The following is a 463,593-nucleotide window of genomic DNA, read 5'->3' on the forward strand; positions in this document are numbered from 1 at the left end:
GACCACAAGGCAACAGGAGGAGGAACGGCCCCCACATCTGAACCAAAGCAGAGATTTCATCCTCCTCCTCCTTGCCGTCTGTGGTGAGGAACAGCGGTGGCTGGGTCAGGACTGCCGGTGCTGCCATGCCTGCGTCCCCCTCTCCTCACCTTCTCCGCAGCTGTGTTCACGTGAGGGACTGCACAGCCCTGCTCCGGCTGTGGGCACCAGCGAGAACAGGAGGAGAGGGTGTGTATCTCATGGCTTCTGCACTTCGCATCAGCAGTGAAGCCTCCGGCTGTCTCTTGTTTAAACTACAGCATCGTAAAAAACGGGTGCCACTTGCAAAACAGAGCAACGTACAGAAGAGTCTCATTCACATGTGCAGGGTCCCTTGAGGTAGCAGAAAGAGCAGCTTTCCCAGGTCTCGGACATCTGATGTATCTGTAGAAGTCCCAGAGCCAGGGAGATCTACACCAAAAGCACTGCAAATTGTCACATTGCTAAGCAGCATCTTAGTTCCAGCTTTGCCTTATTCCAACCCCTGATATACACCTTGTCGCATACCCTAACGCTTATACATGAGCTGTCATGGAATAGGATCAAAGAGAAGTCCACACCCAAGACATGCCACGCCAGATTATTTTCCTTCCTTCACCTACAGGAACTTCATCTGAAGAACCTTCTTCATACACAGGTGTTATGGAAACACAACAGCTCCCATGCATAGCAGAAGGATGCAACCGTGGCTTGAGCCAGCCAACCAAAGCCAGCCTGCAGTCTCCCCAGCACCGTAACAACAGCAGGAAAGATGGGCCAGTGTGAGTTTTTAGGATACGTTTTCAATCAAAATACGTACCTGCTATCACAGTAGGCTGCCCCTTCACTTCGCACCTGCTGAACCTGTGCTACTGTGTCTCCACTGCTGTTGTTATCAATGCTAATTAAAGCTAGCCCTGGGTTTGCCTATACACGTCGCAGTCATTTTACTGTGTAGGCAAGCTCTGAGGTCCCGAGCCTGTCAGAAGTCTGAACGAAGTCCTCTGTCTCAGAAGCGATCTGAAAGCTGGCATGGCCATTTCGGGGCATGCAGCAGTTCATTCTCACGGAGAAGAAAATTGCCCAGTAAAGGAGCCAGCGAATTCTGTACAGCTGCAGGTGCTCGGCCAATTGTCAACAGAGCTCTGAGCAAAAAATCAAGTGGAAGGACTCCCAGAAATTAGGATACTGCAGTCAGTGAAAGTGAACTTGCACAGATTTACAAAGGGAACGTTATGTTAAATTTCCATGCACGCAGAGCTTTGCCGTCAAAGTGCACGCTTTGCATGTACCTGCCACTTGCCATAAGTTTTCTGACTTGTTTACATCTACTTTTATAATATCTCGGACCCTATTATTTGACCCAGGTTGTTACAACTGAGCTCTAAACCACTTGAATTCAAAACTTCTACAGGAAACTTGAGGAGGTTTGGAAGCGTTAAAGAAATATGCAGATGCAGAGGTTAATAAAGCTGCTTAGCTGGAAAGAATCACCAGAAAGTATCTTTGTGCTAACGTCAGCCAATTTTTCTAAATTTAAATTTTGAAACAATTCGTCATTCATCTTCCTCACCTCCTTCCAATTTACAGCAGTCATTGTAAACATTGCTAGGACAGCACAAGCAGATGATAGAACACTTTCCTTTTAAGAAAGAAGACAGCGCAACTTCAAACCTCTATAAACTTCACCATATTTGGTAAAAATTCAGTAAAGGTTTGCATTCTGTCACCACTATAGCAATAGTAGTGGCCATTTCTGTACACCTTGAAGAGCTAAGAAAATTAACCCACCACCCAAGAACACATACAAAGCAAGTAGCTTACAGTAAGCTAATCTCCATTTTTAATTTTTTTTTTTTTTTATATTATTAAACTACAAAAGGAATCAGGTAGGCATGACATTTTAGTGCTCCAGCGACTTTCATAACAGTTGCTCTGACTTATTTGGCATCTCGTCTTGTCTCTGAATATGACCAAAAGAGGGATTTTGTTTGAAATGAAAGAATATGGCACACAAAGCACCAAAAACTAAGAGTCTTGTACCAATCTCGACTTGTCACGATTTCAGTTTTGTAAAACTTACGCATGCACCATACAGAAATTAAGAGCATTAAAATGAACAGCTAGTGGTAGCCAGGCAGAGATTGGACTTTTTCCTCATTAAAGATAAATACGAAAAAGTACCACAGGATTCCTTTAGACTAATGAAGGGTGAACTCAAACATCACCACAAAAGCAAATTCTCTTAAAAAGGGCAGGACAAATCACTTCTAGTACAAACATGAAGGATTCTGGGCAAGCTCCTTTTGACAGATGAGTTGTGCTTGTAAATGTAGACAAATCTCTCTGCATACGCAGGGCAAACCTCAAAAATTTCAGCCAGTTAAACAAGACTCCCCAGCCAGAAACATTAAATTCTGAAACACAACCACTTACAAGACATCTTTTCCCGCTGAAGAACAAGGTGCAGTACCACAAGCTGTTGGTGAGTAACAAGTCACACGTCTGCACACGCAGCATTTTAAGAATCCAATTTTCTCTGCTCTTCTGGAAACAGAAGTATCACAAGCCTGTGATGGCAGAAAACTTCACAAAGAAAAAAATTCAGAGAGTTAAGAGAACCTCAAAGAGACCAAAGAAAATGAGGACAAATTTCAAGACAGCAATAATTCTGGAGACTACTTTTAACATAAAAAGAATACAGAGACTAGAACTCTGTTTAGCTGATTTATAAAAGCCATAGCAGCAGTGGTTGGGATTTGCTACTTGGTTTGGTAAGCAGATGAGGAGGTCAATACAATGAGTTTAATAACTGGAGCTCCAAGTATAGAGAATGTGTGTGCACACGTGGCTTATTTTTTTTTTTAATGCAACCGATTAAGTCATGGCTCATCAGGTACAAGCAAACTTGACATTTATGACAGAATAAAACATTACGAGGAATAAAGCACATGATCAAAATCTAACATAGCAGACTCTGGAGAAGACCATCTACCCAGGTTTTAAACATTTTTTGAGCCAAGCAAAGAACTTTCTCAATCTGAAACACCCTTTCATGTGAAAGGAATTTACAACTTTAGGGTCTGCACTGAAAAAAAAAACCTGCCCAAAAGCTTCTATAACTTGGACTGAGATGTTTTTGAGGATGAACATTGTTTTCTGTCTCATTCCACCCTTTATTAGAAGAACTTGGGGTGAAAAATTCTGGAACTGGTTTAGCTTGAGTCAGTAGCTAAGGGCAACTCAAAAGCTTCCACAACAGGGCTTCCTCAGCAGCGGTATGAGCTACACACCCAGATTTGAACAGGAGCGCAATTAATCTGAGATTTGCAGTGGGAAAACAAGAGCAGGCACAAGGGAAAAACATTAAGAGGTGCTGTTCACTCTGCAACACTTGGGTGTGCAGAGTCAAATGCACTGGAAGCGTTCAAACCATTTTCTGGCATTTGAACAGTTTCTTGAAATTGTATGATTGCTAATGAGCACCGAGACAACTCACTAGATTCTTCATTAATTCTATTTGTTTCAGAGATGGCAATTATATCAGAACCACGATCCGAAATAAACCAGTGCCAGTCTTCCAGCTTTTCTAACCATGATGATACACAGCTATAGTTATTCTGACTCTTTGGAATCGAGAGTGAGAGAAATCTAGTCTTCCCCTTGTCTTGCTCTCCACAAAAAGTGTTTGTTTGCATAATATTTAGATTTACAGCAGTTAGAAGCAAACTCACAGGCTAATGAATAATAATAAAAAAATCAAGCTGGCGTTTTATTACATTGAGATTTCTTACTGATTGACAGCAATCATTAAGTATAATAGGCTGGTAAAGCTGGACAGCTTGCATGGTATTTTTAAACAAAGGAACTGAGAAAGGTGGTATAGGTAACAATTTTAAACACAGAAATAATTGTTCACCTTAAAATAAGGACAGTACAAAAATAATGTAACACATTTACATTCATTTATCCAAGGCCACCTCTTCATGAGCAGAAGGGAGCAAAGATGATAGTATATAGAATAATACAGCCTAAATTCTCTCACATGTATTCCGAACAGGAACTAGAAAGTTTATTTAGCTTCTGATCCCTTAAAAAGTTATTCCAGCCTCAGATCAGGGAGAAGAACCAAACCCGTCAAACTTTAAGCCATCAAATCCAACACTCTACCATGCTACTATTGAAAAAACATATACATTTATAAAAATAAAGCTAACAAACTAACTGTACAGTCTGTGGTCCCGATTCTGACATTTATAACAAACAGGATGTAGACAAAATTATGGTCTATGAGGTGAGACTGGCCACAGGCAAGAGTTCGGCCATATGTTCAATTTATAAACCTGGGATCTAAGCTTCTCTTTATAACAAGATTAGCTAGGCAAATCTGAGAAACTTGGAGTTTACTATTTTTATCTGTTGCAAAGACCACATGAAAAAGTAAATAAAGACAATGACATTTTGTGACAGAAAAATTAAATACAAGAACCAATTTAAAAAAAACCGAACACAACTAAAAACCCCAAAATACCTAGTAAGACCAGCCTACTAATTAGGCAACAACTTATACAGCTAGACTGAGAGACTTCGTCATCACCCATTAGAAACAGAATATGCAAAGGCTTAAAAATTTATTTTTATCATACACAATATATTGCAGCAGATATCCATAAACTCTAGCTGTTCATCAGCATGACAGAGGACATCAGATTATAAATCTAACAATTCAAGATACAGACGTGTTTCTGAAGTGGTATATCTGAACCTTTGTAAATAGATGAACAAGCTTCCATTTTTGTGAGCAGCTCTGATGACATGGTGTTAGTGTACAGAAGTATCTTCATCTACATTTCCTCAAGGCTTCTCTTGATAGCTTCTTCCAATTCTGCATCTTCCTCTGTATAAACAAAAAAAAATTATCATCTCAAACCATGGTTGATAACTAGTCATAAACACAACTACATTAATATTACTACATAAAGCAACAAATTACTTCCGTGGGCCATGCCAGCAGACTGCAAAAAGAAGGCAGAGAAACAGAATGAAAGTATTTTCCCTCCTTCTGTCTTATACTATCTTTTCAACACTTCAAAATATAGGAACAACCTCTACACCCTTCCACTGCATTAACTAGGGGCAGCCCAGTGATTAGTTTAAGAGTATAACTACATATTTACTGGTCAAAATAATACCAAGGTTAGAACCCATGTGTATGCACGAAGAAAAATAAATAAAGCATTAAAATGAAAAAGACAGACACAAAAAACAAGCAGAGAGGTTTCAGTATTTTCATTCCAGTTCCTTATCAACAGATACTCCCGTACCTACGTACCTACGTTCTGACTTGGTACCATTGTTGTCGCTCTTACTAGGAAGGCCAGACATAAGCAGAGAAAAAGTCACATCAGCAGTAAGAATAGTCTAGATCGGGGCTGTAACATTTTTGATGGTGGGGGGGGAAGACTGCATTGCACTCGTCTGACTTGTTAACAACCTCTCTTAAACACCTTTCATAATACTCAAAAAAGCAACTCCGTTTCTGCATTACATTTAGGTTGGTTTGGACACTAATTGTTTGGGGTTAGTGAATTAAGTATCATAAGTTAGACAAGGTTTGTATGTACAGTAAATACTAATACCAATGGTATAGTTGGAAAAATGAAAGCAACTTTCAGACACACTGTCATTCCTGAATTATTCATCTTCTGCTTTAGGAGGAGTTCATCCTATAAAAAAAGCTGTCTGTTCTTATGACAAAGGAAACAGAATGATTATATATATGAACATAGCAGATTTTAAAACTTTAATTATTGTTGGGCTGTTTTATGCAAGGCCTGGATTTGGAACAGAAATAGTATCAATGAATGCTCTGTCATGTCAGCAGAGCCATATTTATTCACCTGGACTTCACTGTAACATCCGGTACTACTGATAAAAAGAGATGTTAGTTTCTGAAAAGAAAACATTACTTTGTCACAGAAACAAAAAAGAAATTTTGAAACCAAAATAAAGCAGCAAGCCATTTGCAGTCAACTGCTTGCATCAAAATATATTGTCCATTAGCCAGAAAGCACGTGCAAGAATCAAGAATAAGGTCCAAACTGTGACTCTGCTGGTAACGGCATGCGGTTAGCTCCACAGTGATACCTGGATTGTCCTCTGTTCCCTGGAGCTGCTGAAGCAGCTTTTTCTGCCTCCTACACTTGCTTTTTGCTTTCTCCTCTTCCAGCAGTTACTAGTGTTTTTTCCTTTTTACCCCTTTCTGGGGCTGATTTTGCCTCCTCACTCCCTTTGCCTCCTCACTCCCTTTGCCATCAACCACGCAGGCAGCCAGTGTGCACGGCCGAAGCCAGGCTGCCTCGTAAGGTCAGATGCCTTCAGCACCACAGCATCAGAACTGGGGCCTCCTGCGTGCACCAAATGCCGCTGCAGTCCCTGATGGCAATACCCACTGCGAGGGGGACCTGAGCGCAGCAAACTCGCAGTACTCTAGAAATATTTAGTAACAGTTGGTAAATTTATAACTGAATAAATTCTGGGAATATAAGATTCAGTTATCAGTTTTATCACTGACCTTGTGCAAATTATTTATTGATTTTTTTTTTTTTTAGTTAGTTTTATTTCCATCAGGTGGAAGAGTAGAGTCAAGCTTTTAAACAATAAATTATTTTCAAAGTGCACTGTAGTCCGTCACCAAACATTAATGACTATGTTGTACGAACACCACCACTAAGCACAACAGCAAAAAGGATGAAAACAATTTCAAATAAGGTAAGATACAATGTAGAGCAGACAGCTGTACTGCCGATTCAAACTCGTGTATAAATCTTTTAGGAGAGCAGAGTGCTTTGTTGAGATATAACGCCTAATTTTGAACTATTTATTCAGAAATTCAACTATTTAGTCAGTAGTTCTACTCTGAGTCAACAGAGTCATCTTAAACTGGTACAAAGTGAGCTCAGTCAAGTCTTTAATTGCACAATACCCTGTGGTACACAGATAAAATAGATTTTAAGTCTGCTGGCATACTTTTCAGGTTAGGAAATTATTTTTTATTTATAACTCATCACAGTGTTCTTAACTACTCAAGATTGCCCAGCATATTTTAGAGAGTATTCCTAAGAGGTCACTTGCTGTAAAACTGATTCTAAGTTTAGTTTCTGTATCTTCCATAATTAATAGCACTCCTGAACACAGAAAAGTAAAAGTTAACAGACCTTCCTGTTTCTTTGTTTCTTCTAAGCTCCTCTTCATTGTTAGTTTGATATCTTCATCCTCTTCACTATCTGAACCTTAAATGCACAAATGAAACATAAATTACACGTTGTTTCTAATAAAAAAAAAGTTAAGTCCCCTCTTGCATTTCTCTTACTGTAACAACATTGCAGGTTGGATTTGAAGAAATACACTTGTTATGATCTGAAAATCAAGATAAAAATACATTATAGTGGTAGTTCAAGACAGTAACTCAAGAGACAGTTATTTTTATATATTTTTACCTTCTTCCCTTTATCCCCAAAATCTAGACGCAGACTGCTTCAATTTTATATTATTTTAAAGCAGTAACAAGAAATAATAGGTGCAGAAGCTACTGTTAATGTCTACTGCATTTGCTTTTTTGTAATACTTAGTTATTAAAAAAAAAGACGTTACTCACTTTCTACAAAATGAATCAAGGATTTAATTATGGGAAGAAGTGCTATAGCGTGTCTCTGCCTACGTATGATCTTAGCCGTATTTTGTTGCCTAAATGCTCCATTTGAACAATGGAGTGCTATACCTCAACTGAGCAGTACAATTCAGCAGATGTTGTTCAAGTCTCACAGAAGAAAAAAGTTGATACACTTAGTTTAATCTGCTAACTCATCATAGCCAAGCCCAGCCAAAACTCCACCACCTTTCCCTTTCTAAATAATGCTCTTCATGAGGCTGGTTTCCAGCTCCGGAATGACAGCTCCATTTTGAAGTGTCTAGTAGGGATTGGTGTACCTAAAGTGTTTTCTTTTGTTTTTTTATTTGCTTTAAACAGTCTCAGTAATCTACAGGTTAAAAAATAAACAAGTCGATGAGTCACATTATGTATTCATTCTCCTGCTACAGGCTATTGCTATTTTGGGAGATGGTCTCTGTAATAAAGTCTTACAGTATTCGCAATCGACTAGGTCTCCTACGGTCACACCCACAGAAGCACTTCCCTTGAAGTCATCACATTTATTAGTACACCAGTGTACTTCTGATTACGTTTACCGGCAAAGAACATTTCGATATGGATATCTAATTTACTGACTGTGTGACTTCTGGCATTTTAAATGACCCAAGGAAGGTATTCAAAGAGACAGGTACACTTTCTAAAATCGGTTTTCAAACCTCTGACACATATACCTTGTTTGAACAACAACATTGCTGACTTTCCTAATTCCAGGAATACAAACTCCAACAGCTGGTATCAAACAGAGATCAGGAGCCCACAAAGATGCCAGAAATAGTTGGATACACATTGCAGTTAAAATGGTCCTTCTTCAGTCACTTGGCAGACCTACTATGAATCCTTTTTGGAGCTGCCTACTATCTCTGGGCAGAAGAGAGACTATTTTTTACATGATCTTCCAAAGCAAACAAAGCAAAAGAAAGAAAAATCCACATAACCCAAACAAATGTCATTACAACCACTTACAAAAGGGAAGAAAAAAAGCAATGAAAAGGTTTTGCACAAGTGGCTTCTCCCTCATTAACCCTCCTTTTACTCTTCCAGCCCAGAAGACATCTCAGACTGCTCTAAAAAGTTTTGTACCCATTAGAGGTGTAACAGTTGAAGCAATCACTCCCTAACTAATTTGTTGGTGTAAGTATAATGAAAGAATTGAGATCTTGAGAGCAGTAAGTAATAAGGTATAGTAGAAGGGAACCTCTGGTTTTCTTCCATTTCAAATAAAAATGCATTAGGGGCACTTTCCTGAAGTTTTGTGGGTTTTTTTAGGCAACTTGACAGAAGATGCTGGCAAACAGGAAAGCAATATTCTTCTGATTGGCATCTTGCATAGATGGTTAAACAGCAGAGGATCGGAGTACTCAGAAATTCAGCAGTTTCTTTCAGATATGATCTAAAGAAGTCAACTTTCCTGGAACAGGTTATAGTGTCAGTTAGCATTTACCACAGAAGCAGCCATGATGGCAACCCACTGACACGCTGTTCGAGGACAGCACTTTCCTGCTTACTCCCGGCTCCCTCGACCCAGGCAACCGGCTAACCTGACACTCATTTTTCAGAATATAGCAGATTGGCAGCTAAGTTGACTTTACTGTCAATTAGGACAGTTATGAATGCTAAAACAGGATTTGTAGATAGAATTATTATTTTAGTTCATTAAGAAAAAGTCTAGGATTCATCCTATGTATTAATGCAGGCCTCATCTTGCCGAAATGTTTTGTTAGTCTCACCACCTTAATTACACCGCTGTAATAACACAGGGTACACATTCATATTGGAACAGAGGTATATGCAAACTGGCATGCAAAACATTGAAACATTTTAAAACAAGCTGCCTGCCTCATGATTTATCACTGCACCTGATACGCACTAACTAAATACAACCTGATAGTTATAACATCACAGAGCACAGGTTTGCTTAAAGCATAGTTGAAGAAACACCATTCCACTGCCAGAAACTATGAAACTTGAAAACATTTAGTACTGATCTTCCATTAGTTTGAGGGGAAAAATAAAAAAAAAATCAGCTCGGAGTCAAATGTGGTCATGAAGCACATTAAAGAAGTCTCCTGAGCTACACTCTGCCTTCACTGGTCATTATTTGCAAGACTCCTCTCCCCTCTACCTAACTGTATTAATGTACATTCAACTTCCCATGAAGGCAGTTGCTGGATTCTCCAAAATTTTTGAGTTGGTACAAGTTAACCCGTTAAGAGGCTAGCAAAGAGTCAAATCTTATTTAGGAGCTTTTGACACAAAGACTTGTCCGTATCTCAAATTATAATGAGGCTTTCCTTATCCAAAAACAAAAACATGGTTATGCTTGTCCTCAGCGTCCCCCCCTGCCTCCACCCTCCCCAAACCTACACAGAGCACAGACTAAAGGCACAAAAGCAGTAAAGATGAGAATTTTAAGATGTTCTGATATGACTCTATGAGAATCAGGAATAACACTGTACCAGAAGAAAAGCCATCTCCAGGCAAAAATCCTAGGCAGAAATACTCCAACAAATAAGGGGGTAGGGGCAGGAACGAGGCTTCCTTTAGGGGCTAGACAGCAAGAACTCTTAGTGTGGAACTCATCACTTGTCAACTAAAGAGAAAGAAAGGCCAACTGATTGAACAGATGCATTTTCAAGTCAGAAGAGAGCAGGCTGCTTTTCCACATGGGACAGGTCATTGTGCTTGACCTCATGTTGCTCGTAGCGTGTCTGTACCCTGTGACTGAACTCTGCTCTCCAGGAGGTCTTGGATTCCAGTTAAGAATATACTCCATGCAAATATCACAGACTGGCTGAGGTTGGAAGGGACCTCTCGAGGTCATCTTATCCAGCCCCCCTGCTCAAGCAATGTCACCTAGAGCCCGCTGCCCAGGACTATCTCCAGATGGCTCTTGAATATTACCAAAGAGATACTGTACTGGGGAGCTCAGAACTTGACAGTTATGGCCTTACCAGTGCTGAGTAGAGGGAAAGGACCACCTCCCTGAACCTGCTAGCAACAGTCCTCCTAATGCAGCCCAGGGTGCCGTCGACCTTCTTAACCATGAGAGCCCATTGCTGGCTTGTGGTCAACTTGGTGTCTACCAGGACCCCCAGGTCCTTTTCTGCAAAGCTGTTTTCCAGCTGGTTGACCCCTGGTCAGCATATATTGGTGCTTGGGGTTGTTCCTCCCCGGGTGCAGGACTTTGCACTTCTCTTTGTTGAACTTCATGAGGTTCCTGTCAGCCCATTTCTCCCCCGTCAAGGTTCCTCTGGATGGCAGCACAACCCCCTGGTGTATCAGCTGCCACTCCCAGCTTTGTGTCATCAGCAAACCTGCTGAGGGTACACTCTGCCCCACCATCTAAGTCATTAATGAAGACAAACAGGACTGGACCCAGTACTGACCCCTGGGGTACACTGCTGGTTGCTGGCCTCCAACTGGACTTCACTGATCACCATGTTCTGGGTCTGGCCATTCAGCCAGTTTTCAGTCCACCTCACAGTTTGCTCATCCAGCCCACACTTCATGAGCGTATACTTGTGGTACTGCTGGCATCTTCTGATGATGGAGAGTAAATGAGAATGTTTTAATTTGGAGAAATGAGGCATATCTTGTCTCTCTTGTTAAAATGCTTAGCACATTCTGTAGTTCCCAGCTCCTCTGGGGTCAGAGAGAAAGCAATTGCTCAGTTTCTCAGCCAAGAGATCTTAAGATATGGACTCTTCTCTAGTACCTTTTGTTAAATAAACAACAGCTAAGAAACTCTGACCATACCTATTCTCTCAAAGAAATCCTACTGCTCACTATTGTCCTCACGTATTTCCAAATTCCTGCTGGAAGAACAAAAAACAAACAAACAAACAAACCCCAAAAGCCCCCAAAAAACAGGAAAGCAAATTCTAGATGGATATAGAGCTCAGAAAGATCAACCCTATAGATAGGAGCAAATGTAGTGATTTTTTGACATTTCATGAGTCTCTCCTAGAAACCTATTCTGGGAAGAGACCGGTGAACTTTCACAGAATGCAAGCGCCACCCACTGTCCTGACATTGAAGCGCCACAACTTGAATTTGTACTGGCTGCCCACATGCCTCAGCATAATTCGCCCCCCTATATCTGACCCTCTTCTCTTGCAACCTCCCTAGTTACCACCATTCCCTTAATAATTTCCATCAGGTTTACCAGTTCCTCTGTCTCACCAGAGACTCAGTTTCCCTTTCCTGGCCTTAGTCCTCCTCCATTGCCACACAACTTCTTAACGCACCTCCTGACTACTTCACATGTTGTGAAGTCTCACACCTTACCTTCACTTCTCTCTCCTACAATGCTCCTTCTCTTAGTCTTTTCAGTAACTCCCCATCTCATCTGCCTCTTTACTACCCCAACATACAATGACATTCATATCACACTTAACTCACTGTCTCTCCAACCACTGACCCTTTTCCTTTTACAGTTGATGTCTGAAGTTTTAGTGCTACCTTACCTTAAGGATACCATTAAAGTTACCTCATTTGGAATTCTAGTAACTACTTAGCGAAAAACTTAGTATCAGTACCCCATCCTTACCTTTGTTAGCAATCATGTTCGGTATGTGTGATCATGCTGCCTTTAAAACAGTGTTCCTTGGCTTCCAGAATCCTTTCCTTTATTCCTTCTCCAACATGTCCCTGAAGGATCCTCCCCACATACTCCTCCCCAGTACTTACTGCTCTAAACTCCATTTCTTCGTTAAGGTAACATCAGCTGTAAATGCAAGTACAGCTACTCCCTACTGAGGGTGCACAAATACACAAGACCTCTCTTCCTCCATGCAAACCAAAGCTTCACTCTATATATCTCCCCCTACAGATGCTCATTCATCTGTTCATTCAAGTGTAGCATGACTAAAAATAAGGCTTTCCATCCCCCATCCTCCTACAATTGCGGTTTGTTTGTTTGTTTGGTTGGTTTTTTTTTTTTTTTTGAAACTGTGGCCAATACCGTGATGGTTACTCAGATTTTCATTTAATCTTCGTCTTAGACACCTCTCTAAAATTCACAACCAGATTAAACTAAACCTTGAAGATTTTTTTGGTATGATCTGTGTGGTGAGGTCTTCCCAGTTCATCCACTTGGCTACAATTCTTGTTCAGACTCATTATCTTAGGTCTTAATGTATTGCTTTCTCCCTAGGGCGTATACATACATCCAAAGATGCACACAAGAGATGCCACTGACATACCAAAGCCAATAATAACTTCCTGTTGTAGCTAAACACAAGGTTACAACTCAAGGGTGACTTTCTTATCACTTCCTACTGCAATAGGCTGTGGCCACCGTAATAACAGTGTAAATAAAAGAACAGATGCTTACTAGAGCAACTATCATTCATTCAAGGTGCATCACACTGCAGTTGCTCATGCCCTTCACATTCAGTCTCTTTGGATGGTGAGGGCTGGAGGCTGTGACCTATCTTTGGTCATTTGCAGTGTGTGTTAACTGAAGGTTCGGAAAAAGCAGAGACTGGGGTCAGATGTGATATTCATATCGTATCTCAACACCCACAAAAACTTGACTACTGAGAAGGCAAGCAATTATTCTCAACATCTTCCGTAAATTAATTCTTAATTCCTCTTAAATTCTTTTGTTGGCTGTATGTAACCCAAAAGCTTTTTGGGATAGTGGGAGCTAGGAAGCTTAGCAGCATTCATGAAAATGAACTGAAATCCTGCTCTCCCAAATATAAACTCTCATAGAAGCTGCATTCAGTAGTATTTAAACACTTTGGACAATAGTAGCAGACTGACAACTCCACTTGAGCACAGTGGAAACGAACCTTATGGGTCAGTGAAAGAGGTGCAGTGGCTATTTGGCAGGCAACACAGTACATCGCTACACCATTGATTTTGACAGTCTCATGAAGACAGCCTGGCTCTTTAAAAGAAAGGAGAAGAAATACTCAAAAAAAATTTGGTCCTCTTACTAAAAAAGTCTGTTTTACTTAAGAGCTCATTTGAATATGACTGAGAAATACAGTTAACTCACACAAAAATCACTTTTGTCAACCAAGAAGTTGTGGCATTCCTGTCAGTATCAGGATGGGTACGATGACCCCTAACCTACCATCAGCTTGCCCTCAACATTGTCCAGCAATCATTAAAAGTATAAGCTGTAGCAGTACTGTCATGACTAGATATCAAGTGTCATGACATAAACAACGGAATGATGGGTTTTTTTCAGCATGCTACAAACTTTTCTTTGCAAAGGAATTAGAGCGGGAGACATTGAAAACTCTTCCCTTCTACCCTTCTCAAACCACTCCATTAATATGCATGAATATCTGATCATGTGTGGTGCCTTCAGCATTAAAGGAAAAAAAAACAAACAACCAACCTTCTGTATTTATGAACTCAGGTTTAGCAGCAGAAGAAAGCAAATAAAAATAAATGTCTTGCCCACTTTTTTCATACCTGAAAGGAAATTCATGCATCCACTACAGCCAGTGGTCTCCTAAGGTAACATACAGTTGTTACCCTATTGCAACATACGCAGGAACTTTTATTTTTATTTATTTTAAAATGAATGCACGTACCACAGTTCCCACTGCAGTTCTGCTGACAAGGTAAAATGGTTCACAAGGTGCAACCGTCAGAGACGGCCACAATCCAAATGCAATCCAACTGCTTACAAGCTAATGACAGCTCTGTGAAGGTGATTCAGGGAAATAACTTTTTCATTCTGAAGCTCATCCACTACCAACAAATGTCTTACATTTTTCAACACAGTTCTCTGTGGTAACCGTTTCTTGCTTATTTCTCCCTCCAGAATAATAGCTATAGGCTTGGGAAAGTCACAAAGCAAGCAATTCTTGTTTATATTTCCTTACATTCATCTGCATTTCTGTAACAGGACAACAGGTTATACCAGCCTATGATACCTTGCACGACTTTCTGTCTCAGCCCTCCGATACTGGCCTTGCCACACTAAGACTTGCAAATGCTTGCTCATGCTGCTGAGCCACACAGTGAAGTATGCAGCCACACAGTGAAGTATGTATTCTGTGGTGGCTTTATCTTTTTAAAAAAAACTTTATAGACTCTTGGTAATGACAGCATCCCACTACATAGCGAACATCAGCCTATTATCAAAAATGAATTTTCTAATGTCCTGTTTTAGTACAGGAACAGGAGACAAAGGCAGCTCTCACTATCTGGGTCCCCCTGGCTGACACTGACTGGAGAAAGGGACCAAGGATGGCTCGAGACAATTCTGTTCCTTACAAGTTTGCCAGGGAATGCCAACAGCCAAAGGACTCATGTGTGATTCCATCACTTTCCTGGCTCAAAATTCTGTTTGCATTTTTTGTTTTGGTTTTTTGTTTGTTTGGTTTTGTTTGTTTTTAATAACATGACCACATGCATAACTTAAGTGGGATGCACAACAATTAGCCAGCCAGCAAGTTAAGGTTTGGGGCCTCTCAACAGAGCCCATCACCATAAGAGCAAATTAAATATTAACATAGTAAATGACATTGAAAGAACAGTTAGATTGGGAAACTTCTGAAAGCAAGAGCAATATAAAGAAAAATACTGGAGTATAATTTATACACAGAAAACGGTTAGATCAATGTCATCACCTCTGAGCCAGTATATCCCGGTGATTAAAGCTATACTAGCAAAACTACCCAGGCAGGGAGCTATAGTACCCTTACATAGCAAAACAGTCATTCCCCTCTCCTCACCGCCTCGTGTCGTTAAGTCACACAACAAACTGTACAAGAAAGGGAGGCCCCTACAGCTAAATTGACTTGACTGCTTGCAAGTTACAGCTCTCTTCCAACTCTTCCTCCCTAAAATATGCAAAGCTCCCAAAGCAAAACCAGCCTCCCACATTAATACATAGTTATAGCTATAATTACATTAGAAGAGATCTATCAATCTAGGAATTGCAATACACTCTACAAAGAAAACATTCTTAGTGGGAATGCAATGATTCAACGTGCAGCTTTATGAATAACTATGGAGAAAAGTCATCTTCCCCCTTGAGCAAAATGAACTGCACCAGTGCAAGTGACAGTTCTGTAATTAATTACACCAAGAAATTTTACTGGTATGGCTGCTTCTGGCTGGGAATCACACCTCCGTAATCCAGCTGAAAAATCTAGACCAGCAAATGCCTGGGGTGGCCAGAAAACTCTATAAGCACCTTTTCTGTATCAGAAGCACATAAATCAATTCCAGCTCACCACAGATCGTTTTTTTCAGGAAACCATTTAATTATCCTATCTTTCTTTCTTCCTTTAATCGATTGATGCCAATTCACCGTTCAGTGCTGGCACTCCACTTCAGTATTCCTGGTAGAACAGCAGTACCATGCAATAGCTCTCATACACCTGCATCAAAACTAGCAGTGTATTTTTCTGAAAACAGTTTGGGGCTAATTCAGAAACAACTTTCTGTAATATGCACTCGATTTACAAGCCCCCAAAACCACAAGAAGCAGCCAGGAAAAGCAATAGCATGTCTACAGAGAAATGTCAGGTCTTCTAGGAAAACTTTACTTCAAGATATTTTAAAATACTGACAAGTATTAAAACTCATCTCAGCTCCAGTATCCTTCGCGTGAAAATGAGCTGCCTCAAACCTCTTTGATTATCCTACATAAAAACATTGCAACCGTTTTAGTGTGCCATTAACTAGAATATGGCATTCTAGAGAACTTAAAAGCTTTCACTGACATTTTTCCTCCAAACAGATATGTGAGCCATGTGCCAGTAAGACAAATATCAAGTGACTGGAAGTGGCCAGGAGGACAATCAGAGTTAAAATACGCAGAGATATTTTGGGAAATCATGATGCTTTAGCAGGGTCATGTTTGTTTCAGACCCAGAACAAATCAAGCAAAGCAGATTTGAGTACCAATTGACAAATATGCACACGAGAGTGCTCTAAACAGCTTCCCTAACTAGAAAGGGGGTTTCAGAGTGAAACAACAGTTTGTCGCCTGCTATAGAAGAATAAATCCTATAAAGAATACAGGGAGGACAGACTTTGTTATGCTGAATAAAATGCCTAAGTCTAGTTTCAAAGCTTGCCCCAAGCAAGTTGATTTTCTGATCTATATTTCATTGAAATACCAGTACAATACCAATACAAGAAGCATCAAGCAACAGCTGGTGTTATCAGCACAAGCGTTCAATTCTTTTATTGGAAAGAACTATTGGTTTACTGGAAAGATTGTGTTTAATGTTTACTTTCTACCTTTTGTGGTATCTGAAATGCTGTTTAACAAGGCACACATCATGTCTCCTTCAATGTGGTGAGGATTTAGGATGCGAGCTGACCGCTGAGTCATCTTAAATTGACTTTCCAGTTCCAGGAAGCTTTTGTCTCCAGAAAGTACAGTGAAAGGAATTTGCTTGGGCAGGTGCTCATCCAGACGACCAGCCTGTACGGAAAGAAGTGACAAGTGTTGAAACTGAGATCACGTTTTTATCTCGTGAGGTTTGGCTGGCTTTTGTAAGACACCTTTCATAGGAAAGCCTTCTACATCAACCTACCTCCGCTTTTATGGTCCGATGCACATTACACCACTGTGAAAGGTATTATTTCAACAGTTTGACACTGCATTTATTCTATACATATGACAATAGCTATAGGAAATGGCTACCAGAACAGTACAGATGGAGTATGGAACAAATTCCTGAAAAGCAGCATTTCATAACCTTCTCCACATAAAACAAGTCATCTGTGCAGAGCATTTTAAGAATCATAAAAAAAGTGTAACGTAACATACAAACACTGTTGCAAAACACCCTTAGATCGTATAATTAGATTCTCAAGTAGTTTTATCTAATTGATTAGGCACTATATTAAGGAACATGAATCCCCATGGCATCCCAGATTCCTGTCCTTCATCTGCACCTCTCCCAACCCAGCCAAAGCCCTAGGTCTACCAAACAGAGGCACTGCTTTTTGTCAGCCCAACAGGGTCTCTGAAACTGGCACCCATCCAACTCCATCTTAAAGGTGGCTCTAGATTTGGGCTACTTGAAGAAAGAGGCAGGAGTTACATTTCTCTTTGAAATAGAAACTGTAAGAATTGTGGGTTTTTTATTCTTCATTCTCTAACCGGACCCCTTCCCCTCCACAATAGACTGATGTCCCATTTGGGTTAACTTTTTCATTCCTACAGAAAGGGAGGGGGGGGGGGGGGGGAAATAAATCACTTCTCAACAGGCTGTCTCCACTCAATTCAGTGACAAGTTTATCATTCTTTCTAGTGGATGTAGAAGTCACGGGAAGAGAATCTAAGAATCCCATCTGTAATTAGTGCTTAACATCAACAGCAGGTATCATCTGCCACTCTTCTCTGGGTACAAAAACACAACAATCAAGAAAGCGTGCACTAACTTACATGAATACAGAGAGCAAAGTCTGCTGCTTCTCTTCGGGTACCACAACGTGGATGAAGAAAGAAACATCCAATCCTCTTAAGATAATTGTAAATTTTGCACTCTACTGGAGGTTTCCAGTTGCTGTGTCCTCCTAAACAGTGAAGAAGAAAAATAATGATTAAAAAAACCAAACAGAAATGCCACCATGAATTAAGAATGCAAGAAGGCAAAAGCAAAGATAAATCTCACTTTAAAGACAGAATTTATTTTGACCAATGTGAAAGCTAAAATAAACATATATTCAAAGTCCCAAAAGAACTCTCGTTCTTGGGTTAGAAAACAAAAAAAGAAAAAATAGCTAGCCTGATCCTACACAAAGCCTTTCACTCAATTTTGCATGATTTTTTCTTCTAATCCTGAAAAACTTATCTTCTAGATATCATATGTGTTTAGACACAAAGATGTATTTTTTTTCCAGTTTTAAGCACAGTTATGGTTAACATGGAGAAGCAGAGGAGCTCTGGGAACACAGTACAAGTAACAGAAATGCTTCTCGTCAGGAATCCTGTACTAATCTAATGCCCAAGATTATTTCCAATAGACTAACTGCCTGACACATCACATGTCAGAACTCTTTAAAAAGAAGATCCAAGAACTGGAGCGACAGCTGAAACAAATGCTAGAGTCCTGACAAACACTTGGATGCAGTCAAGGATAAGCAAAATGATGCTACAATCATCATTGATTGTGGGAATGGCCCCTGGAGCACTTTAACTCTTCGGCGTGGGTTTTTCAGTTCATGGTGATTAAAATGGGCCATATTCATATCAGAGAACACTTTAGCAGTTTAATAGTGTCAACTGTATTGTTACAGAGCCTGGGAGCACCAAGGCTCCTGAGCACATCTGGATTTATTGTTGTATTGTATACAACAATACATCTGGATGTATTGTTGTAGGTGCCCTCTCATGGTTTACACCCCCCCAATGATGCTACAATCATGGGGGGGGGAGAATAAATGCAGGAATTTTCTCAACAGTATCCTAAAATGTAGTTAGTGGCTGAGAAAATAGTTGGATAATAGAGATGAGCTGAGTAACAGGCCTGCTATAGATAAAAGAATACCAGGCTGAAACAGGTTGCAAGGGAAAGGAAAGGAGCAGCAGCAAGTCTCTCTAGAAGAGAGGGAAAAACAGAGGAGCTTGCAGTTACTATGGCAACATAAAAAGACAAACAAATGGAAGGACAATTTGAAGGGAGTGAATAAGAATTTCATTACATTCCCAATTGCTAAGAAATAATGGGTCTGCAATGGGGAGGAAAAAATGTTGCTTTATCTGCCAGATGATAGAGTGGCTGAATGCAAGAAAGGATTTCGAATGGAAAGTGAAAGCAGTCATCGATGGCACTTCATATGAGGACATGTGAAACTAAGGCCCAAGTAACCAGGGTAGAGAGGATTGTGTATTCCAGCCTACCCATCCCCAGGCTGACAAAGAAATAGAAGCAATCTTAAGTAGATTTGTAGATTTCTCCAGGGTTTTGGTTTTGTTGTTTGGGGTTGTTTTTTTTTTTTTTCTCCTTTCTTTCTCTTTTTCAGCCTAATAGCTATAAGAGGGTATAAAAAATTATCTCAAAGCTCAAAGATCTAGTAACAGACTACACAGAGAAGATTTAGGGATATCCGTCTATGAGAAAAATGGTGTTTGCAAGTCATTCTCTTCTGTTGTGACAGCCTTGATCACTGCTATTTGTGAAAGACTTGTAATCACCAACTGTGGCTTTTGGCTACATAAATGTACAACATAAACATTTGACCAGGACAGCTGAAAACAATGACAGAATTGTATTTACTCTGGCAGAGCTGGACCACAAATGGGTGAAGGACAACGGAATATCTGAAAACAGAAACAATACAGAGCCTGGGCAATACAATGGAGGAACTCAAAGCAACGCTAAGGCTGTATTAGCAGTAGGAATAACAGAAATAATGCAAAAGTATCATATAAAAATAATAATAATAAAAAAATCAGAAACATTGTTTGGGAAATGCAGAAAAAAATCAGAAGAGATAGCAATGTTGCTATATTTTCACAGGCTAAACAAACAAGAATAGCATGCATCAAATAACTCTGTAAACCATGAGAGGGCACCTACAACAATAAATCCAGATGTGCTCAGGAGCCTTGGTGCTCCCAGGCTCTGTAACAATACAGTTGACACTATTAAACTGCTAAAGTGTTCTCTGATATGAATATGGCCCATTTTAATCACCATGAACTGAAAAACCCACGCCGAAGAGTTAAAGTGCTCCAGGGGCCATTCCCACGAGGCAGCCTGCATGCAGCAACCCTGTTTGGGAAGCAAAAAATTGAGTGGCACTGACATGGGCTGGGCTGTGCCAGCAGGTGCCCGTGTCTGGAACATCCCTGAGCACAGTGTCTTAGCTAGCACAGAGGTACCTTTGGGTAAGATTATCGTATTAATAGAGGTTCCTAACAACAGATTAGTATCACTAAGACTGTACTACGGATTATTTCTCTTTCTTAGGTAGGTCAAAGAAGAGACATTTCTGACAACAATACAGTTCAGACATTCCTGGGTTTAATCAATTTTTTCTTACTGAATCAAAGTAGCGCATTTTAACCTTGGAAAAATAGTAATGGCACAGAAGACCCTGTCATAACAAACAAGCTTGGGTCAATTAATGACAAACCAGTTTTGAGTAAATTAAATACAAAGTACGACTGAAAGCAAGTGTCTGAATTCAAATGGGGAAAGTTTGACATAACTGTGAAAAATTATTCTTTGCTAAGTAATTCTTTACAAAACCCAGACAAAGTAGCTTTGGACTTTAGATGTCAAACACGCCTGACACTTCTTCAAGTCAGGTTCCTAATAGTTTCTTATTTTTATCTGTAGAAAAAGAAAAAAAAAAAGTTTTTCCGAGGCCAAGTGGATTGGATAACTGTAGAAAAAGAAAAAAAAAAAGTTTTTCCGAGGCCAAGTGGATTGGATAACTATAGAAACAAACAACAAACCTTCAGCAATTAAAAACCACAACCAAACCCCAAATCACCGTAGAAGTCAAGGAGTACAGAGGTGAAGTGAAATTGGACCAGAAATCAAGCTGGGCAAAGCTTCACAAAAGATAGTAAGAACAAACAACAGGTTGTTCCGCCATATAGAAAAGGATGAAATAGAAATCCAGGATGATTAAGTATGATCTAAACCCTCAAAATCACTATTTTCTGTGGCTTTGTGTACGTATGTGTGCATGTGCAAGAATACTATTACTGTACAGAGAGGCCAAAGGCTAGGTAATGACAATACAGGCAATGATACAGAAGTAATGCCTGAGCACAACACAAAACTCAGGAGTGTAGCCTGCTTTAACAGAGAAGACCAGGGGATTCATTCCCAGAACTCCTAACAACCAGGTTAGGCTATAGGTCCAGGAGCACAGCTGACTGTTTGAAGGACTTACGCTTTACACTCACAGACATACTTGCTCTGCCTTCATCAGCTAACTGGAATACCTATTTCTAAGGGGGGGCAGGGGGAAGTAGTGATTCATGCAACAACAGGCCTTTCTGTCCAACCTCAGCGGCATGAAAACTCTCAGCTTTCAGGGTGTTCGTGATTGTCTTCTAAAGGAAGAGATAATCAAGAACATTAAGAAGTGCAGTGCAGTGGTGTTTACTAAGTGTAAAACACACCTGAGAATTCCTACAAGTCTGTTAAGATGATGCCTATGTTTCAGGCAATAAATATTTTGAAGCTATCCCTTATCTAGACTTTACTGAAGTATTCAGTGTACCACAGGCGAAATAATTATAAAAGCAGGTACAGAGAAAACCAGCAGAAAAAGCATGAGGTGGACAAGAAGTTGGTTCAAGAATAGTCAGGTAAGGAAAAGTATCAAGCTAAAGGGATGCTATTGGTAAACTTTGCAAAAAGTTTTCTTACAAACCCATAACAACATGAGTTCCATCAATCACCCTGTACCACTACTAGTATCTTCCAGATGTGAGATACACCTATTGATGTACAGGATGACCAAGGACATCCTTAAGGAGCAAGCCAGAGACAGAACAAAATTCAAGTACAAGAATGTAAAATCATGCCTTTTGGAACGAAAAAGAAAAAGAACATTACAACAAGGACTTGGGAGTTTGAAAGAAAATAATCTCAGAGTATTATGGCTGTCCTGATAATGAAGAAAACCTAGTATGATACAGCCTAAGTAAGTTCAGCAGGGAAGCCAGAAAGACTCCTAAACTGTTCAGCAATTCTGGAACAATATTCTACAAGGAATAACAAGAGCAGAGGAGGTTAAGACTGAGTTAGAAAAGTTCAAGAACACTTATATTACATGGTGCTTGTGATAGCGTGACTTAAGAAGCCCTAGTGGCTGCTTGTTCCTGCTTTTCATTCTCTCGGATTCAAAGAATCTCTACTCAAGTATTTGTGTAGACTTGTTAATCTTCTCTTCCTATTTCCTTCAACCACTTTTTACCTTGAAAGCCCCAGATAAATGTCCCTTGGTTCAGGTTAGCTGGCAGCTGCGTGAATAAGCTTCCCCAGTTGTCCAGATCCACCAACACAATGTGAGTCATGGTACTCAGGTAGTCAAGATCAGGAAGTTCACCATCTTCAATGGGATAAAAAGGACGCATTTAAAGTTCACCTGACTTTCTGGTCAACCAACATACATCAACTTAACATATGCTTTTGAAAATTCATGTATTCAACTGTTCTATAAGCTGAAAGTTACAAAACATGATCCTATTTGGCGATTGCATTGTTTTTAAATCAACGGAAGTAGCATTTAGTAATGCACAAATTGGACAAAAGAAAGTAGTGTCTAGCTGTACAATGGTGTAGAGATGGATATTTTTGTGGTAGGCACAGAAAGCTGTTGTCCTGCACGGAGACATTTTAACAGTCCACTTAATATTCAACTGTGCACCCCCTACTACAGGAAGCCTCCATGACATTTAATTGCTTACATGCATAAAAGCACATAAAATGTTCAGAGACATAATTTTTGCTGTATATCCAACACAAATGTCAACCTCTTAATCAAAAGCATTATGACACCATGAGTAATTAAAAACACTTCCAATTTTTCAACACAAGGTACACCTTCAGCATTCTTGATATCATTCTTGGAAGTGACACAAACTTCCAAAAAAAAAAAATATTTGCATGCACAAGGCAAAAACATGTAATACATACTAAGAATATAAATTCTCAGCTGAAATTATTTTTTGGCAAGCTAAGGAAACTGTGTTATAATAGGACTCCCCACACAGAAAGCACTACCAGGCTCATAAATATTTATACATACAAAGAAGACAAGTTTCTCTTGAACGTGTGTGTATATTATAGACCATTTTTACATTTCTAAGAGTTAGATCTTTATTTGGGGTCCTCGATTGTCTCCTTCCTTTTAACACCACATTATGCTACCAACTAATTTGAAAATTAAATGTTTCAGTCCCAGGATTCTCACATCTGCCTACTTTTTGTTTTTTAAAGATTTCATGCATACAGCATATAGCAATAAATTGTTGAGTCCAAGTTCTAGAAACTCAAATACCAAGAATTCAAAATGCCGCTTTAAGAAATAACAAATATTAAATTCTGAGCTGATTTATAGACTGGATGTAGGCAAATGGTATGCTACATACTTGTACCGACATGGAAACAGAGTGTGTTAAAGACAACAATATTTTTCTAATGTTAAAAAAAATTTCTACAAACCTTCACCAGGTTCTTCAGAATATGCCGAGTTCTCTTTTTTTTCTTTCTTTCCCTGTATTGGTCCCTGCAGAGGAGATGACTGTGGTCTTTCCCGATTCTTGGATGGAGATGGTTGAAATTTTAGCTTGTGTGGTTTTCTGTCCACACAAGACCCACTTGCTGTGAACTTGAATACTGTATTTTCCGATGCTGATGCAAGACTTGATATATTAGGTTTCTGCAAGAAGCAGTGTTTCATGTGATAGTGCTGATGCGCGCTTTGAAGACTGTCAAAGTTTTTGTTGCACGCAGCACATCTAACAACATACATCTCTTCCTTTTGTTTCACTGACGTGTGACTGTTGAGATGGGTGTTCAAATCAGCAAAATTCTGTGCAGTTGCAGAACAGAAGCAGCATCGAAACCATAAGTTTCCTTTTTGTAGCATGGCTTTCTGACAATTCACATAATCGTTCCTCCTGTTTATTCTGGAGACATAATTTGTCCGGCAACCACAGGTTAAACAATCTCCTTTTTCTACTGGGAGGAAGTCCTCCTCTTTTTTTATTGATACTTCCATCTGCTCAGGCACAAATGCATAGTCCATGCTATGAATCTCCTTATAATGGATTAGAAATTCTTCTTCTGTGTCGAAGAAGAGATTACCGCAAAGGCCACAGAAGTATTTAGTTTGCATCTCCTGGTTATGATGCTCTTGGAAGTGTCGCTGTAGCGTTCCTACTTTCCGAAAGTGATTTCTGCATAAGCCACAGCAATATCTGTGAAATGCATGGCTTTCTAAGGACATGCAATGTTGTTTAACGCTCTCTTCAGATTCAAACATCTCCTCACAAATGCGGCATTGCCATTTTCCCAGAACAGGACTTTTTTCAGGGGAGAGTTCCACAGGACTAGGAATGCAGTCTTTCTTTTCACTTGCAGAAACGCATGCTGTATCAGAAGCAGATGGCATAGGTTCATCTTCTAGAGCTTCTTGCTCATAATAGTAACTATGTCCACCATGAAATTCAGTCACATGTCCCATAATATCCTCTTCTCTGAGAAGATCTACAGAGCATGCTCTGCACCAGAGAAGAAAATTAGTCAAGTGTGCTCCCCCATGGAATCGACTCATATGCAGGCGGATAATGCTTGAATTTTCAGCAAGCTTTCCACACACAGCACACTTGTGACAGATCCTATTTGCTGATAAAATGTGCTTTTCTACTGACTCTTCTGTAAAAAACTTTTGAAGGCATTCACAAAACCAGGCTTTTACTTTGGAAGCACTACCTTGACTTTGGTTTGTTACACGATCTTCATTTTTATCTTTTAAATCGCTCTTCTGTTTTGGAGGAGTAGAGCCCCTTTCACTGGTAGACTCATTCGAAGTCAAATGTCTTTTAAGCAGTGGTCTTGACCGATCCACAGTTTGGCACAAATGAGACTGGTTTTTATTTTTTCCATTGATATGACAGAACATCAAGATGGACTCTTCCATTGTAGTAAGAACTTTAACGTTATGTTGAGTGGTTTGTTTATGCTGGGTGATCTGATTCTTATCAGCAAACAGTTTATCACAGTTCTCACAGTGACCTTTTGTTTTAAATATCTCTGCAACTTGGGAGATGCTCTTCTTGGACAGTGCCACAGGCCCAGAATTACGACAACGTGTTCTAGAACGGATTAAAAAAAAAAAAAATAGAGAGGTTGTATCATAACCTGAAACATTTATAAACTTTCAGATGTACTTTGAAATATCACCTAGTAGCTACAGCAATTAGTGCATAGAAACAGTGTCCTCCATATACTTTAACTCACCTACTAGCTTGTCAACAATAAAATGCAACGCCTATCTAGTCTCTGCACTTTACAGAGAATTAGGTGCTAATTTCCAAAACTAGCACTTAGATTGACGCTTGTGTTGTTGACTCAGTAAATTTTAGAAATCAAATGCTGCCAACTTAGAAATAGCGGAGCAGAGACCAAGTTCTGTTGTTCTGTTACAGAAAGTAACAAAAAGGATACAGACATTGGTCAGCATTCTGCAATGGATTATGTGGGGTAAGGCAGGGTAAAAGACATGGAAAGGGAGCAGGTTTTTTTGATAGTTTACTCAGGAAGTCAACATTCAGATGGTCCTAGATGACCTGAAGTCCACTAGCACCACTAAGAACACATCTGCCTATCTGTTATCGATCTATGGACATTCACATTACAAAGACAAACCTGAAATGAGCCGTTAATTCCATATGCGAGCGTAATATCTGGTAGCAGGATATACACTTCACTTGGAAGGGGACCTCTTTGCACAGAGATATCAGAAGGTTCTTTGCATAGGATGGGAAAGGTAGAGGAAGGCCAGCCTTCATGTCATCTATAACATGGAATGGCAGAAAGTGCAACCACACGTTAAAGAGTTCTTTCATAGTGTTTCAGCTCTCAGATGACATCGTTACAATTGTATTCATTTGTCACAGGGTTCAGAAAGCAAGTTACTGTGTGTCAGCTAAGTCACAGTAACTGTGCAATGGAAGCTTTAAGTAAAACTGCATTAATTTTTTAAAATTCTGTAACAATCTCATACCAGAATCTGTTTGACATCTTGCTTTTTCATACTCGGTGACTGACTCTACTTCCCTTTTCCTCCTTCTACAAGGTCAGGCCAGATATCTCTCTTAGGGAGGTTCTTATTGACCTTCTTCCTCTCCAGCTATCACCACCTGTCTACTCTTACTACATACACTTTTGCTTAAAGCCATAGTGTGTTTAAAAAAAAAGAAAAACGTATGCAATTCGTTTAACAAGTTCCCACATACTCTGACCATCTCTCTCTTTCCCATCCTCATTGTTAATTGTCCTTAAATTTTTAGGTGCAGGACTTTCTGTTGTTCCGAGTACAGACTCCATGTCTAACTCCAGGTACCAGCAGAATAAGAAATTTTCTATTGAAAAGAGAACGGGAAATGGCTTATGAACGATATATTGCTGTTAATGTTCTGCATCTTAGGAGGCAAATTCTCTTTGAATTTTCTGTCTAGTAAGATGTGATGATCAGCAGGCAGTAATCTGAGGTTATGCATTTCAACTAACTTCACTGCCAGATCTTACAGACCATGCTGATAATATTAATCATGAAGACCTACCAACGCAAAGGAAAAAATGGAGCACTTCCTTTTTTTGTTCTGAGGTAAACACTATCCATCTCTGAAGAAAACACTACTTTGTGCTTTTAATCTTCTCAAAGCAATAGCTCACCAGTAATCTTTTTTTAAAACCTATGGCCTGATTTTAAAGGCATCTACAGTCAGCCCATACAGAATTAATAATCTATTTGAGAATAAAAGTACATTAGATTTACAATACATAGGAGAACTCAGAACCGTGCAGCTGACTGTCACTTCCATGAACACAGCAGTACTGACTCAACCTGCAGGAAGACTCCTTCAAAGCCTGTCTTTACTATACACTTCCTGCAGCCATGCTGGAGGAGGGTAGAAGATATAGTTATGAAGATGAGAAATAACTAGACCAATCCTTTTGGCCACGTAGGCTTATCCTGAAAGCTACACTATCTAAAATATGGCAGCTTCTTGAATAAGAAGTCAACTCCATCTATATCTCATCTGTCTCACGTCGTTTACCCAACATTAAAGTAAATGCTTTAAAGCCTATTGCTTATGTGAAAGCTAAAAAATCAGTACAGCTACGATGGTCATTAAGCCTGTTTTCAAGACCATGATCAGGCAGAGGTCTTCTGTGGCACCTAGTAAGTATGGTTCAGGATCTTACCAGCTCACAACATAACCAGTATTTTAGCCTTAAGTAGCAATGCAGCCAGTGCAAGGCATCAGACTGGCAGCACTGTTCCAGCTAAACAGGCTAAATTTGCAATTATATGGAGAAGAAACTTTCACGGGTCTTTTCCATCAGGAATGCCAAGGACAGCGACAAGAAAAATAGCCTCCAGCAGACTTCAGACAGTACAGTAAGGGGAACGAACATCACAGCCAGTCTGACTGGAATTGAAAAAAAATTTATGTGTTTTGGTCCCAGTTCCTATCAACATGCTAAATGCAAACTTATTTAGGACAGTACTTGCACAGAGTCACTGGAGGATGAGAAGCTTATATGAGAGACCTGACAGCACAGAGATAAAGGAAAGTCTGCTTCTCATTACACCAACTGTGATAGAGGAATCATTTCTACACGAAAATATGAATTTCAAAGCATCTCCTCTTACAGAACTGTATCACATTTAAGACCTTAAAAGAAAAATAAGAATTCATTAACAAACTTAAAAACCTTAAGCTTTTTTACACGGCGGAAAAATATAAGTCGCTTCATATCATAAGGATCAATTATCAGAAGGAATGACAAGAAGTACACTTAGTAGCAACATACCACTCAATTTAGAAACCTGGAGGAAGTGGTTCTTTCCTGACATATGCTGCAAGCATTCATCTCTTTTGGTGAAAAGGAGGAAGCAGTTTGGGCATGCAAAACACTGAATATGCTGTGGAGGGAGATCTTTTTTATGCCCGTCATTTTCATTTAGCTGGAAGAGAAAACGATCTAGTTAGGAAAAATATTAAGTCAAGAAACTAGTCCCAGTTCTCCTCATGTCCTTCCATTCCTCACTCCTTTCTGTGGTAATATTCTCACTTTCAGGTTTTTAGCTACCACATTTATGTTTATCTACAGCTTACCCCTATGCACTTCAGCTCCTGAGACAGAAGGGATTGGCCAAACTGCCATTGTCAAACTCAGCTGCTCATCCTTACTACACTGGCAACTTTTCCATTCCCTTCTTGAACCACTCAGAGCAACCACCTTCGCCAGGAACTATGGGTTCCATCAATTCTTAGCTAGTTGCTTTACCCAGGCTCTCAGAAAAAGCTCCTTCTGTCACTAAAGCAGTTGTTTTTCCTCATGACAGTTCTTCTGTAATCTTGCTAACCTCCAACTTGTCAAAATGCTGCTCCTCAGAGCAGCCTGACAGCCCTGTGACTTCTGTCAAAGTCAACTCCTTCCACCCCCTTTGCCTTCTACATCAACTTCAGATCTCCACCTTCAGGACAAAAATCCTTTAATTTTGCTTCTGACATTTTTGCTTGCTCCATTCTTACGTCACTCAAAAAAACTTCATGATATGCTTATGCTTTCTTCCACAACTTTGTTTAGGATTATCTCCCCATCCTTCCACACCAAAATAATCCCGTCTTCTTGCCTGCTGCAAGAGCCACTCCCTTTCCCCAAACTTATCTGTAACTCCTGCTAACGCCCCTGGACACACCACAGGCACACAACTTGGAAGCAATGGAAAAAGAGCAGGGACAAACTATGACACAATCTCTCAAGATTGTCAGGTATGACTGTGCATCAGGATTTACTACTAGCTAAAAGTAGACCAATTTTCAGAGTTTCTAAAACTTCCCCTGAATTTAAACACAGCTTCTGGAGTCTAGGTGGGTATACAACAAGATTTGTTATTAAAACACTAAACTTTGAAAATGCTATCCATTATCCAATTCAACGCCAGACTGCTTAAATAAAACCATACACCCAGAAGATAACACCTGAGCATCTGTCATTGATTGAACTGAGGTTTTACAGTGGTAAGTTATGAAAAGAAGGGAAAGAGAGAGCATTATAAAAAAAAAAGTGAAAAGAGTGGAGGGAGGGAGCAAAAAAAAGCAAATACTATTAGCTTATATTCAAATCAAAACTCAAATGCTAGATTATCCTTTTCCCTTCTGTAATTTAACTAGTGAGTAGCAGCAAATACATCTATCAGAGAAAAAACAGTTGCATCTGAATCACTCAAGTTTCTTTTCTCACTCTGTTGCCTCTTCTTCCCCATCTCCTTTCTGCTGCTTCTCTTTATCGTCACGTATTTCACTCTAACTTCTTGCCTTTATCTTTCATAGTTTTGGAGATGCAAAAAAAGGGAATACCTTTCAACAGCACCAATAGAGGGACAAGACGTTCAAGACAGAACTATAGTCCTCTCGAAAGTATGCTGGGAAGTACAACCTAATGGTCAGATTTAATGGGAATACTGTCAGGATACACCAGGTGTTTGAAACACAGCAGAATAAGAAAACCTATCTTGAAGATTAAAAGAAGGGAGGGGAGAGAAGAAGGGTCAAAAGCGGAAAAAAAAAATTAGTGTCTAATTATACATCTTGAAAACCCTCTACTATGTTCAGTCAGGTGAGTTACTTATCCTTATGATCTTGCCTTAGATAACAGATGATCACTGTACTGCTGAGAGGTTGAAAATCTTTTGCAGCATATCACACAAGCAACAGCATTATTTGGGGGTCCATGTAACGTGACTGTTGGGTCACAAGGAGAATGGTCAAACCTGTAGAGGAAGAAATAATTAACAAACTAGTCCCCTCTAAATAGTCAAAATGTTTTTTTAGTGGAAAAAATTGTCTTTTGGAGCTGTTGGACAAAACCCTATCAAATCAACCTGAACTGTAGAATTCCTCACTTCCCCTATCATTAACTGTATCAGTTGAAGTATCCTGTACAGAGGCGATTCTCCCTGCAGCTTATCCGTTATAATGACCACTTTGCAGAGAATTCATACTGTTTTTAAGAGCAAAAGAACAAACAAAACCTCGACTTCCTACAGAGGGATTTTTTAAATGTATTTATGTTTACATCCCTGCACTAGTTCTGGGTGGGATGCAGTTAATTTTCTTCATAGCAGCTTGTACAGGGCTGTGTTTTGAATTTACGAACAACAGCACTGATAGCACAGGAATGCCATAGCTATTGCTGAGCAGTGCTTGCACAGCGTCAAGGCCTTCTGTTTTTCAGGCTGCCCTGCCAGCGAGTAGGCTGGGGGTAGGCAAGAAGCTGGGAGGGAACACAGCTGGGACAGCTGACCCCAACTGACCAAAGGGATATCCCATACCATATGACACCATGCTCAGCAATAAAAGCTGGGCGAAGGAGGAGAAAGGGGGGGATGTTCAGAGTGATGGTGTTTATCTTCCCAAGTAACCGTTATGCGTGATAAAGCCCTGTCTGCTGACTGGAATTCCTTATTTTGCTTACATGTGCAGCTTTTGCTTTACTTATTAAACTGTTTTTATCTCAGCCCAGAGTTTTCTCACTTTTACCCTTCCAATTCTCTTCCCCATCCCACTGGGGTGAGTGAGTGGGCAGCCGTGTGGGGCTAAGCTGCCTACCAGGGTTAACCACAACACTCGTGTCAGCTGCTCTCCTTACCATCTTCCTCATGACACATTCACTAGTTGAAAGGTAGTATATGCTGGAATTGACCCCAGACACAGTGAGTGCTGACTAGCAATGATCAGCTATGGACACGTCTGGCCTGTAGCTCTTGCTCTTCTTTCCCTTCATTAGGGGCTCTTTTTTTATCTTACCATCAAGTTATATATGGTAGCCTTTTGCTCTTTTTCAAGTTTGGATGAAGAAATAACAGAACTAGAGAACAGAAATCTTGTTTCTCAAAAAAACCAGATATTAAAAAATGCTCAACAAGAGGAAGAAATCAATTCTGAATGAAAAGAAAAAAAAACCCAAACAACCAGAAAAACCCAAAAAAACAATCAACCAGGAAGTTCATTGCACATCATCTATGTAAAGTCTGTAACATATTAATCTGCTCTCCAAATGGAATTTTGTCACTATAGGCAGTTTAAAGTAGACTTGATGCTAAAGTTCGAGCATATTCTTTCATTATTATTTCTTGCACTGAGGTCTTGCATTATGTCCTTACCTTTGAAGGTGACCTAGGAGAAGATGTCCGTTATCAAACTCTCTGTTGCAATGCATCACAGGACAAGATATGGGACTGCTGTTGACTTGCGTCCGACCTGCCCTCTTATAAATACCCCTTTTTCCACTGTTAACAGTGCCTGGTTTGAGACCTGTGTTATAAAACAAAGCACTTAAGCCTCTATAATTCAGATTCTGGTTAAGAAAACAAATTAACACACAAGCCCTACAGCATTTAAAAATCAAGTTATATTGATTCTTAAAAGCAAATGCACCGTAACTCAATCCTACTATAGTAAGTCTGCTCTTTCAGTTGACGAATCTGTCTCTTCAGTCCCCCGCAGGATTACTTTTCAAACACTCTGACACCGCTCCTCTAGGCGATATTTTAAACTGATTGAATTTCCTGAAGTTATACTTATTTATGTAGACATTTTCCTGAGCGACAGTTCAACAGTAACATTTTTTCCTCTAGCAACTTTGCTTATAAAAGTAGTTAACATTGCCTTAGTGGTTTTTAGACTTTGTATATTAAATTTTCTAAGCAGCAAAACATTAGAAGAATAGCTTTTATGGAAATGAGCGTGTAAGAACTTTCAAACGCCACACTCTAGTAAAGTTAATATTGTAAGATTTGGTTATGCATAAGAGGCACCTGCAAGCTCAATGTCAGTATTGCTCAATGCAATTATCACATGTTCTATTCTGTAACGCAGGACTTAGAAGAGGTATCACTGGAACTTAGTTTCCTATTCTTACCTGGCATTTTTAACCACTGGTCCACACATAATCTTGCAGCTTCTGTGTCACTGTGGTCCCGAATAAATTCTAGTTCTTGCAACCCATGAGCATATTGGGAATCAACTTTCTCCTGAAGGGGAAAACATATCAGGCAAGGTGGCAATCAAATTAAAAAAAAAAAAAAAAAAAAAAAAATCAAGATTAAGTATGTATACAAAAACTTACATGTGGGTCTCTCAAAACCTAAGGGAAAAAAAACAAAAAACAAAAAACCACAAAGGGTGGTGGTTTTTTTTTTCCCCTCACCTAAGGGCAGGGGGGCAATCTTACAACTTGACCGACTTCTATATAACACAATAAAGATGGAATGTAACAGCAATAAAAAAAAAAATTTAAAAATAATATTAATTTTTGTGCCCTAAATAAAAGCTACACCTTAGGTCAATTAATTTACTTTTACTGCACCTCCTGAAGTTTCTGAAGCATGGACATAACCAAGAAGGTTTTTAAGATTATAAAAAGAAACAAGTAATAACAACAACAACAAAAAAGGCAACACAAAATGGTTACTGAAACTAAAGAGTCAATTTGTTCCACCACTGAAGAAGAAGAGAAAAAAAAAAAAAAAGGCAGTTTCACTTTGAAGAGTAATTTTAATTCTGCAGATTGCATTACCTGATGAGGAGTGAGGAGACGCCCAGCAGGAAAATATTCATCATTAACAAAAGCCTAAAGATTTTTTAGCCTTTGTTCTCAGAGTACTTTAAAAGCTACATAGCTATCTCTGACTCCACTTTACAGCTGAAAAACTGTATGTGGAGACATTAACAGATTGCCAAATTCTAAGTGGAAGAGGCAGGAGTGGGATGTAGGCCTCTGGACTTCAAGTCTACCTTGGACTATACCTAACAGCCTTTTACTCTGTTGTATTACAGTTGCATAGCCTATTGTAGACTATAACAAGCTGTAACTATAGTACAATTATGTGACTTTAAAAGCCATTAACAGTCTTCAGAAAATTAGACTGGAAAGTCAGCATGTTCCACAAATATTGGATTTGCATTTGTCGCTGTTGAATTTCATGATGTGCTTGTAAGCCCATTCCTTCAAGCTGTCCAGGTCCTGCTGATAGCAGCCCTACCCTTAAGCATATTGACTGCACCTCCCAGTTTGTAATAAAAATAAAAAATCCATGCCTTTCAAATGGCTGCATAATACAATTAATAGGATTCAACTTTAAAATTATGCCTTATACATAGAAAATTTTACCCCATTATAAAATATTACCTGATACAGAGATTTAATGTGGCAAACGGCTCCCAAAAATCTCAGACAAAAAACAGGTAGATAACCAGGTTTGCTGCATGGTGGTTTGTGATAACTGTTACTTTTCAATTATTTAACCAGAATAATTGATGCTAAGGTCCCTCTGCTATATATATTAATGAGAGAACAAGTTTTTGCCATTAGCTTGCATGAAGTTAGTTTTTTTTTTCTCCTTCGGAACTGCAATAAGACTAACAAATTGATTAGTTAAAAGCTGCTGAAGAGACAAACTTCGTATTGTGTTTCAAATGATGCCCCAGAAGCAAAAATCTCTAGTTGCTAGTTCCAGGTCTGGCCCACCAATCTTTTTATTTACTTAGTAGTGAAAACAAACACGCTCATGACTACAAGGCCTGTATTATGCAATTCTACTGAAACGAAATACATCTAATACCTTAAAGGCTTTGTTTTTCTCTTCTTTTTGCTGTTTCTCTACTTCAACATGGCGTGCCAGACGATCCAAAGTTGATGCAACTCGTTCTTTCTGATAGTCAATGTGATCTTTACGCTTAGTATTTCTCTACAATTGAAAAGTTAAACTTTTATTTGGTAATTGTTAAGTAACAGGCACTAGTGAAAAGTAATGCCCAAGCATCAGGACACAATTCAGTAGAGATACTCTGATCCTAAGTTTCATGATCTACCTTGTTAGTTTTCTCTTCCTATTTACCAACATCTGTAACTTCTGTTAAAAAAAAACAAACAAAACAACCCCCCTACATATTCAAGGCAACTCAACATCAACATTAGCCTCACCAAAGCACTAGAAGGAATATGGATGATTGTGCTGGATGTCCTAGAATTCTCCAATGAATTAAAAATTAAGTAAATTCTTCTAAGTAAGTAAACAAAATTCCTAAAGATTTCAAAGCCAACAGGCAGCCCAGCTGAAAAACTGAGAACTGTTATCACTCATGCTCTAAGACAACACTGCCCCATATCTTCAGAAAGACAGATCATTAGCTTTTTCTAGCATAAGGCATAGATAGACACTGTAGTCTGCTCCTGCTACACAATCAGCTCTAGCAATCATCACTGTGGACTGAGCCTCTGCATGTACAGAAGACCCACCTTTCCTTAAGAACCAGGTTTATTACACACATCCTCTACTGCAACACTGGAAAACAGAAGTAAAAACATGGCCATTGCTGCCAAAACCAACTCTAGTAGAGTCATTCTCAGTTGCTGTCCCTCTCAAAGGCCCTGCAGAGTAGGCACAATGAGTTTGGGGGATACATGAATTGACCAGCCTACTTCTGACTCACACATTCTTAGGAGTGATTATGAAGAATGAGGCTGAGTTAAGACCGGGCTGCCATCAGAACAAGGTCCTCCAACCTATAAGCTGCTCCTAAAAAGTTATTTTAGAAGAAAAAGGCCTGGGAGTAGGCCAGATACCTTCACAGGCTAGAGACTGGACATACCGATTTCTGAAGGTCACTTGTAAAGTGACATTTTTCTTCGCTACGCTTGCTGAAACCACTGAAGGTCAAATAAAAGTTCTAAGTCCATTTCAAGAAGGCAAAAAATGGCTCTGGAAAAAATGAAGTATTGGCATTCTTGCCTTCCACTTGACAGTGGGTACAAATCAAGAGACTTTAATGTTGGTTTATTTATTTATTGCTTGTTAAAAATACCTCTAACAAGTTTTTTGTGAAGAGTAACTGATGGGAAAAAATACAGGAGACTAAGTATTTTATTCATCCGAGAGGTCCCAAAATACATTACAGCATACTCACATGAACATAAGAACTGCTATTAGGTTCCTCATCCTCACTACTGACAAGATCAATGCATTCAAGCACAGGTCTTAAAGGTCCTTCCTGAAAAAAAGTGTTAAAAACACACACAAAAGTATTAAATGGTTTTCCTTGGAGGTAAAACGTTGCATGCATCAAAGCACATTGTCAGCGTTAGCAATACCCAAAGAAGAATTTCACCAAGGTTTCAACAGAGTACAGTAATGAAATTCCTGCAGGGCAACTTTTCTACTTAAAAGACTAATCCTCAAAATTGGTAAAACATGCAAATAAATAAGTATTCACAAATAATTAAAATATCAACAACATATAGATATCAACTAGGAAAAAAAATAATCAACTTAACAGTCTTGGCTTCCTTAATAACCTTACATTCTTCACCTTCTCAGTCAATTTAGATCTACATTTTTAAAGATATTCAACTTGTGCCATTAATTCAATGGTAACAGGGTAGCAAGCTGTTACCTAGAGAGGAACAGTCTTAGATTTCACTAAGCAATACTAAATAGTTTTTCATTGTTTTTCAGTGTTTGTTTTTTTTAAAAAACAAAACAAATTAAATTCCAACTCCAAAAGAAATTAAACTCCTTAGGCATTTCAAACATTAAGGAAGTGAGAAACAGTTTCATACACATTTAAGCCCTGAAGGCTACTCCTTTTTGAACAGATATTCCATAAGCAGGTTACAAGTGTTTTCTCCGTATTGGAATTGGTGGAGATATGCAAGAAATAAGGCAAAGGATGTTAAGGCAGAGGACATTAATCAACATCTGTAAACAGTTAACAAGACCTGGACTGAGAGAAGAAACAGGTGGACACCACAAAACAGTCAAGCAAGGAAATACCAAGATAAGCATGAGAAAACAAGGCCGCTGATAAAGGTGAAGGGAGAATCTCTTGAACCAGGAGTGAACTATCCTAATTAACATAGTAAAAACCACACCTCCAGCAATAAAGCCCCCGGCCCAAGCAAAGACCCCTACCTACTGAGCACATGCTGTAAATTTAAAACACGGTGTACTTTTAAGTGGAGACGAGGCTTGCGGAGAACCAACAGAAGCAAGGATGAATAAGCGGAATTGTAAAAACACTGATAACAGCTACTCAGACTGTATAAAATGTCACCGTATGTTAACCAAGGTGTGCTAGCTTTGTGGAGTTACCACCTAGCACCCATCTCAGCGCAGACACGAAAAAATATCTCGACGCTGCGTGTTATTCAGCTTTTTGCACACCAGGTAAAAGAACCCTGCTTTTTGGCACAACAGAATCACAATGAGGGGGAGGTCATTTCATTTTAAAAGAAAACACATTTCACCCATTCACACCACATACTCAAAAGCACAAAGACACATGTCCAAATAGTCTGTCCAGCATTCGGTTGCAAAGATGTGCATCCAGGCAGCCTGGTCAGGACTCCATGCAGTGACATGGAGGGCAAAGGACCCTGGCTATCAACAAGTACTTAGCTCTTCCCCATTCTTCCTGGCTCGGCAGCCATGTGCTCCTTTTCCATATTTCCCATCTTTTGTCTCTCTCCACGCTGCCCCTCCTCTGCGAGTCACTAAAGGTTATTAATTGTTTTTGTCTCCTCCTTAGGATGTCTTAAGGCTCTAACCCTGCTCTTTTGTCTTCTGCAATCATCTTAATGGTTTAAGCCTTGGTTTTAATCTGTGTGAACGCTGTTCCTTGCTTTCCTGACCCGAGTGTCTTCAGAAACTTCATGCAGATGGTCTATGACCTCAATGACCTGCTAGTCTAGGTAGTATCAACATCAGTTGATTTACATGCCTTCACATGCCCCCCTTTTTTCATTCTGTCTGGTGCTTCCACACGCGTGTATACATATTCCCATTCACTCTCTGTTCATACCAATTTTAACATGTCTATTAAAAGCTTCTGGTAGACAGCAGAATGTTGGCATAAACATGAAAAAGCAAACAGAGAAGAAAAATTAAAATCAGCAACCCAAACTACGCACATAGGTTATAAGTTTTTTAAGGAAGATGTACAAAATCATGTATGGAGCTCCCTCCGCACTTGCTGAGACAAGAGTCTTCAGTCTTTAAAGCCAAAAAAAAAAAAAAAGCCCTATGTTCACATAATCTGTCATGCACACCCCCGCCATATCATACTACAACATTATCACATGCCAACTAAATAATCAGTATAATGAAGATGAAACAGGATGAGTAAGTCTACATACACCAAACAAAAGTATTCCTAGCGACCCTAACTCACATCCATGGTCACATGTGTACACATCTTCAGTGAGAGGCAAAGTTAACGAAAATCTCCACATGCCATAAAAAGTTTCCCATCCAAATTCTGAAAGATATTATCTAACATCAAAGTAAATAACCAAAGAACAATGACACTTTAAGTTGGGGGTGGTGGTGGTGGTGGTGTTTTTTTTTTAAAGTCTGTACGTGCAATGCCATCTACATCATATGACAGTTTTAAACTAAACTGCAGTATTAGCCATTTGTCTGGCAATATTGCTAGCAGATACCACAGAGCTGTAATATACTCCAAAGGTATTCTTTATTTGTTAGAAAGTTAAGTTTTCCAGGCAGAAGCAGCACTTACGATAGTCAGCAGACTGACTTCTTGAAGAGGTCCAGTACTATATCCAACATCTCTGCCATGTATTTGGCAGTGTCCTCAACATCTCAAAAACCAACCAACTAGGGCAGGTGAGGAAGATTTATTGCCTCATGAGAAGTAGCAAACAGCAGCATGCAATTCTCTCTGCTGTCCTTACTGCATCTCATTCTTTACATTCTTCCACCTTTCAAGGCTGTAAAGCTGTTCAGCTGGCCAGGCATAAACAGTCCTCACTGTCTCACTGGGGAGGAAGAGGGATGAGATCTTGGACAGATGACAAAAGCTTGTATGAATCAAGCTGCAGGCCTCAAATTACCCCAAAAGAGTGCTTAACTTTTTATGATCAAATAAATAAAGGTTTTCTAAATGAATCTAAAAAAAGAAAATCCATGACAGATTTGTTGTTGTAGAAACTGACCTCTATAAACTTACAAGAAATTAAATCTTTATTAAACAACAGGTGTTAGCAAGTAACAATTCAAAGACACACTCAGACCACCTGACTGTCCAATCAGTTCAATAATGTGTTTTGAAATGATCCTAACAGCTGTAGCTTCTTCAAATGCAGAGCTTTTCCTTATTTCTGGTTACTTGCTCCCTGGGTTCAGCAGCTAATTAAAAGTTAGGAAACTGACAGCTGAAAAGCAGAGTAACTTGCTTTCAAGCCTAGGAAGTTCTAGGGACCAGAACAGTAAGTTCAATTTATCACAAGTAATATAACATTTGTTTAAATGTTGTTTGCATACATGAAACGTTCTTTCTTCCTTCTGAATTCTGTGCCTCTTACTACACAATTTGTGTACTACTTTTTGGGTTGCATTCCAATTTGAACACAAATGCAATATGGTAATTCTTTAAAATAACTCCTCAAAGATACACACCCTTACTTTCCACAAAAATAAAATGGGGGAAAAAAAAAAAAAAACAAAACACAAACCACCACACCACCTGCCTATATACACTCCTGAATAATACAAACCCCAAATGTAACATTTGTCTAGGCTAGTTTGAGTTTCATTGATTGGTAGCTTAACCTTTAGATGAAGATTAAAAATAAATACTGAAATTAAGAGTATAAGAACTACAATCCTGGGTCCAATCAAGAACTCATCTGTGCTACAAAAGATTATTTTGAGAAAGTATAAGAATTGGGGAAAACAGTATAAACTATCCCAAGTATATCCACTCAGCAACTGCTTAAGTCAATATATGAGAAACCTTGATTGAAAGCCATCATTAAATGTCACAACACTGGTTTAGATCCACGCCAGCTGAGTGCCATTACTAGAAAAGACTCCAAATACTACTTCTAAAGAGACAGTGACTTCAGCACAGGCTCGTCCTGACAGCAGTGCTCCTCTCTGCCAAGAGGTGTTGATACCAGAATGAAAGTGGAAGTTCAAAGCCTCTTTATTCAGTGGCCCAGGACAGAAATCATCCCCGTGGAGGGAGATGATTAAATGTTCACAGAGGCCTTCTGAGAATGTCATGTAAGCCATAGCTTTAGATGGACTTCCTATATTTTTAATCTTGATTGGAGAAGTGGTGCCAGGTGAAACATATCCTTTTTCCAGCAAGAGAGAGCAGGTATTGCTAACAAACATTCCCAATTAATACTCCAGTACCACTCAACAGCAGGAATTTAGCTTTTGCTCTGTGGGCTCACCTGCACACAGGTTGAGCCCCAAACTGAAAGTTAAGCAAAGTTTAATGACTTCATTTTTTCCAACTGGTTAAACTAAAAGTAACATAATGCAAAGATAGTGCCAACCCTGAGGATTCCATCACTGTAGGAGAGTTAAGAAGCTGAGGATCAGTTAGCTTCATCCAACTCTTTGTATCTCCCCACGAGATGAACACCACCAGCTAAAAAGTGTCTTGGCACACAAGAGCCTGAGATTACAGAAGAAACAACGTGGACAAGCGCTCCATGAACAGCTGTAAGTTGCGGCCTCTCTAGCTGACTATACTGGCATACTTGGCACCCAGAAAGCCATCAGTGCTCCGTACTAAGATACACTCAGTCTTAACATCTCATAAGCAGATCCTTCACATAAAAAAAAAAAAAAAAATCAAAAAACCCAAACAAAAAAACCCCCATGCTCCACTCCTCACTTACTTCTCTAAACAATCTTCAAAAGCCACTCTTCTCACCAGCCAACAGCCACACCACTGAGCAATAAACCAATGGCTAAGCTGCAGCTATTTTGGTTACTAGAAGAATTTCTAGGTTTTAATTGATAGAAAATTATCTTTTGAGCCTCCAGGCAGCTTTGGTGTCTCTGCTGTTATTCATAGCTTTGGTTGAAAGCATTAGCATTTAATCAACAAAACCGTAATTTCATTATGCTATGCAAAATACCAATAGTAATAATATAATCAAATCTGTTTAATCGGTGGCTCATAAAGATGAAGCCTCATATTCATGTCCAAGGACAGTTTATTCTCAAGTTCTGTGACGCTCATTTTTACTGCCTCCAGAAGTTTTCTCAAAAAGTCCTAAACTGTGGCCTCACTTTCTTCCCCTCCCGCATTTCAATTAATCCTTGGGTAATCAGGCCTAGCTAACGGACACCTAGTCCACGGATATATCATGTAAGGTTTCTTGTTTGTTTGTTCAGTTTTTAGCTTTACGTGCATTCAGACCAAATACCCAGTTTACTCAAAAAGTGCAGTTAAACTTTTGCATAATTATACACACAGAAAGCATGAAACTAGCTTTCAGGATATGTGACCACAGACTTAACATATCTTTGACAAAATAATTATGCAAGCATAATTGTGTATACACATGTAAACACACTAATTATCATGGAACAAGTTTACATTAAAATAAATAAATCTGACTGAAGTTGTACTATTTGTGCTCTAAATCTTTGTCCCAGCAGATTTCCAACTTTGACTGCGGAGTAACTGACCAACATTGTGAACCAACAGACACTTGGAAAGTTTAGATTTCTGTAACTTTAGTAAATAAAAATATCCAAGTCCTTGGCTGACTTGGGTTGGGAGCAAATATAAAAGCCCTGTTTCAGAGATGCTTCGTAACAGCTCTACAATTTTATTCTGTTCCTGTTGTGATGCAGCTGAAAACCAGAGAGACAGATACTTGAGTCTGTATATCTAATATTTAACACCTCAGGGGGAAAGGAAACAAAACACTTAAATGGTAACTATCATGTTTCAGCAAATCACTTGATTGGACAAGTATTTCACTTTTGACAAGTGTTCTTCAGATATCATTTTTATTGGAAAATAACAATTACAAAGAAACCCAAATATTTTACCTGTTCCTTACGACCTCTGTAAGAACTCAAACAACTGCAATTGTTTTTCATCAACCAATTTTTCTAATATCATCAGTTCCCAAAATAGGCCAGAAGTCCTCTTCAGGTTTGGAAAAAAAAAAAAAAACCAACCACCATGCATTTGCAAGAAAGTAAGTGGCTGCTCCAACTCTTGCAGGACAGAAAGGGGCTGTATCTTTTGTTATAAAGTGCAGCCAAAACATTGTAAAAAGGAAAAGCTGCAAAGTATATGAAATATGTTTGTTTTTCCTGGATCTGAAACTGAAATCAATTTAGAGCTCATTATTGAATAAGCCAGGGCCTCTGGAAGTATGTTTTCCTTTGAATTCAGACTTTTTAAATAAAAATCACCAATAGTGAAGAAAACTTGGCATAAATGTAACACTGCATCAGAAAATTAAAGTAATTTAAAAATACACAGATCTTCAATTTTCCAGTTGAGTATTATTTTGGATAAATAATCTTTATATGTACTTAACAAATGTTTACAGAAAATAAACACAAATACTCTCCTTAACAGTGTTTGCCATTGCCACACAACAGAGGAGTCTGGAGGTATTTAAACGTTTTATAAAACTATATATTATTTTGAGGTCTCACATAGAGTAACAAAGGTAAGAGCCCCTGCCTAGGAAAGCCACCAACTTTATCAGGGATAACTTATATTTCTTTAACAGAGCAGCATAACGATGAGCCTCATCTTTAAAGAAATAAGTCAGAAAAAACCGTGAGTGGATCAATACTATAAAAAAAAAAAACAAACCAAACCAACCAACCAAACAAAAAAACAATTCAGGAGTTGTCCAATGCTTTCAGTGCAGTCTTGTGGCAACTTGAATAATCTGTCTACTTAAGTGCTATAGACCCCATTAAACCTGTGAATGTCTTCACTCTTGCCTTATCCTTCCCAGGGAAACAGAATGGGGGCCAGACCATCCTATCCTAAGAAATTAAGCCATTGGGAATAACGGCTTGCATTGTAGATGAAATTATATTTTTCTGCCTGTATGCAAAACTTAGAATTTAATGATTTTAAGTGGACAAAATACATTGTAATGCAGAATTAAAAGGTGGGAAATTATGGAAGAACAGTTTTAAGTTTCCTGAATAAGGGTGAATCTGACTGTAAAAGTTCAAAAACTCTGGCAGCAGCAGAGATTGCTTTTGCTCCATCAAATGAGGACTTTTTGTCATAGTCCTACAGTATAAATTCGAACACCCTAAGACGAGTGACTGAAATGGAAAAAAAAAAAGCCCACAAGAAAACAAACAAACACCACCACCACCCGCCCCCCCCCAAACAAACCAAAAAACCCCACACCAAAAAAAAACACCCAACTTGCGGTGGGGTGGGGGGAGAAGAACACAGATCACATGGCCTACAACTATTTGTTTTCTATCAAAATGAGCACAGGTTGAGATACCCAGGTGGCTTCTCCAATTCAATTTATACAGTATGACCTGGTGCCCTGTGTCCTCAAGACATGCAGAAAACAGTACTTGGACGATGAGGTAGCATTCACAAGCAACATCTACGAAGCCTATATGCTTCTAGTCATACAACACATTATTATTATGGAAATGATGATCTGAAGCTACCCAAATAGTTTAGAAGTCCTTTTGAAAAGCCCAAGGTCACCCTCATTCAGAGGAGCAAATGGGAGATCCGAGGACACATTGCTGACATTAGGTGATGGCCAGTGTCACAAACCTTTCCCCTTGTATTCATCAATGGCAACAGTAAGCTCCTCACCCCAAGTACCAATCCTGCACAAAGAAGCCTAAGCAGAGTCATCTTCCTGTACACAGCAGCCTCTCTCAAAAGCAATCATCACTGGGACCACAAAGGCTCTGTATTATCCACAGGCAAAACAAAGAAAAAAAGGTAGCAGAAGCATTGATTTTAGTAAGTCTCTTTTCTTTCAATTACTGCTCTTGGTGCTCCGGCAGCCCTTCAATCATTACACATTCAAAGCTATACTAGCTTCCTCATTCTTTGCCCAGTGTTTCAAGAAAATGAAGCTTATACAATCATGATACACATGAATGCTTGTGTGTGTATGTAATGAACTTTGAACTCATTCATCAATTTTGACCAAATCAACTACAAGACCAAGAAGGCTCGGAGATAATCAACTATTTATAATTTTTGCAAAAATATACATGTCCCTCATACTTGGGCACCTAAATACCCCTGCAGAAGAAGTCTGTATATTGAACTTAGGCTTTAATCAAACACTGTACAAAACAGGGGGAAAAAAAAAGTTATTGTTCAGCATTAAAAATGAGACAAATCCACTGGAAACCAGCCATTACCAGTCCTGGCATCAATTAACCACTTGATCTTATTCGCATGCTTTGTTCCTTAGGGAAGATAATTTCTCTGCTCTTGCATGTATCCCTGCCATCCAGCACCACTTCACTGATGATGGATTGAGGCCAGAACACAGGCAGCATGGAAAACATTCTGCTTTTCTTAGATATTCCAGAGACGTGTCTTAAAAGTTCCATTCACATAAGCCACAGGTCAGCATTAGACTAGGTGTTGTGCTGTAGCTATTATACAGTGCTTCACAATTTGAGAAGACTATTTAAGGCCTCCAACCTATTCCTTCCTTCCTCTTCTCCTAAACAAAGTACAGTTGTTTTGACATTGTTTTGCAGAGTGAGCAGTACTTTATTCCGTTAATTTCAGTGGGACTACTCATGAAGCAAAATGCTAAGCAATACGATTACCAGAAAAGTCACCTACAGTGCCTTCTCATACATCTCACTGATCACTGTAATCCCCCACCCACCTGCTGGCATACTCAAGTCTATATTCTCTCTATAGGACCAACTGACATCATCCTATACCCTTCCAAAGAAAGGGTAGATAAACCTTTAAGATAAACTTGTTATCTGCCACAAAGATTTACAAATCAAATTATCTTTAAATCCAGAAGTAACGCTTTCCATCAAAATATAATCAAGATCATCAACACAGTACACAAAGACCCCCTCCGATTTTATCAGGCTACTAAGAGCATATTTACAATAACTGGCAGTATGTTTCCAGTTCAGCATCTACTTACTCCAACAAACTCAATCTCATCTTCACTTTCAGAAGTTGACGATTTACTCTCGTGAACGTTGATAGAGCTATCAGACTCCATTATCTAAACAGAAACAAACCAAAACATGCTCCATCATTATATTTTGTCATTATATTCATCATCCTGTCTCTGGCAGTGTTCAAGGCCAGGCTGGACAGGGCCCTGAGGAACCTGGTCTAGTGGGTGCCATCCCTGCCCACGGCAGGGGGGTTGGAGTTAGATGATCTTCAAGGTCCCTTCCAGCCCAAGCCATTCTATGATTTTGCAATTTTCTTTAACTACGCAGCGTTTTCGGGTTTGTGCCTACTTTGGCTTTACAGCCTATCTGCACTCAACAAGCCTTTCTATATCATTCACTGACAATTGTCAGCAATACCAGAATAAGGGATAACAATTTTGACTCGAATCACGTTACTGTATTTTTCCAAACGGGCAAAACGTGGCCTACCCTACGAAGCACCCCACTACCTCTATTCCTCCCGCAGCCGTGGCTGGAGCGCACCGCCAGGGTTCAATACCGTGCTTAAATCTGAACACCTTGGCAGGGGGCAGCCCGCAGCGCAGCCCCTCGGCGCTCTGCTACCGCTACAACACACACACAGGACGGGGCGGCAACCGACGCGGGGCGAGTTCAGGCGCCATCAGCCGCTACGGGTATTTCTGACGCCTTCGGCCCCTTCGGGACCGCGGCAGAGCCGGAAGCCTGAGCTCCTTGCTTCAAAACAAGCGCCGTCCTGCCCGGCGGAAGACCTCCGTGAGCGGCGCGGAAGCGCGGCCCGCCCCGGGGCGGCCCCGGCAGCGCGGCCGCGGCGGGCGGCGGTGCTGACTCACGTCTCCTCGGCCGCCCCAGCCGCACGGCACGCCGCCGCCAGGCCCCGCCGCCGCCAGGCCGCCCGCCGCCGCAGCTCCGGGGGGGGGGGGGGGCGGGCGGCGGGGGACCGCGGCGGGCGCCCGCTGCTCGCCCGGCCGCCCCGCGGGGGCTGGGTTGCTGAGCGACGGCCCCGCGCCCCTCACAATGCCCCGGCCCCGCTCACCCCGCCAGCACCCGAGGGCACACCGACGCCCCGACCCGGCGCGCCTCCGCTTCCTCTTCAACCCGGGGGCGGCGGGGAGGGGAGAGGTGGGGCGGGAGCGCGCAGCGGCTTGCCGGGATTTGTAGTTGCCGCCTGCTTCGCCTCGCTCCCCCGCCTCTTCCCCCATGGCCGGTGCCGGCGCTACCGCGACGACGCCATGGCGCAGCCCCCCCGGCGGCGGCGTTCGGGGGCTCTTTCCGTCGGTAACTTCCTGCCTCCCCTCTTCCGCCTTCAGTCGGGTGGCACGGAGTTCCTGCTCACGGCAGGAAAGCCCACCCGCCGCTTCCGGGGGGGAGGGGGCGGCCGTTGGGGCTGGCGGTGGGGCGGGAGGGAAGGCGGGAAAATCGCTGGCCGCGTACCCAGCCCGGGCACCAGCAGCTTGTCTGCGAGCATCTTATGGCAGACGGTGCCAACGGCCTTAGTGAAATCTAGACGGACAACATCCATTGCTCTCCCCTCATCTACCAGGCCAATCACTCTATCATAGAAGTTTATCACGTTGGTCAAGCATGGCTTCCCCTCGGTAATGCCAGACTGATGACTCCTGATGATTTCCTTGTCACTGAAGTGCCTGGAAATGGTTTCCAGGATTAGCTGACCCATCACTTTCCCAGGCATCAGGGTGAGGCTGACCGGCCTGTAGTTCCATGCATCCTCCTTCTTGCCCTTCTTGAAGATGGAGGTGACATTTGCTTTTCTCCCGTCCTCGGGCACCTCTCCTAGTCACCATGATCGATCAAAGATTATCGAAAGTGGCCTCGCAATGACATCTGCCAGCTCCCTCAGCACGCGTGGGTGCATCCCATCAGGGCCCATAGACTTAAGTGTGTCCACTTTGCTTAAGTATCCCCTGGCCTGATCCGCTTCCACCAAGGGTACGTCTGCCTTGGTCCAGCCTTTCCTCCTGATCTCTGGGACCTGGGATTCCTGAAGCCCGGTCTTGTTAGTAAAGACCGAGGCAAGGAGGGCATTCAGTAACTCATCCTTTTCCATGTCCTGTGTCACCAGGTCACCCGTCTCCTAACTTCATCCCTATATGCTTGAACAATGTTTCTATATTCCTCCCAGGTTAACCGTCCTTGCTTCCACCCTTTGTATGCTTTCTTTTTTGTGTTTGAGTTTGACCAGGAGCTCCTTGTTCATCCACACAGGCCTCCTGGCATTTTTTCCTGACTTCATATTTGCTGAGATGAACTGCTCTTGAGCTTGGAGGAGGTGATCCTTACATTTCAACCAGCTTTCTGGAGGTCCAGCAAAGCACTGCTCTTCATGGGTCCTTGTTGGCTGCTTTATGACTTGGAAGAGGAAGTTACCGGTGCACTCCAGGAACCTCCTGGATTGCTTATGCCCTGCTGTGTTGTCCCTCCAGGAAATATCTGGGTGGTTGAAGTCCCCCATGAGGACCAGGGCTTGCGAACGTGAGGCTGCTCCTATCCGTCTACCTCATCTGCTTGTTCTTCCTGGTCAGGCGGCCTATAGCAGACACCTGCTATAATGTCACCTTTACCTGTTCTCTCTTTAATCCTCCCCCATAAACTCTCATTCAGTTCCTCATCCATTCCCAGGCAGAGCTCGATGCACTCCAACTGCTCTTTCACATAAAGGGCAACTTCCCCCCTTGTTTTCCTAGCCTGTCCTTCCTAAAGAGCAGGTCTCCCCTCATTGTAATGCTCCAGTCACAGGTGCCATCCCACCACGTCTTTGTGATCCCAACAAGATTGTAGCCCTGCAGCTGCACACAAACTCGCCATGTTTATTCCCCATACTTCATGCATTGGTATACAGGCACTTTAGAGAGGCACCCCAGCATGTTGACTGCCTAGAAAGGAATTGGGTGATTTCTCCATCATGGTGCTTTGTAGGCCTTTCCTTGCTTACATGCAAGTGCTGGAGGTGACCTCACTTAAGCCCCATCTTGTTAATTTTGTGTTCCATTCCTGTCACATCACCCCATGCCCTTTCCTCTTCGACCATGTCCATCACTCCCTCACAGGGCTGCTGGTTACTCTCTCCCTCTCTCTCCATTCTTAGCTTAAAGCCCTCCTTATGCGCTCAGCCATCCTACTGGCAAAAATAGCTTTGCCCTGCTTAGTGAGGTGGATCACATCTCTCTCGAGCAGATGGTGATCTGCAGGCAGGGTCCCATGCTCATACAACGCAAAACCTGGTCACCAACACCAGTTCTACAACCAATTATTGATTTTTCCTATATTAGTGCCCTTCTCCTCATTTCCCCTCACTGTCAGGATCAAGGAAACATCACTTGGGCACCCATGCCCATGATTCTTGCTATTTATCTGCTACTGCTCTCCTGCTTCATCATATAGTTACTTTGAGCCACCCAAAGTAGAAGCTGGTATGAATCATCTTTACTCAATGCATTGGCTTTGAGTAAGCTGAACAGTGTAAATGTCACCTGTGCGTTGTGTGTCTATATAATATATAAAGAACTGCTTGCACACAAACAAAGCGCTTCTCTGGTGTGTGCTTATCAAAACCTGTATACACAGGAGAGAAAGAATTCAGGGTTGCATGTTAAATTTTGATGTTATGGGAGCTTTGTGAATAAACAACTATCAGAAATAACATAGCACGTGGTATTTAATGTCAGCATTAATTTAGTACACTTATTTTTCTTGTAAATGCAGAGTTACTATTACTAATGTTAGTTTTAAGCCTCCTTCCATATATGAATGAAAAAATAGCCTTATGATAGAAGATAGACATACTGAGATGATAGTTATATATACTAGTTATATAGTCATTAGCAAATTTGTGCAACTTAATCAGTATTGTTGGACTGCATAAACAACACTGATTTGAGCAATTTTATTTCATTATTAAAATAATGGAAACCTGACCACCACTTGGAAAATTAAAGTCATTGTTGCTGCCTAAACTTTTGTATTTTGCATTTATAACTTGAATTTGCTAACAGAACGTTGATAGCAGCCATTCTGTTTGTAGGTTGCATTTGCACTTAATTACTTTTGATTCCTGAGAATAGATAATATGAGGTGCAATAATAACAAGTTACTAGAACAGCGAGGTGGCATTATTTTTTCCAAACTCTGATACCCTATGAAAATGACACTCATCTGAATATGAATTTTTCAGCAGTAATTCATGTAAATGTTTCCTCTTGCAATGACCCATCCAAACATTCTCCTCATATTTAAACAATACAGTTAAGGAAAAAAAAATAGAAAGGGAATTGCCATGCAATCATGTCAGCATTTCCAATATGCTAACAAAACTCTGAATTCCAAAATTTGTGTATTTCAGCTAATTCCTGGGAAAGCACAGGCTTCCTAGTTTGGGTCAGCATAGGAAAGTTCTAATGCAGAGTTTGTTTCATAGAGAAAAGATGCAGCCTGCTGGACTTCTTGGCTGGTGGGCCACCTGCAAGGCACATTCGCTGTCTAACTCGGTAAGAGAGCAGGCAATTGTTTTTAAACACAGGCAGCAGATTGCCTAAGGGAGGAGCAGACACCTAGGAGAGCAGGGAATACTCAGTCTGCTCTTCAGGAGCTAAGATCTCCAAGTCCAAACCTCCAAACGAAGTCTGGGTATCCCATAGGATGGGGAAGCTGTTTCTGAGCAGACTGTCTTTATAAACTCAGTAATGCTCTCTAGCAACTAATTCCACCTATTCATTATGCGCCCTTAATTATTTTCTTTCATAGAATTTAAACATATTTCAACATCCTTGTTTCTCTCCTTGCTCCTTAGAGTGAGTGAAGCATTGCCTTTTTAACCCTTGATTTTCCTCTTGTGTCAACGTTGCATATTGCCACTTACTCTTCATCTAGAAAATTTAGATGTCTGGTGGTTTGGTTTTTTTTGACTCCTATCTATATACCATAGTAAGAGGGGACATGAACTTGACATGCATTAAAAACCTTGATTTATTCAATAATTTCAGTAAGTTTTTTTACCCCGTTCTTCACATATTTCAATATTCTTCCCTCCTTAGAAAGCAAGGAGCAGTTCATAATAAACAACGACCAAATTCTTTTCCATGGTAACTCTCAAATTCCATCTAAAATGCAGTAATAGAAACAAATAGTTCAAATTATTAGTTTTAGTACTGCTTACCTTTTCAGTACTAAATCTCCAGTGACTAAATGCTGTACAGTCATATAGCTGTTAGGTTTTTCTGCAGTAGCCATCAGCCTTCTCCAATTCCGAGTAATGCAAATAACGTGTCCTCTGTCGCTCGTGTCAGAAGAATTTTACACTTCGCAACACCACACATTTACACATCACCAATTCATTTTGATTTTAGTGCAAATTTTCGGAGAAGCAGCATCAGGTTGTTCCGCTCTCCCTCTCTGTTACGTCTGAAGTTTCTAATTTGCGATTATCTAGTCTTCAATTTCATGTCCTCAGAGTTTGTCAGGATCATTTTGGAAAACCAGTTGTATTTTCTTCCTTTTTGGTCATACTGCAAGGAGTATGGCTTTTCTGTTAACTGTGTAGCTGTGTAAAAGCTATTCTTTTATCCAGTGGGATAATATCAGTCCTGTACTTTAGGAGAGAGGAAGGAACTGGCTGTTTTCAGCTTGCTCCCTCTTTACCCTTTGGTAAAACATTAAAATGTCTCCTTCTCTATGTTGCTCTTTTTGTCCGGAACACCCATCTCTCTCCCTGGTCCGTGCCTGGGAGTAGACCCTTCACCCTACCACGAAAATCCTCCTTTACTCTTTGCGGTGAGCTGCCAGCCCCACCGGTTTTCCTTTGACAACTCACCAAGTCGGCGGAGTAGAAAAGCAGATAGTGCAGCGTGATCTGCCGTGCTGCACCAGCGACGGGGAGAACGGCCGCTCGCCGTGGGCCCCGCGCACCTGCCCCAGTGCTTCTCCACCTCCCCAACAGCAGAACAGCTGCAGCTGTGCAATATCAGCCGTGACAACGTTAAGGTTACAGAGCCCTTGTAAGGTGGGCCAACCCCTTCCCCAGCTAAAAATTAGGAGCTTTACAGAAACTGGCTTCAGAGCTGTTATTAAAGAAAAAGAGAAAAAAAGAAAGAGAGCGAGAGAAAAAAACCTAACCTTTCATGTTAGAGTGTACAAGAGAAGCTGATGCAAGCAAAGGCCAGAAGACAGTAAGGACAATAAAATAAAACTAAGACATAGTAATATTTCATTTTATTTGATAGAAAGTTGCTTCAAAAATATGATTAACTATATACATTCTTATATGCTGTACATACAATTACATATACAAAATGTACATAATAGCAAACATCCTTCTGTTACATTTTATGGATGGTAGTTAATAACATGAGATGGAACTCACATCATAGTTCATACCTGCTTTCATCCTGATCCTACCTACAAGGAACTGAGAGACATGAGAGATGAAAAAGGCTAGCAGATCACTTAATTCATACCCCAGCCCACACAAAAGTCTTCTCCACAGTGCATTTTATTAGTGCGTTGTTCTAGTACAGTAAGGTTCGCAGCAATTTCCTTTAGAGGTATTTGGCTGCTAACCTTATCTTCAGATTTTTTTCCCTGGCATTCACCCTAATACTATTTCTAATTTATTTCTATAACTCAGATCTTCTGAGTTACAAAAATCCTCCTCAAATCAAGCTAGATTTCTTCAACTTTATGTTGGGGCTTTTTTTCATCTTGATTCCTTAGTTACTTATTTGCCACGTATGAAATAGATTTAACTATTAGTACCCTCTGTTCTGGGAGACGTACTCTGAAGCACGAAAGTTATAATCCAAGTGTTCTCTTCTTCCCATGCTACCTGCACACTGTGAACCTGGAATCAGTCAGCAAGGAAAAAAAATGTACCTTCCCTCCTCCTCCTCAGGCAATTACAGGGTGCGTGACTGCCAGCGGCTCCCTGGGACAAGCGGTGTCAGATCTCAAGAGGAACTGCCCAGTTACTGGGATTTTTCTGGTCCCAGTCCCATGAGGAATGCTCACCCATGAGGAATGCTCACCCAACCTGTCCACCCTCTTTCTAAGCAAGAGGTAGCACACCAAAATCGAAGCAGGGAGTAGAGGCTGGCAACTCTGCCCTTTACTAGTTGCTTCCAAGAGATTATCCTCCATTTCCCGACTGGAGGGATCAGGCACCCTTATCCTACGGACCTGATGTTCAGGGAAGAAGAGAGAGTGAGAGCTGCCAAGCCGGCAGAGTACCAGCAGCAGAAGGCCTGTGAGAGAAGCCACGGCCTCCACAACCAAACAGGCTATCCTGGAGGACTCTTACCTGAGCTAAGAGGGAACATGGCTTCTTTCATTGCCTTTCCAACTTTCAGAGGTTAAAAATGAGCTGCTTCTTTCCTGCAGACATCTTGAGAGCTGCAGTTTCATTGCCCTAAGAATGTTTTTTTGTCTTTCCAAGTTAACAGCATCCTTAAATATCCATTTTATTTCTTCTTCTCTGCTCATGCGGCCCTGTGCTTTCTAACCTTGTGCTGGCCATAGTCTTAATTTCACTAGGAAATTTTTCTATTCTCTTTTCATACCTCTATATCGTTTTTGTATTAATATGCAATAGCTTTCTCTGATTGGTAAAGCAGTTTTCCATCAACTGTCAAAGTGAAGGCAAGGGGATTAAGGTTCCTCTTACACATTCTTTTGGTATTACTTTAAATAATGTTTTTTTCTAACTAAGGGGAACTCTTCTTATATTCTTCAGAACAAGTTTATATTTTTTGAATTACCGCATAACATGCATATATTTAATAATATCTTAAGCTCAAAGATATTAATATGCCTTCATTTTTTTCTAGGCTGTGGGATTTTGATTTGTTTGAGAAAATGGTTCTCAGGCTTCTATTCTGCTTGCAGTATCGCTGTCCACTGTTGCTAGGCCCATTTAGATATTATTTCTTTTTTATTTTATACTACTGCTTAATCTCTGTTGAGAATTTGAGCTGGTATGAAATACCTTCTGTTATTCCTTGTCTGAATTCCTGAGATCCTGTCCGCAGCCCTGGTTGGGAGAGGGCGCTGGTGAGCTTCTGGCGAGATGAGGCTCCACCTTAGAAGAAGCGGGTTTGAAGCTCTCCTGCTGACCTTGCGTGGTGGGAGGTGGAGGAGTCGGACGGCTGTCGCTTCGCGGAATTTGTGCATTAGCAGCTGGTGAATCATCATCCTGCTGGTCTTGTGTGCTGGGAGGAACAGCCGAAGAGATGATGCCCTGAGGAGCAGCTGTTGAACCACTGTTGAGACAATTTATAACTAAGCTTCAGATATTAACATTAAATGTGCAATTACTGCTGTTCTTAGTTTCCGAGCAGCAGAGTTTGTTTATTAGCTAGTTAACTGTTTTTCTTCATTGACACATTCCCTTTTTCCTTGTTTCACCTCAGCCTAATGGATCTGAGATGGTGACTTGTCTGTCTCGTTGGATTTGACTCCAAATTCCATCTCTTGAGTTGTAATCCTATTCTGGGGAAAGGCGGAGGAGGTGGGCAAGGAAGGAGGAGCAGCAAGGGAGGAGATCCAAACTGCAGTATCACTAGCTTTAAAAGTTAGTAACTTGTGTGTAAGTTGTTACTAAAGGTACTGCACAACAGGATTTTCTCTTGACCCCTCTCTGTACTTCATCACTGGAAGGTGAACTGAAGGAGTAGCAGTGAGATTATGAGCACTTTTAAATTCTCCTGATTTTCTTCCAGAGAAAACTTATGTCATCTGAGTTAAAGGAATCACCACCGTTATCTCGATTACTTACAAGGTGCTTAAGTGCTTTTACAGTGAGGAAATTCTGGTCAGGTGTAAAATGAATCCATTATAAATGCATTCTAATAATCATCCGTTCAAGAGAGATTATGCAGGCAATATTTGCATTGGTTTCAATGGATATTGGACTGGATTTTACATAAATGCTTATCGATAACAGACATAAAGATATTTTTAAGATACCAAGTTTAAATCGAAAGGTCTATAGGCAGTATTAAAAAACAACCCAGAATTGTTATAGTGCTAGCTCAAGATCCTCCTTCCATCGAGGCTTCAGGAATACAGTGTCTGTAGATAAGAAAACTCAGGAATTAGCAAAATTTATGGATTCCTCTGATGGAGATAAAAATTTAAAATATACAATATTTAAGATTTAATACTTTCAAAGAAGACAGAGTCTGTGTTTCTGTGCTGTTATTTTTACTGCCTGTGTCAAGGACAAGGGAAAATACTACAGTGAATCAATGCACACTGTATGTTACAAATACAGAGGACCTTTGTTTTATGAAGCCTTCTCATCTCTAGGAGAAAAGCATTAACATAGTAAACTGTATTTTAGCCAGGCTGGTGCATTTGTTTATTGTTTCCAGATGGGAAAACCTGTGTATGTGGATTCTTCCAATATTATTAGATATTATCTGAGTAGTTCTCAAGTAGTAATTCATAGACCACTGGTGGTCCATGGAGTACTTCCAGGTGGCGTAGAGAAGAATTTCAGTAGTGAAGCACTGCTACTTTTCAAACAATTGTGTCGTAACACAGTCAAATATCTTGGGCTGGTTTTGTTTTTTTGTTTTTGTTTTGTTTTGTTACGAAGCGTCTTACAGTTGCAAATAGGAATTTTAAAACGTGAATGAGATACTGAGTAAAATATTACTTCAGTATGGAAAGTCTAAGTAAAGACAAATCTATTCTCCCTGTCTCACTGATTTTAATCTCTTGTCCTGTTCCTTGTTAATCTCTTATCCTGTTCCTGAGGAGACGCTGAGAGAGCTGGGACTGTTTAGCCTCAAGAGGGCTCAAGGGGATCTTATCTATGTGTATTGATATCTGATGGGAGGGTGTAAAGAAGATGGAGCCTCTTCTCAGTAGTGCCCAGTGGCAGGACCAGAGGCAATGGGCAGAAACTGAAACACAGGATGTGCGGTCTGAACATCAGGAAACACTTTTTCACCGTGAGGGTGACCGAGGTTGCCCAGAGAGGCTGTGGAGTCTCCGTCTTTGGAGATGCTCAGCCCAACTGTACATGGCTCTGAGCAACCTGGTCTAGGTGACCCTGCTTTGAGCAGCAGGGTTGGACTAGCTGGTCTCCAGAGGTCCCTCCCAACCTCAACTGTTCTGTGATGCGTACGTTTGATATATATGGAAACTGTACTATGCAAATAGATGACTTCACCGACAACAGCGATGGCTTCAGCAATTTTAGACTAGTCTTGTTCACAAGGTAAGAATGCCCATAATAAGCAAGATGTTATTTAATAATTCCTCTGCCCAAATAATTTAGACTCTTCTGGCAGTAAAAGAATGCTGATGTAGCTCTCCTACAGTACTTTTATCAGTAGGTACAAAAGAGGTGTGATTTTCCTTATTTTTACTTGTGGGTTAATTGAGGCACAACAGGTGACATGAAAATGGAATTGACTGGTCTCTGGAGAGCCTACAGAGAATAATAAGAAAAGTAAATAATGCCAAATCTAAAACAGACATATTGATCAAAGTAACTCCATGTGTTTACTTCTGTCCTCTCTTCCTGTAATTTAATAGCCTTGTGCTGCTTTGTCTAGAATGAACAACTTCTTTTTTGTGCTGTAATGTGAAGCTGGACTGCTTCTGTATTACGCACTTTTTGTACAAGGTTACAAAAATATTTACCTACTTGGCAATGCTTAGATGAACACGTATCTTCATGGTAATTTTAAGATTGCTTTTAGATTTTGTTACCACAGGGTAATATATGGAATGACACATTGCAGGCTACAATTTCTTTTTAAGACTTACCAAAAGCTATGCTTCTGAAAAGCACCTGAGTTAAAATCTTTGCTTAAAATTGGCTTCTTGGTGCAATTGTTCAGTTTTTGTCCCATCATTCGCCTAATTAAAGCATCATCTGTGTTTGGAAACAACTGTTTTGTGATGCCTGCAAAATAAAGAGATGATATATATGAGGCCTCCAAATCGGGGAAACATTAGATCATACATTTAGATGTATGACCTAAAATGCATTTATTGCAACTTTGAAATTTCCAGATACTTCAGCTTCAGCTCTAGTTACTTTGCTGTCTTCACTCACTACTTCATAGATTTTGCATGTGCCAGCTCTTGCTTTTCTCTGTGCCTTCCATATTGCTGTGCCTGCTCTTGGCAAACGCAAAGGGAACTCCAGGGCCACAAGGGCTTCCTGTAGTAAGTGATTTGTGTTTGCTCATCCTCTCTTCTTTTGTTCTATTCTTGATCGGAGAGTCCTATTCCTATCCTCGTCAGTCCTCATGCCTCTGAATCTTACAGGTTTTGTTCATTAATTTTCATTTGCGGGTAATGTCTCCTTCCCCAAACACTTCCCTTCTGTTTTGCTTGGCTAACTTTTTTTGAATGCAAAAAACCTAACAGGACTCAACACCAGGAATGCATCTCCTGCTCTCCTCTTCTCCATCATCTTCCCTTCCCTTGATTTTTTTTCCCCCCTTTCATTTTATTTTGAAGTCTTACAGTTTCCATCTTCTTTAAATAATCTGATCTATTAACTCATTTTCTACAGTCCTAGAACTCCCAGGCTTCCTTCTTATTTTTCTTCTTCTCTTGTATAATGTTGTCACTTTTCTACTTGAATTCAGGTGTGTTCTCGTTTCCTTTGACAAACTTCTTTGACTTCTCTATAGGCTTCCCTTTGTCACTGAATTCTCCGCAGCATGCTGTATTCAATGTCCTGGTTATCTTCTCTGCTTCCTTTTTCAGTTTTGCCTAGACCCTTCCCCAGAATCCACCTTCAGAAAAGTCGCTAGTAGCTCTTGGAATCATAGAATCATTTAGGTTGGAAAAGACCCTTAAGATCATCGAGTCCAACCGTTCTCATCCTACGAAATCTTTTTAATTTTTCTCATACATCATTCTGAAATTGTCTCATCTTACTGGTTCTAAATATATTTTCACCATCTTACACACTCTTTCCTTTTCTCTCTCTTGGCTTTGGGCCTTTTTCTCTAGCTAGGTTCTTAAGGAAAAGAGGTTTCTGTAACTGATAACTTTTGAAACCACTGGCCAGCTTCAAAGAAACTGGACCGAGGTACAGGAACTGGAACTAAGCTGGGAAGGGAACTGAGAGAACTGGGGAAGTCCAAGGGAATGGCAATGGGCGAGGGATTCTAGTACAGGAATTTAGGCTATGTTGTTCAAGTATTAAGCTATAGGTGTGAATCCAATAAAAATCAGGCTTCACGTCCTCACAAAATACCGTTTTCTTTAAAGCTGCTATTTCCATCCGAAATGATTCTCTTTCCTGTGCACCAAACATTTTTTGCCTTAAACCTCAGCATAGAACAAATTTTGTTTGCTTCCTCTGATCACTATTCCTGTCTTCTATACTTACTGTCTCATTTTGCCTCCAGCGCTAAAGTGTCAGAATTCATAACATTCACTAACTTCAGAATATAGCAGACATTATTTTAAGTTTGATCCAAGTGTGTCCTTTCTTTGCCTTCCTTTATCCGTTAATTGTCATGCTCCAAGTTTGACTGTTGTAGATTAACCTTTCAAAGGCTAAAAAATAATCTATAATATCACTGTGCTGAGTAGCCACTGAAGTAAAAACCACAAAATTCACCCAATAGAAATACTACTACTTAGCATTTCCCTGGCAGGATTTGTAACAGATGGGTTAGAAAAGTATGTAGCTGAAGAAGGAAATAGGAAACAGCACATCACCTGAGCAGACCAGCTGTTACGCATTACAGCCCCTCCCTCAGAGAAAGCCCTCTGTCAAGTCAGTGCCACATCGAGTAATGTTAACACGTCATCACCTATGATTTCCTGAACTTCATTCTGATTCATAGCTGGTTTCGCTGCTTTGTCCTTTGAAGAGGAGGACTTCGCACCTGTCAGGCTGTGCGTAGCCATGTATTCGTGTGTATAAAGTGCTTGCATCAAGTCATTTATAAACTTTTGAGGTTTGCTCTTGTTACAAAGTGCAATCTGCCACTTTTCGATCTTGAACTGGAAAACAAAATTGGTCATAGGCATAACTTGCAGTTCTCTAGAAATATTATCTAGTATTACCTCTGAAATATTTTTTTAAATTTTCTTTTTTTAAACCACAATTTCAAAAGTAATCTTTGCAAACTGTGCGCTTGAGATCAACGCTAAGCTTGCATACCACTCAACGGTTGCAACTGTACATGCAGGTTGATTTTTTTTTTTCAGAAGCAAGCGTGGGGCAGAATAAGGATGCCATTCATCCTAGCAAACACCTCACCAAGCAATCCTTGTTACTCACTAGTGGAGACAGGACATGTTCAGACATATCTAAATCCTTCTGCTTGCACTCCATGCAGGCTGGCTGTGGTCCAGTTCTGGTGTGGATTCTGTACAGCCTCAGGAGCGTGGCACTATGCCCAAGCTAATATTCCTGCCTCCGAGCAGACATGCCCTAAGAACTGTGACATCTGGTCCTGGGCTTTGAGAGTGACTTCTACACACAGCAGTTGTACAGCCTGCGTATTTGAACTCTCCTAATGGGCAGTTTTGAGCTACCTCCATTAAGTAAGGCTAGGTTGCTTAGAAAATTAGGTCTTTTTATTTCTTTGGAGATGTTAGGTCAAATTTTGTGTATTGCAATATTCAGTCAAAACATCATATCTTGATAATTCTTAATAGATTTCTCTGGTTTTTAGGACCACATGAGAATGATTTCCACGGACTGGCATGACTCAGCGCATAAGAATGTTTATGTAAATTGTGAATGCAGAAGCTAGAATTATTCTTTTGGTTGGGTCTTCATATTTTTCATGTACAGCATCTGTGCCTGAGATTTCTCCATTATGCTCTGTTATAGCTACAGAGAATACAGGAACATCTTTACTCAGTATCCCTCTATATAGGTATTTCTACTTAACTGCTAGCCAGCATCTGGAACAAGAACAGAAACATACCATTCTCAATTTACTTATTAACAGTTTAAACAGACTGCTGGTATTTTTCTTAGATTATCTCTGAAACACTACCATTCCCATTTGGCATCCAAAGCATTAGGCTGGAAGTTATCCCTGGATCTCAGTATTTTCTTCATGCACCTGCATTCTGCCCTTAGTCACAGATGTGCAAAGCCACCAAAATCAAAGCGAGTTTGAGAGTGTACCAGCGCACCGAATCAAGTCTAGTGTTTCTCATGGAAAGATCCTCCTGCACAAAAGATGCTCACTAGTCACGTCATCAACGGAATGATGATAAAATGATTTTTACTGATGCTTATTTTTTATATTTGTTATATTATAACAGTAAAGTTTGTACTGTGTAAAGTTTTATGCCTGAAATTGCCTTTTAACTGACCTGTTTTTCAGTCTGTTGCTCCTCATCTTCCACATTCAGAGTTACTGGTGAGCTGGAGTTACTATGCATAGCTGCATATGAATCTGCTAACGGATTGTTAGATGCTTTCCAAAGAGCATGTGAATGCAGACTGGATGTAGATGATGTCACTCCCCCTTTGAGCAGTGCTTCAGCCATCCCTACCAGTTCCTCAAAATGGGTGACTGCCTGTGGCAACACTGAAATCAAACGGAAGGTGATGGGTAAAAGTAATTGAAGCTTTCAGACTCTAATTACATAAGGATGTATATTTTTGAAGTTAGATTCCCATCGTACTGCCAAAGAGTCAAAGCAGTTAGCAAAAACGCTTTAGCATACTTTTTTTCCTATTCTCTCAAAGCTTTTCCTGCCATTCTGCTGTCCCCACCCATGAAGATCTGGTCTCTGTTTTTACAATAGGATAGATCAGTTCTCTGCAAGGCTAAACGGAACCATTAGTTTATGCCCATCATGGCACTAAGCTGCCTATTTCTTTTTTTTCTTTCTGCTATCTCAAAATCTCTACGAGTCTGTAAAGCTATTGAATATGGGCTAAGTAATGTTATGTCTGATTTTTTTTTTTGCTTCAAAGAAGCTACATAGACTGCACAGACTTTTTTCCTCTTCTTTAATCTATAGAGAATATGTTTTAAATGGCTCTTCCTCCAAGTAATATTTGTTTTCAAGTATAAACTTTTATTGAGTCCATTAAGAAGAATCAATTCAGCAGAGCGAAAAGGATGCAAAGGCTAAAAAATCAGCAAGATACAGAATCACTGAATTATTAGAAAATACTGTTGAAGACTAATACAAGTGCTTAACATGCAAGGCAAATGGGCCTAAATGTGTAAGAAAAGTTGTTGGACACTAGCTAAATGTTTGAAAATAATATTCGCAAAAGTGGAGATGAATGATTCAAACCAAGATGAATAACATACGGAACAGAATCAGGTGGGCAATGCAACTGAGAAGCACTTGCAAAATCATATGACAATAAAAAGAGAGATACTAGGCTGTTTAGGGATGGTATGACGGAGCGGGCAAGAAGCAGCAAATCCTCTTTAAACCTTATTTATTCACTAATATTTTGAAATTTTGGATTCAGTCTTGGCTGCCCCAGAGTAAGGGACAGGGACAAGCTAGAGGGGCTTCAGAGGTGATCACTAAGTGATGAAGGATTCATTTATAAAAGAACAAAATGGTCCACCTCTGGGAAAGGACTAAATTTGTTGTACGTGAAACTAACTCAGATTATCAATAATGAGTAATTACTAAAGTAATTAGACATGAAATCATTCCAGAATAAAGAAAATTTCAGTAGATCAAGAATAACTGTTAATAAATAAGATTAGTTGGACTGGTCAGTGGAGTGTTTGAGCTTAGCTGATGGTTATACACAGCAAACAGAAAGGTTCTCTTGGGAACGACTGACAGGATTTAGACAGATTTTTCCATTTCTAACTCTGTGATTGCATGGCCTCCGTGTAAGACCGTTTTTTCTAAGTGCTGCTGGAATTAAATGTTGCCATGTATCAAAGACTTGGATGCTAATGGTAGGCCTTGATCGTGTCAGGTGCTTGAGCATCCATAATTCCCATCCAAATGGCCTCTTATAAATCAAGCTTTTCATGACCTTCAGGCTTTCCTCTTCATCAGAAAACTTCCCCTGACTTTACCTTGAAGCATCACCAGGGACTGCCTTAGGCGGCAGTTTTCTCTCATGGTATCTGTCAGCTTCCTCTTGAGACTTTTTATTTTGGCACACAGTTCTACCTTGGATAGTTGAAATAAAGGCTCTTCATCATCACTGCTGCTTTCACTGTACAGAAAGTTGCTTCCTGAATATGTTTCTCTCTGGAAGAAAAAAAAACCAAAACATGCTATCTAGGGCAACAACAACATAAAACTAAAGCATTAAAACTAGCATTAAAATATCTGGCTAAATCAGAATATTCTCTTTGTACACAGAATGTATAGATGGACTTGGTGCATTTTAATAATAGCTGTTACTGAACATAGATATTACCATACTAAAATTCAAAATGAAATGTCAGGGTAATACATAACCCTTAGGTACTTCTCTCGCTGTTCTCTATTCACCAGTTTTCTAAGGTAGTGTCTTTTAGAACCATTAACTTCACTGAAACAAAAGTCTTATGCCCCCTTAAACAAATACGTTTCGGTTTGCTTTTGCTCAATACATTACAATTGCTGAAGATGAGATGTTTACCTGTTTGTTAATTAAAGATGTTTCAAGTTGACTCAGGATGTTGGCAGGAGCAGATGCCTGTAATGATTTCTTTCTTTTTATATGCTTCATCATCTTCCCCTGTAAACAAGAGCATAACAGTGCCTTTGCATTCCTATAGAGCCTTTCATTACAGTATCTCATGGTATACCATAAACTTTTATTCACTGTGCACTTGACATTCTTGGTTAGTATTTTTGAAAAATAAGTTTATAACTTTTTGTTAATATTTATGTTTTCTTTCCCTGCATTTTGTCACTGCAGATCTCAGCACAATGCAAAGCTCAGAAAACTGGGTCCCTTCCCTTCCTTATGCAGTGGTCAGATTTCTGTCTTAAGGGAGAAATGTAATGGAGCTACAGAGCATCCAAGTCTTGAATAACACTTCTCTCTTTAAATAGAGAAGGACAAAATGTATTGGCCTAACTAATTACTCTGACAGGTGATTGTGCTGAGGCACCATGTGAAGATTGTCTGTATTCCTACCTTTACTATACACATTTTGCATATTATATTGTGAAGACTCAATAGTTACGGTCTGTTTCGTTCCATTATGGGCCTACCAATACCAGGCACATAAAGACAGAAACTTACCTGTTCTTTATCCAGGTCACTGTCTTCACTGTCTGAGAATATCATTTCTATCCTCTTCCTCTTGCCTTTTCCAAGGACTTGTATTTTTGTAATTTCATCCGCTCGTAATATCTTTTGCATCATTTCCACCAGCTCTTGGGGGTCATCTGAAGTGATGGAAAAAAAAAAGCCAAAGCACAGAAAATCAGGTAGCAATACCTTACAACTAGATTAAATTTCATATCAGACAAATGCTCTGGGACTACACTCACCACTCATGTACACAACTTTCACCAGGTGCTTTTCTGTCTTTCTTTCTCCCACAGGCCAGTTTACTAGCACGTGCTCATTTGGTTTCAGAAGTCTTTCGAGTCCATTGTCATCACTGGGAAGGTCCTGTATCCATGAAGTCTCTCCAATTTGCAGTGAATTATCATTTACAAAATCAAAGAGTGTGAATTTTTTCATTGTTAAGTGGTTTTCTTGTCACACAGACACTGCCTGCAGGACGTCATAGGAAAAATAGCTGTTACCATGTCATGCCACAGGAATGTTACAAGAATACCTTAAAAAGCCCCAAATAACCCTCCCATTCCTGGAGTTCGGCAATTCCCTTGTATGAAAATATCCTGGATAGGGAAGCGAAAACTAGCCAAGCAGCGTTTTCTGTGTCCCCTGAAAGATGGGAGATGGTCTGTTCAATACATGTACATCAGACAGTTGCCTCCAAAACTGTGCACAGAAAACAGCTTTCACTCACAGAGCCCTTGCTTCCATACTACTACCATGCCTAATCTATCTCCTGCCCAGGATCTCTCTCACTACTACATTTGCCCCAACAGAAGTTTTCAGTCCAGCCTCTGATTAAAAAATACAGGTGTGATAACTTTCCCTAGAAGGAGGGAAGGTACTAGCTCTACAGGCTATTAAAAGGCATGTATGACTTCCAGGACTGTACTAATCATCTCACGGGCAGCAAACTGTACAATTGCAGCCACAAAAACCCAACCCAGAACAACCCAGGACAACTGACTGGATGAGGTATGACACATTCTGGCAGTGGAAAAGTTGACGTACAAAAGAAATGACAGGCTGAGGACTGGAAGAGAGCCGGGCTGCTTCATGAAGAATAACGGCAACAAGGAGATCCCAGACCCAAATATACAGCTAAATCCTTTGCTTACATGAAACAATCTCTTTAAAGCAAAGGACCACTTCTGGGCTTTTTAAAGCAGTTAAGTTCCATAGTGGGAGAAGGGAACTCTCATACTTTGTGCTTTATTTTTCTAATTAAGGTGATACGCCTTACATGAATGTGTGAAATGTAACATACAGTATTAAACTCTACTGGAAATGTAACCGGTTCATTTAAGTGTTTTCATTATACTCAGAGAAGGTATTTTCTACTTTAAAATTATTAAATCAGATAAAACCAATAAATAGAAAATCTGATTTTGTCAAACCTTGGTCTTCTTTCCAACAAACATACGGTTTGGCCTGTCAGTACATAGAGGTGAAGTAATTTTACAGAGCTGCGAACTCATGAATTCCCAGATGTGACAGCGTGATTTGCGATCTACTTGGCCTCAATCAGTCGGAAGCAAATCTAGTGCCTCATGCAGAGGCTGTCAGAAAGGTAACTCAGAGGTAGGAAAGAAGAATTATGCAGAGCTATCACATCAAAGTGAGAAAATCTGGCTGCAGTGCTCTAAGATGCAATGTCAATTTGTTTGCAGAAGCCCAGCTCACCACTATTCACCACGGCTGTGCTATGCCTCAAAAGAGCTGGTTTTTCACACAGGGGTGAACTTGTTAATTTGCGAAAGACAGCTGCGCTCTTGTCAACATGTTCACTGATACAATGAGGCAAGCGGCGTAAGAAATCACCATTAAAAAGCGTATTAAATCATGCTTTTATGCAGAGTGTGTTGAGTGTGATAGCAGTAGGTTTGTTAAGCACTGCTCTGCTGAAGAAAGGAGACTGTGTTTGCAAGAATTCACATTAATTTTCTTTAAAGCAAGTTAGAAAGGCCAGGAAACATCCATCCCATGTAAATTCTGGAGAGGGAGCCGCCTGAATGTCTGTGCCCGGCATGAATCACTGGAGGCCTCATTCTGCCACTGATCCGTGCCGAGTGGATCCCTACACCACAGAAAGGCATCGTTCAACAATTTAAAACAGCCCGTGCATGCGATCACATCGACCATCAGTGTTTTTCCTTCTTTTTCAAACTGCTTTTGAGTCTATACCCTAGTCAGCTTAACATTTCTCATGCAGCACGAAGATGTTAACTTCTGCTCCTGGTCAACCCAAGACAACAATCCCCATCACAGAGTTCTTCGGTTCTCAAAGTACTTTGAGCTTTCCCCTCCTTGGCCCTTGTGAGCTACTTCATTACCCTCCTAAAAGCCCACATAAGGGCAGCAGAATTGCAGCAAAGTTAGAACTGCCAGTGTGCTAAGGTTAACAGCTGGCTGACTGACTTCTATATTTTTTTAATGTTTCCCTGTAGTCCTCTAACAGTTTGTACGTTGTCTCTCATTTTATATTGAGACAAATATTCTCTGAGCCATGGGACATGCTTGTGGTCTGCGCTTGTGCAGGGTTAGCAAGCCAGCCCGGGATTTCCAGGGCTGCACTGAGTACACAGGCTGTTCACAGCACGGAGGTAAGCGATGATTCCCCACGGCGCTGGGGCTATTCACACGCACACTGGGCCGACCAAGCACTTCGGTAGCAAGTCCAACAGCTTTTGGAAGGTATCAGACTTGCGTATGTGTTACACAGCTTAAAGAAGTCAATGGACAGGTGGACTTCTGGATGTTCGGAGCCCACGACAGCAGCCTGGTGCCACTGGTAGACTCTGGTGAAGCACACGGCCAGCAAGATCCTTCCCACAGTCTTTACACCAGACAAGCACCTGGATCCACAAAAATCCATCCTGCCACTCAAAGCTAGGGACAATTTCTACCATGGTCATGGCAGGACTCAGAGCTCGGCAATTTCTCTACATTATCTATAAAGCTCTTTTGAGCTGCCAAGATTCTTGCCTATGGTGGGAGGGTGTACTAGTAAACAGCTAAACTGATTTCACCAAGAGTCTTAACAGCTGCCAAGTTAAAATACAAGCTACATAGGATGCTGAGAGAAATAAGGAATGGATTTCACAAATAGTCATGGAGGAGGGATGGGGTCGATCCACTCCTTCAGCTCCCGGCAAGATTCCAAAAGCCTCCCGGCAGCTTTCTGAGGCTTGTGCTCAGTCCTGTTGCTCCTGCTGTTTTTGAAGGGGCCAAGGCAGAGAAGCAGTTGTGGGGCAGCAACAGCAACTGGCCAGGTCCCTTCTCCTCTGCTATGGCTCTGCTGGGCATCAGCTCAACTGCTTCCATTACAGATAAAATGACGAAATTATTACATTGCCAAATAAAAAGAACAGAGTGCAATAGTTGATTGTTAGTATTTTTCTGTTACAGAGCTATGGCTTCAGCTCCTGCAGTAGACATTAATCAAACTACGTTTTTTCACAGAATTTATCGTGACAATCCATGGGCCCTGGGGATAATACCTCACTGTCTGCTGGCATCATCTCTGGCCAGTGATTAAAAGGAATGGAAAGGTAGAACAAAATGTCTCTAATGGGGAAAAGGAACAGTAAAATACTTCACTTACTGCAAGAGAAGTCCTGCAGTGTTTTCTCACCCTGTTCTCCCACTGGAATCAATGTGAACCTTGTCTGAGTCAGGACTGCTGCAGATGCCTCCCTCTAAAATGTTATATTTGCCAAAACAGATCAAAGGCAAAATATACTGTATCATCAGGAAAAAAAATCTTGGGGGGTGGGATTAATCTTACCAACTTTTACTGCCTTAAAAGTGAGAGGTTGTCTAGCCATGTTTGGCTCAGTCACCACAGAAAGAGAGGTGATTCATCTCACCCTAAGACACGTATCTAAAAGACAGGAGATGACTTACTGTCTGGGAGAGCCTATTTCTCTCCACTGACTATTCAGTGACTATACAAGTATGTCTCCTTATAGAAGCTGGCTTGGTCCAACTCATCCTATATTAGCTTTTTCTGTTTTTTAATCGATTTTGAATAGTAGGATAGATTCCAGTGGACCCTCTGCTATAGGGAGCCAAAAGGATGGAGTATGAAGTCTGTTAAAGTGTATCTGGTTCTGCGTTTTAAATCTTTCTGACACAGTTCTGCAAGTCATCAGGTAAGATTCCTGACACTGAGTGCTTTGTTCAGTGGTTTAATTGGAAGATATATAATTGTTCACAGACAGTACCCTGTGTGCAGCTACTAACCACAGAGACAGAATTACATGACCTTTGAAAGCCACTTAATGCTTTGCAAGTTACTTAATTTTGTTATATTCTCCATTTAAAAACACTAGCTACTTATTTGAGAAGTACTGAAATGCAAATTTATGATTTATTGCTGTTCTAAGGCACAAATCTGTCTTTACTTTTTCTAAAAGCAGGTAATTTGTAGAAGGGAAAAAAAAAGAAAGGAGCCATTTAATTTTAAAGCTCTGCAGAGGAAACATTAATTGGACTCTTAATTTTTTACAAACATGTTAACACCTCACATTCTGCACAGATGCTACAAATTTGCACACAGAATACTGTTACTAAGCAACCCAAAAAGCCAGAACAAATAAAAAAAAAACCAAAAAACCAAAACACAAAAGTCATTTAAAGACATATCTCACCCTTTTACTGACATAGTCTGTTCCATTCAGCCGGAGAGTTGGCAGATGGCATGCTGAGATCATTATTTCTCTTTCCTTTCAGTAAGCGCAGTGTAAAGTATTACAAATTTACAACATGAGATTGTAGGCCCACTCAATGGGTCTGATTCTGCCAGCTTAAAATAGGGCTTTGCCACTGATTTCAGCAAAACAAGAAACTGTACCACAACCACGCAACACAGATCCATAATAAAGTACTAACATTTTATATTATCTACCTTCTAAGTTCAGCCTTTGATAATCCCAGTTTTCCTTGGAAAAAAACAAACCCCAACCTTTACCAGGCTAGAAATTAATCTGCCTCACTCACAACTACTTATTTCCAATTCAGCATAATGAGTGGTAGTCACATATTTGGTTTGTGTTACTTAGACTGTGGCATTTTACATTGAAATTGTCAGGACATTAAATACAATGTTGGTGTAAAACTCCTGGGCTGCACTGGAGTCTCAAAATGCCCAGTTCTCTGTAGCAAGTGTATGACAGAAAACATGACCATATTTATATATGTTATGTGCCCTGTTGTGGGTTCTAATCTTATTCACCTGAAACTGGTGTAAGATTTACTAATGATTTCAGTGGAATTAGGCACTGTCAGAAGAATGCAGAAGTGTTGTTACTGCTTGAAAGATTTACAGTGTGATATCTTAGTCATTTTATGGGAAAATATGACTTGAAAGCACAAATCTACTGCTCTCAGCTGAGAAATAGAGAGTACAGATTTTCCAGAATCAGCAGTACCGTTGTGTTCCAAATTCAGCTGGAAATCTGGGGAAGCATCTATCAATCAGAACATTATGGCAACTTTCAAGACTATAAATGCACAGAAATGGTCCCACTCGTCTTCCGCAGGAAGCATAAAACTACATGATTTTTATTACTGATATCCAACAGCTCGCTTCCTGACTGTAGATCGCTATCCTGGTGTGACTAGCTACAAAGTAATACGAGATACTTTTCTACGAAGTGATGCTATTCATGGTAGAGCAACATCTTCTGGTCTTATTTGCGCAGATCGTCTCGTTGATTTCAAAGCCTCAGCAGCATTTACAATCCACAGGATTCTACAGAGGATTTGGCCCACACCTTGTCCCACGCTAAAATCCATTTGAATGGCCCAAGGAATTCATGAAGCCATTATTATTTTTCACAGTAGTGCCCTCCATGCTGTGATTTTTAGCAGCCTAGGAGTTCTATAAAATAACATTAATACCTAAATATGCCAAAGGTCATTGTAGAACTGTGGCTTAAATCAAAAGCTTGAAGAAGTTTATTGTAAATGTTCTGATTTTTTGCATCAAACCATTAATTTTATTTGTAATGTTGAGTGATAGGAAAGGATGAATAATTAATTTATTAAGCAGGTATATTTAGTATGTCCAGAAGTACTAAATTTTTGTTCCAACTAATAATTAATTCAACTAACAGTGAAACGTGGCATTCATTTTAATAAATTTCAAGATAGCAACCTGGCATCATTATTGGGCTTTCAGGACAGGATTTAGTTCTAGATTAAGATGCTTACATTTAGATGTCACTGGTACATCAGGTATCTAAGTAACCACTGTAATCACTGGAGATTTAGGGATCAATTTGGCTTCCTAAACGTAGGTGTCTAGCATCAGTGTCCTCTGGTATTCTGCTTGGCCTTCAGCTGCTACTCCAGAATTGCAAACCTCCCACGGGTCTTTCATCACAACTGCCATCCCTTTGGAGATGTCTCAGCCTTGAGCAACTCCAACAGCCATAAGAGTGAAGCCCCTGTTGAACACAATTAAAGCTCCCTGCAGAGCAATTCAGCTTATTTCAAATGCTCTGGGGCTCATTCAGTTGCCAAAAAATAAATGCATGGTGCAATCTTAGGCACCATAAATTATTATGCCTGGCCTCTGACTGCCTCTTCTGATGGGCACATATCTCACATAGGGCCTAGGCCCTCTTCCAAGCTCGCGAAGATGGTTACTAACGCCAAATGGCACTAAACAGATACATTTAGGGAACCCAATTATTCTCTGGGCCCCAATGACTGAACCGAGTTTAAATAGGAGCTTAGATACCTCACATGCCTATAAACCACATCATACATTTATTTTGCTGCATTTTAATCCCACACTCAGTGAAAGATTCCCAGAAAGATAACAAGATGCCATATAACAAGTTGCAGGAAGTTATCTTAATTCTACACCACAAATTAGTATCTTTATTAAATAGCTATTTCACAGCTGACAGATGGAAAACTAATACCCACTTAAATTTCCTTATTCGCAAATGCCATGCTCAACAAAATGTATTAATATACAGACCAACAAAAATCAGTTTATTTATTGAACTGGATGAGATACCTAAGCTACAGGAATTTGAATAGTCACATGTGAGCTCTTTCCATGCAGGTTAATATATCCAAACCCTGAGAAGCAGTAAGTGGCCTGGGAGGAGAAACAAGTCAGCATGGTTCTGTAGAGTCCAACACTTGGCTGTACTCATTCTGATCTGGCTGGGGTAATTCAACACAACACATCTTAACAGCTCCCAAATTATAAAGGCTAAAGACCAGTGATGTATTCACTTATTTTGTCTAAAGATGTTTATGGGAAGGCAACACCATTAGGGCAAGTTTGACCACATGCAAGTCTGTGCTGAGGTGCAAAAACTGTGCGCTTGCTCTATGTAACAGCCCAAGCAGTCGAATACCCTTTTCCTAAAAGGCTGAAAAAATATCAGACATACTTTCCATATGCAACTAATGTACTTTCAAATTGGACTTGTTCAAACATCCCACTGATAACCCGATGTGACAGTTTACAAGAGGAGGCATCTTACTGTTTTTATAAGGTGGCACAAGCTATCTTATATCTTTTGATAAGCTGTGCTGCCCCAAAGCATTACTATCGGTGACATTCTCCCTTCAACTCTAAGAGCATAGAAGTGAAATACCAGCTAGGAAATTCCAGGCTTGAGCTCTGGTCAGTATTTAATAATCTAGCGGCATCTTAACTATCTCTACTCATATGTCGTTATTGGCTGTCATAGGTGAGTGATGATAGATTAGAAGTCATGCCTGGTTAATACTCAAAGTGCCTGCTCTTTTACTCCAAAGCTGTTACTCAATTGCTCTGGTTTTGTGGCATGTTGGTAGGAGGGAATGAACTTGATGATCTTCAGTTAAATAAAATAACCCCTGCATTACTATTAAAGGTCATGAGCTAGAACAAGAGACATATACGCTGTCCTCTTACTCCAGGGAATATCATTGCAACGAAGAATGGTTCTGCGTGCACTTAGAGGAACTGACAGAAAGGCATCTTCTCTGCAAGGATAGCAACCTCAAACCTTATTAGAGCTATTTTTTTCCCCTCCTGTAAAATTAAATGCCTTTTTAGTGTATGTAGTTCAAAGTAACTTTATAAATTAATATAAGAGCTGAATGACCAGTGTTGTATATAGGTCTGAAACAATCCTTAAGCAACTTCCAATTATATACATAAAATACTAATGAAGTGCAATTCCCTCTGGGATGCAAGGCCACATTCAGATTGACAACTGCTACATTAAACGCTGCCAAAAATGAGTACAGAGCGAATTTTAACCAAGGACAAAGGGGCATATCACTGCCATAATAAAAAAAGCCATAGGAGCTTTAGCAGTATATTTCGATCTAGGCTCAAGATCAGCCTCTCTGTCTGCAAAGTCAATTTATGCCCACAGAATTCCTGCCAGCATTTTTCCAGCAACACAGCAAGCCGTGAGTGCACAACTGCATGGCTCATACTCCATTCCATTTATATTCGGTCTAATAAACAGAGGGAATCAAAACATGCAAGTTGTGTGAGTTGATGAACCTGCAAAATAAGGACAGTTACCTCTACGTATATAAAGCAGGCAGAATTTGGTTTTACGTGGTCACCTAAGACACTTGCAGATGGTAAAACGTTCCAGTCATGGAGGGGTCTAGTCTGCAGCACCGGAATCACACAGTTTGGTCTTGGGCAAATCGAACAACCTTTACAGTTCAGCTTCTCTTTTCAAAGGATCTGAAATACTAATACATATTTACCTAATTTCAAGGATATTGTGAGAATTAACTAATGCTAGTGTGCCTTCCAAACATACAAAGCACTGTATGGAGCAAACAATTTAACAAGTTTTGCAGAACAAAGATTTGCAATAACCTTGCTTAATTTACAACATATAATTTCACATAACAGATTTTTTTTTCAAAATGCAGTGCCTATATCAATCTGGAAATTGTTATTCTTTCAGCTGAAGAATGTATTTTATAAGATTTAATCATCTACCGGAAACTCCCACAACATCATCTCATGCATCATGCTAAACTGCTAGAAAGCACACTGAGGACAGCAGTGTGAAATAGAATATTCCCCCTGAAATAGAATATTGAGGGGGAAAGTCAGTTATTTCATTGAATGAAGTTGATAATACTCAGATATTAAGATATTTTCTGTATTTACTTCGCTTGCTTTTTTTTTGGTTTTTACTGTATTTACTTTGGCTCCTCTTTGATCAGAAAAAAACCCAAATATTTTGTTAAGAACTATTAGATGATTAGAGAACCCTTCTAACCTGTTAAGTAGTCATTTAAGCAGAATATTTTACTTAATTATAATTAATTAGTAGAAACAGAGTCCTTAAAGCATACCTACACACCAGTGAAAGGAAATGATCTTACCCTTTCACTTACTCAGCAACTCTTCTGAAATTATATCATCTATCATCTCCCGTTCTTATGTACACATCACCAGATCTAGCATGTGACCTTTTTCTTTCGGCTCACTGATACAAGGAGTCTTACAAAAGGAGGTCCACAAGGCCTGAATCTGTAGGAGCAGAGAGGGGCCTTCTCAGAGTTGTAAAGTGCCCTTGAATCGCACAGCTCACATTGGGAGAGGTCAGCAGATCTCTGCTGACATGGTTTCTCCACTCACAATACCATCATATTTTCTTTTTGCAATTTTTTTTTCTCCTTTCAGCCTAACCCATGGTACTCAGCTAGGATTTTTAGTTTCTTTTAAAAAGAGTTGCTGAACCTCACACGAATTACCAAGAACTATGCACTAGTCCATAGACTGTACTGCAGTTCTGCATACAGGGCAAAAGTAAGGGAAGAAAGTATCTCTGCCTTCAGCCTTGCTGGGCAAGACTGCCAAGTCAGAACAGGTTATCGTGGGAGACTGCCTGAAAGAATATTTTAGGTCAATGCTGCCTTGTCTCCCTGCAGGAAGGCTGCTGCTGCTACAACACATTCTCTGCTCAGCTCTTCCATTAAACTGCAGAAGTTTGACATAATTTCCATGCTGTACCCCTCCCTCACGCAACTTGGGAAAATAGGTAAACAACCGCATCCAAGAGTGACTGCAACCAGAGGAACATCCGCCCCGTCCCTTTCCACTGCAAATGTTTGCTGGTTGCCTCTGTTCTGTGGAGTCTCTGAGGCAGAACTTTCCTTTTTCATCCCCTGCCCAGGTACTTATCACCGCCTCCTCTCCCAGCATTGCTCAAGTAAAAGGCTGCTTCCAAGCCTCCTGCCGAAAACTTCGGCTATGCCTGTGACTCTGTCACTGCTCTGTTTCCCTGTGACCCCCATCGAAACAAGCATCTGCAGAACGCTACCTCCCATCTTCTCACATCTCCGCAAAAGTGCGGCCACATCACACGCACCCTGAAATGGCAGCAGTACCTCTCATTTATTTCAGGGTCAAGGGCTGCCTCCATAGCTTATAAAACTCTTTTGGACTTGCTTCAGCCTCTCAACAACTTCGATCTCTTTTCTGACCTGCCTTGCCATTCCACACGCTCTTGCCACCATTAGTCTCAAGACGTTGTTACCTTCTTTTACTTCCTCTTCTCTGAAATAGCTTCACCTCCTCGATTCTCCTTCTGAGGTCAAATCTCAGCTGAGAGCCAACGGCTTTGTTTTAACCTTCTCTCTTCATTCCTTTTCTCTTCTCTGTTTATCATCCTTAAGATTTATGAAAAGTTCCCTGAAAAACATTCTGTAAAGAAGCTTAGATTAAAAATGCAACACATATAAAACTTCTTTTAATTTCTCTTTATTACTATCTGGGGAAAAAAAAAAATCTACCCTCATATAGTTTGCTTATTTTTAACATGAAATAACTTCAGCAACTTAAACTTTATTCACCATGGAAGTAATATTTTAACCACGCTACCAAACCCCACAGTATTTAACAAACACAGAGCAGTAATGACTATGAAGAAAGCCATAGCAGCAGTTTAGTATACATGTCAGACAGTTGGCTCAGAAGCCTGGAGCAGTAGCTCTCTGAAAAATCATGCATGTCAGCATTTCTTGTACTAAACCGTACTCTCTTTTGTATTTGAAAAAAAAAAATTAAGCAGTTGTCATGAAATTTATTATAGCCTTTTGGCAAAATATTATCCTCAAGACACCAATGAGCTCTAAGTCTTAGAAGGGAAAAGCTATAAACCTTAAACTAACAAGCTAACATTAGAGATTTGTCTGTCAAATGTTTTCTATGCACTGCTACCAAGAACAAAAGTGAAAATAACTGTTCCCTCTCAGTTCTCTCCGATTTACCGTGCAGTCACTGCCGTGCTACGTTTCCTCTACCATCCCGTTCTGAAACAATAAATCAGTGCGGAGCGAAAGGTGTCGAAAAGTTTCCTGCCCTTGCACTCTACTGCAGTGAAGCACTGCAGCAGGGCAGTGCGCTGCCGGGAGGATCACGGTGATTTGCTTCATGTTACAGTGAGGTAACATGAACTGTTGGAATAATCTCCAGGTAATCTGCATTAAAACCATTTTACTGCAGTGTACTGCGGTATTAGGAAAGATTTCAATATTGCACCATGTGATGCAACGCAACCTTACGGCATTTGTCAGTTCCTAGGCAGTGAGGGAAGGCTTTAAATCAAAGGCTGCAATGTAGCAACTTACCGTTTTACAAAGTAATACGACAGGCTACATTGGCTCACTGTGTTGGCATACAGCATGAAATGATACAAAATTCCCTGAATAAAATATTATAGACCTAAAAGCCAACATTTTTTTTCCTTTCTTTACTTAGCCCCCCAACCTGGGATCAAGAGAATCTTTCAATGAAAATGGATTTCCCTAACGTTACGGGTAAAGCAAATTGTTACAATGTTATTAGCTCAGTGATAAATGAATTTTAGTATTCTAGAGATAATTTTTCCTCTTCTTATTTAAGCTACCACAGATATGTTTCCCTCTCTGTCCTTCCAGCTTGCATATTTTGTAGTTTGATTTAACTTGGCACATATGCTTTGCTATATAGTTTTATGCCAGTCATGTAAAGCAGTAACATTTCAATGTTATTCCAATGTTTACAGAGATTTTCATTATTTCTATAAAGTTCCTCTCATTTATGTGCTCACATCAAAGATGCATGAAGAGAGTATGAATTTCGTCACGAATTAACCCTAACTTTTTCCCCAGTAACACAGGCAAACACAGTATTACAAAATATCATCTGAATATATTTTCAGCATGTGATTTTTTTTGTGTTTACAAGTATGAGAGAGTTTAAAACTGCATTTTCCAAGACCTCTGAAACAGCCTGTCGAAGTACAGAGTATCCTCAAAGTAACAGCTGCAGAGGCAGTCACAGTGACAGAGATGAACTCTTGGTGTTACCTGCATGAGCAACCTGCACATGCCAGGATTTTTATGCTATTGCTATACGCGACGCCCCAGCTGCGGCGAGGCGGCCAAGGGAAGGCGCAGGAGATGCCATTTGCTGCAGCACGTTGCAGTTTACTGCAGTAAGGGGGTGTGCAGAAGGTATCGCTCGGGAACAGCGCTCGCTGCAGCAAGCCCTTGCACCAGCCAACTTCCCCGCGGCTTCCACGCGGGAAACGTCCCGGCGAGCGTGCAAACCGCCCGCGGCCCGGGGCGAGCACCGCGCACGGCGGGCGAGCACCGCGCGCGGCGGGAGCCTGGTGCGTAGCCCAGACGAGAGCCGGTGCCGTGCCGTACCCCGCTGCACCCCGCTGCCCGGTCTCTCCCGCAGTCAGCTGCCGCCTGAATCCCAGCACCAGACGCAGGGGTCAGCACGACACCGGGACCCCAACCACCTTGCCGGGACGTAGCTCATTAACATCTCCCCATCCCTTCCCTCCTGCGACGGCTCTGCCACCAAACCGGCCGCGATCGGTGCCCCGGGTCCAGGGTCCGCCTGCCCGGGGGACCCCGACGGACCCCCCCACCCCCGCCAAGGCGCGCAGACCTCCGCGGCCGATCGCCCCCGCCGCCCTCCGCGGCGGGGCCGGCGCGGCAGCCCCTCTCCCCCCGGTACCTCGCAGCAGCCATCTTCCGCCTCCCTCTGCAGCAGCTCCAGCGCCTGATGTCACCGGCCGCCCCGGCCAAGTCCCCGCGGCGGCGGCGGGCTGCGCCGTGCCCTTCCTCCCTCCCGCCGGCGGCGGCGGCGGCGGTACCCTCCCCCTCCCCCCCCCTCCTCCTCCTCCTCCTCCTCCTCCTCGTCCCGCCCCCCCCGCCGCCCCGCCCCTCCCCGCCCCGCCGGTGGCCGCGGGCGCTGCGCCCGCCGCGCTCCCCGCGCCCCCCGCTCCTGGCTCCGCGCGGGCGCGGAGGGGGAAGCCCCGCCGCAACGGTCGCCGCCGCCGCGGCGGTGCTGAGTCACGGCCTGAATTTCATCCCGCTCCTCCTCCTCCTCCTTCTCCCCCCCCCCCTCCGCCTCCGCCTCCGCCTCCTCCCCCGCGCCGCCGCCTCCCGCCCGGCTGCCGGCTCCAGCAGCGCGCTGCCGCCGGCGGCGATGCCCGCCCCGCTGCCGGGGGGAGAGGCTGCCCGGCGCTGCCCGGCCCCCCGCCGCCGCTCGCCGCAGACCCGCGCACGCACAGGGGCAGCCGGTCGCTTGAGCCATGATTGCCGCGGCTTTCCTGGTCCTGCTGAGACCCTACAGCATCCAGTGCGCCCTCTTCTTGCTCCTGCTGCTGCTGGGGACCATCGCTACGATTTTATTCTTCTGCTGCTGGCACCGCAGGCTGCAGAAAGGGAGGCATCCCATCAAATCCGTCTTCTCGGGTCGCTCAAGGAGCCGAGGTAAGAGATGCTGCTCGCCCCCGAGGGCGGAGGGGGGGTGCCCCCGGCCCATCCCGCCGTTTCTGGCGGCGGAGGGCCGCTCCGCCTCAGTTTAGCCGGGCAAAGGCTTTAAAGAAAATCCCAGCCGAGCCCAGGACTGCGGCAGCCTTGTCTCCACCCATCCCTTAGCGAAACCTCGGCCCGCGGGAGGGAAGCGAGGGGCTGGGAAACCCCCCAGCCCCCCCGGGCTCTCAAGTGCGGCAGAACTTTATCCTCAACTTCTTCCCGAGGAATTAAATATAAATGCCGGGCGGAGCTGCCAGCTGCGCCGGGAGAGCCGGACGCCGTCCGGGAATACGCGCTGAAGGGCGAGCGGTTAGATAAAACCGTTAGCCGGAGGGAAATCTGAGGTGGAGCTGGATGCAGCCTGTGTGTCTTTCTGCTTCCCTTCCAGATGCTGTCATGAGAACTCATCATTTTCGCTCTGAGGTAATTTATTTAGCACGCAATTTCAAGGTCAGAAGTTGTTCTATTTACCTGCGTACATGATTGTTGTGGTCTTTTGTTAATGAAATCACGTAGCAAACTTTTCATTTTGCATGAAAGACGTAATGTCCTTTTCCATTTTTTGTTTTTTTTCCACACAAAACGTCAGCTCTTCATTTGTATTATCCTAACCGGCCTGCTGAGTTGTGTCGTTTCCAAAGCAGTTGGTTACTTCAAGAAAAGCTGGGCTTGCTGTACGTGCCAGGCCTCCCTCTGTCCAAAAAGCAACCCCGAGCCCGGTTACTGACCGCACTGCACATGCATGCAGAGCTGGTAGGTTTTGCGACTGCAGAGCTTCCGCTTGCTCGCTTCGCCGCCAGCCCTCACCTGCGCCCTGCTCCTGGTCAGGGAAGTTGCCCGCTGGGCTTGGCCGCTGCCGCGGGAGGTCCCAGAAGGATCCAGACCATGAGCCTGCTTGGCAGGCGCCTCGTTTCGTGACTCTCTATCCACAGGGCAGGGGAATCAAAACTCTTACATGCCAGTGCTAAAAGTATAACACAAAACCCGGTCACTTCTTAGGGATTCTGAATGAGGAGCATAATTGCTGGGAAAAATATGGAAAATAATACTTGTTTTAGCATCCACTTTGTTTCCGTGCTGCCTTGTAGAGCTCCTATCTAGATATTTCTCTTGCCTGGTTTCCTGCTATTGATTTAAGGCATGTCTTCATGCCATCTCCTGCTACTCTGGAAGTCTTGGGAGAGTTTTGCACTAAAATGATATTTCGTTTTAAATTATTTGCATTTTTCCTTACCCAGCTGTGGCTCAGAAAATTACCCAGTTATGAGTAATGTTTTCAAAAGTGTGCATGGGATGCATTTTTGCAATATTTGTATTGGCAATTAGTTTTAAACTCCTAACTGTTTTGAAATTTGCATGCGCTATCACAAAAAGAAGACGACATAGGGAGTGTCCTATCTTTAAACCATCAACAGTCTGGTTCTGTTGTTGGCTGAGCAGTGCTGCAGTAAAGTGAACAAACAAACGTGTCCCCGCGGAAGTCAAAAGATTTTTTTTCGTGATTTAGTTCCTCCAGTATGAAATAACTTGGCTTCCATGTAAAATTCTCTCACTCTTGAGCCTAGATAAAGATGAAGTTTAACGTGTTATGCCGTTTTGCAATGCATGTCGTCCGGTATGGTGACTCTTAAAAGGGAAGTTTGCAAAGTGACTAATTTATTTTTATTAATCCAGCATGCGGTTATTTGCATATCACCCAGTTAGTTAGAAGTAGACACATTTAAAATATTTCCTAGAAGTTTCCATTTACTGAAACGTGCTAGAATAAACACATTCTTTCACAATTTTCTACGTTTTGTTTAGACAGAATAATACCACAGGTAATGGTCTAAACTGCCCTTTTAAGTAAGTGGTGGAGCTGTTTTCCCCTTCGTTATCTGATGATAGACTTTTGATTCTTAAGAGAAAACGATGACTCATTTGACATCATTAAATTTTCATTTTCCAATTTTTTTTCAAGTAAACCCTTATTTTAGTGAATCTAATTGAATTGATTAATAACAAATTACAGGCCATGAAAATATTGGCAGCATTATCTGAAACAGAATTTGACATTCTCATTCTATATCAGCACAAAACATCGGGCACTTCCAACTCCAATAAGATGTTGATGAATGCAAACCATGATACATGAAAATATGAGCTTTGCATAATCCCCCCCCCCCCAAATGAACATGACATCTCAACTCCAAGTTCTATAGTACAAGGTCCGTCTGCTAGCTTCCACTATGCTTAGTTGTTTGTCAGGTGCAGTTATAAATGGTGTTTCTTAATGCTAATAAAAGATAATGAAGAATAGGTTGATAGTAAACAGCAGTGGGTTGGCATTCATCTCCTGAGAGCTGGGTTCAAATCCGACTTACATCACATGTGAAGATGCAGGTGGTCTAGTGGCAGTGCAGAGAGAATTATAATTGCCCTATCTACAGAACGGTTGGCAATTCCTGCATGATTGGCTGCCTGCCAGGAAAGCCTTATATTTGGAAAAATAGATGTGTAGCAAATTTATGTTGAAGTTCTTTGCCAGAGCCACAGCTCTCATGGCGCGTGCCTACACTGTCTTTGTCTATATACAGTGAGAACTATTTAATACCTTTCCTTTAGTACTGAACCCCACGTTAAAAATAAGCCACCATACTATGGGAGGGTAAATACTAAATTTGAAAATGTATTTATGATCCTTATCAGCTCTTCTGTTCTGATTTTTATATGCCACGGGTGAACTGAATCCACAAATAGTTTGTCTTTTTTTGTGGGTCTTGATTTTGAATGTCTCTGCAAAACATGCCTCATTATTATACTGCAAAAGTCTATGCAGATATTACTCATTATAGAATGAACTTAAACACTTGACCCCCTGCCTCAAAAGGAGGTAAATTTGCATGAGCCATTATGAATATAAAGTAGGTTAAAGTCTGTCTTTGTTAGAGATGCTTCATAACAGAAAAATTAACCAGCAAGAAGATGTGAGAGCTTCCTGAGACAGTACAGTGGTGTCTCTACCTTCCCACTTAACATTCATTTACTGCTATCTGAAGTTTGCAAGGTCTATTTTTTTATATATTTTTTTATTGCAGTCCTGTAAGTTCCTTATGACTATAACTGCTCTTAAGATTCCCTCCATCCCCCAGGTACTATAGATACTCCATGAAGTCACACAGGAACCGCACCCAGAATAGTTAATGTTTCTAATCTGAGGGAGACCTAGATATGCCATAGCTGTAAAAAGAAAACAAGTACATTTCCAACAGAAATATTCATTGCTTACATGACAAATCAGGCTTTCATGTAGCTATTTGGACTATTCTTTATTATTTTGAGAATCAGTTGTAGAATGAAATGTCTGTGCTCAGCCAAAACCACACCAAAGTAACAATATTAATTCGGTGAGAGTTTTACTGAAATAGGGACTATATGTTGGGTTTTTTTTCTTTTTAATTATTATTATATTCCTTGTATATTCAAAAATTTGAATGTTATCAGTGATTCACTGACTTAATTCTTCTCGTGCTCTCTGTAGAAGTTTGGTTTCTCATGAAGTATAGGAATTTTCTCTGAGTACTTTGGGGGCTTGGGCTCGATACGTTTAAATGTTTAGCAGCTTATACTTTACAAAGAGGTCTGAGTGTCTTCTGTACTTTACAATTTAAAGGCATTGCTTAACGTGTTGGTGTTACTACTTCTTGTGATTTAAATTTCTTTCTGAATTAGTTTTCCTTATTGTCTAAACCTCTGGAGTCATGGGATTATGTGAGATTTTTACCTTTCAATTAAAAAGGAAGTAAGCTTCTAGTCCTCAGGCTGGATGGAATTAATCCAAATGCTATAATTCCTAAAATCTCATGATTTGGGCATAAGGACTGTTGAAAAGGAAGGTTCTCATTCAGGATTTTTAGATGGTGTTTTTTTATGAGAATGTGAAGGAATGATTGTGCTAATTGCTAAACCAGTAGTTGATGGTTTTCATATTATTGGGGAAAAAAAATTACCAGATTTATAAGTCTTTTGCCTGAAATTTTCTCTGAGCTTTACATTTTTCCCTTATCTTACCTTTTAAATTAGAAATAGTATGATCTCAGGAACTGAAGGTATCGGTGTCAGTGGGCAGTCAGGAGCAATACGGTATCTTTTTGTATTTATTTAATTTTGAGTTGTATATTTTGGGCAAGTTTCCTGTGAATGCTTCCACTGAGACCTACAGGTATAAACCTACTAGGAATCAAATCTGTAGAAGTTTTACAGTCCACTGTAAATTCTGGCTTCACATAACCCAGATGCGTGTCTGGTGGGACCAGACACACCACTAAGGCAAACAGGAGTTGACACTTTATGAAAAGGCTCTTCGGGAGGGCTGGCAGCATATATTAACCACAGCTGTAGCAAAGGAATAACATTTGGTCATTTGAGTTTTGCAGACCCCATGTTTTCTTCTTAGTATACTGAACAGTCACTACAAGGTTATATATATTCAGTCTATTGTGGTGACAAGACTGGTAGTGAAATAGGTCAGCCAAGACTGATGACAATTTTTAAAAGCAAATGAATTTGCTAAATCATCCGTTATGGTACAACGGACGCAACACTATAGTACAACAATCTCCGGTAAATGTATATATTGAATTTTCCAACAATTTATGCCCAGAAAAAGTGTTCATAAATTTATCCTTAAGCATACCTTTGCCATAATTGTCCCCCTTCTGAGGCTGATGGTGAGACAGTTGCCTAAAAATACAGTTCTAGATATTTTACAAAACAATAATGAATAGTCTTTGAAGAGTTGCACCATAAATCATCCCAAGCATTGCAGAGTTATTTATAAACTGCTCCAGATATGTACAGCTCCAGTGAAAAGAGAAATCAGCAAACCCTCCAAGCTGAATTTCAGTCTTCTGTTTGACTGGAGGGAGTGCATTCAAGGAGCAACAGAAATGTACAGGACTAGCCAGGAAAATACATCCATTCATCTATTCAAAGGATGTCTCTTTGTCTTTGCGGAGCTGAATCAGCCTGAAAATATTTTACCTTTGTGTTTGACATGCTTTCCCCCCAGGATGTTTAAACTGTTTTTCCATTAGCCGTCTAAGAGTTAAGGAACAGGTTCAAGGGAAAATAAATCAGAGACAAAAATAAATTGTTTTCTTAGATGTATGAAAGCACTTATGTACAGGGATGAATGGAGAGCTATAAATACAGGTTACACCGTATAAGGACAAATCCTTCTATCCATTTTTCATAAAATGTCCAATAACGTGCCCCAGACAGAGTATGTTACACTGAGCTGTTACATGATAAACTAGGTACCACTGAGATTCTGCTTACTATACGTCGCCTGTCCATCACATTTGTCAGCTTTGTTCACTGCAGTGCTGCCTTTAGATAGCCTAGCAAGCATCCGTCTATGCTGAGGAACAGCCTGTTTGGCAATTGTATCGCAAAATACATGGCAATTCCCGGTTGCTGCAGTAAGACTACTTGTGTTCATGAGCTAACTCCACAGTTAACTCTGGTACCTTTACTCTGCACTACACTGTAGTGTAGAAATGCCTTCTATACTTCTATGGCCATCTGGTTGCCTGCATCTCCATTCTGGCATCCAACAGTCTGCAGAGCACTGAAATGCTGAGGGGATCTCCTCCTAGCTCCGTCAATCAAGTACTGATGTTGTGTCATGGTCCACATCAACGGGTGAGGCGCAGTCTCAACGATACACTGTATATTGGGACCTGCGTCATAAACGAACGCACCCTCCCAGTTCTCTAACAGGATGGGGGCAACCACTGCATAAAGAGCCAGTACATGACAGAAGTGCTTACTATTTACTTTCCCATTAATATAGTTATGTCAACAACCTCCCAGCTACCATGTAAGTATTTACATGTTCAGGCTTCTCAGTAACTACTGTTATCTCCGGAAACTTGTGTTTTAGATGAGGCTGCAGCTTCAGTTACGCTGCATGCTTGTTTATAGTGTGCATTCCTGGTGCAAGCAAGCAAAGCCCTGGTTTCAAGGGGATCCAGGTGGGGCAAGGCTTGTTGCCATGCGACTGTTAGCAGCCACATTGTACACATGTACAGAATGGGAACTTCTAGCTACTGTTTTTTGGCCGAAACTAACCTCAGATTGAAACTGTGAATTAAAATAGCTGAGGTCATACTTGTGGTGAGCACATGTATTTCCCCATCTGCTGTAGAAACTGTTCTTAGAACGGATTGTGCAGGGGTCTGTAGATCACATAGAGCTCAGAAAAGCTTAACCATCTACACTGATTTCTCAGTTACTGTGGTTAGATTATTAGGGTGACAGATCAGGTCGTAGATGCCCCTTCAGAAACAGCTCAGCACTTGAGGCTGAGGCTACTAAATGAAAGAAAGCACTGCATGAACGGGGTAGTACAACCTCTGGGGCTGTTTCTGCTCCTGGGCTGTTCCATGTGTTTCCCTAGGGCATGGGAGCGTCACTCACGCTCTCTTCCTCTCCCAGACTTTTTTAAGGAGAGGCACCTTGGGTGGGCTATGGAAGAACCACGCAGGGCACAGAGTGAAGTCACCTTGCTGTTGTCATACAGGATCCATTTCAGCTGAGCTGGGCTATTGGGCCTGGCCATGTCAAACGTGAGCAGATACCATCCAGAGCCGTGGGCTCTCAGCCTGTCCCCGTGCTCTGTGGTCTGGAGGGGTCTCAGGCTCTGAGGAGGGCACGCTGGGGCCCCTCCAGCTCCCCTGGGCAAGGACTCGGCACTGTGCTGCAGAGATGCTTGAGCAGGTTGTCAGGCCCACAGCTGATATGGCTGATCTTGACCTAGTACCAGCAAAGCTGGCTGGTTTTGGGCTGATTCCTTGTGCTTCTAGTTCACCTGTGAGCCTGGGTACCTGTTATCGGGGTTCTGCTGCTGTCCAAAGAGTCTGAGCCCCTGCTGTGCTCCCTTGTGCCCTGCTGCCTCGCCTCAAGGAGACTCGGCGGTTTGCTGTTCCTGACTCATCAGTGGGAATGAAACATGAGTTACGGCTGAAGTGTGAAAATACTACATCAGCTATAGAAACTAACTGCAGTTGACGTTTGGGCAAAGACACATTTCTTGCAAGTTGTGCCAATGCCCTTATCGCCCCTGTCCACTCAGCTGCTTAAATACAGCACTCGGCTCCAGGACGGCAGGGTAAATAGGAGAGCAGACAGGAAGTGAAGCACAGTTCTTAGAAGACTTAATTTATGATTATCTAAATCGATAGCACTAACTACACTGACATGCATAATCATGTCAGATTGAGGCATCATATTTATCTTCCCTCTTTGTTCTAGAGAACAAAACGATACAGCTAGGTCGAGGCATCATTCCCTTCTGACCTGCTCCCGCTACCTTCCTGCGCGTAAAGTGCAGCCAGAATTGGAAACTGACTTTGCAAAAACAGCATCTTCTTATACAGCAAGATAAGCTCTCTGTAAGCATTTACAGTTTATAGTCTGTAGAGCTACTCAGCTGACCTAGTGTAGGTGTCTGCTTCAGGATGAGCCGAAAAGTTCTTCAAGCCTCACTGAATGTATTGACTAAATTTTACATTGGCTATAATGGGAGCTTAGACTAGTAGCTCCTGAAGAAGAGACCCGTTCAGATATGTTGTTGTTATCTGAATCTAGGTATCTTAATAGGTATCTGAATTCCACCCTAGGTAACTTTTTTTTTTTTTTTTTTATATATGCCTGTTAAGTCTCTCATCAGTTATGCATCTGTTTTATGCCTGATGAAGTGCAGACCCATCTTCACATGCTGCGGTGGCATAAATTCACGGGTTTGCACTTCAAACAAGCACGCTGGACAGAGGAGAGTCATTTCTTTGTACTAGATGTTGGGCAGCACTTGTGTGGTTTAGCAATCTGTCTGTTATTTCTTATTCTCTTTCTTACTGTATTTTTAATATTTAAAGTTAATTCCTTATGGCAGATTCTTGATATATACTGTACACTGCCCAAGCTGAGGAGAAGTGATGAGATGGAAAACGGAGGAAGCAGGGGCGGAAGAGGGACGTGCTTGGGGAATGCGCTAGTATGTTCTAAATTAAACTTTCCCTTGCAGACCACTGATCAAGAAGTACTCTGATTTATTTTTGTTCTTAAATAATTGTTCCGTTCCTACTGTAGGCTTGCGGTGCCCTGAGGTAACAGGGAAGGAACTGGGACAAGCCATTGCAAAGGCATGGTGGCCGTGGAGGGTTGCAAGCCTTCTTGTCAGAGAATGACAGGACTGCTTGGAGAACAGGCCAGCTTCTGTGGTTTACAGATTTAGACAGGAAAGAGTATTTAAAGGGTATCTTAAGGCAGGACTGGGGATGCTATTTGGTTACACATCATCAGATTTTCCTAGTGTTACAGCTTACCTGCTTTGATAGGAATCCTAACTTTATGATACGAAAAAAACAAACTCATTGGGTAAAACAGCAGTGTAATACAGCATGGGTTATTAAAAACTGCATTCTAAATTCACATCTAAACCCTAGGTTCACACAAGGGCTCATATGTGTACAGTTGGGGGCCTGCTTAGGAACTGGAAAGCAGGTTATTGATGTTGTATTTAATGAACTCGGTTGGAAAAGTAATCTTGTTGAGGTTATGTTAAAGACAATTGCTTTTAATCCCTCTGAATATGCGGACTTATCTTGGAACATGACACATACCAAATCACAGTCTTCAGTATCTGAGAAATGGTTCCAGCGCTGCTTAGAGTTTAGGTTTTAGAAGATAAGAATAATATTTCCTAAAATAAACATAAGACATGCAAAGAAGCATCAGTGAAAGCTTGTTAATGAGGGAGTGGAATGACAAATTGAATGTAAAATCTTACATTTGATGTTTTAAATCTTGATTCAGATCTTTATAGGAGTAACCCTTAGCTAAGATTTAAAAAAAAAAAAAAAAAAAATCAAGAGAACCACAAAAAAAAAGGTTGCAGTCTATCTTTTGAGACCTGATAGAACCAAGAAAGAGCAAATGAAGTTGCTTCCCCCTTATGCATTTGTGAAGTAATACACTGAGTGAGCATAGGTAATCTTCCTGCTATAGAAAACTAGGACCTAGCTTTAATTAGCAATCTCTACTATTAGAGAGGATGTATAAGTAGTTTGGAGGACTTAACTTGAATCCTGGATTTTGGGTTGAACTTGCAGAACTGGCAGTTAAATAAATGTTGTGGGGTTTTGTTTTGTTTCTTTGTAAACTGAGGATATTTGGGATGGAAGTCACTATGGGAAATAATGCAATCTTGGTCACTTTTTAATTTAAAACTGTTCCGATAATACAGATGCATATATATATGTTTATATGTGCAGCAGAAAGACTTTCAAATTTCTTTCTTTCAGCGTGCAGGGGAATTCAATACAATAAAGTTATTTAATTAAACCTGCCTTTTTAGTTCAAGTAGGTACTTCAACTATAGGGTTTAATTGTATTTCAGCCTGTCTGCAAAACAGCTGAGAACTTTGGCATCTTGAGAACAGTTTTGATACTACACATACCAATGTTTTCAGGCCTTAAGATGTTGTAGGTTGCATATATGTTACAGTAGGGGGGAAGCTTTAAACAGGCAGTGACTGACAATCCAAAGACTGTTTCTTGAGGCCATTAATTGACAATGGTAATAGATGACAATTCTCATACATACACAACCACTGTCAAAAACCTAAAAAAGGTTTGGAGTTAGATATCCTATCTGAGCTTCCTTTGGCTTTGATATTCATTAGTGTACCTGCAAAAGTGCATTTAATCTACGGGACTCACTCAAATATCTGTAAAGGCATGTGCATGCAGTTCTGTTGTCATTCCTCCTGGAGTGCTGAATTGTGGCTTAATGCTAGCTAGGGCTTTTTCTGTGGTTTACTGACGTTCTGCCAGAAGGTAAACCGGGCTGCAGTCCAGTGTCCAGTGAAGTTAATGCAAAGATTTCTGTTGACTTCAGCTAGACATCAGATAATGCACTCTTACTTCTCTTGAAGTTAATGTTTAGCGACCCTGAAAACACATACTGGCTGGAAAGGTTGGGTTCCAAGATTAGAATTCTGATACCCGATATATTCTACATAAAATACTTACACACTGGAAAAAATGAAGAATGAATATGGTTTCTTACCAAGAATAACAATAATAGATAACGTATGATGAAAGCAGTAGGGGTAGCAGAAACTAGAATGGAGAGGAAAAGGATCTGGTGAATTAATACAATCACACATTGAAAGAATGGAGGAGTCAAAGATTCATGTCACTAAAGCAATAATGCACATGTGGGATAGCACTGATGTATTCATATCGTGCTATTAAGTATCAGACAAAGAATTAAAAAGAAATACAGAAAAACTAAGAAGGCAAAATAAAAAGGTTAAACACATTATCCAAAATGTCCTTATCTGTAAATAAAAAAAGGCAGAAGTTAGGCAAGTTTTTTAGGAAGTTTCAAAATCCTGTTTTTTATATTAATGAATGGGCTAGGAATGGGAATAGGAAAAAACATAATAAGGATTGCGGAGTATCACATACTTGGTTATCAAATACCAGACCATACTGAGGAAATTCTGAAGAATGGGGCAAATGAACACACATGATGTTCATAAATGCCAGGCTGGGTATATTACAGAGAAAAGTTGTTTATCCACTTTATTAATTTTTAAGTTTATGGTCTCCAGAAAGGGCCTTTTGAATTACTCTTGACAATTCAGTGAAGACCTCTTTCAGATGTATAGCCTGATCAGAAAAGAAGATGGGATGGGAAATATTTAAACAGAATGGAAAAACATGCTATACTATTATATATATATGAGTAATACAAATTTGTAAGAGTACTATGCTGAATTATGGGGATCCAGCAAGAGTGATGTCTGTGAATAGGGACATGTAAAACGCTCACCAAAAAAAAAAAAGTGATGGAAGATACTGGAGTTATTTCACGTAGAAGGAGGAAAATAAGAGGAAATCTGATGATAAAATATATATGGAATGATGAACACTGTATTGAAGGCAGACCAAAAGCTAGTCAGCACGGGTCTGATCCATCCTATCTGGTTTTGGATACTTGCAGTATAGATGTCTATGAGTGAAGCAGTCAGCTTGGGCTCCCTTTATGGCCAGTGGAGAGAAACAGGCGCTGTTAGGGAATGGTTCATCTCACCTGCTGACTCGAGAGGCGCGAAAGGGAACCCAGGGAGGGGAGGTCAGCAGCTTTGGTCAGAGGAATCCCACACTGCGTTTCTATACACAAGAAATCAGGCACTGAATCAGAAGTGTGAAGTTTAAAATTTGGCTGGATAAGAAGATATTTTATTAAAGAACCTCTTACCGTGGAAGTAATTTTACACAACCACTGGGTTGTGCGCTCTGGCACGTAGCCCCCAGGCTTGCAACATTCATCGTTGGTTTGGGTGTAAAGATAGACACAACAGGTCCTTTCAATATTACCACACTTCATTCCAGAAAAAAAAAACAACACAACGCTTTTAGAGAAGACATAAAAGGATTAATTCACAAAGATGAATTTCAGCTAAAAGAGGCTGATGTCCCCAGCCTCCTTTCAAAGACAGAAAGTCTCCCTTGAGAGCAGGTGAACTAGGCTTTGGCTCTGCACTGGCCTCCAGAGACACCTGTCTATTCCCACTGGCTGTAGGGGATGATTAGGAAGATCAGTCATGGATTCAAACAGACTAACTAGGAGGATATGTATCGATGGTTTTGGAGAGAAGATAATTCCTGTTTGACTCTTGTCTTCCTCTGTGATATCTAAAACTGGTTCTGCTGGTCATCCGAGTTGTTCCTTTAAGGAGAAATACTTCGTCGTGTAAATTTTGTGCTCTTTGTGTAGTTACTTTAGTATTTAGAAGAAAACAGATTTTCTAAAAATATATATTTGAGGTCTTACTTGTTTGGTTTGCCTTGTGTTAAAATTTTACAGGCATAAAAATGAGTCAGTCAGTAGGGAATGAGCAACCCTCAATGCAAAGAACAAGAAAGGTTTGTCATTGTCCAGTGACACAGCATTCACATGATACCGGAAACTACAAATTGCTTAATGGTGTTATAGCAACCTCATTGTATTGCCAGCATGATTTTAAAATCTCTAGCATTTACCCAGTGATTTGGTCTCAGATGGTGTACTGCACGTCCCTCAATATTTTTTAATACTTTTGTGCTCTCCTGTGAGTACTGGCTAGAATAGTGGTCTCTTTACCAAACAGATATTTGTGTCATTTTCATATTTTTTATTTAGATTGCTGTAATAGTATGACACGTTTTCATACTGTCATACTTCATATGGGTTCAGCTGAAGGATAAATAACACAGATGACACAAGGAGCGTCTGTTCATTACACTGTTCAGAAGGAATCACTGGTCATTCTAGTCTTGCATTGAGCACAGGAGTGGCAGCTCCCATACATTACATCACTTTTAACTCCTGTCTTCATTTTTGGTTACCAAATTTTGAAATGTTCCAGATTTGGGTTTTTGCTCTGGCAAAGTCCCATTGCAGGAATGAGTAAGCATTTCGGGTTTTGGTCTGAGAACTCTGCCCTTTTAACATTGTCTTTGTTGATATGGAATTAATTTTCCACCTGAAATCATGATCCTCTGCCTTTATCGCATTATAATCCTCCCCAGAGCAACCATTTGTGATACTGCAGGCAGATTATGACTTCAAGTGAAGAACCAGCTTCAGCAAACAGAAGCAGATGAGCCCTTAAAGAGATAAAGATCTCATTTTCTTGCTAGTAATAAAGAGCAAAAGAGAAAAATATATAAAATACGAAGGAGATGCACTGTCAATAAACAGACTTTTCTGGAAGTCACCAGTGACTTTTTCATATCGAAGCGTAATAATCAGTAAACCTTGAAGTATTTTGAGGTGAAGTCACTTAGTGAGAGAGACCCACATCCTTAAATCCCTATTTGGCATGTGTCTCTTAAGCACTTTTAGAGCTGCTTAGCTTCTACCAAATTCTTGTGTTACATAAGCATACTTTCCCAAAGAGTTTTATCCAGCTAATGGGGATGGGAGCGTGGTGAGGGAGCAGCTGCAGCACAGGGTATGTAACCAGGCTTCGGCCAGTAGCCATCATCTGTAAATGAATCATAATGCATTTAACATTTAGAAAATCTCTTCTGATTTCAGAACTCAGAATAGGTTTTCTGGGTATTTTGGTCTCTTAAGGAGTATTTTCTTTTACTACGGAATAATCCCTGATGCACACTAGCATTTTTTTTTGTAAAGCAAAATTTCCACAAGAAGTAGCTCTATAATAGTAGGCTCCCTATGTTGTATTCTTCCCTGTCATCCTGAACAGTCCTAGATTCACAATGAATGGTATGTTGTAAGTATCTGTTAGCTATTTCACCGTAGAGAAAGAGAATGGGACAATAAGTTTTCCCACTGCAATAGCGTGGCAGAGTATTTCACAGATTTACATCTTTGAATGTTTAGAGATCTTCCTAAATCTGTGCAGGTCTGCTGGCTGCAGTGGCTTCCACCACGCTGCTTGCGTTGGTTGATACGGAGGGGGTCCTGCTTCCATTAAGATACAGCAAGTCAAAGTCTGGCCCTACCTGTAGTCTGAAGGACTCTATTGCTTCAGTAGAATAGGATGGATCATAAAAAAGGATTCAGGAAATGTTGGATGTATCTTTCCATCATATATATTTCATAGCCCTGATGCACCACATACACGAACCTCCGAGATGGACTAGAGTAGAGTTGGGCTCTATTCCTGTCCCTCCTGTCCAGTGGCCAGGAGTAGAAGGTTGCTACCTGGAAGTTACTTCACCTGATATTTCACCTTGGCACTTCAACCTTTTCACGTCATCTGTTGCATGCAATGTATATCTGTAGCAATTACTAGCATGTGTATGTAAATATATGTTTGTGTGTTTTGGCTATTTAGGGGTATATTTACTTAATGGAGCACACCTTTAAATAATGAAAATAGCTGTCTGTCTCTGAGTGCCCAGAACAGACTGCAGCTCTCTTCCCTTGCGGTCTCATGAACATTAGAGGAGTAAATCCAGTTTGCACAGAGCCATACATCTGACTTTTGATTGCTTCAATTGACCAACATAACAACATTTTAGCATAAATTTTCTATGCTGATATCCTAATTAAAACAAAACAACAACAAAAAAAGCAAAACAAAACACAAAACCCAAAAGCTAAGGGAAGGGGGAAAAAAGAACAACAGGTTTATATGGAAATGTATTGCTCCCACCAGTTTTCAGCCAGGATATTTAGATTCACAGCATAGATTTCTGCAGTTTTAGCTAAAATTTCACCTTGCAGAAGTTTGATTCTTTATATGGACCAGCCATTTCTGAGTGCTGGGTTTGTCGCATAAGGACTTCAGCGGAGATATTTTACTGGAAGAAAAAAGAAGGTAGAAAATTAGGAATTGTTGCATCTATTCTTGGTTTTGAAAGGGAATGTAGTCCTTAAACTGCAGACTGTCACTAAGGACATAGATTTGGCTCACTTATTCTGAAAGCTGATGTGACTAAGTGAATGAAACTCTTATTTACAACCTGGCCAAGTTTAATATCAGCCAACATTGTATTCAGTACAAATGACGCATGGCAGGCTCGTGCATGCTCATGAGGGGACTCAGTGAAATGAGGGAATGCTCGTTGTAAATGCTCTGCAGGTAGCAATACAGGGCTAGCATTATACATTTTGCCATTAAAGGAATGAAATTCTGTAAGGCTATGAGACATTCTGGATGATGCTCAGAGGCTTTCACAGCAAGCCTCTAAAAAGCATTTGTGAAGGGCAGCTTTTCCTGAGTTTATTTATTTGGCCACATATACCTGTATTTCTCAGATGACAGTAAAAGACAGCACTCTGTCTTAATTATTTTATTCCAAATGGTAAAGCCTCCCCTCAAATCTAGCAGTATCAGAACTCTTAACAAGAACCGTTAGTCATAATTAAGTGTGGCCAGCTACCAATTTTTCTTCGCTTTCATTCTCAGGAAAAAATGCACCTTTTCAGCTCACGCTCCCTAAAACAATTTCTCATGAGACCAAGAATTAACCTGGAAAATTTTAATTATAATTTTTAAATTAGAACTATTTAGTTATAAATAACCAGAAGTGTGAGCTTATAAAGAAAAGCAACAGGAGTTACTGCTACTAGCGCTGTCAATAATACATATAATTGAGAAATATAAAACAAACGTGATATTAACAGCACCTGGCAACATCTCTTTATTGTTACATGCAGTATACGTGGATGTTATATTAATTTAAGATGAGCATGCTTGTACCTCAAGTCATTGTTAAGGTCCTGTGTGATTTTTCTGTTGCTACATGGCTCCATTCCGGGAGATGTCAAACACATGATTGCTTTTTCTGTTATAGGGCTTTAGATCAAGTCCTCGTCATGCTAGAAGACGTGTAACACCTCGCCTTGAGGAAACACAACCTATAGTGGAAGCTCACCACCTAAGTGAGCAGGAAACTTCTGTGAGAAAAAGAAAAATCAAGAAAAGCAGCCGAGTTCAACCAGAATTTTATCATTCTGTTCAAGTTACCCCAACTCGAAAACCTGTAAGTATTCTACCTTTAGGGCTAAATAGCAGTCAAAGTATATTATAGAGGCATGTAATACAATTCTAATTTTTGGGCCATCTGTATTCTGTTCCTCAACTTTAAAAACCTTTTCAGTTCTCATGTTCAGCGAATCTAGATATAAGTTTGTTAGACTGTATTTAATATTGATGCATAACTCTAAAAAAAATCCAATTCTGAAGAGGGGTTTTTGAATTTTGATTTTTATTTAATATTCAGTCTACAGTCAATATTCAAATAAGATATTTCATTTGATAGTTTTATAGTGATATTACTTCACAGGTTTTTATAGCACGTGTATGTTATTGAAATTCTTCACTCAGATTTATCAGAGATTCTGTGTACTGAACCAAATACATATTAAATCTCATTACTAGATACAATTTTGAGGTCTCTTCTGCTTTATACAGTATTTACGATCTTTCTGCTAGAACAACACTTGTATTCAAGTCTTATTATTCTTTGCTCCTCAGCTTAATCTACACATGGTTCTTTTAATACTGATAACCTACTTTTAGTGAGGAAATACGACATTTCATTGAAACACACAGTTCCTAATGTAAATGTGCGTGGAGATACTTCCTGCAGACATAATGCATTTCTCTTTTTAATGAGAGCTCATTGCCTTGATGCATTTGCTGACTAACCTATCTGTGCCGATGTTAAGGGGCTTGAACTACTTCTATTAAGCCAGTATTATTAAAAAGGTAACTATTGAGCATACCCTAAAAAAGATTATCTCAAGGTTGCTCCAACCTAACTGAACCTTCCCACGTTTGTATTAATTGACCACCAAGAATTATCAGTGAGCTCTGAAGTTGGTTTGAGAAAGAGTATTCCCTAGTGGAAAGTACATTGCCTGAGAGAGCGAGAAACTTGTGCAAAGAAAAGAAAGCCAGAGCTGCCGACAACTGCCAGAATTTTTACCTTTTAGCTGATACATTTCGTTTCTCTGCTTTCACTTCACTACTCACCAATTTCCTCTGGTCTCTCATGCTTCTACTTATTATTTATTTTACTCTGCTGCTGTTCCTGTGGTTTAATTTGATCTGATGGATTAGTCTTCTGCTCTTCTTAAAGGATCTGCTCTTCCTTTTTTCTCAACCATCCCCCTTTCACTCCCATCCTATCTTGCTCTCTAGACTACTTTGTCTAACTCCGTTACTCTTACTAGGTCTCCAGCCTCTCACCAGGCTCTCCTCTGTTCACTACTTGCTTCTGGTCCTTTCCTTGCGTTGTTGTCCTTCCTTCATCTCTTCTATCATCTCCTCTATTGTTTTCCATTCCACTCCTGATTTTTTTATTACCTTTTTTGTTTGATTGTTCTTAATTTTTTCCATGGTAGGCCTATGCTGAGGGTAAGCCTGTCTGTAATTGCTGAGGCTATTACCAACTGCCACTGATTACCAACATGGGTACAAGAGCATCAGTGGTGGTGAATTAAAGAGCTAAAACTGTGGCAATGGTGTAAACAGCAAAACAGGCTTCGAAGAATGGATTAGTGAAGCTAAGAAAGCCCTGCTTTTCCCCAAAGTTGGTAACACGTCAGTGACTTCAGGACCAGCAAAGAAAAAGAAGTATAAGAATAGAAAACTCGCACTGTTACTATGTAACTTCACTTTCCTATCATTTCATGGGTCTATGCTGTCTGACAAGACCTACCACTGAAACAATAATAAATCCCAGATTTAGAGAAAACTTCTCTGTGCTGTCACCATTATGTCACTATCTTGAAATTGCTTTTGCAGTATATCTTTTATGCAACGTTATATAGTTCTTTTGAAAGCCTTTCATTCTACAGCCTTGATGAACTCACATTTCTACAAAAAGGAATAAATCATTATCTTTATTAGACTATGATCCAGAAAACATAAGTCACCAATTTCATTTCTCATGGACGTTGTAAGTTATTCTGAATGTATTATTAACGCCATGGTGACAGGGTGAGTAAGGTTCATGCCATGACAAATCACTGCAGCGTTGTGAAGTTCCAATGTCGTCGATCCCGCAGTTTGTTGCAGCTTCGTTCCACTTAGTCTCAATGTCTCGAAGATGAGACTTTTGGCCTTTATCTTTGTACAGTTTTATGTGATTCAGTGCCAGAAAGGCTCTTGTTAGTCTGCATAATTTCTTTCCATTATTTTTTCCTGTTATTCCTAGCTCTGCCCACTTGAACCACTTTAAATAAATCATCTGTTGTCTTGATGTTTACACTATGGAAATATTTGTAGGCAGCTATGGCCATATCCTGCTTAGTCATCACTTGAAAAAAATGATGTATGATGTCTGCTAACTAGAAGACACAATTTCTCCTCATAAAACAGTTCTCCTGATCAATTTTGTTGCTTTTTTCCTACTCGTGCTTTTTTGTCCCTATTTTCTGACAAGAGAGAATGGTATTTCCAAAGAAACTATAAAAGAGCCTTATGGAAAATTTTTTCTTTGATTTTTGAGTGATTAGTCCTAAAATATGTTAGCCTGTTTTGTTGCCGTATTAAGATATATGCTTAAAGACTTTTCAGATATTTCATTAAAAGTTTTGTTTGATGTTTAGATCCTAGGCTTTCTTATTCCTGCTAATTTAGACTATTTTGTATTTAGTTCATTTTGTTGGTTCTAAATCTTGTTTTGCGGTTTCCTAGCCACAGCTATAATTATCTGAATTTGCTTGGATTATTTCTCACTTCCTGCACAGCAATCTGAGATCTTTCCAGTATTGTCCCTGATCTGTCAGAACTAAATTAGGTGTAATTGTGTGTATGGGAGAAATCCCGCTGAAGACAATAATGGCTCCCCTTGAAAAGCTACATGAGCAGATGCTTGCAGAAATAGAATATTAGTTTTCTCTGAAGACTTCATTATTTTGTTACACCTTCCAGGTCATTAATGAAGACATTAAATACATTTCATCCTAATACTGATCCTTACCAGACAGAGTTCATAGCCATTTTCACTTCATTTTATTCATCTTACTGCAGTGCAACATCAACATAATGGTGTGTAGCTTACCCCTTTTATGGCACGTTGTTATATCTCGTGCCCTGTAGGTCACCCTCTCATGGGTGGCTGTATTATTTGTGCTGACATTCTCTTTAGGTGACAGTTTTACATCCAACTTCACACCGAGGAGAGTACAGATACGTATTACTGAAGCATGCACTGAATTTTTGAACACAATGGAGAACTCTTGAGAAGAAACAGAACTGTGTTCTTTAAATTAGCATGACTTCATGCAAGTCAAAGGAATGTTATGTATGACTCCTTTCAAGAATCGGGCAGCTGATTCTGTATGGGTAGTTAAATTTTGTGAAGGTGTAGAAGGATGCGCAAAAGTCTCCTGTTGTGAGCTTGCTGCTGTCTAGCAATACTTCTCCGGGGCAAATTTTAAACTGGGCAGTTTATTACGAGCATTTTGCAAATATTATCTATATTTTAAATAGTGGTCTGCTCTGAAGCAAAAGTATAAAACTCTGCAAATTACTAATAGTTTTTTTTTTTTTTTTTTCCTGTGCTGGCCTGGAACCAAAAGATGGCCTTGAGTTTGTGTAAACATATCTGGCTCCTGAGCTGTGGGGTCAGTTAGACATACAGTTCTGCCAAATTCTAATTTTACCCATACGTCTAAATACATAGTTGAAAAGAGATGCTGTCGAAGCAGCATCTTTTGACATCTCCATTGTTTGAGGGGTTCCTAAATTGCTTGACTCATGCAGCCACCAAGGATTATTTAAGATCATGAGATGTAGCACCAAAATTTGCACTTGCATTTGTTGTAATGGGATCACTGTAAGATGTGCGGCAGATGGGACTACAGAGATTGGGGCGTAAGTGAACCTGGTTTCTTTCAGATGTGAAATCCCTGTTTCTACTCAAAAGCCTTGTACTTTACACATCGAAACTCACTCATCTATTTTGTCCCAGCACTGTAGTGACAGCATATATTGAGGTGATTATCTACTGAATAGCGTTAAAAAAAAAAAAAAGTCTCTCTGAAGTAACTTACAAATAAACTGATGACAATGATTATTCAGGACGATCTCAGAAGAATTGCTGCTCATAGGTATCCCTCAGTGTCTCCTCATGAACCTGTTTCTAATTATTTAAAGACTGCCATTTGCTGAAGCAATTTAGCTTCTTAGGGGTGGTTGCAGCATTGCTACAAGTCACTACAAGGGAACCGAGAGGAAGGTCAGATGTCTGGGAGGACACATGTAAAAAAAATCTGCTGATGTGAGCAGATTCATTTGGCTCCACTGAGACCATTCCCATGACTGAAGTGAAGCTTGCACTGTAAAGACTCTGACGATGCAAGCTTGAAAGCAAAGTTTATCATTTTCTAATGCATGCATGCCATTAGCTGTCCCATCCATGGTCTTATTCAGTTATCCTGGTTTTTGCTTTTATGTGTTTAAGCATTAAAACTTATGAGAAAAACAGTGTTATAATTCTGTAAGAAAAACACTTAGGAGCTTTTTTAAACATCTGATACCAAAATCATTTATAGAAGAAGTTTGGGTGTTAGCTGATGCTTAGCTTACTTGAGATGAAGTTTTTCATATGGATGAAGTTGTTCTACAGGGCTTTTTAGGAGTTTTTTTGTATGTCTCGTTAAATAATTGCCATTTCATCTTGTTAATTTCCATTTATTCTTACTCTGGTGTTATTTACTAGTTTTCCAATACCATGATGTACTTTACATGATATTTGAATGACCTAATACAGATGACGTACAAAAATTACTCATCACCCTGCACGAGACTTGGTTAATTCCAAATATTAGCTATTTAATCTATAGATTGCATTCATAGCTTCTTTCTTTCGGAGACATCTGCTTGTGTTAGATTGTGTCTCTTGTGAATCACATTTAGAAGCAAATATGGCAAAACATTATCATACCATCTTTCACCTTCAGCATTTTTATTAACATTGTATTAATGTTCTCAAAACATATGACAAAGCTGTGAGCTACCAGGCTCTGCATGCACGTGTGTGTACACACACGCATGCGCGCATGTCCTCTCTCAGGATAATTTGAGCATAATGAAGAAATGCAGGGAACATGTGAATGAATATAAAAAGGGAAACAAGGACTGCATTTTTTGCTTTAAGACCTAAAGGATATTGATGGAGATTTTGAGAAGCACCTGAGAGTTTATTAGGTGATTGATTCATAAAGTTTTTAACAAGATTTAAGCATCTAGCCATCTTAAACATTTTTTAAAATACCTCAAGGAATCTGTTTTAGGTGTGTAGGGTCTTTGCAAATATGACTATAAATGCTAAATCCAGTCATCTTTGAAATAAAGAGAAAGCCTTCAGTGGCCATTAGGTTGACTTCAAAGGTACCTCTTCTCTTTCCAAACATACACGTGCCTACCAAGAGACTGTTTACCTCTCTTGCTTGGACTGTTGTGTTTTATTGCTTTTCTTATAGCAAATAACTCCTCACTGATAAATTCTTCATAAACAGTTTTGTACAAAGACTTCATTTTCCCACTGTTCTGCTAGCTTCTGAGACCTCCTCCCTTGCTGCCTGCTCCCCATTTCCTCTTGGCTGCTTCCCCCTCTCCACCCTGCAGCTCATCTATTGCATCGTAGCAATTGCCCATTTCTTCCACTCCTTTTGCCCAGCTCCCAGGCAGTTTAGATTTTTGAAGGGATTTCTTAAAGGTGTATTGCCATGAGTTTCACTAGGCCAGGGAGGTGATGTCTTTACAACTTTAAAACTACTTTTTGTTAAAACACAATGGTAACATGTTAAGAATTAGATCTGAGATTTAAAATTATTGTTGAGTTGTCTTTCTAGTGATTTTTTTTTTCTGTGGATGAGTTATTACAGCTATTATTAAGCATAGTGCAAAAGAAAGTTAATTGCAGTAGTGCTAATAATTATTGATGACATATATGTAAAAATACATAAACATAGCAGTAACAGTACAAATCCACATTTAGAGCACTTTAACTGACTTTTCACTGCTGGCTCTTATTTGGAGAGTTAAGGTCATTTGAATTAATTGTCCCTGTGGCATGATCATGCTTGAGTGTATTTGCTTAGATTTATGCTTGTATGGTTGCAAATAGTATCAAATCTATGTAGTTTTTCTATACGCATTTTCAAATCATCCTACACCTGTAGGCAAAGCCCTCTAATACAACAGGTTTTGTCTTGATAGCTAAGCTGATTCCATGCAATTTTTATTTTGTCTGTATCAATTTTCATTCCCAGGGCAAATGCTTATTTACTGAAAATGAGATGAGAGCTTAAACCAGCCTGGCTCTGTTTGATCTAAAGTGTTGAAAGAGGGTCAGAGTGCACCATCAGCATGAAGCTAAGACAGCAATCTTTGTTGTAGGATGTGACTTTGACTTCTATTCTCTTTTACAAGCTCAGAAAAAAGAAGGCAGCATAGCTAGTCTTGGGGGAAAAAAAAAAAAAAAAGCAAGCGGCATAGCCAATTACACTCTTTTTGATGTAAAAGTAGTGCTTACTAGCAAATAAACACCTTTGACATCATTTGCCAGTATGGTGGTTTGCCCTTTCTAAACTGTGGATTACATTTTTGTTCAGATTGCAATAGCTTCATGATAAACCTGACTTTGCATCATATTGGTCCTTGGAGCTGAAGATAACTTACTACTAAATTAGAAGTGAATGAGATAGATAAAATATTCTTCAACTGTTGTATCAAAGAAATAGAGCTGTAAAACTCTGGCTTGAAAAATGTCTAATACTCCCCCCCCGCATTTTGCCATGATTTGTATCAACTGGGATTTTGTGTTCATCGATAAAATTATACTACATGTATGCAGTGCAGCCTCACTGAGAAATTAATTTTTTAACTGTTCAGAATTTTTATTTTTTAAAATCCCAGTATCCTTCCTTGAGAGGTAGTAATATAAACCAAAGCTGCTAAAATGTGCTAGCGGTCTTAACTGTATGAAAAAATGTTTCATGTAACTAATCATAAATAGTAAATTCTGTACAGTAGCTGAAGGCAGGTTGGAAAAAAATATTAAACAGCTCTGATTTAGTTATGATGGTGTTGTTTGCACAACTTAAAATGAACAATAATTGTCTCATAGATGCGTAGTAATTATAGAGTCTAAATGCAGATGTTTCCTTTTCCTTCGCTACCACAGGGGTCACTCTTCAGAGTTGTATTGTGTAACATCCTACTGTGGCACATAAACAGTACATCTTTATATAGCAAGGGACTCCCTTATCCATTCGTATTTATATATAACATTGCACATGGGTATTATGTTAAAAGAATAGTTTGGCAACGGCAAGTATTCAAACGTTAGGAAGTGCTAGAATTAAGGTTACACATGCAGCTTTAATTCAGTTGATTATGCATCTGCATTGTCATACAGACTTTAATTGTATGATGGCATACTGTTTTTCACAGGCTGTACTCTGTATTCATTGTAGGATGGAAGTGCTCTTAGGATGACTCTTATGTGTAGGAGTTCTGCTGCAGAAGTTGTAAAGTGTGTAAATGAATAAAACAGGAGATTGCAGGAAGAGAGAGGATCTCATTTCTTTAAAAAGCAGTGAGCGCTGCCTTGGAGATTGAAGGGTGGGCACAAGGTCACTGTGAACGTGCTGAACAACTGGCTTAAAACATCTTTTATTTTCCATTTTCTCAGTGCCTGACTCAAAGCATGTAGTTGGGTTTATAAAAGTTCTCAAACTGCCAGTATAACCACTGAACTCTGTGTGTGCTGTGGTCTGAGTATTACCGATATCTAATTCTAATAACTCTTAAAAATCAGATCCCTGGCATCTCAATTTGACCTAGGTATCAAAATTGACCTCCTGGTTTCAGTTTCCATCCTTTGTAATGGGAAAGATCATTAGTATTCGTGAAGTAGTCAGATACTACTGCGCCACAAAGCAGCCTATGAAATCATAATTTCTTCTTCACACCAGCATTTGAATAGCATGAAGCAAGTTAAGTTCTGGGGCTGCCCGTTGAACAGAGGATGACAAAACGAAATATTGTCATAATATAAGATTAGATTTTAAAATATTAAAAATATTGTCAAAACATAACAACTGTTTATGGAGTGGATATCACCCATCATTTGCACTAAATAAGAGCAAGACATTGGGGATGTAATAGTATACAATCACATCGTTATTTGTACATTTGTACATCATTTGTACATCATGATGTACAAATAAAGAGGCTGAACTAAGGGTGCCCAGAGAACCTTGAATCTGGGATTTGGTAACATTTTAGTGCTTGACTTTGCAACCTTAAGAAAAGTATTTTAACAAGAACTTTGTGTTTAATTTCCTACTGTTGTTAAAAAAGTAAACTTAAAACCAAAGCTCTGTGGCGTGGCTTATGAGCGGGTTTTGACACTTGAACTACAACACAGAAAATTCTGCTATTGGATTTCAGGGAGAGACTGATGATATTTGTATTCCTCCATATGAATCAGTAACACAGGGGAAGAGGTATTTTTTTTTTCTAGAGGAACTCGCAGATATTTGCTAATGGCCAGAGTTGGGGTGAAATTTCCATTTCCTACCAGGCTCCTTAGGGGGATGTGCTTTCTTCTGCTCATTCTTCCCAAGCACGGCTCTTTCTACCCTGTCTCCTCCAGCCTGCTCCTGGCCTGCCTCTGCCCCACCGCTGGATCCTTCCTCGCTGCCCAGTCCTCGCTCTTCTGCTGACCTCAGCCCTTCCCCTCTCACTTTGTCAGTCTTTGCATCACTCCTCTGTGTCACACCCCTTGCACAGCCTTTCCCAGGCTCACCTGGTCAGCCATCTCCTTGCTTGGAGGCATTTGTTCAACCAGTCTCTTTGATTTCTGTGTCTCCCTGTGGCCTCTGGTTGCATACTCCATGCGCACCTTCCTTGGCTCTTGTCTCTCTTCTCGGAGACCTTCTCCTCACACACAGTTCCCACCTTCCTCGTTCATCAGAGGACCTTGTTCAAAGCCTTTTGCTGAGGCAATACCAGTTTCATGCCAGCATGTCAGATCCTTAGTTCCCCCCCGATCCGCTCTCTCCAGCAGTGATGGTTACTAGTCCCAGCTGTTACCTTGCAGGTCCATTTCTCCTCTAGTCTTTATCCACGGAGCCTGCTGCTCCCTTGAATGCTTTTCAGTTGCAGCTCCCAGACTCTGCCGGTCTCAGTGTTTGTCCCTCAGGCTGTCAGTCCCAGCGTATTTCTCCAGCCCTTTCCTCCAGTGCACCGGTTCCGGTGTTTGTCCTCTCCACATTCAGACTGTACGGCTTCTTCCTCTTGCTGGCTAAGCACAGCCGAGCGAGTCACGGAGAGCATAAAAGAAATGGTCTCCTGCCTGTCAGCTCTGGTGCCTGCCCTCCCCTGCTCTCCATGCCTCTTGCCCACACTGCCATCAGCCCGCAACCACAGCAGGTAACGATCAGATGGAAAGATTAGTTTTGCCTCCGTATCTCCAAGCTGGAAGGACCCAGCTCAGCTCCTCAGCAGGGATGGTCAGTGTCCTGAGAGCGGAGGTAAGAGCTGCGAGGGTGGAATTTGCTTGGTCAGTCTGTGACAGTGGGGTATTGGTCCGGCAGCTCTAAGACCCCTGAGAGTCTTGAGAGGCTTTGTGCAGTGGGTGCCAATCTGAAGAGATTTTAGTTGATAAATTCAAGCGTGGCCTTGTTAAAAAAACAAAAACAAAAACAAAACCCAAAAAAATCTGGTAAAATCACATCGGTAGTCACCTGGGCCCTAGGAATAGTTAAATCAAACTATTTAACTTTGCAAAGAAGGACTACTAGCAGATGAGGAAAGATTAAAAGAAGTTGACTTGCTCAGCAAAACCAAAAAAGGCTGAGAGGAGGTACAATGCAGGCTATGAACACATCAGGGAAGCAAAAAAGGTATTTAAGGAAATGCATGCTGTTGTTGCAAAAAACAAAAGACCAGGAATAAGTTTCAGGTGGCAAGTAGGGGAAGATTACTTGTAATCAAGAAAGCAGTAGGTTCTGGAATAGCTTCCTCATCAAGAGCAGTGAGATCAAGCCCAAACTTTAAAAGCTTTACTTTATACTCCCTGACACCAGGGAGAGCAGATATTTGTATCTCAAAGACTCATCACTCTGACACTTGTAGACAGATTTTTAACAAAGACGGCAAAAGGCCTATGTCTAGCTTAAAGGATATTCATATTTGAAGTATCCATCCCAAAGCCTGGAGTCTTCTCAAAAAAGATCACTGGGATATTTTTTAGCATTGACAAATAACTGGATATTTTCATCATCTTGCTCTCAGGCTTCTCAGTCAGCCTTTGACTGAAAATTTTCAAGAAAATTCAACCTTGGGCAGTGAATATTTTCAACCAAACATAAGGCAAGGCAACTTAAAGTGGATTTTATAAGAGAAAACAATCTGATTAACTTAATTATTAACAGTATTACTAGTGTTGTGTAATTATAAGAACCTGTATTTTCAAATAGTTAAATGTTGATTGATTGATTGATGGATCACACCTTGAAACTTTGTTTTACAACATGGGATTGAAACAGTTTGGAAAGAACAAACGAATGTTTAATTCTATAAGGAGGGAAACTTATTAGTCAGGAATGTTACCAGTTGTTACTAAAAGCTGAATATCAATACCACTGTTTAAGATTTTCGTTGTGTAATTTTAAAAAATTCTTTTAAGTCTTCCTTTTATTTTTTTCTTGAAAACAATCTGTGCCCATCAGAGATTCAAAAAGCTACTTAGAACTTTATTTTGCTCTTTGCTGTCCAGAGTGTTTTCATACTCTGATAAACCTTTTATGGCAGGAGTAATTTGGTTTGCTATTAAAACATATATAAAAATAAAATATAATACCATCTACAATGAGAAGTTTAGAAGGCTGAGGAAGGTATTTGAAGCTAGATGATTTCTTATTCCAGACTCTTGCTCTGTTACATCGTTGGCCTTGTAGGCACAGTAAACAGATAAAACTGTGTGTGCCTTCCTCAAATCTTAGTTATTCTGTCACGTTATTCTCTTTTGTGTCTGCAGACTAGGGAGATCTGAATGGATGCAAGATAGCTGCAGTTAAAAATTAATACAAAATTTACTTTTAGGCAATGGGTTTTTTTGCAACAGTTGTATACAGCAGTCATCTAAGGTATATGCATTTCTTTTACAGAAATAATTCACGATTTTGAGACCATGAAATCCTCACATTTTAGGTATTAATATCTATGAAGCATTCATTTTGAAACAAGATAATAATAATGGAATTAGCATTTATATCTTGCTGATGGTTTTAGCATAAAACTCAACGAAAACACTTATTCCCCATGCTGTAGCTTCCCAGATACTCGGAGCTCAAAATATTATCTTTCCATCTGCAAAACCTTCAGTACCTTTCTGTCGGCTTCTATAACGTAGGTAAGCTATTTCAAGATTAAATCCTGCAATTCATATTGAAAAACTAAATAGAGGAAATAGGTGAGGAATAAAGGAATGGATTAAATATGTAACTTATCAGGGCTGTCATGTTGATGATATTATTAATTTTCAAGTGACATTCAAAAAGAATCCACGTTTTTATTAGCACAGTTTTACTAAGCAGCTGTTCAAGAGAACTGATGGCTTTGCCACAACACGGCCATTTTAAGCTGAATGTTATTTGGCCCCACTTATATAGAGGTCTTGGTTACACTGAATGAAGTATGCCTTGCTTTTCAATGTATTCATTTGAAAAAGGAAAAACAACAAGCAGGTTTTCCTTGTACAGCAACGTACTTTAAATGCCTTATTTGTCTCTTATTATGGCTATCTTCCTTGGTGGAAGTTGCTGAGATCTGTGGAGATTATCTTGACAGTATCTGAATCCTCAGCTCATCTCACAGTTAACAAGGAGTTACAAACGTGGAGCATCTCTCAACTTTCTGCTCCTGAAAGAGATCACCGATACATGAAGTAAATGAAAGCAAAACTCTATTGTTGTAGCATAATATTCACTAATTTATTTTTTTAGCTACTAGAAGATGGTATCACTTCACACCAATAAATACTTGAAATTTGGTGTATCTCTGCAGAATTAGCACACAAGCTGCATTGTGGTTTCTGTTGCCTCCATTGCACGTCTCATCCAGGGACTACTTCAGTATTTTACCCAATTACTACTTAAAGCAGAATGTATAAGCAGTCATCGGAGCAGGGATCAGAACCCAGCACCTCCTTCTCTCCGCAGAGCGCCTTTCATGCTCTGCCGCAGCACGCCATGCTCCCTCTTCCTCATTCCACACCAAGAAATCTTGAACTCTTTTTTTTTTTTTTTTTTAACCTGTACCACTTCCACAACCAGGAGGTTGTTGCAGAATAGTCTCCAGGCTGGCTGCTGGGAGATGAGGGTTTGACGCTAGGTTTCAAGCTTCTTAAGACAATAAGGAAAAGGCAAACAGCTGCTTCACTTCTTTTATGGTTCAAAAGAAACTAGTGCTCTCTGCTGTTATGAAAGGATGACTGAGGACCAATTTCAGGAGAAGGTTTGGGGGTGTCTTATGTCCCAGAAGAATGAGATGCTGCATCATCCTGGGTGACCAGGTTATTCTGACTACTTAGTTCCTACCAAAACCCCAGTTTTGCATCACGTCAGTTTTAGATGTGTAAGTAGATGGTTATCCAGTAAACATAGTTTGATGTTACAAATCTGTATTGCAATGTCCAAGTACATACGTGGATCTAGCCCTTCATCCATTTTGAATTTCATGTCCTCAGATAACCTATTATTTAATGAAAGTTGCCTCAATAAGGTTATTTTCAAAGTGGGGGGATGGTAGAGATTGACCTACTAGCATCCAGAAAAGATCCCATCTCCTTTCAAAAGCCTACGAAAGCATTGAAATTTCCTTGTATAAATACAATCACGGGCTCAAAATACATGTGATGATAGAATAAACACTGAATGCTTATTTCCATCTTCTCCTACCTTTAGAAAGAAAGAATGTAAATTGTCTATACAAAGCAATAATTTGTCTTGATGTTTGAAAAGCCTAACTGTTTGCAAAGGCAGTTTAACATAAAATCAGACCCTCGATGCTCATAAGCACTTTCAAGTATGGATGTCCTCTTAAATGACTGGCACAGAACCAAAGAAAAATATTCATTTAATATGGCTGTGTCTCCAATGCTGGATTTTTTTTTTATTAAGCTTAGCATAGTTGGTTTTATATTGCCCTTGTTTGTACTTTCATTTCTGTGTCTGTTTTGAATTTTGATCATTTCTGATAACATGCAGTCCCAAGGGACTTGCATAGCCTGATTACATACATTGGATGTTTTGTATTCTGCATTGCATTATCACCTAATCAGGTTAAAGCGATTTACTAATGGGAACATTCAGTTGCCCTAGATTTTGTCTTAAATTTATTAAGTTATTTTACTTTAAAAGTTGATCCACTTTAATATCATTCAATCTGGGATGTTAAAGGACAAAAATAGCATGTTACATTCAACTGATATTCTAAATTATTCTAAATTAGGAGGAATTTTGTTGAAACACACTCAGTAAAACCATGATTGAAACACTTCATTTCTGTTAATATTTATCCATTGCCCACAATGAACATGATGAAAGAAAAAAACAAACATACATATAGTCCAGGAATTCTGAGATAGTTTAGTATAACTGAAATATAGATAACTCATAACTAAACTGAAAATTAAATTTCAGTGAATGTTGACCTGTACTTCCCAAGAGCTTCCAAAAACCAGTGTGAAAGGACTCACTGCAGTGCAAAGTCTTCACAAAGATAAGATATGAAAGTACAAGGTATTTGATTAGAATTCAGTTGGCCAGCACAATCTCTGATGTGTCATAAAGCTGGGGAATTTTTGCAACATGACGATAATTCGGTATCAGCCTCCCGGCAGCTTTTGCCAGCTGGATTGCTTGACTGAGTTTAAAACCCAACCTCTGCTAATGCTTCCGCCTTGAGGAATGACAGTGCAAAACCCACTAGCGTTCTTGAGGGTATCGCATCCTATCTAGGGGTGGCTTTGCTGATATATGGTGTTGTGCGTTACCTTATACCATTTTCCAGCTACACCGTCTTCCACCTAGTTTCCACCTGATCTTCTGCAGTGCCTCACCTATGACAAACTCTCCTTCTTTCCCTCCTCAAAGGAAATCACGTCTTGGTGCTTGGCCAAATCCCTCTTACAAGAAGTATACTAAATCTTTGAAATCATCCCCATTACTGGAAACCAGCTCGCTTTTACAGCAAAGTAGCAAGCCTGACTCTCAGGCGGCTGCTGCAAATCACCTGATTACAGAGAAAACTGTAGACACTGGCAGAAATGAATTTTGCTCTCCTAAATGCTTGTCCTGAGCACTTCACCTCCCGAGACACAGCGGTGAGGACTCTGTGTGCAGTTTGCACCCCCCTGTGGTACTGATGGTGAAACGATGCTTAACTTTAATCCTGGACTTTGAATGCAGACAAAACTCCACTTAGATTTGCTTATTTATGACCAAGAGGCTTCAATGCACAAGCTGTTATATGCGTAACCGCTATGCAAATACAACAGTTCCTGCTCATCAACAATAGAGGCTACAGATAAGTCTTTAGGCTAATGAGGAGCAGGAATGCATAACTGGAGGCACAGAATAAGCAGCTATTGCATCTGGGCTGTGACCTTATGGGCCTTCAAGCTAAGAAGGGTCATGCCCTGACCCTCGCTAAGTCCCAGAGTAGGCTAAGTAAGGATGTGTCTGATCAATATTGTAGTGGATTTAGAAGACACTTCACTCACATAACCCAAAAGTGTTGTGTATTATTAACAGTTATGTTTTTCACTTGCATACAGCAATGTGCTTCATAGAAAAATAACAGAAGTGCATTACATATTTTGATTTTAACAGAATATAACCGATTTTTTTCATGTGCTGTCCTAACTGGCCAGGAACCCTTTTCAGGATAGTACAGATGTTCTGCATTATTTTGTACTTTTTAAACCGGTTAATATGTTGCTGTAATCAGAGAATGCTTAGTTGGGACTTACAGCTATGGCATGGAAAACGTGTTCCCTAGAAACAACCAATCCAGTGGGATGAGTGGTAAGCATGTTGTGAACAGTGGCTGCACAAAAGGAGAACAATTACAGGCTTCTTATCAAAGCTATTAATTTACTCAAGCAAAGCAGTTGTTCAGCTCATTATAAATGTCTTTGGAATAGCAAAGTCAAGATTCTTAAAAATACTTATGTGCTCAATAGCTCGGTGTACACGTTACTCTGAAGTATCTCCACGCTGAATAAAACAGTAGACTGTAATTAAGTTAGAAGTTGGCATTTCTTAGATGCGAGTTTGCTAGCTTTTGCTATTATTAAAAATTCCTTTCCGAGCTTCCTGCCTTGTTCTGAAAATGAGATATCATGATTCCTGAAGAGTTAGTAAGCTAAAGTGGGTTTTGTTCATTTATTTTGTTAATGCATGCATTAAGTGAAGTAAAAGGACAACTTAAAAGAGGATAGCTAGGTGTAATACACATAAATGCCAAAGATTGCTCTACCATTGCCTGCTCAGTTTGATTTCTCAAAAATATGGGAGTGGGGTCTTCTCACATAGCTTATCTTTCAGTATTGTAGCACAGCTGACCAGAAGGACAGTCTCTTTTTCCCTAAAATTGACATCTCAGTTGAGAGTACGGAGAATACATTCAGTGCTGTATATGGAACGATCACTCAACAGCGCTTTTGGTTGCTAAGAGTAGGAGGAACTATAGAAGGAGTTGTTATTATAAAAATAAAAATGGGCTATTAAGGCCTCTTCTGAGAAAAGGAAATCCAACTGGATAAAAATTATAGCGTACTCTCAAAGATAAATCTGAGAGTTGAGAGATCCTTTCTTCAAAGCTTCAGTAACAACTGCTATGGTACTTTGTCCTTGCATATTCCAAGCTGCTACATAAATACTAACAAAGTATCGCTATAGCATCCTCACAAATGCACCCCAAAATGTCTGGGCTCTTTCCAATTCTCATATTATAAACTAGAAATTAAGAAGATGAAGAAATTGAAAGGCAGTATCTGTCTCCATGGGTCTGTGTGATCCAAGGATACTGAGGGTTGCTGAGCAGCCAACAGAAGATACAGGCCCGAAGGAGGATGTTCAGAGCTGGGATTAAAGGGAACACTTTCTCTTTTATGGCAAGATCTGGAGCTAAGGACAGGCCAGAAGCAGCCTAATCCCTGACTAAGCACATCAGGGGCCCTGTTAGACCAGCCGGTACAGCAGAGTGCCCTCTGTACCCTGCAGCAAGCTCTGCACTTCCAGCTCCCATCAGGAAGACACCTGTATGTGACCATCCTGCATTATGAGATCCTACAGAGAGTTTTAGCTTATTATATAAGCTGGCAGCAAAATATTCCCGGCACTAGAACTAATTACAAAGGCAATCAGAGCTGGGATCAGACATCTCATGTTTCTGTTTTTCCGCACTTGCTTACCTCTTCCTCTCTCCACAATACATTAAATAAGAACTCAGTTAATTGGTTTTATGTATTCATTCCCTCCCTCCCTCTCCTTTTGAACTTCACCATGAAGTACTGTAGAAGGAGAAAAGAGGATTGGGACAGAAGTGAAGGAAGTCAGGAGGAGCAACCACTAATAAGAGATCCTCTCTTATTTAGCGCATTATTTAACTGTGTATTACTGGCAGTTTTATGCATAGCAAAGAGTGCATCGTGTTGTTACTCTGGATTATGTAGGGTTTGAGTTTTAAAATGGGTAAAATACGCCCAATGTAATAATAATGATGAGAACTGACCGTAAAAAGGTTCAGACAGCAACAATAAATTTTATCAGATCTCAGTCACAATACAAATTTCTTCTGTAAGTAAAGGTACATTTTAAGACCCTCAAAAAGAAAAAAAAGGGCTACAAGACAAGCGTAAAATAATAGCTGTTTTAGTATCAGAAAATCTGGAATCTAGATGGGCTGAATGAGGGCTATCTCTGCATAACAAAGTATAATGCTACACCTCTCCAAGCTGAGAATAGCATACCCCTAAAAATTAACCATGCCTGGACCAGCATCAGGTTACACTTTTGAAAGACTGTCACAGTAGCTCCCACATGAAATCACACATCAAACCCATCATTTTCTAGTCAGGTGCCCTGGAGAAACCACGAGTCTCTCCGATCAGAAAATGCAGAGGAAGAGAAATAGCACCTTGCCCCCATCGTGTCCTGATAACTTGTGTATAACGTTGTGTCCTAAATTCTCAAAACGGCGTTGAAATGTTATCGTTCAGACATCTCCGTTTCCCACTTCACCCTAACCAGGGAAGCCAGAAATGGCAGCAGCCCCATCCCTGCACTGCATCAGTGCTTATTTACGTTTCTAGAACCGCTCTTTTTTTTTGGGTGGCTGGGAAGTCTGAACGTGGGTACAGCCTACACGCCGAGAGCAGCCGTTGGTTTGCCGAAGCTGTCTCGGCAAAGCGTGACCGAAAGCCGCCTGTCGTGCCCGGAGACCCAAAGGGGCTGCTCTGAGAAACCATGTTTCCTCCTTCCTTCCTTCCTTCCTTCCCTTCCTTCCCCCCCCCTTCCCTCCCCGCCGGGCTGCGCCGGGGAGAGCGGGGCAGGAGGCGGGGGCCGGCGGGGCGGTAACGCGGCGACGGATTTACAGGAACGATTTCAGCAGCAGCTCGGGGATGGCAGATCTCCTCCTCGCCCTGGCGGGGGAGCCAAACGCTATCGATTTGTAGCCCGGAAGGTTTTTTTTTTTTCGGTTGTTGTCGCTGCTGGGTTTATTGTCGGAGGGGTGGGAGGCTCATTTGCGAGCTGGTCGCCCAGCCGCAGGCCGGGGCGCTGCCCGGGCGTCCCTGCCAATGCATTCCCGCTGAAGGCCGGCTGCTTTTTGGAGGCTCGCCCTCGGCGCTCCGCACACGCACCCCTCTCCCCGCTCCATTCACGGCAATGGTGAGCGGCGCCCCCCTCCCCGCCCTCCCCTCCTTTTCCCGTGAGACGCTTCCCCGCGCCACGCGGGGCGGGTACTGGCCGGTCCTACCGGAGGCCCCGCGTCCCGAGCCGCTCCCCACGCACCCTCCCCGTCTGTCTGTCTGTCTGTCTGTCTCCCCGTGCAGAGCTCCGGCAACGCGTCCTACCGATGCTCCATGTCGTCCTCCGCCGATTTCTCCGACGAGGAGGACTTCAGCCAGCGGTCGGGGACGGTGTCGCCGGCGCCGGGGGACACGCTGCCCTGGAACCTGCCCAAACACGAGCGGTCCAAGCGGAAGATCCAGGGCGGCTCCGTGCTGGACCCCGCCGAGAGGGCCGTGCTGCGCATCGCCGGTAAGGCGCGGCCGGGGGCCGGCGGGGAGGCGGCGGGCGGGGGCAGGGGACCCCCTGCCGCGGCTGGCCGAGCGCGGCCCCTCCGGGGGGTGACTAAGCTCTTTGGCCGCCGTTTGCGGCCGGGCGACGCGGTGCGTGTGGGAAAGCGAGCCGAAACGCGCGCAGGTGCGCCCATTAAACTTTGATGCGGAAAGGCGTTAGCGGCGCCGGGCTGCAGCAGCGGCGGCGTTGCCCGGCTGAAGGCCGGGGGAGCACCGCGCCCCGGCGGCGGAGGCGGCGCCGGGCCGCCCGCAGCGCCGGTGGAGGCGGCCGGTGCCGGTCGCGGGGTGCGCGGGGCGAGGCCCGTGTCCCTGCGGGGCCGGGGAGCGGGACGGAGCCGCCCGGTGTGCCGGAGGCGCGGGCGGGCGCTGGCCCGCGGCCCGGCGACAAGTGATGGGGGAAGCAGGGCGGAGGTCTGCTTCGCCCTGGCGAAAGCTGGAAACCGCCCGTAGATGAATCCCAGGAAGGTGCGGCGGTCCTCGGGCTCCCCGGGGACGCCGCCGGTCCTCCCCACCCTCTTGTGCGTGCCTCGCCGGTCCCCTCCCGGGGCATCGTTTCCCGGGGTAACGCATCCTAACGGCGCTGTTGGGGGCAGCGGCGGCCGCGGTGGCAGAGGCTGCTCGCCGGGCCGGGCTCTCGCCAGCCGCAGAATGCAGCCGCTGGGGGGGGTTGCGGAGCCGGCCCGGCCGCCCGCGGGGCTCGCCGCCGCCCCCCGCAGGCAGGGTGAGCGGGCCGGGGGCTGGAGCCGGGCGGGAGGGACCGCTCGGGGCGGGCCCGGCGCCGGGGTCAGGGCCGGGAGGCGGCGGCGGCCGCGGGGCGCAGGCGCGGTGGGGATGCGGCTGGGGGCGGGCGAGCGGCGGTGGCACCTGCGGGGTCGCGGCCGCGTCTGTCCCGCCCCGCCGCCGGGGTAGCGGGGGTCCCGCACCGGCCGGTTGCCAGCGCTGGGGGCTGCCCGCGGGGTCCCTGCCCGCCACCCACCCCCCCCACCCCCCACCCCGGTCCCGGCGGTGTCCGCCGTGCTGCGGCCCCTCAGCGCCAGCGGCGCAGGGCGGCGGTGCCCCCGCCGGCCCCGTCCGTGCCGCGGCGTCGCGTCCCCGCCCCGGCGGCCGCCACCCTCCTCGTCCCGGGGGCAGAGCGCGGCAGAAACACGGGGGGCGGGCGGGAGGCGGCTCAGGGCCCGAGCCACGGAGGCAGAGCTCGCCGGCCCCGCAGGCGGCGCCTGGGCGATGGGGCTGGAGCCGAGGGGCTGTGGCGGGGAGGCGGCGGCAGCCGCCGGGCTGGGGCCGCCCCCCTCCGCGCTCCGAGGGGCGGCTACCGAAACCCGAGCGGCCGGCGGGGGCGTTTCCTCGGCCGGGCTGGCAGCGCCCTCCCCGCCGCCAGCCGTTGGGTTGGGTCGTGCGCCGCCGCCGAGGCTCCTGGCCGCCCGGAGCCGCGCAGGGAGGCGGGCGGGGATAGCCCCCGGCCATGGCTGGGTACCTCTCCCCCGGCGCCTACTTGTACGCCGAGGAGCAGGAGTACCTGCAAGCCTACGAAGATGTCTTGGAGCGATACAAAGGTAGGGCAGCCCTCCCCGCAGCGGGGCCGCCGGAGGCTCCGGCCAGGTGAGGGGCGGCCGGTGGCCCCCGGTCGCTGGCCGGTCGCTGGCCGGGGGAGCGGGCGGCCGTGCCTTCTGCGGTGGGTACAGATACCGCCTCTGCCTCGCCAGCGGGTGCACCGCGCTCTCCTGTGTCGAAAAGTCTCTTTTTCGAGTGAAACGCGGACACGGAGATTTACGTCTCGATGTGCATTTGTATTTACAGTTATAGTTTATTTTGACCTTTTTATTTTTATTTTTTTCTTTATGTGTTCGGGCAAAGAATGACCTTAGCTCGTGTAGCACCTTTTTTTTTTTTTTTTTTTTATCGAATACAGAAAAATAAGGAAAAAGGCGTTTATCATAACAGAGATGCATACAGCTAAATTTATCTTGATAGAAATGTAAATTATGTTGCTTTCTTAAATGCATGGGGATGGAAGAGATGGTTTGGGAGACATGATCCATTACTGCTTTTCAGTACATTTGCTAATACTAAATCTGAAAATGCTTGTCAACAGTGTAACGGGTCTGATTTTAATTCAGGTGCGAAAGGGATGGAGTTAACTGTTGAGATTGCATCTTCATCCCAGAAATAGTTTTTACAGCATGTCACAGCATATGCTGACATTTGCAGTGCCAAGTCCTTTTGTAATGTTTGGGGAAAAGATAGGCTAGATATTATATCTGAAATTTTTATTTTGAAGGATTACAATTTTTCAGCTGTATGTTTCCAGTCAGTTCTAAAGGTTTTGGTTAAATGGTTTCCACCGATGGGAATGGGAGTGGCATAGTTTAAGACAGCTTGATTTGAAGATACTGATAGTTGATTTTATTTAGTCCGGGTTGTTAGTGGTAATATTTTGAAAAATAAAACCCCTACAGATGGTTATTTTGATGTGAGAACTTGTCAGGTCCGAGTCTACTTTATACCTGTGTCACTTGCGATTTCATGTGTCATTAACAGTATTGACTAATGACTCCTTTGTGTCTGTTGCCCATTGTGTCAATGCAGCTATGGAGCATGTGCACTGCTTCTGTACGGAAATGCATTAGTGCATTTTGGTTGAGAAATAATTACGGTTCGTAATAGATCATCTTCAAAAGCACATCTTTATTTCATTCTTTCTTATTTTTTCAAGTCATCAATTACTTTATATGTAGCTGAACTGATTTTTGCATTATTTTAAAGCACGCAGACTGTTTACTTTGTAAATAAAGAAAACACTGAGAAAGCTTGTTTTTCTGTTCTGGTTCTAATCCAAAGCAGTGCTATTCTGCTTTAGATTACCTTTGATTTGCTGCTAGAGTCAGGTTTAATAAGGTTCATTCTCATACCAGTTTGTTTACTTGCTTAAAGACCTGGGAAAGATATTAGGCCTAATTTCCCCTATTTCAGTGAGAGTGTTATCAGGAAAAGGACTGAAAGATTTGGTTTTTAAGTGTTGGGGGACAAAGGGATTTTCATTAAAATAAACTCCTAAGACTAATTCACATCTCTGTTAGAAATAAGGCACATTCTGGAAATATTTGAGTATATCATGTTGTGGGGCTAACATCGGGTCCATTCACGTGCTATTTTCAGTGACAGCCAAATCCTGAAATTATTCGGAAGGATCCAGTTTCTGTTGTCCTGGTTTTTCGTGTCGTATTCAGTATATTGGTATGCTGTGTTTTGCTGCTCAAGGTATACTTTATTCAGCCATTGGGAGCAAAGGTAAAGATTCGGACTTGTTTTAATTAGGATATATTTGAAACCTGGAAAACACATTATTTTTTAAAATGTGTTTCCAAGCCGGTCATGATTTCCCATCCGAGCCCCAGTAGTATGACTTCACTACAGCGATTGTTGTCCTGATGACTTGCTATGGGAGCTGATCTAATCAGAAAAGAATGGCTACAATATAGGCTTTGAAGAGGGAGTGCCGTTTCTCTGAATTTCTCAGTTTTGTAAACACCGTCTTTAGTAATTTTCTTAATCAAATGCTAGCCATGTTGACTTTGTATTTTTAAGATGAGCTCCAATCCATAATTTTAATGCTAATAGTTCTGGTTTTCCTTCTTACAGTCTGCAGAACGCCCTCGTATTCATCTAGGGCGTTATCAGGGTGCCAAATTATCTATGCCCCAGCTGTTGAGTACTGTAACTAGCAGAGTCAGCTGTACAAAATTCATTGCCTGTCTTGGAAGGCTTGGGATCGTATGATGCCGCATCATTAAGACGTTCGGGCAGTTTGATTTAGGAAGAGAAAAGCAGTCCTTTTTAAAGGTAGAAAAGTGAAATTTTACTCTTCATCTGTTTCTGCAGCCAAAGTGGCTGCGGATCTTGAAGATGGTGCAATAGCAAGTACCTTGTTGCTTTAACAGTTGAAATGAGGGTATTCGTATGTCTCCAGATTCTGTCTGCTGGCTGTGGCTTTGGCTGTGACAGTAAATAATTAGGCAACTGTTTGCTAAATCTGAGGTAGCACAGAAGAGCTGTTTGCTGTGGGAGAAGAGAGTGTTGTTTTCTGATTCCTGGTCAGCTCAGTTGTTGGCTGTCATATTTTGTTTCTTGATTCATGTAGTAATTCATTGGCATAAGACATTTTGGTGGAGGGAAAAAAGTCACATTAGCACAGATGATATAGAAATCATGTTGAATCAAGCTACTTATTCAGGGAAAAAAGCTGCTTTGTTAGTAGCACCTCTAAGAATTCAAAGGCAAAGCCTTTACTGTGATAGCAGCAATAAAACGTCTAATATATTTTATCTGAAACGTTTGACATATTTCACATCTTGTTTGTGACTGGATAGGAAGATGAACAATTGTACAAATATTTGTTAATATAGCTAACAGTTCAACTTTATCTCAAAAACTGTATTTGAGTTCCCTAAGAGGGTGTAAAGAACTTAACTTACAAAGTAGCAAGACTAATTTTTTATCTCACCATTGCCTGAGAACAAAAATTAATAAAATTACTGTTAGCTGCAGCCTTCTTGATAAATAAGACAATGTCCAATAGTATTTAATATACATTTAATTTTTAAAATATTAAATGCCATCTCTATCAGATGGCATAGGTATGCATTGTTCCATACCAACATTATTTCAGTATTAAAATATTTGAAGATCACCATTTTAAGCTTTAAGTGCAGTGCACTCATTAGATTTACTCTGGTATAAATCTTAAATAATACACCAAGAATCAAGATGTATATGTGATGCCTCTGAAATGGTATAGTTCATTTCAGGTAAAACGTCTTTGTCTTTTTCAGTTCAGGTAGTAAACATTTATTTAAATACCAATTGCAACAACCTTCTTTTCCTGCAAGATTTTGAACAATTGTGTAACAAAGTTCCCTCCCTTTGACATCATTATTGAAATGGGCACATCTGTTAATGACTACATGTTTGCTGTCTCTGAAAAAAAGCAGATTCTTAGAGTTAAGTATTGAATAAATCACTGACTGTGATTCAAGAATGTTCTTACAATCATGTGAGCTAGAAAAGTTTAAAATATCTAGGGTTATCTGGCCCATGCAGACCTTTTAATGCTGCAGATTTTGGCTCTATAGGAAACAGATCTATTAGAAAATTCAGCTTGACGTGACTGCCCGCAAAAAATGCAGCCTTGCGGTTCACGGACTCGATGAAATTGTTGTTAGTGATAGGAAAAGTATCCCATAAATGTTTTTGTTAGATTGGATGCCTGATTACTGCTTCCTTAGGGTACTTCGGGCTCGCTGCATAGCCTCTGTCTCTGTAGGAAGGAGGGACAAGTCTGGGACTGGGGATAGCAAAACTCAGGTTGGGCTGTTTAAACTTTGGTACGTTCTGTGTCACTATTGGCATTTCTGTCTTGCTTTAAAAAGATCTGTAATACTACACATTCAGCTGAAACACGGCAAACAGTTCTGTTCTGTATTCTGAGAACAAAGACGCTGGAGATGGACGAGAGCTAGTGGGTCATCTGATTCATTTTGTTGCCTGTGTAGGGTTCAGAGGTAATGTAATTTGTTCTAATGATTGATTGAGGGTAGTGTCAAGTAAACCTGTTCTGACATTGTTTGGGTACAGTTTTTGAATTAAGATAAAAAAAAATAGATGCCTGTCATCCAGCTCCTTTGAGCTGACTTCAGGAAAGGACCATTTGCTCAGAATGGTTTTTATACATCTGAAAATAAAGGTGCTGTTGCATTTTAGGAATTTGGAGGCTCCTAAATGTGTTTGGTATTAGACTTCGTCCAAGGATATTCTTCTTTAGAGATGGCTTCATAGAGCAAAGACGCTATGGCAGACACTCCTGGCTCTGAAATCTGTGAATTTCTGCATTTCCTTATTTATGCTTTGAACCCAGGGGCCTGAACTTACAGCCTGCAGAAATCTTGCTCTTCTGGGCTCTCGGCTGTGAACTAATGAGAACTCCTGTTTCAGGGTTTCTGATTTTGAGCTCAGAAAGAAATCCTGGAGGGAGTAATTGACTAGATGCTTTTAATTTATTTTCCTTCTCCTGTGGCGTAACAAAAACTGGTGGCATATAGGTGTTAGTTTTGCAGGATGTATAAGGAATTTCCACCTTGGATGGTTTTCTTCAACTTCTTTTCACGTGCTGGTAGTATCTAGCCTTGGAATTGATAATTTTTTTGTTCAAATAGCACACGTTTTTTGCTGACTAGTGGAGGGTATGTGTGGATTATCCAGCTGCACGTCACCTAATCCTTTCTTTGCCACCGTGCAAGTCTTCAGCATGACAACACTGTCGTTTCCCCTGTTCCTAGCACATTTCCTACAGCAGGTTAGCCTCCCGGGAACGAAGGATTTTAGCCAACAGAAAGTGCCTTCAATTAGGGATGCAAACGTAATGGCACTTGTGCTGCATGAAGTCAGGCAAAATTAATGGGCTGCTTTGGCCATTTGCTGCTTTGGCTGCAGTACTACTCTGTTTCAACATTCCTCCTTCTTTAAGCAGAAGGTTCTCACTTGAAAATTGCTTGGAGATGGGGTTTCTTTTTGAGTGCATTTCATCCTAAATATGAACCAGATCTTGCTGATTCGACTTGTGTGAGCACTTCACTTGAGCTAAGTTGAAGAGGTCTTAATTTTGTTGGAATAAAATAATGAGAACCTGAATGTTAGCCAGTTCAGTGAGGTTTTGTCTGTGTAAAGGCCTCAAGATTTGGACAGCAGTTTCTGAAGCTGAGTTTGATGGTCTACATAAACTGCAGTTGCATCTCTATGGCTTTAAAAGATACCTGTTTGGATGACTGAGGCAGGCAGAACTTGGCCATCGATTCAGATTATCTTTAGTGTGTGAACTGGGGCAGAGATCAAAGGTCTGTTTTGTTGCTTTTCTGGTACTTCCCAATTCCCATTGAGTCAGCAACATCTTTTAAATAGAGCTCACAGGAATATTCCGTAATTCTTTTTTAATGGCCAAAACCAGGAGGTGGTGAAGTATGGGGGGGGGGGGGGGGGGGGGGGGAGGAAAATAAACTTGAGTCATCATTGTGTTAAAAGACTTGTTCTGGCTCAGTTTACATTTTTGGTTGAGGTGTTTCTAATTGTTTGCTGTGATCTAGTTTGCTAATCTCTAGTGATATTTTGCTTGAAAACCAGATTATGTGTTCTTTTTTTTCCTCTACACTGTTTAAGACATGGCTGATTTGAGGAATTTATTCCATCATTTTGCTAGAACTTCAACATGTACTTGGAATTAAGTGCTTTGTAAAATAAAAATGGGCTTATTCACATGCTTGAAGTTAAGTGCAAGTATTTTGTAAGTTCAGGCTTAAAAGAATAAAGTTTTGTAAATGTCAAATATGAATGCAGCTTATTGCTGCATGCCTGAAATGTTTCCTGTAAAACATCATTAAAGCCGTTTAATTTAACAAAGCCTTGATTTTCTGTAGTGGGTGAAAATATTCATGTACTGAATGCTTTCAGTCAACCCAGCTTTCAAACAGGTGAAACAATGCTTACAAAGACACTTCAGTCCGTGGGTCAAATCCTGAAGGGCATGTTAATAGCCAGATCTTACAAGTTGACCTGTGTAGGCAGACTCCGGTGCTTTTGTGGGAATACACTGGCTTCAGAAATCCACCCACGCAAGCCCCTTCCCAAGATTGGGGCCCATGTAATAGCTCGGCCTTTAATAAAGCATACTCCTGCTGAAATCAGTCATACTTTAGGGCATTCCAGTTTGGCCTTAGCTGCATTAAAAGCAAGTTAGTGTGTTTCAGGATTTAATTTTATTATACCTGGTGAATACATGATTTTGTTGTGGAGTGTAATCTATGAACTTTTTGGATTTTGTACATTTTTAAACTGACAATAGCTGCAAATAAATCTGTTAAAGGACGAAGGTGCTAGGCAAATATATTGAGGGTTAAGTTCTGCACATTGCAATTACACAATTAGCGTAACTATTTCTGTAAGACAAGGAGGATTAGGCCTCTAATGGGCTTTTCAGTAGCATAGGCCAAAATCTGCTCTTGATTATAGCCACATGGCCCTTTTGAATTTGGTTTGCTTTTAAATATATTTTCATTGTTCAGTTTCATAGTTATTATGTGAAATTACAGTATTTAATAATGTGTTTTACAATGCATATAAATACAGATCAGCAATTAAGTGGGGTTCATAGCCTTATTGTGTTGGAAAACTAAATTTGGCCTGAGATTCAGGTATCCAGCTATCTGACAGCTATGACACTTTGCACCACTTGGTTCTAAAATTAGTAGGGCTCTCATACACTTCTCTCTAATCCCAGTATAGATGTTTTAGTTCAGAAAATGGGTGAAAGTCTGACTCTCTATACATCTTTTGGAGAGAAGGTTCAGGCAATTTACAGATGAGACTACAGGTGAACAGAGAAGTCCCCAAAGGTCTTTTGCTGGGTACTGAAATGGGTATCCTGTCATCCTGCTTGGAGACTTTGCTGCTGCCTGATCAGGTTACAGTCTGACTGTTCCTCATGTGACAAGGTCTTTTAGGCACCGTAGAAGCAGCATTAGGAAATGCATGCGGTCGTTTGGACAGACATTATACAATAATAATAATAATAATAAAGCATCCTGAGCAGTTCTAGCAAAAGAGCTTTTTCGAGAGAGGAATGGCACTGGCAGTGCTGTGGTTTTTAGTCAAACAAAACTTATGTTAATTTTGGTAGGAGTCAGGAACTTAGCTATTGACGTTTATGAATATTTAATGCTTTAAGTTACTTTGCCTTTAGATGAATTTTTAATCTAGAGGTAAAGGGTTTACATTATGTCCTAGAAATTAGGAAATGACTTGAGCATTTGTCTGGAGAAGCCACTGCTGTGCAGTCATACATAACTTCTGGGAATATGGTATTGTTGTTAAGATAGTTCTGGTTTCAGAGTACAATATTTTCAAAAGCATACATAGCAATTTGATTGCTAGCCCCAATGACTTTTAATAGGAATTAGGTGCTTCGCTGCTGTTTGTGCCTTGGAATTTCGCTCCCAGTGACTATACATTGTTCAGATCATAACCTGATGCTGGAAACCATATTATAATACCATGTATTACAGATTAGTTCTGCATTTGAAACTCAGTTTTTGAAAGGTTTTAAATATGAAAACTTGTCTGGAGGAAAATTCATCATAATTTTTAGAAAGAAAGTTGGTTTCAGAATTAAAAAGGACATACATTTCCAACATACTGAAATTTGCTTCGTATTGTAGAGCAAACATTTTTCTCAGGCTTTATGACTTCTAACCTCTTTGTTCAATTTTTAATGAAACAATTGCTGAGACACATTTGTTGTGGGTTTGGGTAGGTTTTTGGTTTTCTTTGCAAATAATTTTTGTTGACGTTTAGTTTACACTAGAGTTAAAGTGGCATTTGGCTCAGTATCTCTTTCAAGCAGAGAAGAACAGACACAGATGAGCTACAGGAAGAAAGCCAAAGTTGATTAGGTCCCTTGATGAAATTACCTTATAATTTTACCATGCTCAACAGGATACTTTTGCATTGTTCTGTTTGAATTTTTTAAAATAGAGCCGGTGTTAATAAAGTCCATACGCTCCTTGCGAGGCCAGATCTAGTCTACCTCTGAGAATATCAACTGAAATTCTAATTTTCTGCTTGTTTCTGTTGCAAATTGGATTAAATGAAATCAGATTGATTTAAGTAAGCTTTATATGTTTCTACTTAAATTGTACATTTATTTTTGCTTTCTCACGGATATACATTTCCTTCAGATCTTGTATTACACTGAATCAGTCCAGCCATCAGACATGCTGTTTGAAGTAGGTTTACGATAGCACTGAGCAGCCATCTGTAGATTGCAGCATCAAACATTTATAATCTAAGTTATAACTGAGTTTATGAAGATTACGTTAGCGTCCTAGAAACATGACATGTTTATGCCTCGATATTTTGACTGTCATCCTGAAGCATTTTTTGGCTTTGGGAACCACATAATGCTCAAGAGAATTTAAAGAATTAAGTTTACACTTTGAGAGCATGCGTGTCTCCGCAGTAATTTGCAATTTAATACCAAGTGTAAGGATTTGATTAAATAACATGAGAAAGTGGGGGATCATCTGTATTCTAAGCATGAAATATATTTTTAATTTGGTGCCTAGATTTTTGTAGTCGTTTCAGTGACTAACGTTGTGAATGGTCTGCTTGAGGTTTAGGTGTATGACTAAAATGTTGATGGATCTTTGAACAGTTTGTGCTGGATGTTGGATTTTTTTCTTTGTGTTCCCCCAACTAATACACTTTGTTGAGTCTACCAACCTCTGATCTTCTGTCATTTGCCTTCTTGAGGGCATACTTCTTCATTGAAGGTTGCATGGCCTCTTCTGTTTTCCTAGTAAGAAGTACCTCAGGGAGGCAGGGAGCTTTTTTTTTAAAAAGACAGACTTTGTTCCCAGCAACTGGAAGCTCCAGTGTGACTCCTGTTACTCTACCCTTGGTTCCCCTTTCTTAAATTTTAGGTGTAAGTGGGATTCCTTGTGGGCCTGCACCTACAAAGTGCAGGCAGAAAATGGGCTTGCTTTGAGGGGCTTCTTGTGGGACACACTTGCACACCCCCTGTACCAGCTTTGCAGAGGAGTGTATCATACTCCCTCCTCCGGCTGGTCCCTTCCCAGTCGTGGTGGAAAAAGAGGAGACCTCGATTCCAGTCCCCTCCTGCCCTCCGCTGGAGCGGAGAGCACCCACGGAGCACTAGTCCTAGAAAGCAGTACGGGCTTCACTCCCTGAACTGTAGTTGAAGCTGTACAAGCTGTAGTTGAACCTTTGAGCTTTTCCTTATCATAGTCAAATGTAAAAAATAATGTATGTGTGTGGAATGAGATTTCTCAGGCTACGTGCCCGCGTGCTGGTTCCTGCTGTGAACTGGAGTTCCTGGAGTTGGGATAAAGCCCGACTGGGACTTGAGTCTCAGGTCATGTACTGACCTGTGCTGGTGTCCTGCTGCGAGAGCCTGTCAAGCGCAGAGTTTAATCCCTCTCAGTGAAAGTGCTGAGAGAGAGGAGGACACCCGGGGGGGACAGACGCTAACTCGGTCACTTCTTCTGAAAGGACTGTATTTCTTTAGCTCCTGGCTTCAGTACTCTAACTGGCACCCGGCTGCATCAGCATTGCTGTTCAGGGTGAGAGACTCGGTCTGGTTTTGTGCTTGGACCTCCCGCTGCCAACGAAAGCGAATGCTCCCTCCCTGCTGTGTGCGACCAAGTTAATTAATTGTGCAATGCACCAAGGTGTCTTCTATATCTTAACTACATTGTAAACCCCCAAGACTTGTTTTCCATGTATTGGCTTAACGACTCAGCTGATAAATAATTTTAAGTTAATTTATTTGGTTTTTTTTTTTTTTTTTCTGAGTAAATAAACAGGCCATCACAGTATTTATCTCAATGACTAGCAGTTAGTGTTGACAAATGGCTTAGATGCTATGTGAGATAATGGAGTCTGCTTGCAATTTGATTTTGTCAGGCTAGCAAATAAGCGAAAGGGAGTCTTAACATTTTTGGTCTTTTCATATTTTTTTTTATTTCGGTTAAAATACTTTTAGTTCTTTATTTCACAATGAAAAATCTCAGCTTCTATGATCTCTTTACACTTCTGAGTTCTCTCTGTGCCGTAGTACTAAAGCATTTAATGACTGTACATGCACTTCAGTGCTTCTACTACTGATGTACTTCGTGAGATGAGACAGTGTGATTGTATGTAGTACCTTTGTTGCGTTACTGTTTTATATGTCTTTGATATGTATTTAAGAATTCCCTTTGATATTTTATTTTCTTTCAGATAGTTCTAGAATACCAAGGATAAGATTTATTGATCTTTGTGCAGTTAGCAGGCAGTTTTCCGCTGGTGGACTTGGTAGTTCCGAGATGCTTAACTTCTGTTTTTCATTCCCAATACTTTCTTACTTTTTGTTTAAATTATATTTCATATCCTGTCGTTATTTAATCATCTTTCCAGTTTCAATAAGTTGTTTTTTGAGTCTTAAAATTTTGGAGTTCTCCCAGTCTGAAAACATTAGTATCATCAGACAAGATCCCATTTTTTTTGTTTCCTGCCTTCTCCAAATCTTTAATAAATGCAGAATGCATTGATGATTTCTGGAAAACCACACCATTCTTCTCACATTGGAAGGCAGCCAAAATTCAAGACTTTCTTATTCTGTAAGACATTTTTCAGGCTGCAAAAAGATTACACGCTATATCCTAGTTGTTTTCAGTCAGCTTTTGGAAATACATGTCAATTTTCCTGCTGTTTACCTATATATATATATATATACACACACACCTTTTTTGTTTTTAACTCAAAGGAGTCCAAACAATTATGGAGGAATTTGATTTATCATTGCAGAAATGATGGGAATTTGGTATTATATTCTCAGTATCTTTCCCAGTATTTTAGGGTTTTTCTTTGTTTGTTTTAATTTGTGCTTTCCAGTTACTCCCAGTGGAACTAATCAGAGCTACTTCAGTAATTTCTCAAGCTTCTTCATTTATTTCTTGCAAATAATCTGGACAATAGTGACGTATTTTAGTGTAAGCTTTTGTAAGCAACTTTTTTTCTCTGATACCTTAAGTTCTTTCTGAATTTGTAGTAAGGTGATGGTAGTTGGCTATGTAAGCTGCTTGTAGATGGATGTGTTTAGGTTTCCTGTGTGGCTACATCATTTCTTCTTTGACACTCCTTCCTGCAATGGAACGTGGTAATTTTTCTGTATAGGAGGCTGTGGAACAACAAATTGTCATCTTAAAGACTAGGTCCTTGCTCTGTAACGAGTTTATTCAGATACTTAGCCATTGCAGCGGCTTGCCTGGTTTCACTGCCTCCCTGATTCTTATCGTCCATGAACATGGTGTGTTATTGTCTGATTTGTAAAAAAATTCTCTTTTCTTTTTGATAGGTACTATGTCTCTTGTTTTGTTTGTTGTCCTGATTTTCCAGCCGTTGCTTGGGTAGGGCTTCTATCTTGCTAAGGAAACATTTCTGGCATAGCAAACTTCTATAGCATGCGTCTGTTTACTTGTTGGCGTTGGGCATTTAGATTACTAGCCTGCTGGTACTGAAGTAAATTATACTCCGTAATGTTCATGTGAAAAGGGATCAACATTGCACACTTTTTCCTTTTTTAAAATTACTTTAGAACATCCTTCCATCATCTAACATTGTCTATGGTACTTGCATAGTGTGGGAAAGTTTTGGAAAAATAGGGGGATGTGTGTGTGTGTATGGTAAAGCAAAAATTTCCCTTACTACCTAATGTTTTCTTTTTTTTTCTCCTGTTAAGGTATATACTTGAGTAGTGTTGCTTTAGTTTTAGTTTCTCCTGCTCCTTTGTGACTTATCTGTTATGCTTTACTGTGTTTTATAATTATAAATCTTCGTTATTTTTAGTATAAGTAATTTAAAGATGCTACTATTTGCCTTTTTGAAATCCAGCATCACTTTTGACATTTGAAATCTTAACTGCAATAAGGTTTTCAGCTGTTTGGTGGCCTCATATTGATCTTCTAAAATTTTGCTAAAACTTGAACAAGATGACATCAGGAGTGCCTTCCTCATTGTTAAAAACAAGTGATCCCCAATCTTGTCCAAAATACTGACGGTACGTTCTGTAATCATGCAGATAAGTATCTGTTAAATTATATCTTGAGGCAATTAATCAAAATAAAGACTGAATGAAGATTTCAAGATTTAACTTTTTAAAATAAGCAGTATTTTTTTTTTTTTTTCTGATTTGGAAGGCACTAACAGCATTTTTATTAACCCTTTATATACTTGTATTTCCCTTTTCTCCCTCTTCATCTTCCCCATGCTGAACATTTCCTGGTGGGTAGTGTTGGCTGCTTTATGAAGAGCGGCACCCTTCATGATCTAACTGCTTCTTCCTGTGAAGTTTTTAAACAGGAATTTTTGTGTGTCAGTTACTGCTGATACTTTTAGTATGACAACAGTTTTATCTGCAAAGGGAGCTTTCTATCTCGCCTGTTGGGCCATTTTTACTTTTGACATCAGGGTAAAGCTATTTTTATGTTTTAATTGGTATCACAGTTGCTGTTAGCGTAGTTTTTTTGTTGGGGCCCTCCCCCACCTGCCCACAGCCCAGGACCCCACGTCAGCCCCCCAGGGCCATCAGCCCCTGTCGCAGTGATGCTGCGACAGAGCCGGTCTCCAGCTCCCCACAGACCCGCCCTGCCCGGCCATGGGTCCTGCTGAGCTGGGCCTGCCCATGGCCTGGCCCAACCTCAGCCTGTCCCCAGGGACCTGCCCAGTGCCCGGGGCTGGGGCTGCCCCGGTGCCCCCCAGTCACCCTGCTCCTGGCTGGGGCGGTGGGACGGGCCCTGGCTGCCCGGCCCTGCCCTGCTGCCCCCCTCCATGGGGAGCGCCCGCCGCCCCCAACACCCCGACCCCGGGGAGCAGCCAGGCTCCGCTGCACCATGACAGTTCCATGCAGGCCCATCTTTTGCTTCACCTAGTTTCCCTTCTTTAAATTGCTTTTTCACTACTAATTAGTTTCTTTCTTTATAATTTTGTCCTCTCTCCTGGCCTCAGGATATGTGCATGGCAACTTTTCATATTAGAGTGCAGTTTACACCTCCTTGGCTTTCTGTACGTTCCTGGCTGGTTGTGTTATATATCATGTCCTGTTTAGTGTTGGCCGTTCTAGAAATTATTGTGTAGCTGAAAAACCGCTCTGTGAAAATAATGCATTTTAATGATGTGTTAAGACAGTGTTATTGATGCAATTTCTGTGAACATCAAATTAATTTGTTTATGCAGCTTTGGTAAAGCTTGATTCAAATTTTCTGACAGGTGTCTGCATTGTACTTTCTCAATTATGGATGTCTGTTTACTTAAGGAAAAAAAAAAATAGGCCTGTCCCTTCTCTTCATGCTTTTGAGCTTTTAATCAGGAAGAAGTATGGAGAAGTTCAGTTTCAGGGCTGATCAGTGATTTCAGTACAGATTGGTGTAATAATCGGCAGTTGTCATGTCTGCTCAGGGGAGCATAGCTGCAATAAGTAGCTCTTGGTACTCTTTGGTGCTGTAGGAATAGTTATGAAATGCCTGAAGAAACTCTTGAATTATGCTTAAAATGTGATGGACTGAATACTTCTTAGTGTTGAATTTTAATTTTTTTGTTTGTTTGCCCCCCCCTCCCCTTTCTGAGTGGACTAAAATGTAACACCAGTAAAATATTTCATTCAGGAGGTATAGATCTCAGAAAAATGTTTAGAGAATAGGGAACATTGGAAGTCTTAGAGGTAAGGTGAAGAACTGAGATAAAGGCACTGCCTTTATATGAGGACTTGACAGGAATATCAAATGTGTGCTTTAAGATAATGGCTTTTATTATTATTAGCAGGGCTTAATTCCTTCAGCCTAACAACCCAGTGACAGAGAAGGAAGAGCTGTAGAACAAATTCATTGCAGAACTTAAAAGGTACTGAGAAGTAACTTCAACAAGACACTAAGGAGCTGGGAAGAGAGCTCTCTTAGGAGCTAGGAGAGCCTCATGCTTCGTGCATACATATCACTAGTTGAAAAAATAATTAGTTAATGTTTGGAAAATATTATGATCCTTGGAAGAAATGCTCTGCAGTGTGTTGTTATGCTGATTTTATACCCACCCGCCAGACCACCCAGTGTACAGAAAACTCCTTTGTCTGGTGCAACCAAGAAATGAAGGCTGAAAGTTACTAAAGCCTTAATGCAAACTCGGTGACGTTTAGCAGTAAGGGCGTATGTAACAAGACCGTATAAAAGACAAAGGGCAAAATCCAGTCCTAAATCCTGTCTAAATTGGGATGTTCCATACAGCAGTCCAGGTTAGCTGCTTTCCACCACTGCCAACTTCTTTAGGCATCTGAATTTACGAGGAGTATCAGCGTTTGGCTTAAAAGGCCGTTGGGTATCTGTGTCTTCTCAGAAATATTGCATGCCGAAGGACCATGCTCTCATCTTCTGCCTAGGGTTCACTGTATGCCGAGGGTCAGACAGCAAACTGCCTGAATGGTTTACTAACCAGGGAAACCTAATCCAAAACTGAATGCTGCTTCTGTGTGAATTTGCATAAGAAAAACAGTGATTTGAGTATTTGCCTTGCATAAGAGTAACAGTGATTTGAGTATTTGCCTGAGAATTAGACGTAATTTTAGGCCTCTCTGAGCTTGAAGAGTTTTGATTATTTACAACCCAGAATGCACAAGTTTTTGGATGTATAATGTTTTTCTCTTAAAACTGAGTTACTGTGCGAACACGTAGGAGTAAGAAAGCTGAAAGGAAAGCAAGTTACAGATTGGTGTGCAGGGGAGGAAAATGTAGGTTCTGGTCTTTGCCTCTAGGCCTGTCATTGCTTTTTGTTCGCTGATATTTATATTCATACAAAATTCAAAGAATAGGATGAAACACTGAGCTGAACTCCACTGTATGGTAACACTTCCACAAAGAACCCAGAGCCAGAGAAATTCCACTAACATATTCAACATTGACAACCCATATAAAATGTAGACCTGTCAACATCAAGAATACCAAGAGAGGTTATGACACTGCCATTGGAGGATGTAGATGTCTTCATCGAAAGCACTGGTAATGTCCTCCACTCCATTGAGAACAGAGGATCCACACAGCAATCTGTGATAGGAAACTCTATAAAAATTCCAGCAGAATCAGGCTGTGGCAGCCAGCTGGAGCAGTGTTTCTGAAAACAAGAGTGAGGATTTGGAAGATACCCATGATTTCCCTTCTCCATAATACCTTCTAATCTGTCATCTGGATAAGAGGATGGAAACTCTGAGGAACTTGTTGGGGAGCAGCAAGCGCTGGCTGCTCTGTGGGGGACTGGGAGCCCAGTGTGCTAACCAGGCTAGCAGAGACCCTACCCATGGGGCCCAGCCCCACAGCCTCCGAGCGGGGCAGGCCTGGGGGCGGTAGCCAGATTCAGTTGGCAATTCAAATCCCCCAGGTGGTTTGGGATGTGCCCAGGGGCCTTAAGAGAAGTGTCAAGGCTGACCAGTCTCCAGTAGTGCCATCACTGGCTTCCCTTCAGCATGGGCTAATAAACACCTTGCTGCTGAATCTAGTTGCACACACTAAATAACTCATTCCCTCCCTGCCCTATACAACATCGTTGTTTTTTTTTTTCTTTCCATAGAGTGGTTATTTCCAATATTGTTACACGTTCCTCAGATGATGGGACAGAGAGTGCTTTGCATCATCCAGTCGTTCAGGAGGGAGAAGTTTATGGTCGTTCGAGTTGTTCAGGTGGATAGAAGATGCATTCATTCTCTCTCTGTCTCTGTGGCTACTGATGTGCTTCCTTGCCTGTCATGGTCTGATGTCCCACTGTAACGTGGGAGCTACTCCAACCAGACCTGGAGTACCTGCAGCCACTGCTGCAGCAGTTGATGTGGTTGTTGGCTAGTTAAGTAATCTGGGTAGGAACCGCTGCGTATAGGCCTAGGATGTTTTAGTTTAGAGGAGGGGATTACCTGCTAGGCGAGAGTCTTTGTAGCATACTAGAGATGTACAGCTGAAGTATGGAAGAGATTCTTGCAAGGTCTTGCACAGTCTCATGTAGACTTTGTTACTGACAGTCCTTGATTATTTGTTGTGTTTAAAGCAACTTGTTTGGGGTTTTTTTTGTTTGTTTTTAATTACATTTCAGCTTGTCACCCAGTGGTACAGATTTTCTGCATCTTGTCCTCGTCTCATAATACGGTAGCTTCTTTTAACTGTCGAAAAGTTTGTTGCTATGAGGTCAGCTTGGGATCCAGTGATTTTGAAATTTATGGATCTCCCCTCACATGTCTCCAAACGTTGCCTTTGTGACCTTACACCAAGTCAAATATCACTTGAGCTATTTTTGGTAGCTGTTATTTCAGCAACAAATTTTGACCTGAATCTCCAAGCAACAGCATTTCACCAGGACTGTGAAATTCCCCTATGGTTCATTTCTGAATTACGGATTTTCATATAAAACTTCCCTTCTTTTTAGAACCACACTTAGTATAGAAGAAATAGAAACAGGTTTAATGTTCCCAAGATTTTGATTTCTTTTACTGACTATTTTTTCCTCTGTTTGGTGTGGTATGTGGAAGTTAAGAAGGCACAGCTGTGTCTTCACAGATGATACTAAAGTACATAACCTAGTTAATCTTGCCAAGATACCAGCTGTCTGGTAACCTTTTCCTCCAGCTGAACATCAGGGCTCACTCCAGGAGACCACTTGCTGCATCCTCCACCCACTTCAAGGATAGGTGAGAACTGGAGTTAGTACAGCAGCAATGTGGTGCAAACTGTAAACAGCCAAGCAATACAAGCAGTATGCTTTGGACCTAACTGCCGAACCAGATGTTTGGTTCAGGAGAGCAGTGTTTCAGCTGCTGCTTCCCCAGGGCAGCTGAAATAGCTCTTTCACCTCTATGTTGGAGAGGATGGTGTTGGCCAGTCATGTGTGGTGGGAGCCGACTTGCAGTGCAGCATGACCAGCTTTGCAGTAAGACATGGGGCACGTGATCACTTCTGCTGTTCAGAAATATGCAGCCTCACAAGGACCATGGGTTTATGCACCTCCTGTCTACATCTGGAAGAACTGTAGTTGCTGCGTGGCGTTGCAAAACAGATTAAGTTGCTCTAGACCAAGATAAAATGAGAGATTACAGCGCGTGAGCTAATCTGTATTAGTTGCCTTGTGCGTCTGCTCATGCTCAGTGGTGAAATGGGATGTAACTAACTCTTCTTTCGACAACGACTGTGCTTCTAGGCACATCTGACATTTGCCTCAGAGTAACCGTGATATATCTGATACGCTTCGTGTCCCTTCGTTGCCTGGCCTCACAGTACCCTGCTTGCCTTGGGAAGGTGTTTTCTTTTCCAGAGTGCAGCAGACAGCATGATTGATGTTTGCAAGGATTAGACGTAAGGAGCTGAGGGCAGTCTTTGCGGTACTTTGAAACCTGGATTGAGAAGTTGAAGCAAAAGTTACTTGTCTTGTGGTTACATCAGTGCTAGTAAACTGAAGTGATCAGGGCCATTCTGTGATACTGATGCTCACTGCCATGGAAGAGCTTGCATCTCTACTCTGAAATTCTCTTTTTCTCCAGGTTGGGCTGCAGGCAGGCTCTGTGGGGAATGGTGCGTGGCCCATGCTCACCCTGAACTGTGCCTGAGAATTGTCTGGGAGACAGACAGCTGGCACGGGCTGAAAGCAAGCTAGGGGTGGCTCCGTCAAAAACGTACTAGCATTGGGGGATTTAATTCCAGTGCCCAGGAACACCAGGCTGGTGTTTAGTTTGCTAGGTTAGATGTAGTCTGAAAACTGTCCTAAAAAGATTTTTACAAGTTTAGTTTTTTAGAATTACTAGGCTTTAGTACTTCTACTCACGTTAATTAAGCAATCTGAATTCTAATGTCTCGTTTTTAGGAGAATTCATGGTGGTAAGATCGGAAAAATTATATGTGCAGATTTAGAGCAAAAAAATTTTGTTCTGAATACTAAGCTATGGGAAAAAATTCCAAGTTCATGAAAGTGTTATTTAATTTGTTATTATTTTTATTTGTTTGTTAAAGTATTCCATCTGCTTGAATAAGAAGCTTCTGATGCTTTTCCTGACCTCTTTATAAGTTGTTTTTAGCAATTATTAATTCAGTTTGTGTTTAAAATGGGTATTTTGTAAGGGAGTATTCCAGTGCATAGGATAAGCAGACTCAGAGCAATGACAGTTCAGGAAGGGTTGAAACAAAAAAATGGTGTAAATTTAAGGTTTGATGCTATTACTACATGTTCCAACCAATGCTTAAATGGTCAAGAAAGTTATATGTGAGCATTGAGAAGACTTGGCTGAGAAACTAGCATAAAGTCATGAAGTGTAGATTACACCAAACAAAGGTACTCGCTTTCTTCTTAGGTTCGATGGGAAAGGACTATGCACTAAACCTTGTATATATTTTAGTACGTTTTTGATATTGTTGGTAATAGAAAAGTTACTTGAACATTGAAATATGTCATCCACGCTGGAGTAAGCTTAAGTGCAGTGGAAACGTGCCTACTAGTTTAGAGGAGAAAAAGGAATAATTAACAATCTGCAATAGAGTTAAAAGTTGAAGCCTTACATATGATCAGTATTTGCAGAATTGTAATGTAGTAAAGATTTGGGAAAATGTGAAAGGGTTACCAGTTGTATGCTGCTATGGTCTGTCCCGTAGCCTTTGGCAGAGCTGACTATGAAAAATTCAAAAGTAATTCTTCTTCGTTGTGTTGATGGAGTGTTGTATTCCTCATTTGTTTGTTCCAAATAAAAGTTTGTGAACTGTGAAAAATATAGTTGCCTTAGGCCAGGCTTATTACTTCTAAAAATATCAATTATTTATATGTAAGAGGATTTTTGAAGCCTTTTTTGTATGGGAGAAATTAATTTTGTTTTCTTAAAATTGAGAAAAATGGAAATTCTTTTTTTTTCTTTTTTTTCCTCAAAATAGCTTATCTCCTTAAAGCAGAGTAACTGTGATTTAAGGCTTCTTCAGAAGTCCTTCAGAGAGCAGTTACTTGTGTGCTTGTATACGCACAAACATGTGCCGCGGATGTGCGGCATTATATTGTGATTTTTAAAATGGAGTGACCATATATTTTCCAAATAGTCAATTGATAAGTTTATAGAAAACGGATTTTTCTCTTTCTTCAGAGCAAAAAAAAAAATTTAAAAACTCAAAATGGCATTTGTAGGTTGAAAAAAAAGACTAAAAAAACCCAAAACAACAACAACAAAAAAAACCCAAACAAAACCGCAGCCTGTCAGTGGTACTCAGAAATTGCCAGTCACTCTCTGTTATGCAGCGACACAGGATGAGACGTGAAAATGACTGTCCGTCATCAATGAAGTTTTGACAGCCTGTTGGAAATCCTGCGGTAGTCCGTAAATGTTTTCAGCCACCAAGCCTGAGGGACTGTGACCTTTCCAAAGTGACACGGGAATGTGCCTTGGATTCCAGTGAGCAGTAGGGAGCATGGGTACCCCTGAAATGCAGCTACTCTTGCACTCTGCAGGGCTGTGATCATCACTTCATGCTCTCCTGGTGGGATGCTCCAGCTTTTGATGTGATTTTTATGATGTGGCCAAGTGCCACATAAATTGTTTTCAACTGCATGGAGAGGAGTATGCGCTGTGAGTTTTGGATGGGTTTATTTTTAGTGAGATCTGGAATAGATGTATTAAACTGCAGAAATGTTGTGAGTCAGTGCTTTGTGGTCCATCTGCAATGGTTTGTATCTTTGGGGAATCAGTGTGCCGTCTCGCTGCACACATACAGCGCATCAGGACCACAGATGAGAACAACTAAACAAATGTCACACTCGTATTTCTTTCTACTTGATGAAGTAACACAGTGGGATGGATCAATGCTCTGTTTTGTGACTGACCCACTCGTACAGAAAGGGGGCCAGGAGAGTGTGTATGTTACAAATGTGTTGTCACTAGGCGTAGCTGGAAAAGGATCTGGAAGGGACCTTCCCATGGTTCGGCAGATTTATTTATTTCTGAATCTGAATTCTCTCAGTGCCAGGAGGCACACAAGGCGCGAACATCGTTCTTCCACTTCGATCGGTCTGCGGCTGCGTGCTCTGGAGTCCCAAGGGCCACAGCGCAGTCTTCTGTTGGTTTTTTCCTCAAGACATGACCGATGCATCTCCATCTCCTCCTCCTCACTTCATTACTGATTTTCTCCATCTCTGAGTTGATGCTCATCGTTTCTGCAACTTTTTATTTTTTTTCCCGGGAGGAGGTAGTTGGCCTCCTGCCCAACCCCCATGACTTGGAGGGCCAGTGGTTTTTCTGTCAGGGTGGCCTTCCCTTAGGCTGCGTTGGTTCGCGGCACCTTCTTCAATTTTATCCGGTGCACCCTCCAGAGAGGGATCCCCTATCCACCACCCAGGGGACGCGCCTTCTAGCCGTGCAGCCCCAGCCGAAGGATTTATTTATTTACTTATTTAAAATACTTCTTATATGTTAATACAAGAGTTTGCTTCCTATGCCATGGTGGTTGGTTTCATGTGTGCTTAGTGTAACTTGATTTGTGAGGTGTGTATGTTTGGCCTGATTCCTGACATTTCTTTTTCTTACTTTAGATGTATCTAATAACTATTTTATGCATGTTTTCCAGTTATTAATTTTACTTGTTTGGTGCCATTGCTTTGTAACTGGTACATGGATGGTATAGTACTTTAACATATTTGTCTAATTCAGCTATAGGATATACAGATTTTCTTTACATTTACTTTCCTCTGGATACCTAATTTTAGGTTCTGACCCAGTCATTTGGCCACATTTAATTTGTCTTGGGTCAGGTTATACATTGGTCCCCAGTTATATCTTTCCTGAAAACTTAAATTGCTCTCATTACCTTTTGGCAGGTTAGGCTCAAGGGAGAACAGCCACCGTAAATAATAATATATGAGATGCAGAGTGAAACCGAATTACTGCTCAGTCATTGTTTTCGCTGTGATGTAAAGATGACGAATGAATTGCAGCTAATGAATTGCGCTAGTTTGCATTGTACCCTCTGACAGATTAGACAAGTTGAGTAGTAAGCATCAGCCCCCTAGAAGAAAAGATGTAAATGCACAGGATGTCAATTAGGGTTAACGCTAATTTCAGCTTCAGTTAACTGCTGTGCTGTGGTGGAAGCAAGGGTGACCAAAGAAAGATGACCAAAGACCGTATTGTATATCAGTACATCAAAAATGTATAATATAATGGTGTCCAGATTTTGGACTGAAGGATTTGAATTCAGACCATATGCAGAAACAGCCGAATCTCCAGCTCTAGATGCTGCTGGTTGATTTACTGACTTTGGGAAAATTTTTATACTAATCTTCTTCAAGGCAACTGAACCCCATAATTAGATTCATTTGCCAGCACTGTTTGAGTAATGTAAAGATGTAGCAAAATCAGCAGGAAATGAAAGTGTAAATAAACAGCAGATAAAAAGTATTGCTTTTTCAGCAAAATAGAATGCGTTTAAAAGACCAAAAGAGCCGAAAAAGATCTGAAAGCTGGAGTGAATACATAGATCTGAGCTCAGAATATCGTGCTATGCTGAAAGGCTTAATATTTACTGTGGAGTATTTGTTATAGAGCTGCATGTAGCAGGCACAGTAAAATAATACTACCATTTTTAAACTGTACTGGAAATATGGCAGACTAGGAAGGTCTAAGCTTATTATTAAGTAATATATATCTTAAGTTTGTACATCCTTTCTTTTTGTTTATTTTTTTTAATTGGCATTTACTTTTTTTTTTTTTTTTTTTTTTGCTCAGTAGTTTTCTGTAATCTGAAATAGCATCAAACGCTTGTGGGAGCCAAGTTGCAGAGATCACCTCCTAGTTGAAATGTTGAGATCACATGGATACCTTGTTGCTCTGTTCCCAGCAGCACAAAACAGGCTCTCCAGAGGTGATGTGGGGTGACTGAATTTGTAGCAGATAAGATCAAAGGCAATGCTTACTTTACAAAAGTCACAAGCGTTTCTTTTATACCCCCACTGTATTTTGTGGGTTAGGTTAACCTTTTGAAGTATGAGGAACGTGTTCGTTGAGCAATTAAATCTCTTCCTAAAGCAGAATACTCTGAAAGCATGTGAATTTGTGTGACCACCGAGCCCTAGAAGACTAAGACCTCATGCAGCCCAGTGTTGACTGCTGACATGATACTCGTGATAGTGATTTACAGGCACTTCTAGGAAAGCTGATGTCTTTAGTGGAAAGGAGGAAACTGTTAAAATAATGTTCTTTACTCTGTGACTTTTCTTCCATGTTGGCGTTACAGTTAGATTGCATAATGGAAAAATCCTTATGGCATGGTCACTGCATAGAGTTAATAGAAGTTTGTAGGAAGAATGGGAAAATTAGTTGACCATAATTCTTTTTATTAACCTAGATTTTTTTTAAGAGAAAGTAAATAACCATGCAATATAGGAGTCTCTTCATGTGAGAAATAAAGCTGTGAAAAGGAACACAGTAGTTTCTCAAATAAAAATGTTTTAAAAACTTTAAAGGAATAAGCACACAAAGTTCGTGTTAGAAATCAGCACAGGGATCTAGTCCACTTAATCTGAATTTCTTTAAGTGCATATGTTCCTTATGTGATCAGTTGAGAGAGTGCTTTCAGGAGGAGGGAGTTTCTAAATAGGTTTTGGCTTGTACTTTTCTGCTTGCTGGTACTTGGCTTCAAAAGGAGGTGTGAAAGATGCTCTATCAGTACGCATAGTCATCAGGTGGTGTGGGCACCCTCCCACACTGAGGGCGGAACAGATCACTGCTGTAATGAGGTATTTAAATTCAGTCATCACTTGAAGACCTTGATAAATGTCATAGTGCTGTTACTGCAAATCTTGTAAAGGTAAAAAAGATAATCTTTGCATGAAGATTTTACAACTAACGAAGAATTAAAAGATGGAGAGGATGAAGTTGTGTGTGTTTAGGTATACGCATATGTATAGGCTTGTGTTGTCCTGGCTGTCGAAGTGTTTGGTAAGGCAAAGGTAGAACATCTGTGCTCAGCTGTACAGATGAGGGAGGAGATTATGTGGAAGGTTAGCAGAATTCGCAATTTTGCTTTGCTTCATTTGAGGAAAGGGAGGTATTTCACTCCTCCTTCCTCTCCCAGGTATGGAAAAGGAGCCTTTCTGTAGAACCGAGCTGGTCTGGGTTTGAGAATCTGGGCTATGTTGGCTCTCCTGGAAAGGGCTGCGAACAAGACGACTGCCCATGGGCTGCTGTTACAGAAAGGAAGGGGCAAAACGAATAGTTGTGCTCTTCTCTCCTGAGTAGTCCTAGTTGGACTCGATGATCTTAAGGGTCTTTTCTAACCTTAATGATTCTATGACCATGACCACATATATTTATACCTCTAAAAACTGATATATTTTTGCTAGATGTTGTTGTGGTTTCACCCCAGTGGGTTATAAAAAGGCTTTATGATTATATAACAGATAAGGAATTCCAGGAGCATTTCAAGACTTTCAGTAACACCGCTTCACTCCCCTTGCCCAGTCATTGAGCCTTGGCTGATTTCCTGTAGGTAGAAGTTGTTCTGGAGAAGTGTTTTGAACCTTGGGTACGTAGATGGTACTTGATCTTGAGTTAAAACTGGTTTTTGCCTTTGAAATTTCTTTGCGTTGAGTTACTGTGATGCATAGCTTAAGTGCCTAAAACTGCTCTTGCTCTGTCAAATAACAAATAATTGTTGTTCATTCATATCTGTTAGTGGTAAGGGTGCTCCACAATATATGCTTTTTTTCTTCAGTTAAAAAAATGTAACTAGCCTGGTTGCATGAATCATTTTCAGGGGAAGGTATGTTAAGTAGTGCTGCTGAGATATGTTTTTAAAGGCCCTTACTGATTTAAAAAAAAAATTACATAAGCACTATTTCAGACATGGAATTTTAAAAATATCTATGTGATACTTGTTACAGAAGACTTGATATTAAATCATTCCATTGCAGTTTTGGTTTTCCTTATGACATTTAATTCATATTTTAATGTATTTAAAAGTCACTTGGATATTTATACTTATGCTACTATTTCTATATGTTGTTGGCAGAATGCTAAGGAGTAACACTTTAAACAGTATGAGTAGCTGGAATTAAAGACCCTGTTATGTCTGATGTCAGTTTTTGTGATCAAAGCTGTGACTTTTGTAACATTATCTCTAAAATACTCCATTGTGTTCATAGCTTTGTCTTTTACTTACATAAATAGATATGTTTGAACTTCTTACTCTTGAGCTTACTCTTGTATTAAAAAAAAAAACAACTCACAAAACAAAATCCCACCAAAAACCCAAACAAAACCAATAACAACAAAGCCAGACAGCCTCCCCCCCTTGCCAGTCATGATGACATAGAGGGGCATGCAGAGGGTTAAGACAAGAAACATCGTGGTCAAGAGTAATCCCGTCTCGCTGAGCTGTGAAAATTAGGAGTGTGGGACTAAACTCAGAACCACTCTTTGGACATGCTGCTTTCTGTCTGTTGACTACAGAAGGAATTGGAAGGCAGTTGTGTTTAAAGGTGAAGTACTTAAGTGGGATGAAGGTGGGCCCTGTGCTTTTAGACTGTTCTCCTATTTTGGCTATATTTGAACTTTGGGACTCAGGAGTACTTTCCAGGTCCTGCCTCACAGCCTGTCTGTGTCCTGACTTAATATTGGGGTGAGCCCTGAGCACACGCTGTTCTTTTCCTCTTCTTTTGCTTCTCCTTTCAACCTGAATCCTGGTTTCCAAGGAAAGGAAACATGGGCATGAGGGTGGAAGAAAGCTGTAGGGCGCTCAGATCAGGTCCTCAGTCTGAATAATCTTACAGCCCATTGCAGAACATGGATACTCTGCAGCGTAGGTGTAGCTTAAAAAGCAGTGAAGTCTGCTGATGGGTCGAGACCTTCTCCACTGAAAATGGAAGAATGGTGGTGACTAAGATGGTGTAACACAACGGATGCAGATACACTGTATTTGGCAGAGGGGAAAACCAAGAAAATTCTGTTTTACCTTTTTGCAAAGCCACGCACTCACAGACTATGTGGTGCCTAAATTTTAGGGTTTATTTCCTTTTTAGAACCAGTGGATTCAGCCTTGAAATGGCCGCTGAACAGCGCTTACACCAGTCTGCTGTTAATGATGTGGGAGAGCAAAACCTTTATTTTGAGGAAGTGATCTCACATGCTATTTTTGATGTAACATAAGCGCATGGTTGTGCTTCAATTAGGATGGTCAAGGCCAGATGTCTACTAAGCTTATTTCATTAGGATGATGAACTTAGAGGAGGACTGTAGAAGTAGGTGGTGGTGGTGAATTTTAATCGCAGGAAGCAGCTGATGTTCAAAGAGCATCAGGGCGTTTATTATAGAAACGTAATATAAAGAAACAAGTCTCCAACATGTAAGACTCCCGCCCTGAAAACCTGATGCTATTTCTCTGCTAACGTAAACAGATTTGCTTTTGCTTCCTTCCTGAGAAACAAATCTGCCTATAATTGTGACTACTGACTTCTCCACCTACCCTTTGAAATTTTTCCTGTGATAGTTTTAATAATTGTGGCTCTCATGTGGGAGAAAAGTAGTTGAACACCTAAAATTGTTAATTTTGCCACTAGTCCTTATGAATGACATCTCTCTATAGGCTGACAAACGTTCTTACTTGCACATATTGTTTTTTCATACTCGCATTCCCTTTTACATGAGGAGGTATTGTATTTCTAAAGATCTTTGTAAGGTTTGCATTTCATGTAACTAAAAACCTTTGTATTTTTAAGTACCAATGGCAATTCTGAATGCTACAGCTTACCTTGTAATTGCCAAATATTCTTGCGGAATGCTAACAAACATTTGAAAATCCATCATTGCCCTGCTCACATTTTTGATCAATTCCTTTAGAATAGAAGTGTGGATGAGGATTAACTTTTGCAAGCTGGTGAGTTTGCATTTTTGTTTTCAGTATAACCACTCTGAAGTCATGACACTTGCACAGGCATTACTGCTGGTGGGATCTGGCTTGTCCTTTGGCTAGTACAGCGTCATCCACCATGGTGTCAAATACAGAAAATGTAGGATATGGTTACAGAAATCATATGACTGTGACATTTTCCCCCTTTAAAAAAAAAAAAGATTCCTTTGAAATTTTTTTGGCTGATCTAAATGTTGTACAGCAATCTGTGTAAAAACCCAAACGGTGTAGTGTCAGACCCAGTTTCTCTGAAAACTGCAAGATGGAGACGAAAAGAACTTGAGCCTGATTGGAGTTGCACATAGTATTTTCATTGTTGTGGTTGCTTGTGCCTCAGCAGTAGAAGAGATGTGCTTTGTGAAGAAAGCTCTTGCATCAGTTGGCCTCCAAAAATACTAGATTTTTCCATCTCAAAGTAAGAGAAAGTTATTCAATAGCCAAACTCAGAAGAAATTTTAACAACCAGAAATTTTCTTGCAATTTGGGAAAATCTGTTTCCAAAGGAAGTTGTGTGTTTGGGATTTTTCCACTTGCACATTTACAGTACTATTAAGAGCTTCCAGATTTTTCTTTGCTTATGATGGAGTGCTTATGCCCCTCCATAGAGGGGCCTGTGCTCCTGGAGGATGTAGAATTAAGACCCATGAGAATTTCAGTGTTGTAAAACTTTAAAATAGGTGACTTTGTTGAAGCAGAAGAAAGCACAACTAATATAAACAGTAAAATATACTTGTGAGTCATTAGCATTCCATGCTGAAGTCTCCTTCCATTAGGCTACTAATAACAGCATCAGTTTTATTAACCTTAACCATTATACTTCTCATGTTTCTTGAATTTTCCTTGAGCTCTGTGAAAAATACTGAGGAAAAATGGGGTGAATGTTGTTTTGAGATTTGTGTTCGCTTTTATTCTGAGTGATTTCCAAAATATACCAGCACAGGTAAGTACTCTTCTGTTCCTTTCATGGGAATAAAAGGGTGTGCAAGTTCAGGCTGTCTGGAATGGGTTACCAGAAGGAAACAGGGAAACCTAGTGACTTTGACTAAATTTTTGACTTTTATCTGGTAGGTGACATGAGTTTATAAATACTTTTGAATTAAAAGGTTGTGTATTTTATCATCCAAATATAAAAATGTTTACGTGGTTTGAGTGGAGGCTTGGCATTGGACAGGGCAAGTAGGCAAGAATTATTTCCCCAAGTTCCTCAGGGCTGGTGGTCCACTGCTGAGGGACGTTCCAACTTCTCCAAAACACTGGTGGGTGCTTCTTGCTAATTACAATGTAAAATTGTGCTTTCTTATTTTAGACATCTCTATTACAACAGTGTTTCCAATTTTTGCGCTCAAATGTTTACCATATGATTTTTTTAATCCACTTTCATAGTATGGGGTGTTTCCATTTAAACTTGTCTGAGATGTAAAATTAATTTAGGTAAATCTAATAGGCACACATAAAATGCGAGGAGTTGGTAAAAGTTAGAGTGATGAATTTCCTGGAGCAGCTGCAGCCCAGGGAATTTGAGGATCAGTTGGGGATTGCTGGGCCCAGGAACGACAGTAGACCTTCCAGAGATGTGTGATTCAGCAAGTTAAGAGGCCTGGTAAATTCACTTCTGATAATAAACACTCATTAACTGTCAGAGCAAAAAAATACCAGGACTTTTTAATGTTCTTCGCTAACAAAATCTCCTTCTAATGGGGTCCCATGGCAACACGTTTCAGATGCGTAAATCAGTGGCTAAAATCCTGTTCCATCTATAACAAAGACTCTGGACAATGTGTGCTCATTACTGTTTACTTAAATATTTTCACATGTGTTTCACGGGAGAGTAACAGCTTAGTCACATCGTTCCAAAGTTATATCTGATTTTCCTAAAAGAAATTTTCTTTAAAAAAAAAAAAAAATCCTCAAGTGTCCCAAGGGAGAGAAACCTTCGTAGTGAAATGAGAACACATGATCTCAAGTTTAAACTCCAGGATTGTCATTTTCTAGTAGTGAGTTTTCTGAGGCCTGCGAAGCAGTGCACTTCCTGCATGTTTTTGTAGTAGTTGTGTTACAGTGCAATTGCTTTGTACTGGGGAAAAATAATTACTGGGCCATAATCCCTGCTAAAAAGATCTATTATGAATTTCCTGCTTTGAAGTTGAAATTTGACCTTGTAAATACCTGGGTTTCATTATAAAAGGTGAATTGTTCAACACATTATTAACCGAGGTTTTTTTTCTAGTGGTTTGCCAGCTAACCTGGCACCAGAGAGTAGCATTTGATTTTATTCTTTTCTAGGGAAAAAGAAATGGGAAAACTTTGAAAGAATATTTCTTTTGGCTTTTTTTTGAAAGATAACTTCATAGTGAAAAATGAGTACAGTAAAGGAGCGAGAGCACACGCACTACGCTGACCTATTTAGTCTGTATTTCATCTGGTTGTGATAATCCTGGATGATACTCTTTAATTCTTCTAAGACTATTTACAAGAAGCTGTGGTCTTTTTTTACTTTTTAAAATGGTTTGAAGGTAATACTATTCTAATGGTGTTGGATAGTCCAGAGTTTGAAAAGCAGTCATACTTCAAGAAGAGTAACAACTGACTTCTCCAAACTGGAAAAAGTGAGTCAAGTGCTCTGGAGGTGAAAATAGTTGTGTTGTCCAGATGGAGGCATCAGGGCTTGCAGGCCTCCCCCAATGCTTGCTTTCCTTCTGGAATAAACACCTTTACCTCTTATAACCATGATAGCCCCCTTGCCCAATGTGAAAAATTACATACTAAAATGACATGCTGTCTGTGATTGACTGGTTTGTTTGCACTGGATTTGAGGGTGAGATGACAGCTCTCCCCTTCTTGTAATTGGTTTGACAGCATTGGACTAAACAGCTTTTGCCACGTGAGGCGTGTGATTCCTATCCATGACTGTTTTCTCTTTCCTCCTCAGTGAGGAAAGGACTCTTGGTTTTGTTCATAGAAACATGATTAATTAGTTAATGTTAAATTAATATTGAATCAAAATGTTTCCAAATTGATTCATGTCCATGAAAAAAATTATTTTCAGTTTCTCTAAACAGTTTCCTATGCTTCCAGGTTGTGCTTGAGGAAAAAATAGTTCATTTTGTGTACGTATATGTATATTTTGTAGACTTTTTGGTTGAGAGAGTAACTTTGGAAGTTGACCGGTTAAATATTAGACACTGCGTTACTGCGCCAGTGCAGAATGGCAAAGATCACCACCTCCTGCTGCTGCACATTGAGACTAAGCATTTTTGGGTAAAGAGGACACTGACGTTCTAATTTCCCATTCTGCTGTATGCAGTAATGAATTTTCAATATGCTAATGAAAAGCCTAGGAAAATTGGAAGGCAGAAGCTGGCAGGTAAAGATGACAAATTTTATTTTGGCCTTACTGTTGGCTAAAGGAGAGCTGGAAAAGGTGGAGACTGCCAGACAGAGCTTCCTGGCAAGGAGAATTGACCTATCTCATACCTTTTGGAAAAAGCACTCTGTGTGACTAGATGTGATACAAAATTCTTTCTCGCTGCATCTGGGAAATCGTTTGCAGCCTGTTACCATCAGTCCAGAGACAGGAATGTTCCTGCCTCTGCAACTGGTTTACATCCTGGGCCAAGGCACAATAAATAAGATTGATATAGAAAGCCATCCGTGATAGTCATCCTTTTTTGTTCTAAGTCTGGTGATTACATAGGCTTAAAGTGGATTTTGTCTTTTTATAGTTCAATCTTTTATCTTTTTGTAATTATTGCTTTCCATTTCTTTGGTACCTTTGTGTCCCAGATGAACCCTGGCTCCTCCCTTTGCGTTGGACTGTGGATGAACACCTTGCAAAGAGGTTTTCTTAGGCTTTGTGGCAACCATACAAACTGAATTGCAGAATAATACTTTCAAAAAGTTCAAAACAAGCTTGGTCTGTTTTTTTCATTTTAGGCTTATAAATTACTCCTGTTAATCTCATGATATTACTACATTTTTTCATCTTTTTGTAGTGTCTAGTATCTATTGCTGTAATGCAAGAACAGTGTGGTCTTATGACTGGTGAAATAACTGTTATTTCAGTCAGATTTTTTTGTTTATTTGAAGGGGCACAAAATCAGGGAGACTAAATTGGCTGGAGAAGGTAAGTTACTCCTGTAAGTCATTCTAAACAGGAAATTAAGGGGGGGGGGGAACCCACAACCCACCATGGAAATGGTTGTTTTACTATTAAGCAGAATAGTAATGTACTGTAAGCCAGTGCTGAAGTACGGTAAATAGGAAGAAAGTGTCATGGCACTTTTACATACTTACAGTTTGACCTGTGGATTAACTACATTGATTAACTACACATACTAAAAATGCTTGCACAGATCTGAATAAACAGTACGAGCAATCGGCAAAGCTAGTACAGAGCATGGGTATTGGTTGTCATCAGAGGTTCTTTTTTATATTGACTATCATTTTTACCAGGTGATATAATTTTTTGTGACTATACAAATATAATTGATTAATAAAGAAAAAAAATCATCTCGTTCCTCAAAGAGGGGAAAGGATTTGTGGACATAGGTGTTTTGTTTGTTTTAATTTGTGGTTCAGGTATGGTGAAGAAATAGTCTTTTGCCAGCCCTTCTACCTCTTTCCAGCTTGAGGAATATTTAATTCTCTACTTAGGATAGCTAAGCAGTCAATTTGGCTATTTAGAGAACACTGTCCTAATTCTGCAAAGGTTGGATAGACTGGATGTTCCCTTCCAGGTATATTTTAGAGTGCAGAAATTAAAACCCAAAGTGATTCAGATTGCATCTGCTCGAGCAGCTACCTTTTCTGCGTGATCCAATGCGACAGCTGAGTTCAGCCGGTCAAGTCGTGGTAACAGTTCTTGACTGTAAATGTCTGGGGACTGCGGGCGGGCCTTTATGCTGTAGGATGGTGGAGCTGGCTTCCTCCCTCTCTTGACAAATCTGGGATCAGTTGACCTTCCAGTGATGGTCCGTTTTTTCACTTCCCCTTTTGTATGGAGGAATCAACTTGTATTAAAGAGAAGTTTAGAATTAAAATCACATCTTTACACTAAATGGGAAAACAATACAAAATTAAAGGTTTAATAAAGTCATTTGTTTCATAGCGTAAGCCTTCATCAGCGGTTATCATGGAGGCCTGCATTTTTTCCCTGTGTTGTTATTTTAGCCTTAGAAACAGTTTCATTGGAAGACTGCTTGAAGCTATTCCAGGTGCTCTTTGTGATACCCTGCTGCTTCGTGAGAAGGAGTATTAAATTGCTAACAGTTACATCTTTCCCCTAAGGTGATCTTTTAGGCGATTGGAATTAGAATACCAATAGCAATTTGTTAGAATTTGAATACTAATAAAAACAAAAGAGAAGAAGCTTAAACTTCGGGTGTTGTCCCCACTTTTACCTGCCCTGCTTTTTGGGAGGGTGGTCTTCAAGGTCTGGCGGTGAAGTTTGAGGGAATTTGAATCAAGAAGCCAGCCAGCCTGGGAAAACATATCCCTGTTGTTCATACTGCACAGCTGTAAGATTTCTGCTGCTAGCAATGTCACTGCTGTAAAAACTGTGCTTCCCAATGCCAGTTCTGGTTCTGGAAGCTCTGTAATAGGATGTCTCTTAAAAGTACTTAGGTAACGAGACAAAGTCCCTCAGCACTTTCCAGTTTCTCATCCCTGGAAGAGAGAAGTTGAAGTTGGCTATTTTAGCTTCTTTCTGATTTATTTATATGCTGAATCCATTTTCTTGGTGGGAACACGTATTGCATTCTGGCATCGCTACTTCACATATGGCTCAAGAGGCTCAGATCAGGTTCCTGAACATGGAATTAATCTCATTCTCTGGCTATTTCTGCATCCCTTCCATCATCCTGAACTGTATCAGGTCAATGCCAGGTTTCCGCTGGATTAAAACTTACAAGAGTCTAATAATATTAACCCTACCTCCCAGCTTTCTACATTAAAGATGTTGAACAGTGTTTTTGGATCTGGTTTCTAGCAAATGAGAGACAGTGAGTGGAATAACATGTTATTAGTTGGTAATAGTTAATGGATATTAGAAGGCTTAGGGATTTTTTTTTTTTTAATAAATTTAAGTAATGGTATTTATTTTCTTCACAACGTAATTCCTTGATGAAATAACACTGTGTACTGGCAATTGCCCTCATAGTAAAACTTTAGAAAGAAGTTTTTGTTAGTCAATATTTAGTTGTTTGAAATATTTAATAGATGAACAGTGTGGACACTGATAACAGAGAAGGTGAACTTATTCAGTTAAACTGTGTTGTCAGTATTTCCCAAGAATATTTTAGGGCTCCTTTTTGAAGATTTAAGCATTACGTTGATACACAAATATACATTGAAGTGTAGCTACTTGACTTTTTTTTATCAAACTGCTGAATCAATCTTCCTTGCTTTGGCACCCAAATTTTAGATACTCAAGCGAGAGGCTTAAAAATATTGAAGATGAAATCTTCCAAGATAGCTTTCAAATCCTGTTTCCTTCTTGGCTGCTGTAGCAGGTTCCAGACATGACTTCTCTACATTTATTAACTCTATATGTCTATTAACTGCTTATGTGCAAAAATGTACGGGTACAAATTCTGTGATAATGTGACGTCAGTCAATAATAGATTTAAATCAGGTGCCGTGTGCTCCCTGTCTGGTAATCCAAAAAGGTAGACTCATGTGGACTAGCAGTTGATCTGGAATAGGTGACTATATGATTATGTTGTTTATCTGTTGTTTCAGATGATTGTACAAAGTTTGTATGCTTCACTTCAGAGGACAGGCAACTCTGTAGCTTACATCCTCTTGCTGATGTCTGCTCTGCTCCTTTCTGCCTAACTGGGATGCCTCTATTTTGCCTAACGGGACACTTGTTTTGGTAGCAATTGAGCAACAGTTGAGCAGTGCATTTTCCAAGCCTTTTCTCCCCTGTCTTTTTTTATATCTGTCTTTAAGCTTAGATGTACGGTAGAGCTAGCCAACTTGGTATCAAGGGATCATAGAGGTTCCTTACATAATTCTGGATCTTCTTTTCCTGTAATGGAGGAGAGCATCTGCCCCAAAAAAGAGCAGTGGTAATGTAGACTGTTACATTTCCACCACTGCTGTTTTGTTGTGATAAATGTCTATGGAAATTTGATAGCTGATTATTTAGACAAATACCAGTTTTAATGGTACACAAAGATAATGGTCTGCTTTTATGGAAAAAATGCACCTATGGAATCACACAGTGGGGAAAAATAATTCACAAAATATAATAGGGAGAGGAGCTTCTGAAAAATACTCATGATAGAAGGTCTCTCTCTGGAGGTCTCTTGTTTTGAAGTGTAAAGCTCCTATGGGTGCTGCTGGAGATGTATACCTGTGTAGGGAAAACTTGTCAGAAAGTGTTTTGGCTGCCTCCTTGCCACTTGCCTCCTGAGATGCCAAACGTGTATGTTGTAGAAGTGGGAGCTGAAGGACTCAAAACTCTCAGGTTTCTAACTTAGGTCTCTAATTTTCACTGTTAGGGAGGTACAACTTCTTCCCTTGCTCCGCAGCTGTCAATACAAAAGATTTTAATTTTCATCTGTAGTATTCCACTGACATAAAACCATAATTTAAATATAGTATTGAAATCCATGGTGGATTTATACTTGTCACTGCTTTTTATTGTCTTAGTCATCGCTCCATTTCTTAGCTACTTCAAAAGGGCACCACTAAAAATTGATGCTATTATTTTTCACTTTATATGTGACTCCTATTCTGAAGCATTACTGCTTGTCACCATCTGCCTTTTCCAGTGGCTATAACTGAAAGCTGTAGCTAAACCTTTCTGTTTTCCCAGGAGTTTTATGCAACTGAAGTCAGATGCTGGGAATTTGGACTCTCACGTTACCCCTCTTGGTCACTCCATCAGGCCCATATCTTTGGGTTTGGTGGCCCTTTAGAAAATGCCAAAGCATTTTAGGATGCTCATCATACCATGGCCATGGGAGGGGGGTTTTGCCTCTGGGCGGTTCAGTCTTGGTGGTTGCACAGCTGTTGTTACAAGGATGGTGGTGCTTTCCTCTTTTGAATCACAGTCAGCTCCCAGGCAGTAGTATTTTTGTACGTAATATGGTAAAGTCCTGATCTTGATCTCGCTGAGGTTTATGGAAGTATTTCTCTTTGATTGTACGATCTTTTGTTCGGACTGTAGGTTTTTAAGTACATAGAAGCATACAAGGATTTAACTGTTCATATTAATATTAACTGAGATGATTTGAACCCCACTGTTCAGTATTTAGTCAAGTAACAAAATGCTTATGCTTCACAGTGGTGCAGCACCTTTGGGTAACTGTCACGTCACTGAAGTTATTCCAGTGTAAAATTGATGAGCTCTAGTATAGAATGAAATCATGAATATCTTACCTTTCTACTGTTTTTGTCACACAAATACAATAAGATGAAACAAGGAAATGTCACTTTTGGTGGGTTTTCTCAGTATGTCTTCCACTAAAATAAAATAAAGTGCTATCACTGTTCATCTTACAACAATTCTGTTCTTACGAAAGCTTGCATTTCTGGTTTTATATGATTTCATAAGAATCCTTGTCTGTATTAGAAAGGGTAAGATTTTGACTTGGGTGGTAAATGAGGAAATTTTGGTAATGTGAATGCTAAAGATTCAAAAAAGATTCAAGAGCTGAAAGCAGTGGAAGAGAGGCTATTAAAAAAACAAACCAAACCAAAAACCCAACCCAAACCAGACAATCTTATGAATTTTAAGCCATTCTTTATTTTTTAGTGTTGGGAATGGGCACAACCTAAAAATCTAGACAGACTTTGAAATTCAAAAGCTAGATTCTCTCCAGATCACAGGGAGTTGGAATGGCTTAAAAAGTTACGGGGAAAAAAAATCCCTCAAATGCAGCTTCTGCCAGTAGGTTCAGGTTACAGAGCAAAAAGAGGGTTTGTCCAGATTTGTCTAAGGGGTATTTGTATAACAGGACAGTTCAAAGTTGAGGCTAGGTGAACAGGGAGGGCTTGGGAGAATGCATGTTTATTGGTGACAGGTAAGACCAAAGGTACTTGCAGTGCCAGGTATTATTTCAATAACTTTGGGACCAAAATTATTGTATTGCCCTTTTGTAACAAATAACTAAAACTGGCAGTGTTGGAAGAGATTAGAGAAACAGTGGATATTTTTTATTAATCTTATCTAAAATGAGGACTTTACTGTGGAGACAATTTGAATAGCAGGGGATGCATGAAGTTTCATAGCCTGCACTGTAGGATAGACTCAGTGCATTTATTATTAAGCATTTGATGGAAAAAAAGATTATATTAAAAGTATGAAAAGCGCCTCCAGCAGATGATTGGAAAGAGATTGAGATGAAATTCTCACTGACCTCTGTGTCAGTCTTATGACCTAAATTCTGAATATCTAAGCTGTAGTGCAGTATTTTGAAGACATTGCTGAAAAATGAAAGGAAATTAAAATTCATGGCTTTATTTTTTCACTTAAAAAGGAGAAGTCTTCAGATTTACTTGCTAGGATAGCAGGCGATGCTGTCAGACTCCCGAGTTCTTTGTGACCAGCTCAGGAAACTGTGGCTAAAATCAGCACTAAGCCTGCCCTGAGGTAATGGTCATTGTTAAACCTGAGTTGGCTGAATTGACAGCTGCCACCCAGAAGAAATTTCTGTTGTGCTTTTAAATCTTTAATGTTTTACAAGAATATGTACATTCAGGTCTTCTGCATGCCTCAGACCATTCCCTGAGTGATGCATCAAGTGTGATGACCCATAAAAATCTTTCCTTTGTGCGGGCAAATCATTTAGTACTAAACAAGTTAGGGAAGAACAGTTCCAAAGTAATAGCAACAGCATGGCTTCATTTTAGTCTACATGATAAATGTGTTGTATGCATCATGTGAAATTATTGCTGGGACCGGGCACAGAAGAGGAAGAACACAGCTGGCTGTGTTAGTATGTTCCTTGTGTGTTCCTTGTATTCCGCTGTATGTGTGATATGGAGAGTTAGAGCCTGTGCTGATGCAGGAGCTGACCTTATCCAAGGAGAAAATAGCTCAAAATAAAGTATGACTCTTCCTAATGGTTTTTGTATAAGAGCATGGGGAAAAACTTGGTTGTGCCTGGAACATGATAGTCCATTTCATTTCATTTCATTTCATTGGTTTTGGCCTGGTTTGTTGTTATTTTACTTCTGTTGAATAGTGATGCACGTCCCTGAATTTTAGTGGTGATCTAACGTTGCCAAAGGAGATGTGTGGATGCAAGGCAAGCCCGTCATTATTATTTAAATGTTTACATTACAGTGCCACTTGGATAGGTGGGAAGTGAGGATGCATCTGTGTCCTGTATGAGGGAGACAAAGTGCATGGGAATGTGTGGAGCGATGGGATAAAAAGACAATTTAGAAAGAGAACTAGAAAGATTTGGTTGGTTGTCCAAAGAAACTTACGAAAATCCAGTTTTTGAACCAAGACATCTTTCTTGAATAGAAATACAAGTAGATAAATTGTAAAATTGTAACTCTAAATTTACTATTTCTGTACATTTCAACATTAAAATGGTCTGTTTTCTGTAAGCTCTGTTGATAGATATTGTTTAACAGGGACTAATCCTTGCAGAAGATAAATAGGTTTCATTAGTACACAAATTCATATGCACACCATGTGGAATGTCATGACATCTTTCATTTGTAACTTTAAAATGCCTCTTCTGAGAGGTTATATTGCTAGTGAAGATGACCTAGCTCATCAAGCAAAATCTTCGTTGCATGCGTTATAAATTGCAGTTGATTTCTCTCCCCTGTTCCCCCCCTTATGTATTTGTACACCAGCTACATTCTTCCTGAGACCTGGGGAATCCTGTTTTGTATTTAATAGCCATGAAGCTCAGAAGTCACAAACAGCTTTGTAATGTGGAAATTAACATGAAATTCAAATAAAGAGTGGTTTTGTGCTTTCAAAGCTGTTTAATGTTAATATGCAAAAATTAAAAATCAGTTGGCAGTTTTTGTTTTCCAATTATTGTTAAATGAACCTTTTGGTATGACTCAAAAGATATTTTTTTTCCCCCATTTTTCATCCTCATTCAGAATATTTAATACCGAGTTAAAAATTGAGTAACAATTGCAAGATAAGATTTCTTAAAAAACAAACAGAAAACAAACCACAAAAACTTTCTCCACATCATTCTGCCGTGCACTATTAGTTGTCATTCTGCCTATTTTTATGGTAAGTGCCTGTTCTGAGTTCAGCCTGATACCACCAAGTTAAAAGGTTGATTGACTACAAGATTATATACATAAAAAAATTATAAAACTGTTCTCTCATAGTCTTTATTTCTTTGAAAATGTTAATTCTTTGCCTTGATTTTTTTTCATTCCTGCTATGTGACCTTTTTTTTAATATTTGTTTTTTATTTCTAATGTGTGAACAAAAGTCTTTCAGAGTCAACTACAGGAAGAATGTGGGCATGCTGTTTTAGATAGCATTCTTGTCTCTGTTGCTCATTTATGTCAGTTTTCCATACCACTTATGTCTAACTCTAGCAGAAAGCCTTAGAAAATGTAATAAAATTATCTGGATGGGGAGAGCATTCATTTTCCTCACTGCAGCTCTTCTGGAAACTTTTTCCTTACCGCAGCCTTTCAGCGTCAGAAGGCCGTCTTCGTACAATGGGGGTACTTCTCCTCTCCCTGGCAGGGCTCCAGAGGGGAGCCATACGTTCAGATTCTTCCATGCCTGGTTGAAAGTCAGCTGAGGAAGTTTCAGTCTTCCTGCCAGGCAGCACGGAAAGGTCATCGTGCTGTTTGGGGGAAGGAATCGAACCCAAGGGTTCACAGTGCCACACATAACATAGTCCATAAAGGCAGCCCTTTGTTTTACAGAACATGCACAGTTTGTCTTCCCTTTATCCCCGCTTTCTTTTTTTTTTTTTTTCTGTTTTCTGCTGCTTTTTAATGTGCAAGCAGAACCTGAAAGTTAGTTTTATGTTAAGTAACTGTATTTGCCTCAGGGCTGTATTATTGCACTTCAGAAAACAAAGTGAACAACAGTTTCCTTTTAGATAGGCTGAAAGCATGAGCGGGGGATAAAAGAAAGGAAGGAAAAAAAAAAAAAGGTGTATCTGATCTGTAAAAATAATGTAAACCTGTGAGTAGTATTTGCTAGACTGCAAATTTGTTATAGGTTATTAGTTACTAAATTGTGAATTATTTCACATGTATGTCCTACTTGAATAAGTGTGTTTCATCCTAGCTATTTTGAATGTTTGATATTCTCCATGACTGTAGTTGTCACACTCCCCCACCCCGGTTGAACACCATGTGGTTTGCTTAAGAATAGAAAATAATTACTAACACGTCAACAGTACATAGTTTTAAGGAAAAGTGACCTCTGCTGTAATTCTTAATGATTTCCAGATTCAGGCGTATATGCTGTTTTTCTGAGTGCCATGATTCCCTGAATCCTAGCAAAACAACTTTCTGAATGTCTCTGAGAGAATGCAGATTAAACCTTTATCCTTGCTCACTGGATTATCATTAATTGGAAGGTTAGCATATGTGGTGATGCTTAACTCTTGGCATAAAATTTTGAAAATAATTCTGTCTGGACCTTGGCACCCAATTGATGTTCCAGTGGTATCTTGAAATTACCCTTACTGCGCTTATTAAATTATCAGCCTCAATAGATTTTATGCACAGATTTAATTTAATCTTTCTTAGGAGACTGAGCTTCAAGGAGGCTATTGGAGTATGTACAGGTGGTAGCGTAGGTTCCCTGCCAGTACAAATCCCGACTATTTTGCATTGGTGGTTACCGCGATGCAAGAAGGGTCTGTGTACCCTGGTTGTGTCTGTTGGCTGCTTGCAGCAGGGCCTGGTCTGGTTTTCTCGTCCATGGAAAGCCCGTGCTAAGCTCTGCCTCCTTCTCTCTGCGGGTCCAAGACGTACCACTTCCAGTCAGCGTAACTGAAGCTAATTTACGTCAGCCGCTTGTGGAGTTGCTCATTTTGCTAAACAGTTGCTTATGGTATTCTCTTATTCTGTCTCTATTAATTGTACTGTTTCCTGTATTGTCTCATGTGGAACAGTGTACTTAGACATGCTAAAACTGTTCAGATGAAATGGTAGGTGTACGTGGTTCAGCCTTTCTCCTGCAGCTTACTGGGGTGCATCCAGCCAGGCCCTGACAAATGACCGGGCTCTGAGGGCTCCGGCAGCCCTGACTGTCCCAGCCCACCCCCCCAGGGCTCCTCCACCTTCCCACAGCCCGGGACCCCACGTCAGCCCCCCCAGGGCTGTCAGCCCCTGCCCCAGCCATGCCGCAGCAGGTCTGCTCTCCAGCTCCCCACAGCCCTGCTCTGCCTGGCCGTGCCCACGCATGAGCCCACGTCCTGGCCCACCCTCGGCCTGCCCCATCCCCAGGGAGGTGCCCGATGGCTGGGGCTGCCCCGGTGCCCCCAGTCACCCTGCTCCTGTCCGGGGTGGTGGGACGGGCCCTGGCTGCCTGGCCCTGCTCTGCCACCCCTCCATGGGGAGCCCCCGATGCCCCCAGCACCCAGGTTGCTGCTGGCTACAGCTGCACCCTGACATGAAAAAAGTTGAAGAGGGGAAAAAAAAACCAAACCAGGACCTTCTCCCCCAAATTTCTTTTCTCTGGCAGACAGTTCAGCTGCAGCATTGTAGGACAGCCAAAGCCAAACACAGAAGTGCTGCAGCAGATTCCCTCTTTGTTTTACTCAAGATGGATGTGATCATTCAAATGGTCCCTGTCCTTTCTCGTGGCCCTTCCTGGCACCAAGATAAAATCATTTCTCCTTCTTGGACTGCTTCAGCCGGAACAGGTTTCCATTCATTTTAATTTCTTCTGCCAGACGTGATCTGCCTTCCAGCTGCAGTGAGACAAGGTCACTTGAACCTTTCACTCCGTCTTGGGTGGTTTGTTCACCCCACCAACCCTGGACCCCAAGTAGTGCCGTTACCTTTTACTCTCTTTTGCCTTGCACTGGAGATGGGAGTTGACAGGCTACTACCTGAGCTGTGCTACAGGCACCCTGTATCAGTACGCTGCTAATTCTTTGATGGCAAGAACCAGAGGGAGGAATGGCAGAAGGCTTTCCTTAATGAAGGCTATTTTCATGGCTAGAAAAGTGCAAGAGAACAGTAACTTGTGTTTACAGATGCACTTATAGAACAAAAGCTGTTGAGAAAGGCAGAGAAAATGGTGTTATCCAGTTCTGCAAGGAGGAGAGCTGGTTTTGGAGGGTTTGAGTGACTTGACTGGCCGTAAGTTAAACTAGCTGAGCTTTTACGACAAAGAAGAAATATAAACAAATCAGTTTGTTTACTGGTAGTACACACTGCTGCCGTAATCTTTAATAACGGCATGTGTGCAGCCAGATGATGTTCTGTTGCAATGAACTAAAATTAAGAGATGAAGTTAATGTACTGTAAAGATGTAAATCATTTATAAAAAATGGGAGAGAACATTGGCTCTGAAAATGAGGGGAAAAAAAAGAACTTTGTGCTGCAACTAATTAAGAATTAATTAAAGGATTACTCTGAGACTGTTAACAATTTCTTCACAGCTATAAAACTTGGGGCGAAGAGGCTTTGGCAGAGCAAGGCTATTCTCACACACACCTCTAGGACGTGGTTAAATGTATTTTACAGGTGGAGCTGCGACATTCAGATGCTGAGCATCTCGGTTACATTAGCAAGGTTGTCTCTTGTGTGTCCATTCCTTCTGTTGACTTCCACGTAATGCAGAAGAAAAGGGACGTCTCCTGTTTGGAACAGGAGAGGATGAGCAGCGCAGTGGATGGAGAGTTTAATAAGGAACGAGAGGGAGACAAAAGTGAGAGCGTAGGGATAGGGGCATCAAAAGGATGGAAACACAAAGAAGGAATGCCGATTGACTGGCAAAAAACTGAAAGGGGGAGGAGTGAGTGGGGTCAAGAGGAGCAGGAGACCAAGAATAGGACATTCAGAAGGAGGAGATGGGGGGGAAAGGGAAGGGCAGCCACAGAAGGCCAGATAGTTGCAGAAGAGGAATGAGAAGAGCTGCAGTAATAGGTGGAGAAAGGGCTTTGGAGAATACAGCATGGAAGCCGAGCCCAAGAATACTTGGTCTGCACACAATTTTTCTGTCCAAAAATACACTGAAACTGCAGACAGTGTGTGTCATCCTCCTTTTGTGGCTGTTCTGTGTGGAAGATAAAGGCCTTTTTATTGTCATAATTTGCTTCATCAGACAAGTGGTAGAAAGAGCAGGCCCCGGTCTCTTATCAAAATAGTTTAATACTTTTTTCCTTGGCTTTAAGGTAAAAGTCCTTGCTAAAAGACTATATGATTACAAATCAAGCACTCTGACTTGGAGTAGGAATTGATAATATTAAAGTTGCAAATCCAAGATAAGAATTTCAGCAAATCTTTGCGGTTAGATCTGGCCAAAAGAGTATGAGTGGGCCTTTAAAATAAAATAGATTAACTAGGTGTTAATAGCACTCATTAAAATTTAACTGCGGGATTTAAAGGGCTTGTCTATACGTGCAGTTCCAGGATTCCTTGGGTGGAGGGGCTGCCTCCAGAAGAATGGTTTATTTCCATTGATCTTAATCCACTGTAATCTAGTTTGTCTGTCCATTCAGTTTAAACTGGAATAGCATAACGCGATGGTGTTCACAAATATAGGTGAGATTAGTTTAAAAATATTTTTTTAGATTTGTCTTTTTTCTTGACAGCTTCAGGAACAGGTACTCCCTCTTTTCAGTTTATTCTGTAGCTGTGAGAATTAGGCATATCACTTGAAAAGAAAAAAGTAGCATTTCTGAAACTGCAATTTTAAAAAAGTTACAGTGAAGCTCCCAGTAACACCATGGAAATCGACACTTGTGCCAGGAACTGATTCAGAGGAATTGCACGTGTCTCCTAGGCAGCATGGACCTTGTAGGTGCCTTCTGAATAAATAAGGATGAGCGTATGGCTGAGCTGCAGCTTTCTGTCCCAGTTGCTTCCCAAACCGGTTGAATTTTTTTTCTGTTTATGGGTCTTGCACCATAGTTATTAGGATGATAAAATCCTATGCTAAAATTAGTATTGGAGGGAAAAGTTCTTTGGGAAAATTTTCTGGAGAAGGGGCTTTGCTATTTCATTCTGAAATTATATTTCTCTCCTATGATCCCATTGCATAACAACCTGGAATTTTATTTTTAGAAAATAAACATATATAATTATGACATTTATATTAAGTCTATATTAAACATATATAAAGAAAATCATATATATAATTATATATATATATATGCTCTTGGGCAGACATTGTGTTACTTCATCTTGCTTTGCTTTCTGCACTCATTGCTGATGGACTGGGTGGCACAAGAAGTACAAGTGGAGCTGTAAGATTATTTTCCTTCACTTCCTTTGACCTTTTCTCTGTGAGGACTTTAATCTAAAACAGTTCTTGCAAAAGTGTTGCCTAAAGATAAAAAAAGAAAAAAATGATGTTTGCAATAGCTGTCTGTTCCTGTGGTTTAGTACTTAGCACAGTGGAAGACAACCAGTGACTACCACAGTATAAACAAAGAAATACAGTAAAATGTTGTTACCCTTTTCCTGTCTTTGGTCTCCTAACTTTTCCTTGCCCCACTTAGTTGCGTGAAGACAGAAGAGTGAAATACTGCTCATGCTGTAGTGCAAACACAGGGCTCAGTCGAGTAACGGCCCAGATGCAGCCAAGTTCACCCATCAGAGTACAGTAACAAACTGCTTCTCCAGTGCCTACAGGCATGAACAGAGGACACGCTGTCTGTAGGGAAGTGTGCGAATAGCTTTGGTGTCTTTGTTGTTATTCCATTTCATCTAAAAATACTTAGTTTTAACTACCTATTTATTTAGCTGTGCTCAATGCAAGGTAGAGATTTTCCAGTGTATTCACAAAATACTGTTAATAACATTTAACGTGGCCACTAGCGAGTACTCTGTTTTACTGGTAGTTTGCTAAATACGTACAGCTAAGGATCAATGGCTATGTTACTGCTTTTCATTTGTCATTGCTTTATTTCTGATTTAAGTTTCAGATTTTTCTTATTTTCAAGGGGATTTATTTTGAATGTGTGTGTGTTTGTATATTTATAATTTTTCTTTCTGAAGATGTCTAAGCTAGCCACTTTGAACAGGGCATGAGCTTCTGTTTGCTGTTGGTAACCATGACTCATCTGTGTTATTTTTAACATGGCAAACATGAATGTATTTTTTCCCAAATGAGTCTGATTTTTTTTTTCCTATGGTTGAGTTTTTCACTCTATTTACTGTAAATCTGGAAACCTAGGTTATATATCTGTAACCCAGCAAGCTGCCTAGAATTGAGTATTTTAACAATCGCTATTGTTGTGTTGTAACTGGAGCTGTTAATGTAGGGTGACATTCTTGCCCTTTATTAGTCAGTAGGCTTTGTGCAGCTGTTCCCGGTGGCATTTGGGGAGACAAGGTCCATCACACCTACAGTGCCTATGAGTCCCTGAAAATGAGGAACGTCTCTGCTGTAGGCTGTGTGATTCAAAAAAAAAAAAAAAAAAAAGCATATCCTTGAAACTTGTGGACAGAATTATGCTTGTAAACACATCCAGATTCCTGCTGATTTGCTTCAGGTCTTCACTGGGTTGACTGGACCAAAGAATTAAAGACAGAATTGGGTTTACTTTTTTTAACCTGCCTAGGAACATTGTCAGAACCAATCTTAAGGAAACTGTTCCTTCATAAATAATCATATTTTCACAGAAGCCAGAACTTCTACTGTGACCACCATTCTAAATAAGGCTTTGCAAAGTCCAGGTTTTCCAAATAGGCTTCCTCTCCCTCAGTGGCAGTGTCATGTATCCCTTGGGGATATTGGAGGCAATCCTCAGCACTGCATAACTGGTCCAAGAAAATACTGATCTGCCTGGGAGAATGGTCTCTGATCCTGCCTGTAAGCTTTGTAACGTTAATAAATATTGCATTTTTGCTTTTTTGTGATGGTGTACAACCTCAGTAAGCCATTAGCCTATAAAATGTTTGCGTCTGCAAAGATGGTGGTGCAGGCCTGCTTGTTATAAAGCATTTTCATTCTTTCAATTGTTAATATTCAGTAATCTTTACTTCTCTAGTCATAAAAATGTAGTGTTTCAAAAATCTCTTCTAGCACAAGCGTCCTGGGCTCTTGCTTGAAAGATCTTGTCCTGCTCACTGGTTTGTAAGTCACGGACCACTGCTACCGCTTCTGCCCCAATTGCTCCTTGTTTCAGCTTTGTTGTTTGTGTAACTGCGGATCTAGTACTCTTTCATGAGACTCACAGAAATTGATATTCCTTGTGGTAATCTAGGTGTAAGAAATACATAGTCCCATTCTGGCATGGGGACAGTTCCAGAACTCTGTGTTGGGGCTTTGCTGGATCATGTCTGTATGCGGTTCATGGAGCATCTTTGCCAAAGATAAGTTTCATTCATACCTTCTTCATTTTTATTAGCAGAAAATCTTGCTGATTTTCTAGGGGATCACTTAATCAGGTCTATTATTTCTCTGTAGCTGTACCTTACATGAAAGAATACAAATTTCATCAGGTTTAATTTGCTGCGGAGAGTGTAGAACAAATCTGATGTGTATAACAAGCCAGTTGTTAACAAAATCCCACTCAATCGAAAATAAATTTCTCTCCACCCCAAGTTGTGGTCGTACTGCTGCTGCAGTACTATAAAATCAAGTAGTTCACATCTTGTCAGCATCATGTGGCTGGGCAGACTGTATCTTATTTCGTTACAGTAATTTCAGACAGTAATTCATTTGATCCTTTTATCTCAGGCAGTAACTATTTGAGGCTTACAAGCCAAGCTTTGGGCTCTTAACTTTAAAAAAAAAAAAAAAAAAAAGCTCCAAAAGCTCCTCCCTTTAAAGGACCAGGAGACTTGTAGGGACTCTTAGGTGGCACCTGCGCTTGCTTTTAGTAAGGTATTTTGGTTAATGCAACACTTCAGCTAGGGAGCTTGGTGCTCAGGGGCTGACCTGTGTGAGAGGGTGCTATAACCCGACCTCCTCTACGCCCTTCCTTACCCCCTCCGGCCAGATCGGCCCTGGCCATGTCCGCAAGCTGCAGAACAGCCATTTTGGCCTAACAAACTCTGTTCGTTTGTGGTGTTTTATATGTGTCACTGCATATATAAGACAAGACTTTGATTTGTCCCTAAATACTGTGGTGGCATATGAGAGAGCAGAGCTAAACCAGGCCTGTTCAACCCAGTCCTTGTGCTGTTAACCTTCACTGAAGTTTGCTCTTGGTTTCTGGAGACTGGATCTGGCTCTGCCATGGTGGGTGATGTTGTCCCTCCGACTGTCTTAGGGCTGTGTTTCCTTCCTATTTGAGTAACAACAGCGTAAGTGAGAAGGCAAATCTCCTCGGTGGCTGAACACTTGGTTCAGTTTCCTTTTGCGTGGTTCCTGCTGTGGGTTCTTCTGGGAGCCCCTTTGCTCCTCCGTGGTCGTTCCTGCCACCTGGTCTCCCTTCACCAGTTCTGTCGCACAGCCTTGTGCGCCAGGGACCCTCCTTCACCTGGCGCTTGGCTGGCACGTGTCGGTGTGCAAGTTCTTCAGGCCATGGGCTAACCAAGGTTCCAGAGGTTTCATGATCATTCTTAATATAACATTTCTGCTTTTAAGATGCTAAATGGCTGTGTATAAAAGCACTGTTAATTCTATATTGCAATAATAATAAAAAGCTATTAGAACAAAATCCATTTATAGTCCAGTAATATTTGCAAAGACTAAAAATACATCCTAACTTGGACAGAGAGGCAAGTTCTGGTCTGGCAGCCCCGGTGGTGGTAATCAATCCCTCTGCCTGGGACAGGCAGGTGGCATGTCACTCAGCCTGCCCCCCTTACTGTCCTCCTGGCTCTGTTGCACTTGCGCTCTGCGCCTCAGAGGACGTTAGACTTCTTAAGGTTGTATTTCATCTCCTCTTGAAGCACAAATCTCCTGTTGAGTATAGATCTTTAAAGGTTTAGAGGGAGCCAGGCAAACATGGAATAAAGTCATCACAGCGGCTAAGTTAGTAGTGATTTTTGTAATCAAGTTACAGATCAGTCTATGTTCTGATCTAGTGTTCTTCCCAGCACTCAGAGTTCTCCGAAATATTGGCGTTCTAGTTACGTTTTTCAAGATTTTTCTCTGCCTACAAAGTCATTTTTGTCTCTAAGCTTGAAGTACATTATTATATATTCCAGAATTCCAAGAGAAAACCGTGATTCTCTGTGTTCTACTGTATTTTCCATCCTCCTCCCATGAGATTAAATGAAATATAACACAAATTTGAATTACAGGGTTGAAGAAAATCAGCTACTACTGAAGTCAGCATATGCGTATTTTTAGTCCTGTGAAAACAGAATTTGGCTGTAAAGGTTTTAGTGAAGAATTTATGTTTTGCTGAGTTGAGAATATAGAATATGGCTTTTAAAACACAGGAGTAAGACTGTAACTGAAATTTTGTCTACAGAAATATTTTGAAGCCTTTAGGGATGGAAGGCTCAAAAGGCTCAATTATTTCAGAGCCGGGGGAGGTGGAGCTCGTAGAAGTACAGTCACTTCCAGAAGAGAGGTGTTGTACAAGTGCACTCAGTGTTATAATTGGTGTGAAATCTGAGTATCTTCGCGCTTCTGGCTAGGTAGCTAAATCCAAAAGAAGGACCTTGTGGGGTTCTTTGGTACAATGATTTTGGAATGCAAGCTCGAGTTAGCCAGTATATCAATACAGTTTATGCTGGAATTTGTCAGAGTAGAGGTATGACATAAAGGTATGACGAGATCCACAAGCCTCTTGTATACTTCCAGTTCTCCAGATCTGAAGGATGCTGGAAGTCCCTTTGAACTCTGGCTTCATGGATGCCCAGCCTGTGGGCACAAGCGTTTCAGATAATTGAAGGTTCGTTGTAGTTGAAAAGCTGTAGTATCTGTACGTGTTGTGTCTGGAAACCAAATTTGAGTGATTTTGACTTTTACTGAAAATGTTCAAACTACTTAGTAATTTAAGACTAGCAGTAACAAAAGATATGAAATGGACTAAAAATGTTCATTGTACAAATTGCAACAAAAAAAAAAGTGTAAATTTAAGTGATTTTAAGTGTTTTTTCCAGGCTAACTTCCAGTTCAGTAGTTGGAGTATCCTTTGGGTTTATGCTTGGGTTCTTGAGAACAAATGGAGATATTTTAATATGAGTTAGCTGTGTAGGTCTTTTTTCTGGTTAGCAGAGAAAAGATAGTCCTGAAAGAGCTCATTTTTCTCCATTGCTTAAAAGGAAATCCTGTTGTGACTCCTTCAGTTGGATGTGTCTGCACTGTAGACATCCACAGTTAGGCAAGATGGATTGTGCTCCTGTCATTTTCATTTTTACGATTGTCTACAGCAGAGGTGTTAAGGAATAGGCTTAGGAGGGAAAAATCTTGGGTTTTCTTTTACTGTGCTTTCTGGAGTTGGGGATCAATTATGACCAATAATAGTAATGTAATTTTGAACAAGCTTTTAGGTATTCATTACTTGCCATAAGGTACAGTACCTCCAGCAAGATTCAGAATTCCCTTATTAAATTTCAGAGTGCAGAATATCAGCCTGGCATTTGCTTTTTGCAGACTGATGTGGTCATACACGAGGACAAAGACTAAGTTGGCAGGAAGATCATGGGTATGTTTAATGTGATCTCTCTTAAGTACAAAAATGTTCGTTTTGCTAATAATTTTTCATTTATGCTCTTGGTGTGAAACTCTCTGGATCTTTCAGAAAAACAGTGAAGTCCTGCAGTTGTTATTCATACAGAAACATTATTTAGAATCATAGAACATTGTAAATGTACTTACTGCCTTTTTTAATGATAGTTCTTCTGTTAAGTAGATTACCTCAGATTACAGAGCTCCCCACATTTCTCTTTCAGTTCCATCAGAAATATGGCTACTATTTTAATAACTTCCTCTTTGCAAAGAATTACTTCAGAGAGTTCCCAATTTTCTTCTCTATTTAAGTCAAGAGTTTTGTCACTAACTAGTGGGGCTGAGATTTATGCATATGCTATTTGTTTGGGTTTTGTCGGTTTGTTTGGGTTTTTTTTTAAACAAACTTTGTAATAGACTACATTTTTTCTCTATTGCTGGGAGATGCTGCTGGTTTTATTTCTGGACTTGTGAAAAAGATCTTGTTCATGACTCAGCTCAAAAAGTGTTTATGCTGTAAGAAGTATAGGTAAATAAAAGAGTTGTGAGGAGGAATTTCTGGGGGGGGGAAAAAAATAGAGGACAAGCAAAGCAGGTGTAGATGTTCAATCCAAATCTTTAGAGCTCCAACACACCAGAGCTCCTGTGGTAGCTGGATTCTTTTGGTGGGGAGCTCCCACGGTTTTGTTCAAGTATCCAAAAATGTTTCATGAATAGATACACTTCCTTAGGTTCACATAAACCCTTGTTGAATTGTTTGCATTTAATCTGAGTAGTAGCACTTGGATGTAGGTGTCGGAGAGTTCACATGGCTCCATTTATAAGACACCAGAGAACCCACAGGTGAGGCCATGGGACGGAGAGGGAGAAAGGGAGTCGCACTGCCCTGCCTATAGGAGAAGCGTCAAGTGAACCTTGCACTTTCTCAGACCAAAGTCAGTCACCTTACGGGAAGGGAAATCAGCTGTCCTTGGTTTCACTGATCATGGAAGTGCGTATTTATTAGCTTTGTGCAATTTTTAAAAGTAGGGTTAGACTGCCTGGGCAGGGAAGCTGCTGTGCTTTTCTGTCTTACTTAGAAGCTCTTGCCTCTTGTTTGAAAAACCCAAATGTTTTCCAGATAGTGCTTTGACCCTTATGGCAGGGTTAGTTGTGAGCAGTGTTACTGAGCAAGAGTTCTTTATGGAGGGAAGCTGAGAAGTGCCAGTACAAAAGTGTCAGTCAGTGTGACACCAGGGACATTGACCAGTATCCAGCTGTAGCCTGAACCGCAGCGCAGGTGTTGCTTGTCCTAAGGAAGGGCCACCTCAACTTCATCACAGGTGGTAGAAATCGTTCCAGTTGATGAGCTTTGGTGAAGCAGAGCGTTGCTGTTAGCAAGTGTTTCACCTGTAACTGTTCTGCTCTGGAACATCCCAGGGTTCAGCTTTCTGCTCATGATGTACTTAGTTTGGTTATCAATTTTAGAGCTTGCAATCCTTTCACATTTAAATGCAAGACAATAAGAACAATTGCACAATGCGCTCCTACTCATTAGCTTTTCGTTTAAAGGATTAAATATTGCGAATATCATCTTTAAATGCTACACGTGGAAAATTCAGCATTTAGCTGTGATTTTTGTGTGACTGTTTCGTTTAATGCCAGGGAATGTTTTGGCACGTTCAGAGCTTTGTAGTCGCTTTCCTTTTTTAAATTCTTCCTCACCTTGTTTGACCTCTGTGACTACTCTGAAGCAATTAACTGCACTCCCCTTCCTCCCCCTGCTTTTTCTCTCTTTGGTTGTTCCAGCGGCTTTTCCTTGAAGGAAGTCCTCCTTGTCGTTCTTTTCCTTACTCCTTTGAGATTGTGATGGCTCCTCACTGGCCCTGTCTCCCATTCGGTATTTCTAGGCAGTCTGATCCATCCTCGTGATTTCATCTGTTGCCATAGCAAAGCTGATTCAGCTATGTTTTGCCCCATCTCGTTTGTATCTCCTGTTTGCCTTCCCACCCCTTGGGTGAAATATGGCCAAAATTAAATTCCCTCTCCTATTGATACACAAAATTCCTCAAGTTGAATCACCATTTGTCCTGTTTTGTTGTCACTGTTGAGAGCACTTACCGGTCTCTAAGGCTGAAACACGCGACTCCTCTCTCAGGCTCTTACTCTGTAGTTTCAGACAGCAGAGTGCTTCTGAAACCTTGCCTTTCTTTCTGTGCATGCAGCGTAAGCTGTCCTCCAGAGAGGTCTGAGTCTTGTAGTGACTGCCATGGGATCCATCTTTATGCTACTCCAGATGCCAAGCTTAACCAGTCATTTCAACATAAGTTTTCACTAAAATAATCATCTTCCTCTATTGCTGTGCTGGAATCCTCTTCTTCCACTATAAAATGTACAAGCTGCTTGTCTTTATCTTCAGTACCACTCAGAGCCCTCTCTGCACTGTTGTTTCTTATTCCTTAAATTTTCCTGTTCTTCTGACAGTGCCATATTCAAAACTCCCTTTGCCTGTTGTTCTTGTATTGCTCTTTATCAGCTGCTCTTTATGCATGGCAATGACTTCTCAGAAGTGACCTTTTCTTCTCCTTGAAACCTTCAGATCTCCATCCATGGTGGCACTTCTCTTATCTATGGTGCAGCATGGAGCTGCTATGAACATGAAGTCATTGGAGGTCCATGGACCTTTGAGTATGGCTAAAATATGTGTTGGGGTGAGTTTAGATGTCCCAGACTCTGGGTGATCAGGAGGGCAAAGGCACCCCAGCTCCTCCAGCACTGCCTTGGTGCCTGCTCCACAGAGCGAAATCCCAAACCGGCTGGCTCTGGCGGTGCAGTTAGATCAGATGGGAAGGAGCATTTATGTGGTTAGTAAGTTTAATGAAGAAACGGGTACCTGCCCTTACTCACATCATCCCCGAGCCCCACTGACCCTTTATTGAATAAGCTTTAGTATTATCGCAGGACTTGACAAATCATTTTTGCATCATTATCATGGTGGACTCAAATGATACTGTATTGCTGCCATGAATATGGGAAGGAAACAGATCACTGAATAAAATGTGTCATTTTAATTGATTGTTTGCACGTGGAAATTCACTTTAAGAGAGAGTGATAATTATTTCAGGATAATTTTTGTGACTAAATTAGCACTATTATTCCTCTCTCTGTATCCTGAGTTCACAGTTTTTACATTTAACTTAATAGCACCAGTGTAGCCGCATAGAGAAATTACGTGGTTTACCTCCTCTATTAGTATAGGTAGAGTGTTCATTTCATGAAGAGCAGGAATTTTGTGATCATACCAAAGCTCATACAAAGCTTTCGCAGCTCTCTGTGAAAGTTAAAGGTGGAGGTATATTTTGATATAGACTGTGAATATGTATGGTAAGTCTGTGTTAAATGGGGAGGTGCAGAAGCTGGATAAATGCTTGGCAAGTTTGCATGCTTTAGACTCTCTGAAAGCTAGAATAAGAATTTAAGATGGGAAAGATAATTTGATGATCAGGGCCACCTGCCCAGGCGGATCCCACCCCCCCAGCATGCTGTTAAACACCCATGCAGTTGCCAGTTGCTTTCTACTGCTTTTCCAGATGTTTATACAGCTGTATATTCCATATAACGATACTATATTTGAAAAGCATCACATCTCATTCTTTAAGTAAATAATTTTCCTATTTTCAACATCACTTTGCACATCTCAGTATGACAGTTCAATCAACTGGTTTCTCTTTACATGAATGAAAAAATTGCTTTGTTAATAAGTCTTTGTGAAGTGGATTAAGACTGTAGATATTCCTGGTGAAACACAAAATGTATTTGAAACACTTCAACTCTGACTCTGGGTTTGTGTGGTAATCAAGGGAAGTGGTCAGTGAAATTTCCAAATTATTGTAGGCTTGTTTTAAAAATAAAGTGTGTTCTTTAGGCTAAGTCTTCAAATTAAATTGGCTGGAATACTTTAAATACTGTACTATTAAATTGGCTAGAATATGTTTTATTTTAATACTTTAATAACTATTTTTTTATGTGAGCTGGCATTAAATCTCTGAAAGTCTGATAGTGGATTCAGAGTGTGTGTGTTCTTTGTCTTCCCGTGACACAGAAAACATCTTGGTAGTTATTTTTGTGTTTCTTTGTTGTGGAGGAGAATCTTTTATTGTTTGTGAAACTGAAGGGAGAACAACGGGTGAGTGTGCTGATGGAGATGAATGAGGAGCAATATCATATATGTCTGGTGTAAACATCAGCTGGTGAGATTTTTTTTTTTTTTTTTTATGCCCAATGATTCCAATTCTTGCTGGTTATCTTGACACCACACATAAACTGAATTAATCTTTAATGTAAGTGTATTAGAGTGTGTGAAGATAGAGGGACAGCAAGACCTACTGATTTAGCCAAACTCAGCATCACAGATCTCTGCCCCTATCCCCTGTTTTCAAGCTGTCTTGACACTGCTTGTGAGTGTATTCATGTACTTTGTACACTGCATTAAAGTTTCATAGTCTTAGCTTGTATTGAGGAAATGGCGATGTAAACCGTGCTGTTTAGAGGCTGCGTCACAGGGAAACATTGCTGCTCTCCCTCCAGTTCTTCACGCTCTGCAGCAGTCTGGATTTAGTACAGTCACTGCAAGCATAGGACTTCAAAGGCTGGCTGAACAGTTTGCAAAGGGAACGTTGTTCTGGGTCGTCTTTTCTTCTCTCAAGACCTTTTCATGCGTTTCTTGGAATGTATCCCTCTGCTTTTTCTCCAAGGGAGAATGTAAAAAGCAAAGCAGGACTTGATCAAAGGACAGGTCAAATGCACAGAGTCAGTGTGAATCTCCACTGACTTCTGGGGGCTTGGGGAAAATAACTGCAGTTTTCTTAGTGCAGTGCTGCTTATTGCTGTGACCCAAGTTTGCACTGGATTGATGAAGTAGGCTTTAGTCTCATAAGCCTTTTGCTGTTTGATTCTGAATCTGAATCTGAATTCTCTCAGTGCCAGGAGGCACGCAAGGCGGGAACATCGTTCTTCCACTTCGATCGGTCTGCGGCTGCGTGCTCTGGAGTCCAAGGGCCACAGCGCAGTCTTCTGTTGGTTTTTTCCTCAAGACATGACCGATGCATCCCCATCTCCTCCTCCTCACTTCATTACTGATTTTCTGCATCTCCGAGTTGATGCTCATCGTTTCTGCAACTTTTTATTTTTTTTCCGGGAGGAGGTAGTTGGCCTCCTGCCCAATCCCCATGACTTGGAGGGCCAGTGGTTTTTCTGTCAGGGTGGCCTTCCCTTAGGCTGCGTTGGTTCGCGGCACCTTCTTCAATTTTATCCGGTGCATCCTCCAGAGAGGGATCCCCTATCCACCACCCAGGGGACGCGCCTTCTAGCCGTGCAGCCCCAGCCGAAGGTTGCTGTTTGATTAGACACATCTTTTCAGTATGTGATTTCTGTTAAAATTTGCTTCAACATTTTAAAATGTTTAAGCTGTCACCTGACATTGTAGAAACCAATTTTTAATTTGTCATCATTTGTCATTAATTTGTCATTAATTTTATATCAATACTTGCTGATATCTCACTTAAAAAAAAAAAAAAAGTTTAAATTCTGGTTGATGTGGTGATGTAAAAAGGTGATACAACCACAAGTCAAGAGGTGCTATGATACACCTTGCAGCAGCGTGATGTCTACTGAGACAGGTTTTTTTGACTACATGCAGGTTTTACGTGTCTTGATAGCTGGATGTGACGTTTTCACGTGGGTCTTCTCTCTCATATAAAAGGCGGAAATCAAATAATACTGAAGACTGAATCAAATTGGAAGACAAGTGTTTTTCAGTGCTGCTCACTGCCGTCTGTGGAGTTCTGCTTTGTTGGGCTCTTTGTAATAGCGTGAAGCATCTGTCCTGCTATAGGGCTTGAGGGAGAGGGCTGCACAAACGGAAACGCAGGAGAAGGTCACTGAGCTGTAGGGATTGTGTTGACACGGTATCATGCCAGTGCAGTACTTACGCAGGAGTGATTTTCTGGTCAGAAAAGAACCAGACGTGGAGATCTATAGCATTGTGTCAGACATATTTTCTTTACATGACTTTAGTTAATCTGAATTGGTTAATTACTTTTTTTTAAAAAAGCCTAAATAAGAAAGTTAAATGCTATATCACCTTTTTTTTTTTTCCTTAACTGGAACAGGCCTATAGGTAAATGCTATTATTTCAGTTTATTCTCCTCCGTTTGTGTCAGTGGTTGATTCCTTGTTTTATACTTCAGCTGTAAACTTTCAGGGGCTGGTGCCCTTTTTTGATTTGTGTTTCTAAACCTTTTGGAGCACTCATTGCTGGGACTGGAAGACACTAGAAAAATGCTTTTTGAGCTTATTTCATGTGATGTTTCTGATTAGGTGTGAGTCAGCTACTTACTACGGTAACATTAGAAAGTGCTGGCTGACAGAGATCCTATGAATACAAAGTGATTCCTTCGGGTTCCTCTTGATTTTGATGTATGTGCACACACAAATAGCAATATTTCTTCCGTACAGGTGTGGGTATCGTTAATTTACATACCTGCAAATCGTATCAGCAGTATAGTTCTTGTTCTGGTAGTGAAGATACACATAGCATCTTCTGTGTAGCATGATAAATCCGGGCAAACCTGCAGAGATTTCATGCAGCTGAGTTATCCCCACGTGTTTCAGGCTTAGGCCAGCTGAATTCCTCATCCTGCTTCAAGCATAGGTGGCAAGTAGTGGCAGAAAAAAGGTCCAAGTGAGAATTTGATGAGTGCAGTTTCTTTTTGAGCCAGATGGGTGTGCAGTTAGCAAATTTTTTAATATTTTCAGGGCACAAAGCCTTTATTTACTGCCTATTGTGGTTTCATGTTTGCCTGCATTTGTAGGGCTGAGGTGCAGTGCATTACAGAATATCACAAGCCTAAATGGTGAGCCAGTCACTCTTACAGTTTAGATTTTTTGTGTGGTTTTGTCTGCATGTGGTCTTTATTTTGATTTTTGAGGTGGTCATAGCTCTGTCAAAGTCAATGTGAGTTTTAGGATTGCTCCTTCATCTGCTATTAGGATTAAACTTTGACCTCCAAAAATATGAAGAAGTCTTATTTTGTTTCTAGCAAACTATGGTGGTGACAGAGAACACGCTTCTGTGTTAGGCCTTCTGTCTTTGTTTCAGCAACTATCTCTTGAGATCAGTCTATATCAGTCTGGGTTATGAATGTTGATGTTACAGTCAAACACGTCTGACATTCATGCTGTCGTGCATCATCTGATATACCTGGGAAGCAGCTATTTGGGAAACTGGGAAGAGTTTAGCCACAGCAGCCTAGGTCTTCATAAGATCAGAGTGCGAATTTGTGCTCCCAGGTACAGCTGTTGTACTACCGTTACCCAAAGTAGCTTGTTAAAGAGCATCCAGAGTTCGTCAGCAGGAGCCTGAGGTCTTCCTTGGGCCCAGGAGGCAAGCGCACCCAAGCCATGCGGCAGCTTGAGCTCCCCGGACTCCAGAGAAGTCTTCTCCTCCGGGTTGATTCATGGAGTTCTGCTAGATCTTTATCTTGCATAGACTCAGGGAAACTATGCGTATTTGTTTGCCTATAGAATTGGGTCCTTTGTTTAAGAAACAATACATGAACAACCGGTGTGTGTACAGCTGGAGGGGATGGTGCAGCTAATGTTATGATTTTATTGTTGACTCTATATTTGGGCCCTGATAAGCCCATCTAATCAATTAACAGATTGTTTTGGGGATATGAGTCTCAATGTTGCATTTCATTTTACAGCAGGGTAGCAACATACCTTCCAGACAGAGCGCTGTATTTTGCGAAGCCTCTTACAAGAGCTGATGAGCAAATACAACAGTTTACATGCGACTAAAGCCTTTTTTTTTATTTTGCAAGCCTTTTAATTTCATTGGAAGTATACTGCTAACATATCAAAGTAATTAATTTCAGATTTTTGTGGTCTGTTCTATCCATTTTAATAAACAGACATATTAAACGGATTATCCTGGTATTTAGTTACTAAGAATTGTAGAATTTCAAAGATAAGTATCGTTCCAGATCACAACATTTAAACTTCTGTAGTATTTTAAGTCTTTTCTCCACAAATTAATCTGCAGTATTGTTTCATTGCTTCATTTGCAAGTCTGGGACAATGTCGAGGTGGGTCACTGGAGCTGGGTGAACAAACATGCATTAAGTAAAAGGCAGATGAAAGGGTGCTATCTTTGGATTCTGTTTGCAGCTGTTGCAGCCGAGACAACTTCATTGGGAAGACCACTTGAGGGATGACTGAATGTAATGCAAAATAAAATGCTGAAGTTACCCGGTTTATTTTCAGTCTTTGTAATTTTTAGTATGTTTTTTCTTGCAGCTTTTATAAAATTGAGCGCTTCCCAGTCTGTCGTCAAATTTAGTTCACATTCTGCCTGTGAATTACATTGCTCATTTCTTTAAAGAACATTTTTTCAGAAAACATTTACGTTTTTAGAGCTGAATGCATACCCATAGAAATGATTTGGCAAGTAAAATTTGCAACACTATTTTGTGAAAGATAGAGAAATAAAAATACTCTGTTTGAAAAATGTATCAGAGATCCTAAACATTGATTGGTTTTATGTCATGAAGGCTGAACCCTAATGACATAAAAGCCAATGGGGGCTTTACTTAAAGGTTAGCTATTGACTTCAGTGAGGTCTGAGTTTGGTCTTATTTGACTGTAGCTCCAGGAGCAACACGTAATTGCTAGTTGATCCTCAGCTCTTGGTGCATGTGGTCCACAGTTTAATAGAGCATAAAGGGGCATCAGATTTTAGAATAAATGGGCAAAACTTCTATCCTGATTAATCCTTGTAATCAGACCAACTGTATATGTGACTTTTCACTCCAGTGTGTAAGAAATTTGATTGTTTTTCAGAGGAGAGGAAACTGGAGAGAGAGACTTAAAATTCTTCACAGAATAATTGGCGCAACCAGAAAAATTAAGAGAAAGCCTGAACTGAGGTTCATATTTCATTGCTATTTAAATTAACAATGCAAAGCTCAGGATAGGATTAAATTTGAATTGCTTCCATAGCTATGTGCATATATGATCTGACGTGACATATAAAATGAAGCTTTGTAAGAGTTGATGGCTTGCCTGATAGGAGCACGCAGAAGAGGAGCCATGCTTTTGAAAGAACCTTGCTGTATCAATGCAGACTTTGTCAGAGGAGTCAGTAAGTGGGAAACATTTTCTGGAAGAATACAGGTCAGATGATGCCAAATACTTCTATTTGTGTGGGTAGCAGTTGATTGTGAGACACATTGGGGAAGCCCAGGGTTTTGCCTCACCGGTGTCCTCCGCTGACAGCAGCCACTAGTGGATGCCGTGGTAGAAGTAGGAGAAGGATCTAGTGGTACTTTTACCATCCTTGGGTGGTTTGTGGCTAAAAATAATGCGAACAGTGATGGGAACACCAGCACATAATACAAGCTTTTCTTATAGGGTTTAAACATAAATAATAAATATTTTGGGTGCCAGCACTTTCCCTTAGACTTTTCTGGTTGCTGATGCATAACCTAAGTTCCTCTGTGGCACTGCCTCAGTTCCAGATTTCAGGCATTTGGGAGTAACGTGGTGAGAAAGAAGCACTTTGTGCTTTATCTTTCTCTCTGAAAAGCTGCATTTGCATACATGCAATGGTAGCATCATCCATGCCCCTTTGTGGATGCATGAAACATGTCAGTGGTAGTTGAAACTTCACATCTGTGAGTCGGAATTGAAGCCTGTCACGAAGGAGGGAATGATGGCAATGAGCAGTAAGTGGGAAAGACAAATGAAGGAATTTTACCTGAATGAAATAAGACTTTAAAAGAGGGTTTTAGGTTTTCATCGTTTTTAAGAAGTGAGCCTCAATTAGGCAGTGCATTTCAAGAGTTTGTGCCTTAACGAATGCCTAACAGCATTCATTTTTGCTTGCATTTCTTAAATAGTAGGATATGTCCTCTGTGTAAGAAAATCCTTGTCTGTCCTGCTGTCTCTTGATTTTTTTTTTTGACAGTTTTTCCAACAGGGTGAAACCTCATCATTATGTCTGTCCTGAATTCTCTTATCCAAAGAGAGAGAGCGAGAGAGAGAGAGAGAGCGAGAGCGAGAGAGAGTTCCGATAGCGAATATATATATAGTTTGAGTTCCGATAGTGAATATATATATTTTATTTATCTCTTTATTTATTTATTATTTATATTAAAAAAATATATATATTTTAATTCTTCCTTCTCACGGGTGGACCATGTGTCTCCCTTGCTCCATGCCCTTGCTGTCTTTCTTCCTCTGTATTGTCTGAACTCTGTACCTTATCAGTCTGTCTCCAGTTATCCTCTTGTTTTGTATTTGGCTGACAAGGCCTCCATTCAGTCCTTCTGAAAAAAGAAGTAATGTGATGTGTCTCCGAGGCAAGCGCCTGCAAACTGCTGGCGCTATTCCCCAAGGTGTCCTGATACGTGAACACCAACAGCGACATAAGCAAGAAATGTTAGAGTTCTGATTTCATAAATCCAAGGGGAAGCTGATCAAATTAAAAAAACGACAAAGGTTGTAAAATATAAAATGTTGCTTTAAGCTGGACAGATGTCTCCTGCTCTTCAAGAACAGCTGATGCACGAATAGCACCATTATATATTAAAATCCATTAAGTACTCTTTTGAAATATAAAACACAAAGCACTTTCTGTAGCAAAATATGCTCTGTTAGAGGAAGCAAATACCTAAGAAAAAGCTGGGTTGTCAGGTGAGCTTACTCTGAGAAAACTGTCACATTTACCCAGGACTTTTTGGGGTGAAGGTAACAAGAACTTCATAGAGATCCTTTAGCTGACAAGCTAATCTTTCATGGCAATCACTAAATGTATATTACCATTCTAGTTCTGGGGGACTAAATTAAGTGTTTCATAGAGGTCTTTTTTTGTTGGTGTTTTTTTTTATTATTTGTTTGTTTTTAAAGTTTGAAACTTCTGAAAATAACTGGGGAGTTCCCTGTTTTCCTGTAGTTCTTCTCATACAGTAGATGCTGACCCCACAAAAGCAGGTCCTGGAACTGTAACGCTTGCAGACTCAATGTTTCTCTCGACTAAGGTCTTGGCGTTGGAGATGCAGAAATCCATATACGAGGCCTCTAAGTTTATTTCTTCACAATTTATTTAGCATTTCTACAAGACCTAACCATAGCTGTCATCTTGTTAGAAACATGCATGCTAATTCAGCCTTGACATTTCTATAGCAGGAAGGATACATATATATCTTTTTTATTATCGGAAGTCATTGCCAAAGTATGTAGGATTTTATATGCTGTGTGTCTTAATGAAAATTTGACGTTATTGTTCTGTGCTATTCATAGCATAGGTCTGTACTCATACACTTTACTGTATTATGTGTTAGAGTTTTAGTTTACTCAATTTTAAGTTTATCTAGTTTCGGATACTATACAGGATCAAGGATAATCCCAGTTCTTCATAACAGGGATAGCTTTCACAGAATCATTGTTTCAGATAGTGCAAATTGATACACAAGGCCTACAGGTAAGGGTGTTTTAAAACCAGCCGTAATTAAGAATACCCGCTAATGATAGGAAAGCTGGTAGATTACCTGTTAGTAAGGTTATTCAGCCCTTCCCTATGGAAAATCCTGTAGTTTTAACTTTCCAAACTGGACTTGTTTGAACAGAGATTTTACCTTCCTAGAGACTGTTTCAAATGCTGATAGTTTTGTTGGATGTCTCCTGATTCTTAATTAATCAGTGAGAATGAATATATAGACATGGAAGTATAGACATGGAAGGCATGTGAGAAGTTCAGGTGGGGTTTGCAGGAGCAGAGAGGAAGGCCGCCTAGGTAAGACATCTCAGCACTAACTGGAGAATTGGGTTTGTCCCCTATTTCTTATATAGCTTTATGATTCTGGATGAGTGTCATAAAACAGATGTTTTCCCAAGAGATCATACATGAATTATGCTCTGTTCTCTGAGTGAGACGTTTGAGATACCAGGGTCTAGTTTGCAGAAGTGCTGAGCAATAGAACTTTGTGAAAACTAACGCTTGAACATAAGACTTCTCTGAAAAACTGGATTTTCAGTGTCTTAGTACCTAGTCATTAGTAGCTTTCTTTTTTCTGTTCTTCCTTTCTCTGCAAAATGGGAATAATACCTCCTTCCTTTCCTAGGAGTTTTGAATAAGACATTATTCTGTACTATGCGCTCAATCACTATAGTTAGGAATACTAGAGGAAAACCTGTCATGAAATGAATTTTGTCTTCAGAGTTTGGAAAATGAACAATGAGTAGGTTTGGTGCTCCATATTCAACGACAACATGAAATACATTATTGAATAACTATTCCTTAAATGAGTAGCATCTCTTCAGTGAAGTAGACAATAGTGTCATGAAAAATAATAAATGATCATTTAATTAAATATCATAGGGCATATTCCCAAGAGGATTGTATTAAGGTTTCACAGCCACTTTTAATTCCTGTTTTAACTCCACTTTTAATTCCTGTTTTAACTCCACTTTTGAGTGCTTCACTTTGCAACCATGTTGCAATAATGTTCTTTTAACACAGCTTTTTGACTTTATATGTGAATAGGTATTGTGAATAGCAGTGATATGTGCAGAAAAACTAGTGCGGTTCTAAATGAGAAAGGAATAACAGCTGTCAGGGCTTTTGTAAACACCTGGACGAATGTAGAAAAACCTGTTGCCTATCTGGCCATTGATGTTGGCAAACAAATATCGGCAGAGAAGCAAACGTAACTTAGTAGTGCAAAAAGCTGCCTAGGAAAAGGAGATTATTTCTTTTTTTTGCAAGTCTGTCATTAGGTGGAGGAACTCCAAACTTTGATATTTTCACCATTAGAATAAAGAAAGAAGCGCGGAAATCTGCAGCTCAGCTAGAAAATGACGGTGTTGTACTCTTGCCTTTGCTCACATCAGCGTGGAGACAAGCACGCTGTTCTGCTCCTTCAAGCTGGTGGCATCTGGTGCGGTTGCTCAGCGATGGTTTCAGGTCGCCTTCAGGCAGAGAGGACCACGCAGCAGCCTCTCCCCAGGAGAGCGTTCAAGGGGCGTCAAGGCCACCTGTTGCCTTTGGTGTAATTCTGGTAGGAAACCCGTCCTCTTGAGAAACTGGTGTAGTTTGCAGACACCGCAGTCCGTGCAAGCAATAGAGGTTTGTGGCAGGGCGCATCAGTGCTAGAAGGATCTGGCCCCTCAATTTGTCCTTGGGATTGAGGAATTATAAGGGTGTGTAATGAGGTACCTGAGTTGCGGCAACTGCCTTTTAAATCCAGATTTTCTAATCTGGAGCCTCTTTAGGTGCTGCTGTGTTGTAGTGTGGGTTTGTAAAGGAGATGTCAGTTTATTAAGATCGGAGACATTCTGTTGAGGTACTTCCCAGGTGTATAAAGCATAAGAGACTTTCTATGTCTGATGTATCAGAATAATGTCTGCGATATGTGTCTGCAATAACAGGTAGAAGCAGAGAAGCTCATGTAGATTAATTAAGCATTGAGCGTTTGTTGTGATGATCTACAGATCAGATGATCTAGGAAGATGGGTTTTCTTTCTGCAGCTCCTGTCTCACCTGTATCCTTAATTTACCTCGGTTTAAACAGCACTGCTGCTGCTTGTTTCGAGGTGATGCTCTTTCCTTGCTACTCACTGTTGGTAGAGGGAAAAAAAAATAGATGTCCTGGTTTGAAAAGCTCAGTATTTGTACTCAAATGTGTATTAATGCACATAAAAGTTCAAAACAATAACATAGATGCTTAATTTACTTATTGGGAGTTAAATCCAGAGGGCTCGCAGTTTTGCTTGCTGTGACAGCACATGGGCTGTATGCTCCTGGTTTTTTTTAAAAGGGGAGTTGCTAGTTTGTGTCAGCTGGGAGAAGCCCTGGTTACTCCTTGGCTCTCCTTTCCCTGAAAAGAAAAGAAACTCTGAAGTTTCGAAGGGAAGTATGAGACAGTTCACTGAAGATGAAAAGGACTGGAGCTCCAAGCTGGTGGAAGTAATGTGCTGCATGGGTCAGTAACGCGTGCTGCTGGGCTGGCAGGGTGGCAGGGCTGCCTTCGGGAGAGAGCAGAGCTCTCCCTGGGGGAAGCGCTCTCGGCAGACTTTCAGTGGCTTTCCTTCCTTAGTTTGGTGTTTCTGTTGTAGTAAGCTGCCTGGTTTCTACTTCATTTGGGGGCTTTGATTTGGTATGTTGGGCTCTGAGCTCTAGCATGTTGAATACTGTCGCACTGTGTTTTCCTCCATTTGCTTCTCTGGAAGCCTTTGTATTTTTGTTTTGATTTTTTTTTTGATTAAAAATTAAGTGTGGTGTTTGTGGGTCGTCCCCCCCCCCCCCCTTTTTTTTTTCTTTAACCTCGGTGTCTTTTCACAACATGACAGGTGACAGTTTTCATCTGTGTTACACATTTGTGTATGTCAGGTATAGAGTTTTTCTATGAGTGTATGTGTAATATATGTATATATAAAAGGAATATGGGTACTAAGCATCACTTTTTATGTATCTTGGCATTTTAATTGAAAATAGACTTGAAATTAATAGTCACTGCATGTTCTAACAAGAGACAAGGAAGTGGATTTTTTAACTTTTTTTTTTGTTTTTGCTGTCGCTGCAGTAATGTTTCCTAACATGTAAACTTTTGTGGTAGTTAGTAAAAATTAGCTGAGGTTACCTTAGGAAAAAAGACACATTGTACACTTGTGGGCTGAATATTAAGTTCCCAGTTCTGAAAACCTGTGTTACTTTTAAAACAGCTACCCATAATGGAACAGTTAGAAGTGAAAGTATTTCTGGATTTCTTTCATTTCTGAGATTTTCTGTTCTCTGCGTCTACCAAACCAGAGCTTCCACCTTGTTAGGATAAATTACTCATGTTGGAAATGCTGCCTTGCTAGAAGGCTGTAGGAAAATGTATATATAGCAAAAGGTTTTCTTAATCTGCCAGATTTTTCTCTCCAGTATTGCTGCTTTGCTCTTAAGTCTGTCTCTTAATCCCCTTTTTTGGGTCCTCAACTAGAATAAGAGACTATGGAGCTGCAAAGGGGGGAGAAAAGCATATGCCAGAAGCTTGGAAGATCTTGAGTAGCATGAAAAAGGCGTTTAGGGAACAGCCACTGTTCTGTACGGAGCCGAATGTACCCGTACACTACATGTACTACATGAAGAACTCATTGCCACAGAGAACTGTGGCTGCAAAAGTTACAGGTGTGTTAAAAGAGGAGGGGGGGGGAATGCATCTATGACTCTTAAATGCAAAGATATGTATAAGCATGTAGGAAGTCTGTGAGTCACATAAGGGAGGATTATACAAAGGCTTTACAGGCTTTTGCTTGTCTTGTTTTTGCATTTGTTCCCAAATATTAACTTCTCAGTACTATTAGGACCAGCATAGGTACCCAGGATGGATTCTTGTGTGATCTCATGCTGTTTTGAAAGACCTGAGTGTCACATCAGAGACTTGAAAGTCCATGAATATGGACCTTCTATGATTATTTTTTTTCCCCTAGTAATTCTGTTAACTTTGACCAATCTGAAAACGGTATTTTTTATGTAAAATACCAGATCCGATTCAGTCTTCTAGTGATGGCAGTAGCTGCAGAAGGGGTCTTGTTTTGCTACCTGAGCTCGTTGGTCATTCTCAGCCACACTACAAATAGCCTCAGTCAATGAAACAGCTGCAGTTTTGTTGTACAGGGTCTTAAGGGATCTTGCTATTTTAGGCTTGCACAGATGGTTGTGGTCCTAATGCACAGCAGCTCCTGCTCCGCAGAGCTCTGGGACTGCGAATGGGCTCTGTAGCAGTTGTACTGGCTGGTGACCATACATAGGTTTGTGGAGATAACTTAACTCTGGCGCTGGAGTGGTGGTTAGTGTTTCTGTAACATGGCTTTGCAGAATACATGTATATACTTCCCATCCGTAAGTGGGATGCTTTCTTATCCCGAGTCTATTTCTTCTATTGTTTCTTCTCAATATTTTGTGGGCGGTTGTTGGTGCTAACTGGCACTCCAGGGAGCAAACTGCTGGCAGTGGCTGGGTCCTGTATCTGGGTTAGTGGATATTCCTGTTTATATTATAGAGGATTAAAAGAAAGAGATTGCTTTCTCTGACTGAAGCTGTAGCTCGTCCTTGCGTGTTGAAACAAGGGTGATATTCCAGTCGAAAAGCTTAGTGGTTAAAAAAGCTGGCTTTCATATAGTAAGAGATTTTCTATTGGTAAATACTTTAAGAATTAATTGGACTTTAGGGGCTATAAGTAGTTTTTATAGCTCTTAAAAGTTTGCCTTGGTCTTTTTAGTACATTTTAGGGAACAGTTGACTTCTCCTAGGAAGTTATATTTTTGTCAGTAGCACTGCTATCGTCCCAGTGGGGCTGTCGCCCTGAAGGAACTTTTACATGACATGCTGTGGTGTACTGCAAAAACATTTCCATGCTATTATTTTGATTAGACATTTCAGAGCTTTTACAGGCTATTCTGTTTTTAAACTTTAGTAGAATGCTAATATTATAACGCTGTCCATAAAATAAAAAAAAAATCTTCTGCATCATTTGCAGAGCTGTTAAACCCTTTTCTTTTTCCTTTTTACTTCCAGATGAGCGAGACAAAGTACAAAAGAAGACCTTCACAAAATGGATAAATCAGCATCTCATGAAGGTCAGTTTGAGATTTCTGTGATATCTGGATGACTCATTACTACAGTAGCGATCGTGTCTTTTACTAAATATTTGATTTCAGGATGCAGCTGTGTTACATATAATAAGGAAGATCTTAAATTGTGAGATTTATGCATGTACTTTGTCTTTGAGGAGTCATGGGGGAGTTGAATTGCTGCTGTCTGATATCCCAAGGTGATCTATTTGAATACTTGCATTTGAAATTCAAATGAGTCAAAGTTTAAGGGACGTGATTTCTTTCTACAAAGCTTGACTCTTTTCTGGCATTAGACTGTCATGGCTGTAGCACCACAGTTAAGGCAAATGAAAATAAATTAATTTTTTTTTTAAGTACTGTGCTGAGGACAGGGAAATGACCTTGAGAAGGATAGCTCTAAATCCTCCTGTGGCATCAGTATGCTGCTCATGGATTAGAAATAGAGGCTTTCTAGGGACGAAAGTCACTTTTCAACATCTTTCTTTTGAATAGCAGTGAACTTTGCCTCAGGGACAAAGCACATCATTTTAACAACATGTACAGCTTTTAGTCAACAGAGAACTAAAAGCCACAAGTTCACCTTCACTGCATGGCCCTTCAGTTCTAAATTTAATCTGCTGTTTCAGCGCCAACTGTCTAGCCCAGACATTTCTCTGGAGAAACAGATTGTATAATTACTTAACATAACTTGCTTTGATTTCCCCTCCTCTGCCTCACCCCCCCCGAGGTTGAATTCATGTAGAAGTCACATTAAATAAAAACGTATCTGCAAACTGTCAGAGTTGAGATTTAATTAATGAGCATAGTGTATAATGTTCAGAAACTGCTACAAAGATTTGCTCATGTTCATATTTAGAGAAAAATACTTTTTTTTTTTAGGGGCCAACTTAATTATCTGTCTGCTTCTTGTGGCTGTACTTTGTGGGTATTTGAGAAATATTGACACTGAAACAGAAGAGAATTTCTTCAGGGATGTTTAAAATCAGCTTGGGGGTGCTCCTTGAATCTTGAGAAGATGCAGAATTCTGGTTTCGCATCTTTTAAAAATTTGAAACAAGGTTAGCTCTTGGAAATGGTGTGACTTAGGGAGCTAGCAAGGCCTGTACGTGAAGTTGGTCCCAATTTTATCTTTAGCAGAAGACCTCTCCTCCTGAGTGGTCTTTTAGTCCTTCCCACCATGATTGAGCCATCAGGAGTGGTCCTGACATCAGCCTCTGTGCAACAGCAGCTACACACAACCTTTCTGTCCACAGGGTGAGCCTGGAGTTGCAGAATGGCTTTTAATACTGCTCATACCAGTAGGTTTTCCTTTGTGGATTTGCTAGACCCAAAGGAATCATTCTGTGTAGAAACAGCTGCTCCAAGGACCCCCTCTATGTAGATGCCTCCTCACCGTAATCCTGAAATACCCAAATGGCCCTGTGTCTTTGCAGCAGTCTTCTACTTGCTAATGAGGAAAGAGAAGAGGCTGCAGACCTGCAGCCTTCCCTTTGTGGATTTTACATCTTATTTCTAAGAAATTTATCCATTGTCCAGTACTTCAGACAAATTAGATTTAAAGAAAAAAAAAAAATACAGGAAGATTGCCAGTACTCTGGCAGCAAAATGCAATCTCCAAATTAACCATCTCCTTCTAATTGAAGGTAATTGTTACTATGTTTGTAGAAGTTACTAATCGTTTTGTGTATTAAAGATGCATTTTAAAGATGTAGTTTTAATTTTCTGTGGGAAGTGGAAAAGCCTACCTGAAGTTTTTGGAGAGCAATCCTTTAACATAAGTTTAAAGTGATGCCTGTTTTTACAGAAGAGCAGTGTACTGAAAATTATATTTCTATACACCATTATTTTACACAATGTTAAAACATGCACAGTCATCGTTGCCATACTGTCAGCCTCTTGGGAGCAGCTTAAAAAAGATTTAGACTCTAAACCTGTAAGGAAATCAGGGTAAAGAGTTCACATTAAATCCTTTTGACTTGCTTGCCAAGGTCAGTGGCCTTAGGCCTTCATCTTCAGATAGTTCCCAGTGTGATTGATTGTAGAGATATAGATATAGATGTGTGTGTGTCTGTACTGCTGGCCTTGATTTTCATCTCAGGTTGCTTGCTTCAGATTTCAAGTAAAGGATTGTTAACTTAGACAAATATAGTTTGACTATGGCTTTTCTGTTAACTCTGAATTTATGTAGCAACTCAACTTTATCTTTTGGAAATACTGGAAAGCAGTTGGTGATACAGTTGTCAAATTTTTGTTCTTACAGCATTGTTTCTAGGACAGTGATTTGCATGGAAATTAAAATCAATCCTTCAAATCCTTTCTCTTAAGGTTCAAAGGCATATTTAGAAAATACTATATAATGGAGGGAACGCAGGAAAAGTATCGCCATACATGAGTGCATTTCTAGCAGAGTCTCTAGACCTATCCTGATCTATGCATTAAGTTGAATTTGAGTGCTAGTTTTCAGCTTTATTACCTTGGATTTAATACAAAATATATGCAACTCATATTTGCCCACTCACTGGCAATAGCTTATTGCAGACAAAAAAAAAAAAAAAAAAGGTGGGAGTCAGCTTCTTTCAGGCATCTCGATAGCTTTATTTGAGCTAATTATCCAGACTACTTCTGTAGGTAGCAGAGTGAACAGGCCTTTCTAGATGTCTTGGATATCTGCTACCTTAGAGGGAGATGAATTGTGTCCTAGAAGTGTTTTCGCTCCGCTGACTGAAAAAGCAGGTCAGTGTGCTTTATCTGTCACTGTGTGGGGTTCAACAAGAAGCGGAAAGGATGAAGATGATCCTGGAAACTATGAGAGATCGTGGAAAGCACCAGACCATGGATGTGGACAGGACCCCACTATGGGCATGGTGATGGATTGCATTTTTCTTTCGTCTTTTTTCCATCCTACTTATCTTTCCCGTTTGTTTTCTGTCCCCTGTTTCTTTTTTGGCTTTCTTTTCTCTGTTTTTCTTTTTTCCTGTTGACTCTTTTTATTTTTCCCTTGCTTGTTTAGTTCTTCCCTTGCTCATTTGAATTAATCTCTGATTTTCCTGCAGTCCTTGGGAAAGTACTGGACTCCTATTCCTTTATAGCAGTATATTCAAAAGAGTTTTTTCTAGGTCAGCAGCATGATGCTTTTATGGGATACCATCATTTGTTAGGAGATGGCATGGAAGCTTGCTGTCATTCTTGTAATTAAATTCTGTATTTATGGGATTCACTGAGTAACCCCAAACAACAAGATGGCTGAGAAATACTTACTTTTCTGCCCTCCGTTGCCCATCTTTAATTCCATTAGATTCAAAGCATATAAGTACGTAGTATATAAGATTCAGTGTTTAAGATTAGTTCCTTGTCAGTTCATCTGACTAGTTAAGTCTGTACTCGTGTACTTTGCTGAACTAGAAACATAGTCATTGCAGAAATATTTCCTGCAAATGATCTTGAGATATGTAGTTTTAGAGACAGATACATCATGTGTTACTTGCAAAATTCAACTGTTCAAGTTATCTTTGAATTCCACAGTTTAAGATCAAGTGGACTGTCACTACATTTTTTAAATGCTGATGTTTTTCTTACGAATTGATAATAGATTTTCCAAGGGCTGATGAGAGCATTGCACTTGCTAAGGCTACTGTTTAATGTCTGATGGTGGGGCTCTGGTTTAAACGTTATCTCTTACTTCTTGTTGACATACGGGCTGGAGAGGTGAGATATTGGACTTCAGGCTCCCCTGCTGCTGTGGAATGAGCTTCCAGGGAGAAACTCGCATGCCAGCGTAGTGTGGCAGTGGGGTAGAGATCTTATCTTCTCTCAACTTCTCTAAACCTGCTTCTGCTTCCAGCAAGTGTTTCACTTTGCTGCTGTCAAAAATAGGATGTTAATTTCCAGTACTTGCTACAGCAGTAAGTAACCCTTGACATAACAAGAACAGGTAAATTTGTGGAAGAAAGAGGTTGCATTCTAGTGTAGCGTTCACGTGGTCCTAAATCACCCAAAAAGAAATCCAACTTCCACGAAAGCCCAGAAATTCTTCCTGACACTCCTTTGAATCCCAAACCCCAAAACCTAAGGAAAGAATGAGAGAATTGTGAAATACAGGGGGAGAATGAGATAAAAGTTGGAAAATAAGGAAGTTGATAATGAAAAAGGAGTAAAAGCAGACAAATTCTTCTTTGTTGTTCAGTTCCTTTCTCAAACCAATTTAAAAATATTTTTGTAGTGCCAGATCTGAGTCTTGACAGATTAAATGGGATATTTTGAAATACTTAAATTTTCTTTATCAGAAATTATCATGCACAGAAAATAGGACTAAAGGCAAGGCAACCAAACCAGACACTGGCTAGATCAGTGCTCTGACGGGAAAATATGGTGAACACCCAGGTATCTTCCCTCCAAGGAAAAATGTTTCTCTTTTTTTATGGAAGAAAAGGTTGTAGAAAGCCTCTTAACTGACCTTCTAGCAGCGACATGGGACCCTGGGGTGCCTGAGCAGCTCCCTGGAGGGAGAGGTCTGTCCTGGCCAGGCCCCACTGGGGAGCCCCGCCACCCTGTGCCCCCTCCCCATGGGTCGGCTTGGGGCTGGCCAGACTTTGGGAGAAACACGCTGGTGATGGGAGCAATGGGCAGCATCCCTGCACAGTCATTAGTTGCTCCAAAAGTCACTTTTAAAGGTCTTATGAGCAAGAAGGCTATTATAAGTAGCAGGACAAAATGTTTTTAAAACTACTGTTTTAAAGCTCCGTGTTCAAAATCATGTACTGTGTCACAGTGATAGTGCATTAGAGAGAGAGCGAGCAGCTTTTTGTTGTGCAAAGACTGAATCAATAATTCAGAATAGAAACCTGAAGTTATTGATTCCTGTGCATCCTTTAGGCAGGACACAGTTTGCAAATGGCCACTTAGGTCAATCGCTTCTTGAAGTGTTCAGGTATGCACTTAATGGCAGAGGGACACGCAGTCGTTCCCTTGCTGAAAGCTGGCACTTCACTGACACTCGTGGCTATCATTTTAGATAGTGCTACTCTGCAGTATCTTCTTTTTAGCCATGCAGTTAATCTGTTATTTAAAATTCCCCACCTCCTCTTCTTTTAGAAATGCACACTTTTTAGCCCTACATTTATATTTATTTTAAGGGATGAGGCACCCGGTGTTAGTCTAATGGTACTGACTGTTTTTAAAAAAAGTCTCAATTTGACACCTTTCCTTTTTGAAACATACTTGCAAAAAGCATGTTTTGGTTTGTTTAGTTTTTTCTATGTGTTAAGGAAAATAAGATGAAGACTGCTTGCTGTGCTAGTGCATCTGAATGAGTCTGCTATGTATTCCTCCTAGTTAATTCTGACAGCTGCTGCAGACTGCGCTGGGAGCAAAATCCCACTTCCAACACGGCGCTCAGCTTGCTTTAGGCATTGGATGCAGCCGAACTACCAGTATTTGCTCCTCTATTTTGTTTTTCAGTTATTCAACAAGGCCTATTGTCTGCTTGGTAGACAAAAGAATATTTCAGGTTTTCTCCTAAAAATTTTTGCTGTTATGTGTTTAGGACTATTCTAAAAGGTCTTGAAGTCTTTTTTCTTTGAGACACTTGCCTTCCAAAAAATACAGAAAAATAATTCTTGAAGAAGATTGTCAGTTAATGGTGTAAAGAAGTATTTGATTTTTGTTATTATCCCTGGAAATATACACAATTATAGTTTATTCACGCTGCATTGCATACAAATTTTTCAAAAATCTTTCACTTGGAGGTAAACCACACAGCATCTTTCATCTGCTTAGTATAACCTATAGCTGTTTGCAAAGCAGATCAGCAAGCAAACTCAGGACTTTCTGGTGCTTAATCAAAGTTTAGGTGAGGGAGGAAGGTAAGCAGGAGATGGTGAGGAAGAGTAGTGACAGAATACCAGAAACTAAAGCTGAAAAAGAGGAGGAAATTCGTACAAAGTTTTAGAGGCTAATGCTAAACCGCATCACAAAATCTCTCTGCAAGCAAATAAATAAATAAATCCAAGTCAATAAAAACTGTGCCACAGATTTCAAGTTTATTTGATTCTCTTAATGCATGCAGACTTCATGACTAATTGGGAGCAGGAAGGAGAATAATTGAAAACAGCAAATTAAATATTCATGAAATATATGACAGCTTGAGTGCATCGATATTTTATGGCATGCAGCACTATTGAACCAGTTGAGTGTATGTTTTTATGCTTCTTTTTATCGTGGTGTTTGAGGTTTTTTTAAATTGTTTTATATAGGTGCTCATATATGAAAGAATGAGTATAAAGAGAATTAAGTCTACCATGAGATTACTGTATGATGAAATAGAACCACTAGACTCAGTGTTTCCTATGATAGTCTAATATATTAATACATTAATTCATTCTCTTTTGGTGGGTTCATTGTTTGCAATTAGCTCTCAGCATAGATTTTATTTAGTAGTATTTATTCCTTAGAGATCACAAGAATTAAAATTCTACCATTTGCAATTAAATGTCGGCTTTTTAATTAACTGTTAAATTATGCATGGAGTTATATTTTTATCTATATACTTTTGATGTATCCACATTTAATAATCATTTCTATATCAGTTCAGAAATACTCTGGCTTGATCTTCCTGCCCTGGGGCCAGTGGGAGTAGTATTTGTCCCAATATGTGGACTCCAGACGGTAAGCAACCCCCAACATTCAGTCACAAACATTACCAAAATATTTCGTCCTACAACAGTCTTTCATATACTTTGGAAAGCCATTGCCCCGAGGTAATGTAGATGTGTGACTACATGAGGACCTAAGAAGGTATCAGAATAAACGTGTTTTTCCTGTAAAGAATGGTATTGTCTGCTAAAGGTGTTTATGGTGCTTTGAACAAGGAAATTTAAAGATAGTAACATAATGTTTAAAATCTTCATGTGCCTACTGAAATACAGTACCTTGGCTTTAATCAGAATAATATTATGTCTGCCAGCCTTATATTTTACTGGCTATAGAATCATAGAATAGTTCAGTTTGGAAGGGACCTTTAAAGGTCATCTAGTCCAACCCCCTTGCAATGAGCAGGGACATCTTCAACTAGGTCAGGTTGCTCAGAGCCCCATCCAGCCTGGCCTTGAATGTTTCTGAGGATGGGGCATCTGCCACCTCTCTGGGCAACCTCTTCCAGTGTTTCACCACCCTCATTGTAAAAAATTTTCTTCCTTATATCCAGTCTGAATGTACCCTCCTTTAGTTTAAAACCATTACCTCTTGTCCTATTGCAGCAGGCCCTGCTAAAAAGTCTGTCCCCATCTTTCTTGTAGGCCCCCTTTAAGTATTAAAAGGCCGCAATAAGGTCTCCTTGCAGCCTTCTCTTCTGCAGGCTGAACAACCCCAGCTGTCTCAGCCTTTCCTCATAGGAGAGGTGTTCCATCCCTCTGATCATTTTAGTGGCCCTCCTCTGGACCCTCTCCAACAGGTCCATGTGCTTCCTGTGCTGAGGACCCCAGAGCTGGATGTAGGACTCCAGGTGGGGTCTCACCAGAGCAGTGAGCGTGCATTGCCTGAGTTAGTGTATCCCTGTAGTTTTAAGCTGTGAAAGCCAGATTTATTGGCTGAGTTTGATGTTATTGGCATTACATTTGCATACTTCAAACAGTTCATCCCTGATGAGGTATATTTGGTGACACGTAGTACAGGGCTGGAAAGGAGAGGGCAAGTTGGAAGGATGAAGGGTGAAGAGAAGTGGTGGCACTGTGTAACTGAAACACTGCAGTGTGTCTCTGGCCAAAGATAAGATGGGACAGAAGGTGACCGTGGTTGCTGTCGGTTTGAGGCGTTGAACTGGAACAGGGAGGTTGACAGCAGATTTCTGGTTGCTAACTAGCATTGGAAGGACAGGACTGTGTAGCAATGGGGAAAATCATTTATCCTCATAACTGACGGGAAGAGCAGATGTGGAGGTCTGTATCTGAACACCTGCAAAGGTGCCCTCTGTAGTCTATGCAAGAAGGAGGCATTTCTGTGGCACAACTCAGCTCATCCCCAAGCAGTTGTGCAAACCAGGTCAGGGCACACTTGCTGTTCTGTTCCCTGCCTGCTGCAGGAGTTGGGGTGGCTGCCTCCGGTGTGGACACGGGTCTTGTGAGAGAAGTGCCAGCCAGAGAGACCTTCGGCCTGTCAGGCTCAGAGAGTCGCTAGCAACGCTGCTAGTTAGTTAGGTCTGGACTGATTGGGAGGGACTGCTTCAAAATTTAAAAAGGGGAGGTAACTTAACAGCAAGTGATTGCAAAATCCTAGGCTAACCTTTCAAAGAAAGGAGAAAAGTGAGAAGTAAAAAAAGAACAATGAACGTCTAAGCAGCAGAACTAGGGAAAGCAATAGGTAGGGTCTCCTGGGGAAGTAATCCAGGAGAGGGAGGAATGCAGATCTGGCAGTTATTGAAGGCGTTTGTGTTGGAGGCACAAAGGCAAGCTGCAGACAGGCAGAACAGATAGGAGGCATCGTATAGAATATACTGCTGCTTTTAAGAGACGCGTGAACCACAAAGGAGCCATACAGGAAGTGGAAATAAGGGCAGCGGGACTAAAGATGTGTATGAAGGAGTTAGGAAAAGGTCCAGAAGGAGTTACAGTGTGACATAAAATCCGCAGGAGAAAGGTTCTGTGATTATGTCAGAATATGAATAAGAAAGAGTATGGATGCATTACTAAGGGAAAAAAATGAGAAGTAGTATTGAATGGTGGAGAAAAGTGAATTACTCCGGCCTCTTCAGTATACAAAATATTGACTTGACAAAACACATTTTAATAAGATGAGGGTAAAATTCAGGTAAGGAACGAGCAGATCAAAGAATATTCAGGTAAGTTATGTGCTTTCTGGTTGCCCAGCTTTATTCACCCAACAGTTAGGAACTAATTGAAGTGATTTATAACATTTTATTGTTCTATTTAAGAATTCAGAGAGAGCAGGGGACTCCTAGGAGTCTGCAGTTAAAGTAAGTGTAATACCTCTCTCCCAAGCAGAAGAAAAGAACGGGGAGTTGCAGACATCGCAGGGTATTTCCCTGGGAAGACTGTGGAACAACTGGTCTTTGAAAGCAGGTGGACAAAGGGGAAGCAGTGTATGTGGTGTGTCTACATTTTTTGACATGCTACCACATGTAGTCTCATTAGCAGATTACTGTCACAAAATTTGAACAGAAGGATCCCAGATACAGTTTGCTTGGATATTGCCATCGGTAACAGCCGCAGCTAGACCTGGCACTAGGAAGAGCCAGCGCCATCGATTGTTGCTGCTGTTGTGGCTGCCATCAGGTGCTGCAGCAGCATCGCCTGGCTCTGGGAGGCCACACACACGAGCAAGGACCCATCTCCCTTCCACCCAGAGGCAGCATCCGAGCACCCGCTGCCCTTGCCCTGCCACATCCTCAAGCGAGGATTTGAGCTCTGTCACTTCATCCTTGTGGTGATACCCCCGATTCTCTAACACTGCGGCTGTACCTTTCTTGGCTTAGGCCTTTTGTCATGTTGTCAGCAACAAGTGTGACCCTCACCCTGCCACGGTTCTTACCAAGGTCCATCGCCTGTACTGGCCTGTGTTGGCTTGTGCCCGGGGAGCTCCAGGAGCTACAGAAGAGCTCCGCACTCCTGCTTAGGAGACAGCTCGTAATTCTGCCTTTTCGTAGAGACACAAGCCTGTTTGTGGGCATACAGTTGTGAAACTCCGCCTGGCTGCGCAACTCCTGATCTTTGCGATGACAAGAGGATTGCAGCTGTCTGGAATAAAGCAGTAAGAAGATAAGAAGTTTTCTTGAAAAATCAGGGGCAGGTTGTGATATTTGAGTTTGTTTAGTCTGAAACAGAGAGGACTGAAGGGAGACGTGATAACGTGTCCTCGGTATGTAAAAGGTGGTTATGCAGAGGCTGGTGAAGAAGTATTTTCTGAGGTTAGGTTCTAAGGGAGGGGGAACAACAAAACATTCAGCTTAGTTTACAGAAGAAGATTTAGTTTGAAGATTAGCAAGGAAAAATCCCCATTCCCGAAAAACAAGTAAACATAATAAAACACTGAAGTACATGTATTACACTGTAGAATTTCCTTCATTTTAATTTTCAATCATAAATTAGAGAAGCATTTCTGGCATGTTCTAGCCAAACTCAGTCTGCTCCACTGCACTGGGTCAGGTGAGGTGATCCATTCAGTCCTTTTTAGCCTTACAGTTGTGTTATTCTGTGACGGCCTAGTAAGGCCTGGCCCTTCTCTGGCAAAATAATACTCAGTTCTGAGTCTTAGAGCTGATCAATGCCATGTTCTTTACTAAAGCGTGTGCTTTCATTAAATTAGTGATTTCAGTCTGCATCAATCCTACAGTTCCAGTGAGAATGCTCTCTTTCAGGGACCTACCCTGTAAAGTGAAACTTAGTGATGTTTGCATTATATTCTTAATTAATTTGTATTTATACTTTTGTAAGTAAAGTATTTTAAAAAGGGGATAGGATAAATGTCACAAGTGAGGCTTTAAGCAGGTTGTGAGTCACACTTCAATTATCATCAGTAATATGTGCTGAGGCGCTATCTCCGAACAGCTAGAAAATGTGATAGAGATGTAGAGAAGGTTTTATAATGCAGGGTTTTTTTAAGTCTTTCTAAGTTTTATAAATATCTTTATATAGTCTTATACACAAAAGCATTTGAACAAAGAGTACTGCATTGAGGAGAAATCATAAAAGGTTGCTGAGGTGCAAAACACGGGTGAGAGATGGACATGCTGTGCATTAAAATCACAACTGGTGCAAGAAGTGTCAGTGGGCTGGGAACATGCCATGTGTGGCATCTGTCCCCTGTGCTCGCTGAGGGCTGTCTGTAGAATGAGGGTTACTTTGGTGAAATAGATACAAAGCTGGCTGGATATTTCTGTAACCTAAATTAATATTTTAGCAGTAATGGAGTAGATGGCCATTTTATGTTAGTAGATACCCATTTGTACTCAGCTGGTGAATCTACGCAGCGTGGGCTCCACTCAGATGGAGTTGCCATTCCCAATATGCAAAATTACAAGCAGCTGACCAAGACTGTGTAAGTGTTAAAAACAGTGAGGGTAGTGATGTGTTAATGATGACGCATAAGTGGAATAGGACCTGTGGAGGTATTCTGGGTGGCTTGAACCAGTGTTGGTTGAAAAGAACCTTTCAGCCCATTACTTCAGAAAGATTTGAGATGTGTGAGCTGGGATGACAATAATCTTTTTTTTTTTTCCCGTAGGAGGTAGAAAAGAGGGATTTTTACATTTATGACATTGGGTTAAACTTGTTCCGTACAATAATGGCATTTCAGGTATCACACTACTGAAATCCAGAAAAGGACTCATGGATGTGCGTGTTTCTGTCCTACTGTTTTATATACATGTAAGGTTATGCACCTGCTTGCATACTTGCTGACTGGGCATTAGGAGAATATTGGAATGCATTTCACGAAATCAAGCATAGAAATATAAGAGGAGGAATGTAAGGACAAGATTTAGCAATGACCTTAAAGCCATACAAGTGTCTTTTTTTTAAATGCAGTTAGTTTATTAAGAGTTATCCAGAGACATATGAACCAATCGAAGGCTGGGCACAGAATGCAAGATAGAGTATGCAAAAGCAGTGGGTTAACTGGATGATCAAGTTGTCTGGAAGAGATGTGAGTTAGTGTAAAAAAAAAAAAAAAAAAAAATTGTGACTGATCCAAGCGTAGACACAAGGACAGAGCTTTAGAGGGGTGGAATGTGTGAAATGTGTTTGAATCACAAAGTTCTCATGCTAACAGAGTGTATAGCATTGACCAGATGAGAAAGTGAAGGATGAATCCAAGGGTGCAGCCAAGGATGAATCTTCAGTTAGGAAACAACTGTTCTAAAGAAAGATCAGGGGCGTTGAACTCGCTTTGGATGGGAGAGTTGTTTAAAGGTGACTTAGTAAAAGTATTTGAAGTGGTAAAGGGCTTTATGAAATGGAGTAGCGTTTAACTCTGCCTGCTATTTGGGAAAATTAATATCTGAAGTCAAACAGCTACAAAATTATTCCTGAGTATGAAACAAAGAATGATTTATTTTCACTGAACTGCAAGAAATGTTTGCTGTGGAGTGGATTATCAGACTGGCGAGCAAAAGAAAAGAGTGAAAGTGAGTTTTGGACCACTGGACCTAAAACTGGATTCACCAGACTTTGCTTGCAAGTGAACAGGCATACAAGAGACTGGGCACAAGTTTTTCTCTTGTGCCGTCTCACCGCTGGCCCTGGCTGCGGGCCCGGTGCTGCTGGTCCGGGGGAGCCAGCTGGCGTGTCCTGGGCGGCGGGTGCCCAGCGCTGGGGCCTGCGTGCCTGCCCGGAGGCGGGGGAACAGCACCATCTCCAGCCCAGCACTCCGGCTGCCTGCGCTCTGCGCCGGTCCGCCGCGGAAAGCTGTGCCCGGAGGCCACTGTCGCAGGGTTAGCCAGTGACTGAATTCTGCCAGAACTTGTGTGCCCGTTTATTTTTAACAGAACGGGTGCAGTTTATTATAGGATTCAGCACAAAACAAAGATCATGACCAGGGTGTGTGTTTACAGTTTGTTTTTTCCCCAGAAATAAATTTTGGGTTTAAAGTAAGGAGATTAAAGAACATGAGAGACTCAGGGGGAGGATGTCAATCTGCATGTAACCGCTTCGGCTCCCTGGTCTCTTGGCGTGACATCACGTTGGTCATGGACCACAGCTCAGCGCCTCGCTGCGGTGAGCAGCTCGTTGGGATGGAAACTACGCGAGGTGGGATGGCCCTGCTGCGTATCGAGCAACCCACGTGTGCTCTACATGGGGGAATCTAAGATGTCTGTAGAGCAATATAAGTAGTCTTGAAGATGTTTGAAGAAGCAGCCTTGCTTGGCAGATCAGTCACGTGGGAATATTTTGACAAATCTGATGTTTTGACAGTTACATGCTGTGTGGATCTTGTTACAAACTATTCAGAATTTTAGAGTGTTTCTCATGAATCATGCTGCATGTGTTGGCATAGTAAACCTTTATTTTTGTACATAAATACAACTTTTCATAAGAGAGGTTTTTTATTCTTTACTCGTGTCATACGTTTATTTGTTACCATGCAGTTAGACCTGCCAGTGTGATTCCTTAATTTTTAAAGGTGAAAGGACTAAAACATACAAATTTTCAAAACTTAGAGAAAACTGCTTCCTCATTACTAGAGCTTTTAATACAGTTTGTCTTTTAAAAACAAGCTTAAATACATTTTTAGGAAGCTGAAACATTAGGGAAACTCCTCAAGATGTCAGGGTCTCGTGCAGTGGCCCCAGCAGTCTTTCAGCTCTCTGAATGCCGATGACATTTTCTGTGGGATAGTGTAATTATAGGAGCTCTTAACTATCTGTGTCTATTATCTCGGAGAAAAGCGTTTTACTGTAGCTGAAGTGAATGGGAGTCTTGAGGGATCTTTTTTCCATGGCATTGAATCCAATTCTTAAAGAATAAATTTGAAGTTTATTGTGAAACTCACGGTGGCCTTGTGCCAGCGGTCATTTGGACTTATCAGTGACCTCAGTGGTAATTTAGGCCTGACCCTTTTTTCCCCAAACACACCTGTTACAGTTCTAACTTTTGAGCCTTATCCCATTTTCCTTTGGAAGAGTGGTAATGCTTTATGTTTGTGCCGGGCATTTAATTAACTTTGCTTCCAGAAGTGAAGAGAGCGGCACTTGAAAAGACTTTCCCAGGCTATGTGGTCTGGAAAGCCTCTGTTGCATGCATATTATTATAATTCTTGATAATGCCTGGGGATGACACTGATTTTGTAAAGGCTTGTCAGCTGAACTTCAGTTATTCAAAATAAATGTGATTCAGATTTGATTTTAATTTTTGGCTGTTCTGGAAACTGTAAGAAAAGGTCTGGTTTGGCATATTCTCTTAACAATCAGTTCAGCTTAATTATAACATAGATAAGGAGAATCCTGATGTTTTAAGAAAGATGTTTGATTACAATAGTCTGCTTTCCTCATCGTGTACAAAATGGGTAAGTTTGCAAGCGTGTGAGCACAGGTGTCTGCCTTGTTTCCAAGCCCTGCAGCCTGCCAGGGCTGCGGCAGTTGCCTCGCCTCCCTCGGGGAGTTCCTGGCGGCCTCCGGTACATGGGAGCTGCTTCTGGTCATTCCTGCCTGATCTGATTACGTACTCTCTCCTGCCTCTTTGGCCTTGACTCTAGATGCTGCAGCACATGAACGTTTGTTTCCGCTCCTTCCTACGCTATCTCAGTTGAGGATGTGGCCCCTTGCATTTTAGGTGCTAGTCTGCAATATGTTGTACCATAACATGAATGTGAGGTCTCCCTGCGCGTATGCTGGGTGTGCACCCACTGTACGTGCAGAAAGGGCCACAACCTTGTTTTCCTGCCAGATTTACTTCTGAATAAGAAAAAGGGGGTGATTCTTCTGTGTTTTCATAGAGGTGTGGCAGCGTAAGAGCGACCTTCCTACTGTACTCCAGCCTGTGTATCTTCTGTCTGCCCTTTTCAAGACCAAGCTGGTTTTGCTTGCAGAAGCAGAGGGGACAGTTCTTCCCCTCTTACCCCTGCACGCATAAGCAGCTTGTGGTTTTATTGTGTAAAACTATAGATTTTGTTCCAGTATCAGCACAACACAACTAAGACTATCAAGAAAAATTGTAAGAAACAGGCTTGCTATGGAAGATGGCTTGTTCTTTGCTGTGACCCATGGCAAAAAATAGAGATCACTATCATAGAATCACAGAATGCTTTGGGATGGAAGGGACCTTTAAAGGTCATCTAGTCCAACCCCCTTGCAATGAGCAGGGACATCTTCAACTAGATCAGGTTGCTCAGAGCCCCATCCAGCCTGGCCTTGAATGTTTCCGAGGATGGGGCATCTGCCACCTCTCTGGGCAACCTCTTCCAGTGTTTCACCACCCTCGTTGTAAAAAACTTCTTCCTTATATCTACTCTAAATGTACTCTCTTATAGTTTAAAACCATTACCCCTTGTCCTATTGCAGCAGGTCCTGCTAAAAAGGCTGTCCCCATCTTTCTTGTAGGCCCCCTTTAAGTATTGAAAGGCCACAATAAGGTCTCCCCGCAGCCTTCTCTTCTCCAGGCTGAACAACACCAGCTGTCTCAGCCTTTCCTCATAGGAGAGGTGCTCCATCCCTCTGATCATTTTTGTGGTCCTCCTCTGGACCCTCTCCAACAGGTCCATGTGCTTCCTGTACTGAGCACCCCAGAGCTGGATGCAGGACTCCAGGTGGGGTCTCACCAGAGCAGAGTAGAGGGGCAGAATCACCTCCCCCGACCTGCTGGCCACGCTTCTTTTGATGCAGCCCAGGATACAGTTGGCCTGCTGGGCTGTGAGAGCACGTTGCTGGCTCATGACCAGCTTTTTGTCTGTCAGTACCCCCAAGTCCTTCTCTGCAGGGCTGCTCTCAATCCCTTCATCCCCCAGCCTGTATTGATACCAGGGGTTGCCCTGACCCAGGTGTGGGACCTTGCACTTGCTGTTGTTGAACCTCATGAGGTTCACACAGGCCCACTTCTTGAGCTTGTCCAGGTCCCTCTGGATGGCCTCCCGTCCCTCAGGTGTGTCAGCTGCACCACTTGGCTTGGTGTCATCTGCAAACTTGCTGAGGGTGCACTCGATCCCCCTGTCTATGTCATTGATGAAGATATCGAACAGCACTGGTCCTGGTACGGACCCCTGAGGGACACCACTCGTCACTGTTATCATAGAATCATTTAGGTTGGAAAAGACCTTTAAGATCATCAAGTCCAACTGTTAACCTAGCGCTGCCAAGTCCACCGCTAAACCATGTCCCGAAGTACTACATCTACCCGTCTTTAAAATATCTCCAGGGATGGGGACTCAACCGCTTCCCTGGGCAGCCTGTTCCAGTGCCTGACTACCCTTTTGGTGAAGAAGGTTTTCCTAATATCCAACCTAAACTTCCCCTGGTGAAACTTGAGCCATTTCCTCTTGTCCTGTTGCTTGCTACCTGGGAGAAGAGACTGACCCTCACCTCGCTACAACCTCCTTGCAGGTAGTTGTAGAGAGCAATAAGGTCTCCCCTCAGCCTCCTCTTCTCCAGACCAAACAACCCCAGTTCCCTCAGCCACTCCTCATAAGACTTGTGCTCTAGACCTTTCACCAACTTTGTTGCCCTTCTCTGGACACACTCAAGCACCTTAATGTCCCTCTTGTAGTGAGGGGCCCAAAACTGAACATGATATTTGAGGTGCGGCCTCACCAGTGCCAAGTACAGGGGCAGTATCACCTGCCTGGTCCTGCTGGCCACACTATTCCTGATACAAGCCAAGATGCCATTGGCCTTCTTGGCCACCTGAGCACACTGCTGGCTCATGTTCAGCTGGCTGTCAACCAGCACCCCCAGGTTCTCTATCTGGACATTGAGCCATTGACCACTACCCTCTGGATGCAACCATACAGTCAATTCCATATCCATTGAACAGTCCACCCATCAAATCCTATTTGTCCAATTTAGAGAGAAAGGTATTGTGGGGGACTGTGTCAAAGGCCTGTGTGCAGATTCAGTTCCCTAAGTATGGACATCTAGGGCTGTTTGACATGTGTAAGGGTATTCAGGACAGACATCTGTGGGGGACTGGCTAGCAGGTCTTCGGCAAACCTTAGTCATTCTGGAGAAGCAGGTGGAGGCCAAGTGGCATACCCCCTAAACATAAACATAAACATAAACTAGCCCTATAGGTGTGCACCCAGGCAGCTGAATCATGGCTTCGTTTTCTGTTGATGGAAATGAGAATCAGGCAGACTGAAGGCAGTGGTGACAGATTTGCTGTGACACCAGCCCACAGAAGAGGAAGCCAAGCCTGGTGGGCCAGGGTCTTCAACTGTAGAAGCAGAATGGTATGTGAGGTTGGAACCGATAGCAACTTGATTGTAAGGACAACCAGATGTGTCAGCTGAACAGTATGATAAAGCTATGCGAGTTATACGGGGTGTTAGTTTGCTGGCTTTTAGAGGCAGCAGACATCTTTATGGTCTTCATTTGTCGAGTGTTTAACATGCTGGGGTCTGGGTGCAAGATTACAGCTCTGTGACTGCTACAGTTTTAAAAGCTGTTTTTTACTAGTGGGAGCGGAGATTCCCCAAGGCACTAGACTGCAAAGCTTAAGCTTACTGGGAAAGTATGATATGAAATATCTCATGCTCATATCAAGGGGGGTGGAGCTTTCCTTGCCACAAACATCATAGTATACATGCCAGAAGATGAACATCAGAAGGTGAATCACCTCTGAAACAGTGCCTTAAATCCTCCCTCTCTCCTTTTGGCTGATGAAGCCATTTTGCTTCTCTTGTTTAAGCTTTGTCAGATGGCCCTCAGCATCTCCCACATCTTCTGTAAGGAATCTCTTCTCATGCCCAGGTTATCGAATCTGCCACACTCGCATGGGTATATTGCAAAAAGTTGCCCAAGGCAGCATGTAGCCTACTTTACACGTGGACCTTGCAAAATGTAGGGCTGACAATTCAATTATTTTATTCAAAAGTGACAAGAATTCTTAATGAAATGCCATGGGGCTCAGCAGATCCCATAGATCCATGCAGGAACCCTCGTCTGCATCTAGTGCTTGTGGTGCTATATGTTCTAAAGGAGACTGAATGTGGCGGCAAAACAGCAATGAAATAGTAATAATTGTTTCTTGTGCGTTTAAAGATCTAGGAATTCGTTACATATGTTGAGAGACAAGACCTGCTCAAGTGATAGTTGAGAGAGGTGATTTTGCAAGCTTTTCTCAAGTGGCGGTGTAGGATGTCTTAAGAAGCACAAGGTGCTCCTTTTAAAAGAAGTGATCTGCTGCTTTGAGCGAACATGCTTGCTGCACATCAGTTGCTCAAATACATCTTTTTAGGTGCACATCTACTGTTCAGGATATTGGAATTTCCTTATCACGTTGTCTTGTACCAGCATACCAACATAGTAGGTCCTAAATAATTAATCCTCACAGTAGTTGTCAGCCAGTGGCAGAACTAAGACAGACATTCAAGGTGTACTGCTGGTTTTCTTGTTTTGACGGCTCTATGCCGCTTTCTTCATACACAGTATGAGTTCATCTCTGAAGCATCTGTGATTTCTAGAAAGATAAGTTGAAGAAGATGGTTGTCACTGTAATACTTTGGAAACCTCATAGTATAAGAAAAAAACAGAAGGTCAACAAAACGTATGTTGTGAGAAACGGACTGGCAGGATTACCAAATCAGCTTGCATCTAATGGAAAATAAAAGCAGACATATTAGAAACGGTATTATTTTCTCATCTTATAATTCAGATACCTGCATGTAGGGCAACTCCCAAGAGCTCTATATTGAAAAGAGCGCGGGCATTGACTTGATGCTGCACAAATAGCTCTTCAGCTGTGCTGGTGCAGTGTCTTTTAGATGTACATCCCTTTTCTCTGTCCTTAACCTGACGTCCTCCCATGACTCTGGCCACCAGCCTGCGCTGTGGATCTGCTCTGCCTTGGGATTCTGCACTCCTGAGTGGAGAGTGGCACGTCCCGGCCAGAGGGGCAGGGAGAGTGGGGAACCCTCTCACAGGGTTTTACTGTAAAAAAAATGCCTGCTTTTGTTGGAAAGAGTTTAGGACTCAGTTTGGCATAGTTCTTTGAATGGAAAAAGAAAAGTAACAGTTGTTTTGGGTTAAAAATTAAAGACCCTTGTGCTTTTCATCTTCTAAGCGTTTAGCACAATCAAATCTCATATCAGAGATTTTAATGATACCTTTGTGGCTTCCCTTTTCTTTTTTTCACCACAGATACAGTAGGAGAACATCTGTTTCTTTGTTCGGCTTAACAGTACTTCAATATTTTCAGATAATTTTTCTCTTGGAAATTTTTTAAATTAATTGCTTACAGGAGTTTTTTTAAAATCACAACTAGAATTAAAATTATATTATTTTGTGTATGTGGATGAGTGCATAAAGCTATGAATATGTATAAGAGCGCTGGTATGTATATAACTTGACTGCGTATGTAGAGTCTGTATAAACATTTTGGAAAATATTATCAGTTGTAATTCCTTATGGAACAGTCTTCTAGATGACTTGTTCTGGCTAGTCTTCAGCACAAGAACAAATATGCTCTGATATTATTTCCAATTAAGATGATGGTCTTTGTAAAAACAGGTTGCAGAGTAACGTCATGCTCGAAGTAAGAAAACCTGAACTAAAATGCGTTTATGAAGCTAATCATCAATATGGAGACAGTTATTTATTCAACAGGATGGATCTAGAAATGCCCGTGGAAGTCAGGCAAACAGAGCTGTTGCATGGAGTCGAAGATCTGGGTCGATTCCTGCTGCCCTTGTCAGACACACAGAGATGTTGGCACTCAGGGGAGTGTCCCATAGATCTCATATTGGAAGTACAGTTTGTCTCTAGGAGAGGTGGTAACTTTAGAAGACATTTCTGATGTCGTATTTTATCCCCTGGAAGCGTAGGGCGTTTCTGATCTGACGCCTCAATGGGAACACCAGGGAACTGACGTTAAACTGTAGCTGGAAAGCCCTGAACCTCTGCCCTGGCTGGCCATGTCTCTGCTTCTGAGAAATCAGGCCCTTTGTTTACGTTTAAAGAGTAGCTGGCTGAAATGGTTAAAGACATTTCAGATAAAGTTATATTTGAGCTAAGTAAGCTCATGCTAAGAAGCAAGAAGTTGGCCTGTGGACAGACATCTCCTAGCTTCATTGTGCCTATCAGAAAAGTTAGGGCTTTCAGCTGTCGCTCTTCTCATTATATCTGCTCCCTCACTCATGGTTGGCCTTGCAGGGTCTGCTGGTTATCAACCCTTCTCAACCCAATTTAGTTGACTGAGGTCAGCTGGCAAAGGCTGACCATCTATTGGGGGCACCACGGGAACGGGTTGGCTGGGTTGGTGACTGCTGGTGGTAGAGCTGTAGGGAGTGGTAACCTCTGCCACTGGAACAGCTGGTGGGAAGGGCTGCACGTGTCCGTGGCGTCACTAGATCAACCTAATGTCCTCTTTCTTTGGTATGTTGTATAAGGTGGATGTGTGAGCCATTGGGAAAACTCCCTAGGTACTGGGATACCTGAGGTGACAAAGCATGTTGTTAATTGGTGGATGTACTTTGAGTAGTAATGTTTAAGGCTGGAAATTGTGTTAACTTTTGGCCTGACTCCAGTGAACTTGTATGCTGAGGATAACATATACGTCAAGACAGGATTCTGTTCTCTATATTTTTTTTACAGTTCATTAGGTCTAAATAATGTCATCTGTACGTGGTCATTATTTAGGTCAAAATAGATTAATATCTGGTATTGTTTGAATTGTCAGATACTGATTTTGCATTGCTATACGTATTCACTACCTGCAAATTCATACTATGCAATAAAATGTGATGGAACTGTGCGAGTGCAGACATAAATGTGAATTTTGCCTGTTATAATTAATTTGGGTTTGTAAATTTGTCATTAAAGTGAATAAATTTGAAAAGCTATGCCGAGGTGTATCTGAGGTATATCTATATATTAAAAGAGAACTGTGTTAATGTGAGTGTGAATGCTCTAGTGTAAATGGGGATGTTATATTTTATTTTTGCATTTATCTGTGCAGGTTCGAAAGCATGTGAATGACCTATATGAAGACCTAAGAGATGGACATAACTTGATCTCACTTTTAGAAGTCCTTTCTGGAGACACCTTGGTAAGCTTTTAGATGAGAACGCAGTGGTTCCAGTTTGTTACATATACATTTACTCTGTTTGTTAACTCTTTGCATATTGACTGCTGAAGATTTCTTTGATATTTTCCATAATCTGTGACTTGATACCAAAGACACAAGTTGTATTTCTGTTGGTAAAATATTCCACTGTGAATTCTGCGGGGGAGTGCAATCTGTTCTCTTCATTTCTTGTAGGCAGTGAGACTTCTTTTCTTACTAGGGTAATGCGCTATTTCTTCTGTTCTTCCCTTTTCTTTACAATTTTTCTTTTAACAATTATTGGATGCTTAATATCTCTTCACATTAAAGGGAGTAACTTACAAATAGCAAGGATAAAATGTCCCTGAAATTGTCTAACACACTCCTCAGGTGTCATTTCCTTTCTTTGTGAGCATTACTTCCCTTGCTTGGTATTTGTTCTCTTCATTATGTTCTTCTTTTCATGCTCTTCTTTTCATTTGTGGTCTGTCTTGTGTCTTTGCTGTCCTGTCTTCTGTCTGTTATATTCATTAGCCAAGAGAGCGAGATTTTTTGAAGACCTTACGGTTGGTGAGTTCAACAGAAGCATGCGCAAATGAACAGCATGAGGATGTGGAGGATGAGGATAAGGGGGTAGGTGCCGACCCCCATAACTGTACTAATGTAGTGTTTGAAGTGTGGTGTCTGCTAATGTAAATTCTTAGTTTGGTGTGCTGCAGTAGTGTGCTGTAGAAAGGACAAAAGAACTCATGTTGGTAAATCAGGATATGTATGTTTATAATGGAGTTATGGTAACAATAAATTTTTATTCATCCTTTTTGAGAACAGCTGAAATGCAAAGGCTTGAGATTTGTATTTCTTTTCTTTCATTAAACTGTACAAAACCATGGTGCAAATGTGTATTGGACAACATTATCAGGATACTATAGAACAATCTTTTTAAAATAATAAGTAGGGACGTACCGTAATTCCATTAAACCAAGACTTTATACTTGCAATCAGTATTGCCCATATATAAGTAATTTAGACAAAGGCTTGAAGGCTCTCCGTTGTGAAGTCAATGGCAACAACTTAATTTGTCTTAATTAGAAGCATCAGTCTACTGCACCCACGATGTATGTGACATAATATTGGATAATATCTTGAAATGAGGTGTGCAGATCTATTTCTTAGAATTTATCAAATGTAATAGTTGTTATTTTTTTCAAAGCAGATATGCAAAGTAGAAGTTCATGACAGCTCTGTGTAGTGCCTTGGGTACTAAATATATGGATTGTTTTCAGGGTTTGTCTTTCTGGGAACAAATGCGGAATTATCGATTCACTGTATTTTAACAGTGGAATTTAACAGAAGGAAAATAATTACTTATAAAGTGTAAAACGTTGAGTGCTTGTTAGTCCAAGTGAGCTGTTTCATGCCTTTGTAGACCTTGCATTATTAGCATTTGCTAAAGCAACTTGCTGTTGTAGGGCCCGAGTGCCTTCTTGGCTCCCCGTGTGTTGTGCTGCAGTTGTGATTTCAGTGGAATTTGTGTGCTTTTTTTCTGGGGCATAACATAACTCAAAACGCTGCATTTTAGCTGTACAATGAAAAAAAATATTTCCCCTCTGAGATGCTATACCTAAATATGTAGTTTGGGATTTATGATACCTTCTTTGTTGTGGAAAACCAAGTTCCAGGTCTGCAGTCCTTCGTTCCATCCAGGGAAGCTACTCAATAGCGAGGGCTGCAGGGCTTGATCCTGGGCTATTGGTGTGAAAAACAAAGGGCTAATTTGAAGGTTCTATAACGGAAATTAAAATTCATTGTGTTTTAGTTTATGCTTCTTATTCAACTCCATTTTCCCATGTTTCCTTTTGGCAAGCATCTGATACTCCAAAGGGGGTAAAAAAAGGCAGTTGAGGAAGGCTTGGGCTTGTACCTGTGTGTTTCGCAGTGACTGTCTGAGGAAATACTCATGTTCATGGCTGATCTCTAGCAATTATAGTCCGCTTCAGTTTATTGCTGTGAAAGTTTGTGAAAAATCTGAAATAAGGAAGAAGAATAGAAGGATTTGGATATTATGATGATACAAATTTAACTGCTTTCCCATTGCTGATCTGTGACAGCTAAGTAAAGTATGCTTTTTCTGTGTGATTCTTCTTCTTGGTGATTTTACACTAACTGCATGCGGTTTTGCCATGTTTCCATTAACACACCACTCATGCTTATTTTACAGTTTCTTCTTGTTAGTTTTGACTTTGCTTTGAGAAGAGTGACTTGTTAGGTTTTTTCAAGCTTTATAATGTTCTACCCAAGTCAAGAGTTTAAACTTACATTCTAGGGCTGTATATGTTGTATTATTCTGTTTGAAGGAAGGTATTATCTTTATTACATACTTCAAATAAGTATGTGTCAATATAATAAAGATTATGCAGTCATACCATAAATAAAGAACATTAAATCATAAAGTCGCATACAAAGGTAAGCTTTTCCATCGCAGAGTTTATCAGAGCAGCATGAAGGTCCATGACATTACTTATAGTTTTGCTTTGCTTAATATACTGTAAATTTTTTATAATAATATATTGCAGTTTGTTTCGGTAGGTAGATTTATGTAGGGCCTTTTTAGCCCTCTTGGCCTAAGTAGTACTTTACAGGGAAACAGCTATCAGCCTGCATGGATGAAAGTTGCAGTTTGGGACCACTGATCTCTCTAGCCATCCACTGTGCTAAAAAATCTCAACTACAGTTTAAAAAAAAAAAAATTGTTAAAGCACACTTTTCCACCAAAGGTATTGGCTTCGTTAGAATTGTAGAGTTTCAAATGTTTCACGTGGTATCTTTTAAATCGGACTGTTTGCTCTTTTGTCTGACAAGAAAATCTCACAACTATTGTTTTCCAATTTTAGCCCCGAGAAAAAGGTCGGATGCGTTTTCACAGACTCCAGAACGTCCAAATTGCACTTGACTATTTGAAAAAACGCCAGGTATGGTGAAAATTTGAATAAAAACTGTTAACAAAAATTTTGTCACCTGTAGCTAACAAATAAAAAATATGTCTTGCTTGGTCTTCTATGCATATTGTATAACAGCTGCTGGTGTAGGCTCGGCTTGGTCTTGTGCTTGAGATGGTTGAGAGAGATGTGGCAAAGGTAACTTTGCACCACCCTTCTCTGAGCGATAACATCAACACACTCTGTGTGGTATATGATGTTAAAGAGGAGAAAACTATGGGTAAGATCCTCAGGAGTTGCTTATAGTAGATCTAACTATCTTTCATGCTGCCCAGGTACTAGCTGATATGCAGTTTTGTTCACAGTCTAATTTTTAGTACAAAATGCAGATTCAAAGAAACTAGAACATTTTGTGGGAGTTCCTTGTTTTGATTATATTTGTTTTGGAAAAACTTTCTTAAGCCTTGATCCTGACGAAAGCAAAACTGGTGCCCTAGAAAGGTAGCAGAGTCACCTGGGCTGTGGAAGATTCTGGCTTAATTTCACCTGTATCTCTTTTAAGCCAAACACTTGAAACCCACACTGCTGGGCAATTTTCCACTGCTGTGAGTTTCTTTTTGCTTTTAAATTTTTTTTTAAGCACTTACGGGATTCTTGCTTTCTCCCTTTGCAAAACGGCAATAATAAAAAATTACCAAAACATGGATGGAAGAAAAAACTGTACCTCCCTATTCATCCCATCCAAATGAGTTGACACTGGAAATCTGCTTTCTGATTTGTTGATTTTTTTTTTTTTTAATGTTATTTGCTACTTAAAAGGTTTGAAAAAATAAGAGGTAGCAAGCCATAGACAGATACTTAATTAGATTATAAAAACAGATGTCTTTTCGGATTTCGAGTGAAATTGCAAACTACCTTTCGGGTCACTGAGTGATGTGTGTGCACCGAGAACTCCATCCTGCTTCGCTGAGTTCAAAGTGAACTTTTACTGTTAACCTAAGTGAGCCATTGAACAAATATGCTACAAAGGAAATGAATGGCTATTTGAAATGACAGTCACAACGCCGTTTTTATGCAGTGAGACCTCTGGACTTGTGCTGCACCATGCCTTATTTATGCATGACAGACTGTGCATGTTAAAACCCAGAAGATGTAGTATCAAGTCATTCTCATGTTTATGAACGTGTGCATGTCATTGGGAACCGCAAGTCTCCATCACGCAGCTGTCGATTGCGATCGGACGATTTTTGTGCTCTCTTTAGCCTTGCAGTTGCGTGAAGATGGCTGTACTCTACAAGATGCTTGTAGGGCTTTGGTCTTGGCAAGTTGCCAGTGGGACTTGCATCTGATTAAAGTTTCAGCCCCGTTAGGTGTTTCTAAACCATATTTAGGAGGTAACTTGCTCAGGTTGGCTGTATAACCTCCAGATACAATGCTTTATTGTGATTGTAAGGCAGAGAGATCCTATATGTTGGTAATTTTGAAGCCCAACTTGGGAAAAACAAAGAAAAAAACAAAGATAAGGTATATTTGACTATCTTCTAGAGTTTTGCCAAGCACAGTTTTTATAATGTAGTGGGAGGAAAACATTTGGATTTGGTTTTAATTTCATTTTTTGAACTGTGGATTACACTCTCTTTGTTCTGGATAGTGTTTTTGGTTTGTGGGTTGTTTTTTTTTTTTTTGGTTGGTTGGTTTTGGGTTTTTGTTTGGTTTGGTTTTGTTTTTTTTTTTTCTTCCCCTAATAGTTAAGACTATGTCTGCAGATCAAGAGAAGGACGTGCCTTTGCTTGTTTGGTTGATAACAGGGTATATGTTAGAAAGCATGTGCACGTAACTTTAATAACATAAACATAAAATGCCTTTTAGATGAGTCATCTTTAATTGCTAGGCTATATGGATGCATAATACATATAGAGAAATTAAATGTAATAATAAAATATGACAAAAACCAGAATTATTGAACTCACTCTGGATGTGAGTTTATTGGAGTGGCAAAAATCTCAGCCTTGGTTTTAATCCTATTAACCATTTCATGTTTATAGCACTGTGAATGAGTACAGCAGCAGAAGCGATAATAATTTCTGTCATTATTAAGCCATTGGTTATTTAAATGTGATACTAAATTCCTGGTTTTATCAAGCCAGACCGTTGTGTTTTAGCAGGCAGTTGTCCTGCTGCTGAATTCTTGCTTTGGTGCAGGAAAGCGTGGGGAGGAAGAAAGGCAGTGATAGCTTCCCAGGTCTCAGCACTGCCCTGAGACTGATACACCAGTTACAGATCATCGTATTCTTGTTATCCTTTCCCCCTCTATCATACCTTCCCCCTCTGACAAGGACCGAGGTGAAGGGTGTTTGGCACGGGGAGCAGATCTGCCGGCATAGTGACAGCTGAGGAATCTTCTCAGCTCAGTGTGGGTGGGAGAGGGCAGTTCCTGGCAGGCTGCTTGCAACCAGAATACAATTCCTTTCTACTTTTGAGAATTAAAAAAAACAACAGAGTAGGCTCAGGAAGTAAATAATGCATCCTTTATAGTCGTGCCTGTGTAATGCAGTATGTATTTGTGGCATATTTATTTCAATTTTGTCTGTATTTTCTTTCCATGATGGCAGGTGAAACTGGTTAACATTAGAAATGATGACATAACAGATGGGAATCCCAAATTGACTTTGGGGTTGATATGGACCATAATTTTGCACTTTCAGGTAAGTCTAGTTTTGCTTGACAGTATGTTTTCAGTCAGATTCTTGCGTACAGTTACGATGAATGTGTCAACTTAGACAGGACTCCATATACGCTGTGCAAAAATATAGATTATGTTTCTTTGCTAATGTGTATTTGAAGGTTTTGATAATGTATCTTATTTCGTCATGTAAACTGAATCTGAAGGTGTCATTTGTTTGCTAATCTCCTGTCTGTGGAATGAGAGAAAAATAGCTTGGGTTTTGAACGTCATTAAAGACAATAGTTGATGTATTCCTTCCAGCATTTGGACAAACCGGTCTTATTTTATTCTGCAGACTTCTTTTGATGAGTGTTAAAATATTTTAAAAAGTTTTAAATCTTTTTTCATTCTGGATCTGAATTTCTCTTGCTAGTACGACTATGTTAGCAAGCACTATGCTCAGCCTTTCTGAGCAGTTCATAACACTTCAGCGTTTCTTTTTAGCCCCAGCGATGGTATCGTGGGTCACACTAGGTGGCACTCTGGTTGTTGTACCCTGGTGGGATTGTGTACAGTATAATGCAGCCTTACAGTGTGTGGTGTTAAATTGCTCCTCAAAATGAGGCTTTCACAATGGCTGTGGCTGTAGATGATGTAATTCAGATGACAGATAATTCCCGTTTAGTGACTGCAGCATTGTTAGTGATAAACTCCCTGCTGTGCAAGCATTTTAAATGATCAGAAAATTACATGATCATACAGAAAAAGCGTGGTTCACTTAGGAATATCCTGCACCCGATTTATGACTGGGGAAAAAAGTTCTTAATAAAAAAAGGCAAACAACAAAAACAAACAAACAAAACCCCCAAAACAACACAAAAAGGCTGCTAGGATCTAATTTGCCTTTCTGCAAATCCTAACAAGGAACAGAAGACATGAATAGGGCCAACGTGGCCCTGGTCTAAACAGGGTGCGTGAGTTAGCCCAGGCCAGGGCACAGGGTAAAGGAGAAACCGGTAACTCCTCACCACTAACAAGGACCTGAAGTTCCCTCAGCTCCCCCCTGTTGTGCCAGTCTTTGCTCCCGCATGGTTTTAAGGAGAAAGAAGGCTGTGCTTAAATATATTTAAGCATGACCCACAGAATTAGGCAGTGATTGAATGTTGCAGCTGAAACACACTTACTTCACTCTGTCCTGACCCCCAATAACTACCAACTAAATGTTTACCAATACAATTCAGATCTTGCAGATCTGTCAGAATAGAATATTGTATTTAAGTTGGAAGGGACTTACAACAATCAACTAGTCCAACTGCCTGACCACTTCAGGGCTGCCCAAAAGTTAAAGCATGTTGTTAAGGGCATTGTCCAAATGCCTCTTAAACACTGACAGGCTTGGGGCATTGACCACCTCTCTAGGAAGCCTGTTCCAGTGTCTGACCACCCTCTTGGTAAAGAAATGCTTCCTAATGTCCAGTCTAAACCTCCCCTGGCTCAGCTCTGAACCATTCCCATGCGTCCTGTCACTGGATCCCAGGGAGAAGAGCTCGGCACCTCCCTCTCCACTTCCCCTCCTCGGGAAGCTGTAGGGAGCAATGAGGTCGCCCCTCAGCCTCCTTTTCTCCAGACTAGACAAGCCCAAAGTCCTTAGCCCCTCCTCACAGGACATGCCTTCCAGCCCTTTCACCAGCTTTGTTGCCCTCTCCTGGACACATTCAAGGACCTTCACATCCTTCTTAAATTGTGGGGCCCAGAACTGCATGCAGTATTCAAGGTGAGGCCACACCAACACCAAATACAGCAGGATAGTCACCTCTCTTGACCTGCTGGTTGTGCTGTGTTTGATGCAGCCCAGGACGCGGTTTGCCCTCTTGGTGAGCTTTTATTTTTTTCAAAATAATATCCTTAAGCATCGGTGTTAAAATAATTTTAAGAATGAGCAGTGGTTCTTGGAGTAAATACTGAGCCTCATTAGTAACTATGAAGTAACTGAAGAACAGGGTTTTTTAAAAATTATTTTCTGTCTTTTTGCTATTAATGGCTGCAGTATCTACACTGAATGCAGAAGGGATTTGTAAGGTGATGTCAGAGATACCCTCTGTGCTAGCCTGGCATTTGCCTGTATGCCACTTCTTTTGAAGTATATGTCAATTTGGTGTCATTGACACCCATATATGGCCAATTTGGGTTCAGAACATATAAGGAAGTTCAGAAGAATGTGCATACTTACACCTCATGGTTTTTTGTCTTCATTTAGATTTTGAATGAGGGAAAAATCTGAACAGAAAAGTCTTAACAGCAGAGTCTTCTCAAAGGGATGAAGCTTCCTAACAACTGTGTTTTATGTATGGAGTAATCCTGTAGATACTGGGAAGGTTATGATGAGATTCAGTTTGAAGTTAAAGACACCTAAATCTAGGTGCTTATGGGGAGCTGTGTTCATATGCATTAAGTGTATAAATTGTCCGTATCATCTGATAATCTGAGTGATAGAGGTTTAGTCTATACAGCTAGTATAGCCTAGAGAGCGAGTCAACTAACCGGCTACTAGAGGCTCACTCCCTTTGACTAAACATAAACATCTGTGTTGTTGGAGATTAATGAGACACTCACTTGAGTATGAGAAACATGATGTAGGTCTTACAGGTCCCACCATCATCTGGGAAGAGACAGATCAGGAAGGATAAACTTCATCTTAAATGATGGTAAACATGTTTAGCAACAGATTTGAGGCCTGGAGGGCTAGTCAGTACAGTGGGTGAGGTTGGTGGAGCAATTCAGATCGCTTGCAGTAGGTGCCTGGAGCACCTACTGAGCTAATCAGTTGTCCAGCATAGGTGCTTAGTGTGATCTGAGATGACACGGCATATCCAGTAGCATATGCAGTGGGAAGCAAGTTGCCTTAGGTCCTGTGGTGTATCTGCCATCTCAGATAGTTTTAAGTGTCTCAAATGTTCTGGGTGGTCAGTTGACTTTCTTCTTATGTCTCTGCTTCAGGGTGTGAAACATTGTCATTCAAGATCCATTGATTGTTCTAACTAGATCTTCAGGGCTTTTGATTCAGTTTCCTAAAGACGTGTGGCATTTGAGTGACATCTGAGGTGTGCTAGAGTATCCAGGACATATATGCAGAGTTCTCTGATGAGACACCAGATCTATGACAGACCTATGCTCTTCCAAACCTGCAGCTGGAGGCCAGTTGGGATATAGCAGGATATCTCAAAGAGCTCTAGAAGCCCATGTTTAGGAAACTAAATCCTGCCTCCGCTGGATGAAATGGTCTCTTTAAGACCTAGCTAGCATGTAAACACGTATATGTAGACACCAACATGGAGGTGTCTTAATCTGAACTACCCCTTAAATCTTCCCAGCCTTTGCAGAAGTAGTTAATTTCTCAGTGAGTCTAAGGAGCTGTTTGCAGTGTGATGTTAATGCCTCTGCTCCATCGTTTATGTATGTTCTAATGACACTGCAACCTGGAAGGTAGTCAAGATGCCAGAGTTTTTTTTTTTGCCTGTTGTTTGTGGCTTCTTGTTTCTCTGAGTCATGGAACTTATCTGGAGAATAATATTTCCTCCAAATAGAAAATCCTTCTCAGTATTGTAATGAATTTAGGAATGATTTAGGGGAAAGACATGATAAACAAAAATAAATGATGATATACATTTGAGGATAATGTTTCTCTTGCATCTGAATTATGTCTAGAGATGGTTATGGGTTTGTGACTTGGTAGCCATAATTAGATAAATATAAATGTTGTTTTGAGTTATACCACTGACTTTTGCAGCTGCACAGGTCCAGAAATTGTACAGTATTTTGTGTCCCAAGTAATTACATGTAAACGAGAGAAAAGATGGAATGGGAAATCCGGTGGTTTATTGAGTATGTTAGAAAATAATTTGTCCTGTGGGTATTGAAAATCCCTGAGACGTGTATGTTACTAGGATTTAGGCAAGCTTTCAATGTGTGCATTTCACATGCTTTTAATAATATGTGGCTTTTTTAAAATTCAGTTTCATAATGCAGTAATGACTGTAAGTTATTTTCCTGGCACCTATAGAACATGCTAAATCAGATTACAGTCTTTCGTATAATTATAGGCTGTATTATAAATATCCACATTAATACTTGAATGGACTCCTTCAACACCCAGTACATTTTCACTGATGACACTGGAGATGGGCAACTATAAATGAAAGCAGAATTTGGCCTCAGTAAGTAACCACAATTTTAGTAAGATAATTTTTATGAAAATTGGTGATAATTTACCACTGCAAATGTTCTTTAATTTAACAGATGTTAAATATTTAGAATAATTTGCAGTTAGTTGAAAAAAACATGCCAAGCCAAAGCAAAACCTGATACTTTAAGGCATCCAAAATTAGACCTTTGTGAATTCAGACCTTAAAAAATTTCTGGAGCTTCTAAGTCAGGGTTCAATAGACTTTTCCTGTTTCAGTTTCATCGTCATTTTGCAGCTCAGGAACTGCCGTGGAGCGCTTTTCCTTCCGCCCTCCCCAGCTCCCTGCTGTCAGGCCTCTTTGCAGGGTGCTGCTTTGCAAGGCTCAGGTCGGTAGCTGTTCTCTCCAGATGTCACGGTACTGTCCAGCCCCCTCCAGCCACACGAGTGCTTTCTTTCAGGCCTCCTTGGGCCACGTGTAACCTCTTCATATTTCTCTTGTCAGCCAGAAAATACTTTTTTTTTGTGCTGACTCCCCATATGCCTTCATGCCAAATTCGTTCTTTATCAGTCTGCCCCGAAGCAGTCTAGGGACTGATCATTTGGTCTAGCAGATCAACAGTTAAACTATTACCCGTGATGGGCAAAAAAGTAAGACGGGTGGATTTGTTCGTAGATGACTTCGCTGAGATAAAGGACAGCTACCCAGCTGTTTCTCAAGTTCCTGATACCCCTTACCGCAGTTAGGTGTTCAGAGCCTGCAATGCAGGTATTTTGAAGTGCTCTTGTGTTGGCTGTGAAGGCTCTGGCCAGAGGAGGAGACAGCTCAGCTGTGGTGGCCCATTCCAGTGAATGACATGCAGAAGGCAGAGGGACAGTGGGATGTTCTGGGACCCAGGCACCTCCCGCTGCTTCAGCTGCTCTGCTGTTAAATCCATGATGGGGTCACCACACGAGAGACATGCTGCCTGCTGTCCTCCTCCCTTTCCTGAGGCGGCACTGTGGAGTGGAGAGCGCTGGGTCTGGCCTTCACTCACTGTGCTCCTGGCACCTATTCCTGCTGGGAGCAGCTGGCTGGCGGCCGCTGGCTCTGAAGCTCGCTGTCGTGGTTTAACCCCGTTCGGCAACGAGGTACCACGCAGCTGCTCGCTCACCCTCCCCCGGTGCGGGGGACAATCAGGTCTTGCCCAGGCCACGGGTCTTGGAGCCCAAGGTTTGAAGTTTAATCTGCCTCTGCTTTAAAATAGCTAGAATAGTTCAGGGTCTGGACTTCTCAAGGATTTAAAGATGGAGCTATGCAGCCAGTTGTCTAATCTCTGACTACAAGCGGTCGTAGGGTGAACTGTAGTCCACCTGGGAGCTGCAACTCCCAGTCATCAGCCATTGCAGCAGAGCTGTCATTCAGCATATGATGGGGCATACTCTTCCTGTATTTTATTCCTCAGCTGAGCTGCTAGTTACCTCTTCCCGGATTCTTCAGCAATTTAAAAAAAAAAAAAAAAAAATTGCTAACTCTCAGGTAAGAAAATGAGTGTGGATTTCTTGGAATTTCTGGGACTAATCTGAATTACAGGAAGGACGAGAGGCATTAAGGCTCATTGCAGAGTCATATTTAGACTTTATCTCTACAAATAGTGGGCTATCTGTAGCAGGATAAGATTTATGAGCAGTTAGCTCATCCGTTTGATTCTCTTCGTCTTTAATCCCATAAATCCATCAACAGGGAACAAATTCCTCGTTTTGTAAGCCGTCTCACTGGATATAAAACCTCTCCTGTTCAGCGTCGTGACTTTTGGTACCTCACTGGTACCTGAAAGCTGAACAGCTCTTTTGAGATTTTAAGCAGCAGTTGTCAGGACAGCTCAAACAGCTCCACATATAACCTTTGTTGTATTGTGTGCTGGCAAGCCTTTATTTTTTACCTTGTTCTCTGTGTTGTGCTGCTTTAATTTTCACTTTCTCTTTGACTTAATGTTTATCTCTCTGCATGTGCCCTTTGGGCTGTGCAACAAAATGCTTGCTGGTTATCTGGTATGCTGTTTTAGTACCGTGAAATGACATGCCCCATTTATGCTATATGCTCCATTGCTTTTGCTGTGTTGCATAAACAACATAAAAAAAAAAAAAAGAGGGGGAGGGGATCTTAGACCCAAACGTGCCTGAAATGTATTTCTAGTAGGCTTTTGATTATGTTATTCTAGGATAAAAGATACCAGGTGCAGTTTGGTTGGCAAAGTGGAATAACCTTTCCTTTACTGCATTTGCTAATTATATGAAACAAATGATAAAGCATAAATTAGCAGTGTACAAAGGATGAATGGTCTCAGCATTGTGCAGACTAACAAATATGCAGATATTCAACAACGTTGCTGCTTTAATGTGTAATACAGCTGTCCCATGTTAAGAGCATAATGCATTTCACCGTCACAGACATGCTTGACAAGTTACAGAAATCTTTGGTTAAATGCAAACTCATACAAATCTGCATGAGCTATTTCATGTCTCGATGTTGATCTTTTGTTTGCCATGTCTTAATGTTAACTTTTTGTTTGTGATTAAGAAGCCTCTAAGACATCAAATTGCAGACGAGTGTTGGTCTAATCCTATATTTATGTTATACTTCTTAAGGGTTTATGTGCCAGAAAAAGTCTTCTGCTAATCTCCCCTTAAAACTTTCCAGCATTGGTGGGTATAAATTTGTATCTTTGGGTTTTTCGTTGTTTGTTTGTTTGTTTTAAAAGAAATATAATAATCCATTATAGTATTTTAATCCAGCTTCTATCATCTGGATCTTTGGCTTTAGTCAGCGCTGAGCTTCCATTTGGGTCTAGTCAGGTGTCAGACAAAGCCCCTGGTGTGGTTGGGTCTTTGCTCTAGGTGGTTCTCCTAGGCTTCAGTGGTAGTCTGTCTTGATGCTTTAGAGTATGATATTTCTTTGCTCTAGCAGACAGGTTTTAGAAGAAATTTCAATTTCCCTTTTCTGAATCTCCAGTTTAATCTTGTTGTCTCTGCCTCTTCCCTTGCTGAGACCAAAGTTATGACTTTATAGAATTTCAATTAGCTGAAAGTGGTCATTTTGTCTTTAGTTACTCACACTTTCATTTATCATCTTCCCTTAATATGGAATATGATTTCGCACAACCCATATAAATGCAATTTGTCAATTCTTTTGTCCTTGATCTTTTCTTTGGTTCAAGAGTGTAAATGACTTAAAAAGTTAAAGTGACTTTAAAGTTACTTTTTGGTTCGTGGAAAAACAAGGAACAGCAGAAAGATTGTTAATAGAGAGGTGATAGCCTTCTCACTCAGGAACAGTTGGTAAGTATTGCTAAATTGATTATTAGGTATCAAAAATACATATTTCTTGGCTATTTCTAGGAAGATTGAAAGGCACAAATGCCACTAATAATCTGTAGAGATATATTTGGAATGCATTTATTCCTAGGTAATATTTAGAAATTATTAAATTCTAGGAATAGCTGCAGATATACCCTGTGTATTTAACTAAATTGACCTGGAATATGCAGCAGCAGTCCAGGATTGTTGGGGGCACTGAGCCTGTAACCAGTGTTTCAGAACTGATTCTTGTATTTTTGCTGCCTCAATTTTTTAATTACACTTCAGAAGCACCTGATTTTCTGAAGAAGTGAATGACCTACTTAAGAAAAAAAAAAAAAAATATCCAGATTTAAGGTATATATGAAAGAGAATGTGCAAAATCAGAGACTTTCTAAATTACTGATTACATTACAAAACACAGATTGTCAGCTGTAAAATAACAGTATGTGTTTCTTCTGATCTATGTTGAATTACATTTGATTTGACATTTTTATGACAGTCAGAGTGACACCAATTCTAACAGGAGTTTTGAAATAACAGAATGCTTCAGGGACGTTTTCTCTTTGGAAGAACACAGTATTAGGCTGATTGTTAAACATGTAAACAGTTTAAAAAAAGTATGTATTAAATCACACTCTATTAAATAAACTCAGATGGTCTAATACAATTATTGTTTAGAAACCGCAGTGCCTGTGTGTTTTAATTTAAATATGCATTTGCAAATTTAAATTTGCAGTATTTTTAAGCAAATTCTTAACTTCTGTGAAATTGTGGATGAAGAACAACATTGGCAGTGTACTAGTGTTAGGCTATATTTAATACATTTTCGATTAGAAAGTTAATATAGCATGAAAACTTGCAATTTTTCATTCAAATGCTGGACACTCTTGTCTTTAACCTTTTACATAATTTCTGCTTTATCAGGATAGTCATAATAAGTCTTTTTTTGTAAGAGTACCTAATGTAATGTTTCGATATTATTATACTATAATATATTTTACTATACATTATTATTATTATTAAACATGTTATTATTAAACCAGGAGCTATATCTGTGTGAAATTAAATCAATCTTGGTCCGTTGCACTGCAAAGTCCTGAATGTTCTTTTCTGATGAGAGAGGAGAAAGAGAGGTATATTTTCAAGCATAAAAGCCATTTGTTTGTACAAGCACAGCAATGTCATTTACAAAGACTATAATTTTCTTTTTATGTGCTTTTCTCTTAATTAAGGGGGGGCAGGGCAAGTCAGGACCCAACTGAGTCCCATGTAGATGTGTGTTTTAAATCAGAGTCCTCTGGGCCTTGACTGAAAGTCGCTTTTCTAAGCTGACTAGAATACAGCTTTTTACTGTGAGTAAAGGGAGCAAATGTCACAACTGCACCTGTATGTTAAGCATACTACAAACGCAAATACAAATTGAGGCCATGAAGGAGAGCGTGGTCATGGCATGAACATCTATTTTGAAAAGAAACATGTTAGCATTGTGCCTGTATGTAGTTGCCTGTCTATCGGTGGTAGAGGGTATTCTGTAACAGCCTTCTAGTCCCTTAGTGTTATGGTATAAAATTTTCTAAGCGTTACTGTCAAATTTTACCCCAGTGCCATGAGAGTGGTCAGCGACGAGCATCCGTATTCTTGGAAATTCTTTGGAGGCTGATCCTACTACTTTGCTGTATTATTCGTTCTAGATTCTGTCAGTAAAATGTTGGGGTGGAACTGGCCGCTGGGGAATACAGTCTCTGGGTTTCATTATTGCAATTCCTTTTCAAATAAACAAGGCAAACTCAATGGTAACACCTGATAATGCTTGGCAAGTCGCTTGGTAGCTCTTTCTCAGCATGAGAAACCGTACACATCTACCCCTGCTGATGCGTGTTGGTTTTAGTAGGTTTTGTACACTGCTAACAAAAATGAAGCTGAACCTTCAAAACACAGATATTTTTTCAAACCAAGTATGTTGGTGATTAGACTTGCTTGCATTTTAATAGTTTATATTTCTGCCTAGTTTTCATATGTAGCTAGATGCTTCTTGGCTGTTATATTCAGAGCTACACAGAGATGCCTACAGAATAGGAGCATCGGAGGAGGATAAAGCTCCATTTTTATAAACAGTAACTTTGTGGACAGTTTTCTAGACAGACTGGCTGTTATGATTTGTTTCACCTTTATCTGCCAGAAGTTTTAAATCTGCTGCAAAGTTCCAGTACACAGCACCACTGCCCTGAGCAAGCTGTTATGCTTGTGTGATAGTAGTGAAGCAGCAGATTATTTATAGCTGACAAATCAGTGAAAAATTACATCAGCTGCTATGAAAGCTCCACGTACAAATAAAAATTTGCCCCCCAACAAACTGTCAGAGCAATCTCTGATCCTTCACTTTAATCTTCCCTTTTGTGGATCATTGGATACGTAATAAAAACATATGAAGTGCAAACCAAATCTGCTAACTACATCCCTGCTATTTGCTGCGCTGCTTGCTTTTGGATTTGCGGTGTAGCTAATAGTTTCAAAGGTTGCTGCATATTTTTCTACTTTATCTTGCTGGAGTTACTAAATGAAACGGGAAGTTAAAATGCATGTAAGAATTTTCTGTTGCTCATAAATGCTATGTCATCTCTGTGAAAGGCCATCGGCATTACAGCCCAGCGCTGAAGCGGTGATGTTTATTTAAGAGGATTGGTGGCCAGAAATAAGACACAGTGTCTAATCAGACACAGGCCCTGCCTGGGCACCGTGCCACAACGTTTATTGCGTGTGCACTTCTCATAGGCAAAATGGCTACGTACTGAGGAGGATGGACGTGAAGTCTGGAAGAAATTACGGTGCAAACGGCAGTTCTTAACTTTCTGAGGAGGATTTAAGTGTATGTAAATACACTGGAATGAATGAGACGGTGCGACTGTGAGTTACCGAAAGCCAAATGGGGAATGTCTGTGGATGTGTGAGGGCTGAAAAGGAAGAACAGTGTTTAGATCCTGCCAAAGCTCCCTTAAGTCCAGCTAAACATTCCCCTGGAAGAAAATATTTCAGAAGAAAAAGGAGAAAGAAACCAACCAACGAGGGACCAGATTCAGTACAGGTTAAAGAAAATGAAGAAAAAAGCCAGTGTGAAGTGGGGATTTCGGAAAACACCGAGAATTGTCCCAAGGGTGTGGGATTGACTGATTCCTTCCCCCGGAGAGTGACAGTGGCTGGTAATGCTCTGCCCGTGAGTACAGACCTTTTGGCTGATGTTGTTAAAGCAAAAGTGTTACTGGGTGAAACAAAGAGTGATTCTCTTTGTGGGGACAGTTTTCAGAGGCTCACCAAGTCTGATGAAACAGAGACATGGTTAAAGGAACAAGATGAGAGCAGTTCAGAGAAACGCTGTACATGGAAGAGGAAATACTCGGAGGATAGCAACAGGAGAGAATTAGCATTCCTGAAGAAATCTAGTGGTCTTTGTTATGGAAAAGCAGCCAGCTTGGATTCTGCTATCCACATTTTAGGCAGACAACGTGAAGAAACTGGGTTAAACCTAACTTCTTGCAGAATTGTTGAAGATGTCCCAGAAAGCAATAAATCTGGAAAGTTGCATCACTTTCTTTCTGAAAGCAAAAGCGATCTGCTGCTTGAACAAAAGAGGTTTTATTCTTCTGATGCTGTGCTTTACCAATTGCCAAAAGAAAATGCATTATTTAGCATTCCACCAAACAGGAGCAAGGTAAATATTTTGGCACAGTACATTATCTTTGAAAGTTAGCTCAGAATAAGTATTGAACCAATATTTTTACTGTTACAAAAATATCTTCACTTTGCTCTATATAAGCCTTTTACATATGCTATGGTCCTACAAGTAGTCGTAGGACAGAACATATTATTTAATCTTTTTCACAGGTTAAGTAATACCTCTGTACTTCAGGAGTGTTGATGTATCCTTGTGCTGTTTTGCTGTCTGTAGTTTGATTTGTTTCCTAATTTAGGACAAAGACTTTCATGTTAAAATGGTTCTAGAAGGTAGAGTGAATTTTAGAGAGTTGTTCAAGTTCCACATTCAATATCTGCAGTAAATTTTCTTATCAGCTCTCGACGGTCTTGTAATTCCTTTGGGTCTTGTATCAAGGAAAGGAATATTTCTAATATTTTCAGTTATGGCCAATAGGAACTGAAGAATGACAGAAATATGTAGGCAGCTTGAAACAGAAAAAGTGAACATAAATCATGTTAATAATGCTCTACACTTCTTTTAAAAGGTCTTTCCTCCCAAACTGTCTATATGACCTATTAATTATTGAAATTCCATCTTCCTCTGAGGGTAGGATTATTTTCCTTTTATGACAAAAGAAACCAAAGTATGAGCTTAGTTGCAGAGTATCTGAAGGAAAGCAAGTTTTTGTCTGTTGGTATTCATGCTTACCAATTCAATCCATATTAGCGGTTCTGCCCCACTTATCTTCAGCACAGCTGAAATCCATAGGTGTGGGTCAAATGCCGACACCAGGATCTGGTCCAAAACTGATTTCCCTTGCTCAACAGGGACATCTGAGCTTTGAGTTGAGTGAACAGAGGGAATGGCCATGTGCAAAAGGTACTCTTTCCAGCAAAGAGTAACTACGCTTCTGTTTATATAATTTACTTTTGTAACAGGAATCAAATTATACTTTTTCTGAGCTTAGTTTTTAAGTACAGATAACATATCCAATTACAACACACAGTACACACTAGTACAAATGGCCTCCTAATACACACGGAGATCTTTGCCCTCCTAATCTTAGCTGGAATTCAGGAACAGCTTAGGGATGTTCTTTGATTTGAACAAAACGTCATTACTGAGTAAGAGTATGAGGCCTTGTTTGTTCAGCCAAGCATGGCTGCTTTTTCCTGTATAATCAGAGAAATACAGCTTCTAATATTGCTGCAGTTATTACTCTAACCAGGCATATACCCCTTGTTACCACAGGGGGAAGGGGGAAAAAAAATTAAGCTTTTGCTGAGCACCTACATCAATACTGAGACTTGTGCTGGTGGTATTGATAAAACACTGCATAATGATATGAATATGAAATCTACTGACGGATCGGGCTAAATGCCTGAGTTGGTGAAATGTCTAGTTTTCAGTTCAGTTCCCTTTCTCCACCCAAGATTCTGAGTATAAGTAATTTTAAGAGCACCTAACTTCAACCTGAAAACAAATCTGGGAAGAAGACTAGATTTCAGACTCTATAGCTTATTTTACAAAGTCATGACCACTTTCCTTTTGATTGCATTTGAGAGCTAAACAAGTATTTGAATGTTTGGTATTTCAGTATAAAAGAGCAAAGCTGTTATTTATACAAATCCACAAAGTTCCTGATATCAGCCTCAGCTAATACACAAGGTTTGCAGTTACCAGTCTCGGTTTTTACCATTTTCTTTGCCATAATTACAGAGATCAGTAGCCTCCACTCACCTTGTCAGCTTATCCATGCTGTAATGTACTCTCAGCTTACACAGTGCCTCAGATGTGGCTGATATTTGAAAGCGTGTTGGCTTTTTAAACTGAGAGACAGACACCAGAGGAAATTTATTGGTACAGCTGGCTAATTTGCACTGTAACAGAGATATGACATTTTACCCTCTGAAACAGCATAGTCCCCACTACTGGGATATATCCTTTCAGTTTGTCTCTGTGGCACGTCTTCCGGTGCATGTAAAACAATTATGATTTTGTGTTGAAATACACGCTACCTCATTACCTCTGTTTTCCTATTTGCAAAATTCAGGTGAGCAGGATGTTCTGAAGCTTCATTCCTCACTGCTCACCAGTAGCTTTGACATAAAAGGTTTTTTTACTCTCTGCTGGAGCCTAATTTCTACAGCCCTTGGTCCTAATACAGGAAGATGACTTCCTTGAGCAAGATGCACTCTGATACTGTTCTAACTCAGGGCTGTCCTAGGGCAGATGGCAGTTTGCATTAAGGTCAAGAAGTTGTTGATCAAGACTGAAAGAGGCTCCCTGCAGCAGACCCCTTCTCAGTAATGTTTTAGCACAATGCAGGTAGAGGAGAAAAGCAAGGCTGTAGTTTTGGCTTCTCTACAGGGGATAATGGTGCTGTGATATTTGATGTCTCCTGTGTTGAAACAAGCCATGGTTTTCATTCAGTATCAGCAAAAGAGAGATAGCAGCTGGTGTTACCACCAGTTTTTGGTGGTTGTCAGCTTGTGTCAAAACGAATGACTTACGTGTATCACGTTATCAATCATTATCAGTATTCTTCCAGTCTAATTTGTGGTAGTTTCAGTTCTGGTTTATGGAGGTAAATGTTTCCCAGAAAAAAATGTCTAATATATAAACAAAATCACTCATCTACTTCCAGTACTCAACTGTTGTGTGGGCTGCAGGTTCCTCAGCTCTTTTTTTGCCACATCTACATAGTGTCTGATACAGTGGATTTCTTACCTCATCTACAGTACTAATAATAATCTGCAAGGAAAAAAAAACATGTATTTGAGTCAGGTTGAAGGCAATACACTTGCTTTTAAATAAAAAAATGTAGATTATTTGTAATCAGCATATTCAGTAGAATACTTCTGACTAAGTAGTCATCTGTTTATTATTTCAGTTATTATTGCAAATAGTTGTAAGATAACAAGGCACCTTCCAGCTATGTCCACCATCATATAATCTTGTATTATCTATTCATGTAGTACAGTTAAGGGAGGGAGAGATGCCAGTTGGTCTTCTGGAATGTGATTTGCAGGGCAAAGGTGCAAAAGTCAGTTTTGCTTTATTGGCACAGTATTGTTTGCTTCCTTGTAATACTCACAAGAAGCTGACGCAATCCACCTTAAAGGCTGGTGAATGAAGGAGATCTGTAATTATTGATGGAACTACAAAACTAGGGCTGGGAAGGCTCTGGACAGGTCATCTAGGTCATCTCTGTACCTGAAGGCAAGATAACTTAATGAAAACCATTCTTGACTGATACTTGTTCTTCTGTGTCTGCCTTATGGGTGGTTTCACATGCTTCCTGAGTAATTATTCTAGTGCTTAGCTGTCTTTTGTATTAAAAAGTGGTTTTAGCTGAAAACATGTATGCTTATTTTAAATTCGTTAGTTCTTTTCCCATTCCCAGAAGACTTGATTTATTATCTTTTTTGCAACAGCATTTTACATATTTGAAGACTGTTACCACATCTCGCCTTGGTTTTCCCTACTTTAGACTAAATAAACTGAATTTCTCAATCTTCCCTAACAGGTCATGTATTTTTAGATCCTTGTCATTCTTGTTTTTCTCTTTCGATATGCTTCAACTGATCCAATATTTTTTGAAGGGTGTTGCTCAGAGCTGGACTCGCAGCTCCACAGAGCCTTGCAAGAGCTGGATAGAAGCATTTGAATTTATGGCCACATGGAAACTCACAAAGTCAAACTGTAACGTCAGGGGAGATGACTTCTTGTGATCACATGCAAGTTCAAATTCCATTTGTATAACTAGGCTTCCCCCAACATGCTGTCAACAATCCTTTTCAAACACAACACATAACTAACTACTTAGCTTAGGTGGAAAATAGCATTTCAAAATCTCTCCATATTCATGTATTCTTTTTTCTCTTCTTTCTTTCTGTTCTTCAGACTTTTCTGGTTTAGGGCTAGCTGACATCAGGATACATTTCATTATACATCACACATCTTTAGTCTGTGTGCAGTTAAGTACATTATGTCAAGTTTAGACTTGCTTCAAAACATTTGGGATAAGATGGAATTGGAGGGAAGACTCCTCACTGTCTATACCAGTCTTGCTCTTCTGTTGTTTGCACTGTAAAAAATGAGGCACAGAAATCCAGCAGCACTGTTGATCTTTTCTGGAAGGTCTTCTCTGATCTTCTTTGCTCTTTGGACTCAAAACCGCATCACTGAAATCAGTACAAGTAAAGAACTTGAGACTTTTTGGTGTATGGATTTTGTGTATTGTGTGATGCAGAGCAAACTTACAGGCAGAGAAAAAACACTAGCAGTAGCAGAGGTGAACTAGTTCTCCCAGTTAGAAATGAGAAATAGAGTATTTAGTGACAATTAAGACTTTGGTCCTGAGATACTAGGGCTGTCCAGAGAACTACCTCTGTCTCTTTTTCTTGCATCACTTGTAATTCACAGGCTTTGAGATGATTTGGAGAACTGGATCTCTAGCAAACAACTGTTCAAACTCATGCAAACTCAAGAATTTGTTCCATGCTCAAGGAACAAATGTCCTCTAGTAACAGATTATAGTGGGTAAATGATAGGCTTGTGGGATGTAAGAATGAAAGGTTCACACAAACTGTTTGCTTTGAAGGACAAAATTTGGACAGTAAAAGATGTGATTGTCCCTTAACTTATTTTCCATTCTAGTATTCCTAATTTAGTAGTCCTTCTTTTTCTTTCCTGTGGCAAGTGATGTTATAAATATTGATGATAATGTGTAGTTGGTAGATGAGTGTCTGTACTGTCCTTATGGGGTTATCAAAGGAAAGATGTGCTATCTCTGACACCTTATTTTGTGGGGGTAGTATTTTACTTGTTAAGTAGTTTCAAGTTAATAGGGCATCTTGCAAAGTAGGACTCATATTTGTAAGTGTAATAAAATGCAGCTCTTTGACTCACCTTTTCCCTCAGCGTATTTTTATACTTTTTAACTATGAATTCAGTGTTTATGAAAAAGTCTGAAAGCTTAGCCTTGGAATCTGAAATACTTTATTTAGAGGACAGAAGTGCTCAGCCTGTTTCAGGTCTCAGGCTAATGTTAGTGTTCCTTAACCTGTACTGAAACGGGCTACCTCCATGAGTCAAAAGCAATTTCAGTTTTTAAACCCAGTCTAGTCTATTCGTTTTGCTTGAGGAAAGATTTTGGATCGAAATCCTGCTGATCTTAGGGTAATGAGCTAAATTCATGTTTTAGCCATCCAAAATTTGGATTGCAAGCTTGCCTGGTGGTCACTTTCAGTATAAGAAATATTCTCCTTGTGTTTGTGTCCATAGCTACAAATGTTGTTTGTATGTAACAACAGATGCAAGTACGACCTTCAGAAGTTGCCTTGATGTCTGAAATCACTTGTTGCCAGAGGACTCTCATGTGCACTCAAATATGCTGTGTTTGCACTCTCTGCAGTCTGAAATGCACAGAGCCATCGCAGGTCAATTAACCGTGAAGGACGCTAAAGGTTTGAACTTAGCAGTAAGGAATGGCCATTAGCAAATTACATTGTTAGCTTGCTTAGTTAGAATATATTAAAAATGTGATACTTCAGGATTACACACAGAGGACTTTCTGAAAATGACAGGGAAAAAATGATAGGGTTTGGGTTTTTTTTTTTTTTTTTGCTAGACATCTGGCACTTCCAGATGACATCACCTCTTTCAGAAGCGTTGTCCGGATAAGTGGTAAATGGTTGACTTAATTTATATTGTGGTCGGGTTGTTCTGTGACGAATAGAAACTACAGCTACTGAAAAAATATTTTGTTTGCTTTCTTGCTTTGAAATACCAAAGAACAAAGGTAAGCAACAGAAAGGAAATCTTACACTGCAGATGAGTTTCCTAGATTTTTACATGAAAATTTTCAGAGAGATTTTAAGTTGATGTTTTGCCACATTGGATTCCCTGTTGTCTTCACTTACAAGACTCATATTGTCTGTATTTTGTGTGATTTCATGTAGTAAATACTCCGTGCAGCATTTTGATACCTAGAAATTTATAAACAGTCACAGCTGCATGTGTTTCTCTTCAGTGTTTTAAACAAAAAAGGGATTTTTTTTTTTTTTTCCTCTTTGATTTTTCTTAAAAATGTGCAGTGTTGAAGCTGGAGACAATAGGATGCAAAAAATGCCGTCAGATCTTCAGAGATATTTATGGGCTAGTGGAAAAGTTAAAACTACTTTGCTTTCTAGCATTGGCGCCTGTATCTTTCCCTTACCTAGAGCCAGCTTATACGATGGTCTGTGATAAGTATCTGAAGAACTACTTTCACAACTTGGTGTTTTATGGATACTCGCATAGAAAATAATGTAAATTCATTTGTTGCCTGCATTAAATTTACTGTAAATGAGCTGTAAATGCTCATTGTCCCCTGGAAGCGTGAAAGGTGGTTAAACAGAAATCACAGAGAGCACTGCAGCAGCTACATTGCCCTGACATCTCCAAGGCTCTTCCTTTAGTCCCCTGCTTCCTAGTGCTTTCCACCACCTCCTGTTAGGCATTGACATAGCAGCATCGGTAGGAAAGCTACATCTCTTTATGCCTGACACTGTGTTTTGCGTGGCTTTAATGTGAGGAAAAACCCGTAATTTCCAGCCTAGCCTGTCCGAATTTCCCCAGGAAGAGCCGAGACAGAAGATACCTTTGTGTGCAGAGGTTTCAAGGCCAGGAGGCATCATTATGGCTGTCCCATCTGACCTTATGAACGTAGCTCCCTGGGTTACACTAGAATAGGATTGCTGGAATTGGCACAGCCTCAGAGTTAGGCCTCTTCAGCAGCTTAACGCGAGCACGTACCTCGCCCCTGAAGTTGTCTGTGGGCAAACGTCCCCTGAGCCCTGGCCTCAGGCTGGCCCCAGAGGCAGAAGAGACCTATCTCGCTCTGCCGTGCTGGGTGTAGGCTTCTGCAGCCTCTTCCAGGTGGGCTCATGGGGGTGCTTGGTGTCCACCCACAAATCTTGGTGTTGTCTCAAGCCCTCTTGCCTATGCCCAAGCACCTCAGCCTGCTTTTTGTTACGTCTGAGCTACGGTACATGGGTCCTTATGTAGTGCCTCGTGGTACCTGGGTTCTTGGTGTTCTTCATAATAAAATATTATCTATTGTTGTTTGGATAAGTGGTAAAAGGTGGTCATTTAGAAGAAAGACAATATGTAACAGAACAAAAAGAAGACATGCCTTGATAAAGAAAGTGCTGTCTTGCAGTTCAGATTTACACTGAGTACAATTTCCCTAACATGAGGTGCAAACAGTACATGTGCAAATTAGGGAAATGTCTGCTTCATATTTATACAGTGATAGTTTTCTAAGCAAACTGACTGAACTTCATTAGGGGAGAATTTAATGTACCAGAAGGTAGTGTCTGTATATAAAATTTCCAATGCTTTCCTGCTGTCCCTGACATGAAGTTGATAATGCTTAGATAATACAAAACCAAACCTTTTCTATCAGGCAAAATTTTAATTTATAATCTTTCAGTCCTTCCATCATTCCTAAAATGCTTCTCAGAACATTGTAGCTAAATAAAGTATGTCTAATATAAATATGGGTATTAGATAGGTGTGAATATGTACATATAAAATACATTGTATTTTATATAATTATATAACATTTATGTATAATAGGTGTAATACATAAAAATAGATTCTTATCCACATTATCAACATAACACAGACATAGGTAAGTATTTTTCATTATGTAATAGCATTATGTTGTCCCCAGAAATTGAGAGGCTGAGAACTGGCTAACTGAAGAAAATTGTGAAGCTACGAATTTTGTATTTCATATTGAAGACACTAAGAGTGCATAAGGACATGACATGAAAGAATAGAGTATATGAATAATCATATTTATATATGCAAATATCAGACAGAAAATTCTTCGGTAGTGCAGAGTGGTTTTCTGCAATATTTTAAACATTATAATGTGTTATATGTAATTGTAATACTTATATTAACTGTATTTTAGATATCTGATATCCATGTTACTGGAGAGTCAGAGGACATGTCTGCTAAAGAGAGACTGCTCCTGTGGTCACAGCAGACAACCGAGGGTTATGCTGGAATCCGTTGTGAAAATTTCACTACCTGCTGGCGTGATGGAAGATTATTTAATGCCATCATTCATAAATACAGGTAAGTACTCCATTTGTTCTCCTGAAAAATATTAATTACATCATTTGAATGTACATAGAGAGAGGGCTCTGGGGTTTATGCCTGTAATAGCACTGCAGCTGTTGAGATGACACTAGCTCTTCCTGGGCAATACCCTGCTTCTTGCAGCCACAGAATGCCTCATTAGCCCTTGTGCCTCCCTCCTTCCTCAGAGGAACATCTCCACAAATCCTGCATATCTCTTATGGGGCACTTCCAAGCTGCTGAGAAGAATGTCGCTGGGGTTCTGATTCCCGGTCTTCTCCACGGTCCCTTTTTGTTGCTAACATTTAAGTATAGGCAGGGTACAGACAGAACTGATGACCAGCGTCCAAAATTGCACTGCTGGTGAGAGCCATCGACTATTGCATTACCTGAGGAATGCCTAAGATCCTCATATTCTTCCCTGTGTGACTTTACCAAGCCCCTGAAGCCTAGAGCTTCTTTAGTGTTTCTGCTTGGAGCCCAGATCTACTCTAAGATGTGTCTCCTGTAAAATGGCAGGGTATTCTTACGGAAAATGGGACCAGCTGGCTTGAGCATTCTCACTCCGAGCAGGGAATTGTGCTACTTTCCCTCTGCTTTCTATGCTTTTGTGACCACAGTCTTACAAACAGGCATTTGTAGAACCACTGGTGGCTGTGGCTAGAAGCTAAAGGATGCACCACATTAACTTACTTAAAATACACTTGAAGATGTCTACTGACAAGAGAGGATTTCTAACTCTGGATTCTAAGTAAGAACATGTCTCTCTTGACAAAGCTGACTTTGGCGTCAAAACTCGGCAGAGGAACAAGATTTAAGATCATTGCTGTGCTCGGTGTTCCCTCTTGGTTGGCAGCATCTCTCTGTTCTTGTACTTTTTTTGATTCCTGAATTGAATAAGGAGGTTTGTGTCTTAGAGGACCACATGGGAGAGTATTCTGGCCACTGGGCTAATTAGTGTGTACTGACTTGTCCCTCACTGTGCAGAGCTTGCAACTTCTGGGCTTTATTATAGCACGTGTAAAGAGTTTGTGCTATATACCCTGGGGCGTATCATCAGGAAGTTCGAGGGTATGTGATTTCCTTGGTATAATACTGAAGGAGTGTCCTAAGTAGAGAGAGACATATTTGGTATGTTCTAACACAGCTTCAGGAAGCAGACCCTGCACAGATTATTCTGTTCTTGGATTTCCTCTTGTGGGACCATTTGGGTCACCACAGAAAGAAGCTTAGGGAGAGCCAACGTGCATACGGTATGGCGACTAGGGCACTGAAGTAAAATGGGAGACGAGTCAAGCAGGCGCATCCTTTTCCTCACACGCTGTGTAGAGAGGCTGTAAGCATAACATATAGTGCTCCGAGTCCTAGAGAAGTTAGCTGTGGCAGTGCATAACTCCATGGTAAAACGAAGCTGCATCTGAATCAATGAGGTCTTTTTCTGACTATGCTTCTGTTCTGGGTAGCCAGTCAGGGAGGAGGTGCATGCCAGCAAGAAAGTGTTCTTTTAGCGACATTGGCAAGACAAAGGGAAATAGCTGGCAAAAGATAGGCTGTTTTACTTCAGGACAGAGCAGCTAAAAGAATGAACATAGCACAGGCAAATATTTGAAGAAATAAACAATTTGAAAGACACAGAGAAGAGGGAAAAAATGAAGGAGCCTAATGAGATGGAATAATGGAAACTATTTCCCAGAGCCTTATACCACTTACATAGAGCTGTGCAGCCTTTACAGCTCAGCAACTAGTAGTTGTGGTACAGATCAGTTAATAAATAATGAAAAACTTGAATTCTGTCCTCCGGCTGTGCGAATGTTAATGCCTTGGGACATGACTGAGTACCTGCAGTTGCTTTGCTGGAGCAGTGTTTCTGGCAGCCCACCATTAGTTTCATTCACAGTGTTTCAGCGGGGAAGCACAGGCCCCTTTGACATGAATGCGTTGCACAAGGCAGATGGTTCAGTGGCTGAGGAGCAGAGTCCCCATTTTGTGTGCTTCTGTGCCAGTTTCCATTTAGCTTGTCCTCTTCCTGTAAATATAACTTCTCCACCTAAGGATCCCGTGTCCTTCCCAGGAATGTTTACCGTCCTTATCTGATGTCGTCTTACTGTGAGAGGTTACAGATTCTTGGACTCTGCCTTGCTGATGAAATCAGTGAGATTCTTCCACCGATTTCAGTGAGATTCTATGTTTCTTTCCTTTACTGTTTTGTACCGTTAAAACAGAGATAATAATTTCCAGCTATTGCTCACAAGATAGGAATGGTCTTTCCAAACAGTCATCTGATATTTTTAACTACAGTATTTTACTCCAGAGAGCTCTTTTAAAGCTCGGTTTGTGTTCTGAGCAGTAAGTAGGTTAAACACTAACAAAGCGCACACATTTCTGGCAGTGATCCTCCATATGCTCCGTTTGTCTGTTTTAGTAGCTCCGAGTTTGTGGATCACAGGTGGTCTCAGTAGCTAGGCTGAGGTTCCTGCGGATGCTGCCGGCTGGCACGCTCCCTGGGGCGGGTGACCAGGCGTGCCTGCCCGGGCGGTGGGGTGGGACTGTGGTGCTGCCACCGCGGAGCACCCCTGTGGCTGTGGGTGCACGTCTCTCCGTCGTGGTGCAGCGTTGCAGCCCCTCCTGTGCCAGGTATGCCGTGCTCGCTGGAGATGCCTCTCCTTACAGACGCGCCATGCGCCCTGGGCCAGGAGGAGTATCCGCTCTGTGCCAGCGGGGACAGGGCTCTTCAGCAGGAATGCGACTGCCAGCCTTGGAAGGGATGTAAATGGGCCCAGACCTAATTTTAAGGGGATGACATTTAGTGCTATAACAGCCATAACTAGAAGGCTCAGAAATACCCAGGTGTGTTACTGGTATCTAGAATTGCAGTTGTACTGAGCAACAGTAAGCTGTAGGTTGGATGGAGAGCATGCGCTTACCCATGTCAGGGCACAGCAGCCGGGGCTCCCCATGGAGGGGGGCAGCAGGGCAGGGCCGGGCAGCCAGGGCCCGTCCCACCGCCCCAGCCAGGAGCAGGGTGACTGGGGGGCACCGGGGCAGCACCAGCCCCGGGAATCAGGCACCTCCATGGGGGTGGGCTGAGGCTGGGCCTGAGGTGTGGGCCCGCAGGTAGGCTGCACCACTGCAGGGGCCGTGGTTCAGCCAGGGGCCGTGGTTCAGCCAGGGGCCAGAGGTGAGAGCACCAGCAGCTCCCGGAGGCCAGGAGCCACGCTGTCTCTGAGCTGAACCTGAGCACAGACAGGCAAACCCCGTGCCCGGACACCGTGGCTGAGAGGCCTTTTCTGGATGCGCCATCGAGAACACAAGCCGTATGGGTCCAGCATGATCCCTGCAGTCGGTCATCCGTGAGACAGGGAGATGTCACTGTCCAGTTCTAGGTGACTGGACTGGAGTGGCAGGTTATTATTACCTCCTTTCCAGGCATAAGCCATTTTTTAAATTGCAAATATGCACCAGCTTCAAGACTTCAGGAAATTGCTGAAGCTGTGGAGGGCTGGGCAAGGAGCAGGGCTGTGAATCAGTCGCCAGCGGGCAGGGAGCCTCTCCCCTCGGCGGGGCTGACGGCCCGCCTGCTCTTAACAGCAGGTGAGAATTGTTTCATCTGGGATGCCAGTAGTGGTCTCTTTTTTTTTTTTTTGTTTTTTTGTTTTTTTTCCCCCCTGTCCTGGCAGAGGATCCCACAGCACCTTCTGGTGCAAGCCAGCTAAGATATATGATGAGGAAGTGTAGGAATAACGCATGGATTTGCCATGGCTCCCTGCTCCCACAAGGTGTGTGGGAGAAGCCGGATAAGGCCGACATTTCCCTGGCATGACTAACTGTAGTGCCCGCCGCAGGATCTCGGCGGCGATCAGCAGGCCAGCGTGTGGCGGCTGGGCGAGCCAGGTTCCTCCCCGTCTCCCTGCCCTGCGCGCGCCCGCAGCCATGCTGGCGGCGCTCCGCTTCCAGCGCCCAGCCTGGGGACGCGGGCAGGCGCCGGATCACACCCGCTCGGGACAGTCACCTGCTCAGCTGAGCAAATGCAGGGTATTTGTTTTCTTTCCTCTCGGGCAACAAGGGTTAGGCTGTCAGAGCTTTTCCTAAGAGCCTTCAGTCACTTTCTCCGTTACCTCTGTTAAGAGTATGAAGGAGTTTCCAGTGATTTTGCAGTGTTGTTGAAATCAAGGCAGTAATTTCATGAATGACAGAAGTGAGAGGAAAGAATTACTCTGAGGTGTTTGACTCCATATACAACTTGATTTTTTTTTTTTTTACTTCCCCCTCCAAATTTAGGAAAATGTAATTTGTTTTCATGTGAGAAGGTTGCTTATGTTTTCAGCGGGTTCCAGTGGTCTGTGTTTATAATTGAAGATTACTTGGCTGAACTTTCAAAGAGTATATAAAGCTTCCATTTTAAAACATCCTGTACATGATTAAATCCCTGGGAAATGAACAAGGCTCCACACTGGCCTCAAAAACTGCCTCAGGGAGCTCCATTGCAGGCCCTGGTTTTTGTTTTTCATCCTGTTATTCTGTGTGAATATTTGTTTTTGCATAAAAAACCAAATAAAATGATCAAATTAAAAAGTTAGTTTTAATACTGAACATTACCATGTTTGTTAATTGTACGATTTTACTTAAATATATCAGCTTTCAAACTCTTTTTTGAACCTCCGCACCTTACTTTGGGTGTGTGATGAGGCCATTAGTGAAAGCTACAGATACGCCTAGGAGATTCAAGAATATTCTGTATGTCTCATCTATTATGTAATTGGCCTTTTATAGCTTAATTTTTCATTGAAGACGTGTATTATTTGCTTCAGTGTGTTGTGTTGGAAGAAATCTGACTTCAGGCAGTTAAAAAGTACGTGATGTTTCTTTCATACCATCATATCATACGTAGCAAAAACCTGTAAGCCAGACTTCAGAGTTGGAGGCTGACTTTAATCAGTGTGCAACACGCAGATTTTCCCAGAGATACTGCTGTCTACACACTGGGGTCTTCGTCTTGCAGCTCTATCGTGTATTTCAAGTCACTAGACTGTGTTTTAGGTAAATGCTCTAGATTTGTGTTTTCATTTTCTTATATTCATGCCTTTCTCCCTGGAAGAAGAAATAATAATTTTTTAGAACTGTATTCCATTATTAAAATATATAGAAACAGTTGGTGTCTATAGAGAATGAAAGCTATTCTTTCATTAGGAGTTGCATGCCAGATTGGAGCTAATAATCTAAACTGTAGATCTACATTACATTTTGCAGATAAATTTATTTTAAAGCAAAGCAAATTCAAATGAAAATTTATACCAAAGTAACAAGACCTGAGACTGCCCTGAGCCTTTGGTGCATAAGGACTGCAAGCAGTTTCATTTTAAAAGTGTCTGAAAATTGAGTTTAAGAAATAACAAAAATAATAACTTTCGGAAAGATGTACAGTTTCATAGCACCTATAGACACTTTGTTAAGGACAGAGGCTACTGATACTCAGAAAACACGGGCACGGTTACAGACCAGCTCATCTTACTTTCTAAGGAAAAAAAATGAAGTATGGAGGATAGGAAAAGGAGATTGACATCAGACATGCATGTTTTTTTATAAAATGTGTGCATTCCTTTCTACATTTTATTTTTTCATTCTTACAGTTTTTATAATAAAGAAGTAATTTTGCTTTTAGCATTTACAAAAGGAATTCCAGCAAGAGCAGTTATGTTCTTGTGTAACGAGGTAATAGCATTTAATGAGTAGCCCCAGTGGTGCCTGTACGGTGAAAAATACCGTGTGTTCAGGAAGCACTGCGCGCTCAGTTCCCAGATAAAGCCATATTTTTTAAGATCTATTCTCAGGTGCTAGGTCTGTTGTAGTAAATGAAGCGGCTCCAGCCGCTGCTCTCTGGCCCCGTGGGTGGGCGGTACAGCAGGGCTTGCGGCTGCGTGGCTGGACTCTCCCCTCCATCCCCCAGACAGGCTGCAGCCGCTTGAGAGCAGTCCTGGGTCAGCGTTGTCCCTTGAGCTGGGCTCATTTATGGCCTGGGAGGGTGTGAGTCGCAATGGCAATAGTCATGCTATGGGAAGGACTAGCAATTAAAGAGTCATGGGCCCTTGATCTGGGCTTCTGTACACTTTCGGCATAGACATGTCCAGTTATGCTTGGACTTTAAGGTGAATTTCAGCAACCGTACAAAATGGAAAGATACTGGTTAGGAAAAAAAGTGGATAAACTGCGTTTAGGTCAGGCAGCAGTCTGACAAGTGAGCAGAACTGTAGTATGCACATGAAGGGTTTGAGACAGAAAACAAGCAAGGTCATTTCATATAATGCTATACCAAGGCTTGCTGAGACCACATGCAGGCAGTTGTCTACAAATTTTGGCACCGCCTAACAAGAATGATAAGTATTAGAAATGTTGCAGGGAGGGAAAGTGGTGATAGAGTTCAAACGGGTGCATTTTGAGCACAAGTTAGGAGGAAAATGTTTGTTTTTTTTTTTTTTTACTGTATTGTTAAACAAAATGTGAGGATGTGATCCAAAGGGGCCTTTGGCACTGGTAAACTTTGTGCAAGACCTTAATGATGCCTACACTTTTTAAGTTGTATGTAGTTTAGAAAGAGAGCAAGGGGAAAATGCCTATTATCCCCAAATGAAAGAGGAACAGAGGCCAACAGTGAATGCAGCACAGAAAGAGCGTAGGTACCCTGAGTACTTCATGTGGGAGGAATAGAAGCTGCAGCAAAGAATGTGTCCTCAAAGGAAGGAGCACTGTGACAGCTCCATAAATGCTAGGTAAAGCGAGAGGCAAATTTTCCAGGGTCACAACGCTTTTCTTTTGAAATATTACTATAATAAGTCCGTACACTTTCAGAATTACTAAGCAGATATTTTTCTGAGTGTGGTATAGCAGGGAGCAAGCTAGATCCCTGCCTGCTAAATAACTGTTCTGGTTTAGAACAAGCTGTTTCAACCTTACCCAGGACAATTTGCCATGTATGTAGTTGAACACTAAGCTCCTGGCTGGCAGTGCATGTGGCATCCCTCTGATGTTAAAACATGTTGCAGCTGATCAGGTACTGACATGAATACATTCCTTAAGGGGAGGGATAGTGATGCCTTAATTTGCAGTAACATGTTGAAAACCCTTGGGGAATGAATGAGAAAGAAACTAAATATTACACAGTGTCAAGCCTTAAAATGCTAGGGGATATGTTTTAAATAAAGAGATTAGTTGGGTCTGCTAGTTTTGACTTGCCGTTTTGTAAGTCATATTTTATTGTTACCCGGCTTTAACAAAAAGAAAATACAGGTTTGGTTGCGTTGCCCCCTGCTTCCCACCCACTTCATTGTTCAGAAGCGTGGCTGTTACTGTTTTCAACAGTTTTTGTTATGTAGAAGAAACAAACTCAGCATTAAGAATCACCAATCTGGGAAAAGATAAACAGCGTTTAGGATGATTAAAAATATTGACAAGCAGACATGCTTTTAATGTTGCTTGCCTGACTATGCATATACATATAGCTAATGGGTTTAGAAGTAGCAAGTAACCTCAGCTACAGTTTAATTGAACGCACTCAGAAAAACTTTGATGGCTATTGGTAAAGGCTATATTAAAATAGTACTGGAAGCGGGCCTGCAATTTGAACATCTTGTGTTGTGGTGATGGTTAGCCTTAGTGGGTATTAGATGGAAGACTTCCAGGCAGTTGCGTTGATTAATTTCAGATCTGGACTTAAAATGATCCCTGTGTATGTTGTGCTGGATCCTACTGCTCAGTAGCAGCTAAATGAAAGATAACAGTTTTCTTTTTGCAGTAACGGAGAAGAAAAAAATTACTGGGGTGAAATCAAAGCTTTTCTCTTGTTCTAGCCAAATGGGAGTAAACTGAAAAATAAAGCTTTGGATTGAAAGGCCATTTTTTTATTCAGGTTTCATGTGTCTCTTACTTTTTGATTAGTAAAGACCAGGACACCTACGGGTGTCAGAAGCCTTTATTCAAAAGGGTGGTGTCTGAGCAGTGGTGGCCTATGTGCCCATGATAATTCGGACAGGGAGAGGTCATGGTCTTCTGGCAGTGCCTCTGGCAAATTTGTGGCACATAGAGAAACGGCTGCCTCCAAGGCAGGATGGCACAAGGAGAAATCTTGGTTTTGAACTCATTGCGGTACCTCACCCTTCTTCCCCGTTGGTGAGCGTATGAATCCCGCTGGAAAGCTAGTGCATCAGGCAGTCACTGCTGGGGTCTGGAAGGAGTTTTCTCAGGGAACAGGACAGAAAGATCATGTGGTTGGGTTTCTTCATTGTCTTTTTGGTATTCAGACACTCCAAGGAACCATTATTTATAGTTATTTCTGTAGACTGCACAGTGTGGGTTGAAGTTAAAAGTTATGAGCCTTTCTTCCATTTAAATTTTATCATAGGCAAAAAATTGGCAAAGTTACTATACCATTACTGTTCTTGTAATGACAAAAACATCTCGAATTACAAGGAGAATGTAAAATCTGGTTTTGAAGCTGATGAAAGGACTGATTGAGATCATTTCTAGTTTCATTCAACTTACTGCCAAGTTGCGATTAGGGTTTGTTAGGCATGGCTAAAGCTGAACTCCACATTTAACTAATAGGTCTTTGATGTTACAGTGCCTCAATTGTGTGTTTATCTAAGTCAATTGGTATGGCACGTTACAGGTAAAGTTTTGCTGTGCTAACAAAGGTGGGACAGGAGGCATCAGTAGGTTTATTAAACTCAGTGCTCGCCAAATCAAGGACGTGCACGATAGAAGGAATTCTCTGAATTAGCTGTATATATTCTTAGGGGCTAAATTAATAAGGTAAGAAAAAAAGCCCTCAGGTGCCCTTATTTTTAGTGCAGCTGAACAATTCATTCTTTTTCTGTTGGAAGTCTTGATATAACATGTTGGGATGTCTGAAGAATAGACAAGAAATGTATCCGTGAGTAGTGTACCTTTGTTACAGTATTTCCAGCTCACCGTCAATTGCAATATTTTTTTCAGAATTACTCATTGTATCTGAAAATTTCTATGAAAAATTATGAAAAAGATACACAAAGGAGGACTGAAGAGTCCAGATCACATGAGAAGTTTTCAGCTCTTGAGGGAATAAAAAGGCATGATTGTTCATCTTTAGAGAGGCATTGAATGAAATCTATAGAGGCACATAAAATCATGAATAGTACAGACATTCCTGTCATACCAACACAAGAGAAAACACCACCAGAAAGAGTGTACAAGTCATAATGATCATGTGAAATACATTAGCACAGTGTGTCATTGAGGCTGGGGACCTGTGGGGCTTGAGAAAAGAATTTGCCACATACTTGAACAAACAATGCGCAGAGCTGTATTCAGCAGCATGCTTTTTCGTTTATCACAGTTATAAGGATAAAACTTTTGTATAATGACAGTTTTCAATTAGAAAATTGTTTACATTGTCCCTGAATTCTGAAGTGTTGCCTAACTTCAGTAATGACACTGCTCAGCTTCACCCAGTGGTTTGATGCATTGGGGTAATTTTTGTGTCACCGTGTCATGTGTTAGTTGAAGATGTTCTTGTAAAGTCTATGGTTGAACAGTCATTTTAATCTCACATTTGACATTACATGAAATATTTTCCATATCTCCCCCTGCAAAAGATATTTATGAAATGTAGTAAAATATTTATGTAACTTCAAATAATCTGTATCAGTTGGCCAAGATAGAAGGCTTTAATGGATTACTTTCCACCTGCTTTCACCTTTAAACTTCCAGTCAAGTGCTGAATGATGAGCTACCAGACATGACATACCATGCATCTCCTTACTTATGGTGTAAAATTTTGGTAGCCTTTTTGAATTTGCTTCATATTAATTGAATGAGAAAGTCTTCAAGAAGTCCTAAGCAAATCTGCAGTGATCATTGTTATCAAGTCTGTGAGAGCTGGTTAAGCAATTCTGCATTTAAAATGTACAGCATTGCTTTATTTTTCTGTGAGTGTCAGTCTCAAAACATGCATGTTCAGTGAGGCAGCACATTTCATGAGAGCTTTGCACTTATCTAAATTTCTACTCAGTACGGTCAGTGGATTTGGCTCCCTCTGAAGTAATTCTTAGATTCTGGATAGCTTGCTGGGTAGGTTGCACTGGATGTGTTGGCCAGATTTCCACCGGCTATAATGAAATATATACAGACACTTGCATGTATACACTGAAATTTAGCTGTCTGGATCTGGAGCTGAATCTCACCCCTTGCTGCTTTCCTCATTCTTATATATAATAGAGATCTTTTGATCTCAGGGCAGTATAAAAGCTGGAAGCTCTCAAATCTTTCTCTGTTCTTTCTTGTCACGTTCAAGTGAATCTGTTAAAAAGAACCAAAACCATTCTTCATAAAAGTTACAGTTCACAGTTACATATCCTGTGAATGCTCGAGGCTGATTACTGATGATCAGACCTGGCTGCACGTTATTCCACGCTAACCTCCTTTTCTGGGGGACTCAAGTTAATAGTGTCGTACCTATAGATTAAAAGTTCTGCCTGTCCTTTGACTACATCCTCTGAAGGACAGCTGCAGCCAGTTCTTCTTTGTTTAGATACTCCATCACACTTAGGTCCCTGATTTATCTTTCATGTTTACTTTTCTAGCTTTTCTACTCAAATGTTTGTGAGTAGTGTGCAAAACTATCCATCTAGCAGGCACGTGAGCCCAAGGACGAGTGCCAAGGAGCTTCAGGCAAAAAAGATCACCTGGTTCAGACATCTAGACATCTGGTTCAAATCTTACTTTTGCCAGTTGCAGACGTTGGCATGGAAATTAGTGCTCACATTTGTGTATTGAGGTCTGAGACTGAAGGGTTCTTTCCCAACATAGAGCAAGAATCTCAATGAAACTAGAAAACCTCCTCATGTGTATTGTTGTCCGTAGATCCTTCAGAGACAAATCCACAATTTTGTTAGTAATCCAGAGCTTCTGAAAGGGAGGTAGCCCAGAGTATAGTAGAAGATGGTGTTGAATGCTTATGGGTAAAGATCAGAGGGAAGGCTAACAAGGCAGATATCCTGGTGGGAGTCTGTTATAGACCACCCAACCAAGATGAGGAAACAGATGAAGTATTCTACAAGTGGTTGGCTGAAGTCTCACAATCTCTAGCCCTTGTTCTCGTGGGAGACTTCAACTTACCAGATATCTGCTGGAAATACAACGCAGCAGAGAGGAAACAGTCTCGGAGGTTCCTGGAGTGTGTGGGAGATGATAACTGCCTGACGCAGCTGGTGAGCGAGCCCACCAGGGAAGGTGCCCCGCTGGACCTGTTGTTTATGAACAGAGAAGGCCTGGTGGGTGATGTGGTGGTCGGAGGCTGTCTTGGGCTCAGCAACCATGAAATGATCGAGTTTTCAATTCTTGGAGAAGTAAGGAAGGGAGTCAGCAAAACCGCTACCCTGAACTTCAGAAGAGCAGACTTTGGCTTGTTCAGGAGCCTGGTTGACAGAGTCCCTTGGGAGGCAGTCCTGAAGGGCAAAGGAGTCCAGGAAGGCGGGATGTTATTCAAGAAGGAAGTCTCAAAGGCGCAGGAGCAGGCCATCCCCACGTGCCGTAAGTCGAGCACGCGGGGGAGAAGACCGGCCTGGCTGAACAGAGAGCTTTGGCGGGAACTCAGGAAAAAAAGGAAAGCCTACCACCTTTGGAAGAAGGGGCAGGCAACTCAGGAGGACTACAGGGATGTTGTGAGGTTATGCAGGGAGAAGATTAGAAAGGCGAAGGCCCAGCTAGAACTTAAACTGGACACTGCCGTTAAAGATAACAAAAAATGTTTCTACAAATGTATCAGCAACAAAAGGAGGGCCAGGGAGAATCTCCCTCCTTTGTTGGAGGTGGAGGGAAACATTGCCACGAAGGATGAGGAGAAGGCTGAGGTACTTAATGCCTTCTTTGCCTCAGTCTTTAATAGTCAGACTGGTCATCCTCAGGGTTTTCAGGCCCCTGTGCTGGGAGATGGAGATAGGATGCAGAATGAAGCCCCAGTTGTCGGAAGAGGTGGCAGTCACCAACCTGCTCCTCCACCTGAATGCTCACAAGTCCATGGGGCCAGAGGGGATCCACCTGAGGATACTGAGGGAGCTGGCAGAGGAGCTTGCCAAGCCACTCTCCATCATTTATCAGCAGTCCTGGTCAACTGGGGAGGTCCTAGTTGACTGGAGGTTAGCAAATGTGATGCCCATCTACAAGAAGGGTCGGAAGGAGGATCCAGGGAACTACAGGCCTGTCAGCCTGACCTCGGTGCTGGGGAAGGTTATGGAGCAGATCATCCTGAGTGCCATTATGCAGCAAGTGTGGGACAATCAGGGGATCAGGCTCAGCCAGCATGGGTTTATGAAAGGGAGGTCCTGCTTGACTCACCTGGTTTCCTTCTATGACAGGGTGACCTGCTTAGTGGATGAGGGGAAGGCTGCAGATGTTGTCTACTTGGACTTTAGTAAGGCCTTTGACACTGTCTCCCACAGCATTCTCCTGGAGAAGCTGGCTGCTCACGGCTTGGATAAGTGCACTCTGCGTTGGGTTAAAAACTGGCTGGACGGCCGAGCCCAGAGAGTGGCGGTAAATGGAGTCAAATCCAGTTGGCAGCCAGTCACGAGTGGTGTTCCCCAGGGCTCAGTGTTGGGGCTGGTCCTGTTCAATATCGTCATTGATGATCTGGAGGAGGGGATCAAGTGCACCCTCAGTAAGTTTGCAGATGACACCAAGTTGGGTGGAAGTGTCGATCTGCTGGAGGGTAGGACGGCCCTATAGAGGGATCTGGACAGGCTGGATCGTTGGGCTGAGGCCAACTGTATGAGATTCACCAAGGCTCAGTGCCGGGTCCTGCACCTGGGTCACAACAACCCCATGCAACACTACAGGTTTGGGGAGGAGTGGCTGGAGAGCTGCCTGGCAGAAAAGGACCTGGGGGTGTTGGTTGACAGCTGCCTGAACATGAGCCAGCAGTGTGCTCAGGTGGCCAAGAAGGCCAATGGCATCCTGGCTTGTATCAGGAATAGTGTGGCCAGCAGGACCAGGGAGGTGATCATGCCCCTGTACTTGGCACTGGTGAGGCCGCACCTCTAGTACTGTGTTCAGTTTTGGGCCCCTCCCTACAAGAAGGACATCAAGGTGCTGGAGCGTGTCCAGAGAAGGGCAACGAAGTTGGTGAAGGGTCTAGAGCACAAGTCTTATGAGGAGCGGCTGAGGGAGCTGGGGTTGGTTAGTCTGGAGAAAAGCAGGCTTGGGGGAGACCTTATCACTCTCTACAGCTACCTGAAGGGAGGTTGTAGTGAGGTGGGGGTCGGTCTCTTCTCCCAAGTAACAAGGGATAGGACAAGAGGAAATGGCCTCAAGCTGTGCCAGGGGAAGTTTAGGTTGGATATTAGGAAGAACTTCTTCACCAAAAGGGTAGTCAGGCACTGGAACAGGCTGCCCAGGGGAGTGGTTGAGTCTCCATCCCTGGAGGTATTGAAAAGATGTGTAGACATGGTGTTTGATGACATGGTTTAGTGGTGGACTTGGCAGTGCTAGGTTAATGGTTGGACTCGATGATCTTAAGGGTCTTTTCCAACCTAAATGATTCTGTGATTCTAACATTGTGCCTGCTCTCCTCAGCATGGGGTTTTTGACATGAAGGAACCTGCTGGAGAACCTTGTGCTGTGTGTCCATATTGTGGTCCTTGATTCTGATGATGGAGGGCCTCTATTCCTCCTTAATGCCACAAAGTCATACCTGCTTGCTATTTTTGAGCGGAAACTCTCCTCTTCCTGCTCTGTAAGTGATCAGATTATGTGGAAGGAAATTTGAATTACTCTGCTCCCTGAAACTTGGGTTTCCAAGTTCTCTGAAACAGGGTTACTGAACCAGCTAGTCCTATATGGCCTTTTTTTCCCTAAGACATGGCATCCTTTATATTGAAGCTCCCGTGTGACCATGGGAAAAAGATCAGGAAAATAACTGTGATAGGCATATGCATTAGCAAAGGGTACCTCCAACACTGTAACTAGATCTCATGGTCATGGCAATGTAGAGAGCACTGCATCTGCAGACATTGGGCATCAGTAGAAATGCCCACAAGGGAAGTACCTGTTAGCTGAAGTCCAGGAGTCATTCCCATTGTGTTGATGCCTCAGTCTTTCTGAAGCAGGCTCTTTGGCAAGCTCTTTTGAACAAGACTTAGATTTGTACCTGATGTGGAGACAAATTCTTTAATAAGTTCCCAAATATTGACTCTGCATATAAGCTGGTGTACATATTTTTTAGTGCTTTTGAAACTCTGTTAAGGGATAGGTTAAATGGTAGGCATTACTATATAGTAGGTTAAAGAAATTGATTTTGCTTCATCATCTGATTTGTAGAGTTCCTGGGAAAGTAACAGGAGATCTGTGTTAGAAGAGAGAGAGTTAAAATTTCTGTTTCACATGGACGTTTCCTATTTTCTGATTTCGTTCTTTGCAATCTTTCTGCTATTAACCAAAATCTCTAGAATAGATGTTAATATATTTCTTGTGCTGCATTCTGAAATATGTGTTGAATCTGATCTGCTTGAGAAGTCTCTCTATTCTTGTGTTTTTTAAAAATTTATTTTATGACTCTGTATTCTGGCATGGTCTTTAATTTTTTTCAGTAGTCCTCCCATCCCTGAAAAATGCATGAGTCTTTCTGGCACCCGTCCTTTTCAATTGTCTGTGAACAATGAAGCAAAGAATTTGTTTCATTTTTATAGGCATTTTCTAATTACAGCAGTGGAAAAGCTAACTGGACTATAGCGACGTGTACACTTTGCTCTGCATCTTCAGTCATGTTTTCTCTGAGAGTTCTGCTTGAAACTCACTATATTAATATTTCTGCTCAATATAAGCCAAGAAAGAAACGTCCTTTTAATGTCAGGTATTACTCAGGCAGCGTCCAGAGTTTTGACTGAAACAGAGTTGTGCAGATTAAACAGCTTAGATGGTTCATGTAAATAGCTTCAGGCCTTGTCAGTTAGCCTCCTGAACCTGTTAACAGTATTTTCATGTGGAATATTATTCTGATTTATGTATGTTTTAATAAAGTTAAACATTGCTGTAACTTGGGCCACTGTCTTCACGGAACAGTGAAGAGAAGGTTGTGGTTTCTTCATCATTGACTGGGAAAATAAAAGTTCAGTTAAATATCTTTTTCCACTTTGAAATATCAAATTCCCTTCAGATCTCACCTTTTGTTTTAACAGGCAAATATTGTAGCTGCTAGTTTGGATCTTGAACTGTTTTACTAGGTATTAGGTTCTGGCTATGGGAAAATCTACATGTGCCTAACTTTATTATGTACAACTCTTTGATTTCAAGGAGTCTTTGCAGAGTAGAAAGCTTGCATTTGATCTGTGTAACTTGCATTATAAACCTCTTCATTTCTTTATGCCGTTCTGCAGATGTTGTTCACTTGCTTGTCTTTGTGGTGCTAAGTACTTGTTTTCTTGATCAAAATTTTGTCAGCTTCCTAATTGAAGTGGTATTAATCACACCTTTTTTTCCCTCACTTCTGATACAAATTGTGTCTCATTTCTAACACCTACACGAAGATCCTGAATGGCAGGCACCAGTCTTATTTATAAATGAAATGATCAATGACTGGCAATGTAGAAGCCAACCCCCTTGACTTAGGTGCGGCTGCAGCAGAAGCATCTCCTTTGCATGGAATGTTCCAACTCGGCTGGTGTTTGGGATGTTTATGTGTGTGTTTTGATGGCAAGGGCCCAGCCCGCTGAAAAATCTGCCATAAGATGATTCACAGTATTATGAGAGAAGGTAGAGTCATCGTCTTACTTAAAGTGCATTTAATTTAATTTGTTCTTGACTATGTATAAAACCACTTAATGGTACTGTGCAAATAGATATAAAATATATTTATAATAAATGACAAATAGCTTCTACAAAACTTATGTATTTTCTCTTTAGCCTTAAAAATTAAAATGTTTGCTATGATAGATGATGCTTTTAAATCCAGTGTTTACTTAAGACAACTAAATAAATCCGTATTAGAAAGATACTAATCACAACTGCAATTTAAGCAGTTAGTAGTATTCCAGAATTCAAAGGAGAAACGAAATACTCAAGATAGTGGAAAATATTGGTGATCCTTTATAATACAGCCCCACAACAGTCACTGTGCACAATCTGTGCTCAGTAATACCGGATTCCCTTGATTCCTCAGAGAACGATGGTGATCAGTGATCACAGCACTGAAATCTGCGTGCGCATGCTTAAATGCAAATTCCCACGTACCCAGTTATTGGACAGGTATGTCTGCAAGCTTACAGCAGATAAAAACTACTTTTATTTTCATTTAAAATCGTGAGAAAACACTCTTAGACAAAAGGCACAATGTGGCAATTAGTGATTTCCTGAGCCGTATCTTTTGGATGCATTTTTCTGGGGTTAGAAGTCTTTTACTGAGCTGTGGGAGGTGTAGGCTCCTTTTCCTGTGGCTTTGCAACATATCCCTCTACTATTTGGGAAGGGGAAGGGGAAGGGGTGGTCTGTGGAGGGTGGAGGCCCCAAGCCCCCAGCAGTGTGCACTTCCCATGGCCAAGACCAGATGCTTTTGCATTCAAGTCATAATACCTGTCTTTTCTTCTTTATAAGCCATCAGGGCTTATTCTCAGTCAGCTGTTGAGCCTTCTGTCTGCTTCAGAAAAACCAAAGGCAAGCACTATCGAGACAGAGACAAATGCTATCTTCTGTAGTATTTTCTGGTAGATCAAGACTTTAGATAAATATAGACTAGTTAATCTAGGTTGGTATGCTATGTGGTAAGTGTATAATTAACTGAAAACAGCAGTGTTCATTGCACATTTCCCTTATTCTTAAAGGGGAACGGGAATAACCCTGTGCTGGTGGGAGTTGCGGGGATAGGAAAGCGTTTAACAGAGGGGGGTCTTCTTCAGATGGGGGTTGAAGCCACAGCACTGATGTAAAACGATGCATTATGCAAGAGCAGTTGTTTTTATTGGTTTTTACCTGTGTCACGGTGGGAAAAACTTTACCTCTTCTTCATCTAAATGAAAGCTTTATTCTAAGGAGCTTATTGTGTCAGCGTCTCTGCAGCTTGCAGCTTGTTTTCTGGGAATAGTCAAGGCTTTTACAACAACTTGTCCTTTCTTGTTCTGAGAGTTGGCAATCGAACAGGCAGTGTAAGTGATTCTTGCGCCATTTTTATCAACTGTGAAACAAATGTAAAGAAGGCAGGTGAAAAAAATAACCAAATCAACAGTGTACTCTTACAGAAACCTGCTTCTCTTGTCAAAACTGTGCTGTGAAAGCAGTCTTATTTATTATTCATACCCTTGAATTATTGTGGCTGAAATAGGAGACTGGAGCGCTCTGTTTCCTTTTCTAGTATTGTCTTTTATTTTTCCTGGATTTTCTGCGCTGTTAAGAGCAACAAATTATATTGGTTTCATTGCATTATTTTCATTGCACTGAAATTCAGAGAAGAATGGCATAAGCTTGATCGTGCTCCCACTAAGCATATTGGAAGTGGAAGGTCCCACTGGTTTAGGAGGATTATGTTTCTTTTTACACCACTTAAGTTTTATTATTAATTAAGTGTTCTTTCAGGAAATAATAGATGCAGTATTATCTGTCTTGTAGACTTGTCTTCTAAAGAGCACAGTGATTCTGAATGGCTGAAAAGAAATACATTTCTATTTACAGTGCCCTTGTAGTTAATTCAAAGACAAGCTTATATTGAGTTTCCCAAGGTTAATACCATTTTGTGATCGAGGGAATTTGGGGTGTTGCCAAATGAAATGTTATTCGTTTTGAGCAATGTGATAGTTAACAGTTTTATTCCTCTGTTGCAATTATTTAAAGCTTCTGCTAGCTAAAACTAAGGAAATAGTTTCTCTGGAGACAAAAAGAAGAAAATTTAAGGACTGAATTTTTCACTAAAGCTTCTATGTAATTTTTTTTTCTTTTGGGGTTTTGTTTTAGGTTTTTTTTCAGTGTGGGTCTGGTTTTCAGTAGCGTAGGATTTCAGTAGCAAAGGTTTCAGACCCTTGTGACTCTGGTTGGCTTCAATGGGATGAGTTTTTGCGCAGCATCTTTGAAAATCCCTTCTTCCTTTTAGTTGTTATGGCTAAGAGGATTCCCGGTCCCGAAAGAGCCAAAGAGTAACACACTCTGCCCCAAGAATCACAAGATCTAAAAGCCAAGCACCACATAGCAAACCTAAAGGACAATATTACTTTTGAAGTTTTACATTAATTTAAAACACTAAAGTAGTGGTGTTGGTACAGGGTAATACTTATGGACCTTAAAAACGTGTTGCTTAGGATGAGTATTCCATTCAAACAAGAGTGTTATGGCTGGCAATGGAGTTGAGCAGGGTGAGGGTGTAAGTGCATGGGGCTGAGGGTTTTCTACAAGACAACTGACAGCAATGTTTATCTGAAAGCGGGGCTTCAGTGCAGTTTGAACAAGACTTCTTTAAAGCCCAGTAAGAATACTTGTCTTCCAGGTTAAAGTGATTTTTTTTGTGACTGAACTTGTTTCTGTATGGGTTCTGACATGCGCTGAAGAGTTTGATGCAGAATGACTAAAAACTTGTAAAGGCAGTAGAACTGAACTTCCTCACATAAATGAGTCCTAAGAGAAAAGTGAGTTTAACTTCCTCCAGGGCAGTGGAGAGGACAAGGTGTGATAACACAATGGCAATGCATGTGAATAAATATGCGTAAGAAAAGAGAGATGTATATAAGGGATGGCTGGAAACTTTAGCCTGTAGATAAAGAATTGACAGTGTTGTAGTTACCTGCTGCTTGTGTTTATCACTTAGCACTGACCTCAGCTTGTTCACGTGATTTTAATGAAATCCTGTTTTAATGAAGGCTCTGTTGCTGTATCCATCCGTGCTCTTGGTTTGATTTACTAATACAGCAGTGATTTAAACTGGTAAAGAGTTGTAATCAAGTGTTACCCTTTTTATTTGACAGGCCGGACCTGATAGACATGAATACCGTTGCTGTTCAAAGCAACCTTGCAAATTTAGAACATGCTTTTTTTGTAGCAGAAAAACTTGGTGTTGCCAGACTTCTGGACCCCGAAGGTAAGGTAGCTGCAAAGGGCTTTGTTGCAAAAACCCTAACATTAAAATAAAACCCAGTCTGCCTGCAGGTTGTAGCATATTTGTGGGCATTCTTACAACTACGTGATAAAGCGCTGTTCTGTCTTGCTCTTTTAGATGTTGATGTTTCCTCACCTGATGAGAAGTCAGTAATAACTTATGTGTCATCACTTTATGATGCATTTCCCAAAGTACCTGAAGGTGGTGAAGGCATCGGTGCAAATGTGAGTAGGAGAAAAATACTTGAGTAGTGTGTGAGCTTCATTAATACGATTCTTGATTTCAGCTCCAGAACGTTAGCTGGATCTTCCATGGGACTGCTGTCACACTTTTCTTTGACACGCTTTTCTAGGTTGAGATTTTAGAGGCTTAGCAGCTATTTCGTGTTCTGGACATGAAAATATTCATGCAAAGAGCTTAACTATAAACCATATACCTGAAGTTGGAGAAAGATAGAGTCAAAGTTCTTACTTTTCAGTCATGGACCTATAAACTGTGCCTCTGTGATTCTTACCAATTTGAAATTTATTAAACTAGAAAATTTTGTGTTTTCAGTGCCATTATTTGAGACCAAAACTGAAGAGTGAAATTATATATTTGGAAGCTTTAAGTGAGCTGTAATGAGCAAGTAAATATTGTTTCAGAATTGCAGGGTTTAGAAATCTCTTTTCTATGTGTGTGAAGACCTCAGACTTCAAAGATAAGGCAAAAGTGAGCTCTCAGATGATTTTCTTCTGATCTGTAATCTGGGTTGTGCTTTGGTAGGATGTTGAAGTCAAATGGGTTGAATATCAGAATATGGTGAACTACCTCATGCAGTGGATCAGACACCATGTCACGATAATGTCTGACAGAACATTTCCCAACAATCCTGTGGAATTGAAGGTGAGGTGTGCCGTCTTAAACTCCTTGTTGGAATGACACTTTATCTTACTGACTCAAAGCATGCTTGAACAAATGAAGTGCTTGTTGGTTTATACAAATCAACTGTAGAACAGAACTACCCCTTAACCTTTTCAAAGTACAATAAATACATTATTACTGACATATGAACAATCAAAAGCAAACCTGTAGCTTGTCACTGATCGTTTTTTGTAGAACTCAAGTAGAACAGTATAAAAACATAAGTTTATGAAGAATATTGAGGGGGTTTAGAGAGTAAGGTCATATTCACTGTAAGTAAAAGTTGATGATGGTTTTTATGTTTCTGTAGGCACTTTATAATCAGTATTTACAGTTTAAAGAAACAGAAATTCCACCAAAGGAGACAGATAAATCAAAAATTAAACGTCTATATAAACTGCTAGAGGTAAGTTTTAACATGCATTGAAATGTATGGAAGTTCCCTGTCTGTGGCTTAAAGTAACAAATATGTATGAATTGTTAAGGTCTGGATAGAATTCGGACGCATCAAACTTCCTCAAGGCTATCATCCAAATGATATAGAAAAAGAATGGGGAAAGCTTATTATTGCCATGCTGGAAAGAGAGAAGATCCTTCGGCCTGAAGTGGAGAGGTACGCTAGTGAATGTTTGACAGGCTTGGTTAATGTATTTTCTGTTGTTTTAATCCATATTGAAAATTGTAAATGTCGTCTTCCATGATAACGTCCACATTGTTTTTCTAGATCAAGTAATTCTGCCTTTGTTCAAGGCCTGAAGTTCTTTACCTACTTCATAGAAGCAGGTCCAGATGGAAGTAACTTTGGTGGTCTCGGAAGGTCATGATGAAGTATCTGTGCCTCAGATCATCAAAGCACTTAAACACAAATATAACCACCTTCTTTGTACAGTTGGTCAGAGCTAGGTCCATATCACTTCGCTGTCTCATTTGGACTTGGTTTCATATAAGCAACATCCTCATCCTTTACTTGAAATGTATATTTCACTTGGTGCACAGCATTGTGGGCTAACGTCCTGTCTGAGGTTGTTTGAAAGTTGGTGGTACTCGAGAGCACACAAAGCATTTAGATGCGCAAAGCGCATAGTAGTCTTCCATGGTAGTAGAATGTGTGACACTGTTTTGTACATCACTAGTAAGATACTGAGCATGTTTAAAATCTTGATGCAGTCTTAGAGCATTTGTGCTTTTTAATGGTACCTCTTTTGAGTTCTGTGGCAGACGCAAGTGCTATCCATTCATTAATTAAAAAAAACCCTTTTATTTAACTCTAAGCAAAATGATTCTTTAGGCTTCTACCTGCAGGTGGGTATAGACGCCTGAGTCTGGATTCATTCTGCTTAACTTTCAGCATCCAAAGAAGACACCTAAGATCCGAATCACTTTCTAGAAAACCCTGGCACTGACTTTCTGGTGACAATAGGTCGATCATTCTCTCTGGTTTAGGTACCCGAAATCAGGTGTGAAGAATCCAGACCTCAGAAGAGGTCTCAGAAAGACAGATTTGAGGAAGAGAAGGTCCCAAAGACCATCATAGTTGATTAAATATGTGTCATGCTTACAAAAGCAAGAGCATGACTGAAATGGCAGATTCAGTAGGAGATATTGATTCACAGCATCCTGCTGCGAAAGAAGTTCCTATAGAGGAATACAAAGTTGTTCCCACTGTGCAGAGCAGAACACTGGGAAGCAGCAGCAGAAATACAGCCTGCTAGATCTTGTAGGTTAATCTGTCCTGACCTGCCAAAAGCAAAGTTAGTGCCTGCCTTCACCAAAAGGAATTCTGTTCATACTTGCAGAAAGCTGGATTATCTTTGTTGAGAACGTGTATAAATGACATTAGTTTATTCCTTTTTTATTCAGATGGACTGAGCACAGGTAAAAACAAGTAAACATAAACTCCTTCCCATATTTCAGAATTGGTAAACACACTTAAAGTGACAGATCATATGGTGATGGTCACTACGTGTGGTAGTCACTGCAAAATAAGAGAGAAAAGTTGATTAAGTGATTCTGCTTAGTGAACAAGTTAAAATTGTCGATTAATCTGGACATAAGAACTTGATCCATGTTTGTTGTGTTGGTTACTAGTGCATCTCACTAATACGAGGTGTTGATACAGCTCCTGGGGTGGGATTTGGTTGTGGCAAAAATGTGACCTCAGATAATATTGAAATTTGGCAAGTACTAAAATTTTGTCTGCAAGTTTGGTGAATACATCTGAAAGTATCAACACAGATAGACATCATGTGGCCGGATTGGTGTATGGGATCAAAATTAATTTGATGTCAGTGAGGAGAGTGCCAAACTGAGCTCTAGTTTGCAAAACTAGCAGAGTTTGGAATTACTGCAGGGGTGTGTCTGTGCCTTTGCTGTGCTCTTCTGCGTAAACACAGTCAGCTTATGGTGTGGGTGTGGTTTTCAGGAAAAGCAGGGGGTGAAATACTGAAAAAATCACCCCTAACCCAAATTCCGAGTTAAAGCATAAACTTAAGGGCAGTGATCAGATTTTTCTTACTTGTTTTGCGGTCAAAACAGCAAGCAGCAATTAGCTCTGAATGTGGAAGAAGTTGAAGGGAAATTTGCAGGAGGACAGATTTGTGGGACAGGGCAGTTAGTAAACATGCATACTTGGCCAGTGGAGTAATGACGGTGGGTTGGATGGTGTACAGGTGTCTCAAATTAAATTGTTACGAGCTGATTAACCATGATATTCCCCCAGTTTTATTGTGCAGTTCCATTTGGAGGAAAAGGAGTCAGCCCAGCCTGGAGGTGTTTTGTAGCGTACTGTGGAGCGTGAAGTTCTCACTTCACTCCTTTCTGAAACTTTTTGTTGAAAAGTCTGAGAAACGCTGTGAAGACTTCTTTACATTATTTGGCTTCTAGACATTTAGTGACACTTAAATAAAATATTTGGCGTGTCTGTTTCCTAGAGACGCCCTGATGTTGCTGCCTAGTCTGTACTTGCAAAGCTTGAATGCAAGGTAGGCAAGCCAAAAGCAAGGTAGCATACATAGCCCCAGGTAAAATCCTTTGAAGAGCTGGCAGAATATTAATTGCTGGCTTTTGAATATGCATACTGAAGCCTATTTAAAGGAGGAGTGGTAGGTGTTTCAAAAGCCAGTAGTGAAATTTCATCCCTAGAAGCTGTACATTTTGTAGGAGCTTTATCTTTTCATTTTTCAGCAAATGCAAACAACCAGAAGCGCTGTGCTCTGGATGTAAAAATGAATAGCAGTAGTTATAGCTATCATAGCAGTGATTCACTGTTTAGCAACAGTACTAGTGCTCGAACCAGTGTTGACTCTAACGAGAATTTCCTTTCTGTTAATTGTGGTCCCACACTGATTAAATCTTGTATAAGCTTTGGTAATGGCACCTTAGAAGGAAACAGGTAACTTGGCATTTGTATTTGTGCGATGTTCATTTGTTTGTTTTTAAAGTCTTGCAACATGTCTAGTAAATATAAATAACATTAATACTTATTTATTTTTCTGAAATGCTCTGGCATCACCTAGGTTGGAAATGCTGCAGCAGATTGCAAACAGAATTCAGCGGGACAGCCGGAGCTGTGAGGACAAACTAATACTTGCCCGGAACGCTTTGCAGTCTGTAAGTCAGTCGGTCATTTTACTTGTCTCTGTTCATGAACTTACTGCAGTGGAATGGCTACTTAAAAAAAAAAAAAAAATTCTTTAGGATTTTTGAGCGCATACTTAAGAGCTGCTACTTTTATTTTCGTTGTACTATTATTTTTGATTTAGCATTTCTTAAAGAAAATCCCCAAAATTGCCTAGAGTGAGTTCTGTTAGATTTTTTTTTTTGTCGGTAGTTGTATAAAATGCTTCACAATTGTTTCAAGATCAGAAGAAGTTTTTACAAAAAAATTAGGATTTCTTACAGCTCACTTCTCTTTGATTTAGCTGCGGGGCTTAATGGCTTTCTCTTATTTATTCAGGACACCAAACGATTAGAGTCAGGGCTTCAATTCCAACATGAAGCAGAGATAGCTGGGTATCTTCTTGAATCCGAGAACCTTCTCCGCCAGCAAGTGATTGATGCCCAAATTCTTATTGATGGAAAATACTATCAGGCAGACCAGCTTGTGCAAAGGTACTTTGCAACGTATTTATATGAAGAAAGAAATGTCCCAAATATGGGTACCCATTATGGACCACATTTTCAAATCTTTATGTCTATGGATAAACTTCTTTATTTGGGTGCCCAGTGACAGATTGAGATTATCAGGTATTCTGGTGGGTGCATTGCCCACAAACGTTGTTGGAGACAAGAGGAGCTGTTTGTACTGCTTTGTGAAAATGAAGTCATTCACCAGAACATGACTTAAATGTTTAATATTTACTAGATATCTGAGTGTAAAGATGTTAGCTTGTTTTATTGAACCTAAAATGCTTTTATAATTCACCAACTTTGAGTTTTAAAATGGAGGCAAGATTTCTGGTGATAGCTGTAGATGTCTTAACAGGTAATAGGTGGGGTAACGTTAGCTTGTATGTGGCAGTGTGTACAGTCTTAGCAGAAAGATGCATTTAAATGGCATAATTCAATTTTATGAAGAAGCAGCTCCAAAGTTTTTCAGGATTTGTGGTGGACTGGGTGAGATCAAGCACATAACAGCTCCTTGGCAGTGAACTGCAAGTGTTTGATCTGCTGCAACATGCAGTATCTTGTAAGATTTCTGCTTTGCTGATTGTTCCCTGGAATTGTGTATGGTGCATGCTAGTGCCCATACCATGCTCATTTTCTGGTCATTGCCCGATTTCTGCATCTATTATCTGTATTTATAGAAGTATAAGCTGACATACCCTATACTTCCTGATATAAATGCTTATTTGTAAATATTTACGTACAACTGAAGTGAGAGGTCATGTGAATTCATATTGCTATTTAGTTCAGCGTGATAAACCTTTAATCATAAGCATTCGTGGAAATTATTTTTATTTATTTTCCTTTATTTTAACAGAGTTGCAAAACTTCGTGATGAACTGATGGCCATACGGACTGAATGTTCTTCTGTGTACAACAAGGGGCATGCACTGACAACAGAGCAGACAAAGCTGATGATATCAGGAATAACCGAAAGCTTAAACTCAGGATTTACAACGAACCTAACCCCTGAACTAAATGCTGCAATAACCCAAGGTTTAACACCTACTTTGACTTCTTCCAGCTTGACATCTGGCCTTTCATCAGGTCTTACTTCCAGACTGACACCAACCATCACTCCCGCTTACACACCAGGCATCCCACCACGGTTAATTCAAAGCTATGTGACAGGAGTAGACAGTGGGACTCTGCAAACACTCAAACTGATGCAAATCAGAAAACCTCTTATGAAATCAGCTTTTGTGGATCAGAATTTAACAGAAGAAGAGGTGAACATGAAATTTGTCCAGGACCTATTGAGTTGGGTGGAAGAAATGCAGGTAGCAATCTTTACGGAAACGATCCGCTTCTAATTATTATGTTTACTCCTTGTAGATCATGGCTAATTTTTCCTTCTTGTCTGTAAGGTGCAACTTGATCGAGCAGAATGGGGTTCAGATCTACCAAGTGTTGAAAGCCATTTAGAAAATCACAAAAATGTCCACAAAGCTATTGAGGAATTTGAATCCAGCCTTAAAGAAGCTAAAATCAGTGAGGTACAGCACCATATTCTTTATTCCTTTGGTTACTTTCTTACTGGGTGACCCATAGACTAATGTTAAATTTTAGAACTGTGTTTGGGTTTCACAGTCTTACTTTTACTTCTGGTCTCTACATGACATATCATGAAATTAGGAGATCTAATGGTTTAACGAATCTAACCTTTTTGTTGTCTTTTGATCTCATATACCAAATACAGATCCAGATGACTGCCCCTCTTAAACTCAGTTATGCAGAAAAATTGCACAAACTGGAGAGTCAGTATTCAAAACTCTTGGTAAGTTTGTCATAGCTCTTAGATGTTCAGCTTTTCAATGTACATCGTCTTTGATATGGGATGAGCTTTAAATTCTGATTTTTGTAAATCTATTTCTTTTCAATAAAGAACACATCGAGAAATCAGGAAAGGCATCTAGATACTCTTCACAGTTTTGTGTCTCGTGCTACTAGAGAGCTGATATGGCTGAATGAAAAAGAAGAGGAAGAGGTTGCATATGACTGGAGTGAAAGAAACCCCAATATAACAAGAAAAAAGGAATACCATGCAGTACGTATTGCTGGTATAATCCAGAGGGAATAATTAAATCATCTTTAAGAATTTGAGATATTTCTAAAAACATTTCTTTTTTTTTTTTTTTGTCTGGAAAAAAGGAATTAATGAGAGAACTTGATCAAAAAGAAGTTGTTATTAAATCAGTACAAGAAATAGCTGAGCAATTGCTTCTTGAAAATCACCCAGCCAGGCTAACCATTGAGGTAAGTTAGTAAAAACAGCACACAAACAAGAAAATAGTTTTGTGATTTAATAGACCTTAGATTCCAGGCGAAAAGAAGGGAAGTGCATAGGAAATTAACCAGCAAGACTCTGAATAATGGGGCCTTTTTTTTTCCTCTTCAGCATCTCTGTTGTATCCGTCTTCCAGTTTCCAAAAAGTAAAAACAATTCTTTAAAGTTAGGTTACGTCTTGGATTGCTTAGATAAAATCCTCCTGAAGTCTAAAATTAAAATTTCCAGAGTTGGTCTGTACAAATGTTTCTGGTCATGCATGCAGCTTCTACAGTTATTGATACAAATTGCGTTGGCAAACTGAGGGCACGGAACAGTCCTTATGTGGTTTCTCTCCTGTTGGATTGAAAGTAAGTTTTGGTAGAGCTTTGCTAGTCACTTACTCTATGTACGGGTTCCTATTACGGTTTAGGGTTGGTTTCATAACTTACTTGTCAGTGAATTATGAAACTTGTTTGGATGTTAAAAATCTGACCAGGTGATGTGATTTACTTCAGGCTTGAATCAAGCTCTGTATTATAGGTAAACAGTTTACAGAAAATTTATTGTAGCTGTTGTAGGGTCATAACAAATTTGCAAAGGAGAATGTAAAACGCTTTTCCCTGTAGATCTTAAAGAAAAGAGTAAATACAGACAGTGGGTGGTAAAAATGGAAACAATAAAAAGCTGTTTTATTATATAAGAAGGAAAAAGCAGTCAGAGGATGGATTTTTATGGTTCTTCAGCTTAGTGAGTTTATATCTGCGTAAATGGGAAACATGAAGAAAACTCCTCCCTTCCTTCCTTCTCTCATGACCTTTGCTTTGAATAATAAATGATATTATGTAATGTGGAGAATTCTTTTCTTTAAAGGTATATGCTGTTCTGGTGGGTTCTTATCAGTGTAATATACTTGATATATGAATATATTAAAGATACATATTATGAAACCAGGCCATCGCAGTGAAGATGACTATGCAGGTTATGGTGTCTGCAGTAATGCTATATTGGGACATTTAAAAAGAAAAAAAAAAAAGGGGAATTTATGGCTTTTACACAGCAGAACCTATGCATTAATGCATCAGCTTGAAATTCATTGAAGCCAATTGAAAAACTCTTGAATTCCCTGAGAATCGTACAGAATTGAAAAATTGAGACTTTTGGCTGATTCACAAAGTCAAGAGTACCCTCTGCTGGTGAATGCTCGTGCAGTGCATCTCTAGTGGCAGCACCATGCAGACAGTATAGGAGGCATCATCTGAGTAGGCTCACATTGTTTAAATTCCTGTGCAGCTGTTACACAAAATTATACATTGCAGCGAGTCCTGATTAATTGTGTTTATTGTGCATTCAGTGTTACTTTAATATCTGATTTGTATCCAAGGAAGAATCAAGCTATTTTGAACGAGTAAATAGAGCCACAGAATCAAAGACTAGCTTAGACTGGGGGAACCTCAGGAGATGTAGACACTGCTTAAAGCAGTGTCAGGGCTTTGTTTGGCTGACTTCTGAACGTGCCTGAGGCTGTGGCAATTTCACAGCTTCTCTGAGTGAGTTTTCTGATGTTTGACTATGCTGTAGTGACAGGATTTTTCTCACATCTAATTGGAATTTTCCTTGCTGCACCTTGCTTTTCCTGGGTGAGGAGGTCAGTTTAGATGCCTGTGTTTGCTACATTACTTTTATGTTTCCTAAATTCTGGAAATGTATGCATGTTTTAATTTTAATTTCCTTCTGTAAAATCTCTTTGTCTCCTTTAAAGGCCTACAGAGCTGCAATGCAGACACAGTGGAGCTGGATTCTTCAGCTCTGTCACTGTGTTGAACAACATTTGAGAGAAAACGCTGCATATTTTGAGGTAAGAATGTGAAATGTTTTAAGTTAGCACCATAGTAAAAAAAGTTCCACTGAAAGTGCTAGTTGCTGTCTCACAGTAGTTGTAGAATTGGCATCTGTCATGTGCAGTCATTAGATGAAGAGCCATGCTCCCACAGTGTTACCACACCTGCACTGTTTTCACTACAGTTATGTCAGTTCACAGCAGATGAAAATCTGGCCTGATGTTTTTTCAGAGTGCCACAGCTGCAAGTAGAGACTCTGAGAAGGAAGCCGTGTTCGCTCCTGTCATACACAACTGCTGTCATTACAGCTTTTGCAGATGATGTAGAGTGGAGGGTGGTTAATGATGGCCAAGGGAGAACATATTCTAGGTGTTTGTTCCAGGACTATCCAAATAGAAATGGAATGTACCGCATTAATAAACGGAGCAGAGGACACCCTGACAGCAGACATGTCCAACGAAACACCTTTCTGATTATCACCCATTTACACACTCAGCAAATGATGCAGTACTCAGTCACATGCATGAGGATCAAAGTTTTAAGGGTTTCTCAGTTACATACACGAGGATCGAAGATTTAAGTGGTTTTGTTTTAAAAAAAGAAATCTACTCCTTTTCTATATTTAAATTATAAAGATTAGTACTTAGTGTCTTCTGGGTTGGGTGGTTGAAGAGGAAGGGGGGTGATGTTGGGATGAGCCTTTGGACTGAGAAAGGTGAGAGCCCAAAGTTAGGAAATGGAAACTGGAGAAGACAAAGTTGAGCGATTTGGGGTCCTAGTGGTAGGGGGAAGAAATGGGAATTCTGGATTTGAGAAATGAGGTTTCAGGGACAGAATGGGGTGAGGATTATCACAGGACATTTCCCTTCCCAACTCTGCTTAACCAGGGCCCTAGCTTGGAGGTGCAGATGCCCATGCAGAGCTGCCAAGTGTGACAGCTCACTTCCTCTCCTGCACAAAAAGTTTGCTCCGGTGTGCTTGCTGAAGTTTGCAGCTAGTTTGCTACAGTTTGTAGGCTGTGTCTGTTTTTTATATATGAAAGTAATTGTAATTCCAAGGGAAGCAAAAATCACTTCAGAAAAGTTTTCCATTGCAGGAACAGTAATTAACTAAAGTTCAATAACTGCTGAAGTAATTTTGCATGTGGATAGTACCGAGAATAACGGGTGTTCCAACATGTGCCTTCTTGAACAGTACATTTAGACATGAAATCACGAATAGTGTTGTGTGATACAGAGGTCACCTCAAGCTACTAGAAAAGGTTATTTTTAAAAAGGCAGCACTTAAAGAAAACTTCATAGTGTAGCTGTTTGTATACTTTTTAGGTTGTTTAAAAATAACCTGGATATTTATCTCATCCTAGTTTTTCAGTGATGCCAAAGAAGCTATGGAATATTTAAAGAATCTGAAAGATACCATATACAGAAAATACAGTTGTGATAGATCGAGCAGCCTTCATAGGCTGGAGGACCTTGTTCAGGAGTCTATGGTAAGAATTCAAGGATCCTATTAATGTGAGTTACAATTAAACAAGAAATGTGTAGATTATAGTTGGATATAAAATACGTGTGTTAAAATTATTCCTGTAAAGTGAAGGAATACAAAAAGATGATTTGTTTTTTAGAACTTATAATTAAATAATTGCAAGTACCCATGTATAATGACTGTTTTTCATACCCTTAAAATAGAGTTTTATTTATTTTTTATCTTTACAATACCAGATGTTGTGGGAAACTAGTGACTTCAGAAAGATACTTTGTTCTTGTAAAATGTGTTACTTTTAAGGAACACAGTAAAATAAGTCAGGAAAAGAAAAGCTTAACAGGATCAAAGAAGCAGCACTGTATTCTGGCCATCTCTTATGACGTGTTCTTTTCTGAACTGTTTTAGGAAGAAAAAGAACAACTCTTGCAGTATAAGAGCACAGTAGCAGGCCTTGTGGGGAGAGCAAAGGCAATAATTCAGCTGAAGCCAAGGAACCCTGACTGTATACTCAAAACATCCATCCCAATTAAAGCCATCTGTGACTATAGACAAATTGAGGTTAGAAACTTGAATTTCTTCAAATCAATTACAGACGTGAGAATTCAGCTAAAGTTTCATTAATTACCATGTTCCTGGACAACACTAGGCTCTAAATTTCTTCCACCCTAGTAAACAAGAGCAAATCCTTGTGTTGAACATTGGTTTTGTTGTTCTGTTGCTTATTTTTTGACACCATTTGGAGAAGTGCTTTGTAAAAGCATTTTGTAATGCTTAGCTCATTCAATTATTCTGCTTTTCTGTCAATACTAGATAACTATTTACAAAGATGATGAGTGTGTATTAGCAAACAACTCCCATCGTGCTAAATGGAAAGTCATTAGCCCGAGCGGTAATGAGGCCATGGTTCCATCTGTATGCTTTACAGTTCCTCCACCAAACAAAGAAGCAATAGATACAGCCAACAGGTAGGCACAAACAAACAAAAAAATTTCTTCTAAAATTCATTTATGTGAAGCTTGGGTTAAAATAATGTTTAACTTTTTTTCCCTTTTCATGTGTTACTTTGATCTAAAGTTGGAGTCATTTTATGTTTCAGGATTGAACAGCAGTTTCAGAATGTTCTGGCCCTTTGGCACGAGTCACATGTAAACATGAAGAGTGTGGTGTCCTGGCATTACCTGACAAACGAAATTGAAGCTGTTCAAGCTGGCAATGTTGCCTCGGTACGTGCTACATCTAGCAAGGGCCTCTTAGCCATTTGCCGGGAAGTTATAGGCTACACTTCCCAGAAATATTGTATAATCAACTGTTTGCAGCAATCCTCATCTTCCTTGTGGGAACAGCTGGCAGTGGCCACGCTGGTTACTGCTGTGCAATGTTCTGCCTTGATCTGAGTAGCCTTTACACAGATGCGTTTTGGGAAGGAGCAGAGGTTGTATTACGAAAACTACCTGTAGCCTTATTGCACTAATCTCTCTAGCTGCCTGTTGTCAGCAGAGGGACAGGATCTCTTGAAAGCAATTGACCAGTGACTAAATCTGAATTTTGTTCTGGAAGAGTCTACCTTTCTGCATTTGTGCTGAAGATATCTGGGGAGATTTGCTTCATTAGGCTAAGGTTAATCTTCATGAAAACCCCCGTTGCTTCCTTATGGCTGCAGCTTCTTACTAACAATGGAATAACTGTGAAGCAACATTTAGTCTTTCAGGCTGAAGGCAGCTGAACACTTATTCCTCTGTAATGCATTTTTTCATTCTTATACATGTCTGTAACTTGAAATGTCAAATAGCTAATTAGGATCAATTTGTCAGAAATGAAATAGTGATATAGATCAAAATACTGTTCTGTCTGGCTAAAACTGTGTGTGAGATCACTGAATCACACAATGTTAGATGTATAGCGTAACGCTATTTAATATAATAGTTTATTACACAACATCGGTGTATATCTGCGTACAAACTGTTGCAATAATATTTGTAATACCCAAAATGACATTTTCACTCCTAATTTCCCACTGTTGCTGTTGAAAAGAAGGAATCTGAGATAATTCTTGAAGTGTCCCTACTTCTGTGACTCTTGCTGGCTTCCTGTTTGTTGCTACGTGGCATTAGATGGAGAAACAGTGTCTGATGTAGGATTGTCTTAAAATAGCCCATTACTGGCATTAAAGATGGAAAAGGATTTTTTTAGTGAGTGTTAACTATCAGCTGTTATGCTGATACCTGTCAAGTGGACTCCAGCCCAGGAGCAGCAAGCTTTCAGAACCTTGATTCTTTGATTTTACCACCTTAGTAATTGGTCAATATTGCTTTTTGATAAAAAGCGTTACAGGGAACTGTGTGAGTGATGCATCATTGCTGACTGTGCCTTGGGTTTATAATCTGTTGCAGATAAAGACGATGTTGCCAGGTGAACATCAGCAGGTTCTAAGCAATTTGCAGTCCCGCTTTGATGATTTTGTGGAAGATAGCCAGGAGTCCAAAATCTTTACAAGCTCCGATACAGCACAGCTGGAAAGGGAAGTTAACGTTTGCAAGCAATACTATCAAGAGCTTCTGAAATCTGCAGAAAGAGGTAAAACTTTGCTGAGAAGAGTAGAAAGATGCCGTCATGAGAGAGATTGTAGTTCTTGATAAAACTTTTCTCTCTGAATACAAGCTCTAGTGAATTACCCATTTTATCATATTGATATTGTTAATGCCCCAGTTCTTCTGAATGGATTGAATCATCATTTTAACAATGTGCACAATTACATTGTACAGAAGCTCTAAGTTTTTTTCAAATTTGTGTATACTAAGCTATGTAGAAATATTGATGTTACTTAATATACAGAGCACTACAAAAAATTTTACACCCCAGAATTTATTCTGTGCACTACAGCTCTCTTTCGTCATGCCTTCCTTGTTTTTGAATGTTGGAAAAGCAACTTGATTACTTTGTTGAGTTCATAACAGAATTAGAACTTTTTTCACACTGCTAAGGCAAGAAAAGTGTCCTAGATATTTTCCTAGCTCCACAGAATACCTGTAGTTACTGTTTTCTTAACTCCGTTTTTAAATACAATAAGAACAGAAAGCTTTAAGTACCTGCTCTGATTTACTACTCTGTCGAGTAGCCAGTGACTTAAAGAAATACAGTAGTGCAAAGCTGATTACTGCATTAGCATAGTTCACTATACGTAAGGAAAGATGTGTTGCCCTGTGTGTCTGAAAGCAAGGATTTAAACAAACAAACAAACAAACAAACAACAAGCCCTGGAGATTTACTGTAGTAGTATGCCTGATACCATCTGACTGAAAGAATCAGTGACTGTGTTTAGCAGTGTCTGTGTGAGGGTTGATGCCTGTGCCTAAGATGAATGGTCAAAGATGTATGCTAATTTTTCACTTGTGAGGAGGTGATCTAATAATAGCTAAAATTTAAAGGTTCCTAAAATTTGCCTTAAAACCAAAATTCAATGGAAACTGATGGGATTTCAGCCAGTCATGAAAAGACCTGTAGAATGGTGACTTTATAAAGTGTTTCATAAGCAGACATGGTGGAAATAACGTGATGGCTTTGTTTGCTAACATGTGGCTTGTTTCTTTCAACAGAAGAGCAGGAAGAATCTATTTACAATCTGTACATCTCCGAAGTCAGAAATATCAGACTTCAGCTGGAGAGTTGTGAGGAACGGTTAATACGGCAGATCCGAACCCCAATGGAAAGGGATGATCTACATGAAAGTGTGTTTAGGATTTCAGAGCAAGAGGTGAGCCTTTGAGAAAGGCTCTTTTACCTAGGAAAAGAGCTTTATTTTAAAACAAATACATCCAGACGTTTTGAGTGTAGCCAGGAAAGATTGCAGTGCACCTTGAAAAGACAGGAGTCAAAGATTAAGCTTGTGTTTGTGAGAAGAAAGATGCCAATAAAAGGCAACTCTGTTAGTTTCCCTCTTAAGCATACGTTCCTTTTTAAAAATTTTTAATGGCATCCACATGAAACAAGCAAAAGAGAGCAGACCTGTACTGGTAATGATATGTAGAGTATACATGAGGTTGATGTAGGATAAAAGCACTGTCAATCACCTTTCATTTTACAGAAACTGAAGAAAGAACTGGATCGACTGAAGGATGACCTTGGAGTCATCACAGATAAATGCGAAGAGTTTTTCAGTCAAGCTGCTGGTTCACCTTCAGTCCCTACTCTGCGCTCTGAACTCAATGTTGTTATTCAGAACATGAATCAAGTTTATTCCATGTCTTCCATTTACATAGATAAGTATGTAATAGGTCATCTCCCATCACACGTGTTTTAGTTTACAGTTTCTCTTCAAAATAAATTAAATATAAAATATTAGTATGAATAATACTGATCAAGGAAAAGGGAGTTAACATAATTTTAACATTGTATAAAGGGGTACCCCGTGACATGAAAAGACTGAAAAGCACAAGTGTGTTGAGTGTTGTTACTGATGGTTCAGTTAACAGGAGATTACCGTTTTTCAGATTAAAAACTGTAAATTTGGTGCTGAAGAACACCCAAGGAGCAGAATCGCTAGTAAAACTCTATGAAACTAAGTTGTGTGAAGAAGAGGCAGTAACAGCTGACAAAAACAATATTGAAAATCTGATGGGTACATTAAAGGTAAGAGTTGGCTGGTGCCTGTTCATGGGCAAAACAAAAAATAATAGGAAAATGATCTGTCTTACAACACCTGTTTTGGTTATGCTGTACTGTATAGTGTATCAAAAATTGGCTTGTGTATTTGGAGGAAAGTCTGTATTAGGATTGACATCCCAGAAAAAAATGACAGCTTTGGAGCATTAGGAATTGGATAGTGTGCACGAGCATTCCTGCTGTTAGGAAATGCCTTGCAGTATCTGAACTTTCAAGAGGGGCACTTGTTAATGCTGCCGTAAGGCTTACTTTTTTTGTCTTTTCAAAAGGTAACATATGCTTAAGGTAACATAAGTATATTGTTACATAAATGTGGCCACAATAACATTCCTGCTAACTGCTATGGTACACTAATCAGGGTTTCCTAGGAGGTTTGGCAGATATCTTTAAGAAGGGGTAAGATTGAAGTTCAGCATTTTTTGTGTTATACCTGTATATACCTCATTTTAATATTGCAAATGATTAGTAATGGTTTTTTGTTAGATAGAATGATTGGCATCTACCTAAGGATTTTTTTGAAAGCTGTAGTTTATAAGATAAGTGTGTTAATTTGCTTTCTCTGTTTTGATGTATGTGTCGTGGGGGATGCTTTTACTTAGAATTATTCTGCAGTTCATAGCTAATTAGTTGCTTCAGACCCATTCTGGTGCCATTGCAATGTTTGAGCAACCAGAAGTAAAATATTCATTTAAGCATTTTTCATTTATTCATTTATACATTTTACTCATGTAAAATATTAATTTATAAAATAGTGTCATAATCTAGGATTTATTTACAATTTGTCATTTATTGCATACTAGCAATGGAGATCTGAAGTAGATGAGAAAAGACAAGTGTTCCATGCCTTAGAGGATGAACTGCAGAAGGCAAAGATGATCAGCGATCAGATGTTTAAAATGCACAAGGAACGTGATCTTGACTTTGACTGGCATAAAGAAAAAGTTGATCAGTTAGCCGAGAGGTGGCAAAACATTCATTCTCAAATTGAAAATAGGTTTGTATAACTTTTTATTATAATCTGTTCATGTTTTATGCTGGTTTTGTTGTTTCTGAGGAAAAATAATCAGAAATGAGTGTTAAAATAGGTCAGAATAATTTTCTGAGCTATTTGTGAAAAGTACTAAGATCAAGGATTCTTACCTTTCCTGTGCGCTTGACATTGTCTTTCTTTTCCACCAGAAATGTCTGTGACTGTTGAGCACCAAAAGATAAGCAAGATATAGAAACTTAATTTACTTACTGAGACACAGTAGAGAGAAACTGACTGTTTCCTTTCCAAAAAAAGCCTGCAGAAATGGCTTGCTGTCCTCTGGAAATACCATCTGTTTCTCCACATAATTAATTCTGACAGGCTAAACTGATGATCAGTTATGATTGGATTCATGTTAACTTGCTTTTAATGACTCAAGTGCTAAGTCTGGAAGTCCTTAGCTTCCATTGACTTCTGTGATAACTTTGTCACAACAACTTTTGGTGAAGTGCCAGTATTTTCTTTTGGTGTGCAACTGTTTTCATGCAGCCTCAATATCTGATTGAGATGTTGCTCTAAATTCAGCCCTTCAGTATTACTGTCACGATGAATTTGGAGAATGTTACTGAAATGCACACGCCTACACAGATGTACGGATACAGCAGAACACATCTACCTGTAATTTTGAAGGAGATGTCCATACATGACATTCCGGGAAATACTTTTTCCTTCAGTCTCTATAGTTCTGTTTCCTATATGGAAAGGAATATAGGATTCCATATAGGAAACAGAACTATAGAGACTGAAGGAAAAAGTATGGGTAAGTTAAGGAAGTCTGTACTATACAGCCTGAATTTATTTTCTTTAAAATCTACTTTAGTTTGTCATTATAGATAACCTGAACAAGAGCATCAAAGATAGTGCTTTTCGTGTAAAACTTCACACACCCACCTTTCACATTTTTGTCCTCCTTTTTTAAGGGGTGGATATCTGTACAGGTGTACTACTGAAGTTATTTAGTTTTAATTAACTAATTTAGTTGTCTGTGTTTAACATTGCTAGAAGTTAAAAAGGAGATGGGCAAAAGCTGATTTATTTAAAGCTGACTGCAGAAAGGCTAGGTTTAAATCCACCTCAGATTTTTCATCATCTGGTAGCGTGACTTAATTTAAATGATGAAACAGTAGTTTTGTCAAGTACTGAAGTGTCCTTATTTCTTCAGAAGGCAAACATGAACCACATGCTCTCCTCACAGGGCCATATCCTGAATAGAATATGCTGAAACATGGCTGTTAATGCATAGTGGCTTCTAGCGTAAATAGGACAGATTGTGGTAGTTGCAGCATGTCGCTGTAAACAAGCTGCTTTCTGCGAATGTTTGCTCTGCTACTTCCTAACAGCTTGACACTGATGATCATTATACGAAAAGTATGTACAAATATTGGCTGCAGTTATCACGATCCTTTCTCTTTTTCACGGTTATTAGCTTTAAAACATGCTCAAGTATGAAACCTGAGCAATATTGTTTCCTTTGCTTGCTCTTTTTCAGTCTCCTTTTGGCGTCTTGAGAACACCACCAGTGTGATTCAAACTATTCATTCCAAATCAGACTATAAAAAGTTGTTAAATAAGTATGTGCATCCATAATCATGTGGTGTTTTGGATTAGTTTTATTTATATGATCTTTGAAGTATAAGGATCATGAAAGAAAAAATGTCAGTATTTTCATTAATATGGAAACCACTTTCAAGAAATACACAGCACTCTCTTTTCAGGTCAAAACCATGATTTAAAAATGGACTTACCCAACAGGATCAGTTGCCTTTGCACATTAGAATATTTAAAAGCTTTGAGTTTAGTGTAACTCCTGTTGTTTTGTGGGAGACAGAGTATGGTGAACTGCTGCCTAACCTGCAGTGCAGCTCTTTCCCTTCTTGATTCACATAGGTCACATTTGAAATACTCTCACTTCTTATAACAGAATTAATTGCTGTTGCAGAGACTTCCCTCTTCTTGAGGATTCCTGTGCTCATGGAGTTTCAAGCAGTTTAGCTCACTAATGATGGATACATGCAGAATTTCTTCTGTAGTAGGATCTCTCCTGGGTGTCATTTATGACAAACAAAAAGATTCCTTCAAGCTGGGAATCTTGATGTTTGAGAAGTTAATTTACTGTTTAGTTAGTGTTATTTTAGTCTGTTTATAGTGTAAGCTATAGCAGAGCTAAGGTATCCAAAGCCTTTAAAGCTGTATTTGGCACAGTGTTGTACTTTTTAGCTTTTATATTCATCTTCTCTCCTTTGGCATATCTTCTTAAATAAAATCAGGTTGCGTGACTTAGAAGGCATTAATAAATCTCTGAAGTATTACAAAGATACTTACAATTCTTTGGACACGTGGATTCAACAAGTGGAAGATACTCAGCGAAAGATTCAAGAAATCCATCCTGAAAATAGCAAAGCATTGGCTAAACAGCTGAACCAACATAAGGTATGAAAGGGATCTCATTGTAGGAAAGCACTGCTTTAATGACTGAAAAAGAATTAAAATATCTTTTAAACCCAGTCATGTCAGTCTTATTTCTTGATAGGAAGTGTGTATGTCCCTCTACTCTTATTGTAAAATTCCAAATAATCACTGGCTTTAATGTTTTTATGTTTACAATGCAGCTAACATCGGTAACGTATCGCTCACTGATTATCGTCATTTTATAGACCAGATTGTTTTGGTCTTCAAATCTGCAAGAAGAGCAAAACCTTAGAGAGTGCCTACAATTCTGGACTCTCTTATCACATTATTTTTTTATTCAGTAATGCTCTTGGTAGTTATGGACATAGAAATATTTTCATGGAGGCAGAGCTAAACTCAACAACTCTCTCCCGCAAGAAGGAAATGCAGCTTAAATAAGAGACATAATAACAAATTATATGCATGAAGTGGCATATTCCTAGTTTCTTTTTAAATTCACTCACCAGCTATTAAACCTGGCAGGGTTTTTTCACTACTTCTGTAAGCCTGACAAAGTGAGGACATGGGCTTGAGCATGTAGTTACTTGTACACACGTGGAAATGAGTGTATTATTTAAATTTCATTATGTTAGATAAAGTAGAAAAGCTAATAATAATAGTAATAAAAATCACTTTTTAAGATGAAGATGTAGATTCATATTTTACAGATGCTGGTTTCTGAGATTGAAATGAAACAAAGCAAAATAGATGAATGCCAGAAGTATTCAGAACAATACTCAGCTGCTGTGAAGGTAATAAATAACATTATACTTAGAATACTTTTTTTTAGTGTCAGTATCATGTGGAATGCCGATCATTTCGTGTATTTTCTCTTTTTACAGGACTATGAGTTGCAGACTATGACCTACAGAGCTATGGTTGACTCCCAACAAAAATCTCCAGTGAAACGTCGAAGAATGCAAAGCTCATCAGACTTCATTATTCAAGAGGTAAATGGATTTCTTACCACAGGAAAATGTGGGGTTTTGAGGCTTTGCTTAAAACAGAATAAACACAAAAATGGGATTTAGGATTTATTAATGATGAAATAGGGTAACCCAAGCAAGATTTTTTTTTCCTCTATAGATTTATGATGTGATAAATATCCTATTGGTCATTATCCAGTATTTAGATAATGAGACAGTATATGGCTGTTGATGAACAAAAGTCCCACAAATCATAAAAAACTATATGAGAAATGTACCTCAGTAAAACTGTTGAGAACTACCTCTGGGCCAGATCTTGAGCACAGTAAACAAGGGGAGCTTTCATCTTTGCTATGGTAAAACTTACCAGATCTGGACATTTTGACAGATCTCAAGGCAAATCATCCTCATTTGGGTGGGAAGGAGAATTTCCCTGCTAACTGTTAGAGAGAGGAGTAGTGACCAGCACTGCTTGTCCCTCTTACAACCTGTTCTTACAGGGGGGAAGAATCAAGTGACTGTAAAGTCAAAACATTGTCTTCTGTTTGTTCTCCTTATGGTTCTCCATAGGTCCTTAGGATTTATTTGTGCAAGTGCACCCTGCTGAGGGCATTCAACTTTGGAATCAAAATTAGGACTGTGGATTCCACAATCAGGATTTTGGAATCAAAATTGGGATAGATTCTAGAGTAGTTTTCATCAGTTCTTTGAAGGTTAATGAGAGTGTTTCCCTCTCTCTCCTCCCCCCCACCTTTGTTTCTCTGCAGTTCATGGATTTACGGACTCGTTATACTGCCTTAGTGACCTTGATGACCCAATACATTAAGTTTGCAGGTGACTCTCTGAAAAGACTGGAAGAAGAAGAGGTAGGTCTTCCCTTGGCAGCCAACCAAGCAAAAAGAACAGCTAGGCAAATAAAAAGCACTATACCTTTTGGAATTATTCACAAAGTTAGCAGCAGATATGAAAGACTAAAAGTCCTTGTATACTGCACTGTATACAGGAATGTAGGAGTGTTAAAATACATCATTATCATTCAGATAACCAAAATCCTATACCATCCATACATTTTACCAGTTCTTCCAGCTAGAAGGATCATATGATTCACTAAATTCTTATGGAGATGTAGTTACATACAGTACATTTTAATACTTTAATATTTTAGGGCTTGATCTTTTGGATAAATGCAGACATCAAGATGAGGGCAAACTCGGTGTGCATTCACTGTTGATATCCTGTGTAGGCCTTAATATTCCATAGTATGCATTTTGGTCCACTTAGCAGCATATAAGAGAGTTCTTTAAACAGGTAGATGCGATACCCTCGTAATTAATTTAAGTTTCTTTGACGTGTTGAGATTTTTTTTTTCGTTCTACCTTTCTACTGTATTGATTCCTTGGGTTCAAACAGCATTTTATTTATGATTATCGTTGAATCTGATTAACGAGAGTAGGTTACTGAAATAGAGCAGACAAATTACTCAAAATACATGCTTGCTGCAGAATCAACCTTCCAAATAATTGAGAAAAAAAACTTTTAAATTCTTCACTTTCTTTGGAAATGTTTCTCTCTGAAAGAGGTTGTATAGTCATTCTTTAAAGACTACAGTGTTTTAGTATAATCTATACAGTGCATATCTCTAAAATAATCCCCATATTAAATGTAGTTCTGTAATTAATTGTACCCATATTAAATGTAGTTCTATATAAATTACATAAAATTGGAGAACACTCTCATAAGGGTATAAATTTTAATGTTACTATTACAGAAAAAAATCAGAGCTCTTAATTGAATGTTATGTGATTCTGGTGCTGGCTTTGTCTTTATTGGCTCTTCTTGCTATGGAATACCTCTGGACAAGCTGTAATGCTAACAGCATGTATCTTTGTGCGTTATGAAGTGGTGGAGCATACAGATGGAAATAGATGATACTTGTTGATAAGTAGCCATTATAACTGAGGATTTAGTATGACTAATAATGCTAATGGTATCAAGGATAACAAGTGGAACAAAGAACAAGAATTGAAACAAGGATCAAGAAACCTGTGAATGCCAATAGGCTTCACTTTCTTCAAGAGCAAATGGAATCTTTTAAACTCTTTCGAGTTTCAGTCTGATCTGAATCTCCAGGACTGCTTTTTTGGAAATCAGACACCCCCCATCTTCCATCCTCCTCCACCTTCCGGCAGCCTTCTACATCTTTTGATAGCTTCTTTGAAGATAACCTAAGTAGGTTTCCAGTCTCAAAGTGATTTGATGTTTTTTTTCTTTGTAATCGGGGTAGCAAATCAGAAAATGAATAATCCTTTGCAAAGGAGGAATGATTATTTTTTTTCTTCTGGGATCAGACCTCTGAAGTCTGTGATTGTTCCAAGATTTTCTTCCATGCCAGTCTTTCTTCCTAACTCTCAGTAATGGCATTAAGAATGCACAGAATAAGGAAAAAGTAAGGTCCTTTCCATGATAACTCAGTTTAATCCATGTGCTGTCATGCTCAGAGCTTACCCGAGGAGAGTGAACTCCAGCAACCTGTGAAGTCAGCTGAAGTCTTTCAACGTTTGGGATGTAATGAAGCTGTTGAATTCAGAGAGAAAGACACACCTAATGAAAGCATGATGGATGTGGAATATCTGCAAAAAGATAACTCTTCCAGTAAACCTAAACACACAGAAAATAAATTGGAAATTGATAGAAGAAAATTAGATGTAGACAGATACGATGAAATCAAAACTGATAGAACATTAAAGCAATTTTTAAATTTCAGTGGACAAGAAGGTAACGTTAGTGACAACAGAGAAAATAAGCTACATACAGAGCAAGAGAATTTAGTGGGTATTGGTAATCAAAGTAAAGAAGAAAAAAATGGTAGAAAAGATTGTTTTGTTTCAGCTGAGATCTGTGGGAGTGTGAATAATGATCCTGGTGAAATGTTAAATGAGCAAATTGCTGATGGAGAGAGACAGAAAACAGAGGGCGTATCAAAGAAGTTACCTGAAGTGGAAATGATGCACAAAACCACAGGAAAAAATTGTTCAAGAAAGGCAGGGAGTGATGTTCCAACAAAGGACGAATGTGCGATGCAATCAGAAACTAATTTTGAGCTAACAACGAAGAAAGATGAAGTTACTCCAAAAACTGGAAAGCATGCCCTGGATATCAGCCCTTACAAGCAGCAACATTTTTCACCAAGAACTCATTTTGAATGTCAGCGTAAAGAACATTGCTTTGCAGAAAGTAATAGCCATACTACTTTAAACTCTGAAGACAGAGAGTTTCAAGTGTGTGGTGAAAAAGGTGACTGTCTTTCAGGTGTAAGGGATGCAACACCTTTAGAGAAAGTTGCATCCTCTTTCAGAGAGCTGGCGGCACACAAGGCAAGTGAAAAAACAAAGTTAAATTTGCCGTCTGTGAGCAATTCATGCGTTTCTGGTAGTGTTAAAAGGGATACAAACAAACTGTACAGAGCATCTCTGGATAAAAGTTACTTCATAGCAGAAAACGAAATCCTAGAAAAAACAAATTTAAATCTAAATGAAGCCAAGAGTACAATGCAAGAAATTTTGGCTGTTCCTTCAGGAAGTATTTCAGAGAATCAGTATGCAGCAAAAGTCTCTGAATCTTATCCATTAGATTTTGAAGTGTCACCAGTGCAGAGTGATCCAAGGTTAGGTATGGAATTGTTAGGAAATACTGGTGATTTAAATGCAAATATAGCCCTCTCAGAAATTATTTCTGGAGGAGAGGATTATTTTCCATTATCAGAAGATGAATTAGCAAAAGAGCTTTTGAGTCATGGTGAGAAAGTAAGTGAGAAGAAAATATCACAGGGGAAAATTTGTGGTTGGGACAACATAAATACGAGTGGGAAGAAGCGGAGTGGAGAAGACAAGTTAGAACAGGGTCAGAAAAGTAAAGATGTATTGCTAGTTGCAGAAATGGACAGTAGAGATAAGGGTCATAGCACTAAGGTACCTGGAAAAAGCACTGAACTCCAGAAAACATTCTGTGAAAAAACAAGGAAAAAAGCCTCAGTTGAAAAAAATGAAAAGCAAAAAGAAAGAAACAATGATAATGAAGAGAAAAGCAGCACAACTATTATTAAGGTACCAGAGTTTTTGTGCAACGCAAATGAAACAGTTAATTTAAAATTGATTTTAAACCACTCTAAATCAACATTTGAATCTCAAAATATGTCAAGGTCAAGTGATTTAAAGTTGATTGAACATAATTTAAACAATGAATATGCTAATGATATTAATTACTGCCTTTTGAGATGCTTACATTTTTTAAGTTCTTATAAATTTATTTTTGTTTATTTTGTATTACTATCTAATTACTATCCTTTTCTCCACCCAGCTGATGCTCAGCCACATTGATTAGAAATAATGAAAGATAACAAGATATAGTTTGTGACTGTATCTGTACTTTTAGTTGTTCTTTTTCAAGCATAATACATTAGATTTTGTGTCTGTGGGAGATCTGATAAGAAACCAATTTAAATGTTTTGTATCCATTGGGGTCTGTTCAAAATTGTGACACTGGGGAGATATAGGGAGGAACTGAAGAAGCTGCCTTTGCATTAGCCTTTTAGGAAATAAGTTTCATATATCATGAAAAATCAAGTAAATCCGGTAAGTTTGAACTAAACCAACATTTTGTTTATTTGAAAATGTTGCTATAATTACTCTTCATGCTATGTTTGTATGATCATAGGAATATAGGTGTGTTCTTACCTCATGTTAGCTCACATTTGGTAACTAACACCATAATAGTGCTAACGAAGACAAGGTATGTATGGTTTCAACCATATTGTTAATGGTGAATACACATCTTGCTTATAAGAGTTTAACTTTATCTGCCAACATAGGGAGACTACTAGCTGACTGGTTTTCACTAGCATTTTCCTAATTACCATGTGTATACTTCTAACTGCGTCTACACTGCAGAGCACCTGTGCTCTTACCAGTCCCCCAGCTGATCCAGTGGACGCACTGGGACTGTGGAGCCCGCTACGGAGCACAGATGTACTGGGGTTTAGATAGTTCTCTTTCTGGAGCTGATGCATCTTGGCTCTAGCTCTAGATACTGTTTCTTTTCTTGGAGGGGATTTCCAAACTTCTCTTGTGTTATTTGTGCTTGCAAGCATAAAATCTTTCTTCCAATTCCTACTGAACTGATCCAGAAAAGGTAGGACACTTCCTCCTTGGGAATTCTTGCACGTAGTGTTTGGCTCACTGTTTGCTCTACCTATTTGTTTGGAGAAAAAGCATATGCAAGCTGTTGTTTGACGCTGCTTACCGCTAAGAGGCATCTGACTGAAGTGAGAGGCTTCAGGACTTCTTCGCTTTGTGGATGTCTTTATGAAGGGTTTCATATTTGGCTAATGGTAACTTCCTGAAGCTTACTGTATCAAGAGAAGGTGATGGTGGTGGGAACTGCTCGTCCTACTTTCTGGACGTACCGTATATATATGAGTAAGTATTTTCCACTCTGTTTTTCAAAGAGTCTAACATGTTTCATATGCTGTATTACAAAAAGTACATTGCAACTTATCTCGTTCCTTTACAGAATTTAAAGAATAAGGAAGCATCAGTGCGTGAGGCATATTCAGATCTAATGGTACAGCAAAACAGCACAATTGATGAGAACAGAAAACTCATGGGAAAGGTAAAAACACTTGAGGAAATGTTGGAGGATATGAAGAAACAAAAATTCCAAGTGGAACAGGAGCTCCCTAAAGTGAGGGAAGCTGCAGAAAAAGAGCGGAAGAAGCAGCAAAAGGAGATGGAAGAGATCTGTCTTCAGAAGACCAAGGCTGAGCAGGAGGCAAAGCAGTGTCGTATAGATCTAGAGAGCATCGAGAAAGAGAAGGCAGATGCAGAGCAGGAGCTGGAGTGTGTAAGGCAGCTCATTTTCCAGGCAGAGACTCAAAGAAGTATACTGGAAGACAACCTCCGTGCGTTTCGAAATCAAATAGAAGAAAGCACCTTTACCAGAAGAAACCTTGAAGAGCATCTAAGAAGAAAAGATACTAATCTTCATGATTTAGAGCAACAAAAAAAAACCTTAATGCAGGAGCTGAAGAAAAAAACAGAAGGAGAGGAGAAACTTATGAAACTGATAAAGCAAATGGAACAAGATCTTGAGTTTAAAGGGAATCTATCAGAAATAAAGCTGCAAGAGAAGGCAAAAAGTGAAGCCAGAAGGAAGGTTGTTGAAGGCAGGTACTCTGTAACTAGAGAAACTTCCCTGCCAACTTTCACGGCTGGGAAAGGCAGCCATCGTAGGACTGATCCTGAAATTACAAGTTTCCAGAAGAAACAGGAAGCCAAAAAAGTAGAAGAGCTTAAACAAAAGATAGATGAGCTAACCCTTGCTAACAAAAAAGCTGATAAAACTATTAAAGACCTGAAATATGAACTGAATGAAATTGAGCTTCAGAAATCGTCAACAGAAGAAAAGTCTCGTTTATTAAAAGAAAAACTAGATAAAGTCAATAGTGAACTTAAATGCCTAAAAATTAAGTTGGAGGAAAAAGACCAAGTAGAGCAGGGATATTTGCAGCAGTTGAAAGAACTAGAGAAACAGCTACATAGAACCACAGGTAAAGCTGAAGATGTGATGCAAGAAGCTATGGATCTTAAGAAAATTAAGATGAACTATCAGGAGGAGCTGAAATCTGTTCAGCAAGAAAAGACACAGCTAAAAAGACAGGTAGAGGAATTATCGAGATCACAGACAAAAACTGAAATCACTATCAAACATTTGAATTCACAAATCAGTTCTCTTCAAAAAGAGAAGCTGGCAGCTGAACACAGAACACAGTCATGCAAAGGAGAAACAAATAATCTTCAAGACCAATATAAGAAAATTCAAGAACAGTTGCTTCAAAAAACAAAAGTAGAGCAAGAAAACCAGCAGGAAATTCAGATGCTGAAGACTGAATTAGCCAAAAGTAATCAGGTGTCAGAAACATTGAAACGAAAGATAGAGGACCTTAATAAATGGAATACTGAAACAAAACTACTGATGAATCAAATTCAGTCTGAATCAGAGAAGGTGGCTTTGGAAAAACAAAGTATTCAGAGGAAAAATGATACATTAAAAGCCCTAGCAGATGGTTTCAAAGAGCAACTGCGTACAACAAATGAACAATTGCACAAGCAAACAATAATTGAGCAAGAATTCATATGTAAAATTAAAAGCCTAGAAGTTGACCTAGCAAAAACAAAAGACTTAGCTAGTGAATATAAACAAAAATGTGATAAGCAAAGTGCTTCCACCCTAACCATTGACCGGGAGGTTAAAAATCTAAATGCCCAAATGAATGCTCTAACTATGGAAAAGAGAGCGAATGAGCAGAAGATACAACTACAACAAGCTCATATACAAGAGCTAAGTAGTAAATTAAAAAAATTACAGGATGAACTCCATCAGAAGACTCTGGATGAACAAATGGCACGCAAGAAGATGATTCTGTTTCAGGAAGAATCCATTAAGTTTAAACACTCTGCAGAGGAATTCAGAAAAAAAGTTGAAAAATTACTGGAATCCCATAGCATCACAGAAAAGGACATTTCTGGCATAAAACTAGAATGTGTTGCTCTTCAGCAGGAAAAGCATATGGCTGAGGAAAACATCATGTTGTACAAGATACAAATGGAAGATCTGCAAGAAAGGCTTAAAAAATGTCACGAACAACTACAGCAAGGGAAGCAGGCCGAAATGGACTATCACCAGAAGTGCAGGAAACTTGAGGAAGAATTGGAAGTGCAGAAGCGCACGGTTGAGAGCTTGAAACAGAAAATGGACCTGCAGGTCAAGGAGAATGAACACAGGTTTATTTTGTTTCAGAGTGAAGTTCAGCAAAATAATAAACTCCAAGATTCTGGATTTAAATTGAGCTGTGAGAGAAGAGGGAATGATTTCAATTACCTGAGTGACACCACAGCCAGAGAATTTGAACAACTTCTTCCACATGCAAAACCTAGCTCACCTTTGTTAAGGCAGAAACAGGAGAGATCAGGTTTTAAATCTGATCAAATAGAAGAAGATACATGGTACGTGAGTGCTGATGATACAATACCGAGAGAGGTGCAGTTCCAGATGTCAAGAATAAACCAATCACTAGAAGAAGATGCAAGCCCACCATCTTTTACAGAGTTTGTTTCTCAAACGAGTACACAGTTCCAGATAACTTTTGATAAAGCAAGCCAAATCTCTGGAACATCTGAGAGGGACACATTGAGAAACAGGAACCTACCCAGTTCCAGACAAAGTATTAGACATGGAGAAGACATGAAACATGAATTAGGAGTGGTAAAACTGCATCCCTTGGAGGTACACACTACGTTTTGTGAGGGTTTGCCTTCCTAGTGCTGGGTTTTACTACTCTATTTTTTTGTTTGTTTGTTTTTAGTTATGCTTTATCACTATTCTGTATTCTCTCTAATGTTTCTTATGTTCTTATCTTGGTGAAGGGAACCCCTTCATTCTTACATGACACAAAAAGCTTTTCATTAGACCTTTGTAGCTTGTTGATATCTGAGTAACACATTATTTTAAAAGTTTATACTGGAAATAGGAATTCACGTACACCGTTGTATCATTATTGGTCAAAATAAGCTTTGATTAATGGCACTAAGTTCATATAGTAACAAACAACAGTTATTGTTGCTTAGTCTAGTCATATTCCTGTTATTGAATAAATATTTGAAATGGCAAATGCACATTAAAACTCAGCTATCTATATTTCTTTGCTCTCCAATGCTAGTAGCAGTTCTCCTTTCTGACTTACATTCAAGTTCTCTCTTTTGTTTCTCTGGTGGTGGCTTTAGGAGTGAATTATGTACAGCATAGTTCTGCAGACGTATTTCTCACTGTGTCAAAAAATTCCTATTTACAGATAGTGAAGAACAAGCAGTATGACATGCATGTTGAAGTCACAACATTAAACCAAGAAAATGACAAGACTTTTGGTAATGAAGAGAGAATGTTTGAGGGATACAAAACATCCGAAGGGTTTAGGAGAGAAGACTTTGAAAAGATGAGCTCTTTCTTAGGGGAAGAGATTTTGAAAACTGTTGATGATGCTACTCAGTTGGAATATTTTACAGAGGAATATGATAATATTAAATTTCAAGGTCTCCGACGTGATGTAACTGCCAGACAGTTGATTGAAGTCAAACTTTTAGACAGGCTCATGGTTGAGCAGCTCCGCTCAGGGCAGAAAACTATTGATGAGGTTCAGAAAAGTCTTGAAAAATTTTTAACTAAACCTACAGCTATAGCTGGGCTGTACCTTGAATCCAGCAAAGAGATACTCACTTTTGCTTTAGCAGCAAAGAGAAGAATCATAGGAAAAGCATTGGCATTAGCATTTTTAGAGGCCCAAGCAGCTACTGGTTTCATCATTGATCCCACAACAGGTCAGAAATTCCCTGTTGATGATTCAGTTGTTAGAGGGCTTGCAGATAATGAATTTAAGAGTAGACTGCTTGAGGCAGAGAAAGCTGTTTTGGGCTATCGCTGTTCTGGGAAAGTGATCTCTGTGTATCAGGCTATGGAAGCTCGACTCTTAGAAAGACAAAAGGGTAAAAATATCCTTGAGGCTCAGATTGCAAGTGGGGGGGTGATTGATCCTGTAAGAAGTGTTCGTGTACCTCCAGAAACTGCCGTGCAGCTTGGCTTGCTTAATAACACAATCTTAAAATTTTTGCATGAACCTTCTAGTAACACAAAATGTTTTCACAATCCGAATAACAGGAAAGCTATGTACTACTGTGATTTGCTGAAAATGTGTTTGTTCAGCGTAAGCAGTAAATGCTTTCTGCTTCCAGTTGGTGAAAGGAAAATAAGCAGCCCATCAGCAGAGAAAGGTCATAAAATTTCTGTAGTAGACATCAAAACAGGAGCTGAAATGACTTCATATGAGGCTTACAAAAAAAATTATGTTGATAAAGCTACATATCTTGAGCTTTCCAAACAGGAATTTGATTGGAAGGAGTCTACATGTTTTGACTCTGATGGGAATTCTTTTCTTTTGCTTACAGATCTTAAAACCGGTATACAGTTTAATATCGAGGAGGCCTTAAATCAGGGTAGAATTGGCAGAGCGTTAGTCAATAAATATAAGGAGGGTTTAATCACAGCTAATGAGTTTGGTGATATTTTAATTAGCAGTTCACAGCCAGATAAAGATTTAAACAGTCCTATTGCAGGGTTCTGGCTTTCTGAAACCAATGAAAGAATTCCAGTTTTAAAAGCCTCACGCAAAAACTTGGTAGATAGAGTTACTGCCCTCCGATGTCTTGAAGCTCAGGTTAGTACAGGAGGCATAATTGATCCATTTACTGGGAAAAAGTACAGTGTTTCAGAAGCTTTGCAAAGGCAGTTAATCGATGATGGTTGTGCCAAGCAGATCCAGCAGTGTGAACTGGTCTTCACTGGGATCATTCACCCTGTAAGGAACACAGTTATGTCAGCTGTTGAAGCTATGCACGTAAATGCCATAGACAAAGAAATGGGTATGCGCTGCCTGGAGTATCAGTACTTGACTGGCGGGTTGATAGATCCAAAGTCTCATTCCAGATTAACAATGGAAGATGCAATTAAGAATGGTATTATTGATGCTGTCACAGCTACAAAGATGAAAGATAAAAAATTGTATGGTAAAGTTTTAACATGCCCCAAAACGAAGAAGAAGTTAACCTACAAAGAAGCTTTAGAGACAGCTGTTTTTGATTGCCACACTGGGCTGCGATTGTTAGAAGCAGCTCAGCCCATGAAAACGGGAATTTCCAGTCTTTACTATAATTCGTAATGGAACAAAGATATTAGCACTCATTTGGGGGCCTGCATTAAAACCCATTCAAGTCAAGGAAGAGTTCTATGAAGGCATTTATGGAAAATCATAAATAGTGTTTTCTAACATAATCATGAGTTGCTGCAAAACTAATTAGTACAAACCACTAATTAGTATAAAGCACTAAAACAGGAATTAGATATTACTTGTTACAAAGTTGAAATTTATAGATAAGCTTAGGCAGATTCATAATTTCAAAGTGCAGACGATGGGTTCAGTCTTTACCTGAAGGCCTTGTCTGACATTGTCTACATGTAGGTAGTGTAAATCAGAAGTTATACTGAGGTTGGTGAAGGTAACATTAGTGCAAAATGGGTAGATTTAGGTGAGACAAGAATCAGGTTCTTATATTAAAAATTGAAAGGCATTGCCCATTTTGTGAATGAGGACAGTGCAGTATTTCATGTGACCTGATACTTAATTTAATATTACAAATCAGTTTGCAGATATAATTTATTTTACAAAAGTGGCAATAAAGTATACAGGGTAAATCTGCAGTCCAGTAAACATATATGCATATGTAATTTTTCTCATACTGGTATTCCATTAATTTTAATGGGCTACTCATATCCTAATTTTTTCTTTCACTACAGGTAACTTTTTTTTTTTTTTTTTAGAATTGTTTTCATGCTCTAATAGGCAAATGAATTACAATTACATATCAAATTAACAAAATTCCATTGAAATAAAATGTGTTCATTTTTACTGGTGATACATGGAAGGGCTTAAGCATGTTTTCTAAGTATTGATAAATTTCAAACTGCTAACAGGCTGTACTACCATAAAAAGAAATCTATTTTCCTGTGCAGAAAAAGATGAAATGTCTCAGTATTTCACTTTTATTGTTCTTGTTTCTGTAGACATAAAAGCAATGTATTCTTCCTAATTGTAATTTAGTAATCCATGTGCATAGATTGCAAAATACTGATATCGTATGCTGACTGTACATATCCACACCTGAGGGTAATGCAAAGGCAGCAATTTAAAGATACTTTACATGCAAATGTTGTTTAGATTTTATCTGCTGAGTAATGGCTGGGAAGCTATGCTTTTTCCTAATATCAATCATTTTATAATGAATGTACATGTGTATGAATAAGCACCGCAATCACAATTATCAATCATTTGAGGAATTATTTTGTTAATGTCCATAATTATGTGGCATTTTTATTCCTACATCAAAGTGTCATAGTAATGCATGTGGTGATAAATAAAAAGAAATCACTTTATGTTTATGTGATAATACTGCCATTGTGGTAGAATTGTGTTTCTAGGGTCATTAATGTTATATGTTCCAACAATTTATGTTTACGTGTTTTTTACAATTCGCGGTGCTCATCAGAAGTCAATGGAAGAAGAAAAGAAGGAACATGTTGAGAAGGCTGGGGATTTACTGAAATGGGTGTCAAACCTCAGCAAGACACTCAGTAAAGAAGAAGGAGAAAAGGCTGAAAAGACAGATTTGCCTAAGCAGCAGGTACACGGATGTCTTTTGGTAAAATACCACTTTTAGCTTTCTGCGTTGATTAAAATGAGAAAATATCCCATAAATCCTTTTTTTCTCCAAATCACCATCCACATTTTACCGAAGGTGTAATTTCACATTTGATTGTGAGTGGAGGGATGGGTAAATGAACACCGATGTTCAGGGACACAAACGTTACTCAGGAAGAAGCGCAAGCTGCTTTTTACAGGCCTGGCATGTGACGATTTCTGACACTGCAAGATGTCAGTCTAGAGAAACTAGACCCTGCAGACCGTAACTCGGGCTTTGTGGAGGGACAGTGCATCGTGGCAGGACGGCTCTTTGTAGGTCTGCCCCCTTGTCCTGAAATGGTTCAGTGAATAAGTCTGGTAACTTCTGCTCTGGCACCAGGAAGGAGAGAGTTGGCAGGAGGGGCCTGAGGGCCAGGTTTCTTTTTATTTGCTTTTAAAAAGTTATTTTGAGGGGTCCTCTTATGGGATAGTCAAAGCTGCTGTCTTAGGGAATGCAGCAGGTGTTGACTGAGCCTTCTTTATGATCACACTAGTCCAGAGGCTGCTGGAGTGGCCCATCTTGCCGTCTTTGTATTTAACAGGTACATTGTCATTGTGTACAGTTGTAACTCTTACCATTAAGTTCCATCTGTGAAGTCTCCTGTCATTTCTAACAGCTCCCCTGCTAGGCTTGTCCCACAAAATAGCTTAGTGACACCTGAAAAGATGTCAGTAGGTGAAGATCTACCTGCACACTGAGTAGCAGAGAGATGGAGCAGTATTTTTTCCACATCCCTCAGTGCAGGGCTGGATGTGTGGTCGTGCAACCATGATTTTGGCCCTCCTGGCAGCCTGTTCCTGAGTTTTTATTTTGGTCATGCGTGCTGGTGCCAGTTGGAGCCACTGGAGCAGCGTGTGCATAAATCAAGCTTGCTCTCGGGCAGGTTGGCAGTCCTGCAGTCCTGATGGCCACCGGTCCCAGCGTGCTGCTTGTTCATAGAGGACCAGTGCTAGTTCTGTTACTGAGTTTGTCCCTATATTTATAGGAGAAGGTAAGCTTGTATTGATTTGAGCATATTGGCTGGTAAATCACTAATGGTTAGGGTCAGGCTTTGCAAAAACATTCAACACCAGTCATTTTCTGCCCTTGTTAATGACGACAGTGCAAACCTTTGTCAGTGTTGGGCCAGCGCTCAACTCCTTAGAGCATCTCAGCTTACCACGGTTACTGTGGCTGGCATCTTCCCCATCCAGCCTGAGCCGTCAGTGAGTAACCTGTGAGTTAGCCGCCTCGGCTTCCTCCAGCCCGTGGGAGGCGGGCGTCTGCCGATGGTGTTTCCTTCCCTCGTGAAACAGCCCAGCGAGGTAGCGTCACCTTCCAGAGGTGCCTGGTTTTGTGTCTCCGCTGACTAGTACAGGTGCCTTGGCAAGTTTTGTAGAAACATGTACACTAGTGATTTGTTAGCTAATGTTAGCTGAAATACGTTTCACACAGTGGTTTGGGGTTACTGCGGGGTGTAGCTGTGGAGTGGGTGGAGAAGCCAGTGGCGAGAGGGCGCACACAGCCGCCGCAGCGATGCCGGTTCCCTGAGCAAAGTGGTGCTCATGACCCCACCTGCTCCCTCAGCCTGCTCACGTTGCCTTCCTGCATAGTGCATACAGTGCTTGCTTTCTCAGTTTCTGTCCCAGCAGCACAAGTGGTGGCACTGTGGCTTGCTGGCAGTGATTGCAAAGGGAGACTCTCTTCAAGACCGTGTTCAGGCCCTTTGACACGATGCACACAGGGACAGAATTGGTTGTGTCCAGATCTGGGTGAATGCAGGGCCCAAGCACCTTGCTAGAGTTCTCTTAGCGCTGACACCGAGCATATCTCGGGCTTGCTAATGAAGTCCTAGACTCCACTTTGATACTTTGCCTTTATTTATCCAAAATGAGTGCTTTTCTCTGAAGAGACTTCAGGCAGTTTCTCAGAAAAGTTAAAAGATTAAATTCTCACAAGTTCCTCTGCCAGAACAAGTGCTTTAATGGAGATGACAGAAATGATAGCAGGGAGAATATTAATAAATAATTCATTTTTTCCAAGTGTCTGATATTGCATTTGTCCCCGTCATTGAATTTCATGAAGGTTTGTGGCCTTCTGGTATGTTTTAAAAAGTTATTATCTCCCATATTGGTGAGCAACTTCTTGAACGTGACCATTGTACACATATCTTTATAAAGCTTCTTTAAACTGTGCTAACTATAATAATTGGTTTTAAATAATTGGTTACTTTTCAAATAAATAACATTTTAAAATAAATTCTTTTTGTCTCACCCAATAATTTTCTAATACAAACAGCTTATTTAACCAAAAGGTGTAGGACGATGACTTATCCATATATAAATAATACAATTCCATAGTAAAGAATATCGCTCTAATAGCTGGTATTTAAAGAAACAAAATCAAGTACTTGTACTATTGAGTTTAGTCCCAGATAGAAATACTATGTTGTTTGTTTGTATCTATGCGCATAGTTAAGTCTTGAACACAGGTTGTTTATTTTTCAGATTTCCCTGGATGAAGTGTCAACCAAGAAAGAACAAATAGCTGAAGCTTTGCAGACTACTCAGTCGTTTTTAGCTAAGCACAGTGAGAAGTATGCCATTTTTATTTTTGAAATAATGTAAATGAATTGAACTGTTCGCTTAAAAAGAAATCATATCCTCATCTTACAGTTCCAGTTACGTTTCACATAGAAATATGTCTGGTTTTTTCTTTACTTTTATCATTTCGTTTTCCCATTTGGGAAAGCTTGATGCAGTTTTGTTTATTTCAAGGATTTGGCTAGTTTTATATACCTCTGGTCCGCTTAAAAATCATTAGGTAGTAATTTTCATTTGAAGTCAAAATAATTAACAAATTAGTAGTAAATTAGTATTTGAACTATAAGTCGCAAGTTTGTTTCATCTGTATCTGAAATCAGACTGTTTAAGTTATTAAATTGCTGAGATATCTCATGACACTTTGCTTGCTATGTTACCTGTCTTGACTGGTAATCAGTAGACAAAGGCACATGCAAATGTTAAGTGCTTTAGTGATAATTCACCATAAATTCTAGATTAATGTAGCTTATTTTGCTGAATGACTACAAGCAGATTATAGCTTTCTTGAACATCCTTGTAATTAGGCTATGTTTTTTTCAGACTACTTTTGCCAATTTCCACTCCCCCCCCCCCCCCTTTTTAAGTAAAGGTAAGCAGATGACTCCCTGCAGGTGACAAATTACCAAAGATATCTCCTTCTTCTATTTTTCTTTTTGTCTTAATAGAATGACAGTTGAAGAGAGAAGTGAAATGGAAAAGCAAGTCAGATCCCTCCAGGAGAGCTACAGCTTGCTATCCAATGAAGCTTTGAAGCAGCTGCAGGAAACACAGTATCTGGGTGATGAAAAGATGGAAGAAAAGGTAACAAGATTGAAAATTACATTTCAGTCTCTTCTGAGATTTACTGCATGGTTTTGGAACCACACATGATCAGTAAAAGAAGAAGCTGCAATTAACAGTGTGTAAAGGAACTTGCGATTTAATTGACTGAAGGTTTTGTGTATTTGCTATGAATTACGGTGTGTGATCTTACTTGTGCATATGAACATTCTGCTCATCAGATTTTTTTGTGAAGAGTCTTAATAATGTGTGCCTTGCATGAAGAAAGATAAACAAATCATTCATCTCTTAACTCTTCTCTTGAAAGCCATTCTTTGACTGCTAGATAAGTCTGTGTTTCTGCTGCAGAAGTGACACCATAAAATAACATGTTAATCACTCCCATATATTGCTCAGAAGTGTCCTAGGAGAGATCTGCTTTCAGTTTTTATTAAAATTTATCTGGATATGAAAATTGGGGCACATAACATGATTAGCTCTGAAACACTACAAATACATTTGTTAATGGATCTTAAATATGGAATTCTCAAAAATTATGTTGCAAATGAGTGTTCTCATATACTCATAGAGACAGCGTTTGTGTAATTAGTTCAGATAATGTTGCCAAACTGACTTCATGCTTTCCATGCAAACTAAATGCAATATTTGGTGCTAGAGTATCTGATTCCATATTGTTGAGTGTATATACAGAAGTGCTGTATGCTGTAAACATGAATAGCATGGTCGTTTTGAATCACATACTGTTTCCGAATATTCTAACCTTTCACAGACATTTAGAGCATGAATATTTGCCTTTCAGGTATATGTTCTATTTGCTCACTCTGCAATCATTTCTCCTATTGTCTTTCACTAACCCTGTTTGTGTACGCAAAGCATAGGTTTTCAATTCACAGATGCATGTTGATTTTAAATCTTTTATCACATCGTGTGCTGTTGAATGACTGACATAGATCACTTGCGCATTTGAGCTGCTAACATTCACAGCATTCCTCCAGGCCTGGTAAGTACATGTTTTTATGCTTACCATGCATTCAAAATCAAAAGAAAATTTGAAATACACAGTCTGAAAATAGTGATAGCTTTTCTTTTATATTCCTTTTTAGGTGAATAAAGTCATTGCTGGTGTCGTTGACCAAACGACTGGAGAAGTCCTTTCAGTCTTTCAGTCTATTTTAAAAGGTTTTATTGACTATGACACTGGAATTAGATTGCTCGAGAATCAGCTGATCCTTTCTGGAATCATTTCTCCAGAATTAGGAGTATGTTATGATTTGGAAGAAGCTAAAGTTCATGGCTTAATTGATGAGCAGATTCTGTTGCAGTTGCAGGAATTAAGTAATGCAAAGAAGCTTATTTCAGAATCATCATTATCAAATCTTCCTGTTGTATCAGCTTTAGAACAAGGTCTAATTTCAGAACCTTTGGCTATTAAAATTCTTGAGAATCAGCTTTCAAGTGGGCACTTGATTTTGCCATCTACTGGAGAAAATCTGACTTTGCAGAATGCTTTCCAGAGAAACCTGATTTCTCCAACATTATATGCAAAGCTTCTGGAAAAACAAGACACATGTAAAGATCTGATAGACCCTAACTGTGCTGAGAAGATTTCCCTTGAACAGATGGTTCATAGAAGTATAATACATGAAGAAACAGGGTTAAGACTCCTACCTGTGAAACCACAAGAAAAAGGTAGAATCATATTCAAATGTGGAAGGAAGATAACTATTTTGAGGGCAGCCCATGAAGGACTCATCGATCGGGAAACAATGTTCAGGCTGCTGGGTGCTCAGTTAACGTCTGGAGGTATAATTGATTCTGACTCAGGGAAGCGAATGACTGTGGAAGAGGCCATGAGACAAGGGATGATAGATCAGGACACTGCTTGTGGGATCCTCACACATCAGGTTCAGACTGGTGGAATCCTTTGTCCAAATTCAGGACAACGCTTGACTGTTGATGAAGCTGTACAATGCAACTTAATATCATCTACCAGTGCACTGCTGGTATTAGAAGCACAGAGAGGCTTTGTTGGACTAATTTGGCCTCACACTGGTGAAATATTCCCCATATCAACTTCTTTGCACCAAGAGATGATAACAAATGAGCTGGCATTCAAAATACTAAATGATAGACAGAAAATAGCTGCACTTTACATTCCAGAAACTTGTGAAATAGTCAGTCTAGATAAGGCTGCACAGTCAGGGATAATAGACATCAATACTGTATCTGTTTTGACCAATGTGACTTTACCAGATAAAATGCCCAATGTAGAAGAATTAGAGTCCCCTTGTAAAAATGCTGCAAAATGGTTATCGACGTATGAATTCCTGCCATCTGTCTTTCATGACTGTGAGGAGGAACGTGAAGATTCTGGTACAGCAGACCCTGTATGTCATAATGTAGATCAAGCTAAGAAACTATTCATATCTTATCTGATGATAAATAGTTATATGGATGCAAACACTGGAGGAAGACTTTTATTATATGATGGACAACTGCAAGAAGCCATCAATATGTTGCTGGAAGGTGATGGTGCTGCGTACAGTGCTGATGTGTCAGAAATGGAGTTTAATAACAAATACATAAGCCCGAAAGGAATTAACCTAACGTCAGCTGGCAGTGTCCACTTCAGTGATGTCACAGGCAGTGTTCAGGGTGATCTTTCAGGTGCTGAGAATACTTCTAATAACAGGAAATTACATCAGTTTGAAGACTTAGGGAATTATATATTTTCACAGGGAGAAGATCTCCATGTGTGTAGACCGAATGTTTGCAATGCTATTGGTACTGAGCAATCGGAATATACACAGGAGATGCTGTTAGCTAACCCTACAGAACTTAGAAATGAAGTAAGTAGCACTCAAAATTCCATGAACAGAAATGCACTTAGAGGTCTTCTGGAAGTTTCTGAGTGGGCAGAACTGTGTAAGCATAACAATCAGCAGACAAATTCAGGGAACATTGAAGGATATGTTTCAAATTTCTCAAATCCAAATCTTATTTCAGAAAGAGAGAAAGAAGAGATTTATATGGCAGACAGTCTGGGTAATGAAAACAGGAATGATTCCTTGAGTGTGGATGATTTGTCAGATAATGAAACCTGGAGAGAGCTGAAAAGGTGCACAAAACACGGGCCTCACATACTGCAAGCTGACAATAGCAGAATGGTACTGGAAAGTGGCAAGACAGATGATTTTCAGAGAAGCCTTGGTTCATCCATCAGTGCAGATACTGAATATAGACTTCCAGAAGAACCAGTTAGTCAATGCAGTGACACACTACAGTTTGAAAATAATGGATATAATGAGCAGCCTCTACAGGACTATGCTGATGTGCCTAACAGACCATCCCTAGAGGACTATCTTTATATACATAGCAGGCCATCTTTGGAGGATTGTACTGATTTGCAGAGTAAGCTGTGTCTAGAAGACAGTGGAGACATGCACTGCCGGCCTTCATTAGGTGGTGATACTGTTATACATGATGGACCACCTGTGGGGGACAGTGACAGCACAGCACAAAGGCTAACAGTAGAAGAAAGCAATCTTACGTTCGACAAGTTACTGCTGTGTGACAGTAGTTCTGACTCGTCAGTAGAAGGGAGTGATGGCATCCCACAGTTTGAAAGTAACTGCTTGCAGCGTGAATGTGGTGAGGTAGCCTCTGAAGATGACAGCTCTCAGTTTGATGATAATGATGACGATGATGCCTATGAAACACCTCAGGTTGATGATGATGACAGTGATGTCTATGATACTCCACAAATTGATGACGATGATTCCTATGACACTCCTCAAGGTGATGATGGTTTTGATACCTTGCAGTTGGGGGACGATGATACACCAGAGCCAGAATTGCCTGGAATATCAGTTCCATTAGGTTTTCTAGAGGAGAGAGGTGGTCTAATAACCCTGAGAGAAGAAACCAGCTCTTTTCAAGAACTTGCAACTAATGTTGGAGAGAGTGTCCATGTAAATCTGACAGGTCTACCTGAGAGCATAAATATAGCTTCTGCAAGTGCCGACACTATGGAAAGAATCCCTGAGGAGGAAAGGGAAAGAACAGGTTGCTTTGGAGAGAAGGAGCAAAAATTACCAGTTACTCTGGAGAGTGAAGGAGGAAAAGAAGGAGGCCTTAGTTCTTCACAGAGGATGTATGAAGCAGAAGTACGAGACAGAAATGAGGAAAATGAAATGAAAGTGGAAAGTGAATCCTGTGAGGATGAATCTGAAGGAACGGAGGGGGAGGAAGATTATGAGGAGGATTATGATAGTTATGATGACTCTGACACCGATTCTGACAGTGATGAAGAAATGGATAATTTTTACTCACACCATCAATGTATAAACAAAGGTGACCAGCTGTTAATTTCCTTAGGAGACATAGAAAATAGTGATGAAAATAATCAGAATATTGATGCCTGTTGCTATTCTGTAGGCCACAAGAGAGGGTATATTTTGCAATTCCAGTCTAACCATGAAAATGGAGAACTATCCTCAGGAAAATGTGAATCTGCATCAGATGTTTCTGAGGAAAGATGTTTTAGTCATACATGTACAAGTGAAGAAGACAGACAGCAGGAAACAGAAGATGAATATGGGACTTGTGTCAAAAGTAAACACACGTCACAAGATACTACTGAGCCTATTCAGTTTGAAAATACCTTTGACACTAAATGGACATCCTGTAAGAGTGAAGAAAATAATAAAACACAGCTTAAGGTTCAAAGTTCTCAGCTTCTTGATGATATTGTGACATCTGACATTAGTGTAACAGCCTTCCCAATTACAAAGCAAGCTACTGATGATGATGAAAATACTCGGACAGATTCGCTTCTCTCAGAATGCTTTATTCATAATGTGACCATGCCAGTGTTACATTCAAATCATGGGCAAAGACAGAGAGAAGCAGTATTTGCAGAGGAAAAGGTATTAAATGATATGGCTGGTATGGAACAACTAAAGGAAAGTTCGTCCCAAATGGACAATAAATTCCTTGTGGATATGCCTTATGTGAGTGATGGTGATAGTTCACTTAGTGACCAAATACATCCAGTCACCAGTAGGAAGCATGGTCAAATAGGAAGAGATCTTGAGATTCTAGCAGAAAATAAAAATAGAGTAAATATTATGGAGGAATGTGGTATCATGGGGCTAAATAAAAGTCCTATTCACATGGAAAGCCTTGGGGAAATATTTGATGCATCAGTAGTTAAAGCTGATAGAGAAACTCCTGTTTCAAGTAAAGAACAAGTAAATGTTGATCAAGCTTTGCTTGACATTGGAGTTGGTGCGAAATCAGATGAATTTAAGAGAGATTTTAACATTTCCGCTTCTTTAAAACAATATACAACAGATTCAAAAGAAGGCAGCCATTCAGAATTGGATAAAACTGAATCCTGTTGCTTTGAGGACAGGGAAAGAGGGAAAAAGGATTTCCTGCTAAATACGGAAGAAATGCATTCAAGTGAATTTAACATTTATTCTTTTCCCCCAACTGATACAGTGAAACCAAAGGAAATGAGCATAACTAAAGAAACAGGGAGAGTTATCTGTCAAAATACTGACAACGTTATTGAAGACTTTTCAGAAAGCAAGAGCAGCAATGATAGTGAATTTTCCCCAATAAAAGCAGATACTTTAGGAAGTATTGAGGATGCCAAAGAATCAGGGGATGGGAGTGAAGTGCTGCCTTCTGGGAGTCACACCCGTACCACTGATGTCTCTTCTGCGCTTCTGAGCAGCATAGAGGCTGACTTGAATTGTGATGCCCAGAAAGAACATGAGACGCTGAAAAACACAAAGGGAGAAAATTTCATGGCCAGTGAGACCTCTTCCCTTGGAAATGGTTTCAAAAAACAAATGTCCATGGAGTCATTACAAAAGGAAACGGGACCCTGCAAAGATTTTCAAGTAAAGGAAGGTATTTCACAATCACCAGAAATGACTGACACACTAATGGAAGACTTAAAGAATATATTACAAAGGAAATTAAAAATGGGACATGTTTCCTGCAAGCAGGAGGGTGAACCCCTAAGTTACTCCGATACCAAAATTTTAATGCAAAATTTACTTACAATGGTTAGAAGCGCCCAGCTTGGGAGTGACACATCTAGTGAGTCAAATCTCAAGCAAATAAGCAATGCTGTTAGAACTGCATTAATGGTTACTACGCCGTGTACAGAGTCAAAGGGCAGCGATACTCTTTCATTGCTTTGGCCTGATTGCAGAAGTCCTGATCTTCTTCGTGATATTCTGAAGCAGGAATCCCGCAAGCAAAAGATGGGTGATCCAGATGAAAGGAAGAGTGAAACAGACGTGAAAGCTTCTGTTCCAAAACTTACTACTTCTGAACTTCTGGAGATTTTTCAAATCTCACCTGGAGATGAAAGTACAAGCAAGTTAGAGGAGCTGATAAGTGGTTTGCTTACAACCTCACAGGTTGCTGGTATCACAACAGAACGAGAGGGTAAAGGCAAAGTAGATGGGCTTTGTACTCTTTTCTCAACAGAACAATCAGAGTTTGGATCAGAAATTGCTAAAGAGAAAACATTGGCAGACGACACAGCTGTTACTCGGAAAAGTGACCAGGAGCGTGGGAAGACAGACAGCTTGTCCAAAGGCTTTACTGACCCTCTTTTCAAAACAAAAGAAGCAGTCCTGGAAGACACCCCCACTAGCGTGGTAAGTAACAACAGCTGGTATGTGCTACATGTCCTGTGTTAAAGGAATCGCATGAATCCTTCCAAGTGCTAGAGAGAATAATTAAACTGGAAAAGTGGTTGAAAAATTAAATGATAAATTTAAAATAAATCATAATTAAAACAAGGACTTTTATTGCTTGTTTTCAAGCCTGTCAGTTCGGAAAACCTTTTCTTATTGTTAAAACTGATTTTCAGGTTGATGGAGTACAGCAGTGCTTAAAGATAACAGAGAAAATGCGAGGACATTTGGCAGTGCTTCAAGATATGAAAAGCCACCTAGATAAGCAGCAGCCTATTAGTAACAACCTGGAAAGACTAAAAGATGAACTGGAACAACTAGAGGTAAGTAAAGTGTTCTTTATGCTTGTTACTTCAGTGATGGGTGCTAGGAAAAGCCCTTAGATAAAAAAAGAGAGGTTTCAAATATAATTAAAGTAATTCAGATTTAAATGTCTTTCTTGCTTAGTAACTTAATACATTTTATATATATTCTCTTTGTAGTCATTTGAATCAGGACTGGCTACTTTTGCAATTATCCTTAAAAAGGACATGAAGTTGACAGAAGAGTTTTTAAAGTTTTGTCACGGGGATATTCCTGAAGAAAAACTTAAAGAGCTAAAGATAAGCTATGACTATTTGCAGGAAGCATTTTTGGTGGTCTGTGATACATCTTCGAAACGAGCAAAACAAATAGTCTGTGCTGTTGACTCAGAAATGGTATGTTTTTATTGGTGTATGTTGTTATCTTAGTTTTTTTCAAGGTAATTCAGCTAAAAAGAAAGGATTTGGTTTTGCTTTATTTTGTTTTATCTTAATATAAAAATACATGTATGATTCTATTTAACATGATAGAAAATGTTACTAGATTCCAGGGGCCTAAATAAATACAAAACTTCCCTTTCTAGTCTAAGCTTGCAGTATTACACCAGCAACTTTTAAGCAAGCTGCAGAGATTTTCAGACTGGATCACAGAAAACAGTAAAATCATGAATGACTTCGTAATGAATACAAATGATATAGAAGAGATGAAGAAAAGTTTACAGCTACTTAAAGTAAGTATCCTTTATGGCAGGTATTGGTGCTTCTGATAAATGTTACTACTTACTGTGAATTATTAGGTAGGTTTTGTATATTTGCCCATTAACCTCTATTGCTTAAACAGACAGCTAGAACTAATTACTTAAGAAGACAACTACTTGATAATCCCCTAATAAAATCTTGTTCATTTGCTTTTCATCTTGAAAGAATTTTTGATAGAGTTTGACTTACTAAGAAAGCTATTGGTTCTGCTCACATTTGTTGCAATAAATCTGAACCTTTTTGGAAATCTAATTTATAATACAAATATTTCAGTGATGAAAATCGGTTCTTTATGCTTAAGATCCAGAATCTTTACTGAAGTTTAATTACCTTCCAAATCAATTATATGTGAGAACAGAAGATGAGGAGAGATAAAAAGCCTCTTCATTACACACTCCATGACATGAGTTATGAAAAACAAAGCGGATCAAGTTTTTGGTAAAGTTCATACACCTCTGTATGTACGAATGATAAAAATGACATTATTTTACTGTGCTTTAATAGGGTTCCAGTATGCATGGTCATGTCATAGGGGCTGCACAGTGTGTAACTATGGGCAGAATTTGCCACACTGCTAGAAATGGGGCTTCTTGCTGTGGAGTTAAGAATAGGAATGCTTTCAAGTAAATATTTTAACATTTCTGGGTCTTCAGACCTAGAACCTAGAAATGTTAAACCTAACCTGCCACAAATCTTCCAGAGTTGAAGGTCAGCCAGTTTTCAGACATCCATTAGAGAGCAAAGAAATAGAGGTGTTCAAGGTCATCTTACTCATTACTTGGACATGGACTGTCCCAGAGGCGAACCATGCAGAAATTCAAATGCTGTGTCTGAATGTGTCAGAATGGTTCTGACAGAGAGTTTTGATTTACTGTGGCCAAACTGTCTCCCAAAAGCATTTTGGAACAGGAGCTAAGAACAGAAGGTGGTGATACTTGTGTTTTACTTGTACTGAATTTGTCTTCATTGCCAGTCATTTCCTTCTCTTCATTTACAGAACAGTGCTGCAGAGCTCGGCTGTAAAAAAACGCAACTGGAGTCCACTGCGTTCGATGTTCAGTTCTTCATTTCTGAACATGCCCAAGATCTTTCTCCTAATCAGAGCAAACAGCTGCTGAGGCTCTTAAATACCACCCAGAAATCTTTTCAGGAAGTAAAGGAAGCAATAGCATCTCAAGTGGAAAGTTTAGAGGCTCAGTTACAGGCAGCGCAAGAGCTGGGGGATCAGAAGGTTTGCCTTTCTGTGTAAATGTGTGCTGAGTGTTTTGTCTCTGGATGAGGAATTTTCATACCAGCATGCAGTATGAAGCGTATTCCTATCTTCTCAGTTTTATTACAGATACATTCATAGTTCTACAGAAATGGTATTGATCAACTTTGGTGAATTGTCATTTTAATCTTTCCTTGGTACAGTCACAGAAACAGGATACTAGATTATGGAGAGATACAGTTTTGGGCATAAGGATCTGTAAAGCCTGAGGTGACCTGGTCTTCTCTTTCTAGCAATGAGAGAAATTTACTTGAGGTTTCTCACAGGTGGTGTTTGTTTAGCAGCTATACCAGTAATTAAATAAAGCAGTGAACTCTTCTGACTGATCAATGAATTTACTGTCGCACCATTGCTCATCACTTCTGTCCTGCTGAAGACTTTCTTTTCCTCTGATTTGCCAGGTTGCCTGCTTATGTGATCTTTTTTCTAGGTCTTCATAGTCAAAGAACCAGATTTGTTTAAATCCTTGCTAGCATTGCTTGTTTTGACTGAGACAGATTAGAGGGACAAACATAGGAGTAAATCAGCTAAGATATTTGCAATTCTAGGCATGGGCACTGGGAAAGCTGTGAGTCAAGTTGGGACAGTTACCTCTTCAGCTGGCATGGCTGCAGTTGGCAAGCGTAAGCAGCCTTTGTAGAGTCACAGGTGGCTGATAAGATGGTGCACTTTAACTGCATCTCCTCTCATAGAAGCACTGTTAAGACTCAGAATCACCACCTCACCCCCCAGTTTATGCATAATGAAAGGTGTTTTAGCATTCTGAAGACTTTGTGTTATTTTGCCATTTTAAGAACATGTTTCCACTATACTTTGTGAAAGAAACATAAAATTGAGTAAAGGGAAGGCACAGATAACTTTTCTCGGACTTAGTAACAATAATGATCTTGCATGTTTTGTTCTTTTCTACTGCTTAAAAAGTCAACATTTTCTATTCAGGTAACATATTATGCATACCAACAAGAGCTAACTTGCAATCATAACTAACCTCTGTTTTGATATCCTTTTTTCAGAATTAATTATGTTTATCACAAGTTTCAAGCGGTTAAGAGACTGGATTTTCACTCCCGTTGTTTGGAGATTTCATCTTTCACATATGTGCATGGCCAGACTTCTCTTGGGCAATTCCATCAAACATGGTCTCTTTTACTTACAACATATTTGAGGTTTATCCATAACTTCTGTATGTTCATCTTGCTCTTTATACCACTGCTATCATGTTTACAGCATACTTTTAAAATGATTGCTTTGCAATATTGATGTTCAAAGGTAATTCCTATTAGAGTGTCTGTTAGTTCCTGAAGTGAGGACATTTTTGTTTTATTGTTCGATTGTATTTGGCTCTAATATAGGATGTGGCTGAACGGCAGCAGGAATGCAAAGAGAAACTGCAGGAAATCTGTGATTTGCTTACACAGACTGAAAATCGACTCATTGGACAGCAAGAGTCTCTTGTTATTGGAGACAGCAAGGCTGAGCTAGAACAATACCAGACCAAACAGGAGGTATGCACCATTCTAGTCTGATAAGTTAAAGAAGACTGAGTGCACAGGGGAGTGACTAGACTCTTTTGTTGAATAACAAGAGTGTCATGTGAGAGGACAGTAAAATAGATTTGTTTGACCTACCAAAAGCAAAGGCTTAATGGCATGCATTTAAACTGCTGCCCATGAATACACTCCAGTATGTGCCAGTGGGAGGAAAGAAGCTTTCAAACTGGGAGACGCTAGAATAGGGAGTATGTACTAGACATTTCAAGAAGCACTCTTGGAGCAGACGTGAAATTTGTTATATGTTACCTTAAGATTGTTCCTGTCAGATGTGATAAAATTACACTTGTTTATTATGCTAAAATAATGTAACCAGCTTTTTAATTGGTATCAGGGAGTGCTTATTCCTGTTCACAGTATTTTGAAGAGTTTTGCTGCAAGGCTTTTTTATCTGACTCTTATCATAGGACTGGACAAACTGACTCTGTCATAGGACTAGGGAAGCTGGCTATCATAGGACTAGGCAAACTGCTTTGGATAAACTAAAACTAAACATCTGTCCACTATGAAATTTAATGGACTTAAACATTCTTTGGAGATTGAAATGTCATGATTGATTACAATTAAAGAAAAATATTCTTATGGCATTTCTGGCCTGAACAAAACAAGGAAATAGAGGAAAACTTCCACCTGGGAAAGATGACTACAAGCTTCTGACTTTTATTCAATCCCCTTATTTTCCACAGGTTTCTGTTAGGATAGTAATGGAACGGAATTTGTCAGGAGACTCACCTTACTAACTACAGTGTAGCAGATTTACAATCTCTTGATATCTAAAAAATAAGACACATTTTCTTCTGTGTACGTGGAAATACAATATTTAAGCTGCTAAAAAAGGGAGAAAAGTGGCCTCAGTCTGGATAGGAGTGTAAGCCAACAGACTTGCAATTTAAAAAAAAAAAGACAGATTGAGCTGCAGCAACATTGTCAAATGTTGAATTGATTTTATTTTTTTAATAATCCTATCCGCAATTTAGTAACGTATCATGTACTCTCCCAAGTTAGAAAGGACCAGTGTGGTACTTGCCCCGGGAACAGAGATAGTTCCAGTAAAGTTTATTGGTAAGATCTGGTGAATAATTTACTTACTTCTATTTCCTTTCTTTTTTCTCAAAAGGAGATACAAAAAGACATGAGAATGAGTGCCCAGACACTGGCAGAGATTGTGAAAAATACAGAAACCTTCTTGAAAGAGAATGGAGAAAAGTTGTCACAAGAAGACAAGACTATTATTGAACAGAAACTGAATGAAGCGAAGACAAAGTGTTTGCTCCTTAGCCAGAGGGCAGAAGAGTCCAAAAAAGAACTGGATAAAGCTATGACAACAGCAATTAAGCAGGAAACAGAAAAGGTTTTTAGGCAACCATTTCATACCTTTATTCAAACTTTTTACGTGTCTTAGAGGATTAGTCTTGCAACTTATTATTGATATACTGTGGAGAGATAAAAATCATATTTCATTTGGGTGACTAATAAACTGCTGGTTTATTTTCTTTATAAAATAAACAGCAACATGTATGTGAACCAAAAATTTTGTTTAATGTTAATGTATTTTAAATGATCTGTTTGCATATGATATTTTGTAGTGCCTAAAGAAGATTTCTAAACTGAAACTGTAAAATTTCAATGTAGGTTGCAGCCATAGAACAGCTGGAAGAAAGTAAAAATACGATAGAAAATCTCTTGGATTGGTTATCAAACGTGGATAAAGAAGCGGAGCACGGCCGGAAATTTAAGCAGGCAATAGAACAGAATGGAACACACTTTGAAGAGGGAGATGTGACAGCTTTGGAAGGAGAGGAGGATGATGTCAATGGTAATCTGCTGGAAATGCAGCAAGACATTGAAACTCGGGTGGACGGACTAGTAAAAAGCACAGAAGATAATCTTAACCAGCAGTATCAGAAAGTCAAGGTACTGTTACTGGGTTTATTCAACATTTAGGTGCTAAGCATGTCAACATGAGTGAATTCAATCTCATCCTTTCTGTCATAGACTTTGGAACAGGCACTAGGAAGTTAGTGATACACAGTGGTAGGAATTCCAGTAGTTAGAATGTATTGCAAATTTGTCACTTTTTCACTGTTACTGTGGTTGTTTCCTGCAAAATAAGAAAAAGGACATATTCTACAAGACAAATGTTGAGAATCCTGATGGTGAGTCTATTGTTAATTTTTATTGTGAGAAATTAATGCAGGTAGATAAAATGCAAAAAGCAGCAACATAAATTCATACCCTTTATGTGACTTTTTCAAAAATCTTTGTAATAGCCAAGTGATTCAACCCCCTACAGTTCCCTGTGAACACTGATGACCAATAGCTGCAAATAATAGTTTGCTGAAATTATAATCTTCATTCACTGTAACTTTAACACATGGGCAAGGCTTCGGAAGGATGAGTTACAAAGCGCAGCATTTTAAAAATAGATTCCCAGGTAAGATAATTGGAAGCATTTAAAATAATAAGAGCTCAGTTTTATGGCCTTTGTTGACTTGCAGTTGAGCAACCAGGAACTGATACTATTTTGGATTTCCTTTCTTATTTAAAAAAAAACAAAAACCACAGCCTAAGAAAATGAGATAATTTGGTTTTGTGTACATAATGTTTTTACTTCCACTTTTTTGACAGTTCTTTTCTGCACCTAATGCCTACAGGATAATTGCCCACTGTACTCATGAAGAAAAGCATACCAGTTTATTTTACATAGCTATTTTACATGGGAATGGAGGACCTTCAGGAATGGAGATTTTTTTGAAAGAATCTATTTGAAATATGGATTTTATTTGGCATACAGTTCTAGTTCCTATGACTTACTATTTTTTATGACAGTGAAACAATTTACGTGCATAGAATGTGTCTTGATTTTTAACGTCAAAAGGACCTGTTTTATGACCAAGTATATTTTATAAGAATCACTGCTCTTGAAATTGAAAAATGAAATTTAAAAAATTGGATAATAGTTTGTCCACTCAATATAAGAAGAAAGTACCTGTATTTTTTTTTAATGTTTGCTGCTTTCACTCCTTTTGGTCTATTTGTCTGAAATGGTAGCTACAATATATGTAACAGGAAATGGAACAGTTCTGATTTGGAAAGTTGCCTGCTTTTGAATGCTTTATTTGATAAATCCTGTTTTGAGACAGGGAATTGGGAAGACTTTGATTACACTAAGCGTGCTATCCTAAGTGTTAAGTAATAAGCAAATAATTTTTACTAGGAAAAAAGAAGAGAGATTGATAATGTCTCGTTTTACTATACAGAATTGTCTTTTAGAAGTACAGGGGAAAGTGTTTGTGTGATATATATATCCCAGTCTTTCCAAGTTCCAGTGATATTTGAAGACTCCCGTTTGGTCATGGCCTGTATATCTGGCTAAAATTACCATTGGATGTTTCATAAAATTTTGAAACTGCGCAGAAATATGATGACCAGGAGTCATGCTTTCACTTAAATTACTCACAAAATGTTTTGTAATAAATAATATGAAAATTAGAAAAGCTTTTTATTATTTTGATGGACATTGTTTTACTCATCGTTTCTAAGCAGAATTCAGCAGAGATTTCAAGACAGTAATGGTCTAATGGAACCATCCGAGAAGGTGCTGGTCATAATTTTTTTTTTTTTCTCTTGTAGGCTCAACATGAGAAAATTATTTCACAGCAGCAGGCCGTCATAATAGCAACTCAGTCTGCTCAGGCACTGCTTGAGAAACAAGGGCACTACCTTTCCCCTGAAGAAAAAGACAAGATGCAAAGGAACATGAAAGAGCTGAAGGCTCAGTACGAGACTGCTTTAGCCGAATCAGAACGGAAAATGAAGTTGACTCATTCTCTAAGAGAAGAACTTGAGAAATTTGATGCAGACTATAGTGAATTTGAAACCTGGCTGCAGCAGGCAGAACAAGAACTTGACAATTTGGAGGCAGGTGCTTCTGACTTCAGTGGTATTATGGTCAAACTAAAAAGGCAAAAGAGTTTTTCAGAAGATGTTATATCTCACAAAGGTGACTTACGGTATATTACAATTTCTGGACAAAGAGTTTTAGATGCTGCAAGGTCATGTAGCAAAAGAGATGGTGTGAAGGTTGACAAAGATGGTATTGATACTTCGGCTACATATGCTGAAGTGCAAAATAAACTGGATAGTGCTTCAGATCGTTTCAAATCTCTCTATACTAAGGTAAGTTTTATTTATACTGAGTAGGAAAGACTACTGTAATTGATTTGGCAGTTTGAAAGGGGTTAGCTGATGAAACAAATACTGTGGGAAGTTGTAAATTCTTTGTTTCTTAAAGTTAGATAACAAACAAGGTCATTTTTCTAGCAGACCTGCTTTAGTCAAGCGCCAGACTATTTAAGGTCTGAATGGAAGAAATTTTCTACCTTGTGTTATAAGGGAGAAATGAGACCAGATTTCGTCATTGTTCTTTCCAACCTTAAACAAACTCTTTCAGTCTATGACAGTACGGGATGTCTGAGTAACATTTTGGGGTGGAAAGAAATTGTAATGCTTTTAGATGAATAATATTTCTTTATGTTCCTTGTGATATTTCCCGCAACTGCTTATTTACTTGGCTTCATATAATAAAATGAGTATAGAGAGACTATGCCAAGATTAACATTCAAAATTTCAATTTGATTTGTATCCTGAAATAGTTTTTCCCAATGTGACCTTTGTTGTCAGCACTAGGCATGCAAGAACGTAGTGATTTGAGGATAGCAATTCTTTTCTACTACTCTGCCAAATAAACATTTTATCCTTAACAATCTCAGATTTCTAATGGGAAACTAGCAGTGCAAAATCCTCCATGCACCTTAGAGAGGGAAGATAATCCAGCTCTCTGTGCCAGGTTCATGTATGGAATCCGTCTGGTAGAACTAGACAAACATCACCAACTGGTCTCGCATGCTAATTCTCCATCTGTTTTCAAAAAACCAATGAAGTCTTGTTCAATATTAATAATACTCTGGAATTGTAAACTTTTGAGATAAGTATTAATTGAACCACTTAAGAGACAGTTGCTGTCAGTATCCTTTGACCATGCCATTTCATGACTTTCTAAGATCATAGGTTCAGACTCCTTAGTAGAGCTTCACTGTCCACTGATACAGTGTTAGTCTGCATCAGTTGCCATCTTTGTCTGGAATTTCTCTCTCTTTAATGTTTCTTGCTCAGAAATGTAAATTCTCTAAAGACATGAATGTAATTGCTTGATTACAAAAACAGTGTAAACCCTGTTCTCTCAAACAGTTTGTGAAGAAGGCTCTCCATTTACAGAAGCTCGTTTTCATTTTCCCACTTAATTTATACGAACAGTGAAGCTAAAAGCTTGTATTAACACATTAGATTTCCTCCTCTTGATCTATTGGATTAGTTTGAGTGTGAATGTAAAGATTCCATCACAACATTTTCAGAGAGCTTATTTTTATGCACATAAAATTCCTATGCCAGCAGCTTGATTTGTGGTCTCAGATTTGTCAACTTGCCAAATTCTATCCTTTCCGTATATACATTTAGCACATACGTCATAGACACGCTTTAAATATTTGATCATAAATACGCAGAGCAGAACCAACACAAAGCAGACTTTTTTTACTAAATCGAGTCTTGAAGGACAGACTTTTAAAAAGTGAGATCTTCCACAATTTATATGTGTGATATTCCAAGTTGTAAATGGGTTTGTAGTAATCTTTTTGCCTTTTGTAAAAGCTTCTGGCTTGTAATAAATACTTATATCTCTTTTTATATATATCTATATCTATATCTATATATATATACGCATACAAACATGAGTTTATCGGCTTATATGTTGAAGGAATCTGAAACTCAGATCTTAGTTAAGTGGTTACATAAATGTGTGCATTCTATGTTTGCCCACCAGATGGAGACCAAGTACTGTATGTAAATATTAAAATACAGTGTATGGAAGGTTCAGAATATAAATATTTAAACTAACTGTTTATAAATATTATGACTTGATACAATCAGATTTTGCTTGTGAAACCATCTCCAAAAAGTCTAAAAGAGTTCCACTGACGTTTTTACGTGATGATTCACTGTATACGTTTTGGGGCATGCTGACATATAGGACTAATAGGATCTTGGTCAGATGATATTCGTAAGTGACCAAAACAAAGCATATATGCAATATCGAGCCATATCACTTTGGATTCACTGTGCAGATAAGGTATTTATGAAAGCAATACTCTGCTGTCTGTATTTTAATGAACATACACATATCTTCTGATTTATTTTTTTTTTAATGTTCATGCCTTATCTGCACATTTTTGGTGTCAGAATCCTAATAGAGAGTCTTTACATTGATGGATCAAAAAGTATTCCTAAAGCTTTTCCTATTCTGGCACAGTGGGTTAGATTGCAGTTTCCCACCTGCCTCAGTGAATTGATCCTAAATCACGCTTGAGGAGCACAAACTGGGAAGACCTGCGTAGCCTGTCCAGCTGTTGTGCCTTAGTTCAGAAATCAGTTAGACAGTAGAATGATGACAGGAAAAAACCATGCAGTATTTCAGGAAGTATTGCATGACCTTGAGATTGGTATGAAATGCAGCACACAGTTTAATACCTGGGTATTTGCTTGTTTGTTTTTTACTCTTTTAGTGTAGCATCCTTGGAAATAACCTTAAAGACCTGGTGGATAAATACCAGCATTATGAAGATGCCTCATCTGGACTTCTGTCAGGTCTCCAGGCCTCTGAAATAGCTGTGAACAAACAACTATCAGAGCCAATTGCAGTGGATCCCAAAAATCTCCAAAGACAACTAGAAGAAACCAAGGTGAAAAGCTTTAAAAAGCAGGAAAAGGAAGTGCTTTTTGTCTGAAAAACAGGATAATCTAATATAATCCAAGTGGCTGCAGGCCAAATTCTTGCCTTGCACGTGGGCATGCAACTTTTATAGTTCTGAAATTCAGCTGTCCAGAGTGTTACCTGAAAAGCACTAGGGTGAAAAAAAATGGTGGGATCAAGATGCCATTAGCAGTGGTGAAAGCAAGATGTGTTTCATATCACTTAACAAATGATAGGGTGAAATCTGGAAAGTTTTTGAACTAAGAAAGGATATAGTGATTACAGTTTGCTGTTGGAGTGGGGCTTGGGACTGATCTCCTGATAGAGAAGACCATTTGATATTTGTTGTATCTGACTCTTGCTTTTTTCTGTTCCCGTTTGTGTGTTACTGCATTATGAAAGGGATCATACTGGATAATCAGTGCGGTGTGACTGGTCTGTTTGCCTGCTTCAGTTGTATCCAGTACTATATGCCCTGCAGAGTGTGAATATACCATAATTTGTGCTGCATAGAAAAACAGTATTTTGTTTTTCTTTTTTTTTTTTTTCTCCTTCCCACTGTGGGAGTAACACAACTTTATGTAAATCCTAGTAGAGGCAAGACAGGTTAGTGATGGAGCTTATGGAGGTAAAACTCCAGCTAGTTGCATAAAATGTAGGTTTACAGAAGGCTTTAGGAGCCCAGGTATAAGGTGAGTTATGTAAAGTTTCTATAGTCTGTAGTCTTTGAACTGACTCTTATATTTTCATAAACACATTCAATCATCTCTACTATAATTAAAATGCAAGATTATTTATTTTTCAGTGAGCAAGGCTATTGGTTGGGCATTTCCTCGTTGTTTTGTCTGTGCTATATGGAGTATCCGTGCAGGTCTGATGTTTGCTATTGACAAATAATGGCTCAATGGCTCTTGGAAAGTGCCTGCTTTAACCATTTCCCTTACATCGGCCTGAGCAGTAGTACCTTTACCACATGGTATCTTTCATATCTGCCACTGGAATTGCCAAACACTTGGTGGGTGACACATCAGAGGAGACAAATCACAGCGATGTTGTAAAACAACAAAATTAAAAGTGTAAATTTTGAACTCCTAACAGTGGAACAATCTAGGTACGTTTGTGCTTCCAAGCACTACAAAAGTAGGAATAACACCAATTACAATTTGAAGCTTCATTTAAAGTTTTTGTTCCTTATGCCAAAACGAATTATATCCTGTATAATGCCAATTTTCATGCAAGTAATACAAAAGGAGTGAGTACTGGGGTTCTTTTATGAAATGCCTACATGGATTACTTGCCACACAAAAGAGCACTCAATGACTGTGAGCTGGGAAGAAGGGAGAGGGTACAAAGTGTCAAAAGATTCAAAGGAAGAGAAAAAACAGGAGGCTGAAGAAAGAAAGCCAATTAACGACAGTAAAACAAAGAGTATTTCTGAAGAAGTCAGGTGTTGCGAGTTAAAGCTGTCCCTTGTAGCCAACACATGCAGCTGATAATCCAGCTAGACACAAACCTTGGCAGCATGGTGGGGTCTAATCTTTTTATGGGGATTAACTGTTCTTCAGAATATTCTTCAGTGCCTCTGGCATCAGCTTGCTTGCTTTCTATCAGCATACAAGGCTTTCTGGTACGTCATTTTTCTTTCTGGCTTGTTTGAATGTGTTTTGTTTTTTGTTTTTTTGTTTTTCCACAAGTACAGTATATTTCTGTAGTGTGAGGAAAATTCCTTTTCATGTCTCTCTGAGTTTTATTGTGTCAAATGGGTCAGCAAGACATACTATGTTCTGGCGTAGTGTTGTGCTCTGGATACCAGTGCTGAATGTGCTGGCTTGACTTTGTTCTGGCAGGGCAGACAGGATTACCTTTTGAGTCATATGTTCATTTAGTTAGTGTGCATCAAAAAAAAAAAGAGAAGTCCCTTCATTTTGGACTTGTATAAAGTTCAAGTGAATTAAGACAAAGGTACATCATATACACTAGCACAGAGGCCTGAAATAATTTAAAAGACTATTCACCCGAAAGTACTTTTATACACCAGAGAGAGAAAGCCACTTGCAGGAGTTGATTCAGCCTTCCTGTCTTTCTCTGTTGACTCTGGAGTGAGTCGTGGCTGGGCTAGTCTCAAAACCTGTGTTCCTTGGTTAAATGGACAAACCTAGGCAAAATTCAGTGACATTGACTCCAGGAGGTTCCTAAACTGTGAAGGCAATCATCTTGTTTCACGCTATTCCTGTTTATGCTATGATATCAGCCTGATCCTTTGTCAATACAACTGATGGTGAATGTGTAACTACTGCAGATGACCGTATGTTTTTCCCCCTGAATTGTTCTCTGATGCTGAGTTGAAAAATATGTTTATTTTTCTTTTGGATAGTATATGAGTCTGTACAGGTGGTCTTTAAAAACAACTAATCAAAAGACTCATTTTGAAGTTACATGCAAGAAATCAGTTGAGTCAGAGAAGTATTGTAAAACAGAAGATAAAAAAGAATGTGTAAAACAAGGGCCAGAAGGTCAACATCAGTCATAGCCACTGGTGAAGATTTTTCTTAAGGAGAGGTCACAAATTGAGTTAGTTTATTCCCAGCACTAAGTTTAGGTTGTATGGCATGTTTCAAGCCTTGCATGTGTGTCTATTAGCTGTATTGAAAAGCATAAATGATAATTGTGGAATTTTACAGGTTCTTCAGGGACAAGTGTCTAACCACCAAATTGCTGTGGAAAAACTGAAAAAAGCTGCTGAAGTGTTATTGGATACAAGGGGAGAGTTGACACCAGACAAAGATGAGATTCAGAAAACACTGGGTAAAATGTTTACTTTTCTTAATACTTCTTTTTATCACTTGTGTCTGCATGCAGGTACTGGAAGAGACAAAATATAGAGTTTCCACATTCTTGTGACACTATTCAGGTCTATGTTTTGTTGAGTCATAAGCTATTACAACACAGTAACTTCATTGTTGGTCTGTCTCCTACACTTGATCCATATCCTTTTCACTTGAAAGCTGTCAATTTTTTTGACTTTTTTATTTTTTTTTCCAGAAATGGGGATTATGTTTAATTCACATGTTACAGATGGGTATGCCAAACAGAGTTAGTGATTTGCTGAGGTTCATAAATTCTCCAGTGGGAAGGAGCATGTTCAGGTTCAAGGAACATGACTCCAGCTATCTGTTTCCAAGCAATTATTTGAAGTTTGCTTAGCCAAGGAATTACTGCCTTCTGACTTCAAGAAATTGTCTGTGATGGTTTGACCTTGGCTGGCTGCCAGATGCCCACCCAGCTGCTGTATCAATCCCCTTGCCCAACAGGACGGGGGTAGAAGATAACATGGAAAAGTCCATGGGTAGAGATAAAGACAGAGAGATGGCTTACCAGTTAACATCATGGGCAAAACAGACTCCATTTGGGGAAAATTAAATTTCATTTATTGCCAAATAAAACAGGTTTTGATAGTGAGAAACAAAGACAAATTAAAGCAACACCGTCCTCCCACCCCACTCTTTTTTCTAGGCTCACCATCACTCCTTCCTTCCCAACTACTCGCATCTCCTCCCTGCCGAACAGTGCAGGGTGGATGGGGAATGAGTGGTTGTGGTCAGTGCATAACAGCTCCTCTCTGCCACTGCTTCCTCCTCACACTGTTCCCCTGCTCCAGCATGGATCCTCTCCACAGGCTGAAATCTTTCAGGATAATCTTGCTGCAGTGTGGGCTCTCTACGGGCTGCAGTTCCTTCGGGATGTCTGCCTTCTCCAGCGTGGGATCCTCCCTGTGTTGCAGTGTGGTTATCTGCTCCAGCATGGTCCTCCACAGACTTCAGGAGAGTCTCTACTCCACTGCCTGGAGCACCTCTTCCCCTTCTTTCTTGTCTGACCTTTGTGTCTGCAGGGCTGTTTTTTACACTTTTCCCCTTGCTTCTCACTCCCAGGCAGCATTTTCCCCTTTCTTAAACACATTTTCCCAGAGGCACCACCAGCTTGGCTGAGGAGCTCAGCCATGCCCTGTGGTGGGTGAGTTGGAACCGGCTGGAACTGTCTGTGTCTTCCACGGGGCAGCCCCAGCCTCTTCTCACAGAGGTCAAAAACCTTGCCACTTACACCCAATACTCCTTCCTACCAGTTGTGAGAAGTAGCACAGCATGATATTCACCACTGTCTGAAGTTTGAAGACTCTCTGTGTGTATCACACAACTATCTCTTACTGGAATCCCAGTAATAATAACAAGTAACTTCCAGAGCAACAAAATAAACCGACTGTAGGCATGCCTCTTTGGAGTTGGTGATGAAACTCCATGGGAGGTACATGGAAGTTGTAACTTTCAGAGGCTTATCCTGGAAGTGTTGAAGGTCTAATGAAGAATCATCTGGAAGAACCTTTCAGTTCTAACAATAGCATAAGAGACACAATTGTAGAAGAGCTGTCTTAATACTCTGTTATTCTGTTTCTTGGAAACAGTCAACAGTTGTCATAAGCTAGAGCTGCACGGGAACCAGCTTCTAAAAGCTGGGGAGCACAGCTGTAAGCTGCTCCCTCATCTCCCTTGTCATGTGGGCTTGTTGGCTCTCTTTGAAGATTTTGATCTTTGCTTGTGTGTTTTTAGTGAATAAAGCTGATGTTTTTGCTTTGTTCTGATGTAGGCAATTTTTGACTCACACTTAGCTGGTGAGAACTGGTAAAATGAGTTGAAAGCTTAGTTTGGCTAAAGGAAAAAATTGAAATATATTTTCTCTTTATCAGATGATATTGTGGAGAGGTATGACAATTTATCGAAGTCTGTGAATGAAAGGAATGAGAAGCTCCAAATAACTCTGACACGATCCCTAAGCGTGCAGGATGGTTTGGATGAAATGCTGGATTGGATGGAAAGTGTTGAAAAGAGCCTTGAAGAACAAGATCAAGTGCCTTTGAATTCTGCTGCTATTCAGGATATTATTAGTAAAAGCATTGTAAGTAGCATTCTCTGAAAAAAAGAAACATTGGTTTGATAATTCAGATTTCAAGAAAGAATTAAAATCTTAGTTTGGCACCTTTAATGGATTCAAAATACTTAATAAAGAGGAGTGTTGCGTGAAGTGAAACTGCACATAAGGATTTTTGTAGCTGAAATAAGTAGGTCTACGCTGATGGTCTAGCTGTACTGATTTGTTGCTTCGCATGGTGGACTAGTTTCACTTCTTAAAATTGTTATAAGCCATACAAAGTAGTTCTTGCATGTTTCAGGTGCTAGAACAAGACATTGCGGGTCGCCAGAGCAGTATAAACACTATGAATGAAAAAGTGAAGAAGTTCACAGAAACAGCAGATCCATCCACTGCATCCACACTGCAAGCTAAAATGAGTGAACTTGCAGGACGGTTTTCTGAAGCAAGTAAAAAGCATAAAGAGAAGCTTATGAAAATGGAGGAGTTGAAGACTAAAGTGGAGTTATTTGAAAATCTGTCAGAAAAACTTCAGTCATTTCTAGATGAGAAAAACCAGGCACTTAGTGAGACAGAGGCACCGAGAAAGGATGTTAGTGAAGTGTCTCAATATATGCAGGTACTGTACCATTCCATTTGTATATATTGTGCATTTCTAGTCTAACTCATCTAAGTGGTTGAACAATAAATAAGGCATGCTTGTTTCCCAGCTTTGGTTGGTTAGCTAAAATCAAGAATTTAATTTTGAACAAGTGATTGTGAAGTCTAATATAAAGAATGTAATCCTGTTTTGCAGGAAGCTAGTGTAGAATTGGCACAACATAAGAAAGATCTGGAAGTTTTGCAGCAGCTTCTTGAAGAACTTTCATTCCATGCTCTTCCTGGAGATAAAGCACTGGTATTAGAAAAAGTAAATGCTTTGTCAAAGAAATTCAGAGAGGTAGAGGAGACTGTAAAGGAAAAGTAAGTAGAATAATTAAAGTGTTTCTGCCTTGGCTAATAATACCATCTGAATGTTGTGATGACTGCTGTCCTCTTGCATGCAATCTCAGGAGATTGCAGTTAACCACAGAGCAGAGAGATTTTTTATTTGAAAAAAAGAGATTCTATTTGGAAGTGCCTCTGTAGTTAGTCTGTGTGGTTCAAGAACTCTAATGTTGGCTGTAAAGACAAGTAACTCTTCTCAAATTTTGTGACATTCACAGGAGTCCTGTCAGTTCTAAGCAAATCCTACCTTTCCCCATCTCTGATGGAATATATACTATTTGGAATCAGGCTGCAAAGGAAAACTGAAGAAAGTATTAGAACTTCCATACAAGCTACCTGTACAGCAAAACTAGATTTTATACATTCTGCTCATATCCATAAAATGAGGTTTTGTGACTCTTTGAATTTAGGAACAGCAACATTAGATTGATAATATGTGTTGGTTTAATTATCAGAAGGAATACTGACATTCAGTGCTCAATTTCTTTTGTTGTCTTTAATTATCTAGAGAAGAGGATGTATCATCTTGTCAGAAACAAATGGATACTTTCGAGCTCCTTGTAGAATCATTAAAGAAATGGGTAAAAGAGACGACAGAACGAATTCCAGCAGTGCAGCCCTCTCTGAATACAGAGGAGTTAAAGAAGCCTTTGGAAGATACATTGGTAAGACATTCTAGATGAGAAGTGAAATATGGCTGAAGGGAACAGAGCATCTGTTAGTAACATAAAAGTACAGACTTAAGGGGTAAGCAGTCTCAGTAAATGGGACTAGGGAGCTTGCAGTCTGCATTTACGTTCCCATTTCCTATGCATGTTTGGATATATGGCAGAGGATTCCAAGTAGCAAGGTTGTTCCTTTCTCTGTACTAAATCTTTTAAGTTTGAAATCAGTTTTGTAGTGAACAAATGACTGTTTTTCTTAACCAGAATTTGAAAGATGAATGGACGTTAAAAGCACCTGAACTGCAGAAAATGAATAGCAAAGGAACATTGCTGTGTAACCTAATTACTGCTGTGACGTCTCCTGCCAAACTGAGAGCAGTTGCAAAATCAGGTATGCATTTGTATAATCAGGTAAGCCTAACATTTCAGGAGGTTTTAAAACCTTCAAGACAAAAATTAAAATATTTAACCCTTGGATTACCTTTCTGAATATTATGGCTTGTGAGAAGTCAGTTAGCCATGTTTGTTCTGACTCTCATTTAAACTGTCTAACTGCTGTAGTAATTCAGTACACATTCTGATTGCTTTACACTGCCAAAATAGCATAAAAGCGCTTTGATGTAAATGATTAGCATGTCCTAAAGCTGTTACTTCAGTATGTAATTCCCAGATAATGAACAAAATGAACAGTATCATAGTTGCCTTCACCTCATCCCAGAAAAATTTATGATAATGAGAAACGGACTTACTGTGATCAGTGTTCAGTGCTTCACAGATCCACCAAGTCTGCAAGTAGGACAAATACAAACCCTGCTTTTGCAAACATTGATGTACCTGCACACCTTTGCTGCCACAGAGAGGCCTCTTTCATGGCCACAAGGCTATTCTGTGTGACACCAAGCAAACACATAAAGGTTTACAGAGTCATGAAGATTTTGTTAGAAGGGTGATTAGGACATGGTTTAGAAAGCGAGCCTAGGCGAACCCACTCATCCCAATACGATAGCATAATTAATACTAGTCAGTATTTTAGTTGAATCAACTCCATATCCCAGCATGACCTTCCTGGGTGTTATAATGGCCATAAGCACATTTTCAGTCAATTCTTGAATTTATTTCTAGACCTAGTCAGTTCAAGCGTGTTGGCATTCCTTGGTCATCTGCAAAGGACTGGGAGGATGGGGACTGCCAGAGGATACCTATTTGGCAAGACTAGAGCACTTTTTTTTTTCCATATCTCTTTGTAGTAGCTGCCTCTGATTTCATTCTTGTTAGAATTTTAAATAAAAATCTTTCAAAGAACGTTTTGGAACCTTATATGGGATATTTGGGCTCCTTCCTCTGCCCCTTTCTCTACTCCTATGCATCCAAATAGAAAAATAATTAAATAACTAGCATATACAAGCAGCTGTAATCCTCCAGACTAGAGTATTTGCCCTCCTAGACAAGAGCTGTACTGTGTATCACTTAATCGCAGTTATAAATACCGGAGTCCAGCTAATAGAGCATGAAGATTTACAAGACACTGGCTGGGGCCTGTGACTCCTCTTATCTGGTTTATTTTCTCTTGCCATCCTCCAGCTGCCACTAATGGGGTCCTCACTGTCCAGCTGGTACTGTGGGGTGGATACATAGCCTTTTCCAAGGCAACCGTTAATCTTTCTCTGTTAATTGCTCATCTGGGAATACATATGTGCAGGAGAGCGGGAAGTGATTCTCCTTGCAGTTCTCTGTGGCTTGACCATGTGCCCAGCTCTGTGGTCTGACAATGTTTTACAAAGCCCATGTAGCCCTGCTTCCAGAGGCTTTGAAATTATTTTTAATTAGTCAGGCTGCCTGGGTGAGTGGCTGCCTCCGAGTGACAGTAAGGACTTCATGTGTAACAGTAAGGACTGCACATTGCAATCCCTGTCATGGAGCACCTGCTCAAGTCTTGCTCATGACAAGATAGAGAGGGATTCATCTGGTTGGTATCAAGAGCATTTTGTGCAGAGGTACAGTGCTGCTTAATCATAGAATTATTTAGGTTGGGAAAGACCGTCATCGAGTCTAACCGTTAACCTAGCACTGCCAAGTCCACCACTAAACCATGTCCCTAAGCACCACATCTACCCGTCTTTTAAATACTTCCAGGGATGGGGACTCAGCCACCTGCCTGGTGGGTAAAGGTGTCCTGAGTAAGCAGTGCCTTTGGTTGTGGTGTCTGCAGTGACCACTGTGGGCTTCTTTTCTGTTTAAAGTTCAGTGCTCTCCCCAGAGTGTCAGCATTTGCCAGCTAGCCCGCTCCCAGGCCGTACCCAGGCATGGCTGGGTAAAACCGTGTTCGCAGTAGGGAACAGGCTCCTTTTGGGGAGAGGAAGGAAGTGATGTTAGCCATACGGATGTGAGTAGGCCTCACAGCTAGGGCATAGACCTTTGTCCACTATAGTCGTCATTTATTTAGCATAGTATTGTGAGCAGTAGGACTGCTTATACATCATGCATATGTGCATAAGTATATGTGCATCATGTGCACACCCACCCGCTATGCATCTGCTGTGCATATGTGGTACCACTTACGGTACAGGCTGGCTGGAGCAGCTTAAAACATAAAGCAACCTTAAAATATATAAAACAGTCTAAACAAAATATTTGCTCTTACAAGGCTAGCATTCAGATACTTCTTTAATGTTACAATGAGAGCTATGTATCATGTTGTTTTGAAGAGGAAATGCAGGGCTGGGTTTTTGGTGGGAAAAGGCCCAAATAAGCATGGGACTTGGTTTCTCCTGATCCACAGGTGGCACAATGTTAAATGGTGAAGGAGGAGCTCCAGGAACTCAGGATTTCCTGAAAAATAAAGGTCAGTAAAAATTTCAGGATGTGATAAAGAAATGCACTTGCCAATTACTGTTAAATATGTAAGTATTTTTAAAATGTTGTATATAGATCTGCTTGTAGCAGTCACTACTAGACTGGAATTTCACATCACCGTCACGTAAGGAAACTATATTGACTAGGACATGATACTAAAATTAATTGTAAAAATACCTACCTTCAATATTTTCTTTGAAGACAGATAAAATCTGACTGTGTTTTCTGAATCAATATACCGCATGGCTTTTGAGAAAATCCTGACGTGTATATGTGGTTTGAAACTTAACACTCACCAGCATTCACAACACGTACATACACAAACATACATATACAAAGACATCCAATTTACGTATGTTTGTATCACTGTATGTGACCAACCCCTTTACAGAAACAAAGGAACTTATATAAGCCCTTTATATGTGCTTATGGAGAGCCACTTACCACGTCCCAAGTCTGCAGTGTCCGTTCTCCTAAACTACAGTCTACTTAATACACAGTCTGCCTGCTGTGCTCTCTTAGTGATAAAACACATTTATAATGATACGTGAATGTGAGCAAAATATTACTGCAATAATGTTAGGCTGTCATGTAAGTAACTGAACTGTAATCCAGTATGTTCAACTTTTTGTCATGGCATTGTTGCTTAAAATATTAAAATAACAATGGGTAGAAAGATTGTAAGGTGTTTGTGGTATTTGCGTACCTGTGTATTAATGATTTCTGTGAAATTAGAAGCTCTTGCAAATAGGTCATTCAGATGTAGTGTTACCACGTTTAGAGTGAACTGGAAATAACTCTAACACTTTCAGTGACTTCTTATTTGGGGAGCTACTAGCTATTGTAACTCAGAGTACTGTTCAGAAGTTCTTGAAGTCTATTGTTTGAAGGGCTTGTAACCTCTAACATAGTCTTTGTGCATCTCTCCTTTTACAGAACTGACAACTGTTCAACAAGCCATGTCTGATGTAAATCACAGTTACGAAGATTTGGGAGTTTTATTGAAGGAAAAGATTTCAGAACTAGAAAGTATGCTTTCAAAAATGCAGAATATTCAGGAAGAATCGACCTCAATGATGCAGTGGTTGCAAAAAATGGACAAAACTGCATCAGATTGGGAAGCTGCTCCAACTGATAGTGAAGCGGTTAAAGCCCAAGTTGAGCAACATAAGGTACTTTGTGCCTTCAAAAAAAATACTCTTTCTTGCAGTTATTGGGCAAATTCTATTTGAACAACTGATATCTCAGCCTAGCTTAATGTTGCAGAGAGTATTTAAATGATCTAGTAAGCATGCCAGTCAGGCTTAGAGCAAATCTGGCAAACTGTGTCAGTGGAGTAAAAAGAGCACTGTGTCAGAGAGGAGTTGTGCAGGTCAGAAAATAATATTTTTGGTGGCCAGTTTAAATAGGTGAGGCTATATTGATTATGCAATAAACTTATTTGATCTCCGTAGTGGTTTAGAGATATATACTGGATTGCTTGTAAGATCTGAAAGGCCATATCTGTCCAAAAGCTGTTTCTGCAGCTGCTGGTTTACTGACACTCCACAGACCTCCCGGTCGCTGCAGCTGCAGTGGCTTATGCCTATTCCAAGGCAGTGTTTCTCTTCAGCAGCCATGTCATGCTTGTTAAGTTATATAGCTGCACAACAGTCTCCTCCCTGCTTTTAAATTGATATGAGAAAACCACTGAATCAGCAGTAAGGTTCTGTCCTGTTTCAGCGTTGGAGATGTATGCTCATCTAGCAATAAAGGACAATATTTATACATGTGAAGGTTCATCTATGAAGGGAAATGTAATGGATAGGGAAAATTCTTTCCTTGCTTGTGACTAAACAAGGACAGAACTTGATTCAACTGAGGTGCTTCTTTTATATTTGGCGGGTCACCCTTAAAAATTAACCTGAACAGCTACTAACTTCCCTCAGACTTGGAAAACATTCAGTCCTAAAACTCAGACTAAATGTGGAAGAAAACTAGCTCCTTACTTTTTAACAGAGAATGTGCAAAGCTAACGTGAGCATCTTACCCTCTGTGGTAATAGAAGAGTATCCACAGATAGTCAGAAAACTGAGTGAGTTCTCAGGCAAGAGCCTGGGATCATCCTCCTGATGCAGTTGGACCTTTTACTAAAAGTTCTAAATCAAGCACAGTTTGTTCAGTGTTTATTTTAGTGGGTTTTGGATAATTAAAATGCAGCTCCACGGGGCAAGCTTTGTTACTTAAGGGTATTCATGTAAGAGCTCTTTGCCAGACCCCTTCTGTCTGTAAGAACAGCATGAATTAGGAATTGCTGGGGCATCTCAGTCTCCTGCTAGGTCTACACTTTAAGCTATGGTGCTCTTTATACTATAGTTCTAGATGATCTACAAGAAGCAGTCTGTCTGTGATAGCAGGACTTCCACTGAGATAAATGAGGCTACACCGCACTCCTCTCTGTTGGTGCTAGCTGGGTTATTTCTGCCGTGAGCTACTGTACTGTGCATTAGTCAGTTTGCCTGCTGTACAAGAACAGATTCCAAGTGTATGTGAATATGATGAGACCTAGTGGATCTTATTCATCTGAATTCTTCTAGTTGTGTCACTTGTTCAAATTAAACAATAATTGTTATTATTAGTATAGTTTAAATCTGTCAGGTTATCTCTTCTAAAAAAATTGACCGGCAATATATGCCATTATAAAGTGTTTTGAGATTCATAGCAGAAAAGTAGTATATAAGTGCTAGATACTTATTGTTTATCTTCATGCTTGGCATCTCAGTATTATGGACTTCAAACTTCACACTTGACCGTTCTTTAGTCTCTTATTTATTTATTTTATCACTTGAATTTGCAGCTTTTTGAAACTGAATTAAAGCAAAGTGCGAATAAAGTGCAGGAACTAAAGGACAAAGTGACAGAGCTGTTGGAGAAGAACCCCAACTCTCCTGAGGCACCCAAGTGGAGACAAATGTTGGATAAAATAGGTACTTCAGTAAAGCTGTATTATAGCTCAGACTGATTTGGAAGTTGTTTTATTATGAGCTTTTTTAATGTATTAGCAATCACTAGTATTTTTAATATCTTGCTCCCTCCTACCCCTTAGATTCTGTGGAAAGAACTCCCTTTACAAGAGTGGATCTGGAGTAGTTCCACTGATGCCCTTGGGCTTTGAATTTATATCAATGCAGTTGGGAGAGGCTGTAGCTTGACTGGTTTGAGAGGGCTTTATCTTTTTCAAACAGAGTGCGGCTAAAACTTGACTTGTCAGTTATTGCTTCAGATACATATGTTGTTCTCCTTACAAAATATAACAAGTTAATTCTAATTTCATGGAAGGAATGGTTTGAGTTGTTGGTAATGCTTTTCTGTATGCTTTTTTCCCACGCACTAGTAGCTTTTGTCATTTTGTGGTTTTGGTGGCTTTTTGCCATTTTCTAAAACTGATTCCATAAATTTTGCCAAAAAAATTGGAAATGACCATGTTTGGACAATAGATTTTGAGATACTGCAATGCATAATTTTCATGAGCTTTTAAAAATTCTTCTTAGGTTTGTCGTATTTTAAATAAATCATAGGTCAATCTTGTTTCATATCGATAGGCATTTCTATGGCTACACCAATAATAATTTTAAAGCAGAGAATTTTTCTGATCTGTCCTGTTTGTAAGTGAAACTGAAAAGTTTAAGTAGCAGGTAAGGTCACCAAGAGAACTTGAGTAGTGTTGAAAGGGAATTAATACAGAATGAGCAGAGGTCAGAGACAGTGAAGTAGCAAAAGAAACTGAAAAAAACACATATAAAATTCAGGGACAAGGAGAGTTAGCAAAATATCGGAGCTGACTGAGCAAGCACTGACAGTATCACAGAGGGAAGGGGGAAGTGATAAGACTGTAAGACTCAATGGCTCCTCGGGAAGCCACTTGCTACAAGTGGAAGAGACCATGGATTGGCCTAGGTGTGAACCTAAGCTCACACAGCACTTCAGAAATACCTGTGTACAGAAGTATTCTCATTGCCTGTCATTAGGTACCTGGTTTAGATGTTTAAATGAGGGAGTTAATCTCCACAGGCTCCTAACGCAGACATTTGAAAGACGTGTGCTCCTTCAGAGGGCTGTTCAGAGCAGAAGCCCTAATTTTACCCTTGGAAAGGTATCTGTTTCTTTTTACTGAAAAAGCAGGAAGATTTGTTTATCTAAATCAGGCACCTAAGTTATAACTGAGTACAGCCCTTTGGCTTTTACATCATTTGAGACCGAAGCCTAAATTTGGTGGTATTTCACTTAGTAATATCCTAATCTAATTTTATTACATGTTGTATACTCATTGCTCTAAAAATTCTGCACGCGGCTGTACTAAACTGCAGACCTTCATCCAAGTGTATATGGATCTGACTGTTAAAAGATGTATTTGCTGAGTCACTGCAATAAGGCATCTGGAGTTAATCAGCAAGAAGCCTTATTAGAGAGCTCTGTTTATGTTTCATATATAGTCTGCTGTCTGACAGCCCATCTGCTAGAACATGCATGCAATATGTTAACATCGTCATTTTTAGATTCCAAATGGAAAGAGCTCAATCAAGTTACATCTGAGAGACAACAAAAACTGGAGGAGTCTTCAAATTACCTGACCCAGTTCCAGACAGCAGAAGCTCAGTTAAAGCACTGGCTTGTAGAAAAGGAGCTAATGGTCAGCGTCCTGGGGCCGCTATCAATTGATCCCAATATGCTGAATACACAAAAGCAACAGGTTCAGGTGAGTAATGTCAACATGCGTTATTGATTTAAGTTTCTTCTGCTTTTTTGCTATTAGCAAAGTACTGTTTTGCATTTAGATAGAGTATAGCACAGTTAGTAAGAGCTATTACATTTGTTTATCAGCAAATATCAGCTTAAGTCGTACTTGACTACAGTAATGACAAGGAAAAAATTATAAGAGTGAAGAGAGATCAGAACAGCTAAAGGAAAAAAATGTTGAGGAGATCCTGATCCTCTGATACATTTTTGTGTTTTGACTATACTGTGGTTTCTCTGTAGTCGAATGAAAATATTCCTTTGAAGTTTTATTAATTTCAGTGTGTATATAACATTTTGTGGTCAGTCCTCATATACAGTCTATGCTGTAGAACTAGCTTTTTGAGATTTTATTCACTTGATGGTGCCAGTAGCTAATAAAAATATGAAGGTAAATGAAATGCAATACTGTGAATAGATATGGGGCCAAGAGTGTGAAAGACAAAAGAAAAAGTCTAAAGAAAAAGTGGAGTAGTTTACTTACAGAAATAGTGAACTGCAGACAAAAGTAAAAAAAGTTAAATCCTACAAAGTTGCAGAAACTAGAAATTTTCATTTCAAACATTTCTGTTGCTGACAGTTATTTTAAACTGTGATGAAAAGTAACATTTTTATTTTGCAAAAATATTATTAAAACTGGTATATCAATACTGATTAAAATGAAGTGTTTAAAACATGAACTATGTTCTAATACTATGTGAAAATTGCCTAATATTGGTTTGTAAGTGCTTCAGAAATCTAGACAGCTGGCATAAGACTATCATATATCACTTACGAGTCCTTAAAAGTTAAACCTAATTGACTTAAAAAGAAAGGGTTTGGAATGTTCTGTAAGGTAAAATCGTGGTATTTGTCCCTTCTTCTGCAAGCACTATGGCTTACTGTCAAAAAAAAAAAAATAATACTGGGAACCAATGATGTAAACTTTAAAGGTCTTAGAGTACACAGTCATTTTGTGAATTAGCCAAATATTCTCTGTGCTATAATAACATATTGCTATATTATGTCAGAATACACCTTCTTTGAAGTTCTATCTTAAGACAAATATCAAAACTGTCTAGGAAAGAAGACATTGCTTGAAACTAAACAGCTATTATTTTACTTGGTACAGTTAATTACTGTAGTATTAACAGAATTCATTGTTTACTTGTATTTGCTGATTGAATTTCTATTAGATGATCTGTAAAGTAACCTCATTTTTTCTGGTTCTTTGATGTAAATGCTTGGAAACAACACAGTTTATGTGTAGAAGAAGCAATTATTTCACTGGCTTTTAAACTTGGAGATCGATTACTCAATAAGAGAGCTTAGCTACAACAAACTCTACGTGAGTTTTGTCAGAAGCACTTTGCTTCTTTTTTTCATGAGGTAAATGCTTTTTAAGATTTTCTTTCTTCCCAGATTCTGCTCAAAGAGTTTGACACCAGAAAGCCACAATACGAGCAGTTAACTATGGCTGGTGAAGGGATTCTGAAGAGACCTGGTGAACATTCACCCTCCCATGAAATTGTAAAAGAGCAACTGGCAGCTGTGGCACAAAAATGGGACAGTCTAACTGGGCAACTGAGGAACAGATGTGACCGAATTGACCAAGCCATTGTGAAAAGCACAGAGTATCAAAGTCTACTCAGAAGTCTGTCTGATAAGCTAAGTGCCTTGGATAGCAAACTAAGCAGTAGCCTGGCTGTGAGTACACAGCCTGATGCTGTGAAACAACAACTGGAAATTGCTAGAGAAATGAAGGAGGAAATAGAACAGGAAATGAAGAATATAAATGCAGCTCAAGCTCTTTGTGAGGAGCTGTCAACACTGGTTGGAGAAGAGTATTTGAAAGCAGAACTTACGAGGCAGTTAGATGGCATCTTAAAATCGTTTAAGGATATTGAGCAAAAATCAGGTTAGTATTTATTCAAAGAAAAACAGTAAGGCATAAAGTACAGCATGTAGTCTCATTTGTCTTTATAGAGATGTTGAGTGAGCTGAGCCTAGTGCCAGCTCTCTATCCAGTCCAACTCCCAAGCATTTGTACATTAGAATTTAGGAGAGTCCCCATACCTTGAAAAGGTAAAAAAAAAAAAAAAAAAAAAAAAAATACTTGGCATCTCTAGTGAACAGTTTGGGAGAGAATCTGGAGCACAGTAGCAGGGCTGCTTTTCTCATCTCTTCCTTCAGGTGCATCTTCACTGAATTAAGAATACCAAAAGAGGATGCTATTCATTGTGCTACCTAACTGCATAGGTGCAGAGCGTAAGGCAAAATTGTAATTTTTAGGCAAGCACCAGTTAATGGCTTGGTGAAATGCGGTGGTAATTGTATAATACTGCTTGTGACAGGAGAGGGCCAGTAGTCTGCAGCCTTCCCTTACCCTGTGAACAACAGAACTGAGCAAGTAATACACTGCAAGCAATATCATACTTTATTCTCCCTAACAGCTTCAGATTTAGCTTTTTAATTTCCTCTGGTCACAAGGAACTTCAAAGGATCTCCCTAAGAGCACATATTGCCTGCAGGCCATGAGTTAGACACTGCTAGGCTAGATTACTTAATACTCCCTGTGCTTACACTTCATAATACCATGAAACACGACTGTGTGGTTTTTACCCCCAAAATCTGCCTGAATGGGATTCATGTAGCCACAGATTGGCTAAGTTCACCTCATTTGATTCACGTCCAAATGCCTTCACTGCTCTGCTGTAGTACAGGCACAAGTCTGTCCCTTGCTTGGTTGTCTTGGTTGTCTTCCAGTTGAACACCATATACTAAGGACCAGCTTTCATGATATTAATGATCACTCACAATAGGATCAATATCAATTATTATTTCTTCACTGAATGCTAGCAGGTTCTGATAACGAACCTCTGTGCTGTCTTCTCTTTTGTAGATAACCATGTTCAGCAGCTTCAGTCAGCGTATGCTGCTTCTCATCAGTTCCAGCAAATGTCTAAGGACTTTCAGGCCTGGCTAGGCAAAAAGAAAGAAGAGCTGAACCAGACTCATCCTGTATCAGCCAAACTTGATGTCTTGCAGTCACTAATTGAAGAACAGAAAGATTTCAAGAAGACCATGACCAATCAGGTTAGTTCATATGAAAAAATTGTTGCAGAAGGAGAAAGTATCTTACAGAAGACTCAAGGAGCTGACAAAGCAGCATTACAATCCCAAATTGCCACACTCAGAAGTAACTGGGATGAAATGAATAAGCAGGTAAAAGAAAGGGAAGATAAATTAGCAGATTGTCTGGAGAAAGCCCTCAAATACAAGCAGCATGTAGAAAATCTGCAGCCATGGATAGAGAAATGCCAAAGCAACCTGTGTGAATTAAAAGTTGGCATAAACCCTGTTGAAATAGAGGATTGTATTGTTCAGGTGAAGGCCTGGCAGAAGGACCTGGATAAACACCATGGGATGGTGGAGCTATTAAATCATACTGCTGAAAGTTTGCTCAGTGCAAGTCAAACAGATAAAGAAATTGTTCAAGAAGAAACAAAGGTGCTGAATCAGAAAGTGAATGTGGTCACAGAGCAATTACATAAGAAGAGAGAGTGCTTGGAAAATATGGCACAAAGGCTGAAGGAGTTTCAGGAATCATCGAGGGAAACTGAAAAACAACTTAAAAGTGCCAAAGAGCATCTGGAAGCTCACGACTCGCTTGGACCTCAGTCATTCAGTAACAAACACCTGACAATGATGCAGGCCCAGCAGAAAGCCTTGCAGGCTTTAAAGCCTCATGTTGATTTAGCAAAAAAGCTTGCCCAAGACCTGGTGGCAGAAGCTTCTGATTCAGCAGGTGTTTCTGACCTTTTGCTCCAAGCTGAATCTTTGGAGCGAGAATACACTGAAGTGAACCAGCAGGTTGAAGATAGGTGCTCGTTCTTAGAGACAAAACTTCAGGGAATTGGCCATTTCCAAAACAGCATCCGGGAGATGTTCTCACAGTTTGCAGAGTTTGATGATGAACTTGATAGTATGGCTCCAGTGGGGAGAGATCTCGAGGTACTGGGATCACAGAGAGAGGACATAAAACATTTCCTGAAAAAGCTGGAGGATCTTATCATGAATAATGAAAATGCTAATAAAAACTGTAAAATGATGCTAGCCACAGAAGCTGAAGCTTCTCCTGATCTTGTTGGTATAAAAAGAGACTTGGAAGCTTTAAATAAACAGTGCAACAAGCTACTAGACAGAGCAAAAGCCAGGGAAGATCAAGTGGAGGGTACTATTAGCCGTGTTGAGGAGTTTTACAGTAAGCTAGAAGAATTTTCCAGTCTGCTTGGGAGAGCTGAAGAACATGAAGAGTCACAAGGTCCTGTTGGAATGGAAACGGAGACTATTAATCAGCAGCTGAATACATTCAAGGTAGGAAGATTTCTTTCTTACTGCAATGAAGTATTTTACCACAATGCAATTTTATTAAATATCATTGTGAAAGGGATTGGTTAAGTGCAGACCTTGGAGGAGTCTTGTTTCACAGCAGTCAGTTCTACCTGTGTGCTTTTTATCTGTTTTGAATGGGATATCTTCTCATGCTCCAGAGCAGCTTTCCTTTGCTGCAGCTCGGCAGACGTTCGTAGCTTTTCATCCCAGCTCACAGTTCCTGTACCCCAGTTCCCTCTTCACCTCTGTTCACCATCTTCTTTCCTTATGCGATCCATCTACCTTTTGTGGTTTTGAGAACGGCATATTGTCTCTATTCTGATGTCCATGTATTACACAAACTTTCTTCTTCACTGTGGTGTGAGTTCTAGACTCCAGTGTTCACATACCAGCCCATATTCACTTTGATAATCTGAGTAGTTCAGTTTTTTTCACGTGGGTATAGGCATCAGCATATGTAGGTTTAAGACATTACTTTTTGCTGTTTTCTGTTCTGATACACTGGCCAGTTTCACCTCACTGAATCCCGCCCTTACCTAGAAACATCCTAGTGAGAAGAAATCGGGTAAAATAAACGCCCTTTTATATTGGGAGTTTACTGTAGTATCCCTATCCAAAACGCACTTTGGAGCTTCTGTGCGCAGCTTTTTTAATATGCCAGTTAGCAATCCTTGTCCAGCTCAAAAAAATGCATTGCAGTGATAGTGGCTGTAAATTGTGCTTTGGTGCTGAAGTGAAGTACATATATTTGCTTGTTTTAGGTTACAATAAATGAATTTCCAGTGCTCACTGGGAAGATTTATAAATCCTACCAATGTAAGCAGTGTTTGAAAAAGGTCATAAATCTCCTAATGGCCATAATAGTAGCACTGAATATTCTGTGCTGCTTTGGTTTCATTTCAGTCTAATATTGATTCAAATGTTTGTATGACTTGTAGATTAGTTCACAGTTAATCATAATAACAAACCTTCGTGACAGGATTTGATAAACCATGCTGTTAAAAAGATGACGTTGGGAAAAAGTCATTACATGCTTGGCCCAACAGAGGGTGCATTTTGCTTGTTTAAACTAAACCATATTAGAAAGGAAAACTAAAACGGAAAACTTTAATCTGGGAATTTCGGATGCAAGTTTTGATGATCTTTCAGAATGCATAAATAGCGACAAAAATCTTGAACAAATAGTTACATTATGAGGAGATTCCATTAGACTGGGAGGATTAAAGTTGTATGCCAGTCTGTCCTAACAAGTCTATCTCAATTTAAAAGAGAAACAAATGGCTTTTCTTTGTATATGGTTAGTAAAACACTTTGGATATCAGAAAATAGCAAAACCTCCTGCGGTGTTTGCTCTTGCTTACGCTGCCTATACGGGATTTCAGTTGTAGCCAGTTTGTGATCTCTGATTTTACCATATTTCTTGCGTTTTCAAACATTAGATGCAGCTTCAGGTCTTTGTTACTACATGTATATATCTCTACATATATCTTTTTTTGGCTACAAAGACAATGCTTTTAGGGGGAAGCAGCCTGATGAGCAGAGAGTAGAGGAATCCGGTTCCCTGTGCGTTGTCTCAGGGTTGTACTTTGTCAGGGCGTTGGGTGGGACACAGCAATTGTACAAATCAGGAGTGAGAGCCTTCCCTGGTCTGTGCAGGCCTGTGGGGAGGTAGTGTCCCTGCAACCAAAGAGCTTGTATGATAAGGACATGAGGACATGGTTTAGTGGTGGACTTGGCAGTGACAGGTTAACGGTTGGACTCGATGATCTTAAGGGTCTTTTCCAACCTTAACGATTCTATGATTCCATGAAAAAGACCAAAAAACCTGGAGAGGTGTAAAGGAGAACAGCGATAGCAGCATGTTTATATCCAGAAGTCTACTCCAGCATTGTATTTATATTACATATTTGTAAGCTTAGAAATGTGTTTTGCTCAAAGCAACTGTTTCAGACCACGCTTTTGCTTACAAGTGAAAACACAGTGCCATTAAACAGGAGGTGAAAAACGATGAAAAGGTGAAGGCGTTGTTTAAATAAGTGAGGAGCAAAAGCAGGAATAAAGCAGCAGAGTGGGGAGGCTTTCAAGAAAGGAAATAGGAAGACCTGAGTGGGAAATTTTAACTAGGTGAGGGTGGTAGGTTTCAAAGGGATACTGATAGCAGGAGGATCAGGATCAACAATTACTCGCCTAATACTCAGTGTGAGTGCTGCTGGGGCACAGCAAAATTACAGTAGGTAATGTACCTCTTCATACTCTTTGCCCTTCCACAGAGTAGTTTTACCTGAGGCAGCAAACTGTAGGGAGACTGGCTCCCACAAATCCTGCTCCACTCGCCGTGTATTTGCTCACATGTTTGTGCACGTACGCAAACACACACAACCTGAAAATGTGGCTCTGGCCACAAAACCACAGTCTAGCTCCTTATGTCTTTAGCTTCTGTGGTCAAGTACAATCAACTTCTGTTCCTCAAGAGTGAAGCAAAAGAGTTGTTCTTTGGTAGATAGATTAATTCACATGAAATCTTAAGGGAAGGATCTCGTGTAATGGGCCAGAGGTGGTTTTTGTGGTTTGACCAGTTTTTATGTACAAAGAGTTAGAGCTTTGTGCATCTTCTTGGCATGACATTAAAATGCATAGTTATTTAAAAAAAAAATAAACAGGCTTTGAGTTATATTTTGATATATATAATATATATACATACACATACTTGTTTTATTTATATTCCTTCTTTGTAATCTACTTATTCCAGTCAGTATAGAGTGTTAAATTCAAAGTACTTATTGTCAGTGTGAAACTCGTATTACAATGCAGATACAAAATTTGCTTTCTGCAAATGAAAATCTCCAGTGGAGTTCATTTGAAAGTAGAACCATGACTGACTTCACAAAGTACTCCAGGAAGAGTATAATCAAGTGAAGAATTTGTCTCAATTAATATAAAACACACAAAATTAATTACTAATTAACTCAGCTTTGTTAAGACTTTTTTTCCCCCGAAGTCTGTACGCAATGCACAGATTGGTACTAAAAGGAGATTTCAGTAAATTAGGTCTGTTGAGGTACACCGAGTCTGCCACCTTTCTTCAAAAGCAAAACACAAAAGAATTGTGCGAACGGGCTGAACGGAGCGCTCTGGGTTTGGGTAGCCACACGGTGCTAGGATGTTTGCAGTAAGAGCAGTATTTGCAGCTAGTTTCTCTCTGAAATAGAGAAAGAAAAAAACCAGAAGTTGCATTAGTTTCCTTCTTGAAACCTTTGCACAATTCTTTGTACTGCCATTAAAAGGCATTGTTAGTAAAACCAACATGGCACTGTTACAGCTTTCATCAGTATATGGTTCATTTGATTTTTGCTTTTATTTTTGGAACAAAAGTAGATGTAGTCTTTAGAGGTTGACTTCTAATTGGACTTTGTGGGAATTTTTAGCTAGTCTGAGTATTCCTGCCAATGAGCTTGAACTAAGATTCTAATTGGCTTATGTTAGTTGTGTAGAGGGTGTCTGTCCTCTGATTTTCACTTTGAAGGCAGATAACGTTGAAAGAATAATCAGCGGTTTCTCTTTATGCCCAGTAAGAAATGAAGGGTTGCGTTTCCCATGCACTGGTTTACAAACCCTGGAATAAGATACTAACCTTCCTTGGGATTTACTAGTTAGGGTCTGTGTTGAAAAGCAAACGTAAAATAAGCAACTGTTTAAACTTTTTTTTAAATATTGCACTTGAAAGTGACTGATGCGTCATATGGAAGTCTTCAGTAGATGCGGTGAAAAATGGTAACATATTTTTAAAATGTTAATAAAATAATTTTGCTGTTGAACAAATACAGACCAATTTCAGTTATATACTTCCCCTATAAAATGGTGCAGCACTCCTTGAATTCCCTAAGGATCTGTTTGTGGGTGTTTTGGGTGAGAATAACCACAGATGACAGGACCTCAAAAATGCTTTTCTCATCTTTACTGTTATAGTATACATTCTCAATTAGAGAATCCAGACGTGAGTATCTGTTTGGCATAATTTTAATATGTTATGGCTGCTCACCAAAGAGGAGGAAGAGAGAATTTGTCTCACGTGACTTTAGTATTTTGGTATGTAGCTGACTGTATATCAAGTAAAGCAATAAACAAGAAGTGTGGTGTGTTTGTATTTCTTGCATACAGTGTATCCTGCTCGCTGCTCAACTCAGGAAGCTCCAGCTGATTGTAGTTAATGCCCTATGTGAAGTTTTAGCACTAAGTGCCGTATGCTGTCCTTAAACCGAGGTCTGAGTTGTCCCTGTGACTGATGGCTGCTGTCTCGCAAGCAGGGCAGGGCTCTGGTCATTAGGGGTAGGGTTCCTACTGGCACAGAGCAGCTTGGTCGTGACAGCTTCTCTGTGGGCGAGGTACCTGTGTGTCTCCCAGCCCTTCGCCTACCTGGTTATGAGCTAGAAGCGTAGGTGCAAAGTGTTGAACAGTATTTAAAAGATGTAAATGTCCAAAACCTGAATCTTTGTCCTGTTAGGCTGCTTTTGTGCTGCTCTAAGTCCCATTAAAAAAAAGTTTTGCAGATATAGATACTTTATTCCAGCATTTTAGTGTTTCTTAAAGAGGGAGCGGGGTGGCTTGGCTCGGCCGCGTTCCTGGGAGCGTGGTTGTCCTGTCTGGCAATGCCACCCTGAGCTGTTGCCTCAGAGCCAGGAACGGAGGCTAAAGAGAATCAGAACTGGACCGAAGGTCTGTCTTTGCGTGTCAAATGGAGTAATATGTAACTATTCCAAGACCTAATCACTAAAGACGAGTGTGGGGGATTTTTAAAATAGTACACAGATAAACTTTCAATTTCACTTTTCGTGTGGAAGCGTCCATTTAAATGACGGCCTTATCGGGTGGGGTGACCGGCTGCGGCCGGTGGTTATAAAAGCAATGCGTATCGTTACCAGAGTTTCTCCCGGGAAAGCCAGCCGGCGGGAGCGGCGTCGGCTCCCCTCAGCGGGCCGCGCCCTGCCCGCCTTCTCCCGGCGGGGGCGACCCTGCCCCGGCGGCCCCCGCCAGCGCTGCCCGCCTTCTCCCGGCGGGGGCGACCCTGCCCCGGCGGCCCCCGCCAGCGCTGCCCGCCTTCTCCCGGCGGGGGCGACCCTGCCCCGGCGGCCCCCGCCAGCGCTGCCCGCCTTCGCCCGGCGGGGGCGACCCTGCCCCGGCGGCCCCCGCCAGCGCTGCCCGGCGGGCTGAGGCGTGCGTGGTGTCAGCGCCCGGCGGGCGGCGGGGCCTCCCGCCGCCGCGGCCCTGCCCGCCGCCCGGCAGCGGCAGAGCGATGAGCGAGCAGTGAAGGCGCCGGGGGGCTGAGGAGACGAGGAGGCGGCGGGGAGGGGGGAGCCCCCCAGAGCGGCGCTCCGGGGGCGGGCGGGCCGGTAGCAGATGTTGCCTGAAGAGCGAAACGGGGCGTTTCTTACGGCTCGGGGCTGGGAGGGCGCCGCCGGCCCGCAGGAGAGCGGGGCGAGCCGGGGAGCTGGACGGCTTCGCCGGGCGGTAGGCGCCGGCGCTCGCTGAGGGTGGGTTTCCCCTCCGTGGCTGCCTTCTTCGCAGCTGCGCTTCAGAAATGAGGAGGAAGGAGCGCGGGCAGCCCCGCAGCCGCTGCTCCTAGCCGGGACCTGCCGCACGCAAACCTGCCGTGCCTTCGGGGGGACGCGCCGCAGAGCTTGCTCTGCTCTGCCGTCGCCTTCAAGAGCTCTCCGGGATGGTGTCGGGAGAATCGGTCTAAAACATTTGTTTTCCGACCGCCTGCTCGAAGGACGCGTTGGCTTGGCTGCTAGAAAGTGATGTTTTCCTGCGGGGCTTGTGGAGGCACCACGGACAAGCCTGGTACAAGAGGAGGATAAGCTGCCTTTCGGATCAAGGTTATTTATAGCTACTGCCAAAAAAGTAAAGGGCTGGTTTATTATTCTTACTGTTCTGGATTTAACTTATTCCCCCCCCCCCCCCAAGATTTTCTCCGTGCCTTGGTCTGGACCGTACACCGCCACTGTGGATTCTGTCTTTTTAAGCTGCCGCACCATGTTTTATTTATAAAGGAGATGGGACTCTGCAAACCAGTTAAATGGATTACAGTTAAGCCCTCACCTACAGAAGATAATGTGCTGCCTTCTGTAACGCCTGTTCATTTGGAAGGCTTAATCGGGAGATTTCAGATGCAGATTCTGATCTGGAAAAATAAATGAAGCCTTCCATGGAGTGTTTGAAATATTTGAGCCGCTGCTGGGTTTTGCTATACTTTGTTTTTCTGTGACATTGGGGAAGATTTCTGTTACTTTCTTACTGAAGCACTTTATAGTTTAGAGGGGGGGGAAAAACCTCATATCCAGGTAAAGTTGCATTTAAACTGATGCACTGATTATGAATGACCTCAGCCACCTCATAAGTTATTTTGTATCTATGCATCTTATGCTAAGGGCAAGTTTACTATAATTCTTCAGAGTGCTAGTGGTTTTTTTAAATGTTTCCACTGTATCCATGAAAACGGAGATATAGTGGTGTACTTGTGCAAATACTTTCAGGATGGGGAAGCCGCTTAGCAGGCCAGACTGTCTACGTCAAAATCCTCCATGTGTTGGCAAAGGGGAAGAAGATGAAGATCTAAATATTGAGGATTGCTACGTTCCCCAGAGGTCCATCTATGACACCGTGCGGCTGAATGAACAGATCGATTCGGGCTCCAAGGGCAGCCTCTCCTCGAGGCATTTCACGGACCGGACCTTACCCTACAGTCACAGAACACTGGACATCAGCACTTTGTGCTCCAATGGTGCCCTTACTTCTTCCAGTGTTTTTGAGCTCCGAAGCCGTGAAGCTAACAAGTTAGATGAAAAAATGATCTTTGACGCTCTCAAACTAAACAGTGATATAATTCGGACAGCTGGATTACCCAAAGCAAAGTCTCACACAGAAAAGAAGGAGCATAGGCGGTCGTGGAGAATGTTTGTTCCGCCCAACTTTACAGATTACACGAATAAAAGTGAATGCTCCTTTAATGAAACTGCTGATATGTCAGATACAGCTAGATTGGGCAAATGCAAATGGGGTACGAATTCTCTTACCTCAGAAGAGGATGATTCTGGTTTATGTAGCCCTCCAACAGAAAGGGAAGAAAAACAAGATACACTGTTAGCAGGGGAGCAAGCTCAAATACGAAGTTTATCTTCTGCAGAAGATATCCATGCGGTAGGTCAGTTCGGACCATATTTCCCAGCCACGTGCAGAGAGCAGCAAACCCCACTGCTCGCAAGCAGTAGCGTCCCTGTCAAAGAAAGCTGCAGATTGGCTTTGCATGACATTTTACCCTCTGGAAAAGTAAAAGAAAGCAATGCACAGGCATGTGAGAGCGATCAGGAAGAGATGGAAGGGAAATACTCTCACTTAGGAGGTTTCAAAGAGAAAACTCTGTCACGTGAGGATCCTCTTGAGAGTGATGGAAGAAGTATTTCCCTCGACAAAAATGAAGTGGAAAATGCATATGAAGCTCATGAAAAAACTAAAACACGAGTCATAACAGTAGAGAAGGATCATGTGGATGATCATGTAGATGTTTATTATGCAAACGTTGCTGTAAATAGTAGTGACTTGGATTTAGCAAAATACGAGATTTTATCTGATACAGAGGAATCCAGTATAGCACGTTCAGGCTCAAATGAAATGGCATTTTCTGTTCAACAGCTTGAATTAGAGAGTACTGTAAACTGTCCAAAAGCTATCCCAGGGAGAAGTAAAGGCAATATGTGGACTACTGGCATCCAAGAAACCTTGGATACAGTCTGCAATGGCCTATTGTCTAACAAGGTAATTTAAAAAAAAAAAAAGAAATCCATAGATTTGTGAAATAGTTGTAACGCAGCCTTAAAGATATTTGTTTAAAGCCTTCTTTACGTTTTGTTGTCATCGCAAAAATGTTGGTTTTTTATTAATTCTGCAGATGCAGTAATTGGTGTCATTTGCATTGCACACATGGGATGTCCAAAATAGGTGAGACGGTCGGTTCAGACAATGAATTAGGGGCAAATTCTGAGAGGGATGATTACTTCCAGCTGTGCGGGGCAGGGTTATTTATTGCCCAGCTGGTGCCTGTTACTCCTGATGCGGAGCGTCTCCCCCGTGCGCCCGGGTTGGCGCTCGGTGTTTGCACCGTGTGGTTCCAGGCGATGCCATTCAAGGGCAGCTCCAGCCCATGCCTTCAGCCCGAGCAGCCTTGCTCATCAAGGTACAAGCAACAGTATCAGATCGTTGCGGTTTCCAAAGCAGGCAGATTAAAGGCTCACCGCCTCTTCTGCGAGCCGCCTTTCGCGTTTGCGTGCCAGAAAGCAGATCTGACGTTACAGTAGTATTTTACAAGCGCAGGACCTTGCAGCGCTTTGTGAGTGGTGGATGAGGTAAGAGAGTAAGAAGTGAAGCTTTGTAATAAGGAAAGGGTGTTTGTCGGGTCTGTAATTTTTTTCTTCCCACTCTGGTTGAAATCTGAGATACTTCAAGCTTTGTTGCTAAGTTGTTCTGGTAAACTTTGGCCTCAGCAATAATTGTAATTTATTTTAAGCTTCTCTCTGCAAAGAATGCATGCGTTTTTAAAGGGCAGATTATGGAGATCAGTCCTCTCTGTGGTAGGACGCTGCTCTCAAAAGATGAGGCTTTATAGCACATAAAAGAAGAATTTGTTATTGATTCTGCGTGGAAATATTATTCTGCCTCCTCCCTACCCTACAGTCAAGAAAAACACAAGCGTTTTCCTTTTTCTGGGAGCAGCCAGCTGGTTGCACTCTCTCAGTTTCCATGCAACCAACAGTCTTACAATTCTCTCTTTTTTTTTTTTTTTTTTTTTTTTTTTTTTTTTTTTTTTGCCCGTAGGAACAAAATTCTTGGGGGTGCTTGATTTACTTTACCCCTCGTGTTTAGCGTAGTTGCTCTAGCTTCTAGATTGACTTGTCAAGCTGGTGGAAGCATGCTCAGCCACCTGAGGTCTGCTGCTTTAAAAGCAATCCCTTGCCACACTCTGTTTGGTGCAAGAGAAGAGAGTTATTGGTATGTTCAAAGTGATCCCTGCTTTTCAGGGTGCTGAGAAAGGTTGCTTTGAATGCACCAAGTGTACACCAAAACTGTTACTGAATGCTGCTATAGAAATAGAAGGATTTAGGGTCAAAAGTTGAGCATTCTTTAGCATTGTTTATTCATTGGTTATTTTTCACTGGCCTGTGTAATTAATTCAGGGGCTTCAGGCCATTTTCTGATCTCATTGACACTGGTGTCGGTGCAGCCTAATGCAGCTGAATACAAATGGAGATTTACATTGCTGTTGCTAATGGTAATAATCTGGCTCTGAAAAAGCTTTAAGTACCTGAAGGAGTAAAATAAAGCAAACAGAAAACTGCTCAAACTGCTGTTTGGGTACGGTCAAAGCCCTGGCAGTTTGCAAGAATATCCCTCTGAATGAAAACACATTCTCCTGGGCATCCGCTGGGATACTGTTTCAGCAGCATCTGTAGTGCCTCCTCCTCACTTGTTACCATTACATTCTCCAAAAAACTACCTTAAAATATCTCTTCCTTTGCCACTGCTTTAACTTAAAACTTTTGCTTTTGTCCTAATTTGGGAAAAAATGCCCAATAGTCTCTCTTAGTGTGCATGTTTTTATTTTTTTGATGACAACTTAACAATCCTTCTGTGCCATTTTTTTGTAGATTTTGTAGATAGATGATTAAACAGATAGATGAGTTTCTCTGGTCTTGATTTTTTCCCTCTATTAGAAGTTCTTTCTTTTTTTTTTTTTCCCTCCCCCCCCCCCCCCCCCCAAGCTTTCCTCTCTTCTCTTTCTCTCCCTTTCCTTCCTGACTAAAACTGCTCATGGAAATGTACATCATTTTCCCTCTATGGTGTATTGCATTTACTCTGTTTAGATTGAGTCTATTCTGTTTAGATTTATTAATTTTGTTTAGGAAGGTGCTGATGAGGCACGGTTTCCTTTCTTCTAGACACCAATTTTCAGCAATTTTTTTGTTGCATACTGTGATGTAAACACCAGATGCATTTTATGTCAGAAGATGCAATGTTTCATGTGTGTCTTGGATTTCAACTGCAGGTATTCCAGAAAGAAGAAATTGAACCCTTGCAAGTAAAACAACAGGAGGTAAATTGGTTGGGTCAAGGCCTTATTCAAAGTGCTGCTAAAAGTACCAACACAGAAAACCTTGAACATGACCTTGAAGATGTCAACACCCGATGGAAGACTCTTAATAAGAAGGTTATTATTTTGTATACTATTCTGCTTTTGTTGTGTTCTGCTTTTTGATTATTTGCTTGCTGACGTCTTTCAAAATACAGGAAATTAAATATTCACTAAGAATGTAAATTATATTCCTTTACACAATCACTTTGTTGATAATTCTGAGGATAAGATTTATATCACTAGTAGACAGAGGTATTACTATCATTTATAAGGTTTTGTCACACTTTCTGTAGGTCTGTCCTGGATTTTTATTCAGGAAAGACTCCTCTAGGACTATGTGTTCCTTCCTGCTTAAGCAGAGCAGGGAGATTTGATAACCCCATCAAAGAGGATGGAGTTGTGACACATTCATGGGAAAGGTAGCTATGTCATTTGCAGCCAGCCACTCTCAAGTAATTCTTCTTCAGTCTTTGTTTGCACATTTTTTCACTCTCTTGTATTTGTTCATGTACACCGTTGGACTTGCGCAGTGCACAGAGCAGTGATACAGCCCAGCTTTGTGTGACTAGTGGAACGTTTCCTTTATAGCACCTTAAGGATTGTGTTGCTTGAGACATTGGAAGGTACTACTGCTTTGGAAAACTGGCTGTAAATGATTTGCTATGCTTTTGAAGAGTTCTCTTCCAGCAGTAGTTGCTCTTGGAAAATGGAAAGGGTGGGAAGTAGAAACGGCACTCATTTTCCTCTGCTCTGTCTCCCTGAAGGAGTGATGCAGCAGAACCACAGATACCTGTGGTTCACCTATTTGCCGCCTTCTCCCTTTGAGAAGAAGGCATATAATGCCTTATTATTAATTAATTAATTATTAATTAATTATGGTTCACCTGTTTGCCTTCTCCTTTCCTGTGCCTTCTTCCCTTTGAGAAGAAGGCATATAATGCCTTATTAATAATTAATTAATTAATAAATAATATATTAATAATGCCCCTTATTAAGAGTTGGTACTTTGGGTTCCTGGCTCAGTCTTTCTATAAGGAAAATAAAGACTGTCTGAAACAGAAACATCCTGTCAGTATACTTCATAATATTGTAGCTACATAAAACAGGAGTATCTCTTGTAAGGAACTACTAGAGCATTCTGATTTACTGTGAGTCAACCTCTTCTTTTCATTGGGTGTCTGTAGCCCCAAGAGGTTAATGCTAAATTGTGCCATAGTGCTGTTATGAATAGCCATGAAAATGAGAGTATTTGTTAGTGATATTGCCAGATGTTCTACGGATTTTGGCTGCTTATTTCACAGAAATAAAAAGAAAAGTTGAGTACAGTCCAATGTTCTACTTTTTTCCAGGTTGCCCAGCGTGCTGCGCAATTGCAGGAAGCCCTCCTTCACTGTGGGAGATTTCAGGATGCCCTTGAATCTCTGCTGAGCTGGCTCATTGATACAGAAGACCTTGTGGCTAATCAGAAACCACCATCTGCTGAATTCAAAGTTGTGAAGGCCCAAATACAAGAACAGAAAGTAAGTGAAATGCGTTCAGAATATCTCTCCTTCCACTGGATCAATGAGAATAAATTCCCAGTCTTTGGCAAAGCATAAAATCTGTTCAAGTGTATTATATTACATTAAAGTGTGCTGAGGTGTTATAAAGCAGCCATCTGTTCGATACTCAAGAATTTGTCCAGGGTTGGGGGAAGTGCTCATCTTCTGGGACATAAGACAAAGAGTGACACTGTGCAACCTGAGCTCTGGTTAGAATTATTAACTCTGTCTGGAAAGGATTGTTAAAGGTCCATTGGAAAAAGAGAAAGCATAAAATCCAGTGTTTGGCCATTTGGAAAGTAGGAAATAAAAACTAGTAAATTTTTATTGTAATAATTCCAAGGTAATATTGCAGATTAGGAAGTTAAATACTTGGCTTTTGATCCTGATTGTGATCTGGTCATTGTTGGTAATTAGTTGGAATGCTGTTGGGGAACCGCCTATCAATGCTGTCAACTTTTGCAAATTTTCATAATGGTTATAGAAAAAAAGAACCATAATGTAGCTCATGAAACATACAGTCCATACAGTTGGACTGTGTGGCCCGCTGCCACCCTGAGATTTAATATAAAGTTATGGTCAATACAGGTTGTCATGTTGGGATATCTGCAGAGGCAAAATGTTAATGTGACCAAAGGCAACTAGAGAATGGAGGAAGGGAGGATTTTAGACAGAGGTGTGTTTTGTTCTTCACAGAGAAGTTAATTTACTGGACTAGATTAGTGAACTCGATTGTATCTCAAACAAGTGATGAGTCGATTATACAGTAGTTTTTATAACTATTTTCTTATCTCTATATATGTATCAGAATTATCTTTGTGTTGCCAAATCTAGAAGGGCATGCAGCTTTCTCAAAAATGTTCCTATAGAATGTATCAGATACTCTAAATACATTGTTTCCCTCAATGGTATTAAATAGAACTTTTTCCTCTATAAGTTCGCTCTTCAGGCTGCCACACATCTTTACCCTGTAGAAACGAAGGAGGTTGTTTGGGCTTGGTGCAACTGCTGTTCATAGCAAAACAATTGAGAAACTAAAATGAGCATGTGGGGGGCGGGAGGCAGGTTGCTGTGTCTCTTTTTGATTAGCATTATTCACACTTTCATGACAATGTAGGCATTGCTTTTTCTTTTTTTTGCTTTAACAGGTTTTCAAGAAGTCTAGCTCCTTCTGGTTTTACACTTGTGTTATTACAATGTTTCTTAATAACCTGGTGCCTGATTGCTCTCTCTGTAGCTTCTCCAGAGGTTGCTGGATGACCGCAAGCCTACCGTTGAGGTAATCAAGCGTGAAGGGGAGAAAATTGCAGAGTCAGCAGAACCTGCTGATAGAGTGAAAATCTTGAAACAGTTGAGTTTCCTGGATAGTCGATGGGATGCATTGCTCAGTAAAGCTGAAACAAGGTATTTGAAATTCTTTCATTGATTTGAAAAATGTAGACATAGCATGTGATAGATGATTAGAAGCAGCATGTGGAACTCTGTAGTGTGAAATCTTGTAAGTACTATCATTCTTGTTACTACATTACATTATTGTGTCTTGATGCTGATGTAATAGGTCCTCTGAAAGAAAAGTGGAGAGAAGTGACTTGAACAGACCAAAAGCTTTTAAAAAAAGTTTAGCCTAAGATGCTACAGTCTGCTAGGATTAACTGCATATGTATCTTCTGAATATTTTATCTCCGTTAGTTCATTAGAATGCAAGTTTCTTGATGCAAAAACCTGTTTTGCATAGAATCAAGTGCAAATTTTACACTTAACAAATAATGATGATGTTCCCTTGGAACTTCAAAATCCTGACGTGCGGCTACAAAAAGGAGGCACGCAACTCTTCTTCCCCTTTCCTGTTTGATGTCATCCGTATAATTAGTTTCCACAACCTAGAGATCCTCATACTGTCAGTTGCTGATGTTCTTGTGCAAGGTGTTGAGCTCCCTTAATTCTCAAGAAGAAAAAGGACCGTCAAAGTATGTAGATATATTCTAGCAGCAAAAAAGACATTGCAGTCCAATTCAAGTTCCAATTTAAAAAACAAAACAAAACAAAACAAACAACCAAAAAACCCAAACCATACACATAGTATCTGTGTATAGACACACTTAGATTTGTGGGTTGTTGTCAACATATAAAATATCTGGAAAGTTATGAACTGTAAAGTGTCTTTGAAGAAATCTGTGTTGAAAGGGTTGCTGAACATGTTTTCTGGATGGGAATTTGAAAAAGGACAGCCTTGTTCAGAGTAGAGCAAAGAAGAGTGTGCGTAAGAGGTGGCCTGAAAAAGGCATGTAATTGAGAACAAGAAAGAACTTGGAAAGTTGAAGAAAAGGAACGTAAGTGAACAGTGAAGCTTTACAGTGAAGAGTAAATGGATATGTTGGGATTTGGGCGCTTAGGGTAGCATTGAACTTACCTCTGTTGTCTCCTACTCCTTCTGGTAGCCTCTCTTTAGTTCCTTTACTCTGAACCTCTTTTGTTACCTTATACTAATAATATGATTATTTAATTAGTAGAGTCAACCACTAATAGACCATTATTTCCTTCTTTCTTTTTTTATTTTTATTGAAGGAATCTGACTCATTAGCTGGGGTAAATGTTAATGTCATGTTTAATTTAATATTATTCTCACAGTCTGGTGATATTTAATTAAAAATCAAATTGCAGCTTTTTCCAAGCCGTTTATTAGCTGCAAGCTTGTCTTCATTTTTCTTTGGCTGGTCTCTAGAAATGAAGAGGAGGTTTCAGTATGATTTGGAAAACTATGTAGAGTACTTCACTGAGTGTTCTGTGGCTAAGTGTGTCGAGTCTACCTTGTTTATAAGCCTTGGGAAGCACGTATAAACATAGCTTTTACCTGGAATGAGATCCCCATTTGAAAGACAATATTGTGATGTTTTTCTCGTAGGGCAAATCTCTCTTAGAAGTCATCTTGAATGAAGTTTGTTCAGCAGTGGTTGTAGGGAAGACTCTTCCTGTAATCAAGAGCCTTCTCTGAAATGTAATAATCTGAAACAGAAATGTTTTAGATACTGCTTTTTTAATTTTGAAGGTCAAGTCTCTGTGCTTTATTAACATTGTCTCGCTAACTTCATTGAGAGCTTTTATCCAGAACAAGGGATGCAAAAGTAGAGCCAAATGGTTCTGTTCACATGATTGAACAAATGTTTAAAGATATTTTACAATGCTGAGGAAGCATGACAATATGTTCTGGTTCAGTAAAGCCTTTGCCTAACTTTAATACATGTATAATAGTCAAGGGAATGTAACTTTATACTTAAAGACGGCTAGAAAGTTGAGAACTATCCTAATAGGGTATAAAATGTTTTGCTGAATTGAGTGCTAAATTATTTTTAGCAAGAAGTATATGAATCAAGTGATATTCTTTTTATTTGCAAAACTTGCATATTAGCTAAAAGTTTCTAACAGCTTCGGAGGTGTTTTTTTTAATTTTATTTTATTTTTGCTTTACCTTGGTTTTCATTGAGTGTCATGGATATATTTCTATTTCATCTGGTGCCTGGTTCCTACAATAAGACAGAATTATTTCTTTCTTTTGCAAAGGATTCAAGAGGCTTTTTTTTAACTATTTCACACTTACTTCATCACAAAAAATAACCTTTCTGCTGGTGTATTGATAGGAACCGTCAGTTGGAAGGCATCTCGGTGGTAGCGCAGCAGTTCCATGAAGCTCTGGAGCCGCTGGTGGAGTGGCTGACCGCCACAGAGAAGAGGCTTGCAAATGCAGAACCCATTGGAACACAGGCCTCCAAACTGCAGCAGCAAATTTCTCAGCATAAAGTAAGATACACACCACACACTTGCTTGTGTCATTCTTTTGAGACGCTTTTGTAAAGTACAACACAACTGGCAAAGCTGTTGCAGTGTACCTATGTTTTACCATACTGATTTTTTTTTTCTGTAATTTGAGTTTTATATATTTATGTTGGCAGTATGTCCTTTTTCGTTCAGTTTTTATTGAGTTCCACTTACATTTCTTTTGTTTTTTCTGATTTTTTTTTTTTCTCCATTATTCTTCATTATTTAAAAAAAATATAGGCCCTGGAAGATGATGTCCTAGCTCACAATAAGAGTTTACATCAGGCCATTAGCACTGGTCAGTCTCTAAAGACTATGAGCTCCAGGGAAGATAAAGATATGGTGCAGGAAAAGCTAGATTCTTCTCAGGCCCGATACATTGAGATTCAAGAGAAGAGCAGCAGCAGGTCTGAACTTCTCCAGCAAGCTTACAGCAATGCTCAGATTTTTGGGGAGGACGAAGTTGAATTGATGAACTGGCTGAATGAAATCCATGATAAACTGAGCAAATTGTCAGTCCAAGATTGCAACACAGAATTACTTGAGAAACAGCACTCTGAACTACTGGTATTTTGATTTCTGTTCATTTATTATTTAATTCATTTTTTGATTTGATTTATATTTTCATAATTCATTTATTTTTTGTTAATGTATTTTGTTTAAAATGGCAATATGCTTATTCCAAATAAAAATAATATAATGTGTTATGTCTGTGCTAACACAAATGGCCTTTTCTATTAGGATCTTCAGGAAGAGATTCTTCTTAGAAAACAAAATGTTGATTTGGCTATACAAAATGGCTTAGAGCTTCTCAAGCAAACAACAGGTGAGAGCTTATATAAAACTGATTCATCAGGCTTTTTTTCTTGTACTTGTAAGTGCTTATGAGAAAATTAAAGTAGAACTTGTAAATATTAGTCCCATGTTTGCTGATGAAAGCAGTGATAGTTGTTTATTTTAATAAGGGTTTGAGGTCCAGGTAGGTTATGTTTTTGGGCTGATTTTACTGTTAATGTAAGTGAGCAAAAGTCCTTTTTTTGCCTGTAGAGAATTAGGCCCTTGAATTCTGTATTATTTTTAGTGGAAAATTATTTTAGTGAACCTGCATTCCATTCCTAATAGCAAGTTATGGACATTACTCATAATGGAGGGCTGTTTGGCAGTGGACGCAGTCAATTCCCTGCAGGCATCCACAGATGAGCGAGATATTAGACTACCTTTTACTGCAAGAGGAAAGCTTTGTCCATTGGAGCTAATGCTGTGGGAAAAGTTGCATTCCAGTTGTACACAATGTGTCTGTTCTGTAGATCAACATCTGTCCGGATTTTCCAGTGCTTCTAAAGTTCTTGAACTCTTTAAGACGCACATATGGTTGGGGGCAGGGGGGTATCCTTTTCTGTTCCAAACTTAGGCATCATGCATAGTCCATAATGAAATCTGAATATACACTAATAAATTTCAGTAGGTTGTTTTTGTTTTAGCCTTTTTAGTTGTGTTTCAAATGGATAGCAATGAGGGTGTACAGTGATGTCAAATATTACTGTAATTGAAAATCTAGTTAGTATTTTATTGATTCCCCCCCTTCACATTTTCAATAACACTTTTATAATTTTTTTTTTTTTGGCCTTTATAAGAAGTATTGTGAATTTAAGGGTGGATTTTTTTAAAGAACATTTGTGTTAAATATTGGATCTAAGTCCTTACTTTCTAATAGTTTAGTAAAGCAGAAAAAAGACAGAAGGACAGGTCCTGAGTTGAGGTAAACTTCGTAGCTCTGTGGAATTTAGCGATGGTAGGATAATTTACATCAGTAGAGGATTGACCTTGTCATCTTGTTTGGGTTATTTTATAAATTAAATACTGCGATTTCTGTAATAGGTGGGGTTTGGGATTTGTGTTTGGGTTTTTTGGTTTGGGGTTTTTTTTTTTTTTTGCTTTTAAATATTTGTGATCACAGGAAATAACATGCTTCTGATATTTTAGGTGATGAAGTTGTAATAATTCAAGATAAACTGGAAGGCATTAAAGCGAGATATAAAGACATTACAAAATTGAGTTCTGATGTATCCAAGACCTTAGAGCAGGCTCTGCAGCTTGCAGGTCAACTGCACTCAACTCATGAGGAACTCTGCAAATGGCTTGATGAAGTGGAGGTGGAGTTACTCTCATATGAAACTCAAATACCAAAGGGTGAAGAATTAAGCCAAGTACAAGAAAGACAAAAAGTAGGTTTTAGAACCTGTGAATTATTTATTGCTGTATGATTCAGCTAGATTTTTTGTTAACTTATGTTTGGCATGAAGTTGTTCTGTGAATAACTAATTTTGGCATCAGATCATTTGACTAAATGTAACAGTAGTTAAGAATCAAACTCACTTTCCAGAGCCATCTGTTATAATCACTTATGAAATTGGGCTGAGGTTTATTTTTAGCACAAGAGAAGCAAACATTTCCTTTTTATTCAAGCAGCTACCTAATTCTGGGAAAACTCTTAAGTTGTCAAAGTTATTTTGGTTCTTTAGTTGTGACATGAATAAAATCCTGTAAAGTACCAAAGGAGTCAGCATTTAAAATATACATTGCTAATGTTGTTTAACAATATTTATTTCAAAAGAAAAATTGTAGTATAAACTGGATGGTGCAGACAATATTGAGGGGGGGAGCTAAAAAAAAAAAAAATCTTTCCATTAAATTTCTTATATATATAAAAAGAAATGAAACAGCAGTGAGGGTTTCTGTACAGGTAAAAACTCATTCCTGAAGCATTGTGTGATGATTTGATTAGAATTTAATCCAGTCGTTGATCATCTAAGAAATCACTTGAATTCATAATATTTTGCTTTATTGCATGCCTGATTTCACTTGCTGATGATTTAGTTCCGTATGGAGTTGCAGGTTGCAAAGAGTATCTGTTAGTTTTATTTTCTTTGGTTGCTTCATTAAGTATTAACAACTCTTACAAAATTAGAATTTCAGACTGTCATACTGACTGGAGAAATATATTTAAGATACATTCTGTAGAAAATTCTCTTCACGAATCACCCACTTTTCTGTCAAACAGCTTACAGTATCAAAAAGCTAATACAACTGAGCTGAAAATAAGCGTGCTAATTTATTCCTTTGGTTTACATGGAAAACATTTCAGTTCTCGACTCATGCCACAGTTGAAAGAATAAAAAACGTGCAAGCTGTGTGTGTTCAGCTTGTATGCTGGCATGTTTACTTTAAATGGCCTTTTTCAGGAGTTGAAAAAAGAAGCAAAGAACAACAAAGGCTTACTGGACACTCTGAATGAAGTTGGCAGTGCCTTCCTGGAGCTGGTGCCGTGGAGGGCCAGAGAGGGGCTTGACAAGATGATAACGGAGGACAACGAACGTTACAGATTAGTGAGTGACGCGATCTCTCAGAAGGTGGATGAGATTGATGCTGCCATCCTGAGATCCCAGCAGGTACTGAAAACTGTTCTTTGGGCAATAACAGTCTCTGGCTGTGTGTACCTGAACAAAAGATGTCCTTTAATAATGTTGCCAAAAGTCTTTTGTGCTTGAGCAGCAAAAGGCCTGTTTGAACGAAACAGGACTCCACTGTTAAAATATGAATGCCAAAACTCAGCTAATCTGCACCCTGTTGTAGTTGTCTGCCTTTTTGTTGACGCAAACATCAGTCTTGTAGCTAAAATCACTGTAACTATCCTGTGGCTCCTTAAGTGGCAGTTTGCTTAAGTAAGAACTGAATGGCCTGTGTCTTTTGTAGATCATGTTGTGTTAAGTAAAATATGGTCCAGATCCCCAGCCAATTTTACTGGATGCAACATTGAAATTACTAGGGTTGCCACACCTTTTAGCATCAGCTGATTGTCTAGCTCCTCTGTACTTTCCACAATTAAAAGCTGGATCATCTTGTTCAAGCTGTAGTGGAGGATTTAAATAACAATTGCTTTTATTCATATCCACAATGCTTTTCTTCTGGGGGCTCAAAAATTGAGTTATTTAATATGTGGAGGTTTCTAGACATGCACAGAGGTGTATATATATGGGTACACTTTGAGAACTGGCATTAGTTTCATCACTAAATAGTCCCATATTTAAGCTTGCTTATAAATGCATCGTGGAAACACAATTTTCCAGTGTCTGCCTACAGTTCAGGTGTAAAAATATTGGTGGAGATTTCTGTTTCTGCTAATAGTTCCCATAAACAGTTGTAACAGGACAAGGAGAAAGCATGTATGATATTTTCAAAGTTTGCTGAAAGCCGACTGAAAGAGGCTGGCAGTAACTCAGATCTCCTTGTAGCTGAGGTTAAAAATAACTTCATGTTTCTTGTGGTTTAGCCCCAGCCAGCAAGTAAGCACCGCACAGCCGCTCGCTCACCACCACTCCCCCTGCCCCTGGTGGGATGGGGGAGAGAATCAGAAAAGTAAAAGTGAGACCACTTGTGGGTTGAGATAAGAACAGTTTAATAATTGGAATAAAATAATAATAGTAATGAAAAGGAAAATAACAAAAAGAGAGAGAAATAAAACCCCCAAAAGACAAGTGATGCAAACGAAAAACAATTACACACTACCAACTGACAGATGCCCAGCCTGTCCCTGAGCAGCAGCCATGCCCTCCCCAGCTTCCCCCAGTTTATATGCTGAGCGTGACGTCACATGGTATGGCACAGCTCTTTGGCCACTCTGGGTCAGCTGTCCCTGCTGTGGGCCTCCCCCCCCCCCAGTTTCTTGTGCACCTTCAGCCTTCTTGTTGGTAGGCCAGTATGAGAAGCTGAAATGTCTTTGACTGCTTAGCAACAACTCAAACATCAGTGTGTTATCAACATTATTCTCATCCTAAATCCAAAACACAGCACTATACCAGCTACTAGGAAGAAAATTAACTCCAGCGCAGCTGAAACCAGGACAGTATCCACCCCTTATTCTATGACATCTACGTCATGCCCAGGTCCCACACTTTCCAATACATTCCAAATAATCACCACCACTTTTCCTGTCTTTTGATACATACACACAGAAATCTCATTCCCTCAGTCTATGGACCATCCCTAGAATATCCGTTGAGTTCATTTAGTCCATGACTTTGGGCTCCATCTGTCATAACAGTCCTTCAGGGCAGGAGAGATGGTGTGTGGTGTTGGATTGTTTCATGCTGAAGCCAGTTCTGGTTCCATCACTGTTGTGCTTGTCTGGTTCTGTCAGAGTTCATTCTTGATTAATCTGGGTGATTCTTACTGTAATACTGTTGATATGGCATATAGCAACCATAGTAGCAATGACATACAGTATTATATAGCAGTTAACATCATACAATTGAATTCATTAGCTATTCTCACCCAAAATCAAATCCTCTTGAGGTACACATGGGCCCATCCTTCCGCATCACCCACCAAGTGCACCCAGGTTCTTGAGCAAAAGCAATACCACGGATGGGTTTGCCTTTGCCCGAGGCAGGAATAACCCAGACTGTCTTCCCCAGCATATTTTTTATGTGCACTGCAGGGACTTTATCCCCTTCTACAGTAGGTAAAAGTTTTGACTGGGCAGGGTCAGCTTGATTGGCAGATCCCCTAGTGTTGACTAACCGGGTGGCTTTTGCTAAATGTGTATCCCCATGTTTGAATGTCCCAGCAGCCATTGCTCTCAGTGTCCTTTACAATGGACTTCAACAGTCCATTGTATCGTTTGATTTTCCTGGAGGCTGGTGCATGATAGGGGATGTGAAATACCCATTCAATGCCATGCTCTTTGGCCCAGGTGTCTATGAGCTTGTTTTGGAAATGAGTCCCGTTGCCTGACTCTGTTCTTTCTGGGGTGCCATGTCGCCATAGGGCTTCCTTTTCAAGACCCAGGATGGTGTTGTGGGCAGTGGCATGGGGCACGGGATATGTTTCCAGCCATCCGGTGGTTGCTTCCACCATTGTAAGCACGTGGCGCTTGCCTTGGTGGGTTTGTGGGAGTGTGATATAATCAGTCTGCCAGGTCTCCCCATATTTATATTTCAGCCATCATCCTCCATACCAGAGAGGCTTGAACTGCTTGGCTTGCTTGATTGCAGCACATGTTTCGCATTCATGGATAAACTGTGCAATAGTGTCCATGGTTAAGTCCACCCCTTGATCATGAACCCATTTATGTGTTGAATGTCTTCCTTGATGGGCTGAGGTGTTGTGGGCCTAACAAGCTAGAAATAATTCACCCTTACGTTACCAGTCCAGATCCACCTGAGCCACTTCAATCTTGGCAGCCTGATGCACCTGCTGGTAGTTTAGACGTTCTTCAGTGGCCTGACTCGTGGGTACGTTGAGCATCTACATGACATACTTTTACAACCAAGTTCTCTACCTGGGCAGCAATATCTTGCCACAATGTGGCAACCCAGATGGGTTTGCCTCTGTGCTGCCAGTTGCTCTGCTTCCATTGCTGCAACCACCCCCACAGGGCATTTGCCACCATCCATGAGTCAGTACAGAAATAGAGCATTGGCCATTTTTCTCATTCAGCAACATCTAAAGCCAGCTGGATCGCTCTCACCTCTGCAAACTGACTCGATTCCCCTTCTTCTGCAGTTTCTGTGACTTGTCATATAGGACTCCATACAGCAGCTTTCCACCTCCAGTGCTTTTCCACAAGACGACAGGACCCATCAGTGAACAGGGCATATTGCTTCTCATTTTCTGGCAGTTTATTATACAGTGGGGCTTCTTCAGCATGCGTCACCTCCTCCTCTGGCGGTATTCCAAAATCTTTGTCTTCTGGCCAGTCCATGATCACTTCCAAGATTCCTGGGTGACTGGGGTTTCCTATTCGAGCCTGTTGTGTGATTAGTGTGACCCACTTAGTCCATATAGCATCAGTTGCATGACGTGTAGAGAGGATCCTCCCTTTGAACATCCAGCCCAGCACTGGCAGTCGGGGTGCCAGGAGGAGCTGTGCTTCAGTACCAACCACTTCTGAAGCGGCTCGAACCCCTTCATATGCTGCCAGTATCTCTTTTTCAGTTGGAGTATAGCGGGTTTGCTATGAATATTGTCTTGTCTCATTAATCAAATCCTCAAAAATGAAGGGTGATTTTTTTAGTGAGTGATAAGGTGAGGTAGGAGAGTATGTGTTGGCTCTCCTTCAACTTTCCTGAATTCCGTGAGTATGTTACATCTCCTAGCACAAGTTCAGCAGATTCAGGTCTAGGCATGAAAGGTCTAGAGCTGCACCCTAGTCCTGCATACCCCTAATCTCCACTTCAGCCCAACTCACCTCACCACAATATGTTCCTATCTACTCTATCCTGTGATAAATACCAAATGGCTTAACATGCTTCCAGTGAAGGAAGCATCCTTCCATTTAGCTCAGAGAAAGACCACGCAAAATAAAAAATATTTTTGGAGAAGCTAGTGCTCTGTAAGCTTACCCTGTGGCAACTTGTTCAAGTGCCTGTACTATTAAAAAGTTTCGGGTGGAGGACAAAGCCACTAAGAACATGAGGGTTCAATGGGAGTAGTGTGGGGTTTGTGCTGGACATTACTGGGCCCAGGTGAGAAATGCAGTAAGCCATATGAATGGGCAAGCATATTGTTTCATGTTGTGAACAGAAGTTGGAAGCTTAATAGATTAATGCAGTGTCCTGGTTTTTAACAACCTGGGCAAAAAGCTCCCAGGTGGATCAAATTATCCTAGAGATAAATTTAGCTACATGTTTTAATCTTCATTTTTCAATACTGAAGGCATGGGCCAGTGTCTTACCCTAGTGAAGGAGTGCTACGTCGAAACAGAAGGTCATATTCTACTTTTGCCTTACTTATTCTTCACTTTAAAGCAATCATAGAGAGTGCTTTAGAAAACATTCACGGAGCAAATCACAATGTCATCATGTTCAGAAGTCAATCATTCCTGGTTAGAATAAAAAGTACCACAATGAACTATGCTTGGTTAAACTGGGTGGGGATGAAGTAGATGGTTTTGTAGTGACTCAAGTGAAGTTCAGGTCTCATAAATAACTGTCGTGCATAATGGGAAGAAAACACTTCAAATTTTGGATGCAGAGAGTACCAATTTTGTGCTTTTTATTCCTTAATGTTATATTTGAACATCACAAATTGGAAATCCTATACCCTCAGAAAATGGAGTTCAGAGTCCTGTCCTTCCTCAGTGCTATGTAACCTAGAAGTTTCAGTGCCATGCCTTGATTTTGTTATTTCCATTAAATATTTGCTCAATATTACTTAAATACCCATGAATATTTGGTATCAGGAAGTCAAGCTGCAGTTAATTTGTACATCTAACACATTTGAAATCACCTTCTTCATTGCCTTCATTTGGACCATAAATAGACAGGCTTCTGAAGAGCTTGGTTGTGAACTGCAGTTTCTAAAGCCAGGATTTAACTACCACTGGTGCATGTGCTTCGTGTTAATGTTTACAGTACTGATTGTTTCAGAACATACCTTTCTATTAGGAAGTCACAATATTTAGGACAAAACCTATCTGTTACTTTAAATGAGAAAGATACATAGTGAAAAAGAATGTTTGTGCTCTTTCGTGTAACAAACGGGTTATAAAGGCTGAAAAAGATTGACTCATAAAAAATGAAATCTCAGAACTGCTTCTTTTGTTTTTGTGTGACTCACGATTAACCACTAAAACAAGACTGATTTAGTGGCTACAGTGAACTCCAGCTACATTACAGGAGCAGGGCTATCGTGGTCTGCAGCCACAAAGGCACAGACCAGCCGATGTAAAAGAGAAGAGGGACTGAGAGTGGTCAGAAACTTCTGAGGAAAGTGTGGGTATCAACAGCACAAGTAGCAGGTTCTGACCTAAAACGTCCTGACACTTTCACAATAACTCCGAGCCTTATTAATGTTCAGCTAATTGCAGCAGGGATCAGCATTTAAAATAAATAAATTAGTTCTTAGTAGTTTCTACGATGACTGTTTTGTGCATCTGATCATCCCATGTAGTCTTTCTCTGTGGCTTAAGCTCAAAGCTGCCCCCATTGAGTACTGCAACATGTGTGTGCTAAGATACATGCCTATAAACTTGAGCTGAAGAGAGAATGTATGATATTTTTTTTTAATTTTATTTTTTTTTTAATATGGTCTTACTTTTCAGAAGAATTAGATCCCCGTGTACTTCTTTTCAGGATCTCATGTTCTCCTTTGCGCATTAGTAAGTGTCGTGGTTTAACCCCAGCCAGCGACTAAGCACCACGCAGCCGCTCGCTCACTCCCCCCCAGTGGGATGGGGGAGAGAATCAGAAGGGTAAAAGGGAGAAAACTCGTGGGTTGAGATAAGAACAGTTTAATAATCGAAGTAAAATAAATTAGAACAGTTAAATAGGCAAAGCAAAAACCGTGCACGCAAACAAAACAAAACAAGGAATTCATTCACTACTTCCCATCGGCAGGCTGGTGTTCAGCCATCCCCAGGAAAGCAGGGCTCCATCACGCGTAATGGTTACTCGGGAAGACAAACGTCATCGTGCCCAATGTCCCCCCTTCCTTCTTCTTCCCCCAGCTTATATATATACTGAGCATGACGTCATATGGTATGGAATAGCCCTTGGGCCAGTCTGGGCCAGCACTCCCCCTGGCTGTGCCCCCTCCCAGCTTCTTGTGCACCCGACAGAGCAGGGGAAGCTGAAAAGTCCTTGACCGGTGTGAGCGCCACTTAGCACCTATTTAGAGACAGCTTAGCACTACTGAGCAAGAACCAAAGCATCAGTGTATCATCGACATTGTTCTCATCCTAAACCCAAAACACAGCCCCATACCGGCTACCAAGAAGAAAATTAACTCTATCCCAGCTGAAACCAGGACAGTAAGAAACAGATCCTTTAAATCTTCTCATTGCTTTAGTGCTTTGAGGTAACTTCTGAAACATTTAAGTCTTGACTAATGGTAGTCAAAAGTTAATCTTTTAGGAAAAGGATTGACTGCACCCAAATGCTCCATAGAATTTTTGCGTTTAATCCAAGGTCTAGTTTTGGATGAAATCCTGTCTTCTGTGAATTCAGTGAGGTTATTCCGCTGACTTAGTTGAATTGCGATTGTTTTGCCTTTATCATTTAATACTAAAGCAGCTCTTAAGATTAAAAGGATAACATCAAACAACTATTTCTTAGCATAACTGCAACACTAGCAGTAATAATAAATACAGAGATGGAAAAGACACGTGAAAGTAGAATAAAATGAAAATAAACAGTCTAGTTAAAATTCTGAAATTATAACCGCTTTTGTTTTCTTATGTGTGTTAGAGAGCTGTAGGATTTGGAAAAATGTATTTGCTTCTGTTGCTTTGTCACAGTTATGAATTAAGCTGCTTGTATTACAATCCCTCTGAACCATTCTGGGCTTTGCATTTCATTTATGTAAATACCTCATTGAAAGTGAGCTGCTATCTTTCTAATAATTCAAAAGCATGCTTTTTAATGTTCTTTAAAATTTTAGAAACAGTCATTCTAATTTCATGTCTGTAGAACTGCTGAACTAATTCATGTCTCCCTCATTTAGTTTGATCAAGCAGCTGATGCTGAATTTGCCTGGATTGCAGAAACAGAAAAGAAGCTGATGTCTCTGGGTGATATTAGGCTTGAGCAAGACCAGACCACAGCTCAGCTACAAGTTCAAAAGGTAAAAGAAATGCATTTCTAACTGTCATGTTAATTATTGGCCGGCACACTCTCCATCTAGAAAATGTACTGGCATGATTTAATTTTCAGTCCATCATGATGCACTTCAAAAATAGTTTTTGCTCCATGTACTCTTATTTTTTTTTTCCTGACCAATTTTTATTGTGTTTCAAGGCTTTTACCATGGAGATTTTGAGGCACAAAGATACTATAGATGAACTTGTTAAATCTGGGGATAAGATTATGAACACATGCACTGAAGAAGAGAAACAGACCATGAAGGTAAAGTTCCTTAAATTGCAGTTACAGCGGTAGATGTGCAGACAGTATATAAGTAGAAGGATTCCTATAGTGTCTTTTTTGAAATACTAATGAAAAAGCATTAATTACAGCCACTTCTGGTCTGAGGATTGTAATACTAGAAGAAATGCTCTTGTGTATCACTCTCCTTCCTTCAGGATGTTCAAAGAGCAAACACTGTGTACTTGCTTCATTGCCTGACACTAATTTGGAGCCCCATTTATCATCTTCATCCATGGTAAACAGTATTTTAGCCAATGGACCATTGAGTGAATAGGTATTAGTCATCTGGGGTGGTGTGTGTGGAATCTGGCTATCTTCCCCAGTTCTCTTGGGTCGGTGACGCTCTGGGCATGTGTATTTCTCTGCTGGATTCAATGGCTGTGCACCTCAGCGTGGATCTTCACTTTCATTTTTGCTGATTTCAGTGTAGACCTTACTTGCCAAGTTTATTCCATCCTGCTGTCTAACACAGCCCATGAAAGGCAGTCTTATGCCTTTGTTTATTACACACACACACACAGAGCCTGATGTTGGGGCTGTATATAGACAGATTTTTCATGTTGGCATTTAAGAATGGGTTAGTTGTGGGGTTGTTTTTTGTTTGTTTTTTTTTGTTTTGTTTTGTTTTGCTAAATTACGGTGAGGCTGGGTATGCTGTGTAAATTTGGTCCTTCCAATGACCACTCTCCTTGAAAAACAATACGTCACTAATTGTGCTCTGCTGCAGGATTTCTGAATAAATTTGATTTGCTTTTAAGTGAATTTCAAATAGATGAGATGTTCTGTCTATGAAACTGTAGTCATAAGGGGGAGCAGTTTTATGTGAGTCTCTTTTAAATATTTGTGCTTGTCAAAAATACTGTATATCTGTGTGTTAGGCTATGTTTTGTCCTTTGGATAGCATCTCTATACTTAATTTACATGCAAGACATAACAAATGAAAGAATAGCTTGTTCTGCCAAAAAAGATTCTTTACTTCACGTTCAATGGCTTGCTTATATGTCTAGTTTTTCCAAGGCTAGCATTTATGTGCATTGTCACGTATATATTTCATAAAAATGATAACATGGGCAGTCTTCCACAGGAAAAATATATAGCTAGTTGATACTTTCTTTTATTATCACGTGCCCAAATACAGTAGATCTGTAATGTTTAAACCTTGTAGTTCTATTGTTTTATTAATGGTAATACATCCTCATTAATTAATGTATGCTAACCTGGAAAATAATGTTCTGTGGTTTCTGTTGCAAGTTTGTAAGCTACAAGAACATCAGTATACCCTATTCTCTTGCCGGATTTAAAAAAAAAAAAAAAAAAAAAAATCAGATTTTTGTGTATTGTTCATGATGCTTTGATTCAGAAATACTGGGGAAAACTTAGTTTCTGCCAAGTGTCACTGAAGATAAGCGTCTTCAGTAAGGAAGTGGGGCTAAGATCTGCAGTCAAATAATTTGCAGCTTCACTGGAAGGCCTATGAATAAAGTGTTATTTGTAAATATCAATATCATTAAATATGTTCTAATTACTTTGAAAGGACTCTGCTAAATTCCTATCTTCCGCAATATTGGTTCTGTCTACCTTGAACACTGATACTGTAGAAACATTATCAAAACTCAAGTTTGGTTCACTATGGTTTGGTGCTATAATTATCAAAGATTGTTTAGAAATGAAGGTAATAGACATGTAGAAAAATACACATTGCTATTTTTTGTTAATACTATTTTACAGAAAAAAATGGAAAGCCTCTTACAGAAATATGATGCAGTCTGTCAAATGAACTCTGAGAGAAACCTCCAGCTGGAACGGGCTCAGTCCCTGGTTAACCAGTTCTGGGAGACTTATGAAGAGCTTTGGCCATGGTTAACTGAAACAGAAATGATCATCTCTCAGCTTCCTGCACCAGCCCTTGAATATGAAACTTTAAAGCAACAACAAGAAGAGCATAGGGTAAGCATTTTGCGAGTTTTGAAAAGCAAAGTGTCAAAAGCCAAGTAGTATTCTGCTTAGAACTGTGGAGTACTCTGCTAAATGCTGAAGACCCAGACAGTTATACTTCTGCTGAAAAAAGAATTATTTAAAGTAATAGTACAAAACAAATATATTTTCAGTCATGCCTCTACTGTTTCCCAAATTGTGCATGCAAACAAGATTCTCTGGGGAAGGCAGCAAACAAATTATAAGCATAAAAGAGGGCTAAAGGGGAAAAAAATTGCCATTGTAGTGAGAGAACTGAGGACACAGAAGTTAATAGTTAAGAAGTATATTTAAAAGTACACATTAATGTCAGTATTAGAACAAGCCAAACCCGTAAACAGAAAGAACAGACATGGGATGTTGTAACAAGAAACAAAAGAAGGTAAAACATGACTATCTAAAGAACTGGAGTACCTGCTGACAGCATACTGAAAGTGAAATGCTGCCCTATGTACAGTCTGTATACAAATATGCACATATGTTGATCTTACGTACATGTAAAAAGTTTGGGCTTTGTTTTGTTGGTATCAGTGGAACTAAACTTAGCTGAGCTGGGAAGATGGGACAATTAGAGGGCCAAGAACTGATCGCTTGGGTTCCGGCCAATCCCATAATCATTTCTCATGTAAAGTATGTTTGTTATGTAATAATTCAAAGAAATAATTGTTTACTGTAACATCCCAAAATAGAGGCAACAGTGTTGTAGCCTGGCCACCCTATGGGCTTTCTTACATGGAGGAATAATCAGCTGGGATAAAAATGAGTACGTTTCATATATGGCTACTAGTATCCCATGGAATCAGATGTATCTCACCGAGGTGAAAAACCTGCATGTTTTGGCACATGCAAAGCCCATATGGCTACTGGAGATACTTGTCTCTCCCTACTGAGGGTAGAGTAACTAGTTTTTTTAATTTTAGCTGCCTCAATTAAGTGACTCAGGTTAGATAGGATGAACCCTGGCTTCAAGGTCTTGTTTGCTCTGAGAGCAGTTAATGAAGATGTGCCACTCTTACATACTGGTAAACACTGGGTTCACTCATTTGTCTTCCTATTATGACCACGATGAACAAACATGCTCTGTTAAGACTACCTATATAACATGAGCTTTACAAACCAGCTTGATTAGTCACCGTGAACCAAATCATGCTTGCTTTACTTACAGGATTGTTCCCCATCTACTTTGATCATTCTGCTTGTATGAGAGGCCCTTCAGATGAGCTTCCATTTTTGCATTTTCCCTGGGCTATGCCATTAGCTGAGATTTGTTTGTTAAGTAGAAGATTAATGTCAGGCAATTTTAACATGTAATCTGATCTGAAATACTTGTTTACTGGAACTGCTTACACAGTAGTACATCATGGAGAAGACCAAATCATTTATTGTTCTATTAAAAAAAAAAAAAAAAAAAAAAAAAAAAAAGCCAAAAAAAAAAAGAAAGAAGGTTCTGAATGTGAATTGAAAACAGTTTTTTATATTTACTTATGCTTCTGTTCTGATGTATTTACTGATGACTGTCTTTGTTCCAAGTCATGGAATGCATAGAGTTGATTCTGTGTGAGTAACATGCAGTCAGTTTGGTTTGAACTGATCTGTGGGCAGAGTACTAGCATAAGGTTTGGACCCAGAAACGTGCACTCTGGTGGCCTTGTGCCAAATCATCTATTTGTGCACAAAAATAAAACACAAAATTATTTTCTAAAACCTTTCAAACTGTTCTTTGTTTCACCATTTCTCTGCTAATCAACATTATTTTTCATGTTGCAAGGCATACAAATAGAGTTATGTTCTCAGGAAGTAGCTAGAGTCATGGGTTTTTGTATTTTCGTTGCTGTCGTGTCATCAGGGGACTGTGGAGAGTCACGGTCACACGATCACTGTCCTTTTAATCTTCTCAGCCTCTCCTCTTCTGGGGAGGAGCAAGTAAGCAAGCCAGTATCAGGATTTCTTTTTAAGGGAAGGACCTTAGTTGAAGAGAAAAGGATTTATTTACACTGAGACTGATGGAGGCCCTTTTCTGTGTCTTCATTAATTTAAACAAACTCTGAGCTGGGAGGAACAGAGCATGTGCTTCTCATGTTCCTGCACAGGGACTATAGGATAGAAATGCATGGAGTTCACAGCACCAAGAGGGACAGTGCCTCCCAGGACAGTGGGATTTTTCTGAAGAGGGAGGAATGAGCTCAGAAAATAAATACAAGTGGAGGGAAGGATTGGGCTACTCCCATAGAAACCCTTCCTTTTCGTCAGATCTATGGGTGCAAGTAAACAAAACCAAAATCCTTAGGCAAGTTGGAAGACACCTTGTGACCCTTCATTTCCACAAGCCTCTGCACAGTCTTCTGCACAGTTTTGACTTACTTCAGGGGTGGGTGATGAGAGAGAGTAGGCAGCTGAGATCAAATTTGGTTTACTTATTAATTACGTGTTAAACTTCGTGTCAGTTAAGTGGTAGTACTGCTGTGAAGACAGAAGGGTCTTGTGGCCAGAGGGGAGACTGCTAAACTAGGTTGATAGGTCTCTACTGATCAGTCTTCCTTGTCCTTTTGTCCTTTTCACTGACTTCTTTGATCCTTCCTTGTGCTAGCTTCCTCTTCTTAAATCAAGGATAATTTAAATTAATATTGTTGCAATGCTAGTAGTCTTTCTGTATGTTCTTCAAAGGAAGGCTTTGTGGCAAGTGACAAATACCACCATGAAAATTACATACGTGGTGGTGTTACACACGTCTGGAATATTGTTGCCATTTCTGTCATTATAGGCACTAAATATAATGGGGAGTGCCTGTTGCCAGCATCATACGCGTAGTTAGCATCTTACATTTTACCTGTAATCATATGTCCTACAAGAGTATTGCACAGACCTTTCTAGTGCGTCTCCAATTGTGATGTTTCATGCCTGGATAGCTCTATGTTGGAATGGGAGCCATCACTGGCAGAGCAGTCAGTAACTTTATTTGATATTATTTGTGCTTTACATTAGAATGAAGGGTATTTGTTTGGAATTTCTTGCCAGCTGGATGTGTTAGAAGTGTGGACAGCTGTAATGTGGTGGTGCAAGCATAAGAAACTGATAAGTTATTTCATTTGTTATAGCAACTGCGTGAGCTGATCGCTGAGCACAAGCCCCATATAGATAAGATGAACAAAACTGGGCCCCAGTTGCTGGAGCTGAGCCCAGGAGAAGGTTTTTCTATCCAAGAGAAATATGTGGCAGCTGACACCCTTTACAGTAAAATTAAGGAAGATGTCAAAAAGCGAGCACTGGCACTGGATGAAGCCATTTCTCAGTGTACCCAGGTATCAATTTAAGTTTAAAGTATAATTGGATTCATTCAAATGGAAAGATACACGGACATGTCATCTTACATGTATATATCAAGACTGAACTGCTGTTTTATCTGTGCTTTTCAAACTAATGGCCTGTGAGTGTTCATATCCTTGCTTATGGCATTGATTTTTCTGTTTCTCAAGGGGTTATAATTTTATATATTGGTCAGTATTATGGCTGCTGCAGTTGAAAAATGTTTTTGCTTCTTAATTTTCAAGTAAAAAGAGGAACATTTGGTCTAAAAATGTGGGGGTTTATTTTCACTTTATTCTGTTTTCTCTTGCTGGTCTGTTATTAGCTGATGCTTCATTCATATGTGGATGTCACTGTTGATCAGTTAACTTGAGTATAGTTATATCTCAAACTTGGCAGCTTTAGTCGGTTACCAATGGAACTAGAGGGTAGTCTGGCAGCGGTAATAGCATTTGGTCTTCGCTGCAGACCCACAAGAACTTAACGTAACATATGCTTAAACTGTTACGTAAAAGTATTGTGAGCAAAGGTAGACCTCACAAAACGTCATCATGAGCATAAAATTCAGATGAAGTCCATTAAAGCTGTGTATCTTAGGTTCATCAGCCTATGCAATGCATCTCAATAGAGTATTGTTAGGTATCGCATTCTAGAGACTTTTAAATATTGGCTTAATTGTTATTAAACCCAAACTGAAATTATTTTACTCAACCCCAAATTCAGAAAAGAACTCAGTAAAACTGTGTACGTGAACCCATACAAAAACCTGAATAAAAGTACTTGGTTCTATACTGCCCTTTTTATAGGAATTTCCCCTTTTTCTCTGTTTGCTGGAAATTAAGTGCTATATTCTGCTCAGGTCTAAAATACTAAATAAGAAATGCACCTTAAAGTTCTTATCAAATCTACATTCTAAATAATTTTGTCATTGTACTTAATGTCATATTCCTAGCCCCTGCAAACTGAGTTTAAGAAGCTAAGGGGGAAAAGTGACATCAGATATCATCCTGCTTTTGAACTGGTTATAGACAATATATTATATTTTAAGTCATTCTAAACACCTTCCTTGTTGACACCTCTGAAAGATGCCCGATTATTTAGATTCAGTGTTTTTCTTTATCATAAATTCTCAGTCCTCCCCATATTTGGAGCTGCACATTTGAAAATCAAGATATTTACTTAGCATTTGAGTCCTCGCTTTCTATGTGATAGGCATTAACACGTTGTACTGGCTAACTACAGAAAGCAAGAATAAAAATGCATTCTTTGGTAACAGCTAGAATATAATCAGATTTTGAGAAAATACTTAATTATTTATGCAATACTTTAAGGTTCATTTTACATAGGTAAATGTATATGCAGATGGCAAAGCAAACCATTGTAATGCCCAGAATGTAATTTTATATAATCTTTTTTTATTAAGATAGGTAAATATATATTATCAGGGCTCTGTACTATGATGGCTATGTCAATGTTTGTCTAGACAGTCCTGAAAGAATAATTATTTAACTCTTCAGGTTTTAAATTATATTAAATTGCATTGTGTATCAAAGGCAAGACATAACGTATGGAGCCAGAATGAGAGGTTATAATGACTTGCATTTTTTTCCTTTTAAGTTGTAAAGTACCTTGTCTCATTCATTGAAGTATGAGTACAAGGAGGCCCACTGAATGCACTAATTCTAAAATGTAATATATATGTCCTAAAATTAGACCTGAATATTGCCAATTTAATTTCAGTTTTTATGTACTTTTGTAAGGTCTTGTTGCCACAATCAGTTTTTCAGAAGTCTTGGATGTGGGAAGGCTGCTTGTCTTTCATAACACATTTTGCTGGCTTGTATGATATTCACACTTCTAACAAAAACACTGAGTCCATAACCTTAGTCACAGAGTCTGATTTGAAGTGGATTGTATGGTGGGAAAAAGTAATTAACATTTGTATTGCCTATATTCCTTTGAAGAGAAAGGATGTAGCTATTAGTTCACATAAGGTAATCTCATTTTGCTGTGCTTTTTCTAACACCTGTCCCAAGTGTAGTCAAGAGTGCTTTTTGTAGATCCTGGAGGATCATTAAATGCACCCACAATTTATTAATTTCTGTAATTTAAAAGGGGCATGGTGGTGAGATATTTTGGGAATCTCTATGGCTCTAATACAGTAAAGGCTAACTTTGGACCTGTACCAAAGGATGAACCATGTTAACATAGCTGTAATTGAGTTTCTGGGCACCTACCTGGGCTCAGTAAAATGTGGGTGAAAATAATACACACTGTTGTGTGCTTTTAGTTGCAGAAAGTAACATACCTTCACTACACTAACAATCATCACCTGGGCACTAACAAATGTCTTTTCAAATTACGTTACATATCAAATCTTAATCGGTGGTTGTATGCCAGTGTGTTGGTCCTGATACAAAAATGTATGTATTTAATATTAAGGTAAATATCTTTCTGAAATGAAGTCAGAAGGCCATGGCTCTGCAAAACAAGGTACAAACTACTGTATGAATTCCGCAGGACTAAATGCAAGTGGATTCTGCCATATGTATAGTATCTTCAGATGGAGTGTCTCAGGACTGAACCCAGACTTCGTAGTAAAATTCTTAAATCTGAGAGGAAGTACCATTTTGCAAGGTTATTTTTGTAATTTAGATATTAAAAGAGGGGAAGAACCACGAAGGGGGGTATTGCAATTGCACATACATATGTTGGATAGAGATGTTAAATATGTTAATTTTAAAGTACCTTTTTCCAAGAGAATTTCAGATGCCATTTTTCAGGGTTTTTTTTCTAATTTCTCTGCCACTTCTTTCTGTCCTTTACCACCCTTCCAGTTTCATGACAAGATAGATCCAACTCTTGAGAGTCTGAAACGCATAGTTGAACGTCTGAGGCAGCCACCTTCAATCTCAGCAGAGGTTGAGAAGATTAAAGAGCAAATCAGTGAAAATAAGAACGTGTCAGTGGATCTGGAAAAACTTCAGCCAGTGTATGAGACACTTAAACAGAGAGGGGAGGAAATGATTGCTCGTTCAGAAGGAGCTGATAAGGATATATCTGCTAAAGGTAGTAGATTGAGGAAAGTTTCGTGTAGTGTAAATGCAGCAAGCTGCAGCATATAAAAATCTTCATTTTTGATGACCACTAATCTGGGGATTGTGTTCTCCTGGAGAAGCTGCTAAAGATTTATAAAAGCAAAGCATTTGTTTAAAATAATTCATCGTGGATATGACCTTTGTTTTATTTTTAAAGGCCATGTTGGTTGTTTCCACTTAACATTATAAGGAGTCCTGTAAAGAAAAAATTTTAGAGTCTAAATTTTAAAATGTACACATGTTTTTGCTGTAGAACTGTAGAGAGATTTATGGCCAAAAATTGTTTGCCAAGGTAGTAATCTAGTTCCTTTGTTGTTTAGCTGTTCAAGATAAACTAGACCAAATGGTCCTCATTTGGGAAGACATCCAGACCTTGACTGAGGAAAGGGAGGCCAAATTGTTGGATGTAATGGAACTAGCTGAAAAGTTTTGGTGTGATCATATGGCTCTTGTAGCTACTATTAAAGATACTCAGGACTTCATTCGAGAACTGGAGGGACCTGGAGTTGACCCATCTGTAGTCAAGCAACAGCAAGAAGCTGCTGAGGTCAGTAGAAAGTATTTTGTTGACTTGAAGTATTTTATTTACAGTATGCAGAGAAAAGACAGAATTACTATTAAATACCACAGGAGAATATTTTTTTTTAAGAGACCAAGAGGGATAATTGTATAGAAATTTACTATAATGGTATCTCAAGAGTCTTTGGTAAATAACATGTATCAGTGCTTAATTGCAGTGAGCGTGCAACATGTGCTTGTCATTATATTTACATATCTGTTTATAAACAAGTATATAATAAGCGTATCACTGAGACTTTTAAAAGTTATATATACTTTAGATTCCTTGAGTAATACGTAACATCTAAATGAAAGGGGTACAGATGTATTATGCTATATGTATTATGTTCTAAGCCTGTAATTATTTATGCTGATAGTTAAAGATGTGAAGGCTGAATGATAACCTCTGAAAAAGAAAACACTCTGATTAAAGAAATCTAATTTAAAACTTCCTGTTTATTTTTTCCATGTCATGCAAAATGCAATCATAAGCCATTGTTATAATTTAGACTGATGTCAGTTGATTTCACTCTGACACTGCAAAGGAATGCTTATATTTTAAGCATCCCATTGTAAGTCCAAGTGACTTTAAAGAAAACAAAGGTCAAATCCTGCCATGTTCTATCTTGAAAGCAAGCTGTACATAGATTATTAAATTTAGTATTAGCACTGTTGGAGTTTTTTTCTCTTTGTAGGCTGCTAAAGAAGAAATTGATGGACTACAAGAAGAACTAGAAACAGTGGTGAGCCTTGGCTCTGAACTTAGAGCTGCTTGTGGAGAGCCTGACAAACCTATTGTCAACAAAAGTATAGATGAGGTATGGGAAATGCAAATGTTTAAATCTATTATGTTAGATGCCTGTTCAGCTGAAATTGGTATATCCCCCCTGCCCCAACACATTTTGAAAATAAAAATTTTGTGGCGAAAGTAAGATATCCCTGAAGCCTTTGTGTTAAAGTGAGGTTTGCTTTTCAGGTAAATGAATCTTGACTCAGATTAGATTAGAATGTAGACACAATTTTATTTTATTGATTTATGGGTTAAAATTTTTGTAAAAGAAGGGTTTTCTGTAAAAATACTCGCTGATTAATACAATAGATGTCTACTTTTTACAAAAGTAATGCTAGAATAAATTTTGGATATATCTGGTTTATGCCAAGTGAGACATCTTAACTGAGACAGTCCTGTTTGGATGACTACAGCATACTTTCAATTTCTCTAATGTTCAGCAATGTACACTTCTTTTAAGCTACCTTTTCTTATAATGATGCAACTCCAAATGATTTAATAATAGTATTTCCCATATTAACTGTAATCCTTATGTTAATAAAAGTACTCAATAATCAGTATTGAAGTTTACAGCTTTTGTAATCCAGAACCTCTAGTGTATTCTGTAGGAAATTGTGCAGTGATAGGGAGAACAAGAGTGTTAGTATGGAATGAATATGAACTACTCATGCTTAGTTTATTGGTGTTAATTGATCAGTGAATAATGAGTGAATGCACATTATACAGCAGTAAAATTCTTTTGTCCATTGGAGTAAATTGCACTTACTTGCAGCTGAATTCTGCCTGGGATGCCTTAAACAAAACATGGAAAGAACGGGTGGATAAGCTTGTTGAAGCTATGCAGGCAGCTGTTCAATACCAAGATGGACTGCAGGTAAGATGGTGTGATAGACCTAACCCAATCTTGAGTCCATAGATTTTAATGTGGTTGTAGTAAAACATGTCATGTGATTGGGTAGGTGAGAAGTAATGTATGACTCTGATATAGTAACTATTTTCTTCAGTAGGCAGATATTTTTTCTCAGGGTTGGTTGGTTTTTTTGTTTTTGGTTTGGTTTGGTTTTTTTGCATTAAAGAATAAATCTGTTTGGGTTGTTTTCTTCATGTAGTTGTTCATATATTGCACTGTGTTTAGATTTGAAATTAATGTCCCCTTGTTTATTGATAAGAGCAGAGTTTTTTTGATACCACACAAATTCACAGTAATCCTGCTCACGTTTTCTTGTGATAGTCAGTGCTTCATATGATAGGTGAGTTGAAATTGTGACACATTTACATGATCTGAAAGGAACAGAATACAGGTCCATATACTCGCTTGCTGCCATTTTCTTTGAGTGGAGGACAGTGAAAGAACTTCAGTTTTATTCTACCTTTTTTATAAGTCAGGTATTTAAGTTTGAATATCTTTAGCAAAAAATATTATTAACATAATGTTGCTGGACCGTTATATTAACTCTTCGTATAATCTATCCAATCACAATGCTTTAGAAGATGATTCACTTCTTAAATCTGTAGGTAAATTTTCCAACAGTTTTTTTTTAAGATATCTTTTCTCTATATATGTGTTTTAGTGGGTTTTTTTTGCATATTCTTTGCACGTTTTGGCTAAGTGGCATGCCTCTCATCTTTTGCCAGTGAATGGCCAGAAGATTGAAACATTTGAAAAGATTCCAAACATGGCCAGATTTTTGCAAAACTATTTTTTTTGCTCAGTGGAATTATTGTCTTTCTTGGTTCGTTAAATCTTTAAAATTAGAGTTTCACATGACACTGAGGGCAGTTGCGTGTGTGTTCAGTGCAGATCAAGCAGCAGAACACTCTGTAATAATAATACAACATGCTTGTTTTCCAGTGCACCCCCACTATGTATTTTTCTCCAAGTTCTCTTATGTTCATGCTGTGCAGAGGTTGACTTGTAGGGTTACATTAGGAACCTTGCCATTGGTTTAAGTGCTTTGTATTTCCTGTGGCTGTACATTGTATATCCTACAAGCTTGGTACTTTGTGAAAGAACTGTATTTAAATGCCGCCTTTATGCTCATTTCAGTAGACAAGATGAAAAGCGTTGTGGGCAGATTGTTAGCTGCAGCTGCCTCGTCCTCTTGAGCTTCTTGGGCGTAGTTCTTTTCTGAAGGAGCTGTGTAGCAGTGGGCAGCTCTGACAAGCCATCCTAAACCTTTCTCTGTAACGAATCACAGAAAATGGGCAGGAGGAAAAGGGCCTAGCAGAGGTGTTTTTTTTTCCCTATGCAACTACCCAGATTGATATAGCTGTTCTTAATCTGTAAGTGGAGTATTCTTGAGGTTGTTCTGCATTATATCAGTAGCAAAAGTATAGGGAGTCTTCTTTTTTTTTTTTTTTTTTTTTTTTTAAAGTTATAACTGCATTATGCTACGGAGATTCAGTCAAGCTCAGTTACGGCCCTTCACTATCTAATATGTACTGAATGGGTCATGTTCCATGTTCCTTACACAGATAACATTATCCTTCAAAAGAAGTTTGTTTGTAATCATCATTTAAAGCGTGTTATCATTCAGCTACCGCCTTCCATCTTTGCTCCAAAGACCTGCAGAACAGAGTTTGTCTTGTGTTTTCCTTTCAGGGTATTCGTAAAAATTGCTGATTCTACTCAAGAAATAGAGTACTACTCAGCATGAATAGTACTGGCAGAATATTACTGCTAATAGAAGTTCAGTCTTTTGTAGCATGTACATTCTCGTAACCATTACATGGAATATTTTAGTTAATGTTTGATCCCTTGTATTGCAAAGAAACCTAGGTGTCGCTGAAGAAAGCACAGCAATATTGTTCTATGGAGTAAAAAAAAAAAAAAATCTGATATTTTACTTAATACAACTTTCAAATGTGACACTATTTCTCTGCTCATGTTTCAATTTCATACTGTGATTTTCAGGCAATATTTGACTGGGTAGACATTGCTGGCAGCAAGTTAGCATCTATGTCCCCAGTTGGAACAGATCTGGAGACAGTGAAGCAGCAAACTGAGGAACTTAAGGTATGAATTAGCAATTTATTTCATTTAAATTTTCATCTGTCTGCATTTTTCTTTGTTGTTTAGTATTTTTCTGTATTTTTCAAGAGTCAAAAGCAATGTTCATTTTCAATTTCTAGTAAAAAAGAATCTGTATAAAAATTTCAGATAACATTTCATTGCGAACTTTTCATTGTAAAATATGTTTCATTTTAAAATCTATTCCAAATTTTGGTGAGACTACATTTTATTTTATGAATATGTTCCAATAGCCCAGAAATACTTGTAATAGCATTCCTTCTCTTTCAAAGGATATAAGGTTATGATATACAAGGTTCTTTTGCTATGACTTCTGCATTTTCTGGTTTCTACCATGAACAGCTTCCTTGAGGCTCTGAGAGAATGCCTCCAAAGCTTCACTTCTACCATCATAGGCTTTATCTAAATACTCACACAGATCACAACATTCCCAATATATGAGTAAGCTGAAAATCAAAATTTCAGACTAACTTAGAAATCTGTCTGTATGGATCTGTGACTGAGTATGCTCCTGACGTTGGTAGGCTGTTATACTATATATAAAAAACAGGGATGTATAATAATCAGGGAATGTCCTTGGTTTTGTTGCTCACTTGTACGTTTTTTGCCTGTGGACAGATTGTTTAATCTATCTATTTCATGACGTAACTTCAAATGAACCATAATCTTACATAGTTCAGAACACACATATGTAAGTTGTATTCAGACTGCTGCCCAAGTTGCTTGTACAAGAGAGGGTGTTCTACTAAAGAAAATCTGCTTTCAGTTCTTTTGAAGAATAATTCTATTTGAAGTTTAAAGTATTATATTATCACAACCACAAGAGCTAGAAGTTACTCAAGATATGTTCTGCTTTTTTTACAGACCAGGGAGATCATTGGAGAATACTATTGGGCATCTTTATCATCCTCTGGTCACAGTTAGCAATATCTGCTAGAATAGTAAGACATTGTTGCATATTTTCAGTTAGCTGGGACTGGCTGGATTATCGGTGTCTTACAAGCATTTTGGCCCTGGAAAATAAACCCCCAAATTTATGAAAGTTGACAGCAATGCATTAGTATTGTGAATATTGCTGTACTATGCTATATTCAAGAAGATCATTACTTGTGATGTGTTTATTTGTGTTCTTTTCCTATTTACCATAGCAATTTAAGACAGAAGCTTATCAGCAGCAGATAGAAATGGAAAGACTGAATCATCAGGCAGAACTATTGCTGAAGAAGGTAACAGAGGAGAGTGACAAGCACACTGTTCAAGACCCTCTCTCCGAGCTCAAGCTAATGTGGGACAGCCTAGAAGAAAAAATTATAAATAGACAGGTAAATAAGCTTGAAGGTGGGGCCTTTATTCATGACTTACATGTTTGAGAAAAGCTTTTTATGATGTATAATGTTTGTATCAATTTACACATTCCTGTTGGTTTGGAAGTTACAGAACTATATATAATGGAATTTTAATTTTACAAGTTATTGAGTCGTTTTTCTGGGTTTTTTTTAAACCCTTAGCAGTATTTTTTGTCAATTCCTCCGTCAGCAGTGCCATGTCGAGTCATTATTACTTCACTTTGGTTACTTGATGACATCTTAAGTAGCAGTTGAAAACGTGTTTATATGTGCAAAAGTAATATTAGCTGCTGAACTGAGCACTTTAAAAAAAATGACAATTTAATATTAAACTCTTTCAGTGCTCTTTCCTTAAATTATCAAAGCGAAAGAGAGATTTAAAGGTGAAGTGCTTTGCAGTGTATTTTTTTTCTAAATTGAATCATTTCACGACAAAGAAAAGGTTTTAAAAAGATCTTGCGCCAAATTGCATTTATATTGAGATTAGGTTTTAAGTGATGAAAAACTACTGTCATATCTCTGGTGAGAGAACCTTCAAATTTAACTCTGTTCTGGTTACATGGGGTCTTCAAAGGTCAGGAATTTAAGTCTGGAATGTAAGGCTTTACAGGGGAACTGCTAACTCAGCTCTAACTATAGAGCAGTTGCTTGTGTTGGATAACTGTTTCTCCCTGGTTTTTATGCTATCATATGTATGGACTCCGCTCTGGATTAGGGTGATTAATGGTAATATAAGCCAATTCAATGGTATTGTGAAAGCATTTTATTGTTAATTTTATTTTTACTGTAGCACAAGCTGGAAGGTGCCTTGTTAGCCTTGGGGCAGTTCCAGCATGCCCTGGATGAGTTACTGACGTGGCTGACGCATACAGAAGACTTGCTGAATGAACAGAAACCTGTGGGTGGAGACCCCAAGGCTATTGAAATTGAACTTGCCAAACATCATGTATGTAATTGTAATGAATATTAACTGAAATGTTCTTTTGATGTTTATCTTAGTGATGAGTCTTGTAGTGAAACTTAGCACTTGAAAAATAATTCTCTATAGAGATTTTCAAGATGCAGATTATAGCTGAAATTCAGGCTTGGAATAACTAATATTTTTCCTCTTACTCCTCCATATTCCTTCCTTCCTTGTATATGCCATGCAAGTGGCATAGGTTTTAGCTATTTATCGAACATACATACAAGTATGCATGCTCCTTTTCCGGGTTAAGTAAAGGTGGCCCGTCCACCTTGGCAAAGGCCAGTAATTTAGTGTCACAGATGGTAAATTTAGAATATGGTCTGCGTAGCTACCGACGCGAACGAAACCCGCATTGGTTGACGCATTTTACAATATAATGTGAGGGTGAAGGAGAAACCAGACAGCACCACCCTCAGTGTCTGTCGGGTTGGAGCCCAGCTTTAACCCGTGGGCACAGGTTTTAGGCAAGGATATAATTCGATGTCAGAAATTTGTATCACCACTGAATTACTATCGACTGATTTGTGAGGCCAATTGATAGGGAGGAAGAAATTGTAACTCCCAGTCTGGGGCAGACGTCAACTCAGTTACCCTGAAGGGCATCCAGCGGGACCGCGTGGAGGTGTGACCTCTGCAGCTCAGCCCAGCTAGTAACTTTGATCCCATCTTAAGAGAGTCATAGTTACTCCTGCCAAACTCTTAAGAGAGTCATAGTTACTCGCGCTACAAAAGAGCAGCTCACCCTAGTCTCCACCTTTATTCACCTCAATTTGACTCAGGGAACTCAAAAGTTATTGAACCTGCTACTCTCCCTGAAGCAATAAACTCCTTGATTAGGTCTGTTTAGGCCAGATCTCACAAAATACACTTGACCATTACACATCTTTTGTTCTTGTTTCTTCCTTCTCAGAAAATAGTGAATTGTTGTTTTGAATTCTGCAAAATGATGTCTCAATTGGGTCCAAGTAACACGAAGAATGCTTCCCTGAAAATCTCAGCAAACTTTAGGGGTATCCATGCCCCCATCTTTTAGTTACATAAAATGTAGGGTTAATTTTTAAAATTCTTTGGGGTTTTTTTTAGTATTTTTACTGATTATTTTGACTTTGGAGCCCATGGAAGAATGCTTCCATTGTGCCTTTATTTTGAAGAGTATCTCCCAGGAGCAAGAGCAAGAGCAAGATCCTCTCTACCTCTTTGTGTGGCTTGGTGCTGTTCATGATGATGTGTTCTTTCTAGGCCTGAAGATTTCAAACTAACCACATAAATCCTCTCCTTTCCTTTAAATCTGCCATTTAATTTTTGGCCTGCATATGATGAGAAAAGTGTTCAGAGTCCATTTTGGATTTAGAGAGAATTGATTGAAATTGACAGTACACAGATAATTAAGGCATTTTCATTGTTTGTGGTAATGCAGCTATGCAGCTTCTGAAGTCTTTTTGTGTAGTCAGTTGGAACTTGAGCAGAGTGAAATATCTACATGCACTGTGTGACTACTGTTACAAACAGCCCCTTTAAAAAAAAAAAAAAATTTACAAATCCAGCTTCCATTCCGTGAACCTTTTATATTCTTATCGAACGGAAGTGTTTTACTACTGAAGAAGCATCCAGACATCGTTTATGACTTCATCTACCTTCAACGCTGAAGGAGTTCAGCAAACACACGAACGAATCTACTTCCTTTTCATAAAACAGACTCTATAGGTTAGAAAGTTCACACAGTAGTGCATCCTGTGGTAGCCTGCAAAAACATCCATCTCTTGAGTAACTTTGGAAAGAATAGACCTTGTTCGTAGTGAGCCTCAGCAGGAAGGAAGGGATAAGATGCGTCTGCTTCTGTGAATATCCCTTTTTTCACCCTGTTAGGAAAATAATATAACGAATATCTTCCAGTGCTTAGCTTAGAAGAATGAAGACAAATGTGATGCATGTTTTGTGTACAAAGGCTACTTGTGACTTGCTGTTTCATCAAGTGCTCTCTATAGTTTATTTAAAAGTTCCTATGTATTTAGGTTTATATTTTTCCCATATGGTAGCATTTTGAGGGAGGTGAGTTTGAACCAGACCCCATGGAAGACAGCTGTCATAAACTTGAATTTCTTAGATGGGTTTTACCATTCCCTTCCCAACCATTTTGCATATTCTCTTTTTATGTTCTTTATTTCTGGTATTTTAAAGCTTGTTTTTTGGTTTGTTTGTTTGTTTGGGGGGGGGGCCTGTGTGTTTGTTGTTTTTTTTTTTTTAAATCTTTCTGAAAACAGCATCCTTTTTCCCCAAATGTAGTTTTTGCATTTTATGGTTTTACTGTGGTTTGTGATAACAGGTTTTCAACCGGATGGAGGAGGTCTTGTGATGTTAGTATTACAATTGTTCCCCAGCTTTTAGCGCAGCTGAAGTGTCCTGGTAGCCTGACATAACGTGAACTGAGTTATAGACCTGAAATGAAAAGACGTTGTTGCAGTCAGATGGTTGTGTGGCACAGCAGGCACATAGTATTGTTGTTCCTCTCTCTCCTCTCTTCTTAGACTACTGCTCCGCAAGTAATTGGCACTACTATATATAACACTGTTTTCACACCTTACCCTCAGAACCAAAGAAAAATCCTATTAAAGAAAAACATGTAGTAAATTAAGGGAAGTGAAGAAATAATTCTTCACTAGCAGTACCAGAAACCTTTTGTAATTTCAGAAAGAAATATATATATTCAGGAAGAATATATTATTTTTTCCAAGATATAAAAATAAAATGTAGCATTTTGGCAGAATGGTCTGTTATTGCTTTTGATTGAAGTGACATTAGTTATTAGCTTTAATTTCTGATACCTGTCCTGCTGTTAAACTATTGCCTTGTCGCTGGATTAGAACTAGCTCAGTCACCGTAATTGCTTTCATTCAATAACTTATCAACACGGCCAGTCATACATACTGTGTTACAATTGTAGGTGCTACAAAATGATGTTCTAGCTCATCAGTCTACGGTGGAAGCAGTTAAGAAAGCAGGAAATGACCTGATTGAATCAAGTGCTGTTGAAGAAGCAAGTAATTTACGGAGCAAGTTGGAACTTCTGAATCAGCGCTGGCAAAACGTGTTGGAAAAAACAGAACAAAGGAAACAGCAGCTGGACAGTGCCTTGATCCAGGTGAACAGGAAATGATCAAATAAAGAGAGAACTCAGAAAAAGTATCTTTTTACATGAAATACATAGATACATGTATTAGATGTTGGCCTAAATCAAAACCATAACGCAGACACTCCTGAATTTGGAGAAAGTTTGAATACAGCTGTATCTTCCACAGCTGGCCACTGTCTTTTTATACTGCTGAATCAATACTTCAGCTTTTGGCCTACATATTTTAAAAGGGTGAAATTTCTGTATAGGTGTATTATTCAGGGAAAACATTGATCTCACAGTTGCTCATTTAGACTGCTTTGGAGGTTTCCATTGTTTTTGTTTTTATTGTTCAGATTGGATTGAGCTAGTTTAAATTTTGGTTTGGTTTGGTTTTTTCCCTTTCATTTCCTTTGTTTATTGCAAATATCTGATTAAATCTTTTGCCAGTATACTTCTGCATCTGAGCTAGTATTAGAATGGAGAACATTTAAGTAAGCTCTAAAATGATATGGTATAATTTAGGCCCAAGGTTTCCATGGTGAAGTTGAAGATATGCAGCAATGGCTGACAGACACTGAACGTCAGCTGTTGGCATCAAAACCTGTTGGAGGCTTACCAGAAACAGCAAGAGAGCAGCTTAATACCCATATGGTAAGTATCACTATTAGAATGCTTTGCAAATTGCATTTCAGGACTAACTATCTTTCAAGAGTGTTTATGGTAAATACAGAGCATGTTCTATATATCACAATGTCTGTACAGGATCTTAAAAAATTTCAATAGCCTTCAAAACAACACTGTTATTTTCAGTGTAGGAAAAGTAGTTACTTGGGAGATGCCCAAAGCTGAACCATTAATAGTGTTGAGACAGAAATAAAAGAACTTTTTCATCCTTATTCTCAGAAAGAAAAACAGAAAGTGTTTCCAGATTTTTCAGTGATTCCTATTCTTCTTTTACCTTCTGTACCCATAACTACATCTATGCTTTTTCTGAGATATGAAGATGAATCTACAAGTGATCCGCTTTCATTGGACCTTGAATTAAGAGACTCGATCCTTTATTCTTTATCTAACCAAAGCTGACATTAAAGTCATTATTAGCACAGATGTAATAAGGACTATTGGCTCATACAGAGATTCTGCTTTAATTAGAAATGGCAAGCTGATCAGGATGCCTGAATTATTCCCTTTCTTCCCTTCCTTTCTCTTTAAGAAACATTATATGGATTTCTCTGCCCCTGTAGAACCATAAAGCTTAAAAAAAACACTTGAACTTGATCTCTTACATCAAAAGAAGGTGGTTCATAGTGCTCCATTTATGTAAAATCATGCTGTGCTGTTAGGCCAGAATATAAGTCCAAACCCGGTGATCTAAACACCTGACCTCCTGGCTCAGATATGAGAGTGATACTTACTGAACTGTCCTTGAACTCGAATATGCCTGACACAGTTTCCATTAGAACGCTGCATTGTCATAGCTGTAAAAATCAGATTTTACTTTGGAATGATGCTAAAGGTCATTGCCCGCCAATGTGGGGAACTTTTTTCATGGAATCACAGAATGGTTTGGGTTGGAAGGGACCTTAAAGAGCATCCAGTTCTAACCCCCCTGCCATGGGCAGGGACACCTTTCACTAGACCAGGTTGCTCAAATCCCCATCCAGCCTGGCCTCGAACATTTCCAGGGAGGGAGAACTGCACATTGCCGGGTCATGATGAGTTTCTCATCAACCAATAACCCCAATGCTGAAATGCTGAGGCCACTTGTCATGTTGAGTACTATTTATCATAAGTTCCAAATTCAAACTTGCCCCTAAGTGATACAAACCATTTTAACTTGTGATGTGTAACTGAAGAAGGAAGTTTTGCACTATATTTTGATTTGGTTCTCATTGGAAATAATGTTATGAACCGTCTTCTTGAGTATAAGGTCTGTTTCTACAGGTATGAATAAAAGAGCCCTCAACCATAATAGGTTCACAAATGGAGTTGAGATTGGGCAGCATTTCCAGCTAAGGCAGCTGAAGGAAAACAAAAGTTATGAAGAGACATTCCGGGACACCAGCAGGAAAGGGGCTTAAAAAGAGGCCTCTCTGGCTGTCCCAGTGCTGCCCAGAACATCCCTCTCCTTTTCTTAAAACAATCATTCTTCTCAGTTCCTCCTTTAAAATAACTTTGATTGCTCCTGCCCTCTTAAGGGTGTGGCTGTACTGCAGAATTAACCGCTGTGATGAGCCCCTGTCTTAGACTGAGCCCAGCCCGTGTTTGGGGCAGCTCCTGCTGTGTCGTGTCTCACCTGTGCTGCGCTCCCTATGTTTACTTGTGCTGCAGTAAAATAAGATGCTCTGGGGAGTTATGGAAACCAGAAATATTGGGAGCATAGGAGGAAGCAGGCTAGGTGACACCACTTTTCGTAGTCCTCAGAAAGAAAGCAAGGAAGCTTTCTGTCCTGTAAAATCTTAGCTCGTGGTTGAGCCTGCTTCCTGCTTTGCCCTCCTCTGTGATCAGGTACAACCCTGTGTACAGTATCTTTTAACCCAAAGAAAATGCTGCATTTGGGCTCTTGTCCTGGGAATCAGAGGAAAAAGTTCTTTTCCTCCTGTTTGCAAGCCACTTACTGCTCATCTCCTGGAAGATGTTCCTCATTTGGAAGTCTGCAGCAACTTCGTTGGTACAGTTTGGATGGTCTGTTACAAATATGGAACATGACCTTTTGAGTCAACAGGGATGCATGGGAGCTCCTCATCTCTTGCCACTTCATCTTCAACATGGTTAAAAAAGAACAGTTAGAACAGTTAGCAGATAAAACAGTTGCTATCGGTATTCTTCCAGCTTTCTTTATATGTGTAAAATGTCTTTGGTGCTCTTGCCAAGCAAGTGAAGGAAGAAACAGGCAAAACAAAAGAGACAATGTACAATAAAGGAGCCCTCCCAAGTTGTTCCATCCACTTTTGAAGGTGTATTGGATAGGTCTGGGCTTTCAGCACACTGTATAACGCTGACACTTTTTGTGTTTCGGCTACAGATGGACTTTAAACCAAGCAAGTTGTAGCAGATCTTGTGCAATAAGTGCATAGTACTTTTTTTGCCAAGCTTTGGATCTCAGAGAAAACATCTGACAGACAACACAAGTTCTCATTTCTATTAATTGCATATGTTTCCTTTATTAAGTCTTAATCATACCTGCTAAATGTTGGGGGAGGAATAAATATTATACTAGCATTTGTAAAGAGTATTGAATTTATACCTGACTTATTTTTTGGTGCTTTCTTTATTTAGGAACTTTGTGCTGCCTTTGAAGCCAAAGAAGAGACATATAAGTGTCTAATGCAGAAAGGCCAGCAGATGCTTGCAAGATGCCCAGAGTCTGCTGAAACAAACGTTGAGCAGGACATAAATAACTTAAAAGAAAAATGGGAATCAGTACAAACAAAGCTCAGTGAAAGAAAAGTATGTGTTTTTACATAAAAATAGAAGTGTAAATCATGTATTTAAGGACGGTAATGTTCAGTGCTTTTATGCATGCATACTTGCTTGATCTTTTAGATCTAAAATCAATTGTAGAGACAGTTATGCAGAATACATTGGTATGTTTAGAAAGTACTGAGGGAAAAATGGGATTCAATAAGTTGGTTATCCATAACTGGGGGAAGGATGAGTGAGAATGGCACAAGTCTGTTCCATAGAAATATGTTAACTGATACTGAATAACGCTCATTTGGTAGGACGAGGGCTTTTCTGGTTTCTATTACAGTAATCGCAGACATGAGAGAGTGAATAAAATCATTTGATCATTCAAGTTTATCTCCTTCTCAGTACAGAATTGCTGTATTAACTTTCCTAGCTTTTATCCGTTTTTTTCTTAAAATTCCCAAATGCTTTTCCTTCTGCCACTTACTTCAAGTGACTACCTTCTGTTCTAATGTAGATCAGTGATTTCACTGATATGCACCATACGATTTCTTATTATTAATTTCGTTCTGCTTTCATTCCTTCATGAAGTCTAGTCCATTTGTTCTATCTCAATCAAGCAATGAAGAATATCAATAATTACAAACAGAGGAAGTCCCTGTACAGCCGTGATAATGTATAAAGCACAAATATTTAACTCACAACTTAGTTACATTTTAAAGTAAGAATGCTGGTGTCTCTTAAGGTAACTGTATAATGTAAAAATGTCAAACTAATTAATACGCAACATGAGCACCTTCTTGCAGGAAGCTGTAAGGTTGGAGTGCTCAGCTAGGCCACCAGTGCAATTGTTTGAAAATCTCTGACTGCTGTCTCATGATCAACAAAAACTCTGTATGCGAAATTAGTCTTGGTTCAGGCAACCAAGATGCCAGTTGGGCTTTATTAAAAAGAAGTGGTCTAGGCAAACTTGTTCTTTGTTTGGTGCAAGAGAATAAATTAGGTGACCCCTTAGAGGCTCTTCCAAACGAACTACCACCTTAGATTTCTGAGATTCTACTGATTTTGTATTGAAGTTGATAAATCTATGTGTCTCATTAGGATTAAGTAGCAGAACATGTAATGTTCTAATGTGGAAAATTTTATCTTGATACTAGGTGCTGTATTTTCTACTCATCTATCATACATTTTACTGTTACTCTTCCATCCATCTCCTTTAATATGCTCAAATAGAGGCTGTTACTTTAAAACTCCGAAACTTCGAGTTGGAAAAATATTTTAAAATGCTAAACTAAATGCTAAGCTAAAATGGTTTACTTCAAAATGCTGGACTAAAATGGTTTACTTGGCTTAAGCCCCTGCACAATATCAACTGTTATTAAAGTATGACGTATCTTTACAGACCAAACTGGAAGAAGCCCTCAATTTAGCAATGGAGTTCCACAACTCACTTCAAGATTTCATCAATTGGCTTACTCAGGCTGAGCAAACTCTAACTGCAGCTTCTCGGCCAAGTCTTATCTTGGACACAGTCTTGTTTCAAATTGATGAACACAAGGTATGTAAAGAAACAGATGTGTAATGTTTTTCTCCCACTCTGTGGAAATACTTTAACAATGTCCAAATGAACCCTGTAACGCTGGCAGTTGGAGAAACATTTAATTTGTTTTAAAATTGCATTTTATAGTCTTTTGTGCTACATCATTCTTTATCAGACTATTTTTTTTTCAGTGTTTACCCAGTGCTTGAGCAATGTAGTATTCAGAGTAATTTTCTCCCTTTTTTCCAAGGTTTTTGCCACAGAAGTGAATTCTCATCGAGATCAGATCATAGAGCTGGACAAAACTGGAACCCATTTGAAATATTTCAGCCAGAAACAGGATGTTGTCCTTATTAAGAATCTGCTGATTAGTGTACAGAGTCGATGGGAAAAAGTAGTTCAACGCTTAGTTGAAAGGGGAAGAGCTTTGGATGATGCAAGGAAAAGAGCTAAACAGGTAATCGGACAACAGCTGTTGTACAACTCTTTGAACTTAGCTGTAATTACATCCAGGCTCTTGAAGAATATGGTGCTTTAAAGCACTTTCAAGTAAGTCTGGGTTTAGTGTAACAGACACTGTTGAGTTAGTGGAGCAATTTCAGTGATTCAATCATAGAGCACTTCATTTGGGAGGTGAAAGCATCATTTTCAACCCAAGCAGTGACTTCTGTCTGCAATGCAGGATAGTCTGAAAGAAGAAAGTTACAGTATGGCTTCCAGATGTATATTAGTACCATCTGTCCTCAAAAAGAAGTTTCACAATCAACCCCTTACATTTTAAAGAATGTGATGAACGCCTTTCACTAATCTGTGGGATTATTCCTTAGTATTTTCTTCTAGGGTTTGCGTTGTGCCCTGATTAATACTCATCACTTCCTCAGTCTCTTATGTTGGTTACTAGACCAGTATTTTCTGTGTGGTAAGATATGTCCATTTATTTCCTTAAAAACCTGGAGAGTTTTTTTTACACAGTTTTCTTCACCAGGGAGCATTCATTTTTTTTTTCCTTAGATTCATGTTCCCCTCACTGAGGAACATAAATGATAAGATGCAAAATGTGTGAGAGGAATGTAATCTGTTTAAACATCAGTGGGATGTTCTAGCTTATTTTTATTCAGGTGAACATGGCCATTCAAGATTTGGTCAAGTTCACAGCCAAACCACATTCCCATGTTCACTGCTACTGCCACTCAGCTCATAGAGTAAGAACTTCTCTGAGCAATAAATTAGCCCATAAGCCAATCAAATGTTATTTGTTTTCCAGCAGTTTCTCTTGTGCATTCATACACACAGCAGTTCTGCAACGAGATGGATTTCATCTCTATATCCATTTACAGAGCTGAATACAATAAGTTAATTAATTTAGGACAACAGCTATCTATGCAGAGCAGGGAAGGGAGTACTGACGGGTAGTGGTGTCAAAGCCTGATCCACAGCCCTGAACAACAGGGTCCAGGAGCCCTGAGACATTTCTGAACTAGTTCCTAGTTTCCACTAGTTTATGTGTAGGCAGCCCAGCCAAGAAGAATTTTCAAGAGATGCGGAGAGAAATGACCAGCTTAGGAAAATTGAATCCCAAAGGGATGGCACTTTGGGAAAGCTGGTTGAATCTTTGGTCTTTCCTGCTTCCTTCCCTGCAGCACTCTTTGTGTTGAGACAGGAAGGAAGATCAAGGATCTGTTCCTTGCCTGTCAAGATAGTATTTGATATAATGAGAGCATTTATGAGTGTCCTAGGGAAAATCTCAGGCAGTCATCCAGATGGGAGTTTTCCCCAGTGATTTACTGCTGTTGTCCCATATAGGCAATAGCTAAGCCCCATTCTTGCTGTATTTACTATTCATTACTAAGGATGTAGGAATCTAAATGACGAACACATCAACAGAAGTTACCAATATGTCTTTGAAAGATGCATACTGTGTGTGCAGATCCTGTACCTAAAAGTTTGCTAATTCACCTGGGAGAAGGGAGGCTAAGTCCAGTGGGCACACGCCTGGGCCAGAGACCAGTCTGCAGAGTACTTGTTTGGCCTGTAGAGAATTGCTTGGGGTTTAATGTTTTCTGACTATTTTATGGACCAGTGAATTTTAAAATCCATGCAAATCTCACTTTCTTGCAGTTCCATGAAGCCTGGCACAAACTTATGGAATGGCTAGAAGAGTCAGAGAAGTCTTTGGACTCAGATCTTGAAATTGCAAATGACCCTGACAAAATAAAGATGCAGCTCGCACAGCATAAGGTGAGTCATGAGTGATGAAATGCAAAGTACCCAGTGAGATGTAGGTAAGTCTATCAGCCTTGTACTATTCAATCAGCAAAGGAAGTAGATTTGTGGCCTCACTACAATGCAGTGCTTATTAGCATCACATTAAGTGGTGGTGTGTTACAGGTGGGGAGTGAAAAAAACTTTTCACAGTACCTGATCTGTGGGGAAATGGTTAACTATGAAGAGGAAAGACAATAATACAGCACCATGGAAATGTTAAAAAACAAAGTAATACTATCTCAGAATAGGAATGTCTGAAGAGGTTTTATTACAGGCTTTTTTCAGTCCTTAAACCACAGTTTTACCATCCAGTTATTTGGGTTGGGATTTTCCTTTTAATACTACAGGACCACCTCAAAACTGAAAAATAATCTTGTATTTTGATTGGCAGTTGCTTTTTATGTCAAGTGGAAATACTAATTAAATCCTCTAGAAAGTACAATGACACCATTAGTAGCGAAGGTTGTTTCTTTTCATGGGATTCAAAATTCCAGGACCAGCTTTCCACAAACCCAGCTACTGTAGGTGAAAATGTAAAAATCTCCCTGATTGACCTGGCTTTTCAAACAAATAATGATAATGTAAAAGCTCTGTAGTTCATCAGCCACAGAGCAAAAGGATGGATGGAATAAGTCTTTACTTCATTTTTACTTTTGTAAAGAGTCTAGAATAATATATTACCGAGGATCAAATGGGTGAGCAGTAGAATCTTCAGAGACAGTGTCTCAAGATTCATCTTGGAGCAGTTTCATCAGAGACAGAGTATTGAAAGATTGTTCATTTTTCATGTGGCATACATTTACTTCTACTTTTTATGTCAATCTTATTGTTCTCCATTTACTCCTATTTTTTCATTCTGCACGATATCCCCAAGGGTTTGTATATCTAATTTTTCCCTCTCATTGTAGCTTCTGATGATTGCGTTTAGCTCTGACAAGTTTTGCCATGTATATTAATGATTGGTTACTGCATTAGTCTGCTTTGTATTTTTATCGTCTCTCAGTTTACATGATGATTTAAGTATTGTTTATCAACCAGGAAAATATTCTCCTTTAATATGGGAAAGTTGGCTGTTGGTCAAGCAAAAATAGTTTTACCTATGTTTGCTGTTAAAACTCTTAGATACAACCTACATTAACATTTTGTTATGCTAACTCTGCAATTTCAGTTTGTTCTGGGGTTGCTGCTGTTGCCATAATTTGAAGTCAGTGATAGGAATTAAGGAGGGGAAAAAAAAAAAAAAAAAATCTGTTAAGATAGTCTTTCTTGTCTCCTCTGACTCTATCAATCTTTTAATCCTTCCACTCCTCTCTTTTCTTTATATAAAGTTCAGACTCCTCATGAGTACAGTCAACATGTTATGACTTTGCTTTGAGGTCCTTTCAGGTCTGAGGTTTGACTCTCTACCTTTATTCTCCTCCCCTCTTCTGAAATGTTAAACTTGATAATCCCACTTGTTCTTTATACCTACAGCAGTTTGTTTTATGAGCCCAAGCTTCCTCACATGGATTGGCAGGCTCATCACTTCTCTCAATGGTATCTTTTCTCCAGCTCCTTCTCACATAAAATGCCTGCAGAGAATAGCTACTTGAGTTACTTGAATCTGACTTCTCATTAAGAAATGGGATGGAATGTGGCACAGGGACATTAGGATTGAAACTGGTGATTTGGAGGAAAAAGATGAATGTGTATGAGAGAGGGAGTTCTGTGAACTTTGTGACTTTAAACTTCAAACAACCCCCCCAAGAAATCAACTCAATTGTTTTTTAATGAGCTGTCAAACCTCCCAACACTGCAATGTCCTTCCTTGTATTTTGAGTCTTTTCCTTCCACTCCCACATATACCCCCTGTGTCTGTCTTTGTCTTTTCTGTCCAGCCTTGAAGGTTTCCTTGCTCCATTTAGTTAACGATTTTGCTATCTGAACTGAATGTGTGCTCACTGTGTGCTGTAAGCAATAATTTGGACTTGCTCTTTGCCAGTTGTTGCTGCCAAAAAGAAAAAAAAAAAAATAAAAAAAAAGGGCCCTGAAAGAGAAAAGCCAAGATAATATGTTTTCTCTCTCACTCATATCTAGTGTGTTGCCAGGGACTTTTGGGGGTTATTCATGGTCTGTTTATCAGCAATTTTTTCTCATTTTTAGAAGTCAGGAATGGAAAAACCCTTACTCGGTCACCCAATCCATTCCTGTGCTAATGCTGAATGTTCCTTACAGTACATTTATATGAAGCTGGCTAATTTTATCTGTATGTTCCCACCTTCCTTAGAAGGAAGGTAGATAGTTAATTACTGAGATTTCATTTGTCTTACCTGTCTGCTCCTGGCAGCTCAAACCGAAATCCACTCTCAGTTACACCTCTGTGAAATCAAATCAAAGTAGGTACAGTGTAGCATGTGTTGTCTCTCAAAGAATGAATTACAAGCCTTTGTTCACCTTTAAATCTGTTCTTCCTGTATGATCCTTCTCTGGCAGCAATTTCATTGTGTTTCCTCGTGCAAATCAAGTAACACTGTGCATGTAGTGTTAAGTAGTTAATAAACCCCGTCAAATAAAAGGAGCACAGGCATATTGTTCGTGTTGAAAGAACTTTTATAAAAAAATGGTTATTTTCATTTTGAAAATTGTTTTTATTTTTATTGCAGTTCTAGCTTGACAATGGTGTTTGTATTCTTTCTTAAAGTGTGTTTCCTTGTTTTATATGAGGAAAATGAAAGGACAGTAAGGAAATACTGAATTACAAAACAAATGCTGCCTTTTTTTTTTTTTCCTGATAAATTTTGATCTTCAGTTCCCTCTGGATCCTGAAATAGCCCTAAAGTAAGGACAGTACAGTGAAAAATACCAAGCAAGTTTTAAAAAAGGAACCTTGAATCACTCTAGGTAAAGTTGTCTTACTGTCTGCATGGCATAACCCAATGCCTACCTCCTACTTAAGACACCTCCATTCCACTTGAGCTTTCCCTGACACACATTCACATCTGAAAAGAGCGGATGACTGTATGAACACACTGGAAAGTCGGTGGAAGAGTTGTGAGCTACCATGGCACAGGTTGGTGCAGGCCAGCTTGCCAGTGGGAGGTGAGCAGGCGCACACGTGCTGGCAGTGACCATGAGGAATTCTTGCAATCTTTACGTGCCCTGAGGAATTACTGTAAATTGTAAGTGGTAATCATTTCCTTGCTGGATGTGATGATACTGAACGTTGCTCTGAGAACCAGATGAAAATCTGTTTCAGCAAACACTGAGCAAACACTCTTTTTGCCTGGTATTTTTTGGTGACCAAAATAAAAAGAATATTTATTTGATTCTGTATAGATGAGTTTCCTAAAGCAAACTTGTGATTTTTTTTTTTTTTTTTTTTAACTGATATCCTGCTAGCAGTTCATGAAGGTGTGAAATAAAACACTTTAAGCATTGCAGCCATTTAAAAGTTGCTGTGTAGGGCTGATTTTGCCTTTTGGCAGTGTTCCTTTATTTAATTATTTACTCTGTCACTCGGTTAACTCCTTTGTGGTATCAGATGAGCTGTGTTTCTCTGTGCTCCTCTGTGCCTGTGAAAAGCTTCCAGAGGCTCTGGGCAGAAGGAACTGTCAGAGCTGGCAGGCAGATACAACTGCTGTGTCACTGTCATCTTCCAAAATCCCTGGATCACTGAAACCTACTTGTGATCATGGCTTCCAGCCCAAATTGAGTTATTGGCATGTCGGCTGGCTGCTTCTTGTGCCTAGATCTGTATACTTTTGGCATATAATTTTTCCCAGTTACAGTATGCTTCAATCTTAGCAGGGTTAAATGCTTGTCGTTGGAGGTTTCCCAGCTTAACTATGCTGAGCTAAAACAGAATGACCTTTGCAGCCCTTGGGGTGCTCTACACCGGCTTGAAACCTTAGTATGTAAAAATGTAGTGTGAAGACTGCTCAGTTCGTGGCTGCCAAAGCAGCAGTTCTTCCACATTCTTCTGACTACCAGGCAGCCCCTTGCTGAAATTTAGGAATATTGTAGTAGGACAGGAACCGTTGCTCTCACTGAAGGAGGGTTTTTCCAGAAGTTGTTCCAGTAAGCATAGAGCTACATTCCCAGAGAGGGGCAAAAGGCAGGGACTCTGCTAGTGTCAAGCCCCATATAATTTCAGGTGCACTGTGGCACTAGCAGACTAGAAATTTTGTAGTAAGTTTAAAATTGACTTGCAGCAACATTTACGATTTCCATTGCAAATAATATGTCAAAGGTTAATTAACTGTGGCCTATAAGCAGTTAATGCGGTATGGGTTTTTTCTTTTTCTTCCATATATAGGAATTCCAGAAATCTCTTGGTGCCAAACATTCTGTGTATGATACCACAAATAGGACTGGACGCTCCTTGAAAGAGAAAACCACCTTGGCTGATGACAATTTGAAACTTGATGATATGCTAAGTGAACTAAGGGATAAGTGGGATACAATTTGTGGAAAATCAGTGGAAAGGTAAATGAAAACCAATCTAATTATTCAGCAGATAAGAAAAAGGCTTAGGAGAATTCTTTTGGTTTCTATTGTATAAATAAAAGTAAAACCAGAGTGGCTAGCTTATTGAATAATTAAGAGTGCCAAAGCAGTAAAATACTAGAAATGCATACTTTTCTGATGGTATGGAAGAGGACTTGGTGGGGAGAATGGTCCCACTGTTTAAAAAGGGAAACACTGATTTAAAGCTCTTACGTTGTTATCATTTTATATTGAAAATGTTTTCTTAAAGTGTATGAATGATTATTTTGTGTGTGTGTGTGCGTTCATTTCCCTCCCCCCCCTCCCCCCCCCAGACAAAATAAACTGGAGGAAGCCCTGTTATTTTCGGGACAATTTACTGATGCTCTGCAAGCTCTCATTGACTGGTTATACAAAATTGAACCTCAGCTAGCAGAAGATCAGCCAGTACACGGAGACATTGATTTAGTGATGAACCTGATCGACAATCACAAGGTAATTCAAAAAATGTTCTTTTTTAATTACTAGACTGCTCATAAATGTAGCATTTTAATGCTCTCATTGTTTGGCTATTCTGTAATTTTTAGAAACATGGAGTAGTTTTATAACACAAACATGTAAACATGTCATCGACAGTGGAAACTGCTATAAAACATATGCGGGAGAAAACAACTGTTAGTGACCCATTGACACCAGTTCGCATTGAGATATTCCGTTTAATGCTGCTATCCTGTGTATTTATGAATATTATGTCAGAAATCACAAATGTGCATTTATGCATATGTGTGTGTGCGCAAGAGGTGGCAAAAATTATTTTATTGGAAATCTTTGGAGGAGACCGGGCTTTTTATTTAGTACATCTGCTAACCAAATGCCCAGCGCACTCATGACTACAGCAGCCTTTCAAACTTGCAGGGCTGCTGTATACTCATGGAGAAAAGTAGTTGCAATGCTTAAGTTATGCACAGGAGTATACAACTCGACTGTGGCCCAGGAAGCCTACATTGGCAAGTTGCAGTATTTTGTTACTGAAGTGTTTTTGGAGATGGGGCAGGTAAGAGGTGTGGGACTGTGCCTCTGAATCCCAGTTTTGCAGTTCAGTATGTTGGAAGAAACAGCTGTTGAAGTTACTGGTATTGCAAAGGCTACACACAGTCAGAGCTCTGGAGCTTGGGAGGATTATGAGGTGAAGGTCCCTCTGCTCATCTACCAGTGACTTCCAGTATCCAAAGACTGTTCCATGAGGAGAAGATTTTGTCCCTCGTGAAAAAAAGTATTTGGAAACATGGGTTGTCTATAAAAATTAGCCTGAAACATGCTCGAATTGCTTCTGAAATCCCATTGTATATCACAACTAAGTCATAGTCGGTGGCATGGTATACTGTAATTGTCATATCGTCTTTTAAGAGCTTCCTTTATGTAACTGGAGCTTGTTCATCTGCAAATGTGAACAAACTCTCACATAAATATATGAATATGTGGTGAGATCTACAGCCTTATAGTCAGACCCCCAGACGGGGTTTTAGTTCTATTTTTATGATTTTAAACCTTCTTCTTGATTGTTAGCATTTTATCTGATCTTTTCCTGCTGCAGCAATCTTGTGCGTTAATTAAGTGTGTCAGATCAATTGCTTTGATGAAAAGTGTAAAGCCAGCATGGTAGGGAGGCTAGATTTCCCATGCATTGCATCAGGATGGGTTCTCAGGATCTGCCTGACATTTTCCTATCATATTGCAGTTTTATTAGGTTAGGATAGAGTATAAATATCTTCATAGGGAATCTAACGAGCAGAACTTGCGCGTTTTGAGTCACTTCGATGGAGTTATTCTTGATTGAACTAAATCCATATTTCAATTTCTTCTTATAACCAGTAGGATGTTTTGTTTCTATTTACGTAATTATGCCTTAATGAATTAAACATATCAAATGTGTTTGATGGTGCCTAGGTTTTCCAGAAGGAGCTGGGAAAAAGAACGAGCAGTGTCCAGGCTCTGAAGCGCTCTGCCAGAGAGCTGATAGAAGGCAGTCGTGATGACTCTTCCTGGGTCAAAGTCCAAATGCAGGAGCTAAGCACTCGCTGGGAGACAGTTTGTGCCTTGTCCGTATCCAAGCAAACCCGACTGGAACAGGCTCTTCGGCAGGTAGAGGAGTACTAATGATGCTGCATGTACTTTACGAGAAGCAGAGAAAATCTTACAGTCTAGTTGCCAAAAATTTAATTTAATTTTCATTTCGTGTCATTCAATTTCATTTAATTTCACTTGAAAATATTCATTTTCTTACTCATGCATTGCTTACCTTGTCTCCATCCCTTTACCACAGCACATAAATAATGCCTCTTAGCATTTATTATTGCTGTTATTATTAGTCTATACCACAAATGCAAAGCAAATGTTTCAAAGGCCTTACCATCTAAGGAAATCACTGAAGTTACAGTCAAGCGTGAAGGGTGATTAAGAACTATGCCCCCTTCACAGGAAGCTGGAGATTGCAATCATATTTATGCCCTTCGTGCTTTATTGGAAAGAAGTAAATTTGTGTACTGAAAACTTGTTTACATTGGCACAATTACAGTGCACGGTGAAGTACATTGCAGAAGAAATGGAGTTGTGCTGAGTGCACTCAGGAGCTAGAGCAGTGTATGTATGTCAGTATTGGCTGGTACCAATCCCAAACAAATAGGTCCATCTGTATTTTTTCCAAACCTGAGATAACATGGATGGACAGCTCTGTGAAGATGTACTAGCTTGGGTTGATGCTAGGATGGGGCTCCTGCAATAGCGATGTATCCATTGTGTACAAAATTCCTGTCCTGCTTTTTCTAGGGTGCTATGTTAGTCCCCAGTCTCTCAGCAGGTACAGTCCTGAGCTACCTCAAACACTAATTGTGTCTGAATATGGCTGGGCCCTAAAGGTCGAACTTTATTATTTTCTCCAGACATAAAAGGGACAGTCACCAACGGGCTATCAATTAATATTGCTTAACCGGTGATTTAGGCTATGCAGAAAATAGAGTTCTCATCTCTCCAGCTGGTCCATGAAAGCACCTCCCGTGTAATTTGTCAGTGTAAAGGCATGACATTCTCAACTGAGCTGCAAATACACTATAAATCAGATGGCTAAAAGCATGAACAGGCTTTTAGGCTTCCTATAATTTTTGGGGAAGCATGAGATACTTTTACAGTTATGAAAATGTAGTACTGTATACCATTGACTTTTTAATGGAAAGTTAATGTGCCAGTACTGCTGCATGATTAATGACTCCAAATGTGGGCTCAGTCTCCTTGTGTAAGCTGCAGTGTGTCTGTCAGATCCCCTCATGAGTGACCGTGACTTCTTGTATTTTAACAGGCAGAAGAATTCCACTCTGTTGTCCATGTCCTTTTGGAGTGGCTGGCAGAGGCGGAGCAGGCTCTTCGTTTCCATGGGGTCCTCCCAGATGATGAAGAGGCCTTGCGTACACTGATAGACCAGCACAGGGTAAGCAAGAAAAGGAAGAGGGTTGTCTTCATTCTAATAGGTCTGTTAGAGTGTAGAATAAAGGGAAGGAGGCAAAGGCTATCCTATATAGTCATATCAAGCATCCAGTGTTGTTTTTTTGCAACTGTTTCTGTAGAGAAGCTAGAAATTTAATGGAGTTGACAGTTTGGTGCCTGTACTGGTGTTGGGCTATTGTTTGAGTCATCTTGGCTTACTAAGAAAATAATGGGCCTTTCGAAAGTTGCTGTAAACATTTAGACACAGTTGTAAACCCCTCTGTGGAATATATGATACCTGACAATTATAACACAGACTGCTATAGTAGCAAAAATATATCTGTCGTCTTAGCACCATTGAGCAAAACAGCATATACTTTTATTTCAAGGTCATTTATAAATGTCAGCAGAATGATGTTACTGTCCATTAACCTTCTGTCATGGTGAAACAGGATGCTGTCATACTTCACATGCATTAGGTACTGAAATACTGCAGTGCCATACGTACTGCAGATACTAGATTATAGGCTAGCAAACTAACTTTGCAGTAATGAGATGGGAAAATGGCTAAGTAAGGAGCATAGAAGTCATATTTTCACTCTCCAAACAGGAGGCTACAAACATGCACATTTAAGCCCATGCAAAACTCTTCTTGTAAGTGCAGTAGTAATAGTACCAAGCCTGTTGTGCCCACAATGTTGTAGAACAAATTATAAGAGTAATGGATTTGTTCATCATTGCTCTGAAGAAAGTTATAATAAAACTTATGCAATGGAGAGTGGAAAAGCATCCTGTTTAAATTGAGTTTGGGAATATTATTACGCAGAGGAGTGCGTGCAGGGTATGACTGTCTAATGGTTCTTAACTAAGGACTTTTCAAGGTACTCAGACTGCAATGTTTTGAAGAAGTTTTCATTTAATTTAGGACCCTGGAAACTGGGTGCTATTCTTTAGCTGGCAAATGTATGTATGCATCAGCATATGGTGACTAATGTTGGCAGTAGCAACCTGCTGTCTCCGACGCAATAAAACTTGTCTTTTAGCTGCCTTTCCTCCACATGTGCTTCGTCAGTTCCCTTTTATTTAATTTTTTGATCTTCTGAGTACAGAGGAAAGAACTGTCTGAATGAAACCTTAGGTCCACTGAAATCATTAGAAAAAAACATCTTAAATTTCCCCCTCTGCAGTGCAGATTGATTAACAAAATATTTCTGTACAAAAGCTCAAAATCATGCTGCCAAAGCTGAAGCATAACTTGTAACCTCAAACCAAAGCAAAGTTTGTCTCTGAGAAGCCCTATCTGGACTGGGGGGAATAATCGCAACACAACCAACCTCAGCGTTAGATGTGGCCATACTGTACTTAAATTTTTTTTTAGTAGGTTTTAGAAGATGTTCTTCCAGCCACATTTTCTTCTTAAAGGCCAAATAATAGAAATACAGAAATGGTAAAGCTAGGAAAGATTGTCTCACTGCTGCTTTTACCACTCAATAAGCGTATACAGCAAAATCTTCCTTGAATGAATGGTCTCTCCTCTTAAGCTTTTAGCATTAGCTTTCAAGAAGAAAAAAAGAAAATAAGGGAAAATATAATATATGGTATTAGTTTTAAACACTATGTCTGTATTATCAATATTAATATAAAAAAGTATGACTATGACATTATTTACATAAATATGAAATGTATTTCCTTTTATCACTGTGATTCTTGTAAAATAGTTTTACTGCATTTGTATCCAGCTACATCTTGAAGGGTTTCTTCAGGATGATATTTTATCCAAATGGTCTATCTTTATGCCCATTACTGATTTTCTTTTTGTGAATACTGCACATGATTTAATGAATTCTGCTATCTCAGGCAGGGAGGTCTTTGTCACTCGCCATCCTCTCTAGGGACTGAGAGGTGTAGTAGGTTAATGCACTGCATTAGTTAATGAGAAGCATCCCATCTCCTCTCTTGTAAATGTATCTGTTATAACTGGACTGCCACAGAGTTCAATACAATTAGTATCCTTTACTGAGGGAAAGCTTAATACACTGTATGTAGTGTGTCATAGATTTAGATTTTGAGATATTCTAGTACAGTTGTGCAGGGAAAACAATGATGACGTTGCCTGTTTTCCTTCTGGCCCTGGCTTATTTTGGTAATCTCTCACTGCAACCCACCTTGACTTTTCCAAAAGCATTTTGAACTGAAATATTCTAAGAACTCATAGAAGGACTGCTATTATGATTGGGTCTTAAACTCTGACATTAATTTAAGCTTAAGTCAAAATCAGTTAGTAATGAATCTCTTAAAATATACAGCCTACCCATTCCAGGCTTTTAGAACAAGGTAGAGGAGATCATTTCTTTTACACTTTTATTTTGTATTAGCTTCATATTTACTTTGTAAAGGCAGAGGATAATGTCATGATGAGTTGTTGTAGAATCTGTTTTTATAATGCTTAGGTGATTTTGAATTTTCTAGGATCTGACTTCACTGATCTTTAATTTCTGGAATCCAAAATAGCCCTTCATGGATGGAGAGAGGAAGAGTTAAACTCTCAGAGACATGGTTCCATTTTGTAGCCCAATTAAAGATGTTAAAATATGACAAAAAATTCCACTAGGCACTGAGAGATGTTGGCAGATCCAGTTAAGGGTGCTCACAAAGACACACAGACTTACACAACATTTAGACGTAACAAAATAGGCAGAATAGTAACACCATTGTAGTAGTAATAATTAAAAAAAGGAAAAAAAAAAAGAAAAAAAAAAGAAATGCAAACTATAGAAAGGATGGGAGAAGTCCTTTAGTTTTTATTTGTTGTTTTGCCCCTGCACGTAATTCTGGTCCTGCCACACTTTCCTGTGCCGGGCTCCCTAGGAACAGCAGTGGCTGTGAGCTTGGATGTCTAAAGCTGTAAACATCCTTTTGCTTTTACAAGATTTTCCCCATATGGCAGCACCTCTGAAAACAGCTGGTTAATTAGGAATCTCCGTCCCTGTTCTTGCTGTGTCTCTCCCCATCAGCTGCTGAGTTCTCACATTTATGTTAGTTTACTATAGCTGCTCCTGAAGTCCTCTGTCATCTTGTCTGAGCATGTAATTATAGTTGGACATTTCCAGCCTCTGCTAGCAGCTTCATAGTTTAATAAGAAGAATTACTGTAACTGACAGACAAACCAAGTCATCTGAAACGTTGCCAATAATGATTCTAACCATCATATAGTTGATTTACAGCACTTCTAAAATGCTGTGGTTTTCCTTCTTTTTTTAATACGTGCATGTGTCTTTCAAGTATTTACAGTATGGTGGGCTTTTAAGGAGTGGAAAGCTGGGGTAATTTAGAGCTTCATGTACTTTATGTGGAATAGGCTTTCTAAACATTTTTAACTTTTCTCGGACAAATTAAACTTGCCTCTTCCAAGTTGAATCTGTCTGAGTTTTTGAGAGGCCCGTGACCTTCCAGACTATGCACTCAGATTTCTCTTGCAAATTTTGTCAACATCTAATTGAAATTGTTACCTCTGGTTTAGGAATTTATGAAGAAGCTGGAAGAGAAAAAGGCAGAACTGAATAAAGCAACAGGTATGGGAGAAGCTATCCTAGCTATCTGCCACCCAGACTCCATCACCACCATTAAGCACTGGATAACAATCATCAGAGCCAGGTTTGAAGAGGTCAGTATGAAGATGTCAAGCCATCTTCATTGCAGCAGTCCATCTTTGATCGGAACATAGCTGAGGACGTCTTCCAGCTGTTGAGAACTAAACATTTCAAATACCCGCAGTGATGGATGTGAATACCATGCTTCCCTAGGTTTTATTTTAAAGCTTATAGGGCTTTAAGAACTAAAGCAGATGGTAAAGCTTCTTTGTATGTATTGAAGGAAATACTGCCTGACACTTCCCATATGAAGAAAGCCAATAGTTTCTAGGGAGAAACTTAAAAGTTACAAAAGAAAGAAAATACAAGGCAAACTTGAAGCATTTTCTAATTGCATTAGGGAAGATTTCAGTCCAACATATTCCTAATGTAGAAGATTTCCAAATGATTTAAGTGGCTACAAGTAGGTCTCAGAGGGTGTACCACACTCTCAGCTGCTCAGGTGGTGTTTTCTGTGTATATTAAGTTTAAAGAAAAACAGAAATACTGGTGTTAGCAAGATAAGGCTTCAGGAGTGCCCAGGAGGAAGACGGACACCAAATCCTGCGTGATTTACTAACTTATACATGTTGTTTGATAAAGTTCTTAATGTGTTGCCTGAATGTGCTATTTACTGCATTTAACAGCACCTAGTCCTGAATATATGTGGAAAAAAATGTGGTGTTGAACTGGGAATTCTAGTTACCTAGCACCTTTAGTGGTCAGCCACTACATCTAGCACTGTTGATAATCAAACATCAGTAGGCCTGGGAGGAAGCCCTGGGTTTACATTTAGCAGAGCAATTTTAAATACATTCTAAAGAGTTTCAGATGTGCGCATACTCATGCATTGGTTCTTTTATCAAGGTCTTAGCATGGGCTAAACAACATCAACAGAGATTGGCAGGAGCTCTGGCTGGACTTATTGCTAACCAGGAATTGCTGGAAGCCTTGCTGTCCTGGTTACAGTGGGCAGAGACTACACTTACTGAAAAAGATAAAGAGGTTATCCCCCAGGAGATTGAGGAAGTTAAAGCACTTATAGCTGAACATCAGGTAAGGCATGTTAAGTGACACATCCTACATGTTCCACAAATGGTGCTCATGTCTCAGCTAGGCTTCATAATCAAGTGCGAATCTCCTTAGCTGTTTTGTCTCCTAATAATCTAATCCCTTTTCAGATACTCAGATGTGTGTTTTGTATATGTACGATGTGCTTGTAGTTTATTCAACACAGAGGTAAAAAACCAACCAAACAAAATTCAGTTCCACATTGTTCTAAAATCAAACTTACAACTCCCCATAGGAACAAGGATAATAATAATAATAATAATAATAATAAAACCCCACATGAAATACATGATAGTGCTGCTTCCATAGAGCTAGTGTTGCAGTGTGGCTTTACTGATTGGATTTCAAAAATATGTTCATGAAGTGCCAGAGGGAGCTGCTGATGCAGTGAATGCTCATAGGCTTACTCCTGCTTACACACCAGGGCTGTCTCACTTCCGTGAACTGCGGTCTGGACAGCAAGGAACACCTGAGTACTCAGAGTCAAAATTCTGTTGTACATCACCTCACCATACACAGTTAATACAGGAGTTTGACATACTGTTTTTTAGATTTAGCCTTTCTTTAACAGCCAGGCCATAGTGCTCTTAAAAGCTTATACTGCTGGTTTTTCTTACCTACAAAACCTTTCTCTGTGTCTTTTTTGCGAGGCTGGCATTATAAGAGTCTTTCTGTGCCATTCTTGTAACTTTGGTGTTTTGCTATTGTATGTGTTCTTCATTCCTGTGGTCACTTTTGTGTATTGTTAATTAAAACTGCCTCTATCTGATTGCAGACATTCATGGAGGAAATGACCAGAAAACAACCTGATGTGGATAAAGTTACAAAGACCTATAAAAGAAAGGCACTTGAACCCACTCCAGTACAATCTCATATTCCTGTGCTTGATAAGGGGAGAGCAGGAAGTAAGTAATGAAGTATTTGGGGACAGGTCACACACACCATTGCTCTATCTATAAAGATAACAGATTACTAATAATCTAAATAGGTTTGATTAGCTTCTAGTAAAACAGGGTGAAATTCTCTTGGCTGATTTTTCTAATTATCTCTCATTTTTCATTGTGAGGAAATTTCTCATGGCAGACCTGTATTTTTAAATTGTGTCCTGTACTTCCTGAGTACCTGTTTTTAAAGTGTGCAGCCTTTCATGTGCTATTAAACTTTCAAGAGTGCGCACATGCTGAGACTTTGCAAATCTACTGTTATCTGGAAGTGCAAACAACTTCTTACACATAAAACTATAGAGACAAAATTACACTCTTGCTGTCTATGAAATTATATGGATCCAATTAGAAAGTGTGTTCAGTGAAGCTGAATGGAAAGTGAATCATGAAGTGAGGAAATTGCTTTTTGTATTTTTAGATATACTCACTCATTGTATTTTATACTTACCCATACATGGGACCTGCTTCTAAAATCAAGTTGTTTACTTTGCAACTCTGAGAGATTTGCAAAGATTTTATTGAACCTGTGCAGCTTCACTAGTGCAGCCGCTACTGGCTGCTTCTGGCTAGACAAAGGATACTTCAACCACCATGTGGTCCTTCCGCGGCAATGGAAAAAAAAGGGGGGGGGAAAAAAAAAAATCCCACTGGATGGAATCATATGAGGGTATGGGCTCATTAGTTGGGCCAGGAAGGAGTAGTTTTAGGAAGGTCAAGTACCCTTCATGTGAACGTTTGTTTTGTTTGAACTGTGTGAGACTTAAACATTTTATCATGGTTTAACAGGAAAGCGTTCCCCAACACCAGGCATATATCCGTCAGCAGCCCAGGCGCAAATTGAAACCAAGAATCCACGGGTAAACCTTTTAGTCAGCAAATGGCAGCAAGTCTGGCTTCTGGCCTTGGAAAGAAGAAGAAAACTTAATGATGCTTTGGACAGACTTGAAGAGGTCAGAAAGAGACCATACAGAATATACATACTTTTTGCATAATTCTGTTTACCATGGATTAAATTGTCAATACTGTAAATACTAGAAGCAACTTCCACATTTGTTGTATTATATTGTATGATACAGCTAACTGAAAACACTGTAATGCATGTGCTTTAAAAGCTGTCATTCTCAAATGTGAGGAGAGTTAGGATGTTTAAAATGTTTATATAGGTCCTCAAAGAACCAATTAGTCAAAAGAACACAGATGGTATCTCTCTCATTGATTTTCTAGATTGATTGATTTCAACTGAAAAAAGTTCTTTCTCTTTTTATTCAGCTGAGAGAATTTGCCAACTTTGATTTTGATATTTGGAGGAAAAAATACATGCGATGGATGAACCATAAGAAGTCCCGTGTGATGGACTTCTTTAGGAGAATTGATAAAGATCAGGATGGAAAGATAACAAGGCAGGAATTTATCGATGGAATTCTTTCTTCAAGTAAGTTTTAAATTGAACTTATTGTTGAACTTGGAACAAACATCTCGTGAAATCTTATTGTCTATATAGTGTACCCTATGCGGTTTGTTTTGTTAGAAGGTGACAGATTTCCCTTTGGAAGTCATTAATTATGATTAATTTAAACTATAATAATGTACCTTATAAAACCGATAGATGATTATCAAAATCAGTTCATATGATCATATTATTTTCGTATTATTTTCATATTATTTTTATTATTTATTAGTTTCAGTTGTATAAGGAAACCATGTAATTTCTGAAACCAGTGTTTCCGTGTACCATGACCATGTTCATATACCTGTATAATGAGGATCAAAACGTCAAGCAATCATACTAGAAAGGGACTTTTCCTAGCTTTCCTGATGGATTGGTATTCCTTAGGTATGCCTAGTGGTAGCGTAAGCCTTCCACGTCATGTCTGTGTGTGATCACGTTTCCCTTTAGCAACTGACTCATAACAGATAAGGGCCTACTGCTGAAAATAATCCCTTATCTTCAGATCAGAGAGACTTCTGCTTTGAGCAGTGAGGATTCAGAATTTGGCTGCTTTTAGCATCTCATGTTAAAGTTACTCGGTAGGAGAATATTATAGTGTATATATTTTCACCCTGCTTTAGGAAATGAGGTAATATAGTCACTATATGTGCACATCGCTGTTTTGCCTGAATTGACCGAAGTTGATGAAAAAACCCTGATACCACCAAGAGGTTAAACAACTTACTCATTTAACTCAGTTGGTATCAACTTGTTATAACCGCCAAACACTCATGATTTAATCCCTGTTCAGCATCTTGAAATTTTCTTTGACCGTTTCGTAGAGAATCTGTGTGTGGGTTAATACTGTGTTGCTGTGAACTTGATCTACAGAAGGATTTCACGAAACAGCGTGCATGTTTCTGCAGTGGGAAGGCCTTGCATTCCAAATTTAATTAGCAGTGAAATTCTCGCTTGACCTTTCCTCACTAACAATTTATCTTGTTAATCTGTGGTATTTTATGCACTTTGAAGGTCAAAACGTTAAAAAAAATACATATATCTTACAGTTTAATCTGTGCCCTTGCTTCTGTGTCTCTCTTCAAGCCACACTATGATATTCATTTTAATCCAATATCTAGGTAACATTGGAGATCCAGATTGTTTTTTTCAGAAAGATTCCTTCATTCTTTTGAATGTCCATGGTTTTTTGATAAGCATTGTCTGTCACCTAGTGCCTAAAAACCTTTTAGTATTTGTGATAAAGCCTTTCATTGTAATGGGATTGAAAAGCCAAAAAACTTAGCTTTTGTTGTTGTCTTTGTCTTACAGAATTCCCAACAAGCCGACTTGAAATGAGTGCTGTTGCAGACATTTTTGATAGAGATGGTGATGGATATATTGACTATTACGAATTTGTAGCAGCTCTTCATCCAAACAAGGATGCATACAAGCCTCTCACAGATGCTGACAAAATTGAAGATGAGGTACATTTTCTGCTTTCTTAGATTGCACTCTATTCTACTAGGGTCATGTTCTTTAATTATTAATTTTGTTTTCACTCCTATATAATTTGAAGTTTGCCAGTTACACAAATATTTAGAAATGTTATATTAGCAGTAAATCATCCAGTTGTTGTTTTTTGCAGGTTACAAGACAGGTAGCTAAATGTAAATGTGCAAAACGGTTTCAAGTGGAACAGATTGGGGATAACAAGTACAGGGTAAGTCTCCTAAGGACCTTCTTAGTTCTTTCAGCTTAAAGATTCCTCATATGATGTGGTTATGCAAGGGATTAGGCTATATTAATTTACAGGAATATTGTATGACAATTATATCTTTTCTTACTTTAAGCTTGTCTAAATTTTATGGATTTTTTTTTTTCTTGTTATAACAGATAAGTTAAGATTATGGGAAAGTGCCGCTGCTTGTATTTGTTTTCGCTGAAACTACCGAAACTGTCTTCAACGTACGGGATTTTTTAAAAGCTAACTGCATGCATACATACACACACACAGGCACACATACATACAACAGCTCCTTAAAAGCCAATCTTTTTATCTGGATACCCAAAGTGTTTAAACTGTAGCTGATTTTCAATTAGTTTCATAAAAATAGTGATGTTTTCCTGTGGTATTGTGTTGTACTTTAAAACTCTTTTACCAAAGTGTATTCAATCACTTGTATCCTCCCTTGTCATTTTATTGGAGCACACTCTTCCTTCTGAAGTACAAGAAGTGTGTTAGATATCTGCAGAACAACTTTAGATCATAGAAAAGTAAATATCACATTGTAGAAAAAGATCTACCACCCCTAGATTCAATAACCAGAACAATTTCAGATGAAACATGCAATATTTGGCTAAGAGAGTTTACTAAATACTTGTAGATGATTTTGAAAGACCACAGAAACAGCAACGGGAAGGAAACAAAGGCCTTGAATATTTTCCAATATTCAGTCTCCGGATGGCTAGCTACCTGCTCGTCTCTGAAGTAGATACTTTATTTAGAATGTCTAATGTGTTAGTTCGCATGTGTTCTAGAGTCATATAGAGAATTTCCTGTAAACTAATCATGTCTTTCTTCCATTTTTCATTTCTTATCAGTTCTTCCTGGGAAATCAGGTATAAACCAGTGGAATGTGTTATGAAGTTTCTTTTTTTTTCTTTTTTCTTTTTTTTTTTCTAACGCAAAGTGATTTAAGCTTGCAATCGTCAGTCTTCTCACCATCCTTTCGTCTTCAGCTAATTCATTGCTGGTCAGCTGTGGTATTTCTTTAAATGCTGTGGAACATTCCTTGTCTCAGGATCCTTCCTCTTCAATCCCTCACCTGCTTTCTTTGCCCATTTTCCTCATCAAGGAGATTACTTTTAAAGGAACCAGATAATGGTCAGCATCAATTCCCATAGTAAAAAATCTTGAGCATTTAAACTGCAATTTTAGAATTACTATTATTTTACCAGTTTTCAGTTTTATAGCAGAATGCTTCAAAATTCTATGTTGTATTTTTTAGGCTATCGGATTAAAGGCTAATCACAGTAAACACAGATGCCAGTGTCATATCACTTATTTATTGCAAATTAGGCGAAAAATACTTTCATTTTTAGAAGAAAAAAAAACCCTGTGCAATCAAGCAGAGTGGTTAAGAACCTAGCTGATTGTTTGCATTTTGTATACACACACAGTGAATCATTAAATGCATATTTTGGAAATAGGCAAATTAAACTTGCTGTTCCAGTTTAGACCATTCCCTCTCCCAAAGTGTTTTCAAAGAGCATTCAAATATTCAAATACATTTCTATAATGTATTGGAGCTGTGTTTAAGAATACTTCTTGTCAGTTGGGTCATCAGTGAGTCATACCACAGTGGCACTGTATAGTGGTACAGGGAGGATACGCTAACCAGTGCTCACTTACTCCTGTGGGACATACTGATACACGAGTTCTTAAATTGTTAAATCATGCTTGCCTGGTAAGAATGGAAATACTTTACACAAATGGGATACCAGATACCATTAGTATCTTATTCATGCTCTTATAAAGGCAATAATATGTATAATCCATTCTGGAAATGCTAGTGTTAACAGCATTAACCATTTTAAATCTAGAGATGTTGAAAATGTAGTTGCATTCTTACTTATTGGCAAAGTCTGTTGAAGTATAGAAGAAAGCATAAAGAGCAGTGGATAATCTTAGCACATGCCTCAAGCAATATATCTAAGTAATAATTTAAAATGTTTTCCACATATAGAACAAGCCTCTATTTGAAAAGACTATTTGAAATTATGTTAATCCTCTTATCTGCCATCTGTACTTTCAGATCTGGGAAAAATACAGCATTTTTTGAGAACATCTAACTATTAGTGGTGCAGAACAGCATCATAGTAAAAATCACCTACAGCAAGTTGGCTAAGGCTTCTCTAGTGACAAGGATGTTATATGGCTATTGTCAAGAACAGGCCTTTTTGTAGCTTAAACTAAACTTCCTTTACATTTTTATTCCAGTGTTTTTACCTCTGATTATTTGAAACAATGGTAAATACTGTGCAAGGAAAGTTGGTATCCAGGCTATTTTAAGAAGGAAATGGACTGAGTTACCATTAGGAAAAATGCCTTGATAGATACCTGTGTTATTTTCCAGGAGCCCCACAGCCTAGGTAGGCAGTTTCCAAAGGATACTGTGTGTGACCCTTGGTATAGTTGCCTGATGGGGTCTAAATGAAGAATTAAGCTGGAATGGGGAAAAAATAAAGAAAAGAAAAAAGATAGTATCTTTGGAACCTCTAGAAAAAATTCTCTGTAGAAACAAGCCAATGAAAATAAACTGCATCAATTTGGACGCCATTTCTTTTTTTTTAACTTTGATCTACATATGTAAAACGGTTCTTTGTTCAGCACATATTGAATGCATTATTAAAAAGCCCTTACAAATAATGCTCATGTAAATGTTCTTATTTATAACAAAAAAAAATTATTATTGAATTAAGTGGCAAGCATTGCTTTTGTTTGGTTCCTAAAAGTAATATTCCTTTAAACTTCTTCTCTCTTCTTGGCTTACATAGTAACAAACAACTAAAGTCATTTAACAAGTAGGGAGCACGTTTGTGTGGTTTGCATTTAAAGCATTTCGGTCTCCTCACTGGAGCAAGTAGGTACAGTTGAACTATGGCCAGCCTTCTCCAAGGGTCAAAGATTGTCCCAAAGAGGTGTATTTGACTCCTGTTGGTTTCAGTGAGTGCTCTGCATGTTTGCGTGTGAGAGCACTACACTTGGCCTCATGATCCGATATCAAAATAAATATTTTAGTGGCATTGGCTAAAAAGTACTGAATTCTTCTGGTTAGTTTTCATGAGATCATGGGGTCAATGTTTTGGTCATGTTTTCTTTGATCCAGATTTGAATGGAGATATTGCATACAGATTTTGTTATACAGGTTTCAAGACCAAAACATACGTTAGGCCTGGCCATCAGCCCAAAGGAAGAATGGGCTAGTACAAGAAACTGTTCGGGTTTTTTTTTTTTTTATCTCTGAATTGTGAAGAACCTCGATGTGTAGACAGAGGAGTGACAAACAGTTTATAAAAAAGGACAATAATTATAGCTATCAATCATTCATTGCTTCTTTAATGTTCCCTTCCCTATATGCACCTCGCTATAGGTGAGCAGTGTCAATGCTATACCTGAAAATATCCCTATAAATGAATCAATTAACAGAACTGTGCAACACTCATAATGCATTGAATTTCCAGCCCACATACTGATCATTTAAAGTGATGCTGCCTTTTTTCAGCTGACATCATTAAAGTCTAGACTGTTGCATAAGAGAGTTTGCTTAAGATTTAACAGTGAAATAATGCAAATGGATCTTCATTAATTTGCATAAACGCAGATCGTAACCAATTAAATAATGTGTTACTAATTTTGCTTCCTTTATAAGCGCAGACATTTGAGAATCAAGCATAAAATTAAACCTGAGATTCTTTCTTACCGTCCTTCCATCTCCTTTGGATTAATGCAGCGGCATCTGATTTGAAATCTTAACAGCTTTAATAATCTGCATAAATAAATCTGATTTTTTAGCATTTACTAATAATTAAATATTAAAATAAAATTTTTAAAGTGTGTGATTTTTAACCTATCAGCATTGAACTGCATCTGAATGACTGAGAGCCTGAGACTGTTGCTTGATTTTTATTGCAGTTTGGTGACTCTCAACAACTGCGCCTTGTTCGTATCCTAAGAAGTACAGTCATGGTTCGTGTTGGAGGTGGCTGGATGGCACTTGATGAGTTCTTAGTGAAAAATGATCCTTGCAGGGGTAAGTAACACCACTGTTAAAATGGACATGCAGATGATTACTTGGATACAGTCACCATTCATTGTCTCAAGATGGAGATTGAATTGTATAAAATGCCAGTTCTGTAAACATCATCTCACTAAATGTCATGTAATGATCTGTTTTTGTAAACTTTAAATCCCATGGTTAAGATCCTCTTCACTTGCACTGATGTATGTCTAGAATAACTGTGGTGTCTTCTGCACAGTTCCTCCAGCATTAGAGTGGTGTAATTAAGAATTGAACTTAGCTCAGATAAAGTTTATGACATGTAAGCTGCTTGTATGACTTGGCAGAAATAGCACACAGAAATGTCCAATAAAACAGTCTCGGCAAGAGGGAAGTTTTAAGGCAATAAATCAAAATAAGGCAACTGAACCGAAGAGTAACAACAACAACACAAAAAAAATTCTCTGGCCAGTGGCTGCGCCCAGGCTTTCGGGCTCTGCCTTTGTAGCCCTGCCTTTTCCTTGGCACCCGCCCCAGAACCACTTTGCAGAGCCCTGAGCCTTGTACAAAGCAAGTGGAAAATGCTCTGGTCAGGAGGACTTTGTGCTCTGGGGAAGCAGGGAGCACTCTGTCACCATGCCTTCCAGGGCATTGTATGAAATGCATTATCAGTAGCCAGCAACGTAACATCTTAGTTTGTCAGAAAGCCTACTTCTGTAGTGGGAAAGTAGGCTCTGTCTGACACGGTTCTTGGAGGAACAGTTGGAGATAGGAAAGAAGCCATTTGGGGAGGGAGCAGGAGAGAGACCAGTCAAATAATAGCCAGAGCAGTAAAATTGCAGGAAGTGTAATAATGACTGTGTTCAGAGCGAGCTGACATTCTGTAACTAGGTAATTCTATCCTGTTAACTAGCAGCATTAAGTTTACTGCATTTTTACCTCTCAGGAGTTCTATAGAATCATAATCAATATTGTAATGGCACAAGAACAGCACAGAGGAGTTCAGGAGAGGCAACTGAGCTAGTGAAGACAGAGACATCAACTGTCCTGTAGACCTTGCTCCAGTGTCAGCTATCTCACACAGCCTCTACTTTGGGCCAAGGTTTCTAAAGAGTTTGGTACAGACCTTGAGAGGGTGGAGAGCTTGTATTTGTAGCAATTGTCATGCTAACTCAAGGATGTTGAATCCAAAAAGAAGCTACCACAAAACCCTATAAGGGCTGACAGTGTGCCACTAAGGCCTAGAAACCTTTGTCTACAGGCTTAAAAGGTACCCATAAAACTTCTTGTCATGGTATCATAAAAGAGCTGTCATAACCTTGTAATGACATCTGTGAGTTTTTCAGCAGTATTAAAAATAGTTCTTTTGCTTACCAACGTATCGCATATATTGTTTACTAAAGAAATGGAACAGTAATGTTGGACCACAGGTCTAACTGAAATTTAGCACCTGATTCTGCATCTGCTACTATAGGAAAGTCATTTATGCCTGCAGAGCCATCCTTACTTTAGAGCTTTCTACTCCTGTTCCTCAAAAGCGGATGGTAGTGGAAAATGAAATGTGCCTCAAAATATCTGACTTCATTGAAGGGTTAACTTGGTTAGTTTTGATGCATCCCAAACATTTTTCTCAGTCCTATTGACAGGGAGACTGTTGCAACTCCTACTTGGGTTGACACTGAGAGATACAATACTTAATAACTGTCCAATTAATTTATTGGAATTCCTTATTACTGTCCTCGGATTAAGAGTCCTTTGGAACTTTATCCCCTCTTCTTTAATATACCTTGTATTCTATGTATCTCTATAGTATTTTCTATAGTACTTTATCCCTTTTTCATGGGAAATAGATGAGCAGATGAGTAAGTCAACACAGTGGGTCTAAAGGAATACCAGTCTCTATAAAATCATCCAGACGCTGGACTTTATGCATTGGTACCTAATCCTAGTCTTGTTGAAGTCAGTGATGCAAAGTAGTCATTGATGTCGGCGGTGCAGGTTCAGACTTTTCCTTAAGCACTTCACCTAGCAAATCTGCATTTCCGCCAAGGGCTGCTTATGTATTCAGATAAATCATAATTCAAAGAACGGTTGTCATAAACAGCTTTAAAAGTGTTGGACCTCGTTATATAAAATAATTTTAGCTTATATTACTTCTTTATGTCAGCAGATAAATACCGTTACACAAGTATACTTGGGACTGCAGCTGAGTCTATTCAAGCGCTGTTTCCTTTTTGCCTAGGAGACCTTTGAGAACTCACCTCAGAGCACTTAGAGACAGCTTTTGCTCTGAGTCCTGTCTTTCGGCCTGGTGCTCTGAGCCTCTTGCATATGCAGCTGCTGTACTTGATTTCTTCTCCTGCTAACGATTTTCTTTAATGTGACCCATGTCCTGTGTCATTTTTTCTAGTTCATCATCACGGGAGTAAAATGTTACGTTCGGAATCAAACTCTTCAATTACCACTCAGCCTACTATAGGTTGGCAAACCCCTCTCTTTGTCTCCTTCTCCTCCTCTTCTCCTCTCTCTTCATTTCCTTCCCACCTTATTAAAATATATACTTTTAACAATATGCTACACCCATCACATTTAGCTTAATGTGTTCCTACATGGGCTGGTGCTTTGCAAGCTAATTTTTTTTTGACACGCTTTAAGAGTGTTTCAAAAACAATTGTCATTCACACTGACACAGTTAAATGCTAACGTGTCTTGCATCTATTTTTGCGGAACATTCTCATATATGTGTGTTTGTATGTGTGTGTGAGTGCTTAGCCACCAATTACCTCATCATAGTTTGGATTTTATGTTCATCATTGCATGTTGCCCAACTACATAACTTCATAGTTTTAAATAAATATATTTGCTGCTTTCCTGTAATTTGTACTTAGCAATTTCTTCTGGAACATCCAAGCAAGTATTATTTATTATGAGTAGCTGTAGAGTTAGCAAAACTGCTCGTCAGGTTGTGTCTATGTATTAATAGTTGATTGATTAACAATGATTTAGCACGTTGAGCATTCCATTATCACGCTGACTTCCTTTGACAGTGGTTCATTCCTGCTGGCATAAAGTATTAGAATAAGCGAGTTCTGCACATAACTCTTCTGTGTCCAAAATAAATGCATTACACAGTAATGCATTTTATTTATTGTTAAAATGTGTTGGAGTTGGCATGGCAAAAATGACAAGAAACAGCCTTGTGACAGTTTTCATATCTGACTAAATGACCACCTTTCTTTGCTGCAGCTAAAGGGAGGACAAATGTGGAGCTGCGTGAAAAGTTCATTTTGGCAGATGGTGCCAGTCAGAGCATGGCAGCTTTCCGACCAAGGGGCCGTAGATCACGACCCTCGTCAAGGGGTGCTTCTCCCAACAGATCTACTTCTCTGTCGAGTCAAGCTGGCCAGGCAGCTGCCCCGCAAGCAGTTGCTACAAGCACGCCCAAGGTAAGGAGAAACATGCAAAACTGCACTGGTTAACAAATGGAATATAGATTTATTTCTGCCCACCCCCCCTTGCTCCAACAATATTGGTGCTTTCCCTGGCTGATAGGGAAGAAGTATCTCAATTTTATTTCATAATCTGGGGAGGATCTGAGAAGTCTTTTCAGTGTATTTCCTCTACTGTTTGTTTGTGACATGGGAATAGAAGAATTCTTTACATTTAAGGTGCTGCATGAGCTAACTGGCAGTTTGTGAATAAGCTCTGAAAGAGCAATGAACCTCTCCATTTCGTTTAAAAAATAAGCTCTGCCATCTCTTCGTTTCAGAACATTTGTCATCAACTCCTTCTGTTTAGTTTTTATTTCTACTATGAGATTTGATCTCCCTGTGAAAGCCTGGGTATCCTTCTCCATGACATTGTTTTCCATCTACTGTCCTTCATATTTTGATTTACCATTGTTTCATACAGACACCCCATCATTTAACACGCAACTATGGTAAACCATGGTTGACAAACAGCAAAACGTCAACTCCTTCTAAGCCACCAGAATCCTCAGACTATCAAGGGTCATCTGCAGAGGTACAGTAAGGACAGAGATTCTAGTCTAATGACCTTCCTTCACTAAAGCTGTCACTTCACTAACAGCCACTAGAGTTTCAGTGCTTCAGAGCTGCAACATCCTTTGCCTATTAATGCATTGTCTTTTAGACTTTTGTCAAAATATTTCTTTCCTTTTTTTTTTTTTCTTCCCCCCAAGTCTTTTTTTTTTTTTTATGTTCTGTTTGTTAGGGTTTTTGACTTTTGGGAAAACTCAGCCTTGATGAATTTATGTTTAAAGTGCAAATGGTTAAGAAATCATGATAATATGCAATGAACTGGGTGAGCAAATGTGGAAAGTACCTTTTTTTTTTTTTTTTTAATAAAGCAGTTTTTATACTTCGCAGGTTTCTTTCATAAAGTTGTTTACTTTGAGTTCATAATGTACTGTAATATTCATGAACTGCAGGAATGAGATTAAAAAATTATGATCTCCAGTGCAAAACCACTACATAAAGAAATATCCAGTCGCTGTGAAGAAGATGGCACAAAAGACTGACTGTGATATATAAATCTTTCCAACAACTGAAAGTTTCGTTTAGGGGGGTAGTGACCAGTCGTTGCTCTAATAAGATAGCTATTTGATGACTTAACAGGAAATGAGCTTTGGTCTTCTTTCCAGCCCATGACTTACATAGAAACTGCTAGTATAGCAATTAGGATTGTGCCGGCAACCAAGCTGTATGACCAAAATTTGAATGGGCTTGGAGCCAAAGCGTCTCCTCTAATGTCATTACAGTCAGTGAAAAGATGCAGCTGGATCAGGCTGCAAAATGACTCGTCACTTGTAGGAGTACTCTTGCCCTGGGCTAGACAGAGGGCTCGGTGAGGGGAAGCTTGTGCTACCATCACCTCTGTTGTATCTGCTTTTCACCTATCTGTGCCGTGATGCCTACCGCTATTCACGTGACACCTTCTGGTGCTACGTTTATGTGACCTCGGCGTGGCTTTGCTCAAAGATGCATAACGAACTTCTCACGCCCTCCTTCTGTGCGAGTGGGTGCGTTACTTGTGCGCACTGCAGGCGTGTGGATGTATACAGCACTTCAAGCACACGGGGCTGTTGCTTAGAATGATTAACAAGAGCACAAAGTTGAGTCAGTTGTCAGTTTCTAATATATTCCTATATTTTCTTTCATCTCTTAGCTGGTAACTGAATTTTAAGATTAATTGATGGTACTTTAAAGGGTTTATAGACATGGAAAGGTGGTGTTTTCATTGAATTACAATAAGGTGAAAGCAGTTGACCTTGATTTCAAATGGGGGCACCGTATTTCTCACCTGCTTGTAAAACTGCCAGTAGTTTCTATGAGTTTCTTTTATGCAAGCCACCATGGTTTAAGGTTATAAATGGAATGATTGGGGTGGGGTAGGTTGCAGTGAGTTTCTGAGGCATTCTGCAGCATTTTCTGCCCAAGAGAGCAGTTGTGTATTTTATACATAGGCTGCATTTGAGTTTAGGGCTAAATTGAAGAACAAGCTTGATCTCTTTTTCTTCTTGCACCAGTGATTCTATCCTAATGCCTTGCCCAAAGTGCAGCAGCTTCAGCAGGGGTAATGGCGAGCATTCCCTCTCTCCTTATCCTCCCAAGGAGTCTCTGTATACCAGGGATTTCCAAGGTGTGGCTGGCTGATTGTTAAACACTTGTACTTGGCTTTAGAAGGAGTTGAACATTGTGACCAGCCCTGTCAGAGCCAGCAGATTGTCTGCTCTGTAGCATCTCAATGCTCTTTTGTTCAGATGTCCCAGAAGTGGTCGGAGCTGGCAGCTGCCAGGCAGGCTCCTTCTGGGCCTCCACTCGGTGCTTAAGCTCTGGCAGCTCCCAACGCACTCCTCTGGATCTTGGGTTTCAGGACCTAACTCTACCCCACCACTGGATGGGGACCAAAAGCATGGAACACAGGGTCCTGGGATCCAGGCCGCTCACCGTGCCGCATTCATCACTGCAGTGTTTGTTCTTCTTTTTGGATATTTACTTAGTATTTTTGTGTTGATTAAATGAATATGAATACTGTAGTTTTCCTCTTATTTGCATACACCTCCTATCTAGTATGTTATATGCATTTTGAGATTTGAGGATTTAATTTTTGTGGCTTTGAAAGAAATCTTCCCATTTGGGGAAGATTGTAAATCAAGACTCATTTCAGAAATGAGAAAGCAGGCAGGGTAAGACTATGGAATAGAGACGTTTCAGACAATATATTGAAGAACAAGAACTTTCAGAACTTTTTTTCTGCTTTTTTTCTAGCAAAAGGTTTTGAAATTTGGTAATTTTGTTTTACCATCAAAAATATTTGTAAAATTGAAACAAATGTACTCACCACCTATAACCACAGTCAGAAGGGTGGAAAGTCAGGCTATGCAGACATGAAACCTCAGCTACTTGTCTCTGTTTAAGTCATGTACCATCAACTAATCTTATGTGCTTGACTAATTATAAGAAGGTAGTATTTTTCTTTCTTTATATGCATTGAAATACACACAAAGAATGCTAAAATGTTAATGTCAAGCAGACTGTTAAAGTGATTTTTTGTTGTTGTTGTTTTACATTTGGACTACTTCAAATACTAACTTCTAAAGGAATGTTCAAAACTTAACATCAAAAATGTCCATAGTCACTCAAACCAGTATTTCAGATTCTCAGTGAATGTCATTATGATGATCATATTCTAAGCTATGTACTACCTAATACCAGGCCTCATCTTCAGTAGTGACAATTGAAAAAAACATACCTTTTTTTTTTTTTTTTTTTTTTAATAGGGAACACCGATTCAAGGAAGTAAACTCAGACTGCCGGGATATCTATCAGGGAAGGGTTTCCACTCTGGAGACGACAGCGGCATCCTGTCAACAGCAGCTACCAGAGTCAGAGCTCAGTTTGCAGGTGAGTGTCTTGACTTTAGGGCCTGATCTACCATTTGCTTTGTTTTCCACCTGAATACTTAGGGGTCATGCTAGGGTGTGAGGGAGATGTCAGAAGAGTGGGAAGGAGTGAAAGTCCTACTGTCTCCCTGTTAGTATTGCCAAGGGTGCACATAATCAGGATAATGATCCTCCGTTCACATGGTTGCACAGCAGGTATGTTCAGCTCTGGATGTGCAAATTCATGACTGCAACCTTCTTGACGATGGTATCTCCAATGTATCTGCCCAGGGAAGCAGCATTTACTTAAACAGAAAGGGTTCAGTTCTTCACAGTATTCAAGTTATACTCAACTGTGATGGAGCAGAGAGGTCACTTAATCATGACTTGTCCATTTCTTTTGAAAGAAGAACTGCAGAGAGCAGCTGTAGATGATCTTATTAGTGGAATATCCCATAGAGATTTTTTAAAAAGTATATGAAAATAGAAAGCGGTGAAGCTGTGCTCTTCCAGGATCCTCAGAGCAGCTCTGTGTAAGGGAGAGGGCTAGATGGTTAGAACAGAAGATAGCTCTACTGGCTTTCCCTCACATCTTAAGGTCTGCAGGGCATACTGAGCAGTACTGGAAAATCCTGTTCAAAGAGTTCAAGTGTGTTTTAAGTTATAGGTGATTTGAAAAATGAGCCACCTGAGATTTCAGTTTCAACTTGATGTTCTTCACGCACACAGGGAACCAGATTTGTCACGATGAAAAAGATTCAATAAGTAATTGGAAAATTATGAAAAACCACATTAATGTTTTTCTGTTTAAGATGCTTTGTTGTGGTTTTTTCTTCATGGCGCATTGTCTGGGCAGGCTTTCACTTTAGCAGGCTTGCTGAGAGCTCATTTACTCAGCCCTTTGGGAGAATGTATGCTCTGCCCTTGTTTACTTGCAGCTTTCAACTGTATGGTTTTGATTTTTTAAAAAAAGAGGGGTACACATTTAAAAATTGGGATCTTCATCTGCATCTCCAAGGTATATATGCTGGGAAATCCTGAATGCATGAAGAGGCCAGATACTGAATCCTTTCAATTCATAGCTGAGAAAATGGCAGGGGAAAGAAAGGATCTGGCTGTTGAGTGAATATACAATGCATGTCTAGCAAGTCAAGAAAAGTTGCCAGGATAATACATTTTTAATGAGATGTGGTAGTGACAAATTAACTGTGTCTCAGCATTTGATCTCACATTTCCTTCTCCTTAGTAGGAGATACGGCATTGTTTTACGCTCTTGTTTAATATCAAGATGAACTTTGATCACCATCTAGCTTGCCTGCCAGAGGCCTAAAGTTTAGTTTGTGCAACAAGGAGTTTTTGGGGTTGCCAAAGACCTAGGAAAGACCTGCACACCTTTTGCATCCTTACCACTAATACTGATGGATATCTTCTCTCTTTCTAGAAACCAGAAGAACTCCAAGCCGACCTGGAAGCCGAGCAGGAAGCAAGGCTGGCAGCAGGTCAAGTAGCCGTCGAGGCAGTGACGCATCTGACTTTGACATTTCAGAAATCCAGTCTGTATGCTCAGATATGTCAGAGACTGTTCCTGTTACAAGCAGACCGACACCCCGAGCAGGTTCTCGGCCAGGATCAGCCAAGCCTTCTAAAATTCCAACTCCCCAGAGAAGGCCACTAGCCAGCAAATTGGACAAGTCCTTGAAGAGATAATATGATTGGCTCCATAAAGGTCTTTTCCTTTTGCATTACGTATTTAAGTTCATAAGATGTAAAATATTATGTAGAAATTATTGTGAAATATCGCAAGAGGTGGATTTTTAATTCTGCAGATGGCCTTATTTGTGTATTTGTCTTCTTATTTTATGTGTATAATTTTTGTCAGATTTGTTTTTGTTTATGCCATATCCTGTGAGAAGGGGGAAGAGTTTTAATGTAAACTAACAGTTGTACACAGTAATGTGTAGAAAGTACACTAAAAATAATTGCCGAATGTACAGTGTACTGAATGTACAGTTAAGCCTCTGCAACCTGAATAAAATAGGCCTATCACTATGTCATTAGTTAACAGTAAAGGATACCTCATGATTTTTCTTTAAAAAAGAAAAAGAGAATACTAAAGCCAAAAGACACAATTACACATTTTGAGCTAACTAAACAAACACTAAAGGATGTATGTCAAACCTACTAAGGAATACAAACCCACATTCACAGTACCCTTATTTATACAGCATCTCTCAGAGAACTCACAGAGTTAATAAGCACTCGCCAGTAATATGATGCTCCAATACCTTGCAGCGTTTCTGTGCCATTGCTTTCGATGAGGCCAGACACATTCTGGATATCTGAACTATTATTCTGTAAGAATATCAATATAAAGTGCATTCATGTAAATGTGAGGTTTTCTTTTGCTTGAGTGGATGGTAGCACTGTATCATTGAACTCATTTTGTATCAAAGCAATTTTGCTTGCAGAAAGCTCCAAAATAAACATGTCCCTTAACTTTATTTCTATTGTATTTCTTATTTCACAGGAAGATAATTTTCTGCGTTATGTTTTAGGGCGTATATCATTACAGATGACCAATAATTACCATAGTAACATAGGCTTTAATGTAATTTCCCATTATCAGCAATCAGATTTTGGTTAGCTACTGTATTTGTTTAATAAAACACTAAATTGCACATATCATTTATGAAATTATATGTAATTATTGTGTGTTGACAATTTTTTTCTCCATATTAAACTGTGACATTTATATACCGTGTATGAAAGGCATAAAGAGTGAATCAGTTGCTCTTTTTGTCAGTGAAATATTTTTGCCATTCATGGGCTCTTTGAAAGGATTAATAATAGTTCATTTTCAGTGGAAAAAGGATGCAGCTTCAACTGGGAGTGCTGTAGAATGGCTGGGTAGTTACTGTAGTAAGTAGTGACAGAATCCTGAGAAATTCAAAATGCTCTTTGATAATATCAGAAAGACTCAGATAGAATTTGGCCGGCATGGTAGACCAAATAGTCTAAACCTGACTAAATACCAGAAAATGCTGTACCTTTAGTAGAGGAATTTTAGGGGAAAAACTGGTTTATGGTTGGTCCCTTAGCATGCTGAAATGAAGCAGAAGCTCAGTTGATGACATGCAGGTAATGGTGATATCTGCGTTCTCTGCTAGCGCTTCTTGGCAGTATAACTAAGACGATCATTTCTGAGTTGTCACAAGAGCTTCCTGCAGACTCACGAGTTGACTCACACAGTTTATAAGAAACAGAAAAACAAGATAATACTCAAAAGATAATTCAATCAAAATCCACTTGTGTCAAGATTTCCTCCAACACAGAGTTGTATGAGTGTTTGTGGAAAGCAGACCGTAACCAGTCCTACTGCGGCTGGCTTGGGAATCGGCACACACTTTTACTGGATACTAAAGCATCGGTCTCTGCTGCAGTGCTTTATCTTTCCATGTTTCGTCTCTCCTGTTGCTGCTATTGGTCCAGTGATTGCCTTCCTAGAACATTAAAATACATCAGGCTGATTTCAGTGCTTTTTGGAACCCCACAACACCCTTGGATAAAGAGGAGTCGTCTGTGTTTACAGATAGTCACTGAAGCATCTCTGCTCGTCAGCAGGAGAAAGGAAAAGGGTGGAATTTAGGCATTTGCACAGATAATTTGGCTGTGGGAGATGATGCCCCGTGTAACATTCTCAGTGCATTTTATAACCACGGGACCGACGGAGAAGGGGTAGGGATGGCAAATCTGAATCACTCCCTTGCAATAGGTGCATAGTTCAGTCGCTTGTATCCCCGATGGACAGAGCAGCTCATTCTGCACAAGGTAGTGTTGGCACATACCTGAAGCACCTTGCGTGTGTATCATGGTCTTAGCTTTAAATGTATTCATAATACTTCATTAATTATGTGACTTTGTGGAATTTTCACGTTGCTACGTTATAACTTAACAAATATTAGAGCTATGACCAGCTTCCGAGAAACCCCATGTCGGCTAACAGAACCCACGGACTAAGTGGCTTTCTGTGGCTTGTTGGCTACTGCAAAACAGGGGAGGCTGGGGCTGGCAAAGTGGGGAAGTTCATTTATGGGCTTGAGAGAATCATCCAGTATTGGAAACCCAAGTAATTGTAAATTAAATGGGACTAGGAATTCTGTTAAAAAAAGCCCAAATCTTTCTCAAGATGGTATACCTTACTTACCTTCTTCCAAAAATCATTTAAATGCTTTAGATTGATACTAAGAACTCCCAAGACTAAGAGGCTTTCCAAATTCTGTTCTCCGTGTTACAAAAATCTTACTGACAAAAGTCTGAAAATAGACATGGGATCCTCTGGCCCTCTCTGACCCAAGGACAAATCTGCAGAATTTGATGAAAAAGGGCTATTGGGCACCTACCGGTAAGCGCCAGGTAGCTCAGTTTTAGTGAACCGGTTTTGTAAAGAAGGAAGTATTCAATTTCCATTCTCCTGTAATTCAAAGATATTGCTTCTTTGGTGCCAGCATAAGTGAGAGAGGAAGGATCAGCCCTATAACCAATTCCCCACCTTGTTCAGTCACATGAGTTTTGACATGACCTCATCATCGGAGATGCATTTTCTCCCTTTTATTATTTTCCTTCTAACAACAGGAGTTGGTCCGAAATTCACCCGGCCTGCTGGATGACCGTAAGTGGAGTCAACCTTCTGGTGTGACCTGGGCTCCTATACCCACATATGCTGGGATTCTCCTGTGCAGTGAAGGAGCAGAGGTGACGGGGAGGGAAGAAGGGGAGGGAAGCCTATGGCTGTGAGAACCAGGTTGTTCAGTGAATAATGTATATTTAGCATTTGGAAAAGCTGGCTCAGTTCTAGGCTGCTTTACTTTTCCAGTCATTTTCAGCTTTCTGCATTTCTGTTTTTGCTGCCTTGAAAATGGGAAAGTGTCGACAGAGTTTTCTGAAATCTGCAGATGAAACCTGTAAGTAAAAAATGCACCATTAGAAAAGCTAGTGATGCCTTCTGGCCTAGGCATCCTCCACTTGTTCAGTTTAGGTATTTTGTGAGCCTCTTAATTACATGCTAATATAATAGATGACAGTAATTCAGGCTTTGCCTGCAGCACATCTCTTCGCAAAAGCGTAGGGATGAGGTTATATGCAATCTTACTTTAAAAATTAAGGCATTTCATAAAAATAAACTCTGATGCAAGCCGCTTATACCATACCATAGTCAGCAGCAGCGTTTGAACCTGTAGCTGCCTCTGCTGATGTCTGCCGTAGGACTGGCAGGGCGATCTGCACCCCACAGCTTGCGTACGAGAGAGCGGCCATAGTGCTTACGTATGTTGGTCACAGCGTGGCAAGAGGACACGTTGCTGAGCACTTGCTGTAATAGTCTGTAAATAACCACAGGGATGGAAAATAAGCCTCACCTGGTTTGCTGCATCTCAGTACAGCTGCCCTCACAGCTTCCAGGTGTTTCCAGTTCTTAGGCTGTGTGGTAGCATCTGAGCTCATCCTAGGCTGGTGGTATTTAGCTAGGTGTGTGCTGTAACCGCGGGCCGTAGTAGGGAGCGGTGATGTTAGGAGGTTTGTATCTTCAGACAAGGGGAGTGGAATTTTGTAGAACAAAGGAAAGGTGCTTTCCTAATGAAAATCGTTCTCTCTGCTGAATTTGAATAACCTGTTTGCAGACATGGAGGTGGGAGGGATGGTTGGCTTGGTCGCTTGCTTTTTTTCCAATAGTGTTCTCAGGTTAAATGCAGGTAGGTTACTCATCTTTGTAGAAAAAAGTTGTATTTGTTAGAAAGGGGAACATTGCGGAGGAAAAGGGAGCTCTTCAGAAATAATGGATGAAGCAGCAGCTTAAATTTCATGTAACTTGCATGAAAATACTTCATGGCTGATATTTTTGAGGTATTTTTTATGCAGATTGAAGTCCTTCTGTTAAGACTTGTTCGGAGTTTGGCTGTTGCAAACGAAGTGGTATCTGACCTGAAGCTAAAAGAGTCTTGGGGGTTGTTGTTTCATAATTAAATAGTTCTTCTCAACTGAAATTGTTCAAACAGTCGGAATTGCAGCTCGGGGTGCTCAGACTGCGTTTCTGTATTTAAAGGTTGAAGGAAAGAGTGATGAAGGTGAATTGCGTAACTTAGCTGGCATCCTGGATGAGTACGTACGAGAAAGTTAATAGATGTGTTCTTAGTGCTTGGATGATTGAATATGAGTAAGAACCCCAAACCATAAATCAGGCCCTGTCAACATCTACAATGGTTTTGTTCCTCTGGGAGGAGGCAGCCCGAGTGATGATAGCTCTGTCCTGACAGGAGAAGCTGACTTGAGGCTTTTTGTGGGGGTCACGATGGTCTTTCCAACATTTAGAAAATTATCCAACACGATTAATTCTTTTTTCCTCTTTTCGGGCCTTGATCGTAGCTCTTCCAAGTCCTCTTTTATTGGCAGAATAATGGGGACCTAGGGACCTATGGAAGAGTTTGCACTGTCTGGGCTATTTTTAAAGGCAATGAGTTCATATAATAAAAAAATATCTATATTTAAAAGTCTGTGATCAAAGTATAAGACAGGAAACAAGTCAGTTCAAAAGGAGGATGAAAAAAATAGGCTTGTAAATACTGCAAATATTGAGCAACTCCACATTGCTGATCAGAAGAGGGGGTGTAGCTTCACTTCTAGCAACACTGATTTGAAGCTGTATAGACCAAATCAACAAGACAAGGTAATCGGGAGTAGGTAGTGTTCACCAAAGGCTGCTAAAGGAACTGAAGGGTGAAGTACCTGAGCTGCTGCCTGGAGTCCTCTCTTCTTGCGTGAACATGAGAGGATTGAAAAGTGTCTAACATATATTTTTCTTATAAGGTACTGGTAAGCTCTGGACTCGAAAGTAAACCGGTAAGTTTGGACTTGAAAAAATGATAGAAGCAATAATAAATGATGTATTAGTGGAAACCTGAATAAATATACTATGGAACAATTGGCTTAGCTTCTGGAGGGAAATCACGCCTTACAAGATGCCTGGAAGCCCTTGAAAGGATCAGTTAGTGTGGACAAAGGTTGAGATAGACCACATGGCTTTCCAAAAATTTCAGTAAGGTCTTTCACCACAAATTCCTAAAGAAGTAAGCACTTACGGGATCGAAAGAAAGGTCTTCATGAGGTTAAATGGCACGTTAAAAGCTAGGAAAGACAGTGTAGGAGAAGGTGGCCAGTTTTAACAGAAGAGAGAGGTCCGCAGTGGAGCCCTTGACAGGTTTTAACACAAAGCTGCAAACGCTGGCTCAGAAGCTCCTGAAGTGCACGTTGTTGGAAGGGTGCTCTGGAAAAAAGCATCGCTGCGTTTCTGTGATTCATCGCGCCTCTTGGGAGGTGTGCATTGCTTTCCACTGACGCTGAGGATCCCGCAGTGACTAGCTCAGCCCTAGCCAACTAACCTTTAGATGGCTAATTTAAGTAGAACGAATCCCACCCCAAATTAATGAGTTTATTTCTAGCTAAGGGTAACATGGGATGGGATTTTCACGAATGATTTGGAAGTTCTGCTGCTGCTGGCTTTTATCCAGCACTAAATGTATTTGAGAGATATGCAGAGCATGGACCGTCATATAATTTAGCACCATTTCTAGTCACGTTCAGGAAACGCAAACCATGTAAGATGGGTGGAGAATCCAGTCACATCATCGCTCTCAAATACTTTAGGAACTTTTGAGCATTCCTGGGATCCTTCAGCAGCAATCCCAGGTATGAGCAAGTGTGTTCCCCGCTGTGTTGCTCCCAGTCACATATACCTCTGCGAGGCACCTGCAAATCCTGTTTCTTTTGGGTTCTCCAATCATTCATCCTACTGGGATCCACTGGCATCAGTGTAAATGAACGCATCTTTCATGGGACACTGGCAGGCCATGCACATCCTCAAGACCCAAACCATTTAAAAACTTAAGTCGTTGAAAAGGATACCACACTGACATGTTTCTCTTCCTTTCAAGTGTCCTATGGATCAGAGGAAGGTAACAGAAAGGGGTTTTCCCAAAAGACATGAGTTATTCATTACTTCAGTGTGGTTGCTTTGGGTTTTTTTCTCTATTTGCATTCTAAATAAGCACAATTGAGTGTGGCCATGCATAAATAGCTCTTTCTGGAATGAAGGAAAATAAAAATAATTAAGTAAGTGTTAAGTTCTGGGTGCGATGAATATTTACTGAAAACTATTTCTTTGAATAGCTCTCCATTCAGTCAGAAATTAATCCAGAGCACAGTTTATTGTATTGGAACTCAAGGGCAAAACATAGACATTCATTTTAAAGTTAATTTAATTTGTTCTGCAAAAATACAATGAGATGCAGTAACGAAACCACAAATAAATTAGGCAAGCCTAACGCCTTTTTCAAAAGGAAGGCAAAACGCTAGCGGTGAAAGCTGTTTCCACGCATTGTTGTTGTTTTTTCCTCGCAGAGTATATTTGCAAATGCTTGGTACAGTTGTTCTGAACTGCACAGCAGCTCTGCAGCATTTCCTATTAACATGAGCAAACTGAATTTTCCAGCCCGTGTGCGTGGCTCTGTAACAAAAGCCGAAGCGATGCTTTCCGCGGCCAGATGGCGAGGAGGGTGTGCGAGCCGCAGCTCCTGAACTCGGGCTGAACCTCCCGCTTATGGTCCCCGCGCCGGCGCAGCTGCCTCCTCGCCCGGGAGGCCTGGCAGCGGCTGGAGAGAAACGGCTTGTCGGGAGGCGATGGCTCATTATTTCTGCCGATCCTCGGGAAGATCATTAGCCTGAGCACAACATTTTCAGGCGCTGGAAAGCCTTTGTAAGTCTGCTGATGTGGTCACTTAGCCAACACGGGCTTCTCCATGTGATTTCTTTTTTATACACACACATTGTGTTTACCTGGGAGATGAAATAGTGAAGAAATAATCTTTAGTCTGTTACCCCCACACACTTCAGGGTTTTTTTTCCCCCCTTTTTTCCCAGTTTATGAGGACTTACTAAATCTTCGCAGATTTTTGAGGAGGGTTTTGTTCTTAATGATGGAAAAGAACTTTAATGTAGCTCTCGCTAATGGAAAAGCTCTTCTTAATTACCGATGGAAACTTCAGCTCCTGAATGAGCGTTTAGTATTTGGTAGCTTTAAAGCTTTCCATGCAAGACAGCTCCTCCTCCCCTCCGAGCTCCCACTCTGTTGCCAGCGATGTGTGTTTGACTCTCCAAAAATGTTGCCGTGATCTCATCCAGTGAAATAACCCTGGTCAGTGCTAGCCCAAATCCTCCGTCAGACTGTAGCAGCTACGGGGGCATTAGGCTACCGCCACCACCCTCTCTCGCCATTGCAGGAGCAATGAGCCTTGTCAGCACAGGGGGAACCTCTGCCCCCTCAGTGACAGAGGGTAACAAAATGCGGCAGCGGTCGGTCTATGGGCAGAGCTGGCGGCTGGGGTGGGTGGCAGGCAGCTGCCTGGTGGCCCAGTTTCATGAGACCAAGACTTGTGTGGTAGCTGGGCATGCTCACCCCCAGCAGAGAGGGGCCTTATTTCCCCCAGCCAGCCCATGCTGGTGCTGGGAAGGTTCTGCACATGCTGGACCTGTCCTCTTTCTAATGCCAGGTGGCTTCATCGGGCTCAGGGCTGGTCCGTGGAGGTGGAGCAGGATTTACGCTACTTGCTGCAGCGTGCGAGGACCTCATAGGAGTAACTGAGCAGTGGGACTCAGACCTGTAAGATACGCTTTGTTCTTTTCTAACCTTCCCTCAAGGGCAGGACTTTGTGTGTGGTAGAGATTTCCAGTTTGGTCATGTTTCTTTATTCACAAAGCTCCATGATTTTTGCGTTGGAAGGACTGTTGAAGATGTATTCCTTTCTCCTTGTAGTGGAAGGCAATAATTTTTTCCTTTTCTCTTAGAATACGGCTGAAATTTAGAATTAATGCCTCTAAAGTCTGTCTTTGAAAAAAGACAAAAATTTCTTTTTATAGAACATGCCATTGTGTTGGAAGGGGCAGAACGGTCTCCTGTGTTTTTTATTAACCATGATTTGAGTTAAACTGGTTTTGGCAGAAAAGACAGGTAGATGATGCAGACCCATTCCTTTGTTTTATTAACTTTTTCTCTGGTTTATGTTATTCTTGTCTAGTGAAACACTAGTAGAAGTAGACAATTAGTCAGGAATTTCCTACATAGCAATGCAAACTAAAAAGGGGGATTATCACCTGGAGTTGAGTTTTTCAATCAAAATGGCAGAGATTAAGGAATTTTTTCCTTGACTTAGATATATGGCCTGCTGCATACAGGAATGTCTTTTCATATTATGGCTTTATATATTAGTAGTCAGGCTCTGGCCCTGAATGGGATGTTATTAAACTCTAGGGTATAAGATGTGATCTCCAATTCTACATAAATAAAAGCAAATATTTTAACAGTCTCGGAGGTTCCTGGAGTGTGTGGGAGATGATAACTGCCTGACGCAGCTGGTGAGCGAGCCCACCAGGGGAGGTGCCCCGTGGACCTGCTGTTTGTGAACAGAGAAGGCCTGGTGGGTGATGTGACAGCTGGAGGCCATCTTGGGCATAGCAATTGTGAAATGACAGAGTTTTTGATTCTTGGAGAAGTAAGGAGGGGGGTCAGCTACCTTGGACTTTCGGAGGGCAGACTTTGGCTTGTTCAGGAGCCTGGCTGACAGAGTCCCTTGGGAGGCAGTCCTGAAGGGCAAAGGAGTCCAGGAAGGCTGGATGTTATTCAAGAAGGAAGTCTCAAAGGCACAGGAGCAGGCCGTCCCCATGTGCTGAAAGATGAGCTGGTGTGGGAGAAGACCGGCCTGGCTGAACAGAGAGCTTCGGCCGGAACTCAGGAGAAAAAGGAGAGTTTACGACCTTTGGAAGAAGGGGCAGGCAACTCAGGAGGACTACAGGGATGTTGTGAGGTTATGCAGGGAGAAAATTAGAAGGGCCAAAGCCCAGCTAGAACTTAATCTGGCTACTGCCATAAAAGACAATAAAAAATGTTTCTATAAATACATTAGCAACAAAAGGAGGACTAAGGAGAATCTCCATCCTTTATTGGATGTGGGGGGAAACACAGTGACAGAGGATGAGGAAAAGGTTGAGGTACTTAATGCCTTCTTTGCCTCAGTCTTTAATAGTCAGACCAGTTGTTCTTGGGGTACCCAGCCCCCTGAGCTGGAAGGCAGGGACGGGGAGCAGAATGAAGCCCCCATAATCCAAGGGGAAATGGTTAGTGTCCTGCTACACCACGTAGACACACACAGGTCTATGGGGCCGGATGGGATCCAGCCAAGGGTACTGAGGGAGCTGGTGGAAGTGCTCACCAAGCCACTTTTCATCATCTATCAGCAGTCCTGGCTAACTGGGGAGGTCCCAGTTGACTGGAGGTTAGCAAATGTGATGCTCATCTACAAGAAGGGCCAGAAGGAGGATCTGGGGAACTACAGGCCTGTCAGCCTGACCTTGGTGCTGGGGAAGGTTATGGAGCAGATCATCTTGAGTGCCATTATGCAGCAAGTGTGGGACAATCAGGGGATCAGGCTCAGCCAGCATGGGTTTATGAAAGGGAGGTCCTGCTTGACTAACCTGGTTTCCTTCTATGACAGGGTGACCTGCTTAGTGGATGAGGGGAAGGCTGCGGATGTTGTCTACTTGGACTTTAGTAAGGCCTTTGACACTGTCTCCCACAGCATTCTCCTGGAGAAGCTGGCTGCTCACGGCTTGGATAAGTGCACTCTGCGTTGGGTTAAAAACTGGCTGGACGGCCGAGCCCAGAGAGTGGCGGTAAATGGAGTCAAATCCAGTTGGCAGCCAGTCACGAGTGGTGTTCCCCAGGGCTCAGTGTTGGGGCCAGTCCTGTTCAATATCTTCATTGATGATCTGGAGGAGGGGATTGAGTGCACCCTCAGTAAGTTTGCAGATGACACCAAGTTGGGTGGAAGTGTCGATCTGCTGGAGGGTGGGAAGGCCCTACAGAGGGACCTGGACAGGCTGGATCGTTGGGCCGAGGCCAACTGTATGAGGTTCAGCAAAGCTCAGTGCTGGGTCCTGCACTTGAGTCACAACAACCCCAGGCAACGCTACAGGCTTGGGGAGGAGTGGCTGGAGAGCTGCCTGGCAGAAAAGGACCTGGGGGTGTTGGTTGACAGCCACCTGAACATGAGCCAGCAGCGTGCTCAGGTGGCCATGGAGGCCAATGGCATCCTGGCTTGTATCAGGAATAGTGTGGCCAGCAGGACCAGGGAGGTGATAGTGCCCCTGGACTCGGCACTGGTGAGGCTGCACCTCGAGTACTGTGTTCGCTTTTGGGCCCCTCACTACAAGAGGGACATTGAGGTGCTGGAGCGTGTCCAGAGAAGGGCAACAAAGCTGGGGAAGGGTCTAGAGCACAAGTCTTATGAGGAGTGGCTGAGGGAGCTGGGGTTGGTTAGTCTGGAGAAAAGCAGGCTTGGGGGAGACCTTATCACTCTCTACAGCTACCTGAAGGGAGGTTGTAGTGAGGTGGGGGTCAGTCTCTTCTCCCAAGTAACAAGTGATTGGACAAAAGGAAACGGCGTCAAGTTGCGCCAGGGCAGGTTTAGGTTGGATATTAGAAAAAACTTCTTCACCAAAAGGGTAGTCAGGCACTGGGACAGGCTGCCCAGGGAAGTGGTTGAGTCCCGATCCCTGGAGGTATTTAAAAGATGTGTAGACGTGGTGTTCGAGGACATGGTTTAGTGGTGAACTTGGCAGTGTTAGGTTAACAGTTGAACTTGATGATCTTAAAGGTCTTTTCCAACCTAAATGATTCTATGATATTCAGCTGAGTACTCAAATGATGTTGAGGGAGTTTGAGTTCAGGCACAGAGATGTCATTCAACCATTAAAAAAAAACCAAAACAAACCTCTGAAAACATACGTAATTGTGCAATAAGTATGTAGGGTGTGATTGTTAAAGTACTGAAAATGTTTAGAAGCACCTGTTGGATGGGCAATATTTTAGGCAGCTGTGTTAATATCAAGCGATGATTTGGAGAGTTCTGGTTTGGGGGTTGTTGGCTTTTCGTGATTAAATGCCTCTGTGTGAGCTTACCACACTGAGGTCATTTGCAGTACAACACAAGGATGTATACACGGTTTGGAAGGTAGAGTTAGAGATAAAATCAGTTGGATTAAAATCCAAGAGGAGAAGACATCATTTTGTTGTTGTGATATTAACTTGCAAGGAAACATTTTTGCCATAAATTGTACTGTGTAAACTCACATGTGTAGTCTCAGACTGGAGGACCAGCTGTGTCTATCGCTGGAGAGATCTAGTTAACAATGCGTGTCAGAGAAAATTACAGCATAATTTATTCGTACCTCTTAGAATAGCAGAAATAAGGCTGAAATCCATGTGCCTGTAGACAAAAGGGTTTGTCCTAGTTCCTGTCAGGTCCGAGGATGCTATATCACAGTGATAAAATGCCATTGCAATGGACGACAAAGAAAAAGCACATTAAAGCATAGTTCCTAATTAAAGTCTGAAATAAGTGTGCAATTCGAGTAGAACTAAATGACAGAACTTGCCCGTTAAAGTGTGAGCAGCAAGTCCTGTAGCACAAAGCTGTTTTCCTGGCTCTGAGCATTTGGATAGGTGGTGGAGGGTGAGTTTGGGATTGACTTGAACAAGCCTGGAGAAAGATGGCCAAAAATCAAGTTAAATTTATATTTTTTTAAAATCAGTGTTTAGTTGTGTTTTCTGTCAAGGTTTTTCTTCAGTTAGTCTTTCAGGAGGGAAGACCAGCCAAAAGAAAACAAGGAGTCTCAGATTTAATGTCATATCTTGCAATAGCTATTCTTTGGCAGGGCTCTGGTCTGGCAGTAAAGCAGAAGATGAACAGTGTTTCTTCAAGCCGATACAACATCGGGAGAGTCTTTACACAGAGGGTCGTTGCAAAATAGTGTAAAGAGGCAAGCTAGCGTGTCAGGCTGGATGATATCGGGGCATTTATTGAGCTGGTGTTTCTTGACACAGTTCTGTAAGGCACCAGTATAAAGCACTTGTGTTGGTGATCCTTCTATAGTTAAAAAAAAAGTCAAATTACTGGAAATATGAAAAATACCATATGCGATAGTTTCCTGGCTAGTCTTGGTTTGCCTCAGAAATGCTCTGGTGATGCTATGCTTCCCATAAACATTAATCTAACAAAACACATTCTGTTTTCAGCACTTCTGACGGTGACTCTCCTCTCAAATCTCTAACTCTTTGTTGTCTGGTCTGGTGAAGTGGTTACGGCACTCTGCCAGCTCTTTTCCTCTCACTAAACTGAAGTCTGTATCGACAGCGATGACTAGTAGAGCTGAAAAAATAAAGATGGCATTTCTTCCTCACAGGGGGTTGGTTTTCTTGTTCTTGGATTTCATGGTTCTGGGTGGAAAAATGATAATGACTATTTGGTACTTCTGTTCCCTATGCTGAATGAAACCGAGAAATGAAATGCAATGTGAGAATGCAGAAGTCATTATATGTGAGTACTTTGAAAAAAAAACAAATAAATGCAGGTCTAACTTTAATCTTCAGTGGTTTGCCTTAGGGTGTTTTTTCCTGTTCATACATATCTCTTCCTAGCATATCACAAACAAAGTTCACCTGGAGAATGGAATTCAAAATGTACTGAAATGCTTTTCTTTTTTTTTTCTTTTTTTTTTTTTTTTCCCTTCCCTGAGGCCAATAGGTGGTTGATTTAGAAAGGGGTAAGTATTCTGTCTACTTCCAAACTTTCTCTTATGTTAGAGATAACAAGTTATATAAGTTTTGCTCCAAAGAGATGTTTAAAATTAAAAAGCAGTTGAGATGGGAGAGCAGAGAAACACCTCCTGGTGAAGTTAGAATTGCTCTGAACCATGTGGCCCAAAGAGAAACAAGATGCATTTGCTAAAAGTAGTGTGTACTGAAATTGTCTGCAGGGTAGAAGTGTTCAGCCTTTGTAGGAAGCGTCCTGAATACCAACCTGTGATTACTGTGGCACTGCTGGTCCCTTAGTCTAGTAACTGTAACCTCTGCAGGGTGCTGCTCTGCTCTTACCATTTTACAACCAAGATAGCGAAAGAGCAGAAAGAAGGAAAGTGGGAATACGCCGCCTTTGCAGATAGGAAATGGAGAAGCAGATTAAGCAATTTGGCTGGGAATATTCAGGAAATTTGCTGGCAAATCAGGAAACTGGTTTGGCACACTCTAAACCTCATCAAGTCCACAAACTGAAAAGAACACCCCTCTCTTTCAAGCACATCATTATTTAATTATGTCTGTTTAGGAACGCAAATTTAATCCTCCTTGTCTGAAAGCACATCCTGAGTTATCTGGAAATTTAAATTATGATTGATTTTAAAAATAGTTAAATGTCAGTATTTACTCATAGAGGATTATCAGGTAGAGAAGGCATTGGATGTGCTAGGTACAAATGTATAAGTCAAGCAGTTACGCTACGCCGTGCCCATCGAGTGTTTCTGCTAGGGAGCACAGGCTAGAGGGAAACACAAACATGAATATGAATTTATCTTTCAGTTTGGGGCTCTGGAATGTTTCTGGTTTAATAGTGTTCTAATAAAATCAAAACACTGAATCTTTCCCAGCAAAGTTATAAATAGAAAGTAGGCACCCTCCTTCTTATACAGAAAGATAAACTGCAAAAGGAGATTGTTCACAAAATGGAAAAAAATCCAATAAAAACCACTGACATTTTACTTGTTTCTCAGAGCTGCTGCGCTTCTGCTAATAAGCAGCTGTTATTTCTTTCATTTTCCCGTGTAATTGATTTGTTCTCATGACTGAGAATGGCATGATGCGGCACGAACAAGCCAAATGGCCTTTCTGCACAGTGCCCCACCATGCCTCTGATGGTGAGTTGGTGGTGATCGTAAAGTCTAGGTGGCCTCAGCAGCTTTGGGGCTGTGCAAACCATGCAACCAGAATCCACTAGGAAGATAGGTCGAAATGTAATTCTGCTCCTGTCTTACAACCCACATCATGTTTATTTGGGTCTGGGGCTTGCTCTGCAGATGATGCAAAAGTGGGAGGAGTGGCTGATACACTAGAGGACTGTGCTGCCATTCAGAGGGATGACGACGGGCTGGAGAAATGGCAGGCAGGAACCTCACAGTGTGCAAAAAAGGCAAGTACCAAGTCCTGCACCTGGGGAGGAATAGCCCCAAGCACCAGGACAGGCTGGGGGCCGACCAGCTGGGAAGCAGCTTTGCAGAAAAGGCCCTGGGGCTCCCGGTGGACACAAAGTTGACCATGAGCCAGCAATGTGCCCTTGTGGCAAAGGCGGCCAACAGCATTCTGGGCTGCATTAGGAAAAGCATTGCCAGCAGGTCAAGGGAGGGGATCTTTCTGCTCTGCTCAGCACTGGTGAGGCCACACCTGCAGTCCTGTGTCCAGTTCTGGGCTCTCCAGTTCAAGACACAAACATACTGGAGGGAGCCCAGCAAAAAGCCGCAATGACGAAGGGACTGGAGCATTTTACATAAAAAGAGTGGCTGAGAGAGAGGAAGCTCTCCGACTGGCGGAAAGATGGGAGTAAAGAAGATGGAAGCCGACTCTTCTCAGTGGTATCCTGTGAAAGGACAAATGGGCACAAGTTGAAATACAGGAAGAGTACTTCGCAGAAACTTTTTGCTGTGAAGGTGATTGAATGCTGGAACAGGTTGCCTAGACAAGCTGTGGAGTTGCCATTCTTGGAGATATTAAAAACGTGACTGGACGTAGTCCTGAGTGGCATGCTCTAGCTGACCATCCTCTGAGCAGGGGGGTTGGGCAAAATGATCTCCAGAGGTCCCTTCCAACCTCAACAATTCTCTGGTTCTGTGACTTATACTCTCATCTTTAGAACATACAAAATCATATTCTTAATGATATTTGATATTTATAGTGCTACTGAAGCTGGGAGCATCAGCCACTGTTATGGCTCCCAAGGACTTGTCAATACAGGTAGACAAGACTTAGGACCATGAAACAGAAGGGCAAAGAAACAAAGTGATTTTCTGAAGGCAAGCTGCAAGTCATATCTTCTGTGTTCCTTGCACAGTGCTCTATTCACAAGTCCTTTTTTTTTAACCCAAAAAACACTCTGGATTTTGTTTCAAGGTCACACGGTAACAAATGAGATATGAATGCACAGATCTCGCTTGTTATAAATACACTAATATAGATTATATTTCTGAACCAAGTTTGCCCTCTCTTCAGTACTTTGGGGAAACAGAGGTACATTCATTCTGTGAGAACCTCTTCAAAGATCTATTCACAGCCACTCATGGGAAGCGCTACATTTCTAGGCCTGTGTGAGAGAAAAAGCACTTTAATTGAATGCATGAGTGACTAACTGACTGCCAGATTGTGACTGGCCTCTGTACAAGCCCCAGGTTGCACATGTTCTGCTGGGAGCAAGAAACCACTGCTGGGCCACCCCATCCTCTTACTCTCTATGAGCTGCCCAGCAGAGAGTGCACTGCAGAATGAAGACAAATCCCTGCCTGCTATTTCAGGGTACCTATGGGATCTGAAAACTCAGCTCTATGCAATATAGAGCATTTGTTCTGCTAAAGGACCTCCTAAATATGGCTTATATCTATGTACAGAGCTGTGAGCTGTAGGTACTCAAATAGAGTTGACTGCTTTTAGATTAGTGTAGGAAAGTTTCTAAAATGCTGGGAATTAACACTAGTCTGGGACACAAAACTACTGTGAAGTGGAAGGGACAGTTTCATGTTTTATGCATTGTTCTTTTGACTATTTTTCTCTACAGGTATCAGCATACCCTTTGGTCTCTCTTCGAATTTTGTTTCAACTGGACATGTCTGCTCAAGAGCAAAATGTGGCTTTAGCTTCCCTACAGTGCTGTGGGACATCATTCTGCTCTATAATACATATGCATGACTCTTGCTCCATAGATGTGGAAGAATTGAGGTGCTTGAGTGAGTCCAAAGAAGGGCAACGAAGCTGGTGAAGGGTCTAGAGCACAAGTCTTATGAGGAGCAGCTGAGGGAGTTGGGGTTGTTTAGTCTGGAGAAGAGGAGGCTGAGGGGAGACCTTATCACTCTCTACAGCTACCTGAAAGGAGGTTGTAGCGAGGTGGGGGTCGGTCTCTTTTCCTAAGTAACAAGTGATAGGACGAGAGGAAATGGCCTCAGGCTGCGCCAGGGGAGGTTTAGGTTGGATATTAGGAAAACCTTTTTCTCCAAAAGGGTTAACAGGCTGCCCAGGGAAGTGGTTGAGTCCCCATCCCTGGAGGTATTTAAAAGGTGTGTAGGTGTGGTGGTTAGGGACGTGGTTTAGTGGTGGACTTGGCAGTGTTAGGTTTACGGTTGGACTCAATGATCTTAAAGGTCTTTTCCAACCTAAATGATTCTATGATTCAATAAGAATTCACAAGTCATCACGTAGTTTTAAATGTGGACTGCAGTTTCACTCAGCACCTTTGCTTGCTTGCTGTATAATATGTTTCATTTTCTGTCCTTCCATTATTAAAAGCTGATCTACTGATTCTTTCCTAGAAAAAAACCCTGATGGATCATGACTAATAACACAAAGCATCCATACAGAAGGCGAAACAGGATGAGCAAAGGCATCAGGGTACCCAGGGATGCTCTTATGCTGTTCATCAAAAATGCATGAATCTGCTTCAGGAGATTTGATAAACATTGATTTTTGCTCATAGAGAGCAAAAGATAAAAAAGGAGCCCCCCTCCTCTTTTACAGCAAAATGAAAGGAACTGATGTAATTGTTCTAAATTCAGTACAATGAAGTGCTATCGGACCAGTGCCAGCAGTGTATTTCCTGCCAGTGTCTGCTCCTCCAATCAGTTTAATTATGAGCAATTGTTTGGGTTGTGCTGTGAAGAAATATTAGAGAATGGAAAAAAGAACATATTTCAGGTCATTATTTTGCAACTGATTCATGATTTGGCAGCAACCATTAACTAGATTTTATGCTTTACAACACTGTAATAGTATCAGCGTGGATCAACGTTGCCATATAAGCACATACAGCACAAATCCACCGTTTATTTTGACAAGGTTCTAGTTGAAGCATTTGAAAAATGCTGAAATAACATCAGCTATTGGCTAGAATTTTTGGTTAATCGTGTGCCTGCTCTTATCCAAGGGATCTAAGCAGGCTATGAAAAAACTGGCTATTGTTAATGCCTCCTATGTTTATCTGTCATGTCAAATTTTGATGATGATTTTTCTTGTGCTTGACACACATCTCATGTCTTGCTGCTACATGCAGAGGCATTTTGTAATCCTAGACCTTTTGGAGGGGCAGTCTGGGGGAAGACGGTTCTTTCCCCAGCTTGCAGGATTGCTCTCCTTCTGACGGTTTGTTTTCCTTGGGATGCTGAAGACTTAACTGAGCTAACCGGGTTGCTTAGGAAGTGAATCCTGATTAAAGTGCCCCTCAGCTTGTGTGGAACGGTTTCAATGCAGACTAGAGAGGGTGGTTACTGGGGCAGTGCTTCCGTGCTGAACGGTCTTAGTGTGGAGTTCTCCCAGGACAAAACCCAAAATGCCAATTAGCGCTGCTCAGCAGCCTGGTCAGCCGCCAGGACAGGAGCCAGCCGGGCACGGCACTCAGTTCTGGAGGGGAGGAGGTCTTCACATTGCTGAGGCTCATGTAGCCACCCTCGGTGTCATTCCTCTGCGAGTGGAGGATTTTAGATTTCAGGCATTGTCAGATAATATTTTTCAGAAAACTAGAAACAAATCCCTTGGAACACAGAAAATGAAGAATTTATAACACCTGTGGCAAGTGTTACTTTTCAGGCGTTCATGCCTAGATCTGATAAATGACATGCTGCAACAGCGTGCTCCCTCCAGGAATGTAACATAAACCAGCCCGATCTGGATCCTGTTCCAACAGAAAACAAAAGATGCACTTGTTTTCAGATTTGCTAATGGAAAATGTTCTTTTTTTTCCACTCTAGTATGACTTGTGTACACTCCTGTGTTTTCTGATACCAGAATGAATCTTGGATAACTAACGCATCTCTCCTTGCACCGAGTAATACGGGATTAAAACAAATAAATTGGGTAAATGCTGCAGGTGGCATTTTACATCTCTGCCAGGTTCTGCAGTCTTTATGTTAAGCATGTTTCTTATATAGTTTAAGCATGCAAAGTTTGTGAGGTACAAGGATCCAGCTGTTTGTAAAAACAAGAGGATCCAGCTGCAAATCATCCAAGACTTGGCCTGCTCCAATTCTGCTGTTAAAATGTGAGTGATGGTAATTTCTGGCAATGAAGTTCTGAATTTCAACAGAGTTCAGAAATAATAGTTCAAGGAACTGAAGTTCTGTGTTTGGATCCTATGTTTAGTACTTTTGTGTATCTGCTTAGCCTGAAGATAATTTAAAATGGAAGAGAACATATTTTGCCTGACAGGGTGCTGCACCTCGGTTACCTAAGTGTGGCTGGGAAAACCATTTTCCATTAGGAAGCCATGTTTCCTGTGAAAACGAAATCCTTCCCTTCTTGTAGAGATGTTACAGAAGGAACAGTAATGTTGGTTGCTGTAGGGAACAGAGACTGGGGAAACGAAACCAATGTTTGGAAAAGGAGGATCAAAAGCATAATGGGAGATAAGGAGATAAGACCATGTGATGCGTCATAGATGTTACCAGAGAAGAGTAGAGATTAAAATCGTGCTATCCTAGGTCAATTTAGTAGAATAAAACCATGAAAAATTATTTTATTCTAGGCACTGACATAGCTAATGAATAAGGGCAGAGGTGGGTCTCATAAAGAAATTTCCATTACCACTGATGTTTTTAAGCATTGTATTTTGACAACAGTCTAAAAATAAAATTAGTTATGTTGCCAGGTTTATAACTGTTTTATTTTTCCCAGCTGTATTCTTAGAGTTACCCAGAAAAATGTTGTTCATTTGAGAGCATGGCTATGATCTGCTCTGCCGCTGTTGCCTTCTTCTGCTGTACCCTCAGGAATGGTAGAAATAAGAAGAGAACTTACCTGGGCCTTTCACCGGCCTCATTATACTGCTTAACATTACTTGCTGATTGTAAGCTTTTTGCCTGATGGGAAACTGTCCCCCTGACATCCTCTGGGTGTTCAGCATTGAACCTCATCTTTCATTGTACCGCCCCATCACTGAGTTATGCGATATCCTCATGACTCTTTGCTTTCATTTGTGGTAAGCTGCCTCTTTTTCTATAGCATTTATGAGTACATTGAAAGGCACAGCTCCCTACAGGAACATTACCTCCATTGTGAAAGCTGTTTTTTATTTCTACCTTTTCTCCTCCCACCCTTAAAAACATTATTTTATAAAGGATCTCCCCTTTTCCTTAACACCAGCCTTAGTTTATTACGGGTCTTTGGGAAGGACCTTGTTCAAAGCTTTTTGGAAATCCAAGAAAACTACTTCAAGTATATCACCCTTGCGGTATGCTGAGATACAACTTCCCTGTTTTCTAGGAACGCTCCTCTGCAGGCTGTCGCGTTGGGCAGTGTCTGCTGCTTCTTTTTCCTGCTACAGTTTCTACCAATTTATCAAGTCCAGAGGTCAAATTTATTGGTTAGTAACTCTTCAAGTCACACAGACCTCTTAAAAAAAAAAAAAAAAAACACCCTGAATTTGCCACTCCAGTGACAGTAGCAGAAAAATGTGTTTTATAACAGTAGCTGGAGTTGGGTGTTACTACCAAGGAACAGTTTTAGTCTCTGTATAGCATCTCCCAATAAAGATTTGTATGGTCTTTGCATACAGCTTAGTATATAGATGAACTGTAGCGTATACAGTGCATGGTAGGTATTAGACTTCTGCTGAGAGTCACTAGCTGTGTTTATGGCAGTGAATTATGCAGTGTCTAAGCACTGGTACCCAGTCCCATCCGTAGCGTTAAGCTGTTGGAAAGGTCTCTGGCATGGTTTTGGCCTGAACCAACTTTTACCCTCATAAGCAATTCCTGGGCATAGTTTGGGAGTTGGGAGCAGTCCTCATTCCATGCTAATAGCTGTTTTGGATGCAGCCCCCCTGTTTTGGAGAGTGGATTTAGTGGTAGGGATGTGGGTCACTCCATGGCATCTGGCCTGAGTGCTGGGGAGTGGTCCCAGTTCTGCTCAGCGTGCAGCTGTAACCACGGTGCTCAGCGTGCCGTGCCGGGGACTCTGCTAGGTACCAGCCTACAACTGCTCTTGGGCAAAGGGTTTTATCTATTAGTTAATTTTCCTTCAGAAGAACATCTCAGAAGATCCCAGCACATCTCCCGTGAACAGCTGAGTGAGCTATAGTTTATTTGCACAGTCTTATTTATATTCCATTTGGAGACCTGCGGTGGTTTTCTTCCATCTCCGTATGCTGATTTCTCCTGAAAACCTGCCACGAGGCAGTGCCCATCTGCACGTGTAACGGCTCCAGTGGCTCATCGGCACGGCTTCCCTTGTCCCATATAAGGTGCCCTGCACTCCTCCAGCAGTGCCGGCTGCACGTACGCCCTTCTCGGCTGGGGGCCACACGTGGTTTGGATTTACGAATTGGTCTCTTCAGCCTGTTTTTTTTTTCTTTCCCCTTTGTTCGGTCTCATCACAGAGCTCTTGGTTCTGCCCTGCTGCACTGGGATGAGCGCTCCCATCCTCATGCCGTGCTTGTGCACAGCAATCACAGATAGGGCCCTTCAGTAGCGCTCCTATCTTTTTGATGTTGCTCATTTTTCTGGCAGTAAGTGCCACTCACATTCAAGGTGTTATTATTTCATGGCACCCACTGATTTAAATCTCCTGTAATGTTTTAAAGAGCCTTTATTTCATGGTAAAAATCCTTAGTTTCACCTGATTTTCATGCATTTAAAGTAGACAAAAGTCTTTGGAGACATACTGATACTTTCTCTTGCTCTTCCCCCATGTCTTTTTCCTTGCAGTGCCCTCGGCACAGTCACCCAGCGAGTCAGCTCCTACCCCGCTTCCCACAAGGGGGTCTCTAGCAATATTCATACAAGAGAAAGCAGCAGCCACCTTTATAGGCCTCCCCAGGGGCATCCTTTCCACCCAGCCTAGTTGCCTAAAGTTAGCGAGATTTAAACTCCAGGGAGATATCCCAGCAGAGCAGCGCTGTGGCTCTGGCTGTGCCTGGCCAGCTTGTACAGCCCAAAAGGAAGATTAATTGACTTGAGCTGGCAGCATTAAACTGCCGCTGAGACCCAAACTAATATCACTGTGCAGCCCGCTGGCCTTACAATATAAAATCAAAAGCTTCTCTGTTTTCATATCCTGTCTCTGACACCAGCCAACAGCAGATGCTTTGGCTAATGATGTTTATACCCACATCATCTTGCTGAGAGCCACCCTTGATATTGCTAAAATGACAATCTACTGTGCCGTACATGTATGACCTTAAACTTAAGATCCATGGAAAAAAACCACCACATAGTATATTACACAAAAACAGTGTAAGAAACGCTCTGGGTACTGCTATAACACAAATTATTTCAAGCTGACATTTATTGCAAATTATCTGTTTCCATTTTTTTTGCCCTCAAGAATAGTTTGCATTGTGCCCTTAGAGTTCCCTTCATAGATCTCTCAATTCATCTCTCACCTCAAGCTGTCAGCTGGAGTGTGAGACTCTGCAAGAAAGACTGGCTTTGCAGCTTTGTGCATATTTTTAGTATTAAAAAATACCCTAGTTTTATAATACTTTTTTGTTGGTCAGGCTACTTTACTCTGCAAATCTATTAATAAAGACAAAAACTTTGTAGGTCTCTCAAATGTTCTTATCAAAAGAAAAAATATGTATTACTACATAAATAGTAAAAACCCAGTTCATTCTTTTTCTAATTATAGAGCAATTTTCCACAAGCTAAGCAATGAAAATACTTGTCTGAAGGAAACTTATGTTTTTGCTTTTGGGGGTTGTTGGCTTTTGATTCAAATTCAACTTCTACCCTTTGGTTCATTTTTCTGGTTTGCCTCACGAGAGGCATTCTCCCTTTGTTTGCAACCTGCTGTCTAGCTGGACATGCGAAAAAATGTAAAGATGGAGAGTTTTATGGGATCACTAACACATTGTATTTCTGATCTGGACTTTTCTTCACAAATGTAGATTTAATTCCTTTATTTTTTTCTTTCTTACATCTATTTTTTAAGTTCATGCCTTCACTCTGTATCAACTTGCCTTGTTCTGGTGTGGTTCCTGTCTATGTGTAAAAAGCTCCAGCATTACAAAAATTAATTGCTATAGCTTTCAGATGCTAAGCGCAGATGCAAGTCCTCTAACTAGTCCTCAAGCAGTCCAAAATGGTTGTGGTTATCTTCTGTTATTTACATACTCTCTATTCAAAGGTGCTAAAGGGAACCCTGTCCTGCCTGGGTGCGCTGTAGTTGTTCCATGCAGTTTCCAACAAAGTGTTGGTTTGTCTATGTGGATGTCACAGCTGGGGAGCAATCCAACCTTCCCGGCAGAAGCATCTTCCAAGCACAAATTCACTGGTCATGCAGACGAACCTGAGAAATCTGCATCCTTGACAGACTTTGCCACTTACTTCTCTCTTGGCATCCAAAGGACTAAGATAAAATTGCTAAGACTGAGGGATGCTCCACCAAGAAAACAGTCTTGTGATGGTGAAGGGTCACCACCGCTGGCTGATGGGACTGCTATATCCCCTCTGCTGGAATCAGATCATTGTGTTGCTGGACTGAGGATCTGAAATAAGACTATTCTTGGGGTTAAAAAAGAAAAATAGAGCTCAAGGGAAATAAACTTTGTACCATACAAATTTCAATGGCTGATTATTAATTATTGGCCACTACGAAGTCTAGAAAAACACCACCTGTTTAACTCCGCTCTATGTTCAGTAAATGACCTAATGCTGTGCTATTTCTGCAGTAATTCTGCTGCTGTCTCTAATGATATTGCATGGGGAGTGATTTTCTACCACAGGTGTCACAGATATTCTGCTAAACATTATTTAGTTACTGATTACTGGTGAAAACAATGCAGAGTACTGGGAATGAGGAAGGAGGTGGGATGCACTAGGAGTCTGGAGATTTCTCTGCCTTGCACCAAAGAATTCTTCCCTGTAGGAATTTAAAAGTAAGTAACATAAAACTAGTCTGTCAAGCAAAAAAATAGCTGGAAAGCTTAAAAAAAACCAAAAACCAAACCAAACCTATAGTCACCAGCCTGTTTGAAGCAGAAAATACCCTGTCCAGACCGTTCTTTAGGAAAACTGCAATTTAGATCGTGCAGCAGGGTGAGTTGTGGAAAAGACTAACTTCTATGAATGACCATGAAGGGCAGAGAGCAGTTAAAAAATAGACTATGGGGGAAGCAGACAGTGTAGCTGGTGTCTCAAACCCTCTCACGAGGCTGAAGGTCAAGAGCTGTAAAGAAGCCCAGTCAGTAAAGGAGGTTAGCCTGACAGAAGCATCCATAGATGGTAATGAAAGGAAGCAATTAGACCAGCTGCTCCCATGGTATGCTGGTGTGTTTTCCAAGAACAACGAAGAATTTGGATGACAGGACCGAGCGCAATGCTGCTCTGTGCTACCACAGGATTGAGTGCAATACTGCTCTGTGCTAAACCACTGAATGCTCCTGGGAAGCAGCACTTACACTGGCTGCCCTGCCATCTAGGAGAGGGGTAGAAATGTTAAATTACAGGCTGGGGAATGGCCTGACTGTACATCCTATGCTGCTGTTGGCATCTTTGGTTATCTGGGCAGTTCTGTGTTCATGGGTGGTTTCAGTTTTTGCTATTGATACTTATTGCCTTTGAAGGAGCTTGTTAGCACAGCTACAGTGGCACTAGCAGCAGCTATCAGGATCTCTTTTGGCCCAGAAGTGGATCAGTTATCTGCGTGTTGTGCCCGCACAAGACAACAACCCCTCAGCGGGCTGTGGGCCAGAGCTTCCCAGGCACTGCTTCCCATCCCTGGGGGAGAATGGCTGAAAGCCTGCTGAGGTGCGCACCAAACCCTCTCCTCCGCAGGCAGCGCTGATCACCCCGTCCGCACCTCTGCTGCTGCCTGCAGAGACAGGGGTTGTTCCAGTAACACACTTTTAGCACTCTGGGCGTCTTAGCCCGGGGGCACTGGCAAACTTGAGCGGGCCACACACACATACGTGCTGCTGGAGGAGGCTGCTCCAGCTCAGCGCTGGCTGTGCTGAGCCCTGCCAGCTCCACAAGCCATTTCGGTCTCTACGCAACACATTCCTTTTCCCTCTTCCTTTCTACCCAGACGTACACTATGTAGGCTTTTCATTCTTCTGAGCAGTCCCTCATTTCCTTGGATGAATTTTATTTTAATTATATAAAATCTCAGAGGAGACTTGATGCTACATGCTGACTACAGGAAGTTTAATCTCCAGCCTGTTCAACATAGATACCTGCCTCTCTGTGTGGTAAGCACCCCAAATTAAATTTGATGGAAAAAGATTTTCTTTTTTTTTCCTTTGCTTGCTCAGTTTTGTTTTCTTTTGTTTATTTTACTGCTCACTAGATCCTGTTAGGTTCAGTTGAGAACTTAAAACATTAGTCTTTGTGTCAACCTCTGGATGATTGCAAGTCTTCTGAGTTAGGTGCAAGACCCGGGTGGGTTCTCCACTGCAGTGCTCCCTGCAGCTTCTGATTTTGGAAGATCTTTGCATGTTTAGCATGAACTTCACATTATTTCTCTAGAACGTGGATGAAACAGCTAATATTGGAAGAAAAGATTGTAAAGCTTGTAACTCAACCAGTTTCTAAATCTAGAGTGTGAAGGTAGGCAACCATTTAAAACCAGAACTCTAACCTGCTCCTGGAGTAGGCTGGTACAAACCAGTTGTTAAAGAGTGTTGATGTTAGCAGTGTGACTAATGCAGGTACGTGCTTCTCCCTCCCACAGGGATCTTTCCTCAGTGTCCACTAACCCACCTGTTTGCTAATTCTAAACAGTGACTCAGGCTCCTCATTAATCTCCACCTAGAAATGTGACCAAGACCAGAAAGACCATAAATGGGGACAAGACCAGAAAGAAAGTAGTACAGATATTGAAGGAACCAAGAATAAAAGAAACACATGGTGAATGAGAAAATGGAGAAGCTCACGGGTTTGGTGCAAAGTCTCCAAAAATTTGGCTGACAAGCGGAAGCAGTTCAAGTGAGCGATCTGCTTTTTCAGAAGGGCAAATGAAGATACTTTAGGCTGTCAAATGTAGGTAATATTCTGAGTGTTGCAGAATTAGTAGCAGGTAGTATCTTTAACGGCCTACATATTGTGAGGAAAAGCAGATTAGTTATTAGGTATTGCTATGCAGATTCTGCACACTCTTACATCCCCAGAAAGAAGGAAATTTTGGAGATGGTTCAGGAGAAGAAAAACCAAGAAAGGGAAAAACCTTAAAAGCTTTTATTATAGAGCTGGGCTGGTTGAGGCAAACACACAGTCCTGGGGGGATGATGATGCCAGATTGTACAACTCAGATACTGCCCTGAGAATAAGTTTGGTAGGCAGTCATAAGCCAAACTTAAAAAGTGTAATTAGAAGCTAAATTTCATGCCAAACAGGAAGAAACAGAACTGCAAGCTGTAGAGGAATTTTTGCAGATCTCAGTATTGAAGAAAAGTAACTAAAATATCAGTTGGTGAAGACTTTTTGTAGATCCTGCCACAGAGTCCGCTAGATAATTAGGCAGAGCAAATAATTAAATGTCAGTCCTAAACCATGCATTATACTGTTTTCCTCTCTGTGATGGTTATAGTGACAGTCATTTCATAATCTTAAGTTTTTCCTCACAAAGTTAGGAAACCTAAGACATCTGTCCCAGCACACACTTTTGTGTGTATAAGTATTTATTTGTACTTCTTCCTCCTTAGTTTTTCTATTGGTATGTTTTTAAACAATGGATCAAGAAGTAATTTAGTGGTCAAGAAGTAACTTTAGTTTTAAAAAAAACAAGGCCACAGCCCAAAAAGTGCTGTAATGGCAACAGAAATAATACTCATTTTCCACTCATGATGTATTGAAATAGTTGTGCTAGAGCTTTGTGCACATCACTATGAGTCAGCTTAAATTCACTATGAAGTCTGTATCATCTAGCAAGAGGTAACACTTCTTCTCTCAAGACTACCCTGGCATCTGGCCTTGTTTCCTACACAGAGCCATCAGATTCCTGCCTTGGGAGTCTGTGTTACACTCCCCAACTGTCTTGGTAACATCCCCAGCTGTAATTTTCTCTGGTGAAAACCTGAATTAAAAAAAAAAAAAGTTAAAAACTACAAGTCCAGCACTGAGATGTAATGTCAGGAGTAGCATATAATGAGATCTCTGAAGCAACTATTCTAGTATTTAACATATTGGTGAAGTTCAGATGTGATTCTGGGGACACTGCACTTTCAAGAAAGATGTGGACCAGTTGGACAGAGTCCAGAAGTAAACAAAAAAAATGACAGAGGTTTAAAAAAATCATGCCCTATGAGTTGAAGGCACTGGGGTTGTTTAGTCTAGAGAAAAGAAGACTGAGGGGAGACATGATAACAGTCTTTGTTTGTTGAAATATTTTAAAGGATGCTCCAAGAAGGAAGGGAAGAAATGATTTGTTCCAGTGGGGAAAGTGCAAGAAGCAATGGTCTTAAATAGCAGTAAGGGAGATTTCTGTTAAACTTCAAGGAAAACCAAACTGTTCTAATAGCAAAGATAGCCAAGCACTGGAGGTTCTTGAAAGGAGAAGTGGGAGGTGGGAGGAGCCCATTATTAAAATTCTGTAAAATAAATGTCTATACACACGTACTATGTATATAAATATCCAAAGTTTGACTGGAAAGGTTTAGTTCAGTGATGAGCTGTGGTGAGCTGCATAGTCTCTTATGGACACTTGAGGATGACCATTCTTCCACCATGATGTGAACAGAGCTAACGAGGAAAAGGCAGAAGCTGTTACTTGTCCCATGTAGGTGGTTTCAGTCAGTCAGGGAGCGTCACCTGGATTTTGGCAATGCAGAAGAGGGGCTCTAGGGCTTTGCAAAAGGAGGCACCTGAAGCCAGGCCTTGGGCTGCAGGTAGGTGTCAGCTCTGTGGGTGCTGTTGGTCAGATGCTGCTGTTCAAGACAGAAATGACCTTGCCTTGAAGCTTTCGAGGTGGTTTCTGGACTCCAGCTTCTTCCTCTTTTCTTCTGTTCTCCAAGCGCTTCTGTGTGCTCACGCCAGGGCACCTGGCTCCCATGAACTGGAGAACCCTGTCCTGCTCATGTGTATTTGCCTGCCTGCCTTTCAGCTTTCACTGACATCCCTTGGGCAGCAAAGACTACTTGGGCCATCTCCACTCCTTTCCAGGCTCCAGGTCCTCTAATCAGCATTTCATGCCACGGATGTTTCTCTTGAAGCTACACACTTTCAGTGCTTGATGTAGTTTTGCTACTTAAGGTCTGTTTACAGTCTGGGCAGTCCTGATGTCCCATTGTCCCCAGAATATCTCCTTGTAAACTGCCACTTTCTGCCTTCCTTAAGAATTATCCTGAAATCCACATGCATGGGATGGCAGCCAGAGGCTGGTGGAACTGCTTTAAGGGGTTAGCTTATCTGCCTCATGAAATAACCAGAAGAAGCTGCCTGCAACTCCCCTTCAAAAAGCTCAGTCACACCAACAGCAAAAGATTGGGGTATAAATAATCCATTTGGCAGGGTTAATACAAAAATACCTCTCTGTTGCTCAGCACTTGTTTTTCATCCATTTTCTTAGTTACGCTGCCTCATTGCCTCTGGCACCCACTACGCAGTTTCTATTTCGGGAAGCACCCTGAGTGACTGCTCTCAGGGGACCATAAGGTTATGGGGCTTTCTTTTAAAACTAGATTTATTCCTGGCATGCCCGTGGCATGGTAAGTGAAGCGGAGATCCCATTCACTAGCTGCACTTTGAAATCACAGACATCTTATAAAGCAGGTCTAAGCAGCTAAGACTATGTCACATAAGGTAGGTGCATCCACAGCTCCCCTCTTGCCTTGTAAGTGCCTTCTAGCTGTCTGAGACTCTCAGTCTCTATCACCCTCTGAGGTTGTGTGTGCTCCTTGGAGTTTTGTTCTCTAAGCCTCAGGGATCAGTACAAACTTAAGGAATGACACTTTCCTTCTTTTCCTCCCTCCGCTTCCTGGGAGCTGGCCCTGGCCATCTGGCTGCATGCCTCATGGCTTTTAGCCCCAGCAAGGGGCCGAGACAAAGGAGCAATTCTGCAGTTCAGACTTCGAGCCCATACAAAAGCAGTTAGATAGGCATCTCTATCTCCCGCCCTCCTGGAGACACGGGCATCGTTTAGCACATGAGCTCCCTGCGGAGCTGGCATTGTGGCCCGCTCCCCGCTCACCATTCTGCGGGGCCTCTGGCTTCTTGGTTTCCTGCACCCACCCACCTTATTTGTCCCAGCTGCAAGGTGCCTCCCTCCCAGCCATCATTCACTCCCTTGCTTGGCAAGCTGCTTTTCTGTTCCCAGCTGCAGCTTTTGCCACTGCTGCGTATAATTTGGGAAATGTAGCCCAGGGCAGGAGCCCTGGCTGCCTCCCTCGCTGTCCTTGGCCCTGCTGGACCCCCCCTTGCCATACAGGCAAACTATTTTTCTGAACAGAACCAGGTTACGCTGCCCAAACATCCAACAAATGCAAGATGTGTCTTATTTCTGCCTTATTTACTGCTTGTTTCTGGGCTCTCCATGAGCTGTTCATTAAGATATAGTTGTACCTAGTGTATTTTTTTCCAGTGGGCTTAATCTGTCACTGCAAGAAAAGAGTACCCTCGTGCTACCTTTGATAACACTTGTTCTGTTTTCTACAACCACAGTTACAGGGATAGTTATAACTGAGAGACTCTTAGCAGATATTCTGTGTTTGTGCCTGGAAAATCATGGGTAGAAATATAGGTAAGTCTGTGATGTCAGGGCTAGTGTATATAATAGCTAATGCATTTAGACTTTTTTTTTTTTTTTTTAAATGTGTTCTGGGCCTACCAGACTTGCTGTGTGCTCCCAGATGAAGTTTAAATCACACACACAGTCAATTTGCTGTATCCCAGGTCAGAGCTGTTGCTCCAAGTGGGATGCATGCTGCCATGGCACAAATATTGAACAAAAAATGAGAAATGTAAGAGGAAAGCAATGAGTCAGTTGCAGAGGTGGGGGCAAGGAGCTGGGAGAAGAGTAAAAGGCATTGTCTCTTTTGCCCATATTTTTGCATAAGGTGGATGTAATCTAGTGGTTTAAGGCAGGGAAGATATTAGGGAACCAGGCCAGGCAATAGCCAAGACAAGGGACACCTCAGTATGCAACAGCCAGGCTTCCAGCTGCGAAGAAACGTTGTGTTGACTCTCATCCTGGTGGTATAAATGTTGCGTGTTTTGTCAAGGGTGAGAGGGAGCTCCTGACCCTTTAGCGGTGCTTGGTGCTATAAAAGAACCAGAGTTAGGCAGGCAGAGGTGGGCCAGTGGAAGCTAAGAGGAGCCTCACAGCAAAAGCCGGAGGGAATACGCTGTCAGCAGGACCGGGCGTTTCCCCCAGGCCCGACGGGAAGCCTGCAGACCTGGAAAGGAAAGATCAGCTCGAGTGTTTGCATGGGTGTCTCTCGGACAACCTTGGCGAGACAGTTCAGTCCCAGGGAGCTGGGTCCGTGAGATGTTTTTTAGCAGCTGTGGACCTGGTTATTGTGTGCACTGGGCCACTCCTTCTCTTTGCTATTGTTTCACTTTTCCGGCTTTGTTCCTTTCAACATGTCCATCTGATCAGGCTCCATAGCAATTAATAACACTATAAACAACCACTTAAGACGGCTCCATATGCTTTAGAAATAATATCGATGTTTTCCAGTTGAGAACAACTGCATTGGATGAAACTTACATGGATTGTCCTCCTGCACTTCAGCAGGCCCTCATGACCTTACAAACGTTGCACGATCCAGGAGAGTTATTCAGTCAATCCTTGCACACTGTAAAGCAGAGCAGTTTTCTTTTGCAAGATTTCCATTCTGGTGCCAGCACTTGCTCTATGAGCACTGTGTTTTCTGTAATTACATTTACTACAGCATGTGCCAGTGAAAACAATTTGCCAGAGCCAAGTGCGAGCATGAAGTAGAGTTTATACGTACATACAGGTACTTTGTGCATTGTAACTAGTCAAGATGTATTATATATAGTTACATCCTATCTAGGTAAGTATTTCTTATGCATAGTTCATCCAGCTCCAAGAGGAGCTAATTTAGGAATAATGCTGCATAAAATTCTGCCTGCCCACCCAGTCAGTGCTTTCCCCTTTCCTTGTTGAAATCCCACCTTTCACTAAGAGATCTCCTGTCTCTTTTGTATTTTCACTGAGCTGTCAAGAATTTTACCTTCCCTAAAGAGTCGGCTGCAAATACTCTGGAGTTGGCTATATGGTAATCCTACAGGAAAGCCCTGGTAGCTTTCTGCATCCCCCAGCTGGAGTCCTTACTCTTTGCAGTTCAGCAGTTCTGTTGCACGATGATTTTCTTCGCTTTCACTGTCTGCAGTCAAGTATTTACAGTACCAGCAGCTGCCAACATCTTTGTGAGAAACACAGCAAAACCCTTTCTGTTTCTGAGAATTGCTACATTTGCATAGGCTACTCTGTCCTGAATTTCCAGTGGTATAATTGGGAATAATTTCATTGTGTTTTCCTACAGCCCATTTTGTGGGGTAGGAAGCGTTCTCCAGCGCACTCACTACATTATCTAAGCACTCGTTGATATATACCTGCATCCAGCTACCTAAGAGCTCTTTGCTTTTGTTACAATTGAAAACACTGGATTTTGCCAGTATTCGCCAGGAAAAATCACTTGCATGATTCAAGCTTCTGACCATAGTGTGTGTACCGTTCCCAGTGTGTGCTCCTCAGTGTTTCAGCCTGAGCTCCTGAACTGACTGCTTAAAGCCAATGCCAGAAGCACAACAGTTGTCACCCTGGGGATGCAGGCACCTGCTCCCCTCTCCTGCCAGGGTGAAATCCAGTGCTGGAGCCGCTCTGCGGCACAGGTACCGCCAGCTCGGTGTGAAGTGTGAGCAGATGCCGCAGGCATAATGCAGCCGCCTCTGCTCCCTTCCCGACTCCAGACCATTCTGTGGTGCCTCTTTGTTCTGCCTTCTGCCTTGTTGCCATTATCAAAATCAGTAGGAAAGCTCATTTCCAGGAGGATGCCCCAAACATTTCCTGAAGAGAGTGAGTTTTTTACAGGCTATAAACCACATGCGCGCTCCTTAGTTAAAGACCTTTTACAGCTCCTGTGATTTAGACTGAAGGCTTTTCAACATGCTGTATTTAATCTCAGCCATCTTTTTGCAGTCAGTCTTCCCCTACGTGGAAGGTTATTATCAGTAACTTTTAATGAAAAATCAATGTGAAATTAATATATTTGATATTCAGATTCTACTAAAGAGAATTGTACAAAATCCATTAAAAGATGCATTAAAATATTTTCCTTTTTTAATTTGGCTTCCAGCTTAGGACATAGTCTCCAAACTATTCCACTAGTACTGCTAACTCCCCTTTATATTAAACTAAAAGCTGAGATAACGTGTGCTCATAGCAAATGAGTGATGCAAGATGATCAGTATGCCAATACAGCTGTGCTGGAGATATGCAGTTGGATTTAAACCCCTGGTAAATTTATGCAGGCTTTCCAGAGAACGGACGAGCTGGCTTTAAAGCAGAGCATTAGTACCCTCCTCCTCTTGATACGGATGTCATTAGCTTCGGAAAGAATGGGAGCACCACAGAGTTATTTATACAGGAAGCATTGTTTGTTTTAAGGCATGATCTCTGATGTGAAAAATAATCTCAAATATTCTAAAAACTTATTTCTAACTAAAATAAACAAATATGTAAGGTCTTGTAAGCCAAACAAAGAGGTACTGAACTGTTCCAAGGTTTTTATGAAGCCATTTGTTGAGACAACTCAGTGATGAGGACATTGAAAGAGGAATCTCTTTAGTAAATATTTTGCTGCCCTCCTGTGGACCAGCAAGAGAAAATCCCCTGCTAACACGTGTGCCACTCAGATCCTTTTACTTAAAAAGTACTCGAGGCACTGTGTTCTACCTGAAGTGAAAATAAGATGTTTTTGATTTTTGAAGTGAAAATTAGATGGTTTTGATTTTAAACTGCAAAATGTTAAAGCTCTGCTGGTAGACCAGTGACCCATCTGCTACCCAGGAAGGTGAGGACCTGGAGTTGTTACGTGTTCAGGCTATAGAAGGATTTACTCTTTCTGCCACAAACAGAAGAGCAATACAGAAGTGGGGTTTTATAAATAGATACCTGGAAATAGGAAAGATTTTCTCCTTTCTCTACTCCTGTAATATTTTGATCTATGAATACGAGGAATCTGCAAGAATCTATGCTTGTGGGTGGGTTTTGTGCTTAGTTATTGTATATAACTTCTGTGTTGTATACCAATGACAACATGTTGACCTTGCCATTTATTCATTAGCAACTTTGTACCAGTTGTTGTAGTCCTTGGCAGAGGACTCATAACAGTATTTTATCTAGAAACATTTACTATCAAAATATTTTCTAGTTTGAATAATGTTTGAGAGGATAGCCTTGCAGAACCACTTTATCAAAAGAGGAGACTAGGGCAGTCACTGGAGCTGAAGGGGAAAAAATTTATGTGAAAGGGGTGAAAGGACAGCTGTTGAAGGGATGGGTATTGGCAAAGAAATGAAAGAAGCAGCAGACTAACATGGACACCGGGATCAGAATTTGTGAGGTTTGCTGAGATGGCTGGAAGAGATACTCACGATGTACCTATGGCTGGGAATTTTCCTGTGTAAAAGGGAGACATTTGATGACGATAGGGTTGATTCATGATGGTGCAGAGGACTTCCTTTGGAACTCATTAGGTTTCCATCCTTATAATGCAGAGCCTAGACACAGCTGAGCCACTGCTGCAAGGGACAGTTTTTGGGTTTGGCTATGAATATTTTCGCCACCGATTTTGTGCTGACATTTTAGTATGAAACAGAGGAAGTGGAAGCAAGAATGAGAAACATTAATCTGTTTGTTTTCAGTCCAAGAAACTAGGTGTGATTCTTATCAGACAATAAAAATGAGCCACATGATAACCAAAGCCTGAGGAGCCTGAAACTTGGTGGTGTCTATTTGTGTGCGGATGGCCCATGGTTTTTTTCAAATGTTCATGTAATTTGCAGTTGCTGTCTGAGTATTATAGCTAGAAGGGTTACTACAGAACAGGTTTCAGTTGAAGTCTTAGTTTGAAGGCTACTTAATGGCTACCATGCTGGATTTATTTTATCCCAGTTGATAGGCATGCTGCTACTCTCCTGATTCAAGTTTTACCTCACTACTTCTCCAAATGCTATCTTTTGTTATTGCTAAATTTTTGCAAGGAGTTCTCCCTGAGATACCAAGGAATCTATTGAAAATGTGCAGTACTCATTCCTGCAATAAAGGTTTCATGAAATCTAAAGCAAGCTTAGACATGCAGACTGAAGCTGAACTCTTTTCTGATAATTTTAAGAGGAGTATAAGAGATCTCTATTTTGTCATTAAAGATTGATGGGAGATGAAGTAACAGTCCTCAAACCAACAGATGAATACACTACTTTGGAAAAAATACTGTTGTCGTAGTGTTTTAAGTCAAGAAATAAATGAAAATTACATTGTGATTGTGCAAATGCCAAGGTTACAATATGCAGGCAAGCACTCCGTTCAAGCTTGTAAATCAGAAGTCTCAGTGTGGCATTAATGTTTTTAAACATAAGAATTCTCTGTTTCCTCTCACGATTTTATTTTTTGATGTTGGTAGTATATAACAGAAGTTCATTAACACTAGATTTGCTAAGGGTAGGAGGGAAATTTCTGCTCTGGATGAGAGTGGGGAGCTGCTTCTTATGAATTATATGGTCAAATGCTATTGCTTCATATGGGAGGAGTGTGCAGCTATCACAGAAAGCACAGGCTTGGTCGTCACATGCTGAAGTATCTGGTCTACCATGAAGAAAAAATATGGATTAAAAGGAATTTTTCAGCATTTTAAGTCTTGATAGATGATGACAGTAATTGCTACCACATGTATTCCCTGGAATTTATTACAGTGTTGAGTGAGGGGATACACAAAGGTACCAGTGAGAGTTACCTGGTCCCCTGGTGCTGCTGCTAGTTACACAGCCAGACACAATATAGCCCAGGGAACACTCAAAACTCATGTTTTGGATTATTGACAACTATTCGGTTTTCATGTATTTTTTTCAAGGATAATTTGGTGGGGTGGCTGGGACACCACAATAGGACTTTTGGGTTCATTCCAGTGTCAGCCATGGAGTCTCCCGTTCCTTTGTCCTGATGCTCCAAGGTAGCCTAAGGAGACCGTCACCCTGGAGTCTCCTTAAGGTGGTGTGAGAGGGAGAAATAAATGGTTACTGATGGACTGCTCAGCTATAACATTGATAATTTCTTTTTCTGTATGGTATCTCTGAGTGTCAAGCAGCATCAGGAGAAAACCTCCAAAATCCATTCTATCCACAGCTGATATATTTCTCTTGGATCTACCAGGTCCTTGTAAAATATTGCACCTTTTTACTACACAGTGTCTCATAGGGTCCAGCAGAATCTTACATGTATGAATAGAATTGCCTCAGATAAGGAGAATAATTAAGAAGTGTTTCCTTATGACTTCTAATTATCAGCAAAAACCAGTTTTACTATAGTGAATTAGGATTTTTATTAACTCTTGTGTTCTGTAATGAACAGGCAACCAAAAATTCCATAGTAGATATGAGTAACAGAAAAGTTTTGTTAGATTTTTCGTTCAACAGATATCCCTTACTGCTGGACTGTAAGTGATATGCTGAAATATTACAAACCCACCCTCAGGTAAAATAAGGAAAAGAAAAATCTTCTAAGGAAGGCTCAGTAAGTGAGAAATCTGGAGCCTCAAGGATGGTCGAGCAGTGCTTACCTGTTAACAAAAGCTGCCTTGCCAGTAAGGTGTCACATATTTGAAAGCTCTTAGGCAGATGGGAGAAGAGCAATACAGAAATATCTTTTAGCCTTGGTGAGACTTTCCAGGCAACTCCATTGGCGAAAGGACCTTCCAAAAGAAGCGAAGACCTAGGAATCCCACTCTACTGCAAGAAGGCAGAGTTTCTAGGCACTGCAATGGGAACCAAAAAAGGTGCCCAAAGGTAACAGGGGTCTGAAAAAGGCATCTGGGGGGAGGCATCCTTGTGGGTCTGTTTTCATCCTTAGCTTTTACGTATTTCCTTCTGCTTGCCTGTGTGGGCCACGTGTGCTCATAGAGTGTTTTTTACTTCCCAGAGCAGCTTTGCTTCTCACCTGTCAAAGATCTGCTTTTTCTTGCTTGCATTTGTAATGTTGCTTTCCTGTATTGCAAAAGTTTTACCCATGACAGGGTATCCATCCCAGACGGCTGCTCTTCCTGGCTGCTGCAAAAGCACAGCATATGGTTAACTGTGTTAGAGGAATTTTTACATTTGATTTCTCTCTCTTTTCTTCATAACAACATGTGATTTTATTCAGAATAATTGGAATACAAAAAGGATCAACTGGTTAAACTGCAGTTCATATAAGAAATTTTTTAATGTTGTGTTATAGGAATGTTAAAAGCATTTTTTCCCCAAGGTATCAAGTATGAAACGTGCAGGCTGTCATTTAAGGTAAATATACTCACACTTTAACAAAGATGGCTTTTTAATAGCTATGAAGTGATATAATAAATGTTTCCCTATATTAAACATACAGAGATATGAAAGTAACTGGGTATACTGATAGACATTTTAAGCAAAGTTTTGAAAGACGGCATTTGAGAAGTCCTCTGATCTTTATTTTAGGAAATGATTTCTATGTGTTGTTGTTTATTTGAATATCAGTATTTAAAGCACTATGCTCCAAATGCATATTGTTATTGTTGCTGCAACATTCTAATAGCATATTAATGCTGTTATCCTTGTTTTGATAACCATTTGTGTATGTCAGTTCACGCATATCTCTCTACTCCTCTGCCTTTTTTCTGTTTATGGCCAGAGACAGGCTGACGGGGAAGATGATAATGCAGTTTGGCTGCTGCAAAACCCAGCAATTGCAGGCTTGATGCTGAGCGGGATATGGCTGGGCTCAAATGCAGAGTTTGAGTTACCCAGCTGGAAGCACTCCAAAATGCCTCAGCATCAGGAGAAGGCTCTGTCTCTGTGTCATCTCCAGGAAGGCTTTGGAGGGTATTCCTGGAACTCATTGATCAGTCATTCTTTTTCGCTCCAAGAGGTACATACACATAGAAACGTTATGTACGTATATACATACGCTAGCCCTCTGTGGTGAGGATCTCACCAGTGCAAACACAACACTGCGAGTCTGTCGACGGAGAGTTGTGGATGATCGTTCATGGTGAGCAGAACTAGAAGGAATAGGAATGGTTGATCAGTGGGGAAACTCATTGACCTTTACATGTTCTCACCAGGGGTCTGCTCCCTCCTTCCCTGCAGTCCTGAAGGAGGCAGAAGTTTGCTTTGCAGGTAGCAATTGAACAAATTGAGATTTGTTTTGCCATGAGTAATTTTGAGCCTTATCTTTTAAAAATGAAGCTAAGAGCAAAACTCCTCCTGGCATCAGTAGCTTTAGGGCTGGATCTTATGGTGAGAATGATAAGAAGCAAATCTGTTTAATACCATACCTTTCCATGTAGAAAACATGATCCATGTCTGGCTAATTAAATTCAGGAAATGGGAAAGAGAAAAACATCAAAACCATGTGGAAAAAAAAAAAAAAAAGGTACATTAACCATCTAGTGAGGGTCTGTAGAAAAGCAGAAAGCTGAATTCTTAGAGCAGACTTTCACGGCAAGCTCTAAGTGGCACATTCAATATTTAACTTCACTTCTCAGCAAAAGAGGGTTAAAGTATGCTACTTCTGTACGCTACATCTGGAATGTTGTTAATACACATTAGTTGAAATTCTATTATTTTTCCAAGAAATGCGAGGAGTTGTTATATTAATAATCTAGCTATGGAAGATGCTACTTACTGCTTTCTCATTTTGGATTATTTTTCAATCTAATTTTCAAAAGAATTGTGGTGTATATTCCTAGGCCATGAATTTCTATAGTAAAGTGATATTTATGGTCCTGTTTTTTGTTCAGTGTAGAGGTAGAGCATCTTTAGAGAGAGATTCAGAGCACATTAAATAAGAACACCCATAAGGTTATTAGCTTTTTTTTTATGTTTGTGCATGTATTTTTTTGTATAAAAATCACTGCAAGCCTAATGCTTAAGAGATTGTTAGTAGTGGACTGTCATTAATAGTGATCAGAATTAACTATTAAATGTTTCATTCATAGATACACATAGATACATACACAATGTGTCATACAATGCAATTTCAGGTTGTTTCAGTTCTCCTGGTGATATTTTTCAGTATTTCATTGTGCCCGTATTTGATTAATGCTACAAGTATGCAAACATAAAAGTGCTCTCTCTTACACTTTTCTCCTCATAGCTGATAAATTCTAATTTGGAGTTGATTGAAAATACTTTTCTTTGTTACACAAACATGCTATGATGAAGAAAAAAAAGAAGTAACCATGCTTTTTCTTCATAATTTATCCATGATGTTTTAAAATGGAAATGGTCAAACAAATTCTATTAATAGTATTAAATTACAACACATTTTTTGTGTTTGTTTTTGTTTTGTTTTGTTTTGTTTGGGGTTTTTTTGTTTTGTTTTGTTTTGTTTGAGAGAAATGACCTTATAGCTCATGGAATTAATAATGATCTCTTTTGTTAGAATATGACACCTTTTTTTTTTAAGATGCACACACATTTATGTGTATTTATTTCATTTATGTATACACAGAATTAGAAGACCACCTGAATGGCACCTTCATTCAGGATGCAATTTAACATGAAGCTTAAAATAATTTTCTGTCTTATGAACAGAAAAAACGTGTTCTGCATCCAAAGATTATGCTATTTTATAAAGTAAGCCACCAAATTTGTTTCTACATCTATGAGTGGGTCGTTCAATGTATTCTGAAATTGTAAATCTCCTTTAGTTGGTATAACATGTTGGACATGAGTACGGAAACACTCATATGGAGTGCTGTGCTTGGCTTCAAGATTTCTCCAGCCGATTGAGTGCTATCACAGGCCATAGTCTGCAAGCTACCAGCAGCGAGGCACTGCAACTAAGCTTACAAAACTGAAGCCTACATGTAAATTAAGCAAGAGGATGCGATTGTGTTTCATGCAGCTAGATAAGAAACACATTTCCTGACAAAACACTCCCTTTTAATTTCTAATTACCTATGAAATAAGCAATTGTGAAGAGCAGATATTTTTTTCCCAGGGCAAGAAGTCATTGTTAGAACTGGGGAAGGAAATGTCTCATACCTTCCAACTAGTCTTTCGGTTTGAAAGTGCATTTACTGTAGAATGCACCAGGTAGTCAAAACAAGGAAATTAATAAAAATCACACTGAGCTTTCTTAAAGGAGAAATCAAATGATCAATTTAGGTGCAGATTCAGAAGTTGTGGGGAGCTGGGATTGTGTGTTCTCCAGTCCAAACCATCATAAACTTCCAGTTTCAGTAGGCGATGAGGAAGCAAGTCCATAATTTTGTCTTTGTTTGACTTCCTCTGGGGCAGCCAACACCCCTTTGGGAATTGCCAGCACCAGCGCTGTGCATGCTCTTGGCATACGGACCTTCTTTGAAAGAAAGGCAGTATCTTCACTCCTTTCAGTTGCCAAACGTGACAATTTTAAAATAGAGGCCTAGAAATAACCACAGCAAATAAATACATTTTCCACTGGCAGCATTCACAAGGCCAGAGTTTCTAGATAAGCAACTACCTCTAAAGAGCAACCCAGACACTGAAGTTAAACAGATGGGCAGAAAATTCTACCACGTGTGAATTTGTGTGGATCCATGTCAAACAAATGAAAGTAATAAAATTATTTCCAAATTGCAGTGTTTGAGCTTCTTCAGGGATTCAGATCGTCTGAAACAAGTGAGATAAGCATAGCTGAAGAATCCAGCTCATTAACTGTAGCCCACCACAGAAATCCTACCATGTAGCATGGGAACAGCTCTATAGGTAAGCTATAAATTAAGGTCTCTGTGTTTTTTTTAAGAGAAGAGACACTACTAAACAAAAAAAATCATTGCATTAATTACAATCAATACACATAAAAGCACCTTGAGATCATTCCCTTTGGGTGTGCTGGAAGGCAACCCACCTCAAAGGATCAGGTAAGTGGGCAACCTGCTTTTCGTAGTCTCAGCCTGCTCCGCGGCACAGCTGGCGGGGCAGTGCTGAACGCCGCACAGACCCACAGGAAGAGCGGCCCTGGTGTCTTCGGCAGAAGTTTGCCTGAGATAAAAATGCAGATAGTGACCTTTTCTTCTTTGAAGTCCCTAGACACATGGTTAATTAGTATCAGGAAGCCTCATTCAGCCAAATCCTTTACATACTGATCTTGAAATATATTCCTCAACCTCTCTTGATGTGGGTCTCTCTGTTGCATTACAGGGCCATTAAAATAGCTATGTGAAAACCATTAAAAATGTGATTTATTGAATGGATCTTTTCTGTATTTGTCAGCAGGCAAACTTTAACAGGCCTTACATGTATTTTTCTTACAGTGTGGCTTACCCAAATGGTTTCCCATCCGATTACTCCATCATTGCGGCCTTTGAGGTTATGAAAGGCAGTCCACAGCTTGGGTGGGATTTATGGCAAGTCCGCAATTCTGATGGCAAAGACCATGTTGGCATTCGTGTCCTGACAGACAGGCAATCTCTGGGTCTCTTCTATGCCACACCAGATAAATGCTCATGCTCACGACAGTCAAAAATGCAAGGAAAGCTTTTGATGGTTCTTGGCACAAGGTAGTGCTGAGCACAAAAGAAAATAATGCAAAATTATTGCTTGATTGTTAGAAGGTCCATCCTATCCCAATAAGTGAGGAGAGCACCACTTGCAGAAATGAATATATTTTGCCACTGAAACCATCAGCTGATGAGTCTTCTGGTTTGGTGAGCGGCTCAGCCAGGTGGGTCACTCTTTCCTTCCTCCCCATACCCGATGGTGCATGATGCTGACTGGCTTCACCAGTGAGCCTCACTGGTGGGACTCACTAGTGGGTTATTATTCTGAGAGTTTATTCTACTTTTTCACTAAATAAGCTTTTTACAAGTGCACATTTTTCCATCCTCCCTGATGTGAACTGCCCCTTGTGCAATCTCTTAAGGCATGCCTTCTTTTTCATTACAGTCAGTATCCTTTTTTTGTTTGTTTTTAAGTCTGACAAAAGCAGTCTTTACATTTATGCTTTTCTTTTTACTGAGAATTTTTAACACTCTTCAGACAGATTAATTTTTTCCTTATTTATTGATGTTACAGAAAGCAGAAAAAGCACCTGATTTTTAGAGGCAGAAGAACTGAGCTTTTAATTGCGACAAACTTCTTCTTTCTTATTACGTAGTTATCTATCTCTCTCAAGAGCTATTTACAACTAATCAATATTTTTCTCTCCAATGGAATTAAATACTATTATTTATCCAACACCTCCCTCTAGTGGTGACCGTCGGGCTCAAAAAGGAGGGAAGATTTCGTGCTTGTGCGCTTTACACTGACAGGCCGCACGATTCCGGGCAGTGCTGGCGTCCTTTCTGTATGTAAATGCAGTGTTGTGGTTACTAACCAAGCCTAGCATTTGTGACAGAGTTTACTGTATCAATTTTAATATTTTTTGTAGATCCTAAATGGAAGAAATTAAGAGGGAGAGAAACCAGTTAGACAAAAATTAGGTGGTATACTTTTAATACCAAGAGCGTTATTCCTGATAAAGCTGCAGATAGTGAGTATTTGAACTAAAAATTTCAATTGCAAAAGAAAATTATTTTTTTGGTGGGAAAAAAAAATGAAATCAGCAGAGATGTAATTGCTTCCTAGTCAGTATTTGATTAGAAGGCTCTGCAGCTTCTCCACAGGACCTGAAATCTTGTGTGGGGGACCTACTGGTGCTGGATAAAACAGAGGGATGAGGGAAACCAGCGGGGCAATGTCTGAGACTGTGTGGAAACAGAGCCGTGTGGTGATGAGCTGTGTCCAGGAACAGAACAGGGTTAGGGGTTTGTTTTGTGGGTTTGCTTGACTCGTGTATTTGTTTACTAATTAGTGTCATACTGTGCGTAGTTAAAAGCAATTCTTTTATGTGTCTAGCAGATAGTCTTAAAGCCCCTTGAAATACACTGTAATGAAGATAAAGCTGGCTTGGAATACTGCCGGGAGCTTCCCGATACAGTCAGGCTGTGCTCTCTTCCCGGCACTGTGGGCTTCCTCTCATGATTGCTTTTGCTGTTGATTACTTAATATGAGCTTGCCAGTTCCCCTAATTCTCTGTATTGTCTAAGAACACGCAGCTTCTTTATCGACTGCACAGCTGAAACGAGATTATAGACAGAAAGAGCAAGCTTTAGGCTCCACTCACTCGGCATATGAAGAGAGAGCATTTGGAAACTAAGATGGTTTTTGTCAAAACAAAGAGGCTGGTGTTCACAGCATGTGCTGCCTGTGGAGGGGGTTCAGAAGGGGATCGCTAGCTGGGAACGGACCAGAGCTGCTGTGCCTGCGAGCCAGCCTGGTGCTGCGTAGGTCACCTCCCGAGGGGTGCGCGGGGTGCCCAGCCAGCGGTAACCAAGGAGGTCCTGCTTGATGTGGAAATTACAGGAGCCCCATAACATTTATGTGACTGCACTCACGGTGTCTGCCAAGAGGCAGCCCTACCATAGGACTTCTCAGCCTTTCTAATGCACTCTGAGAAGAAGCAGCTATGCAGTTCCTCACACAGCGAAATCAAAACCAAAGCCAGGACCAAGTCCCATTCCCGAGAGCTGCTCGCTGAACTCCCAGCTGGCTGCCTGCACTTGGCACAGCCGTGGGGCTGCTTTTCTCTCCGCCTCCCTCTGCCTCCCCCCTGCCTGCCCAGGCTTCGTCCTGGAAATCTTCTTCCCAGATGCAGGGGAAGAAAAGTCCTGCCAGCTCTCCTCCGCTTGTCCCTCCCCTGCCTGCAGAGTCACTGAAACTCATTTGCCAGCACATTTGCCTTTGGATGGAAATCAGGACTCAGAAAATAAATAACGCGTCTTCGTTGCCAGCATGGAGGAAGTGCTGAACTCGGTGTTGCTGGAAACCCGTCGTGCCAGTGTGCCAGCAGCAGACTGCAAGGACGTGGAGCACCGGGCCACCAGCTAACCTTTAAACACAACTTGCTGTCCATGAGGAGTTTTTCATGTCCATATAGAAGTGCTGCTGATTCCCCTCCATACCCTGTTTTTCTTTTAATGCAACTACCAAGGGCAAAAAGGACAGTCTGACAGAGTTATAGATATAGTAGCCATATACTTCAGTTTTGATATAAAACCAAGGTATCATCCTTCTGTTACCAAGCCAGCTTTGAAGTGAGTATGGTGGAAAGCAGAGCAGCAATGCCAGGGTGCAGGTGCTTTCTTCCATCTGTGCTGGGCTCCACTAACAGTGCAGTTTTGCTGCTCCCTTTAAGACTGAAAATCTGGCGGTCAGCACAATTTTTGGATTGCCTGCACACTGTGATCCCACAACAAACCACAAATGGCTTCCCACACCTCTCGTCTCCAGCTGTTGAAAAGCACCTGGACTCTAGAAACTTGGCCTTCTGTAGGACTTGTTTGGCTTCTCTGAGAGGGGAGGAAGCAAGAGCCACAGCCTCTTGAGGACTGCTGCTGCGGGATTTGAGATTTTAACCATTCGTTAAGACATCAACATACACTCACGATTCTCTGGGGGGCAAAAAAATAAATTCCCAAGCTGAAGCTTCCTGGTGGCACTCTGAGTGAGCTGTCATCCTAGCAGCCAAACCTAAAAGTACACGGAAAAAGCCGAGAGGTTTTAATCATCGCTGTCATGGTAGGCTCTGCCCTGTTACACGACCTCATCTGCGCTGTGCCGTTACATTTTGTACGTGTGATATGAAGATTTCTCATGTTTAGCTGTCACGCTTGCCAGATGCTGTAGCCTGCAGTAGAAATGCTGGTTTCTCAGCCCTGGGCATTATCTTGGCTGTACACTGTTGCGGGAATTACTGCCAGGGTTAGTAATGGCAGCATCTTCTCTTTGTACACACCTCCGTGTCCTCCAGGGTAAAACTGCAACATCTTCTGCCTCAGGGTGTAACATGAAGGTGAACAGAAAGCACTGTGTTTCAGGGCAGTCATTTAAGAATATTCAACAATAATAAATTCACTTAACATGAAACAATGCAATTATTTCTTGTTAGCAGAGTTCTGGGTGACCCAGAAGAATATGGAAATATCAGAGTTCTGGCACAATTGGGCAATTTTAGTAGATTTTTATGTTCATACAGTCTCTGCTTATATTTTTTTTTTTATTTCCTTCATAAAGACAACATTGTTTTCTTCAGGCAATAGTGGGTGTTTAAGGTGAAAAAGGTCTGAAAACTTTACATGTTGGATGGAAGTTTTTACTTTCCATTCTGCTTGCTTTTAAAGGTCTGACACGTGGCAAAAACCAAGCAAGCTAAATGTTCTTTTTGTACATTTTTACGGTAGCTTTTAAAGAGAAAATGAGTACCTTGACAAGGAGCTATGTCACTTTTAAATCACAATCTTTATCTGGATAATTTGTAAATGGTAAATATAAAAGCATGAGGGAGGAGAATGAGCTTCTTTTACCAATAGTATAAAGCTACATCCATAGATGCTTCCCTTGCATAGCTTCTTTGAAATCCACAAAACTATACAGTATACCTTAGTGTAAGAAACTCAGTCTATATGATTTTCTTAGAGATTGATGTTATATAATTGGTTGGAAAATTATATGAAATCAGTAAACTAAAAACCAGTAATTTGGTTGACGGGCTGATTAATTCTGTAGTATTTTCTGTGTTGTGAATGAGTTTCTCTTTCAAAGGGGACAGCTCTTTGACTGTTGTAAATTCTCCCAGCAATACCTTTGTGTGTCTCCTGTAGTTTAAGTGTATTATCAGAGTCTAGACTTGAAATACATGTAACGTAATGTCATCATCTTCAGTTACAACAGCGCCATAAAATTCTTGTCACTGAAAGCAGCTGCTAGTATGAATGACTTTTTTCCCCCATAGGGAGTATCTGGAAGACTTGGAAACAGAGGACCACCTGAAGCGAAAGGAGAGAAGGTGGATTTGATGACTTACTTGTCTCCTACATAAAGCTTTTGCATCACTCTTACTATCATCTTTCCATGTCCCATTGGCTAATTAAAAAAAAAAAATTTGACGCATCTTAGAGCAAACAAGGTCTTACAAGCTTCACGAAAGGCGATGACTAAACACTGAGAGGGGCTGGGGTTAGCCCTGTTTTGCACAAGACAGAGAGGACTCAGCCTCTCCTTCCCAGCAGCGGCAGGCTGGCCAGGCAGCAAATGCCCACTACGCCCCAGCAGAGGTCTCGACCAGCTGCAGCTTGTGCCACTTTTCCCCATGTGCTGAACTATGTGAATGCTGGTAGAAGATATGGAAGGAAAGTAGGAGCTGAATGGTTTATTACGGTGGGGATATGTAAGGATCAGAGGTCACAGAACATAATAAAACACCCTTCATTTGTTTTGCAGCAAGTCTCCCTGCCACTGCGGGGATCACTAATTACGGTTTCAAAAGTGAGAAACAAATTTGAAAGTACTACTCCTATGGTAGGAAAAGCCTTGGTATGCAAGTGGTAATACCAATGACTCAAAAGACAGCTCTCTTCTCACTGAGTTAATACTGCATTGGTGTTGCTGCAGGATTTTATAGAACGACACCTTTCTGGCAATGCCCTTTTCCTGATGACTTGCAGAAGCCTGATTCTGGTTATTCATGGTTTTTGAATTATATCTTCTGCTTTTCTGTCCCAGGAAAAGAGAGACTAAAACTTTCTCTGCCTTTAGCTACAGAAGTATTTTTCACTCCTTCCCCAAAACTGCTGTAGTGTATTGCTGGCTCACTCCAACCATGGCTGTATTTTGTGTGTGTGTGTGAATTTGAAAACTCCAGAGCAGTATATAGAAAGTGTTATAGGAAGGTAAAGATAGGTGAATTGCACTGAAGTCTCTACCGCAGTGTGCTACATTACTGGTGTAGATTCCTGGGGAAAGGAAACACATCTGTGTCTAATATTGATAGCTGTTATTCAATCTGTTAGGGAGATCAATGAGAAATTGAGTTTATGGGAGTTTGGGGATTCCAAGCTATAAAGTCTAAAATTTTATAGCAAAATGTATGATGTTCACTACAAAGCAATAGTATATACTAAAATTTGATGACATCCTTCCGGCAATACTCTAAGTATTTTAATATGTAATGTAGGTATCGTTAAATCCATACACAAAGAATAACTCCTAATTAGAGCAAATAATATCCAAGTTCATCCAGACATATCCTCCTTTTTCAACACCACATTTAGTGTAGTCAGAGTTAAAAGACTTTTTAAAAAACATATTTTTTCAGGGACTTTTTGACACCTGCAACCCAGTCAAAACTCCTTCAAAGCAATTGTATCTCTGCTGCTGTGAGCTCAGATCACTTTGCATTGTGCATGTGTCGGATGTGAAAAGCATCCAATTTGGACTGCATGAACAGATTCTGCACAGATCAGAGTCTGTCTGCACCAGCAGGTTTATGCTGCCCACAAGTGCTGGATTTACAGGCAGTATACACACAGGTGCATGTGTATCTCATACATACCTATTGGTATGCGCATATATGTACGCATATACATGCACACATACACATATATGCATATGCAAGTGTGTTTCTGTCAGGAAAATCCTAGCTAGAAATAGGGCAGCTCAAAATCCAACATGCTACCAACAAACCTAATTCTAGCTGACAACGTAAGACAACTGTTTATAACAGCGGAAGCAAAATATAACAATTACAGCACTCGGGGAATGCAGAACGTGGAGGTAGCTACAGAGCAACACAGAGATATCTGAAGTTCATTCATGTTAATTCTGAAATTAAGAGCGACAGGTGAGTTGGCTGCATGCAAACTGATTGATTGGTTTTGTGGGGAAAAGCATCTGTTAACTTCGAGGCAGCACTGTGTGACTCCGGTTTCCTGCTGTGAACCCAAGGTGTTCAACCTATACAGTGCAACACTGTGCCAAGTAGATTTACCAGCTTGCATCTATGCTTGTTCAAGAGTTTCTGCCCCAAAATTGTGTGGTTCTCCATTGCAACGGGCTATGATACTCTTGGTGGGGCAGGGAGTTAAAGACCAGGACCTGAGTGCCTGTCTTCTCTGAGACATTGCTTCTAGCAGTGTCAACATCCAGTACGTGTGAATTGCTGATGACTGTTTTCTACTTCTGCTACAGTCTCCCACGCTGAGTATCTAATTGCAATTTTAATTACTGCAGTTGATGAAGGTGTGATGTCTGATGAAGGTTTGAATGGGGCTGGTGGTTTACCATGCTAAGAAGTACTTACAGTGATGGTGATTAAAGCACAGATTAGCATTACTTGCTTTGTTCTGTTTTTCCAACTATTAGTTATGATGTTTGCTGCTAAGAAAGATATTAAAAAATTATGCAGTAGTCCTTCCTTCATTTTTAAAAGTTCTTTAAATGACACTGTGTTTACCAAATGAGGTGTAGGAAGTTGGTCAGAACTTGTTGCAGAAACTTGAGTGGTCAGTGGCAGAAAGTCTCAATGCATGATGACAAAGCTTCCTTTTGGTATTGCAGCATATTTCCTCCTCTCCCTTCCGAACCTGTCTGTATTTCACAAATTCTATGGAGTTAGGAATTACTTACTGTTCAAAACTTGCTGCTAGTAGTTCCTAAAGTAAATAATTTAGCTGTTAAGGTTAAGTAACATATTGCATGGTCCTTCACCTGCTTACTGTTGTTGCACCTTTGCTGAGTTCTCCCTTAAGGATAGGTTTTAGAATAAAAATCTGAATTCTTAATTTTGATTTAAATTTTTGTATTCTATCTAAATAGAATACAACCCAGCCCCACCAAATTCTGTATACAGCTTAGCAACCAAAGACCAAGGCTGATTGGCCTTGTTTACATAGCTAACTCCGTTTATATCCATAGGGCATCTCCATTTTCAACACTTTATATAAATCTGGCACAAAGTTGGCTTCCTCTGAAGGGCAGCGGGACTGGGAAAGGCAGAGAGGAGGGCAGGGAGGGGACGGATTTGAAAACAGGGATCTGGCTGTCACAGCTGCAGAAGTTAAACCCTCCTGTGGATTCTCTGGCACTCTGCTATTTCATGCTGTTGTGGTCATCCAAAGCACAAAAACTGCTACAAGAGCTTTGCTGCTCCGTTAGTCTTTTCTGGAGGGCAACAGAACTGCACCATTTTCTATGGCTGAGGCTGGAGCTGTGCGGGTGGAAAGAGGTTTTCTTGCCTGTCATAAGCAGAAAGCCATAAAGGAGAAAGGCTTCACTGGCCCACTGGGAGCATTGTCACTTCTGTATGGCTGAAAATTACTTATGAAATAATTAAAATAGAAATCAGTATGCACCCACAGAGCTCTGGGTGACTAGGAAAGGGTGCATATCCATGCTAAGGATGTGCAAATGCTAACGAAGCCTGGAAACAGTTTCTTTCAATGACTAAGCCTAGCCTTGCACAGTCTTTGAGGCTTTTCTCTCAGAGCCAACTTTTCCGTATTTGATTATGAATTAAATCATTCTCTTAAACAAAACTTATTTTGACAGCTTGTGAAAGAGCGGGAAAAGAAGCCAAAGCATTCTCTGTCATTAATGTAAATTGGAAAGCGATTCAGAACATGTCTATTGTTTTACCTTTGAGTCTACAAATTCTGTGACAGAAGACCAACAGTTCTTCCCAGTGAAGCTCTGATTCATACTGATGGAAAATCCAGGAGTAACTGCATCTTTTCTTCCACAAAGCTTTTCAAGATCATAAACAGGATCATAAACAAGCTATACATCCTCCTCATTAGCAAGTAAGTTCTGGTTACTTTTACCCTAGTCTTTAATAGCTGAAATTTGCCTCTTACGTTGCGCTGGGGAGCCCTTGCTTGTTGCTCATGGCAGAGGACTGGAGATCTGCAAATGCTCTGGATAGATTCAGCTCCTGTGGCAGCTTGAGGAAGAACTAGTTTTCACTTGTCATCCTTTTGTTGCTCATTTTTCTTGAGCAGATGGTCACATTTCTTTAGGGTTTTTAAACATGACAAAAGTGACAAACGTAACTTGGAGATGTTTCATTCTGTGATCTGTTTGGGATTGACCCTTCTGAAAGAATCTGATTTATTTTCACAGAAGGCATGCATCAGTGTATGCTTTTTCTTTTAATCTAGATTTGGGTCTTTTCCAACCTAAACGATTCTATGATTCTATGAATTTTCAGTGGATCTTAGCATATGTGTATATGTGCTAACAGATACAGAATAACTAGTTGTCTGGCTGGGATCTTTGTGGACCTGGCTAATAGCATACTCTAGGTGGGGAGGTGGCCACTGGCTTCTGAAAGAGCTCCTGAGGATGGCTCTTAGAGCTGAATGTGCTCTAGGAGAAATGGAGAGATGAGTGGAGAGAAGCAAATGTTAAGTGTTGTTTGCATGCTGGCTGGCACTGTGAGATGGACCACCAAAGCCACTTAAAAAAAAATACACAACAAAAGGTGCATAAGTGGAACTTTCTCATTTTCCTCCTTTAGTAGCCAGTGGTCACAGAAGTGAGACAGATTCCCAGATATGAACCTGAACAGGGAGTAGCTGGTCCAAAAGGAACAGCAGCAATTCGTGGAAGTCCAGGACTTAAAAGCCTCCCTGGGGCAGTTGTGAGTTTAAATTGTTACTAATTACATGCAATCAAGTCAGTCAGTTTTTGCAATCAACATGAATGGATGTGAGACTTGGGATTTAGCTTAACATGGATAGCCATTGAGCCTCCAAGAAATACAACGATCATAATTTTCATTTCCTGCTCTCTGCAGGGTTATGCAGAATGCCATGGACAGAAGGCACTGGGAGAGACAGTTTCTCATGAGGCTTTGCTTTAAATTGAGGATTAGACACTTTGATTTTTTTATTACAGTACAGTCAGCAGAGGGCAATTAGGGTTAAAGTGGAGAGGAAATGTATTTCAGAGGTAAACAGATATGGAAAACAAATTAGCAGCCAGTTGGAAAAATGTCCAATTTCTAAGTGTAAATGAGTGTGGCTGTAGGAAAAAAAAAACCACCCATAAAACAAAGAAGACAATATTGAAGATGATTGTTTTTTTCTTTAGTTCTCCCTTCTTAGGGAGAATTCTTTCAGTGCTGCTGTGATTACTTTGTACTGTTGATGAACAACCTGTATCACAATGCATGTGCTCTGGCATATATTCTGCCGCAAACACAGTGCTCCCTGAAGTATGGAAAAGCTGGGTGTGCTCACTGCTGCTTCTCTTAATGGTGTCTGGCAAAGAGCAGGTCAGCACTGCTGGCTGGGTCTGAGGTCCTACAGAGCTCCTACACCCACCATTAGTCATTCCCGCCTCCGTTAGGGTGTTAAATGCTTCTGTGGAGCAGAAATGATACACACATACGGAGGCTGTGATTTGTTCCTGGCTCTTTCATGGACCAGTCCAGGGGAAACCTTCTGATTCCTCTCACTGCTGGACAGATATATGTAGGAATCAAGCAGGCTGTAAATCAGTGGAACACTTCTTTTATTATTTGCCTTACAATGACGAGAAGTGAAACAGAGGCTCAGAAAGCTTCAGTTCTTTGCACATTCAAAATGCCTGGTGTTTTTTAATTTTCTTTTTTTTTTTTCCCCTCCAGAAAACCTGGCAATGGCATGAATAACGTGCTGTCTGCCCTGGCCACCTGTGCCACAATGTCAGCATGCACACACGTGTAGGCGGTGGGCTTCTGGTATTCTTGTCAGTGCACGAAGGAAAGGCTTAAAGTGTAAGATGAAAACTGGGGTCAAAAGAGTGGTGGAGAGGATTATTTTCCTTGAATTGGTGATATAGACACACCTGTAACATCCTCATTTAGGGCGTAAATCTTTTGCTTGAGGCTGAATGATACCTCTTGGTTTTGAATAGTACAATCCTGAATATTTAACACTGTTTAATTCAATTTGTATGGCACTGAATTCAGATTCAGAATTCAATTTGTAGTCCTCTACCACCCATCCTCAGCATCTGTTCTTTGAAAATGCCCATTGAAATAATGCCATAGCCTAACAATTATGGACCAGAACGCAAGAATTCTTAATCTCTGCCACTCAACTATGAATTAAGAATAAATTCAGGTAAGTCATGATACATTTTGTGATTTGGTTTTCCTGTGTGTATAATAGGAATAAATATATCAAATGTAAGAGGATATATCGAATAATAGGAATAAATATATCAACATAGTATATATTAAAATGCTATGACATTTACAAATTAAACTTGCCAGTTAAGAGCTAGATACTTTGTTTATTAAGATGTTAAGAAAAATGTATTGTTTTCAAAAATCTTAGTGAATAAAAGCCATCAGGATCATTATCATAATAAATACCACAGAGAAGAAGCACACATCATTTGAAGTGGAAATGATTAAAATAATGATGATTTTTTTTAAAAAATTAAAAAAAAGCATTTATGAAGACTTTTAAATGTTTTCTATGCAAGAAGTTTTCTTCTAGCTTTAGAGAGAATTTGGTCTTCCAGGTATATATGCTAGAAGAGATGAAAAGATAGTTTGCTATGCATGTTTGTAAGGAAATTAAACTCAAATCATTGTTTTAACTGTTTTCATGTTTATAGTTTTTATTAGCTTTTCACACTTGCTGTTCTCCAGTGTTTTTTTTCTCAACCACATATATTTATTATATTTTTCATCTTGTACAGCCAAGAGTTCTGAATAAAATATCAGTGATCCTCCACTACCTTCATCATCATGATGGATAATTTGTAGGTTGCTTGGATCTCAGTGAAGATGCTAACAAACTGTAAAATATTAATTACACATATTGAAAGCTGGTATGTAAACCAGTGGGAAGTAATTGGGGTTTGAAATTAGATGCAATATCAACATTTATTTTTTATTTTAAAAGGAGAAAAAGGTATTGAAGGAACTGTAAGTAAAGAAATGTTTTTGATCTGTTTGTTCCTTTCTCCCTACTCCCATTGCATTCATCTAACCTGAACTCCTTGCAAAAACAATTGAATAAAGCCAGGAAGAGCTAAATAACTGTTCTGATGGTGTTATGGCAAGCCATGATTTACAAAGCTCTACTAAAAGTGAGTTATTTGTTTATGAAAGGAGACAAAGGACTGCACAAGCTTGAAGGTGCCATGGATGAAGCAGAACAGGGAAGACTGGAGCCAGCAATCTGCCTGGCACCATGCCATCCATGGGACCACGTGTGGGACTTGCTGTTCTTTTTGAGCTAAAATATCATAAAGGATACCAAATAGTTAGAGTAAGGAGAACATATATGAAATTGAGCTGACACAGCAGAAGATCATTATAACGAACACATCAGAAGGATCAGAATGGGAACAAAACTGGCAAAAAGTTATTCCTCAGGCCTGTAAAAATGCATTAGGGAAGATTTCTGGCTCACTGAATCTGAATTTAACTTTACAAGGGAATTAATCCAAACCGATAAGATCACAGACATTTTCTTGTAAAATTTTTCCTTATTTTTGTAAAAGTCACATCTAAAAATAATCACACTTGAATATTTGGACTATAAATGTCATTTTAGCCTTAGCTGGATACTAGAAGAGGGCAGTACAGCCAAACATTGTTAACCAGATAATTACAGGAAATTTAGGAGGTGTTTCGGTGGGATTTTCTGATGGAACTCTTTCTACTTTATTTGCCTAAGGTTTCTAAAGCTCTTTAACTACAGGGACTACCTTTTCCAGAAACTCATGTAATTAGAAGTGTGTGAAAGAACGTTCTTAAAGCAAACTTCAACTTTTGCAAACAGCATGAGGAAGAAATGTGCCATGAGCTGCTCCCTCTACAGAAACATGCTGATGGGTTCTCCAGTACCTAGGGATATTCCTGGATACCCTGGGCAAAAGGCAAGTGTAGTGGGAGAGAAAATTAGGCCCATTTCACAAATCTAAATGTAGCTGAAGCAATGAGTGACATGGAACATGAAGTATAAGGAACAGGAAAGACTTTCTTTGATCTAATGTTATACTTGATTTTGTTTTCACTGAACTAAAGCCGGAGCGAGTTTTCCATTTCCTTCAATAGGAACCAGGGGAATTTATTTTCCTACAGGGAAAACAAATACAGAATAGCTATGGAAGAAGTTAGAAGCCTGCAAAACAAAATAAAATGCCCAAAGCAAGTACTTGAGATCATTATTATGTTAACTTTGGCCTTGACAAACAGGCAGTGAAGTTACAGTAAAAGATTAGATAGATAAATCCATTTTAATGCTATTACAAGCTGAGCAATAATTAAATAAACTTTTTCTAAAAAACTACCCCCAAATGATATGCAACAGTTTTAAAACTTTATTTGAATCTGTATTTTCAACAACTCTGAAAGCAAACAGTGACTCATAACCAGAGTATTCATCTCCCACTGATCTAAAAGGTCTTGACGGACCATAATTTACCTTTCCCTTTCTTGAGGGACCTTTGAGGGATCATCATTTCATTAGATATAGTTGATCAGTGTTTTCTAGTACCTACAGCAAAAAATGCCACAGAAGAGGAAATTCGAAAGCATATCTTTTATTGGAGTTATGTTCATTACTGTGCTGCAGCCAATACCTTATGATCTAAAAGAAGAGGGAGGGTTTAAAAAGTTATCAGCAAAAATATCTGGGCTATTTCTTTTTGCCTTCATATATCTTCATATATGTTCTTCATATATCCTTCCTACTCTGTTGCTGATCACTGCCTACAGTGTCATGAACTCTAAACAAGTAAGATTTATTTTCCAAATCTAGAGTTAAATACCATGGTAATGAGGTATTTTTAGTGATGCTTTCCAAAGATAGACAAAATACTCTTTTGAGAGTGGAATGAAATGGTAAGAGATTGCATGCCAGGTTTGGAAAATAGGCAAAAATAACCTTGTTTCACTTTGCAAATTTTAGGTTACCACCTCATAGAGACATAACATGTTAATAACGTAACTGTATTGCAAGTAATTTAATAAGACTGAAAGTACCCATCTACTTTTAACTCCTCTTCCCTCCTTGCTCTGACTCCCCCTAACACACGTTTCAGTATGCGTAGACTGCCGTGCCAAACTGAAAGCACACAATGTTATCTCAGCTTTCTTGCCATGCAGTTAAATGTCTGGGCTTTTGTTATTGTTTGTTGGATTTTATTGGTTTTGCCCTTTTAAACAAATGTAGAATGGCTTTATTGTATGCTATTTCTTTTCTCTAAACAGCCTTTGCCTTCCCAATCCCTTCATTTTTCCTGAGCTGGTTTTAGTGTTCCCTCTCCAACTCCTGCCGCTGTGGGCTCTCTGCTTTAGTCCTCCACAGGGAGAGGTCTCTCCCTATATCTCCACCCCTTCCAAGCCTCACTTTTCAAATTTGACCTGTGAATTGAATACCCATTCCTCTCCCAGTCTCCCTGCTCTCTTCACAGCATCTCTGCCCAGATAGAAACCAGTTATAAATCGTGCTAACCCACAGTCATGCCGGGAGGTGAGGCAGAGGCACTGCTGCCTGTGGGGCTGGGGGACCTCTCCTTGTCCACAACAGAATAAACCCTGATCAGATCCACACCGCTAGCTCTCAACTGTCACAGTTTAAGCGCTATTCCTAATAAAGCAGGCATCCGTAGATGCTCTGTCCCTTATTCTCACATGATCGTTATCTAGAACAAACATCCTTGGCTCTCACAGGTATAACTACCCACACTAGGAAGGTCCCTTATAAAGTTCTACAGGTTTATGAGGTTGTTCTTCAATATTTTTTTTTTTTTTTTGCTATGCCTTCTCTGTAAAGAAAAGAGCTTTTTCAGAGACTCTAATTCATAAACAAAGGCAAGCTGTATGTCTATTCAGAATCAGATGGCTGGTTAGTTTTTTCTACATTGAAAATTTGGACTCATTTCCACTCTTGTTCATTATTTTGTTTGATGTTACAGATTGGAATTAAACAAGGAAGAATTAATATAAACTGAAATTGTGGATTTGCAGCAACATTAGGAATTTTACAGGGCAATCCTAGGTTGAAAGGAATTGATGGGTAGTATGGGGCAGAAGGATTTTACGGTGATTTTAGTGATCCTGGAAAACAAAGAGTGAAAGGTAGAATATCTTTCTTCTTGAAATTTTGATGGTTAAGGGAATAAACAGGCTGGTGCAACAAGAAATTTTGTTTGCTTTGCAAAATGATGTCTAAGATGATACATGTAAAAATAACATCAGAATACATACATATATGTATTCTTAGTATACATACATACATATACCAAGAAGAGCTTTGTATGATGGTCTGTTAACAAAGCCATAAGATATATTCAGTTTACAGTGGAACCAGAGTTTTCGCAGATCCACCTTGAACACGGCCCTGTATTTCTCACGCATTTTGTGGTCAAAATGTTTTGTCTCCTCTCCAGCCTTTTTTACAGGAAAGATGCTTTTTTTTTCAGCAAAGCCTGCTTCCTTAAAAAAACCCAAACAAACAGAGATCTTTTGTTCCCAATTAAGCCCTAGCACAGGATTGCCATTAAGAATAATAAATGTGACGAGACCGTGCTAAGTGTGTTTACCTTGGTGTTCTTTGTTCTGAGCTTCCCATATTGTCCTTTGTGTTTCTTTGCCTGGGATACCATGGAGGAACCAACAGCAAAATTGACTACTCGGGTGACCGTTTGCACTATTTACTTCATGAAACCCTAGGACAGAGATCTTCTTTCTTGCTTGTAGTGTTTATTTTCATGGGACTATATCACTTATGCTGCTTGCCATGCTCTACACACGGCCCAGAGAGCACTCCAGGAGACAGCTCTGCAACAGGCAGACACTAACATCTACAGCAATTTCACCTCACGAGGCTGGTTGCATTTGTCTGCTGCATCATATATTTCCTCTAAGAATATATTTTCTCTCTGATGCATTCCAGTAATAGCAAAAACCACAGTTTGTGCAGTAGCTTGGAGCATTTTAAATTAGTATACGAACAGTTAATTCCACTGCTTATGAGTGCAGTTTTTGTACCCTTGCATCCTCAAAGAAAGTGATTTAGTGTTTTCAGCTCTGTTCATTTTTCAGTTCTCCATAGCAGCTGTGAGCTGCTAGCTCCTCCTGCAAGTCCTTGGAAAGGTCATGTCTGCAAAGCTGTTCACAGGACCCTGACCCCAGCAGCTCCTCCTGGGGCTGGGTAGCTGGGAGAGGAACATAGTATGTATTGGGGCAGGGAGGGAGGTATTTTGGAGAAGCTTTATAGTCTAGAACATGGGACTGGAAAACAAAAAAATCTGTTAAGATTCCTGATTATCATGTATCAGATACAATCCAGCAAATTATGGCTTTAGGTAAGTTATTACCAATTCTTGGCTTCCCTTTCCTTATCTATAAGATGAAGTTTATATGATATGTTCCTATGGATCTTCACAGGAAGTAGAATATAGAAGTGCAGAATGGTTGCTTTCCCCCCAACTCGTCTATAAAGTAACCTTTTTACTCTCAGTTACAGCTGTAAGGAAAGTACTTGCATACAGGAGAATATGTACATATTCAATGTAATATTCTTGTATCTCCAGAAGGACCAATCTATCTCTGCCTCCACTTTGTATTCCTCAGTTGGAGTTCTTTCTTATCTGAAGGACCAATTTCTGATTCTTCCTCTTTCTTTCCCTTACTGTTTATCACATACAGAATATCAACGCTGCTCTTCCTGTTGGTCTTTGAAACCTGGCACAACCAGATGGCCATGACCCTGCTGTGGAACAAACCTGCAAACACAAAAGAAAAGGTCATGCCTTGGTTGCAAAGTGCACCAAACTTCCTCCACTCTCCCCAACATCTCCTGCTATGTAATAGCAGAACAAGACACAGTTCATGCTTGTTAATGTAACATGAGCGTATGAGATCTGGAGAAACAGGATCATGGGGTTTAGGAAGGGTTAAGTTCCTACAGCCAAGAGGCTACTTCATTCACTGTTTTGGCTGCCAGACCTGTTGCTGTGGAAATGATAGCTGAGATACTGAATTTTTTAGATCTGTCTTCCAGCTTGAGTTAAGGTTTTCCCTGATGAACCATAAACTTGAAGCTACTGGACAAAAGGAAATGGGGGTTTAATCCTTTTAGCCACTAGCAGACATCCCTCTGTTCTGGTGTTATTAGCATCTCTCTCTGCAGCGAGACTATCAAGGGAGAGGGAAAGCTGGGAATAACAACAATTCTGAAACTTTCCCCTTGGGGATGTGAGGCAAACTGGAGAGGCATGTCTGTAAGTGACAGGAGACTGAGTTATGAGCATTAGGAGCAAACAGGCAGGAAGGATCAGCTGGTTCAGGAAGGTATAGGAGCAGATGGGCTGTTGGTGAGTGCAGGTGTTTTGAAGCTGATTTAACAAGGCAGGTGAGGATAGTTCAGAGTTTTTTTGAAGTTATATCTCATCTGTTTTGGAGATTTGTATTTCTGGGTCAAGCAGAAGTCAGAGAAGCAACTAATAAAAGCGTAAGTCTGCTCTGAACCGCTGTGTGTGTGCTAGGGCTGCCAAGGACTGAATGCCATTTATTCCAGGAATAGTGTATTTCATGATCTTAACCTCATCTCAGCAATGCTGCAGGAGCAATTCCTTCCACTTTGGAGGCAAAAGTTACAAATGAGTCAAACTGACTGATGTGATGGTTGGCTGAAGAAAATAAGATGAAAAATTGCTAACATAGATGTACAACACAACTTGAAGGTGTGCAGTATAACCATGGTCTTTCGCAAAACTATCACAACCTGTTCAATTGACTTATGATAAACAGCTAGTGAAAATAAAGTTGCATTAAGCAATTCAGCTTTTGTAGGGATATATATGTATATAAACAAAATTAATGATATTGACTTAGCAGCGCTAGGTTAACAGTTGGACTTGATGATGTTAAAGGTCTTTTCCAACCAAAATGATTCTATGATTCTATATACAGTGTGATCAGAGCTTTATCAATGATTTCTCCTGAAAGGGCTGTCCTCCATTATTCATTTGGGAGAATGGGAGTGAGAGCAATATGCATTTATACTTTAGTTTAATGAAGTCATAACATCTCAATTTTCCCCATCTCAGTGAAGAAAAGCTCAGCCCATAGATGGGCCTCTGTATCTGCTGTCTGAATATGTAATGGATGGATATTTGAGAGACCTGTAATAAGCTCCCTCGTGAGTCCTAGTCCTGCAAACACTAAATTGTTCACACAACTGTTATGGCTAGTCACACATAAAGATTTGCTGAGCTAGGTGATGATTTCAGAGCCTGAGCTTGTTCAGAGTCTTTTGTAATGCCTTCCCTTTTTACAGCTGGTATTTGTGGTGGAAGAGAAAGTAATGGCTAGGATTGTTCCATTGTTTTTTTTTTTTATATAAGTTTTAATATGTTTTAAGAAGCCTTTTAGATAGAAGATGAATTTAATTTCTATTTTAACCCAAAATATCCTTCATAAGAATATTTTCCATGTTGGAAAGACAAGTTTTCCAAAGTTAGGAAAAGCCCAGTTCAAGCCTCATTGTATTTATTATAATAGCACTTTGCTTTAGTGATCAATTGTGATTAATAGTGATTAATCACTCAGAGCATAGAATAGATAATGCTGCCTCAGGAACAGCTTTTAGATCTTTTGTTGACTTCAGTATGTGGCTCTCGGTGTTCTTATTTCATGATATTTGAGCTGCTGTTAGAAAAAAAATCATTTAGTTTCTGAAGGGCTTTTATCAGGCAGCTATTACTGTAGTGTCTGCTCTGTTTCACAAAGATGAGTTAGTTTTATTTGAAAATACATCATACAGCAAAAGAACATTTTCATCTCTCCTTCACAGATGTGAAACTGAGGAATAAAAGAACGATGGTGGGGAAAAAAAAAAGCCACTGCTATGGTATTAAAAAACACTCCAAACCCCCTGAAATTTATGTTTCAGAGTAATTAGCTTTATACAACCTATTCTCCTTGTTCTGCTGATCAGACCTTCGATCTGATACTCACACTAGGAAGCTCATGCTTGGTGGCTGCTCACTGAGACCCTGGTATTAGCTACCTACTCAGAATCACACAGACAAGGACATATTTTCTAGGACATCTTTTAAAATAAACTCTAAGGGGAGTTTTCATATGAGTTATCCACTGGGTGGCAGAAGTAGATCAGAAAAAAAACTTACTCAAGCATAGAGAACATAAGGGATGTATAAATCTAGCCACCATTTAAACTATTTTATAACAGAACTACATGAATCTTCCACCTGAGCTGGACGTGCTTGAAAATAACATATCTCATGAGATAATATATTGGAAAGGCTTTTTTTTACTCTTTTACCCTTTCTGTATGTAAGCAGAAGTAGAATTCTGCATGCCCACATTTCATCCCTTCTCTCTTTTTTTCCTCACCAGCTACAGGAGAGCATTTTCAGAAGGGAAGAGGGCCTGGGCTGCCCTGCCTTCTCACCCTTGTCTTCCCACTCCTTCTGGTGGAGGATGCTGCTGCTGAAGCTGGAGGCTTTGCTGTGCCCTCTGCCTCAGCTGCTGCTCTCCTGTTCCCTCCTTGAGCAGAACTTGCTGCTTTGGAAAAATGACACAAGGATGTGTCTTAAACCTTCACCTACTCCAGTGTTGCCATAGTTAAAGAAATTGTTAGTATTGAGGCTATGAAGATCCTTTCCCAAGGTACATGTTCCCAGGTGATCCAGGTCCTTGAGCTGATTGTTCTTACCAGTAGCTCTCCCTTTGTCTTGCCTGGGTTTGTAACTCAAGGCAGATTTGCCAGTTTAAAAGGGAGGAGTCAAACCAGTTGTAAAATAGTGGGTGACTAGTTAAGAGACTGCGGAGGAGCTGATAATTTTAATAGTGATTAAAAACCCCCAGTGTGGTTAGTACCCCACAAATTTGAGTTGGGTATGGTGAAAATGGAGGTAAAGGGGGCAGAGGTTATGGACTAGAACCTTCAACTGGCTTTTAAGTCAACCAAGATACAAGGGCTAAGTTTTCTTCTTGAAATTTTTCCTGCTAAAAATACGTTTAAAACACAGGCTATATGATTCCTTCTGTATGTGTAATTCTGTCAGAAGCAGATCAGCCTAAGTTAAGATTGTGATTCGGTATGGTTCCCTGTGTGTGTGTGTGTGCATCCTGTTGTGACAACTGAACAACATTCCTCTTTGGAAAATAATTTGGAATAAATAATCTGTACACTGTAAAACCCTAATCAAAATCCTAAAACTGACCCAAGAAATCCTCAGGGTTTAAAAGAATACACTATTTTGGTTCACCTCCTGTTTTTTGTTTGGTTTTTTTTTTTTAATTTTTTTAAATGCTTTCTCTACACCATGTGTGAGAAAGAAATATAACTAGTGTTGTCACTGCTCAGGATTCTTTTACAGTGGATTTGGCCTTGTTGCCAGAATTTGTCCTTTATCTCTGCCTGTTCCTCTGCCCTCCAAAGAGCCCTGTCTCAAAACTCCCTCTATTCCCCTTTCTGTACTCTTTCTGGTGCTCCTGATTTCTGCCACTGCCTGGGCAGGGGAAAGATGCAGTAACCAGTACGGTTAGTCCCCATGAATATTTTTATCTTATTAAACTCAATGTCCAAGAATGTCTTTATTATGTGTTTTATTATTCTGAGGCTGTGAGGACTGTGGCGTTTTGAAAGTACTGCCTAGCAGGTGGGCAGAGCATGGTGGAACAGGTTGAGCTCAGCATCTGGAGGATTATGTCTAAATGTGTACAGGGTGATGGATCTGGAATGCTTTTAATTTACAAGGGTAGTTCCCAATAGCATATTTCTAGCATTCTTTCTTTACAGGAAAATGAATGCCAAGTTGTAATAACTAAAATGAGGTCAGCTATATCAGGCCCAAGCTATTCGACAGCACACTTTGAAATCTCTGCAATGAATTGGATGAAAGAAACAAACTGTTGAATCTTGTTCTGGCACGACTCTTACTCTCTTTTTTTTTTTAAACTAATTGCTTATAGCAGTATTATTCCACTTTGAACACCACTGCTAGATGTACACAGCACTATGAGAGTTTACGTGTTTTTTTCTGACCCACATGTTACAGATTTTTAGACAAAACTGCTCATAGCTATATTTTATCTAATCTTTGAGTTAAAATCTGAAGATATGATACCATTGAATATGCATGGTGGAATACACAAAATTCTGTATTCTATGCAAATCTTATACACAACTTGCTTTATCCATATTTGAAGATCAGTAGAAGTTGGTAAATAAAAGTAAGCACTCTGCAAACAGATGTGATACGTGCAAATAGGGTACTTGTTTTGTTTTTTTAAAACTGAACAGTAATAATCATAGTACAAACAGGCAAGAGCAGTGGGGGAGAAAAGGTTGTTTTCCAATTGTCTGTATATTATTATGCCAGATGTAAAATAAGAAAGGTAGTTTGCTGGGCACACTCGCTGAAGACTTGCACATTAATCAAGTCCAAATGTACTGGCAGGAGTAACTTCTCGCAGCCAGTCTGAGTTCTGGGAGTTGTGGCACAGCGAGACCACAGCACGGTTCAAAAGAAACAAAACCTCAAAATACTCATACATATCTTCCTAGATTTATTGAAGAATTTTAGATATAACTTTAATATTTTATGTCTATACATCAATGCTAGGTTCATTTATTGGATCACCATATTTCTTGGATACCACTTAGAAAATGCCTAGTTTTAAAATCTGAATGGAAATTGGAATATTATTTAAACTCCACAGAAAATTAACTCCAAGCACATCTTGACAATATTTAATTTTGATGATGTGTAAAATGCTCATCACAAAATTTGCTTGAAGTAAAAGGAGCATGCCAACTTAACAGACTGAAAAATAAAGAAAAAACCCTTGAAGACATTAAGTATACAAGAAGGGATCTCTGGTATTGTGGTTTGGATTTTTTTTCTTTTTTTAAATTCTAAACATATAGCTGGGGGTACTCGGAGTGCCCTACTGTATTTAAATATCATATGGTCAAATATGTTTATTTTTCACCCTTGCTTTCTATAGTAAGGAAAATTAGAACTTAAGACGCACTGCACTCAGTTATTGGGATGGGAATATTTTTTATTCGTGGAACACAGAATTATCTTTATTATCCTCTGTGCTATTTTTCTTTTTGTTCTCTTCGCTATTTAAAAGCAGAAACTTAAGCAGGAACTTAAGACAAAGTTCAGCCTAATTGAAATATAATTCATTTATACAGAAACTATGTATAGAGTACTCATGGGCTAATGCTATTATCCCAGGAAAAGTTATTGCCTTAATGACATTGTATGAGGTTGACATGGGCTTTGGATGTGCAGTGGCTTACAAAACTGCTTCTAGTAACTTGAGCATATACATTTTCCAAGGAAATAGTCCAAATTTTCCAAATAAAAAATGTTGAGTGGAAGGACGTGCTGGAATCGGAGAAAAAAGCTGGGGTGTGGGAAACGTTAACTCACAGAGCAATTGAGTAATGCTGGTTGGTCCCTGTCCCGTTCCCCACTGACCTTTCAGTAAATGAACCCTGGGATGACTCACCCTGCAGTCCCACCTTGGCACCCTGTCTGCCCTCCCTCCCTTTGGGGCTGCTGGGAGGTTGCAATGGCAGTCACCTTCATTTGGCTCATTCATAACAGCATTTTGGTGTTTGGTATTTTTTTTCAGCTCCTATGCAAAACCATCCCTTCCCTTTCCTTGGGTTAAGGTAGAATTCAGTGTATTGCGATGGAAAATTACACCCTTTCAAAAAGAAGCTCATTCTCACTCCTGTTCTTCTCAAAGGTTCATCTTAACACATTTTTTTGAGGTTTCTTCAACTGAGCTTTGACTACTCAACTACCATCCTTTTAATTATTTGATGCCCATTTACCGTGATGCATGTCCTACCAAGGAAAAACAGCTCAGTGTCACACAAAACATAATCTGTCATCTTTTTCTCATATGCCAAAGGGCAGTAACCAGTGATGATGACAAGAAAATTAATATCTGTTGATCTTGAAGGAAAGTTGCTTCACTTCCTAAGTTTCCAGAAATCAAGTTCCCAAAGACACTGGGATCAGATTTTATGCTAGAGTCACAATTTTATTGCACCAGTTTATTGCTAAACCTTGTGTAATAACAGGATGGACTTGATTATACTTTGAGCAGTAGCACTTGAAACTACAGAACTGGAAAGAAAATTCATGCCTGTTCTCTGGACTACCCAAGGAACTTGAAAGTCCAGCAGACTTGAAAAGGAGTCAAAAAATCATCGAGACATTGCAAGCCTTGTGGCACTGAGTCAGCATGTCATTTCAGGAGGCTCTATTTCCTCAAATGCAATTCAATTTTATGTACTCTTTCCTGATTTTTTTTCCTACCTTTCCCCCATGCTTTCCATGTTTTCCTGGCTCTATGTTCACATTTTAGCTCTTGAAAGAGAAGGGGGAATAATCCATTTACTTAGTGGGAATTTGTGTGTGTTAGGCAGACTGAGAGGGAAAAATTGCCATTTCTGGAGATGCCACAAGTCTGATATCACGGAGTTGTTCCAGGTATCTGTGTTAAAAATACCCATTGAATCTTAGACCCGCCTTGAGCATTTCTGATTAACTTAAATTTATAACATCCTTTGACAAAATTTTCCATTATCTGATTTTTGTAATATAGTTATTCTCCTGTTTATTGCACTTTGACAGCTGTCTTTATGTTTATTAAATTACGTTAAGTGAATGGTTGACATATTCTTAGGAATAGAAGTATTCAGTATAAAATTAACTTACACTGGCTGTTTCTTGGAGCTGGCAAGAGGAGCCTAATAAAAACTGGGTACTTAAATATGTAGTATTAGAATAATGGAATAAGAATAAAAAGCCTGTGTGTCAGTTATAAGATCTTCTACTGGAAAACAATGCAAACCTTGAATAATTCCCAGCACTATTATCTATCGCACTGGAAATCATGAGTTGTACTTTATTTGATGTAAACTTATGGATATATATGAATTTTCAGTGCAAAGTAAATGTATAATATCTTAATCTGATGGACTGTACAATATGATGGGAGTACTTTTCACAAACTTCTATTATATTTTAGTAATTACAAAGCTTTGATATGGAAGGCTAGAACACGAACTAGGTGGTTTACTTAGGTAGCAATGTAATGCTGCTTAACATTATTTTCTCACTCGCTTACAACTTAGAGATATTCGAAAAACCTGAACAAAGGCAAAAGCAGGAAAATAATAGACACAGAAGAAGAGGGATGTCATGAAAAAAGAAGAAGAAAAAAAAGATAGAGAGGAAGGAAAGAAAGTGGAAGATGACCCTTTGTTTAAATCAAGGCATTGACAGGGAAATACATCCCCCTTCTTGAAATCCTAGCCCTAAGAAAACCTATGGCAGTTCTGTCACTGATTTTCAACAGGGCCAGATTTCATCCATATAAATTCTTTCTCTACATCAAGAATAAATTTCTAGTATTGACCAAGCTATAGCACAGATGCAGTATTTTTCAATGTCTGACTTTGTCTTTACTCACTTTGGCTTCTGTAGCTTTAATGACAGTTGCACATGATATGACAAGAAGTTAAATGTTATTAATTCTTAATTAACATGAAAAAAATGTTGCTCTTAAAATGCAACCAGGATTTTTTACTTGATATTTGCAAAGGCACATGGCAAATGGAGCTATTTTATTGTTCTTAAAAATGGGAAACTGAAAAAAAAATATTAAAAAAAACCATAAAGCTCTTGAAGTCAAAAGTGAGTAAGATAATAGTAGTGGGCTGTCCTGGTTTCAGCTGGGATAACGTTGATTTTTCTTCCTAGTAGCTGGTATAGTGCTGTGTTTTGGATTTGTGGATAACACACAATACAAAAAAAGTAAGGTTAGATAAGAAGAAAAGCTTTTAACAATACTGGTAAATAAAGTTGATAAGAGATTGCCTGGGTAAAGTGGGAATTCTTTATTGCTGGACATCTTTAAGAGTGAATTAGGCAAACACCTCATGGAAATGATTTAGGACAGGGACTATGATTTCTTGAGGCTCCTGACAGCCTCTTCCCCCCACCCCCCGTTTAGGATTCGTTGACTTTCATGTGCTCAGCTTGCCTTAAGCTATCATTTTTTAGGAATTAGCAGTAATGGATGACTTTTTTAATTGACTTTCACTAACGATTTTAATGATTAGCAGAAATTTATTTTTCAAACTGATTTTTTTTCTGAAACCGTTAGGAATCTACATAGTCTGCCATCTCGCACATGCAGCCACAGTCATCTGCCCAGTTAGGTTCAGCATTTGATTATAGGTTTAGCCTGTAGTTGGACTGAGACTGATGCGACCTATCTTGAAATTCTTTGAATGTTTCCATTTGCTTTGTGGACTTTTCTTTACAGGAGGCAGAATACAGATGCTCAGGTAGCTCATCTGACTTGGTCAGATGAAAGCCATCTCCAGTGCTGTTGAAAAGCCACTTTACAAAGTAACTGTCATTCTTAGAAGTCATCCCAAGTTAGGGATGAAGCTATTCTCACTAGGCCTGTAGCTGAATCTAAATAAATAACCACTTTTCACTTTCCAGCATGGTGGTGTTGTTTGAATACATGTTTAGGCAGCTTGTGAATTCACAAACATCCTTCAAGTCACTCCAGACTCCGTGGTCCATGTACCTGTGAGTTCTGTATCCAGTAAGTAAATTTATGACAAAAATGGAGGATCTCCATAGTAATCAAATCAAACTTTTATGGTTCTCTAATTTTTGGCCTTCAATAATTTTTGTTCTGTGCCTGTTGAACTTGACCTTTTTTTTATTTTTTTGGAAGTACAAACTTAACAGAAAACTTTGACTTATCACACGTCTATGGCAAGTAGTTGCGATGATTCAGGCACAGTATAATTGAGGAGTACCTCCCTCGTTCACGATTAATCTTTTGACTATTTCTCAGTCCAGAAGAGTAGCTAGTATTTTCTGCTCTGTAAAAATTTTGTACAAAGCTGCTGTAGAAGTCGCTGTGCCCTCCTCACATATGTAGGAACTTTCCATTCTTTTACTCTCCATGTTTTTGAACACAAGGCTCCAGCCCACCATCACTGACTTTTTGTCCCAGGAAAATTGTGTGATCCTTTGTAAATGAGCATTATTTCTTACAAATTTAAACCCTGGCTCTTAAAAAGTTTTGGAGTACTTTCCACTTCTACCAGATGTTCCACTCATGTTTTATGGGAACAGATGAAGTCATTTAAGGATGTGAGGATGTTTTTTGATCCTCAGAACGTGGGTTATACTCTTCACAAACATCTGAAATGTCCCTGGTGCATTCAAGAGTCTAAAAGGAATTCTGTACCACTGAAGCAATCCATAGGTTACCATAACAGCTGTTTTTATTCCCCCCTCTACCTCTGAGTGATAATTCAACTTGAAGGATATCCACGTATTGGGTGAATTAGAACTGTGAATATATTCTGCTCCTTACCTTTTTTCCAAAGTGTTTCTTGTATAATAAGGTGAATGATCTTGGTCTTTCTGTGAATGAAGACTTTTGTAAACAGAAATCTTTATGTCTCTTCATGTCTCTATCAGATGTTTGATACAATTACAAGTGTGGAAGGTCATGGTGATTGTTGCTTCAAGTCATCCTCTAGCACAAAATTTAATTTCTTTTTAACTACTATGTGATATGCTAGGAAATCCAATCGGAGTGGGGGTGCTGCATCCCAGCAATATTCCATGAATTATGCTTCACTGCTGCTCCTCCTCATATGTTCCCAGCTCTTCATTATACTTGGAGAACACAAGGTACGAAATAATTGCTCTATTCACTTCCTTTCACTGCTTTCTACGGATATTTCTGTTGGGTTTGTTCCTAGATTTTTTGATTCTTGTGTTGCTCCACCACTTTTGAGTTCTGCCTTTCTAAGATGCTCTGAACCAGCAGCCCCATTGTACCCTCTCCCCATGACTGGCTTTTTCTTTAGCTGCACTTTCTCCTAGTCATTCCCTTCCCTCGGAGCTCAATCCTTCATCTGGCTTGAATCAAAGTTCTGCAAAACAGCAGTCCCAGTTTCAAAGAGTGGTTCTTAACCTTACAGATGTACTTGCATGATAATTTATTACCTATTATGAGCCCTTGCTCAGAATGAGAGTAATGAGAGAATGTCCTTGTCACCCTGCACACAAGGCCATTGCTTCAGGAGGTCACACTTCTTCCTACTGACATTGAGCACCCAAATATTATCCAGAAACTACCTTATTCTATTAGTGCCCTGGGGATTCCCATGACTTGGATGAAATCCCTTACCAAAACACCTTGATTAGAGATGTCAATATTACAACAGCACAAAACAATTTACTGCAAAAGAGAGCACACAAAGTAAGCTGCACTTCTCTCCTTGTCTGCAGTGGCAGAGGATTAGTATTAAGTACATTTTCTTCAGCCCAACCACCTGAGCACTGCTTCTTTTGTGCAGGTCAGTAACCAGTCCAACAGCTCTGCCACTTTCAAGCCATGGATGTCTGTAGAGAAATGCTACAGGAAACCCAGAACGTCTGGGGTTGCCCAGGTCCTTCCAAAAACTGCCGCCAGCCCTTCAGTAACACTAGATTTTCTTCTCCTGTAAGGTGGCACTCCTCAGCATAGGCTGTTCTACCATCTGATGCCTCTGAAGTCTACTGCACCTATAAATACTACGTGGCTTGGAGCCAGCTAAGAAACAAATTTTCTCACTCATCTGGCCAGTGATATTTTTGTGACATTTCTGTACCTTGAAGTCCTTCAGTATCTTCTGCTTACATTGACAATCACTCATGTTTTGCCTCTGGAAAAAAAATTGCTTCCATGAAGTTTCCATGACAGTTTCTGCTCATTGCTTGCAACTCTTGAATATTGTTTTATGCACTGTGTTCTCTTTCTTCACTAGGAGCCATTTACAAAATGACTTTTCAGTCAGGCTTCAGAGTCCATCACTTGAGCAGACTGTTACAGGATCAGCCAGCTGCCTTCCTGTGCATCCTGTCCTCTGCTTGAAGTAACGATGGCAAGCTAGGCAATTATTAAAGTTACAGCCTTCCCATATGGAGAATTGTCTATAAATTAAGATTTAAAAGGGCTAATATTTAAACACACTTCTTTATACAGTACTTTCTAAATGCTGCTTACTGCTTCAGTTCTTGAATGCGCTAGATCAGAAATCCTAGGCTTACCTGACTTGCCTGTTTGTTTCTTTTTTTTTTTGTGCAGAATTCACCAGCCATAACTGTTGTGAATGGCAGGGCAGCATTTTGAGGCAGGACTGAACTTTCTTCTTGTTCCCCTTACCTCAAAGCAACAGCAGTGAAACTGCTGCTAAAATGAAGTACTTCTCCATGGAGGTGCTTCCTAGAATGATTCTTATATAACTTACAAGGTCAAAATCAGATTTTGGGACCTGCATGTTATTAAGCTGCTGTAAGTTAATGATCACATCACAGAAAAAAATCTTGGGTGTTAGCCAGTGCATGTTGGAAGTAATTTTTGCCTACAGCCATCTAAATTCAGTCCTGAGCTTCAGCTGATCAATATGGATTATATTAATTCATAAGAGGAGAAAATAGCTCATGATGCGGTTTCCAAGATGCCTGAGTTACAGGACAACTGTTGAATCTGGAAGTTCCTCACCTCATGCACTAGAGTACTGGAGTCTGCTACGTGCAGCCTTCTATCTGTGATAAATCCTACTTTTGTTCTTTTCTTCTTTTTTCTCATGGCAAATCAGAGTGATTTTATCTGGGAGAACTTTCTGTACGACCCGAGTATATGAAAATGATACATATGGGAGCAGATTTTGAGTCGTGCTGAGTGTGGTACTCTGAAAAGGTCTAAAGGTATAGATGAGCCTACTGAATTAATGTAACACTACGCAGTGAAAAGAGGGGAGCCTAGCTCTCGTACTTTTTTGTGGGAATAGAAATCTGTAAGATTTCTGTAAAATCTTGCAAGTCCGAGGAGTTAATTTTTTTCCAAGTTCAAAAGTTTCTGTGCATTTTAAATACTCGTCTTCTGTGTTAACAACTACAGTTACTGAAAATCAAATGTACTACCCCGTTTTTGAAAGACCTATTTCATTCATGAGGGCTATTCACATCATGTAACTTCATTCCAGATTTGTATTATTAATGAAGGATAAAGACCTAGTCTAAATGTTCTTACGTGTGTCTTGCAGAAATCTCTCTCTCTTTAGTGTTTATGTAGAGACAGGGCTCCTAAAGTGGGCACCCAACTTAGGTGTTTGTATCTATTGCCCAGAGTGCATACATTATCATCACTAAACTATGAAGAGCTATCACTTTAACTATGGAAATACAACTTTCCAAACATCAAGCTTTTTTAAGCAATGGCTTAAATGACAGGGACTGTGGAAACTTCTGTTTTGCAAATCTTGGGCTCCAACTACTATTTTCCAGTTGTTTACTTCTCATGTGTTAGCTCTAGTTTCTCTTTTCCCAGCCCCAGCCCCTGATCTCATCATGATAATGCAGAATTCATTTCAGAGTCTTGGCTATGCCAATATGGTAAACCAAAGTATATTTATTGGAGAAGAGATGTAAAATACAAAAACGTTGGTATGCAGTAAGGTTGTCAAACTTCTGTCCCTTAAAAATGAACCTGATCTTGCAGAGATGGTTTAAGAATGTGGTGTGGTTGCTGACAGCAGAATTAAGTAAATGCCTTGCATTGCTAGTTTTCTATAGCATAAATTCTAAGTGGTGTGATTACTACAGCTCTCATATTTACTAGGATTTCATATACAGCTTCAAGTTGTCTAGAATGCACCCTCATTAGGGTGTGAGGTGTGATCCTGGTGTCCTAAACATAGCCTAAACTCTTACTAAGTATTGCCGTTTGCAAGCAAGCATACGTTTATCAGAAGTGTAAGTACGCTTTATTTATTAGGCGTCTGCTGAGGTGAAAAGAAGTATTGCTATTTACCAGGAGTGGGATTGGTCCCATGAAAATTATTTATCATACACAAGTGTAAATTGAGCTGGTTCGGCATCAACACTTATCTCTGAGCTTACTGGTTCCTGGCTGGCTTCCTACTATTTATTGGCTGATTGTAAGGATGGTTAAAAGTAAAGAAATCATAGGCACAGAATTTCACTGAAACTTCAGGCCAGCCAAACCTGAAAACTAGAAATTATGTTTGAAACTAGCAGAAAATATTCTTAAGCTTGAAAGTAATATCAGTCTAGCCTTCTACAACACATTGAAATGATACTATTTTAGATGTGATCACTAGTAACAAATACAGAAGTTGATGTAAATCACTCAAATTACATGACCTGAACACTGTATTACATTGGAAATAATCTAAATATATGTATTTTTTTAACCATTATGCGGAACACTTTATGAATTTTAAAGATGCTGTTTCGTGACCAGTCTTTCGTGCCCCACCACTTCATCTGCTCTGTTTGTCCCACACCAAAGGGCATGGGAGAGGGCCCTGTGTTGCTGCTGTGAGGAAAGGAGAAGGGGAATTTGTGGCTGGTGAAATGGGTCTTGAGAGAATTGACTTTCCTATGATTTCTACATGGATGAGTCATGCTACCTCCATGACTCACATCCTGAGGACTATACCCTGCAAACACTAAAACACACAGCAATATGCACACCATGTAATTCTTTTGAGTAAAGCTACTAGTGTGCCAGTCATTACAGAAGCAGACTTATGTAATAAAGAGCTGTTTATTAATGTACATTTTATCTTTTCCATACATTTCCTCCAATTAAGACAGCAAAGCTATGCTCCTGTTTATTCCGTCCTTTAAAACTTCACGGAGGAAAAAAATGGCAAAATTAAAATTTTTCTTGAGCAAGGAAGAATTAGGGGTGCAGTATGTGATTCCTATTTCAGGAGGAGGAAAATAGACATAGAAGAATAGGTTTTGAAAGGTACTTTTCTTAATCCCAGTCAGTAAAGCTTGAACCTTCAATGTATTTAGGTAATATGGATTTAGCTCAATGTAACTCCTGAGAGTTTCCACACAGAAACAGTTTTCAGTCTACATAGACTTAGCTAATGTAACTTGTTTGTAGAATAACCAGAAACTTAATTTGAAACCACAGAATCTGGAGACAAAGAAAGACATCGAGAGCTTTCACAGTGTGGGAGGAGGATGGCACAATTTCTGATTGCCTGAAGCAAGACGGGAATGTAGCAGAGACCTCAAAATGACTAATTTGGACACAATTCATGCTTAGATTTTAGTCTGCATTTTCATTTCATTTCTCTTTTGCATGGCCCCACTGGGCACCATACCTTTTTTTACGCTTTACATAAGAATGTTATTTTTTTCCCCCTCTTCAGACTCACCATCTAGAAAATAATATCAAATATTGTTGGTAAGTA

General features: G+C 40.1%; 5 protein-coding genes across 12 annotated transcripts; 3 read left to right on the forward strand and 2 right to left on the reverse strand.

Annotated features, from left to right (window-relative positions):
* Positions 1–2,573: 2,573 nt before the first annotated feature.
* On the reverse strand, positions 2,574–45,551 carry ZNF451 (zinc finger protein 451). Of its 2 annotated transcripts, XR_014227647.1 has the most exons (16): positions 45,468–45,551; positions 44,413–44,496; positions 35,403–35,486; positions 34,058–34,183; positions 32,356–32,467; positions 31,598–31,748; positions 30,079–30,205; positions 28,240–28,393; positions 26,065–26,212; positions 23,857–25,511; positions 22,607–22,741; positions 18,108–18,238; positions 16,952–17,138; positions 7,236–7,310; positions 4,758–4,915; positions 2,574–2,604 (listed from the first exon to the last, which is right to left on the reverse strand). XR_014227647.1 is itself a non-coding variant. In XM_082306687.1 (15 exons), exons 2-15 carry the CDS (start codon positions 44,491–44,493, stop codon positions 4,863–4,865), a joined length of 3,219 nt encoding a protein of 1,072 aa, XP_082162813.1. In that variant the 5' UTR covers positions 44,494–44,496; positions 45,468–45,551; the 3' UTR covers positions 3,636–4,862. The 2 variants fall into 2 exon arrangements, 1 of the variants encoding a protein (XP_082162813.1); XM_082306687.1 differs by lacking the exon at positions 2,574–2,604 and having other exon boundaries at positions 3,636–4,915.
* A 6,879-nt stretch (positions 45,552–52,430) lies between these two features.
* Positions 52,431–62,066, reverse strand: BEND6 (BEN domain containing 6; the record flags this gene model as incomplete). Its single annotated transcript, XM_082305492.1, has 8 exons — positions 52,431–52,698; positions 55,220–55,358; positions 57,235–57,427; positions 58,760–58,977; positions 60,454–60,631; positions 61,008–61,106; positions 61,620–61,765; positions 61,871–62,066. 8 exons carry the CDS (start codon positions 62,064–62,066, stop codon positions 52,431–52,433), a joined length of 1,437 nt encoding a protein of 478 aa, XP_082161618.1.
* A 28,900-nt stretch (positions 62,067–90,966) lies between these two features.
* Positions 90,967–393,760, forward strand: DST (dystonin). 7 transcript variants are annotated; one of them, XM_082306929.1, is made up of 95 exons: positions 90,967–91,037; positions 109,146–109,353; positions 175,264–175,325; positions 195,932–196,021; positions 198,910–198,987; positions 201,567–201,659; positions 220,799–220,965; positions 239,931–240,043; positions 240,179–240,285; positions 240,827–240,946; positions 241,275–241,370; positions 241,450–241,577; positions 244,480–244,573; positions 244,920–245,074; positions 245,946–246,408; positions 246,496–246,624; positions 246,828–246,905; positions 247,014–247,175; positions 247,280–247,384; positions 249,157–249,252; positions 250,599–250,724; positions 251,126–251,278; positions 251,531–251,685; positions 251,817–251,943; positions 253,111–253,294; positions 254,314–254,471; positions 254,802–254,980; positions 255,208–255,346; positions 256,180–256,373; positions 258,677–258,839; positions 259,526–259,609; positions 259,700–259,807; positions 260,551–260,649; positions 271,990–272,124; positions 274,671–274,759; positions 275,432–275,567; positions 285,952–286,104; positions 287,267–287,500; positions 287,782–288,063; positions 289,783–290,328; positions 292,770–292,946; positions 295,639–295,762; positions 297,696–297,904; positions 298,179–298,496; positions 298,674–298,840; positions 299,373–299,529; positions 299,794–299,920; positions 302,309–302,371; positions 303,319–303,554; positions 305,219–305,348; positions 306,918–307,117; positions 308,557–309,052; positions 310,037–311,511; positions 321,623–321,784; positions 323,059–323,229; positions 324,488–324,654; positions 326,886–327,045; positions 327,304–327,630; positions 327,805–327,889; positions 329,047–329,288; positions 330,306–330,512; positions 337,567–337,686; positions 337,860–337,967; positions 339,717–339,935; positions 343,058–343,261; positions 346,103–346,334; positions 346,684–346,910; positions 347,617–347,739; positions 348,484–348,585; positions 350,626–350,727; positions 351,891–352,064; positions 352,879–353,034; positions 355,997–356,194; positions 356,690–356,818; positions 359,447–359,617; positions 360,981–361,136; positions 361,369–361,575; positions 363,237–363,356; positions 367,678–367,847; positions 368,183–368,342; positions 369,795–369,989; positions 371,200–371,328; positions 374,845–374,988; positions 375,821–376,009; positions 376,800–376,929; positions 377,755–377,918; positions 378,238–378,400; positions 379,727–379,881; positions 380,043–380,117; positions 380,999–381,016; positions 384,093–384,210; positions 387,424–387,623; positions 388,090–388,200; positions 390,980–391,103; positions 392,523–393,760. In XM_082306929.1, the coding sequence occupies exons 2-95, from the start codon at positions 109,176–109,178 to the stop codon at positions 392,786–392,788; spliced, it is 16,617 nt and encodes a 5,538-aa protein (XP_082163055.1). In that variant the 5' UTR covers positions 90,967–91,037; positions 109,146–109,175; the 3' UTR covers positions 392,789–393,760. The 7 variants fall into 7 exon arrangements, with proteins under 7 accessions (XP_082163055.1, XP_082163053.1, XP_082163056.1 ...); XM_082306927.1 differs by lacking the exon at positions 90,967–91,037 and adding an exon at positions 108,939–108,981; XM_082306930.1 differs by lacking the exons at positions 90,967–91,037; positions 388,090–388,200 and adding an exon at positions 108,939–108,981.
* Positions 262,238–264,159, forward strand: LOC309588268 (uncharacterized protein; the record flags this gene model as incomplete). Its single annotated transcript, XM_082307321.1, has 1 exon — positions 262,238–264,159. Exon 1 carries the CDS (start codon positions 262,264–262,266, stop codon positions 264,157–264,159), a length of 1,896 nt encoding a protein of 631 aa, XP_082163447.1. The 5' UTR covers positions 262,238–262,263.
* On the forward strand, positions 264,394–270,605 carry LOC309588269 (uncharacterized protein; the record flags this gene model as incomplete). The annotated part of the gene is made up of 4 exons (XM_082307322.1): positions 264,394–264,414; positions 265,352–265,739; positions 265,938–268,123; positions 268,689–270,605. The coding sequence occupies 4 exons, from the start codon at positions 264,394–264,396 to the stop codon at positions 270,603–270,605; spliced, it is 4,512 nt and encodes a 1,503-aa protein (XP_082163448.1).
* Positions 393,761–463,593: the final 69,833 nt, after the last annotated feature.

Source organism: Platalea leucorodia, assembly GCF_965183815.1.
Source record: "Platalea leucorodia genome assembly, chromosome: 3".
Lineage (NCBI taxonomy): Eukaryota > Metazoa > Chordata > Aves > Pelecaniformes > Threskiornithidae > Platalea > Platalea leucorodia.

What these genes read in the sequence shown, in the direction of transcription:
- ZNF451 (XM_082306687.1), bottom strand. Translation starts at nt 44,493, where the DNA reads ATGGAGTCTGATAGCTCTATCAACGTTCACGAGAGTAAATCGTCAACT. An exon ending in CCAGGTTTCTAAATTGAGTG is followed by an intron (nt 26,213 to 28,239) that starts GTATGTTGCTAC and finishes TCCATGTTATAG; the next exon opens with ATGACATGAAGGCTGGCCTT. An exon ending in TTCTGAAGAACCTGGTGAAG is followed by an intron (nt 22,742 to 23,856) that starts GTTTGTAGAAAT and finishes ATCCCATTGAAG; the next exon opens with ATGGTGAACTTCCTGATCTT.
- DST (XM_082306927.1), top strand. An exon ending in ATGAAAAGATGGAAGAAAAG is followed by an intron (nt 275,568 to 285,951) that starts GTAACAAGATTG and finishes GCTCTAATATAG; the next exon opens with GATGTGGCTGAACGGCAGCA. An exon ending in TCAGAGCCAGGTTTGAAGAG is followed by an intron (nt 374,989 to 375,820) that starts GTCAGTATGAAG and finishes TCTTTTATCAAG; the next exon opens with GTCTTAGCATGGGCTAAACA.